Source organism: Marmota flaviventris, chromosome 9 (genome assembly GCF_047511675.1).
Source record: "Marmota flaviventris isolate mMarFla1 chromosome 9, mMarFla1.hap1, whole genome shotgun sequence".
Lineage (NCBI taxonomy): Eukaryota > Metazoa > Chordata > Mammalia > Rodentia > Sciuridae > Marmota > Marmota flaviventris.
Genome location: NC_092506.1, coordinates 73149972 through 73708654, shown reverse-complemented (window position 1 = coordinate 73708654; position 558683 = coordinate 73149972). Strand labels below are relative to the sequence as shown.

Genomic DNA, 558683 nt, shown 5'->3' with positions numbered 1-558683 from the left:
AATATTTATGTTTTAGTTTTAGGTGGACACAATATCTTTATTTTTATGAGGTGCTGAGGGTGAAACCTAGTGCCTCACGCTTGCTAGGCGAACACTCTTCAACTGAGCCACAACTCCAGCCTGGGGATACCTTTTTCTATATCATCCATGAAGAGATCTGTTTACATCCTTCATCTATAGAGAAGGATCATTTTTTAAGGATTAAGGTAAAAATTTGGTACCCTTTCACAATAAAAATTATCAACAGTGGCTGGGGATGTAGCTTAGTACTAGAATGTTCACCCTGCAAATGCACCGCCTGGGTCTCAATCCCCAGTGATGTAATAAATAAATAAGGAAAAGAAGATCAATAAGAACTTCTTCAACCTAATAAATGGCATCCGCAGAAACCCACAGCTACCATACACTTAAGCATGAACGATGGGATTCTTTCTTCCCAAGATCAGGAAGAAGACAAAAATATCTTCTCCAGTCACTGCTACTAAATACTGTACTGAAAGTTCTAACCAAGGTAATTAGGCAAGAAAAACTAGTAATTTCAGCAAAGTTTCAGAATATGAGATCAGTATACAAAAATCTAATATTTTTATGCACTTGTATAAATGATCAAAAAATGAAATTAAGAAAACCATTCCATGCTGGTGCAGTGGCATATACCGATAATCCCAGTGATTCTGAAGGATGAGGCAGAAGGATCACAAGTTTGAGGTCAGCCTCAGCAACTTAGGTAGACCCTAAGCAACTTAGTAAAAACTTGTCTCAAAATGAAAAGGGCTGCAGTGTATCTCAGTGGTAAGTGGCCTTGGGTTTGTAATGCCAGATTTGTGGGACCCCAATAGACCTCCAGGAGCTGAATCCAATGCAAGCTCGAGCCTGGACTCACAACCATTTCAGAGGCAGAGGTCCCGAGGAGTGAGTCCTGGCCCTTAGTTCAGTGAGGATTTATAAGTTTGGGGGGGATACTCTATGCATCACAACATCACACAGCAAATCATTTCACACCTGGGGAAATTCAAACAACAGCTCTTAACATTGATTAGCACATTAGTCCGACGGGAACAAGTTGGGTAAGGGTGATTGGTGAGTTCAAGAGGTGGATAAATTTGAACTGATAGGTTTAGGCTGCGAGGGGTGTAAGTGCTAAGCTACTTGGTTTCCTAACTGTTATCAATCACCGAAACTACTGGGAGGGTCACCTGGCATTTCAGATATTTTCCCTGTGTCATGCTGATTGGTGGTTGCTAGGGGGTTGCTCACCTAGCATAAGTGAGTCAGGAACACCTAGTGCTACAAATCTCTCCTGTTATTTAAAACAACTCAGCAGGGTGGGTATGTGCTTAGGAGTGCTCTGTGGGTTTTTCCAAGGACAAGGGTCACGCCCCCTCCCTCTGGACAGGTCTTGAGGTAGAAGCTGGTTTCTCAAAAATGGAGTACCCCCCCCCTCCTGAAAAAAATAATGAAAATGATTCCACTTGTGGTAGTATCATAAAGTTAAGAATAAATTTTACAACAACAGCAACAAAAAAGTGTAAAATATATACTCTGAAAACTACAAAAAAAATTGTTTTGTGCAGGTACCTGGGTTTAAACCCCAATCAGTTGTTTCTGTCTTTCTCTTTCTCTGCCTCCCCCTGCCCCCGCCCACATAAGAAATTGTAAAAGATCTAAATAAATGGGAAAACACCTCATGTTCATGGGCAGGAGACAATATTAAGATGGCAATACTCTCTCTATTGGTTTACAGATTCAATGCAATCTCTATCAGAATCCCACCTAACTTCTTTTGTTTTCCTACAATACTTCTTTATAGAAATTTACAAACTGCCAGATTTTGTGGTGGTGAAGCCAGATTTAAAGGTAGGTAGTTAGTGTAGTTAGATAAATAGGGTCTAATATCGAGTATGATAAAGAAAATGGAGACCATTATGAGAATGGAGTCCAGGAAGCTAGAGCTTGGGGAAATTGAAATGTTAATGTCCCCAAGGCCAGAACCCTTCCTAAGGAACTGTTAATGAAACAGCTCCCAGGAAAAAATGAAGTATTAATCAACCACCCCAGGCCCTTCCAGCCCAGATTACTCCTTCAGTCCACCTATCTCTCACCTTTTGGCCTTCCCATCTGCATTCTATCACTGCAGGGTAAAGGGAAACAAAGGACAGGAATGTGGGAAGACTAAAAGAAGACCTTAGCTATAAAAAAGGGAAGACCTCCAGAGAAACTGATGTGACTCCATTTTTGAGAAACCAGCCTCTACCTCAGAGCAAAGCCTGTCCAAGGAAGGGGGCATAACCTTTGTCCTTGGAAAAAGAGAGCACTCCTAGGCACATACCCACCCTGCTGAGTTGTTTGTCTGCAAGTAACAGGAGAGATCTGCGGTGCCAGGTGTCCCTGGCTCAGTTAGGCTAGGTGAGGACCCATAGCAACCCCCTAGCAACCACCAATCAGCATGAGACAGGGAAAATACCTGGGATGCCAGACAACCCCCCCCCCCAGTAGTTTATGGTGGTTGATAACATGTTGGGAAACCATGCAGTTTAGCACATACATCCCTCATGGTTTAAACCAATCACTTCAAAGGAACCCCCCTCTTGTACTAACCACTCACCCCTACCCAACTTGTTCCCGCCAGTGAATGTGTTAATCAATGTTAAGAGTTGTTGTATCCAAAAAAAAACCTATAAAATCTCACTGAACAAAGGACCAGGACTCACTCCTCAGGACTGCCGAATCGGAAATGGTTGTGAGTCCAGGCTCCAGCTTGCAATAAAGACTATTGTGTGATTGCATCGGATTCAGCTCCTGGAGATCTATTGGGGTCCCACGAATCTGGCATTACACTCCCCCTTTCACGGATTCCGCCTTTCGGGTCCCCTTCTTCCTCTGGGAGAAGTCTTTTCTGCTGTCCTTTAATAAAGCCTTCCACTTTCCACTCTCCACTAGCCTCCGTGTGCTTCTCTGGTGTTATACTTCAGCATTCGGGGAAGCAAGGACAGTGGTATGCACCTGTCATCTCAGCTCCTCAGGAGGGTGAAGCAGGAGGATTGCAAGTTCAAGATCAGTAAGGGAAATTTACCGAGACCCTGTCTCAAAATAAAATAAAAAGGGCTGTAGTTCAGTGGTAGAGCACTTGCTCTGGGCTTAATCCCCAATACTGCAAGAAAAAAAAAAAAAAAAAAAAAGGAAGGAAGGAAGGAACAAATTGAAAACCTGATTCTAAAATTTATAAGCAATTGAAAGAATAGTCAAAACCATTTTGGAAAAAAAAAAAAAAAAGTAAGTTTCACGCTTCCCAATTTCAAAACAAAAAAAGCAACAGTAATCATGCCAGTATGGTATTAGCATAAGTGTAGACATATAAATAAATGGAACAGAATTGAGAGACCAGGAATAAAATCATGTTTCCATGGTCAACTGATTTCTAACAAGAGTGCCAAGATCATTCAATGCAAAAAAGAATAAAAAATATTCTCTTCTAGAAATGATGTTGAGACAGCTGGGTAGTCACAAGCAAAAGAATGAACTTGGACCCTTACCTCAGACTATATGTAAAGTTTAACTTAAGATGGGGAAAGGTTGGACAATGGGAATTAAGCTATCATTAAATAGGAGAGATAAGTTCTGATGTTCTGTTGCACAGCAGGATGACTACAGATAATTATGATGTGCTGAATATTAAAAATAAAAATAAAAGCTAGAAGAAATAATTTTGAATGTTTTTACCATGAAGGGTAAATGTTTGAAGAAACAGATAAGTTTACCCTGACCTGAACATTATACAACATATTCATGTATTGAAACATCACATGGTATCCTATAAATGGCCCTTTCTACCATCTTCATAGTCAATGGTGTAGCATCTTGCTTCAGTCCTCACAATGCCTCCTTTTCTTTTTCAAACATCCCTCTGCCTCCCCCCACCTCGCTTTTTTTTTTTCTCCTGGTACTAGGAATTGAACCATAGGATATTCTATGACTGAGCTACATCCCCAGGTCTTTTCATTTTTTATTTTGAGACAGGATCTAGCTAACCTGTCCAGGTTGATCTCAAACTTGTGATCCTCCTACCTCAGCTTCCAGAGTAGCTGAGATTGCAGGGGTCCAACACTATGCCCAGCTTCTGCCATTCTCTTATAAAGATATTTGTAATTGCATTTAGGCACCATCAAGAAATCCAGAATGGGTTGGGGTTGTGGCTCAGCGATAGAGCACTTGCCTAGCATGTATGAGGCATTGGGTTTGATCCTCAGCATCACATAAAAATAAATAAAATAAAGGTATTTTATCCATTTAAAAAAAATTAAGATAATTCCGAATAAGAACAATCTTGAGGTCCTTAATCACATCTGCACATTCTCTTTGCCATGTAAAGTAATATTCAAAGGTTACAGAGATTAGGACATGACCATTTGCAGGGCAGGGGGAGCCATTATTCAGTTTACCACAACAATCTTAATAAAAATTCCAAATGTCAGGGCTCGGGCTGGGGCTCAGTGGTAGAGCGCTTGCCTGGTACATGTGGGGTGCTTGGTTCAATCCTCGGGACCACATAAAAATGAATAAATAAAATAAAGGTATTGTGTCCAACTACAACTAAAATATATATATATATATATATATATATATATATATATATATATATATATATTTAAAAAATAGAATGGCCATTTAAAAAAATTTCAAATGTGAAGTAAGTAAAAATTGTTATTTAGCTACATTAAGAAGATAGAGTAAGGGGCTGAGGATGTGGCTCAAGTGGTAGCGCGCTTGCCTAGCATGCGTGAGGCATTGGGTTCGATTTTCAGCACCACATAAAAATATAATAAAGATGTTGTGTCCACCTAAAACTAAAAAATAAACATTTTTTTAAAAAGATAGAATAAGAGGAGGTGTAAATAGTTAAAATCTTTGAACACAGTCAATATATGTTGAAACTAATGAATTAAAAAGAGCAGCAAAAAAAGAGCAGCAATTTTATTACTTATGAAATACTTAGAATTATGAGGTAAACAAAAGAGATAGCTAAAATTCTTAAAAAGTTGCTTCCAAAGAATACAACATGAACAGAAAACTGCTGTTCTTTTTGTTTGTTTGTTTGTTTTGCACTATTTGGCTTTTTAAACTATGTAACTGTGTTATATTAATAATAAATTTTAATTTTATAAGTTTGAAAATGAAGAAATTTGACTACATTTCTTACAGTGTTTGACTGTATTTCCCTGCAATAAATATTCCTTTTTTATGTTTCTTTAGTATTATTATTTTAAATCATAGAATTACAACTTCTGAACTTTTTCTGCCTAGAATAAGCATGTGATGAAATAATAACAAGCATACTAGTAAAAAAAAATTCAGTTTACTCACACTGTAGATTTGAAACTTTAAAATGCCAGTTCTCTTTGAAAGCAGATCCAAGTGGCTACTTCTGTTCCTGTATCTTGCCACCAGTAGTAGATTGCAAAAATGTCATAAATTCTTCCTCACATCCTTGCCCATACAATGTGACTTAGTAGCTCCTCCCATCAAAAGACAGATTCTATTTCATCAGCTTCTTGGTTTTGTTTGATTTAACCAGAAGTGATGCTGTACCAGCTCCCAGCTTCAGCCTGAAAACTGTTGGCAAGCTTCTGCTCTAATTTTTGGAACTTTACCAGTCTACTATAATAATAAGACAAGGAGAGCCTGCTGGAAAATGGAAGACAGCTGGTCCCATTCCTCAGCCAACAACCAGTCAAACCTGAGATCTGACTTGCAGCTGATCATAGACACCTGAGTGAGCCCAATCAAGACCAGAAGAGCCACCTAACTGAGCTCAGCCCAAATAGAATCATGAGTTAAATAGTTGTATTAAGTTTTGATGTGTTTTGTTAAGCGAAAGAGCTAATTTCTACATAGTTCCTTCACAATCTGTAATTTTATTAATTTTTCTCCCCTATACCAAATACTGATAATCATCTATTTGGCATCCATTTCTCCATTCTTGTTTTTTAACAGAAGCCAAATTTTGATCAGGAAACCACTCCTCCTCTATGTGACATGGAGCCCCAGGGGAAGACCCTGTTTAATTAGCAGTTTTCTATCCTTTTGCAGTGATTGGTTTGAGATCAGTCCCATAACCTGAGAGGAAGCTAGCTGAGAGTTTCTTGGAATTTTCTTGTTCTGAAAAAAGTCACATTGAGGAGCCAGAGGTGTAGCTTAATGGTGGAGTACTTGCCTAGCTTGTATTAGGTCCTGGGTTCAAATGTCAGCACTTCCCCTCCCCCAAAAGAGAGGAGAGATGATCATTTTCTCCTTCCGTACTTTGCCATACCTGGAGGTGACACATGAAGTTGTAGCAACCATCTTGAAACGTCAAAGGGAACACCCTGAGAAGAAAGCCAGTACAATCAGGAAGGCAGAGAAAGAAGATGAAAATAACTTGGTCTTATTAATGCCTTGTGCAGTTGATTCAATCAGCCCTAGAGCTTATCCTACCTCTGTACTAATGATTATGTGAAATAATATATTTTTTTTATTGCTTAGGGGGATTTTAGTTGGTTTGTTGCTACTTTCAAATGATGTTATAATAAACACAACCCCCAAGGGAGCAGAGAATGTGTCATTTTGTTTATCACTGTATCTCCAGTACATAGTCCAGCATCTACCCCGCAGTAAGCATTTAATGGTTATTTACGGAATGAATTATCCCAGTTGCAATCATTTCAAGTACATCTGCCATTGATATGTGACCAGACCGCATAAAAATATAACTAGACAGCCTGACTACTCTTGACTGTAAGCCCTTTAAGAATAGGACTCCAACTTTGCCTGTTATACAGTAAAACTTCTCTACACATTTAACTAAATGTCCTGTGTCACAGAATTTTGCCATCTCTCCAGTAGAGGGTGCCCAAAATCAGATGTTCTGGTCTCTTGGACCCTTTTCCCGCCTCCTCTCATCTTACCCTCCTTCAGCCTATTCTTTGCGTATATTTTCCTTTGAAAATACAGTAGTCCTCACAGTGTGGTCCCTGGCCAGCAGCATCAATAGATGTAGGAAGTTATTTAAAATGAAAATTGCTGGCTCCACCCCAACTTATTCCATCAAAAACTCTGGAACAGGACAGAACAATCTGTAATTTAACAGGTGATTCTAATGCATGCTAAAATTTTAAAAACATTGCTAAACAAAATACAAGAAGCAAGGCTCTGTACCTGCTAGGGCTAAGAATATTTTGGAGCCAATATGGCATGAATCCTCCCTTTTCCCAGGATACCTTTTCATAAGAGAATAGGTCTAGCTGTGTTCTAGCATGCCTTCACCTCTCTAGACTCTATTCCATACTGCCTGAAACTCATTAGAAATCTCTTTAAGCAAAGATTTCTTAGTCATTTTTCATTCATCTAACATTTCCTTGAATGCCTACCATGTATGCTAAGCATTGGGGATTCAAAAAATAAGGAAAGGTACCTGTTTCTAGAGCTGTCTGCACTGATTTTAGAGCACAGGAAACCACAAGGTACATCCATTTCAGTGATATGCTAAATTGAGCAGGTTCAATCAGGAATATGGCTTAAGGAAAAATGGAAGAAAGACAATAATTCAGAAAAACAGAGCCCTTTCCAGAAGACAAACATGTATTTATTTAACAAATATTAACTAAGTCCCATGAATGTCATGCAAGCAAGCAATCCGACTATATGGAAAGTTTCTACTATTGAGACAAGAACTAGCATGATGAAACAAAAGTCTGGGACAATAGAGGGTTGAAAAAAACTCCTGGGCACAATAAACTATTACTCTTGTAATGTTGTCATGTTGCTTTGCTACCTTGTGCTCTTTTCAACAGGACCTGTCATAAGAACTAGATAAAATCACAGAAACAGAATTGCACAAAATGAAATCATTACTGGTGAAAAAACCAAATAAAATCTCTAGCTTTACTTGTTCTTAGTTAACTTAAAACTCACTAATTTTGGAAGTCACACAGCTGGATATTATTAGTCTCCCACTAGCTTTACTGTAAATAATGCCCCTGACATGTGGGTTATGATAGTAAGGGTGGACTAGCTTTCTTTTCAGGGATTTGAGGGCTACTTTTGCTGAAAACACTGACTCTTTACTTGAACTTTCAGATATTGATGGATGAGTTTGATGAGATGAAAAGTGTGGCAGCTCTGTCTTCATTATGTTTGTCCCCTTTGTTACCTTAATTTTGGGGTCAAATTCTACTTTGCACAGTATGTGCTTTCTTCTACTGATCGCTTGTGTTATTTCCTTAGCTAAAGCAGCCCAAGCACCCAAAGTTCTTCACCTATCATAAGGTCCAGATGGAGCCACAAGGCCAGGATATTTTCATAATATGATAGTGTCAGCTGCAAGAAATAACTCAGCAGTTCCTGGACAAGTTGACAATTCCTTCCCAGTGGTCCAAATCTAATGCAATAAGTATCTTTTGGAACTGTGCCCCTGACCAGTGGAAAATCACTGGACTTGAGCCCACACCAGCATATCAGTAATAAACTTACATCTACCTTTGTTCAAGCAGCAGCTTGGTTCCTTGTTCACTGCTGTCTCCCTTCAGTTGAAATCCCAATTAAAGCCTTGCCTATGTGTGATTTCAAAACTTGGTTGTTTGGTACTTGAAACCAATCTCCAGTAACCCTACCAGAAAGGCAGGCTGGCAGGAACTAAAGTTCTGAACATGGCAAGGCCAGCAGAAGAACAGAGGGATCAGCTAGCGAGGGGCCCTATCAAGTCCCAAAATGTCTTCACAGCTGGCTTGTTGGCTAACCTGGTTTTTGGTTATGGACCTGAAGACTAGAGTGTAAAAATCATTAAAAGAGAAGAGTCCTGATAGGAAGCTGAGTTAGGACCCAATCTGGGACAGAAACTATAAGTCTCAATAGAAGTGACCCAACAAGTAATAGCTATTAATTCTCCACCACTCCCATCAGTAGCCTCTGACATGGGTTTGGGACACTAGTTTGTAACAGGGAGAGAGTTTCAACTTGACTGTGAAAATGGGCTGGGCTGAGCCTGACCAAGAGAAACTTTATATCATTAGATCTACTTTGGGTGATTTTGTTGTACAGTCTTATAGCTTAGAAAAAAAATGAGATTACTTTTGAAATATATCAAATGATTTTTAAATTATGACATTCGTAATTAAGTAACAGTTTCAAAGTCTGTGTATCAGAATCACTTGGAAAAGTTTTTTAAAAATTCTTAATTCTAATCTCTCAGGTTGGGATTTAAATATGTCATTTATCTTCCCTAAATGATTCTGATACATTCACTTTTTTTTTCTTTGTACATAAGAATTGAACCCACATATGCTTTATCCCTAATCCTTACTATGTTTTCAATTTTGATACAGGGTCTAAATTGCCAAGGCTGGCCTTGAACTTGAGATCATCCTGCCTCAACCACACAAGTTGCTGGGATCACAGGTGTGTACCCACAAACGCAGCTCTTTGCACATTTGAGAACCACTGCACAACAGGGGCCTGGTAATGAAATGTTTTACACACCTCGCAAATCAGATATATGCTGCTTTGCACTAAATGCTTATATGTTAAGGCAAAGGTAAGAAAGTATTTTGGAGGGACTTCAGTAGAGGGTTTTAACCTCCAAAAGTCCAAACTTCTTATTTCAACCATATTTACTCCAGGAATGAGGGAAATATGAGAACTCTTACAGAGGTTGCTACTCAGAATTGCAGTACTTAAGCCTAACTTTATAAGCAGACTGAGAAAAAATACACCAAACACTTTTATACTAAATTTTACATTTAAAAAGTGATTTTGCCGGGGCTAGGGATGTGGCTCAGCAGTAGAGTGCTCACCTAGCATGTGTGTGGCACTGGGTTCAATCCTCAGCATCATATAAAAAAATAAAATAAAATAAAGATATTGTGTCCATCTATAACTAAAAAAGAAATATTTTTTAAAAGTTTTATATATATATAATTTTGCAATGAATAAAGAAAATTAGATAATGGCCAATACATAGCACAGGGTGTCAATTCAGTACTACATTCAAAATTTAATGGTTTCAGAATTCAACACACGCATTCTCTCACCCATTACAGAGAAATATAACAGAAATCACCCAACATTTTTTGTTCCACATCAGCCTGGGGTAACTAAAGATAGAAAGGTGAAATGAGTCTGCTTTCATTCACTGGTAGTATTCCTCTGCATTTAGAAAAACAGCAACAAAATACCAAAAATCTTTGTAGAAATCCACCAGCTCAATTCCAAAATGATAGTTTCTACAAATCACAACAGGGGAAACCCAGAGGTAATAAATGAAAGTAGGGCAAGGTACAAACTTTACAGTGTCAGCTCTCTTGGTATCTGGTTAAAGAAACCATGCAGTATTTTTATTTATGCTTATATTTCTGACAGCATGGGTTCTGCTCCCAACCCCCTTGTTAGAAGCCATCTAGACCAATTCCCCCAGATCAGTGTGTTTCAAACTGCTTGGTGGAGATCCATTAGAGGTTGTGAAATCACTTTTTTGAGTCATAATCAGCATTATGAAAAAGAAAAAAAAATCAGAATGTATCATACATGGGAAGTGCATTGTTTCATGGAACTTTTTGTTTCTTTTGTGCATCTGTGTATGTATGATTGGACAGACAAGAAAGAAAGGTGAAATGAGTCTGCTTTCATTCACTGGTAGTATTCCTCTGCATTTAGAAAAACAGCAACAAAATACCAAAAATCTTTGACTTGTCTGTCTTACTGTGGGTTGCATTTAAAAAGAAAAATTTTGAAATTATTATCCTGATGATACCTCATGCAAGCCTGAAGATGCAAATAAGCAGAATGACTGACTGCCCCCTTTGCCTCAGGTAAGCATTTAAATATTTTAAGCATTTCTGGACAAGGAAACCATCAGTTTTATAGACTTTTATCTTTCTCAGGCATTTGCTTAAAGTCACCTTTAATATCATTTAATTTCTATGCAGCCATTTTTCAACATTCTGTAGTAGGATACCCCCAAAGTGCCTTTTTTTTTTTTTTTTTGTAAAGGCCTGGGATTTCATTCTGTTTGTCATCCTTAAAATAGCAACCATCTCAACATACAGAAATCAATAAATGTAATTTATCACATCAATAGACTCAGAGATGAAAATCATATTATCATCTCAATAGATGCAAAGAAAATATTTGACCAAACACAGCACCTCTTCATGTTCAAAACAGTAGAAAAACTAGGGATATCAGAAACATATCTCAACATTGTAAAAGCTATCTATGCTAAGCCCCAGGCCAACATCATTCTAAATGGAGAAAAATTGAAATCACTCCCTCTAAAAACTGGACCAAGACAGAGATGCCCTCTTTCACTACTTCTATTTAACATAGTTATTGAAACTTTAGCCAGAGCAATTAGATAGACAAAAGAAATTAAAGGGATACAGATAGGAAAAGAAGAACTCAAATTTTCACTATTTGCCAACAATATGATTCTATACCCAGAAAACCCAAAGAATTCCACCAGAAATCTTCTAGACCTAGTAAATGATTTCAGCAAAGTAGCAGGATATAAAATCAACACCCATAAATCAAAGGCATTTCTGTACATCAGTGACAAATCCTTGGAAACAGAAACTAGGAAAACCACACCATTTACAATAGCCTCAAAAAGAAAAAAAAAAACTTGGGAATCAACTTAATCAAGGAGGTGAAAGACTTCTACAATGAAAACTACAGAACGCTAAAGAAAGAAATTAAAGAAGACCTTAGAAGATGGAAATATCTACCTTGCTCTTGGATAGGCAGAATTAATATTGTCAAAATGACTATACTACCAAAAGCACTATACAGATTAATGCAATCCCATTCAAAAATCCCAATGACATTCTTCATAGAAATAGAAAAAGCAAAGTAATCATGAAGTTCATCTGGAAAAATAAGAGACCGAGAATAGCCAAAGTAATCCTTAGCAAGAAGAATGAAGCTGGTGGCATCACTATTCCAGACCTTAAAGTATACTATAGAGCCATAGTAACAAAAACAGCATGGTATTGACACCAAAATAGACCTGTAGACCAATGGTACAGAATGAATAGAGGACACAGAGACAAACCCACATAATTATAGTTATCCAATATTAGACAAAGATGCCAAAAACATATATTGGAGAACAGATAGCCTCTTCAACACATGGTACTGGGAAAACTGGAAATCTACATGTATCAAAATGAAATTAAACCTCTCTCACCATGTACAGAACTCAACTCAAAGTGGATCAAGGACCTAGGAATTAAACCAGAGATCTTGCGCCTAATGGAAGAAAAAGTAGGCCCAAATCTCCTCATGTCAGATTAGGTCACAACTTCCTTAATAAGACTCCTATAGCATAAGAATTAAAACCAAGAATCAATAAATGGGATGGATTCAAACTAAAAAGCTTCTTCTCAGGAAAAGAAACAATCATTGAGGTGAAGAGAGAGCCTACCGAATGGGAGCAAATTTTTACCACTTGCACATCAGATAGAGTACTAATGTCTAGGATATATAAAGCACTCAAAAAGCTAAACATCAAAAAAAACAAATGACCCAATCAATAAATGGGCCAAGGAGCTTAATAGACACTTCTCAGAAGAGGATATACAATCAAGAAATGTATGAAAAAATATTCAACATCTCTAGCAATTAGAGAAATGCAAATCAAAACTACTCTAAGATTTCATCTTACTCCAGTCAGAATGGCAGCTATTAAGAATACAAACAACAATAAGTGTTGGCGAGGATGTGGGGAAAAAGGCACACTCATACCTTGCTGGTGGGACTGCAAGTTGATATAGCCAATCTGGAAAGCAGCATGGAGATTCCTTGGAAAACTTGGAATGGAACCACCATTTGACCCAGCTATCCCACTCCTCAGTCTATACCCAAAGGACTTAAAACAGCATACTACAGAGACACAGCCACATCAATGTTTATAGCAGCACAATTCACAATAGCTAAACTGTGGAACCAACCTAGATGCCCTTCAGTGGATGAATGGAAAAAGAAACTGTGGTACATATACACAATGAAATATTAATCGGCAATAAAAGAGAATAAAATCATGGCATTTGCAGGTAAATGAATGGAGTTGAAGAGTATAATGCTAAGTGAAGTTAGCCAATCCCCAAAAACTAAATGCCGAATGTTTTCTCTGATATAAGGAGGCTGATTCATAGTGGGGTTGGGAGGGGGAGCATGGGAAGATTAGATGAACTCTAGATAGGGCAGAGGGGTGGGAGAGGAAGGGAGGGACATGGGGGTAGAAAAGATGGTGGAATGAAATGGACATCATTACCCTAAGTACATGTATGAAGATATGAATGGTGTGAATATACTTTGTATACAACCAGAGATATGAAAAATTGTGCTCTACATGTGTAATATGAATTGTAATACATTCTACTGTTATATACAATAAATTGGAATAAAAAATAAATTAATTTTAAAAATAAAAATAGCAACCATCAGCTCTGCCTCACAGATTCTCCAGGTCCAGGTTGTTCCCACAGAGCACAATATGGCTCCTGGATTCTCCCCTATTTCCTATTGCTGAAAAAAGGAGGAAATATAGGTTTGTGTGTGTTGCTGGTGTAGGATATTTTTTTTTATTCATTTCACTTAAACTGAACAAAGAAATCCAGAATCAAAAAGACTGATAGTAAAATTTTAGGAAGTATAGAAAAGAAGTGTTGACAGTTCCAAGAGCCTATGAACAGATGTTCATTCTAGATGGCGCTGTTGGGAAAAGGGAGGCATGGGACCTGGGGGCAGGCAGGGTAGCTTTTGTAGGCACACATGTGATCTAGGCAATACAGGGCACTGAGCTCAGAAAGTCCCTATGCTTGGTTTATTGTTCTGCTGTCCCCATCTAGAAATTCTTAATGATTTTATCTTTGCACTCACATCATAAGTGAAATCTAATGGAACAGTATGGCATTTGTTTACATACAGGGGATACATGCAATATGAAAGTTTCTTGCTCCCCCCATAAATATACAGCACTCATAATTCGCCATGAGCACAGACTTTCAATGGACCCACAATGTGTAGAATTCAGTGAGGCTAAAAACAAGTGCAAGATAAGCAGTTATCTACAACTAAGCAAGAAGAAGTGTTGACAGTTTCAAGAGGCCATGCTTTTAGTTTGAACCAGATCTTAATTTGAATGTAGAAAGAAGATATAGCATTTTAGTACTACTAGAATATATGGTATAAAGTAAAATAAAAACAGTTGAGCTATTTTTGTGCAACACTTCTATTGCACTGGTTTGAACAAAATATACATACATGTACAAACACAAAACAATAACTGTGTGATTTCTATAATTTTTACATAGGAATTAGATGCTCTTGTGTTTCTCTTTAAAACTGTCATAACAGAATGTGAAGATAGTAAACTGTGTGCTAATAATTTAAAATTTAACTTTATTTAGTGAAGATCTTTTTTTTTTTTTTGGCGGGGGGCAGTGGTACCAGGGATTGAACTCAGGGGCACTCAACCACTGAGCCACATCCCCAGCCCTATTTTATATTTTATTTAGAGACAGAGTCTTACTGAGTTGCTTAGCACCTTGCTTTTGCTGAGGCTGGCTTTGAACTCATGATTCTCCTGCCTCAGCTTCCTGAGCCACTGGGATTACAGATGAGCACCACCACACCCAGCTTAACTTTACTTAGAATGGCATTAAATAACAAATTTTTTAAAATGTCTTAAATTGTTGGTTGGCCTTTATTTATTTACTTACACATGGTGCTGATAATTGAACCCAGGACTTCACACGTGCTAGGCAAGCATTCTACCAACTGAGTCGCAACCCCAGCCCTTAAATATCAAATTATTATTATTTTTTTTTAAAGAGAGAGTGAGAGAGATAGAGGTAGAGAGAGAGAGAATTTTTTAATATTTATTTTTTAGTATTTGGCGGACACAACATCTTTGTTTGTATGTGGTGCTGAGGATCGAACCCGGGCCGCACGCATGCCAGGCGAGTGCGCTACCGCTTGAGCCACATCCCAGCCCCCTTAAATATCAAATTATAAGACACCACAAGTTGAGAAAGAAACTGTAGGAGGAAAAATGATCATCTCATTTTTTTTGTTTTTAAACAAGGGACTTGCACTTTCACTTTGTAACATGCAAATTATGTAGCCAGCTGTCTTCAGGACTAAAAACATGACCAGCAGCATCCTCTGTTTCTCTTGAATTGAATTATTCTTTCACAGATGAAGTTCAGGGGGCTATAGGATGACTGCTTTCTGAAATCAACTGACAAGAGTCTCACTGTGTTCCCCATTCAGGCTTTGGCTCATTTGGGGGCAAAGAACATGCTCTTTCCCTGAAAGGGTATTGACAGTGTAGGGGTCCTTAACACTTTTGTTGAACAGGATCTTTTTCACTTTTTTTTTTTTTTTTTGTATGAGGTGCTGAGGATCGAACCCGGGACTCACGCATGCCAGGCGAGCGCGCTACTGCTTGAGCCACATCCCCAGCCCTCTTTTTCACTTTTAAGTTGAAGTCCAGGTGAACTAGGTATACACTTTCAGGTGTCCTCATTATCCAAGGTACATTTGTAATCTAGGAAGGAAACAGGCTGCATGATGTAGAAATACATGGAGAGCTGAAGGGTTTCACAGCACTGGTACCTTTTTTTGTAATGCGCGTGTGTGTGTGTGCTAGTAATTAAACCTAGACTCTTGAGCATGATAAAAATTTGGCTGTGAACCATCTAGTTGACCTTCAACTCTTAACCTTGTTAAGAGTTCTCTTGTTTTAATAACTAGTAACCACCAAAGGGGTTATCAAAAAAATGGCTGGTGGACAGGAAATAGGCCCAATTTCTGTTTTTATCATTGTTTGCTTGGTACATAGCCATGCCCTGTCATTATAAGTTGTCTATTGTTATGGGCCAGGTTATATGGGCAATAACCAAACAGACTTCATTTTACTGAGACTCCATGTCATATAAGAAATTCTTCTCGTGGATGGGGTTGTGGCTCAGTGGTAGAGTACTCCCCTAGTGCAGGTGAGGCACTAGGTCAGATTCTCAGCACCACACAAAAATAAGTAAATAAAAATAAAGGCATTGTGTCCACCTACAACTAAAAAATATTTTAAAAAAAGAAAAGAAAGAAATGCTTCTCCTATGGGAAAACTCCACCCCTGCCATTGTGTTGATCCTGCTTAGCATAGTCTGTTTAGAAACAAAATTGTTTCTGTTCTTCTTATATAATGTAAATTGTCCTTTTTTCAGTTCCCATTTTTCTTGGACAATGTACCCTGTCAGAGAATGATTGTCTAGATGTTAGTTACCGTTCTTCAACTTGTACTCAAAATGACCCACTTCCCCTTCTGCCTATGATTTTAGATCTCATGATGTTTGTTTATGGTTTTGATTCATAGCTACAGCCACTTATGTTTAATGTGATTTTAGACTATAAAGGTATGCTGCAACCCTTGGAGAAGATTGAAGGGTATAGACTTGTAGCCTGCCCTTTGGCCCGTCAGCTGGTGAATAAAAATGGTTCCATCTCCTGCTTCAAGTTGACTTGGTGATTTATTGAAATTTTGCCATAACACTAAGGCTGCTTTCATACTATAGGAGCAGACTCAAATAGTTATAACGGAGACTATAAGATCTATATTTCCTATCTAGGTCTCTGTAGAACAAATTTGTTAACCCCTGATCTACAGAGATATAGACTAATAAACAAAAAAAACTGACATAAGCTCTAATATATACTATTGGAGCAAATATAATTTGCAACAGTAGAGAAAAATGCCCTTTCATTAATAATTGATTCTGATTAATGAATCTGAGGAATCACAGAGGCACACAAAGATTTGCATGCTGGGCAGTTAATAAAACATTATAAAAGCAAAAAAAAATGGAAGTAATGAACATGTCTAACAACAAGGCAGTCAACAGATAAAATTGTATTAATGGAAATGTATCAAAACATGCAAACAAATAACAAAATAATCTAATATTTGAAAAATCAGAAACAACCTAAAAATAAAGCATATAAACAACATTTTTAGTAATATCATTTGTTTAAAATTATGCACACAAAAAACATCTCATAAATAAAAGCAATCATTTCTGGGAAGTAAATTAAAGGTGGATTTTACCTTTTCTTTTTTTTTCTTTTTGTGATGCTGAGGATTGAAACGTAGACCCTTTGCATAATAGGCTACTCTTTATGCTTCTATAAAAACAGCACATGTGATTTAGAAATTATTAAATTGGAGCTGGGGATATAGCTCAGTAGTACAGTGCTTGCCTAGCCTTGGATTCAATCCCCAGGCACTATAAAAAAAAAAAAAAAGTGAGAATGGTATTGATTTTTTTTTATCTTAACAAAATGTTTATAGATGAAATGACATGGTGTGCTTCAAAATAATCTGGGGTGGATGTAAGGGCAAAACAAGGTTAGCTATGCATAAAAAATCTTTTTTATTAATTTATTTATAGTTGTTGATGAGCTTTCTTTTATTCATTTATTTATATGTGGTGCTGAAAATTGAACTCAGTGCCTCACATGTGCTGGGCAAGTGCTTTAAACTGAGACACAACCCAGCCCTAAAAAATCTTAATATTATGACATTGTATAAGAAATATGCTGAACAATTATCAAGTCAAAGAAGAAATAGGAAATTAAAAAACATATCTTGAATCAAATAAAAATTGAAAGTAACATACCAAAACTTATCAGATGCAATAAAAGTAGTTTTAAGAGGGAAGTTTATAGCATTAAATGTTTACATCAAAAGAGATCTCAATCAACCTAACATTATACCTCAAAGAACAAGAAAAATAGTGAAGGTCAATAAAACCAAGAGCTTGTTTTTTAAAAAATTTAAAAAGCCAGATGTGGTGATACATACCTACAATCCCAACAACTCAAGAAGCCGAGGCAGGAAACTTTCAAGTTCTAGGCCAGCCTCCACAACTTAAGACCCTGTCTCAAAATAAAAAATAAAATGAACTGGGGATGTACCTCAGTGGTAGAGAGTCCCTGAATTCAATCCCCAGTACTGAAAACAATAAATAAATAAAAGTAAAAAGCTTAATAAAATAAAAAAATCCCTGAGCTAGACTAAGACAAAAGACAGAATACTCATAAATAAAATCAGAAATAAGAGACATTACACCTTAAACACAGAATGCTGAGCATTATGAGAACGCTATGAACAATAATATGCCAACAAATTAGATAACCTCGAACAAATGAATTACTAGAAACCTATAATGTACCAAGACTAAATTATGAAGAAATCAAAAATCAGAACAGACCAGTAATAAGTAAGATTTACTCAGTAACAGAAAGTCTCCCATCAAAGAAAAGCCCAGAATTGAATGGCTTCACACCTGAATTCTACCAGACATTTAAAGAACTAACACCAATTCTCAAACTCTTCCAAAAACATGAGGAGGGACTACTTGCAAACTCAATTTACAAGACTAGCATTAACTCTAACAACAAAGCCAGACAAGGACAAAATAAAAAGCTAATATTCCTCATGAACATAGATACAAATATCCTCAACAAGACTAGCAAACCATATTCAACAGAACATTTAAAATATCATAAGCAATTGTCAATTAAAAATAAAAATTAAAAAAATAGTTACCAGGAACAGTGTCACACAGGTGTAATTCCAAGGATTTGGGAAGCTTGAGGAAGGAGGATCTCTAGTTTGAGGTCAGCCTCAGCAACTCAGTGATTCCCTACATCAAAAATGAAAATGGGCACACCTGTAATCCCAGTGACTCAGGAGGCTGAGACAGAAGGATGAAAAGAGCTAAGAAACTCAGTGAGATCCTGTCTATAAATAAAATACAAAATAGGGATTGGGATGTGGTTCAGTTGTCAAATTCCCGAGTTCAGTCACCAGTACCCAAAGGGGGGGGGGGGAGAGACCGAGAGAGAGAGAGAGAGAGAGAGAGAGAGAGAGAGAGAAAGGAAAAAAATGGGCTGGAAGTGTGGTCAGTGGTCGAGAGCCTCTCGATTCAATCCCCAGTATGGGGACACACATACACAGCCATATGTAGCTCAACAAAGGCCCACATTCTAAAGAATGTCATTGATTTTGTCATTGTGCAAACATCATAGAGTGTGCTTACAGACAGCTATAATGTCACCAGGCTTTATCATAGGGGACCACCATTATATATATATAGTCTGTTGATGTTGGCAAAGTTTTTATGAGGCAAATGATCATTTTTGGTCTTGATCTCCAGTTCCTGACACAAGGTTCTAGAATCATTTTGTATATTGAGATAACTGGCAATTAGGAGTTTGGGAATAGCTTCAGGATGGGAGCTGACCATCAGAAAACCAAGGCATGATTAGAAGGTTTCAGCTCTACCTTGAGACAGAGAGGGGCAGAAGATGGCCAGTAATTTAACATGGCTACTAATGGGACCTACTCTCTCTCTCTCTCTCACACACACACATACACACACACACACACACACACAAAAAAAAAAAGTCCTCTAAGCAATATGTTTCAGAAAGGTTCTGGGTTGGTGAATGCACCTACATGCCCAAATAGTGGTGCATTCTACTCCCTGGGATATAATCTCCCCTTTAGACCTCCCCCAATGTACCTCCTTCATGAGGCTGTTGATCTGTAGCCTTAGTTGGTAATACTAAGCAAGCTGTTTTTTGGAGTTCTTTGAGCCATTCTAGCAAACTATTAAAGCTGAGGGGCTTACAGTCAGTCAGAAGTATGGGAGATCTAGACTTAAGGATGGGCATCTAAAATATGTGCAGTCTGGTGGGACTAAATCCCTAACCTGTGGGGTCTGATGCTAACTCCAGATAGTGTTAGAACTGAATTGAATTACTAGAAACCAGTTGGTGTCCAGACTGGTTGGTAGTGTGGAAAGCACTCACACATTTGGCATTAGAACTGTTGAAAATAGTTTGGCTATTGTAAATTGTGCTGCTTTAAAAATGGTTATGCATATATCACTGTTGTATGACTTTAATTCTTCAGAGTAAATACCAAGTGGTATAGGTGGGTCATATGGTGGTTCCATACCTAGTCTTTTGAGGAGACTCCATATTGATTTCCATAGTAGTTGTACTAATTTAGTCCAACCAACAGTATAAACGTGTTCTTTTCTCCACATCCACTCTAGCATTTATTTCTATTTTTTTTTTTAATTTTTTATTGTGGGTTGTTCAAAACATTACAAATTTCTTGACATATCATATTCCACACTTTGATTCAAGTGGGTTATGAACTCCCACCTTTATTTCTATTCTTGATGATTGCCATTCTGACTGGTATAAGATGAAATCTCAAGTGTAGATTTGCATTTCCCTAATTGCTAATGATGCTGAACATTTTTTGATGTATTTATTAGCCACTTGTATTTCTTCTTTGAGAAGTGTCTGTTTAATTCTTTTGCCCCTTTATTAATTGGGTTTTTTGGTGACGTGTTTTTTAGCTCTTTATATTTTCTAGATTATTAATCCTCTGCAAGAGTCGCTAACAAGGATTTTCTCCCATTCTCTGGGTTCACTCTTCACATTCTTAATTATTGTTTCCTTTGTGGCACAGAAGATTTTTAACTTAATGCCATCCCATTTATTAATTCTTGACCTATTGCCTGAGCTTTAGGAATCCTATTGAGAATGTTGTTGCCTGTGCCTAAAATCTGGAGTGTTGACCCTACATTTTCTTCTGCAAGTTGCAATTTCTGGTCTAATTCATAGGTATTTGATCCATTTTGAGTTGACTTTTGTGCAGGGTGAGAGATAAGGGTCTAGTTTCATTCTTCCACATGTGATAACCAGTTGTCCCAGAACCGTTTGTTAAAATGCCTGTCTATCCTTGCATCTCCAAAGTATATTTTTGGCAACTTTTTCAAGGATTAGATGATTTTATCTGTGTGGATTTGTCTCTTGTGTCTTCTACTCTGTGCCATTGGTCTATGTGTCTTGTTTTTATGCCAGTATCAAAGTTTTTGTTACCATAGCTCTGTAGTATAATTTGAAGGTAAGGTATTGTGATGCCTCCAACATTGCTTTTTTGGCTTAATATTGCTTTGGCTATTCTGGGTCTTTTATTCTTCCTAATGGATTTTAGGACTGTTTTTTCCTGGTTTTGTGAAGAATATCATTGTTATTTTGATAAGGATTGCATTGTATGTTGCCTGTGGTAGTATGGGCATTTTAATATTAATTCTGCTTATCCAGGAACATGGAGGTCTTTTCATCTTCAAAGCTCTTCGATTTCTTTTAATGTTCTGTAACTTTCATTATACAACACTTTCACCTCTTCAGTTAGATATATTCCTAGGTATTTTACTTTTGTTTGGGCTATTGTAAAAACTGTTTTCCTGATTTCTTTCTAAGAAGATTCATTGTTAGTATATATTGTTTTATAACCTGCTACTTTGCCAAATTTGTTTATTACCTCTAGAAGTCTTTTGGTGGAGTTTTTTGTTTTGTTTTGTTTTTAATCTTCTAGGTATAGAATCATATCATCCACAGTGATAATTTCCTTTCCTATTTTTATCCTTTTTATTTGCTTCTCTTGCCTAATGGCTAGAATTTCTAAACTGCATTAAATAGGAGTGGTGAGAGTAGACATCTGACTTGTAGATTCTAAAGTAAATGCTTTCAATTTTTCCCCATTTACTATGAGGTTGGCTTTGAATTTTTAATATATAGTTTTATGATGTTGAGGTAGGTCCTTCTATTACTAATTTCTTCAGTGTTTTTGTTATGAATGCGTGCTGAATTTTTCAGACTTCTCTGCATCTATTGAGATTACTGATTTTTGACCTTAATTCTTTTAATGTGATGAATTATTTATTGATTTATATATATGAAACTATCCTTGCATCTCTGAAATAAACTCAACTTGGTCATGGTGTACAATCTCCTTGAAATGTTGTTGGACACAATTTGCTAAATTTTATTAAGTATTTTTGCATCTAATTTCATCAGGGATATTAGTCTATAGTTTTCTTTCCTTGACGTATCCTTATCTGGTTTTGGTGTGAGTGTGATACTGGTTTCATAAAATGAATTTGGAAGGTTACGTCCTTATTTCATGGAATTATTTCAGGATTATTGACATTAGTTCTTCTGCAAAGGTTTGATACAATTTGACTGAGAACCCATCTGGTCCTGGAACATGGAGGTCTTTCCATCTTCAAAGCTCTTCAATTTCTTTTAATGTTCTGTAAGCTTCATTAAAATCTTTTTATTACTGCTTGTATTTCAATACAAGTTATTGACCTGTTTAGGTTTCCTACGTCCTGATTCAGCTTTGGCATGTATTCAACTAGAAATGTATCCATTTCTTGTAGGTTTCCCAGTTTTCAAAATAGTCCTAATGATATGCTGGATTTCTAACATCTGTGATGAGTTCTCCTTTTTATCTCTGATTTTCATTAATCTTACTTTTCTCCCTTTTTTAGTTTGGCTAAGGATTTATCAATCAATCTATTTAAAAAGAACTCTATTTCATCCATCCTTAGGATTGTTTTTTTATTCTCAAGTTCATTGATTTTCAGCTGTGATCTTAAGTCTTTCCTTCCTTTTATCGGTTTTGGAATTGGTTTGTTCTTCCTTTCAAAGGGCCTTGAAATGTATCATTAGGTCATTTATTTGGGACCTTTCTAATTCTCTTATGTAGGCACTCAGCTATAAACTTTCCTTTCAGAACTACCTTCGCAATGTCCCAGATGTTCTGGTATGTTGCATCACTATTTCTATTTAAGAATTTTTAAATTTCTCACTCAATTTCTTCTATCACCCATTCATTCTTCAGAGTATTGTTCAATCCCCATGCTGTTTATATAGCTTTCATAGGGTTTGGTTGTACTGATTTTTAATTTCATCCCATCATGATTTGATAAGATGCAAGGAATCATATCAAAACTTTTTTTGGTTTGGTAAGAGTTGCTGTATGGCCTAAAATATGGTCTATCTTGGAAAAGGTTCCATGAGATTCTGAGAAGTATATTATTATTGTATGAAATATTCTATAGATGCCTGTTAGGTCCATTTGATTTATATTTTTAACATCCATAGAGTCTTTACTGAGTTTTTGTCCAGATGAGCTATCTAATGGTCAGAGAAATCACCCAGTATTATTGTACTAGGGGCTATCTGGGGCTCCAATTTGAGTAGTGCCTTTTATGTAACCAGTTATGCTCATACTTGGGGCATAAACATTTATTATTGTTATATCTTCTTGTTGGATTGCTCCCTTTACCAATGCAAAGTGACCTTTTTTCCTTTTTCTGATATAATTTTTGTCATATGGGAGTAGCTACTTCTGCTTGTTTTCAGACTCCATTCACATGGTATATCTATCAATTTCCATCCTTTCACTTTCAGCTTGTGGCTGTCTTTGATATGTCTCTTACAGACATATAGTTGGGACCTGTTTTTTAATCCACTCTGCCAACTAACATCTATTAATTGGAGAGTTGAGACAATACACCTTCAATGTCAAGATGTTTATTAACTTCTGTCATTTTATTGTTTAGTCTTGTTTCTCATTTGCTTAGCTACTCTTCAAATGAAGTTTTTTTTTTTTTCCTGTGAGCTCTGAAGCCTTTTCAATTTGTTTAATATTTAAGTTCTGTAGTGCCAGTTTACTAGTCATGAGTTCTTTTATTAGTTTCTGCTTATCTTGAAAGGTTTTTATTTCATCCTGAGTCTTGAATGATCTTTGCTTGATACAGTAGTCTTGGTTAACAGTTATTTGCTTTCAGGACTTGGAACACATTGTTCCAAGCCTTTAGGGCTTGTAGAGTTTGTACTGAGAAATCAGAAGCGATTGTGATTGGCTTGCCTCTTAATATGACCTGGTGTTTTTTCTCTTGAAGAAAAATATGGAACATTTAAAAAAAAATGTGTCATCCTTGTCCAGGAATCATGCTAATTTTCCATTTATCTTTTCAATTTTAGTGTATGTACTGCCAAAGCAAGCTCAATTTGTCATTCTTCAGTCTTCTTGATCACTCACAATATTTGATTGTTTTTCAAGGTCTAAGAGGAGATGCCATCTTTGTGGTTTGCTTTCAGCTTTCATGGAACAAAGCTGAGAATTCAAAATATTTCATTTTCTGCTCATGCACGAAAAAAATTACAAAGAAAGATATTTCTAAATTATTAGATGAATCAGAAGATCACGAGAGGCAGACATAGCACTATACTCTAGAGATAGTGACAAAACTGATTGTGTAAGTGAAATTTCAGCCTGTCTTCAGATGACCTACATTGCAGAATTGTTCCATTCAAGAAGTGAATATGTTTCTATGAAGGAACATACACTCACCCAGTTAGTCATGTAACAGGAAGGATTTCACCTTGCAGTATTTTGCCATAATAAACTGGACCACCTTGCTTTGCTAAAAGGATGTCACAGTACTATCTTTAATGTTTATGCATCAAAATTTATTTGCTTTTGGTTTGCGACTTAAGAAGGATCCACTGGATGCAAAGATGATAAATGTTGATAAAGTTTTCCTGTTTACTAAGAGTTAAAGCACTGTATTTCAGGGAGGTAGACCTTGCTTCAGAGACACGACACTGTCCAATACCATACAAGTATACAATATCAAAACCAAATTTTAAAAATACAAAAAAGAAAATTTTATTAATCCTTTTAAAAACTTGACAAAATTCAGTCTTCCATATTTTACCCTGGCCTGGCTCACCTCACCTTACCTCTACCATAGTTTCATGACTACTCAGGCTTTCTTCATTCTGCTTCAGGTTGGTTAACATTCGACATGTGATTGTGGTCCTCTTTGGAGATTTTGTTGTTGTTCACAAATAAATGCAACATGCTCTATGTCTGAGACCAAAACCCAACTACCTTCCACCCTATGAGATCTACTTAATCTCACTTAGCCTATTGGCTACCATTTTAGAAATGAGGCAATAACTCACTACATGGACATACTCCCTGTATCTTTCATTGTTAGACCGTGCATTTAAACAGTATGTCCTCTCCTTTGTTCTAATAATAACATTTCCACTAAGTTTACTAATGGTCCAATTACAAATCTACTGACAAGAAAACATATGTTCTAATACTACTGAATTTTAAATATAATTACTTGTGGAATCATCACAGAAGAAATCACTAAAACTATAAAACCATAAAACATATAATAGCCAATAATCATAAAATATACTTAGGGCTTATTATTTGGCAAATAATATTCTAAATACCCCAAATACATTAAAATAATTTGCTTCTCATTTTTGTGGTAGTATTATTCATTTTACACATGAGCAAACTAAAGCACAGAGATGTTACTTACCCAAAGTTACACAGTGGCAGAGCCAATATTTAATTTCAGCTTAGTTGTAGAGCCTACACTTAATCTCTACATTAAATTGCTTTCTCCAGTTAAGAAAAAAAGATCATCACAAATAGATAAGCTATAATTTTATAACTTTCAACTTGCTTTCATCATAGTGAAAATAAAATAACACACAGCTTACAAAAATAAATTTTTATTAAAAGCAGTAGAGTCTGAGCAGGAAGACAGTACAAAGAATGTAAACAATGTAAACATCACTACATTCAGCTCAGCCTGATTGAATGCTGAAAAACAAGTCTAAATGCTCTATGTGCTCTTGCTAGCAAGATACATTAATTCTATTTTACACAGACAACACAGTCTAATTTTGAGTAGGAAAAAATATTTTATCGAAGTCGATCCCAACGCCAAATACTGGCATCATCACAAACTGCTATAAGAATGCTGCTATCCCTGCTAAAACTGGTTTGTCGAATAGCAGCACCACATTTATGATGAGTCAGTGTTGTACATCTAGGGAAAAAACATGACAAGAGGTTAAATATTTTACATTATACTACCAATATCTACCTTTAGAATGAATAAGAAAATAAACAGATACCAAGTCTCTTTAAAAAGCATTTAAAACCAGACTATCTTCATTAAAAGTTCAATCTCAAATCTCATAAAATTTGGGTATATTTTAAACCCAAGCGGCACCATATAATTTTTACAAGTATCACCAAGGTGCTCATTATTAAAATAAAAAAATACTTGTAACTCTGAAATTTGTAAATGTTAAAATGTTATTTAAGGATGATACTGCAAGTGTCAATATTTTTTCTATATTTGCATAAAACTTTGGGGGGAATAAGGCAGAAGTCTTTAATATTATAGAAATTTCTCAATACTTACTTGGCTTTATGAGGATCTTCTACTTCTAAATCCCAAACATAAAGTTTGCCAACCTGATTGCCCAATGCAAGCATCTGTGTAAACATTTTTAAAAACATCAAATTAATAAAATCACCATGCTCCAAGGCATTCAACAATCCTAAGACAACTTTCTTACTTCAGAAAAACCTCGGCTCCAGCCTCTGACTGCGCTCTTGACTATTTCTTTGGATCTTATATTCCTGATTTGTAAATAGGAATAAGAGCAATTAATATTTCACAGGTGTCCTGAGTAAAATAAGAAGGCACTTCACAATTTTATGAAGGGCTTTACAGTTTACATTGTAATGTGGTACTCTTTTTTCTGCCCTGCCTTAAAGAATTATAGCAACAGTTGTGGAAAGCTCTTCCAAAACATGTTTTTCTTTTTCTTTTTTTTTTTTTTTAAAAAAGAGATGAATACCCAGTTAATTTGTTACCACAGAATCCTAACAACAGATTTCTTTAACATTTTAGGTAACTAGTAACTAGTATTTAACCTGTCTTCCATGCTGATTTTCCTAGGAAAAAGCTACAGAAGTAATTTAACATTCCAATCACTAAAATATTAAATGTTAGTAACAGTTATTATGGAATGTAACCTAAATTTAACTACTGATACCAAACTGCCAATTTTATTTATAACAGGCATTGCAGATGGTATACAGAGCCCACAATGGCAGAATTTTTTAATCAATACAAAACATCAAGATAGATTCTTAGAGTAAAAAGAACATGGATATAACAGAAAAAAGTTAGAATTACAATGGAGTATAAGCCAAATAATTTCAAAATGTAAAAATATGCTGCTACCTTTTGCCAGAAATCCATAGAAAACCTCATGTACCAAATGTCACACTGGCTGTAATCAAATCGCCCAAGAATAGTCACATTAGACTCACTAGGTTTAATTTTATCTATATCATCTTCCATTTTGCCAGGTTTCCAGCATACAATGGCATTTTCACAAGACTAAAAGAGAAAAAAAGAAAAACAAGTATTAATTTTAGAACTGAATTTTAAAAATTTAAAACAAGACTATTATTTTAGAATGACAAGTCAAAGAATGTGGTTAATCCAGTGATACACATTCATTTGTATACAGTCAACGTCCACATTTGAGTATAAGAAATCTGATCAACAAAATTAGACAATACAAAAAAATTATGTTGTTTGGAATATTCATGTTGGAAGTCACAATTTCTCTTCATAATCAAACCACGTTCAGCTCTAGATACTTTGGTACCCAGAGATACTTTGAAATTACATTTCAAAGGTATAATTATAAAAACACTGTATTAGAATACATGGCTTTTCAATATCTGGTCCTTCTTTTTATCACCAGTTTCCCCAATTTTCCAACTTATTTCTAATCCTTTATTGCATTCTTCAACCACAGTGTCTGTACCACCTGACAGGTAACAGATATAATGAATTCATTCAATGTGCCTTGAAGATCAGGTTTGAAGTAGGGCAAAAGGAGGCAATCAAAGCAGTAGTTTAACATCAAGATACCAACATGTGGATGGGCTCAAATGATATGAAGTTATACTTCTCTTATCATGTAACACTGACTCTTTGTGTACACATTCCTACTTAGGCAGGAACTGGTAAAGAATACAATGAAAAGAAAATTTCAAAACTGTGGGTGCCTTTCATATTATTAATTGGTAGAAGCCAGACATGCTGACAAAAATCTTCTGATGAATTGGATAGTTCCTCACCAAATTACATTATACAGCACAACCTCAATAACACCAGATTAAGAAACCTTGGTTTAAGTAAACAGTGCTCCCTGGATTTTGCTGTGCAGCTTACACTATCAAAGGTGGCAACCCTGCAGCAAGGGTAACTGGCATTTAAACAGTTTAACCACATGGTCATAAGAAGATCAGAATGGGATAATACTTTTTCTTTTTTTTTTTAATACCACGGATTGAACCTAGAGAGGCTTAACAACTGAGCCACATCCCCGGCCCTTTTTTATATTTTATTTAGAGACAGGGTGTCACTGAGTCGTGTAGGGCCTTGCTAAGTTGCTGAGGCTGGCTTTGAACTAGCAATCTTCCAGAGCTACTGGGATTACAGGCATGCACCACCATACCTGGCAGGACAACACATTTTTTTATTCTTTTTCAAATTTTTCAAACATAATGCTATATGGTATATGTTACACAAGTTCTTAACTACAAAGTACCCTCAGAGATCACCTTAGCTTGATGACTCTTGAACAAGTGTACAACTAGATCAATAATAACTTGTGGAATTTTCTCAGGAACCTCATCGTGACCCCAACCCCAATGAATCAGAATCTCTCAGGGGAAGGCAGAAGCATAAGAATTATAAAATTGTTCTTCATGTACTTCTTACTGTGCTGATAAAGAATATTTTTCCCCCTGTGGTGGGGGATCAAACCCAAGGCCTAAAGCATGCCAGCCAAGCACTCTACCATTGAGCTACATCCCCAGTCAAGAATTTTAATTATTAGAGTCCCGCCTCATGGAAAACTAAAGTAAGGGAAGATAAAAAGAATTTACCAGAGCTGATTCATTACCTTCGAAATCATCTAGGGAGTGTTTTAGAATCACAAATTTCTAGGGTTCTTGTGCCAAATTTAGAATGTTTGGGGGATAAAGTGTAGGAATCTATTTTTACCAAGTTCTTCCAGTGATTTTTAACACAGAGCCAGATTTGAGATGACCATTAATATTTAGTCCAACCTCTCACCTAAATTCAGAAATCCTGTCCTTAAGTGTGATTACATTCCCAGTATGGGGAAATGAACCCAGGAGTATGGGTTCTTGAACCACTGAATTATATCACTGGTCCTTTTTATTTTTTTGAGACAGTGTCTCACTAAGTTGCTAAGGGACTGAAACTTGTGTTGTTCCTGCCTCAGTCTCCTGTGTTGCTGGGATTATAAGTGTGCACTACTGAACAACTGGCCAGATTAAGTTCTAAGGGTAGAAATTTAAAGCTACTGGCTTTTTATTGCTGCTACAAAAAAAAAAAAAAAAAAAAAAAGCAGTAGATTCACTTTTCTCTATTAATTCCCCTGAATGTAACTTAAAAGACTAAATATCATATATAAAGCAAACAATCTTAAAGGTGAGAAAAGGCAGACAAGTTATGAACCCAGGAATGTGAACCATAAGAGTGTTGAGTTCTCTGGATTTTCTTTATATCCCAGACTGGATGCTAGAGAAGGCAACAAAGCAAGAATGCTAACAAGTAAAGACAAGCCTCTCAACACAGCACAGAAAAACCCATGACTCATCTTCACTTGAACCTACAAAATCCTGGTAAGGAACCATTCTTAAGTCATAACTAAGTACCTTGATTACATATCCACTGGTATCCCATACCCTTAGCATCAATAAGGTAACTTTCTGGCTGGCCTAGTATCAGAGAAGGGCTAGAGAAGGCCTAACAGAGTCAGGACAGTCACAACCACTCAGTGGTAAGGCCACAACTAACTATCCACACAGCAGTGGAGACTATTAGATCAGCACTAATGAGGCATCCCAACCCCTCCAACTATAGTTATATTAACTGAGGCCTAGTAGAAAGTCTGAACTCCCACCCACTAACTGGTAACCACAAGTCTGTGCTCTCCTTCCCCAGCTGAAAAGTATCAAAGAAGCCTACCACAAGGGAAGCTTGAAAGAAGATCTAGAGTCTCATAATACCCTAAATATCCACAAATCAATAAAAAATTACTGGGACACTAAGAATCAGAAAAATCTCAACTTGAAAAAAAAAAAGATACCAATACTGAAGCAATAGATGTCACAATTATCTGATAAGGATTTTAAGGCAGCAATCATAGAAATGCTTTAATGAGTACAAATACATACACTTGAACTAAAAAAGGTTTCAGAAACAGAATATATATGGAAAAATTTGAAATAAAATTGTATTATAATCAAAATTAAAACTTCAATGGATGGGCTGAATAGCAGAAGACAGAGGAGAGAGTTAAGAATTTTAAAGAGAACAACAGTAATTATCCAATCTGAGTAAAAAAGAAAACAGACCTTAAAAAAAAAAAAAAAATCCGAGAACCCAAATTAAAGATCTAACATTTCATCAGACTCCAAACTAGGGAGAGTGCAGGGTTAAAAAATAACTCAAATAATGGTTGAAAGGTTTCCAATCTGAGACAAAAATATGCCCCCAAAACATAAACCTAGGGCTGGGGTTGTGGCTCAGTAGTAGACTGCTCCTGTAAGCATGTGTAAGTCTCTGGGTTCAATCCTCAGCACTACATAAAAATAAAAAAATAAATAAAATAAAGATATCGTGTCCATCTATGACTAAAAGAGTAATAATAATAATAATAATAATAATAAATCTATCAAAGATTCAAGAAGGTAGTGAACGCTAACAAAATAAATCCAAATAAATCTCCATTCAAATTATACTCAAACCCCAAACTACAAATATATTCATGTTCAATCTAAAAACTAAAGACAAAGGAAAAATGGTGAAAGCAGAAACAAAAAGAATGCCTTATCTACAGAGGAGAAAAATTTCCAGAAGATTCCTCATCAAACCAAAGAGGGGACAAACACTTTTTCAATAGTTAAAAAACAAAACCTAAAAAACTGTGAAGCCAGAAAACTATATTTAGTGAATACATCCTTCAAGAATGAAGAAGAAATAAAGCCATTCTTAGATGAAGGAAAACTAAGAGAATTTTGTCAACAGCAGACCTACCTACAAGAAGTTTCCTGAACAGAAGGAAATTATTTAAGGAGTCATCTTGGCAGTATGAGTATGGAAGAACAGAAAAAGCAGGATGAGTAGTATGTAATACTCGCTCCCTTTTCTTTTGCGTTTTCTAAATTATATTTGATGACTGAAGCAAGATTCTGATGTGGTTCTCAATATAAAGCAAATATTTAAGAGTTATAAATGAAGAATAAAGGAATGAAAAGTCATACATTTCACTTGAATTGATAAAATACCAATACAAGGATGACATGTTACACATATACAGTAAAGCAACCACTGAAAAAAACTACAAAGAAATATACTCGAAGATATAATACATAAATAAAAATGGAATTCTAAAAAATATAATGTACAGGAAGTAATAGTGAAAAAAACCCAGAGAGAGAAATGAAAACAAAAACATATAAACAAAAATAACCAATCCAGCAGACTAATATAATTACCTATGTTAAGGCTTAAATATAAATGGTCTAAATAAATCAAATAAAATAAACCACCAGAGAGGATTAATTACAAAATGACTCAATGATATGTAATCTATAAGAAACTTACACAACAAACAGATGTTAAAAAGTAAAATATTACATAACAATAAAAGGGTAAAGCCACCAGGATACAGCAATACCAAATATATATGTACCGAACAACAGAACTGCAAAACCTGTAATAGAATTGTCAGGAGAAAGAAAAATCTACAATATAGTTGGAGATTTAATCATTTGTCTCTTAGTAAGTGACAAAACAGTATACATAAAATCAATAAGACACAGAAGAATTTAACACCATCAACCAATAGTATCTAATTTTCACAATACTTATTCTTTTCAAACTCCCATGAAACATATCTAAAATAAATTCACAGAACTTCTTTAAAAAAAGAAGATACCAATAAAAATTAAAACATAAAGAGCAACAAAATAAAAAGTTCTTTGAAAAGATCAATACTGATAAAGCTCTAGAAAATGACAAAAAAAAAATACAAATTTCATGAATAAAACAGGTTTTATCATTAGAGACCCAGTAGATAGTCCCAATTCATTTATATAAAGTCATTATTACTGATACCCAAACCATATTAAAATAACAAGGAAAAAAAATTCAGGTAAGTTTAATACTTCATGAATCATCCACAAAAATACTTAGGAAATAGAATTTTACGACATATAAAAGAAATTATACAGCATGACCAAGTAGGGTTTATTCTAGAGAAACAAGGCTGGATCAATACTCAAAAAATAGTACAATCCACTAAATTAACAGGCTACAGAATAAAGAAAAAACATAATTTTATCAACTTATGAAGAAAAAGCATTTGACAAAAATGAAACCCATTTGTGGAAAAACTCAAAAATTTAGGAAGAGAATACAATTCTCAACTTAACAGAGAATACCTAAAACAAAACAGAACAACAATAATAACAAAAAAATCCAGCTATTAATTATGAGACTATAGTCAAAATGTCTGTTCTTAACATGGTTATTCAACATAGTACCAACAGTTGAGTTCATCCGTGCAATAAGGAAAGAAAGAAAAGGCATACAAATCATATAGGAAAAAAGTAAAATTGTCCTATTAATAGATGACAAGATGGTCTACATAGAAAATCCCAAGTAATCACAGAATCAACAAGAACAAAAAAAGTTCTTAGAAAAAGCAATTTATTTAGGTTGTAGGATTCAAGATTAATATTCAATCAATTGTATTTCTATAGACTAGTTATGAACTCATGGAAATGGAAATTTAAAATACAATTTATAATAGCTAAAAAAGAGAATAAAGAATACTTAGATGTAAATCCAACAAAGCACAAACAACGACTTGTATGCTAAAATGTATAAATGCTGATAAATACAATTTAAAAACTAAGTAAATGAAAGACATACAGTATTTATGGATTATAAAACTCAAGATATTACTGCCCCTCAAAATTACATATAAGTTAAACATAATTTCAATCAAAATCTCCCTCATCCCAAAAAGAAATCCCAATAAGATTTTCTTTTTTTTTGGTAAATGCAGACAAGATTCATTCTAAAACTTATATGTAAAGGCAAAAGAACTAGAATAGCTAAAAACAATTTTGAAAAAGAATAAAGCGAGAAATCAACCTATCCAATTTCAAGACTTATCATAGTGCTACAATAATGAAGACCATGTATGTAGTGATGGCACAGAGACAGACATACAGTTCAATGGAACAAAGTATGTTCAAATAATTTTTGACAGGTACAAAAGCAATTCAATGGAAGAAGCATAGTCTTTGAAAAAATAATACTGGAGTAACTGGATATGTATAGGGAAAAAACTAACTTCAACTTGAACCTCGTACTTTTTACAGAAATTAACTCAAAATAGATCATACATTTGAGGGAAAACATAGCAAGAAAACAAATAAAACAAAAGAGAAAATCTTTAAGGCCTAGGACTTAGTGAAGAGTTCTTAGACACAACATTAAAAGCATTGTCTACAAAATTTTTTAAAAAAATCAAAAATTGAATTTCATAAAAATTGAAGACATTTTAAAGACCCTGTTAAGAGGATGAAAAGCTATAGACTGGAAGAAAATATTTGCAAACTATGTATCTGACACAGGAGTCATATTTAGAATATATTAACAACTCTCAAAACTCAACAGTAAAAACAAAACAAAACCAATCCAATTAGAAAATGAGTAAAGATATGAAGAGACATCACCAAAAAGGATATATGGATGATAAATAAGCACATGAAAAAGATGTTCGACAACACTAGCCATCAGGGAATGCAAATTAAGACCACGATGAGATATCACTACACACCTATCAGAACAGCTAAAATAAAAAATAATGACAATACCAAATGCTGGCGAAGATTCGGAGACACTGGATCTCTCATACATTGCTGGTGAGAATGTAAAATGGCACGGCCACTCTGGAAAATAGTTTTGGCAGTTTCTTAAAAAACTAAACAAACTTAACCATGACCCAGCAATTGCCCTCTTAGGCATTTATCCCAGAGAAATGAAAAACAAGTCCACACCAAATCCTGTACAAAATCATTAATTAGCAGCTTTATTTGTAATAGCCCCAAACTGGAAACAACCAAAACAACCTACAATAGATGGTTAAATAAACTGTGGTGGTATACCCATACAATGAAATGCTACTTATCAATAAAAAGGAGAATTACTGATATAAGCAACAACTTGGATGGATCTCCAGGGCATTACATTGAGTGGGAAAAAACAATCTCAAAAGATTCCAAACTGTTACATTCTTGAAATGACAAAATTCATGTGATTAAAATAACAAGAAACTACACACACATTATAATAACAGTGTCAATATCCTGGGTTTGATATTGTGTTATAGTTATGTAAAATATGACCATTAGGGGAAATTGGGAATTGATCACACTGGACCTTTCTGTACTTACTATCTTTGAAATTTCTTCTGAATCTAAGTATTTCAAGATCAAAAGTTTAAGCGGGGGGCGGGGGGGGGGGGGTGTGTGTGTGGAATAAACAACAACAGTAAAACTATACCCATAGGAAAAGAAAAAAAATAAATTAGGTTCTGGCCCAAGAATACATGAATATCCTGAAATCCGCATCAAGAAAAGAAACGAAATAGCAATTTTTTCCAAATCTGACAATCCAAATGTTCAAATAACATCACCAATAACTTCTCTCAATTGCCATCTTATGTGTGTGTGAAAATTGAGCCCTCAGTATCTGTAAGAGAATGGTTTCAGGACGCCCCCAAATACCAAGTACTTTATATTAAATGGCACAGTATTTGCATATACCCTACACACATTGGCAAAGGGGATTGAACCCAGGGGTGCTTTACCATTGAGCTACATTCCCATACCCTCCCTTTTTTTAAATTTAAGACTCAATCTCACATCTCATTAAGCTGCTGAAGCTGACCTCAAACTTGCCATCCTCCTGCCTTAGCCTCCCAAGTGACTGGGATTACATGGGTATGCCACTACACCCAGCATTCCCATATACTTAAAAATCATCTCTAGATTACTTATAACATCTAATGCAATATAAATGCTATGTAAATGACTGTTATATTGCATTGCTTAGAGAATCACGACAAAAAAGTCTGTACATGTGCAGGGTTTTTTTTTTTTTTTTTTTCCCCCAATCAATGGTTGGCTGAATGCAGGATGTGGAACCCATGAATATGGAAGGGTATACCTACATCCATCAACATGTTAGAGCAGGATATGCAGGATGGGGCTACAGCCTATAAACCAACCAACTCCAGCCTCCTGTTTTTATAAATAAAATGTTATTGAAATAGACACAAACATATCAATAAAAAAAGAAACACTGTTGGTTTTAATTATTGGTTATTTTGCAACATCATCAAATATCAGAAAACACTATCACCTTATAAGCTACATTTCTCTTACTGGAGCACAAATAATTATATTATTCCAAAATAAGTTTTCAAATCTACCAAAATATTAGACTTTGAGAGTCAAATTTCCCTTCTAGTATTCATTTTAACCAAATGAATTTGCAAAGTTTCAAACACACACACACACTCACACACTCGCACTCTCTTTCTCTCTCTCTGAAAGTACAGCTTAACTGCAGTTTCTTTTCATACCTTGGAAAGTATCAAATCGCCTAACCATCGCACACAATCAACATAATTCCTATGTATGTCTCTGGTAGAAAAGTCAGGAAAGTGGATTTTCTGGGAAATAAATGGCCTGAAGGAAAATAGAAATGTAAAAAGTTAAAAGAAAAAAATATATTAGAAATGACACTAGTTTTAATTTTTGAATTTATAAAACTCTTTTTTGTGGTATGGCCAGGGGCCTTTTGCATGCTAGCCAAGTGTTCTACTACTGAGCTACATCTGTAGCCTGACTTATAAAACTTTTAAAAATAAAATGTGACTATCAATTCCTCTGTTTCCAGACAACTTATATTTCAATCTGTTTACTGAAGAGTAAGTCTCCATTTTTCTTTCTCTATTTTCTTCCGTTATCAATTTTCAATCTTATTTTTGTCCAATGATATTTAAAAAATAAAATTGTACTACATATGACCCCAAATTAATCCATTCAATTCTGAGTATGCTAACCAATAAAAAAGAAAGAGATCTGATGGCAGGGGTGAAATTTTCCCACAAAAGTACACTAAACTACTTATTTAATCCTTTAAAATTCATCATTAACAGTCTATGAAAGTTAACATACTTAAGATAGCCATCTTTCTGGAAGCAATGAAACATCATCTCAAAGTCAGCTACAAATAAATTTACAGTCCTGCCTCAAGAAATAATTTCTGAAAAAGCCTTGCAGAAATCTGATAAAGACCTTTCCAAATAATTTCTATATTTAGGAAACTAAAATGTGACTCCATTTCTTCCCTTAAAGACACTTCCAAGAAGACAATGAATAAGATAAGCTGCTACCAATTCTGAAGTTACTGGTTTTAATACTACACCTAATATTTCTAATCTAGTAAATAATTCAGTTTTGTGTGTTTTTGTTGTGCTACGTATAGAACCCAGAATTCATATATGCTAGGCAAGTACTTTACCAGTGACTGCTTCCCCAACCCCAAGAGCCGGTTTTTATACTGAAATAATTATAGAATTACACATCATGAATTAATTGTCTTAGTCAATTGACATGTTCTCTTCTTACATTTGCCCTCATATGTAAAAAGCATGTTGGGCTGCATTATCTGGTATAATGCTTCCAATTCAAATTCTGGGAATTTGTTAAAACATTCAAATGTTATTGATGATTTGACATAAATTTTTAACTGTTACACAATTACATTAAATGCCTTTAAGTCAAGTACATATTAAAAGTCTTATGATTAAACTCCTTCAAGGAGAAAACCAGCACAACTCAATATTATTTTCTGTAAACTAAGAAATATAATTTGTATTTATTTCAAAAATATACAAAATAATTTCAAAATACAAATTCAACACCATATTAGTCTGTTCTTTTAAAGTAGAATTCTGAAAGTTGTATTTATTCTTAAAGGTCACTAAGGTTTGATGAGTGTACTCAAATGTAGCTTATAAATTTAACTATTATTAATATAGTTTGCAAACCAGAAGATAACCTCTAGCTCTTTGCTTAAACAAAAAGGCAAAGTTAGTATATGTAAACATATGTTTAAAATGAAAGTGTTAATGATAGCCTCATGTAATGCTTAAAAAAGTTAGCTGCATTAAGAATTCAGGCATTTCCAAAACTGAGACATTTCAAAAACACAAGGAAGTTACAAAATTGCCCACCACAGGGCTAGGGTTGTGGCTCAGTGGTAAAGTGCTCGCCTAACATGCACGAGGCACTGGGTTCGATCCTCAGCACCACATAAACGTAAAATAAAGATATTGTGTCCACCTAAAACTTAAGAATAAATATTTTTTTTAAAAAAATTGCCCACCACACAGTATCATGGAACAAGACTTCTGAATTTAAATTTCCTCTATTTAATGAAGTGAGATTCATTAAAAAAAAAAAAAATGTTATATTATCGTTATTCTTTTTAAATACATTCTATTATCTTGAATTAGAACTTACTGATGTGTCTTTTACTTTATTCTATTAATACTGTTAATATGTGGGGCTGGGGTTGTGGCTCAGTGGAACAGCACTTGCCTAGCATGCATAAGGCACTGTAGGTTAGATTCTCAGCACCACGTACAAATAAATAACAACATCTAAAAAATATTTTTTAAAAACTGTTATATGTGTAAATTTAAAAGGTTAAGTATATGCATAGCTAAATAAAAATCAGTAAAATATGCTACTAAATGAAGGCAAAAACAGTTCTAAAGGGATTGTAAAAACTGAGCCATAAGCATTAAAAATAAAAGGTTTCCATTTAAAAGGGGTGAATATTATGGCAGATAAATTATACCTAAAGGTTATTAAAAGGCCTTCTAAACTTAGAGTTGGGGGTTTATTGAACAATTCAGGGAAAAAGTAAAACACATTTATTCAACAGCACAATAAAGCATATTAACTGTTACCTGTTAGTTTTATTGGGGTTATAATCATAAGATTCCTTAATTGCATTCATCATTCTCTTTGAATTGATTCTCCAAAGTTTAAGGGAGTGATCCATACCACAGGACATTATTTTTTCACCCAAAAGGTCATAATCCTATATGTAAAACAGAAAAGTTTAAATTAAGTATAAAAATTACCATCACAAATTATATTTGTCCAATTTTCACCTAACACAGTGAAAATTGTATTTCAAATCAAAATACTAACTCCATTTTGTTTTTCATCTATGTAATCCATAAATCACAGTTTACTACTTCCAAGATTTAAAGTTTTATTTGGTTTGTCACCAGAGTAAATGAGTTCTTATAATATGGAAGGCCAGAAAGTAAATTATGTGAATTTTACTTTTATTTATTCCATTATATTAAAGTATTCCCTTTGCTTGATTTTCAAGGTATATATTGAGTGCTGAGGTAAAATTATTATTTTATGACACAAAAAGCTGAAGTTTCATTGCTTTTCTTGTCCAAATCCAATCAAGAAATTCAATTGATATCTGAATTTGAACCTATGAGTCCTTAAACAACTCAGATTTTATTTTATACTAGTAAATCAAAACATTTCAAAGTTATACTGGTGTTAGAATTAACTTTTTAAGTGAATAAAGGGAAAAAAACATGAGAGTTGGAAAAAAGTCACCTTAAACTTAGTGTGAGCACAATAAAATGCTTTCTAAAAAGTAGATAACTTACTTCAAAGAAAAAGGGAAAATATAGTTTTTCATTTTCTGCAGTACTCTGGATTGGACCCAGAAGCCCCCTATCACTGAGTCATACACCATTCCTTTTAATTTTGAGACAGGTTCTAAGTTGCCGAGGATGGCCTTGAACCAGCAATCCCATCTCAGCCTCCTTAGTTGCTGGGATTATAGGTGTGCACTACAGTGCCAAACAAGAAAATGTTTCTTAACTAGTGTAATGTGTTCCTTCAGTAATTAAGAAACAGGAAAAAGAAAAAGGTTACCTTTTTTGGGGTGATTTTAGAGTAAAGATAGAAAGGAATAAATTCATATTATTCTTACATGAGAATCTAGGCACTGGTAAGATAAACTACAGGTAATTTTAAAAAACAAACACCAAAAAAACTCTTGCTCTATTCCTTCACCAGTAAGATTAAAATCTTACATGTTCAATAAATAAAATGCCTGCCTGGCAGGCTGTATGAAACAAACATATGCTTTCTATTAAGAACAGAGTTCCATAGGGATTGTTCACAGCTTATAAACCTGAACTTTACTGTCCTATAGCTTTCAACTTACAGCACTTAGGACTTCATCTCTGTGCCCTTCTACACCTCCAAATATTGCCACCAGAGTGTCCGTTTGGATATTCCATAATCGTAAAGCATGATCTAGTATAAACATACAAAAAATTAAGATGAACTTTTTCATTCATTTACTGTGAACTTTTTCAGCACCTCCTTAGAGAAGCAAACACTATAAAAGTTTAGACTTAAGTTACACACAGTAAAGACTAATAATGAAATCCATATTATATAGCAACTTAAAATATTTATAACATTTATAGTATTAACTAGACAAATTTTTAAATTATGTAATCTTAAAAATATTTTAAGCTTGTTTATGTCAAATAAGTTTCTTTAAATAATATCCTAATTTGATGGAGAGATACTTTTGAGATTAAAACAGAGATTTAACATAATTTTATACTAAACCACAGAATAAGGTACTAGCTCTTCCCTTCACCACACTCATATTAACAAATCAAAAGGGATTGAACAGATTTATAAGATTTCTACAGAAAGCCAAAAATGACTGAAAACAATATGCATTGTAACACGATTGTATAGTATGACAGTTTTCCTTTGAAAATTACATAACTGTAATTTGAACAACTTCTTTTATTTCATTTTTTTGCAGCCCTGAGTACCAAACCCAGGGCCTTGCGTATACTAGGCCAGCCCTCTATCACTGAAATAAACTACTCCCTGCCCCGTCCCAACTTATTCTATTAAAAAATAAAGAATGTATAGCAAGCACCAGTGAAACTCCACATCATGTACAACCACAAGATGGGATTCTAATTAGAGAAGTTACACTCCATGTATGTATAATGTCAAAATACATTCTACTGTCATGTATATATAAAAAGTTTTAAAAATATATAGCAAAAGACATGCCACGTAGAGCTTGAAATATAACAATACTCATATTGTAAATGAGTATTAACATACTATATAATTACCACCAGGAGGCAATAGTACATTGAGAAATTAACATTGCTATAAAACTGATTTCTTGATTCCAATCATGTACAAGTTTTTGAGTATACAAATGTTTTTCACTAGTACAAGTATGTGCACATGCACAAGCAAACCCACACCCCTACCTACAATTCATAATTTTATGTTTAATGTTAAGGACCTGCTAGCTTGTTTTACAAAATGGTTACATTTTACATTCCAACCAGCAATGTTTGATCATGTTATAATTTCTCCACATCTCAATCAATACCTATCTGCCTTTTTTATTATAGCTACCCTAACTATCTGTGAAACGGTTCTCATTGTGCTTTTGATTTCAATTTCCTTAGTGATTAATAATGGTGAACATCTTTTAATCTGTTTATTGGTCATTTGTGTGTGTTTTCTGGAGACATGTTTATCTGGAACTTTTGTCCATTTTTAACTGGGTTGTCTATTTATTGTTGAGCTGTAAGAGCTCATATGCTCATGACATATATTTTCTCCCATTCATAGGTTGTCTTTTCACTTTCTTGATGGCATCATTTACAGTAAAATTTCTACTCAGCTTGAAAAGGTTGTATGCTTTTTTTTTTTTAAAAGCTATATAGATGAACACGATGCCATTATTTTGTTTACTTATTTTATGAGGTACTGAGGATCCAATCCAGTGCCTCACCATGTGCTGTGCAAGCACTCTACTACTGAGCCACAACCTCAGCCCAAGGCTGTATGATTTTTAAAAACATTCTTGCTCATACAATAGGGAAAGACCAGGGTTAAAAATTGTGATATTTAAACGAGGAGAAGAATTAGTCTACTCAGCTGTACAGGAATATTTGAGCTCAATTACTGTCACCAGGGGACAAAAGTAACATCTTTTCCTAGTGGTAATTTTCTTTTTCTTTTTTTTTTTTTTTAAATATAGAGGATTGAACTCAGGGGTGGTTAACCACTGAGACAAATCCCCATCCCTTTTTTATATTTCAAGACAGGGTCTTGCTGAATTGCTTATATATTAATATTGCTGTAAAACAGCTAAATTACTGAGGCTGGCTTTGAACTCATGATCCTCTTGCCTCACTCAGACTACTGAGCTGCTGGGATTACAGGCTTACACCACCATGCCTGGCCTGGTCGTAGTCATTTTAACTTCAGCCTCAATATTTACAGAAAAAAATTGACACAATTTTCATATGGGAGTTTTTTTGTTTCTGGGGAATCAACCCCACAGCATTACACATGCTAGGCATGCCCTAATGTTAGGTAGTAGCCACCAATGAGCAGTGAAATGCATGGCAAGGTCACAAGTGTTCTTTAAATTACTTTAGGTCCTTCTTTAAACTATTTCAAAGTAGATGAGAAAGAAAAGTGTGGTAGTTAATTTGTAGATAATAAACAGAAGCAAAGGAGCTAATGGGAAATATGTCAAAAGAAAGGATTAATGGGACTTGACAGGGTCCACTGATGGTGATGTGAAGCTAGGAATTATGGCTATAGGTGTCTTCATCTGTCTGGGAAGAAAGTTTCCTTTAGTAAAATAGGCGCACTAAGGTAACTTCTGACCAGCTACTGACCCCAGTGCCCATATCAACATGGGATTGACTTGTAGATGAAGCCCCCCTAAACAGGATGGCCACCATGACAGTTCCAGAGATGAGCAACTAAGATCAAAAACTCCACTGCCTTGGGACTGGGGATGTAGCTCAGTTGGTAGAGTGCTTGCCTTGCATGCACAAGGCCCTGGGTTAAATCCCCAGCAACACACACACACACACACACACACACACACAAAAAAAAAAAAAAAAAAAAAAAAAACCTCCACTACCTGAAAGAAGTTGAACACCTGATTGGCAAAGAGTACAGAGTGGTCTCTAATTCTGGTAAACATCAAACACTAATAAATTTGTAGACAGCATTGTCTCCTTTTACCATTCTCTGCTCAGATGCCCCAGTGTCTCATTGTAAGAGTGCTCTCTGCTTTAAGTTTCACTTTGCTTATTTATTTACTTTAATTTCACCTACTTTCTCTTTAAAGTCCTCTTGAATAGCTTTTGGTGTCTGATTTTAAATTTTGTTATGTCAGAACACAAGAACTGAGATTTGGAGTTTCAACTCGCTGCTTTCCTATAACACTATCACTGAGCTACATTCCCAGTCCAAGTTTTAATTTGAGGACTGAAACGCCTAAGAAAAAACTTGACTAGAATAAGTAGAAGCATAAAAGAAGGCAATGAAAAATAGAAACAACACAACCTAATTCATTTTGTAAAGCTCAGAAATAATTTAGAATGATTAAGTGGCCTGTTTAGACCCAGAATAAACTTATAATGTCAGCATAAGCATAAGAGCAATACAAAGCTTTATCTTCATAGAAAATATTCTTAAAAGTTTATGCTGGAGTAATAAGAATTTTATGGAATTCTACAAAGAATCCTTTATACAACAATCTTCGAAAATTAAAAAAAAAACAGTGATTGTCCACTTCATTGTCAGTACCAATTATTTTATTAAAGTCTGATGTCAATGCCATAAGTACATTTCACCGTTCCTTTCTTTAATTCTTGGTTTGTGAAATACTAACGTAGCCTAAGATTTTATAAAAATTCATTGTTACAGAATGACCCCGCAGATAGCATAGGTTTTAAACGGGCCATTAAACCTGCTGGTGACCCTCTCCACCTTGGCCACATTCATCTGGATGGACACGTGGTCCTTGGCACCAATGATGCAGCTACTGGTGAAGCATTTCTGTGGCATGTACAGGTCCACGAACTCACCAGCATCATCCTGCACGTTGAAGCGCACTAGCTGCCTCCACCACAAGTGTGAGCGCAGAAAGGAAGTGGCCTACTCTTTAAAATTGTTATTTCCGAAGAAATAAGACTAAAGAAACATTTGCTTCTCTTACCTTTACTTACTGACAGGAGAAGATTTGGATCTCTTGGGTGGAATTTCAGCTCATTGATGGCATTTCCATGGCCAACATAGTGCTACAATAAATTTAAAATATTTCAAATTTCATATCTCAAAAATCAGTAAATTTTTTTATAAGTCTTAAGAAAATGGAAAAATAGTTTTACTCATTAAAGTAGTGGTTTTCAACCTTAGCTACAAATTAAAATTGTCCTGCAGACTGAAGGGGGAAAAAGATGCTAAAGTCTCACTTGAAGATGTTCTGATAGGACTGGATTAGCAAAGACTCATTTAAAAGATCCTTAGGTAATTTAATGTGCCCCCAGGGTTAAAAACAGTTAATTAAACCAGTCTCCATATCATCTTCCTAGGCTTTACCATTCAGTTAATCACAAGGTGTCCTTCAATCTACAACTCCCAGTTTGGGTGTCTTGCAAAACCTGGTATTTGTCCATTGAAAGCCTCTCAAAAGAAAGGCAAGGAGGGAAATTATTTTAAAAGAAAAGCACTACAAGCCTGGTGGTGGCATACCCCTGTAATCCCAGTGATTTGGGAGGCAGGAGGATAGCAAGTTCAGAGGCCAGACTCAGCAACTTTGTTAGGCCCTAAGCAATTTGACAAGACCCTGTCTCAAAATAAAGCATAAAAAGCAATGGGATGTAGCTCAGGGATGTCACCCCTAGGTTTAATCTTTGCCAAAGAAGAAAAGAAAGAAAGCATTACAAATATTAACATTTTTCCCACTTATTCCTCAATTTAATTACACAACTTTCACAAAGGACTCAAAAAGATTTGTCTAAAGAAAGCAATAAACAATGCACAAATTGTAAATTTTGCAGTCACTGATTAATTTTACATTGAAAACAGTATGTTTTCACCAATGTACATTCAAAATATGCAATTTAGCCAAAAAACCCACCTTTATACATTGCATTGTTATAGGATTAATTATCCTTATTATGCCTCTCGATCCAGCTACCGCCAGCAAAGGATGGCTTGTATTGCTATCATAGGTCCATGCACAAGTGTAAAAGTTTTCATCAGCCTAAAAAATGCCACAGTTAAGAAATATATTTTTGAAATAAATATGTTAATAATTGTAATATGTAGAATCCTCTCAAAACACTGCTGTATTTTTTTTTTTTTTGCAGGGGGAGGTGAGGGTGTACCAGGGATTGAACTCAGGGGCACTCAACCACTGAGCTACATCCCCAGCCCTATTTAGTATTTTGTGATAATGGAAAGAAGTATTGCTAGTTGGGGAAGATCTCACACAGAAAAAGTGGAAAGTGGAATATTTAGAGAGACAGGGTCTCATTGAGTTGCTTAGCGCCTCACCATCGCTGAGGCTGTCTTTGAACTCGTGATCCTCCTGCCTCAGCCTCCCGAGCTGCTGGGATTATAGGCATGCGCCACTGAGCCCGGCAAAACCGGTATAGTTTTTGACATATAAGTTCTGATTTTTTATTATACAACCAAATTTATAAAATGGTAATTTTAGGTCTAAAATCCATGCCAAATGAGTAAACAAAACTAGTCCCTTCACTCAACTGTATTTATTATTTAGCTGTTTGTATAACTCTGTTCTTATAGTGTCACTGTAGTGCCAAAACAGCTACAGACAAAATGTTAACAAGTGGGCATGGTTGTGTACCAATAAAATTTTATTTACAAAACTAGGCCAAGCTGTAGGCTCTACTTTGCTGACCCTCTATCTTGATAGTTCTGTCCATTTCCAAATAACAATAAATATTCCACTTTCCACTTTTTCTGTGTGAGATCTTCCCCAACTAGCAATACTTCTTTCCATTATCACATAGAGAAGACTGTCTTTATCTTGTTTGCTTGGTTTTTCAAATGGATCTGGAAGAAGCTTTTACTGCTCTACCTAATCCTCTGCCTTTTAAATTTTCCTTTTATTCGATAACTCGTGTTTTGTAATATTTTATTTCCTAAGCAGAGCATGTTATTTTTTCCATCTAAGCTTTTGCTGATCCAATACTTGGAATGACTGACAGTTACAGCTTCTGATCAACTCAAGTTCATTATTAAAACTATGCTGAAATTTAAAAATTCTAGGCAAAGTCAAAGAAACAAGAAGTTTTAGCTAGTCCTAGTCTCAGCTAATATTTTCTATTACCAGATTTTTAACATTCCTTTCTCCAGTCTGATTCTGAGGATCAGGAAAATCAGATACCAAGATTCTATTGGGTGACAATGACAGTGAAGGAATAACATTGGCTAAAGAAAAGACAGTAACTTGGGGCTGGGACTGGGGCTCAGCAGTAGCACATTTGTCAGGCATGTGTGAGGCACTGGGTTCGATTCTCAGCACTGCATATAAACAATTTTTTTTAAAAAGGCCTATCAACAACTAAAAAAATAAATTTAATTAAAAAAAAGAAAGGACAGTAATTTAAGGGAATTAATTTAGAAAAGTTTTGGTTTATTTATTGAAAATAAATGTCTTTGACCAAAGATACTAAAACCCAGGAAAGGATACATCAGCATCCACATAAGACTGCAATAACCGGATTTCACCTTGTGAATGACATTCATATAATGTAACCTAATGAAAACAAAAATAAAGTAAATTTCATCTCAAATACAGAAACACACTCTTTAGCTTCTAAACATTCTAATCACAATATTATCTTAAAGACTCTACAGAAACTATTGCCCTAAAAATAGCTCCTTTAAACTTATAAATTTATGAAAATCATTATAAAGCCTAACACGTTTTACATAATATCCAGAGTATAAAATATTCTAGTAATGTTTCTATTTACTAATTTATAAATTATATTTATAATTTTATAATATTTTACAAATATTTTATTTCCCATCATTTAAATGTATTCTTCATCCTTATAATTGCACCAACCTCTCAAAGTGAATAAAGTTGAACACCCAAAGTAATTGTGGTTTATCATCCTTTATTTAAATCCATAACAAAAGTCTTTGGCACCATAAAGAAATAACAAATATTCAGAAACAGATACATTTACCATGATTAAAGAGTATACAATGTATACATGTACCAACACATCAGCCGATACCCAATAAATATGTATAATTTTTGTGCTCTTTTGTATCAGTTAAAAAAAATTTTAAAAAGACTTTATGTAGTTATAGGCCGTTATTAACATAAAAAAGTCTACAATTTGCTAACAATGAATTGCTTTTCCTTGTATGGTAGCCCTTTTCATTTGATTCATATTCCAAAACTTAAAATATAGCAATATATACAACTTTAAAAATTTTTATAAAATTTGTTCCATTTTTCTTATACCTTAGTCACATTAGCAAAAATCTATTAAAATTTAATAGTAGCATATACTATGAAGATCCTATACATCATTTACCACTATTAAATTCATAAAATAATCTCCCCTAGATCATAATCTAAAAACTAATCTTCATGTGGTTGTTAATTATATCTTAAAAGATAATTGTTTTCCCTTTCTTCTTTTAAAAAAATCCTAATGGCAGGACTTTTTAGAATTCAATAAACTATATATAATACGCTTCAATGTCATTTTAAATGATTCTTTTTCTTAGAAAGCTTAGAACACTGCAATTAGCATACTTGAGCAGAAATTATACCAATTCTACTACTACCATGGCCAAGTTGAAGAATTATAATGGTAGGTTTATGGGGATATCTTAAAAATTGATTCAAATTTAATTAATGGGTTCAAGCCAGTTAGAAAATCTTTCTTGAAACTACACTTTTCCTCTGATTGCTATTTTCAAAGAGTATGAGAACTAAACAACTATAGGAAGACTACATATCATACAACCTATGTTTGGCTGAACCCTAAGAAAAGCTGTTATCCCATGTTATCAACTTCACTAGTAACTTTCAAGTACTTTTAAAAAATTTTTTAGATGTAGGTGGACACAATACCTTTATTTTATTTATTTTTATGTGGTGCTGAGAATCGAACCCAGGGCCTTGCACATGCAAGGCGAGTGCTCTACCACTGAGCCACAACCCCAGCCCGAGCACCAGAGTCTTAATGTAATTAAAACTTCCTCAAGTCAAAATTTATTTTTTAGAAAAAAAGAACTGGAAGGACTCAGCCCAGAATAGCTGATGTTTGAAGAATACTGAACGGACAATTTCCCTGTTATCAAGTTAACTTACTAAAACAAAAAATATTAATACAAGGAATCAAAAATACAGAAAACAAGTAGTGCACATTAAAAATTACAACTCTCAATGAATTTTAACACAATTACTAAAAACACATAACATGTCATTTTACTCAATTAAATGACTAATGAACATCTCAGATTCATTTCTTTCCTTTTTTGAGCTAAGGGTAGATAGAGTAAGTGACTTGTCAACAGTCCATATCCATTAGTCTATTTTCTTCCTATTTCTTTTTCTGAACACATCAATCTATTTCTATGCTATTCATCTTAATTCCCACCACAGTATTAATGGATAACCAAAATGTTAGCTACTTATAGACTTAAAGAGGAAAATTTTTCCTTGAGATGATTTCAATTTTTAAAAGAAAACCTGTCAGGACTCCCTGGAAATTCTAGTTAGAAATGAATAGAATGAGTACATCTTTGCAACCCAGCTATTTAATTTAGCCCCTTATTTAATTAAAACGTTAGAGGATGTGGCTGTAGCTCAGTGGCAAAGCACATGCTTGGCATATGTGAGGCACTGGGTTTGATCCTTAGCACCACATAAAATAAAGGCATTCTGCCCATCTACAACTATTAAAAAAAAAAAAAATGTTGTTGATGCCATGGTGTGTGCCTATAATCCCAGCAGCTTGGGAGGCTGAGGCAGGAGGATTGCAAGTTCAAAGCCAGCCTCAGCAAAAGTGAGGCACTAAGCAACTCAGTGGTCAAACGCCCCTGAGTTCAATCCACAGTACTTAAAAAAAAAAAAAAAAAAAATTAAGTGATGGTTTATGTTAAAATGTGCCAGCATTGCTCTTTTCACCCATTTCTCTCAATTTAAGATAACTGGCTTTCTTAAAAGCAAACTCAATGGTAAAGTATTGCGTAGCATGCTCAACGCTCTGAGCTGGATCCCTAGCACCACAAAATAAATTAGTAAGAAAATAAATAGCAAACTCAAGATATTTATTGCAAATAATTAAAACACTTGCAAAACTGTTATTTAAATCCACTGGCTTTATGCTTTCATTTATAGAGCAATTAATTATTTTTTAAAAAAAAATCACAAATTTCTCATCCAATTCAATTCATAAATAACAAAATAACTTTAAAAAAAGAGAAAAGTAGTCAAATGTGGTAGCATAGGTCTATAAATTCCACATACTCCACAGGCTGAGGCAGGAGGACCAAAAGTCTGAGGCCTGCCTAGGCAACTTAGCAAGACACTGTCTCAAAATTTTAAAACAGAGCTGAAGACATAGTGCAGCAATAGAGTACTTGCCTAGCATGCGTGAGGCCCTGGTTTCAATCCCGAGCACCACATCACACACACATACAAATCCCCACACCACACATACAAATGCACATGCACACATGGACACACACACACACAGCAAGAGAGAAGTTAGTTCTTTCAGTCACCCAAAATACTTATGAAGAAATATAAAACCTGTTTGATGACCTACTTTAGTAATAAATGTATTTTCCAATAATAAATATTAGTTTTAAATTGACAATTTCTAGAAAGTTTTACTGTTAGATAAAAGAATCATATTGTTAAACCATTGTTAAATCATATTGTTAAACACAAAATTTAGTTCAAAATCATTCATTCTATAATAACAAATCCAATAATCAAGCTGAGGGCCAAAAAGACCCCATAACACTCACTCTGTTGCTTCCTACAGTTGCAAAGACTAATGGATCTCCTTCTTTACTGTGCCAGTTGAATTGAACTCCAAACAATGGTTGGTTATGATCTTCCTATAAAATAATCATGAAATAAAAATTCAACAGTGTCTCTTAGAAATAAAAAAAGATAGTGAACTAACCTTTACCCTTTCTCTAAAATATAATTTGTTATTTTTGTGAATCATACATAAGCTGACTTTTGACGATAAAATTAAAAAATCTTGACTAGACCAGTTTTCACATCTTTATATACTGTATATGATAAAATTTTATAACAATCAAAGACTTTGATCACTGCCTCAGTAACATTTATTTAGGTTACAATTATTTGTCTATAAAAAAACTTTGATATGTACCTTTCATTTTCTTTAACTCGAATCGTTTTTTCCCGAATCACAATACATTCGGTAAATTTTGATAGACATATTTAACATATTGGGTCATGAGGATAAATTTATTTTTCCAAAAGAGGAAACCAACAAATGGCTTTATAGAGATAATATAACTTTTTGGCAATCACTAAATTTTACTAGGCTTAAATTTTCCTTTGTAAAGTGAAACATTATCAAAACTCTATTTAAATTACTGCTTTCTATTAACTCTATATAAACAATTTTAAATAATCTTGAATTTGGGTCTTTAAAGAAAAACATTCCAGGAATTTTATAATGAAAAAGAATACCTGAAGAGTGAGGGCCGTGGGAGTAAATGGACTATACCTTCAGAGACATACAAACAGATAGATCATAAGATTACTCACTTTTGTTTACATGGTTATTTTTCAGTTTTAGGACTTCACTGGCAATCTCCTGGCATTTAACACTAAATTTCAAGTTTACTGGAAGGTACTGTTTTCACTTTAAAATTTAACAACTTTCATTTTCTTATCATTTGAAAAGCCACAGCTTTAGGCTTTTGAATTATTTAAAGGCAGTTAAAAATATCTTCCAGATATAGTAACTAACTCTTAAGCTAATAAAATATTATCGTAATATTTTAACAGACACTTTTTTGAGAGGCTAAAATTAATTTCTCTTTTACACACTAAGCACTTAATTTTTGCTACAGACAGGAAGACATCATGTAGCCACAGCTTCTTAAGCTCTCCTAAGCCTTTACCTAAAAGTATAATTAGCTATCTACATTTAAACACATATATATGAAGTAACATAATGTTTATTTTCCTTCAGGAAAAATAACTTTAAACTTAAAAAATAACAAACACAAAGTGGAAATACATCAGAAAACATTTAAAATAAACATCAGTAATCCTTTTTATAAAGTAAATGTTACTGAGGCAGTAATTTAAATAACCCTAAACTCTTATTTTCCCCAAATATTGACTACTGAAAAGTTTTTAAAATTGCACACCTTTTCCTTTTAAGACAAATATAAATAAAGCAAAGGACAAAAAGATTTAAAAAAAAAAAAAAAAAACTGTACAAAGGAAGACGTCTGTTTCAATTTATACTTCTTAGTTAATGGGTAACATTCAGCTCTTTTTAATAACTGGTGCCAGAAGTAGCTCACGTTTTTTAAGGTTTACCAGAACATAAAGAGTTACATTTCCTAAAATATTTTATTTGAATTAACAAACAATAAAGCAAAACCACCTGCAATACTCAGTATTACACATTTAAATTAAAATAAAAAACAAAGCCAAAAAGTTGAATGTGGGAGATTGTATTATGCTATTTGAACCTCAAATTAAAAAAAAAAAAAAAAAAAAAAACCTTAAAAACCCTCTAACTTTAAAATATTTTAAACTTAAAAGAGTATCTTGAATATAAAATGTATGCCATTGAGAAATAATTCTAAAGCCTAACATTCAGCCCAAAAAAATCTGTCTTTCTTAACATACCTTGAGACTGTTTACACATTTGAAAGAATATTTGCATTTCTTCGACTTCCATTTTCCCTTTCCCCAACTTTTCCTTCCAGGTGCATTTGGTGTATTTGTAGGTGTATCAGGGCGTTCAGTGTTTGTACCACTTTCTATACTGACAGCATCATCCTATAAACAATAAATTAAGAAAAATTACATGAGACAGTGATATTTTCAGGCAAGTGACTTTATACTGGAAAGATCTAATGGACCTAAAAGTCTGCAAAAAAAAAAAAAAAGAAAGAAAAAATGTATTTCTGTCTTCAAATAAGGATACAAAACATCAGAATTTTTGTAGGTATTTTTATATTTCAGCAAAAATGAAAACAAAATACTAATCAGATTGATAATGGAAAAGTAATATTGCCTTTACATAATAAGGTACTGACCTACGCCAGCTACTTTAATGCATGGGACCATTTAATCTTTAGGGCACTTGTTAGATAAGGAGGTGTTGAGAAAGCCTAACTGTTCTCATTAGTTAGGGTTGCTGGGATTCCACCCTAAAACTGTGACTACTAAATCTGACTGATCTACATGTCTTTATAATTTCCTTGCTTGTTACTCAGTTTGGAGCATGGAGGTAGGTGGCCATTTGAGGCCAAAGTGTTAATGCTTCCACTTTGATGTAGTTTTTACAAGTCCTGATATTCATATGCTGTATATTGACAACAAACTATTCAGAATTTAAAGTCTCAATGGCTTCAAATGGCTATTTGTAAATAAAATGTGCCTCATAGTCCTAACATAATCAGAACTCTGAAGACAATAGTTAAAAGTAAAATCCTTCCAAATACAGAAATGAATGCAGAAATCCTAAAAATTCTTCTAATTTATTTCTTATCTCTGGTACAGAAGACATACTAAAGGCCCTTTAATCTCAAGAGAATTTCACTACCTTCTTGGATTCCAATGTCTCCTTAGGAATAAGATGATTTATTTACATCTATGACCCTAAATTCATTCAAGGGAAAGTTTGTTTTGTTTTGTTTTGATCTTTCTTTCTTCAAGTGCCTACTAACATCTGCTAGAATAGTCTAAAAAACATTGCCTTTAGGGTCTATTTCTAAATTACTGCTTCCTAAAGCTGGTTTATATTACAGAAGGTTAAAATTAACTGAAGTATCAAAAGGCATAGTAAAAAAAAATCATATTAACTCACTTGAAAATAACAATATATTTCCTGGGGATTTCAAACTTCATATGACTCCAAAATGAAATGCATTTTTAAAAAATACCCTATTCTGGAAAATACTAATTATCTAGCATAAAAAAAATGGATGGAGACAGGTGGCACAAAGTGCTCAACAAATATTTGAACTGTAATTTAATGTGAGTGCAATTAAACATTATGGAAATAGAAAATGTAAAATTTTAAAGTTGGGTTCCTAGCTTGAAATGTTTTTTATGTCTCCCTATTCTCCCCACTTGTCAGTTGTATTTACATAGTTAAAAATCCAGGATAGAAAAATGTATCAATGAAAAACCATGCTTATAGTTCCAAATTATCAGATTACAGTCTTCCTCACTGTCTTTTAAGTATTTTTGCAATTCTTTTTAAATTACAGATGACATGCAAATTTTGTCACCACAGAATAAATTCAGTATAATTCCCTTTCCGTTAGTGTAAAAAATATTTTCTCTCCATTTGCAATTCATCCCTTCATTTCTTTATTTTACATAAATTTGTACTGTTTGGACTTTTTTGGTTTACAAGTTATAACATTTACCTAATTTCCTTCAAGTGAGTAAAATAAAAATATTAACCATGTTCACACACTTTTTTCTGAAAAATTACCTTTAAACAGAAGAGAAATGAAAGAAAACGAACAAACTCTGGAGTTGGGAACGTGGCTTAGTGGTAGAGTGCTTGCCTAGCATGCATGAGGCCCTGGGTTCAACACCCAGCACCACAGAACAAAATAACACAACTTCTTTTTATTTTGGCTAAACACTGAGCCATTAGTCAAGAGGCCATGCAAAAACATTGTCACACTGCATATTTTATCTCTTGACCGCTTAATTTACACATCTATCTCCTCCAAAGGCAAGATGGAATTAAACAGAAACAAAATGCTTTCATTTTGTCTTTAAATTAAAATAAAATCTTTGTTTAATATGTACTCAGGCTGACTCCCACCCTACTCCTTCCTCAAAGTGCAGAATGACAATGCCCAACAAGAAAACAGACTCTGGAATAATAATTTGTCCCTTAATCTTGTCCCATTACTCTAGCAAAGGGCAAGCCTCCAGATTAGGCCTTCTGGTATTGTTAACCACAATAACCATTAATAATCTTTCAGACACTAACTACTTTACAGTCATCTGATCTTAAAAAGTTTGATAAAATAACAGAAAATATATACAATAAATCTCAAATATGTTCTTCAATTCTTTTAATAACTTTTTAAAGAGTGTTAGCTGCTCAGGTTACGTAACTCCAACTCAAAAACACTTTCTTCCCCCACCTGCTTTTGGTCTTGTTATTATTCCCTCCCTATGGAGTAAAACCACTGTCCTTGTTAGTTTTTCTGGAACTTATTTTTATAAAATGTTCTCTACTCTGTGTTGTATGGAATTCAGAAGGTCTGTGAATTCAAGCGGGGGGAAAAATTACATCTTAATTTCCACCACTTTGAAATTTTACACTTCCTTCTGTTATAATGGAGGTAATATAGATGCCAATGTTAGCATAGTTATGACTCTGTCAATAATAGAAATTAGATATTTCTTTTTTTAATATTTATTTTTTAGTTGTTCTTTTAAGGTGGACACAATATCTTTATTTTACATTTACATGGTGCTGAGGCTCAAATCCAGTGCCTCACCCATGTAGGCGAGTAAATACCCTACCACTGAGCCACAACCCCAGCCCGGAAATTAGATATTTCTATATCACACTGTTAAAGTTAAGTTAAACACTTTTGGTCCTATCCAAAATGCATAGGACCAAAAGTGTTTCAGATTTTAGAATATTTGCATATACTTTACCATTTGAACATTCCTAACCCAAAAATGTTAAAAGTTCCAAAATTCTAAACATTTTGAGTGCCAAAAACAAATTTCAACTCAAAAAACCCATTCTTCCCCTACCTGCTTTTGACCTTATCATTATTCCCTTCCTCTAGAGTAAAATTACTACCCTCGTTGGTTTTTCTGCATTTCAGATTTTGCATTTTCAGATCAGGAATGCCAACATGTATTACAGTTGCTATGGATCTTGAAAAATAAGCCTGTCACTATCCTCAAATCCAATGCTATATTCTGTTGTTAAAAGAAATATATATTATTAAATCTGATCCCACATCCCCCAATCCCATGGAACCCAGGGCCTCCCACATGCTAGGCAAGTGCTCTACAACTGAGCTATCCCCCTGGTCCTAAAAAAAATATTATACAATTTTATAATTGATCATGTTTTGTAACCCCATATACTGTATTTCGTACATTTAAAAATGTTATTTTGGGAAGACTCCACAGGCTTCATTGAGGGGTCCAAGCATAAACACCAAAAAAAAAGTTTAAAATCTCTGTCCCCTATTTGGAGGAAACAAAACAAAAGCTAATCCAATCATTTGGTTTTGAATTGCTTCAGAAGGTACCAAAGAATATATTCCCTTCAGGGGTCTACAAAAAAGAAAATAAGCTTTCACTTTATTTTGTCCCCTGAATTTTTCCTCACTCTAAGCAGGTTTCACATTTTCATTATATTTTGCCCGATTATTAAGCATATGAAAGGGCCAGAAATATAACTCTGTATGATCACAAAATAAGTAACGGTAATTATTATAAATAATTAACAAACATTTGTGTACTATTTATTATGGGAGAGATACTCCTTAACCACTTTACTTATATTACCTCATTTAATCCTCACACTCCGTTTAACCTTCATCTAAATAAATCTGTCTTTACCACGGTTGCCTAAAATCTTCCAGGTCGTTCCCTTTACAAACTGCCAAAGGAGAAACTACCCCCACCCATACCTAACTCAAACTTGGTTCCCCTCCTAGTCAGAAGAAGACCCTCTCAATTATGCCTTTACAGAAAAGGCGACACTCGGGCACACCCCACCTCCACGGACAGGGCAGAGGCAGCCACAAGATCACCTTTAATAAAGTCATCTAAACCCCTATGTCAAAGATCTATACTTTCCATCCTGGAGTTTCTATTGGTATCTAAGGGTGGCACAGATCCTAAACTCCTTGAAAGGGGTGCCTAACAGACTCAGCCTCTTCCTTTCAACTCTTAGGAAAATCTCTAACATGCCTTTTAAACCTACATGAATCTCAGATCCGGAATCTTCCCTATATCCCCCAAAGACTCAAACACTTCTGCATCACATGTAAAAGGAACTCAAAAGAGACCTCTCAGACCCCTGTAACCATTTAAATCCCTCTCCTTCACCAAGTTTCTGCTCGTTCTCAGCCCCAGCTCAAAATCCCCCCAGAGACAAGTTCAATTTTCTCCAGCACGCCCGCGTTTTCCCGAGTACAGGGTGACACCTCTCCCTCCCCCCACAGTCGCCCGCCCGCCCGCCCCCGCGCCTACAGTTTTAAAAGAACTTAAAACTTCTACTCCGGAGTCGCGTGACTGCTAGGGGCTGCACTCACATTCTCATCTCCAGAGAGATCCGGGTTGCTGTTCTCGTCGCTACTCAGCTTCTGTTTCTTGGCCGAAGGCATGTCGGTTCCCGCCGGCGCTGTCGACACTTCCCTCTCGGACATATTCCTCCGCCTCCCTCCAGGTTCCTGCCGCCTCGGGCGGGGCCTCCGCCACACCGCCGTCAAGCAAGCCCGGCCCGAGCTTGCCGCAAAGTTGCCACTGCCGCCGCCACCTCCACCGCTCCCCCCACTGTCGCAAATCGCGCCCAGCCGCCGAGGCGGGCGTGCGTGCGACCCCGCCACACTGCTGAAAAAGGGGCGCGCGCGCGCGCCCTCCTGCGCGGCTTCCTGGCTTCTTTCCTTTACCCACTCCCGTCTTGCTGTTTTCCCGCCGCCCTCCCGGCAGACTGCACGAAGACGTATGATCCGTTGGTTTAAGAGGGCAGTATTTCGTAGGTCCCCTTTCCCCACCACCGCCTCGAAAAGAAGAGGCGGAACTCAAAGGGATGTTCCCTCACCCCTTTCTTCCTTCCAAAGACGTTTCAGCCGCAATTGGCTCAATCCTTCGATCTCCGACCGGCTGCAAGGGAGCGAAAGTCTGTGGAATGGACTAGACCACCAATGTCCCAGAGAAGGGGAAGGAATACAATAAGTCACCTATTGCTTTACCTGTGTATTCCAAGTGTCCTTAATATTGAACTTGAAGGATAATGTTTTCCCTAAATCATGGAAGCGTGGACACCCTACTTTTCGCTTGAGGATAGAAATCGAAAAACTGTACACGGTTTCCGAATCGCCACCCCTATCAAGCAAATGGAAGGCACTCTCCAGAAGATGCGCATGCGCCCAGGCGTATTCTCGCGCTGGGTTGTCGGGAGCCACCTCCTCCAAGCCCCTCCTCTTTTCGAATTCTTGTTTGCTGAACCAGGTAGTCTGTCGGGTGTTCAAAGTCGAGCTGGATTTCAAAATGCTCTTAGATTCAAGTCTGGATGTACCCTAAATTCTTGACGAATATCTTATTCTGATGAATATTTGTTGCAATGAATTAATGATTATCATCACCTAGTTGGTGCCAATATTGGTTAAGGTTTAAGTAGAGATATCTTTAAATTACCTTACTCTAGATTCCAGTGTGTTACAAGCGAAGTGCCCCCTTTAACTGTTAAAAGATTATCAAGGCCCTGGAAAACGCCAAGACATGTAAATCATTGCTCGTCGCTAACTGTGTATGCGATTGTGAGACTTGGGCAACTGTCCTTTTTTTGGTTTTGCACGTCAGATACAATAAAAAATTTTAGAAAAAGGCAAAAGAATTGTTTTATGTCGCTGAAATATTTGGCCCTGTTGCATGTATCTGGACTCTTGACCCGTGCCAAACACACCAATGAACCTGTGGATTTCTTGGATGGGTAGTTAAACCGTATAACTGAATGAGTATCAGGAAGAGGAAAATGATGGCAATAAAATAAAATACAGCATTCCCCGTTTCAGAACGTAATTGTGATTACTTATCTTTCTGGGTGTCAGTGTCCTCATCTGTAAAATGAGGAAATAGGAAGGGACCTAACATTTCTTGAGCGCCCACTTGATAGTGTATATATTTTTTCATTTAGATTTCAATGTATCTTCCAGTGGATAACCAGTCTAGAATGCCCCATCCTAATATTCTAGCATACTTAAATTACTTGTGCATGCAGATTGCACACACTTTCTTTTAGATATAAGCAGAGAACTGGTTGAGAATGAAAAAAAAGGAGATAAAGCAATGAAAAAGAATTTTACAATGAAGTCTCAGGAAAATTAAGCGGGAAAAAATTCAAGTTCAGGTCTTAATAATTGCAGTTATTGTTGAGCACTTCTAGTGAGTCAAGCACTGCAAAGATTTCTTCAGTATGTAAGAGAAATGAGACAAGTATAGAGCCAGTTACTGAGAAAGTAAGAAGTCTTTGGTGCTATCGCTTTCATGGGCAGAAATGCACTCCCATTATTGGGAAGGATATTCGTGAAATATAGCTCTACAGATAAAGGATAATCAACAGAAGCATTTCAGGTACAAATTACTGTAGGAGCTGGGAAGTGGGAGTCAACTTCTAGATGAAAAGTGCTGAATATTTGAATAAAGGACACATGGGAAGAAAATACATTTTCAGCATTTCATGTTACTGTAACAAAGCAAAAATATTTTTAGAGTCTTATTAAAGTTTGGAGGGATTATTTTTAAATTTATTTTCTGATGAATCAGGGTTGATAAATAGAAATTAGTTCATGTTCTTTATTAACAAGGTTAAAGAAAAACTTATTCTGAAAGTTCTTTAAATGGTTAGGAAAATACACTCAGGACTGTCTTGATAGATGTCAAAATATAATGGAGAAAAGAGATCATGCTCAATTCTAAATACAGCAAAGACAAGTGAAGATGAGATGGGGGAATGTGGTTGAAAATTATGAAAAGGAAGATATCAAAGGCATGAGCATTCTAGCTAAGCCAACTTAACAGGATTGTTGCTGAAGGTAGCCACAGTAATGAGACATCAAGGATTGGGAATTCTTTCTGAACTGACTTACCAGAACTCTAGTACAACTGAATTAGACAAGCTGAAGACAAAGTCCAAGGACAAGACCTAGACGAAAAGAGGGTGCAAAGACTCCTAACTAAAGCCAAGGAGAAGGCCTTTGTCACTATTTATTTGTCACTTAATAAACATTTACTGAGTACCCTCTATATGTCAATATCACAGGTATTCTATATAAAGTACTATTTTTGTAGTATTAATATGTAGATATCTATCCAGTTTCTCAATACCGAATTCTACCATGAAGGATTTCAGAAACCATCACAGTTGGAGAGATCTTACCTCCTATATTTTACAAATGAGGAAACTGAGGCTTAGGGTAATTAAAAGTTTGTCCAAAGATAAAGAGCTCAAGTAGCAGAGCTAAAGATTGTATTCAATCAAATGAAAAGCCAAAGAAACAACAGCTCTAGACTTATGTAATTATCCTCACAGAGCTTGCTTGGTCTTTAAACCACATGATCTTTTACACACCATCAAAGAACATCAAAAAGTTTTCTCAGCCAGGCACAATAACATAACACCTGTAATCCAAGTAACTTTGGATGCTGAGGCAGAAGGATTGCAAGTTCAAGACTAGCCTCAGCAATTTGGCAAGGCTATAAGCAACTTAGTGGGATCCTGTCTCAAAAACAGAAAAAATGGCTGGGGACTTAGCTCATTGGTCAAAGCACCCCTAGGTTCAATTCCCCCCGCGCCCCCCCCCCCCAAAAAAAAAAATAGCTATCTCACTTAGGACAGAGGACATAGCTAGACAAACCTGGGAAAATACAAACAAGTCTGGAACATAGTTAATAGTAACATATGTATTTTAGTTTCTTAATTTTGACTTGCATACTATGATACTATGTTAACATCGACAGAAACTAGATGAGGAGAGTCCAGGAACTACCATGTTTGCCACTGTTCTGTAAAACTACTCCAAAAAAATTTTTTTTAAAAACTTAAAATAATGCTATCTCAAGTGGCCTATTGAGAACTCAGTAAGAAATACTCTCTGGGTCCACACAATGTCACATGCTTGTAATTCCAGACACTCAGAACACTGGAAAAGGCAGAAGAATTGAAAATTCAAGGCCAGCTTCCACAAACTTAACAAGACCCTCAGCAACTCAGGGAGATCCTGTTCTAAAATAAAATTAAAAGGACTGGGAATGTAGCTCAGTGGTAAAGCACCCCTATGTTCAATTCCCAGTTACCCTTCTTCCCCGCCAAAGAAAGAAATACCCTTTGGCTTCAGATAAATGATTGGTTGATCTTGAAAAACTTTCCAAGATCATTTGGTTATATAAAAAAGAAAATTCACATTCTTCTTTGGCATTGTCTTCTGTTATAAGTTTCATATCAGGAAATGAGTTTCAAAAGCTAAATTAAATCCTTCCCATTTCCATTGAAGTTTATTTTTCATTCATACAGTATTTTTGTCTCTTCTGCTTCATAAATAGCAGCTGTTCATCATCATTCATGCAATCTCATATGCTTGCAGATCTAGTATTCTATGAACAGAACATCATATGGCTTCTTTGAACATTTAGAAATGAATGAGGAAAAAAAGGAATGAATGAGGAAAAATTTATTGAATGCCATTTATGTGCAAAGCAGTATGTAATTTCAAGTATGGGGGTTCAATAAAAGGGAAAATAGGACACAGGACCTGCCTTTGAAAAGCCTGATATTCTTCCAGCATTAAAAAAAAAAGTATCTCATGCACTTAATAAATATTTACTGAGTACCCTCTATATGTCAAGTACTGTTCCAGATGCTGAGGAGACTTGATAATAAGGAAATAAAATAGATTCCTGCTGTCAGAGTTTATTGTCTAGAAAGAGAAACAAACTTAATCAGACAATCACCAAATAGATGTAAAATTACAACTGTAGTAAGTGGTATAAAGAGAAGTAGAAAGTCAGGGCTGTTGTTTGCCCATATGGAGTCTTATTTTAAAAAAGGCATTACCATAGGCAAAAAGATCCCAGAGAAGGTAAACCTTGGCAAGCAGACTGTGCCTTTGGTGAATCAGAAAAAGATGCTCCTTTATCCAGTTTGATACAGCCTTGTTCATGAACAGGTCTTTGTGAGTGGAGCGCAAACTGGATTTCAGCCCCATTCATCACCTCAGGTGAGAACCTAGGTTTATATAAATAACCTGCATAAGCGTAAGTAGCAGACCTATAAAAATGTTCTAGATTCATATAGTAAAGGAAAGCTTCAGAGTTTCCCTGAGGAACAGAAAGAAGAGTGGAACTTCAAGAAGAATGAGTTAACCAGGTGAAAGAGAAGAAGGACAACATTCTAAGGAGTGATAACAGCATCTACAAAAGGCCCTGGGGGCAGGAATGAAAGGAACAAAGGTCATTGGTAAGCTTAAACAGTCAGTGCTGGTGAAGGACTGGAGAAATGGCGAGAATATGATAATATATAAAGCTAGAAAAGTAGGTAAGAAATCAGACCATGCAGGACATTGTAGACCATATTAAGACTGTTGTGTTAAAATGTATATCCAGCTGATAGGACATATACAGAAGGAATTATAATGGCATTACTTTATTTTAATTTTGTTGATATTTCATTTATATATAGTGAAATGCACAGGTCTTAAACATACAGTTTGATGAATATACATCCATGTAATCCATATCAATAAGATGTGGATGGAATTTCTAGCACTTCAGAAAGTCTCCTATTGCCTCTTCCCAGGCACACCTTTCTTCTCCCCAAGCAATCCACTGACTGTATTTCCTATATTTGTATATTACTTTTGTTTTATATGAGCTTTTCCTATTCTCAAATCTCACATAAGTGGAATAATTCAGTATGAGCTCTTTTGTGTCTGATTTGTTTGGTTGCACATAATGTTTTTGAGATTTATAAAATGACATTAACATATAAAGAAAAATACTGTCTAGATCACAACTTTCACATTTTAATAAGCATAAGAATCATCTGGACAGCTTGTTAAATGACAATTGTCTGGACCCCATTTCCAGAGATTCTGATGTACTAGGTTGGGGTATAGTTTTTTAGTGTTATCTCTAACAAACTGAGTATTCAAGTATTCAAGAAGAATACTTTGAGAACCTCTGATCTAGACAACAAAAATAGTTCCTAAGAGCCTATTTCTTTTAAAAAAATTATTTTAAAGGAACTTCTATGTGCCAGGAACTGTCTAGGTTGCTGAGATTTAAAAATAATTAAAATGTCATGCCTGTCCTCTAGTAACTTGGAGTCTGGTAAGAGAAGACAAGGGTAAACTAAATAAGTATTTCTAGATCTCTTAGTCTATTCATTAAATGGTGGACACAATATTAAAACCATTAAGAATAAAAACTGTATAATGAATCCCATCCTAGATGGGATTCCTCAGTTGGCAGTAGGATTCCTCACTGCCAAGCTGACTGCAAAGATTGAGTGTTTTACACATGTTTGGTACTGCACAAAGTGTTTTCTGTGCAACACACCATCTAATCCTCTCAATTACTCTTTGAAGCTGGTACTACATAATCCACATTTTATTGATGAGGGAACTGTAGCTCAGAGTGATTAACAGACTAGACAAAGACCTCAGTGAATAAGTGGGAGAATCAGAATTCAAACCCAGATTTGGTTGACCCAGGTGCTAGTTCTTTTAAATGCCAGCTGTCAGGAAAAAAGCAACCTTATTTAGTTTTCATGCTGAAATATTACTGAGTAATATTTCATATTAGAAACATTTATCAAGAATACTGTATTATTACAGGATGGGTAGGAGAGTAGCTAATTTTAACTTGGTTGAAATAGGAGGAGTCTTAATGAAGATGTAGGAATTAGTTTAGAAGGTAAGTTTTTGTCTGTGTTACCCTAATATAGTCCTAGAGACCAAGACAATCCAATGGGTATACATGCAGTACTAGAAAAACGCATTCTATTGCAGAAAAGGAAAAATTTATTGGGGTCAAATATAGCTTGAATGAAATCTCTCTCATGATTATGTAATGCTTTTTCTTATCAAGTATAGACCTTATGATTGCTAATTTAGCTTTCTAATTATCTCTACAATAAAGAGGAACGTTCTAAAGACTGACTATTCATATCTAGTCACTAGAGAAGTATATTCTGCATAACTTTGGCATATGGTTCATAATAGGTCTCTTTCTAGTTTGGGAGGTGCTAATCAAGAAAAGCCTAAGACTGTTGATCAATAACGTAAAGGTAGCCAAAGAAGAGTTTTTGCTTAGAGTTCTGCAGAAAAAACTGGAGGCTGGCAGATGAGCTCTGAGACTATTTTAGTACTGCAGGCCTGAACTAAGGCAGTAACAATGAAGATGGAAAGCAAGAAATTATTTCCAGAGGTGTTTAAGAATACAATCTATAGGATTCCCTAATTCAAGGAATGTGAAGACTAAAGGGAGAGGGGCAAAAAATTACTCAGATTTATAGTTTAGCTGACTTCCTGAATGGTGATATCTCTAACTAAGATAGAAAAAATAGGAGTACATAGAATTATTAACTTTGTTGAAAAAACAGTGAAGGACTTCAAGGCCCCAGGCCCAACATTAGGAAATCTAACCCCTGGGCCCTGAAGCTGCAAGATGCTCCCTTACACAACCCCCATGCCAAGACCCCTCCAGCAGCACGTAGCATTTCAAGTCCTGCACAATGCTACCACAAGATGTTTCATATAGATAACCCTAACGGTCAAACTTGAGGATGCAGGTCTAAAAACAGGAACTAAAAGAATAGGATGCAAGTTTAAAATAGGAATTAAAAAAGGAGACAGGATGCCATTCTATGGTTTTCCCAAGAACAATAAGTTGAAAAACAAGTTTACCCCCTAGGTGACCCACTGACTGGATTCAGAAGGTCCAACAGGAAGACTGTCGCTGTGCTATGCTAAGAACTAACCCACTTATTCCCTATAAAAGATCTGTGCCCCAAAGCCCGGTGTGCCAGTTCACCGAAGCTCCGGCTGAGGTTTCACTGAGCACCCGCAGGCGCCTGTGTATCAATAAATCGCCTCTTGCTTTTGCAGCCAGTGCCTCGTGCGTCTTTCTTGGACAGGGAATCGGCGGGTCTTTCATTTGGCGAGCCAGCCAGGAGAACTCCTGTAACCCCATCCGGATCCCTGCCCGAGGAACTCCCGACATCACTGGGAGGTAAGCTGGCCAGCTCAAACTTTCTGTCTTGTTGTCCTGTTGGCTATCTGTTCTTTGTTCCGCGCAGCGTCTGTAAGACTATATGATCCTAGGCATAGTCATTTAGTATTCTGAGGCAGTTCTGTAGTCGATTTGTATTCTGAGGCAGTTTGAGAAGGAGTTGACGAACTCGGACTTCTCCCCTGCCACCCTGGGAGACGTCCCAGGGATCAGAGGGGTCCATTTCTTTGGGGCCCCCGGTGTTTCCGAGGATTACACCATCTTTGTAGGCGACGGAGAAGTACAAACTTCTCCCAGGCCATCTGATTTTTTCGGTTTCCACCGAAGCCGCGCAGCGATCTCACTGTTTGGTTTCGTTTTTGTGTCGTTGTGTCTGTCTCTCTATTTCCTCTCTGAGAATAACATGGGACAATCACTAACAACCCCTTTGAGCCTCACTCTAGATCATTGGCAAGACATTCAAGAGCGGGCAAACAACTTGTCCGTGGCAGTTAAGAAGAAAAAAATTGGTAACACTCTGTACCACGGAGTGGCCAATATTGGCCCACCCTCGGAGTTGAATGGCCCCCAGGAGAGTCCCTCCATCTCTCTCTCTAATCTGCAAAGTCAGAGATTGTCTTTCAGCCGGGGCCGCATGGCCATCCAGATCATGGCTTTTAATCTTTCAGGACCTCTGCGAATCTCCTCCTGCATGGGTGGGGTCCGCGCAGTCCGCCGGGAGGATTCCACCCGGCGGTATGGCGGATCTGTCCCGTCCCTGTTCCTCCTGGCCCCTCCACCCCAGGAAGCGAACGGCTCTTCCTGGAGTCAGGCTGCTTGGAAATGCAGCCCAAGGCGGATGATAAATTCCATCTAAGACTGAATACTGAGACTAGGGAAGCAATGTTTTCTTCCCCCCCCATAACCGGCTTGAGTGCAAATAGAGATGCCTGCTGGGGATTTAACAACTTTGACATCTCGCTTTGACTTTTCTCAAAGCCCTGTCCTCATTATTAAATTAGTGTTAATTGGCTTTAGAAATGGGAACCAAATTTTCAGTCACAAATTTTGACACTCTCAAGGGGACTTTTAAGGAGTTCCCACTCTGCTTTCTTGGGGAAGCCTAGCACTCGAAACAACTGCAAGCAGAGGATGGACTTTTTGGGAGCTGGCTACTAAAAAGTTAGGAAAAAAAAAAAATGCCTAATGCCTAAGGTCAAACCAAACTGGAGGAACTGATCCTATGGGTGAAAGATAAGATTAAGGGACTCCCAGCAGCTGCCAGAGCCATTTAGCTCTGGGGAGTTCCCTGGGTCCTTATCTACATCTTAAGGATTACGCCACCTCTGTTTACTTAAAAAGAAGGGACACTGAATGCAGTAAAGCCAGTCACGCTGAGACCCTTGATTTTACACCTACAGTTTCCCCTACGTGAAAACATCTGGTCCACTCATGGGAAAGTCTATGGTGCCACTGATAGGAGTCATAATTAAATGAAAGTTCAAAACCTGGAGAGATATTTTCTTATCTGGTTGTCTGATTGTTTCTTAAAGATAATCTAGGTTAAATGTGTGTCTAAAAAAAAATAAAATAAATAATAATAATAATAATAATAATTTTTATTGTAACAATCTGGTATCTGAATGGGTTTCTAAAGCATTGCACTATCTTGCAGTTAAAAGTTGGGTTTAAGCAATTGTTTAGTTTGATTTCAGATAGTTCATGCTAGAAAACTTAAATACTTGGGATAAAAAAAAATTAATTAAAGAATTTCAATTTTGAACTGGGTAGCCTGAAGAGCAATTAAAACGTTGGTCTGGCTCATAAAAATGACATTAGATAATTAAATAGCAATAGTCTTAGAAATTTTCAAAGCTTAATTTCAGATATATATGGTAGTGTGTGGGCAAATTTAATGTAACTCAATGCTACTTTAGAAACTTCAGAACAAGCAAAGTGGTTTAGAGGTACCAAAGAAATTTCTTCTGATGGTAGAGATCCTATTTCCAGTTTTATGTGAACAAGTTTTTCTAATGTAAAAAGATATAAAATTTTAAATTTTAAAAATTGCTTCTTAAATTTGTATCATAATTTTCAACATCTAAACCTGGAAATATAACTTAAGGTTAAAATGCCTTAGGCCTAAAGTGTCTGCTCAAAATAGCAGTTCCTGTCCTCAAAATTAAGCTTATAAGTTTCTCTAGGTGTTCAAAAAAGGCCCTAATAAAATGTTAACTCTGCTTAAATTTAAAAGTTTACAAGTATTGTTTCAAAATGTGAACAAAAAGAGGTTTATATAATTATGGTGTTATTAATGTGTTCATATCTTCCAGGTATACAAGTCTGTAAGGTAGAAGCTTCGAAAGAACATTATATCAAGCTGGTGTTCTAAAGTTGTATGGTAATTTTAGGTTAAAAAAAAAAAAAACATGTTAGAGATTCAATTATATCATTTGTGTTCTATAACTGAACTCGTTATCAATAAGATATGTACAGTTCCATGTTACTTTCTACTCTGAGATACAATTTATGTATTTTTAAGTTAATGAGAGCCTAATCTATGTAAAGGTTTTATTGCAAAACACAAAAGTACATTACTACTTTTCTATAAAAGGTTAAAAGCTTTCAGCCTTTAATTCATGTTTTAGGTATGATATTATGTTGTGTTAGCTAATGTTCATGTAAACTTGAACAACAATTTATGTAAACTTTGTAAAACGATCAGCTTCAGAACTATAGTACTTGAGATTTATAAAGAGCCCTGCCTTACTTGAGATAAGGCTCTGTCCCATCTCACTACATGTGAAAGTGGCTATAAAAAAGTAAGCAAGATTTCAGTACAGTTAAAGTTGTGTCCAAAAATAGGTTTGTGCCAAGATTACTAGGATCTCAAACAGAAAATTATGATGTATAACCCTGCTAGAATTCAAGGTAGCTATTATATAAGCTAAATATGTTTCTACCCTAGTTAGTTTTGTTTTGTAGTTTACTTATAGATGGTTTAAGGATTGCCTGTTAATGTTTTAAAGAGGTATTGCTTTAAGAACACAACCTGGGCCAACATAAGATAAGGAGTTATCACCTACAGGATAGAGAGATAAACATTAAAGCCCAGTGCTCTTAATATAAGGCTGTTAACTTATTTGCTGGATGTTTAAGATCAAGTTTTAAAATTAGTTAAATTAAAAGGGCCAAGAAAACCAATATTCGGCTCTTGCCCTCTGAGTCAGTCTGAATCAGGGAATAGGGAACTTCTCCAAAGGGCTCAGCAACTCTAGGCCACATAACCTCCTGAGCAGGGAGATTAATGAGACCAGTGGAGGACAGAAAGCCAATCGGTGCATTTGCTGTAAAGAGGAGGGTCATTAAAAAAGGGAGACGTCCCTGATGCTTCTGAGGGAAGCTACATGGTCAAGCAAGGCCTGGGCCCATCCTAGCGCAAATGGCACTAGCAGAACTGAAAAGCTGCTATAAAGTTCCCGAGGACTCCCAGGATAACTCAGCTGACTGTAAACAATAGGTAGAAACAAAAGTCAGTTTGACTTGCTTCATCTTAAACACTTAGCAAAGACAGTAAAAGCCAAAGCACAGCTGTTCCTGGACATCTTAAATAATAATAATAGTTAAATGTAACTTCCATAAATAAGTAGACTGGAGGCTACAAGAGAGATTCTTAGACAGAAATGCCTGATAACTGTTAAAGGGACTGCTAGAGTAGTTTTAGTCTAAGGCTTTTATTTCTAGCCAACGCAGGTAGACTTGATGTTTGCTAATATGGTTATCCAGCCCTAAGTAGCAGAATTAAAGATTTCTCTATTAGACACAGAGGAGAAACAAAAGGTTCTCTTGGAAGCTCGCAAAAAAAAAAAAAAAAAAAAAAAAAAATGTGCCAGGGGACGACGGGCGCCCCACCCAACTCACAAATTTGATTAAGGAAGCTTTTCCTTTAACCCGGCCAAACTGGGACTATGCGACTGAAGCAGGTAGGAACCACCTACGTCTCTATCGCCAGTTACTCATAGCGGGTCTCCATGGAGCAGGGCGACGGCCCACCAATTTGGCTCAGGTAAGACAGACTATCCAGGGGTCAGAGGAAACTCCGACAGCCTTCTTAAAGAGATTAAAAGAGGCTTATCGGAGGTTTACTCCCTTTGATCCTGATAGTGAGGACCAGAAAGGAAACATTTAATGGGCCTGCCTTCATCTCCCAGGTAAGTCAGGCGGTGGCCAATACATTGGGGATTAATTGGAAATTACACTGTGCTTATAGACCCCAAAGTTCAGGACAGGTAGAAAGGATGAATAGAACCATTAAGGAGACTTTAACTAAATTGACACTTGAAACTGGCACTAGAGACTGGGTACAACTCCTACCTTTAGCCTTGTATCGGGCCCGAAACACCCCAGGCCCACATGGACTAACCCCATTTGAAATCCTGTACGGTGCCCCACCTCCCGCTGTTAACTTTTATGAAACTGAAACCTATGCCTCCCTCACCCCATCTATGCAGACTCATTTGCATGCTTTGCAATTGGTCCAGAACGAGGTCTGGAAGCCTCTAGCAGCAGCATACAAAGAGGAACTTAAAACCCCCTTGCTGCCACATCCCTTCAAGGTCGGAGACACCGTCTGGGTACGCAGGCACCAGAGCAAGAACCTCGAACCACGGTGGAAAGGACCCTACACCATTCTGCTGACCACTCCCACTGCAATCAAAGTGGACGGCATCACCGCTTGGATCCACGCCTCCCACGTGAAAGCTGCACATCCACAGGAGCCCACAGACGCCACTCCAGAGCCTGAATGGAAATTGCAATGCACCCAGAACCCGCTAAAGATAAGACTTACCCGCTGTTGATTTTTCTTGCTCTGTGCTCTATCTTTCCCATATCAGTTGCTAGGCACCAACTCTATGATCTCAATCGGCCTATACGCCAGACATGGCAAATACTATCGGGGGTGGGAGACATAATTTGGGAAAAAACATCCACAAAGTACCCCCTCTGGGCTTGGTGGCCTAACCTGGAGCCAGATCTTTGTCACATACTGGCCGGGTCAGAAGACTTTGATATTCCAACTACTGACCCAGCTAAACCGAGTGGGCCAGAAGTGTGCATCTCCAGCGGGGGCTGCCCTTGCTCACGCTATCCGGCAGGATGTAGGGACCCAAGGGCTCCGGCAGCTCTAAGAAAAAAAAAAAATCATTCTATGTATGCCCCAGGGACGGGAGAACTAAGTCGCAAGCACGTAAATGTGGGCAACATGAAAGTTATTATTGTAAGGCTTGGGGATGTGAAACTACGGGGGATGCATACTGGAACCCTAGCTCATCCAGGGATTTGATCCAAGTGAAAAGAGAAAAGCAAAATGAGCCCCCATTCTCTACAGACTATTGTAAAAGTACACCTGGGACAGTCAACACCTTATGGTATGGGGACGGGCCATGCACCATGTTTGCCTGCAACCCCTTAAACATTACCTTTACTAAGGCAGGCAGAACATCAAAAGATTGGTTACAAGGGAAGCTATGGGGACTACGGGTATATCATCAGACTGCATATGACCCGGGGGTCCTATTCAAAATCAGGTTAACTATAAAAGTTGACCCCCAGCCGATAGGCCCTAACAAGATACTCCAAGACCAAAAGGCTCCTCCTCCAAAAAAAAAATATAAACAGGCACCCTCAAGACCAACGTCCCCATCTAATACCATCCGTCCAACCCCCGCCACTCCTCCGACCGTGGCAGTTGTCACTAATCCTACTTTACCAGGGTCAGGAGAAAGACTAATGGACCTAGTTGAAGGGGGATACCAAGCCCTCAATTCCACCCAGCCCAATCTCACTGAGTCCTGCTGGATTTGCCTCCAGGCAAGCCCCCCCCCCTACTATGAAGGAGTAGCTATTAATGGGAATTTCACCTATGGCACCTCCACCAGCTGCAACTGGGAAACAAGACACAGGTTGACACTGCCTGAAGTAACCGGTTCAGGAACCTGCATAGGAGGCTCCTCTATGTTAAAAGAGCTCTGTGCACGTACTGCAACCGTGTCATCCTCTGACACATCCAGCTACCTAGTGCCTCCAACAGGACTCTACTGGGCATGTAACACTGGGATTACACCCTGTGTTGCGATAGCCAATTTCAACCAGTCTAAAGATTTTTGTGTGTTAGTCCAGATCTATCCACAGCTACTCTATTATTCCACAGAAAAATTTGAGGGACATTTCATGAGCAGGACTCGATTCACCCGAGAGCCTATCAGCATTACCCTGGCAGTCTTGTTAGGAGCAGGAGTATTGGCAGGGGTTGGGACTGGGGCTGCAGCTCTGATTGAGGGCCCTCGACAGCTAGGGATTTTGGAGACTGCAATCCAACAAGACCTAAGAGCAATAGAAACCTCTGTAACTGCTTTAGAAAAATCCCTAACCTCCTTATCAGAGGTTGTTTTGCAGAATAGACGAGGTCTGGACCTATTATTCTTGAAGGAAGGAGGACTTTGTGCGGCCTTAAAGGAAAACTGTTGCTTTTACACAGATCACACAGGGGTAGTAAGGGAATCTATGACCAAGCTTAGAGAAAGACTGGATGCACGGGAAAAATCCCTGCGAGGCTCCCAAAGTTGGTTTGAAAGCTGGTATAATAAATCCCCTTGGCTAACTACTATATTATCTACTGTAGCTGGCCCCCTGATTATATTACTGTTAATTTTAACATTTGGACCCTGCATATTTAACAAACTAATGCAATTTATGAAAGAAAGACTGTCCGTAATCCAAACTATGGTCCTCGCACAGCAATATCAAGTACTCCAACAACACGCTGAGCCATCAACTGAGCAAATGCTGAATTCTGAGCAGATAGATCAATGGATATAGGATTATATCCGGGATAAAGAAAAGGGGGGAATGAAGGACTTCAAGGCCCCAGGCCCAACATTAGGAAATCTAACCCCTGGGCCCTGAAGCTGCAAGATGCTCCCTTACACAACCCCCATGCCAAGACCCCTCCAGCAGCACGTAGCATTTCAAGTCCTGCACAATGCTACCACAAGATGTTTCATATAGATAACCCTAACGGTCAAACTTGAGGATGCAGGTCTAAAAACAGGAACTAAAAGAATAGGATGCAAGTTTAAAATAGGAATTAAAAAAGGAGACAGGATGCCATTCTATGGTTTTCCCAAGAACAATAAGTTGAAAAACAAGTTTACCCCCTAGGTGACCCACTGACTGGATTCAGAAGGTCCAACAGGAAGACTGTCGCTGTGCTATGCTAAGAACTAACCCACTTATTCCCTATAAAAGATCTGTGCCCCAAAGCCCGGTGTGCCAGTTCACCGAAGCTCCGGCTGAGGTTTCACTGAGCACCCGCAGGCGCCTGTGTATCAATAAATCGCCTCTTGCTTTTGCAGCCAGTGCCTCGTGCGTCTTTCTTGGACAGGGAATCGGCGGGTCTTTCAACAGGTACAGTATTATTTAATTTCTCAAATTCAAATAGTCTCAAAGAACAAATGCAAAGGATTTGTTCACTAATTTAAGTGAAGAATTAGCTCAAACAATGGAGATAATTCCAATGTCTTAATCTTTCAAAAAAAATTTTTTTGAGGGGTACTGGGGCTTTAACCCAGGGGCATTTTACCACTGAGTTACATCCCCCAAGCCCTTTTAATTTTTTTTTTTTTTATTTTGAGACAGGATCTCACTAAGTTAAATTGTTAAATTGCTGAGGCTGGCCTGGAACTTGTGATCCTCCTGCCTCAGCTTCCCAAGTTGCTAGAATTATAGGAGTGAGTCACCCAGTCAAAGAGGTTTGTGTAAGCATTAAATAAGACAATGTGTGTGGAAGAACTAAAAACATTTATTAAAGGAAAATTTGTTAAAAAATAAATTTCGATTTTTTTTTAAATTTTTTTAATATTTATTTTTTAGTTATCGGCGGACACAACATCTCTGTTTTGTATGTGGTGCTGAGGATCGAACCCGGGCCGCACGCATGCCAGGCGAGCGCGCTACCGCTTGAGCCACATCCGCAGCCCAAATTTCGATTTTTGAAACAAAATTTGATCCTGCTTTAGAATTACCATCTTCGATTTTAAGAATGATAGGATTTTATCTGCAATTTCCCCCTTATACAATAAAGAAGAAAGGATGCAGGAAAATATATTTTAGTTAAAAGTAGCTATCTTTTGAGATACTCAGGGCTCTTTTCAAATGTAAATCAAAACTAGCAATGCTCCCATTTAAAGTGCTAAGACAAAAAGGATTCAGAAAGTTGCACTAAGAAGTAACATTCATTGCAGGCTTGTTATATGCCAGGCACGTTGCACATTTTATCTCATTTAATCTTTATGATATCCTTGCATCTGTTTTTACAGATGAGGAAGCTGAGACAGAGAAGTTAAATTAACTCAGAGTCACAAAGATGATATGTGGGGTAGCAAGTTTTGAGTCCACATAGCCTAACTTTGGGACGGAGTTCTTCAACCCTGTACTATGTAGCTTTCCACAGAATTGTCAACATGTTCTCTATGTGAATGGACTTATATATTGGTTTTTCTCTTTCCTTCCTTCCTCCCCACCTCCCATTCCTTTTTGATTTTCTGTATTTTTGGTAATATGCATATATTACTTTTGAGTTAAGAGAAAGGATTATTTTAATTTAAAAAGCAATCAGATACATTAATTAATTTTAAATAATCCAGTTCTCCTCTCTACCTAATTTTGATTTTAAGTATTAAGTGCATTGCTGTTTGAAGGCAAAGTCTTCCTGGGTGCATGGTATATATATTGCACATTTAATTCCCTGAAGACTACAATTACTGCCAGATTAATTAACTGTCATTATTTTAGAATCTGGAATATGCAAGTAAATCCCCAATTCTGAAATAAAATTTTAGGAATTAAAGCTAGATAAACAGGAGTTTTGTTGTTGCTGTTTAAACATTTGTAATCTTTATATCATCTGAAATTTTGTTAATGAACCATAAGAAATTCACTATTATCCATCAGTTAAAGTCAGGGCCCAAACATTTCTGAGATCTGATATTTAACTTATAACTGTAAGGCTATTCCCTTAGAAGTATAAAACTGTATTTCTAATATATTTGTGAAGATTTGGTCTTCCCTTTTGCTGTGTTCACTCTGGTTTGTTATTATGTGATGTCTCAGGAGAATTAATCTGTTGGATCAGATAGTGCTGTGTGTGCTGGAATAAGTCAACAACGAGAAAGTTTTTGTGTTGAAAGAGTAATTACATAGATCAAATTACATAGACTCCAAAACAACATGAGGCACTTAAAGAAAAAAATAAAAAACAAAAATACATCTGCTCTCTATAACAGATTGCATTCAGATTCACTGACCTTGATGTTAATTCACCATCAGTGCAAATAACCAAAACAAGAAAAGATATATACTTAATATATTTTATGCAAAAATTACTTGCTGCTTTTGGTTTGTAGATACATTTAAAAATATGCCTGGGAGAGAACCCTGAATAGAATCAAAATAAGAGTTTTTCAAATGAAGATTTGATAATAAAAATGTATACTTTAAAAAGAGAGAGAACTAAACTAAATTAGAAATTATACATTTTGAATTTATTCCAACATGGGGTTTTATTTTATTTCTTTGATGGAGCAAAAGGTGACTTGTGGTTCTTCAAACAAAATTTTGATAGAGCTAGTGTAAGCATTCATGAGGTACAGAGTGTCAATGAACAGATTTTGATGAGTCAAATGTAAATAAATCAGAAACATATGGATTATATTCTTCTAGATGCACATGAGTTTCAAAGTGTAGAGGAAAACCTGCTCAGCAAAATGCTTGGGACACTTTGAAATCCAAATATTTGGAATGTTGAATTTCAACATTTGAGGTATTCACTAAATGAGGCCATGGCTATTTGTATGGGGTAAATACTGGAGATCAATTTTCCTTAACTTCATTTCTCCTCACTTTTCCTAAATCTTCTGCCCAGGAATAAGAATGTGTATTTTAGTCAGGGTGCTCCAGAGAAAAAGAACTAATAAGACCTGTATATTTACATATACAGATTTATTTTAAGAAATTGGCTTATGCAATTATGAAAGCTATAAAGTCCAAAATCTGCAGTTTTAGCCTGAAGGCCATCTGCTGGCAGAATGCTCTCTTGCTTAGGGGAAGGTCAGTCTTTTGTTCTATTCAGGCCTGCAGATGACTGAATGAGGTCCACTCACATTATGGAGAGCAATGTGCTTTGCGCAGTACCCACTCATTTACATGTTAATCTCATCCAAAAACCCTCAAAGAAACATCCAGAGTAACATTTGAACAAATAGCTCAGCACTGTGGCCCTATAAGTTGACTCATAAAAATGAACCATCACAGGGGCTGTGGTTGTGGCTCAGTAGTAGAGTGCTCACCTAGCACATGCGAGGCCCTGGGTTTGATCCTCAGTACCACATTAAAAAATATATATAAAATAAAGGTATTTTGTCCAATTACAACTAAAAAATAAATATCAAAAAAGAAATAAAAATTAATCATCACAGATGCCTAGTTGGTTGATATGGACCATTTGTTAAATTTGATATTTAGAATACTAAAGCAATGCCAGTTCAAAAGGATGAATAAAATTCACTAACAAACTTTTAGAGCTAGAAAGCTATTGGAGACCCTCTAGTAGTATTTCTCAAAAGAGATGCTTTTAGCATTTGGGGTAGAGTAGTTTTTGGATGAGGGAAAATGTCCTGAGTATCCCAGGTCACTCAGCCTCTCTGACCTCAACCCATAAATGCTAATAGCTCTCTCAAACATTGTGACAATCACAAACTTTTAACTGACTTAACAATGCAATTATTAATTTTTACCAGACTGTTTTGCAGTATTAATGAATCTATAATTACACTACCAAAAATAAGATTTAAAATGTCAACTCTGAATGTTATCAAATGTTATAAAAAACTGTAATGTAGAAAGTTGGTAAGGATTATAGGCATAAAATTACCAGGGTTTTGGTCAACACATAAGTGCAATTTGGGGTGTTAAACCAAAAGCATAGATAAATTACCTCCTATTTTGAAAACTTTTTGAAAAATAGGAAATATTAGTTGGGGAAGCATTAATCCAAAAGAGTAAACATGAACACATTGGATACCATTGTCTATAAGGAAAGTGAGCATTTCTGAAACAGCAATTAGCTTTGGTTTGAAACTCACACCTTTAAGATAAGAGTGCGATTGTCTCTTGCTCCAGGAAGCCTCCCCCAACCATGCAAATGAATTTCATTGATATTCACAGAAGTCATCATCCTAGTTTATAGTTGGTGTTGCTGTCTCCCCCATTAAACTATATGCTTTATGAGGTCAGATACATTGTGTTGTTTGTCTGCCTTGTACTCCTAACATTCAGCCAAATACCTGGCATATAATAGGAGTTCAATAAATATTTGTTGGCTAGGGGAATAAGGAGGGAACAGCGTAAAGAAAACAAATTCTGTCTTTACGGAAACTATGCATAAGAGAGAAACATCATTGCTTTTCCTCAGCCATTGCAGAGTTCATGCTTGACAAATTTGGAAAATCTGGCAAAAAACAGTTGAATAAAAGAAAAGAATAGACACTAATTTCATACAAATTTTATGTGACATGGGAGTCATCTAAAATGGATAAAGACCCAAAGGCCAGAGAAAACTGCACTGTAGAAGTGTGATTGGAGAACAAAAGGGAATACTCTAATGGTGATAAACTGAGGGGAGCTGAGCAAGTATTGTTTCTTCATATTCTTTTTGGCCTCCAGGTATAGGGCAGGACCACTCCAGAATAAGGATCTTATACCCTACTTTCAGGAAAGGTAGGTCAAAGAATTTTTTTTTTTTTTTTTTTTTTTTTTTTATGGTCTGCTTCAAAGGAGAAATGTGGGAAGATCAGAATAAGCTTCTTGCTTCTGTGTATTTTTTTTTTCAATTTCCTTCACTTTAAAATAGTCAGTATGCCAAGGTGTCATATTTTAGAGTAGGATTTCCTGCATCCCATCACAGGCATATATCATTCCAATTATGACACCTATAGGACAGGAACCATATTTTATTATTCATGTGTTTACCAAGTCCTTAGCATTGCACCTGGTACACAGGAACCATATTTTATTATTCATGTGTTTACTAAGTCCTTAGCATTGCACCTGGTACACGTAACAGTTCTCATACTTCATTGAGGTATGATTTATATGCAATAAACTGCATTCATTTAACATGAACAGTTGATAGTTTTGAGGCAAATGAGTTTTGACAGCAGAGTAATGGCCAATTGAAATACAAAACATTTCCATTATCCAAAATTTCCTTCATTCCCCTTTACAGTTATCTTCCCTGCTTCACCCCAGACCCATGAACACTAGAGATTAGTTTGCATTTTCTGGAATTTTATATAAATAGAGTAACACAGTATGTACTTCTTAAGCTGTATGTATATTGCTGCACAGATACTTAGTTTGTTCCTTTACATTGCTGAATAATATTTCATTGTATGGATGCACTGTGATGCATTTACTAATCTACCTGTTAATGGGTTTTGTTGTTGTTGTTGTTTTTTGCCATTAAGTACCAAGGATCTTTATTTATTCTCAGTTCTGAAATGGAGTCTGTAACTCAGATAATATGCCACTATTTGAAAATAAAAGGTCCCACCAGCCCCAGTCTTCCCATATTTTTAGTCACAAGATCACACTTCATTCACGGCAGAAGACAATCAAGCTGAAGAATTAAGGAGGTACACTGAAGATAAAAGCAAAAAAGGAATAATCTTACAAGCAAATCATCTCAGTTACTTAAAAGGTTAAGTTTCAGATTAATTTACACAGTAGTGACAAAACTATTTAGTCTCAGTGAAAATGAAGACAGTCATACAATTTAGAAAAGATCAATTTAGAAATACTAATTCAGGCAAGCATGCAACATTCAGAATATTAAAAAAAAAAAAATGCAAGGCCTGGCTGCACAAATACACTCAGGTGAATTGCAAACTGAAAGGGTCACTTGAGGATCAGCAGACCAGTCTCTCCTTCTATGAATGAGGAAAGTGAGCAGACACCAACTGGCGAAGCTCATGTGGCAATACCAGGTGCACACAGATCTAACTCCTGGTGCCATCTACAATCCCATATACTTAAAATAAGGATATAATATCCAGAACACAGAAGCCCACTGATTTAAATGAAAGATTTTAGAACTGATACACAGGGAGGAAGTAAAGTTAACACAGCACAGTAGCACACTTCACGTTTCAGAGATGAAATGATCTCTCAAAGATTTAATGCTCCATTTTCACAAACAATAAAGTTTCTATCCAATTTTCTGATTTATAGTAAAATGTATTAGCTTAAAAAATGTGCACTCTTCACACTTTTTTGCCTAACTTTTAAAACTGAGAACTGGTTATTTTTTAGCCCAAGAAACCTATGCCATGCATACACTTTAACTGCACATCTTAGGAATACATAAAATCTGTTATATTTCGGTAACTTATAGTGTATTTACAAAATGAAAAGCTCTCTCAAAATACACTTTTCACTGGGAAAAATAAATAAAACAAATGAATGGATCTACATAAAGCAAACAATAACTTTGGTAGACTACAGTGTAGGATAGTCTATAACAAAAACATTTGCCCTTATTCCCCCAGAGCTGCTCATCTTCCAAGTTAACAATTTTTAACATTTTTTTATCTGAGATTTTATTATGTTGACGTTTGTTTCTCATTCCACATCATCTTCAGCTAAGCCCTGAGCACTCACAATTCTCTAATTGTTGGAAGCTTAGTCAGAAGCATCTGGAACACTGGTGATGGAAAAGTTTGCTGTAACACTTGCAGCAACTGCTGTGGCTGTCCACAAACAGCAATTGCGTTTGTCAGATGGTCCACACCTTTCTCATATTCACCTGAGCTAGCAGCTCTTCATTGAGTTGTATTTCTTCAAGGAAAATACTTCTGAACAGCTTCAGCATCTTTAAGGTCTGGTAACTTGGAAAGCCCAGCTCTCTCCTTGGCAAGCTTCTGTTTCTTTCTTCGTTCCCAAAGCCTGTTCTTTTTTTTTTTTTTTTTTAAAGAGAGAATTTCAATATTTATTTTTTACTTCTTGGCGGACACAACATCTTTGTTTGTATGTGGTGCTGAGGATCGATCCTGGGCCGCACGCATGACATGCGAGCGCGCTACCGCTTGAGCCACATCCCCAGCCCCCCAAAGCCTGTTCTTGAAGTTGGGGTCGCTGGGCCTTTTGCGGTAGAAGTAGATGCAGTAGCCCATGAAGAGCGCCCCCACACAAGCAGGCGGTGATGGCGCTGTTCCGGCCCACCATCTTCCCTCAGTGCCGCCAAGCCGCTGCAAGCACTCCAATGAGCCTCGCAGCCTAATAGGGTTGTTTATAGTTTTGAGCTATTATGACTAAAGATGCTATGGTGATTTATGGATAAGTATTTGTGTAGAAGTGTGCTTTCATTTCTTTAGGCAAATACCCAGGAGCAGAATTCTGCATCATATAGCTAGTAAATCGTCAAACCATTTTCGAGATGGTTGTACCATTTTTCATTGCCACCAGTAATGTTTAAAAGTTCCAGTTGAACTACACCCTCCTCAATCCATGATATTGTCAGTCCTTATAATTTTAGCCATACTGGAGGTTACATAGTAGTATTGAGAAATTAATGTGACTCCATTTTTGAGAATCAGCCTCTACCTCAGAGCAAAGCCTGTCCAAGGAAGGGGGCGTGACCCTTGTCCTTGGAAAAACCCACAGAGTACTAAGCAAATACCCACCCTGCTGAGTTGTTTGTCTGTAAATAACAGGAGAGGTCTGAGGCACCAGGTGTCCCTGACTCAGTTAGGCTAGGTGAGGACCCATAGCAACCCCCCTAGCAACCTCCAATCAGCATGAGACAGGGAAAATACCTGGAATGCCAGATGACCCCCAAGTAGTTTATGGTGGTTGATAACATGTTGGGAAACCATGTAGTTTAGCACGTACACCCCTCCTTGCCTAAACCAATCAGTTCAAAGGAATCTCCCTCTTGTACTAACCAATCACCCCTACCCAACTTGTTCCCACCATTGAATGTGCTAATCAATGTTAAGAGTTGTTTGACTTTCCCGCGGTATGGAATAATTTGCGTGTGATGTTGTGACGCATAGAGTATCCCCAAAAAACCTATAAAATCTCACTGAACAAAGGACTGGGACTCACTCCCTGGGACCGCTGCGTGGGGAACTGTTGTGAGTCCAGGCTTGAGCTTGCAATAAAGACTCTTGTGTGCTTGCATCGGATTCAGCTCCTGGAGATCTATTGGGGTCCTATGAATCTGGCATAATAGTATCTATGGTTTTAAAATGAATTTCTCTGATAAAATGATGTTGAACACTTAACATGTTCAACATTCCATATATACATCACATATATCTTCTTTGGTGAAGTGTCTGTCCAAGTGTTCAGTCCATTTTTGCTTTTTGGTACTGGGGATTGAATCCAGGGGCACTTAACCACTGAGCCATGTACCCCAGCCCTTTTTAAATTTTTATTTAAAGACAGGGTCTCACTAAGTTGCTGAGGCTGGCTTTCAACTCAGAATCTCCCTGCCTCAGCCTCTGGCGCCTCTGGGATTGCTGGCATGTGCTACCATACCCAGCTCAGTCCCTTTTTAAAAATTTGATGTTTTACCTTTGTTTTATTGAGTTGTAGGAGTTCTTTATATATTCTAGATACAAGTCCTTCCGCTAATAGGAGTTATTTATATATCCTCGATATAAATATATACAAAATGTTTTGTCCCGGTCTGTGGATATCTTTTCTTAATGGTATCTCTTAATAGCAAAAGTTCTGATTTTTTAATCCAATGATCAATTTATTCTTTTTCTTTCTTTTAAAATTTTGGTTCTGAGGATTGAACCTAGGGGTACTCTACCACTGAGTTACATCCCCAGATCCTTTTTTTTTTTAAAGTAAGGTTTCACTAAGATGCTGAGGCTGACCTTGAATTTGCAATCCTACCTCAGTCTCCTGAACTGCCAGGATTATAATTGTATGCTACCATGCTCAGAGAAATTAAATTTATTTACCTGATATTCTTGTCTCACACAGAATTCATATATGTGATGCTCTGTGAAGCTATACAACACAGATGTTCTATAATGTCCCCATCTCTGTACTCTGAGGTTTCCATTACCTGAAATGCCTTTTCCCTCATTTTGGAATAAATGTTCTCTCTCCATGAAGCTTTCTTCCATCTTCTCAATCAGGACTATTGTGACTTTTCTTGATCTCCCAAGATACTCTTTTATTTTTTATTTATTATAGTAATATAATAGCTTTCATGTATTATTACTATGTATGTAAGACAGTGTGCTAAGTATTTAACATGCATTACCAGTTATAGTCATCATAGAAACAATATATGTAGATATTATTTTGTTCCAATTGACAGATGAAGAAATTGAGGGTTGAGTCCCTGTAGTATGCTGTTTTAAGTCCTTTGGGTTTAGACCGAGGAGAGGGATAGCTGGGTCAAATGTGGTTCCATTCCCAATTTTCCAAGCAATCTCCATACTGCTTTCCATATTGGCTGCACAAGTTTGCAGTCCCACCAGCAGTGTATGAGTATACCTTTTTCCCCATCCTTGCCAACATATATTGTTGTTTGTCTTCATAATAGCTGCCATTCTGACTGGAGTGAGATGAAATCTTAGAATGGTCTTGATTTGCATTTCTCTAATTGCTAATGATGATTTTTTAAATATATTTGTTGATTGATTGCATATCATCATCTGAGAAGTGTCTGTTCAGGTCTTTTGCCCATTTATTGATTGGGTTATTTGTTTTTTGGGTGTTTAACTTTTGAGTTCTTTATATACCCTAGAGATTAGCGCCACATCAATGTTTATAGCAGCACAATTCACAATAGCTAAACTGTGGGACCAACCTAGATGCCCTTCAATAGATAAATGGATAAAAAATGTGGCATATATACACAATGAAATATTACTCAGCAATAAAAGAGAATAAAATCATGGCATTTGCAGGCAAATGGATGGAATTAGAGAAGATAATGCTAAGTGAAGTTAGCCAATCCCAAATAAACAAATACCAAATGTTTTCTTTGATATAAGGAGGCTGATTCATAGTGGGATAGGGAGAGGGAGCTTGGGAGGAATAGATGAACTCTAGATAGGGCAGAGGAGTTGGACGGGGAAGGAGGGAGTATGGGTTAGAAATGATAGTGGAACATGATGATCATTATTATTTAAAGTACATGTATGAAGACATGAATTGGTGTGAATATACTTTGTATACAACCAGAGATATGAAACATTGTGCTCTATATGTATAATAAGAATTGTAATGCATTTAACTGTCATATATAAATAAGAGGAAAAAAAGGAAAATGATTTAAAACAGTGCTGAGGGTTAGGGACTTTCTGTAATAATATGATCATATGATTAATAAATGTTTATATTTTTATGTTAAAAAAAGGAATTGAGGGCTGAGGCTGTAGCTCAGTGGTGAAGCACTTGCCTAGCATGTGTGAGGCACTGGGTTTGATCCTTAGCACCACATAAATATAAACAAACAAAATAAAGGCATGCTTTATCTATAACTACAAAAAAATTATTAAAAAAGGAAATTGAAACACAGAGGTTAAGTAATGTGTCCAAGATCACACAATTACCATATTTCAGAGTTAAAATTCTAAGGTCTGTTTGAATCTATTTGGCTACAGAGTCTGTGTTCTTAACAGTTATGCTGCTGTTCTGTCTTCAGATAGTAGTACCTATTTTGCTTGCATCTCTCCCAAACTGAGATGGTACTCAAAACATTGCTTCCTGGTATACTTGGAAAGATTGCTTGTGAGGCCCCAGAGATAGCAGAATTAAAAACCCTTAAACAGCAAAAAGGAAAGGTCTTTGAAGTCTCCTTGTAACTTATGGTGAGTGTGCCCCAGACAGGGTGGGAAGTAACTTTTTACTTTGCCTCCATGTACAAGTTCTTTGAGTAATGTTTTGAGTTAGCACATCTGACATCACTAAAGTAGCTTTCCGTTTTAACCCTTGGGGAATTTGGTGAAACTTCTTTGTAAATGAGAGCTACAAATAGGAAGAGCTAAATCACTTCTTGGTTCTTCTTCTTAAAAATATAATTTGGGTCAGGTGCAGAGGTACACACCTGTATTTCCAGGGGCTGGGAAAGCTGAGGCAGGAGGATTTCGAGTTCAAAGCCAGGCTCAGCAGCTTAGTGAGGCCCTAAGCAACTTAACAGGACTTTGTTTCAAAATAAAATATTAAAAAATGGCTGAGGATGTGTCTTAGAGGTTAAGCACCCCTAGGTTCAATCCCTGGTACAAAAAAAAAAAAGATATCTACACATAAATTAAATTTGTTCCAAATTATTAAAGTAAAACTTGCATGTTTTAGATAACTTGGAAAAATGAAAAGCACAAAGAAGAAAATTCTCTTATAATTCTACTGCACTGAGATAACCATTATTAATGTTTAAATAGACTATTCTCATTTTTTCTGTGCACACATAGTCATGATATACACATATTTGGAAAATATAACTGATAATGCCACAATTTATAAGCAATTTTTACAACCATACATGGTAAATACTTTGTTTTCCTTTAACATCATTTTAACAGCTGCATAGTATTACATCATAAATATAACCATAAATTATTTAACCCCACCCTATTGTTTGGATTTAAGTGGTTTCTGATCTTTCATATGTATTCACATGCTTGCATGTGCATGTTTACTTTGTCTCTGATTATTTCCTCAGGAGCAGGAAGTGGGAGAGAAGCTAAATCACTTAATGTTCCAAGTTACATTTCACTCTGGTAGAATCCTATCAGTTAATATTTTCAGTGGAGCTAAGTTACCATTTGATGACTAAAATATTGGTAATCCCTTAGGGGCCAAATCCTAAAAGTATTGCCAGAATCTCTCCACTGCTAGAAGGAAGAGTAATGGCTCCAAGCAATAAGGGAAAAGTCCCAAGCATTTCAATGTTCATATCAGAGCACCAACTTTACCATATGCCATGCTGACTGGTTTACACTCCCAAATTCATGGACTGATAACACAAAATAGCTGTACATTGAGTTCTGAACAGAAATGTTAGTTTTAATCCAGTTAATTAGCTATGTCACCCCCTACCCCAGGCTAATATTTGTGGGCAGAATCCATTTGTAATATGTATTTGTAGGCGGCTTCTTCTTGATATCCATAGTACCTTCAAACTCAATTTTTTTTTCTGAATGAATGAAATCAATATTATCTTTATGCTTACCTCCTATTGACTCCTTTGGGAGATTTAAAAGATGCATGCTCTTGGAATTTGTTATCACAAAGACTGGAAGACTTATCTATAATGAGAACAGAATTTGGCCAACTGAAACAACTTTAATAGGTTGGAGTTTCTGGGCAGAGATCTCTGCCACAGGTTTACTAATCCATATAATAAAAAGACCTTGAAAGAATCTTCTTCCAACCTGTATTTAGAATCTACACGATTGCAACATACTTGTGTAACTCAATTACACATATCATTTAAAAGAAAAAAAAAATCAACAGGAAAAATGTAGTATTTCAACAGAAATTTTGTTGAAACTTGATGACCAATTTCTTTTTTTTTTCCTCAATCAAATTCCAGTAAAACAGGTATCAATGTCACAAAATGAATTACAGTGAAAATACATCTAAGGTTTTGGAGGACCATAATTATTATTTTGCTAATATCTTTATAAGTAGTCTACTATTTAACACTCATAAATGTCATACTCATGAAAACTACATCATCCACAGACAGTACATTTGCATAAAATAAGGAATATTGTGTGAGGCAGAGGAAGGCCTTAAGAAGCTCCATAGTTTTCCCTCTAATGATTCTAGGAGAGAAAAAGATACTATATAGTTTCTTGTGACTTTATTGTGAAAATCCTGAGGGCACACATCCTTGTTCAGAATCAATGTCTCTTTGCCCATGAATGATAAAGGAGGATGTCTTTTTTCCATTGTTTTAACAATCTATTTGAAACTGGGTAATTTATGAAAAATAGAACTTTATTTGGTACATAGTCAGGGAGGCTGGGAAGTCTCAGAGCATAGCATCGGTATTCAGTCAGCATCTTGGGAGACTTCTTGCTGTATTATAACATTATGGAGGACATCACATGGTAAGACAGAGCAAGCATGTATCAGCTCTGGTCTGTCTTCCTCTTCTCATAAAGCCCCAGTCCCATCATGGAGGTCCCTTCCTGGTGCCTTTATCTCATCTGATTACTTATATTCTGACAAGGTAAAATCAGCTGGTACTGAGGATGCTCACCCCTGTAGATAGGACATAGAGTTCACTTCACATATCACACTCCAGTCTGCTTCAGTTCTTGCCTGCTAACTATACTCGTGGTAGGCATTTGAATTTCCCACCCTGCCACTAGTTAAGGAATAACATAATGGGAAAGTGGTCAGGACTAAAATGACCTCACTTGACCACTAACTCCTTCTGGTGTGTCTGAAAGAGCTGGTGAATGACTGGAATGTCTCAATCATATACATGATTTGCTGTAAAAATTTTTTTCACTTTCATCTTTATTTTTTCCCTAGTTCAGATGGTTTTCTGCTTCTTATTTTTGCTTCCCCACCTTGTGCCCTGCAATTCTAGTTGGTAGTTCTTTAGCAGAATTTTCAATGCTTGCCACATTCATTGCATAAAACAAAGGTAATCAGGGGTTAATCAACACTGCATATCTGTGCCTGGTTAGAATTGCAGTTCTTCTTGCATTTGTTGCATTGGAAGAGATCAGTGCAGCCAGTCTTGGAGATGGCCTCTTGGGTCCTTCCTCAACTCCTTCAGCTTGTCACTGATCATTTCCTCTACTGTCATCTTTCCAATGAGCCTGCCAGAGATGGGTTGCTGATTTGTCTGGCAGTACTTCATGCCCATGCTCTTGAGATCCTAGTAGATTCCTGACGTCATCTTGTCACAGTTACTCCGTAATCCTTGTAATCATTGCCCACCACTGTCAGGGTTATTGACAGCCTCTCCATATACTTGTCCTGAACACAGTCCCCTGTGAGAAAGCCACGGGGGGCCAGAAGTCAGACAAAGAGGCAAACATGGGTCTTTATAAGGAGTCCGTTATCTCTAACACACTTATTAATGTCATAATCATGAAAACCAGAAACCCTTCTGGGTGTTTGGGGATTCTCGGCTATCTATGTTTTTTTTTCTTAATATTTATTCTTAAGTTTTAGGTGGACACAATATCTTTATTTTACATTTATGTGATGCTGAGGATCGAATCCAGTTCCTCGTGCATGCTAGGTGAGCACTCTACCACTAAGCCACAACCCCAGCCCCTCTCGGCTATCTATTTGTTGCTATTTGATAGTTCTGGAGGCTGCAAGCCTAAGATCAAGGTTCTTTCTGGTCAGTTCAGTTCATGATGAGGGGTTTAATCCTAGCCATCTTCTTGCTGTTGTCACATGATGCAGAGAAGGAGCTTATTTGCTTTCTATTACCTTGTTAGAAACAATTTTAAACAGCTGTATATAGGTTGACATGGCCTGATTTATTTCCCTAAATTATCAATTTATTTATGATTTGTACTGGAAAGTATATCTTCATACGTTAAGTTTCAGAGAGTAGAAGCAAAGAAAATGAAGATCTAAACTCCTCAACCCTGTGAAGGCCATGGTTATTAAAGGAATTTACCTCTGCCTTCTTAGAAAAGCTATCAAGAACACAGCATCATTGTCTTCGTGTATTTAAAAAATAAATAATTAAATAAATAAAAGAAGAAGGAAAAAAAAAGAACACAGCATCAGAAAATATTTAATTCAGCTGTACATTCTCATGAGTATCTGTAACATCTAATTATCAAATACATAATTCAGAGTAAGACGGTACTGGGGCTAGCTGAAGCAGGGAGGGGAAGATTTTAATTACTGAATGAAGACATGCTGATGTCATTAATTTGTCTATTTAAGAATTCTGTGGGAATTAAATTGCAATGAAACGCAAGTACAACCTCATGATTTATCATTGCCTTTGAAACTTTGGTTAACATTGTTGGCATTATCGTTATAAACTACTCATTAATTGTATATTCCCCTAAATTTATGCTCTTAAATTCATCACCATTCTTTGATATCATAGAAAGATATTTGGTGTTTGTCCAGGTTCCTGGTAGAGAACTCTTAAACCCTTGGGATTTCCTGACTGATAAGGTGATAGGAGTATCTTTTGTTCTGATGAAGCAACTCTTGGCCCCAAAATAGCTTCAGGATAAGCACTGGTAGCCAGAAAGACTAAGCCTTGAGTAGAAGCTTAGAATTACAGCTCCAACCCCCAGTTTCCAGTGAAGGGAGAGGCATTGGAAACTGGCCAATGATTTAATCAGTCACACCTAATGAAACCTCCATAAAAAATCCTCCACAGTGGGGTTTTGGGAGCTTCCAGGTCAGTGAACACATCAAGGCACCAGGAGGGTGGTGTTCTCCAGCTCCAGGGGAACAGAAGCTCCTGCATTTGGGACTCCTCTGGACTTTAGCACTGCTTAAGAGGTCTTAAGCACCTCTCCGTTTAGCTATTCTTTCATCCTTTATAATAAATTGGTAAACATAAGTAAAGTGCCTTTCTGTGTTCTGTGAGTCATTCTAGCAAATAATGGAACACAAGGAAGAGGTTGTAAGAATCCCAGTTCATAGCTGGTTGTTCCAAAGTATGCATGGCCCAGAACTTGCAAAATGGCATTTGAGGTGGGGTAGGTCTTGTGGGACTGGGCCTTTTAACTTGAGGAATTTGATGCTAACTCCTGGTAGATAGTGTCAGAACTGAACTGAATTGTTGGATACCCAATCTGTATCAGAGAATTAGAGGAGTAGCATCGGAAAAAATACCACATGTCAGTGTCAAGAGAAAATAAAAACCTCCTATGCCTTCTTACCAAGTGCTCATAACTGTATGATTCTGCCATCCACCATTAGTAATATTGATGAGTTACTTTAAGCAGTCTCCTTAAATCCATGTTTTCAATTTCTCTTACTCTATTGCCTTTTATGCAACCATTTAAATCTACTCCACAAATATTGAAATCCCATTAAGTGTCCAGCTCTATCCTAAGGTATCATTGTGAGCAAACCCAGATACAAATGCCTACTCTCATGAGTCTACATGGAAACAGGCATCCATCAAAGAATCATATCTCCAGATTCATTTACAATTATGGTAAGTCCTATGGATGAGAAGTATGAGATGCCACTATTATTTTTATCAGAAAGATCATGAAACACTTTTCTGAGGAAGCCAAAGTCAGAAGAACTATAAGAGGTTAACTAGATGAAGATGTGGAAGTGCTTCTTTCAAAGACTTCTGAGATTGAAGGTTCTTATCTTCAACTTTTTATTTCAGTACCCTCTTTCTGTCACTTTTTCCCACCACAATTTTACTTTCATTAAGAGGCACTTAGAACAACATCAGAAGAAAATACTTCAGAGGATTTTTTTTTAAAGAGAGAGAGGAGAGTTTTTTTTAATATTTATTTTTCAGTTTTTGGTGGACACATCATCTTTATTTTATTTTATGTGGTGCTGAGGATCAAACCCAGCATCCTGCGCATGCCAGGCGAGCGCGTTACCGCTTGAGCCACATCCCCAGCCCTTTCAGAGGATTTTTGAACAGATAAAAGTATTAAATGTACAATAAAGAAAGCCCTAATTTCTCACACTTGCATACTGCTATCCTCCTCAGTTTCCTTCTCATGTGCCACATGGATCCCCAACTGGTATAGCTGGCATTCACCTAGCTGGGCCCCTGTGATTATGAAAATAACAGAGCTATGAACCAAGACTGTTAGACCACAATAAAGCAATTTACTTTGCTGATTGGAGTACAAGATGTCTTCACAGAGATTTAAAATAGGTTTTAAAGAATGGGACAGGAGGGAGGATTTCCAGCAGGAAGAAACAGGATGCATAAAAGCACAGAGGGGCAACAGAACACTACATACTTGTAAAGCCAGTGGGTAGTTTAGAATTCCCTAAAAGAAAGTCAGGAAAATAACTATAGAAAGTGAATTTAAATCAGCTTTTCAGAAATAGAAAGAACTAAATTTCAGTAAATTCAGAAAGTCCCATAAGTAGAAACCCTCATTAAAAAAATCCTTGATAAATGAGTTGTTACTTGACATACTAATATTAAGTCTGTAGTTGTCAGAGGTTCTCAAAACTATAACTTAATTTCCTGGGATGTGCTTATTTCCTAACTTGTCTTATTTAAATTCTTTCCCATTTTCAGTTAGCTTCCAACTGTTGCCTCTCGTTTTTCTCCCCCACCCCCACATACCTTTCTCTTTTCTTGCTTAACATATATGACAATCTTTGACAAGTGATTTTCCTATCCTCCCAGACCATGATGTGACTGAGAATTTAAGTATAACTTTTTGTCGGTTCTTCGTTTGATTTAAAAAGTAATTTATTTTTTTCCTCTCCCACTTTTCCTCCCATCTTCCCTCGCCTCTCTCCCTTCTCCTTCCTCTCAGCTCTACTAGACTTCCTTTCATTCATCTATTAATTTGTATTTGATTGGTTATTAAAAAGTAATTTATATTGGAATGAAAGCTTTCCCTTGAAATAACATATGGCAAGACCTGGAGGAAACAATGTTCAGTTTAATGAAAGACTCACCCATAGAATAATTCTTCCATAAATAATTATCAATAAAGAAAAATATTCACAATATCTTTGATCAAATAAGCTGTATAATTTCCTATAACCATACGATCAGTCAAATATTATTAACTGCCTCCATCCTTAATGGATAAAGGCAAACTTTTCCCTTTTTAAAAATTGAGAGTGCTGCAGAATGTCTCTATTGCATGTGGAAAAAAGAACATTTATTAGCATACATACTATGTCAGGCTCTGTGACAGGTGCAATCTGAATGCTATCTTGATTAATCAGTCATCAGTATACCCAAGTCAGGAGATGGTCATACAATTGCAGTTTGGTGAAAAACTTTAGAGAAGCTGAAGCTCAGAGTAGGTTAGTAGTTATTTAACTCATTAACAGCCAAATGAGACTTGAGCCCAATTTCCTGACCCTTAGTCTCATGTTCTTTCTATTTCATACTGCCAATCCCATGACATTTGTCTTTTGGTCACTTTTTTTCTGTTTTTCTCTCCACCCCCTTCTCTTTTTACCTGTTTGAAATCGTCCTCTCAACAATTTTGGGGGGGTATATGGCACTAGGAATTGAACCCAAGGCCTTGCATACACTAGGAAAGTGCTCTACAACTGAGCTACATCCCCAGGCCCTTCAACAACTTAATCCAACATTTATCTAAACAATTATCAGCTACATATTAAACCTTAAATATTGTGCTTGGCATTTGGTTAGGTACAATAAGATAATATGCAGAGATAACTAAAAGACCTTTGTAAACAGGTCTATAGGATTTCAGAGGAGGGAAGATGGCCTGTGAATTGGACTTTTAAAGAATGAAAAAGGTTTTCATGAAGATATAAGGGCTAATGATAGGAAAATAATTCTATGCAAAATCAAAGGCAATAATAAGGACACAGAGGAGGGGAGCATTGCAAGTTGGAGAGATGCATTAGATGAGAAATACACAGCAGGGTAAGGGATCTTTCCTATTAACAAGATCAGTCTAGAAAAAATACAATGTGGAAGCCCCAGTTCGATATCATGGAAGTTGTAGAAATGTCATTTAGGAGCACTGGAAGTGGGCAAAACTCAGCAAATTATTTGACACAGGCTGATGCTAAGATGAACTGTGAGGAGTAAATAATCACAGTCCAAGACTTATTAGCATACTCCTACCTCTAGGGGGAGCTCAAGATTTCCATCCTTCATTCCAAAAAAAGATCTCTGAATCCAAGACAAAATGGAGATTTTAGACAGGAAAAAATGATTCTGTGCAAGATTCTGTTGAAGGAATAAAGTGATTAATGGAATTGAGCTGGGAGAATGTTTTCCTTGTCAATAAACTCTAAGTATTCCTGGCTTTGGTTAACTCTTGTCATATTTTATCTTTTCACTTCTTCTCTGTCTTGTAATTAGTTTCTAGAACATTCTTAAGTCAGAAGGACAGAAGTATCTTTGGGAGGGTGGGTTGGTCTTCCTTGTCTAGCTTGGGCACTGGGACAAGAGTCCAAATAGGATTTGGCCATGCAGAACTGGCAGTAAAGAAAGGCGTTTGCCCAGTGTCCTTTGTACGCTGTTGGGTGAGAACCTTGTGCAGTCACACACACGATTCAGGATCCTGGCCCGATTATTTCCAGTTTATAATTGTATGAGATTAGCATCTGATGTGGTCATATAAGGGACTAGAAAATAGAAAGCAGGAAGTCTATGGGGGATCTTTTTTTTTTTTTTCCCAAAAAAATTTTTTTAAAAATATTTGTTTCTTAGTTGTAGTTGGACACAATATCTTTATTTTATTTATTTATTTTTATGTGGTGCTGAGGATCAAACCCAGGGCCTTGCATGTGCTAGGTGAGCGCTCTATTGCTGAACCACCATCCCAGTCCCTTTTTAAAAATATTTTTATTAGTTGCTGATGGACCTTTATTTTATTTACTTATTTACATATGGTGCTGAGAATCAAACCCAGTGCCTCACACATGCTAAGCAAGCACTCCACCACTGAGCCACAACCCCAGCCCCAAAAGGGGATCTTAGTAAAAACTTTAGTTAGTGATTACCAATAGGCAGAGATGGAGACCTATTTCTAGCACCAGAAAATGTACCATCAATGGGCTGAAACTATAAAGGCACATACCTGCACATTTTTGAAACTCCGTTCCTTAGTGTGAGGGTGGACTCTAGGTTTGGCTGCTTTTCTGGAACTAGAAAAATCCCACTAGCAGAAGTCTGAAATTTGATTCAAAGTCAAATGGGGAGACCGATATCTTCTCTACAAGACAAAGGCTGGGTTCTTGGACAGAATCAATCCTCACTTGATTTAGGAATAGGAATAGAATGCCAGGAACAATGACATGAATCTAGGATCCTAGAAAGATATTTAATCTTTAGAAATGAAGGAGACCTGTGAATGACATAGGGAAGAAAGACAGCAATATCATAAGTTATTAGTTTCACTAGTACTTAGGTACAACTTTCTGGGAAGGCAGGCAGCCCTGCACAAATCTTGGAAATACTCTAGCACATGAATGTCAGAATGTCACAATATTAGTCTTACTTTTTTCTCTGCATACATTTGGAAAATATTTTTTAAATGCCTCTATGTTCCAATTATAGGAACCACATTATTATTCTCAAATGCCATCAGATATTTTAACATGAAAGCCTATGCTCAACACAAATAATTTCTTATTCTATCATTTATGTACTTCTATCTTATTTAATATTTATCTTTTAAATCCCATTATAAATTCATAAATGATTAGTGCAGAATTTTTAAAACAGAAAAACACAATGCAAAACAAAAATTAGCTGTAATTCTACCATATATTAACATTTTGATATATGCCCTTTTACTGTTTTTTTAACATCTTGTGTATATTTTTAAACAAAAAATCATAAAAACTTTATATTCTCTTTTGTAGATTTTTTCCACTTAGTAATCTATTTATAGAACTATTTTAATGTCAATATATAAACTACAGCACAGTGTTTTCTTTCTTTCTTTATCTCTCTCATTTTTGTTTTTTAACAATACTAGGAATTGAATGCAAGGGTACTCTGCCACTGAGCTACTCCCAGTCCTTTTTATTTTATTTTATTTTTAATTTTGAGATGGTGTCTGACTAAGTTGCCCATATTGGCCGCAAACTTGAAATCCTCTTACCTCAGCCTTCTTAGCAGCTAGGATATAAGGCATATGCCACCAAGCCTGGCTTATATTTTTTCTCTAAGATATTTTTTATTATACAAATATTACCTGTGCATTTTTTTTGTGTGCTTAAAAGTGGAGAAAGTTTGTACAGAAGGAAATAAGTCATCTAAAATCCTAACATCCAGAGATTAATTACTTTTGCTATTTCAGTCTATTTCCTGACAGTCTGTTTTTAAAATTTTCGTACATAGTAAATACATGTATTCTGACTGTCACAGAAATATTTTATTCTTTTTCTTTGCTTATAATAAATACAAATTATTTTGTTGTTTCTTTGAGTAAAAATCTAATATGTTCACATATATTTAAAATTAAATTCAGAAAAGTATAAAAGAAGGCAAAAATGACTGCCAAATCTGACATTTGAAGGCAATACTTACTAACATTTTAGTAATTTTTCTTTGTCATTACATATGTTATTTCACTTAATTTTCACAACATCCCTAAGGGATAGATACTATTATTATCTGAATTCACAGATAAGAAACTAAGGCTTAGGTGAGTTACATAATGTGCCCAAGTTTTCACAGCCAATGAATGAGTACTAGTCTGTCTGATGCTAAATGTCTGGTCTTGACCCATTATTTAATACTGCCACTCACATTTGTGTATGTGAGCTCATTTGATACAGGTTGTCTTGTAACTCTTTGCCATTTGACCATATATTGCAGAGATCTATGAATTATAAAATATTTCATTACCATTTTAACAGATTTATGGTATTTCATTGTATGGTGTCTTAACCTCCATTTAATCAATCTCCTGTTTATATTATTTTCAGTTTTTTCTATTATAATTAAGGGTGCAATAAAAATTGCTGTACACTGCTAATTCATATGGATTGTTTTCTGAAATCCAGATTAGTAATCTAATTACTTACCATTTTATACAGAAATGTCAGTTAAATGTCAGTATGCATGTTTTAAGTTTTTTGATGTATATTGACAAATTGCCCTGTGAAAAGTCATAGTCATTTATTTATACACCCTTTAGACAACTAAGTCTTGGCATTCTTCTTCATTTCTCTGATTATTATTTGAATTGAGTGTTATTTTTAAATGTTTATATTTCTTCTTTTGTGAATCCCTTTTTCACATAACATTGACTATTTTTATATTAGAATATTTGCCTAGATATTCATCAAAGATACCGTTGAAGTGTCTTATTTTTAAAACTATATTTTCTTGCTGTTTTTTCCTTTAAAAACACTGAATGTATTATTGATATTGCTTTTTTTTTTTTTTTAGTACAGGGGATTGAACCTGGGGACACTTTACCGTTGAACTACATTCCCAACCACTTTGATTTTTGATTTTGAGACAGAGACTTACTAAATTGCTTAGGCCCTCACTAAACTGCTGAGGCTGGCCTCAAATTGCAATCCTTCTGCCACAACCTCTCAAGTTGCTGGGATAATAAGCAATATTTTTCACTTTTAATTCACTGACATAAAATTTTCATAATTTCTATTTTACCATTTTATGTACAATTTCATTGTGAGAGTCCCTTTATGAATAACATTCTGTTGAAGAAAAATGGCAACTGACTACATATGTAAGGGGTAGAGTTTACTATACCTTTTTTATTAATAAATTTTTTTAATTTTTTTAACTGGTTTAGGTTTGCAGAAAAAAATTAGCAGACAGTACAAAGAGTTCCTGAATGCTATAGCACCTCCATCCTCACTCCAATTTCCCCTATTAACATTTTTTCATCATTATGGTACCTTTGTTATAATTGATAAGCCAATATCTGTATGTTATTATTAGCTAAGGACCATATTTACATTAGGGTTCACTCTTTGCATTATATATTCTAAGAGCTTTGACAAATGCATAATGACAAGTGTCCATAATTATAGTATCTTGTATAGTAGTTTAACTGTCCTGAAACAATCCTGTACTCTATCTATTCATCCCTCCCTCCTCCCCACCCTCTAGTAACTACTAACCTTTTCACTATCTTTATAGTTTTGCCTTTCGAGAATGTCTTATAGTAGGAATCATAAATATGTAGCCTTTTAAGTGAGCTTCTTTTACTTAATAATATGTATTTAAGATTCTTCTATGTCTTTTATAGTTTAATAACTCATCTGTTTTTTAAAAATATTTTTTAGCTGTCAATGGACCTTTATTTTATTTATTTACATGTGGTGTTGAGAATTGAACACAGTGCCTCACACATGCTAGGCAAGTGCTCTCCCACTGAGCCACTGCCCCAGCCCCAACTCATCTGTTTTTATTGATAAATAATATGTCATTGTCAGACTGTGCCACAGCTTAATCATCCATTCACCTACTGAAAGACATCTTAGTTGTTTCCAAGTTTTATTCAAGCATGAATAAAGCTACTGTAAACATCTGCATGCAGGTTTTTGAGTAGACATAAGGTTTCAACTCATTTGGGTAAATATCAAAGAGTTTAATGTTGGAGCTGATGATTTACTTTATAATTTTAATTTAATTTATGGATATTTTTTTCTACTTCATCAATCTGTTTGCCTAATACTGTCAGAACTAATCTCTTGATAGACATATTCTTTGGAGTCACAGAAGATGAAAGCTGAACAAATACCACAAATTAGTGGAAAATCTGGAAAAGTCAAGTTAATGAAGCCATTACTTTGCTTTCTTCTGTTTTCACTAAGAAAACTTATAAGATCCTGGGTAGTGTGATTTTTTGCTAAAACTGAAACAGTTGGTCATCCTGTGACTGATACCAGGGTTGTGATTCTAGATTGTAATGCCTAAGGTCCTTCATCTGTGAAACCCCCTCAATCCTGGGTAAAAGAGAAGGCTCTTAGATCACTTTCTTTTGTGTAGTTATATTGTTTTGATCAGGCAGTGATCCTAATAAATTTGAGGAAGATTTATATGGTAGTGGTATGCAGGAGGACTGGAAGGGAGTGAAGCTACAATTAGGGAAACTCTCCTCACACAGGCAGTAGAGGCCTCAACCACTTTAGAAGTAGAAAGGAAGGTGGAAAGATTTAGAGAGTAACCCTTGACAACACTAACTTTTTTCTTTTTGGGGTAACAGTTGTTTTTAAGTTCACTAATACCACATTTTTAGCAGCCTCTTTTTGAATCATCTTGTTTTCACTTCTATAATTCATTCCACATTATTAAAAAATAAAACAAGTCTGGAACAGTTAAAAAAAAAAAAAATCCAGGTAAGTGATGCATGCCTGTAGTTCCAGCTACTCAGGAGGCTGAGAAAAGAGGATCACAGTAGGATAGACATCACCTAAGACCAGGAAGGGAATGAGGAAGGGTATAGTGCAAGCATTGATAATGGATGCCAAAAACAATTAGAGGTTTTTTAAAAAATAAATATTTAAAAAAAGAAAAAGGGCTGGGGATGTGGCTCAAGCGGTAGCACGCTCACCTGGCATGCGTGCGGCCCGGGTTCGATCCTCGGCACCACATACAAACAAATGTTGTGTCTGCCAAAAAAAACCCTAAAAAATAAATATTAAAAAAAAAACAATTAGAGGGGGGGAATTAGTTGTGCTAATTGTACATTTTGAAACAACTACAGGAAAACAGAAGGTTCCAGCACATAGAAATGATAATGTTTGAGGAAATGGAAGTGCTAATAGTCCAGATTTGATCATTACACACTTTGTACATGTACTGAATTACAACATTATACTCCATAAAAAGTACAAATATTATGTCATTTAATTTTTTTATCTCATAGAAGTTTAGAGCAGAATGGTGGTTATCAGAGGTTGGGGACAGTGGGGTGGGGGAGAGATGGGGAAAGTTTGATCAGTGGTTACTAAGTTACAGTTAGGAGCAAGAAGTTCTGGACTGCTATTGCAGGGTAAGGTGACTATAGATAACAATTATATATTGTACATTTCAAAAAGCTAGAAGAAAGGATTTTGCAAGTTTTCACCAAAAAGAATTGATAAATATTTGAGGGAATAAGTATGTTTAACTTATGTTAAATAAGTATGTTTTGTGTATCCCATACTGATACACATATGGGACTGAGATGTAACTTACTGGGCACAGCATTTGCCTAATATGAACATGGCTCTGGGTTTGATCCCCAGCACTACAAAAAGAATTAGAAGAATTAAAAGAATACAATAAAATAAAATAAACTTTATAATATTTTTTTCATCCTAGGTACTGTGCTGCTCTCTTCTTTTTCTCCTCTGTGTCCTAATGTCCTGCCATACATTGTAGACAAACTCAGTTTCCATGTGGAAGATGACTCAATACCCTGAGTTCCCATTTCCATGACCTTCCAACACCAATGAGTGCCCTTTGTCATCATCTTGCTTAAGTTACTGTGTCCTCCCTCAGGATTTTGATAGCACCCACCATAGTGCCAACTCTTAAACTATGTCAGTTCTTAGACTCCTCTGATTATCCTGCCCTCTTACTCCTCTACACCTTATTAAGAATGGCAATCCCTAATTCTTCCATTTCTCCTCAATCCATCAGCCTCTTGGCTCCACAACTCTCTCAATGTCACCTAAAGATATGCCAATGATCCAAACAAGTTAAATGGCTATGGCTTTTTCTAAGGATACAGAGAAAGTGGTAAACTTAAGCTTTCTTTCTGCATCTTGGAAAACTTTTCAGGGTTTTTCAAAGTTTTATGGGCATCTTTATGAAGAACATCATTGTACTTAAGCTTTCAGAAGTATTGGTTAATTATTGAGAGGGTTCATTGAAAGACTATAAAGCATACTATCTTTTACTGTACTTTCTTTCCTATAAATTCTTCAAAGTAAAAGAAAATAGAAAAGAGAAAGAATATTCCAAAAGTCTAAGACTATGAAAAACTTTTGGACTAGGTCATATGCTGCCATCAGCAAAATGATTTCCTTTCCTGGAAAAGAGATGAAGGAGGAAAGGTCTATCAGAGTCACTTGGAATTAATACTTGCAATTAAACTTAGTGAAAGGTAGTAGAAAATGTTTTGATCATGGCTGCTGTATTAGTTTCCTGTGGCTACTGTAACAAATTACCACAATCTGGTGGCTTAAAATCATAGAAATATATTTTCTTATGGTTCTGATGGACAAAATACAAAATCAGCATCACTTGTCTGAAATCAAGGTGTTAGCAGTGCTACTCATTCTTCAGAGGACAAAGGGGAGAATCTATTCCTTGCCTTGTCCAGCTTCTGGTGGCTTTTAACATTTATGGACTTGTGACCACATCACTCCTCACATCTTCAGTACAAAGTCTTCCAATCTCTTTGTTCCCTCTTTATATCATCTTCTTCTCTTCAGCATGAGCAAGGTGAAGAGCATTCAAAGGCAGGTGCATTGGTGGCACAGGCAATTTTCAGGTTTTACAGTCCATTTGTTTGTTGGTACTAGTCATTGATTATATTCTACCAATTGAACTCTAATATTGGGACAGACCTGCCCACCTCTTCATGTGTTCTCAAGAGTGCTGGAGGGGAAGTAAGCTAGAAGGTCTGATAAATTTTAATAGGTGATTAGTGGCTAGAAGATCTATGGGAAGAGTGTGCCAAATGTAACTGCTCATGTGTACAGCCTTCTGCAGCCTAAGTCTAATTTAGGGGACTATAAGGTTGGCCCTCCAAGAGGAAAGAGGGTTTGAGTTGATGAGTATGAAATGTTGGATGTGGGTGGGGACAGTCACTTCAGCCACCCGTACGCAGAGTGGAAGATCAAGTTCTTAGTTCAGAGATCTTCAGAGATGACCAAGCTGGAGTTCCCCAGCCACACCACAAGAGAAACCCAAAGGAAAAGGAAATGGGCACACATTGTGGCTAACATTGAGGCTTTACCCAGCCCTCCCCAGTGTATTGGGAATTTCCTACAGAAAGAGGCCCTGCTTAGAGAGTGAGCCCTGTGAGCTGTGATCTCAATGCCCTAAGAAATGCTCAACCAATTTCTGATTAAGACAGAGAAAGCTTCCATGAATAAGTGAAGTGGAGAGGGGCTCTATTAGAGTAGTGATACAACTCATGTTGGGACATTCCAACCCCAAAGTAAGGGGAGGGGAGCCAGGCATAGTGGCACACACCTGTAATCCCAGCTATTGGATAGGCTTAAGCAGAAGTTCAAGGACCCCCTAGACAATTTAGTGAGATTCAGTCTCAAATAAAAAGGGCTGGGATGTAGCTCAGTGGCAGTGTGTCCTCAGATTCAATCCTCTGTACTCTCCTACTCAAAAAAAGAATAGGGGAACTGAAAGCCTGTGGGAGGGAAAAGGAGGAGAGCATATGAGAACCAGAGCTTCAGGATAGTTTAAAAACTTGATCTAGTATCAGATGCCAGAGTAAAGAGAAGGAAGAGTCCTCTTTGCCAGTTCTCTCTCCCCTTCTCAGTCTGCTTTTGCTCCCTTAACTTGCATTGTATGTTAATACTAAATAATTCCAATGAGAAAATATGACAGTGCTTTATAGTTTTTTTTTAAATTGTTCTGTAGTTGTAGATGGACAAAATGCCTTTATTTTATTTGTTTATTTTTATGAGGTGATATGATTGAACCCAGTGCCTCACACATGCTAGGCAAGTGCTCTGTCACTGAGCTACAGCCCCAGCCCAGTGCTTTATAGTTTTAAAGGCATAATAATTATAAAGAACAGCATTTATTGAGTTAGTATATGTCTACATATACATATAGTATTATGTAGACATTGCTAACACAATGTAGACATTGAGTTACTATATATAAATGCTTTACTTATATCCATCTCATTTAATCCTCATAACAATTCTGTCACTTATTTTTCATTATTCTTGTTTTACTGATGAGGAAATTGGGGCTGAGGGAATCATGATTAGGGAACTTGCTTACAGTCAGGATTTGAGCACTTCTAGCTCCAGAGTCCAAATTATTAACAATTTTTCTATAGTGCCTTGCCAAATAATATCTGTTGGATTATCTTCTTTCTTTCTTTTTCTTTCTTTCCATGTATCCATTTGTTTGTTTGTTTTGCAGGGCTGGGGATCCAACACAGAGCCTCATGAAGGCTAGGTAAGTAGTCTACCACTGAGCTACATCCTCAACCCTGAAGTATTTATGTTTAACCTCACTAAATAAAAGTAAATGTGTATAAAACACAGATGCCATCAGAATCATATTTGATTAAAGCAACAAAAATAACAAGCCAGTACATAATGGATGAGAATAAATGAATGCAAGGTTATTTTAAAGAAGAAAATGGCGCCCAGGCCAAAGGTAGGATGCTGGTCCCTAAGTCCTTCCTTCCCAGGAGGAATCTTAGGGTGACCTCACTCATCCCAGGTCTAGATGAATTGCCTGGAGTGTCATCTCTCAATTTCATGCCTCATAAGCTCTGCTGTTTTCCTACTGTTGCTCCCAGTGATACTCACTGATCTTGGGATTTGATATCACCCAGGTCTTGTTATCCTTTCTTCAACACATTGCCCTGCTTGCTGAGTCTACTCACCCAGAAATGATGGGGTGGGGGGGTCTTGGATAGGTAGAGATATAACTGCTGTTTTCCCAAATATGCTGATCCTGTTCTTGGGCTTTCATAGCCCTCCTCAGTTAAATTGTTATTAAGTTCATTCCCTAAGTTTCTTAAAGAACATTGTCAAGGGAACTTACCTCCATCCTGAGTTAGAGAACAGTTTTGCTTCGCTACTCAGTGTCTGACTAAAGAGAATTCCTGCTTGTTGATGGTCAACAACCATCCCAGGACTGAGAGATCACATCTGATGCCATTCCCATCTCAAGCAGAGTCCTACCTAGGTCATGTTCTGGACTTTAGGGATATAGTCTTTCTTCTGTACCATCATCCCCTGCTTCCCATATATCCTGCCGTTAACTCCCCAAAGGGTACAGTCAAGATTTTTTACACATAGAACTCTGGCACCTACCTCCAACATGCTAATTGATAAGAAATAGATCCAAGAGAAGGGGTTAAAAAGCATTCTTTAAGGAGAAGGAGTCCAAGGAAATCTCTCCAAATATAGACTCTAGAATTTTGAGTCTGTGTGCATCACTCTTCTGGCACTGTAGACCTATTAGAGACCTTGGACCAGTCAGTGCTTCAGTGTGGTGGTGCCTCAGGATTTGCATATACTATACAGAACAGGGTATATATCACATAACCCTCTCATTCCTGAGATGGGTATAATATTTAGTCTCCATCCCATTCTCCAGCCCTATCCCCATATCTACCCATGATATAAATAAAAACAATAAAAACACAAGAAATCATTTCATATTACTTTGAGAAAAAATATATAAATAAAGTACCTGCTATATAGTAGAAACTTAATAAACTCTTGTCACATAAAAGGCTCAATTGAGATTTTTCAAAACAGGGTTATAACACACAAAGAATGAGTCATTACTTACATGATTTGCAAGTGAAATTGAAAGGCTAGTTTACCTCCAAATAGCTCCTCTTTTACGTGACTTGAAATTTCCATTATTAAGATCATAATATAAGGACCATCATTCATTTACTCAATACACATGTATATCCTCTGTAGGGTTACAAATACGAAGTCATATGTCTCTCCTGAGAAGGCTTATAATTTATAGAAGAAACAACATGAAAGCAAAATGATTACTATTCTGTGGGTTAACTTCATTGAGGGAGCAAGAGCATTTCCCCCATTTTTCTGTTTGTTGTGCAGAATATGCATAAATTTTACTCATAAATAGGTCCTCTAACCATCTTCTACTTGTACATTGGCAAAAATAGTACTGATAAATGCAAATGCCATAGGTTTAGGCTTTATGTTTTTTCTTTCCCTGGAATGCTGTTCCCCTGGAGAACTACTCATCCCTCAGCATACAATTTAACATGAAGCTCGCCCAACACCTCCATAGTCCTATTTCCTTTATTCTCCCAACACATCCTATGGTTCTCAGACCTTGCTATCCCGGAAGATACTGAAGAAATTTTTGAAATTTTGTACACCTGAGTCCTATTCAAATTTACTAAATTAGGTGTGACATAAACAACTATGGTTGTCAACTTCACAAGTGATTTTAATTCTGGGGATAAGAATCACAGCTCTTAGCACTTAGTATAAGCAAAATATGAATTACTCAAGTGTAAGGACTATACCTCTTCCATTTTATTTCTCCAGTCCATACCATTTATAAGCATTTGGTAAAAGTTGGCTGAATATACTGAATGAACTGGCAAGCAGATAGAGCTGAAAAGTATATGATGTAGCAGTGGAAATTTTAATGAGTGACTCATTCTAGGTAAGCCGGATATGAATGATATGGCTTGGTGGCATTGAACGAAGGAGATGAGTCTAGAAGGGGAAGCCTATAGTGACCCTTAATAATCTTCTAGTCAGAACTGGGAGACAGACATTGTCTCAGGTTCTCTCAGTATCAGCATCTCAGATAGATGCTGACATCAAATATATGGGTTCTTAAAAATATTTTTATTAGTGTACTATAGTTATACATTGGTGAGTTTTTGTTGTTGTTTTTTGTTTTTGTCACACCAACCAGTTCTCTAACTCTCTGGACACCAACTGGGTGTCTAACAATTCAAGTATAATGATAATTATTTACAATTAGGACCAGACGTTTTAGGTTTTGAGGCTCAGTCCCACAAGGTAACTTTCGCTTCAGAATCCAATCACAATATTAGATCACCTTTATTGCTCCATTCTCCTCTAGCTTTATTATGGTATAATTGACAAATAAAAAATGTATATATTTACAATATAAGGTAAAGATTTTATATTTGTACACATTTTCAAATTATTAAATCTAGATAATTAGCATATCCATTTATCACACATATTTATGTATGATGACAATACTTAAGATTTACTCTCTTAGAAATTCTCAAATATATAACACAGTATCATTAACTGTAGTCAACATGCAAAAAATAGGTCTCCAAAATTTATTCATCCTGTTTACCTGAAACTGTGGTTTTTGACCAATATCTCCACACTTGTCCTCCCTTACCTATAGCTCCTGGAACCACCATTTTGCTCTTTGCTTCTATGAGTTCAATCTTTTAAGTTTCCATAGGCAAGCAAGATTTTGTAGCATTTGTTTTCCTGTGCCTGGCTTATTTCATGTAGCAGAATATCCTCCAAATTTATCTACATTGTTACAAATGATAGAACTTTCTATTTTTTAAGGTTGAATAATATTCCAGTGTATGTGTGTGTGTGTGTATTTCATATTTTCTACACCATCCATCTGTCAATAGGCACTTAAATTGATTCCATATCTTGGCTGCTGTAAATAATATTGCAATGAACATAGAAGTGCAGGTATCTCTTTGACATACTAACTTCATTTCTTCTGGATATATACCCAGTACTGGAATTGCTAGATTAGATGGTGCTCTATTTTTAATTTTTGAGGCACCTCCATACTGTTTTCCCTAATGGCTGAACCAATTTATATTCTGTACCAACAGTGTGTGAGGGTTTCCTTTTCTTCTCACCATCACACTTCACTTTCTTTTGTCTTCTTTATAACAGACATTCTAACAGGGATGAGGTAATATCTCACTTGCAGTTTTAACTTTGCATTTCCTTGATGACCGTTTGCATGTCTTCTTTGGAGAGATGTCTATTGCGGTCCTTTTCCATTTTTAAATCAGGTTTTTTCCTTGCAGCTCAGCTGTTTGATTTTTTCTTTGCATATTTTGGATATTAAGGCCTTATCAAGTATATAGTTTATAAATGTTTTCTTCCATTTTGAAGATTGTTTCTTGTCTGTAGATTGTCTTGTGTAGATAATTGTTTCCTTTGCCATGTAGAAGCTTTTTAATTTAATACAATCTTGTCTGTTTTTGCCTTTGTTACCTGTGCTTTTAGGGTCAAGCCCCTTCCCTAATTATTGTTCAGACCAATGTCATAAAGCTTTTTCATATATTTTCTTCTGGTAGTTTTATACCCAGATTTTATGTTTTAAGTCTCTAATTTTTTAAATTATTTTTTCCATTACTGGGGATTGAACTCTGGGTCTTGTACATGCTAGGCAAGTGGTCTATCACTGAGCTATATCCCCAGATCTTTTTTATTTTGAGACAGGGTCTTGCTAAATTTCCCAGACTGATGCTAACCTTGGAATCCTTCTGCTTCAGACTCATGAGTAACTTGGATCATAAGCATGCAACACCATGCCCAACTAAATCTTTACTCCATTTTGAATTGATTTTTGTATATAGTGTGAGGTAAGGATCCAATTCCATTCTTTTGCATGTGGATATCCAGTTGTCCTAACACCTATATTATCCTTCCCCTATTCTACATTCTTGGTATCTTTGTTGAAGATACATTGGACATACATGTGTGGTTCTATCCTGAGATGCTTAATTCCAGTATTCTAACATCTGTTTTTATGCCAGTACTGTGCTATTTTGAGATCCCTATACTTCTGTCTGATTCGGGATTCTCACACCCACTCCTCAGGTTTGGTAATTTTCTAGAATAGCTCTCAAAACTCAGGAAGGCAATTTACTTACATTTATTTGTTTATTATAAAAGTTACAAATGAACAGACAGATCAGAAGTATATGGGATCAGATCCAGAAGGATCCCAAGTACAAGAACTTCTGCCCCATGGAATTGGGGTATGCCTTCTTCTTAGAATGTGGATATGTTTGCAAATTGGAAAGTTCTCTGGAGCCCATTGTTTATGTTTTTTTAAAAGAAATTTAGTTAAGTAGACATGATTGATTAAATCATTGACTGTTGATAAATGAACTCAATTTCCAGTCCAATTCTCCTCTCAGAACTTGGGGAGTGAGGCTGAAAGTTCTAAGCTTCTAGTCAAGACTTGGTCTATTCCATCTACCAGCCCCCATTCTGAAGCTACAGTGGGATCACCACCCACCAGCCATCTAAACAGCATACAAAAGATACTCTTACTCTTATAAGTCTAGCAATTCCAAGAGATGTAGGAGCTATGTCCCAGGAGCCAAAAATAAATAAATAAATAAATATTATTATTATTATTATTGTTATTTTATTTTTGCTTGTTTTCTACAATAAGAGTTATCCATATGGAGAAAGAACACAGCTTTCTGGTTTCTGGTGATATAAGCATGAGGGAATCATCCTAAAGTCTGAGACAGAAAGTTTATGTAAATAACCAAAACAGTACTAGTTAAAATTCTTCAACTTTTGGTGCATTTCCATGCAGATGTTACATATGTATATTCGCAAGCTACATTTGATGTCTCTACTGTGAATATAGTGTAGTCTGGGAGATTCTGCAGCTATCAGTAGTTCGGTCTTCACTTGAAATTTTTATTTCCTCCATCATTTTTATATTACATGGACTTGTCTCATTATGGCACCATTGTGACATATGCATAGGTTAGTTACTCTGTTCAACTGTTTGCTTAAAACCTTCTCTCATGATCGACTTGACCCCAAGTTTACCTACTCCCTCTCTCCCAACTTTAAAATGGCAGGCGAATGATGAAACTTATCCACAGGAAATTCTAACTTTACTTATTGACACCATTACTTTTAGCCATTCCACTTCAGTTGTAACTGGCAACTCACACAAACATACAGGATTGATGGGCAGTTTGTATTGTTTAACTCAATGTTTTATAATCACCTTGGCAACTGTTTCTGGATTATTGTTCTTATGGAAACTTTTACTGCATTATTGCTAAAGTACCTTGTTCTTATATTTTCATTGGTTCTTCTTTTTTTTGGTTTATTTATTGCTATATATGTGTGTGTGTGTGTGTGTGTACATTTGTATATTAGACACTGTAAAAAAAAGATTAGTTTGGGGTTGAGGTTGTAGTTCAGTGGTGGAGCACTTGCCTCACATGTGTGATGCACTGGGTTTGATCCTCAGCACCACATAAAAATAAATAGATAAAATAAAGGAATTTTGTTCATCTACATTTAAACATATTTTTTAAAAAGGTTAGTTTTATATTTTAATGACAGTAAAACATGATTTCAGTTGGGACTTATTAAAAAAAAGTTCTATTGCATGCACATCATTATTGACACTGTAAAAAAAAGGTTAGTTTGGGGTTGAGGTTGTGTAGTTCAGTGGTGGAGTGCTTGCCACATATGTGTGAGGCACTGGGTTTGATCCTCAGCACCACATAAAAATAAATAGATAAAATAAAGGCATTTTGTCCATCTACAACTAAATATATATATATATTTAAAAGGTTAGTTTTAGGGGCTGGGGATGTGGCTCAAGCGGTAGCACGCTCACCTGGCATGTGCAGGGTGCCGGGCACCACATAAAAATAAAATAAAGATGTTGTGTTCACCAAAAACTAAAAAATAAATATTAAAAAAATTCTCTCTCTCTAAAAAAAAAGGTTAGTTTTATATTTTAATGACAGTAATACATGATTTTAGTTGACACTTATTTTAAAAAAAAAGAAGAGCATGTTCTTGTGGGTCTGCAGGAATTCAGTTTTCTTAAGTTATTATACTCACACAATATAAATAGACTAAACAAAAGCATTTCTGTGCTTAACAATATTTATTGAGAACCTTCTCTGGAACAGATGCGTGTTGAAGAGAGTTCATCAGACAGGACAAGATGTTGTGTGTCTAGAGCAACAACAGGCCCTATCACTCTTCTGCTTAAAATATTTGGAGGGCCCTGAGTCCAAACTGGCTTGGAATATTTCTCTCCAATATATACATATGACTAAAGGAACCCAGAAAGGGGAAAAGCAGCATTAGGATATTTGACTGTGCCTCTGCCTTTCCATTTTAACCTCTTTACTCTCTCTCAGAAATTTTAGTTCATATTGCCATATTATTTATATCTGGCTTTCCTCTCAGATTTGAATTAATCCTCGCATTGTCCCTGGGACCTCAGTTTCAGGTGTTCTTAGTTCTATTGCATGCACTTTATGGTGAAAGTCTTATACTACCCATAGCCAGACTCAGTTTCTAGAACTATATAGTCTCAGAATGTCATCCTAGACCCCACTTATTTGGGGGAGGGGTTTAAATATTTTCCACAGCTTTGAAATTTAAATTCCTGACTATAGTACACAAGCCCTTTTTAGATAATACACCTATTGTGTTAGTCAGCTTTCTGTCACTATAATCAGCTTTTAAAGAAAAAAAGGTTTATTTTAGCTCACAGGTTTGGAGGTTTCACTCCATGATCAACTGGCCCATGTTGCTTTGGGTCCCGGTGATGATGCACATCATCGTAGTAGCAGCATGTGCTAGAGCAAAGCTGCTTACTTCATGGCCAGGAAGCAAAAGAGAAAGAGAAAGAGAAAGAGAACCTTCTCTGGAACAGATGCATGTTGAAGGGAGTTCATCAGACAGGACAAGATGTTGTGTGTCTAGAGCAACAACAGGCCCTATCACTCTTCTGCTTAAAATATTTTTTAAGGGTATGTCCCCAAGCACCTGAAGACTCCCCCTAGGCCCCATCTATTAAAGATTCCACTACCTCCAAATAGTACTATCTTGGAGACTAAGTCTTTTATACATGGGCCTTTAGGGGACATTTTAGATCTGAATTATAGCACCTACTCATTTCTCTAGGTTCATCTCTTGCCATTCTTCAACTTGTATGTTATGTTCCTGTCTTACTGAGTTCCCTGGATTAAGAAATTTTATTGTCCTGTCTCAGTGTTTTTGCACACGGCATGCTTTCTTTTCATACAGAACCCTCATTTTGCTTCCATTTTCCCAGTGATCTCCTGTTAACATCAAAGCTAGTTTCAGGGGTTCTATCTCCCAAGAAATCCCAGTCTGACTTTGATATTTCTCCTCTAAGCCATATCACTTACCACATGATAGCAGTTGTTTTATTTAACTGTCTCCCACCTGCTCCAAGATTTTGAAAGAGGTTGCTATGCATTATTGAACTTTCTACCTCTCCCTAGCTCATGATAAGTACTCATTAAGTTAATGTTGAGTGAATCAGTAAAAAATGAATAAATGAATGTGCTGTCTGATACATCTACTTAAAGTCTTTTAGAAAGCAGGTGTGGTAAACAAACAATAGTACTATAGTCTAATATAGGAGGTGAGAAATAGAAAGGTCATGAATAGAAAGATTAAAATTTTCCTATTTATGGCATATTTCTGTTTTCCTGGATATGAGCAAAAAGTCTAATAATTGCCAATTGTGGAATCAAGATCTACCAAAAAGTTATCAATTCAAATATAGGTTCATCAGTGGATTAACAATTGCTGAGCATTTGTTACATACAAATCACTGCTTAAACTATAAGGATGTTATGATTTATTGAGGGAGCATATACAAAAATAACCCTGAAACAAGGCAGATTGTGATAACCATATTATAAAATTTTAAATCATTCTGGGGAATTCTGACATAAAAAAGATTACTTCTCATTAGAATTAATCAAATTAACAATTTATGGGATGGGCACAGACTGAAAACTAAGGGCACCAGGTATTTAATGTCAGAAAGAACAAATGATGAATTGAGTAATATCTATTATTTGTCAGCTGGTTATTTTGTCCTACAATAGCCTTAAACCCTGAGTGACAAGGAAGTGAAAAAGTAGAAGGAAGTGCACAGGACCCAGAAGGGGGGAATTCTTGCTAAAAAAGAAAGAGAAGTGGAACCACAGTGGGGAAAGAAAGATTGTTTTTACTGTAGGTATAGTATTTTCTTGCGTTTGTTCAGTTCTAAGAACAGGGAAAGGAAGAAAAGGCGGGGGGAATAGTTAGTTAATTAGTTATTTTACCCTGGAAACAAAGCAAGATTTAGCATTAAAATAAGGAGAAAACAAAAAGCAAAGAAGCAGAAACACTTATTCACATAGGAATTATGCTGTGGTACTACCTAAAATGTTGATACTGGAGACATTTTATTCATGATACCAAACAAAACAAAAAGACGAAGAAGTCATAACTTACATAGAAATCTAAGGGAAAAAGTTTATCATGGTTATCATTAGAACTTTTCACAAATAGTACCACTCTCTCCATTGAAACACACTAAGGGACTGAATATTCACCTCTTTTCCCCCCATTTTTGTCTTTTATTAGTGCATTAGAGTTATACATAATAGCTGGGTTCATTTTGACAAAATTATACATGCATGGGATTTGATTTACTCATTTTAGTCCCCAAATCTCCCTTCCTTTCCCTTACCTCCTCTTTCCTTCTATTATCTCTCCTTTTTCAGCCACTGAGGTTTGTGGTATCAGTATAAACTGACTTATATTTATTAAGAAAGAAAAAGATGGTTAAATAACATTTATGCAAGACAAAAAGTGAAGAGAAGGGAAGAACTAGAGGAAGAGATTTGTAGGATAAGTCAAAGGATTACTCTAACAGATTAATTTAATTTAGAAATAATAAAATGTAAAGTGAAAATAGAACAACTGGGAATTATAAAATTATTTATGTGTGAATTATTAAAAACTCTACATTTCTGGTCCTGACAATAAAATTTACAGTTCTCACTACCTACAAAAATATACTCAATTTAAAGTACTTCAGTAAAATTATTCAGACATGTTCATGAATGAAGCTCTGAAACTCCCCAAAAGACCAAGCTTCCTCCTCCATAAAAAAAAAAAAAAAAAAAAATCTCCATTCAATCCTTTTTGGTCAACTTAGATTTCTTCCTCTTCATGTTCCTCTTTATTCAATCTCTATTTCAAAATGCCTCCCAGATTTATCACCTTCTCTACTTACATCTGTTACTCTAGTCCAAACTTACTTGATTCATATCTGGACCCATGCATCCTGCCCATGGTTTCTAGATGAATTTACCTCTTTAAGGATCTACTAAGACCCTCAGCCTCATGTCCAATACCACCTTCCAAAAAGTGCCCATCCAGCCCTCTCCTGCTGTTCCCCAGCTGTTTTGTTCAGACTGAAGTACTTGCTGTTGTAAATCACTCTGCTCATTCCTTTCTCCATACCTTACCAATGTTTTTACCTCCTACTCTATAAGTGTTCTCATGTTCATTTGCCCAGTCAAAAATCTCACATGTTTTAAGGCTCATCTTGTATCCCTTCCCTCCCCTCAGAAGACTTACTCAACAAATCCCGCCAAAAGAGTCTCTCTCTTTCTCTACCCACATAGCACTTAGTCACAGAACAGAGTTCACAGTTCTCTTAGATGTCATACCGGACAATCTTTTCACTTTATAGTTAAGGTTGAGAGACTTGGCTAGTCTTGTAATCAGCCAGTGACAGCTGAAATTTGAGTCCAGATGTCTTGAATTTGGCTTCCTTCCAACTACACCTTACTGCTTTTTATTTATGCACTATAATAAGAGTTTAATCCTATTCAATCTTGCATTTTGTTTAATGTTTATTAAATCACAAAGCCCCGATTAAATTATAAACAGCTTAGGAATAATGATTCAGTGCAGAGACTGAATGAGGTGACTTATTTTTGAGTATCCAAGTCTGAAGTTCAGAGGAAAGAGTAGAATGAGATTCAGATCCCTATGAGGCCTGCTGAATAAATAAGTATGAATATACTAAATAGCCCCACATCTTCCTCATATCTGAGCTTGGGGAACAGACAGACCTGAATTACTTCATGCTTTTATAAGTCCTTAGGGATAGGGATGTAGCATAGTGTTATAGCACCTGCCTAAAATGCAGATGGCCCTAGGTTTAATCCCCAGCACTAACAAAATAAATTCTGAATATATGACTGGGAGGCTGTAGCTCTGTGTCTAGTGTTAGCATGACTGTAACCTGCAGGGAGAGGGAGATCATCTGGATTCGATGCTAAGGCTGCAGATACCCTGGTGACTTAAAGGCTGCAGCCAAAGGGGAAAAGGAAAGGTGGGACTTCCCTTGTTACTGTAATACTACACAGATTTCTGGGAAGCCTGCAATAATGTAATTTTTAGGAAAAGACAGTCACTATTGAAAAAAAAAAATGGGACCATGACACAGAAAGAGATGACCTTCACCAGGAGGAAGTAGAAAGAAAAAAGAAGAAGTAGCTGGAGGAAAGGAAGACAAAGGGAAATTTAGCACAAGACGGTAGCTTTTGATAATGCTGCACTTTTGTTTAAATAGAAGGTAGACAAATATTTTTAGACTAGAACTTCAGGAAGATAAGAATGAAATGAATGCTTTAAAAAAATTTTGAAAACAAAATTAGCATGTGTCTCTTAAGAGTTATTTTCCTATTTACTTCAATATATATTAACCTGTGTTATGTCCAACCCTTGCTAGACATTAGGGATATGGAAATGAATGATTGAATTCCTGATGTCAAAGAATGGTCAGTACAGGAAAAAAATTTACAGGAGAGGCTTTTATGCATTGGTTGCTAGTAGAGGACAGAGGGGGAAGCTCTTAAATCACATTGTGGGGGTGGGAGAGGCAAGGAATATTTATAACACTAATTATAGATAATTTTTTGGTGATCACTTACATCTATCAGGCAGTCTACTAAGTGCTTTATGTGGATTATGTCATTTGATACTCATAATAATGTAGGTATATTTCTATTATATTCATTTTTTAGATATAAAAACTGAAACTTAGACAAGTGAAGTAACTTATTCAAGATCACACCAAAGTGGTGTTTTCTCCCAAGGAGAAAACCTGAGCTAAGTGTTAAAAAGCAAAAATAAGCCACCACCACCCCACACCCCATTTAAAAAACAAAAAAGGAAAAGAAGAAAGATGGTGAAGAAAAAACATGGGAGAAGGTATGTTATACAGAAATAACACTAAAAAAGAGGTTAGCTGGCAAGTGAGAGTAGATAGCAATGGAAAAATCATAAGTTGTTTAATACTATTGGAGGTTCACTACATATGGGGGAGCAGAAAGTATTGAAGTTAGAATAATAGACCTGGGTCAGATCACAATGGGGCCTGCCATGTTGTATTAGTCAGTTTTTCACTACAGTGACCGAAGTCCTGACAAAAACAACTCAGAGGAAGAAAATTTTATTTTGGTTCACAGATTCAGAGGTTCAGTCTATTATTGGCTGATTCCATAGCTCTGGGTTTGATGTGAGGCAGAACATTATGGTGGAAGGGTATGGTAGAGGAAAGCTTCTCAGTTCATGACAACAAGGAAGTCAAGAGAAATCTTGAGTGCAAAAAGCCAAGGACAAAATATAATTCCCGGGGCATGCACCCAGTGACCTACTTTAACTACACACCGTACCTGACTACAGATTCCACCCATTAATCCATTCAAGTTATTAATCCACCAAATGGATTAATCCACTGATTATGTTGAAGCATTCATAATCTAATCATTTCACGTCTGAACATTCTTGCATTGTCTTATGCATGAGTTTTTGAGGAATACTTCATATCCAAATCATAACACATTTCCTATAAAAGGGTTTGGACTTTATCCAGACATTGCTGAAGGATAAAATGAAGTTTATAGCCATACCACAGGAATGCACCCAATCTCATCCGATCTGGGAAGCTAAGCAGGGTAGAACCTGGAGAGTATTTGTATAGGATGAAATAAAGAGAACAAAATAATAGTGATATTATTATTATTATGGAAAGTTTAATAATGGTTCACCAAAGATGTTTACATCTGAATTCCTGGTAACTGTAAATATGTTACATTACATGGCAAAAGGGACTTTATGATTAAGTAAGGATCTTGAGATGGGGAGGTTATCCCAGATTATTTGGTGGGTCCAATTAAATCACAAGTGTCCTTCTAAGACGAAGGCAAGAGGGTCGTAGTCAGAGAAGGAAATGTACCAGGGAATCAGAGATAGGGTGGGGAAAAAGAGGGAAATTGGAGCATTCTGTGCTGCTGATTTTGAAGATATGGGAAGGAATCATGAGCCAAGGCATATAGGCAGCCTCTAGATACTGGAAAAGTCAAGGAAATAGATCCATGAGCCTCCAGAAGGAACACAGACCTGCTACATTTTAATGTTAACATTCTTTTAGATTCTGATCTTTTGAACTACAAAACAACAAATTTGAGTTAATCTACTAAGATTGTAGTAATTCACTGTAGAAGGAGTAGGAATCCAATACAGCCATATCCATAATTTAATAAGTACCTATTCTGTATGAAGTATCTTATATCCAGAAATCCTAACCCCAGGGACAACATCATAAGTGTTCAAACTATGAAACCACACAAGCCATTCTTAGAGGTGCCCTCTACCTGCTGTTGCTGCATTAAAATTCTTAATAATTATTTAACAATAATACATTTTCATTTTATATCAGGACCAACAAATTATATAGCTAGTCTTGTCTAATTCTAACATCAAGCCTGAAAAATAAAGGCTGGACCTACTTTACAAATGAATGAACTGGTAATCTCTACTAATAAATACCTTGAGTCAGGAGGCAAATTTTGCTACTTACCAGTCATGGGTCCTAGTACAACCTTACAAATTCCTTCTGAGCCTAAGTTTCTTCTTTTGTACAATAATTACAATATCTTGATTGCAGAGCTATCATGAGGAACAGAAATAACACTTATGAAGAGTCTACAGTGTTAGCAAATAGTGGTAGTTGCTATTGCTCAAAGTCATAGAGTTGAACAAAGATTTCATGCCTATATTTTTTCTACTACTTCTTTTTCTCTCAGACTTTAATTTTAGAAGATAATTTTAGAAGAATGTGAGTTGGAAGAGAGTAAAATTAGAGGCAGGAAGATCAGGTAAAATTGTGATGATAGAGTAGATAACTTCTAGAAAGACTATATATCTCATGTCAACTCATTTTTCCTTGATAATTGCCTCCAATACACAGGAGTCATTCTCCAGAGCTGTTTCCATCAATATCTCTACCTGCCCCACTTTCTTAATCATTCTGGTCCTCAGGTGCTCCCAGAAATTGGTATTTTAAACCAGGAGGCTGCATATTCATAGCAGACTCCCTACTGAAGGTCCAGGAAAACTTCCTCCCTGCCAAAGCCTCTTTCTTCTTCTCTTGTGTATGGGGAGAGGGATAGTGTACACACGTGCACACGTGCAGTTCTATGAACTGACCCCAAGGTGCTCTACCACTGAACTACATGCCCAGCCCTTTTTATTTTGAAAGAGGGTTTCACTATATTTCTGAGGCTTGCTTTGACTTGAGATCCTCCTGTCTCAACCTCCCAAGTCACTGAGATTTCAGGCATGTACCAACACATCCAGCTTCAGTTCAGTATCCCTACCAGTGGTCTCATCAGTTATGGCTGAGGCGACAAAAACCTTATTCAACATAACTGATCCTGTGTTCTCCAAACCCAGGGAATTCCTTTAAGTTCCATTATCTACCCTTTGCTTTGATCCCTAGACTCTCCTGCACTGCCTGACCTATTTGGGTCAACAACTCAATTAGACTGACTGCCTGATGGCCTTTAAAATACTGTGAGTTTACCAACAGTGATAGAAATGCAAATCAAAACAACCTGAAGTTATATTATGTATCTGTATTATTTATACAAAGGAATAAAACAGCAAAGTCTTATGTTGGCAGAAGCTGTAATAAGGAAGGCAGCCACAAACTTTGCTGGTGGCATTTTACAGTCAATTTGTTTGCAGAGTAATAAGAAAAGCAGCCCAAGAGTTGTATATTCCCTTTGTTCCACTTTGGAACACACCTCAACAAAATAAGCTGAAGGAATGAAGTAGTAGTGGTACAGATCCCAGTCCCACTGTTTACAACAGCATGAAGCTGGAAACAATCCACAACCTCAGCTTAATGCTTAAACAATGTGAAACTAGCTTATTTGGAACACTGTACCCATTAAAAATGACTACCATGTGGTCACGGAACTGCATCTATGAAATAATGTTAAGTGAAAAAAGCAAAGTACACCAAGAATAGAGAACCTGGGATCTGCATGCATTGTTAGTAGAAGTGTAAAATAGTGCAACCACGTTGTGAAACAGCCTGGCATTTCCTCAGAAACTTATATGTGGATTTATCATTTGGCCCAGCAAGGTCACTTCTAAGCTTACACCCAAGAGAAATTAAAACATATGTCCAACACAAACTAATATACAAATATTCATAGTAGCATGACTCATAACAACAAAAAGGTGAACACAACCCCCAATGTCCATTGATTGTTGTATGAACAAACAAAATGTAGTAATATTCACACAATGGAACATTATTTGTACACACTTGTGCATCAACATGGAGGAAACTTGAAGACATGATACTGAAAAAAAGAAGGCAGTCACAAAAATCAATTATTATATGATATTATTTACATGAAATGTCCAGAATGGGCAAGTATACAGAAACCTAAAATAGATTAGTGGTTGCTTAGGGCTTTGGAATAGAAGAGGACAATGATAGCTAAAGGGTACATGATTTCTTTTGGGGATGATAAAAATGTTCTAAAATTGATTGTGGTAATAATTCTATGAATATATGAAAAACCATAAGATTGTACACTTTAAATGGGTGGATTATATGGTATGTGAATTCTATTCCGATATATATGTGTGTGTGTGTGTGTATGTGTGTGTGTGTGTGTGTGTGTGTGTGTATATATATATATATATCTCAACTGTTATGTAAAATTAAAAAAAAATTTTAGTTATAGGTGAACATAATATCTTTATTTTACTTTATGTGGTGCTGAGGATCAAACCCTGTGCCTCATGCATGCTAGGTGAGCACTCTGCCTCTGAGCCACAACCCCAGCCAATATACAATTTTTTATATCATTGAACTGATCATTTATAATGAGTGGATTTTATAAAATACACATACATCATTTTGATAAAGCTGTGTTTTAAAAAAAGCAACGCACAAACTGGTTGCTGCTTTGAATGGTTGTGTGTTTGTAAAATAATGAAGGCTGAAAGAGACTGGGAGTCAGCTGAGATTTAAAAGAAAGATAAGAGAGTTTAAAGCCTTAGTTCAATTCCTCACCCTGCCATTTGCAAATCGCGTGATCTTGTCTGAGCCTTAGTTCTTCCTCTGTAAAACAGGGAAATTAGTCCCCACCTCACATTTTTTTTTTTTGAGACATAAATGCTTAGTGGGTTCATTTTCTTGCCCTTTAGGATTACCTAAGCATGAGGTTAAGATAATGTGGCAATAAAAACTATGATAATGTGTGTGAAAAGGATTCAAAAGTGAAATCTTCCTCAAAGAATAAGATAGCTCTGATCCCAGTTATATACTTCAGGCTTAGGAAACAGCATCAACATAGCTTGAGCCTCAAAAAGAAAGGACTTTCCCTTTGCCTAAGTTCCTTGAAAAACAAAATGCCTTTGTAACTGGCTGTATGAAAATTAAGGAAAGCTTTCACTTTCTGAAAATGTACACTAGCTATAAAGGTAATTTGGGGGCGACACAAAGGAGCTAAGGTGTGGAATGCCAAGTTACCATAGTGACATGCTCTGCTGCTCTATCGTTCCCAGTCCTGCCCCCAGATGGGATGCTGAGCCCAGCAGACGCCAGAACTAAGCCACTCTACATGAAATCATCTTCTCCATATGTAGACAGGTGAGGCATTTATACTTTCTCACAAATAATGTTTGAAGGAAGAAGCCCTCTGAATTTTTTATGAAGCAATCTCCTCCCCTCTCTTCAGATCAGAATCAAGATCCTATATACCCATCACAATGCCTGGCATGTGGCAAGTACTCAGGATATAATTGTGTAATGAATGAATGATCAGAATTTACCTAGAAGTCCAAGCCTAAAAATAGAACACCACAACTTATTACTAAGAAGAGATGACTACGTAACACACCAGGCATCTCAAAGATGAGATCTGAATCCATGTGCCACACAATTTGGTGTGTGTGTGTTCCAAGCCCACAGCATTTTCACATCTGGGTTTTGCCCTTTTAGGAAATATCTTCAGCCTGCAGAAAATTCCCCTCAAATATCTTGCTTATTATTCTGAAAGGACCTAATGTTGCTCCACCAGTATTATTTAACCTGTTATACCGCACATATTTTCATACAGTGTGGAGAACAATATGAGCAAACCACTGCTTAATGGATGTGCTGTCCTCCACCCTTCCAAGTTTTGGTCCTGATTGAGAAGGGAGGCTGACGGTCTGCATCTGCATAAATTGTTTCCTCCTTATAAAGGGCAGAGAGGCAAACCTCCCTGGAGCCAGGAGGTCTGTTTTTGAAATCATTCTTGTGGGTTGGAAAGCCTCCCTTCAACACCAGGAGCCTGGCTCTCAGTCCCACATAGAGTCAGGCTCTCAGTCCCAGAGCTCAAGATAAACTCGATATCCACCTTCCTCACCCTAATATTCTCACATTTTGGCACAAAATTTGGGTCTCTTCTCTCCTCAGAGACATTTCCTTCTTGTAATCTCAGCTACTGTGTGAAACACCTCAGATCAAAGGAGAAGGACAGAGAGTCACCCTCATCATCCTCAGAACTTCAGAGAACTGCCTCAAAGCTAGAGCAATAGCAGCACTTTGCAAACTTTATCTCATTGAATCTCCACCAAAGTCCTCGAAGGCAAGTATTTTTGATTTCTGAGTAATCCTTGAGGAAATCAAGGGTCAGAGAAATCTTATAATTAGTCAGTGACTGAGCTTTTATTTAAATGGAGGTCTGACCAATTACATGCTTACATCTAATAGCTAAAAAGAGTAGATGTCTCCACAAACTTTTGCCAATACCACTCTGCACCAGAGATTTGGAGGAGAGCAAAGGAAAAACAACTGTCTGGAACAATATCAAATAACTCTGAGGCCTTAAAAATTCTAATTTTAGACCTTAATCTTGGTATGTGTGTGTTGTGGTTGGTGGCAAGAAAAAAAGACTGAACAGGAAAACCCAGCTTCTGCCTAATGAATAATATTAACAGATACCAATGTTTCTAATGTTCTTCCCTTCCACTCTCCTTCTGTCTTTCAAGACCCATCTCCGCTGGGAAAGCTTTCCTGACAACCCAGGAGATCCTCAGGCCAATCCCTTGCTCTGTGCTCCCACTGTAGTGTGATGTATCTCAGTGAGAGCCTGCACATCAATTTTATTTAGTATTATATTCCCAGCTGTCTCTAGAGCACCTTGAGGCTAGTGCTGTGTCTTAGTCATCTTTGAACACTTGAGTGCTTTCTGGTAGAACGTCAAGTAAGTGTGGCGACAGTATATCCTGACCTCCCAGACTTAGTTTTCCAATTTTCAACCACTATCCCATTTTCCCTACATCCTGTCTTGGATGGAATTTACATTCTATTGGCTGCCCAACCTCTGAGCCCCTTCCTATGTCTGGGGAAACTGCCATTTCATGAGACATGGTAGGAGACAAATTATATCTTCCCCTTATGGAAGGTAGAAAAGAGGCCAGACCATTGCCTCCTGCATCCCTGGCAGCTGGTACACAAGCATATGACCTAATGTTTGCCCAGCTGATATTCGTACCTGACTGAGACCTTGAGTTTGAAGCAAAATCACACAAGAAACTGGGACAGTTTAGAATTTCTGCTGGTGTCAGCACTGGTATCCACTGAACATGGCAGAAATATTTCTTACCAGGTTGTTCTGTGGAGTGGTCTTAACCTGTGGATCTCTTTTGGTTCCTGTGTGTTTTTCAAATTTGACTGCCTAGACATCCTGTCAACTCTTGTTATCCCTCTAATTAACTCTGGTTTTGTTTCAGGTAGCCAGAATTAGCTGCTATTATTTGCACCAAGAGCCCTAACTGATACACTTGGTGACTCCACAGTTACTGATCGTGATCTTGGGAAATCAAAGGCCAGCAAGTAACTTCCAAACCCAAAGAAAGATGCAGAACTGCCTCTTGGTTGCTTTACATCTAACTTTTCACATTCATTCTCACATTTCATGTTCACAACATGAAGCAATAGCAGGTGAAGCAGGTAGTAAAACAAGATTCAAGATGAGAAAAGGGAAGCTCAATGAGTCTAAATGACTTGTCTGAGGTCCCCAAACTAGTAGCAAAACCCTCTAAATCTCCTGGTTGTAGCCAAAGCCTTTTTTATGCCAAAATAACAGTGAATGAGTGACTTGTTTTAACTTTTAAAAAGCATCCATTATGTACCAGTCGTTGATTAAGACAATAGGCTCCCTCTTCTCTATGCTTAATAATAGGTTTTCTAAAAAGTACTGTAAATATCAGTACAAATATGTTTATTTTTTTTTTAAATTTTTATTGTTGGTTGTTCAAAACATTACATAGTTCTTGATATATCATATTTCACACTTTGATTCAAGTGGGTTATGAACTCCCATTTTTACCCCGTATACAGATTGCAGAATCACATCAGTTACACATCCATTGATTTACATATTGCCATACTAGTGTCTGTTGTATTCTGCTGCCTTTCCTATCCTCTACTATCCCCCCTCCCCTCCCCTCCCCTCCCCTCCCCTCTTCTCTCTCTACCCCCTCTACTGTAATTCATTTCTGCCCCTTGTATTTTTTTTCCCTTTCCCCTCACTTCCTCTTGTATGTAATTTTGTATAACCCTGAGGGTCTCCTTCCATTTCCATGCAATTTCCCTTCTCTCTCCCTTTCCCTCCCACCTCTCATCCCTGTTTAATGTTAATCTTCTTCTCATGCTCTTCGTCCCTACTCTGTTCTTAGTTACTCTCCTTATATCAAAGAAGACATTTGGCATTTGTTTTTTAGGGATTGGCTAGCTTCACTTAGCATAATCTGCTCTAATGCCATCCATTTCCCTGCAAATTCTATGATTTTGTCATTTTTTAATGCAGAGTAATACTCCATTGTGTATAAATGCCACATTTTTTTTTATCCATTCGTCTATTGAAGGGCATCTAGGTTGGTTCCACAGTCTTGCTATTGTGAGTTGTGCTGCTATGAACATCGATGTAGCAGTGTCCCTGTAGCATGCTCTTTTTAGGTCTTTAGGGAATAGACCGAGAAGGGGAATAGCTGGGTCAAATGGTGGTTCCATTCCCAGCTTTCCAAGAAATCTCCATACTGCTTTCCAAATTGGCTGCACCAATTTGCAGTCCCACCAGCAATGTACAAGTGTACCCTTTTCCCCACATCCTCGCCAGCACTTATTGTTGTTTGACTTCATAATGGCTGCCAATATTACTGGACTGAGATGGTATCTTAGGGTGGTTTTGATTTGCATTTCTCTGACTGCTAGAGATGGTAAGCATTTTTTCATGTACTTGTTGATTGATTGTATGTCCTCCTCTGAGAAGTGTCTGTTCAGGTCCTTGGCCCATTTGTTGATTGGGTTATTTGTTATCTTACTATCTAATTTTTTGAGTTCTTTGTATACTCTGGATATTAGGGCTCTATCTGAAGTGTGAGGAGTAAAAATTTGTTCCCAAGATGCAGGCTCCCTATTTACCTCTCTTATTGTTTCTCTTGCTGAGAAAAAACTTTTTAGTTTAAGTAAGTCCCATTTGTTGATTCTTGTTATTAACTCTTGTGCTATGGGTGTCCTATTAAGGAATTTGGAGCCCGACCCCACAATATGTAGATCGGAGCCAACTTTTTCTTCTATCAGACGCAGAGTCTCTGATTTGATATCAAGCTCCTTGATCCATTTTGAGTTAACTTTTGTGCATGGCGAGAGAAAGGGATTCAGTTTCATTTTGTTGCATATGGATTTCCAGTTTTCCCAGCACCATTTGTTGAAGATGCTATCCTTCCTCCATTGCATGCTTTTAGCCCCTTTATCAAATATAAGGTAGTTGTAGTTTTGTGGATTGGTTTCTGTGTCCTCTATTCTATACCATTGGTCCACCCGCCTGTTTTGGTACCAGTACCATGCTGTTTTTGTTACTATTGCTCTGTAGTATAGTTTGAAGTCTGGTATCACTATACTGCCTGATTCACACTTCCTGCTTAGCATTGTTTCTGCTATTCTGGGTCTTTTATTTTTCCATATGAATTTCATGATTGCTTTCTCTATATCTACAAGAAATGCCGTTGGGATTTTGATTAGCATTGCATTAAACCTATAGAGAACTTTTGGTAATATCGCCATTTTGATGATGTTAGTTCTGCCTATCCATGAACAGGGTATATTTTTCCATCTTCTAAGATCTTCTTCTATTTCTCTCTTTAGGGTTCTGTAGTTTTCATTGTATAAGTCTTTCACCTCTTTTGTTAGGTTGATTCCCAAGTATTTTATTTTTTTTGAGGATATTGTGAATGGAGTGGTTGTCCTCATTTCCATTTCAGAGGATTTGTCACTGATATACAGGAATGCCTTTGATTTATGCGTGTTGATTTTATATCCTGCCACTTTGCTGAATTCATTTATTAGCTCTAATAGTTTCTTTGTAGACCCTTTTGGGTCTGCTAGGTATAGAATCATGTCATCTGCAAATAGTGATAATTTAAGTTCTTCTTTTCCTATTTTTATGCCTTTAATTTCTTTCGTCTGTCTAATTGCTCTGGCCAGTGTTTCGAGAACTATGTTGAACAGAAGTGGTGAGAGAGGGCATCCCTGTCTTGTTCCAGATTTTAGAGGGAATGCCTTCAATTTTTCTCCATTCAGAATGATGCTAGCCTGAGGCTTAGCATAGATTGCTTTTACAATATTGAGGTATGTTCCTGTTATCCCTAGTTTTTCTAGAGTTTTGAACATAAAGCGATGCTGTACTTTGTCAAATGCTTTTTCTGCATCTATCGAGATGATCATATGGTTCTTATTTTTAAGTCTATTGATGTGGTGAATAACATTTATTGATTTCCATATATTGAACCAGCCTTGCATCCCAGGGATGAATCCTACTTGATCATGGTGCACAATTTTTTTGATATGTTTTTGTATCTGATTCGCCAGAATTTTATTGAGGATTTTTGCATCTAGGTTCATTAGAGATATTGGTCTGTAGTTTTCTTTCTTTGAAGTGTCTTTATCTGGTTTAGGAATCAGGGTGATGTTGGCCCCGTAGAATGAATTTGGAAGTTCTCCCTCTTTTTCTATTTCCTGAAATAGCTTGAAAAGTATTGGTATGAGTTCCTCTTTAAAGGTTTTGTAAAACTCTGCTGTATACCCATCCGGTCTTGGGCTTTTCTTAGTTGGTAGTCTTTTTATGGTTTCTTCTATTTCCTCAATTGATATTGGTCTGTTTAGGTTGTCTATATCCTCCTACCTCAATCTGGGCAGATCATATGACTTAAGAAATTTATCGATGCCTTCACTATCTTCTATTTTATTGGAGTATAAGGATTCAAAATAGTTTCTGATTATCTTCTGTATTTCTGAAGTGTCTGTTGTGACATTGCCTTTTTCATCCCATATGCTAGTAATTTGAGTTCTCTCTCTTCTTCTCTTCGTTAGCATGGCTAAGGGTCTGTCGATTTTATTTATTTTTTCAAAGAACCAACTTTTAGTTTTGTCAATTTTTTCAATTGTTTCTTTTGTTTCGATTTCATTAATTTCAGCTCTGATTTTAATTATTTCTTGCCTTCTACTTCTTTTGCTGTTGTTTTGCTCTTCTTTTTCTAGGATTTTGAGATGAAGTACGAGATCATTTATTTGTTGGTTTTTTCTTTTTTTAAGGAATGAACTCCAAGCAATGAATTTTCCTCTTAGAACTGCTTTCAGTGTGTCCCATAGATTCCAATATGTTGTGTCTGTGTTTTCATTTATCTCTAAGAATTTTTTAATTTCCTCCTTGATGTCTTCTATAACCCATTGATCATTCAGTAACCTATTGTTCATTCTCCAAGTGATGCATGATTTTTCCTTCCTTCTTTTATCATTGATTTTCAGTTTCATTCTATTATGATCAGATAAGATGCATGGTATTATCTCTACTCCTTTATATTGTCTAAGAGTTGCCCTGTGACATAATATATGATTTTTGAGAAGGATCCATGTGCTGCTGAGAAAAAAGTGTAACTGCTTGATGTTGGGTGGTATATTCTATATATGTCAATTAAGTCTAGGTTATTAATTGTGTTATTGAGTTCTATAGTTTCCTTGTTCAACTTTTGTTTGGAAGATCTGTCCAGTGGTGAGAGAGGTGTGTTGAAGTCTCCCGTGATTATTGTATGGTGGTCTATTAGACTCTTGAACTTGAGAAGAGTTTGTTTGATGAACATAGCTGCACCATTGTTTGGGGCATATATATTTATGATTGTTATGTCTTGTTGGTGTATGGTTCCCTTGAGCAGTATGTAGTGTCCCTCTTTATCCCTTTTGATTAACTTTGGCTTGAAATCTATTTTATTTGATATGAGTATGGACACTCCTGCTAGTTTCCGAAGTCCATATGAGTGATATGATTTTTCCCAACCTTTCACCTTCAGTCTATGTATGTCTTTTCCTATCAAATGCGTCTCCTGTAGGCAGCATATTGTTGGGTCTTGTTTTGTGATCCATTCTACTAGCCTGTGTCTCTTAATTGGTGAGTTTAAGCCATTAACATTTAGGGTTATTATTGAGATATGGGTTGTTCTTCCAGCCATATTTGTTTATTTCTGTTACTAAACATGGTTTGTTTTCCTCTTTGATTATTTTCGCCCCCTTTACTGTCCTACCTCCCACTGTTGGTTTTCATTGTTATTTTCCATTTCCTCCTCCTGTAATGTTTTGCCGAGGATGTTTTGAAGAGATGGTTTTCTAGCTGCGAATTCTTTAAACTTTTGTTTATCGTGGAAGGTTTTAATTTCATCTTCCATCCTGAAGCTTAATTTCGCTGGATACACAATTCTTGGTTGGAACCCATTTTCTTTCAGTGTTTGAAATATGTTATTCCAGGATCTTCTAGCTTTCAGAGTCTGTGTTGAAAGATCAGCTGTTATCCTGATTGGCTTACCCCTAAATGTAATCTGCTTCCTTTCTCTTGTAGCTTTTAAAATTCTCTCCTTATTCTGTATGTTGGGCATCTTCATTATAATGTGTCTAGGTGTGGATCTCTTATGATTTTGCACATTCGGCGTCCTGTAGGCTTCTAGGATTTGGGATTCTGTCTCATTCTTCAAGTCTGGGAATTTTTCTCGTATTATTTCATTGAATAGATTGCTCATTCCTTTGGTTTGGACCTCTATACCTTCCTGTATCCCAATGACTCTTAAGTTTGGTCTCTTTATGTTATTCCATATTTCTTGGATGTTCTGCTCATGGTTTCTTAACAGTCTTGCTGAGCTGTCTATGTTCTTTTCAAGTTGAAATACTTTGTCTTCATTGTCTGATGTTCTATCTTCTAAGTGTTCTACTCTGCTGGTAGTATTCTCAATTGAGTTTTTAAGTTGGTTTATTGCTTCCTGCCTTTCTAGGATTTCTGTTTGTTTTTTATAACCTCTATCTCCCTGTATAGTTGATCTTTTGCTTCTTGGATTTGTTTATGTAATTCATTGTCGAAGTGATCTTTCATTGTCTGATTTTGCTGTCTAATGTCTTCCTTGAGACTCCAGATCATCTGAAGCATGTATATCCTGAATTCTTTATCTGACATTCCATCTACTGCAGCTATTACCTCTTCTAAAGTTGAGTTGACCTGCATTGCTTGTGGTCCTTTCTTTCCTTGTCTTTTCATACTGCTCGCGTTTCTTTCTGCTTGGTGAAACTGTTGTGTTATTGAAATTTTCCCCCTATATATTTATATTGTTCTTGTATAGTTGAAAAGTCTCCCTTGCAGGGGCGGGCGGCGACTGTGCTCCTCCTCCAATTGGGGTGATCTGTCTACCACGCTGACTGGCCGCTGGGCCTGTTCTGCCGGTCGGTCGCAGGTCTGCCTACCTTGCAGGCACGGGCGGCGGCTCTGCTCTGCCCTTACTCCAATTGGGGTGACGTGACTACCACGCCGGTGGGTCGCTGGGCCTGTTCTGGGCGTGGCCAGCGGCTCGGCTCTGCCCCTACTCCACTTGGGGTGACGTGACTACCACGCTGGCGGGCCGCTGGGCCTGTTCCGGGCGCGGGCGAAGGCTCTGCTCTGCCCCTACTCCAATTGGGGTGACGTGTCTACCACGCCGGCGGGTCGCTGGGCCTGTTCCGGGTGTGGGAGGTGGCTCTGCTCTGCCCCTACTCCAATTGGGGTGACGTGACTACCACACCAGTGGGTCGCTGGGCCTGTTCTGGACGTGGCCGGCGGCTCTACTCTGCCCCTACTCCACTTGGGGTGACGTGACTACCATGCTGGCGGGCCACTGGGCCTGTTCCAGGCGCGGGCGAAGGCTCTGCTCTGCCCCTACTCCAATTGGGGTGACGTGTCTCCAAATATGTTTATTGATAATACTATACTGGGGGTGGGGTTGTAGCTCAGTGGTAGAGCACTTGCCTAGCATGTGTGAGGCACTGGGTTCGGTCCTCAGCAACACATAAAAATGAAATAAAGGTAAAAAAAAATACTATACCTTAGGTAAGCAATACAATATTATTGTTGAAATCTAAGCTAGAGCCAGGTAAGTGGGACATGCCTGTAATCCCAACTACTCAGGAGGATCCCACATTTAAGTTAAGCCTGAACAGCATAGTGGGTCCTCTTCTAAAATAAAACAAAACAAAATGAAACACCTAAGCTAGATTGCTTGGAACCAGCCCTGGCTTCCTGACTTGCTAATTGCACATGGCACATGTTGTCTGGATCCACTGTACTCCCTCAGCCCTCATCTCCACATCTTGAGAGCTCCTTACTGAGAACACCTGTGACCCAGTGCCTGAAGAGCATGCTTGGCCCATGTGCAAGCAAAACCCAGAACACCAGAGTATTGCACAGGCAAGGAGTCCTCCAACTGTGGCAAGAGGAAATTTGGAAAGAAGTGCCCCAGTCCTCTTACCTGATTGTGGGAATAACTCTGAGGCATATTTTTCACTGTCTCCAAAATTCCCCAATGGGATTGAGCTCCAGCTACCTCAATAGTGACCTGATTGACAAACACACACCCTATTGGACACTTCTCTTCTCCACCTCACGTCCCTACTTGCTGACTGAGGTTTCCAGAGATCAGCAGCCAAGTACACTACTTACACTTGCCTGCTTTTCTCAGGGTTTGCTACTGGAGAACACCAGGTAACCTTGGAAAAATTACTAAAATAATATTCTATTAAGTGAAAATAATACCGCCTTCCTTCTAGAGACAAATTCATGAAAGAGCTTAACCCGATATATGGCATAGAACCAGCACAGCGTTAGCCATTGTTCTGTGTGCACACTTCTGGTTTTCAGAGCATGCACCCACACGTTGTTTCACTTCTTGTTTGGCAATCATAGAGCTTCATCTCTGGCCACCCCACCAAACTTCCTGCCTTGCTCCATGCCAGATGCTGTTCTTTACTTCAGCCCTGAGCTCCCACTTGCACATCTCTAAAATGACCCATCTCCTTCACACATTTGTGACTAGCACATGGTACTCTTTTCTTGCCTCCATATACTTTCTTTTCCCCACATTTTTCTCCTATCAAGCCTCCACTCTGGCTTAATTCTTCTTCGAGTCTTTCCCATTTTTCTTCCTTCTTCTTTTTCTTCTGTCATCACAATGCCATGTGCATGCACACACACTGCAGACATGCAAGAAGAGCACCTAACCCAGGTGCTTCTCCTTTTTACCGCGTATCACCTAGAACTGTAATTATTTGCTTTCTTATTTGCCTCCTTCATGGACTATGAGTATGTATCTATAGGAGGGACTATCTTATATCTGCATTTATTGTTCATACCCTAGCACCCATCTAAAAATTGTTAAAGTATTTTTAAAGAAAATGAATTTTTTAAAAACATGAGGCTGGGGTATTATCTCTATTTTTTCAATTGAGGAAACAGGCTTCAGTTTAAATGTCAGGGTCAGTTGGTCACAGGCTCTGGTCCTATACATTCACAGAGAATAAGGGCACCTCAGACTGACATTCTGGGGCTTCTGCTTTGGGTCATGTGATCTATTAAGCAGTAAAAGTGGATCAATCATGAGAAGCACAGACAAGGCACCGTCATGGGGGGGTGGGCGGGGAGGGAAAGAGAGAGAAAGAGAGAGAGGTGTGTCTATTTTAGTTCCTGACAATTTTCCATTTCTATTTGTAGCTCTTCATGAACTCTGACAATTGAGTTCTATAGGATACTCCTAATCATTTATAAAAATGTTTCTGTTAAGCTAACTCAGTTGACTTTCTCTGTCTTGCAACTAGATAGGGTTGTGATACTCATTTACTGACATCTTCCTAAGTGTGGTTTTCATGCTCTCGGTACAGGAAGGATGTGCTTATTTCCCAAGTCCACCTGCAATTAAGGTATCTGCCAACAGGTGTCACAGATTTGCTTCTCTGGAAGCAGAGGAGTTGGGATACAGGTATTTATTAGGAATCAACATGTGTGAAAGAGAAGAGGCAGGAGGCAGAATGGTGCAGAGGAAGAAGTCAAACTGCACAGAGGGCCTGAGGGAGCCCTCTACTCCGGCAAGGGCTTTGGAGCATACGTTGCCTTACAGAGTGTCCCAAGTCTGGATCTTTTTACAGGTACTTAATTCAGTCATTAGGTTGCCCTCAGAAGTGTTTAATCTTGAGTAGAATGATTTTCACAGCTGAGACAGCCAGAAGGAGCTGATAGCTGAAGGCTGTCTCTATGAATGGAGAGTATATCCTACCCAGAAGGAGAATCTGGTTCATTTCTTTGTCTATGACACTACATGATGGTTATGTCATGATTATAGTCTGGACAAGCCAGTTCATCACTAGTGTGTTCAATTGAGATTAGCAAACCCATGCTTTACCATCTAAAATAAAATTTCATCTCTTTTAGATTACATATGCATCATCATCATTACAGATTAAAATGGAACTAAAAAATAAATAAAATGGGTTGGGATTGTGGCTCAGTGGTAGAACGCTCACCTAGCATGCATAAGGCACTGGGTTCAATCCTCAGCACCACATAAAAATAAAATAAAGGTATTGTGTCCACCTACAGCTAAAAATACATTTTTTTAAAAAATTAGAGATTTAAGTATTAATATTTATGTAATTTGGTACCTTTCTCACTACATCTTATGATTATCTTGTCTACTTAATATAATCTGGGTTTTTCTGTACATCTCCATTCAGCCATGGATGCAGCACACAGTTATAATGACATATGAACCTGTTGATCTATGTCACTTTTCTGACCCATTAGATGCTACATGATCTAATCATCTGTTATGTAACTTCTCTGATCTCTTCTCCTATTACTCCCTCTCTTGCTACATTGGCGTCCATATTCCTTCAACATGCCAGGAACATTTTTGTTTCATGGCTGTGTTCGTTTCCTAGGGAGGCCATAGCAGAGTATCAAAAACTAGTGACTTAACAGAAATTTATTGTCTCACAGTTCTGGAGGCTACAAGTTCAAAATCAAGGTGTCTCGACAAAATCAAGGTGTCTCAGGGCCGTATTCCCTCTGAAACCTTTAGGGAAGAATCCTAAGCTTACCTCTCAGAAGCCTCTGGGTGTGGCTGTCAATCCTTGGCATTCCTTGGTTGCAGCTGCATCATTCTAATCTTTCCTCTGTTGTCATGTAGTATTCTCCCCCTGCATCTCTGCCTGTGTTCTCTTATAAAAACACCAATCATATTGGGTTAGGGTCTATCCTAATGATCTCATCCTAACTTGATTACATATGCAAAGGCCTTGTTTCCAAATAGTCACATTTCACAGCTACCAGGGATTAGGATTTCAAGATATCTTTTAGGGAGGCACAAGTCTACCCACAACAATGGCTTTTACAGTTGTTCACCCTGTATAGAATGCTCTTTTCCCAGGTGTCTGCACTATCCACCTTCTCATTTCCTTCTCATCTTTACCCAAATGTCACTTTCTCAGTGAAGCCTTTCTTAGCCACCTTATCTGAAATTGCAATACTCCCTGGCATTTCCTAGTCACCTTCCCTGCACTTGTGCTCAGCACATTGCATGTTGTCTTTCACTTATTTATATTGCTTTTATTGTCTGTCTTTCTGGAAGAATGTAAATTCCAGGAAGGAAGAGATTTTTTTTTGTGGACTTTCTCATTGTGTATTGCCAGCATTTGGAACAGAATCTTGTGCAAGGAATACCTTCATGTCCAAAGCTATTCATGGGATGTGTTCAGAACTCTAGGACTTCTGCAGTTCTGTAAAGACCAGTGCCGCTATAGACCCTCTTCTACAACCACATGTTTTAACTCCCTAAATACAGAGCTTAATGTCTGTTTCCCATACAGAGGAGTTAGGAGAGGAATCTTATCTCAGCCCTAAATGTCTGGTTGTTGCAACTCTGGTCCACTAAACGTATCTGAAGGAAGAACAAGGCAGTCTCCTTTATCTGATCTTCAGCTTCTGGATCTCTCCCCTTTTCATATATGAACAGAACAGGGGAGGGGAAATTAGGACCAGAGAGTTACTGTGTCAAAATGGTCTCTTCCAGTCTTAATGTTTCTGTTCACTTGGTTTTTCCACCCTTTCCAGGAGTTCTTCCCTCTCCTTTTATGCTGATTTCACTTCATGAGGTCCAGTTATCATGAAGGCCTTTTTGTCCAGTGGTTCTCTCAGCAACTGGCAATGACACAGCTACTTTGGAATTCTGATATGACCCTTGGGGTTGTAACATTTTCAGCTTATACTATTGTGGTAGTTACCTTTTTGTGTAAACTTAGCTGGGCTATGTTGCCCAGAATTTGGTCAAACATTATTCTAGCTGTTTCTGTGAAAGTGTTCTCAATGAGATTAACATTTTTATCAGAGGACTCCAAGAGAATGGAGTTCCAGAGAATGAAGGAACTACAGTTTATTACAACAGACCATGCTTAGCCCCAGAAAAGGCAGTGTAGGAAAATACTTACTTTCTCCAATAATCATGAAGCCAAGAAAGAGATTTACTGAGTTAGAACAGAAGAGAAAGAAGATAATACCAAGTAAAGCAGATTGTTCTTCATAATATACAAGGGTCCCATCCAATCAGTTAAAGGCTCAAGTAGAACAAAAGACTTACCTTCCTGAGGCAAGAGAGAATTCCCCCAGCAGAAGGCCTTCAGACTTGAATTTCAACATAACTCTTTCCTGGGTCTACAACCTGACAGACTTTGGACTTGTCAACCTCCATAACTGCATGAGTTGATCCCCTAAGAATCTCTCCGTCTCTGTCTCTCTCATTACACATATAAATACATATTCTGTTGATTTTATTTCTCTGGAGAACCCTGACTAATATAAGAGTTACCAGCATTTCTTACAGAACTAATTCTTCCAAGCAACAGTGAAGCAGAACTTCCTGGTATTTTTGACAGAGGGTTGATATGTTCTGCTGCCTGTGGAAGAGCAAAACCCAGGCAGCATGATTTCATTGATCTAGGACTCTAGTCATAAAACTGAAAGTCTTTGTGGAAAGTGGGAGTTTGCAAAGGATGTAAAAGAGAGAGTTCCAGAGAATGAAGGAACTCCAGTTTATTACAACAGACCATGCTTAGCCCCAGAAAAGGCAGTGTAGGAAAATAGTTACTTTCTCCAATAATCATGAAGCCAAGAAAGAGATTTACTGAGTTGGAACAGAAGGGAAAGAAAATAATACCTTTCTTGGCCTCTTGAATAATTTCAGATCAGGATCTTAATTTAAAAGTAGAGTTATTTCTTTTATCTGGCTTTGTCATGTGTGACCCTTGGGGTTGTAACATTTTCAGCTTGTACTATTGTGGTGGTTACCTTTTTGTGTCAACTTGGCTGGGCTATGTTGCCCAGAATTTGGTCAAACATTATTCTAGCTGTTTCTGTGAAAGTATTCTCAATGAGATTAACATTTTTATCAGAGGACTCCAAGAGAATGGAGTTCCAGAGAATGTAGGAACTACAGTTTATTACAACAAACCATGCTTAGCCCCAGAAAAGGCAGTGTAGGAAAATAGCTGTGTGACTTTCCATAAGGCATTTCCTTTCTCTGGGGCTTCATTTTTTTCACTGTTAAAAGGAGACACTTGCATTAGACAATTTCTGCAGTCTTTTTTGATCATGCCAGTCAATGTTACTCTCAACTCTAAGCTCCATAAAGGTAAGCTGCCTCTTTTTTATCTACTTAGCACCTAGCATAGAGCTTATCACATCATAGCACCCAGCAAATAATGGGTGCTCAATAATAGTGACATTGAATGAATAAATGAGGATTCATTTAACTTTTATGGCTAACTTTTATGAGAAAATGACAAGAAATCAAGGAATCTCATCCTGCGTAGGTATATCAAAGATGACTTTAACAAACTTGAAATTCTTGTATTCACAAGCTACTTCCTGAGATTTGTTTTATACATCCAGAGTATTACTCATGAAGTACAAAGTTATTTAAACTAACTGTGTACCCCTCAGGTTCTCACCATTTGGATAGGGAGACAGAAAATGTTGTATTGTATTATATTCTAAGGTATCACAGGTTCCAAAGTTTATGGGTGAATCTGAGGTAGAGGACCAACTGAGCAGCTTCTCATAGTCCAACTCTACCACCCTGAGGCTTTCTCTCTGTATGTGTCTGGAGCTGAGCAACAGTGTCCTCACTGGCCATCCTGCCTACACCCTGGAGCTACAGACAGGTAAGAAATAGCCTGCTCTCTGCTCTTCTTTTCTGCCCCAGATTCTCTACTCAAGTCACACTTTTACTTGATTCAAGCAGAGAATTGCTCTGTATCAGCGAACTCTCTGCAAGTCAGCTGACTAATGGTTTTCTATCTTCAGTATAAAACAACCTAGAAAAGTTTTGAGTTTATGGAGAATCCCTCTGAGTCACATATCTCAGAAAAATCTCTACAAGTCATCCTATTTGATTTTTTAAAGGCTTTCAGCTTTAGATCAGAGGAATCACCTCTTCGTTCTCAAAAAAAGCTAAATGTGGCTCTGGACCAAGAGAAGGCAGACCTGCCTCTAGTTCCCACTGCATCACTTAGGGATAGTGGGTGTTTGTCATGTTGCTTCTCCTTTCAAGATTTGGTCATCTTCTCTATAAAGAGAGGACTGCAACTACAGTGTACACACACACACACACATACACACACACCCCACTACCACCTTCTACCAGAGGGTTGTTCTGAGAATTAAATGAGATCATCAAAGTGACAGTATTCTGCACTATGTAAGTTTCTTTATCATCAGATAACAGCTTTGACGTGTCATTTCAGATATTAGGTCTTGACATAGTTGTCTTTCACTTAGTCACACCATCAACTATTTTTCCTTCTTTTCTTTCTCTTGTTTCCTGGAGAAATGATGAAGTTAGTCGTATACATGCCTCCTGATGGAGTCTCTTCCTGTAATATTTAATGTATTTCTGGCTTCATTCTCCCTTCTCAGTCAAGCCCACTAGCTCTTAATCCCTCATTCTGTCAGTAATTTTTCAGGAAGTCTTCTTCCAGCCCACACTACTACTTGCACAGCTGCATATCTGACAGATTTATTTAATGCTTGATCTACTTGTAGTCATGTATAGAAACCCAGGTAATGATGGATGAAGAATCAAGAGACATGTATTACAGAATTAGCATTGTTATTAATTATCCAGAGGCTTTCAGGCCATTTTTAGTTCAAGGACTATCTATTCATGTCAGAAGGTTGGGAGGACAACACCCATTATGCAGAAACTCAAAATTTTGTAATTCATATAGATATATAAACTTCCAATTTGAACAATGTGATATAGAGGGCACAAAATAACATGGGTACATAGTGGAAGGAAACTTAAACAGTTTGTAACATCTGACCTAGGCCCTGAAGGATGACTAAGATCATATAAGTCCAAGAAGGAGACCAGGTTGGAGGAGAAACATTAAGACATAAAAGGAATAACTGGATGAAGAAATGACAAGAATTTGGCATGTCCAGAACATTGAATACCTAGTCAGGGTAATAGAAAATGAAGTTCCTTGGAAGATTAGGCTAAAGTTATGTAGGACCAGTGTGCCAACCTTAAACATTTGGGCTTTCTTCTTTCCAACCCTTCTTAATTTGTTTTGTTGTTCTGTGCCAATGCACAGAAGAACAAAACAAATTAAGCCCTGATAACTTAAGAGACCCATTGTACAAATAAATTTTTCTCCTTTATACCTAGAATGATATTTTGTACCATCCTGGAAAGAACTGAGAAAAAAAAGTCAGTTTTCTCTAGGGCTTGATTCTCACATGGAAGCCTGGTTGAGAAAGACTGCTAGGCAATGACAAAACCACTTAATATAGAGACAGCAAGTGACATGCTCACATGTCATAAAAACATTTGCTATAGTGTCAATGAGAACAGTGCTTTAGAAAGAGTATAGATAGAGGATAAAAGATGAACTAAAATGCTCTTCCCAATAATTCAGGTGGGTGATGACCAGATCAAGATGGTGACCATAGAAACAGGAAGAAGGGACATCTCAGAAATACTTTGGAAGCAGAATGGATGAAGTGCTTTAGTGCTGTCTTCCCTAGCTCCCCAGCTGTGATCTGGAGTCATTAGTTCCCTCTAACTGCAGGCTGGAGCCTTTCTAAAAAGGGTGAGAAGTGCTTTAGCTACAACCCCCATCAGGGTGGGGATTTCTGCTACTTTATTGTACCTCTAGTAAACTCTGCACACCCTGATAACCTCAAATTATAACTTTTCTCTTCTCTACATCCCCTCACCCTCCTGGATATGTTGGTTCAGTTTTCACAACTGACCTTCAGCCTAATGCCACTCTTCAGCTCCACATTTTCCTGCTGGGACAGATGCCCAACCCTGAACTTCAGACTGCTTGGCTGGGTTCCTGATTCTTTGCTTCCCTAACCCAACCCATTCTTCTAGGAGGCTGGGTTCTCTCCCTATGCTCCACCCCAGCTTCAGTCATCCTGAAGCTGAGTCTGCATTGCCAGCTCCAGGCCTGCTCAATCCTGGTCCCTCCTTATTTCCTACAGACTGTGTTACTGAATTCCCACTATGCCTCAGACCTAAACCTACTCAAATTGAGAAAAACAAATCACCAAACCTGGTCTGGGTCTCATTTTCTCATTTGTAACATGAGGGGGTTATATTAGGTGACTTCTAAAGTAGCTGCCTTCCAACACTAACATCCTGTGTTTCTAAGTAGGCCAACTGTAAAAGAAGTCTGCATTGGCACAGAACAATTGAGGCTGGGAGGGAGTGAGTCAGACTCAGCAAAAATGTCAAGCTAACTGTGAAGCCAGGAGATTAGACTGCAGCATGCCACTGGACAGCCAGCAGCTAGAGACTCCATCAGAGATTAGCCTACCCAGACAGCTGTGTGGACAAGATGACTGACGCCACACCCAGTTTATTAGTCACACTCATGCTCAAGGAATTAACAACATCATTTTGTGTCCCTCCAAAGGACCAACATTTATTTATGACCTAAAGCTATTTAGCAGGGTGATTGTAATTCTACCATTTCTCATGGTTTATACTGGGGATTTAGGATTCAATATTATCCCATTAGTATTTTGCCCATTTCCCTGAAATTACTGTCCAGTGAGTATTCCCTGAGCATCTAGTTTTACTCTTGAGGTTTCCTAAATTCCTTTCAGATGCTTTTCAGGATGTATGAAAGAAAGAACTCAGGTCCTTAGATACCCACATTTAAACAGAACTGTGTGATTCTGGAAAAGTTAATCTCTCTGAGCTTCAGATTCCCCATTAGTAACATGGGATAATAATCCCTGCTTTGCAGAGTTGTAGTCCAGATTGAAGTGCCTACTACACAAAAGCTTCTCAGAAAGGAATTATCCCCCACAGCATCCCTCTTGCTTTCCATCTCTTTAAATCTTGACTTTAAAATTGTTTCTCTTGGTCTTGCCTGACTTTTTCCCTTCTTTCCTGTTTAAGCTTGCAAAGTTCCTGCTGATCCACACAAGTTACTGCTTCCATTCCAGACCTATATCATGCTGAGTCAGCACAAGTGCTTCTGGGAATAGGGGCTTTCCCTTTCTGTCTGTCTCTCTGTCTGTCTCTCTGTCTTTCTGTCTCTTTCTCTCTCTCCTTGTCAGGGCTGAGCAATCACAGGCCAAGAAAAATCTTGGTCAGAAGGTGAGATCATAGTTGAAGACTCTAAGAGCCCCATTGTCTTAGCTCCAGGGTTCTTTACATGAAGATTTAAACCCTGACTCAGTCACAAGAGTCTAAGAGGCAATGCTGCAGGGATAAGAGGGATAAAGCAAGGATGCCTTCAAGCTGCTGAGCACAGGAATTAACTGCACAACATTACATCTGGCTGGCTAAGGGATAATATTCCTTTTTCTTCCTTCAAGGGGATTCTAGAATCAGGGACCAGTATAGACATGACCTATAAGGGTCTTGGAGAACATTTAGATCTACCCTCTATTACACAAATAGAGAAAGGAGTCCCAGAGGAGGGGATTGACTTGCCCAGATTGACAGAGAGGAAAGGCCAGAACTTCATCTAAATGCAGGACTCTAAAACTCTACATCTACAACTGCTTCCATTATTCTATGATAAGATAGTGATTGTTGAAACCAACACATTGTGGGCACTCACTAAATTTGAGTGTTGAATAATAGGTGTGGGGATTGTTGTTAAAAGGATTTCTAAGCAGAAGAACATTCATTTATTCAATAAATATTCATTGTATCCCAGAAGGAAATGGTCAAAGTGCTGATGGTGTCAATGCCATGCTTAGGATTATAGATTTTATTTTATAGATTGTTATGCTCAAATTCGGGACCCCCAAAAGACCACCAGAGACCGAGATCCATGTAAACAGCAAAGAGGTGTTTATTGCGAGCTAGCTCGGTCCTCCATGTGACGCTGAGAGGCCCCGAGCCCAGGGTTTGCAGCAGTTTTATACATTCTTTGGAGAAGGCAGGGACTTCACATACATCATGGCATCTCTTTAGCAAATCATCACACACCACGGGAAAATCAAATAACAACTCTAAAACATGATTAGCACATTCACTGGCGGGAACAATTTGGGTAAGGGTGATTGGTCAGTACAAAAGGGGTATACATTTGAACTGATTGGTTTAAGCCAAGAGGGGTGTTCGTGCTGAACTACATGGTTTCCCAACACGTTATCAACCACCATAAACTACTGGGAGGGTCATCTGGCATCCTAGGTATTTCCCTGTCTCATGCTGATTGGTGGCTGCTATGGATCCCCACCTAGCCTGACTGAGTCAGGGACACCTGGCGCAGCAGATCTCTCCTGTTATTTGTAGATAAACAACTTAGCAGGGTGGGAATGTGCCTAGAGGTGCTCTGTGGGTCTTTCCAAGGACAAAGGTCATGTCCCTTCCTTGGACAGGCTTTGCTCTGAGGTAGAGACTGGTTTTTCAGATAACATTAAGACATGGAAGAGGGGCTAGGGTTGTGGTTCAGCAGTAGAACGCTTGTCTGGTGTATGCAGGATGCTGGGTTCGATCCTCAGCACCACGTTAAAAAAATAATAAAATAAAGGTATTTTAAAAAAATAATAAAATAAAGGTATTGTGTCCAACTATAACTAAAACAAAACAACAACAAAAAAGACTTGGAAGAATCATTTACAGAAATCTTTTGGTAACTAAGAGAAGAATGGATTGGAAGGTGTCACATTATATGCCTGAGTACTTGAGAACTTTTAGGGTAGTCCTGGCAAGAGAGAACTGATGGAGGTCTAAAGAATGGCAGTGATGTAAAGAAGTGGGAGAGACAAAGGTTACTCTTAAATGCAATCAATGGGATCTGGTGGCCCCGTGGAGATTTAGTAATTTACCCAAGATTACAGAGAGAATACTGAGTATCTGTCAGTGGAAAGACATGTGGGACTGAATAGGGCTGGAGAATTGTCTGTCGGGAAGCCCAAACACAACTTCTCAAAACAGGAGTCTAGAGTCCCAGGTCAACCAATCAGGCTTCTCTTCTAACATGGCATCTGTTTGATGGCCACAGTCGTGGGCAAACCACAGGTTTCTATGAGTAGCAAATAGTTACTAATAGTCATTGAAATTCTGACTATGCAATAAACCCCAGCAAAGTACAACAAAGATGATTAGTTGTGACACACAAATAGGAAGTCTTGTTAGAAATATTATTTAGAGGATTTCAACAAGAGTAAAATTCTTAAAAGATTTAGCCTGCTAGTTTCCACATCTTGTCTGCCTGACTAAAGTTTCCTGGTATAAAGGTAAGTGCCATCTACTACTAGCTATTCAGTCATGTATTATAACAATAACACAGAATTTGATGTTAGGTGGTCCTGGGTTTTGTGTCCCAGACTGGTATTCACTGTCTCTATAATCTTGGGCAAGTTACTAAATCTCTTTTAAGATTCCTCAATATAAAAAGGGGACTATAGTAGTATTTCTATAAGAGCTATTGTCCTATGATATTAGATGATGCATTTTAAGTGCTCAGTATAATGCTTTACACAGAGCAAGCACTCAATCATGTCATCTATTGTTAATTTTAATATCTCCACTGAATTATTTTCTGGCATGGACTATAAATAAAAGATCACTTTTCTAAGTGTAAAAAATTTTCACAGTCAGATTTTTTAAAAAGTTTTTTTGTTTAGATATTGTATCTTAACCAAATTTTAAAGATTCAAGGATGTGTTGGGACAGAAGAATATTTTATATATCCATAAGCAGATTGTGTAAGTGTGTAATAAAATAAAAGTTTTATTTTTCAAAAATTCTGTGTTCACAATGGAATATTACTCAGCATTAAAAGAGAATAAAATCATGGCATTTGCAGGTAAATGGTTGGAGTTGGAAAATATTATGCTAAGTTAAAAAAAATGCCAAATGTTTTCTCTTATATGAGGATGCTGATCCATAATGGGGATGAGGGATGGGGAGAAGCATAGGAGGAATGGAGGAACTTTAGAAAGGGCAAAGGGGAGGGAAGTAAAGGGAGGGGGCGGGGGGGGGTAGGAAAGACGGTGGAATGAGATGGAGATCATTATCCCAAGTACATGTATGAAGACACAAATGGTGTGACTCTACTTTGTGTACCACCAGAGACATGAAAAATTGTGCTCTGTATGTGTACTATGATTTGAAATGCATTCTGCTGTCATATATAACAAATTAGAATAAATAAATTTTAAAAATTTTAATTATAAACAGTAAAACAAAAATCTGTGTTCAAAACATGATTTTACTATGGATTTCTGCGTGACTTTGAATAAGTCCATTTAACATTTTAGCCTCCTGTGCTCCCTCTGCAAATACTAAGTTACAACCTTTTTATTTCTAAGGAAGCTTTAAAACATCCCATTAATGATTACTAAGAATTATTGCAAAAAATCTGACTACCATCCAATATTGTGAGGTGTGTGCTTTATCTATCTAATGCATTGTTGGCATAGAGCTGACCTGGAGCCTCTGGAAAGGTATTTACTACTGACAAGCAGAAAACTGGAAACAGAATTTGAGTCCCCTTGCACTTGTTGGCCCTTGGAAAAAGTGATTTTTTTTTCTTTGAACTTTCTCATTTGTTCATTTATATTTTCATATTTTCTCTCTGACAGTGTTTTCCAGGGAGAGTTTATCAGGTTGGCAATGTATTGGGGATGGGTTAGAAAAGGCCTTCTTTATGAGTAAACCTTTCAGGTCTGGCTCCAGCTCACTCTCTCCCAACTCTCTTTCTCACTTCTTGCTTTCAAGCTTTTTAATACAACCAGACTAATCTTGGCTGTTTCCTTGGATCCTCTGTGTTCAGTGCTTTCATGTTTTACTAATGCTACTCTCTCTCTAGGAATATTTCTCTCCCTTTCTCTGAATTCTTCTGCCACTGTCACTACCAACAGTTGTACATCCAAATCCTCCCTCTCCTTCAAGGTTTGGATGGAGTGAATGTCTCCATCCATTGAGCTTCAAGGACACTTTTTTGTATGTACTTGTCTTAGATCATTTTGTGTTGTTCTAGCAAAATTATCTGAGGTGGATACCTTATAAAAGAAAGAGATTTATTTAGCTCACAGTTCTGAATGTTCAAAAGCATGGTTCCAGTATCTACTTGGCTCTGATGAGGGCCTCATGGTGGTAAGGCATCACAATGGTGGGAAAGCGTTCAAGAGTAGAGTGGTACATGTAGAAAGGGATTAAGGGAGGTACCAGGCTCTCTTATAACAACACATTCTCCTAGAAACTACTAATCCATGCCCACAAGACCTGTTCTACTCCCAAGAAATAGCATTAATCCATTCATGAAAGTAAAATCTCATTACCTAATTACCTCCCACTAGGCCCCACCTCTTAAAGGTTCCACTACCTCAACTGTACCACACTGGGACCAAGATTTCAGCACATGAACTTTTGGTGGACAAACCACATCTAAAACATAGCACTATCTCCTAAACAGTCCTTCTCAGAATTGCATAGTGGTTAGGGACAAAAGACCTGCAGTCACACCACCTGAGGTCAGATCTCTAGGGCCCTGTAGCTGTGATTTGGGCAAGTTAAAAAACAAAAACAAAATCCTCCCCATGACTCAGTTTCTTTATCTTTAAAATGGACATGATAGTACTACCTATGTCATAGCATTTTTGTTATATTTAAATGAGACAATAAATATAAAATATTTAGAATAGTGGCTTGCTCAGGCTGGGGTTGTGGCTCAGTGGTAAAGTGCTTGTCTAGCATCTGTGAGGCACTGGGTTTGATCCTCAGCACCACATAAAAATAAATAAATAAATAAAATAAAGGTATTGTGTCCATCTACAACTAAAAGTATATTTTTATACACCATGGAGTATTACGCAGCACTAAAAAATGACAAAATCATAGAATTTGCAGGGAAATGGATGGCACTAGAGCAGATTATGCTTAGTGAAGCTAGCCAATCCCTAAAAAACAAATACCAAATGTCTTCTTTGATATAATGAGAGCAACTAAGAATAGAGCAGGGAGGAAGAGCAGGAAGAAAAGATTAACATTAAACAGATACATGAGGTGGGATGGAAAGGGAGAGAAAAGGGAAATTGCATGGTAATGGAGGGAGACCCTCATTGTTATACAAAATTACATATAAGAGGTTGTGAGGGGAATGGGAAAATAAACAAGGAGAGATATGAATTACAGTGGTTGGGGTAGAGAGAGAAGATGGGAGGGGAGGGAGGGGGGATGGTAGAGGATAGGAAAGGTAGCAGAATACAACAGTTACTAATAGGGCATTATGTAAAAATGTGGATGTGTAACCGATGTGATTCTGCAATCTGTATTTGGGGTAAAATTGGGAGTTCATAACCAACTTGAATCTAATGTATGAAATATGATATGTCAAGAGCTTTATAATGTTTTGAACAATCAATAAAAAAAAATAAAAATAAAAATAAAAAAAGAATAGTGCCTTGTCCTTGGTGAATGTTTAATAGATGCTAGCTATCATGATGATATAACAACCCTACCTTATAATCCCTCTAATCTCTCTCTCTCTCTCTCTCTCTCTCTCTCTCCCCCTCCCTCCCTCCCTCCCTCTGTTTCTCCCCCATCTGTGTCTTTTGTTTGTTTGTTTCAGTGCTGGGGATTGAACCCAGTGGCATTCTACTGCTGGGCTTCATCCCAGCCCTTTTTAATTTTTATTTTGAAATAGGGTCTTGCTAAGTTGCCCAGGCTGGCCTCCAACTTGCAATTGTCCTGCCTCAGCCTCCCCAGTAGCTGGGATTACAGGCATGCACCACTATGCCCAGGTTTGTTCTTCCTAGTCTCCACAATCATTGAGACAGTAAGATTTGTGCCCTTTTATTTTTTTGTAGTCTCTTTTGCACCTAGAACATAGCCCCCAAATTAGTTATTTGATAGATTTTTAGAAAACTAAGCCAAGTTCTTTCCCCTTTTTCATTCCTAATATTCACAACATGACTTTGAAATGTGTGATTTCATGAATTCATGCAGGATATTATAATTAAATTGGAATTAGACCAAATAGTCTATATTTAATTCTGTAGCCCAGGACTCCCAATGCTTGGTCCAGGGCCCTTCCATTGCTACAAGTGCTGAACTATATTGCCTTTCCTTTCCACAGCTGTGAGTCAGCCTAGCTCTGGCTGGCAGTGCACATGATGATGATGGCCACTGTGGAGCACAGTTCACTCTGCAGGGAGCCTCACCTGTGATCCATGGCCAATTGGTGAACAAACATGTACTAGTAGAAAACATTCTGTATTAGCCTTGCAGGACAAAGTTCAGTTGCAGTTAGATTTCCAGGTCAAATTCAGTTTTGTTTCTGAAATATTTCCACAGATATTTTTTTACATCTTTGCAGAGACACTTCTTTGGTCTGAATTCAAGGATTTTTGCCAAATCGCAGTTTACCAAACACATGATTCATTTATTTGTTTTCTATACACTGACTTTTCCCATATTTGGTCTTTGCTGAAGATTCTCAACATATCAGTTAGACTTTTTAGTATTTTTTAAATCTTTTTTTTTTTTTTTTTTTTTGGTACTGGGGGTTGAAGCCGGGGCACTTAACCATTGAACCACATCCCCTGCCCTTTTTTGTATTTTATGTAGAGACAGGGTCTTGCTGAGTTGCTCAGGGCCCTGGCAAGTTACTGAGGCTGGCTTTGAACTTGCCATCCTCCTGCCTCAGCCTCTTGAGCCACTGGGATTACAGGCAAGTACCACCATGCCTAGCTGTGTTTTTAAAAATCTTAATACAAAGAAAGTTAGATTAAAGGTCAGTTCTAATAATAAACTGAGGACTAGTCATTTTCTTTTTAATGAATATTAATTTCGATTTAGTTCTCCTCTTCAATGAATTTCACAGCATTTATGTTAAAGTGTAATTCAGATCAAGTACAATATCCATTCCTGGTGTGTCATTAATAGTACCCAGTTCATGATTACGAGCCATATAAAGTAGTACATGCCCACAGAAATGAGCCTGGAAAAATCAGGCCAGACAGGGATCAAAGAAATAAAAGTATCTCCCCTCCCTTGACTAACCTGAGACACAGACTGAGTAGGCATGGGCCTATCACAGAGGGGTGCTGGAAGTCTTAAAAATAAGTTCTCTCAAGTAAAAAATAATTTAAAAAAAGAAGTAAGTTCTCCAACCTGCCTCTTGTGCTTGGCATTCATGCCTGTACAATAGCATTCCAATGGCAGAAGTTTGTTCCACAGACTTTTGTCCATTCCTTTACTAATTCTTCAATTGTTTATTAAAGCCAGTAGGTGCATGCAAAATGAGTAGGACACAGGAGATTTTTGTCCTATATCCATAAAACTGCCAGAGAGATAGGATGTGACTCCAGAGAATGGAATGCCACAAGAAAACATGAGGAGAGAGTGGCACAGTGTAAAAGTGGTGGTAGTTTGGACCTCACTAAGGACAAGTAAGATGAAGAAAACCAACACTGAGTGCAGATACCTCTGATGGGGTGAATGCTTTAAGAGGGTTAGTCGTTATGAACAAAGTGCAGTATTCCTGTTTCATGGTTAAAGGTCATCTGAAAGCTGAGTCTCCAGGCAGAATTGATAAGGAAATGAGAAAGAAGGGACAGAACCTGGGATCTTGGGTCACTGCCCAGGAGGGGCTGAAATGGGTTCTTGGTTATTGGAGGACCAGCCCAGGGTACCATGGCCAGAGATGAGGGTGCTTTCAGACACTAAAAGAAGAGGTCAGAAAATGCCAAGAGAATGTTGCTTATTTGGTAATTTGGGTAAAAGAAGGAACTGACCAGCTTTCAGTCTCATAAGCCAGAGGGAAGCCATAAATTAAATCTGAATTAATGTGGTTTATGTAACTAAAATAGGCAAAGCCTATGTTTGGCTTTAGGATTAAGAAGACTGCTGAGTTTCTGAATTCTAATCATTCCCATCACTGCACTGTACCCCAGAAGCATATGCTCTTTCTTTCATTTAGAATACCTCTGTACCTTCTTCTTTGTCTTTTAAGGCTTGGAAAAAATGTCCTTTCCTCCTGGTGGTTTAGACTTTAGGGTATCCCTGCTCCAACCTCCCAAGGCAATTAGCATATCCCTCTCTTTGGACTAGCATTCATCTCACTGTATTGTCCCTATTTACTTTTATCTCCCCCTTCTCTAGGCTGTGAGCTCTCTGAGGGCAGAAATTGCCTTCCATCTGTGTATCTCAGTACTTAAGCAAGGACTAGAACATTGTAAATGCCAATACATTTTTATGAATGGATGTATCGATGGATGGATGGGTGGATCAAATGGATGGATGAATGATTTCAATCACAAAAAGTTTGTAATTTCTTTACAAATACAGACCTCAGGGAATGGGTGCTCAGAAAAAATGCTGATTTTTTTTTTTTTTTTATACTGGGAATTAAAGCCAGAGACACTTTACCACCAAGTCACATACCTAATCCTTTTTATTTTGAGACAGGATCTAAGTTGTTTAGTACCTTGCTAAGTTGCTGAGGCTGATCTTGAATCTGCTATCTTCCTGCCTCAGTCTCCAGAGTCACTGGAATTACAGGAATGCTCTACCATATTGGCTGAACATATTTGAAAGCTGTTGGATAAAAAGCAAGTACCCAAGTCCAATTCAAACCTAGCTGGACTTTTAAAATTTTGTATTCCTGTTCATATAAACCCTGTAATTTTAGGTTAAGATTTACTGAATAGGCAGGTTTCAGAGATGCAGAAGGAGAAGAAATCTAATCGACAAAGTTCAAACCAGGAGCCAGGAGGTCTAGCCTCTCTTCCTGTTCCCCTCCAGCATCCTGATTATGTAACCTAGATGAGCCTTTTATCTCCAGTCTCCAACTTCCAATCTTTCCCTTTTGTACCCATCCGCCACTCATTTATCTTTCTTGAAAACAAATTAATTATCTTGTTTTCTGCTTTAAGACCCTCTGCTGCCTCCAAAGCAGAGTCCCAAGTCCTCTGCAGGCATGTGAGGTCTTTTGTGTATTTTTTGGGCCAATTGTCCTTTATTAAGTTCCTTATATCCAGTTACTCCAAGTTTCTTAATCTCCTAAGCAAGTTTTTATGCCTCTGCTTTTTGTACACACTGTCTCTGATAGTCAGAATGACTTTCCACACTTGTTCTACCTAGTGAGCTTGTGTTTGCACCTTTTAATACCCAAAGAAGGTGAATTGCTGCTTCCTCAGCAAGGCCACCTTTATCTCTTCCAGATAGTGAACACTTCCTGCACTCAGCTCCAATAGCATTTTCATTTATCTCAGATCACTAATAGCTGTGATGGAAATTGTTTGCCAACTCATCCATCTATTTCAGTTTCAAAACCTTCAAGTTCCTCTAGATCAAGCTATGATTAGTTCCTATAGCACTTAGGATGTTCTCCAATATATGCTGGTTGAAAAAAAATCAAATGAGTTAAATTGAATTTTACATGTACTATCTCCCTATTACTTTTATTCATCTATCTCTCTGTGAAGCTTAATAATAAATATTGATTGATTTAGCACTGATTAGGAAGCAGGCATTATTCTGTACTTTTACATTTGGTATCATTATTTAATTCTTGTCTCAGCCCTGAATAGTAGGCATTACTATTACTGTTACTTTACAGATACGGAAACTGAGACCCAAGGAAGGTAAGTGACTTTCCCAGGTCACAATTAGTAGGTGGTAGAGCTGAATTTAAATAAAATTATCTCAAATGTTAATGCCCATGAACTTCCATAATACCACTTCTTCCCCAAAGGCCTGTTCCTAGTAAGTTCTTATTTGCTCTGAACAGCACTGATAGAACTGCAAGAGTCAGGCTCACCCCAATTTGTAGCTGCAGCCTGGGCACCACCACAGCTCAAACATGAAACCTCAGACAGCCACATCTAAATACTGGTTCACGTGAAGACAAAGCCCAGATCTTCCTCTTGGCAGGAAGCTGCTCTTCTAGCACTTGGAATCAGCACTCCATTTCCTGTGAACAGATGGAACCCTTAGCACCAAGGCCCTGTCACAGTTTATGGATTTGTCCTGATGTCCAGCCCAGAAATTGTCTGCTCCTTGGCTCCATGAAGAATGAGAAACCATTGGCTTCTGAGTTGTTTTTCTAGTCTCAGCCCTCCAGGGGAAAGGTCTCTTGGATGGAAGTGATTAGGCCAAGTTTACCCAACCCAGCATGGTGTCAGGCAGTCCTGAGCCACATTCCTTTAGGGGCCACAGAACAGTTGGGACCTCTTCTGTACATCCAACTTCTCTGCATGATACCTGGCCCTCTAAGGACAAAAGTCTTCTAGTCCCCCTATGCAGCTGACATAAAGCAGAAATCCCACTGCAGAGCTGTCTGCAGACTGGAGACTGTACAGAGCCCTGAGAAGCTTCCTTTCAACCCTTTGCTTTCCACAGCTGCTAGGAAGCCTTCAGCTTGTGTGGAGAAGAGAGGCTCTTAAAAGAATATAAGTACTTGTCCTGAAAAATGTCCCATAGGAACAGAGGAGAGAACCACAAGAGAAAAAGAGTATTTACATACTTGTGAATACCTATTATTTAACTCTCACTGTAATTCTTCTAAAAATGTACAAATTTAAGCTGGTTCGAAGCACAAGAGCATATTTCCTTTCATTAAAAAAAAAAAAAAGGAATATTGAGAAACTTTTGAATGTAGTCCTAAGAATCAATGACTGGAGCTCAGCATGAAGGTAAGTAGGACATGGACACACAGGTAGAATCTCTGCCTTAGGTGTGCTGTCTGAGACTGAAACCCTGCCCTATGTGCCCATTCTCCCAAACTTTGCAGCTTAAAAAACAAAACTGAATTGGGAATTAGATCTGGCGCCCAAATCTAGATGTCCAGTACTGGGAAAAGTACGCAGTTTGACATTTTTTAGAAAAACAGCATTGAACTAGGAGTTAGATTATATTTGCTTCAATCTCAGTTCTATTACTTAAATGTGAGAATACTTGCCTTGGTTTTCTCATCTGTAAGGGTGGAATAAAAAATTATTAATCTCCTATTTTAGAATTTTTAAAAAAGTTTTTGGTACTGGAAATAGAACCCAGAGGCACTTAACTACTGAGCTACATCCCCAGCCCATTTTATATTTTATTTTGAGACAGGGTTTCATTAAGTTGCTTAGGGCCTCACTAAATTGTTGAGACTGATCTTGAACTTGTGATCCTTATGCCTCAATGGCCCAATTTGTTGGGATATTTTAGATTTTTTTATAAGCATTAAATAAGATTTTTAAATGTATTTGTGAGGAGGTCCAACTCATAAATAAGCCACCTCATGTCCACTGCCCCTTCTATGGAACTCCATCCATGGACAACACCCCATTCTCTGGGTTAGTCTTTTTTCCCCACTCATCACCAAGCTAAATGAAGACCAGTTTGATAAAGAGGAAGAAGCATAAACTAGGAATTGAATGCGTTGGGTTTAAGTCCTGATTTTCTTAGTTACTAGCTATGAGATATTTAAGTGAAACAAGAAGTATCAGTTTCCTCATCTGTTGATTGGAGACAGGACATTTGTACTTACCTCCTAGGATTGCGTAAATATTATATGAAAGATGAATAAATTAATGCTTTGCCAATTCTAACGCACTCTACTAATGCAAGTTATTTATCTAACAAAGTTTTTTGACAGCCTGGTATGGGTCAGGTATGTACCAGATGTCATAATCTCCATTAATGGAGACATCATCTCCATTAAGCTCACAATCTGATGAAACAGACAAGCAAACAGGTAATTACAACATAATGCGGTAAGTACTCTATCAGGAGAAGAACAGAATGCTCAAAGCACCAAGTGGGGGCATGATATTAGTTATCTATTGCTACAAAACAAACTACTCCCAAACTTTGCAGCTTAAAAAACAAACATTCATTATCTCATTGTTTCTGAGTGTCAGGAATCTGAGGATGACTTAGCTGGATTGTTCTGGTCATGGCCTTTCATGAAGTCAAGTTCCTATAAATACTTGACTAGAGAATCCATTTCCAACCTACATGGCTGTCAGCAGGCTTTAGTTCTTCACTCTGTGGACTTCTCTATAGGTCTTCTCAAGACATGGCTTTCCCCGAAGCAAGTATAAGCAAGCACCCAAGAGGGAAGCCACATATTTTCTTAATCTCAGAAGTAGCACACCATCACTTGAATCATTTTCTGTTGGTCACATAGATCTGGTACAACAAGAGAGGGGATGACACAAGGGTGTGAATACCAGGAAGTGAGGATCACTTTGGATGTTTACTATTACAGGTACCCAACACACTGGAACAAAGGAGGAGCCAGGAAAAGTTTTCTAAAACTTAAGCTTGGATATACTTTTACTAGACTAGTGAGCGAGAACATCTAAAAAAAATAGATTATTCTGCTATTAAATGGAAAGTCACCTCAGATAAGGCAAAACAAGCTTAGAACTTTGAAAAAGCAGTAATGACTTTGCTGGTGTGTCTCCTGAGCAGCTGCACCCTGGTGAAGTCAGGTCCCACTGGCCCCAGTGTAGTCCATAGACCACGTGGAGATGACCATCAATAATCACTATCTGTTCTTATTAACAGCATACCTCATGTATTTACATGTCTGACCTCCTTCCAGACTGCCCTGAGTGGGCAAGGAGGGTGCCTTTCTGATATGTGACTCTCTAGCATTTAGAATAGTGCCTAGCACCATGCATGACTACTTAATGGAAGAATTAATGGAAACTGAGTGAATTCAAGGCACATTGAAAATGTCATAGAGTCAATATAGAGAAGTAAGTATCTTGTTTATGGAGTTACATCAAGTATTTCCTGAGGTTGGACCCTATGCTATAGCTTTACACATATTATTTCATTTAATATTTATGTAACAATCCTAGGGTAGGTATACCTATCTCTTAACAGATGAGAAAACTAAGATCACACAGTTAGAAAATTGGCAGAGTCTGCATTTGATTCCAGGACTGTGCAACTAAGCATATGGCATTTGGTAGCAAAAAAAAAAAACACCAAATAAACAAAACTTTGCAAATTTGAAGGGCTTTTGGTAATTGAAAACCTGATAAGTGAAAATTAAAAGCCTTAAAGAATAATTTGATCAATATCTAAAAGCTAGTATCTCCCCTACAAATACACACACACACACACACACACACACACACACACACACACCACGTGGCTTATTTTTCCAGGAAGACCCAGTTCAAGTCTTACTTTTTCCAGGAACCCTTTCTTCATTCAAGGATGCCTGTCTATCTCAAACTCCTGCTGCACTTATGAAGGTGGAGTTTCAGTTGCTACTTAGTGCAAATAGTCTAGATTTGCAATTTATCCTTTTTATAACTCAGGTCTATGGTTTTCTTAGCTAAATAATGAGAGAGCTGGACTATTTCTCAAAAGCCCTTTCTGTATTGCATATTATAGGAGTTATTTCCTGACTCACCACTGGCACAATCATCTACTTGCAAGAAGGACCACATGTTTGGATGTAGCAGAACCCTATTGACAGTCGAGTTTTTTTTTTTCTGGATTGTGTTGGAATAGCCCATTTTCTGCTATTTCCTGAACACACTGCAACCTCCTGGGGGATCCTTATAGTATCTCGGTATCTCACACGGGACCTGAACTATTGCCGGTTTTTCATAAGTTTTACTGAAGAGACAGATGAGTGAGTGAATAAATGAAGTTGTGGTGATGATTTTAAACTTAATGAAAACCTCTAATTTTATCAATGTTATTAAATTGACAGTAGTAATTTCTTTTACTTGTTTTGTGCTTTGACCTTCCCTGGGCAACATTTCCTTCAGGTCCTTCTTTTCCCGGGTCTTTCTGTCCACAGACCAGGGCAGAATATTGGAAACAGGATACACAGAGCTGTAGACACATGGGCAAACTTTGACTCAGCCCCCATTTCAGACCCCCTGCTGACATATCGTCCTTATGTTTGGACTTATTACCACATTACCCTCCTTGATTGCAAGATACTTTCAGAATATGAGGCAATATCCCAGCCTACAGCTTTATTTGTACCAGTTACATCTGTGATTAGTTTTCTCAGTTGCTATCACCCATCTTTGGTGGAGAGTGGGGGGGGGTGTTAATACTAAATCTTGGCAGTAGCATTTCCCCTGATCACTGTCAAATGAAAGATTTCTAGAAAGCCTCTTCCAGCAGCTTTACCTACATAGGGAAGGAGCCCCTCTACACATCTCTATCATTGCTTTTACTAGGACCTTCACTTGTTTTACTTTTTTTTTTTTTTAAATGTTCTGCCTTACTTTTGGAGAGGAATATAGTACAGTGGTAACATGGATTTTGCAGTTAGAGATGGATTTTCATTCTGGTTCTGCCTCTTATTAGCTATCTGTCTTAGGCAAATTACTTCTTTGAGCCTTAATTTTCTCATTTGTAAACTAGGAATAATAATATTACTACTTCATAGTATTATCATGAGGATTGAATACTGAAAAGGGTTTGGAACACAGCTATAAAATACACGTATTCAAATTAAATGTTCACTTGATATGTCTACAACTTACACTGAGTTTGTCCTGGGTAGTGAGTGGCTGCAAGTAAATTTTCATCACTGTCAACATTTTGATGGAAGGAGAAAGAAATTCAGATTTATTGAACATTAGACTAAGAGCACTATTTATCTGAACTAATTTAATGTTTAGAAAGACCCCAACTTGTGGGTAGCACTGTTTATCTGAACTCATTTAATGTTTAGAAAGACCCCAACTTGTGGGTAAAACTTAGAGGGTGAAGGAATTATTTGCTCCTTGTCACACAGCTAGGGTGGGAAGTGGGTCTCTCTGAGTGATATTCTTTCCCTATTCTCTTTCCCACACTCTGGGGCCTACTGGAACATTTAATTGTCCATGCATTTACCTTGATATTTCTATCACACTCATACTTTGTCACACTAAGGACTAAAACTGCCGTGGACATTTAGTTTACACCTTTCTCCTACTTCCTTTATTGGCCCCAAGATGTTCTCAAAGTCCTGCTCTAACTTCTCTTTTCCACTTAATACCCACCCACCCACACCACAACCTAGTCTGTTTTCCTGGCAGACTGTTTTCTCGTCTCTGGGCCTATCACCCTTCTCCTTTGGGTCCCCAGCAATTCCATTTGCATGGCCTTGGTTTACCCTGTGTCTGGGACTGTCTATGCTAACCTCAGCAGGACTGGTATTAGAGGCCCAGGACCCGACTGGCTCAGCTGCACAACAAGTTGGGGCTGGGGAGACTAGAAGGGAATCAGAGGGGCTGACAGAGTTAGGAAAACAGCTATCCTGGCAGGTGACAGTGTGCCTGGGGATACCTCTGAGCAACTGAGTAGTAAGGAGTATTCACTTATCATGACACCTAGAGATCTCAAGAGAGCAAAGGCAGCAAGGCCTTGAATCTGGGACAGGTTCAAGTATTGTGCCAGCAGAAATTCAGTTCCAACAGGATCCAAAAATGAAGCAGGGTTGGGGATTTGGGATAGGCCCAGTTTCAGTCTATTTGTAATAATAAACAGTCAGGCAATCAGTTTGTTACAGATTTTTTTTTTTTTAGTTGTCATCCAGACTGGCTCTCCTGCTCAAAAGTTGCATTAAAAATCCTTTGGTAACATTGGGTTCTGTTTTTTAGTTCTGAAAATGTAATCACTACATCTAACCCATCTTTCTTCATGATCTAAAGTATCTGGGGATATGGTATATACTATTGTTGCACTCCATTATTCTGATTTCTTGGAATAAGTCCTTTTGCCTACAATGTTATTTCTTTTAAAAAATGAAAGTGGTTTCATTTATACAAATAAGTAATTATAAATAAGTATATCTTTGCAAAAAAATTTAAATAATCCAGTAGAGAGTAAAAAGTAAAAATCTTATAAACCCCTATTTCCCTCTGTAAATTATTCTGCTGTTTATTTACACCAAGGGCTGGGATTGTGGCTCAGTGGTAGAGTGCTTTCCTAGCAAGTGTGAGGCACTCAGTTCAATCCTCAGCACCAGATAAAAAATAAACAAATAAAATAAAGGTATTGTGCCCATCCACAACTAAAAAAAAAAAAAAAAAAAGTATACCAAGTAGGTTTTATTGTTTTTTATGATTGTTTTTAAATTGGTGTTTAAAATTATCATTCTATATCATTGTCAGGTGATACATCTCCTTATTGCCAGGGAAGACAGTCCCCCATTCATTGCCCTACCTTGCCGCTGGACACAAGTCCAGTATAAACATATGGGTATTTTTTAAAATTGGAATCATTCTGTCGTACTCTTTTTCAATTTTCTTTTCCACCTTCATCACCATTTAGCAGTTCATCTTTGGTATCTTTCCACAACAACACATGGAATTAATACAGTTCTATTCCTTTTTTATTATTATTAATGATTACATAGCATTCCATAGTATGATTGTAATATTCTCCTATTAATAAATATTAGATCATCCAATTTTGTGCCACTACAAACACAAACTTATCACTTATTTCCAGTGGCACAAAACTGAAATTTTGTACATTTGATCTATGACTATTCTAAGCACTTTGCATGAAGTAACTGGTTCAATTCTCAAAACAATCCTATGAAACAGGTGCTACATTTTATCATCCCTATTTCACTGCTGAGACACCTAAGGTAAACCATCCCAATTTCCATAACTAGTAAATGGCTGATTTGAGATTTGAACCATAGCACTCAGTCTACACTATTTACTCCATGAGCCTCCTCATGATCTTATATAAGCTTTTCTTCAGGTTAGGTAACTGGAAATTGAAAATTTTGATATACACTTCAAGTTACTGTCTAAAAATTTCTGTAATGATTAATACTCCTGAAGAATTTGAGAATGCTATTTCCCCTGAACTTTTGCAAATCCTGGATTTTATCTAGTTTGCTTATTTTTGCAAGCTGAAGGTTAAAAATATTCCATTCATATTTTAACTTGCACTTCCCTTTGTACTGATGAGACTGAACATTTTTATATGCATACTGACCATTTATTTTTTCCTCTGTTAATACTTGGTCCATCTTTTGAAAATTATTTAGTCTTTTCATGTTCATTTGAAGTATGCTTTATATATTAAGGGTACTAATCTTTTGTTGACAAATAATCGGTCCTTTTCATGCTTTTTAACCTTTTATTAGAGTATCTTTGTTACATGAAAGTATTCAATTAAAAAATACTCAAACTGTATATTTAACCATATTAAATAATTATTAATATTTTTTGGACATTATAACTATATTTATGAATGAAATAATGTCTGAGATTTTCTCTTCTTTTTCTTTTTCTTTCTTTCTTTTTTTCCTCCCTTTGGTACCAGGGATTGAACCCAGGGGCATTTAATCACTGAGCCTCATTTCTAGCCCTTTTTGTATTTTATTTAGAGACAGGGTCTCGCTAGAGTCTAAGTCTCTTGCCTAGGCTGACTTTGAACTTGTGATCCTCCTCCCTTGGCCATCCAAATTGCTGGAGTTACAGATGTCCAGCACCACTCCCAGATGATTTGCTTTAATATGAGGGTTGGCAAATAAATGAAATGAGATTGGCCATGAATTTGATTATGGGTATAGTTGAGTAATGTGTACAGAGGGTTCATTGAACCATTCTCTCCATTTTTGTAAAAATTAAAGTTAAAAATATCTAGACAAATCAATTCATCTTATATTTTATGATGTTCTCTGTGCTTTGTGACTTGCTCAAGAGGGACTTACCTACTTCCACTTACAGAAATATTTTTCTTTATTTTCTTTTTTTAATTTAAGGATATTTATAGGAATACAGGAATATCCATCTTCTACCACAGCAAAATTTAGCCATCCAATAAATGCCTGCCAAAGAATAAAAAGTTCCAGGCGTTCAAAGAAGCAGGAAAATATATCTCATAATAAGGAGAAAAGTGAAGTCAAAATGGAACCAGAACTGATGCAGATGTCAGTATTATCAGAAGGAGATAATAAAACAGTAATTATAATTTTTTAGAAAGTTTAAATTAATAGTTGTTTATTTTTTTTCACATCTTCATACATGTATTTTGTATAATGATGAGGGTCTCCTTTCACCATCTATTCCCCTTCTCCCTCCCTTTCCCTCCCACCCTCTTTGTTTTCTTAATATTAACTTTTTTCCCATTTAGCTCTTTAGTCAAAATGAAATTTATCTTCTGTATGGCCTAAGATAAAAATGTAATTTTTCTTTTCCAAGTATGACTTTATGGGACAATCCATTTTTTTTGTCCAATCTTAAATGTCATATTTATCTCTAAAAAATTCTCATATATACATACACATTTCTAGACTTTAGAATGAACTGATTGAGCCTATTCTCATTCTTTTCATTACCATATCTCTCTTCTAGATGAGCTTTAGAATCAGTTCACCAAATTCATTAAAAAATGTTTCTGAGTTTTTAAAATTTTATTAGGTTTAAATATCCATTTGAGGAAAATTAACATCTTCTCAATACTGATTTTCTATCCAGAAACATGGTCATCTCTATAGTTATTTTTTATTCTTTAGCAAAATTATAAAGAACATAGTTTCTTAGGCTTAAAAGTATGTTATAGAGGTTCTTGCTTTTATGAGTTGAATCTATGTTTTTCCCATAATATTCTTCTCCAATATTTCCTGTGTTATCTTCATTAGGGATTTAATTCTAGATTGTTACTAACTTTTTTTTTTCACTATTGGGCACTAAAAATTATTTAAAGAACTGTAAGTTTGCTAGTTTTTCTCCTTGTACAACATCTTTCTTACTTGAATTAGTTTTTTTTTTTTTTCATGTCAGTGTATCCTTCAGTAATTCTTTTGAGAGAGTATACAGTGGATAAATGTAAGAAAATGTCTTTATTTTGCATTCTCCTTTGGACACTAGTATGATGGTTAGCATGGTGTATCATTCTAGGTTCAAAATTATTTTCGTTCAAATTTCGAGGTTATTGCTTCATTGCTGACCAGTGTTCAGAGTTACTTTACAGAAATCTGAAAAACAATCTCATTTTTGTTCTTTTTAGATAACTTATCTTTCTTCTCTGAATACTTTTAGGATTTTCTCTTAGTCTTCTGAAACAATTTCTCTGAAACACCCATAATGTTTGTCCAAGATTTTTAAAAATTTATCTTACTTGACACTTAAAGTTTCAAGCCTTTCCTTGGGCTGGGAAAATTTTCTATCCTTTCTTTGTGAATCTTCTCCTTACCAATTCTCAGTTCTCTCTAGGTGCATCTTCTGAATGAATGGAGGCTTTCTGAATCTGTCCTTTGTGTCTTTATACTATCTGCTGGGGCTGTCATAACAAGATACTGTAAAATCAGCTCACCATTCTGGGAGGCTTCAACCATAGAAATTTATTTTCTCACAGTTCTGAGGGCTGGTAAGGCCAACACCAAGATACAGGCCAATTCAGTTTCTGGCAGGGGCTCTTTCCCTGGCTTGCAAGTGGCTGCTTTCTGGCCATGTCCTCACTTGGCAGAGGGAAAACTCTGGCATCCCTCCCTCAAGAGGGATTGGGCCCTCCCACTGTCAGATTGAACCCCACCCTTTTTACCTCATTTAACTTTTATCACCTCATCACAAACCCTATCTCCAAACAAAGTCACACCAAGGGTAAGCGTTTCAAAGTATGAATTTGGGGGAGGGGAGCACAATTTAATCTGTTGCAGTCTCTTAATTTTCCTCTCAATTTTTCCATTCTTGATCTTTTCTGTATATTCAAGAAGATTTCCTCTTATTTAGCTTCTAGATTATACCCCATATTTTACTATGTCATTATAGTGTACATCCTATCTATTGCTTTATTTAGTTTTACTATTGTATTTTTCAATTTCCTTTTTTGGTTGGTTGTTTTTGCTTTGTCATAGCAATTATTTGATCCCTTTCCATAGCAACCTGCTACAGTATTCTCATGCATCTTCCTAAAGATGATGCTATTTACAATTTTTTAAATGATTTTTCTGTTCCTTTGTTTCATCTGGAATCAGTTTTCAGTTTGCTCATCATAGTTCTTTTCTTTGGAGTTATTGAATTTCCCCAAGTATCTGGTGATCCTTAGTTTTCCATTCATATATACATTTGAAAGACAGGTTAATTAGTAGGTGTGTTGCTTATGTATGTAACCTAGTTTTGAGGCATCTATTTCCCAAATGGATGGATTGGTCTGGGTTGTGTGAGTAAGTTGGACAGTTTGACAGATTGATTTCCCTATAAGATGCAGGAAGGGAAGAGCAGGCAAGGATACAGGTAGGTAGGAGAGACCACCTTCTTTCCTACTTGCTCATCTCAGTGCCAAAGTGAAAAGGGCTTTACTTCTATGATGCTGTAGCTGACAACGTAGGGAGGCACAGCTTTTCCTTTTTGCTCTCTGAAAAGTAGCTGGGGTCCAGCCCACTTTTCTCTCAGGCTCCTATCCTCTAGAAGGTGCCCTCCCTAGATAGATGATTCACTTGCTTATCAACTCCCCACACCCAACTAGAGCACTCTGAAATTAAGGAAGAAAGAGCACTGCTGTTGGGGGGTGGGGGGCAGTTTAAAGACTAATAACCCTGATGATTGATTCACATCATCTAATATTTTTGTTTCCTTTTGAACTTAGAGATTCTCCGCTCCTACCTTCAAAGTAATTTTCTCTTAAGAGTGCTTTAGAATGTGTTAATATTCTGCTTCCATTAGTCTAATCACAACTTCTTTCTATCCATATTTTTATTGTAATTTCTACCTCCTTTCTTGTATGTTGTGATGGTAGGGATTTCCTGATTTTTTTTTTTTTTTTTTTTTTTTTTGTTACCAGGGATTGAACCCAGGGGTGCTTAACCACTAAGCCACATCCCCAGTCCTTTTAAAAATTTTTTTATTTAGAGATAGGGTCTTGCTAAGTTGCTGAGGGCCTCACTAAATTGCTGAGACTGGCTTGTGAACTTGTGATCCTCCTGTCTCAGCCTCCCGAGCTACTGGGATTACAGGCATGGCCTACCACACCCAGCATGGGACTTCCTGATTTCAAAAGCAATCTTCCTATCTTTTAAGGGATCTCTGGTGGGAGGACAGGAATATTTGTGCTTAGTTCTCTATCTTGCTGCATTCTCCCTTTCCATGTTCTCTCTCCTTTTCATAATGCAACTTGTGAAATAAAGTGTTCTGTTGGAATATAGCTTCTCTGTTCATTAGAACAATTTCATTAAATAAAATGTGCTAGACACTTACATATATTATTGCTTTGTATTCTCATAACAATCCTGTGATTCAGGCATCCAATCCACATTTTGAAGCTGAAGTTCAGGTGGGCTAAGTAAATTAAGTGAAGTCACACAGCTTATAAGTAGATCCAAAGTCTGACTCCAAACTCCTCTTTATACTGCTATCTAATGTTTAAAGGTTTCCCTCATATTTCCTTTCAGTGTGTTTATCCTTACTTCTCTAATTAATATATAATGCTTTTGAGGGAAGGATCCTGGCTATAGTTTCTTTGAGGTACCTGACTTAATGTTCCACAAGCAGAAGTCCATTAAAATTTTATAGACCAACAGGTAAGGCAGTTAATTACAATTATGTTATTATCCCACACATAATTATACATTAGAGTAGTGCAGAGGCTTTACTTGGTACCCTTAAATTCTATATTATGTCCATTAAATTAAAGATTGGGTTGCAAAAGTCAAAATTAAACTGGAGGGCAGGTCAAAGTTCAGATTCTGGCTGGAGTTGTCATAGCAACTCTGGGCAATAAGTCTGTATAAACAGAAGGGAGAACAAGAGGAAATACTGATCTCTAATATAGCCCCTAACTAGTTGTTTTTCTACTTCTTCAATATCTTAATATATTGAGATGACTAGAATTGTGATTCTTTCTTTCATGTATTCCATTATATGCTCTGTTATTTTTTTTCTTGACACTTGACTCAAGAAGAGTCAAGTTTCTAAAGAAACAGAATCATATCTTGACATTCCTAAAGATGGGGTAACACAGATATGTTCTTTCTGATCTCATTTGGTTAATTCATTCCCTCATTCAACAAATACTCATTGAGTATCTATGATACTGGTTTCAGCCTGGCTGTATCATAAATCCACACATGGTATCTTCCAAATACCATTGCCAGGTTTCACCCTCAGAGTAATGGAACCCAAGCCCATAAGTTTTCAAAGCTCTCAAGCAATTATGATGCACCTGAGGGGGGGGCGGAACACTGAGCTATGATACATTATGTCATGTGCTAACAAGTGGAGAGATACAAATAAAAATAATAATTGCTAAATTTATCAAGTATGTGTTATGTTTTAGGCACTGTTCTAAGTCCCTTACATGTATGAACCCATTTTATCCTCTCAACAATCCTGGAAGGTAGGTATTATTCTCATTTTATAGATTAGGAAACTGAGGCTCAGACGAGTAAATAACTTGCCCAAGATAACACATCTAATAACTGGCAGAGTCTGGTCCTGGAGTCCATGTGTACTACTCTGTGGCCTCCTATAGTCTAGTAAGTAATGAAAATACAGGAAATATGTATGAAGAGAAACACCTAAAGCGAGAAATGGAGGAGGAGGTAGGAACAAGAAGGCTTCTGATAGGAGGCAGTTCTTCAATTAAATAGAAGAAAAATGGGAACCCACAAGCCAAAGTTGGGGATAAAGTTCCTTAGTGTCCTGCTTCCCTGTCCTGCTAGAGATCTGCCTCTCCTCCAAGGAATGCCTTCCTCCTTTTCCCCACACTGAAACCTGGAATCATCAGCCCACAATCATCCTTAACACGCCTAACATTTCAACTGGAAAGACTGAAGTCATGTGCAATTACTCATGCAATTTTTCCTTCTGACAATAGGTCCTTTTGTGAGCTTCTCATTCAAATATATAAAGCTTCACTCTGTTGTTCTAAAGAAATCTTTGTTGTAGAAACAATTCACAAATGTGTCAAACACACAGTGGTTCTCTGCCTTCTCTTGTCCCCTCACTGGATGGAGAAAACAATTTCCTGGCTTGCCAGGGTCGTGTGCCCTCTTGCCAACTGTGCCCAGAAGGAGGCTAACCCTGCACTTGACATTGCTTTTAATCAAATAGGGCCCTAACTTAAGTTTGAGGTTAACCTCAAGGAGCATTTGGCCACACTTGCCGCCCCCTCTGCCTGGCCTCAAAAGCAGGGACAGACTTTCTGTTGAGGAAAGGGAAATGCTCTGTTGCTGCTAATTAACCGTGGGAGGAAAGGAAGTCCTCTCCAGACACCAAAAATTCCAAGGAAGAACCTTATAAAAAGCAGCCTTTGTACGAACCAGCCACATTATTAAGGCTAGCCTAGACTGGGGCTGGAGGGAAAAATAACAACTCCTGGAGTCAGTAGCATCCCTGGATCCCAAGTGGGCACCTCAGGAGGTATGTCTGCAGGGGAGGGAGGCTCAGGAATGCCAAGTCTGGCTATACTCACTGGGGCCTTGGGCAAACCACAGGAAGCTGCCTAAAGCTGCCACATTTATAGGTGTCTGAGCAAGCTTTTGTTAGAACTGCAGCAGGCTTAGTTAGTAGTTGTGCTTGCCTAGGATGCATGAGGCACTGGGTTCGATCCTCAGCACAACATAAAAAGAAAAAAAAATAAAGATACTGTGTCCACATATCTAAAAAATAAAAAATAAAAAAGTCAAGGAGTGCAAGTCTGTGGAGGTATGAAGTAGAGCTGCAAGATTTAGAGTCTGGGTAATCTCATTCCAGCAGGCCTGTTTCCCACCCTTGTACTTATCAAGTTAAAGGCTGAACCTCATTTTACACTCTGAAAGTAGGTCTATCTTAAACACAGGGCAAAAAGTGTCACCTTCCATCCTGCCCAATTCCTGGAGGTTTCACTGCTACAGGACTGAGTGGAGTCTGCAGTGTCTGCTTTGCAAAGGGTTTGAGATGCTGTGAGATCTAGGTTTGTTCACAAGCAGAAGGGCAGTATGGCCATTTGGCTGGGATCTTAAACTCAAGAGGTTGCAGAATTTGACTGCTGACCAGTTTATGGGCATGAGGCAAAATCTGAGGGTGGCCTTAGAATTGAGAATTGAGGACCTTAGAATTTGAAAGCTGCCAGAGCTACATTGAGGCTCTTGGAGGGTCTGTTTACAGGATCTACCTTCTTCCACAGGGATTGGGACAGATTCCCAAGACTCTAAATTGCCCAAATCAGGATGTCAGGGTATTAGAATTTCATACCAGGCAAGCTTCCCAGCTCTCACTCCAATAACATTTTCACATCTGGGAAGACAAGGGAGAAATTCTGCCATTAGAACATCACATGTACAGGATCCTTGGCAGCTGTGCATGTGGTGGCATGTCCTTTTTCCTCCCTTGCTAATGATATAGGATCTCCTCTATAGACTCCTGAAGCATCAGAGTAGAAAAGATGTTATAAAGGCATGTGGGCCAATTATTTTACTTAAGAGAAAAAGAAACAGAACCAGGAAGAAATGACTGAGACAAAAGCATAGAGTTAGTGTTCACCAGGATTGAAACCAGGTCTTCTGACACTAGTCCAGAGCTTTTCACACAACACCACACCCTTTATAACAAATAGCACTTGTATATGAGAGCCTCCTGCCCATTCCATATTCTTTTCTCATTTTACTCACTTCCATGTACAGGGGATTGTGCTGTACTTTGTTCCTGACAAAATGACTTTCTGAAAAGTTTCTACTATTTGTTATTTTGACCAAAAAAAAAAAAAACAAGAACAAAACAAAACCACTAAGTTTAAAAGTGGTTATTATAACTAGAGGTAGTCAATGTGAAATCAGACTAGCTGGAACAAATTCTCAGATTCTAAGGTCTTGCTGCTCAAAGTTGTCCATCCATCAGGCATTATCTAAGAGTCCCACCCAAGACCTGCTGTGGTAAAACCTACATTTTTATTTATTTATTTATTTTTGTGTGTGGAAGGGTAGTATTGGGGATTGAATTCAGGGATTTCAATCACTGAGCCACATTCCCAATCCTATTTTGTATTTTATTTAGAGATGGGGTCTCACTGAGTTGCTTAGCACCTTGCTGTTACTGAGGCTGGCTTTGAACCCGTGATCCTCCTGTCAGCCTCCAAGCACCACGGGGATTACAGGCAAGCGCCACCGCGCCTGGCACAAAATCTGCATTTTAAAGAGAGCCTAGGTTATCTGACATATACTGATGTTTGGGCAGCCCTACTTTTAAAAAAGTCCTCTTCCTCCCCTTCCCACCTAGATGATTAGCCTCCTACTACCTCTCTTGCTCCTTCTTTCATAGACTTACTCCTGAACTTGTTTTGTTAATGTTATTCTGTCCTTTCTTGAAAATTTAAAATCATGATAAAGGGGGAAAGATAACTTAAAATGGAAACTTTTGAGAAAAATAAAATTTAGCCAACTTGAAAGATCTTTTGCAGCTCCAATGTCACATTGTTAATGTTGAAATATAAACATCTACTATGTTTATATTGGCTGGCTTGTAAAATCATTCATCTTTGATTATATTTAGGAATTTGATGGCTTGGAAAGCATACTAAACAACTCTGAGAACAAAAATATTTTCCTTCTTAATTCTCTAGAAAATCAGAAAATCTCTTTTAAAAAATAAACAAACAAAAAATCCCAACAATATCTTTTCCCTACTTGTTTTTTTAATCCCTATCCACCAGTATACATTTCTTTCTGCCTTTGTTTCTAGTCCGTTTTCTCATTTCATTTATATTTTTAAATAAGTTTTTAGTTGTTTTTCTTACAGAAAAATTAGGAAATGCATATATTTTAATAAGAAGGAACATAACATAACATACAGAACATAACAATTAGTATCTTCTTTTTAAATAGAACTACAGATTACTAATTTCTTAACATCAGTGAATATACCTCAACATCATTGTTTTTATTAAATCCTGCCACTGGGATTGTACCACGACTGATTTAGTAATATTTCTACTGCTGAATATTTAGGTAATTAAAACCTTTCTCTATTAAAAAGAATATTGCATATCTTTAATGATTTTTATCTTAAAAATTATTTAATTAAATCATGAACACACAAATGCATTATAACACTTGTGAAAAAAAATTAAGATAACACCACATCCTTTCTGACCATCATGGCCAGCCCTGGCTCCCTTTCTCTTCCTTCTCCCTCGTTCTAGCTCTCCCACTCTTACCCAGCTCAGCAAATTAATTTCTGATGGGTGTGCATGGAGTGCAAAGTTCAGAATTAGATGCTTTAAGGATTTCAGCAGATGACAATCACCACCCTAGTGAGAGAGAACAGGCATCCATTCATTGCAAGATGCAAATAACACTTACAAGCCATACACTGTACAACTGGGTGCAACTTAATGTTAAGAAAACTGAGTAAAGTTGCAATTCCTGCTGAGTGAACATCAAATCTCTTCATCTTTCACTGGGATTACTGTCTCAAGTTTTTACTTGGTTTCCTTGCTTATGATTTCTCCCTTTCAACCCATCTGGTTTACAACTGATGAAATAATCTCAAAAATCACTTTAAAGGTATTTGTAATCTTGTTCATTTCCTACACCTCTTATCCTGCCTTCTAAACTTCCCCTCAAAATTGGTTCAAACTTTTATCTCCTCAACATGTACCTATTGAGCACATATTATGTGCTAACCACCTCTTCTAAAAACTTCCTCTTAGTTCTGTGACCCTGTTTTACTTCTTCTCTTAAAATACATCCTACTTTGTTGTGATGACCTGTTCATTTTCATGGCCTACTCTATCCCAAACTGTGAGTTCTTAAAGTACAGGGACTTTATCTTATCTACTTTTTCATTCCCAGTAGCTAAAATGGTACTTGCTAGACACATACTTAATGCTTAATAAATGTTTGTTCATTTGTTCAATAAAAAGAATGGATGAATGAGTTTCCCAGAAATGTTATACTGGTCTGAATATACTTTTAGGATTTGGAGGCTAATTCTCCCTTAGAGAGAGAAGCAACTGCATTAGGTGGCAAGAACAGAGACAGCTTTTTGATTGTTGTTCTAATCAGTTATACATCTAATCAGTTGTTGTTCTAATCAGTTAGACAGCAGAATACCTAGAACTTTCTCTGCTGTAACCCACACCTATGTCCTCACCCCACGTCACCTGGCTAATTGTCATACATTCTTAGGTTCCAGCTTAGCTGTCGTTGGCTCTTCCTAAGCCTCATGCTAGATTAGGCCACCCCACTGTATATTGCACGGCGCTCTGTATTTCCCCTTTACAAATTATTGTAATGTTTTGTTTTGCTTGTGGGCTAAGGGCTTTGGTGCAAGCTAGGGAAGGAAGTGCTCTACCACTAGCTACATCCCCAGCCCTAATTATTATAATGTGATAATTAAGTGTGTAAGTACTGTTTGCTTGCTTCTCACTGCCTACCTCCTAACTCCTACCTTCTGGAGTATAACCTCCAGAAGGATAGGACACATGTCTGTTCTGCTACTACTTTACTGAAGGAGATTTACCCTATGTTACTTTATTTAGTTTCACAATCCTGTGAGGTATACATCCTCATCCTTATTGGGTGACATATGAGAAAACTGTAGTTCAAAGAAATGGCTAATAGAGTTAAAATTGAGCACACTTCCAACTGCATTTTTAAAGAGCTAGAGTTTATTTATCTGGCTTTATATTCTTCTTTTTTTTTTTTAGTTGTTGATAGACCTTTGTTTTATTTATTTATTTTTATGTGGTGCTGAGGATCAAACCCAGCGCCTCACACATGCTAGGCAAGCGCTCTACCACTGAGCCACATCCCCAGCCCCTGGCTTTAGGATTCTTAGGACCTAACTGAATTCGTAGTTCGATCACTTACTGATTTTATACTTCTAGACAAATTACTTCATCTGTATAAAAGATAATATTACTTGTCTTGCCTACCTTTCATTTAATTCCTCAGAGAATTAAATGAAATAATAAGTGTGAAATGCCTTGTACATCATAATCTGTACTACAAGTATAAGTGAAATTACTGGTGTTTTTCATCAGGCTTGTCTGTAACAGCTGCTGCTTATCTGGTCTGCCCACTCTGGCATCTGTTTCTTGAGAAAAATTGTCAGTTAGAGACAGTAAGTCCAGATGTCTCTGTATAACTTACAGAAGAGGTTAGCCCAGGACTTAAGTTGACAACAAAAAGATTAATTTAGAATGATAGCACTCATCTTACAGAATGAGGATGTGTAGGGTTTTTTGCAATTGTGAATAAGGACAATAAATAATATTCAATAGCACTCTAGTGATTACCTCTAGCCCTTGCTCACCCACCAAAGAATGGATGAAATGGTTTGGTAAGTGTAGTTAATGATTAGCATTAATGGTTTGGAACTTAAGCTTTGGAGTCAGAGAGATTTAAGTTAAATTCTCTCAGCTTTACATTTACCAACAAGGAAAACTTGGGCAAGTTTCTTCTCTTCTCTAAACTTCATTTTTACACCTAAAACATACCTATACCTACCTTTAGGCTGTTATAAGGCTTAAAGCAAAGAATGTAAGTGCCTGCTGCATAGGAAACCTTCTGTAAACAGAGAGCATTATTTCCATCCCAGTCTGCTTGATTTTTTGACTTGCTGATCCTTATACATCAATTTGTTCCATTCCAATTGGAATGATAACTTTCAGGTGTCAAGATCTTTAATTTGAACATCTGAGAACTTTGTCTTTCAGTCACCTTGTATTGAGGAAAGAGCTGTCCTCCTATGCTCTCAGCACCATGATGCCCACCATTTTCTAGTTCTTCTGGGGAATCTTTTCTATTTGTGCAGAGTAGCATGTTTTTCTACCCACATGTGAGCAACTGAATGTCTTTGCCCAACTATTTTTAAAGAGCAAACTAAGTAAAGATGGGAGATTCTATTCTCTCCAGCTTTGGACAACAAGAGGAAATATAATCTGGAGCCACAGTGGAAAGTGTTTTCCTATTCAGGCATTGCAAGGCTACTGTCATAGATAAAATGATTTAGCTCATTATTTATCTTTTTTTTTTTTTTTTTTTTAAAAGAGGACCTTTCTATAATTTTAAATGAAGAGCCCAAAATTTCAGCTATAGAAGTACATTCTAGTTTGTGTGTAAGTTTTGTTTTATTTGTTGTTATGATGCTGGGGATTGAACAGTGTGTGTGTGTGTGTGTGTGTGTGTGTGCGCGCGCGTGCGCGCGCGCGCACGCACACACGCTTACCTAAAAAGCATTTTATTGGTCTATGGTATTTTATTCCCTGGGTAGGAAAACAAAGATGAATAAATCATCTTCCACTCATATAATTTGGGAACCTATGTTGGAGACCAACCAGGACATAAATAAGGGGAGAGGGTGGATGAGTAGGGGAAGGAGAACAGTATGAGAATGGCTCCCTTTTCTGGATTGGCATTCACATGCTTGAGGTAGTAGGGAAAGAGAGTAAAAGAATCATAGTTTTTGTGCATCACTAAACTGGGCCTGAATCTTGTTAAGTTACTTTGAGCAAGCTACTTTCCCTCTCTGTACTAGTTTTCTCATGTGAAAAACAGAGTAATAAGTTTACCTAGAAAATTCTTATGAGAATTAACCAAGACAAAATACATATGTGCAAAGTATAACGCCAGGCTAATTGTAGACACTATTAACCACTATAAACGCCACTAATATCCCAAAATGTAGACATTACTAAAATATCTCATCACCGTCAAGAGCAATGGATCAAACCTGTAATCCCAAGTACTCAAGAGACTGAGGCAGGAGAATTGTAAGTTGGAGGTCATCCTCGACAATTTAGCAAGACCCTGTCTCAAAATAAAAAATAAATGGGGCTGGAAATGTAGCTCAGTAGTACAGTACCACTGGGTTCAATCCCCAGCACTGAAAAAAATATTCATCAGCCTGTAGGGCATAGGGTAAGTGGAGGAGGCTTAATTAAAGACATCTCAATTCTCATTGCAGTAGCGTGGGGGATGTGGAACACCTTCCCAGATAAGCAACCCTGAATTACCAGTAAATGTGAAGTCCTTCCTGTTAAATATGTGCACTCTTCTGACACAGATGGTGACATTCTGTGGTCACTTCCTTCTCCTAGTCAAACATTAGGTCGTGGTTTCATGCACTCCCCACCCAAGATGGTGGATTATCTGACAGTAACAAAGAAACAGGAAGATCAGTGGTTTCAACTGAGAGAAGAAATGACGTATTTTACAGTAAATAACTTTACTCTTCTAATTCTATCAGTTCCTTGATGAAACAATGAAAAAGCCTTGATATGAAATCATAGGGAAGCCAAGACATAGCTTTTGGAAAAGCTGAAAGCACCTTGAAGTTAGGAGCAAATCCTGTGGTCCACAGCATGCTGAATAAGATGGTGGCTGAAGACAATTTATGGACAGCATAATCGCTCTAGCAGGAAGCCAAAAAGAGGAAGGGAACCTAGCACCTCACTATAAATGCTATTGCAATTTCTGCAATGAAGCTGCTGCTCTGTACTAGAATCACACATTCAGTTTGACCAAAGTAGGAAAGTGATCCAGATATGAATAAGTAATCATTGTATGGAAGCTAACCCAATTCATTTATAAAACTCCTTTATTTATGAGAAATATGGGGTTTCTATAAGAGAAAATGAAACAATAGATGACATAATAGTGGTTATTCATGAGAAATACCACTATGGTCTTTCCTCTGTTTCTAAAAATATTATTCTCATAAGGAAATTATAATACCTAAAGACTATATTGGCATTGATCCAGTGGTATATCTGTTTGTCATGATGGTAATCATAATAGTGGGTACCATTTTTAAGCTTCTAGCTTAGGCTATGGTATTCTGTCCTTAAAGAAACACTCTGGCTTCAAACTATAGGCCCCTTAGAAAGCTACTCATATTTAGGCCTTAGGCTATAATTGCCATTGGTTTTAAGTTTTCTAACTTATTCAGGTTGTATTCTACCTAGAACCAGCTCAGTGTCCAGTAATAGTAGGTGTTTATCAACACTTGTGAAGTATTTAGTTAAACATTCATTAACTCTTTTAATACAGCTGCCCTGAAAGCCCAAATATTATTAGCTCTGGTTGTGAATAATAAGGTTGGTATGCTTGTTTCAAAGCTACATACAACTTAATACATTATTTACAAAGTATGAAATGCAGTATGGGGAAATGTTGCTGTATAGTCACATGATCCCCAAACTTAACATGAGAGAATCAAGGAAAGTGTTATTGTTTATGTGAAGATTCTTTTTTGCTTCCACAGTGTGGGAGGTAGTAGCTTTGTTGGCCATGTGACTAAAGGAGGAACTCCAAAACATGTTTACAAGGGGAGGAAGAACCAAGGAGAGATGTTTGGAGAATGTTTAAGGAACATAATAGCCATTGCCACATAGCCTAGGCCTCACCCAAAGTAAAAGAGACTGTTTTATGCTGTGTAGGTGCAAAAGGCAGAACATAACCTGGCATGGTGGCATATCCCTGTAATCCCAGAGACTCTGGGGGCTAAGGAAGGAGGAAATTGTAAGTTCAACACCAGGCTTAGCAATTTGGTGAGGCCCTAAGCAATTTAGTGAGACCCTGTTTCAAAATAAAAAATTAAAAGGGCTGAGAGCTTAGCTCACAGGGTTCAATCTCTGGTACCAAACCAAACAAAACAAAGCAAATAGAAAACATACAAGAGGCAAAACATAGTGTGAATTTTAGGGAAACTACTGGGGCTAGACACAGAAAAGATCATTCTAATCCCTGCTATTGTTCAGAAGTAGAATAAATCACTTCAGAGGTAGTAAACACTGTTTTGGGGAGTGTTCTAAGAAGAACCACATGATAACCTGACAAGAATTTTGTAAAAGGGATTTAAACATTGGCCTGGCCTGGCATATAGCACATCTTTATTAACATTTGTTAAATGAATCCATAAAATCTGAGATATGTTGAGAACTTCTGCTCTGCGCACTCCTTGCCAAGTCAAAGAGGGCAGCAGAAATAAAAGCTGAACAAGATCAATCTTCCTGTTCTCATTTCCTATATAGAGAAGTTTGGTCCAGAGAGAATATTTCCATTTATTTGTGGTTTAAATGTTAGACTTGTTAGGCTTTTCCTCTGGATAAGTGATTCAGTGTGTCTCTGCTCTTGGCCTCACTAGCTCAAAAGCTGTTTGTCCATTAACTACAGAATCCAACTTGCGTAATGCTGGAATGAGAGAACCAGTAGGGCCTGAGAAATGGCCTGTTCTGTTTGTGGTTGAGAATACACAGTAGTGAAAACCATAACTTAGGCAAAAAGAAAAACACATAATTCAACATGGAAAGCCATCCCCATTGGTGACACTAGAGAAACCCAAAGAGAGAAATGACTGTGTCTAGTACTGTGTCTGGTACCTATTAGGGCTCAATACAGTGTACTGAATAATGAACAACTGGAATATGGTGTTATTCAATATGAGTGTTGGTCTTGGAGTCAGGAAGCTGGATTCCCCTCTGGATCTGCCACTGACTGTCTATGTGACCTTTCAATATTTCTTATCCTCTCTGTCATTTGGGGCTATCTGACATTCAAACCATTCTATTTGGGAGATACCAAAGAGGTATCTCCCAAATAGAGGCAGAAGAGCATATATGTCTCAACCAGTTGGTAGCAGTGGAAATAGAAGTGGATAGCTTCAGGCACATCTTTTTTTTTTTTTTTTAATATTTTTCCCTTAGTTGTTGATAGATCTTTATTTTATTTATTTGTATGTGGTGTTGAGAATCGAACCCAGTGCCTCACACATGCAAGGCTAGTGTGCTACCACTGAGCCACAGTCTCAGCCCCAGGCACATCTTAATGGTGTAGATTAAGTAGGATTGCATATATAATTGGACGTGGGATTTGAAGGAAGGAAAGTGATAAGGGATGACTTAGGTAGCTGGGTAGATGGCAGCAATGTTTGGTAAGTTGGGAACAAGCAAGTAGGAGTGGAATTGAGAAGAAGCTGATGAAATTTACCTCATGCTCCCAAAGCCCCCAGACTCAGGAATATCCTTGCCTTTTGGTTCTTCCCTTATCTCCCTGAGCCTGAGCAGAGGTCCATTAATCAAGAGGGATGGGCAGTCTAGGTAGCTTCAATTGTGACAGAGCCCCAGGTTATACTTCCTGGTACTGTAGTAACTCAGTCCTAAATCCCTACATCTATTTTTCATTTCTAATAAAGCAGCTCCAGAAAGTAAATATGGAGATCTGGAACCCACAAGCGTAAAATTGTAAAGAAAAAGAAGAGAACCACGGGATACCTCAAGATTAGAAGCTTGTTTCCTGCCAAAGCTTTGCTTCATTTAATGCATTCACCCACACTCTGCCTGGTTTCCAAAGATCAACTGCAGGTTCAACTCCTGCAACCTATATCAGTGCTTCTACTTCTTGGTGTTAAATAAATGAAACTAGAAGAGGAAAATACAGAGTTCCCTGAGGACTGGGGGTGGATTGTCACATCCAGATGAGTAGCAGACTGAGGGAACAGAAGGACAGGAATCAATATGTAATAGAGAGAACAGAGCTCCCCATGGGCACTGAGCTACTACTCTGTTTTCAGCTTCATTTAAGTGCCTCAGGCCTGGGTATAGTGAGCTGACCCTAGTAACAGCCTACTGGAGAATAGAGAATAACTGTCATGGTATCTTCTGAATATTGCTGCATAGAGATGACCCATGCTTTATAATATAGCAGAAAATGACACAAAAGAGACAAAGGTGGAGAGAGTAAATATGAGAATATGAGAAGTTATACCTTCATTTTTAAAAAGAGTAAGTTTTATTGTGTTGTTTCTAATACAAAAGCAATATACATTCATGGTAGAAAATTTAAGAATTATAGAGAATTCAAACAAGAATCAGTTGTAATCCTATTAAACACTCTGGCTCTTTGACAAATATTTACTAAATGCTGACCATAATAATCCTAAGAATTACGTAGTTGTACTATTCCACTTTAATCAATGATGGAACTGAGGTTCAGAGAGGTTGAGATTTGCCTGACTGCACATAGCTAGCAAGTGGAAGAGCCCAGGTTTGAACTTGATTCTGTATCCCAATTCCTTACAATATTCAGTCTAGATCAGTAAGTATTATGATTTGGATTTTTTTTGGGGGGGGGGTACTGGGTATTGATCCCAGAGGGCCTTATAACCACTGAGCCACATCCCCAGGATTTTTTTATATTTTTATTTAGAGACAGGGTCTTGCTTAGTTGCTCAGGACCTTGCCAAGTTGCTGAGGCTAGCTTTGACCTCAAGATCCTCTTGCCTCAGCCTCCCAAGCCACTGGGATTATAGGCATGCACTACTGTGCCCAGCATGACTTGGATCTTTGATGTCACTGAAAAGCTCATGTTTTGAAAGCATGATCCCCAGGACAACAAGGTTGAGAGGTGGGGTGTTAAAACAATGATTAGATCATGAGGGCTATAACTTCAAAAGTGGATTAATTCATTTGATGAATTAATAATTTGAATGGACTACTAGGTGATAACTGTAGGCAGGTGGGGCATCCCTGGAGTAAGTAGATCACTGGAGGCATAACCTTGGACTATATCTTGTCCCTGTCCCCTCTCTTACTCTGTCTATTTTCTGGCTGCTGTGGGCTGAGCAGCTTTCCTCATGTGCCCTTCTTCCATGATGTTCTGCCTTATGTCTGGCCCAGAGCAATGGGGTTGGCTGGCCATGAACTGAACCTCTGAAACCATGAGCCCAAAATAAATTTTTCCTCCTCTAAGGTGGGCTTTTTGTTTGTTTGTTTGTTTTGTACCAGATATTGAACCTAGGGGCACTTAACCACTGAGCCACATCCCCATCCTTTTTTATATTTTATTTTGAGACAGGGCCTCACTAAGTTGCTTAGGACCTTCCTAAACTGCTGAGGCTAGCCTCAAACTTACAATCCTCCTGCCTGGACCTCCTGAGCAGCTGAGACTACAGGTGTGCACCACTGCACCTAGCTTTAAGTTGTTCTTGCCACAGATATTTTGATCACAACAATGCAAAACTTACTAACATGGTATGACTTGTCTTAATTTACCAAGATTTGTCTTGATATTTATCTTGATACAAAAGATAATGCCAGGCTGGGGATGTGGCTCAAGCGGTAACGCGCTCGCCTGGCATGCACGGGACACTGGGTTCGATCCTCAGCACCACATAAAATAAAATAAAGATGTTGTGTCCACCGAAAACTGAAAAATAAATATTAAAAAATTCTCTCTCTCTCTTTAAAAAAAAGATAATGCCACTTCATCAAATAATTCCAATTTTCATATTGAAACTACTTCAAAGCAAGAAGATATTACATGAAGATGTTTCAAAAATGTGCCCTATCTTTGGAGTCTTCTCATACTTCCTGCAGTTTTGTAAACTTATCCATTGCAAAAATGGTGTTTTAATTTCTTTGTCCTTTCTGATAACCAGAACAGAAAGGGACTTCCTTCTATCACTTGGCCTGAGGCGTCTTTCTGCTACTGCCCAAGGCAGACTGTGGTTAGCACTTACCACTTAGCTTCTTCCTCCAGCATGTCCCTTTTTGAAGTAAAATGCTTTCATTTTGACACCATGGACACACTATGACCCTAAAAATCACATTAATAAACTACCACTTTTAATGTTACAATCTTAGTCCATTTCTAAATTTTACTCTCTCTCACCAAATCTCTGCACCATTCTTGAATTCTAGTACCATTCTTGAATTCCCCATTTGACCCTCACTTCATCCTGACATTCATTAGAGTTTCTTCTGCGCAGATTACTTGGTGATTTTTTAAAGCTAACATTTAATGGTTTATTTTTAAAATATTTTTGTTGTAGATGGACATAATAATTTTATTTATTTTTTAATGTGGTACTGAGGATCAAACCCAATGCCTCATACATGCTAGGCAGGTGCTCTACCACTGAGCCACAACTCCAGCCCTATTGGTTTATAGTAACAAATAAACTATGAATATTGAATTATATTACTAGCACTAAAACCACCTCAATAAAATATCACATACCCAATAACCAGTCCTGACTGCCCAGTTTTGCTCTCCAGCTAATCTTCTGCTGATAGCTTTAAGACACTTCCTCCACTATTAACTCGATCTTAGTCTTCCTGATAACTCTCTAGTGGCTCTTAATACAGTGTTGTCACTGGGACTGAAACTTTGGAACCAAGCTGCCTCAATCAAATTCTCCCTTTACCACTCCTTGTGTGATTTTGGGCTAAACTTCCTTGTTTACAAAATGTGGAAATATCTATTTTATGAGGTTGTTATGAGATTAAATACTTGTAAATCTAATACTTAGAAAGGTCTTAGAATGTGACCCGGCTTACTGCAAGTACATAGTAAATGTTAACTACAAAGACAAATGGAATTGTCTACTTATCCTGTCACTTCAAAGACCAGGAGTCAAGATTTGTTTCTTAAAAATTATTTTAAAACTTACTGGTTTCCTTTTTTTATTTGTTGGCATCAAACAGTAATTTTTTATTATACATGCATGGTAGTTTGCTTATAAACTATATACATTTTATATAGTATACTTGTATGGTCTTGTCTAGAAACCCTAATATCTAATAATCACTTATCACATTGTGTGTGTGGGTGTGTGTGTGTGTGGGTGTGTGTGTGTGGGTGTGTGTATATATATATATATATATATATATATATATATATACACACACCCACACACACGCACATATATATAAATAGACTCATATATGTTTGTGTATATGTGTGTGTATATGTGGACACACAACTATTTTTTCTTGCAGTGCTGGGGATTAAGCCCAGAGTTTCATTAATGCGAGGCAAGCACTCTACCATTGAGTTACACTCCCAGCTCCACGTACGCTTTTTGCAGTGGATTTCTGGATGACATCTTTTATGTAATAAGTCCAGTTAATTTTATATATTTATTTTTCTTCTACTCGTTTTTCATTTCCAAAGGTTAGATATGAAGAGCATTGTCATGAATTATTATGACCTTAAATAGTATGCTAAGGATTTTGCATTTAATTTCCTGTGTGAAAGGAGTTGCCCAATGGCTTTAGAGGAGGAGAGTCACATAGTCTCATCTGTGCTTTGGGAAGTTTAGTATGGAGCAGTTCAAAGGCTGGCCTGATAAGCAGATCTTAGAGTTAAGAGACTGGATTAGAGGTTGTTGGAATAATGTAGACTGGGAGACTCAACAAAGGTACTGGACAAGAGGGAACACATGTGAGAATAAGTTGGGGGTAGAACAAAGGGGACTTAAGAGTGGTGAGAGAAATGGAGAGAATTCTCACAGGTTCTTCTTTGGGGTGGATGAGAAGACAGTAAAACCATTAAGATAGCTTTCTCTATACACAATGGAATATTACTCAGCAATAAAAGAGAATAAAATCATGGCATTTGCAGGTAAATGGATAGAGTTAGAGAAGATAATGCTAAGTGAAGTTAGCCAATACCCTAAATCCAAATGCCGAATGTTTTCTTTGATATAAAGAGGCTGATTTATAGTGGAGTAGGAAGCTGGAGCATGGGAGAAATAGATGAACTCTAGATAGGACAGAGGGGTTGGAGAGGAAGGGAGGGGGCATAGGGTTATTAATGATAGTGGAATGTGTTGATCATTATTATCCAAAGTACAGGTATGAAGACACAAATTGGTATGAATATACTGTACACAACCAGAGATATGAAAAATTGTGCTCTGTGTAACAATAATTGTAATGCATTCTGCTGTCATATATAAATAAAAAAAGACAAACAAACAAACAAACAAAAAAGATATCTTTTTCTATAGTTTTCTAAATCCAGAGGAGATTCAAAAATTTCAAGGAGCAATGGAAACAGTCTGTGAAAGCTCAAAATATAAAACAAGTCTCTTCCTCAATACAAAATAAAATCTATGTATACCCAGTACTTTTGGCATATAAACCTAAAATTAAACAAAAGTGGAATGGTTTTTTTAAAACATGGAATATATAGAGTTGATAATGATTTTCATTGATGGTCCATTTGACAGTGATCATCAAGCATGTTAAAAGTCACATTCCAGGAAGTGTCAAGCAGATGCAGAGTTTATAAGGCAGCATACTCTTTCATCCCTGCATATGTGGAAGGTTTCCTCTCCTGGTACAGGAGGCAGAGCTCTGGAAAGAACCAAACAAGCCCAAAGCACCCCCACTACATGCTTTTCACTTTTATCCAAGACTCTCACAGTCTTTATGTTCAGTGGGCAAAGAACAAGACAGAGGAGCTGCCCTGATTTGAGACCACATGGGTAGCCAACCATGCAGCTGGGAGTGGCTGAGCCCAGAAATGTTGTGCTCTCACTAGACCACACTTCTTTCCCACCCCACTCCCAAACACTAAAGCTGGCACCGGGAGAGTTTTTGAAAATTAGAAAGAAGCTTTCCTAGATTGTGGCTGTGTGTTCTGTTACCATATTTTTTAAGTCAGAAATCCAATTCCATGATAAATACAGTTGCACCCAGAGCAACCAAGGGACAAGATATCTTGAAGACAGTTTTAAAAAAATTATCAAGAGTGACTATAAGTCATGGTCAAAATATATCACTTAAAATACTGATTCCAGTTGGGGATATAGCTCAGTTGGTAGAGTGCTTGCCTCACATGTACAAGGCCCTGGGTTCAATACTTTGTATACAACCAGAGATATGAAAAATTGTGCTCTATATGTGTAACATGAACTGTAATTCATTCTGCTGTCATATACAACAAATTAGAATAAAAAGAAAAGATAAACAATGAAAAAATACTGATTCGCTCAGTGGATTACACAAAGGGAATGAAGGAAAGGGAAGGGGGATGGGGAATAGAAAAGATAGTAATATGAATCAGACATAATTTTCCCATGTTCATATGAATACACAACCAGTGAAATTCCACATCAAGTACAAACACAATAATGGGATCCTAATTAGAATAAGTTATATTCCATGTATGCATAATATGTCAAAATACACTTTACTGTCATATATATCTAAAAAGAACAAATAAAAATACTCATAAGGATGAAAAAACAGGAAAAAATACTGGTTCCACAAATATTTATTCAGCACCTGCTAGATGTCAGGCACTATTCTAGGCACTGGTAGTAGAATAGCACCATGAAGAAAGCAAGCAACATGTTATATACTGGGAATAGACACCCCTCTAGGTAGTGTGTTAGGATTTTAGATTAGGTACATTAAGTTAAAGGGATGACTCAGAGTTCCAATTGGGCAAGTAATTTTATTGCAAATCTTTAACTTCTACTTGAAGTCTGGATTTAGAAAACTATAGAAAAAGCTCTTTTTTGTTGTTGTTTGTTTCTCTTTTTAATAATAAAAAAAGAACCAATTGGAACCCTGCCTGACTTATTAGTGATGTGATCCTAACTCCCAGTGGGAAGTCATCTCTCCCTTCTCTGAACTCCCCTACACTTCTTTTGATCCTTTGAAAAGCATTAGATCATTCTGTTATGTGTTAGAATTTTTCTATGCATGTCTTATCAGCCTTTATAGATTCCTTCAAAGCAGGCTGATTTTACTTATCTTTACAGAGCACTCTCTTGACATTGCTCTCATTCTCTTCCTTTCTTCCCGGTTCACCGCACACCTGGAGCTCCTTCCATACAGAACTCTTGCTTTGTTTAGCGCAATGGCCCACACCTGTTACCCCAGTGACTCAGAAGGCTGAGGCAGGAGGATTGCAAGTTTGAGGCCAGTCTGGGCAACTCAGCATGAAGCTGTTTCAAAATAAAAAATAAAAAGGGCTGAGGATGTAGCTCAGTGGTAAGCATCCCTGGGTTCAATCACCAGTATTCATTCATATATATATATATAGTCTTTGCTAGTCCCATTATGGGCCAGTTACACACACAGTTTCTGAGCCTTTATGCACACAGTTTCTTCTGATAGATGCCCTTCCCCTTTATGTCAGAATAACCATGACTCTTCTTGAAAGAATCAGCTCAGAAATCACCTTCTTAATTAAGTTATTGCCCATAACTTTTTCTGAACAATGAGTGGGCAATGTCCTGTTGCCCTTGCAAGGCTCTAAGCATATCTCTGTTAGCTCACTTATCATCCTAATATTTTTCCATTTTTTATAGATCTATAAGATCTAGTGCTGAGTCCTTATCATATCCTTGAGTCTCATGCCTTTGCCTGGAAGAAGATGTCACAGAAAGTATGTTGAGTCACTGACCTGCCTTCTCAGTTGCCACAGAGACAGAAACATGACCTTAAGGCTCTCCTGTCTCCAAAATAAACAAACAACAACAAAAATAAATAAATAAAACTCATTTATCTTTATAAATAAATAAAATTCATTTGTCCTAGAATTTCCCCCTAGTGCTTACTTTTTGGTAGTATGACATTGTCCAAATCATCTCACTTTCCTGAGTCTGGCTTTATTCATTTATGAAGTGCAACTTATAATCAGTTCCGAATGGTACATTAAATGTTTTCCTCAGTGATCATTTCAGTCTAATGGTATTGGCTTCCTAGAGAGCTCTATTGAACATTGGGAAACTTAGGATACAGAAGACACTCAACTGGAGAAAATATAGTGACAATTTAGCCATTTCTGTCCTCTTAGCCTAGAAGTGGGAAGTGAGTCCATCTGCCTCACGTTTGCTGACACTGAACTAGATAGGTCTTTGGGTTCCTTTCAGCCTGAAAATGCCACGTCACAATTCATAAAAGATTATATGTAAAGTAGGTGCAATTTCATTCTGGGGTCATGTGTCAAATGTCTGCTGCATGCTCTGTATTGAATAGTGCAAGATAAAAGAGGAATAAATAATGCATGATCCTTGCTGGTAAGGGACTTGAGGATGATTTAGTAGAGGTAGGTGATAAATACTATCTATTTGGCAGATAATGGAAACTGCGGCTCCACCAATGAGTGGAGGAGCTGGATCTAAGTACTTTACCCTTTCCCACTATACCTTACTACCTTTCATTTAAAAAGGGAAGGGAAAGGAGATACTGAACTGAAAGCTTGGGTGTTTCCCACACATGGTGCATCATAACAGAGGCTCAGGACAATCAGTGGGCAATGTTAGAAACCCAAGGGGGGTTAGGGGTTAAAAGGAACAGGAAAGTGCAGAAGACAAAGTTTTACCTTATTGTATGAGGGCTGGTCTTAACTTCAGCAGGAAAACATAGGGCCATGGTTGCAGGAAGCATATTTCCTTATGTCACCCATGTCTCAATTCTAAGATTCTGTTTACTTTTTAACAATGATGGAATTTGGGAGCAGCAATAATATTTCTGGGAAGAAACAGTGAAGGATAATGGTTTAATTTTTTTCTTTTGAGTGCTGAAATCAAACCCAGAGTCTGGCACATGCTAGGCAAGCACTCTATCACTGGACAAGCACCCTACAACCTCAGCCCAGGATAATAAAGCAAATCATACTGATATCACACTAGGCCCCCGAGCTTGCACCATGAAGTTGTTCACAGAATATCATCTAAGAGCATGACTCTGTGAACTTGCTTAGACAAGGACTTTTATTTCCATTTGATTTGAAAATGTCATGATTTGCTAAATAGTAAGTTCTTCTAAGTAGTAATATTTCTCAAGTAAGGACAGATGACTGTTTTCTGGGGCTACCATGTAGATGCAAAGAGATAAAAGAGTATTTCTGAACTGCACATGCTCAGATTCTTAATAGTGACCGGGCCCTGAAAAAACTGATCATGTTATTAGATTCACACAAGACAGGCAGACATGAAGAAAAGAAATTATCAGCCAGACATGGCAGCACAGGCCTGTAATCTTAGCTCTTTGGGAGGCTGAAGCAAGAGGACAGAATTTTAAGGCCAGCGTGGACAATTTAGCAATAACTTGTCTCCCCAAAAACTGGGAGAAAGGGAGGGAGGGAGGGAGGGAGGGAGGGAGAAAGAAAGAATACAGAAAGAAAGGTAAGGAAATTTGTAATTTAGAATGAATTTATGCACAACATGCTACACACACACCACACACATGAACATCAAATGTTCCAGTAGGGTTAATTAGTAAGGTCATCCCCTTCATGATACTGAAAGACATGGAGAACCAACTTATATTTGAAATCTTGTCTCAGAGTAAAATAAAAAAGGGCTGAGATGTATGTAGTTAAGTGGTAGAGGGCTTGTATAGCATATATGAGGCTCTGGGTTTGATCTTAAGTACTAAAAAAGAAAAAAAAAAGGAAGCAATAAAAAGAATGAAACAAGGAACCGTTTGAGGAATTTTACCAAATTCTCCAATTTAAAAAGAGTTAGCTGGGGAGATGGTTATGAATAAAACCAATTTTCACACAATATGGTTAGTGCTCCAATAGAGGTGTTTGCAAAGATTTTTCTGTAAAGGGCTGGACCGCAAGTATTTTTAGGCTCTGAGGGCCACATAGTCTGATGCAACTACTCAACTCCATTGTTTTTGTGTGAAAGTATAAACAAGATGTAAATGGTGCACATAACTGCATTCAATACAACTTTATTTATTGCTTTGGAAATTTTAACTTAATATCATTCCCACTCCGAAATATTATTCCTCTTTTTTTCTATTTCCTCTTTTTATTCTTTTCAACCATTTAAAAATATAAAAACTAATTTTAACTCTCATGCACCTAAAAAAACAGGTAGTAGGTCAGATTTGGCCCATAGGCAGTGATTTGCTGACCCTGGTCTAAGGATAAACAAAAGTTCCAGATAATTTTTTTGCCATCCATGAAGGCATGATCTATTTATTGATCAGATTCTCTTGCCAAGAATAAAAAGGGTAAATAAAAGAATAAAAGAAAAAGAGTACATGCTTTTCGGTGTCACTTTGAAAAAGTAGGACCACAGAGGACAGTACTGTTCACAAAGAATAAAAAAGAAAAAGAAAAGGTCTGAAGAAAGGTCATCCCCACTTTGCCTCCATTTTCGGTTAAACCCCAAATGCTTCTGTAATTTTAAGCCAGCTTTAATTTATTCACTTTTCCTATTTAGACACTCTCAATTTTGTGAAATTTAAAACATAGGTTTCTCTGTAGAATAGCTGGTTCTTTCCCGAGTTTCCACATACCCATGCTTAGAGGGAGTCAATGGCTGTATGGGACTCAGTCCCTCTAGGGTTCAGGTGGTTTTATGACAACATTAGGGTGCCTTGTGTGTGGTCTTGGGAGAGACTGACAACCTTCTCCTAATAGATGTGAGTGCCTAGGCAGCATCTCATTACTCTTTGTTTGCCTTGCTCTTCAAAATTGCGTTTGGCATTTCAGTTATAAGGCTTTGCCATGGGAAGAAAAGTATATATGCTTTCCCCTTATAGCAGAATTCTCTGGGCCTCAGTCTCCTCACTTGTAAAGGGACATATCACCTACGTCATGGGCTTAAGTAAGATTACATATGGACTAGCACTCTGTAAGCCACAATACATACAGAAATGATCCTACAACTTCCATTGCTCACTTCTATCTCTATCATCCCACAAGAAGCAAGACCATTGTATCTCTCTGACATTCATTTTCCTTACCTCAAAGGCCAGTAGGTGAATTTAATGACCTCTAAGTTCCCTTCTGGTTCTAGTACTCTGACCATGAGCCATGTTAGGAAAGGGATTTTTCACTAAATGGGGAGCAGTTTTGTATTATGGTTGAAAGTGAAGGGCAGGAATAAAGATGTCAGGAGTGGTACAACAATGAGAGAGAGAGAGATAGAGAGAGAGAGAGAGAGAGAGAGAGAGAGAGGGAGGGAGGGGTGGGGAGAGGGACAAACCTGGAAGGGAACTTAGGCTCTGGACAGGGAGAAATACCAAATGCCTTCCTCATTAGGCATCTTGGATGAAATGTCTGCTTCTTTAAGAACCAAGAAGGCTGTATTCCTTGGCACAGCCCACATTTGCTTTACTTGTTAGAAAGCCAAGTTTGAGAATCTCATCAACTTTCTATTTTTATCAGAATCAATCAATGCTTAAAAATGTTTGGGCCAGTATCTACTAGCAATTTTTAACAAGGATCCCAGTGCTCAGATGTTTCAATGTGGAACACACATTGCTATGTGGTGCCTTTTTACCTCTGCTGAGAGTGTTGGCCACAGAAGAACAGCCTGAGCATGTCCCATAACACCAGGGTCCTATGTAGATTTCCCCCTTTCATTTTCCACTATCAAAAAGAGGGAATAACTGTTGGCCATTAGGCAAAATGTTGTCCTCCCTTCTGAGGAAAGTGATCTTTGCTTTTTTAAGAAGCTTGTGTGGGATGGGAATGGGAATAAGGATTTGCTGACAAACAGGGGCAGGTAAGGCAAGTGGAGAGGAGATTGTTTCTCTCCCTCCTCTATACTCCTGGATTGAGAGATTTAAGGAGGACCAATGGCTGTCCAAAGCCAGGACCTATCCATGGCTCTAAGGAGATTGGATCTTGGTAGGACAGTCTGGTGTACCCCACATTTCTGATGTCCAGGAGATGGGTTTAAGCTTCTAACAGTAGGCAAATTGGAAGTCCTGTGGTTTTTCTTGTAACCTAAATATTATAAGCCTATGGACATAAACCAATTTATAAAAGAAAGCACAATGGATCACAGATTCTCATAATTACAGGGGTCTAAGAAATACATTTTGAGATAGCTGGATATTCAGTACATATTACCCAAAACTAGGAATGTACCAAGTAAATATCTTGTGCCGCAGTCCGGCTGGCTGCAGCAAAATAACTGGGGGGTGACGAATAACTTGTGTACGTTGATACAGCAGGAGTAGGAGCCGTTTATTGCAGGACAGGAGCAGTATTTATACATTCCACAGAGCTTATCTAATTAGCATAAACTAGATACATCAGTCAACCAATCAGGAATCTCTACACTTAATGACTCGCTTTTGTTACTTCTCAAACCACTCCCTCTGGCATTTTGCCAGGCACCATCCAGACTTGTTTACGAACTCTAACATTCCCCTGACTAAATGCCAGGTGTTATTTTGACTTGTTTACAGACTCTAACATTTCCCCCTTTTGTTTAATTTAAATAACGACCATAGTGGTTTTTACAGAAACACCATAAATAACCTGCTACAAACAGAAAGGGAGGATACAAAATGCCACAATACCAAGCCAATTGATGGCTCCATGCAAGAAGCCCTTGGAAAAATTATACCAGCAATGACACTGTTAGCAAAGATACCGAGTTACAATTTGTTATAGATTACAGTTTGTTGTCTCAGTCCAGGTAAAGCAGTGTCTCAACAGATCAACTCACAGTCCAGGTAAATCACGTCCAGGTAAGTTCTGCAGGCAGTTAGCTTAAATCACAGTCCAGGTAAGTTCTGCAGGCAGCTAGCTAGATCTGAAGTTTTGTCCGGTTCTCAGCCGAAGTCTCGTCCGGTTTTCAGCAACACTGGAAATTCTTCCACCTTGGTCTTTACCGGCACTGGGACGAAGGCAGGAACTCCGGATGGCTAAAGAAAATCCTGTAGCATTCTACTAAGAAAACAACCTTCTGAACAATTTAGTACATTATCTCAAGGTTTTTTTTGCATTTGAAATAAGCATTAATAGTGCTCATTACTCATCAGCTTTCAGGTGTGGGAGAACCATTGTAGCTTAGTTATTGGCATTGAAAATGACCAAACATCAGGGACGCCAGTAGCATCTTTTGTCGGCTGTAGCGTCCTGGGCAGCCCCAGATGGCCCTGGGGAGTGTCCCGGACTCAAACTGCTACTGGGCACAGGGAGCAAGAGCCTGCTAGACTGTGCCTCCAGGTCAGGTCTAGATTTGGGCTCGCAGCAGTGGAAGAGCCAGCTCCCCGGCCAGGAGGCGGGGAAGGGCCAGTTGCCGCCGCCTCTTGGAAGATCCTTGCTGCGCTATGACTGGCTTGCACACTCGGCAGCCGCCTCTCCGCTTCACGCACCCTCCGGTAACGAAAAGTATTCAGTAATAGCCTTTTGTTGCAACTTTTTTCCTGATAATCTTTCTTCTTCTGAACTTTCTTTTTCTTTCTGACTACAGTTCCTGGGCTTCCATCAACACATGCCTTAAATATTCTTGGTTCCATTGGGGTGCCTTCTTCCCTTAGTAATTTACTTCTCACCCCTTCCATATTTTCATCACAAAGACAATACAATACACTTAGACAAAACAAGACACAAACATACTGTATCAATCTTCTCCATTTTCTCGAAATGGTCATTTTTCCTCTCGCCCTATCTGCCTAGGGACGAGCAGATTGCCCCCGTCCTATCTACGGACGGGCAGCTTTTTTTTTGTCACTTACCCCCGAGTGTCCCGGGGCTCCCTGTAACGGGCCACCATCTGCCGCAGCCCGGCTGGCTGGGCAAACTAACCAGGGGGTGACGAATAACTTGTGTACGTTGATACAGCAGGAGTAGGAGCCGTTTATTGCAGGACAGGAGCAGTATTTATACATTCCACAGAGCTTATCTAATTAGCATAAACTAGATACATCAGTCAACCAATCAGGAATCTCTACACTTAATGACTCGCTTTTGTTACTTCTCAAACCACTCCCTCTGGCATTTTGCCAGGCACCATCCAGACTTGTTTACGAACTCTAACATTCCCCTGGCTAAATGCCAGGTGTTATTTTGACTTGTTTACAGACTCTAACAATCTTGTGTTATGCTTACTTATCTCTGAAACAATCAACTTACAGTCCATTTGATATACTCCAAGCTTTCCCATCCCCAGGCATTTATTCCAATTGTTCCCTCTGCTTCAAAGACCTCTCCCCACCAAACATTCTTCCTACTCTCAAGCACTGCTGGTCCAAATCCATCATTCAAGCCCATTTCAAGTAGTAGCTTCTTTATAAAGACTTTTCTCATTTGCCTGCCTCTTGTAATTACTCTTTTACAAGTTTATGTTTTGACTCATCAAAGATAGTATACAATTTTTTAATGATGCAAACTAATCTTTAGAATTACTAATGTCCAAAGTGGTGCCTGCCTGGTTCAAGTCCTTCCACAAAATAGGCATTCAAGAAAAAAAAAAAAAGTCTGTTCACAATTTGTTTAACTCAAATTTCTTAGCACCAGATGAGTTCCCTTTCAATAATTCCACTATAAACAGAATGTTCATACTCTAAGATCAGGCAAGGCAGGTAGCAACCAAAGGAGGCAGATTTAAAAAGGCCGCCCAAAGAGGCTTTACTGAGATCACTCCCAGGAGGAACTCTATCAGAACAACAGAATGGACAGGAGAAGGGTCTGAGGAGAAACCGCATGGAAGCTTGACTGGACTGGACTTTTATGGAGTTTACAGCAGGAAGGGAAGGGCTTGGGACAGGAAAAGGTGTTTTTAGAGTCCCTTGTCCAGTTGGAGTTGGTCACGGGAGTTGGCTGAACTCCAGGATTGGCCAGGGTGTCCTGCTGATTGACAGGCGTTAGTCAGGAGATCCCATTGATTGACAGGCATTTCTGTCGGAGCCTGATTGATGTTTCTTTTCCACGTGGGCTGCTTTGTTCTAAGTCACCACCACTGACCTGACACAAACAATTTAGAAATCTGAACCACAAAGAAATTGTTAACAAGGATTTTAATTCAAAACCAACAATAAACTTCTAGATTTCCTGAGTGTTACACATTCTAACTAAACTTTGCACCTCCTGCATGTTTTTCCAAGCAGATGAATAATTTGAATTCAAGTTTAGAATAATAAGCCTGAGGTATAGCAAGGTCTTCAATCATCAAGAAAGATTCAATTATATTCAGAGTGCATGCTTTCCAAAGGGGGAACTTGGAAAGGTTTTCAACTAGAAGGAGTGAACTAAGATGTTTTCCTGAATAAAGAGTACCAGTATAGAAAATGAAGGCACCACACACCTCACTACATCCTGGTTCATGAATGCTTTTCTGTAATTTTTTATCTCCCGAAATAATTAAAAGGGGGGAAATGGAAGGTTTTTATCTACTTATGTCCATGATGCTTTATAAATGCAATCTCATTTGATCTGAACAGAATCCTATTATGTATTATATTCACCTGTCTTACAGATGATAAAACTGAGGCCAAGAGTTCATTAACTGCTTCAAGATCATAGAATTGAAAGTAGACCTAGATCCAAACCCAGTACTTTTTGGTTTCAAAGCTTATACATTTTTCAGTGTGCCATGCTGCTTCTTGGTGTTTTCATAGCAATCCAAATAGTTGAAAAAGTCTGGCTGAGATTAAAAAAAAATTTAAAATGCACATGCAGTGTGGTGTAATGAAATAAAACATGGAGCCAGGTGATACAAGATGAGGTTCCTACTCTGCCATGTTAACGCCTAGTTATATGACCACAGCTGAATCACACAAATAAGATGCTTCTTAAAGATCACCTATCCCTACTCAATCTCTTTCCCTCACAGAAGAATTTGGGACCCAAATGAAGCTACCTGCCTATAGTCACATAGGAGCAGAATTCAGGTTTAACAAACCCATCTAGGGCTTCTCTCTTTCCTGGAACTCGGCCTCTCATTTATAAAGCAGATCTATAAGACAATTGTTATTCATTTAGACTGTGGTATGAAAATATAGAGAATTTATTATTTCTTAGTGCATAACTATAAACTATGAAAAGTCTCAGGGATACTTTGAGAGAAAGACCACACAGCCTCTGAGTGTGTGTGTGTGTGTGTGTGTGTAGGGATGGGGGTGGGAGGATTCTATAGAGAAACCTATCCCTAGGGCTTCCTTAGATCCCAATAATTTCCTAACACCAGATTATCTCCCTGTCAATAATTCCTTCACATATATATATATATTTACTTGTGGGCCTCTGAGTTTTTGTTCCTTATAACTAAAACAAAAGCCAATAAACAAAATAATTAGAAAAATGATGAAAATATTTTCGTCTAAATTAACTTTCTAAAGTAGAAAAATGATGTTCTGTCATAGTATATAGTAGAAACACACATATACTAGTATCCTGAACAAAGTTACATATTTATCCCCTGCCACCACCCCCACCACCACCACCACACACACACAAAAGAACATTTACTCCCTAGGGCTCTCTCCAGACTTCAATTTTACTCTTCCACCAAAATAACTATTATGAATGTGAAAAAGGCAAAATCCTTCCAAGATTTGAGGTTGTGCTCAGTGAGGCCATGGTGGGGCAGCCCTCCTTTCCCTTTCACTGCATTTGGCGTTTATTATGCTTCCTGTAGGTATATTTCTTAGCCTGAATCATCAGGGCAGCATTTTGTTTAGCCACAGATGGGCTTCTGGAAAAATCCCTATCTAGAGAAGAAAATACTTGTCTATGTCATCTTAGAAGTTAACATATTTGCCACAATGAAGTATAGCTAAAAGGGTATGAGAAGTATTTCCAAAAATTCTTTCCTTGAAAACACAGTCTGAGAGATGCTATGTGACAGAAGGTTCCAAGATCAAATATGTTTGGGAGATGTTGCCTTCTGTATCTGCTTCTCAGAGTTCTAATGCACACAAGCATGCTAAAAGTCTCCTTTGCTGGCTCCTCATCTGCACCAGATTTCAAAATTTGAAGTGCCTCAGTGCTTGACTTTGGGCCTTAGCTCCTTTCTCCACTCTCCCAAGGTGATCTCCACTTCCATGACTTGAAATGCCATCTGTATGTTAATGCCTTTCCCACCTTATATCTCAACCTTTCTCCTAAGCTCCAGATTTTCTCTGTCTCTGTCTTTCCTTCACCCCCAAATATGCCACGATAACATCTTATTCTTTACTGTAGTCTCTAAGATCAAACCTCTTCATGGATATTTCCCCTCAGTTACTCAGTTCTAGTCACTGAGGTTCCTTTCTGTCTCCAAAATGCCATGCTGTTTCCTGCTAGGTCTTCTATTATTCCTTCTGTTTGCTGAATTTCCCACTTCCAGTTACTCCTTTTATCACTTATAAAGGTATTCACAGTCCATACTCACTATTTGAAATGATCTTGCTTGTTTGCTCAGGGTTTTGTTTTTTTGTTTGTTTGTTTGTGAATCTCACCTAGAAAAGGAATTTACTGAGGTCAGGAAAAGGATCTTATCTATTCTGTTCACTCTTTGCAGTGATTTTCTTAGTTCCTAGAGTAGTGCCTGACACATAATAGGTGCCCAATAAACATTTGTTGAATTCATGAAAAGCCTTTAGAAATTATGCAGTGTAGAAAACTATAAAATTTAGTTTAACCCAACATTCCTCAAATTTATTTGATCACAGAATCCTACATGCCATTGTAAACAATCTTTGTAATCCCAGGAATCATTTCCCAGTATACACTGTGATTCATGCTGAATTAACATTAGTTTTTTTTTGTTGTTGTTGTTTGTTTGTTTGTTTTGTGTGGTGTGTGTGTGTGTGTGTGTGTGTGTGTGTGTGTGATGCTGAGGATCAAACTCAGGGCCATGAGCATGCCAAGCAAGCACTCTACCACTAAGTCACATGCACAACCCAACATTAGTATTTTAAAGGGCTGATGTTTGAAATCCAGTGTTTTTAAACATCAAAACTTGAAAATCTCTTGTAAGCCAACATTTGGACTGTTCTTTTTAAGTCCACAATATTTTATTAGGAAGAGTGTTCATTTCAAAAGTAAGTTCTTCGATATTTTCTCCTTTAAAGTCTGGGTTCAAAAATTGAGATAGTCACTCAAAATCATAGGACTCTCTGAGTGTTGATACATGAAGTGTTGGTGGGAGAGAAGGAGGAGTCCAGACAGGATATAACAAAATTAGGGGATGTGGTTGACTAAGGGTAAATGAGCTTAGTGCCCAGTAAAGCTTTCCTGCTTCAAATGGAATTTTTAGAAACAGAAACCTGCAGTTGGAAAGTTGGCTATTTTTATACTATGTGTGTTTCCCATAACTATTCTATTTTCCCTCATATTTGGTAAAGCTGTTCTTGAAAATGCCAGCCTGTCTCAGTCATGCCAAATTTGCCAACAGAAAACATTTTTGTCACTAAAAATTTTAAAGGAGAACAATACAGCCTTGGAGGAGAGGTAACTAGTGATGTAGTGACATAGAGAATCTGGGAAAGTGCCCAAGATAGAAATGAAAGACAAGTCATAGAGTCAGAGGGAATGGGGTGCCTCTTCTAACTTGGAGACACTCAAGACTGATTTAGTTCAGCTCTGATCTGTTAAAATTTGGGAGGATTTCACATTGAGTCTTAATTAGTTAAAGCTAATTCTTTATAAAGACACACATACACATTATTAAGCTATAAAAAACAAGTTGGTAAAGAAATTGTCTAGTTGCATGAAAAGCCCTAAATGAAATTAGATAAAGAGAATTTGAGAAAGTCCTCAATGATTTGAAATGTATAAGAAGTTTTATGTATGTGCAATAAGCTCTGAGTTTGAATCTTAGTGTTTCTCAATTCATGATTGCATTAAGTTTGGCATCTGCTATTGACCTTTGGCCGAGTTTCTTGTCTTATTCTCAGAGAGATTATTGGGGAGGGTATTTTAGTCATAAAGTTAACTGAAACTCAGATTGCATAGCCCAGATATAGGGGCTTCAGATTAGGGGGGTGGAACACAGTGTTTGGTAAAGGGCTGGCTCTGAGGCTGCTAGCTTCTAATCCTGAAAGATTGTTAAGACATTTGTGGTTGTTCTTCATTAGGTGGGAAACCTGGTCTTAGAGATTTAGGGTTCTCCAGAGTGAGAGAGGGGTAGGGAAGGTGAGAGTGAGAGATTTTAAAGAATTGGCTCATGTGATTATTAAGACTGGCAAGTCCAAAATCTGAAGAGCTGATATACCAGTTTGAGTCCTGAAGCTGGAAACAGCTATAAAACCAGAAAGAACTGATGTTTCAATTTGAAAATTGTCAGGCACAATAATTCTGGGACAGTCAGCCTTTGTTTCATTCAGGCCTGTAGTTGATTGGATAAAGCTTAACCATATAATAGAAGATTATTTGCTGTACTCTATTGATTTAAATGTTAATCTCATCAAAAACACCTTCATGGACATACCCATAATAATGTTTGACCAAATATCTGGGCACCCAATGACACAATCAAGTTGACACATAAAATTAACCATCACAGATAGAAAGTGATGTGAACTACTTGATTTCTATCCAGAGAAATGAACTGGCCCCCAAAACATGGTAACAGGTTGGATATAAGGAAGAGGAGAGTCAGGCCCTATACTAGGCATGGCCACTGGATTACATGATAATGACACTTAAAATTTCATTAAGTTCTTTTCTATATTGTGTTTCCCATCTGTTATCTTTAAACCTTAGTGTTATGAGTTAAACTGTATCTTCCTAAAAAAAATACATGTTAAGAGTCTTAAACTAATCATTCAGAATATGACCTTATTTAAAGATAGGATCTTCACAAAATTAAGTTAAAATGAGGTCATTAGGATAGGCTCTATTCTAATATGGCTGGTGTCCTTATGAAAGGGACAACTTAGACACAGAAATATGAATAGAAGAAAGATGGCATTAAGAGATACAGAAGAGGGCTGGGGATGTGGTTCAAGCGGTAGCGCACTCGCCTGGCATGCGTGCGGCCCAGGTTCGATCCTCAGCACCACATACAAACAAAGATGTTGTGTCCGCCGAAAATAAATATTAAAAAATTTAAAAAAAAAGAGAGATACAGAAGAATACAGACATCTATATGTTAAAGAGAACGGTCTAGAACAGATCCTTCTCTCAGCCTCAGAAGAAAACAACCCTGCTGACACCTTGATTTTGGACTTATAGCCTCCAGCACTGTGAGATGATATATTTTTGTTGTTTATGTCATTCATAATGGTATTTTGTTGTAACAGGCCTAGGAAACTAATACACTTAGTAAAGTTTATTATATCTGATAGCCTATGTTGACCATACTTGGAAGAATGAAGAAAGGATATAATGTGCATCCAGGGAATGAAACCTAGGGAAGAGGGAACAGTAGCACAGAGCAGAGATCATGAAATTGCAGAAGCAATTGGGGAAGAAGTCTAGGATGCTGAGTAGTGATCTAAAGAGTCTCAATCGAAGTACTGAGGGTGATACCACTTTGTATACCAAAAACTGTTTTAACTAAGTGTAGTTGTCACTATGACTGTTGATAATATCATACCAAAAAAGAAAATTAAATTAAAAATGTGTTGGTTACTGACTAGTAAAACCACTGATACAGCTAGTTCATAGTGATCATTCCTGTGTTTGATCAGCTGAGAAACATTAATGGGGTTTATATTAACTTTAAAATGTTAAAAATTAAAAGACTTATACTAACATTGACAATGTTGAAAAGTAAAGGGTATATATTAACTTTGAATATGTTAAAGATTAAAGAGACAATCTTTTATTTCATCTGCATCAATAATTGAGGCACAAACATCTTGATAGGGGTGTGTGTGGGAGCAGCAGCAACAATAGCATCTTGCCTGGCATTTATATCTCTCTGTTTGAATGCCACCATACAGGCATGTCAGCTCATTGTTTCCTGAACCCCTTCCATTGATACGTTGCTATAGATATAGATAACGGGTACCAAATGATCATAAGAATGAAAAGAGGAAGGATAAACAGAAGAAAAGGAGGAAAGGAGGAAGGTGGGATCTTCCCCAGATCCAAGTTCCAATCCATTTGAAAGAATCATAATATTTGGCTCTAGATAATGCTATTTCTAAAATAGATAAATATTTATAATATTTGCCAAACATTGTGGTTAAATTATTAGGATGGGCTAAAGATATTATTTAATAGTAATCTACAAAAATTAATGCTTCTTTAGTGTCCTTATTCATGGTTTACTTCTAAAATCTTTGAATTAACATCCTATTTCAGAAAATGTAATGAAGACTCCTTGGAGGTATAGAAACTAGGTAGAAGGAAAAGAAATATGATGATAGTATGTTTATATCTTTAATAACGAGTAATACTAATAAAATAATGGTAACTATTCCTTTATTCTGAGGATTTCCATTTTAAAGGCTTACTTTTATTCATTTTCCTTGCTTAGTGACTTATTAATTACCATTTTCTAGGGCTATGTGCATGACTTGAATTCTATTAAATACCAAATGATTTCCCACATATTCTAAGTTTGGAATCTCTTAATACATAGAAATTACTCTTCTCTAAAATAATGATATTGTAACAATGTCAGGAATCCAAAATGAATGTCATTGTCCTTCTTCTTTATTGATGCCTCTATTCCCAGATACAGGTAAAAAAGAAAATGATAATGCATAACTGGCTATAGCTTTTCTGGGGCAAAGGATAAGGGGTTAGATTGAGTATCCTCCTAAGTTAGGGATATGTTAATATGTATACAAGAAAAGTATTTGGTGTTATTTCCAAGGAAATGTTTGATAGGCTTTTTCCTGGCTTGAAATGGTCTATGTATGGTAATATTGTCTTTATGTCTTCAAATGTTCTGTAAAACAGACTGATATCCACTGTGCTTTGTGAAATGATTTTTGTAAAGAAGGTCCTAAAGGAAATGAACAGCTGGAACAAAGATTTTGGGAATATTTCAACCAACTCTGATGTAATGCCTCTTGCAGGAAAACCTCAGGACTTCAGGGGGCACTTGTTTGTAGTTCCACTACATGACAGTTTTGGGCAAGTGGACACAAGTGGACATAATTATGCAGTCTGTTCTACATCATTAGTGAGAGTAAATGCCTCTGCCAGGTTTCTTTTCTTTTTTTTAAGTTGTAGATGGACACAATACCTCTATTTTATTTTTTTATGTGGTGCCGAGGATCGAACCCAGTGCCTCATGCATGCTAGGAAAGCACTCTACCACTGAACCACAACCCCAGCCCTCTCTGCCAGGTTTCTGCCAACACTGTTTCTAGCCAGACATCCATTAGTAAACATTGCAGTCTTAAAATACTAGTTGGCTTCTGTGACTGGGTTGTCTGCATAGTGGAAACCAGGTCCAGATTTTTAAAAGTATCATCATTGGCAAGCATAGAAATGCTGTTGTCCAAGGGAGATAGTTATTAATTTGGGATAGCTAAAGTGGAGTTTTAGTAAAGTTCTTTTCAATTTCTTACTTAGAAAATTTTAAATGTCCTTCATTGAAAATATAAGTTTTTATTGTTCTGCGATAATGCCAAGTAGGTAACTGGCTCCCTATAATTCTGCCTTGCTCAGTATTGCTATTTTACTTTCTTCATAGAGACCAGAACGAATTAAAATACTATCTCTCAGCCAGGCCCAGTGGCACACACCTGTAAACCCAGCCACTCAGGAGGCTTAGGCAGGAGGATAATAAGTTCAAAGCCATCTTAGCAACTTAGTGAGACCCTAAGCAACTCGGTGAGAGCCTGTCTCAAAAACTATAAAAAATAAAAAAGGGCTGGGGATGTGGCTCAATGGCTAAACGCCCCTGGGTTCAACCCCCAGTACCAAAAAAAGAAACAAAACAAATACTTTCTCTCTTCCACTTGAATATTTGACCTTTCCAAGTGGATATTCTAACAAATTGAAAAGATTCAATTGAAATGCTCATTGAAAATAATTATAGTGTCTGACATTCTTGAAAATGATAATCTCCTCCCCAATATTATGTATAACTAGAATATGCTAATCAAAACATTTTTTAAATGAAATCCTTTTAGTCACAAGACACTTAATTTTTTTGTATATATGTGCTACTGAGGATCAAACACATAACCTCTAGTATGCTAGGCAAGTGCTCCACCAATGAGCTGTACCCCTGACCCCAAAATTTCACAATTTAAAAAACATGTTACCCTGTGTTCTCCCTTCTGATCCTTGACAGCCCAATGAAGTGGAAAGGGAATGCAATACAGAAAACTGAAACTCAGAAAGATTAAGAAGTTGGCCAAGGCACTAGGAAATTGGTCTACCTTCAGGATCAGCATGTAGGTTTGTGATAATATTTTCTTAGTATTTGATGTTGAAGGAGGAGAAATTGCTAGTTAGGTGGGAGAGTTCCAAACACAAGCTCCCAAGGTTTCACCTGGCTCTGAGCTCTCCAGGCTGGCCAGAACTCCTGAGTGATAACTTACCTACAACAGAAGGCACTTAACCTAAAAAGATAACTTTCTACATGCAGGTAGTAAGAAATCAGAGTCTTATCAGAATGCCAATGTGATAAGATGTTTTTGAGACTTTTTCATATTTCATATATTTGACATGGTTACAAACCTCATTGCCCTCCCAAGTGAGGAATAACGAATAAATGAAGATGGTAAATTACAAAGATCAGTTTAGAAGCAATGACACTCTTGGTAGAAGAGTGTCATTATTATTTATACTTATAAATAATAAAGCATTGAACTTGTCATGTCTCCTTCCCTGGAAGAGCCCGGAGGAGAACGTTCTCAAATTCCTTTCTTTCACATTCATCTCAACAGCCTTGCTGAGAATTGCCTAGACAGGAATAACCATCCCTATTTTACCTATGGAAAAAGCTGAGAATTCAGACAGTTGACTGACCAACTCAAGATCACAGAGTGAGTTTTTAAGAGACACTAACACAAGAGCTCACTTCTCCACAGTTTGATTACCACAGGAAGTTCCTTGCTTGAGGTAACCAAAGGAAAATATATGGGAGAATTGGGACATTTATGACATGCTTATCAAATATGCAAGTGATTAAGGGGTGAGTGCTGGTCTTAACTCTATCCCTAACTAGTTATTAGATTTAGACAAGTTACTTAACCCCCTCAACCCCTGTCTCAATATCCTTTATGCAAAAATGAGGCTGTCGATCTAAATCAGGTTTTTCAAACTTTCTTTTTCTTATTTAAGGAAATTGTAATGTTCTACACATTTATTCAAAGAACATCTTAACATTATAAATTTAATTGATAAAAGCTGAGCTGCATACAATTCTAACCTCCTGCTTAGCTCCCTCCACTTTCTATTGGGCTCCTTGGACACAGTCTAAAAACCAAAGCATTAAGTAATCTGAAAGCTTCAATAGTTTTATGATTGGAAGCAACTAACTTTCTAGACTTCTACCTGTTCATGTCCTCTACAGTATCCTGTAGCATAAAAGAGCCCTAATCTTGAAGTCAGAAGAGATAGCAGTGGACCCCTGCTCCACCAATCAATTGTTTATGTCACCCTGAGTTGCTTCACCTCTCTAAGACTCTATTTTCTTATATACCAAAAGATGGTAGTAACCCTTCTTAGGTAAGAGTGCCTTGTAAACTGCAAAAGAATAAATAAATGTACGATGAATGTCATTAGGATTATCTCCTGTGCACAACACCGTCTCTGTGGGGAGATGACTTTATCCTTAGAGTGACTCAGAATAACAATATGGTTGAGCTGCTCTTTGGCAAGCTTGCCTAAGAGTAGAGATGATAGCTATCACATTTGGGCTTCATCTTTCCTGTGAGCTGAAAGCCAAGTCAGTACAGAGGATTCGAACTGTTAACACAGCAAACAATTGAGCCAAGGAGAGACCTTCCTTAAGTTTAAAGGGAAGAATTGTCCCCAAATTATGACCTTGATAATAATGACCCAGCTACATTTCTCCCTCTGCATAAAGCCAAGTCTGAATAATAATTACTGCTATATATTGAGTACTAAACTAAATGCTAGACACTTTTTTATACAAATTATGTCATTTAAACAAGGATCATTTTGTAATGATGTTTTCTCTATTTTATAGTAACAAATGAACTATAAAATAGAATATTGGTGCTACTTTGTAGCTTAGAAAGTGTAGGTATTAATTATTTGAGGTGCATACAGTTGGTAAATGAAAGAACCTGAATTCTGAGTTCAAAACTCTGAACTAATTAGTTCTGCATTTCCCAGTTGGAAGAAATTATTTTCCTCACTCAGTATGAGAACAAAAAGTCTCATTCCTCTTTTACTTTGCAATGCCTTAGCCCCATCTCTCCCTTTAATAATTCTTCCTCCATTCAAAAATTCTTCATTCATCTTCATAAAACTCAGAGGTGGAAAGTACCTATTAATCACTGATGCCCTCACCACCAAACACACCCTCCACATGCTTATCTTCCACAGCATGGTTTCCACTCAGAGAGTCTCAGAAAATGAAGCCAAATCTTTTCCCTTGTGGAGTGAGTCCTGTAACTAATTCATCTCCATCAATAAGATTTTCCTCTTATGCTTATCCTCCTCTTCAGTTTTGCATTTTATCCAATTCTTTCTCTTTGTGGGCCACATGCCTCAGCTCTTTAGACCACATTGCCTAAGCCTGTCCAGGCTCTCAGCAGTGATTTTGATGAGCTGCCTCTTCCCCTCACACCATGACCAGATAACTTTTTTACTAGCATCTGGAAGATGCTTTCCACAGAGGACAGAGGTAGAGGTGAGCTGTGGGGGGATACTGGAGTAGTGAGGAGGAAGAGGTGTGAGCATGATGCTTGAACCCTGCTTAGTCAGCAAACCTGGGAATCAATTTGGCTTGGACATTTCTCTTAGGTAGCCCCTCCACTGGCAGCAGAGGCATTTGCTGTCTAGCTAGGCATGATTTCACAAGGTTGTTGTGCCAAGCCCTAAAGTTGGTGCCAGGAATCACAGAAATAAATGGAATGCATCATTATAAGGGAAGACATCTGATACAGGAGAAGGCATGTCAGCGTTAGGATTTGAAAAATCTAGTTTAAATCATTGCTGTACTTTTTACATAGCTATAGGGGTTTGGCAAGTCATTTAACATCCCAATATTCAGCTTACTAATTTTTAAAATCAGGAAATAATACCTATCATAGGTATTTCTATAAGGATTATAGACAATGGTGTGGTGCATAGTAGGCATTCAATCAATGAGATATTATTTCTCAAAGCTCTAATTCTAAACCACTTGCCTTAATCACTCTTTGACAATATGTGTCCTATCTGGAGTTTCTAGGCAAATATCTTACCTCTTATTTCCCATTCTTACTATGCTGCAAACTAACCTATAGTCTCATATTTTAGCTTCATTTGCAGCAATAGTATCCATTCAGTTTCCCACTGCCTAGAAAGCAGAACTCAGGTATTAGCTTTCATATTTAAATCAACATTAATTTTGTATTTCTATTTTTACTTTGCCATGAACTTCACTACCAACATTCTGAAATAGATGTAGATACTAATCTCTTTGCCATTTTTATAGGCTTTATGTGAATGCTGACAGTTTCCCAACCATATCATGTGTATGAGTACTGGCAATAATCAATATATAAACAAAACCCAACTTAAGCAAAACATTTAATTAAATTCACTCTCTACAAGTGAATGCATATGATTATTCTCAGTCAAAGGATACTGCTTGTTTCTTAGATGACTGAAATCTACTCATTTAACAAATACTTATTGAGAGTCTACAAGTACAAAAGACCTTGTAGGTACTGGGATACACTGATTAACATGGCAGACATGGGATCATTGAAACAAATCCCCTTTTTCATGTAGCATATATTGCAGTGAGAAATATAATAAACAAGTAAACATATAAAGAAGATAAGTTAAATTAGGTATTGTGATGCATTCCTGTAATCCTAACTACTTGGGAGACTGACGCAAAAAGATTGAAAGTTTAAGGTCACTCTAGACAACTTAGTGAAACCTTGTCTCAAAACAAAATTTAGAAAAAGAAGGAAGTAATTTAAGACAATGATTTCATCAAAGAAAACAAAACAAAGTGATATAGTGACTAGAAAGGGTATTTTACTTATTTTAGTTAATAGTAAGTAGAGAGTGTATTTTTATTTTTGCCTTAATGTAAAAATAAAATAGATGAATATAATTTTAAAAAACATACCTAATTTAAAAAATTAGGAGAGTAGAGGAAGGCTCATTTGAGAAGATAATTACTGAGCTGAGACCCAAATTATGAGGATAGAAATATGAGATGGCCTGGGGAAAACCATATCAAATAGAGAGAACTGTAATCCACAGGACCTGAGTGCAGAGGAGCTTGGAATAGGAGGAAAATGCAATGCGGTCCAGGTGAGTTAACAATAGGATGAAGAGAGAGGGGGTGAGATTGTAGAGATAGTAAGAGACAGATCATATAGCATCTTTCTGGATCTAGCAAAATTGTTGGTTATGTTTAAGTTATAGGTGAGACCATAGATGGGGTTGCATTAGGCAAAGGAGAGATATGAACTATTTATGTTTTTAAAAGATGGCTTTATTACTGGATAGGGAATGGAGCATGGAGGGGCAACAGTGAAAACAGGAGTCTTTTACAGAAGCCCAGGTGAATGATAGTGGTGACTTGAAGTAATATGAAAACAGTGGAGATGATGAAATTCAAGACTTATTTTGGAGAAGCAGCTTCCAGGATTTGATGATGAATTGGATTTGGGGAGCAAGGTAAAGAGGAATCTAGACTAAGTCCTAATTCTTAACTTGAACTCCTGTGGATATGGTGGTACTATTTATGAAGATAGGAATGACAGGATTAGCATATTTTGGGAGTTGAGTTTTGGTTTGGACATGTTAAATATGGTAGAACTAAGGGACAGTCATGTGGGATATCTCAAAGGCCAACTTGCTTGGCTATTATGGAATGCTTCCATTTTCCTCTCTCATACCATACATCTAACTAGTTGGGTAGGTTAAGGATCTACAAAAAAAAAAAAAAAAAAAAAAAAAGGAGCAAACAAGCATGCCAGTCTAGGTGCCTTTGTAACTTACTTGCAGCTTTCCCTGGGAGCTGATTCTTGAACTCATGGAATCATGATGGGCACTCCTTGGACATCAATACTGTCCAATGGTTAATAATGGAAGTAGTTTCTAAGAACAGAGTTATATATTTGGCCAAAACACATTCCCAACTACATTTTCTACTTCACATACAGACAGAATATAGCACAGTATAGAGAACTAATACAATCTAGGTGGAAATATTTCCTAGACATAGACCCTTCCACTTCAGAATCTGGTTCATAGATTTATAGCCTGTAGATAGAGAGTATCTTAAAGAATAATTGGTTTAGTCCTTGATCTCAGGTACACAAAATATAAAAAGCAGTAAGGCAACAAAGGCCTAGAAGAATCACACTGCTTTTTCATTTAATAGGGCTTTTGGTCTTGGAGAACTAGCCTTTTCCTAAACATTCTTTAAGCATTCGGGTTCCTCAAAAATCTCTTTTCAGCTAAAAATTAAGTATAAATGAAATCAATTTAATAGACAAAACTTATTACAACAATTTATAATGTATCTAGATAATTGTATTTATGTTAATGTGACCAGTGTATTTATAAAACAAAACACCAAATGGAGCTGGATACAGTGGCACACACCTGTAATCCCAGCTACTCAGAAGGCTGAGGCAGAATAATTGCAAGTTCTAGGCCAGACTAGGCAACTTTGTGAAATCTTGTCTCAAAATAAAATAACAAGGGCTGGGGTTATAACTCTGGTAGAATGATTGCTTAGCATGTATGGGGCCCTGGGTTTAATCCCAGTACCATTAAATAAACAAACAAACAAATAAACAAACAAGCAAGCAAGCAAGCAAAGAACAAAAACACCAAATATCAGGACTTAGAAGAAAGTCTAGGGCTGGGGTTGTGGCTCAGTGGTAGAGAGCTTGTCTAGCACGCATAAGGCACTGGGTTCCCTCCCCAGCACCACATAAAAAAAATTAAATAAACAAAATAAAGGTATTGGCTGGGTGCAGTGGTGCACGCCTATAATCACAGAGTCTTGTGAGGACCACATGTTCAAAGCCAGCCTCAGCAAAAGTGAGATGCTAAGCAACTCAGTAAGACCCTGTCTCCAAATACAATACAAAATAGGGCTGGGATGTGGCTCACTGATTGAGTGTACCTGAGTTCAATCCTCAATACCCCCAAATAATAATAAAGATATTGTGTCCATCTGCAACTAAAAATACTTTTAAAAAGAAGAAAGTCTATTCATAAAGGAAATATTAAAAATTTATTTTAAAATTATTATTTTAAAAACCTTAAATTCACAGAGTATCTTATATGAGGCCTTTGTTGGGGAATATTTTTGTCTATTAAAGCCAAAAGGCCTAAAGAAAACAATTAAAATCTCATTTGAAGTAAAAGTAATTTAACTTGTTTTGTTGTGGAAATTTTCTTTTATAGAAAGATTTATAGAAGCCAGGTGCAATGGTGCACAACTGTAATCCCAGTGATTTAGGAAGTTGACACAGGAGGACTGCAAGTTTAAGGGTAGCCTCAGCAACTTAGTGAGGTTCTAAGCAATTTAGCGAGACCCTATCTCCAAAACAAAAGACATTTTTATAGAAATCTATAATTATATGATTTTTGAAATTAAGAATACTGCAAGCAAAACATTATTTTCTATACATATGAGTATCCAAAATGCTGAGTTTAAATTCTATTTTGTTTGGTTTCAAGAATGGGGGTGAGAGTGGAGGTGGGCAGAGGAGAGAATAGATACAAGTAAAAAAAAAAAAATATATATATATATATATATATAAAGTAAGAGGAGAAAAGAACAATTGATAAAGGAGAGAGAGGGGAGACAAAAGATAATTTCAGAAAGTACATTCCAGCTTTCCAAAAGATTATTAAATAGACAATAAACTAAAAATTTAAATCTAAGCCGGGCACACACCTGTAATCCTAGTGACTCTGGAGGCTGAGGCAGTAGGATAGCTAGTTTAAAGCCAGCCTCAGCAATTTAGGAAGGCCATAAGCAACTCAGTGAGACCCAGTCTCAAAATAAAACATAAAAAAGGTCTGGAGATGTGGCTGACCTGATAAATAAAAAAGTCCAAGACTTGGGAACTAAGGAATTATATTTTTAACAAACCTCTTGATGATTCATATCATCAGAGAAATTGTGGAAATACTGATATATACTATCAGGGTTTGTTATAAATAAAATTCAAAATAAAATGATTATTTTAATAATTTAATCTTCAATGTGTACAACTTTGTTATGCTCCCAGTTAAATTATCCAGTTAAATATTTTAACTGAAATTTACACCAAATATTTAAATTTTAGTGCATTTGTCTTTTTCCCTGTAGATTCTACAAAACAGTCAAACTTCATTCTCAGTGAATAAAAAAGAATTTTTTTTGGCTTTAACTGATTTAGTATCAGAAGAATAAGAGCCAAGAATATTATAAATCACTTTGGTAATATACATGCTACATAAATGTTTATTATAATAATTATTAACTATAATAATTATAATAATAATGGTCTATAACTACAAGACTTGACTTGTGAGTTAACCAGCTAGCTGCATTTTCATACACTGTTTGACTCTTTCTAACCTTTATGGAGACAATGCTTAGTATTATGTCAAAAAAGTCCCAAAAGTCCCTTATTGACTGAATACAAATTGTTCTCTATTCTTTCCTTTTTTTAAGATGGACCTCTAGCTAAATGCACACTTTAGATTATGTTTTGCAGTTTGTTTACATACCTTTGCAATTTTAAGTATTTGACATTCGATAGACATATTATGTTTCATTTGAAAATGATACTGTGAATGGTGATTATTCTATTTGTGTGTTGTATATGGCAGAGATGCAGAGGAGTGATAAAATAAAGGGGAAAGGAAAGGAAAAGGATTGTAGAAATCAGTGTTAACACCCACGGCTTTTTTTTTTTTTTTTTTTTTTTTAAAGAATGACTATTCAACAAGGAACATTTACTGTGCTCCTAGGAACCATCTACTGTCCTAATGTCCTGAACATAGTGAACTTCTTTTGGTTCACGTGGTTTTGGTTTTGCTCCTGAGCCGTATGATTAGTGAGACACATGACAATTGTTGGTGACTAGTCCACACTTTTCTGTTAAAAAGAGCAAGGCAGTTCTGGGTTGCCCTGGGCCACAACTACCACACAGTGGTTGATGCTGTTTCAGAACTGCACATGATTCTCCTGTGTTTATGCCTATCTCATATCAATGCAACACACACAAAAAACTAATTGTTGAGGTTTGGGTTGTGACTTAGTGGTAAAGTGCTTGTCTCACATGTGTGAGGCATTGGATTCAATTCTCAGCACTGCATATAAATAAATGAGTAAAATAAAGGTCCATCAACAACTAAAACAAATTAAAAAAACAAAACAACAATGACAAAAAAACAGATTGTTTATCTTGCTGTCATCCACTAGAGTTAGTCTGAATTGAATATGTTATAGGGCTGTTAAACCATATATATTATACAATCTACCTTGAATCTAGATTGTACCATCATGTATTTGTTTATATGATGCTTTCAGATTATTTTTTGTTTCCTACTAAAATTATCTTTTTTCTTTATCCACTACACTTCTACATTATTTTTCCCATAACATAGTGCCTAAGATAAAACTATACAACTGGAGATTATCAGATGTTGGTCATATTGAATAAATAAATTTGTTACTGCCTCATAGGACCTTGTTGGTGGCCATTTGCCTTCACTTGACATGTGTGACACTGATAAAAATTTCTATAATTGAGAATTTGACATGTAGTTTTTTTTGAAGTTCTAAACTCCTAGCCATGTGACAATCTAATCATGGTCACTAATAATAATAAATTATATTCCTAATGATTTAGATTTGCTTGTTTTTTTCTCATTCTAGAAAAATTAGACAACATAGAAAGTATACAAGAGTTTGGAATAAAGAATTTGGCCAGTCACAGTGGCACACACCTATCATCTCAGCAACTCAAGGGATTGAGGAAGGACTATCCCAAGTTCAAAACCAGCCTAAGCAACTTAGCAAGAACTCGTCTCAAATTAAAAAACAAAAATACTGATACAGCTGAGTGATAGAGCATTTCTTTCTAATAAATAAGTGTATATATAGAATATACACACTTTCATTGTGTGTATATTCTATATAATTGATATGCATTTGAATTTATTTTCCTTGTAATTCTTTTTCCATTTCATGTTAACATTTTGATATGTAGTCTTTCAAACTTGCTTTTAAGCACATATACATTTTTCCATAAAAATGGGAATGCACATTTATATTCTTTAGTAATTGACTTTATAAGCATAATAGCTCTTATAAAGATGGTTACTTTTGATTTCATGCATGGCTGATGAGGACAAAGTATAGAGATGGAGGGCAATGTTTTAAAAGAAATAACTTCTGATCAGGATCTTGGAATTATTCTTCAGTTTCAGAGCAAGTTGATTCTGTTTTACATTTTGGTATACATCTTTTCCAGAGTATAGATAATATCCTATATATCAGTACTTCTCAGACTTAGGATTCTGAGAATTATGTTAAAAATGTAGAAAATCCCCAGCCTAAACCTCAGAGACTTGGATTTCCTAGGTAACCAGGCATTTGCCTTGACTAATTAGCATTCATTTCAACTCTACTTCCCATTTCCATGAGATCTCACTTTTGAGGAATCAGTCCCAGGAAGACTCACCTAGGTCAGGCTTTACATTTCATTATTTGGGGGCTCTTTTTCTGAACTTTCAATCTAAAGCAGTGATGCGATGACAAGATTTAACTTAGATGATGACAGTGCCCGCATGCAGATTATATCATTCCTGCAGTATAATTTTTGTTGTGGTCCCTTTAAAGATTCCTTCACCCAGTCTCTTGTTAATTCTGCAAATCCTTGATGTCCTTCCAGTGGGTTCCTTTTTATCCTAAGACAGCCCAAATTGGCTTGTGTTGCTTGAAATCCATAACTATAACCAATACAGTAGACCTACATGAGGGTCTAAGAACCCACATTAAACTAATTCTCCAAATGATTCTGATGCAGGTGTGATCTTTGAGAAATCCAATTTTGTGTCTTTAGTATTCTATATAGCTCCTGGTGTCATGGTTTTTATGCAGAAGGCACTTGATAAATTCTTACTTGATGAGTGAGTGGATAAATTCCTTATAAAGTAGTGTGACCTCAGGTCTATTAATGTTAGACTTTTGTCAAATGAAGGACTATTGATTCTCAAAGTTTCTGGTTAATTACATTTGTATGGTTTACTTCATTATAGTTTTAAACCACAATGTAGTTTAGGAAAGACTGTAATTGGCAAGAATTCATGTTAGAATCTTGACTATAATGAAGAAATGAGATTTTCATAGGTGTGGCCATAGGTTTTTGTTTAGCTTTTGCATTTGTTTTTGTTTTTTTATTTCTAGATGATGGTACAAATATTGAAATATTTGTGCATTTCTTCAGTATCTTATGTACAAAAAAATAAATCTAAGCAGACAGCTAATTAAACTTTTTTTTCTTGCTTAAGTAGGTTGAAAAGTATGTCAGCAAGTAATGGAATTTTTCATGACTTTGACCTTGGTGGTGACTTCTTTAAAAGTTAGAGCAAGGACTATGCTATGATTATTTTTCTTTATAGAACTTCTCTATTCATGATTTCCTCAGTGTTCTAAGAAGTCTTTATAAATAATGTTGAAATATTTTCATCAGAATTTCCTGTCATATAAAATAGAGTCATCTTATTATTCATACAACCTCAAGAAATGTGGGTACCTCCATGTAACCCAAAGACCTAGACTTAGTTGACATTAACCTATCTCTGGATATATCTACCACGATTCCCCACCACTACTAAAGCCTCAAGCTTTTTTTTTTTTTTCCCCAGTACTGGAGATTGAACCCAGGAATACTCTACCACTAGCTACATCCTCAGCCCTTTTTTATTTTCAGACAGGATCTTCCTAAATTACTGGCCTTGAACTTGAAATCCTCCTGCCTCAGCTTCCCAAGTTTGGGGAAGTTCCCAGTCTTTCTGGACTTCATATTTTTAACTTGTAAAATAGACTGGTTATTTCCTAACATGATTTCCAACTTTGACACTCTGTGATTATATGATCTGTGTATCCTGAAGTCAACTTCCCTCAGCAATCTCTCTTATTTGGGCCATTGAGAAACAGCATTGCATTGCTTGCTTTATTATAAGTGGTTTCTTCATCTCTGAGTCATTCTTACTGAAAACACTTTCAAAGAGCCTTCAGCATTGCTGTATATTTAGTGGAGAACAATTTGGAGAATTGCCCATTCAATATTTACTTTTATAGTTTCTTGTGGAATTCTCTACTCCATGAGGGCTGAGATATTTCATGTAACTTCTTAAAGATATCCTTCTCAAAGAATTTGGAACCTATCTGGATAGTCAGACTGACTTGGTTACATTTCGGCAAATTTTATGACTCAGATGATGGACTAATGGCCTACCTGGTATTAAAGTCATCTGGAGGTCGTTTATAATATATGATAGCTTTTCTTTATCCCTTTATGACAAAGATAGTTTTGCTTAAAGAAAGAAAGAAACATAAGGGCTGGAATTATATTACCAACTGTAGAATGTTAGAACAGGAAAGAAATTTGTTGTGGAGGCCTCAGGGACTGCCTGGAATGGTATAGTGGGGAAAAAAACTCCATTTAGATAGGACCCTGAATTCTCATTACAGCTTAAACCATTTCAATGATGAGCAAATCTACTTTTGTCCATTTTACATGCTAATCTTCTGAATTACTATAAAAGATGTTCTTCTAAATAAAATTTTGACCAACCAATATACTCCAAGTCCTCATGTATAGATAAAGAGGCTCAAGAAGTTAAGTGATTTGTTTTTGAGACAGGTCATGGAACATCTCTTGGCTTGGCTCTTAATTTTCAAAAAAGGATTTTCAGGAAAAGAAAAGGGACAGACAGAACTTAAGGTTTAGATGGAAAACCTTCAGTAATAGAATGCTTACCTTTTTGTATTTACAAAGCACTAGTATATACATATTATTTTATCTTCACAATAGATTTGTGAAGTAAGCAATGCAGATATCATTAACCCCCAATTAAAAGCAAGGAAACTGTCCCTGGGCAAGGTTAAGCATCGAAGCTGTCACAGCCTAAACTAGAACTCAAATCTTCGGACCTTGAACCCATACTTATTATGTTACAACACAGTGCAGACTACAGACATATGACAAATAATTGTGTTCACATATCTTGGAGACATGAGTTGATAGTGGGTAGAAGATTCACACACATTCTGGAGCCTGAGGATATGATTTGGCAACTATGTGCATTTCCCTGAAGTCATCCTCTGCTGTATATTGCTCACAGTCTGAATCATGCACATTGTTCCCATTGGGAGAACATTTGAACTGTACTCTGCCATTTTCTATTTTTAGCAACATCAATTTGCTAATTGTGCAGACCAAATTATCTTATTAGATCATAAGGAAACCTGCCTTTTGGTTTTGTCAGGCTTTTGTTCCTGCTGGTTAAAAATCTTTTGGTACTCCTTATAAGAATTTACTTAGCCAAAATGTTTAATGTATAAGAAAGCTTGAAGATAAATTTTATACTGTGCTAAAGCCTATATTTTTTTTCATTTTCTTCTGTCCTCCCATTCTTGACTCTTATTTGCCTCCCTAATAATTATTAATTATTAAAAATATAAAATATCTTTTAAGGGTAATAATCAAACTTTAAAAAGATTAATTTAGCTGGGTATGATGACATAAACCTGTAATCCCAGTGACTCAGGCAGCTGAGGCAGGAGGATTGAGAGTTCAAGGCCAGCCTTAGCAAATTAGTTAGGCCTTAGGCAATTTCGTGAGACCCTGTCTCAAAATAAAAAATAAAAAGGACTAGGGACTTAACTCAGTTGTAGGGTACCCTTGGGTTCAATCCCCACTTTAAAAAAAGAAAGACTTGGGGCTGGGGATGTGGCTCAAGTGGTAATGCGCTTGCCTGGCATGTGCGGGGTGCTGGGTTCGATCCTCAGCACCACATAAAATAAAATAAAGATGTTTTGTCCACCGAAAACTGAAAAATAAATATTAAAAAATATTCTTTCTCTCTCTCTCTCTCTCTCCCTCTCTCTCTAAAAAAAAGAAAAGAAAGAAAGACTTTAAATTATAACCTCACAACATAAGATTCAATATGCAATAACAGATTGAAATATTTTAGAGATTAGATTGTGAAAATGAGGAAATATTTGAAAACTATGCTTTCTGGGAGAACAGTTTTATGGTACTTTTCCATGTAATGAATAAACCAGTTTAAAGCTTGAAGATGAAAGTCACATGGTTGACCTTTCTTGGTACTCTAAGAAAATGCCATAGGCTCCTTAAAGGTATACAATTAATGAACTGTATAAAACACAGAGAAATCACTTAAACTTCCCAGAACAAAACCCAGAATCTCCAGTTAGGCCATCTTGGGAGAATATAAACATATCATTTGAGAAATCCCTACTGTATTCATAAACTAGGATTAATCAACAAGTTTGAAGAAGCTGTCTAGATGACTGGCTTCTAACAGGCTAGATGGAATTAAGATATTCAGGGTAAAAAACAGAAAAGGAAGATGATCAGGGAGATAAGTTCATAACCTTCTATTTACTCTGCCCAAGAGAACAACATATTAAGATTCTAATGGTTCCTTCTGTCTTTTGGGATGAGGATCACATGAGAAAGACAAAACCACAAATAATTATGCCCTAAACAAGATCTGATTCATTTCTCTGTCACAAAAATGGAGTCAGGAAGTAAGCAGTCCAGGATTCAGATGAGAGTTCTGCAATCATTAAAGACATACACTTTCTACCCTATTGCTCTTCCACCCTTAGTACCTTCTACCTGATATCCCAGAATCATTGTTCATGCTTCAGCTATCTGCTAAGCTCAAATTTAGTCTATCAGTCATTCATCCCAATTCAGCAGGATTAGGCTCTTTCCAGCCCAAATGAAGGAGACAGAGATGAAGGCAGCTTGATCTCCCTAAAAGAAGTCTTCCAGGAAATCCCAAAGAACAATTTTGTTACTCTCTCATTGACTAGAATTTAGTTATATACCTAGTGCTGACACACCTTACAGAAAGGGAACTTTTTTTTCCCCTTTCTTTTTGAGTGGCCATAAGCTCAGCTAAAATTAAGGTGCCATTGCTAAGTAAAGTCAGGGAAATGGATATTTTGAGATTGTATCTGACACAACCTTTTTTCACCATCATTTTGGTTAGCAGTTACTAACCACTTGAACTTATACTGCACAAGTTTGCTTGAATCCCCTTCCCCAGTATGAAATCAAATGTAAACAAATAGCTACTGCTTCCCATCTAGTGAAAGAGAGGTGAATTTTTTCCCTGTACAGCTTATTGGCAAATACATTTTAAGATGTTATTCAGTGGGGTTGGAGTTGTGCTCTGTTGGGAGTCTCCCTGAGAACTCCCCGGGCCTTTCAAACATGGCAGTGGGCATATTGCCAGTGGGCAGCTAGAACTCCCTGGGCCTTTCAGATAAGGAGCCCCTAATGCAACATGGCGGCAGGCAAGTTGCCAGTGGGCGGATAACAAGTTGTTTTGAAGATTTTCTAATTGGTCCTCCTGTCTTCCGTGATCGTGGACAGCTCGTGCCCCCCATGAATCTTATGCAGGGTGGACATGCGTAAACAGTAGGTGATGACCTGACCTTTACTATGATTGGCCCCGGGAGCTTCCTGGTTTAAGATAACTGACTCTCACTTTCTATATAAGCTAGCATCAGCTTTCAGTAAAGTGCTTCATCTTTATCACTGCTATCTGTGTGTGTGTTTTAATCTCCGACGATGAACCTTAGCCTTTCATGCTCAGTGGTAGAGTGCTTACCTAGCATGCACAAGACACTGGGTTCGATCCTCAGCACCACATAAATGTAAAATAAAGATATTGTGTCCACCTAAAACTTAAGAATAATTTTTTTTTAAAAAAGATGTTATTCAGTACTGTATGCAGATTGCTCCTTGTAGAACTTTTAAAATTCTATAGCATCACCACTGTATCTCTAAATATATAAACCTTAATGTTAATGTTTCTTGAAATGACAAATTGGCCAAATAAGCATTTCAAAACTAGTATGAACCTGTGTGTACCATGAGATTTTTCTGAGGGAATAAAACTGTCCAAGCAGTTCAAATGTAAACAAAGAAACATCTCCAAACATCCTGTAATTTGTTTTATAGCAAGGATCATAGAATTGTAGTTGAAGCCAGAAAAAATATGAACAAATTTGAGTCTTCATTTCAGAAAGATTCATGGGAGGAGCTAGGATTGCGGCTTAGTGGTAGAGCGTTTGCCTAGCACGTATGAGGCACTGGGTTCAATTCTCAGCACCACATACAAATAAATAAATTAAATTAAACATTTCATTAACAACTAATAAAAATATTTTTAAAAAGATTCATGGGAGAGTCAAATCTAAATGCAATGGTTTAAAAATATTAAAGCAAGAACAAAAGGTTGGATGCAACTGAACTATGCAATCAATTGCTATAAAGTTTTTAGATGAAGTAAAGAAAGTATTGCAGCTATCTCAATGAATCTATTTTAAAGCATCAGCTCACAAAATTTATTTGTTAATTTCACTAGCATGTTACTGGCTCTAGATTAATCAACACTGGTCAGACAAATATTTATTAAGTATCCACCATTTCAGGCATTGTGTGAAGAAAGGAATGAAGCAATATCTGCCCTCAAGGACTAAAGTTTGGTGATTACTATTTACTAATAATTTTCATCCTTACAAATAATACTACCATTATACTCTGTGATCCCATAACTACGAATATATGATTAAGAGTTGTGGTTGGAGCTGGACGCAGCGGTGCACGCCTGTAATCCTAGTGGCTCGAGAGGCTGAGACAGGAGGATTGAGAGTTCAAAACCAGCCTCAACAATGGCAAGGCACTAAGAAACTCAGTGAGATCCTGTTTCTAAATGAAACTCAAAATAAGGCTGGGGATATGGCTCAGTGGTCGAGTTGGCGAGTGCCCCTGAGTTCAATTCCCAGTACCAAAAGAAAAAAAAAAAAAAGAAAAGAGAGAGATGCCGTTAGCTCACCAATAATAAAGTAAAAAGAGCACACGGCTCAGGACCCAAAAAAACATCCATTCAAAGCTCAGCTCTGTCACTTACTACCTGTGCCTTTGAGTAGAATACTTAACCTTCCTTAATTTCAGTTTCTTCCTCTGAGAATAATGCCTACTTCTCAGGGCTGTTCTGAGGATTAAATAAGATAATGTAAATATAGAAGGCCTTCAAAAGCTGGTTGTAATTATTATAATTATTATTCATTATGCTACTATTTCCAAAGGTGGATTATGTTTTATATAATGTTTTAGTAAGTGCACATGAGTAACACACATGTACTTTCTATGATCTGTACATTATTCTTTACTCAGTAACATGGGTGGGTTTTATTTTTTATTTTTAAATTTTTTTATTTTTATTTATTCTAATTAGTTATACATGACAGCAGGATGCATTTTGATTCATTGTACGCAAATGGAGCACAACTTTCATTTCTCTGGTTATACACAATGTAGAGTCACACCATCCGTGCAAAAATACATGTACAGTTTTTGTTTTGTTTTGTTTTGTTTTAGCATGAGTGTTTTTAAGTATCACAACCAGCCTTCAAGGAAGTTATCATTATTATTCCCATTTTACATGTGAGCACACTGAGGCAAAAATAGGTCAAGTAATTTGCTCAAGGTTATACAACCAATTAGCAAGGTTGAGATGAGAACCAAAGTACTATGCTCCAAAGTTGATACTCTTCCTATTATACCACATCCTACAAATCACTTCATTATTTAATCCATGAATCATACATAGGAATAAAAATAACTTTCTGACTTTCTGTAATTAGCTTTTGGTAAAGGAGCACAACTCAGCTGCCTAGGGTAGGGTCACCCAGTATTATGAGCCTCCACATATCACAATATAAAAAATAAAACTTACTAAATAATACATAGGCACCTCTGGCACTTGAGATCTGGCTTTCAGCATTGACATAGTGTGTTCTTAAGCATCCACTCTTCTTCTTAACAGCATTGCCTCCCTAGGGAAATACTTCTTTACATCTTTTGTCCTAGGTACTTAAAGGAAGAACAACTATGTCTAAATGTAGAGATTTGTGGATTGAACCACTGCCAAATTTTGAAATGAACACTAGAAATTGGGGAGAACTTGAATAAGAGAAGCACTTAGGTAGGATAGAACACAAACTTTTCAGATCCTACCTCTAAGAGAGCAAGAGTATAAGAGATTTTTCATAATGCAGTGTCATCTTCCAGTGTACAATGCATCGATTTTCTTGCTCTTCTTCACATTTCAATTTGTGTTTCCCAAGTGTACTCATGAACTAGTATTTTATTTGCAATAACTGAATTTGGGGGCTGAGAAATATTTTGTAATATAAAACTATTCATATTCCCCTTAAATGTATAAATATGTAGGCTGCATATAGTATGCACAAAGTATGATATAAGTTTTTACATTGGCCACTGGATGGGCACTGAATGTGAGAAGTGAGAATAGTCTTATTTTTATTAAAATATTTAACATATGCAAATAAACTTTCAAATTTTTTCTTTGAATAATTTTGATATAAAATGTTGATATTCAATTAGTTTCCCCCTTTTAATTTTAAGAGAGATAATTTTGAACACCTTAGAAAAATCACTTTTGAACATAAAATAATTTTTTCAATTTGTTAACATTTATTTTACACTTTTGGATGGAAAAATACTGGACACTTTTAATATATTACATTTTTTTTTTTTTTTAACCAGGGATTGAACCCAGGGGTTGTTAACCACTGAGCCACATACCCAGCCCTTTTAAAATATTTTATTTAGAGACAGAGTCTCACTGAGTTACTAAGTGCCTCACTAGGTTGTGGAGGCTGGCCTCAAACTTGCAACCCTCCTGCCTCAGCTTCCCAAGCCACTTGGATTATAGACATGTGCCACTGCACCTGGCTGTTTTTCCTTTTAGGACACTGAGGGAGAGTCAATTGAAGAATGGAAAATATAAAGATGAAATTCCAAAACAAATTTTTGAAAGAAATTATAGATCAAAACAGAGAAAGATTGGTATAATATTGAATCATCATGCCAGAAGAGCTTTACAGAGTAGCACTGGAGTGAGGCCAATAATAATAATAATTGGAATGGAGTTAGGAAGGGCATTATAGATTTAAGGAAATCACATGAAATATAAACTATTTTTTTTAAAATGCCTCCTCAGTCTTTCCTCTCTCATAGTAGAGCTATAAATGTACTAGTGTTATCTAGGCCTAGTTTTCATCAATGTAGGAAGTGTGACTTGAGAAGTGTGTATGTAAATGTCATTAAATAGCACCCATTCCCTCTTCCTGACTTTGGAACCAGCTATGAGTCAGACATCAGTGTCAGATAACCAGGGATTAAAATAGCAGATTTATTAATGGTATAAAGCTAAATAGGAAGTTAGGGTTTTGATATGTGACCACATTTTACCCCAAAATTTGATAGATTAAGTCAACTAGACATGAGTTCCCTGGACACCACCAGACCTCCCAAGGCAGGTACAGGCCCTTAACATAACTCAGCAGAGAGCAGATGGGCACAAGAATCTCTGCAAGCAGATCCAACTAGGTTATACACAGGATTGGGATTAGAGTAAGGTAAGTGAAGCACCCAGGATGCAAAATTCAAGAAGATCCTTATTCTCAGGCTTGTGAATGTATCTGCCTTATGACCTGAACAGTGGGGGGTCTCCCCAAATTTTGTGCCCAGGTGCCTCACCAGTTTTATATTAGTCTTATGCCTGGTCAAGCAAGTCTATTTCTTTTTCCTGAACTCACCAATCAGGTAAACTCTCCTAGGGAGGATGAATATGAGAGCAAAGAGACATCTGCCAGGGGTGTTAATCTACTGGATGTCTCTGCATGTGGAAAGAGACTAAAAGGAAGGGTCTTTCACTAGAAGTGATCAAAGTTTCTTGCAAACATCATATAAGACAGGACTCCTGATTACTATTCATAAAAAAAGATATAATACCGCTGGGCTTGGTGGCATACACTTGTAGTCCCAACTACTTGTGAGATTGAGACAGAGGGATCTATTGAACAAAGGAGTTCAAGGCCAACCTGGGCAACATAATAAAACTAGTCTAAAAAAAAAAAGTTGGGCATGGTGGTGCACACCTGTAATCCCAGCAACACTTGGAAAACTGAGGCAGGAGGAACACAAATTCAAGGCTAGTCTCAGGAACTTAGTAAGACCCTCAGCAACCTAGTGAGACACTGTCTCAAAATTAAAAACTAAGGAGCTAAGGTTGTGGCTCAGTGGCAGAGCACTTGTCTAGCATGTGTGAGGCACTGAGTTTGATTCTCAGGACCACGTATCAATAAATTAAGGTTCATTGACAACTAAAAAATATTTTTTAAAAATTAAAAATTAAAAAAAAAGAACTTGGGATATAACTCAGTAGTAAAGTCCATCTGAGTTCAATCTCTAAAACAAAAAGAAAGAAAAGAAAAAGATGCATCTTGGGGTAATTAAACTCACTAGATCATTCTTAATCAGATCTTTATTATCATTATTATTATTTTGCCTTCATGAAAATATTAGGTGACTTAGAAAATTATATACACATATATGGACATTCACTCATATAGGCTGTATGTGTAAATATGACCTTATTTGGAAAAGGGATCTTTGCAGATTAATTAAGGATTTATAGGGCTAAGATTTAGTTCAGTGGTAGAGAACTTGCCTAGCATGCATGAGATCATGGGTTTGATCTACAGCTAAATAAATAAATAAATAAATAAATGTATGTTAAGAATCTGGACATAAGAATATCCTGGGTTATCAAAGTGGAAAAGTGGAGGCGGGGGTTGTGGCTCAGCGATAGAGCACTTGACTTGCACATGCAAGACCCTGGGTTTGATCCTTAACACCACATAAAAATAAATAAATAAATAAAATTATTTAAAAAAAATAAAATTAGTTTTTAAAAAAGTGAAAAAAGCTCATGGAAAACAGAAGCAACAGCTGGGGTTAATATAGCCACAGTCCAAGAAATACCTGGACCTGCCAGAAACTGGAAAAGGCAAGGAGGGATTCTCCCCAAAAGCCTACCAACACCTTGAATCTGAACTTCTGGCTTTTATCACTATGAGAGAATTAATTGTCATTGTTTTAAGCCACCAAATTTGTCATAATTTGCTACAGAATCCCAAGTTAACTAATACATAGGACAGATTTGGTTTTTAAAAAGTTCTGCATTAGTTACCTATTATCCCCAAACTTAGTTGCCTAAAACAACAGTGTATCACATAATTTCTGTAGGTCAGGAATTTGGGAACAACTTGGCTGGATGGTTCTGGCTCAGGGATTCAAGAGGTAGCAATCATGATGTTGGTCAGGGTTCTGAAGGCCTGACTGTGGTGCTGAGGATCTGTTTCCAAGATGGCTCATTTACAAAGTTGGCAAGTTAATGCAGGCTGTTGGCAGGAGGCCTGTGTTCTTTGCCACATGGACCTTTCCAAAGAACTGTTGGAGGGTTCTCATAACATGGTGGCTGATTTCTGTCAGACTAAATAAGCTAAGATACAGCAATGTGGAAGCTAGCCTTAGAAGTCACATACCATCAATTCCTCAGTATTCTGTTGATTCCACAGGTCACTCCTATTCATTGTGGAAAGAGAACATAAAGGCATAAATACTAGGAGGTGAAGATCACTGAGATCCACCTTGGAGGCTGGCTAGTAAAAGTCTCAACATTTTCAGGATATTTTGGAGTCAGAATATTTTCTATATAGTCCCCCAAATCATCTATACCTGGAATTACAATGTTAAACTCTTTGGAGTGATAAACTTATGCTACTAAAAGTTATTCAAACATTCAATTCTGTTTACATTTATAACTTTAGGTTGAACCACACAATATTTGGTATCTTTGTTAGTAAAAAAAAAAAATTATCTACTATCAGCAATTTCACGTCCTCAATCTATAAAAGTGGGACTAAATGAAAACATCTTAGATAAATGTTTAAGAAGTTATAAATATAAAAATGCTTTCCCCCCCAAATATTGGTCAGCCAGAATCACTCTGGTTATTTGAAATATTTCTATAGCTTTGATGTTCTGGTAAAGTTTTGGTTCATGGGCCAAAGGAGATGTGACAGGAGTTCTGAGAGAGCAGTGTATCAGTGTGACTTTATACAAGTGTGACTTTAAATCTCTGGGACCAACTTTCCTCATCTATAAATGAAATAATTAGACAAGATGATAACAAGAGGTCTTTCTATGCTAAGAAAATTTAATATGTCTTTATATCTTGTATATGAACCACTATAGTTCCTTTTTAAAGAAAAATCATGATAAATCATTCATATCTAAGCTGGGTGTGGTAGCATTAGCCTGTAATCCTAGCTACTCTGAAGGCTGAGGCAAGAATATCACAAGTTCAAGGCCAGCATAAGCAACATAGTGAGACTCCCAAAATAAAAAGGGCTGAGAATATAGCTTAGTACAGCACCTCTAGGTTCTTTTTATTGTGGTAGTGGTAGTACTGAGAACTGTACTCAGGGGTGATTTACCGCTGAGCAACATCCCCAGTCCTTTTTTTTTTTTTTTTGAGACAGGGTCTTACTAAATTGCACATGCTGGACTTGAACTTGTGATCCTCCCCTCAGCCTCCTTAGTTACTGAGATTACAGATGTGTGTCCCCATAAACAGTAATAGCCATGGGTTCAATCATCAGAATATCTAATTGAGTTCTAGCAAAATGTCTTCAACTAAATATGTTAATTTATTAACATACAGTATTAGTAGTTAAACTCAGGGACCCTAATGTTTATTAGTACTCCAGACTTCCTTCCTGCTTTGTTCTCTAGAAAGCATAGACTGCCCTTCAGTAAATCAATTTATTTAATTTGACTTGCTATATTTGACAACATTTTTTTGGATTTACATTTTTTCCTTGTGCCAAGTTCTGCATTTTTCATTTCCCACAGAATCAGGACAAACTGTACATCCCCTGCTGTGTCCAGAGCAGATCTGGCTAAATGTCAACTATGTTAATTGCTATAGGGAAAACAGCAGCCCTATTTTTATCTGATTAAAAATCCCCACAAACATTCTCCTTCAACTAAAGCTTTGTCAGTACAAAGTGATTTAATTATAAAGTTTGGCAGATGTTTCTCTCCTGCCTTTACTTTAATGTAGCATGTAGAAATGTTACTGTTTCCTGGAATCTTCCAGCATCTAAAATTTTAATTCTATTTTTGGAGGTTTAGAATTTAGTACTGAAAACTTTCTCTGATTGCCAATTAGAATACAATATCTTTGTTTAAAGTGATATGTTTGAGCAAATGATTTACTGAACAATATGTGGAACCTTATCTAAAAGGTAGTTTGAAATATTTTATTCTACCATTAAAATGTCTACATCTAAAAATTGCTCCAGGATGAGCAGATTATGTAATATAATTGCTTTAGTTAATTGGGGTGTGGGAGGTGTAGGTGTAAAAGAGTAAAAGGTAATGAACTTTGATAAACTTATGTGAGCAATTTCAAGGTATCAGGAAAAACTTAATTTTATCAGAGAGTGACTATATCATCAGTACTTGTTCAGAATTATATGTTGCTTCTTTAATGTTAGAATTCCCTAGGACTCATGTCTTCAACTGTCTCCAATTACCTTCTTACGTTCCATGATTTCATCAACTACTTGTACATTCATATTGTTTGGATCTGTATTTTCTGCTTACTATAAGCCAGATTAATGCCCTGTGGTCTTGGACAGCTCCAATTGGATGTCTATGAGCAACACAAAATCAATATGTCCAGGACCTCCAATTTCCATTGCAGCATGTAAATAACTTAAATGTTACCACTTCATCTTAACATGTAAAAACTTGAAAAAAACAAAAAATTCAACAACACTTCTTAGTGAGGTCACAGGGCAAACCTCTGCCCCCAAACTGAAGAATCACAACTTGCCAGAGCAGAAACCCATAATTAGAAACGTCTATAGGGACAGATAATGGGTGTAGGGGTGCAGTTGGATAGGAGAAATAAGTTCTAATGTTCTCTGGAATACTAGGATAACTAGAGTTGTCAACAATCAATTGAATATTTCAGAATATCTAGAAGATTTAAATTTTTCCCAACACAAAGAAATGATACACATCTGAAGTGACAGATATGCCAGTTCTCCGGATCTGATCATTATGCAATGTATTCAAGTATTGAAATGTCCACTGTACCCCATAAATATGTATCATTACTATGTGTCAATTAAAAATAATATATATTTATATATACAATAAAATACATATAATAAAAATATGTGAATATTTATATTATATTACAATATGTGAATATTTACATTATATTATAATATGTGAATATTTATATATTATATATCAAACTAAGCAGGCTTAAGGGGTTAGTCCCATAAAACTTCCCCATCTAAGATGCCAAACATAAGTTCCAGGCCACTCATACTTCTGACTGACTGATTATAAATTTTGAGTTCTCATGAACCCTTTCAGGTTCAAAATTTTGCTAGAATAGCCCACAGATTTTAAGAATGAATTTTACTCACTTGCTTACTTGTTAAAATAGATATAAGTGATCAACTAGATGAGGAAGTACATAAGGCAAGGGCTGGGATGCACCATTCTTTCCCAATGAAGCTGGCATGCACCAATCACCCTCTGGCACATAAATGCATTCACCTATTTGGAAGCTTTATAAATTTAAATGTTTACATTTTTAAAAATTTTTAAACTATTTTTGTGGTATCAGGGATTGAACACAGGGCCTCACACATGACCGGCAAATGTTCTATCTCTGCATCACATTCTACTTTCAAGTACTTTTATAGAGCTCAAGCTCCAGGTTCCCTATTCCCTGAAATTAGAGGTTAGTGGGTTAAGTTCCAACCCTTTAGTCACTTGGTCTTTCTTTTATTTTATTTTTATTTTTCATATTTAGTTGTTGATGGACATTTATTTTACTTATTTATTTACATGCAGTGATGAGAATTGAATCCAGTGCCTCACACATTCTAAGTAAGCACTCTACCACTGAGCTGCAACCCCAACCTTGGTCTTCTTGTTACCAGCCCCATCCAAAGACCATTTAGGGGCCCCAACTTAAGTTGTTTCATTAGCATGAACTAAAGTTGGTTGAAAGGGACTCATTGCGAATTAAAAAAAAAAAAAGGACAATTCTATTATTAAAAAATTCCAAGAGTTTTAATAGCTCTGTGCTAGAAGACATGGGCAAAAATCAAATATATTTTTATATTATACCATAAGAGCTTAGGCTGCTGGTGTTTTATCAGAACCTGACCTACCCAGGGAAAGGGAAACACCAATTCCTGCTGCTTATCACAGCTAATGTAGAGGAAAAGCTAAGATAGACTAATGAAGATCATATTTGAGGGGCACAGGCACCAAAAGACTGAGATCTGACTATGGAAATATAGAATGCTTTGCATCCTCCACAAGCCTTATCACCCTTTCACTAAAGGCTATTTACTGGAATTTCTGTCATTCAGTTAATCATGTCATACTACAAAACAGTAGTATACAAGACACACTAAAAATAAAACAGTAATACACAAGGCAAAAAAAAAATAGTTTGAAAAAAAGCATCAGAATCAGGGTGAGGTATGGTAGGGATTGTGGAATTATCAGATTGAGAATTAAAACAACTATAATTAATGTGCCAAGGGCTCTAATGTGAAAAAGACATCATTCAAGTACAAATTAGCCAGGCATGGTAGCACATGCCTGTAATCCCATAGGCTCAGGAGGCTGAGGCAGGATGATCATGAGTTCAAAGCCAGCCTTGGCCAAAAGCAAGGCACTAAGCAACTCAGTGAGACAGGGTCTCTAATTAAAATACATAAAAGGGCAGGGGATATGACTCAGTGGTCAAGTGCCCCTGAATTCAATCCCTGATACAAAGAAGAAGAAGAAAAGAGAAGAAGAAGAAAGAAGAAGAAGAAAGAAGAAGAAGAAGAAGAAGAAGAAGAAGAAGAAGAAGAAGAAGAAGAAGAAGAAGAAGAAGAAGAAGAAGAAGAAGAAGAAGAAGAAGGAGAAATTTAAAATGTAAGCAAAGAGATGGAAATTCTACTAGAGATAAAAACACTGCAAAAAACAAAAATGAAGAATGGGCTCATTAATAGACTTGACTACATTGAGGAATCTCTGATGTAGAGGACCAAAAAACCATCAGAATATCCCCAAATTACGAAACAACTGCAAAAATATAGCATACATGTAATGGGAATGTAATAGGAGAAAGAAAGGAACTGAAGCAATATTTGAAGCAATAATGACAGAATTACTCCTTAATATCATTCAAAAACCAGGTGGCTCAGAGAATACCACACAGGACAAAACTGCATATAGCCATATCATATTCAAAGTGACAAAAATAAAGAAAAAATCTTGAAAGAAGTCAGAGGAAAAAAACATTTTACTATAGAGAAATATAGGTAAGGATTAAACCTGACTTTACCTTAGAAATTATGTAGTAATTATATTCTATGGAATTATTAGTAAGAAGAGAATGGAGTGAAATATTTAAAGAGCAAAAAGGAAAAAAAGAACAAAACAAAGACATAAAACTAGAATTCTACACCCTAAAAAAGTATCCTTCAAAATTGAAGTAGAAGCCAGGCAAGGTAGTGCACGCCTGTAATTCCAGTAACTGAGGAGCCTGAGGCAGCAGGATCGCAAATTTGAGGCCAGCCTCACCAATGTAGAACCCTCAGCAACTTAGTGAGACCCTGTCTCAAAATAAACGATAAAAAGAACTGGGGATGTAGTTCAGTGGTAAATCAACACTGGGTTCAATCTTACTCAAACAAAAAATTAAAAAGATTTTGTTGCTAGGAGACCTGCTTTGCAAGAAATGCCAAAACAATTTTTTCAGAGATAGGAAAATGATATATGTCAGAAACTTGGATCCTCATAAAGAAAGAATGAAGTTTGGAGAATAAATAAGTTAAGGTTAAATAAAAACTTTTATTATCTTATTCTTATCTTACATAACATTTTGTTCTAAATAAGAACTCAATAATGTATTTGAATATATATATATATATATTGAATATATGTATATATATTGAATATATATATGCACATATATGCTTACATAGGATTTTGTGTGAGTGAAATGAATGATACAGTGGCAGGATGGATGAATTAGAAGTATTTTGTTATTATAAGTATTTTGTTATGTATATTATAAACTCTAGCACAACCACCAAAATATGTAAAACAAAATGAGTATAACTGATATTCTAAGATAGGAAAGAAAATGGAATCATACAAAACTCTCAATTAAAAATGGGCACCCATTATATTATGTACTGTGTGTATGTATGACAACAAATCACACCAGTACATAGAAGTATAATGTACTAATAAAAAAATATGGGGGGCTGGGGATGTGGCTCAAGTGGTAGCGCGCTCCCCTGGCATGCATGTGGCCCGGGTTCAATCCTCAGCACCACATACAAACAAAGATGCTGTGTCCGCTGAAAAAATAAATAAATAAATATTAAAATTCTCTCTCTCTCTAAATATATATATATTCTATATATGGAAAAAAATGGGTACCCAGTGATGCAACCTAAAATCCCACTGACTCAGGAGGTTGATTCAGGAGAATTGTGAGTTCATAGATAGCCTTGGCAATTTAGGGAAACTCTGTTTCAAAAGAAAAAATTGAAAAGGGATGGGGATGTGGATCAGTGGTAAAGTGTCCCTGGGTTCAATCCCAGTACTGAAAAAAAAAAAACAGAAACCAAAACAAAAAAATCATAAAAGTATAAAAAGTGTATAAAAGTAGGAACAAAGAATGAGAGCAACAGTGGAACATAGAAACAAATGTGGCAGATATTAATGCCATTATATATGGTAGGTATAGAATCTAAGTGATTATATATAAATAATCACTTTAAACATTAATGATCTAAATACACCAAATAAAATTTTTTATCAGGCTTGATCACAAAGTAAGATCTGACTATATGTTGTCTACAAGACACATTTTAAATACAAATGAAACAAATAGCCTGGCATGGTAGAGTATGCCTGTATTCCCAGTGATTTGGGAGACTGAGGCAGGAGGATCTTGACTTTGAAGCCAGCCTAAGCAACTTAATAAGGCCTTAAGCAACTCAGGGAGACCCTGCCTCAAAACAAAAAATAAAAAGGACCCGGGATATAGCCAAGTGGTTATGGGCCCCTGGGTTCAATCCCCACAACCAAATAAATAAATAAAACAAGTAAGGAGATAAAGATGTATCATTCCAATACTAATCAAAAGAAAGCCAAATTAGCTATGTTAAATTCAGTCAGAGCAGAATTCAGACCAAGGAAAGTATTAGGGATCAATATATCACAAAATGATAAAGGGATCAATACTTCAAGGAAATATAACATTCCTTATGTTACATACCTAACAATAGAGCATCAAATTATGTGAAGTAAAAAACTGATACAACTAAAAGAAGGGGAAGAGGCTGGGTGTGATAATGCATACCTGTCATCCCAGTGGCTCAGAAAGCTGAGGCAGGAGGATTGCAAGTTTAAGGCCAGCCTCAGCAACTTAGCAAGGCTCTAAGCAACTTAGAAAGGCTATCTCTCAAATTAAAAAATAAAAGGGGCTGGGATGTGGCTTCATAGTTAAGTTCCCCCGGATTCAATCCCTGGTACCAAAAAAAAAAAAAAGGAGGGGGAAGAGTCAGCAAGCAGAAAATCAGTAAGGATATAGTTAAATCGAAAAGTACTACCCATCAACTAGATACAATTGACATCTATAGCCACTTTATCCAACAACAGATATTACATATCTTTTCAATATCATATGAAACATTTACCAAAACAGATCATACTCCTTGCCATAAAATACACTTTTAAAAAACTTAAAAGAATAGAAATTGTACAATGTCTGCTAACAGACCACACGGGAACTAGGAAAAAAAAAAAACTAGAAATAAATAACAGACGTGATATATAGATAACACCAAAATACATGGATATTAAACATATATTTCTAAAACACTACATAGATCAGAGAAATGTAAAACTATTTCAAACTAAATGAAAATGAAAATACAACTTACCAAAATTTGTGGGATAAAGCAAAAGCAGTGCTTAGAGGAAAATTTATGGCATTGAATACACACATTAGAAAGAAGAAATATCTAAAATCAATTATCTAAGCTTCCACATTAGGGAACCCCCCCAAAAAAATACAGCAAATGAAATGCAAACTAATCAGAAGAGGAGAAATAATAATTAATGAAATTAATTAATAATAAATAATGAAATTGAAAACAGGAAATGAATAGAGAAAAATTAAGAAAATCGATGGCTGGACACGTAGACCAATGGTACAGAATAGAAGAAGGCCCATAGACAAACCCATATAAATACAGTTATCTCATACTAGACAAAGGTGCCAAAAACATACACTGGAGAAAAGATAGCCTTTTCAACAGACAGTGCTGGGAAAACTGGAAATCCATATGAAGAAAAATGAAACTAACCCCTATCTCTTACCATGCACAAAACTCAACTCAAAGTGGATCAAGGACCTAGGAATCAGATCACCTAGGAATCAGAGACACTGCGACTAATAGAAGAAAAAGTAGGCCCAAATCTTCATCATGTTGGAATAGGCCCCAACTTCCTTTATAAGACTCCTAAAGTGCAAGAAATAAAATCAATAATCAATAAATGGGATAGACTCAACTAAAAAGTTTCTCTCAGCAAAAGAAACAATCAAGGCGGTAAAGAGAAACCCTACATGTTGGGAGCAAATTTTTACCACATGCACATCAGATAGAGAACTAATCTCTAGGATATATAAAGAACTCAAAAAACTTAACACCAAAAACAAAACAAAAACAACCCAATCAATAAATGGGCTAGGGCTGGGGCTGTGGCTCAGTGGTAGAACGCTTGCCTAGCATGTGTGAGGCACTGGATTCAATTCTCAGAACCACATAAAAATAAATAAATAAAATAAAGGTTAAAAAAAAAGGATGCTTAAAAAAATAAATAAATGGACTAAGGAGCTGAACAGACACTTCTCAGAAGAAGGTATACAATTGATCAACAAATCTACAAAAAAAATGTTCAACATCTCTAGTAATTAGAGAAATGCAAATCAAAACTACTCTAAGATTTCATCTCTTGACAGTCAGAATGGCAGTTATCAAGAATACAAACAACAATAAGTTTTGGCAAGGATGTGGGGGGAAAGGCACATTGCTGGTGGGACTGCAAATTGGTGCAACCAATCTGGAAAGCAGTATGGAGATCCCTTAGAAAACTTGGAATGGAACCACCATTTGTCCCAGCTATCCCACTCCTTGGTCTATACCCAAAGGACTTAAAATCAGCATACTACAGGGACACAGCTCTAGAACCAACTTAGATGCCCTTCAATAGATGAATGGATAAAGAACTGTGGTATACACAATGGAACATTACTCCGCATTAAAAGAGAATACAATTATGGCATTTTCAGGTAAATGTATGGAGCTGGAGAATATCATGCTAAGCAAAGTAAACCAATCCCTAAAAAATCCAAAGACTGAATGTTCTCTCTGATAAGTAGATGCTGATCCCCAATGGGGGCGGAGAATGGAGGAACTGTGATTGAGCAAAGGGGAGGGAGGGGGAATGGGGGCAGGAAAGACGGTGGAGTGAAATGGACATCATTACTCTAGGTACATTATGACTACACATATGGTGCAACATCGTGTACAACCAGAGAAAATAAAAAGTTGTGTTGCAATTGTGTACAATGAATCAAAATGCATCCTGCTGTCATATATACCTAAGTAGAATAAATAGATTTATTAATTGAATTTTTAAAAAATATTTATTTTTTTTTAGTTGTAGTTGGACACAATATCTTTTATTTTATTTTTATGTGGTGCTGAGGATCAAACCCAGGGCCTCGCATGTCCTAGATGAGCACTCTATCGCTGAGCCACAATCCCAGCCCAAATTAAAATTTTTTTTAAAAAAAGAAAATTGATGACTGGTTCTTTGAAAAAAAAAATCAATAAACATTTAGCCAAACTAACTCAGTAAAAAGGGAAAAAGACACAAGCGAATGACTAATATCAAGAAATTAAAGAAGGGATAACACTATTGATATTCATGGACATTAAAAGTATAATAAAGAAACATGTGAACAATTGTATGCTCACATATTTTATAACCTTGATGAAATGAACTAATTCCTTCAAAGTCACAGCTTGCCAAAGCTCACACAAGAATTAATACATAATCTGAGTAGACCTATACGTACTAAAGAAATTACATCAATAATTAATAACTTCTAAAACAGAAAGCTGCCTGTTATGGTGGCACATGCCTCTAATCCCAGCAACTCAGGAGACCGAGACAGGAGGATTACAAGTTCAAAGCCAGCCTTAGCAACTTAGTGAGACCCTGTCTCAAAATAAAAAATAAAAAGGGCTGGGGATGTAGCTCAGTGGTTGAGGGCCCCTGGGTTTGATTCCCAGTAACAAACAAACAAAAGACCCAAGATGCCAATTGTTACTATCTACCAATTTTTTCACCTCTACAACTAAAAGATCTGAACTGAACAATTGTAGAGTAGGAAAAGTTTATTCGAGGCTCACAGTTTCAGAGGTCTCAGTCCACAGACAGTCAGCTCCATTCCTTGGGGCTCAAGATGAGGCTGAACATGGTGGAAGAGTGTAGCAGAGGTAAGCAGTTAACATGGTGATCAGAAAGCAGAGAGACTCCAGTTGCCAGATACCTCAAAACCACACCCCCATGCCCACCTCCTCCAGCCACACCTACCAGCCTTCAGTTACCCAGCATTCACTTAATCCCTATCAAGGGGTTAATTCACTGATTGGGTTAATACTATCACAACCCAATCATTTATCCTCTGAAGCTTCTTGCACTGTTTCACATGAGCTTTGGGGGAACACCTCACATCCAAACCATAACATGAAGTATTCCCAACTTTACCAATAAATTCAATGTCATCCCAATCAAAACCCTAGCATGCTATTTGTGGAAACTGAGAGCTGATTGTAAAGTGCATATTGAGAGGTAAGAGATCCAGAATAGCCAACTCAATACCAAAGGAAAAGAACAATATTAGAAGATTGACACCAGAATTCAAGACTCACTGTGAAGCTAAGGCAAAGAGATCAATGAAACAAAATTGCCTAGAAGTAGACCCATGTGAAATAAGTGAGATAATCAGCTTTCTTTTTCTTTTCTTTTCTTTTCTTTTTTTTTTTTTTTTTTTTTACACAGGGTCTCAAACTCCTGAGCTCAAATGATCCTGCACCTGCTTCCTGACTACTAGGATTACAGGTGTTTATCAACTGTTCTTAGACATAGGAGCAAAGGCAACACAATGAAGTAAAGATTGTCTTTTCAACAAACAGAGCTGGAACAACTGTACATCTACATGCAGAAGAAGTGAATTCAGACATAGATTTTATAATCTTCACAATAATTAAATCAAAATGGAACATTAAAATGTGTCCTAATCCATTTAGGCTGCTATAACAAACTACTATAGATGTGGGTTCAAAAAAAAAAAAAATCCTCCCAGTCCATCTGCTTCTCACCTTTTGGCCATCCCACTGGCATCTCTTGGGCCTAGTCACATATACAGGATGGGGAAAGAAAGGAGAGAGATAAGGAGGGAAAAGGGCAGGAGAACAAAGAAACCCAAGATGCATAAAAGGACAGGATGCTCCCATTTCTTGGGATACCAGGATACCAGCTATGGCCCTCTTCTTCCTCCTGGGAGAAGTCTGTTTCCATTCTTTAAATAAAACTTGCTAGTTTCTATGCTTGAAAAAAGAAAAGATATTTGTAAAATATATCTGAGAAAGGACTATTACCCAAAATATATAAAGAGTTTTCAAAATTCAACAATAAAAAAACAGCCTGCTATTGTTTGTATTTTATACTAAATTTTGCTGTGAACCTAAATCTGCTATAATTTTGTTTTTTACTTTAAAAAATTAAGATGCTGAACTCTAAACTAATTACATTTTCTCCCTGACTTCTCTCCGAATTCCTCTCCTTCTAGGTTTCTTTTTCAGTGAATAGCATCATGAGACATTCAGATAGCCCAAGTCAGAAACTAATATATCTACACCATAATAAGACACTTCACCAAACAAGATATACAGATGGAAAGTAAGTGTATGAAAAGAAGTTTAGTATTATATATACCATTGGGTCACTGCAAATTAAAACAACAATGAGAAGTATATACCTATTTAAACAGCCAATATTCATAACGATGATAACAACAAAGGCTGGCAAGGATGTGGTACAACAGAAAAGTCATTCATTGCTGGTGAGAATGCAAAATGACACAGCCCTTTGGAAGATTTTGGCAATTTCTCACAAAACTAAACATATTATACTATCTACCAATTGAATTCTTTGGTATTTACCAGCTGAATTGAAAACTTATGTCCACTCTCATAAAAACACATGAATGTTTAGCAACTTTATTCATAATTGCCCAAATCTGGGAGCAACCAAGATGTCCTTCAGTAAATGGATGGACAAAAAAACTGTGATACATCTAGACAAAAGATAGTATTATTCAGTGCTAAAAACAAATAAGTTATGAAGTCATGAAAAGACACGGAGGAATCTTAAATGCATATTACTAAGTGAAAGAAGCCAGTCTGAAAAGGCTACATACTGTATGATTCCACAAATATGATATTCTGGAAAGGGCAAAAACTATGGAGATGCTAAAAATCATCAGCTGTCAGGGGTTAGGGAAAGGAAGGAATGATTAGGTAGAGCATAGAGAATTTTTAGGGCAATATATATATATATATATATATATATATATATATATATGTACACACACATATATATATATATATATATATTGTATATGATAATTGTAGGTGCACGTCATCATATGTTTGTCAAAATTCACAGAATGTACAATACCAAGATTGTGCCCTAATGTAAATATGGATTTTTGGTGAGAATGATGTACTACTGATTGTAACAAATACACCATTGTAGCACATGATGATCATAGTTGGGGAGTTTGTGCATGTGTGCAGACAGGAGCTATATGGGAATTGTTTGTATTTTACACTAATTTTTTCTGTGAACCTAAATCTGCTATAGTGTTTTTAACTTCAAAAAATTGAGATGTCTAAACTCTAAACTGAATAAATTTTCTCCCTGACATTTCCCCCAAATCCTCTCCTTTTAGGTTTCTTTTTCAGTGAATAGCATCATGAGACATTCAGGTAGCCCAGGTCAGAAACCAAGGAATCAACTTAAACTTTGCATTATGCTACCCTACCCATTATATTTCTAAGTATTATGCATATTACTTTCTATATCTAGAATTTATATCCTTCTTCTCATCTCTAATGTCACTATTAAAATGTCCTTTACCTATTAGCTAATTTTCTTTTGATCTTGCCCTTGGGCTGTTATGAACAAGTACAATTATTTTTATGAGATTTTTGTTTTCTAATCTTCTATCAGCCTTCTGTGAATTAGGCCTGATGAAGACCAGAGATGTAAACTTCAGCTGTGCAGAAATTTCTTGATATCTAATCTTATAATGTTGCTCTAATTAAACTAAAAGCCAAAGCATGACATGGGTAGCAAACTAAGGAAAGAGATGGAATAACAGTTTCTGGCTCTGTGTATCATTTAATCGATTAAATTAATTTTAAAAATGTAAGTTACCAAAAAGATCCATTAATCCTTCATGCCATTTCAATGCTTATAATCTTTCAGTGCTTCCTCACTCCTCAAGACAATGTCTGTACTCTTTAGTGTGACATGAGGTCCTATACGACCTGGCAGCCATCTTTCTTCCCAGTTCATCTGCCCTCATTCTTCATTCACTCAGTTGTTCAGTCCAAAATCCTAGGCATTATCCTTGTATAGTCTCTTTACTTGAGCCTCTATCTCCAGATTCTTCTCCCCACTATTCATTCCATCAGCAAATTCTGTATATTGTTTATTCAAAATATATCTAAATCTATGTGCTTCTTTTGATTTCCATGTCATCTCTTCTAATTCAAGTCACTATCACTGCTCTTCTAGTCTATAGAAATTCCTTCTTACCTAGTTTCCTTTCTTCTACACTTGCTTTTACATTCCATTCTATACCCAGCAATAATACTTTTTAAAATATCTTGAGATCATGTCATCCCTGTTTAAAAATCTAATGAATTCTCATCTCACACAGAATAAAATCCAAATTCCTGCCAAAGCTTTCTATATTACTTTCCTATTTCTGCAGTAACAAAATTCCACAAACATAGTGACTTAACAGCAGAAATTTAATCTGTTATCTGATTTTAGACTTCTAACCCTGACAAAATTACTTTAAGTTAGAAGTCTAAAATCAGTCTGATGAGGCTAAAAACAAGGCATTGACAGAACTGGTTCTTTCTGGACATTTAAGAAGAGAATCCATTCCTTGTTTCTTTCAGCTTCTAAAGGTGACTTTTCTTGGCTTATGACCACATCACTCCTATCTCTGTTTTTGTTATCACATATCCTTCTCCTCCTTCTGACTGTCTTCTTCTTATAAGGACCATATTACATCAGCTTCAATCAGATAATCCAGGACAAGCTCCTATTCTTAACTTAATCACACCTGCAACATTCTATTTACCATGTAAGATAAATTTGCAAATTCTGGGGATTAGACCATGAACATATTTTTTATTGGTGCATTCTAGTTGTACATAATGATGGGATTTGTTGTTACATATTTGTACAATATAATAATATAATTTGGCCAATATCACTTCCCAATACTTCCCCCTCCCTCTTCTCCTGCTACTCCCCAGTTCCTTTCCTTTAATGATCTTTGACTTTCATGAAATCCCTGAGCCGCTCCCTACACCTTTCTTTTCCTCTTTCCTCTCTAGCTTCCACATATAAGAGAAAACATATGATCTTTGACCTTCTGATTTTGGCTTATTTAACTTAACATAATGGTCTCAAGTTCCATCCATTTTCCTACAAATGACATAATTTCATTCTTCTTTATTATTAAATAAATCTCCATTGTATATATATCACATTTTCTTTATCCAATTCATCCAATGGATGAACACAAAGCTGGTTTCATAGTATGTCTATTGTGAATTGTGCTGCTATAAAAATGGGTATGCATATATCACTGTAGTGTGATGACTTTAACTCTTTAGGATAAATACCAAGGAGTAGCATGGCTGAGTCACACGGTGGTTCCATACCTACTCTTTTGAGGAATCTCCATACTGATTTCTACAGTAATTGTACTAATTTACAATCCTACCAACAGTATAAAGGTGTTCCTTTTTATCCGTATTCTTTCAGCATTTATTATTATTTATATTCTTAGTGACTGGCATTCTGACTGGCATGAGATGAAATCTCAGTGTAATTTTGATTTGAATTTCCTTAATTGCTAAAGACGTTGAATATTTTTTCATATTTTTGTTTCCATTTGTGTTTCTTTGAGAAATGTGTGTTTAGTTCATGTTTTCACTTATTAATTGGGTTATTTGGATTTTTTTAGTGTTAACTTTTTAAATATTTTTTTAGCTGTTACTTATATATGGTGCTGAGAAATGAACTCAGTGCCTCACACATGTGAGGCAAGTGCTCTACTACTGAGCTACAACCCCAGCCCCCAAGTTTTTTGAATTCTTTAGGAATTCTGGATTTACCCTCTATTAGAAGAGTAGCTACCAAAATTTTTCTCCTAAAATCCTGTAAGTTCTCTCTTTGTATTCCTAATTGTTTCCTGTGCTGTGTGGAATGTTTTGATTTGATGCCATCCCATTTATTAACTATTGGCATTATTTCCTGAGCTTTTGGGGTCCTATTGAGAAAGTCATGATTGGTGCCTAAAAACTGAGTGCTGACCCTACATTTTCTTCTAGAAGTTACATAGTTTCTGGTCTTTGAATAATGAGAAATTATTCTAGGACCGGAGATATAGCTCAATTGGTAGAGTGCTTGCCTCACATGTGCAAGGCCCTGGGTTCAGTCCTCAGCCACATACACACACAAAAAAAAAAAAAAAAAGAAAGAAAAAAAAATTATTCTAGGTCTTCAATCCTTTTTTGTTGATAGTGGTGGTAGTGGGGATTGAACCCAGGGGCATTTAACAACTGAGCCACATCCTCAATTCTTTTTGTTTTGAGACAGGTCTTGCTAAGTTGCTTAGGGTTTGTTTATGTTGCTGAGACTGGCTTAAAACTTGTGATCCTCTTGTTTCAGCCTCCCAAGCTGCTGGGATTGCAAGTTGTGCCACCATGCCCAGCCTTTGATCCATTTTGAGTTGATTTTTGTGTAGGGTGAGAGATAAAGTCTAGTTTCTTTTCTTTTTTTTTGGTGCTGGGGATTGAACCCAGAGACACTTAATCTGAGCCATATCCCTATCCCTTTTTTGTGTTTTATTTAGAGATAGGGTCTTGCTGAGTTGCTTAGGGCCTTACTAACTTGTTGAGGCCAGCTTAGAACTCAAAATCCTCCTGTCTCAGCCTCCCTAGTCCTTGGGATTACAGGTGTATACCACTGTGCCCTGCTGTTTCATTCTCGTACATGTAGATAGCCTTTTTAACAGATGGTTATCTTTTCTACAATATGTTTTTGGCACCTTTGTCAAGAATCAGATGACTGAACATGTGTGGGTTTGTCTCTGTGGCCATGGGTATATTTGAGGCAGAGAAGAGATATGATTTAGCCTTCCATATTTCATACAAAAATCATGAAAAAACCTTAAAAATCTGGATTCATTAAAGTTCTGATTTGGGGAAGCTTTACTGTAACTGAGTTTTAAATGTCTCAAAAGGAACAAGTTAGGAAGAGATACTTATAAGATTTAGGAAGGGGATGGTGTTAATAACAGAGTAGCTGGTGGATGTTAGTAGTCCTGGAAGGTATTGGTTCAAATTTGTAACCTAAAACATATATATCTGTGTAAATACAACTAAATTACTCTATCTGTGGTTTATTTTGTAGTCTATGGGTCTAAACAAGTTGGTGTTAAAATAGAGCTTCAGTAGTTTATGTTGCACATGATAGAATAATAGTTGATCCATTTCGCAAATTATTAGTTTTTGCTTCAATTCTCATTTCCCCTCCTTTCTGTCAATCTTCAGGCCAACTTGGAAGAAATACTATTATTCTTCTGAGACAAGATCAATCTATATCTGGATTACTATTTAATGTCACAATTGTATAGTGAGTTTTTCATGGTAGTCATTTTGACCTCTAAAGTATCTTGATCTTTTTGTTGGATATCATTTGTAAATCATCCAGTTTAACAATGGTAGGCAGGAATATTTAAAACTGAAGATTATATATCTGGTAACAGCAATGCAACAGACACTAAGACAAAAATTATTGAAGTTTGCAAGGCATTTTAAAGCTGTATTCCTATATTTTCAAACCAGAGAATAAAAACATGTGCCATAATCTATTTGGGCTTTCCTTAAGTGTCTTTTTAAATTAATTTGGGTAGGGTCTGTTCAACCTTACCAGGGTTTGTTGAATTAGTTCCCATATCTGCTAATTGTCAAAATTTGGGTCTTGGGAATACCAGGAGTCAAGGACTAAGGTGTCCATTAGCAATCAAGAACATTACTTCAAAGGAAGGGGATAAAACAGCCAAGAGAATAGGATACAAAGAACATGATAATGAATGGGGCCTTGTTCAATGATCTTGGATGGAAATGGCCTTATTTCATGCAGTTATCAGTTTGTTCCAATGGGCTAGCTGGCTATTTTCATACGACATCTATCTCTAAATATTATAATGGAGTTTTCAACATGCCTTACAAAACTCTTCATGGTCTGACTATCTTTGAGGTCACCTCCTAGAACTCTGCTTCACCCTTTCTCTACTAGACAGCCTTGCTCTTCTGCAAACAAGTCAATCTTATTCCTGCATAAGAGTCATTGTACTCATTGTTTTCCTTTTGTGAAATGATCTTCCCTCCAATATTTGCATTGCTGACTCCCACTATCCACTGTCACCTCCCTAGATTTTACCTTACTACTGGGTTTAAAGTCTTCTTACATACCATTATTTGCTTTTTGGTACTAGGGGGTTGAACCCAGGGGTGCTTTATCACTGAGCTATATCCCCACTCTTTTTTACTTTTTGAACCATGGTCTTGCTAAGTTGCTGAGGCTGGCTTTGAATTTGTGATTCTCTTGCTTCAGTCTCCCAAGTTGCTGGGATTACAGGGTTATATCACTGTGCCCAGCTCCCCTATCATTCTTGATTCATGCTTCATTTTTCTTCATAGCATTCTTCATCTTCTGTATTTATTTCATATTTATTTCTTCTTTGTTATATATTTTACTTGAAAATAAACACCAGGAAGTCAGGAAATTCCTAGTTTGTTCACTGATATGCTTTCAGGACACAGAACACTATTTACCATTTCGAGGGGCTCAATAACTACAGTTCTTGCTGAGTGAATGAATAAGAATCCCACACACACTATGCTTCAGCCATATACCACTATTTTCAGCCTTCAAGCAGCTTATTCTTTTGAATGTGTGGGTTTTTCTGTTTGGAATAATTTCCTGATTCCTTCATAACTCCTGATCATCCTTCAAGACTCACTTAAGGTCTATCCCCCTAGGGAAATTTCATTGATCCATCTGTACAGAGATATGTTAATTTTACAATTACTATATATTCCGTGCAATCTCTATCAGAGTAATAAATACTTTTTGTTAGCTGAGTGCAGTAGTACATGCCTATAATCCCAGCAGCTTGTGAGGCTGAGGCAGGAGGACTGCAAATTTAAGGCCTGCTTCAGCAACTTAGTGAGACCCTATCTCAAAATAAAAAATAAGTAAATGAAAAGAGCTGGGGGTGTGGTTCAGTGATTAAGTGCCCCTGGCTTCAATCCCTGGTATCTTGTGAGGCTGAGGCAGGAGGACTGCAAATTCAAGGCCTGCTTCAGCAACTTAGTGAGACCCTATCTCAAAATAAAAAATAAGTAAATGAAAAGAGCTGGGGATGTGGTTCAGTGATTAAGTGCCCCTGGCTTCAATCCCTGGTATCATAAATAAATAAATAAATACGATTTTTTAGTTAATATTTTGACTAATTTACCCTGGTGTCCTAAGAATGTATTGGAGTGCTTTATTTATAATAAAATTGACTAATTTTAGTGTGCCAAGCATTATACTAGTTTTTTGTTTTTTTTTGGAGGGGGGCAGTACCAGGGATTATGCTCAGGGGCACTTAACCACTAAGCCACATCCCCAGCCCTATTTGGTTATTTTATTTGGAGACAGGATCTCATTGAATTGCTTAGCACCTCACTTTTGCTGAGGCTGGCTTTGAACTCGTGATCTTCTTGGCTTAGTTTTCTGAGCTGCTGGGATTACAGGTGTGAGCCATCACACCCGGCTTATACTAGTTTTAGTGTACATTATTTTAATCCTGACAGGAAGTCTGCAAAATATGTACCATTAACCCTGTATTATGTATGAGGAAACTGAATAATTTTCCTAGTTATAAACCTGAGTTCAGACCTAAGTGTGTCTGACTCTAAAATCCAGTGCTTCTCCCAATGCCTAAAATCACGAATCTCCTCCATTTTATTTATATAACCTATTGGTTATAATTTAATGACCTAATTTCAACATTAGCGTCTGATCTCATTTTGGTTCAATGTTGAATGTTGTGGTTCATTTTTACTTGATTCAGTCTGTTAGGTTATAGACAAAAATGAATACTAGATATCTTATTGTTTCTTTTCTTTCTTTTTTTTTTTGTCACTATGACCAAAATATATGACAGCAACCACTTAGAGGAGAAAACGTTTATTTGGGGTTCATGGTTCCAAATGTCTCAGTCCATTGGTGATAGCTAATTACATTGCTCTGGGGAGCACAACATGAGGAAGGGCCCATTGGAATAAAGCTGCTCAGCTCCTGGCAGGGTCAGAAAGCAGTGTGTGTGTGTGTGTGGGGGGGGGTCCCCCTGAGGGAAGGTGCATCCTTCTAGTGTAAGGCCCTAGTGACATACCTCCTTCAGCCACTTTCCACCTTCCTATAGTTCCTACTCAGTAATTCAAACTAGGATTGACTGATTATGTTATAGCTCTCATAATCCAATCATCTTACCTTTGAATATTCCTGCAGAAACACAAGAGCTTTGGGGGAACACCTTATATCAAAACCATAATTAATTCTTTGAAGTTTTTATTCAGGTGGTAGTTAGGAAGAGAAAGAAAATATAGACCAAGTATGGGAGGTTTTCAAGGCCAATGATTTTTGTCATTTCTGTTCACATTCTCTTGGACAGAAATCAGTTACATGACCTCAACTAATCACAGTGGGAGCTGGGAAACATAGTTCAACTGTGTTCTGGAGGAAAAGGAAATATTTTGGTGATCCACAAGCTGTTTTAGGGTCAAAGATATACTTTATGTAACATGGTTATCACAGGGTACATAATGAACAAAGTTATATGCTATTGCTATTATCATAAATATGTATGCTGAGTGCTAGAATAAGTTTCCTACATTGAAATGTAGTAATTGCTTGAGTTCTAGCAAGATAATTCAGCTACAAAGAAAAGTCCTTATTTTTTGTAAGGTATATAAGGTAATCTTTTACTGATTTGGCTACACCAGGAAGTGTGAACATAGTAAGCTCAGGGAGGAAGGAGTTGCCAGGTGTTCCTATCAACTTCATGAACAGAATGCTAAAAAAGTATAACTGCATTTCTAACAGTAACAATAAGGAACTAGTAGACTGTTTCTGGATTTGGAAATGGGTTTAAGTATAAAAGTGTAAAAATTCTGGTTCATTTTCTCTTCTATATTCTTTTTCTCCCTCACTTTTCTACTTTTGCAGGGGTGAGGGATACTGGGGATTGAACTCAGGAGCACTCAACCACATTCCCAGCCCTTTTTTGTATATTATTTAGAGACAGGATCTCACTGAGTTGCTTAGTGCCTTGCTTTTTGCTGAGGCTGGCTTTAAACTTTCGATCTTCCTGTCTCAGCCTCCTAAACTGCTGGGATTATAGGCATGTGCCACTGCACCAAAAGCTGACATTTTCCTACTTTTAAGTCATAGATATCACCAAGTTTCCTCAGGTACAGTATACCATTTCAATCCCTGATACCAAAAAAAAAAAAAAAAAAAATTGGCCCAAGGTTTGAAGCGACTACCACCTGTAATCCTAGCAGTTCAGAGGCTGAGGCAGGAGTGTCACAAGTTCAAGGCCAGCCTCAGCAATTTAGCCAGATCCTGTCTCAAAATAAAGAATGAAAAGGGCTAGGGATGTTGCTCAGTGGTAGCACCCTGGTTTTAATCTCTGGTACCAAAAAAAAAAAAAAAAAAAAAGAGCAAAACAAAACAAAATAAACATTCAAAAAAAAAAAAAAAACCAAAACCAAAAAACACAACAAAAAAGAATGGACAAAGGGTCTGGAAAAAGTAGTAGAAAGAGAATAAGTTCTTAAATCTTGCTTCTGCTATTTAGAATCTGTGGACTTTGAGGAAGTTACATTACTTATAAGCATTGTTTGTTTTCCTGAATTAGATGTGCATAACACTTTTCTGCAGTTATTGTGATAGGAATTAAATGAAAAAAAAATTATGTAGTACATAGGAGGCATAAAAAAAAGCAGTTGCTTCTTCCCTGTACATCTATGCCTCTCTACAACAAAACTTTTAGTTGGAAGAGTGTAGGAAATAACATACTATTCAAGTTGTTTCCTTCTATTTTGGACTGTTCATTTGTAAAGCAAATAGGTCTTTGAATTGGTAATCAAAGTAAGGAACTTATTATTTCCGGAAGGACTGATGGGTTCACTGTTAGAACAGTATTCAGCAACTACAATGGTGTCTCTCATACAGTAGGTATTTGATATATATTTTGGGAAGAGTGAATTATTAGCAAAGTACTAAGTAAAGATGATGCGCCAGACAGATTAATTATGGGATGGTCATGATACATTTGTGAAAAAGTGGGTAAATTTTATCAAATGAAAGATTTGGAGTGATGTATGTAAATGAGTGATTTAAATGTTTTCTTTATTCATTCAACCATCATTCTACTGTGTGTCTACCATACATTAGGCACAATACTAGCATAAGGATATCTCCTCACCCCTACGTTGAGCAATAAAATCAATCACAGAAATATGTACAAAATATTACACAAGGAGACAACTGCCTACCTATTGGGGTATGAAAGACAGTATGGTAAGTAGTATTGGGATAGGAGAGAAGAAATAGGATAGGTAGAAAGGAAACAAGCAAGGAAGGAAACAGGACTCTAGTTTTATATTACTTTTAATTTATGCTGAAATTCCTTTCTATGGTGTAAGTCGAGAACTTGCCAGGGCTGAGTTGAGGTTCACTTTTCCCTTCTGGGGACCTCCCTGGATCTTACCTGGTGGCATGGTTTGAGTGCATGTAGGGGAACAAGAAGAGTTAAAGTTCAGTAAGTAGTTAGGTAAGGATTAGATCATGAAGAGATGTGTATCCCAGGCTGAATTCTTAATTTTATCCTCTAGGGTAGTGATAGTGTAGCTTGTCTTAGTCCATGTAACATGGATAACATGCTGTAACAGAATACCACAAGCTGGGGCATTTAAAATACACATAAATGTACTGGCTCACATTTTTGGAAGCTGGGAAGTCCAAGATTGAGGATCTGGTATCTAGCGAGAGTCTTCTTGCTGTGTTTCTAGAGCAGAAGTCAAAGGAGGGTGAGAGAGAGAGCAAGAAATGGAACTTGATTATTTGCACAAAGATCATTTGAAAAACTTTCCTGGATTATCTTTTACAGGAGTGCATAAAAATGTGTTTCCTGCTGGGTGCTCAGGAATAACTTTTACATTGTCTCCAAGGATAAAATATTTCCAATTGATAGCTAGATCACCTCTATTGGGGTTTATCAAGCAGAGATTCAGGCCAATCAGTAACTTAAACAATGAAACCCACAGAAGAGTAGCAATGATGGTTGACATTTCTTGAGAATTGGGTAATTCCACTCCTTGATACACATGGGGTAGAAAACTGGACACCAAAATCACTGATGGACTGCAGATGTACTGAAGGAAGTCATTACAGTTTTATGAAATTTGAAGCTGGTTTGATAAGGATGAAGCCTGTTGGTTTAGAACTGTAAGTTTTTTGTAAAAGCATGGGGCTGCATAATTTCACCAGCCATAGTGGGGGTGGGCAGCGAGACAAACAGAAAGAAAGCAGGGTGTGTATGTGGGGTTTGTGAGAGAAAGGCAATGGGAGGATACCACACAATTCTTCATATGATACATAAAATACAAATATCTATTAGTTTTGCCTCATTTGAGAGTCACCAGATTGGAGCACAGTATTTTGGATTTGGTTGGCAGATGGTGTACACAGATTTTCTGAGTATGTTAGCATTTCATTTGAAAGTAGCAAGATTACATATGACTATGATGGTAACTTAACATTCATAGATTTTAAAATTTATCCCTAACTATGAGTTAAATGTAGGCCAGTAATAGCATTTTAAAAGGCTTTGTTAATAGATCTTCTGGGTCTTACAAAAGAGATTTTTGAGATATAACAACTCAGCTCTAAAATGTCTGCAAGGCAAGGCAGTGTCAATATCTTTCCATGGAAATCTGGATCACCCAAAGAGAAAATAGGTCCAAGGGAAGAAAAATAAACCTGGAGAGATGGCAGGTACTTATTTCTGACCCTTTGAATGGAACTTTTCCATTTACTACCCCTCTCACTTCCTTCTATGGTCTGGACCTTTAATCACCACAGCAGTCAGCCTTGTAGGGTCAAGCTAATCGCTGTTGACATCATCCTACTACTTCCCTTTTCGAATTCCAGCGAAGCTATGTGTTTCCTGTCCTATTTGACACCCTAGAGGATGAATACTGGCCGGTTAGTATCTAAATTTAGACTCGAAGCTACACGTCCAGTTTTCAGAGTAAAGATAAACAAAACCAAGTGACATTTCAAAGTCTCTCAAGGAACAAGGGAGGAAAAAAAAAAAAAACCTTTCTGGGGTAAACAAACAGGAAGCTTCAACAGTTCCACCTTGAAGAGAGGCCTGCTGGCAGGTTCTGAAGATTGGCTGGAACCTTTTTCTTTAAGCCAGGAGGACGGCTTTGGGGGCGTCACCAAACACAGTCTTGACTCGGCTAGGAAAGCCCCAGGAGTCAGAGCCCTGACACCCTCTTCCTTAGAAGAAGCTGTGCAAGCAGCTGCACCTCCTCTTTGTCAAGCCGTGGGTTTCAACCTCAGGCCCTAGGCCATCCCACCCCGCAGCGCGCCGACCTCACGGCCCCTCCCCCGCCCCGCCCCCCCCCCTGTGACCACCCCCCCCCCCCGGGCCCAGCCTTAGGCGACCTGTTGGCAGAGAGGGCCACGTGACGCGGCGGGCCGCGCACTCCCCCCGGGCCGGCCTCCTGTTGCGCCCGCCGGGCGGGTTCCATCACGTAACGCGCGGGCGCCGCCCCGCTCTTCCCTCGCCGAGCGAGGGAGGGCTGGCGTGGAGGAGAAAAGGGAAGGAAAAAGGGGCGGGAGAAGGGAGGAGGGGCGGTGCCCTAGTCACGTGACCCGGGGCAGCCCGGAAAGCTCCGAGGAGGAGCCTGGCGCCGCCATTTTCCTGCAGCTGCCTGTCCCTCTTACCCAGCCCGGCTCCAGCTGACCAGGGAAGGGGTGGGCAGATCTGAGGCGGGGGCAAGGAACTGCTCGACATCGTGTCGGACCCCGCGGGGAACACGAGCCGGCTCTCTGCAGGCTGAGTGGCAGCGCGCGGCCCTGAGCCCCGCCCCAGGCCGGCAGGCGGGCTAGGAGCCGGTGGGGGTAGGGGGTGCGGTGGGGGGTGGGGGCCCTCCAGCACTTGGGGGTCCCGGTCCCCGCCGGCTGGCGAGCAGAAGGGGTGGCGGAGGAGCCGCAGAGATGTCTGGCCAGAGCCTGACGGACCGAATCACAGCCGCCCAGCACAGTGTCACCGGCTCCGCGGTGTCCAAGACAGTATGCAAGGCCACGACCCACGAGATCATGGGCCCCAAGAAAAAGCACCTGGACTGTGAGTGAAGCCCACCGCGGACCCCTTTCACGCCCGCGCAGTCCTCGTCCTTTTCTCCATCTCTTTTCTTTTCTCCTCCAGTTGCCTCTTCCTCCCTACGTCTTATCTGGCGCTGCGGGTCCTCTGCTCGTCGAGCTGTGTTCTTTTTGCTTCCATCACACCTGCCTTCACGGCCTCCGTTCCCTCCGTCCCCTGTCCAAAAATCTCTTGGCAAGCCACTCCCCTCCCAGATCCTAGGGGATCCTGGCCTCCCCGCTCGACGCACCTCCGTGCCCCAGTACACCCCAACTTGCCTCCCCGCCTTGCTTCTCCTGTCTACTGCAGCCTTTCGCCCTTCCATCTCACCCGTCCCGTGCCGCCTCATCACCCTCGCCCGAGCGTCTCCACGCTTGTTCGGGACTCACCTCCCCATTGTTTCCCTATTAGCCTTTTTCGGGTTTCCATGGACTTCGGGTTCCTTGGACCCTGTTACTCCGCAGCCTTCGAAGTGGTTCCCACTTCCTTTCTTCACCCTTCCCGGTTTTCTCTTCCACCTTTCCTCCTCCTTTTGGGTTACCTTTCTTTGCCTCTATAGCTTCAGAACTACAACTCCTTCGACTGATTTTCTTTCCAGTATCATACCAGTTACCCGACGTTCATCCCATATTACTTTCTTCTTGAGGAGTAAAAGTAAAGGGATTCACTTTGGTTTAGGGAAAGCTTTGCGGAAAGTTGGTATTTTTAGTCGCCTCTGGTGGAATTTAATCATTGTATTGTCTGTGCTTTTGACCCGGGTGAGGGTGAGCTGAGAATGTCAGTCCCCCACATTTTTAAAAAATATCGAATGGGGATATGGAAAAAGGCTTTGCTGATATTGATGTCAGTTCCTGGAACTGTTAACCCTGGCGGTTTGAATTTAGAAGCTTAAGTGTGAAACTTTAGAAGCTTAAGTATGCAGACTGTTGTTCAAAATGAATTAATAAAATTATCTACAAATAATATACATCTGGTTAAAAACAATGGTAAAAAGATGTTTGGAGCTTCATCTTGGATACTTTTTAATTCATGCTGATTATCTTTTGGGCCACGAACTTTTCTAATACAGCATAGTATTGCTTCATTCAGTCACTTAGATTCAATTAGTAGAACTAACTCCTCCCATTTTTTTTTTTTTTAAACCCAGAAGCCACCCATAAGCCACCTCCTTTACCTCAGGGTACAAAGCTCATTGGATCTCTCAATCCTTAAGTCCACCGGAGCTTTGACCTGAAACTTTTCAGGAGAGAGTAAGGAAATAGTCACAAATTCCCTTTTAAAATAACTGTTGGATACATTAGACTGAATAACTTTCATCATACATGAAAGTTACTTTGCTTTTACCATGTGAAACAAGAGTGAGCATGTTCTGAAAGGAATTCACTGTCAGGAGCCCTGTTTTGGTTTTTCATTTGGACTTTGGCTTGTAATACTTGCATTGCACTTAAACAGCTTTTTTTTTTTTTTTTTTCAACAAAATGTGAATTCTTCCAAGATACTTTGCTCATGAAGTGCTGTTAGAACAAGTAATTGCTACAGACAAAACCATTATTCATTGTGATTTGTGGAAAAGTTTTGTAAAAATCATTAGTTTGGTTCTCTGTGACACTCATGCAGAGTGCTTGTTACGTCTCAGTCTCAGCCAGTTTAGAGAATGGAGAATATACTTAAATGATGACACTTGTATAAATAGAAAATTCCTTACAGTGCATTGTGAAGCCATAGTGTTTTATATTTGGAGTAGACATTTCTACTGCTTATGTCCCTTCCAAAGACGGGAGTTTGCTCCACCAAAACTTATTTTACCTTAACACTCTTAATTCTGGTGTGTGTGTGTGTGTGTGTGTGTGTGTGTGTAAGAAGAAAGTACTTGACTATGTGAATTGTTTTCCCTCATTCAAAATAAGTTATAACAATAGATACTGCCTTTAAAAGTTTTTGTAAGGGTGTGTCTTATTTCAAATGGAGAAGTGATTCTTTTTGAAAAGTTGCTTGAAGGGAGAGACAATAGGTTGATTATGGTTGAAGAGTTGTTTGTAGTTTTATAAATGTTAATGGCCTTGTTTCTTGTAATGGCTGCTACTGCAAATGTTAACTTGGATTAGATTTTGAGGAAAATCTGACATTTTTAGTTCTTTTTTCTCTTTTGCTATGTTTTCAAACTCCCGTATTTTTAGAACTTGAGTATACTTGATAATGTTTGACTGAAAAAACTACATACATAAAGTGCATCCATTTATTTTCAGTGAGGAGTTAAAACACTGTGATATTGTTTGGCCTTTAATGCAATTTAAATGTCCTTGAAACTAGTTCTCATTGATGAAATAAATTTAAAGTCTCACCAACCAGTGGTTTACTAAATACCTTGCTCCTCCCACACTTCAACATGCTTTGAGAAAATTGAAAATTCTTAGTGTAAACATCATGAAGTTTAGGCTTTATACAGAAATATATCATCACAAATGACTTATTTCTTAGAAGTTTAAAAACTTTTTCTTAAATGAAAGTTTAGTTCTCTTGTACTCCTGATTTTTTTTTGTTTGTTTGTTTTGGTCTGGGGATTGAACTCTGGCACTTCACTGCTAAGTGACAATCCCCAGCCCTTTTTATTTTATGACAGGGTCAAACTAAGTTGCTGAGGCTGGACTTGAATTTATGATCCTCCTGCCTCGGCTTCCCAAGAGTCTTTGGGATTACAGATTTTCAGCACCACATCTTTGTTCTTTTTAATGTCTCTAACAGTTGATGCCTACTTATTTGAACCAAAAGGAAACAATTTAAAATGGCAGCATTTGACAAAAACATAATATGCTTAGGACTGTTGTTTCCCTATAAGCCATAGAATGTGGCCGTGGTTTCTGTACACTTCCTTTCTAGGATCTTTCCATATTAGGAAGTGATTATTATGATCCGTGAGTTATAGTTTAATTCATACTACATTGTATACTTCTTGAAGAAAGGATCTTTTTTCTTTGCTTATAGGCACTAATGGATAAAAGTTAACTAATATCCCTAATGTGAAGAGTTGTTAAACTTGAAACATATGTAAAAATAAATGATTTCTATGTAATATCAGGCCTCTTATGGCTATCCACAATCAAGGTAGAGGAATGGCAGCCCTTATATTTGAAGGACTTCAGTTTCCCAGGCACAAGTATCTCCCCATCATATGCCAAAATTTGTGGATGCTTAAGTCCCTTATGTAAAATGACATAATATTTGCATATAATCTGCACACATCCCTTTATACTTTAAAGGATCTCTAGATTACTTATATACTACACTTTAAATCATCTGTAATTACTTATATGTATACAATGTAAATGCTTTGTAAATAGTCATTATATTTTATATTTAAGGAATAATGACAAAAGAAAAGTCTGTACAAGTTAAGTACTTGTGCAGTTCCCCTTCCCCGCAAATGTTTTGATCTGAGGTTAGTTGATTTCGAGGATTAGAACCCATAGAAAGAGGGTCAACCAAAGTTTGTATTCTAAAAGACTGACATTCACCCATTTTTGTTCTTGTCCTATTTGTAATTAGTAAATGAATTCTAAAACATTTCTTTAAAGTGATTGTGCCTCACTAATGGGCTTACTTTAAGATATGCTTAATACTGGACTTTGAACATCTATGCATTTTATGCTTACTGTATATTTTATATATCTGAATCTCCCCCCTCCCCCCTTACTGGCGATGGAACTCAGGGTTTTGTGCATGCTAGACAAACACTACCACTGAGCTACATCCCCAGTCCTTTTTATTTTGAGACTGGGTCTCACTGAATTGCTGGAGATTGGCCAAATTTGCAATCCTGCCTCAGCTTCTGGACTAGTGGGATTAATAGGCATGTGCCACAGCACCAGGTTTGGATAATTTTTTTTAAGTGTGTTTGTGTTTGGATTTAAAATTATAGTGGTGGGTGAGAAGTGAAACACTTTATAATGACCTGGCTATTTTTTTCATATTATTTGTAAAGCATTTGTATGAGACACATCCTTTGATATCTTTAAAATACACTTGTTTAAATTATTTATTTAATTTTTTAAAAATTGTAGATGGAAACAGTATCTTTATTTTATTTATTTTTATGTTGTGCTGAGGATGGGACCCAGTGCCTCACACATGTGAGATGAGATCTCTATCACTAAGCCACAATCCCACACCCCAGATTTATTTATTTAAAAAAAATTTTGTAGTTGTAGGTGGATAGTTTGTCTTTATTTTATTTGTTTATTTTTATGTGGTGCTAAGGATCGAACCCATTGTGTCTCACATATGGTAGGCAAGTGCTCTGCCCCCCTCCCCAGCTACAGGCCCAGCCCCTAAATTTATTTTATCAGAATTTCTTTAATTTAAATAAAATTGTATGGTAGAATATTTAATACAAAAGTTGATTCTAATGTGTAGAAAGTTACCTCTGTTTATTTTCTTCAGTTCCAAAATCAAAGAAGTAAGAAAAATAAATTTAAAGGTTTTTTGGCACAAGGTTAGAACCCTAACAAGAAGAGGTATTTGCAGAGTAAAGGCTTAATATTTGCTCTTCCTGTTCTTTTGGTGGCTAAAGTGGCATTTCCGTTACTTTGTGTTCTGTCTCAGTATGTTCCCAGTTGAACTGCTTTATGCATTTCTCTAGAGAATCAAAATTTTGGATTTGACCTTTTAGAATTTTTTGTGTTCATTGTGTATATTGTTCTTTAAATGGAGAATTATTTTGGGCAGTTATATTTGGCTAGTGATATTCATTTAAAAGGAATCTTGATTAACGTAAACCTTTGTATTAACAATTATGTTTAGTTGTGATTTGCCAGATTTTCAAAGCATTAAGGGTTTCTCAAGTTGTTTTAATAGAAATATAGCAATGGCCATGTTCTTTGTGCTTATACCTAGTTTGATTTTATTTTTAACAAATATTTATTTGTGTTTAATGTGTGCCAGATGCCTTACAGAACACTTTGTATTTGATAACTAGTTCATTTTCATTTAACAGCTTTGTGAGAGAGCCTCTGTTTTCCCCACAAGGTCATATAGCTAGAAGAGGTGAACTGGGATTTGAACCCAAGTAGTGTAGCACTTGGAGTCTGTACTGTCATCTCAGTGTGACTTTTTACATAATTATTTTTCTATCCCAGAAAATGAATATTGTTTTAGAGCAGTTTAGGTTCACAGCAAAATTGAGCTGCTTGTTTCTCATATTTACTCTATTCCCACACGAATATCCTCTCCATAATCAATATCCCTCACTAAAGTGGTACAGCTGGTCATAATTGATGTACCTATGTTGACATTATACCCAAACTCCATAATGTACATTAGTATTCATTCTTGGTGTTATGATGCATTCCTTGGTTTTGGAAAAGCCTATGGCATGTATCCACCATTTTAGGGTCTTACAAAGTAGTTTAACCACCTCAGACTCCTTGAAACCATTGCTTTTTTTTTTTTTTTTTTTTAAACTATCTTCATGGTTTTGCCTTTTCCAGAATGCCACGTAATTGGAAACATATATAGTCTTTTCAGATTGACTTGTTTTACTTGGTAATATGCATTTAAGATTCCTTCATGTCTTTTCATGGCTTAAAATTTATTTTTGGGAATGAATAATATTCCATCATCTGGATGTATCACAGTTTATTTGTCCATTCACTTGTTGAAGGGTAGCTTGGTTATTTCCAAATTTTCACAATTATAAATTAAGCTGCTGTCAACATTTGTGTGTATGTTATATTAAGAATGTGTTCAATTTGGTGCTGGGGTTGTACCTTAGTGGTAGAATGCTTGCCTAGCATGTGTGAGGCACTGGGTTTGATCCTCAGCACCACATAAAAACAAATAAATAAAATAAACGTTGAATTCTTAGGGAAAAAAAAAGAGTATGTTTAATTTTGTAAGAAATTGCCAAAACTGTCTTCCAAAGTCACTTCCAGAGTCATTTCTCATTTCCATCAGTAATGATTGAGAGTTTTTGTAGTTTACATCCTTACCAGTATTTAACTTTCTCACTGTTCTAGAATTTGAGCATTCTCACAGGTGTGTAGCTCATTGTTGTTTTAATTGGCCTCATTTCCTTGATGATGGAATGAAAAGATCTGGAGCATCTTTTTATGTGTATACATTTTTAACAGATTTCTTTTTTACTTTGAAACAGTCTTTCTCAGTTGTTGAGGGTTTCTGTTTTTTGTTGTTGTTGTTTTGTTTCTTAATTTTTATGCTGGGGATTTAACTCGGGTACTTTATAACTGCGCCACATTCCCAGCCCTTTTTTCTATTTTATTTAGAAACTGGGTTGCTGAGTTGCTTAGAACCTCCCTAAATTGCTGAGGTTGCCTTGAACTGGTGATCCTTCTGCCTTACCCTCTGCAGTTGCTGGGATTACAGGCATGCACCATTGTGCCTGTGTATCTTTTTTGGTGAAGTTTCTTTCTATTAAGTTCTTTGGCCCTTTCTGAAAGGTAAATTATTTTCTTATTGAATTTTAAGAGTTCTTGTAAACTTTAGGTTATAGTCCCTTGTCACATGTATCTTTTGCAAATATTTTCCTCCCAGTCTGTGGCTTTCCTTTTTATTCTTATGAATATCATTTGCAGAGCAGAAACTTTTCATTTCAGTGAAATCCAGCTTTTCTTTTCTTTTTTGGTGGTACTGAGAATTGAACCCAGGGCATATCTACCACTAAGATACATCTCCCAGCCCTTTCTATTTTTTTTTTTTTCCTGAGACAGTCTCACTAAGTTGCTCAGGCTGGCCTTAAATTTGCACTCCTCCTTTCTCAGCCTCCTAAGTAGCTGGAGTTTCAGGCATGCACCACCATACCTGGCTATTCTTTCTTTAATGGATCATGCTATCAAGTGTTGTATCTTTAAAAAGTCATCACCAAACCCAGGGCCATTGAGATTTTTCTCTTATGTTGTCTTCTAGGAGCTTTACTTATTTATTTATTTATTTATTAACATTTAGTTCTCTATTTTCTTTGAGTTAATTTTTGTGAAAGGTGTGAAGTCTGTGTCTATACAATTTTTTTTTTTTGTGTGTGTGTGTGTGTGTGTGTGAATGTCCAGTTGTTCCACTTTCAAAGATAAAGGACTATCATTGCTCCATTGTGTTGCCTCTGCTCTTTTGTTGGTAGTGATTCTTCAGGTATAGTCCCCCAAACCCTTTCAGCAAGTTTGTGAGGTTAAAAAACTGTGTTCATTACTAAGATAGTATTTGCCTTTTCAATTTTCATTCCTTCACTAGTGTACAGTGAAGGTTTTCAGAGGCTATGTGTGTGATATTCTAATAGATTGAATGTATTAGCACATAAGAATCATTCCAACTGTTTTCTATTAAGCCAGATACTAAAGTGTTACAAAAATTTAAAATAATTCCACTCTTGTAAAATTTTGCTTTGGAAAACATAGTTATTTTTCATGAAATTTTGTCAAACATATAATAGATTGTATTATTTTTAAATGAAAATTTACATTTTTAAATGGCTTTAATTTCTAACAATAATATCAGTAGAACTCAGATTAAAAATTCTTTGTGGTTCTAACCTATTAAAAGTGTCAAGGTTCTGATCCTAAATAATATACCTCTAGGGAAAGGTATATGTTATAGGGGAGAAAACTGTTCTCAGAGAGGAACTTGATTTCAGATATCCTCCAAGTAATTTTGGATTTGATTTGGTAGTTAATAGCAACCCAACCACTGGAAGACTTGTGACTTTGTCCTTTGATTATTTCACACTGTTTAGGCAGATTAGAAGGAATGTGCAGTGTTACTTAGAAAGGTGACCACTGGGGGAAAAAAGAGTCTAGCAATGATATCTAAAAACCCCCCTCCCCTCAAGATCTTAATAAAGTCTGTCATTAAATTGGAACTCTTGGAGCTCTTGATCTATTTGTTTTTTCTCTACTCCTCCTTTCCTCCCAGAGCAATCTTTTTTTCATGAAGAACAGGCAGGTTAATATCAATTAAGCCACAAGGAGTTTCTTGACATCCAAACTATTTGCCTTTCTTTCTTCTCCTTTTGGTACTGGAACTGAAGCCAGGAGCACTTTACCTGAACTATATCCCCAGCCTTTTTTGTTTTTTATTTTTAAATAGGATCTTCTAAATTCCTGGGCTGGCCTTGAACTGTGATCTTCCTGTCTCACCTCTGTGGTCCCTGAGATCACAGGCAAATGCCACCAGAACCTATTTGCTTTTGCACACAACATTCCTTGGACACAAAATATTTTCCTCATTCCTTTGTTAAGATAGATACATCCTGTGATTTTTTTAATCTTTTTATTTTAGTGAGGCTGGGAGATCAAACCCAGGACTTTACACGTACCAGGCAAGTGCTCTCTACCATTGAGCTGTACCCTCATCTCCACTCTTTTAAAATTTCTTTAAATTATTTGCTTTCATTTTTTTTTGTTTATGTTTTACCATACTGAGGATTGAGTCCCAGGGCCTCAGGCATGCTAGGCAAGCCCTGGGGAAAGCAGCCCCCATTGTTTTCACTAGATAACCTGTTTCCGAAAAACATTCCTTGAATAATTTTCATGGTCCTGTTAGTCCAACATTATCACCATTAATAAAGTTTATAATTTTGATAATAAACAGTAGTTATATGTGTAAACCGTGTGTGTGTGTGTGTGTGTGTGTGTGTGTGTGTATGGTTTATGTGTATTTTATTTGTACAATAGGAACTTTTTCCCCCTGTACTTTTCTGTATTTCCCAAAGTATACCTAGTCAGCAACCCTCTGGGTGCTTAGTCTGCTTGCATATCTCAGACTATGCCATGAACAACTTATGGCAATAGAATAAGATCTATTCCAGCAGACATTTATGAATATTCTTTATGGTAATTATCTTAGTTGTAATGAATTGTATTTGGCTGGTAATGTTTTGGTAACACATTATAACAATGATCTGTGTGTTTCCTAGAACTTGAGACCTTAAGAGGTTTAGTTTTGTTTAGATACTGGGTAGTGTTTTCTAAAACATTGTTAGAGCAAAGGTTTTTGTTATAGCTGCTCAATTTGAACTATATATTAAAGTGCATATTTTGAGGGCATGTTCTTGAAAGTAGAATGTAATTTTAAGAATTAAGCAGAGGACCAGAAATAGATCTGCAGTGTTTGTCAGAGCTCTTTCCTTGTACCACTCCAAGGTAGTGCCAGTCATATTGGCCTCTTGTGTGAAGGGTGCCTCCTTGAGTGTGACTGTGGCAGGTTCATTTTTGATTAAGCAAAGATGAAGTACACTTAGCAGATAATGTAAAAATGTGAAAGAAAAGAAATGACTGATTTAGAAGTAACCCTTATATAAGTGTGAAGTAAGGATTGGTATGCTAGTAGTAATGATAGTAAAAGTAAGGTCACTAAATCTAGACTAGAAGTTGATACCCCAGGGGCTAATGGAAATTGTTTAAAGTTTTCTTTTGAACACTTGGAATTCCAGCAGTGATTTCAGGAATGTGCTGGTATTTACAGCATTAGTTTATTACTTAAAAGAATCCTAGGAGCCCAAATTTTACTCTAGGGCAGTTATTCCAAGTAGTGACTGAGGAAGCTAGGCATTCTCTCCAAACCACTTCACTCCATAAAGATTGCAGATATACTGTACAGGTGACTTCAGAATGTTCTATATTTTAATGTCCTTGTTTCTGCTAATTATAGGTCTCTTGTGACTATAAACTCTGAGAACAAGGGGTATTTGTGTTTCATCTTGAATGTGCTAATAAAATAATTAGCTATCTTGTGGGTGCTTTAGAAGAACAAATGTATCGTTTTAAATACATCTAATATGCAAAAAGATTAATGAAATTTAAGTATACAGTGAACAATCAATAATGGATGGTATTTTCCTGGAGAGGATTGGCAAACCCTCCCTGCCCCCACCCTTAGTCCTCCTAATTTGTGGTACTGTGTATTGAACCCAGGGCCTCACACATGCTAAGCAAGCACTGAGCTACATCTCCACCCTTTTTTTAATATATATTTTAGGAGACAGGGTCTTGCTAGATTGTCCATGTTGACCTCAGCTTCCCAAGTAGCTGATGTTTTAGGCACACACTACCATGTCTGGCTGCAAGACCTTTTTGATCGTCTCTTAAAAAAGTGTTTGCAGAAATGGGATTCATGCATTAAATGGAATAACTTGAAATATTAGCAGTTAACTAATTCAGAGATAATTATGACAGAGAATTGTGTGTGGTTTTTTAATAATTTTAAAATTGAGACATAATAAACAATGTGAAAACTGTTTCAAAGTATATTGTTCAGTAGTATTTAATATAGTCATAACATTATTTGTAACCATGGCCATTATCTAATTCTAGAACATTTTCCATTCCTTAAAGAAGAAATTCTGTATCTATTAACAATTATTCTCAGTTACCTCTCTACCCCTTACCACAATTAATCTGCTTTCTGTGTATGAATTTTTCTTTACTGGACATTTCATATAAATGGATAATGTATGATCTTGTATCTGACTTCGTAGCATGCTGATGTTTTCAAGGTTCATTCTCTCTCTCTATATACTTATATAAAGTTATAGGTGGACACAATGTCTTTATTTTACTTTATGTCGGGCTGAGCATCAAACCCAGTGCCTTACACATGGTAGGCTATTGCTCTACTGCTGAACCACAATCCCAGCCCTTAAGGTTCATTCTTATAACATGTAATAGTACTTTATTCCTTTTTATAGTTGAATAGCATTCCCTTGTATGGATATATCACATTTGTTTATACGTTCATCACTTGGTGAACATTTGGGTTGTTTACTCTTTTTGCTATCAAGAATAATATGGCTGTGGCCAGGTGCAGTGACACCAGCAATCCCAGCAGCTTGGGAGGCTGAGGCAAGAGGATCATAAATTGAAAGCCAGACTCTGCAAAAGTGAGGTGCTAAGCAACTCTGAGACCCTGTCTCTAAATAAAATACAAAACAGGGCTAGAGGTGTGGCTCAGTGGTTGAGTGCCCCTGAGTTCAATCTCCGGCACCAAAAAAGGAAAATATGGCTGTGAACATTTGTTTACAAGTTTTTGTGTGAACACGTTCAATTCTTTTGGGTTTATATCTAAGATTAACATTGCTAGATCATATGTTTGACTTTTTGACAGACTACCAGACTTCCATAGTAGCTGCACTATTTGGCAATGAATGAAGGGTTCAGTTTTTCCATATTCTTATTAACACTAGATTTTTGTTTTTTACTTTTTAAGTAGTCATCATAGAAGGTATGAAGTGGTATCTTATTGTGGTTTTGTTTTAGTTCCCTAATGTTTTATTTATTTTTATTTTATTTACTTATTTATTTTTCATAGTACTGCCATTGAACTCAAGGCCTCATGTATGTTAGGCTGAGCTATATCCCTAGTCTGGCACTAGGGAATGATTAATGATATTTAGTATCTCTTTATGTGTTTATTGAGCACTTGTATATCTTATTTGGAAAAATGTCTATTCATTCCTTTTGCTTAAATTTGGTTCTTTATTTATTTGGGATTCTAGGAAAATACTATATTTTACATATTTTGGATACTAGATTCTTATAAAATTTGCTACATTTTTTCCATTCTGTGACTATTGTCTTTCCACTTTTATTTTTTTGTACAAGGGATTGAATTTAGGGGTGCTTAACCACTGAGTCACATTCCCCAGTCCTTTTTGAAAATTTTGATATATATTTATTTGTGATACTGGGGATTGAACCCAGGAATACTTTGCCATTCAGCTAATTCTCAGCCTTTTAAAAATTTTCTATTTTGGGACAGGGTCTCTCTAAGTTGCCCAGACTGACCTCAAACTTGGGATTCTACTGCCTCAGTTTCCCGAATTGCTGGGATTAAAGGCATGTGCCACTGTACTGGGATCAGACTGACCAGTTTATAAAGACAATAAACTTCAGTTGTGGAGGCTGGGAAGTCCAATAACAATGCTTCACCATTTGGTGAAGGCCTTCTTATTGTGTCATAACATGAAGGAGGATATCATATAGCAAGAGAGCACTTGAAAGGGGTCATTTTTATAGATCGCTCATTTCTCCATTAATGGCATTAATGCTTTGGGTGGAGTCCTCAGGACCATCTTCTTAGAGTTCCACATCCTAATACTGTTGCAGTGGCAGTTAAATTTCAACGTAAGTTTTGAAGGGGTCATTTAGACCATAGCAGGAAACAAGGCTATGTAAAAGGAAACTAAAAATATTTGTGTTCCCCCCCCCCCCTTTTTTTTTTTTTAAGTTAACATGGAATCTAAATTACTATCTTCTTTTGCAATGTAGATATAGAAAATTGTGGAGGAGAAAAGTATTTTCTTGATGTTAATCCCCAGTACTGGGCATAGTTTGTTGTGGATAAATGGGATTTTTTTTTTTTAGGTTGAATATCCTCTCAGCTGGATGGAACACTTAGCCTGATTCACTGTGTGTTTTTTAGGTTCTCAACGTATGTAGTTTTTCAAGTGATTGAAGAGATAGCATAATAATTGAATAAGTATGCTTTTGTCCACACGGAAAAGTGTTATCCCATGGTTCTATAGGATTTTGTATTTTGCCATAATGACACTTTTTATATATTGGAATTCTTCATAGTGCTTATAATTATAATTGTTTATAGATATGGCTCCTGTATGTCTTTTTCATTATGCTAAATACAGCATATAGCATGTATATGAAAGAATCAAGGAGAATGAATTTCTTATTGGGTTTCTGTGTGTTATGAAATAGTAGTTTGGGATCATTTAAAGAAAGTAGAAAATTGCTGCATGAGTAATAGTCTCTGCTATAATAGTGGCTTGTTTAAATGTTTTTTTCCCCCCCATAACCAAGAGTACATTTTATTCCATATTGATTGAAAATGTGAGGAATGATGGAGTTGGAATCAACTTTTCAGAGTTAGGTTATATAAAATCAGGTCAGTTTAACACACTAAAAATTTATCCTGGGATATACCTATTGTTGGTATGTGTGTGCACACACATATATTTATATATATTTTTTAAATTTTTATTTTATTTATTTTAAAAATCATTTTTATTTTTTAATTTGTTCTATTAGTTATACAAGACAGTAGAATGCATTTGGACACATTGAACACAGATGGAGCACAACTTCTCCTTCCTCTGGCTGAACATGGTGCAGAGTCACACCAATAGTGTAATCTTACATGTATATAGGGTAATAATGTCCTTTACATTCCACTTTTCCTTCCCATCCCCATACCCGCTCCACTCTCCTCACTCCTCCCCTCTTTGTTGGTATGTTTGATTTCAAACATAGCTTGTTAAATATTGGCAGTTCCTTCTTCTCCTATTCTGTTTTTTGGTACTATTATTTTATTACTTTTATTTAATACTATTATTGTTATGTGTGATTGTCAGAAATGGATTTTTTTTTTTTAATATTTATTTTCTAGTTTTCAGCGGACACAACATCTTTGTTTGTATGTGGTGCTGAGGATCGAACCCGTGCCACACGCATGCCAGGCGAGTGCGCTACCGCTTGAGCCACATCCCCAGCCCCCCAGAAATGGATTTTGGATAGTCCTTGGTTTTAGGTTTCTTTTTTGTTATCTGCAGTAGTCCACATCTTATAGCAGGATGTTATAAGGCTTTATTTGCTAAGGGCTTGTGTGTTTTTATATAGGACACTGTAAAAAAAGCTGTAAATAAAGACAGTAAGAAGTGAAGTATATGCCTTCAGTAAGTTGTAATGAGTGGAGGATGGTCTTCTTCTTCCTACTAACTACTTTATCTGTGCCCTTTCCCTCCTGGTCTCCATTGCTGGTTGGTTTTTTGTTTGTTTGTTTGTTTTTTGGGGAGGGGTACCAAGGATTCAACTAAGGGGCACTCAACCACTGAGTCACATCCCAAGTCCTATTTTGTATTTTAGTTAGAGACGGTCTCACTGAGTAGCTCCCACCTGTTTTTGCTGAGGCTGGCTTTGAACTCACAGTCCTCCTGCCTCAGCCTCCTGAGTTGCTGGGATTACAGGCATGCGCTGCTGTGCCTGGCCTCCATGCTGTTTTTTAAAGACCTACTAAGACTCTTAAGATTATCATTTTGTGAGACTTTAGCTTTTTCTTGGGCTAAGTAGAAAAAGTGAGAATTCTTTTTATATTTCATGGTATTTTCATAAAATTTCATAGGAAATATTTAAAATCTTTTGCTTGGTGTATGAGTAAGAATGAAGGCCAAACATTCAGAGATTGAATTCTGTTTAATGTTGAGCAGGACCTGTACAAATCCTGATTAGAAACAATAAGTGAGATGCTGAAGGAAAGTGATCAGGGTCTAGAAAAGAATACAAAAATGAATGACGCTTGATCTCTACATTAAAAGGTGTATGAGTTGGGTATAGTTGCATACTTATAATCCCAGCAACTCTTTACTCTGAGGCAAAAGGATCACAAGTCCTAGTGCCAGGCTTGGCAGTTTAGTGATGCCTTGTCTCAAAATAAAATTTAAAAAGGCCTGGGTGTTGTAGCTTAGTGGTAAAGTGCTTGTCTAGTATTTACAAGGTCCAGGGATCAATTCCCAGTATCAAGCAGGGGTGGGGGGAGGATCAGAGGAAGACATAATACCTTTTTTTGGGGGGGTACCGGGGATTGAACTCAGGGTCACTCAGCCACTGAGCCACATCCCCAGCCCTATTTTGTATTTTATTTAGAGACAGGGTCTCACTCAGTTGCTTAGTGCCTCGCTTTTGCTGAAGCTGGCCTTGAACTCATGATCCTCCTGTTCTAGTCTCCCGAGCTGCTAAGGAACAGAACTGAACTTTAAATGATAAGCAGTGAGGAGCAATAGACATATGGAGGAAAAAGTGTGCACAGACTTTTGTAGGTGGGGAAGGCTGGAGTTGTGTTTGGGAAACAAATGAATCTGCAAATGGGGCTCTTTGGGCCAGTGAGAGAACTAAGCAGAGTATAATGAGAAATACAGCTGAAATGATTGTCTGGGATCAGATTGTGGAGGGAGTATACATTTTAGTCATACTTTAGATATAAGTTATTGTCTGGTAGCTTTTGGCTACTGTAGGTAAAGTTGGACCATACTTAGAGTCCATTTTTGAGAATTACACTATATCTTTATTTTCTGCTGACAATGTGAAAATAGGAAAGGCAAGGAGTTTTGCTGATCTTGAAGCCTAGGATGAGATTTTTCTCCTTCAAGCTTGTAATCGGATTGCTTCCCCGTCCCTCTGCAGGGTATTTTCCTTTTCACCCCACAAAGCAGCCTGTGCATGTTTATCTTTTCTAAAAACTAGACTCCATTTTATTCATTTTGGTATCACTGGTATTCAGAATATCATGCCTGTTGCATAAAAGTGTCTTAGTAATTATTTAATAAATCTTTGGTGGAAATAATGGGCTCAGAATACTGGGCTAGTAAACTATTTCATGAACAGCTTTTTGTTGTTTCATTTTTAAAAGTATTCAAGTATATTGGTCTTTAACAACTTGGTTCATTCGATCAGTTCAGAGTGTTCATACCAGCGTTATGAATTTGATAACTCAAAAAGGATGGTACTAGTGCTTGCTTTAACTATTGCCAAATTGTGCTGTACAGTGGCAAATTGTCCTGATTTGTTGTCAAAATGAAAGATATATAAGAAGTATCACTAATCCATCACCATATGCTCTGCCACAGTAACAAATCATCTTTGAATGATTTGGTTAAATCATGAATTTATGGACTATTATTCCAGTCTTATTTTTATCTCTTATTTTTATTTCCTAGAACCATAGGAATATAAGCATTATTAATAATAATGTGTTTCATGGATCCTTAATTTAGTTTGCTTTTTGGGAGAACTATGTTTCTTGAACTGTATGAACTCTATGTGTATGTATTATGGACTTGGGAATTCTATGTATATCCTTATTAATAACTGGAATCATATAATCATGGCTTCAGTTTTTTTTCTTGCTATAATTGCTTGTATATTTTTGGACTATAACCTTTTGTGTACCTATAATAACCACTAGGAGGAGAAGAAAAAGTTTGCTTTTACTTTGAAGTATATGCACAGCTAATTTTAGTTGATTTGTCAAAGTGTAAGTTATCTTTCTCTCTGGCCTTTTTAAAAGTGTGAACCTATGTTGAATTGTTTTTTAAAACTGTATACAAGAGGAAATAAGTTATAGGAGAGATGCTTTTGATCTTTTGGTAAGGAACTGAAGGAATGCTTTGGTTTCCTTTCTTAATAATTTTTTTGGTGCATTATAATTATATATAATAGTGGAATTCATTATGCCATATTTGCATATGCACATAACAATTTGGTCAACCTTATTGCCCCAGTTCCTTCTTGGTTTGTTCTTTTTTGTTTTTTTAAATTTTTTTTTGTACTTGTAGATGGATAGCATGTCTTTATTTTATTTGTTTATTTTTGTGTGTGTGTGTGGTGCTGAGGATCAAACCCAGTGCCTCATATGTGCTAGACAAGCGCTCTGCCACTGAGCTACAGCCCCAGCCCTTGGTTTGTTCTTTACATGTAAGTTTGCCTTTTGTTTTCAGAATTGGAAGATATACCAACATTATCCTTATCCTCATTTGTGACATTTTCCTTTTAGAAGTAAAGTTAGTTGCTTAATGATTGAGAGGTTCAAATTTAGCAGACAGAATTTCTTTGTTTCTTTTTCTTTTTTCAACATTAACTTTTGTAACTTTTCTTCACAGAATTATGTATTTGTCTGTTAGTTACTGTTTTTGGAATTTGTGTTGGGTATTAATTCAATACAAAGTTTAGATTTTGTGTAGTCCCTCATTTTTGTTCTTCTAATTCTGCACAGTATTGTTTTGGCTGTAGTAAAGCCCAGGGCATTATTTTTGGGTAGTTTTCTGTAGCCTATCCCAGAAACATTGCATATCACAGCTGAGTGGCAATAAAAGGTAAGTACTGTTTTTAAAAAATTAGTTATGGAGTTGGCAGCTAAGTTAGAAAAAGCTATTTATAGAATAGCTCAGGAGGCTGAGATACTCCTTGACTGACCTCCTGAAGGTACTGTACAGGGAGAGAATCATTTCTTCCTATCAGGAGATTAGAAACTTTTTTTTTTTTTGAGAGAGAGAGACTTAATATTTATTATTTTTTAGTTTTTTTCCGCGGACACAACATCTTTGTTTTTGTATGTGGTGCTGAGGATCGAACCCGGGCCACACGCATGCCAGGTGAGCTTGCTACCGCTTGAGCCACATCTCCAGCCCTGCAGGAGATTAGAAACTTTAAGGAAAAACGCTTAGGCCATGTTCTATCCTTGGCTTAGAGATTTAACCTAGAATAACCTTTTCCTTGACTTTCTTTATCAGTTATGTTTTCCTAACTTGTGACCAACCAAGAATGTGTTGTAGCTTTTGAGGCTCCATTTAACATAGTTACTCTTTCTGCTCTTGCGAAATATTGGGAATGATTGTATCTCTGGGGCAAAAAAGATGACTGGAAAACTCCTTTGTATGTTCTTCTTATGTAACTAAATCACATAAGGCCTGTTCAGCTAATATCTAGTGAGTTGAGGTATTTTCTTCTGTGACACTCTTGGCTTCCTTAAACTTGCATATAGATGAAGGCTTGTAATTTCTAAGTTATCTGGAGATGGACAATGTCCAAAACTTTTGAAACAAGTTCCTTTTCAACTTGGGTTGAATTGTGTGCTGCTTTCCTTATAATTTGTCAACTTCAGTTCACTATAGCCAGAATAAAAATGATGCCGCCAATGAATATGATAAAGTGAGGCAAATAAGAAGTGGTTACTGTCTGTATTAGGAGTTAGTTTTGCTGTCAGCTAAACACAGAGAATGTGTGATTTTAGGATAATTAGAGAAGGTGATGACTACACTCACACCATTTGAAATGGGGAAGAGAAGGAATAAATATGATGAATGGGTATCTTCACCCATTCATTTAATGGAAAGATTACTGCTTGAAGAACCTATCGTTTCAGCACAGCCACTAGTTTGTGTTAATATTTTGCTACTTTCAATTTTCCTTCAATCTTTTTTTTCTTCTTTGTAGTACTGGGGATTGAACCCAAGGGGTGCTCTGCCACTGAGCTGTATCCTCAAGACCATTTTTTTTTTTTTTAAGAGAGAGAGAGAATTTGTTTAATATTTATTTTTCAGTTTTCGGTGGACACAACATCTTTATTTTTTTATTTTTATGTGGTGCTGAGGATCAAACCTAGCGCCCCGCGCATGCCAGATGAGCGCGTTACTGCTTGAGCCACATCCCCAGCCCCCCTCAAGATCTTTTTATTGTTTTTGAGACCAGGTTTTGCTCTGTTGCCCTGGCTGGCCTTGAGTTTGGGATCCTTCTACAAAGTTAACCTCCTGAATAGCTGGGTTATACGCATATGCCAGTGCCCCTAGTCTATTTTGCTAGTTTTGAGTGCCAGGTACCTACTGTAACACTTCTCAGTTGAAGCTGCTGAGAATAAAGGACCTGATCAGAACAATTGTAGAAGAGGAAGTTTATTTGAGGGCTCATGGTTTCAGAGGTCTTAGTCCATAGAAGGCTGGCTGCTTTCCTAGGGGATTTTGGTGAGGCAGAAGATCATTGCAGAAGAGAGTGGCAGAGGGAAGTAGCTCACATTATCAGGAAGCAGAGAGATACTTCACTTGTCCAGAATCAAATGTATACCCCAAAGCCATGCCCAATTCCCACTTTTGCCAGCCAAACCCTACCACTTCAGTTACCAGTTAATCCCTATCAGGGTCAGGATGCCAGCATGATCTGGGCTTTTTATCTACTGATTGTGTCAAGACTCTCACAACCTCCTCTGAACCTTTTTGCATCATCTCACATGTGAACTTTTGGAGGGACACCTCATCTGAACCATAACAGTTGAAGAAGAAGTTGGACTTTAGAGGTTTTCCAGGAGTCATTGAGTGTGATGTGGTTTTATAATATCATATGGGGAAAATCATGGGGAGGAATAGTCTACCAAAATGAGGGAAAACATCAATAAAATAAGATGCTAAATTAAAACAACAGTATCTTATATTAGTAAAGGTGCTTTAAAGCTTATAAAGTACCTAAAGATATTTTAGTCAAAGATGTTGTTCAGGCTGGGTGTGGTGGCACATGCCTGTAATCCCAGCAGCTCAGGAGGCTGAGGCAGGAGGATGGCAGTTGAAAGCCAGCCCCAGCAAAAGTGAAGCACTAAGCAACTCATTGAGACCCTATCTTTAAATACAATACAAAAAGGGATGGGGATGTGGTTCAGTGATTTGAGTGTTCCTGAATTCAATCCCTGGTATCAAAAAAATAAAAAGGATATTGTTCAAATTAAGTATTAGTGTTCCATTTTTAATATGTGGAGTTTGAAACTCAGTGACTAACATTACTCAAGTCATAATGCTATAATGGTTAGTAGTGAATATGGAATTTGATTCTAGATCTTTTGCTTATTCTGATATGTCTCTTGGTCCTGTTATCATCCTGTCACATGGAAATGAATGGGACCTTGCATAGAAGTAGAAGGACATCCTAGAGCAGAACATTAGTAATGGTGAAATTAGCATCCTTATTGTTGTTGAGGCAGAGATTAGAAATGAATAGCACTTAGGATAGACTGCCAAGAAGTGTGAGTTAGAAAATTTCTGATAGGGAGAGATGAAATTTAAAGGAATATCTCATAGAAATGGCTAAAAATGGAAATCCCTTTTCCTCACCTGCCAATCTCAGTCATTCTGAAAGGTATCTAATAACAGCAGCAAAAGAAAAAGCTAGTTAATGTTCTCCAGTTTTCACCAAGTTTAGGAAAGGATTAACTTGAAATATTCATAGTATAAGAATTTTAGTTGAAAAGAATTATTTTGGGGGGAATCTGGCAGAAAAGGAGGTGGTTAAAAGCTTGGTATTGTAGAATGATGGTAGAAAGGTAGTTAAATTTTTCTTGGTATTTGTGTAGACCACGGAAGATTTATATTGCTTTCTTTCCCATAGCAAGCCAAGAAAAATATACACCCTTTCACTAATTTAAGGGACTCTTCACATGTATACCCACAGGTAGAATTTGGTGTTTGAAAATATGTATGTAATATTATTTATTTATGTATAGATACTGGCATGAAAGAATCAACAGTTTTAATCTTAAGGTGTTTTTATTGTTAGCATCTCTGCATCATTACTGTGGTAGGAGACATAGTAGCAGAACTAAAGAAAAGAAAAACCCACTGAAGGTGTTAGGTACCATATAGTAAGTGATGTTACATTTGTTTCTAAATATTTGTTGTTGTTGTTTCTAAATTTTTTAGCAGTGTAGATCTGTTTCTCAAAATGCTGTTTATTAAGATAATAATTTTATTTTATTTTAAAATAAATAAATTATTTTAAAGGGGAAAACAAGTTCATAATTAACACTACAGTATGCATAATAAGTTGTGATTGTTTCTAACTTTTAATAGATGAGTAACTCATTTTCAGACATATTTTGAGTTTAAGTTTTTGCTGTCTCATACTAGACTGATGGCTTTACTTTTATTTATTTATTTTTGCAGTACTAGGGATTGAACCCAGGGGTGAGCTACATCCCCATCCCAAAGCCCCCCACCCCATGCTTTTTAAATTTTTCATTTTGAGATAGGGTCTCATGGTAGGTTGTCCAGACTGGCTTTTAACTTGCAAACCTTATTCCTCAGCCTCCTGAGTCTCTGCTATTACAGGCGTGTGCCACCATAACCGGTAGTTGATGGCTTTTAAACATATGGGGAATCAAATAACACTTTATTTTCAACGTTTAAATTTAAATAAAATGTACCAAATTCTTTATTGGTGTATAGTCTGGAATAACTTTGTTGCCCTATAGCAACAAAGACTTTTTGATGACCAAAACTTGGATTTTTAGATTTGAATGGATATATTCTTTTCCTTAAATTGTTATCAAGGTATAATTTACATGGGAGTTTTAAGTTTACAACAGTAACATGTTCATTTTAATTTTGGTAGCTTTTAAGATCTTTATCTCAGAAGGTATTTTATAATGTCTTTTAAGAAAGTCATTTATTAGGAAATGAAGTGACTAATTTTTATACTAGAAGCAAGGGAATGTGGGCCATAGAATTTTTTTTAGTATTTTTTTTTTTTTTTAGTTTTAGTTGGACACAATACCTTTTATTTTATTTAATTAATCATGTGTTGCCTAGGATTAAACCCAGAGCCTCGTACATGCTAGGTGAGTGCTCTACTGCTGAGCCACAACCCCAGCCCTGGGTCATGGAATTTTATAGGAAGAGTTGTATGGTAATAAGTTTATGAGGATGGTAGTTTTTTTTTGTGTCTGCTAGTGATTATTTCTTTTAGAAATTTAAAAACTTAAGTTTAAACTTAATAGGAAAACTACTTTGGCTTTATTTTATAGTAATTTACCAGTAAGTATAGAATTGCTTATCTTTTCCACTTACAGAGCATTATTTCCCAACTTAAAGCCATGTAGAGAGGTGCTGCTTACTGTTTCCAACTGCATCATTACTGTTTCTAGCAATTTGAAAGTGATGTTTTTAGAAAGGGCTTTTGCTTGTTACTTAGTGAACTTGATGCCTATTTGCTATAGGTATTGCACTTAATAAAGTGTAATAAATGACTGATGTAAATTTTGACTCATTTAAAGTAAGCACATTGTTTTAATTTCAAAATGTATAATAAACAGTTGAGATTTCCTCTGTCTCTACTTACCATCTACATAAAACTAGAGACTTTGCAAAATTAGAGATGAAGATCCTATTTACTGTCTTTGGTTTGTCAAGGGTGAAGCAGAGATGTGAGGTATAGAATGATTGGGGGTGCTACCACATTTCCCTGCTATTTGAAAGGTTGTAATTCATTTTGGTGGTTAGTTCCACAGGCCTCTAGGCCACTGGTGACACTACCACTGTTGTCTTAATTTGTTAAAGTCTCTTTTTAAATCTGGGACTCCTTCTCTGATTATCATGTGTAAATAGCAGCCTCCCCCAAACACATACCATCATCTCCCAAGTGCTAAGAAATCCTTAGCAGTTACTAGCATATATTTGTTCACTGATTGTCTTCCCTTTAGTATGTAAGCCCTGTGATAACAGGAGTTTTATTCAACCACTGTTTTGTATAGTTCTAACTCTTAATATACTATTTGTCATATTACACTATGTAATGAATATTTTTAGAATAACTGGGATTTCTCTAAAGAAGGTTGAGTATAAAGATTTTCCTTGTTCTAATTGCATTGGGGATATGGAATAGAGCTTGTGTTTTCTGGGTGTGGGAGACTGGCAGAGAAGCTAACTACAATCCATTATTCCCTCTGACTAGGCAGAATTTAAATTGTTAAGAGAGGACATGACTTATAGACACTGGGCTTGGCTGTTGGAGAATAATATTACCTTGTCTGCAGGGAAGAGTTTTTGCCTGTTGTTACTCCCCCACCCCCACTCCGGTCTTATGAGTGAAAAATTGGACTTTTGTTTCAGCCATGGAATTCACAAATATTTATAGCATCATATGAACACATGTACAAGGCACTTGTATCCTCATTGTGGAGGATACAAGGAGACAAACATTTCTTGAGAATTTATTTTAACAAAGTAATGAATTGTCTTATTGATTAAAACAAAAATGGGATGATTTGGTTAGTTGGGACCATTTTCATGTTTTTTAAGTGTGAGGTATTTTTGAGCATAGATGTGAAACATTCTAACGTCTCAGACTTCCCAGAAGGCCTTATTTGATTTTCTGAGAAGAAATGTGTACATTATTTCTATAGAAGTTTTCTTTGACATTAGAGATTAGATGATTTTCCAAATGTGAAAAAATAGGACCAGCAGTTAAGGTTAAATGATGTTCATGAGATGACAAAGTGGATAGAACAGAGGCATGTTTGTGTTTTAGGGAAGCTGGAGATAAACCAGAATATAGATCTCTTAGAAAAATGAATAGATAGTGGTTGTATATTAATTCCTTAGCTACATCTAAACTTTTATTAGGCCACTTATAACTAAAGTGGTATATAATTTGTTGTCTAAACTATGTCACTTATAAGGGTAAATGTGACACTGGGACAATATGTATGAACCAGAACTGTTCCTCCCCAAAAAATTAAATAAATAAACCCTGGACACTTGGTTATTCCCAACTAATAACACTCTTCTCCAGATAATTTTTTTTTCTCTGTAGTACTCTAATCTGCATTTACAGAGCCTCTCGAGCTTTGGTTCCTTTTTCCTGGTCTTGTTGGAATTAAGGAGAATTCTTTCAGTCCTTTTTTTGTGCTCTTCGTTCTCTGGAATATTCTAGTTTACACCTTTGGAGGAGGTAAGTACAGTGCTCATAGTGTATTATTAGTTGATCTTTCATTTTGCTTAGGGAAGCAGGTTTTGTGTTTCTGATCTAGTTCTAGATTGTTTTTGAGAATCCTGGTAATTAAGCTAATGAATTACTAGTGAGTTCTTAGAATAGAAAGAAATAGTCTGTATATTGACATACAAAATTTGCTTTTAAATTACTTGATACTTACTATGTTTTCTTTCCTGTAGGTGTGATTATTAATTCCGAAACTTCAAATCTTCAAAGAAGAGAAAGCCACTTTATTTTTTTTGTTAGAACACTGTAATGCTTTTATTTTGTTTTTCTAATCCATTTAAATAAATACTTTAATTTTTTATTAAGTGATGAGTTTTTATTCTATGAAGTTTTTATTGTCATATTTTCTGATAAAAATCAACATAGAAACCATAAATCTTTGAGGGAGTGCTTAAAAAGTATAATTTTTCCTCATCTATGAGATCCTTATTTGGAATCTGGGGTGAAATGAGGGTGTCTGGGTTTGGAAATCACCATTTCAGAGCAGTAGAATTGAATCCTAAACAATCTCAACATTAGGGAAGTTTTCATAGATGAGCCTGAATCCAACTCTTTTCCTGCCAGCTTTTGTGGTTTCTCTGTTCAGTCTGCCACCTAGTGTTAGGAATGCAGAGCACACCAGAATGCCAAGAAGCAGTCCTAGGTAAGCTTTCAGATCTTATATTAGGAAGGCTTACATGGTAGGTGAAAACATTTTGATAATGAAGGAGGGAGGCAATTCTTTGACTAGAACATGTCAGTCAGTGGCAGTGAATCCTGAGAGTATTCTAAAAGTATATTTTTCTATAGAGCGTTTTCACAACTTACAGATTTTGCTTTTGTTGTAGTTTTTTTTTTTTTAAATATTTATGTCATAGTAGTGGGTGAAGAGACCAATGAAGAAATAAAGATAACATTTTAAGATAGTAGGTTGGGATGATTTGAAAATGATGCTTTGTGTGTTGATTAAAATTTTAGGGCAGTTACATAATGACTCCATTAACTAAAAGAATTTCTTTTGTACTTTTAAAGTTGATGTATAAACAGTTCAGTAAATTTGGCTTATGTTCAGCCATGACTTAAGAGGTGCAATTCCAACCAGATACTAAAAAGGACTGGCTTTGTATATCTAAGTTCCAACTGAATTCTTTTTTTTTTCTCTGTATGTTCCTTTTTCTCCTTTCCTTTGCTACAGATTAAAAGAATGTTGGTCCTTTGCCAGCCTTTTTTAAGAAATATGCCTTTTTTTAAGAAACTTTATGTCCTCTCCTTGAAGTAGTCTTTCTATTAAAGCAGTTTATATTGTCACTGTAGTGGCCAGACAGAAATGTGGGTTAGCAAAAACCTGAAAAAGCAATTGCTATCTGTAGGTTGCTAACAGTTCTTCCAAATTATTTCCACACCAAAAGTTAGACTAAATAGAATATTACTACTTTTTATACATGCACATGTCTTGTTTGTTACATTTCATTAATTTTTTTTTTTTTTTTAATTTGCAGAAGTGGGGATTGAACCCAGGGGCACTCAACCACTGAGCTATGTCCCCAGCTCCTTTTTAAATTTTTGAGACAGGGTCTTATTAAGTTGCCCAGGCTGACCTGGAATTTGTAATCACCCTGCATGAACTTCCCCATCCTTTCCTGAGCTAGGATAGCATGTACCATCTTGTCTGGCTTGTCTTTTGAGACAATAAAAAATAACCTCTTTCTTCTTTTCATAGTAACACAATTCCTGACACTTGTATTCAGCATTCAATATACTTTGTCATTACCCAGTTAATATGTTGGTTAGGTGAATTTCTTAAGGTAGAGGTCAGTTTGTAATGAGCATATTTTTAAGTTAATTCTAATGAAATTATATAAAAATAAACATATAGTACTGTGTTCTTGCCAGTAACCCCACAAAATTTAAAGATAAAATTTTAGGAGTTCTTAATTTGGACCATAATTTTTTTCTGATTTCTTACAGAAAAAAAAATTGATAGAGTAAGAAATAAAACTGTTTATTTAATTTCGTAGACATTTTGACATTTATGTAGAGAAAAATGTGTCTATTTTTCATTAGTTTAAGTCTGATTTCAACTTGAACATTTTCTAATGTTAAATAATTTAAAATTTTTGCTGTATGAAAAAACATTGACACTTTATGTCAAAATCTTAGAAACCATTTTCTTATTGCCCATTTTCTATTTTTTGGTATTTGTTCTTTTTATTTATATTCCCATTCAGGAAATATTTCAGAGATGTGATCAGTGAAGTGATATTTGATTAACTGTGTAATTGGCCTTCCAAATAGGGTATATCTCCAATTACTAAAGTCAATTGGGTTTTTGTTTTGTTTTGTTTTTTGTTTTGGTACCAAGGATTGAACCTAGAGGTGCTTAAACCACTGAGCTGCATCCCTAGCCACGGTCCCCCCACCCCTTATTTTTTATTTTGATACATGGTTAGGGTTGCTAAGTTGTTGAGGCTGACTTTGAACTTGTGATTCCCTTGCCTCAGCTTCCTGAGCCACTAGGATTATAAGCATTCACCATCTTGCCTGGTAATTGCCCTGTGGGGGCAATTACAAAAAGATTATCTTTTGGGCTATAACTATCTTTTGGGCTATTATCTTTATAGCCCAAAAGCCTTTAGCTTCATAGTAGACCTCATTGTGGTAGTACCTATACATAGATACAGATTATTGGTATAATGCTTGGGGGTGTATATTTAATCCCCAGCCCCCCCAAAAAACCCAGAACAAAAGGTTATCCTTCAAAATAACCCCTTTGAAAGGAATACTAGCATTTGATTAAATGATTATGAAGTGTTGGTTCATACTGTTTTTAGCCAGGCTAATGTTTTAGAAAATCTGACTTGGGTATTAGGATAGTTTCTTTTTTTTTTAATATTTATTTTTTAGTTTTGGTGGACATAATATCTTTATTTCCTTTTTATGTGATGCTGAGGTTTGAACCCAGTGCCTCACGTGTGCTAGGTGAGCAGTCTACCACTGAGCCACAACCCTGGTTCCTATAGTTTCTTTTTTTTTTTTTTTTTTTTAAATATTTTGTAGTTGTAGATAGATACAATAACTTTATTTTATTTATTTTTATGTGATGCCGAGGATTGAACCCGGTGCCTCACACGTGCTAGTGAGCACTTTGCCACTGAGCCACAACTCCAGCCCCAGCATAGTTGTTTTTTAGAACCTAATGATCAAGTGCCTCTTTACCAGGGAATTCAATAACACTGTATTCCAGTGGTGCATGCCACTGTCCGGGTTGCCTTGCTTTCTGTAGAAGTGAACTCTGCTCTAACTTAAGTTTCTAAAAAGTTTGTGAACTCTGCCTGAGGAGGTCAATATAAACTGGTGATCAGTACTTAGAATGTGGTTATGAGCTTAATTTAACTATCTGGTAACTGGTCTGAATTTTTTGTACTTTGCTGAAAATTTTCCCTTAAATATGAATATACTGTTTTGTGCTTCCATTGTTTTTCTTTTGGTTTTGTTTTTAAGTAAAAAATTTAAGAGTTTCTTTAAATTGGGTAGTAAATTGAACTTTCACTTTGCATGTTTTAAAGTAGTTACAAAAATTAATTCTAGTCATAAATCTGTCACTTTTTAGTGAGTTCCTGTGACCTTAACTGGATAAGAACATTTCCTACGTAAACTTAGTTAATTAACATCTGCTTTCTCTAACTCAGACATTGTTGGGGGGACAGTAAGTATTAAAAATGAGAGTGTTTTGTTTGTATGGTAGGAGTTGGTTCTCTTTTTTTTTTTTTTTTGGTACTGGGGATCAAACTCAAAGTCACTTGGCCACTGAGCCACATTCTCAGCGCTGTTTTTTATTTTAATTTAGAGACAGGGTCCCACTGAGTTACTTAGCCCCTCACTTTTGCTGAGACTGGCTTTGGACTCATGATCCTCCTGTCTCAGCCTCTCCAGGTGCTGAGATCACAGGTGAGCGCCACCGTGCCTGGCTTCTCTGTCTGTTTTGTTGTAGTGGTTGGCCTAGTTTCTTCGTGCTCTTTCTTCATGCTAGATATTCTCATTGTTTGAACATACATGCCATGTGTTACTTATTTTTTTGAGTGTGAGATTTGGGATTGTTCATGGAATATTCAAAAAGATACTTCAGTTTTTATATTCTCAAGGTAAATAAAGGAAGATATAGGGTATCATTCTGAAACCTTTTTGATTAGTAAGGGAAATTGTTGCCGAGTTTTTGCCTTTTAAGAAATATTTTCTCCTGAAGTAAGAGTAGGACAAGTTGGGGATATAGCTCAGTTGGTAGGGTGCTTGCCTTGCATGCACAAGGCCCTGGGTTCAATCCCCAGCACCAAAAAAAGAGAGTAGGACAAGCAGTAACTACTGATATTCTCATGGTATTTATTTTATGATCTTTGTTTAGAGCAATTTGCTTTTGGTTAGTCAGAGGTGGGGAAAACATTTTCCTCCTGAGTTGTTGGAGATCAAACTTGGAAGAATTTTCAGGTTACCACTGTGGTAGGAATATTGGGCAGAGGAGAAATAACTGCATGGAGAAAATTACTGGTTGAGTTAAAATACTATGGGAAAGTATATACTGCAGAGTTTATGTAACTTTATTTAGTAATGTCCTTACCCGCAGTAACATTTGTACAACTTTGGTTTTGTATTTGATCTATTTTGACTCATAATCTCGGCATGAATTCTTATTTTTCCTGTTCTATAATATGTGAAGTTTTTTTTTTTAATGTGTTTTTAGTTGTAGATGGACATAATACCTTTATTTTTATGTGGTGCTGAGGATTGAACCCAGTACCTTCCACATGCAAGGCAAGTACTCTACCACTGAGCCACAACCCCAGCCCTGTAAAAGTGTTTTTTAGCCTGCAGAGTTATCCTTCAGATTTAATATGGTCATACATAAGCCTACTGTAGCTTATTTTTTAATTTGTTTATGGTACCAGGGATTGAACCCAGAGGCTCTTTCTTAATTATCGAATCATGTTCTGGCCTTTTAAATTTTGAGATAGGGTCTTGCTAAGTTGCTGAGGCTGGCTTTAAACTTGTAATTCTCCTGCCTCAACCTCCTAAGCAGCTGGGATTACAGGTGGCCACAATGCAGTTTATATAAAAAGTATTACAATGAAAACTTCTATTTGTTATATCTTCTTTAACTTGAAATTTGAAAATTTGAACATGTATTGGCCTTAGGTTTGTTTTAGAATTTTGGGGGAATAACAAGTTGTACTAATAGTTGTAGATTGTTGGTTTAGTCTATGTAAGAAATACTGTTTTGGATACTTTCTTAAAATATCACAGTAAGTGTCCATATGCATACTAAAACAAATGTATTTATTTAGAACAACAACAAAAACAAAGAATGACCACTTTATATGAGGTAGAAAACAAAACAATCCTGCCCACATGGGACTTAAAAACATTTTAGTAGAGGAATACATACATTAAATTAAGATGAGTTAGGTAGAAGTACATGCTTTGGGGCAAAATGAAGTAGACTAAGGGTAATATTGAGCATTTGGAGGTAGTCTTTAAGGCTTTGTTATTTTGTATAAATATTCAAGGAAGTTTATCTGATAAGGTGACATATCAGCATAGATCTATAGGAATAAAATGAGGGAGCAAGCAAATACTTGGGAAAAGAGGATTCTATGCAGAAGAAACAACAGTGCCAAGTATCCAAGGTAACAGTGCTTAACATCTGTGCAGCATTGTGAAGGAAGGTATTGGTATAGCTGAAGCAAAGGCCTGCAGAGGGGAGAACAGATCACAAAGGGAAATTTGTATAAATATATGTGTATATATACACACATTTGATACCTGATATAGTACAGTATATATACATACATTGTAGATCATGTTGTTTATATAGGTAAATAATACTGTAGTTGAAACATATCTGTATCCTTGTAAGGCTCAGACTAATCTTAGCAATCAATTTACCTCTGATGAAGAATAAAACATTTATAGACTTTTAAGGTCTCTAGTAGAAGAGAATTATTTAGAAGTAAATAACTGTAGTGTGGAAAAATGATTTTATAGTGTGAACTAATATGTCAATTTTAGTGACATTGGAGGGTCTATGGAGGGAAAGGCTTCACTAAACTTCAGGAAGTCTTTTGCAGGAATGATCAGATTCAGGTATGAAGTAGAAGGCATATCACAGAAAACTGGAAAGTGGTTCTGTGTTAGAGGCTAAGATTCAAGGAGGATATGGAGGGCAGGAGGTATTTTCCCCATCGGATAGGCATTAGGGATATCATTTAGATTAGACTGTGACAGTGTTGTATTATAGGTCATTCTGTGGCCAGTTCCAGTTTAGGAGAATGGTTGGAGATGTGGAATTGGCAAGACCCCAAATCAGGTATAATCCAAAGGAGACCAGTCAGCTCGGGGGCCGTCTTTAATTGTGGAGTACTTCTGGTGTATTGCAGGATAGTTAATCTCCCTCTTTAATATTAATGCCAGTAAAATTCCATCGTGATAATTCTCATTCCCCAATTTCTCAATGCCTTCAAGGTGGGTAGCACATATTCTCTTGTTAAGTAAATAAGATCTCAGTTTTGGCTTTGGCACTGGAATGAAAAGAAGAAAATGGGTGTTCTAAGAAGTTTAGGAGGTTGAATCGAAATGATTTGGTTACTAATGTGATCTTGGGCATACACACATACAGAGGTAGGAGCACTTTTGGAATTATTATGACAAATTTTGTGACAGGTTAAATTTTGAAAGAAAAAATATTCTTGAGGAGTAAAATCACTATTGATGCCATTGCAAGGAAGTAGCTACTACATTTAAGAATTAAATATTTTATCAGGATGGTTTCTGGAAGAATATGGAACTTTCAAGGCCTATAATGCTAAATGTAAAGGGGAAAAGAGAAGCCAGGAATATAGCTTTTTATAATGAAGAAGCAAGGAACATCAGAATTTTGATGATGTATTTGAAATGTTAAAAGATTAAAATGAGCAAAGGTAGGCTTTGCCCTTAGTAGAGTGTATTTGGAAGGAGACGAGTGCAAATATGTTCCGTGTCATAGAATTGTTGGTATGAAGTACCATGAAGATTAAGGGAAGGCAGATATTTTTTAATTCTCAGAAGCATACATGCTTAAGTTGAATGTGCTATTTAATTTTTGTTGCAAATAGTCTGAATTGTGAAAACCTTTTGTCATTCTGCTGATCCATGGGCACTCTGTTTGACTGCTTTGTGCTTTGTTCTTTAAGCAGTGTTGGCCAGGGTAGCTGCGAAATGCAATTGTTTAGCATTTGTTACTCTGTATATTAATTGGACCTACCAGAGCAAACATTTTGAAAGATTATAAGATATAAATGTTCTTACTTATATTGTCACTTCTAGCAATCAAGTTAGGTCCTTTGAATTCATTGTTAATCATTATGGACTGAAGATTTTAAGAGTGGACACATTACTAATGACTCACATATAACTTAATTTTTTTCCTTTAATGGTAGTTAGAGCCGAGATAGTTATACATCATATTTTATACTCATTTTTTGGTCTTCCACTCTTTGCCTTTAAGTAGACTGTAGGTTCATTGAGAATCTCCCCGCCCCACCCAGTTTTGGTGCTGAAAACAGTTGTTTGCCTATTTTATAGTCATGCTTTTGAATTTGAAATGTGAAATTGGAACTTTTATTGGTTCAACAGTTTTCAAAGTAATGCTGTATAAGTCTGACTCATTTCTGATTGCCAAATTCATGCAGTAAGAAATTTTTCATTGTCAGTTCCAATTATTAGCATTAAATAGTTGGTATCAACTGATATCTGAGCTAACTCAGGAAAATTGAGGGGAAAGAATAATGAGAAATATTTTACATAAACAAACTCAGAGTTCCTACCCAATCACAGAACAAAAGTCTGCTCTGTTATCTTCCTCTTAGTGCACACAGTGCTCTAGGGCAGGTATTAGTAAAGGTAGCTGACCTTCAGTTTGTTCAGATTTTTTTATATATGATTTCTTTAAAAATATTTTTAAAGATAAATTTTTACTTAACAACTTAATATTAAAAGAATGAATAATACCAGTATTATTACAAACTTTTAACAGTTTGTAATAGTAAGAGAACTAAAAATCCCTCAAGGCCTTCTTGAAACAGGTCCTTCTGAGGTAAATAAAGCACTTGAGGATGAATTATTCCCTAAAAACGTTTGATTCACTTTCTCATATTATTGATCACTTAAATAATTCTAATCAGTACCTGCTTCTTTATGGTGTCTCAGTTACTCTCCTGAAAGAGTTTTAAATTCTCCAATCTGTCTGTTGTTCCACCTTGTTGAATTTTTCACGTTTATATGCCAGCCTGGCATTAACAGTAAATTAAAACCAGAGAGTAAATTAATCTTCTATTTTTTTTTAATTGCAGACTTAATTCAGTGCACAAATGAGATGAATGTGAACATCCCACAGTTGGCAGACAGTTTATTTGAAAGAACTACTAACAGTAGTTGGGTGGTGGTCTTCAAATCTCTCATTACAACTCACCATCTGATGGTGTATGGAAATGAGGTAAGAATTTTTGGTTAACAAGTGTATTGATGTGATGATAATTTAGCTTATTTCACACTGAAACTTCAACAATAACTTCAGCAACTGAAATATATATAAAAAGGGCAATATGTACAGCCAGGAATATACTTGTAGACCCTGCAGTTCAAGGAAAGATGGTGTAGAAAGCAGAATATGGATCAGAATATAGATGATTAAATAATGCGATCAAGAAGAAAAGATAATTTTAAGAGATAAGTTTCAGGAGCAGCACTGATATCTGTAATCCTCATTTACAGATTGGAGATTCATCTATGTCCACTTGATGTTTTATTATAGCCCAGTCAGATTTCTGTTTGATCTCATATGGTTGTGGAAGTACTTTATATATTTCAATATGATATTGAGGATTAAGTTGGCATTTTGCTGAGAGGTACTGATTGGAGATACCTTTCTTAACAGAAAGGTGTCCCTGAAGACTTTGTTGCTTAGAAGGGTAACAAGACATAAAAGTTTTTGCAATTTTCTGTTTGGAGAGTTGTCTTATTTTCTGTGATAGGATAATAGCCAATTTTTGGTTTTTAGCCTTCAGTAGTCTTCTCAGCCTACTGTACTTTATTTGTCAAGTTGTGTCAAAAGGAGCTAAGAACAGTTGAATGAAAGGAGATAAACATATATTGCTATTAGAATTTTTAAAATGCAGCCTAAGAAAGCTCTCATAGAGATTAAGAGGGACTTTAGTTGTTGGTATTAGATTTCTGAGCATAACTTTGTGACATGCATCACTTGTTAAAACTTTGAGCGTTTCTCATGAACTCTATTCTCTGACAGATACCAATGCAGCATTATTGAAGTTCAGAAAATTAAAGCAGCAATTTACCCAAAACTTGATCATTCCAACAAATCTTACTATTTCCTCATTTTGGTATTTCCTTCTGCTCCTTGTCTAAAGGTGTTTGTATTTTTAATGGCTATAGTTAGCTTATTTATATAATGTTACAATCTAAGTATTATTGTCTGTCTTTTGTTGTATCTTTTCAAATTTATTTCACAATTTTCTTGATTATACCCCTTGTTGGAAATTTCATTGAGTAATTTTATTTGTAGTTTAAATTAAAAAAAAAAATTGTTTCTAGAAGCGTTACTTGTTACTTGAAATTTGATTAGTAATTCAACATTTACAACCATTTTTAGGACATATGTTGCTCGATTGCTTTCCAGTTTATTATAACTAGTTTTCAGAGCCAGTAAAAATGTTTGAGTATGCTAACTTAAATGTAAACTTAAAACATTTTGGTCTTAACTAGGGTTAATAGTTTCAATTTTATTTAGAGTATGTTTACATAGATTGCGATTATTCTGAAGAATTTCAGGCTTATTTTTTGTGTGTGTGGGTGGGGGGGTGGGTGTGGGTGTGTACAAATAAATGTAGTTTATTCTTTAAAAGAAAAAGCCACATATATAACCAACAACAGTGCCATATAAAGAGACACAGAATTGGTCATGGCTTTCACAAGTTTTAAGTATGGAGGCACAGTGATGATAATGAAAAAACAGAAAGTGGACTGCCATTCTATACAGTTGACTGACAGGGGAAAGAGCATTTCAGGGTGGTTTATTGTTTTTGTTTTTAGATAAATTTATGTTCTTAGTTTCCTTTAAGCAGCAAGGTAAATTCATAGTGTGCTCTATTTTATGCTAGCTTGTACAACTTTGAGGTTTTCTTGTTGGCAGATGTTATTAGACTATGAGAGAATCTGTGTAGCCTTTTTATTTGCTAGATTGATGAAGTGGTACTTTGTTTCAGTATTATTAGGATAATGTTGGATATATGATCAAAACTTGACTAAAGCCATGTCTTTGTATTTAAATGTTAATGATGAATTTAGAAAGGACTAAGAAAATTTAGATTATTATCCCCAAAGACATGGATGAAATAGGTTGATAAACTAAAATATTTACATTCATTTCTAGAATGTAGTGGTTAAGAAGAATATTATCAAAGCCTAAAAAAAATACTGATAATTGTCCTAGGATATTTTAAGTTCTTTTTGAAACAGATTATTTTGGGATGATGATGAAACATGAATCTTCAATTCACAAATTGGTTTTCAGAGTCCTGGTATGTTAATTTGGGATAATCTCAGGCAAACATAATTGAGTCGGGGGTGATTGTGTACATCAGAGTTTATTATAAGCCTCAGCATGTATTTAAAAAGTTTTAAAAATAAATATAAAAAAGGAATCCTTGGGAGAACGTGAAGCTGAAATGCATTTCTTTAGCTGTTTCAGAAGTTGTGTGTAAAGGAAATTAAGGTGGTAAACTAACTGTGGAGAACATTTTGACAATATTTTGGAAAGATGAACTTTCAACCCTAAGTATATATCCTGAGATTGCTTAAGTAGTTACACATGAGACCAAGTTCAAAGATGTTAGTGCACCATTAATAATAAAAGTGGAAGTTGGAAAGAACTTAATTATCTGTAAATTAAGAAATGAATACATAATGAGACACTAGTTTGTTGGAGGACTACATCATTTGAATGAGTACACTAGATCCACATAGATTAAATGAATAAAATTTGAGTTAAAAATATGACAAAAGGGCCGGGGTTGTAGCTCAGTGGTAGAGCGCTTGCCTAGCATGTGTAAGGCACTGGGTTCGACCATCTGGCACCACATTAAAAATAAAAACAAATAAAGTAAATGTATTGTGTCCATCTACAACTAAAAAAATATGTTTTAAAAAAAATACATGACAAAGGGCTGGGGTTGTGGTTCAGTGGTAGAGTGCTTGCCTAGCCATGTGTGAAGCACTGGGTTCCATTCTCAGCACCACATATAAATAAATAAAATAAAGGTCCATCAATAACTAAAAAATATTTTTAAAAAATTCATGACAAAAGAATAAGTATAACGTTTCCATAAATTTAAAATAGAAAACAAGATTACATTTATAGATACTTACACATGTAGTAAAAATTGTGGAAAAGAATGTGAAATGATGTATACTTGCTTAAAAAAAGTATTTGATATATACTTGCTTCAAAAACAATTTTTGAAGAGGGCTTGAGAGGAATGAGATTGAAGGTATATGTCTTTAATGAAATGGATAATGTTTTGTTACTGAAAAAAATCTTAAAACAAAAGAACTTAAAGTATCCTAGGACAAGATCTGGAGTGAATATGTTAATGTGTTTAGCCTGGGCTGTGTGTAAAAGGCTCTCTGTAATATTGTTCTTCTGTATGATTAGGAATTTTTTTTGTTTCTTTAAAGCCATAAAATTTTGGGACACAGGTAACTGAAATACAGATGTGAGCTGAGCACTGTGGTACACACCTTTAGTCCCAACTACTTGAGAGGCTAAGGTGGGAGGATTGCTTGAGGCTAGACTGAGTAGCCGATGTAACAAAACCCTCTCACAAAAACTAAACAAGTAAATAAATAAAACACAGATGAGATCTACATATGAGATTAGCTATGATCCTAATACACTTCAGTAAATTGAGAATCACTGGCTCCTAATTAAAAGTACCTATTTCCTTTTATTATTTTGACTTTAATACTATAGCTGTGGGCATTAGGCTTATACATTCCTAGTTAGGTCTTGGTAACTATTTGATGGGATAAGTGAGAATGAGAAATTTAAACTTAAATTAAAAAATAGAAATTTAAACTTTGTAAACTCAATGGAACGTGTTAACCATAATTTCTCCTCCTGATTTTCAGATTAGAGTTTGTGAGATGGCGGCACCTTAATTTGATATAATTATTTGTTTGTTTTCCAGCGTTTTATTCAGTATTTGGCATCCAGGAACACATTGTTTAACTTAAGCAATTTTTTGGATAAAAGTGGATTGCAAGGTAAAGACAACTTAATTCATTTTAGAATATTGAGAGTAATCATATATGATTACCACAGAATTGAACCTTGTATTTTAGAACATGTACTGTTTTAAACATTACATTTTAGTGAAGTTTGCAGGGGTAGGTGGGGAGGAGCTTTCAATTTGAAAATGAAGATTGATTTCACTACCTAACACCCCCAAAACTCTGAGAGGCAGTATAGGGTAGTTAATTGAGAGCATGGATTCTGGAGCTGGATTGCTTGGATTTGAATCTCATCTTTGTTGCTTACCAGCTTTGTGAACTTCAGCAGGCCATTTTACCTCTTTGCATCTGTAAAGTCAGGAATGATAATAGTTCCTATTCAATAGTCTTAAAGATGCAGTTAATAACTAATTGTAAAGTGCTTAGAACAATGCATGGAACATGGGAGATACCATGTATCTATTTTTGTTATTGTTCATTGTTTTATGTTTAATTCTAAGAAATGTAACTGAAATATTATGTTTTAGTAGCTTAGGTGAATATGGTATTAGATGAATTGCTCATTGGTACACACAGCTATTATTTTACTTTTAATTTAGTAATTTTGAAATTGGCATATTCTGTTATTGCCATCCATGCCCATTCTGTCTTAATGGAATCTATTGTACTTATCTCCAAAACTAGGCTATTAGCATTATAGAATGTCAGCTCTAGGATGAACTGTATAAATGATGTACCAAATGATTTGGGAATATTAAAGTGAGACTTAATTGGGGAAATGTTTTTAGGGAAGGTGAGACTTGTGTTAGTCTTTGAGAATGGATGAGGAAGTGAATTGGCTTAAGCAGGGGAAATGTATGATATAAAGAAAGTACAACTTGGTCAAGTTGGATCAGAATAAACCAAGTCTTAAGACATTGAGACTATTCTAGTGATTGCACTAGTTGTCTTGTAGAAATAAAATCATTGGGATTTAGTGTTTTATGTTAGGGGCCACATAGTTCATAGTATTTCCATAGTTAAATGGAAATACTACTTGGATTCTGGAAGACTGGTAAATGTGTCATGTTACACAATTCATTTTATTTTAATAAGAGGGTATAAAAGGGGGGAAAATTAAGCAATAGATCCCTTTTTTGAAATGAAATCTTACCCAGAAAACAGGAATCTATAACAAATAAATATGGGGCTTCTCTGATTTGGGGAAAATGGAAGAAACTCTTCCTTTCCCTACTTATCCTTTTATTTCTGCTGCTACTTTCCTTATTTTAGAACTTTAAAAGTGTGGAAAACAGTGTGCAAACCACTGCTCTAGAAAAGGCCTTTAAAACTGTCCTTTATGTAAAAGGAATAAAATTCTTAAAACCTTATCACTAAGGAAATGGGAAACTAGTAGCTAATAATACACAAGAACCTTACTTGGACATGTGTATTAAACCATTTTGTCTCATTCTTAAATAGATTGTTAAGACAAAACAATAATATTTAAAAACATGTAATTTAGTGGTGTTTTTGAAAAGTAATTTTGATTGCTGATGTATTTTCTGCTATATTAAATATTCACTGGGCAAATAGAAATAAAATTCTATTCTAGTAAGTAGAATAGACATGTTGTTCTACTGATAGCTACCAGTAGTGTTTGGAAGAATACTGTCGAGGCAGTTCATTAGTTACTTAATTTACATTACTAAATTGATTTGTATTATCAAGACATTATAACTTGAATGAGTTTTTATAGAACAGTTAAGCAATGTTCCAAAGAAGCTGATCATTGAATGATGAAAGATGTTTCCCCTACCAGAGAGGATGGAGTAGAATAGATTAGAGGAAATAATATGAACCAAAGAGCTGAGGAACATGAGTATTTAACATTAATGTGGCCAGATGGGGAAAGTGTACTTTTAAAAATTTTTGTTCACTAATTTTTCTCCAGTGGATCATCAGGTCATTGAATTTGTGTGCAGGATGGGGGGGGGCACTCAGTAAATTTTTGTTGAACAAAGTGGTGACCATTGCTAAATCTAGTCTCATTTTTTAGTTGTTTTCAGGTATTGCCTTTTTAAAGTAGCAGAAGTGATCAAATACAGTTAAATTTGTTAGTTGAGTTAAAATGGACTTCTCAAGTCATGCAATAACTAACAAAAGGATTTTTTATAACATGACATTTTATGATGCTAAAGTTTTCAAATGATGTGATTTTGATGAAGCAAAAATATTAGAAAGATTTGTGTTCATTTAGAAGGTTTCATTGAAAATATTCATATAGGGGAGCAGGAACGGTATCTATAGAGAAAATAAAGGTTTTCCACGGAAATTTATAAGGTTAAAAACTTCATGTTCAAGTTTTCTGTAAGGATAATATTTTTCAAGATTTAAATCTTGGATTGAAATTGTCTTCAAGTATAAAAATTATAAAATTTGTTAGGTAATTTGAGGAATGGGATTACAGTTCCAAAGGATGTTAAATTTGAATTGTGAGGTTATTGAGTTGTATAAGAGAAACATATTCTTCCACTTTCTGTTGAATAAGGAATAGGAATGTGGATCAAAAGTGAAACAGACTTCTTATTTTAGTGAAATTTAGTGAAAAGGGCTTTTCAGGTCGCATATTACATACCTGATTTTAAAAATATGAATTCTTGCCAGGCATGGTAATGTGCGCCTTTAATCCCAGGCAGTCTGGAGGCTGAGATAGGAGGATCATGAGTTTGTTGCCTGTCTGGACAAAATAGCAATACTGAATTTAAAAAAAAAAAAAAAAATAGTGAATTCTTACAGAATTTAATGTGAAAATGTTATTCATTAGTTACTTAATTTACATTACTAAATTGATTTGTATTATCAAGACATTATAACTTGAATAAGTGAGTTTTATAGACAAATTGAGATTTTAATCATTTATGAAAACCTTCTTTTCTTACAGGATATGACATGTCTACATTCATTAGGCGGTATAGTAGATATTTAAATGAAAAAGCAGTTTCATACAGACAAGTTGCATTTGATTTCACAAAAGTGAAGAGAGGGTGAGTTATGCTTTCTTTTTTGAATTAATTGATTAATTTGAATATTTAATGTAAAAAACATGGGAGTTTTTTAAAGATTATGGAATGTGGAATTTAGTTAGTTTTGAAAGATGAAATTCATTTTTCTTTGAAGAAGGATGACAAATAATTTTTGTAGAAGGATTTTTCAAGTTTTAAAAAATTTTATAGTAGCTTTATTAAGATATAGTTCACATAATATAAAAATAACCCTTTTAAAATCTCTGATTCATTGATTTTTAATGTATTCACAAAGTTCTGGACATTATCCCCATTATTTAATTTCAGAACATTTTCAGCACCCCATTAGCAGTCATTTCCCATTTCCCATTCCCCTTTCCCCCCAGATCCTGGTGACCATGAATCTACTGTTTTGGACGGGTCTTATAAATTGAGCTAATCAATATGTGGTCTTTTATGTCTGGCTTCTTTTGTTTAGCATAATATATTTTAGGTGTAATATTGTAGCATATATCAGAACTTCATATCTTTTTGAAGCCAGGTAGTATTTATTCATTGATAAATACCATATGTTTTCTCTGTTTATCGGTGGATAGACATTCAAGGAGTTTCTGCTTTTTGGTTATTAGGAATAATGTTTCTGGGAGCATAATTGTACAAGATTTTGTGTGGATTATCTTTTGACTTCTCTTGGGTGTAAATGTAGGAGTGAATTGCTGGGACTATATGGTAACTCTTGGTTTTAGCATTTTGAGCAACTGCCAAACTGTTTTTCAAAACAATTGAACTATTTTACATTCCCACTAGTAGAGAGTAGGATTTCCAGTTTCTCTATACACTTGCTAAAACTCATTATTTTCTGGGCTTTTGATTTTTGTTCTTGTTTAATTGTAGCTATCCTGCTGGATGTGCAATTGTGTCTTATGATTTGGGGTTTGCATTTCCCTGATGGCTAATAATAGTGAGCATAGTTACCTATAGTTATATATAGGGTTTATGTGCAGTTTCAGATATCCACTGGGTATTTTGGGATTTATTGTATATGGATAAGAGGACACTGCTGTATATTCTGGGACTATCTGGATACCAGTCCTTTGATCACATATGATTTGCAAATACTTTCTTCCCTTCTGTATCTTGTTTTTTTTTTTTTTCATTGATTTGATGGTGTCCTTTGAAGAACAAAAGATTTTCATTATGATAAAGTTCAGTTTATAATTTTTTCTCCATTGGTTGCTGGACTTTTTGGCATCATGTAAAATAAAACATTATTTAATACAAGGTCACAAAGATTTACTTCTGTGTTTTATTCTAAGATATAATTTTAGCTTTTACATTTAGGTTTTTAATCCTATTTTGAAATAATATTTATATATAGTGTGAGGCATGGGTTCAAAATTGTGTAAGGTCAATTTTATGAAAAGATTATTTTCTCATGGTGTGGCGGTACTGGTGGCATATTACCACCATTGCTGAGAATGAATTTGCCATAAATGTAAAGATTTATTTCTGAATTTGTAATTCTGTTGTTGATCTATATGTCTATCCTCATGCCAGTATCATATTAATGTGATTATATTTTTTTTGGTAGCGAGTTTTGAAATTAGAAAGTGTGAGTCCTCCAACTGTGTTCTTTTTTCAATATTGTTTTGATTCTTTTAATCTTGAATGCAGAAGATGAATTTAGTTTTTGCTGCATCCTAAATAATAATAATCTTAGTACATGAACTAGTCATAAAAATGATGATAATCAATGTCTGGTATATACAGATTTTTCCTAGATATTGTTAATGTCTGATGGCATTTTTTTTTTCTAAATAGATTTTTTTCCCCTCCCTGTTTATCCTGGATTGAACCAGGATATGATAGGCAAGCACTGTACCATTGATCTACAGCCCCAGTCACGAAAGGTATTCTTGAGAGGTAGTGTTGAGCCTTTTAGCTACAAAGGTCTGTCCTGAGGGGACTTTGGCATCTGCAAAAAATATTCTGGTAAATGCCTTTCTGAGCAAACCTACAACTCAGACATCCAAAGATCTAAGCAGTTGTTAAGTTCCTTTAAATTTTTCTCTTGAAATTTTAAATTATTAAACTGAAGTGAAAAATTTAATAAAAATATTTTAGTATGTGATGCCATGATTGTGAAGTCTTGATCTAAACTGAGTCATTTCATCTGTAAAACAGTGGTGATTTGAATAGTATTCATTTATTTGGATTTTTGTGAGAATTAGATGAGGTAGTATATTTGCTATCTTTAGCACATTCTTAGTTATGTAAGAATTTTAAAGCAGAACTCAAGTTATTCTGTAATTAATCCCAAATTAATGAAGAAGTGATATTTAGTTTTGGAACTTACCAAAATTCTGCAGATTTTACTTCATCTGTTTAGGCACTTTTTAGATTATAGTGGAGAAGTTCATATTAGAAGCCTGGTTCTTCATCCCTGGATCCTATCCATTAAACCATTTTCTAGTTGGGCCATGCATTAATACTTCACTATAGAGTGTTTTCAGTAAAGCTGATCTTTATGATACTTACAGGTTAAGATAATTATAGATTTCAAAGACTGAGAATTTTTATATCTAATAGAGCAAACTTTCTTTTTCTGAGACGGGATCTGGGCTGGTCTAGAACTCCTGGGCTGAAGGGACCCTCCTTCCTCAGCCTCCCAGTTAGCTGAAAGTTCAGGCATGTGCCATTGTCAGCTTAAGATAATTTTTTACATTTATAAAAATAGTAAACTTTAAAAATTCAGATAGCAACTTAACTTACAGAAAATGCTAACATTTTGTCATATCTAATCTTCTTGTGCAAATAGAAATAAATAAATATATGAAGCACATAGAAAACTATAAAATAATTAGATCATATTTTTTGAATATTGCTTCCTCCCTCCTATGTATTTTTGACATTTTTAATCTCTGTACACACAGATTCATCTCATTCATTGGCATGGCTGTAGAATTATATTCTAGATGTACATTTGATCATTCATTTTTTGGTCTTATAAAAGCAATGAGTTGACCATCCTTTAACATGTTGGGTGTATTTTTAAGTGAATTTTATTATAGAATAAATTTTTAGGGTTAGTGAGTCACAGGATATATACATTTAACATTTTAATAGAAAATATAGAAATTTCCCTTTATAAAAGTTAGGTGAAATTATTGTGGTTTTTTTTGTGAAGGGGTGGTTTTTTTTGTGAAGGGGTGTACTTGGGAATGGAACTCAAGGTTGCTTTGCCACTGAACTATACTTTCAGCCATTTCACTTTTTTATTTTGAGACAGGGTCTCACTAAGTTGCTGAGACTGACCTTCAGCTTGTGATCCTTGTGCCTCAGCTTCCCAAGTTTCTGAGGTTAAAGGCATGCAACACAGTGCCCAGCAATTATTGACTTAAATACAGTTACCAATATTTTTATAATACCATCCTCATAGAAAATGTATCTTATTAGGTATACATTTTATATTGGTAAATTGAATAAATAATATTTTCTTTTTAAAAATACCATTTATGCTTTTTAAAAAATATTTATTTTTTAGTTGTAGTTGGATACAATACCTTTCTTTTATTTATTTATTTTTTTGTAGTGCTGAGGATCGAACCCAGGGCCTCAAACGTGCTAGGCGAGCACTCTACTGCTGAGCCATGACCCCAGCTTCACAATTTATGCTTTGTTAATTGATGTCCATTGCCATTTCTCTATTAGGTTTTTCATTCTTTTCCATTGTGTTGAATAGTGGTAAGCCTTTCATTGGCAGACAAATGTATGTTTGAAAACTAGCTTTACTGCATTTGGATGAGGAACTTGGTAAAGTAGTTAAGCTAGCTTGCCGACTTAAAAAAAAAAAATCTTTGTTTTAAAATAATTTTGCTTGGGAAATGTTACAAGAATATAACAGAGAACTTCTGTGTGTTTTACTCAGAATCACCAGCATTTGCCAGCATTTGCCCTAATTATATTCTCTATGTTTATGTACTTCTTTTAATGAACCTTTTGAGATTGGGTTATACATCTCAGGCCCTTTTATAGTTTATAGCTCTTAATATTTTGATGCATGTTTCCTAAAATCAATGATCTTTTATTAATATATCCATGAGCTTGTGTGATTTTTTTTTTTCACATAGCGACACACAAACTGATATTGGTTATATAGGATACTCAGATAAATAGAGAGGATTGCTTGAGCCTGAAGGGTTAAAGGATCAATTTCTTAGCACACAACGCTTTTCTGCCATAGTAGTATGTTATTCCATGATTGTGAAGCCTTCATCTAAACTTGAGTCATTTCATCTATGTGAGAATTAGATGAGATAGTATATATGCTACTCAGCACATTATAAACATTCACCAAACGAGCTTTTGGTGTATCAGGAAAATAAATTGCCAGGTTACAAATATTTCTTCCTCTTTGTGTTTAACATTATTAAGTTTAAAAATCTTGGGTTGGAGTGTCTTGCTTAGTGGTAGATCATTTGCCTAGCATGCACAAAGCCCTGGGTTTGATCTCCAGCACTACAAAAAAAAAAAAAGATGAGGTAGATGCTAGAGTGAATCAGACATTATTACATACATATATAACTATGTGATCAGTGGGATTCTACATCATATATAACCAGAAGAATGAGAAATTATACTCCATTTATGTATGATGTATCATAGTGCATTCTATTGCCATGTATAACTAATTACAGCAAATTTTTAAAAATGTAATCAAATTTAACTTATTTTTATGGCTCTTATTTTTCAAGCTAGCTCAGGGCAAGCTTTTCTACCCCAAAATGATCAATGACCTATGCATGTTTTTTTGTCAGATATATTTATAGATTGAGTATTTTATATGTAAACATTGATTCATTTTTTTAAAATGAGACAAAAACCAGCAGTAGTCTTTTAAATGGAAATAATAGGGTATTGAAAAACCAAAATGAATTACCAATATAAATGGTTAAATGGCTTTTGACTTATATATATTTTGTTTTTCCTGTAAGTCACCTTTTGTTTTTTTGGCAAATATTTATTCAAATATCACTTTTTTGAGAAAGCCTTTTTTGGTTGTTAGTATATGACACTGTCACCTTCATGAGAAAACGTAGTTTTATATTTATAGCTTCAGGACTTGTCAAAGTAGATATTAATAGTTTTCACAAAGATGAGCAAATGTGTTTATAAACAGTACCTGAAATGGTACCCAATAAATTGCCTGTGGATTTAGTTTTTCAATTGTTTGTTAAATATTTGTTTCTTTCTTTCTTTTCTTTTTTTTTTTTTTTTTTACATTCTATTTTTTGGTAGTATTAAATCCCTATACTGAATTACCTTGTAGTCTAAATTGTTAGTGTCCCAAGTGACAAGACTTTGTTGTATAAGCAAAAGAAAGAGTAATTCTGGTGTTGTCTTTAATAGGACATAGAAAGCAAACTTATAGTATACTGCTTTCTTAAATTTGGTAATCAAGTATCCAAATTTAATTACAATCTGTAAATGAAATTAAAAATTTATAATATACATGAAATATGAAATCATGGATTTGGTCTGAATCATATCCAAATATTTAGATTTGTTAAGTATTTGAGTTTCTCTGAAATCTGATATGAGCATATGATATATAGCTTTAAGATTTTTCTTACTTGAAGAATTTTAAAGTTTTCTGGGAAGAAATGCAGAGGCTAATGAGAAAGGAAGGAGTCAAAAACATTCCCTACGTTTCTGGAATAAGACACTGGAAAGATGACACCTTTTACTGGGAAAGTTTTGGTAGTCAAAAACATTTCCTGGTTTCTGGAATAAGACACTGAGAAGATGACACCTTTTACTGGGAAGGTTTTGGAGAGTAGTATAGAATCTAGTGATAAAAGAAAATTAAGGACCTGGGGCTAGGGGTGTAGCTCATTGGTGGAGCACTTGCCTAGCAGATATGAGGCCCTGGGTTCAATTCTCAGCACCATATAAAAATTAAAAAAATGAAATAAAATAAGGTATTGTGTTCATCTACAACAGCAAAAAAAAAGAAGAAGAAGAAAAATTAAGGACAGTTTGGAAATACTATCTTTGAGATGCATGTGATTTAAATATCAAGTAGGCCGTTGGATATAACTAACTTAAAACTAAGGCATTCTGGAAATATGAGTGTGTTAATGGCATTTCGGTAATTTCAACCTTAGGAATGACATATAACCTGGAAAGTAAATATGGAATGAGAAGAGAGGGCCCAGAATGACTTTTTTAGGTACACCGTCATCTCTTTTAGAGGGTGGGTAGAGGATGGGGAGCCAGAAAACAACATTGAACTAAATGATAGTGAAATGAGAAGAAAGCAAGGAGAGAGAGATGTAGTGGATGGTTAAAGGAATATTTCATGAATGAGGCAAACTTTAGCTGGGGATGGCTCAGGGGTAGGTAGAGTGTCTACCTAGTATCATGAGGCCCTGGGTTCTATAAGAAGGAAAGAAAGAGCCTGGGGTGGGGGTGGGGAGGCATTTGAATGATACTGAGAAGTCTGGTTAGATGAGATAATAAATACCTATTGGAGGAACTGGGGATATAGCACAGTGATAGACCTCTTGTCTAGCATGTGAGAAGCCCCCAATTAAATCACCAGTTCCACCAAAAAGTAAGTAAGTACATAAAGAAATGAGGAGAGGCAACAGAGTTTCTGCCCTAGAGATTTAACTGAAGTTACATAGTGGAGGCTCATATTGGAATGAACTGGAAAATAAATGTAAGGTGAAGTGTGAACTCTTTTGATAAGCATGCTTGACTCTAGGAGAGTAGCAAATAGATGGGAATAGGGATTAGTGGGGGAAGAGGGAGAGAGAAAGAGAGTGTGTATGTGTGTTTAAGGAATGGTGATTAGTGGTCCTAGAATTTTTGTTTGTGTGACCACAGGGACGATCTAGTATTTAAAAAAGGATTAATGAGCTGCACTGGCTGTTTGGTACATAAGCCAATTAAAATTAAATTGCTAAAAATGCAATAAAAATGCATCTCTTCACTTGAATCAACCAAATTTCAGATATTTAGTAGCCACATTTAACTAGTCAGTTGACCGTATTAAATTATGCAGATATAGAACAATTTCATCATCACAGCTAGTTCTGTTGAATGGTGCTGTGTTAAAGAAAGGACAACCAATGGACAGAATGGGATGTTAAAGACCTGCATAAGTGGTATTTCTGTTTGATAGATGAAGACCTCCTCCATTACAACAGGAGGAGACCAAATAGGTATAGTTTGGGTTTCAAGAAGACCTGACAGTATCTTTTTGTTGTTTGTTTCTGAATAAAGTATTTTGGGAGTTATGATTCAAGAGTTTGTGTGAGTAGGCAGTGATATAGAAGTAGGAGAAGTAGCTATGAGAACAGGAGTTCACTAAAGCAGGCTAAGAGGATTGCTTGCAATGTTGAATACCTATTAGAGGTTGATGGTCATGAATTCATTTTTGCCAGTTTTCACAGTTGGGTGGTTTTCTTTACTAGCACCCAATTGTGTGTGTATAGGCATGGATAAGTTAAATGTTTGCTCAGCCAGGATTGTCAATTTGCCAGATGACTGCAGTGAAGAAGACAGGTGGAAGAAAATTAGGAATATTTGTAAGGAAGTGTTTACAACAATGATCTGTGGAATAATAAGCTACATGAAGAAAGTAAAAATGAGAAGGGATCAATGTGGATAGTAGTAGAGTTAATAAATTGGGTTTTTTGATGAGATCAAATAGTTTTTGGTTTGGGGATACTTGACCAAAGCAGCTTTAAGGTTAAAAGGTTATTGTTGTAGAATAAGGTGTCTGAGTTTTGTCTTTTTAAAATTTGGGAGCTGAGGAGTAGAGTAGTTTATCTGGGGATAGAAAGGATCTATAGGAATAGGGAATGCTGTAGAGGAACTTTGAGATCAAGATGTTGAATTGGTTGTTTGTGCAGATGTTGAAGTTAACCAAAAATACTGAACCAATGTACAAGTTTTTTGTACTAGAGAAAGATCAAAAGGTTAAAAAAAAAATGACTTCAGCAAGAAGACAGGGAGAATTAAAAGGGAACTGATGGTAACTAATGAGAGTGTGATATTTATGAAAATAACGGCTTGCAAAGAGAGATTGGTATTCTCAGCCCAAACTCTAGCATCTGGTACCAACCTAGGTAGTATACCACTTGAGAGGAAATAGTTTCAAACCATTGATGGATGGGTTAGTGCATTGTATTAGTAAGGCAGTTCAGGATAAAACTGGTTAGTAGCAGCCTAACTAAAGCAGTCCAGTGTTTATTAAACTGTTGTTTCTTATGAAGCACTATTGTTGCTTTTCATAGCTTAATTGTTTGTTTGTTTTTTTCTGGTATCTGGATTGTAGTTGATTGGGTTTTAGCTATAATCTGTATTATAAGCTATTTGAGTCCTGAATAAAATACTTTGAATATAGCAGTATTCAAAGACTTGAGTTCAACTCTTAAATCCTGTTTTAGTCAGCTTTTTCACTGCTGTGACTGAAAGACCTGACAAGAACAATTTTAGAGGAGGAAAAGTTTATTTGGGGGCTCATAGAGTTCTCAGTTCATAGATAGCTCCATTCCTTGGGGCTTTAGATGAGGCAGAACATTATGGTGGAATAGTTTGGCAGAATGACAAGTGACTCACATGATGATCAGAAAGCAGAGGGAAAGACTCTACTCACCAGATACAAAATACATACCCCAAAGACACGCCCCCAGTAACCTACTTCTTCCAACCACAATCTGCCTTTGGGTACCACTCCGTTAATCCCATCAGTGTATTAATTTACTGATGGGGTTAAAGCTCTCATAACCAATTCATTTCACTTCTAAACCTTGTATTTTATCACACCTGAGCTTTTGGGGGACATCTCACATCCAAACTAACAGCTCCATAATGAGGCAAATGATTTTTTTTTTTTTAATTGGTTAAGTCTATCTTTCACACACAAGTGGTTGTGAAGAGCATATGGTTTCCTTCTATGAAAAGTACACTATTGGCCTGGTATGGAATATAAACTTTAGTTCTTAAGTCTCATGGTTTACAGCTTTCTTTTTGCTTTTAAATGAACACAGTAATATTGGAGATATATAGTGTTACTTTTTTTTTTTGTGTGTGTGTGTGTTTTTTTTTTCCTGTATGATCCTTGCTTGAAGTTTCAAGTACAGTGACTTAAAAATGTGACACATTTCGTAGCAACTTTATTCTCTAGGTATAGACCCAGATGGGAGTTTAAAATCTGATTTAATAGGAAATTGATTTCTTTTTTTTTCTTTTCTTTCATATAGGGCTGATGGAGTTATGAGAACAATGAACACAGAAAAACTCTTAAAAACGGTACCAATTATTCAAAATCAAATGGATGCACTCCTTGATTTTAATGTAAGTTGATTATACATTTGTAATTTAAGATTTAAAATATTACATCATTGTAACTGATCAATTTTTATTCTCAAGTTTTTATGGACTTTACTTTTTCACAGTATAATACACTATTTGGCTAAAGATTTTCTATAAATGTCCTTAGATAAATTCCTATTCATTTTTATGTTTTAGATTTACTCTAATTTCTTAGGTGCTTCTTCTCTAGCTCTGGAATTTAGGATGTATAAGCTAAATAAAGTGATGGAGAAGACAAAGGGATTGATCTGAAAATGTACTTTGTTTTGGTAATGGCTTTGGATTTGAAAAATGCATAATGATTTTCTTTATGAATAGCCACCTTATTGTTTTACTTCTGTTTTCTAAGTTGACAATTGTCAGAAATAAAGTTCAAATAGTGTAATAGTTCATTATGTATTACCCCAAAAGGGCATTGTATTCCCTGGAATTTTTATTTAAATAACCATTATCTGAACCAAGTTGCCAGCATTGTCATTTGTTTTTACTATGTTAGAAGTTAGCATTTTCAACTCTTCTCTCTCCTTACCTCTTCCTCTCCCTATCCCCTCTAATTTTTATTGGTACATTATAATAACATATAATATCGGGATTTGTTGTTCCATATTTGTACATGCATGTAACATAATTAGGTCATCTTCATTCCCAAGTACTTCCCTCCCGTTTCCCTCCCCTTGTTTTTTCCTTGGTCCCCTTCCTCTGCTGGTCTACCTTATATTTTCATGAGGATCCCCCTCCCCTTTTTCTTTTCCTTTTTCTTCTCTAGCTTCCATAGATGAAAGAAAACATGAACCTTCATCTTCTGACTTTGGCTTATTTTGCTTAACATAATATTCTCAAGTTCCATCCATTTTCTTGCAAATGACATAATTTTATTTTTCTTCTTGGCTGAATAAAATTCCATTGTGTATATATGTGCCATATTTTCTATATCCATTCACCCATTGATGGATACCTTGACTGATCTCATAGTTTGGCTGTTGTCAGTGGTGTCACTATAAACATGAATATGCGTGTATTATTTAGCATGATGACTTCAGTTCTTCAGGGTAAATACTGAGGAATGGTATAGCTGTGTCATATGGTGGTTCCATTCCTAGTCTTTTGAGGAACCTCCACATTGATTTTTAGTGCTTGTATTGATTTGGGCTCACCAACAGTATATTAGCGTTACTTTTCCCTTTCATCCTTGTCAACATTGATTATTACTTATATTTTTGATGATTGCCATTCTAACTAGAGTGAGATAAAATCTCAGTGAAGTTTTGATTTGCATTCCCTTGTTTGCTAAAAATGTTGAACATCTTTTCATACATGTGTTGGCCATTTGTATTTCTTGTTTTGAGAAGTATCCATTCAGTTTATTTGCCCATTTATTGACTGGATTATTTGGGGGTTTTGGGTGTTGATTTTAAGTTTTTTAATATATATTTTGTATATTAATCCTCTGTTGGAAGAACTGCTGGCAAAGATTTTTCTTCCATTCTGTAGGCTCCATTTTCACACTTTTAATGGTTTCCTTTGCTGTGCAGAAACTTTTTAATTTGATGCCATCCATTATTTTCTGAGCTTTAGGAATGCTATTGAGGAAGTTGTTGCCTGCACCAATATGTTGGAATACTGAACCTTATGTTTTCTGCTCCTCTTCAAGGTTACTGGTCTAATTTCTAGGTCTTGGATCCATTTTCAGTTGACTTTTATATCAAGTGACAGATAGAAATCTAGTTTCATCTTCTCCCTCTGGATTTTCACTTCTTCCACGACCATTTGTTAAGACTTTTTCCAGTGTTTTTGGCACCTTTGTCAAGGATTAGGTGATAGTATCTGGGTGGGTGGGGTTTTTCTGTCTTCTATTCAATTTATTTATATGTCTGTTTTTAAACCAGTACCATGCAGTTTTTATTATTATACCTTTCTAGTATAAAATAAAATTGGACATTGTGATGCCTCTAGCATTGCTCTTTTTGCTTCAAGTTATTTTGGCTATTCTGGATCTTTTATTCTTCCATATGAATTTTAGTACTGTTTTTCTGTGAAGACTAATGGGTATTTTAATGCAGGTGACATTGAATGTGTAGATCACTTTTGGTAATATAGTCATTTTAACAATATCAGTTCTTCTTACCTGTCCATCTTTCATGGTCTTCTTCACCTTCTTCAGTGATCTATAATTATCATTGTAGAAGTCTTTCACCTCACTGGTTAGATTTCCTAGGTTATGTATGTATGTCTGTATGTATTCAATCATTCATGAGACTATTATGAATGGAGTTATTTTCCTGATTTCTTTTTTAGTGGATTCATTAGTGGTATATAGGAAGATTACTGATTTTTGTATCCTGTACTTCACTGAATTTTTTAATTAGCTCTAGAAGTCTTCTACTGGAGATTTTTGGATCTTCTAAATACAGGATCCTAACATCTGCAAACAGTGGTAATTTGACTTTATCCCTACCTATTTGTATCCCTTTTATTTTTTATTTTATTATTATTATTTTTTTTTGCCTAATTGCTCAGGCTAAAATTTCAAGTAATTATATTGAATAGGAGTGTTGAGAGTGTCTTGTTTCTGATTTAGAGAAATACTTTCAGTTTTTCTCCGTTCACTATAATGCTGGCTTTGGGTTTGTCCCATATAGCCTTTATAATGTTGTGGTAACTTCCTTTTGTCTCAGTTTCTTCAGTATTATTATCATTATCATCATCATCACAAATAGGTGCTGAATTTTGTTGAAAGCTTTTTCTGCATCTGTTGAGATAATTATGTGGTTTTGGTCTTTAATTCTATTTATGTAGTGAATTTCATTTATTGATTTGCATCTTTTGAACTATCTTTGCATCCCTGGAATGAAACCACTTTGGTCATAATGTACAATCTTTATGTGTTGTTAAATATGACTTGCTAAGTTTTTTAAAAAAATTACAGCATTATAGTTATACATAGTAGTTGCGTGCATTTTGACAAAATCATATGTGCAAAGAATTTGATTTTCAGTCCCCATTTATGTCCCTTCTCTCTCCTCCTCCCTCCCCTTATTCTTTTTACCCCTGTTTTACTGATTTTTTTCTGCTTGTTTATTACTTTCTACAGATACATAAAGAAATTTCCTTTGGTATACTTATATATGCATATAACATGATTTTGTTAAATTCATTCCATATTTCCTCCCCTTTCCATCCATACTCTCTACCTCTTGTTTTCCTCTTTCTGCTGCACTGATTTTCCCTGTATCTTTATGATGTTGACCCCCACACGTTTTTCCCACATGACACATTTCTGAACTAAAAATGAATGTTCAAAAATTTAAAAAAAAATTTTTTTTTGTAGTTGTAGATAGATAGCATGCCTTTATTTTATTTATTTTTATGCGACTAAGGATTGAACCCAGTGCCTCACATGTGCTGGCAAGCACTCTGCCACTGAGTTATAGCCCCAGCCCTTATACACCACCTTCTTTGATTTAATAAGTTTTATTAGGAATTTTTGGATCTATGTTCATCAAGGATATTGGTCTGTAGTTTTCTTTCCTTGATACATCCCCCATCCCTTCTCTATTTTTGGTCTCTGACTTAAGACATGCTTAAGACTTGCTTAAAGGCAAGTCCTTGAATGGGATTGTGATGATTTCATGATGAAATTGTTTTTTCCTTTATATTATTAGTTGCTAGTCTTCAAGCTTCTTTAGGCAGGAAGCAGGACTGTGTTGTTCTCTGCTGTATCCCTATTGCCTAAGAATGTGTGGCACATAGTTAATTGTTCAAAAAATGAATTCTTTGTTTGAAAATTAGAACAGGATTATCAAACTATAGCCTGCTGCCTGTTTTTATATGGCACATGAGGTAAAAAATTGTTTTTCTATACTTAAATGGTTGAAAAGTTTTGAAGAGTATTTTGTGGTAGGTGAAAAGTATATGAAATTTCAGATTTCAGTGTTCATAGTGTTACTGGATCATAGTCAGACTTATTGGTTTACATATTGTTCATGGTTGCTTTTGTATTTTAACAACAGAGTTGAATAGTTAATAGCAAAGACTGGATGACTCACAAAGTCTAAAACATTCACGGTCTGACCCTACCCCCAACTTGCTGACTTCTGTTCTAGAAGACAAAGAAGATTGACATAATTACAAAACAATATTTTGGTTTATATAGAGAGACTTAAAGGGGCCAACCATAAATGTTTTTTTCACTTACTATATTATTGGATATCTATATAAAATTACATTTCAATATTTGTATTGTATGTAGCAATTTACCTGGTTTATCCATTTGATCAATTCCTTGAATAAAAAATAAAGGTATTTCCAGTATTCTTGATAGATAAATTAGTGCTATTTTTTTTTTGTTACATTATAATTATTTTTGTCAACTCCTGTGGTAGATTCTTCTTAATCATGATATCACTTAATTCTTCCAGTGACCACATGAAGTTAGTTTGTAATACTGGGAAACTGGGAAAATACATTAAAAATACATCTTAAAAAGAAAATACATATCTTCTGTCTACCTTTACTCAGTGTTGTGGTGATTATAGTAGCCATTTAATACTTATTTAAAATAATTCAGTAAGTCTTTTATGAGCTTCAATCTAGAAATGGGCTCCATGTTGCTCTTAGAAGTATATCATGTAATAAATTTTTACTTAAGACTTTTTTGAAATATAATCTAGGAATTTCAAAAGTTAAAGGGTAAATGACATTACTCTTTCCCACATGACACATTTCTGAACTAAAAATGAATGTTCAAAAATTTCAGTTTTGTTTGCTTGTGTTTTTTATGTAAATCTGAATCCTTATCTAAGATTTTTGTAATATTTGGCTTGTAACTCTAAGAAATCCAGAAAGTTCACATGTTAGCAAATTCATATGTAATGTATGTATTATAGAAAGCAAATATACACTTTTTCTCTAATATGCCTAAATGTTTGAATTTGTTGTTTTAATTTGAAGGGAATCTATTTGTTATTATCATTTAAAACATAAAATTAGCTAATATCATTTTTCATTTTCTCCTCCAGGTTAATAGCAATGAACTTACAAATGGGGTAATAAATGCTGCCTTCATGCTCCTGTTCAAAGATGCCATTAGACTATTTGCAGCATACAATGAAGGAATTATTAATCTGTTGGGTAAATACTGTTGTAGTCTAATAACATTTTGTTTGTTATATGAATAAATAATATTTACTGAGTTGTTACTTAAAGCTGCCTAAAAATTCATTGCAATATGTTTATTCATTATAATTTATTTGTAGAAAAGTCTGCCTGATTATATGTGCAAGTTATTAAATTCATATTTTTATAACCAGAATGTTCAGCTAGAAGACCTTAGATTGTATATATTTATATATTGTAGTACTGTGTTTAAACCCAGGGGGCTCTCTGTCATTGAACTATATTCCTACCAACCCCTTGCACGCCCCCCCACCCCCCTTTTTTTTTCTTTTTGCTTGGGGCCTTGCTGAATTGCTGAGGCTGGTCTTGAACTTGTGATCCTTTTGCCTCATCGTCTGGATTAACTGGAATTACAAGCTATGCCAATTGAACTTTGTATTTCTTTATGTATTTTTATGTATTTCAGAAATATAAAAAAGAAATCCATTAAAAATTAAATGACTTTAAGATAGTAAATTTTATGGCATATATTTTAATCTTATTTCCTCATATTTTATTCCATAATCAGCTTTGTAAAATGGATTCCCCCCCCACCACTTAAATTTAATTTTGGGCAGGGGTGTGTGAGGATTGAACTTGGGGCATCTTGAATACTATACATTGTCTACCACTGAGCTATACTTTGGTCCATATACTTAATTTTAAAACGAATAATTATTTTTAATGCATTAAACATTTATTTTTATGGGTGCCTTTTACTTTGAGGTATGGTAGGAATTTGTAGTGCTTTTTTGTGTATTCAGTGGAATGCAGGTACTTTTTGCTTAGAAATGCTCATTTATTTTGGTGTGATTTGGATGAAATAATAAAATAACAGTAAAGAATACCAAAATATTAGGTGTCAGATGTCAAGTATTTTTATTCCAGTGTGCTCATTCTTTCCCCATCCACTCTTTAGAAGTATTTATTTAAATATAATTTTGATAAACTACACTAAAACAAGTTTATTCAGAGATGCTTTAATCTGCAAGGCTAGGAAAATTGGGCCTATTTTTTCATAAGGAGAAATGTAAGTTGCTCTTTTCTATAAAGTTCTGAAAAATATAGTCTTCTACCCTCTGATTAGTATAAATTAAGATTGTTAGCGCTGTTCACATTAAAGTTAAATGAACTTACCTAGTGACTTTGAACATGGTGAAGTTGCCATTTAGTATGTTAATACAAATGCACTGTTAGTAAAAATAATTGTATAAATATTAGTGCTTTTTAATGTGGAGTAAAGTATGATACGTATACATGGAACTATATACCCAGGAAATTTTGAGAGTAGCAGTATTGTTGAACAAACTATTAATATGAGTAAAATCAAGTAATTTTTCTCTTTTTAATATAATAGCATCTCTTGGCTAATTTGCTTTAAATAGCTAAATTAATTTAACACTGATGTTTTTGTTGTAGGGTAGGTATATCCTTTGAGACCTATATGATATTTTTGGAGCTGTTACTGAATTTTTTTTCCTTTTAAGTGTTATATTTTGATGTGAGTAAAAGTATTTTTATATTTACTTTTGGCAGAAAAATATTTTGATATGAAAAAGAACCAGTGCAAAGAAGGTCTTGACATCTATAAGAAGTTCTTAACTAGGATGACAAGAATCTCAGAGTTTCTCAAAGTTGCAGAGGTAAAGTGTCTTTCAGGGACTGTGCTTCCTCACTTGCTTTTTTATCTAAAAGTATGGGTATTGAGGAAATCACTCATTCATTATTCCAAATGAAAGATAGGTCTTCAGTATAGTAAGAATATATATATGTATATATATGGTCATGTTAATATGCCAAAATGAATTCTGTAGTAGGTATAGATGTGATATAATATTTAATAAAACATATGCTACATATTTAATTCAATAGGGCATATTAAATCATCTATTTTAAAATTGTTTTCTATAAAATAAGATAAATGATATACCAGGTAGGCTATGATTTTTGTTTAGAACCATGTATTTCAAAAGGATTATTCTGTTAACTGTGGTAGAGAATATTCTATGTCAGTACACACTCCCTTTCTCCTGCAGGAGGAGATTCATATTTGAAAATGTCTTTGTTTGCATATAGAAGTGCATTTGTATATTTATTTATCTATCATAAAAGTAGGTTATAGGATAATCTAATTTTGCGAATCTTTAAAAATTACTTTTCTGAAATTATCACAGAAGACAGTTGTGGTAATGCTTGGGGGCATTATCTTCCCAACCCAGGGGCAGCTCTCAAGGGTTTTTCTTTTCTCCGCTGTCTACCTGTTATTGCTACAGATATCTCCGTAAAATGATTTGATCAATCACATCAAAGATAGTACCCTGAAACTAGCAGGATAGTGATTCTAGGCTATAAAGCTATAGTGGTATTTTATTCTTTAGCTGATGGAATAGTATAGAACAGGATGATGAGACCTTTAAAGAAAATAGCCTTGTAGTCTTTTTGTTTTTGTTTTGTGATACTAGGGATCAAACCCAGGTCCTTGTGCATGTTAGTTAAGCTTTCTACTATTCAGCTATATCTTCAGCCCTGTCATTGTTGTTTTTCTGCTAGTTTAGGTCCTTACTGAAATTTATTTTGGATTTAAAGATCTTTCAAGGATAAATTAGTGATTTTTTTTTTTGGTTTAGAGATGTTTATTTTTTTTGTATTACAATTCTTTTTTTTAAAAAAATATATTTTTTAAAAATATTTCTTTAGAATCAGTCATATGCTAAAAACATATGAAGGTAGAATTTATGTTCAGATTGCAGGAAAATTTTTAAAATAAGTGTTAATTTGTTGATTTTTCTCTTTGTCCTTCTTTGCATTTGGTAGTTATAGTTACTGGCATAAATTTTTAAGCACTTCCATCTCCAGAACCATCTGCTCCATATGATCTAAGAGATACAAGGACTCCCTTGCCTTAAAATATTCTGTCATGATATTGTATGTGGGCTTGCACTTTGATTAAGAGATCTTAGTTCTTGGGGTAAAGGCAAGAGTAACCTTTTGAAATATGTTTCAAGGGGACACATGTCTCAGGCAGTAATGAGCTATTAACATCATTCTGGGATCCTCAGAAGTTGAGAAAAAGAAGAATGACTAGCAAATGAAACATGGCCACAGGATGGGATGCAGTTTTCTTAAGTTATGTGCTAGAATATGTAGGAACTTTTTTTTTTCCCCCTGAAAACTACCTTCTTCCTGAACTTTGTGGAAGTGTGTTGGGGGTTTTATGGACACAGATATATCCTGTTTAGATATTCCTTGACATATGTATAAAGCCTAAACTACCCAACTGACCATACATTTGGTAATTATCAGGGAAAGCTAATTTTATGGAGAAAGACAAAAGTCAGTATCATCAGATTTGTTTAAGTTTCTGTGTTCCAAGGAACTTGTTCATGGTTAGTCTCCTTCATTCTTGCCATAGTATTTTTATTATATGACAGAATTTTTCAGATTTAGCAAGGTTGCTTATATAGGTCTTCAGAAGACACTGGAATTTTACCTTAATATAGGCTTCACTTAAATTTCTGGCTTTAGTTCCTATACTGTTTAAGATTCCTAGAGCCATCAAATAATATATATGCCATTGGAAACATTTAGTGATATCTTTGAAAGTTAAATATTTTTCTGTTTTTAAGAAGTCAATCTATAATATGTCATTTTCCCACAACTTATTCATAAAAATCTTTACTATAATTTTATCTGCTAAATATAATGCTTTTTCTTACAGCAAGTTGGAATTGACAGAGGTGATATACCAGACCTTTCACAGGTAAGTATATTATTAAAATATCAGTTCACTTTCTGTTGTATACTGTAATGCTAAGATGATGGATAGTTTATAACCCCTACTGTCAAAGAGATCAGTGTAAATTTTTCTACACAGATTTTATCATTTTGATATATTCCTGAAGATTGTTCTAACATTATAACCACATATAATGATCACATAAATGATTATTCTTCCTGCTACTATTGTATACCAATCCTTTATTTATTTCCTTTAGTTCTCCCCACCCAGTCATTATCAAAAAAGGAAGAAAAAGTAAAAACAAAACCTGGGAACTGAACTTACAATAGTATTATACAAAATTTTCATTATATTAGTGGTAGAGAATTATTTTACATAAGATTTTTGTTTTTTTAAAAAAAGTAAAAAGTTTTGCTTTGACTTAGGTGGGAGTATTAAATAGGAATAAACATCAAAGTATAATACAGAATTAAAAGTGTGGCTTTATGGTTAAAGTACCAGAGCTTAAGTCCTGATTGCAGTTAGCTGGCCTGGTGATTTTGGGGAAGTCACTTTTTGTACTTTAACTTTCATCATCTGTAAAATGGGAATATTATACTACCTACCTCACACAGTAGATTGTGGATTAAATGAGCTAATACCTAAAACATATGAAGAGTAAAAAATATTTAGTTAATGCTAACTGTTGTTTATCATCATCTTTAAAAAAATTGTGGGAAAGAAACATACCTGCAGTTTCTTCTGGCTTATTCTCAGTGTTTCATTTACTGAGTATTTAGAAAGTGTCTGGTATAAACTGTCTTTGTTAAATCACTTATGTCAGTTTTGTCCTTAATAGGTGACATCTCTTTTACCTTGTTTTGAACTATTCAATGACATCTTTCAAACACTTTGTTGTCACTGTTTCTCATTGTTTTTCTTTGCATTCATTCTGATTTATTCCTCTGATCTCAAGACTAAGTATGCAGTAGATCTAGTTATGGGTTATATGTAAGTAAAGCACTCATGCATATGTCCACATGAGATGAATTGGCTTCATTAAGACTGAGCATGTTATTCTGGGCTGAGTATGAGACACAGGTATTGTTTGAAGAATGTACAGTACAAAATGATTCGGCAGCTTCAGATTGCTCCATTATCCACCTAATTTGTCATGCCAGGTTCCTCTATATTTTGTTTTAAAATAGTAAATATTAAATAATACATAGAAATTACCTGTTGTCGTCATTTAGCATTATAATTGGATAGGGTTGGCCAGCCTTTATCCCTTCCTCCTTCCCTCTCTCTTTATTGGTGATTGTTAAGAAAAAAGCACAACAAGCCAGGCATTCTTTTGGTGAGTCAGAAGTTTTTCAGGAGTGAACCAAAAGTTGCCTACACGTTAGGTAAGATGATGGTAATGTAGAAGAGTAGAAATTAGCGATTACTTATTATTATTATTTTTTTAGAAATTCCTCTAAGATGCGAAGCATCACATTTTTTAACTCTTAACTGAAATATTTGTGTTTTCAAAAAGTTATATATGCTTAGGAATTTTAGAAATGTTTTGTCATGACTTGTAACTTTGATATTTGTAAGGCACCTCTTAAACCCTTCAGAAAAAATTGGAAGTACAGTTTGAATGGGCAGTTTTAACCTGCGATTTATCTGTGCAGTGGATTTGCTAGTGTTGTCTACTTTATGAATTCAGTGATCTTCTGCAAGATAGCTAACATGCTGCTGTTGTGTTAGAAGAGCTTTTTAAATGCTAATCACAATCCTCAACACCCCCATGATCATCTGCACTAAAAGCTCTTGTTATACTTTAACTATTATCATCTGTAAAATGCTGATTAACAGACTCGTTGCTGGGGGGAGAGGATGTACATGTACAATATTCTCTTTTCATTATAAAAATCAATCTTACAGTCTAGTTTTTTATTTTAAAAATAGTTTTCTCCTAGATCTCCCTTGTGCTAAGGTCTTGGTATATACTGTTTAGAGAAAATATTGAAAAAAATGATTAAAGTTATAATTTGAAGAGGAATTAGCTAGGTGCTGCCTCTTTTGTTTTTGGATTGTGTAACCAGAAACTTCTCAAATCCCATAGAATATTTGGGGTAAAGAAATGTCATTGAGCTGGGAACTGTGACACATGCCTATAATTCCAGCAGCTTGGGCGGCTGAGGCAGGAGGATTGCAAGTTCAAAACCAGCCTTAGCAACTTAGCAATGTCCTAAGCACCTTAGTGAGAACCTAACTCAAAATAAAATACAAAAGGGACTCAGTGGTTAAGTGCCCATGGGTACAGTCCCTTGTACTTACCCCCCATGTCATTGATGCATTTGCTTTGCTTAAATAGTGAACCATTCTTGCCCTGCGTACTGAAAGATTTCCTCTTGAAAGAAATTTGACTCTTAACCGAATACTAGTTTGATATTTGACCAATAGTCCAAGAGTTTTAAACTAGTCTTCAGTTTTTAAAAAATATTGTATAAAGTATCCATTTCAGTGAAATTTCTTAGATATAGACATTTGTTTAACCAATATACCATTCAAGACAGATCATTTTCATCACCCCAATCTTTTGTGTCCCCCTTCATGTACATTTACAAGTTTGAATTCTGATATAGGCTTTAGAGATGCTTCAAAATGCTCCAAAAAGTGGGAGATTCTGTATGTGGCCCCTGGCCTCATGTGACAGGCCATAGTCAAAATGTGGCCACACAAAAAGTATTTCTGAAATTACTCTTAGGCTATGTTTCTGATATACTGTGAAACCTATAAATTCATATTTAGACTTGGGACCCCTTCCCAAGATATCTCATTATATATATATACACAAATATTCAAAATTAAGAAATTCAGAAGACTTCTGATCCTAAGCATTTCAGATAAGAAATACTTGGTTTGTAGCATAATTTTATCAGTTCTTGAACTTAATATGAATAGAATCAATAAGTTATATTAGTTGTAGACATTCAATGGCAATATAGATTTAAACTTTGGGTATCCTACTATACTTTCACAACACAGATCATTTGAGATACCAGATGTATGAGATTTTTTCCCACACACACCAAGCAAGCAATCCTGTAAATACCAGTTGGGTGTCTCCTAATTCACTTCAGTTCAATTTAATTCCGACACACTCTACCTGAAGAGAACTCCAGATCCCAGAGTCCCCAAATGTGCTACCTCCCTCCCACTTGAGATGTGAATCAATAGGAGGCTGTTTTACCAGTATTTATGACTGCCTGCCTATAAATTAGTGTTCCAATAACCCTTCTCTTCAGGTTTGGTTAATTGCTAGAGTGATTCAGAGAATTCAGGGAAACAGGTTTGCTGGTTTATTATAAAGGATAAAGAGTTTTATAGGATGAAGCATGTAGGAAGGGATGTGGAGCTTGCATGCCCTCTCTGGGCATGTCATTTCCCCCAAACATCTAATTATTTGGTCCAAAGAAACTTTTTGAACTGACCTTTAGGGTAACATGCACAACCCTCAGAAATATGATTAGACAAAAGGGTATGATTAATGCTAACAAACTGACTGGAAAAACTCAGATCTGTCTGTTCAGATTCTTCTAGGCCTCTCTATTCCGTCTGCCTTTCTCCCAGGTGTGGGACAGGGTCCCTTTTGAAATGTTGGGTCTAATGATCTATTATCACAAAAGGTAGATCAGAAAATTACTTTATGGCCAGCTTCAAGACAGAAGAGAAGATTAGAGCATGTTTTTAGTTTCTGTAATGGTCCTTGGGGAGAGAAATCCTAGTTTGTATATCCTGCCTTGGGGAGAAAAAGGAGCAGGTGAAAGGAGGCAGGAAGTGAGAAAGACAGACTTTGCTTCCTGAGCTCTGAAGCACTCTTAGGAATCCCACCAACCTGTGTAGAGGATTGAGTCCAGGGCCTTGTGCATGTTAGGCAAGTGTTCTACCTCTGAGCTATATCCCCAGCTCACTCTTAGGAAGTTACAAAGGCTGTCGGAGCTGTATGTTAGGAACAGTAGACAAAAATAAGAGGGATGTGTGTATGTGTTTGTGTATTGTAATATCATATAAGTATTTACTTTTATATCTGGCTGATAAACATGTTTCCAGATCTTTCCATGTTTTTAAATATACCATTAATTAATTCATTCTTCATTATTTTTAAGTAGTATTTCATTTTATGTGAACTTACAGTTTTCCAAATGGATTTGGGGATTGCTCAGATTCTTGACTATTTTAAATAAAGCTACTTAAAACATTGTTAAATGAGTCTTTTCTTACGTTGATTACTTTTCAACTCTTTTGAGTTAATAATTAGTGAAACTGAGTGATTACGTAGTTGGGTAAATAATTAGGAGTGAAATTGAGTCATTAGGTAAATGTGTATTTAACTATAAAAGACCTGATCCTTTTACAGGTGATGCGTTCTCACCAGTGGTGTATAAGAGTTCCAGTTTCGTATTCTCACTAACAATTGATGTAGCTCATCTATTTAATCTTAGCCATTCTCATAGATGAAAAGGTGTATTTCATTGTAATTTTAATTTGCATCTCCTTGATGCTAATCTTCCATGTCACTTATCAGTAACTACCCTAAAGTAATGTTTGGATGCATTTAATTACTCAGCAAATAATTAAGTATCTGCCGCATGCTCAATAATATGTCTAGATTTTAGGAGTATGTTTTCACTTAAAATTCAAATAAGTTAAGTATAAAAAATTAAAGTCCTTACAAGATCTTTTTAATGTTTCATGTTTACATAGTCTTCAGTTTTTATATTTTTGTTGTATTTTTATTAGTACCTCCAGCTAGGTCATGTTTATATAATACGATAGTAGTCATTATCATTAGGTACCTAAAACTTCTTCCTCAGTGTTCATTAGTGCCAGAGGAACATACCTATTTTTGTTGCTCTCATGTTAGATAACACTTGATTTATTTTGGCCAATGACCTGATTATTATGAAAGTCTTAATATTTGTACAATTCTAGGCCCCCAGTAGTCTTCTTGATGCTTTGGAACAACATTTAGCTTCCTTGGAAGGAAAGAAAATCAAAGATTCTACAGCTGCAAGCAGGTACATTATTGTTTGTAGGCAAAGAGTGGGAGTGATTTTTCTGAGGGGTAGATGATCCAAATCAAGTTTCAAGTCACTTTTTTTTCCCTATCGTGATTTAATTATCTATATTATGGGCTTAATTATACTGTCAACCTTAAAGAATTGGTAACAGGATTAAATGTATTAATACATGTTAATTCTTGGAATACTTCCTGACCTTCAATAAATGTCAGTGTCTTTTTAGATGATGACAATAATGCCTTGGTTCAGAAGTGTTTTTATGTCAGCATTCCTCATAAAGATAATGCATTGATTTATATTGTTCCTTATAATTATAATATACTTTATATTAATTTATAATAGGAAAGCTGGAACTTAAACCAAGAATGCCTGACATGAAATTTCATTATCTTTTTCTAATGCCAGTTCACGGGATTGGTTTCTCACACGTCATATTTTAATCAGTTCAAATTTTGCACTAATTTCCCAGTTAATCTAGCAAATTGAAAATAACACAAATCGTCTCAAATCAGTGTTGTGACATGATTTTTATGTTGAGTAATTACTTGAGTAAATCTCATGTTTTCTTATGAAAATTTCCTTTCCACAGTAAAGAATTTAAAGTGTAATGAGAATCTTCCTTTTGTTCTTTTTTCCTAGTAATAAAATTTAAATAGTTTCCAAGAGGAAAAGTCATTAATGAATTTTAATACTTTTTTTAAACCCTGGATTTGCACTTCGAATTTTCTAGTGGGCTTTTGAAGTGCCATGAGAGTCTAAACGTGAAGGTTTGATTGTTTGAGAAAGTAATGTTCACATGTACCACTTTACTTGAAGTATTTATTATAAAAGCTATCATGTTTCTTGGATTTTTATCACAACTATATTACTGTTCCTTTCTCTTCTGAGTTGTATCTTTTAGGTTAAATATTATTGTTACTTTATGTACTTAAAAGTAGAAATTAATGATGTTTAGTTTGTGGTAAAGTCAGGATAGTTTTTCTGGCTAGAATTCTTTTAACACATATTTTTATTTATCTTGGAATTTAATGTTGAGTTTATGGTTTGGATAAATCTTTGATAAAAGGGAAAGGGGGTGTCTTGCTGCGAACCTGCTAATAAGAAATGATGCATTGTGCACACATAATCCATTTGAAAAGGCAATTCTAGTTTGGCAGAAGAGATACCATATAACCTAGTGGCTGGGTTGAAATTGATCTTCTTTTCAAGGAATCTGAAGTCCTCGGGGGAATGACATCTTCAAATGTCGTTATAGGGAAACATACCTAGCCATAACATTACTTAGTGATGCTCTCGGTTTGGTGTTCTTATGGAAGCACTGCCCAAAACCAGGTTTAAATTGGCGAAGGATATTTCCCTATGAGAAATGTAATGCTTTTTTCTATCAGGACTTTCCTGGGAATATGAGGGCTCTTTCCCAATTGCATTGGTTCCCTCTCCTTGGGGTTTAGAAGAGGCAGGTTCTACTCTTGTGAATCTTTTCCAAAGTCTAACACTTAATTCTAAGTCAACGATGTTCTAGTTTGCTCTAATCTTGTAGGCCACTAGTTAAAATATTTCATTTGAAGTACAGCTTTGGGTTTGTAAGTTAAGTTAGCAATTAGAACTTACTCATGACAGAGTTGCCAAGAGCATATATGACCTGGATCTAATGTAAATTGTTTGACAGAAAAATCAAATGACTTTTGTCCAATTATCCTAGGGCCACAACACTTTCCAATGCAGTCTCTTCTCTGGCAAGCACTGGCCTATCTCTGACCAAAGTGGATGAAAGGGAAAAGCAAGCAGCATTAGAGGAAGAACAGGCACGTTTAAAAGCTTTAAAGGTAAGTGAGTACATTTTATTTATTTAGAAAAGCAAATATGGGTATTCAAAGTAATTGAGATGCTACACAAATTTAATAGTTTTTAATTTGTGGTTATCACATGGGTTGAAACAGTCTAATTTTTTATCTGGACAGAATAATGGGTGTTAACTGGAAATACTCTTCTGCTGTCTTTCTAAACAAAATTAGAAAGCACTTTTTTTTTTTTGATGCCTGTAAAAATAAATCTGGTTTCTGAATTCCTTTCTCAACAGGAGCAGCGCCTAAAAGAACTTGCAAAGAAACCTCATACCTCTTTAACAACTGCAGCCTCTCCTGTGTCCACCTCAGCAGGGGGAATAATGACTGCACCAGCCATTGACATATTTTCTACTCCTAGTTCTTCTAACAGGTATGGGGAGAGATTAAGGTTATCTTTGGTTATTCAGGTACAAAAAATTCTAATAAAAGTGTTGCAGATTTTTTCAGGTTTACTTTGATTTATGAAGTAAATTACTTTGATTATCCCTAAGTTCACACAAAAGGGATGATGCTAAATGGTGTAATTGGTAGAATATAAAATGATATTTCATATTTAGGAAATGGAACATGACAAAATTACCATTTTTACTAATTGGAATATAACAAAAGAAAATCAGTATTTTCTGGGGAAGTCATTGACTCTTTCCAGAAAAGCTATAATTACTTGAATTCTATGTAAATTTAATACTTTTCCAGGCCTCTTTAGAAATATGTTGTTAAATGAAGGACATACAATTGTTATCCTACAGAAACTTTTCCTCTTTTTGAGGGTTACATCATGGGGCTCCTTTTTTCCCCTTTACTTTTTAATGTTTTAATTTGTGTGTGGGCGGTGGCTCATTAGCAAAGTTTAGCTAGGAAATAACATATCTTTCCAAAATATTTTCCTAGCACATCAAAGCTGCCAAATGACTTGCTTGATTTGCAGCAGCCAACTTTTCATCCATCTGTACATCCTATGTCAAGTACTTCTCAGGTAGCAAGTACATGGGGAGGTAAGCATTAATGATTTCTATTTTATATGTTGTATAAGTTTCTCCCCTCTCCATTGTGTGATGTTTTATTCATTTGTATAGTTTTTGGTTACACTTGATACATGAGAACTTGAGAAATATTAAAGTGGCACTGAACTAATTTTATGGCTTGAAGACATTTTCATTTCATGAATGGAATTTTGGAATTTACATTAATTAAATTATGAAATGATGTTTAATGAAGATGAAATTAAATATAAGAGGCAAGGCCACCTTTCTAAGTATGAAATCATTCTTTCAGTGTGAATTTGATTCCATAATCAGAAATTTGCTTTTGATACAGGAAAAAATTTACTTTTCAGGGAAAACCCTCTTCTGTGTCAGTGTATGACAATGTTCTAGAAAAACTTAGATGGTATTATCAGGTAGTCAGGTATGTTGTGACCAGGTGTCTCATGACAAACTTTAATGTTGATTTATTCAGACCTGTAAGATTTTGGTACTTATAAAATTTCTCCCTAGCACCAGCAAGAATATTTGCTACCCTTGAAGAGTTCTTTGATTATGAGGTGACCATAGCCTATCATCTTTGAAGGAAAGTGCCTCGTCCATGTCAGTTTCTACACAGTTTTGCTTAGATATCTGGTTTTCAAATTGCTTCTTTGGGTTGTTTTTGGTGCTTTTGTTTGTATATATAAGTATTATTTTATAAATAGTTATTTAAAAATTACTATGAAGGAAAAGGAAGTATTCTAAGAGGGAAGGATGCTAAGTAGAAAATGTCTCAAGTTAAATTTTATATTGGCTTACATTTTAAAATCTAAATTGATAGACTTATCACTCATAGCAAAGTTTTTACAGCATTTGAACTAGGTTGTTCTCTTCTTTATTTTAATGATTTGCATTTCAAGAAAAATTTTTTAGTACTTCTTTCTTTCTTTTTATTCCTTTATTTTATTTATTTATATGTGGTGCTGAGGATCGAACCCAGTGCCTTACACATGCCAGGCACTTGCTTTACCATTGAGCCACCACCCCAGCCCTAGTACTTATTTCTTAAAAGTACTGTTTTTGTGTACTATTATGTAAGCCATGTGAAGTCAGGAGTTTTAAAAATAATTTGTTTATTGCTATATTCCCAGTGTGTAGAGCACTTTTTTTTTTTAAATTTAAGTATTTTTTAAGTTGTTGATAGACCTTTATTTTTTTACATGTGGTGCTGAGAATTGAACCCAGTGCCTAACACATACCAGGCAAGTACACTACCACTGAGCCCCAGCCCCAGTCCTAGAGCCCTTCTTGATATATAGCAGGTACTTAAATAAATTCATTTAACAGGTAATTAGTTGACTAAGTGGATATTTTCTCCTGTTCTGGGCAGATTATTTCTATTTTATGGTGTGGCAAGAAACAGTAAAACACTAAAACAGTAGATTTTTAGACTAGTTTTGTGAGTCTTAATGAATTAAAAAAATTAATGCTGAAGACTAGTTAATTTAGCAAAATCTTAAGATCTTGGAGTAATTTCTAAAAATGATAAGATAGCTTAAATTTAGTATTTCAAAAATACTGAAGAATGAACCATAGGCAACAAATTAAGGTTAAGAAAGGAGTTTCTTAACCCACTAAGTCCTAAGGTTTCAATTCTGTCAACATTTCAGCAAAAATTGTGATTTTAATAGGTTGGAAATCAAAATCTAGAGTTTATACATCTCTTTATTTGTTTGTTTTAGTACTAGGGATTGAACACAGTGGTACTTAACCACTGAGCTACATCCCAACCATTTTTATTTTTTATTTTGAGATGAGGTCTCACTGAATTGCTTGAGGCCTTCCTAAGTTGCTGAGGCTGGCCTTGAATTTGTGGTTTTTCTGCCTCAGCCTCTTAAGTCCCTGGGATTACAAGCATGTGTCACCGCTCCTGGCATGTATATGTGTAAATATATATATCCACATATGTTTATTTTCCAAATGCTCTAATGATTTACCATTATTTTTTTTAAAAAAATATTTTTTAGTTGTTGATGGACCTTTATTTATTTGCTTATTTATATGTGGTGCTGGGAATTGAACCCAATGCCTCACACGTACAAGGCAAGTGCTCTATCTCTGAGTTACAACTCCAGCCCCATACCTATTAACTTTTATCAAAAGAGTAAACTTCTGAAAACATAATAATTAAATAATAACTTCAAAGTTACCATAAGAGGTATATTTGTTCCTTGGTTATATCCTGATTTTAGGATTGTCAATCTGACAAATTTATATGCTTGTTTTCTTTACTTGTGTTAATTGCTTTAGAATTAACATGACCATTTAAGTAGTTTTGACTTTTTTCTATTTCTAATAAACTAAGACTGAAAAGTTATTTTTTTGAGTAGACTAAAATTTTAACAGAAGGCTTAATGAAATTAGTATATTTAGTACTTCAAAGAAACTTAACTGTGAAATTCTTAGTGGTTTTTATCTGGACATACTTAGTTAATTTCAATGAGAAAGTTTTTGGAGTGATTTAACTCATGAAAGTAAACAGACTATATTGTGGGAGAATAATTAAGTACTTTCAGCTTTAAGAATTACTTGGTGTCCTATAAACAAATTATTTCATAATAATCTATGCATAAACACAGTATGTGAAATATATTTAATCATGTCTATTTTTGTTTTCTGTTATTTTGCTTTGTTATTTTCATAAAATTTCCCCTCATATTTTAACATTCAGTTCGCTATGCATGAGTAGTGAGCCCATCAAAAGTCAAAATCAAGAACAGTGGGAACAGAGGCAATAGAAATTGTACTATTATTTTTCTAAAACCTTTTTGTTAACATACAAGGAATGAGCCCTTCAATTTAAGCAGAACTAAACCCTGTCTTGACTTACACATAAAGATACTTGACTTCTAAGTTGGTCATAATTTTAGGGTTTTGACTTCTACATGACTAAATAACTGAAGATTGTTTGAAGCCAAGAACTTTCAGATTATCATAAAGAAATTTAACATATGAAAAGATTTCATCATTTAAAGTATTTTGAAATTAGCCATTTATCTGAACACTTTAATATATAAAAGTTTATATCATGCTTTTTGCAGCATGTGACAAAAGTATGATTTTTTAAAATAATCCCCGAATCTTGTTCTGTGCTTACTTTGCTTTTATTAGTTAAATATGCATGTTAATAATAGAACAAGTATTTAATTAATTTCTTATCATAACTATTTTATCATAAGCATTTGTATTCCTAGACTTTGTATGTTTTTAAAAAATATTTATTTATTTTTTACTTGTGGTTGGACACAATACCTTTATTTATTTATTTTTATGTGGTGCTGAGGATTGAACCCAGGGCCTTGCACGGGTTAGGCGAGCACTCTACCGCTGAGCCACAACCCCAGCCCAAGAGTTTGTATATTTATATGAGAAGATAAATTAAGCTTCCACCTGAAAATGAAAGAGAAACACAAGCTCCCCTGTTCCCTTGTTTGCATTGTTAGGGAGGCTTTGATTTTCAAGAAATGGTCAGGAGTCTAAACAAGCACTTGGTGTTGAATACTGATATTCCAAAAAGATTTAGGTTTTTATTACTCAGAAAACTTTGAGTTACAGTGTATCTAAAAATATACAATATTATCAGCTCAGTGCACTTTTGAGTATTTGAAGCAAGATTTAAAATTTATATTTATATATATATATATATATATATATATATATATAATTTTTATATATATTTTATATATATTATATATATATATATATATATATATATATATATAGTTGTTGGTGGACACAATACCTTTATTTTATTTATTTATATGTGGTGCTGAGGATTGAACCCAAGGCCTAGGTTCAAACCTAGGTGAGCACTCTACTACTGAGCCACAGTCCCAGCCCTAGGATTTCAAAATTTAAGTGTGAAAGAATTATCCATTCTGAAGTTTCATTTGCTTTATTTTTTAACTGGCATGAAGCACACAATACTTCATTAAAAAATTCAGTTTCATTTGTAAATATAGATTATCAAGCATTTAAGACCCCAAGGCTATATATAATATGACCATGGTGTTATTTCAGTCCTTGTTTTAGCTTTTTAAAATTATTTTTCCATGACTCTAGTAGCCATAAAATTAAACTTTCATGTGAATAATGATTCAAAAAATGGACAAAATTATTTTTTTAAAGTTTAGGAGATTTAGAGTTGCCAGTCTAGTAAGTAAATAAGTTGGAATAACTAGAACATTATTATCATCATCTTGAACAATAAAAAATAAAATATAAATTTATAAATAATTATTAATTAAGTATTAATAATAGATTACAATGATATAAAGTTCCTATATAATATTTTATCAAGTAGATTAGAAGCTGGTTTTTCTTATTGTCTGATTGATCTACAGTATAATGCATTTGTACGTGTTTCTGCATATTCATCTCAGATATCTGTTTCACATAATAGAAAATGATTAAAATTAGGTGCTTAGATAAAATGGTATTAATCAATTAAACAGCAGATAACTGGTAACCATTACTAAACATGTCTTTTCTCATGAATCAATGGATCTGCTATAGAAATGCAATTTATTCATTTATTTATTTATGTATGCATGCACATTTGTACTGGGGCTCAGACCCAGGACATTGCACATTCTAGGCAAATGCCTAGAATGTCACCAAGCTACATCCCCGGCCCTGTTCTTTTTATTTTAATGACTCCTCTCATTGTTTGTTTGTTTGTTTTGTTGTTGTTGGGGTTTTTTTTTTGGCTTGGAAGATTAAAGAGATGTTTTATAGTATTTTGTCCTTTAAAACTCCGTGCCATTATTAAGTTTAAAATAGTACTTACCGTCCAACTGGTCAAGTCTAAACTTAACGCAACTCCTTTCTTATGCAAGGAGCAGTTAGAATAGATACCATTGCCTTTTTATGTTAGTATAAAAAACCCAGTTTTTTATATCTGCTTCTTATTGTTTATTTCTGAGTTATTTTTTCTGATTCTTTATCCTGTTGTTTCATTTACTGGGGAGTAGATAGGAAGGAAGACAATGTTAAAACATCATTTGGGTTTGAATAGCATAATCAGCATACTTTTGAGAAGTTTATAGGACTTCATAATATATAAATATTACAGTTTTATTAAAAAAATATGTGTTATGCAAACCCATGACCTCAGTGTTTTCTTAGTATTTTCCTCTTTCAAATAGTCATGTTTAGGGTTTTGGAACATTGAATTTACTTGACTGAATAACTCTAACTTTTTGACTTTAAAGGAAGTGTCTGACATATTGTAGTCAGTGAGCTGATCCTTAGGTCATTGCTGCCCTCTTGTCAGTTATTCAGTCTTAAAAAAGTGAAATACAATGCCTACTACTGGAAGTACCACTGTATTCTTCGGTGAAGGTGAAGAACTTGACAAAAATAGACAAGAAGCTTCTACTGGTTAAAAGTGTAGAATTCTTGTTTTTAATTTATAAAATAGAAAAAAAAGTCTTTTTAAACTTTTTTGCTACTCTTTTTCTTCTCTCTTTAGTTCACTCTTCAAAGCTTAAGAATATAGGTAAATGAATTTTAGTTGTTAGAATGATTATGATGAATGAAGTATAGGTACAGGAAATCTGATTCTAGAATAACTTTAGATGTAGGATTTGATTACAGTAATTAGTATATTAGTCCTATGATGAGAACATTGCTTTTGATCTTCCATCAAAAAATCATTTGAAAGACTCTGAAGCTCTTAGCTAGACCTTCAAAGCTATTGCCCTCTACTAAATGGGCAGTCTTTCATCTTTGTTCCTAAATGTCAAAAATCTCTTTCTCCATCCTTAAATTTTTTTCTTCATTTTAATATTTTATTTCCTACTTCTCAGCTGGTATAGGAAATACTGCACATACTATAAATAGCCTCTTATCCCTAATTTGAAATTATCACCCTTCTTTTGAAAGTTTACTTATACCACACATATACCAATTGTTTGTGTCAATTATTTGAGTAAACACAGCTGTGCAACCAAAGCCAATTCATTGTCACCTAGGACAGGGAAGGTGGGTCAAGGTGAGTGGCTCTTTTATGGAAACATCTTGATTATTCTCGTTTAACTGTTGGCTTTCTAATGTTGGGAGAACAAATCCTTAACCTGCTGCTGTTGTTAATGGACACATAAATGTTTTTTTTTTCCTTTCCCTAAAGATTCCTTTTAAAATATGTTAAATGCAATTCTTCCATTAGATGTGTTTGCATTTAAATTAATAAACAGTAATATAGCTACTACTTTTCACTTTGCATCTTTTGACTAATTGCAATACTAATTTATTTACTTCCTTTCTTCATTTTGCCGTAATACATTTGGACTGCACAGATCCTTTCTCTGCTACTTTAGATGCTGTTGATGATGCCATTCCAAGCTTAAATCCTTTCCTCACAAAAAGTAGTGGTGATGTTCACCTTCCCATTTCTTCAGATGTATCCACTTTTACTACTAGGACACCTACTCATGAAATGTTTGTTGGTAAAGTACCATTTAACATTTTTTTCCAATTCATGTTTATACTGCCTAAGTATTTTTAATGTATCCATTAATACTTTTAAAGCACTGCAAAATCACTTTGGATTTTAACATCAAGTTGTAAAATAAACAAAAAAGCAATAATAATGTAATAATGTAGTGGGGTTTTTAAATAAACACTAGTGTCCCTAATTTTATTTAATATAGGTTTTTTAAAAAAAATTCCTTTGATGTTGAACCCTTTTAAAGTGTTTTATTCTCTGTGAAATACTCCAGCTGTTTAGCATCACAGGGAACATCTTCTTTATTAGGAGCCGATTATAAAGTAAAACCTTTGTGCTTGGAGGATGTTGGAAATACTCTTAGTAGTGATCTTAACCATTTTTTTAAAACTGTTTCATATTACAATTTTATATTGTCTAATCCATATATACCCCTTCATCCCAATCTTAGGGTTTCACATTATTGTTTGCCTGGAGACAAGTGAAAAGTAGAAACTATGTGGTGTGTTTTAACTAATAAAGTAGAAAAGTGATTTGACTTGAATAACCTGTGATTGCAGTATAAAAATCCATAAAATGGCAGTTTCATACTTGAGTTATATAGGGAAAAGTGAATTTCTAAGTATATACTAAAGCAGAATTAATTCTGTTTAAAAAAAGAAAAGGCTAGCTGCTCTCTTCAAGATAGTGAAACTCTAGTTATTCAGTTCAGAAAAAAACAGTTTAAGGTGATATGAATTTGAATATTTGATAAAATAACATGTGGAAAGTCATTTTGTTCCCTAAACAGATCATGTGGGTACATTCAAAATATTCTGTTGGAGATGTATGAGAGAGAGGGAGGAATTAAGTAGAACGTTAATAGGGGAGTCCAGAGAAAGTTTCAAGTTAGGTCTAACTATATATACATATAGCTAGTCTAAAGCTCAATCATATATATATGTATATATATATAATATATGTATAATATATATAAAGAATATATTATATATATTTATATATAAAGAATAATAATCAATTGGAGTAATTCCTTCTTGTCATTGTAATACAAAACTGTTAAGCCCTGTTTATAGGATTATTAACAACCCAGAAAAATCAGGGAATAGCTGTATATCTCAATATCCTCCACCCCCGCTAGAGGAAGACATGTATCTGATCATATGGTGCTCAGTGTAATAGGTAGCTTGTCCTCGTGGAAGCTGTAAGAATATGAATTAATTGTAAGTCAAAGAGTGGGTTTTAGTCCTAAGTATGCCATATATGTGAGTGTGACCTTGTCTAGGCTTCCTTCCTGAACTGTAAAACTAGACTAATGAAGATAGATTAGTATTGGCTAAAAAGTAAATTCTCTCTCTCCCAGAGCATCACACACAGATATACACTTCCAGTTTAGTGAGATATGGTCTCACTGAGGCTGACCTCAAACTTGAGATCCTCCTAGTTCAGCTAGCTGGGATGATGGGCATGAAACACTGCACTTGGCCTTTATGTATTTCTTTTTTTAATAAGCTAGGATTGGTGTGTGAGTTTTTGTTTTTTATGTTTTTTAATTTGATGCAAACAGTAGTTTGGTCCTCTCTCCTCCTCTTCTTCATCTATAGTATGGAGTTTAGGTTCTTTTTTGTAGTATGTTCTAATTTAAAGAACCCTAGATGCTTGGTCTCGCCCTTTTTTGTTTTATTTTTTATTTTCTTTCTTTACTTATTCCATCCCTTTTTTAACTGTTCCTTCTCTTTCTTTTTCTTTCCTCCCTCAATCACTCCCTCGCTTCCTGCCCCCACCTGGCCCGCCCTAATTATCCCTTTCTGCCTTATATACCCTGTCAGAATTTTTTCTGGCATTTAAGCTTATCCTAACACTAGCTTTATGTCACGAGACTTCTATTGTAGGCTGGCTTATTTGGAGGTAGGTAATGGTATCTTGAAAATTTATCAATTTATTTATGCAGGAGATACTCCCCCACCCCACCAAAATGAGTTTTTTAGAAATTTCTCAAGAAAAAATATTTACTTTTCAATAACGCATTTTTGGCTAATTTTGTTTTCCTTAATTAAACACATTATGGTGGTGTTAATAGTTGCCTCTGCATTAATTCAGTCTGAAGACTGGTAAATTTTCTGAAGAGTATAAAACATTTTAATATTAGAAGCTGTGGAATTAAAGGCTCTTTGTATATTCATCAGTTTTCCAGATACATTATTGGCCAATGGTAGAGCACTGCAGTAGTTATCAAACTTCAAAATTCTGCGTGTGTGTGTGTATATCTTTATTTAAGCTGGTGTTAAAAGTATAAACAGCCCAAGTAAAAAATTAGAGTTCTTGGTATTAAGAATTGGACATAGTTGAATATATTTAAAAACAGAATTCATAAGGACATTTGATGGAAAAAGTATACTTGGGGTCTAGCAAACTTGAGTTTGAATTCCAGTTCTACTTCATTAACTTGACTTGAATTTAAGCAAGTATTTAACCTTTATAAGCCTGTGAAAGTTGGTATAATAGGGTTTTACAGTATTGTCAGAAGGTTTACATACATAACAGTTGAACATCTAGCACTATGCCTGGCATATTGCAATATTATCATAAAACCAATACTACTAAAATCATCTTGTATGTGTGGACTGCTTTATTTTTTGAATGTACATTTTAAATTATTCATCAGATATAATCTTAAACAGTGATTATTTTTGCATTGCTTTTACATTTTAAAATTACCCAGGGTTATTTGCTTTTTTGGTTCAGCATTAACAAAGAAAAGCTCAAAATTCATAAAACTTGTCATTTAAAATTTTTTTTTAAAGATGTTAAGGACTATTATTTTATTCATTTATTTATATGCAGTGCTAAGAATCGAACCCAGTGCTTTTAACATGCTAGGCAAGTGCTCTACCACTGAGCCACAACCCCAGCCCAAAAAACTTGTCATTTTTAAAAGAATTGTTACAGCTATAGTAAATTTTGCTTTTCTACTTAGTAGTTAATATAAGGTGAATCCCTAAGTTAAACTGAAACTCCAGATAGGTCCTACAATCAAACAAATGGGATTTCAAGGCTTGATTCTACCAGTTATTATATCTTTGACCTTGGATAAATTGTTTAATCTCCTAATTTCCTCATGTATAAAATGGGGATAATAATAATAATTATCTCAGAGTTGTTGTAGGGTTTTAATAATGTCCCGTTTATAAAGCTTTTGCATAATGCTTAATAGTGTTTAATAAGTGGTAGTTACTTTCACAAACAAATATAAAGCCTAATTTATTAAGAAACTGCCACCAAAATTTATTAATAGCCTAGCCAAATTTTCTTAAAGGTGTTTGAAATGCCTTTCTGCCCCAAAGCTTGTCGTTTGTGTGCTTTTTTGTTAATTTATTATTATCCTCTTGAGATATACTCTTCAGGGTGGTGGTTTCCGAATATTACTATTTGGTTGCTGATCATTGACAATTTTCACTGGGCTTTGTGAAACAAAAGATGAGCATGACAGTGCAGTTATTATTTTATAAAGTTAACCTTAATTCAGAACTCCATCCCTTCTCTAAATTTTGCTTTTGCAAAAGTGACTTTCCTTTTTTGGTCTTTATTTTAAGTAGCTTTAAAAATTTAAAAGATGGCAAAGTGACAAAGATGTGCTGGGAGTGTAGCTCAGTGCTAGAGCACTTACCAACTATGCACAAGACCCAGTACCACCCAATTTTTTTTTTTTTTTTAAGTAACAGAGACCTTTAAATTGATGATGTTCATTGAAGTGACAGTGCAAAACTCTTATCTTGAAGGTGTGTGCTACATGTATTCATTAATTATTTGGAAGATCGTTACCTTGGAAATAATTGCTTGCTTCCCTGGTTGCTAATCAGCTATTATGATTACTTAAAATTTTTATTTTTACGCTTTTCCTCTGTCTACATAGAGATATTTTTAAACTTGAGATATATACTCTGGATTACTTTATATTCTTCTAACCATTTGTCTTTTTAGGTAATAATACTGTACTTTCACAGACTGATGCTCCTAGGGACTTCAGGAAATGGTTCCTCTCTGTGTAGGAAGTAATTAAGTTATTTCCATATTTCTTGAAAGGATAGGCTCGTTTTTGTTACATCAGTCACATTCCAGAAAACTGGAACATTATAGCAGGAGAAAATAGAAGTTTCATATATTGGCCTAGTTTTAAATTTTTGTTGCTTGTATGATCTAAAGATAAGTGATAATATAAGCAAGATTATTGGAGTGCTTTAAAAAAACAGTATGATAATTCTTGCAGTGTGATGCTTATCACATGAGTATGAAAGTAAGCATGATAGATTTTTGTCTTTCTTGAGTATATGTATTGATTCTTTATGTAAAATCCAGTAAGCCCATGGTATAGTTACAGGTTACCCATTTTAATATGTTGTTAAATCAGTTAATCTTGGATTCTAAGATCATTTTAATGAATTGTTAGAAGGTTTACATATTATTTTATATTTGATAGTTTTTTGAATAAAGAATAGCTTAAGGGTTGAAATAAGAGCAAAACTGTCCAGTCTCAAAAAAAATTGTGTCCTACATAAGATTTATTATATGATCTAATATGCTACACTTAAAATAGTGTCATTGATGTGGATGTACCACCTTGAATCAGTGGCATTATTTGTTTCAATATATATTTTTTAGTTGTAGTTGGACACAATACCTTTATTTTATTATTTATTTTTATGTGGTGCTAAGGATAGAACCCAGTACCTTGCATGTGCTAGGCAAACGTTTTACCTCTGAGTCACATCCCTAGCCCGAATTGGTGGTATTATTGTTAATAATTAATTATGGTTTTCTATATGTTTGAGGACTCTTGAACTTCTTAATCCAAATCTCTTCCTATATTTTACATTTTTCTTTAAGATGAGTCTTTCGAGTATGACATAACATCATTTTAGTTTTTTACATTTTGGTGGTATACATTGAGAATTTAAAGTAAGATTTAAACTAAAAGTCCCTTTTCAGAAATATGGAAGAAGAAAGAACTTGTGTTTAGAACTCGCAAAAGTTTAACTTCTCCTTAATGATGTAAATGCTAAACTTCTAATATTAGGTGGTTTTTGTTTACTTTCTAATTTCAGAGAGTTTAGAGATAGAGAAGGGATCTTAGGAGCCATTTATTACTATATCCTATGGGGCAAAAGAATTTATGTTTTGGGATCCTTGCTAGACTGCTGTTTATTTGGATATACTCAGTGATTCACTTTCTCAAGTCATGTGACAGTCCAGGTACCTTGACATAATTTTAATTATTATTTTCAGCTTCTAGAAATTCAGAATCTCAATTCAGAAAAAAATCTCATTTCAGAAAAAAATACAGTCTCACAGTCAAATCTTAGATTTGTTATTTCATTATGAGCTGGCCTTAAAAATGGCATTTATTTGCTTATTTCTACTAGCATCAGTGTAACAGGCAAGAAGAACAAGTTATTCTGATTATGGATTGGTGTTTTAGGCTAGAGTTCTATACTTATCAACCCTACTTTGGAAAGTTGTAAAGTTGAAGTTAGACTGTGGTTGGACGATTGAAAGTAATTTATCTTTTTTCTATAATATTACAAAAACATTAAACACAGGTGAACATGTGGATTAGTGGGTTGCAACTTTCAGAATTTGACTTCTCAGATGAATTTAAACAAATATTTAGCTTTTGATTAAATGTTGGGGAAAGAAAGAAGAAAAGGTGAAAGAGAGAGGAAAGGTAGGTAGGTGGAGAAAGACTTTATCTTGGGGGATATTCATATTTTTGAAAAAAAAACACAACAGAATATGGTCTCTTACATTGCTTATATATTCTCTTGTAAAATCTTGGAATTTTAGAATCCTTAGTGTTTTATAAGCATACAAAATTAAGGTGAATGATAAGCAAAGATTTTATTTCTCTAATGAAACTAGTTCAACATCAGTTGCTCATTGATTAGTTTTTTTTTTCTTTCAGTGCTGGGGATTAAACACAGGGCCTCACATGAGCTAGGCAAGTGCTCTACCACTGAGTTATATCCCCAGCCCTGTTTTAGTTTACTGTGTGAGTGGATGGTTTTTGGTAGGGACAATGTAATCATCACCCCCGCAAAAACTGTAGTTGTATAGAATACATTTTGCTTGAGGAGTTAGCTTTGTTTTTTGTTTGGGGAATTTATTGCTTTTTCCATTCTGTTATCAGTATTAAAGACCTTTAAATGTGGATTTAAATTCAAGAATTGAAGTGTTTTTATTTTTGTTTTCCATTTTGGTTTTTCTCAGGATTCACTCCTTCTCCAGTTGCACAGTCACATCCTTCAGCTGGCCTTAATGTTGACTTTGAATCTGTGTTTGGAAATAAATCTACAAATGTTATTGTAGATTCCGGGGGTAAGAAAATATTTTTATTAAAAGTATTATAATGTCCTAATTTAGATTCTGTGCAAGGAAAGATAAAGATAATGCTGCTTTTAAGCATTTATAAGTAGATTACATTGGAGAAGCCTATGAAATTGCCCCATCTTCCTTCAGCCACTAGGTTAGAATTTCAAGGAACTGTCATTTGATACCTTTTTATTGGTGGTAATTTAGACCCTGGAAATTTTGTCACACAGCAAAATTAGAAAAAAATATTTCTCAGTAAAAAGCCAAGTTGCTAATGATTATGTATAGAGTGCTGTGCATTTTTAGTTATTATAATTTATAATATAATTTATACTTTATTATAATTTATACTTTATTGAAATGAATAATAACTTTTTTGTATTGCAGTGTATGAAATTGGTTGTTTTAGAAATGGAAAATACAACTTGTATAATACCTTAACTTGTTGTAAATAGTCTATATATAGAACACATTAAATATTAGGCCTGTAGAGTGTAGGAACTTTTTTTTTATTTAAAGGGTGATTTTTTTATTATAGTGTACTCACTCATTTGTGTTAAAAGAATTTATAAATCTATAGGACAAAGTTTGCACTTGTGCTTATTAATACATTGTTAATCTGGAGTTTATAAAGTTCCTATGAAAGGATTGGTTTAGTAGTAGAGTGCTTACTACACTATGGGTTCTATCCCTGGTACTGGAAGAAAAAAAGAGTTCCCGATATTATTCTTAGCATGAGATGGCCTTTGATTATGATTAGTTGTTAAAATTTATCCATTTAAAGAGAATATAATTGATGTATTCCTAGTTATGTAATGTTCAATTTGTTATTATCCATAAAATAAGAAGCAAGTTTGTATGTATGGATTAAGGATTTATTTTTTGTATATTATACTTTTTCCTTATGATTTTAAAAATATTTTTATTAATTAATTTTTATGTGGTGCTGAGGATTGAACACAGTGCCTCACACATGATAGACGAGCACTCTTCCACTGGGCTACAACTCCAGCCTTTATGATTTTTTTTTTTTTTTTTGCCTAGGAGAAAGAAAGTGTAGATTAGTTGTTTATGTTTGGTAAACCACCATCCTTTAGTGACTTTAAGAAATCTCTAGCATTCCTAGATCATGCTATTGAGTCTCTTGAGTGGTTTGGTTTGGTCAAATTTGCTTTTCCTTCACCGTTTGGTGGGAAACATTGAGTTTTATTTTCATTTTCAAGAAATAATCCTACTTTACTAGAATAATTATTAAAGTAGTTTATTAATATTTAGGTTTAATTTAGCTTTTCTCTACTTTGAAGAATATGAAAAGAATATGAAAACTTTTCTCTAAGATATTGTTTCTTAAAAAGAACTTTTTTCTCTTACGTTTTTCTTTCTTTCTTTTTTTTTTTTTTTTTGGTCCTAGTGGGGACTGGACTCAAAGGTACTTTACCACTGAACTACATCCCCTGTTCTTTTTTAATATTTTAAAATTTGAGATAGGATCTCACTATAAATTGCTGAGTCTGGCCTTAAACTTGGAATTCTCCTGCCTCAGCCTCCTTAGTCAGTGGGATTCCAGGAGAGAGCCATCATGCCAGCTAAGATATATTTTCTACTTATATTGTTATATAATTGAGGGTTCAGAAAATTTTGCCAGGAGAAAGGGCAGAATTATGTTTCATTTCTTACCCTTTTTTTTATCCCCTTTATTCATCTTTTTTTTTTAGTTGTTGATCGACCTATATTTTATTCATTTATTTATATGTAGTGCTGAGAATTGAACTCAGTGCCTCACACGTGAGGCAAGTGCTCTATCACTGGGCCACATAATGCAATTTTGTCATAACACATTAAATGACTTCTGTCAAAGCAAGAGCAGCCTTCTCAGCCAGTTCACTTTGAAATAGTAAACGTCTCTTTTTTCCTTTTGAGGGCATTTACTCATGCCCATTTTGGGGGGAGAACATTTCCAGTGATCAAAGAAGTAGAAAAGGCAAAGACCTCCTTCAGAAAGATGTAGCACCATAAAGTTCCTTACAAATCCTATTTCATTTGTTTGTAACTTTAAGGCTTTGATGAACTAGGTGGACTTCTCAAACCAACAGTGGCCTCTCAGAACCAGAGTCTTCCTGTTGCCAAGCTCCCACCTAACAAGTTGGTGTCTGATGACTTGGATTCATCTTTAGCCAACCTTGTGGGTAGTAAGTAATCTTGGATTCTTCAGTCATCTTTTAAAATAAGTTATTTTATTAAAATGAGTCTGGTTTTAAAATGCTTTATTTTTCTCCATTTCTAGATCTTGGCATTGGAAATGGAACCACTAAAAAGTAAGTGTTTTATGTGTATTCTTTCCCCATGTGTCATTTAGAAGTTGATTTGGCTTTCATCTCAAAAGTATGTATAGAGATGTCAAGTCTGCATTGTAAATGCTCTGTTCAGTCTGTTTAGTATAGAACCTTTAAAATTATACATTTAATATTCTCGTTTACATTTATTTATTTAAAGTGATGTAAATTGGAGTCAGCCAGGTGAAAAGAAATTGACTGGAGGATCTAACTGGCAACCAAAGGTTGCACCAACAACTGCTTGGAATGCTGCAACAATGGTGAGTTGGAAAAGCTGCTGGTATGAATGTTTAATTTAAATGTGCAACTTGAAAATGTTTTTAAAGTGATAGGCATAAATGGATAGTTATTGAGTTTTAAATAGATAATTTGTATTTCCTTGGAAGCTGTTTGACTATGTTTGTCATGTACATATTTAAACATGTATTTAAGGGTCACTTTGTGCTAGGTCTCATTCTAATAAGTAATGTGTGATTTTTGCTTAGTGTTTATATGAACCCTCTATAGTAGGAATTATTATTTCCCCCATTTTATAGATGAAGAAACAGAGGCACAGAGTTACTAAGAAATATGCTCAGGGTCAAAGAGTTCTTAAATGATAGAGTGCATTTTTAGAACCCAAGAAGCCTGGGAGCTGCAGAACATTTGCATTTGAGATACTGCTGGTCTCTAATTTATTACTTATTTGTCTAAATATAAAATCTTTATTTTTCTTCAGATCTCACTTTTGGTAAAGGAATGACTTGTTTGGTTTGTTTTTTCTTTCTTTCTTTCTTTTTTTTTTTTTTTAATAATGTCATAATTTATAGAGTTGATTCTCATTGTTGATAGCAGTTAAATATTTACTGTCACCCTGAATACTGAACCATTGCTAGGGGAAGTTTATACATATCTACATTTATCATACAGATTTTAATTGTAAATCCTAAAAAAAAGGAAAAAAAAAAAGCCTAAATCTAGTCAATTCTGTTTTCCTTTCTTTACAAAAAGAATATGAAGTCCTAAAGTATGAGTTCACAACATCATTAACTTTGAATTCTAGCCCTATCCATCTGACCCCAGAACTAGAGCTTCTTGCACTGTACTGGACTGTTCTCTACCTTCTCCGTCCTCTGTTAACTTCATGAGAACTGAAACATTACAGAGCATTCTTCCCCTTTGCTCCTCTCAGCTGGAAGAGGTGCAACAGGATACTCAATTTTTATGCCCCTTTGCACTTGTATGGCTAAGAATGACTTTGAAAGCCCAATGAATTTTGATTTGGGCATTTTATATTTTATCAGTTGGCAAATTTGCAAATGCTAAATACATAAGTAATGAGGTTTAATGGTATTTGCTGATTATATACTCAGTACCTAGTACTGAAGAGATTCTAATAATGGTTTTAAACTGCTGTAAGGCATGGTGTGCCTAGAATAGCTTGTGGCTATTTCCTTATCCTTGGCCAGCTGTTATCTTATAATCCACAGGTCTCCCTCAATCAGAGAAGAGCATACTCCTTCTCTTTCTTATGGAAACCTTTGAAGCATGCATTTTTCTAAAGTGATGTAGTAGCAGTGTTTTGATAAAACAGGCTACACATCATAGCCTTCCTTTTGTTATTAGAGATCTCCATTGTCCTTGTTATAGCATATTTCTTGTTTTTAAATCCCTTCTAGGACGTCACCCTGTTTGCCTTGGATTACTGAAATTGTCTTGGGTCTACTATTAAAATTAGTAGGGATAAATTAAAAATATAATGTGTTGATAAACTTTGGTGTGACATTACTTAGAGTCTTATTAGCTTCAGGCTTCATAAAAGGAGAATATACTGAAATTTAGCTCCCTTTTTATGGCACTAATTTTTCACAGATAGTTGTCACTACCATCATTAAAAATACCTGGCATTTAACTAGTTTGTTTTTATGTACATATACCCAAGCACATATACATACTCTATTTTAAGTTTATAAGTGGTGCTATTTGGGAAGACTGAAAGTATATCATCCCAATTTTAAGTATAAAATTGTTTTTCCAAGTGCTAAACTGTTGAAAAGCAGATTTAAATTAAAATCAATCTCTTCACCATGAATCCAATGTTTTCCCCACTGTACCACTGGGGATAGTAGGAGGTTAGTGGATTTTATGGTCTCCTGTGTGAATTATACATAAATAATTTGTGAGGAGTGACATAAATACAAAGTGTATTAGCATTTAGTATTTGCTTATTTTATATTAAGTTGATATTAATCTATATGAAACATTACAGATTTTTAAAATAGCACTTTTAAGATTGACCACTAGAATGTAATAGGCATTTGACCATTTAGAATTTATACACAGTTGATAACAATACTCATGGTCCTGTCTTGTAAATGGTAGTGTGTATCATCTCTTAATATGAGATTTTATTAAAATATTTACATGTATTTTAACGCGTTTTTTCTTATTGACTAATGTGTGGGGCCAGTAATATGATTTACTACATAAGATAAACTGCCGCTTATGACATTTCTTTACATTTCTAACCTTTTTATTATTAATTCTTAAACACTGTCAAGGTTTTTAAGTGTTTTAAGACAAATTTATTAGAGTTTTATTTCAAAATCTTTCATTAGTACTTCCCTGTTTTGTACTAGAGATTGTCTGATGTGACCCTGTTTCAGGATGCACTGCATATATAGAACTACTGTATATATAGAGATGAGGCTAAAGTCGCAGTTTCTCTTGTCAACCTTGATAGTGTTTTTGTATAGATGTTCTTTCATTAGATATTGGGTGTACAAGGGATTTTAGGTAGTTGGTGAATGTACATGTGAACTAAAATGCTCTCTGTGTATTTTCTGTTGTGTAAGTACTTGTTCTAATCCAGTGTTATTGCATTATGTAATTGTTCTCCCTGGAAAAAACAGAATGGCATGCATTTTCCACAATACGTAAGTGACCAAAAACTAGCCTTTTTGCAATAAATTGGCATGCTATTAACCACTGCTGCAGCAGAATCTCATAACCTTCCGGCTATTACTTGTTTTCACATTCAGATTTTCAGTGTGTCAAAAATTCTTCCTAGCATCTCCTGGTTTCATGGGCATCTTGCAGAATTGATTCTGATGGTGGCATGGGAAATACCAATTTTTTTTCTTGCTTAATATTCCGCCATTTGCTGCCAGATGGCTGGGTGTCTGTGTGTGTATCTGTGCTGCCACTATGTACTTGATGACTTCTGAATGAAGGGAAATGTTGATTGTGGTAATGTTTAAAAATAACAACTGCATGAAATCTTACAGGCTTCTGCTATACTTGGCAGTTTGTCTGCTGCTCTTGCAGATCTTGATTTTTAAGTAGGGAGAGACCAATAAGCCCTACATGCTCACTGAATTACTAAACTTTTAACTATTCACTTTAGTGTTATTTTTTAAATGTTATGCTTTATTTAACTTCTCCATGCGTATATTCAAATTGTCATATAATTTCAGTTTATTTTTATTTTTATGTTTCAGCAGTATTATTGGTCTTTCACCTGTATTTAGTTCCAGTCTTCATTACAAGAAACACACAGAGGGAATGTTGTTAAGACAGCAACTATATCTAAAATAACTCTGGTCACACAGATTATGTATTTACAAATCATCTGTTAAAGTAGGAAGGGGAGGGTAACTTAAAAATCTTAGTGGTAGTTGGTTCTTTTAATCATTAAAATATACACTGCCTTAAAAATTCATTGTATCTGAAGTAATTTTTGGAGGAAATTAGAAAGTTAACATACATTCAAACTCTCTTTAGAACTATGATTCATCAAAATAGTCATACTCAGTAGTAGTTAGAAATCATTGAGGTCCTTAAAACTAAATGTTTTAGAGGATCAGGTCACTTGCTTTGGGATCTTTAATACTTTTGTTCTTTGAGTGCTAAAAAAGTGAACTACCTAGGAAACCATTTAGTCCTATTGCTTTTTCTTGTTCAACATTTTTTTAGGATAGTTGATAGACTTTAAAATCTTAGAACTTTGATTATTATAAAAATCCAGAGATTTTTCTTTTGGCCATGCTGGGTATCAAACCCATGGTTTCATAGATGCTAGGCAAGCACTCAAAAAATTTTAAAGCTGTACATTGAAACCTTAGTTCACTAATTGTATCTAAGTTTAAGTGTTATCTTTTTCTTTTTAAATAATTCTGCTTTTCTGCTAATTTCAAGACACTTTTTATTGAGCATTAATTGACACAGTTATTAATTATCACTTAATCACAGCTGTCTTAGCAAATATTTGTGGTTTTTAGTGGAAATATAGCTGTTAATTCCTTGAACTCAGTTGATATATTTGAGTTATATGCTCTTGTTTATTTTTTCTTTTACCCTATCAGGCACCTCCTGTAATGGCCTATCCTGCTACTACACCAACAGGCATGCTAGGATATGGCATTGTAAGTATTTTTCCAGATATAATTTTTGGTAAAGACATTTAAACCTAGGACCACTGCGGTCCAGGTGTGATTATCAGGACTGGAGACAGTCATCCTGGTGATCAGGCCACTTCCTGGAGCCTCATCTCTCCTACTAATGTGAGATGAATGGGGGGCACAAGATTTCCAGGGTGCCTTCTCCTTACGGGGCGGGGGGGTGGGGGAGGAGAGCAAGCCAGGGGCAGAGAGGGCAATGAGAGCTGGGGGGCCGGGCACAGAGGGCTGCGCTCTGGGTTCAGCCCAGACATTCTTCAGCAATATGAATGCTTTGGTTTCTTTGGTATGTCTAGAATAATCATTGTATAATAAATATTATTTATGTTCACTATTAATTATTTGTCTGATTTTTCCCCTCATGACATCATGAGGCATGTTGTTTTCCATTACAACCTCATTTAAATGTTAATGTTAATGCCAAGTTTTTGTTGTTGCAACTTTACATTAAATACCTTTTGTCTTCTTACCTTACTACTGTCAAAGAAGAGAGGGATTCACGTTTTTCTTGAATTGTAAGCACAAATTTTAGTCTGGTATAGGCCAGGGAGATTATCCTATAATGATTGTTACAGTACCTACACAGTCTTTTAACCTTTAAGGTTCCTAAAATCAACATACTACACTGCCCTTGCTTTACTAACCCTTTCAATATATAGATAAAATATATAGATAAAAATTGGAGGTGGCTTCGTCCCACTAGTATATATTTGAGGAACTAATGCTTAAGGAAAACAGCATCATGTCCCTTGATATTTTTACTGTGTCTGCTGTACATACACAGTATGCAAGTAGCTCCTTTCATACATGTGAACAAAGTTCATAACCTTTGGACTGGTGGTCATGGCCATAAACATAAAGCAAAGCTCTTTTTTTTTTATTTTTAATTTTTTATTGTGGGTTGTTCAAAACATTACAAATTTCTTGACATATCATATTCCACACTTTGATTCAAGTGGGTTATGAACTCCCACCTTCACCCCATATACAGATTGCAGAATCACATCAGTTACACTTCCATTGATTTACATATTGCCATACTAGTGTCTGTTGTGCTCCGCTGCCTTTCCCATCCTCCACCCTCCCCCCTCCCCACCTCTCCCCTCCCCTCCCCTCCTCTCTCTCTACCCCCTCCACTGTATAACCCTGAGGGTCTCCTTCCATTACCATGCAATTTCCCTTCTCTCTCCCTTTCCCTCCCACCTCTCATCCCTGTTAAATGTTAATCTTCTTCTCCTGCTCTTCGTCCCTACTCTGATCTTAGTTACTCTCCTTATATCAAAGAAGACATTTGGCATTTGTTTTTTAGGGATTGGCTAGCTTCACTTAGCATAATCTGCTCTAATGCCATCCATTTCCCTGTAAATTCTATGATTTTGTCATTTTTTAATGCAGAGTAATACTCCATTGTGTATAAATGCCACATTTTTTTTATCCATTCGTCTATTGAAGGGCATCTAGGTTGGTTCCACAGTCTTGCTATTGTGAACTGTGCTGCTATGAACATCGATGTAGCAGTGTCCCTGTAGCATGCTCTTTTTAGGTCTTTAGGGAATAGACCAAGAAGGGGAATAGCTAAAAGCAAAGCTCTTGATACAAATAATCCTGTATTTGGGGATGGGGATATAGCTCAGCTGCTAGAGTGCTCGCCTTTCATGCACAAGGCTGTAGGTTCAGTCCCCAGCATCACTACCACCAAGCAAAACAAAACAAAACCAAACCTCTCTTTGAAAGGTTAAATATACCTTTTTTTTTTTTTGGAAATATAAGATTTTAGTGTGTTGCATTTTTAACCAAAGTAATAATAGCAGGGTTTTATACATCTTATTTTTCTAAAGAAAAGTTTGGTTGAGATTTAATTTTAGGTTACTCTAGAATGAATTAACTTTTTGTGTGTGTTTGTGTGAATTTAAGTCCCTTCTTGATTTCGTTCTAAAAATATCTAAAATAAAATAAAAGAAGTATAGAAAATAAACTTCTTTTAAAAATGGTCAGCCAGACATGGTGTCACATACCTGTAATCCTAGGCCCTCTCGAAGGCTTGTGGCAGGAGAATCAAAAGTTCCAGGCCAACCTTGGTAACTTAGTGAGACCCCGTCTCAAAAAAATGAAAAAGGACTGGGGATGTAGATTAATAGTAAAGTGCCTCTGGCTTGAGACCCCCAGTTAGAAATAATTCATTACATGCAATTATTTTAAAAAATCATTGTCTTCACTTGTGATAATTTACATAGTGGCATAAAAATTGATTTGATATACAAAGGCCAATTGGTTTACTTTGAAATGTGTTAGCTGTTGAGACATTGAGTCTAGTTTTCTCGATTTATAAACCTGGCATATCTAGAAATTGAGGAGGAATTTTGATCTAACTCATTTTGTCCATTGTACTATAGTAAAGTTTAAATTTTGCAACTCTTTGAATAGAAAAAGCTAGACTTTCTTGTCTTTTAAAAGTGAGTATATTGCCTGCTGGTTGCAGTTGTGCACACACATACTCACAAAAACTCAGGATGCTGAGGTAAAAGGATCACAATTTCAAAGCCAGCCAGCCTCAACAACTTAGTGAGACCCTAAGCAACTTAGCAAGACCCTGTCTCAAAATTTAAATAAAATAAAATGGAGATATGGCTTAGTGGTTGAGCACCCCTGGGTTTGATCATTAGTACCAATAAATAAATAAATAAATTTTTAAAAATGAACATGCTAAAGTCTTTCCATTCCCCCCAAAAAGCTTCTCTTAAAAATTTTTCACGTTGATTTTATTTGCATTCTTTTCTGTCTAGTCAAATCATAGGTACCAGTACCTCTTATTACTGTTGTCTTTGCTTACTTATTCATAGTAAGGAAAATGTAAGTCCATATCCCTTAACTTGATATTCTTCTGGTTTTAGCCGCCTCAAATGGGAAGTGTACCTGTAATGACACAACCAACCTTAATATACAGCCAGCCTGTCATGAGACCACCAAACCCCTTTGGCCCTGTATCAGGAGCACAGGTATTATATTTTACATGTAACTTGCAATGTACTTGATTTGGATCTCATGGTGGATATTACTTGCTTCATCTGTTTTCGCATATAATAACTTTTACAAATGTTGATTATTTGGAGGGAAAGGACAGTAGGTTACAAATTTAAAGATGGAAAATTCTTGGCAACTTAATACTTGTTGGATCCAGAGAATTGTTTTTTGAAGTTGAGGAGTCTGCTTTGTCTTCATGAGTCTGGCATGCTATCCTTAGCTGTGGAAAAATAGAGCATCATTTTTCTTGATTGCCTAAATGGTGCTATAACAAGAGTACTGTCCTTGAGATCTTTGTAACTCTTGACAAGTCTCCAGAAAGTTTTGTATGTCATTTTTTTCATTAGATAACTTTCTGCCATTGCGGATTGTATTCAAAACAAACCAAAAGAAGGCAGAAAAACATGAAATGTCATGCTGATCTAATGAGAGACTTTTCTCATGTTTTTAGGGCTCTGTCTCCCGTTCTGAAAATTTACCCTAAAAATATTCAGTCTTTGCTTTTTAACCCATTATTATTGACACTAGAGGAATTAGACATAAGGTTTTTTTTTTTTGTTGTTGTTCTTTAAGCTTGTACCTGTTACTCTGATAAGAGAAAAATCTTTGTTATTATCTGGTACCTTGTGAAGTGTTAGACTGGCTTTTCTGTGTCTATGGCTCTGTTCACGTACTTTTATAGTTAAGAAATAATTCATTACTTACAATTATTAAAGCACTCACTCCATTTCTTAAATGGTTTCCAGCACCAGGGCACTGGTGACTATATTTGTCTAATGCTTATTTGAAAATATTTGAGTGAGCATTTAATAATGAAAATTTTGGTATTCCTTTTACTCTCAGTATACATATACATTAGATTTGTCAAGGCATATAGTGTAACATTACTAAGATTAATTGATGTTGAGCTATTTAAATCTAGTCTCTGTTTTTCATAGACTGAAACATAGGAAGCTCTTTCATTTTTCAGCCTTTTTGAGTAGTAAGTCATTTAATAAACTGGCATCTCTGTTGACTGGAAGTGGATTGTGAATTTAGTTCTAAGAAATAAAGTCCTAGTTGGTTATACTTCATATATTTGTCCACATGCCTCTTTCCCCTGCCCTTGTCCATATTACAGTGACTTTTTCTTCCTGTTTCTAACACAGTAGTCCTCATTACCCTTTTGACTTGCTAAAGAAACATAACTGGATTTTGATAACCCTTTAAGAAGTATACTGATGATTCTTAATGAAGATATCTTCTTCTTATACAGTAGAAGCTTCTGCCTGCCTCTTAGGGTTTTCTTTTCTTTTTTCTTTTGTTAATTGTACTTACAGCATAAAGTATATTGTCATTTATTTTCAAAAATTAATTTGTCCGCTTTAAAAAACTGATAAGAGCCTAAATATATTTATGTAAATTTTTTTTTAAGGAAAATCTTTAGTCTAGAAATACAGACTAAGAACCTTGATTATAGAAGTGTTTCTCTGATGTCTAGTTAATTCCTGCACCCAGTCTACATCTTGTCTTTCAGGCTATATATCAGAATAATGCTAACTTAAACTTCAGTTGCCTTTTACGCAATACTCAAAGTAATCTTTAAAGTAGATAGGTCTACTGTCATCTTCACTCTTTCACAAGTGAAGGAGACTGAGACTTAGAAAGGCTCTTCAACTAAGTACATCGTGCAATGCAACTTACTCCCAGGTATCCTGGTTCTTCGTACAGTACTCATTTTTACTACACCACCTCTACATTTGTAGGACAGAGCCCTTATGGCCACTACAGTAGCCCCATCTTCTTTGTCAGCAGTAAACCACTCTGTAAATTCCTTGGGTTGGTCTTATTGGTTTATAAACTGTGTTTTATAACCCAATAAGAAATATTGGGTTATAAAATACAGTTTTACAATAATATATATTGTGAATACATTCAGGATATATCTACTACACTTGCCAACAATGTCCACTGCAGAATATTATAGAGAAAAGTAAAATCATGTTATTTTCAGGAAAATAGATGGAACTGGAAATTCTAATGTTAAGTAAAATAAGCCAGACTCAGAAAGACAAATATCATGTATTTCCCTCGTGTGGAGCCTAGTTGGGGAGGAAAGTGACAAAATGAAAGTAGCAAGGAGACTTAGAGAAAAGAATCAGGTGGAAGAGGGAAAGAGAAGAAGGATAATGAGTCATACCTTCAACCTTAAAAACACTGTTTATGGATTTTGCTTAAGAATGTTAAAGAAATAGTAAAGCTATATCTTAAAAAAAAAAACCAAACAGGTTTTATATCCTGTTGCCTTCTAAAACCCATATAATCTTTTCACTGAAATACCAGTTTTCATGTACATGAAAAGAAACAGTAAATAAAATGCTTTTTCCTAATAACTTTATGTCAGAAGTGAATGAGAGCATTAGGGTAATATGTTTCTAGTTCAGAAGTTAGTGCTTAACCCTAAATATTGTTGATTGAAAAACACACTAAGAAAGCAAATTGAAAACTAGAAAAAAAGAAAATCAGGCAGCAATGAAGTGGCTCATAGAAACTTTGGTCTCACAGAAATCATTTGCATCATTTGAAAGTCAGAATCTTAAATTTTTTCATGTTATTCTTAATTCCTTCCCCCTCATTGTTTTCTGTGTATTTAATCTCAAAGTCCCCACCAGTTATTCCTCTGTTATTATGGATCCACCCTTCTTGCATTCTACAGCCTTAACCAGTTCATGCTTGTTTTACAACACTCTCCTATGTTCCTTGCATGTCTGATTTAATCTTTTATATAGCTACAGATATAATTTTCTATAGGCAGTATTTTGTAGCATCTTATCTCTATACTTAAAATCTAAAGAGGTGAGTCTAAATATAATTGAATGTTTAAAACATCCCTAAACTTTTCTTTCATCTTAAAACTACCTTATGAGATCTTCCTATTTTTAAGAGTAATGTTGAGTGAATAGAATATTCAGCTGCTTCATTCCCATTCCTTTACAGTTTTCAGTAAGTATCTATTGTTCTATTGCTATTTGTCTTTTCCAAAAAGTCTTCATCTGCAATAAAGCAGGTTTGCCCTTTAGCTGTTCTTTGGTCATTTCTTGTTCCTTTAGTGTCCTTATGAGATTTGGAATTCTTTTTCCTTATTCTACATTATTTTTCTTTACAATTTTGTGTTTAATGATTCTTAGGTAATCCCTTGGATTGATGTTATCTATTCAGTACTAGCTGTAACCAAAATAATTTTTTAAACGAAGTACCTTTTAATTGTTCTTTCATTTTTTTGTTTTCCTTTCAGTTGGACTCAAAGTCTTTGAGGGAAAACACAATTGCTTTTTGTACATTGTAAAATAAATGGTAGTTTAAATGAAAAATGAAGTCTATCAAATCCCAGTTCTATACTATTGCCAAATATCCTTCTTTACAGCTGGGTGTGGTGGCACATGGCTACAGTAATCCCAGAGACCAGGGGCAGAGGCAGAAGGATCACAGATTCAAGGCCAGCCTTTGGCAATTTAGGAAGACCCTGTCTCAGTATAAAAGTTGGGATGTAGTTAAGTGGTAGGGCACCATGGGGTTCAGTATCAAGTACCCCTCTCTCCTATGTCCTAACATTATAGCTGTTTTTAAAAATATGCTTTAAGTGCATCTTCCTAGATGTTTTACTGCATGGAAAACTCAACGATCCCATATCAATATTTTTATTTCTCCAAAAGCATAGAGTGTTAAAGGTCCCTGTAGCTTCTTCTTCTCCCCTCTGCCCCCAATATTTTTTAGTTGTCCAATGAACTTTTAGTTTATTTGTATGTGGTGCTGAGAATTGAACCTAGTGCCTCACACATGCTAGGCAAGCACTCTACCAGCCCCAGGTCCCCGTAGTTTTTACTTTTTCTTTGTTGGAAAGAATGGAGATTCTTATGCCTTCTCTTATTGGTGCTTTACATAATGCTTTATATAATTTTTACTGGTGTTTTATATAAATTGGGATGTTCATTGCTGACCAGTAGTTTGTAAACTCCACATTTGCAGTGTGTACCTGTTATGCTATTAAATGAAGGCAGTTAACTAGTTACAATCTTTTTATTTCTCCAAAGTATAGAGTGTTAAATTTATTTATTTTGGACTGAGGATTAATCCCAGGTGTGCTTAACCACTGAGCTATGTCCTCCGTCCATTTTTTATTGTTTATTTTGAAGCAGAGTCTCATTGAGTTGCTGAGGCTGGCCTCAAATTTGAGATTCTCCTGCCTTAGCCTGCCAAGACACTGAGAGGTATATGTCCCCCATACCTGGCAGGCATTTATTTAATTTTAAACTAGTATTAAAAGTTTTGTTGGTTTCTTGGTATTAGGCATTTTGTATGGAGGACTACCAATCTTGTTCAGGGAACATAGGGCTGAAGATGCAAAATGTCTTTGTTTGCAGTGGCTAACTTTAAGTAAGTCTTACTTCAGTTAAGTGTCTGAAAGGAAACTATGGCTTATTGTGAGTCTTTTTTACCCGTATAAATACGGACACTGTTGGCTTTAGATATTGGAATAATTCAAGTCTTGCAAAATAGGGCATTTTAGGATTTGTTTGAGGGTGGTGGTGGTGGTGTTTAACTTTCTTGATAAGTTAATTGTGGATATTGGTAGTACCTCTGCTATCAGCTGATCTGTCCAGATTATAAAGGTTTTTTTGCCTTGTCAGCTATATATTGTGCTTATTTATACTTGCCCATAACATGAGAGAATTTATATTGGAAATTAAAATTTAGTACCATTGATGAAAAACTGATTCAGTAGCCCCCAGTGTATACCTGAATGAGTCATAACTAAAATGTTAGGAGTCCCATCTGCTGATCTCTATTATTAATAAGACAAATGTATTTATTACATTTTTGCTCAGGACATTGTTTTAAAGGCAAAAATCTAATTTCTTATCATCTTAAAATCTTCAGTGACTGAAGTTCTACAAAATCTTCATGATGAACACCAGTGACCGTGTATATATAGCATTGTGTATATAGAAAGCATGGAAATGGACTAACCATCTAACATTTACCAGAAAAATTTCTTTTAAAAATATTGTTTGGGGGCTGGAAATGTAGCTTAGTGGTAGAGCACTTGCCTAGTTCTCCTGAGGCTCTTGGTTTAATTCCCTGCATTACTCTAAAAATTAACTATTAAAAATATAAATTCTGGGGGTTAGGGTTGTGACTCAGTGGTAAAAATTGAAAAAAAAAATCAATCAGTAAAAAGGTTAAAATCTTAAAAAACAGAAAAGAAAATTTAATTCTCTCCCCACCCCCACATAACAGCATTTAGCCAGTGCTGACCTAAGCACCTCTTAAAGATTCTACCTCTTAATACTGTTACCATGGCAATTAAATTTCAACATGAATTTAAAGGGGACAGGCATTCAACCTACAGCAACTCTGTACCCTCAGTATATGTGTATTTATAGATTAATATATTTCTATGGCAATTGTATATTTACATACATTAAAAAACATGTTAAATATGAACTTTTGTGATACCAGGTGTTGAACCCAGGGGTACTCTACTACTGAGCTACATATTTTTATTTATTTGTTTGTTAGTTGGGGAGGTACTGGAGATTGAACCCAGGGGCACTATACCACTAAGCTCCCTCCCCAGCTCTTTTTAGTTTTTCTTTTGAGACAAGGTCTTGCTGTGTGGCCCAGGCCCTGTTTTTAAATGGTTACTTTTGTTTTTTTAAAGAGAGAGAGAGAATTTTTTTTTTTTAATTTTAATATTTATTTTTTAGTATTTGGCAGACACATCTTTGTCTGTATGTGGTGCTGAGGATCGAACCCATGCCGCACGCATGCCAGGCAAGCGCGCTGCCGCTTGAGCCACATCCCCAGCCCCGAGAGAATTTTTTTAAATATTTTTTTTTTATTATTTTTTGGTGGACACAACATCTTTATTTTATTTTTATGTGGTGCTGAGGATCGAACCCAGCGCCCTGCGCATGCCAGGCGAGCACGGTACCACTTGAGCCATATCCCCAGCCCAATGGTTACGTTTTAAAACAGAAAAGTTCTAATTTCTTCTCATATTCCGCTTTGGAGGTCATTTTCAAAATTTAACTCTTTTTAGCTGGGCACAGAGGTGTATACCTATAAATCCCAGTGGGTTGGGGAGGCTGAAGCAGGAGGATTGCAAGTTCAAAGCCAGCTGTAGCAGCTTAGTGAGTCTCTAAGCAACTTAATGAGATCCTGTCCCAAATTAAAAAATATAAAAAGGACTGAGGATGTGGTTCAGTAGTTAAGTGCCTCGGGGTTCAATCCCTAGCACTAGCCCACCCCCAATAATTTTAACAAATTTTAGAATACTTATATGAAACAGGTAAGAGATGTTGCCTGTACCTAAGGAGTCTAAAGGTGAGTGTAATTTGGAAACACAAGAAACTGATGGATAAAGGCCCCTTAAGAGAAACCACAAGTGTTGAGAACACAGAGGAAGAGCAAGAGCAATGCAGACTCAATAACATTTGAGCTGGACCTCTTATGTTCATAGATTTGATGGTAAATGCTAGGGATGATTGAATTAATATTTGAATTACTAATTTATGCCAGGCAGTATGCTGAGTATTTACCATTTAATACTCAAAACAGCCATAAAGGGAGATTTAAAAATTTAGTTCTGTCTTTTTGCAACATGCTCTTCAGTCATGCCAGGCAAATGAACTGTATCCATTTTTCTCTTGAGATGATGTTTTTGTTTCTTCAATGAAGACATAAAATGAGTCTCTACAGCACTGGATTTTCTACTTAGGCTTTTGGGTGACTGAAGAATTTAAATGTAAAGATGTAGCAAAGTGGCTTCTCTAAAAATTTGTCCTAAATATAGTCTTTTTTATCCTCTCCCAAGCCTTTGATTGTACCAGTCTTGCTTTATGAGACTACTGTTATTTTCTTGTTTTAACCTGAAATTTTCTCTTCCCCCTTCATTCTTAGATGTGTGTGTGTGTGTGTGTGTGTGTGTGTGTGTGTGTGTGAAGTAGAACTATAATGAAATTAAACCTCATAAAGCAATATTTCTATTTATGTGGTATAGTCTGTAAATAGAATTGTATATTTTTTAAATTTCCTTAAGTATGTTTATCTTTATTAATATGTGATTTCTGTACTATTTTTACTATATTAAATAAAAATCTTTACTCTGAAGGTAAAAGCAAAGATTTTGGGTAACAATATATGTATTTTTTCATGTATAAATATATAAACATATATAGTATGTATATAATTTTAAAAGACTGATTAGTGTGGTGGAGAAATTTCAAAAGTTTCCATCTTCAGTGTCAATTTTTGTATCTTTATTTGTATTCTGCTCTTGTTTCTCAATATAGGAGCAGTAAGATTTAACAGCTTTTGTTTGAATATCGTTAGTTGTGATATAAACCACTTTGATTTGAACAATATAGGAGCAGTAAGATTTAACAGCTTTTGTTTGAATATTGTTAGTTGTGATATAAACCACTTTGATTTGAACAGATTGATAGTTGTACTAATTTTTTAATCTGAATTTTGGGATAGAGAATATTATTTGAAATTAATGTGTAACAGGTGGTGTTTTGGGTTTGTTTTATGCCATTTTTATGTTCCTTAGCAACCTTATAATCATGTTCTTTAATTTATTCAAAAGAATGATAAATAAAGGAATGCCAGTTGCCCTATGTGGTGGCACCCTCCTGTAATGCCAGTGATTGGGCGGCTGAGGCAGGAGGATTGTAAATTTGAGGCCAGCCTCAGCGACTTCATGAGACCCTGTCTTAGAAAGAAAAAAGAAAAAGAAGATTTTTAAGTAAAAGAAGTTTAGCTTTCAAAGTTTCAGGTGACTTTCAATCAAACTTTTAAACTCCTGCTGTTTCTGACCCATTGGAATCCCACTGTCCCTTTAGGGTCTTTTATTTTACTTGATGAGTAATATAAGCAGCCTCTTCCTTTCCTTCTCTTTTATTTTCTTGCTGACTACTTTCTCACCAGTGCATGTAGTCTGTGCTTTGGTATTAGTGCTGGAAAAGCAGGATAAGACCAGGTAGTATCTCGTGTCCCGGTCCTTAGAACTGTACAGTAGCCACAGCAGTCTGGTCTACGGATTTATCTGTTTCAGATGGATATTTATGAAAAGAAACTTATTGCAGGTATATTAAGTGTAGTTTTCTCATTGGCGGCATCAATCTTGTTTTAATTTGCTGAATGCTTATAGTGTGTGTGTGTGTGTGTGTGTGTGTGTGTGTGTGTGTGTGTTGGTCGGTCTGTCTTACCAATTTAAGAGACTATTTAGAGTTTAGTAGAAATTAAAAACCAGTACTTTTTCCCAAGGAAATTTGATCTTGTTCTTCTTGGACTTCTCTCTAGCAGCTCGCTCATGTAAAATATATCAAAGAATAATCTTGTCTGTTTGGTCTGCATTCTTCAGGGGCATCTGCTTGTGGGGCTATCAGGTCTTCAGATTGCTGCCCTAAGGAAATGAGTGATTTAAGAAGACGTTTTAGTGTGAAGCTCTCATAGGAAATTTGTGATTTGGGGCGCAGTCTATAATGAGCAGGGTTTATTGTTTTAACTTTAAATGAAAGAAAATTTATTTTGGAGAGAAACCCAGTTAATAATGGAGATACGTGTGAATGTTGACTACTTGGAGTTATCCCACTTCTGAATGGGCTTTCATATGTAGGCTGCAGAGGGAAGATGGGGATATCTCTCCAATAAAGTTATACTTTAGTCTGTCCCTACATGGGTGATGTTTGAAACTTCAAGCCCATATGCTGCCCTGTCTCCCATCTGTAGCTCCCTGCATGATTCTGTCATCTTCTTTATTGTCTTTGAACATTTATTTCTGAAACAAAGATTGCTTATACTGGTGATGTAATATTTGTGAAAACTCATTATCTACTCATTCTTTATAGTGCTTTTCTTTTGCTTTTGTTTATTTTTTAAGTAAAAATGTAGAAAGGAGATAATTTTAGACCACCAAAGAGGTTTTTTATGGCTTTAAATTCTTTATAGGATTTGAATGTTGGAAGTATGAAGTGAAACTGTTTCCATTGTGAACTTTGATTTAATGCTTAGTTGAAATAGCTCATTTCAGAAGAGTCCTATGCTTGCATCCTGTGCAATCCTGTATAAAGGGAGAAAAAGAATGATCAATTTGCTCCAAACTAAAGTTGCTCATGTTGGCTTTAAAATACTCATAAGTCAATTTGGTGAAAGAGATACATATATGAAAATTAACATCTTGGTTCTTCAGAAGTATCTTTTCTTTGGGAGATCACTAAAGATATGTTACTAAATTCATTGGTTTCACTACCTTGTAATATATTAAAGGATGGTTAGATTCTAAGAATCAATAATCTGAAGTGTTCCCCTTATTCAGGTGCAGTATCTGGACTTTCAGACTAGGTGAACTCCAAGATCTCTTTCACCTCCGACAGAGTGCATGTCAGCTGCAGATTGTCTAGATAAATAGGCAGAAGACAACTCCATGTTAACTTCTACCCTTTATAAGAAAGGAAGGAGAGAGTATTGCTAGATATGTTGGGTCTGAACTAAAGTCAGAGTTCATACAACATTGGATAGATAGCCTGGGCAAAGGAAGCTATCTTTACTCAGTTTAAACACATGCATATGCATGTGTTTATGTATCCTGTCTCCTGTACCTCCCCACCCTCCCACACACTAAAGTCTTAATCACAGGTCAGCTTATATTGACCTTTTTGAGTAAAAGACTTTATTTCTTTGAAGTTTCAGAAACACGAATTTGTTTTCTGGAAAACACATACCATTGGATACCCTTTAACTTGACATGTGACTAAAACTTTTGTTTTAATTCCATTTTCTACAAAGGCTACCTTTATATTTATTAAAGGTGACAAAACAAAAACCACTTCTTCTTTCATTACATTTTCTGCTTTCATGTTCTGTCATTCTGAGATCTTTTTTTCTTTCCCTCTCTCTGTCTTCTTTCCCCCAGCTGTCGGCAGCATCCAGCCCCTCCAGTCACAGTCCTCACAGAGCTTCAGGAAAGGACCCTTTTGCAGAGCTCTCTTTGGAGGATTTCTTATAAATCACTTTAGGTATTGCTGCTTGTTGGGGGAGATGGGGACTTAAATACTTTTAAAAAATTTACCAAACATTTACAACAATTCGCTCTTCTCCTCCTCTGTTTCTTTAAAGGACTTTTCTTCTCTGCCAACTCCTCTATTCTTTAGATGAAGAATAAAAATAGGTCAAAATAGGACATAAAGAGAAACAACTTGAAAAAATATCTTCAACATAATTAGAAGTTATGAAATCAAAGGACCATCTTACATATTGAAGCATCCACTGCTCACAGCAAATGGATACGATCAAATATCACCCTTAAAAATTAGATATTTTAGCAAATCTTCAAAGACTTGTAGAGAACACCATAATTTTAAACATTGTATTAGAGATTAACTGGGAGCATCTTTAGTTTTAACCAGGATTAATTGTGAAGGATTCATTTCAGTGATTTTTTTTATGTGTGCCTTTTCATTTAAAAACAGTCATGTACTTATTTATTTTGTAAACAGCTTGGTTTTAAATTAAGAGCAAAGGAATATTTAGGCCCTTTCAACTAGAAGGATTCTGCATATGATTTACAGTGCCTTTGTTTCCTGGAAGACAGTATATTTTGATCTTCTTGGTGCTCTGGCCCTCAGTTTACATTTACCTGCTAGATCTTTATGAGTTTGTACTCTTCTTATTTGGCAAGTTAATAAACATCTACCTTATTAATATCTTTGGATAGGCAGTTTTAGAGAAATCATGAGGGAAGTTACCTTTGAGTGAACATTGATTGATTCCCTATTGAAAAGTATTTCTTTATAGATCTTACGGATCTTTATTTATATTAGTAAAGATATGGTTTAGTCAGCATAGCATTCTTCCTTTTATTGTCTATAATTTTATATCATTTGGAAATTACATTTTGATTTCCCAAATGATATTTTACATGGAATATTTGTGCTTATGTAGATGGTTTGAATCTGTCATAGAAAAATAGCTCATTGGTCTTCTTTCTTTTCTTTCCCCCAAGCGTACCTTAGTTTTAGTACTTAGATATTTGGAAGTCTGTTCCTGTAATTATACTTCAAATATTGAGTTCAGGCACAAAAGTCAGTAAGACTGACTTTGTTTTATAATTACGTTTTGTGATAAGTATGTTGTAAACTCTTCTGGCCCGTTTAATAACAAAGTCCACAAAGAATTTTTATTTGTGACAAGACATTTCATAATGCAATGAATTAACTTACACATGTCTTTTTCTTTTTCTTTTCCAGATACAGTTTATGTAACTAGATAAGAGAGAATGGAATTATTCCAAAAAGACAAGTGCTCAAGTGGCGAATCCTTACTTCCAGCAAAATCCAAACTGCTGTCTCTTAAACTCTTCTTCCATTAGAATGCTACAGTAACCCAGTGAAGGCCCACGAAGGAAATTGGGACTAGTTTATAGAACGTACCAATACACTTTATAAAGCCAAGAATTGCCATGATTTAAGACTAAGCTCTGTCTTTTTGGTGACTAACCCTTCAGTTCTTTCAATTCTTATTAATACCCATAATCAATAACCTACCAAGAAAAGCCCTTATTTGGAAAGTGTGAAATTTGTATTTGGAAAAGCTGCCTGGAAAGAAGAGCTGTGTCCTTTATTGTAATTCAACAGGACTCATTGGGGGATCAAAATCACAGTTCTTAATTATGCATTATTTTTCTTTTCTCCAGTCCTCAAAGTTACAGAACCTTAATTGAAATTAATTTTTCTTTTTTAAAAAATTTATATTCAGTTTGCAGTAGACATTCCTTAAGTATTTGTATTTATTTATGATTATCAATTTTACATAACATTAATATTATATCAAACCTCCTTATGAAAATGAGTATGAATGTACACAGTATGTTTGATTTATATCCACAAGAATGAATCTGATTCAGAATGCTTTTCAGCTGACATAAAGAGCACTAAATATATTAAGGCAAGCCCGCAGGTCTGAATCTCAGTCTCTGTGGGTTTTAGGGAAGCATTACAAATGCATTAATCCTTATAGTCAATTCTGTGCCTAGGATTTTGCAAGGGAACAGTTCACTGACTAGGAAAAGCACTACATTTTAAATTCAGCATTAGTGCATTGGGAAGGATCTTTACTGCTTTGTGCTTGGCATGTCATTATTTTCCATTTGACATTAGGGCCTTTCCAAAATGAATGTGAGGAATTGCTTTCACTTCAAGACTTTCCTTCTTTTCAGTAAAACTCTAGGAGGTGTTATTGGGGGAGGGGAGGGGGGAAAATCCTTGAACTTTTTATTTGGCTTGTGCCATGTTATGATCATGTACCTTTTAAATAAGGGGAAATAGTATCTTTAAAGTTAATGTCTAGCCAAGAGTTTAGTTAATGAAGAATTAAACTGCACTGTTGATCGGTGCTTTGTGTAAATACATCTTAACGCTTGGGTTGAGAGGGGCCTTAAGAAGGACAGTTTGTTGTAGGAAAGCAATTCTGTACATGAGTTTAAGCATACTTGTTGCATTGTCTCTGCAGATTCTATTTTTGTTTACAATATTAAAATGTATGTTAGCAAAATGGGTGGATTTTCAAATAAAAAAATGCAGCTTCCACAAAACTTGGTTTATGATATTCTGATCTGAAGTGCATTTTCTTTTTTTCTTCTATTTTCTTTTATCATCAGTATCATCATTTGTTTGCTAATAAAAGTGTACCAGGTGATTATATTTGCCGATTTAATAAAACATAGAATTTGTTCTATTTCAATTTCTAAAAAGATTAATCTTTGCAGTTTTGTAACTTCTAGGTTCTTTCCAATATAAACAAATATTTATTAAAATTATTCATTTTTGCCTGTAATCAGGTAAGTTTAAGGGAGAAATGCTTTTGAGTTACATATTGGTGTATATGATTATGTCTTCCAAAGAAACCTTTGTATCATGTTGCATATGGAATAGTAAATAGAATTCAGAGTATATGATGGATTAAAAGCATTGATAATGGCTACATAGTATTTGCCATGGTTGGAAAAATATAGCTTTAGCCAGTGTGCTTTGTTAATTTTACTGGCATTTCTGCTTCAGCTGAAAATTTAAGATAATATCAAGGTTCTTCTCTTGTTTGTCATTATCCACAAACATATTCGCAAATTACTGCTCAAACTTCTATAAAACAAAATTTATTCATTCAGAAAAAATGTGGCTCCTGTATGCTAGTAATGACTGAGTCACAGAATATGTGGACCTGCCAAAGCACTCAGCCAGATAGCTTCCTCTTGCCTTCCAAGAAAGAAGCCACCTCAGCAGTCTCTACAACCAGTCTAGATCTTTGTTTTGCCACACTCGTCCTTTTGTAAAACTGCTCTGAGTAACCTCTGAGAATAAAGACTTCTGTATTTTCCTCCCTGCAGCTTCTCTCAGAAAGCCTTAAAGTCATTCTATGGTAGTATTAAGAAATGATGTTCTTTTTGGAAATGAGAAATGTTTTCTAAGTCCCTCTAGCTGGAATTTCTAGCCTACTGTTAGCAAAACCACTTAGTAAATATCCATTAATTGTCAAGGTAGTATGCAGATGTAGTTTTTTTTTTTTATATTTATTTTTTAGTAGTAGTTGGATACAATACCTTTATTTAATTTATTTATTTTTATGTGGTGCTAAGGATCAAACTCAGGTCCTTGCACGTGCTAGGCGAGCCACAACCTCAGCCCTGTAGTTTTTTATGTTGTATGGAACTGCCCACATTGTCAAAAGTTGTGTAAAATTTTTTTCTAGAATATTTCTTTTGAAACAGATGTGACTTTCTTGAGGCAGAGTATGTCATACCAATTATAGGCAGACAGAGAAAAGTGAGGGTAGAAAAAGTTTTATGGGAACTTATGCTTAATAAGCTTTTCTTCTACCTGCTAGAAAAGGAAATTCCCCTCCCCACCTTTTTTTTTTTTTTTTTTTTTGTGCTGGGGATCTAACTCAGGGCCTTGTGCATGCTAAGGATATTAACACTGAGCTTTAACCCCAGCCTACAAAAGCTAATTTTAAAGACAGTTTTGAAGTAAAAATTTTGTGAGACTTACCTTGGGAACAAAGGAATGGTCCTTTTGAGCCTTTCCCAGTCAGGCACCCTACATACTGCCTCTGAACCTGGGATGCTTGTTGTCTTCCTGTGCTCCTGATAAACAAGCACTGAATTATCATACACTTACCTAGAAGCAAAGAGAAAGAAATATAAGAAGTAAATAGCTGCCTACTCCCCACCATACATCTGGACTCCAAGCTGTTAGGAAGTTGGTTTCCTTATTTGAAGAACCGTTTATCTGGAAGTATCAAGCACACCACACTAGTACTGCCAGCTAGCATAGTTGCTATCCTAGAAAGCACAAAATAAAGTCTGCATCTCTGGTCATTTTTGCCTCGAAGTAAGGTAGGAAGTTAAAAGCATTTCACTTCCTTATTATTTATTGAAGGGCAGCTTGAAGGTCTGAACAGAGGAAGAAGCACTGCAGTTGAAAGGAAAAGACTCGTTGGGAGATCCCAAGAAACCCAGCAATTTGGTCTAAGGTGGGTACAAGGATTGTTTCACTCATTGCCTGGTACTCATAACAATTATCACCAGAAGCTAATATTTTAAGGAACTTACAGTTCATCATGGGATACCATGTGTTAGTTTAAAAAAAAAAATGAGGAACTGAGGGTTCACTTGGTCATATAACGATAAAGTAAATTAAACGATTATGATACTGGCCTAAAAGAAACAGGACTAGGAAAGGAAGACTAATAATGGGTGCTAAAATATGCCATAAGAGTAGCATTTCAAAAGAGCAAAATAGCCAGGCGCTATGGCTGACACCTGTAATCCCAGCAGCTGGGGAGTTAGGCAGGAAGATCAAGAGTTCAAAGCCAACCTCAGCAGAAGTGAAATGCTAAGCAACTTAGTGAGACCCTTTCTAAAAAAATACAAAATAGGGTTGGCGATGTGACTCAGTGGCCATGTGCCCCTGAGTTCAATCCCCAGTGCAAATAAATAAACAAACAAACAAATAAACTGGGAGTATAGTTCAGTGATGAACAGGTCCTGCACTAAAATATATGTAAAGTAAGCCTATTGAACAAGATAGTTTTACCAGTACCAAATACCTGTTGTGGGGAAGGGTGAATTCCTTCCAGTATACATAAAATAAATTCCACACAGTGAAAATGTAAGGATTATTAAGATTAAGAAAATAAAGGTAGTTTATCTGTAGTCAAATAGGAAAAGGAAGAGAATATGACAGTTTACCAAGAAACAGTAACAATGAAAAAAGTTCATCTTTAATAGTAATTAAAAATTCAACTGAGAACAAAGTGGCATTTTCCAAGTGTAAAGCTGGTCTGAGTGTTTTAGTATGTATCTGTTTATGGTTAAGGAAATTGAGGCCTAGAAAGAGAGTCACTTACTGTGTCATCTTTAACAACTCAGTGGCTGAATCTGTATGGCTTGTATCTGGTCTTCTTCATAACTACTCTGCATACTGGTATATGTAGGGTATGAGAGTTCGTGCCCTTAATCCAGTAATTTTCACTTTCAGAGAATTTACTTAGATAAATAATCTAGGGATGAGAATTTGTGTTGCATGGAAGAAAAGTTAAAAGAATTTATGTTAAGGGATAGGAAATCAAATTCATGGGATAAATTATGCTGCCTAAGGCCACCCCTCAAGAACACTCCTGCAGTACAAAATAGCCTTGGTCTTGGGTCTGTTTGCATCAACAGACAGGCTTTATTTTAGGTCTTTATTTGCTACAGTTGGCGATCAGAAGCAGTGTGTTCTACCAGGTTCTGCTTATTCCCAGGCCAACCAAAGGGAGAATGGGTTTATCTCTCTGAGGAAGGCTGTTAGTCACCCAACAGAAAAGGGTCTTCTACTCACCAGCATTATTTTACTGTCTTAGAGAAGACTCAAGAGCTAAGTGAAACTTTCCAGGTCTCTTGACTGATGTGGGAAAATAAAAAAAAAAGCATGTTTAAACTTCATCAATGAACTTTTCAGGCATAGTTTCTTGGTTGCAAGATTTGTATACATGTTTCACAAAGTTTCCTTACTTGATAAGTTTCTGCCCAAATATAACTTTCTGAGAAGGGAAGGAATAATCTATTGCATGATGAATTGTCTTCTTGTTTCCAAGCCTTTCCCTTTGTCCTGGGCCTTAAATGCTGGAATACTTAAGTGTATCTGTACCTCATTGCTTATCAAATATTTGATATTATCAAAAGCCTCAACAGTTCAAATCATTCTCAGACTTCCATTCTTGATTCTTCTATTCAGGCCAACCTTTCACTATCTATTAATAGAATTCTGGGATTTTCTGCCCCTTTGTTTGCACCTCTCTAATTTGCTTGTTCAACTCCTGTCTTTCCAGTGAGAGAAATACGGTAGCTTTGATCATTTTTAGCAGCACGGTAAACTGGACAGTCTTTTCGAAAAGCCATTAAAAATGTTGGATCTTATGCCTTGTAAATCTGTCTCTGGAAATCTAAAGTATGGAAAAGACAATGCAGAATAATACCAATCACAAGTGATTGAGATTTCTAAAGGAACAACTGCTAGATAAGGCCAAAGATGAGTGTCAAAGAACACCTCCGTTATTAAAAGATTTTAAAGGATTGGTGGAGACCAGAAAAGAACAATGAGAGCTGGAAGAGGAGAACCAGAGAAGGGATTTCAAAGATATAATTGAAAGTAGAGAATGATTGGCACAAGTGAAATAAATATGAAAAATTTCATTGGATCCATTGGTTATCAACTTGAACCTTAACTTTAGCTAAACTGCAGGATAAGGGCAGAAGGTTACAAGGGCAAGAAAAGATGAGAAAACGCAGATGAAAGAAGCTTGGTTGTGAACTAGAAGAGGTAAAGGACAATCTGCAAAGGTCATATGGGCTGGAACAAGAAGAGTTGAAAATGAAAGTGGATTTTCTTTGTTCACCCACTCAAACTAGATGCCCAGCAGTTCTAGGTGTGAGAATCAAGAAACAAAACATAATTTTTCTTTTCATGGAGCTTATTTTTTGGGGGAAAGTAGGCAATGTACAAATACTTTATGACAAGTGATGATAGTACTATACGAAAAACAGGTTAGAGAGAGTTGTGAGCACGGTATGGTTTGAATAGGGTATGAAAGGAAGACCTTTGAATAGAAGCCTGAATGAAATGAGGAAGCAATGTGGTAAGATGTGGAGAGTGGCTCCTGCAGACACAAGCAGAACAATGGGCAAAGGTCTAAAGGGGATTGTGATTGGTTTCTCTGAGCAGCCTCAAGGTTGCCAATGAGACCTAAGTGATGTGATACAGAGGAAGCTTGGTGGAAGCTGAGGTTTGGGTGGCAGGGGTCCAGGGCTTTCTAGGTCATACTGAGGCTTGGATTTCTTCCTGAACTGGAAAGACACTAGATATGTTGAGCAGAGTATTGTTTTAAAAACTAAGTTAAAAGACTGACTGCTATACCAGAAATGGACAATAGGGAGAAAGAACAAACAGGCAAGCGAATCAGGAGACTATTATAAAAGTCCTAGGCATGAACAAATCAAGACTCTGAGAGCCATAGCTAAAGGAGCTGGCCAAAGGTAGATGGTCAAGACAGGCTGCAGAATCAACAGAGATGGGAATGCTGAGGACTAGAAACGAAGCAGGAGATTAAAAGAAGCAAATGGTGGGCCTAAATATGGACACGAGGGACGATTTGCAGATATTCTTGTCTCTTGAAGTGCAATCTCTTTTCCCACAGAGAGTCTTTCTACTGAGGGAAACAGTTCCTACTTGGTGAGACAGCACAGAAGGAAAAGTACAGACTTTGTAGCCATGCTGTGAGTTTAAATGCCAGTTTGGGAAGGTTAATTAATTTTCCTGTGCCTTAATTTCTTGTATACAATGTGTATGATAGTAGTGCCTAGTCAGTAGGAGGGTTGTATTTACTTGATAAATGGAACCACTTAGAATCAACTGGCAAAGGTTTAACATAATTACTGGAGGTTTTGGTGGGGAGGGAGCAGTGCTTGGGATTAAACCTGGGACCTCCACACATGTTAAGCAAGTGCTCAACCACAATTTTTTTTTTAAATGGGATACAGAATAGCTTATGGTCAAGAGCCTGGATTCTGAAGGCAAACCATATGTGTTCAAACAGCTATGTTCCTAACTAGGTGGGCAATTGTGGGAAAATACTAAGTTTACTTTCTGCCTGTTTCTTCATCTGTAAAATGGTGATAACTGTAGACCCTACCTCATAGTATTATGACAGGATGATATATGGATAGTACATATAATGAATACATTTAAGTGTTTGTTGTTAGTATTACTGAAGAGGGTTTTTTTTTTTTTTTTTTTTCTTTGTTTTGTTTGGGTACTGAGGATTGAACCCAGCGGCACTTTACCGCTGAGCCATATCCCCAGCCCTTTTATATTTTGAGACAGGGTCTCTCTTGCTAAGTTGCTTCTGCATCAGGATTTTTGCCTGCATTTAAGATTTTAACTCTATTGGGGTTTGTTATGGTTGTATATAACAGAAAACCTACACTAACAATGATTCAGACAAAATAGATGTTTATTTTCTTTCATATGTAAGTCAGCTGGCAACTCGTAAGATTTTCCGGGTGACCATATTTATGTGTTAAGTTTCTTATCCTTAAAGGTGTTACTCTCATTTGCACACTCCAGTGTGGCTGAGCAGCATAACCACATTCCCAACAGCAGGATGGAAGAAAGTGGGGAGGGGAAGAGATGACTCCAAATTTGTGTTCATATACTGTACATGGAAGAAAAACAACTGGAAATTGAATCTTTAGTTTGGATGGCCATGTATTCATTGAAAACAACTATATGAAAACATTCTTACAGAAGGGCAAAATAGATTAGCCACCATTACCATTAGCCTTATAATTTTTATTAAAAGAATTGTCAATTTTATGACACTTTTTTCACATTAATGACTTCAAAGCCCTGCCATGTCAGGTACTGTAAGTTGAGATTGGGAAGTCCTGAAAAAAAAGAATTACAGTTTTAAAATTTAAATATTTCAGTGAAAACAAGATGTCAAAAGCTTAAAAAATGAAAAGTGAGCAAACCAAATTGCTATTGCTGGATAAATGTAATAAAGTGAAACAGCCAAAGAGAGCATCATAGATCCAAGGTTAATTATCCATTTGCACAAGAATCTCAAATGAGATGGAATATGCCATCTCTCGGTTTGGTGTCTGAGGGCTTTAAGGTAAAAATATCTCACTGGCTTTATTTGGAGCATTCTTACAGAAGAGAATCCAACATAGTTAATTTTTATCCCCGTTTTTTTTTTTTTTTAAAGAGAGAATTTTAATATTTATTTTTTAGTTTTCGGCGGACACAATGTGGTGGTATGTGGTGGTATGTGGTGCTGAGGATCGAACCCAGGCTGCACGCAAGCCAGGCGATCACGCTACCGCTTGAGCCACATCCCCAGCCCTAATTTTCACCCCTCTTAAGAGGAAATTATTGCTAGGGCTAGCATATTTTTTATAGCTGAGATGATGGCACTAACCCAAGCAGGCAAGAGGTCAACTTGAGGACTTGAGGAAAGAAATACTGACAAAACCTTGTCCAGAGAATCTATTTGTGTCTGCCGTTACTGTAGAATTCATTTGCTATGCTGGAAATCTGAAATGTTTCTATTTAAAGAATCTTTAAAAGTATCACTGAGATTTGAAGAATGGAATGGCCTACAACATAACCAGTCTAGAGAGTCATGGTCTAAATAAGCAGCCTTTCTGGGAATTTGAGCCTCAAAGTCATAGGAATGGGAAATGGAAATAACTTAATTCAATCAGAATCACTAATATTTAGAAAGCCAAAGTTGCCTGAGGGCATGTTTCCTGGCTTAAAAGCCTGTTGATTTCCAAGAAAGAGAGAAGTGTTGTGTTGACATCTAGTGAGACCAAGCAGGCCTTTAACAAACAGCCCTTTATTGCCACACAAAAAATGCCCTAGCCTCCTGATTCCCTGAATCATCCCAGTGCCTGACTACAGGGCTCAAAAAGAAACAAATGCTCTATGTGGTTCCCTGTCTTATATACAAGCATTTTAGAGCTAGTTTGACGGCTCCTCTTAGGGCCCACAGGTCCTCAACCAAGGGACAGCTGAGAAGGTGTACATGGGGCAGGCCCCTCAGTAAGAGTGTAAAGAGTTCATCTGTCACCAGAGACTGGGTAGCACCTAGCATACTTTGATCACAGTCACTGCCCTGTGCACCTTCACAGGAACACACTGCAGGCAACCAAATATCTTTGGCTTTGTTCCCAAAGTCTTGAGATTATTGTTAAATGTCAGTAGTTATTTCAGCAGCCATATAATGCATGTCTGCTGTGTTCAGATTATAAACACTCTAATCTAAAAAATAATCCTGCAATACAGAAATTAGGCCCATTCATTTGCAGGTAAATGGATGGAGTTGAAGAAAATAATGCTAAATGAAGTTAGCCAGTCCCCAAAAACCAAATCTCTGACATAAGGATGCTGATTCATAATGAGGTTGGCAGGGGAGCATGGGAGGATTAGACAAACTCTAGATAGAGCAAAGGGAAGGGAGGGGACATGAGGGTAGGAAAGATGTGGACATCATTACCCAAGTACATGTATGAAGATACGAATGGTGTGACTCTACTTTGTGTACAACTAGAGATATGAAAAATTGTGCTCTATATGTATAATATGAATAATATGAATGTAATGCATTCTGCTATTATATATAACAAATTAGAATACAAAATAATAATAATAAAAGAAATTAGGCCCAGAAAGTACAGATGAGGAAAACAGTTTTAAAGAGGTTAAGTGACTGCCCAAGATTCAGAGACAACTAGCCTGAATCCAAGGTATGTATTTTCCATATTATGCCTCTACATCTTTTTAATTTTTTAAAACCTATCTAATTTCCAGCATTTAGGGCATATGTTATGGTGATGGTTTCTCCAAATAGCTGTGTAGCTATACTCCTACCTAGTCCCTGCTCCCCCAAATCTAAAATAACAACACATAAAGCTCACATGCTTGGTTATTATTCTGAGAACTGAAACTCACATAAAATCTACCTAAACTCATTTTTATATAAAAAATTTCCAGACCAATTACTAAAGGTGTTTAAAGTAGAATAATTGGAGTTAACCACATGAGATCCCTCACCCAACATACCTGAAATAGCTTGTCCTGTGGTCCTCTCTTTCCTCTGCTTGCTATTGCTGAAGATCAAAAAGCAACAATGGTGGCTCAGGCTCTATTACAGGGATATGAGCTCCTTGAGGAAAAGGGCAAAGTTTATCCCTAAAGCCTCACACAGTACCAGGCTGGAAAGACTTGTTCCATAAATGCTTTGTTGAATGAGTTTATTGAGATATGCTTTGCAATGTAGACATCTAGCAAAGCTATAACTGTTGAGCTCTTTAGAGTTTGGGTTGTGTTCTGGTCAGTTTTTGCTTTTCTGTGATGAAAAGAATAACTTAAAGTCATGTCCCCAGTGTCATACAGTTACAATTAGTGGATTAATCCACTGAGGAGACCACAACTCTCCATCTAATCATTTCATCTCTGAAAATTTTTGCATTATCTTATACATAGTTTTTGGGGGAACACCTCATCTAAACCATAGTATCCCACCCCTGATCCCCAAAAGCTCATGCCTGTCACACAATGCAAAATACATTTAGTCCATTTTCAAGAGTCTCCATAGTCTTTAATTTCAGCATTACTCAACAGTCTGAGTCTAAAATCTCATCTGAGATCCAAGGCAAACTCATCTGTGAGAGTAAAGATAAAAAGCAAGTTACATATATCCAATATGTAATGGCACAGAATAAATGTTTCCATTCCAAAAGAAAGATATAGGGGCATAGAATGAAGGGATGGACTAAAGCAAGATCAAAATTCAGCTGGGTAAATGAGTCCTGTAGCTCCACATCCAGCATTTAGGGCATATGTTATGGTGATGGTTTCTCCAAAGAGCTGTGTAGCTATACTCCTACAGTTTCACTGGTGGCAGCCCACATAGCCTCTCTCTTGGCTTATCTGCTCTATTCTTGCAGCTTTCCTTCACAAATTCCTTAGTTACTGGCATTTCTTAATCTTGGGGATCTCCGGCTTCCTTCATGCATCATCCCCAGGCACCCCACAGGAACTCCAACCTTGCTACACTTTGCCTGCCCTCCCACGCCTTCCTTTAAAATCTCAGTAGAAAGCCTACATAACTCCAGAATCCTGCATTCCTGCAGAACCAGCACCATGTGGTTTATGCAGGGTCTGCCACCATCTCAAGCAGTAGGGGTGTGTTTTGGGGGTATATATTTCGTCCCTGGTGAACAGAGCTCAGTCTCTCTGCTTCCTGGTTGCCATATCCCAAGCTACCTTCCCCAACCATGTACTTCCATCTTGATCTCAGAACTATGGAGCCAGCCAACCTTGGCCTGAAACGTGAGCCAAAATAAACTCTTTCTCTTCTCTGTTGTTCTTGTTAGGTTCTTTGGTCACAGCAATGAAAGAGCTAGCTAAAAAGAGATTGGTTAAGAAAACCCTGCAGATTTATTCTAGAGGTACGGCACTCCCTTTTCCAAATGATACTTTTTCAACTATGAAATCTTGGCAGCAAGCAAGACTTTTATAGTCATTTGATATTTTCTTCTGCTGCAAATTCACATTGTAAAGAACAAACTACTACAACTAACAAATTATGCCAGAATACTAACATGTGCCTGGTTTGTTTTAACAATCTCATGGACCAAACTTTCCAAGTGGGAGAGAAAAAAAGTCAATTTCTGCTGAGCTACTGAAATCAATGGGCTATCATGTGGACTTTGCTTTCTGTTAGTATTAGATGCTCTTTGGTTTGTACCAGTGGGAAGAATAAGATTTTTTCATTTGCTTTTTGTTTTTACAATGCTGGGGAATCCAACCTGAGGTCTGAGGGCCTCACTTATGCTAGACAAGTTCGCTACTACTGAACTACATCCCTAGCCCTATATTGTTTTCCATCTGAAGAAAATACAGATAAACCTTAACTATAAAAAGTATTTACCTGCTGGGCGTGGTGGTACACACTTGTAATCTCAGCAACTCAGGAGGCTGAAGCAAGAGGATCACAAGTTCAAAGCCAACCTCAGCAATCTAGTGAGGTCCTAAGCAATTTAGTAAGACTTTTGTCTCAAAAATTAAAAAAAAATAATAATAATAATAATAATTAAAGGGCTGGTTAAAGTGCCCCTGAGTTCCATACCTGGTACCAAAAAAAAGTGTTTACCTTTCTTAAAATTGACAAATATATTCCATATCACCCTTTCTATTGATCTTTGAAATCTTGCCCTAATAAGACATTTTGCCCTCTTCTAAGGAAATATCCTTGCTGCCCTTCATACTGCAGGACATAAACATGGACTTTGCATATTGTCACTTTATGGCATGGGTTAGAATATGGGTATTTAAGGGACCATTTTTTGAGATTGTTTTGAAGTATAAAATATATATCCACTGGGTACACAAATCTTGTCCTGTTTAATGACTGTTAAACAAAGAACACACCCATGTTAACTGCCACTCAGATCATGATTATAGGAAGTTTATTTATGTCTGATTCTATTTATTACCCACCACAAAACTGACCACTATACTTCTGTCATTATATATTAGTATTTTGCATCTATGTTCATGAGATACTGACCTGTAATTAATTTTATTTTCTTATAATGCCTTTGCCCAGTTTTGTTATTATAATTAATTTGACCTTATAAAATTATTTGTTTACTTTTCCTTATTCTCTAAAAGTTTATATATGTTTGGTGTTAATTTCTTTCTGGAATGTTAGAAAAATCAAAAGTGTAGTCATCTGGGTTTGAAATTTTCCTTGTGCCATTTTTTTTTTTATTATGGCATTATAATTATACATAGTAGCTGGATTCATCTGGACAAAATCATACCTGCTTGGAATGTGACTCACTCCATTTCAGTCCATGTTTCTTCTTACCCACGCCCAGTCCACTGATTCTCCCCTTGATCATCCATTTATCCATCCTTAATTGGTGCTTTACACACACACAAACACACAGGTGAAATTTCCTGTGGTATATTTACATATGCATATAACATGGTTTTGTTAAATTCATTCCACATTTCCTCTGCTTTCCTGTCCCTCTTCTCTACCTCTTGATCTTCTAGTCTGATAACCTTCCCTATATGATATCTGATCCCCCCTGCTTCTTTCCCTTATTTTTTCCTATCTTCTACATGAGAGAAAACATTCAACCCTTGAATTTCTAAGTGTGGCTTGTTTCACTTAACCTGATGTTCTCTAGTTCCATTCATTTACTAGCAAATGCCATAATTTCATTCTTTATGGATGCATAAAACTTCATTGTTTATATATATATCACATTTTCTTAATCCACTCATATATTGTTGGGCATCTGGGCTGATTCCATATTTGGCTATTAATGACTGTGCTGCTGTAGACATTGAAGTGGCTTTATCACTATAATATGATGATTTTAGTTCTTTTGGATAAATACCAAGGAGTGGGATAGTTGGGTCATCTGGTGGTTCCATTCCTAGTTTTCTGAGAAGTCTCCACACTGCTTTCTAGAGTGAGTGAACTAATTTGCTGTCCCACCAACAATGTGTGAGTATACCTTTTCTCTTACATCCTTGCCAGCACTTATTATTATTTGTATTTTTTTTTCAGATTAAGAAAGGTTTTATTTTTCAGACCAAAAATATAGCATTAACATACATGCAAATGCCTGTGAAAGAGTTTACTAAAAAAGAAAACCACACACAGATGTCAACTAACAATAGAACCACTGAAGAATGACCACTGCTGTACTGCTGTGGTGACAGAAGTACAACATGTACTTTTCTAAGAAGTTGTTTTGTGTTTGTATCCATGTGGAAATGCATGACAAACGTGAAGCAAGGTGAAATAGCAGGTAGTCAAAATTTAAGCCCCTTTTTTCCACTCTATTGTGCTTTCAAGAATTAAACTAGGGGCTGGGGATGTGGCTCAAGTGGTAGCGCGCTCGCCTGGCATGCGTGCAGCCCGGGTTCGATTCTCAGCACCACATACAAACAAAGATGTTGTGTCCGCCAAAAACTAAAAAATAAATATTAAAAAATTCTCTCTCTCTCTCATCTCTCTCTCTCTCTCAAAAAAATCAGTCCTAATATGGGCTGAGAAAAAAATATTTAAAAAAATTAAACTAATTGGTAGGTCACTTTAAAAAGAACTTTAGTATCAAAGAACTTTTACAAAAACCTAAAATAGACTCAAGGTCATGAGGAAAGTTGTACAGGGTGGTGGGGGGTTGTGTTCTCAAAAGCCAGTTTTCACACAATGGCAGACACTAAATCTAGTCACGAGTGCTTTCAGTAGAACAGAAGACACTGATATTAATGGAGGCTGGTGTTTTTCATGATGTGCAGGAACTCCTCATTGATATCTCCATCTCCATCTCCATCTCGATCAGCTTCATCAATCATTTCCTGTAGCTCCTCACTAGTCAGGTTCCCGCCCAACTCTTTGGCCACAGCTTTAGATTTTTGAATGATATCTTTCCAAAACTGTCATTATTGAAGAGCTTGAAAGCTTTTAGATTTCTTCTTTGATATGTTTCTCAAACATTTTCTTGATCATTACAGTCAAAGTCACTAAAATTAATTTTTCCTGTCCTGTCTTTGTCAATTTCACCTATCATTTTCTTGATTTCTTTCTTGGGTTCAAAGCCCAGGCCCTCCCTCATTGCCACCTTTAGTTACTTAACATTTATGGTCCCAGTTCCCTCAGCATCAAAGAGATCAAAAGCTTCCCAGATTTCCTGCTTCTGCTCTTCAGTAAGCTCTGGCTTAGGACTCATACTTTTTCACTAGGCACTTGATGACATGTTTAACTTCTTAAAATTGGAGGGCACTGCAAAAAGATTCTGCTGCAGGGATTGTTACAGCAACTGTGTACACACCTATATGCATTCTTGATAATTGCCATTCTGACTGGAGTCAGATGAAATCTCAAAGTAATTTTTGATTTGTACTTACCTAGTTGCTAGAGATGTTGAACATTTTTTTCACATATTTATTGGCCATTTGTGTTTCTATTTAGGGAAATGTCTAATTCTTTTGCTCATTTATTCATTGGGTTATTTGTTTAGTTGGTGTTAAGTTTGAGTTCTTTATATATTCTAGATATTAATTCTCTGTCAGAGGAGCAGCTGGCAAAGATGTTCTCCCATTCTGTATGCTCTCCACAATCTTAAATAATTTCCTTGGCTGTGCAGAGATTTACTTTTTTTAACTTGATGGCACACCACTTATTGATTTTGGTTTTATTTTTTGAGTTTTAGATGTCTTGTTAAGAAAATCAGTGCCTGCACCAATATGCTGGAGTGTTGACCTTATGTTTTCTTATAGCAGTAGCAAATTTTCTGCCTATGATCCATTTTGATTTGACTTCTGGGCAGGGTGAGGGATAAGGATCTAGTGTCATTCTACATATGGATTTCCAGTTTACCCAACACCATTTGTTAAAAAACATATCTTTTTTCAACATATATTTTTTGGCACTTTTGTCAAGTATCAGCTTGTTATAAGTATATGAGTTTGTTTGTGTCTTCTGTTCTGTTTAGTTTCATTCCATTGTAGTCAAAAAACACATTCTAACCCTGGCATAGTGGTACACACCAGTAATCCCAACTGCTTGAGAGGCTAAGGCAGGAGGGTCACAAGTTCAAAGCCAGCCTCAGCAACTTAATGAGGCCCAAGCAACATAATGAGATTTTGTCTCTGAATGAAATATTTAAAAAGGACTAGGGATGTGGCTCAGTGTTTAAGCACCCCTAGGTTCAATTCTGCTCCCCCCCAAAAAAAACCACTTTCTATGTGATTTCAGTTTTTTGACTATTCATTGTGACTTGCAGGTTGATTTTTGTAAATATTTAATGTACAGGTGAAAAGACTGTGTATTCTACAGTTGTTTCACTTTTTATATCATTAATGATTTTTTGTTGTTGTCTAATTGTTCTACTGAGAGAAGTGTGGTAAGATCTTCAAGTTAGATTATATTTGTCTCCTTTTTTTTTTTCTTTTGTTACCAGGGATACTTAGCCACTGAACCCCATCCCCATACTTTTCTTTCTTTCTTTTTCTTTTTCTTTCTTTTTTTTTTTTTTTTTTTGCATTTTGTTTTGAATGAGTCTCACTGAGTTGCTTAGGATCTTGCTAAATTGCTGAAGCTGGCTTTTTTGAATTTGAGATTCTCGTGCCTCAGCCTCCTGAGCCTAAGATGTGCATGATATTAAATTCATTATCCTTTTTTTTTGTTTTGCAAATTTTTCTTGAGATATTTTGAGACTATGTACATACAAATCTAGGATTGTTAAATCATCATAATGGACTGACCCATCATTATGAAATATATTCCTTCATTTTCTATTTCTCTCAGTGCATTTTACCATAAAGTGGAAGTTGCCTGATATTAGCTTTGCAAACCATCTTCCTTTTGGTTGACTTTGCATGGTATATATTTTGTAATCTTTAACTTCTTTCAATCTGTGTGAAACCTTTTATAGTGTATCTTCATAAGTGATTTTTTAGTGTACTCAGAAATCTTTGTCTTTTAATTGGATTATTTATTCCATTACATATAATTACTGATATTATTTGGTTTAAATATACTATCTTGCTATTTGTTTTCTATTCATGTTCTTTGTTGAGAGAGAGAGAGTGAGAGACAGAGAGAGAGAATTTTTTAATATTTATTTTTCAGTTTTTGGCGGACACAACATCTTTATTTTATGTGGTGCTGAGGATCGAACCCAGCACCCCACGCATGCCAGGCGATGGCGTTACCGCTTGAGCCAAATCCCCAGCCTTCTTTGTTCTTTATCTGTTTCAACTTTCCCTTTTTAAAAATAAACCAAGTACTTTTTATTATTCCATTCAACCTCATCATCTTGTATCGTTTATCTTTTTATATATTACTGTTTTTATTTTTCTTTAATTGGTTACCCTTAAAATTGCATTTTTCATTCTCAAATTACTGTTTACCACAAACCAGTATTTACACTACTTTCCAAACATTATAAGGAGGATACAGCATTTTAACCACATTCACCCTGCACTGGGTATTACAGTTACTAAAATAATATTATTTTCTTCTGCTCTTTATTCTTTCCTGCAGATTCATATTTCAATCTAGGATCCTTTCTCTGCAGCCTAAAGAACTTCCTACAATATTTTTTCTAGTTCAAGTGTATCATTGACATTGTTTCAGCTATTATTTGTTAGGAAATGTATTTGAGCTTTAATTTTGATAGAATTTTTTTTGTGTGTGTTTAGACGTCTAGGTTGACTTTCCCACCCACTCTCAATTTTGTACTTTAATGATATTCTCCCATTGTCTTCTGTCTTCCATAGTTTCAACCGAAAGTTTTGTGTTTTAAAGTCTTATTGTTGGTTCTTTGAAGGTTATATATTTGTTTTCCTAGGCTGCCATAAAGGTTTACCTTTCACTTTAGATTTCAACAATCTAATTATAGTGTGTCTATGTGAGCTTGTTGCTGTTTTATTTTGGCATTAATTCTGGTTGGGGTTTGTTGAGTATCTTGAATCTATAGGTTAATATCTTTCATCAAGGTAATTAATAGTTGAAAAACTATAAGTGTTATGTCTTCAACTATTTCTTCATCTTTTATTTTCACAGGCCAACTCTATGTATGTTGTAGTGTTTAATCCCAGATGTTCATTACCACTCTGTTCTGCTTTTTCTGTATTTTATTCTCTCTAAAATTGTGTTTGATTTTAGAGAGAATACTATCAGATATTGACTTTTCCCAAGTCTCACTAATCCTGGCTTATTCTGATCCTAGTCTACCATTAAACCCATACAACTTTTTATTTATTTTCTATTTTGTAAATTCCCATTTTATGATGTTTTATAGAATCTAATTTTCTGTTGAAATTCTCTGTATTTTCCTTACTATATTTATAATAACATCCTTAAAGTTTTAGATTGCTCCCTTGAATATCTGGATCATCTGTTGACTTAATGTCTTTTTTCTCCCCAGTTCTGGGAATTGAACTGAGGGTTTTGCACATGCTAGGCAAGCACTCTACCACTAAGCTACATCTCCAGCTGTAAAACTGAATCCCCCCCCCCCACACACACACAGGAAAAGAATTTATATCTTCTATTAATTATATTGAGTAAGGAGCAAATCACCCCCAAAGCAATCAGGATTTGAATTGTTTCACTGCTAGTTTGCAGTTTTACTTAGACTCAGTCTACCTGTTTTCAGATCTTTTGAAGGTGGATACCTTTGTTTCAAGCCCCACCTCTGCAGAGTACAGTATCCTAAATGCATCTTTGGCTCTCTTCTCTGTTGACTCTCTGCTCCTTAGGTAATACCTAGGCTTTGATGGCCTTATTTTTTTATATCTTTATTTTTTAGTTATAGGTGGACACAATACCTTCATTTTATTTTTATGTGGTGCTGAGGATTGAACCCCATGCATGCTAGAGGAGCGCTTTACCTCTGAGCCACAACCCCAGCCCCTGATGGCCTTAATTTCAATCTTTTGCTTTTGGTTTCCAGATCTATATCTCTAGCCTTCACCTCTTCCAGCAGAACACAAAGGGCACATTCCAACAGGTTATTTAAGGAAAGTTTAATAAAGGGAATATATACAAAGGTGTAGGCAGAATTAAGGGAAATTAAAAGATATGGTGAAACTCCCTTGGGATAGCAACAGGTGGAAACTGTTACCACTCCTGGGCCTGAAGGGGCAAAGGGAAGGAGCAGTTACTGGACCTAAATAGAAGTTGTATTGAGCTTATTGCTGTGGTATACACCTATAATCCCAGTGATTCAAGAGGCTTAGGCAGGAGAATTGCAATTTGAGCCTCAGCAAATAAGCAAGACCCTGTTTCAAAATAAAATGAAAAGGGCTGGAAATATGACTCAACAGTAAAGCACTGAGTTCAATCCCCAGGACCAAAAACAAAAGAGTAACTATATTAGTGAGTTGTATCTTTTGGCAGTGAGATCCCACTAACCTATATGACCTTGTAGAGAAGAAGCCAGAGGAATATATCTTACCCTTATTCCTTTCTTTTATCTGTCAGAACCCTTCCCACTGGGGGAAAAAAAATTGTCAAGGGTGACAGTTGATGTAGTTCATAAAGGCCACCCTTTGGGACTCAGAAGGGTAAGAGTTGGTCTGGAATGGTCAAATAGAAGCATAATTGGATACAGTAGGGCATGAAGTAGAGTAGAAAGGAGCCTTGTGAACCAGATGCTAAATTCAAGATCATGGAGAAAAGTGACAAAGAAGGGTTAGCAAGTTATAGCAAAATGACAGTGATGTTAACAGCAAGAGTCAGGATCAGGTTTGTGTTTCATGGAGTACAAGGATGAACAGCATGAATGCCAAGGTAAGCCAGGGAGCAGGAATCTTTATTAAAAGGAAGGTGAAAGACTCAGAAATCCTGATGCAGCGTCTTTGGGAGGGGCAAGAGTGCTGTGTAAGTCTTCCTTCTTCTAAAGGCACAAAAGAAGAAGTTGATCAGCTTCTCTTGATTGGTTTTTGATGTTTCAATTATACCATAGCAGGCACAGGCCAGATTATGAAGTTGCTCTTCTGAGATGGAAACATGCCTTTTGAGAAATGGGAACTGTTTCATAACATGTCTGGGCATGTTAAAATGGCTTTTCTTATGATCACCCTGTTGTCAACCTTTATTGTCCCTTACCTTCTCTCAACTGCCTATTCTTTTCTATCTCAGTGGTAGAGTGTTACATGTACATACAACTTCAAAAGGAATATTTTCATGTGAGATTGCAGAATAGCTGTCTGGAACAGGCATTGAGCTGGTGAAATTATATGGACATTAGAAAATGTGGAGGAATAGAAGAATAAATACCATCCATTTGAAAGAAGTACAAATGAAGAACCAGGCATCAGTCAAGGTCAGGTGCCAGTCAAGACCACCACAGAGTAAAGGAAACTTTCAACAATGGTATTTGTTTACTATTGTTTTATAGGGCTACTCGGAAGATAGTAGAAAGGGACAGGAAAACTGAACACAATGGGGATTGAACAGACACTTAATGGTATTCAATTGTTGTTGGTTCTTTGGTACTATTCACCCCACACCAGGGGAAACTGAATCAGTCGGTATTTTTGACTTTAGTAACTAAGGAGTGTGTTGTTAGCAGCATTTAAGATTGAGGAACTAGGAACACACAATTGTTCTTACCCAAAATGTTAATAATATCTCCCATTGATGACTGGAGGGGTTTATTTTTTACATCACTAAGGATTACAGAAACATGGCACTTAGTGTTAGTATCTACTCTTGATGATCCAAGGAGTGCAATGTCACATTACATGTGGCTTATGGTACCTACAGAGGGAAGTGGTGATTGCCTTGGGTAGGGACTCAGCAGTTTGGACTCCATATAGCTGTTGAGGGGAAGATCCCCCTATTAATGGATTATTTTAAAAAAGTAAATAAACTCCCTCACTTGTATCTAAATTTTTAATATTCATTATAAGTAGGGTTAAAGAATAGGCTTGAATTATAGACTGGCTTCTCAGCACCCTAACAAGGAAATATGTATAATCAATGCTATGCAAACCTTGAAATTTTTCTTAGAAACATTTCTAATTGATCTAGTTCATATTGGAGTCATAGGTTAATCAGTGAGTTTTTAAGTGGGAAGGAACCTCAAAGACCACTTTAAATTCAATGTCATGGTTCTCAGTACTTCAGTGTAGAAATACAAAGTGTACTTTGATTTTTGACATTAATGCTATGCAAATAAATGACTGAATACTTGAAATTTGATTTTAACTACAATTATAACCTTTAGAGATAAGTTTAAAAATGGACCAAAGTGTAACTAAGTAAAATGGGCAACTGGTTACTTCAACTCCCAAAGCATTTATAAGGAAAATTTTTTACTTTGCAACTTTCAGTCTTAGAGAAAAGACTTCATCATCTTATAAGTGATGCGACTTTCTGGGTAACTGACATCTTCAAAGAATTTGACTGGACTCTCCTTTTCTTGAAAATGAATAGACATTTTCTTGCTCTCCACACTCATGAGCTTCACGGACAGTGGGCCCAAGTTTACAAAATCCTATGGTGAAGAAACACAAGAGGAGTGGTTATCTAGCAAGTTAATGTTGAAAGATTACGTTTTCTATGTTAGAGTTGGCCTTTAACTGGCAGATTCCATAGCCCTCTGCATTATTACCTGAATGCTGTGTAACACATGAAATATGAAATCCATTATATAAAAAGAAAACTCAATAAAAAACACTTTGTAAGTTTATATGCCAGGTAGGGCATAGTAGGTAAGTATCCTAAAAAGCAAAAGCAAGGCTGGTTTCTTGTCTCATAGGGAATTGAGGTAGGTGGGATACTGGCTAGAGGGGAAATCCACTGCAGGCTTTTAATTGGAAAAAGAGTGTTGGCCCTATATGCATAGCCCTCAACTGGCTAGGATATAGCCACAACAAACTTTTCTGTATTATTCAAGAACCAAGGGGAAGTTTCTGCAAATAATATTTTAAATATCCTAATATTGGACAACTTCTCACATTCTTCACTGTTTTCCTGGGATATTTGGATAAATATAAATAAATTTATATTTATTAAATATAAATATATTTATATTTTCATATAAATAAAACCACATTTTGCCAAATTGGTCTAAGATGTCAATAAGCAGAATTAGAAAACTAGTTTATATGACATTCCATAGCTAACCCCAAACTCGGTTGAACCAGCTCAGGTACTAGCCAACATTCTTTCCTCTTGGAAACCTCCCAACACGTAACCCTTGCTTTTGAATTCCTTTAACACTTCAGCAAACCTTTCCTGAGTGTCCATGTATCCAGTGCTGGGTTGCAATAACAAGCACATAGACCCGTCAGAGACACAGATACAGGAGATACATTTCCTCTCGTGTGGTAATTGTTGGTATTCTTATTTGTCTTCTATGAACCTCTAAGCAATTTGGGGGTTGTGCCTACTATACAGGCATCTTTGAGACTTTATTTTCCTGTTCTCCCGCTTAAATTTCCAAGCATCTAACAAGTACCTGGCATGAAATGAGGTTCTCAATATTTATTTGAATTAAGGTTGAATGAAAAAAAGCAGTGTTTATTTCTCAAAAATGAGTAGAGTTGTATTTAGTTTTCAAAATATATAATTATAGAGCTAAGATAAATGTAAGATAGGAGGTCTACATGTTGCATACAGTGGCCATGGCAGTTTGTATGTACCACAAACTCATGAACAGTAAGAATGCCTTTGGGGCTGGGGTTGTAGCTCAGTGATTGAGTGCTTCCCTCGCATATGTGAGGCACTGGGTTTGAGCTGCACCACACATTAAAAAAATAAATAAATAAAAGATATTGTATCTATCTATAACTAAAAAAATATATTGTAAAAAAATTTAAAAAAATGCCTTTGGAATTCTTTTTTGCCCCCCTATGCTGGGGATTGAGCCCAGGACCTTGTGCATAGTAGGTAAGCACTACCACTGAGCCATATCGCCAGCCACAAGCCCAATTTGGGGATTGTATAGACAATTGTCCTCTAGCCTGAGATCATCATGATATACCAGAGTTCATGATTTCAAGGTCCACATGGAGAAATTTGAATGGTAGACTAAAACCTTAATCTTTTTGATGGTGCTGGGAATCAAACCTAGGACCTAAAGCATGTGAGGCAAGTATTCTACCACCAAGCTGTTTCCTAAGCCCCTGAATTTTAGTCTTTAAATGATCACTTGATGGTAGCAGGACTGAATTGTAATTACTTAAAATAATGATTTATTTCATTTCTTCTGCTTTTATGCATCCTTCTTTCTCCTACCAGACTTTAAATTCCAGAAGAACTTTTAAATTTTTGGTGGGACCAAGGAGGAAAATAGCAACAAATGAACATGGGGGTAACCAGAATATACCAAAAAGAGAACTTCAAATAAAAAGCCTTTATAATCTAGGCTTCAACTGATGGTATATGTGAAAGTTTGTGCTTTCCAAAGATGCCTAATATATGTCCTACCCTACATGCTGTTCCTACAATGTGATGGTAACCCTCCCCCATGAAGATGTAACAGCTATGTTCCTTCTCCTTGATTGGAACATACATCAAGCAATAGAATATGATGGAAATGATAGTATAGGATTTTCAAGGCTAAGTCATATAAAACATTGCAGGTTTTATCTTATGCTCACTGTAGGAGAAACCAAACATCATAACAAAGGGATACTCGCACCCACTGGAGAGGCCCTTATTCAGAGGAACTAAGATGCCCAGTATATCCAGCATCAACTTGTCAGCCATGTAAGTAATCCACCTCAGAAATGGATACTTCAGCCCTACCAACCCTTCAGCTTACTGTAGCCCTAGCTGACCGTGTACAACTGCCCAAGGGCCCAAGTGAGAATTATCCAGAAATGTACTTCCTGAATTCCTAACCAACAGAAACCCCAAAAGAGAATAAATATAGTTTTAAACTGGTAGGTTTGGGAATAATTCGTTATGCAACATTAGATAACTTACATTGTATTCTAGTAATGGAAGTCTATAAATGAATATATGTAAGCAAGTTGGCCAAGGGTAGGAGCAAAAATAATATCCGATGAGAAATGTGAATGATGGGCCAGTTAGTAAGAATTGCAAATAGGATTCATTATACATGGTTTAAGTTAATTTTCTCAGTTAATAAAACAGCTTTCTCCTAGTAGTCAAAGTTGTGTTCTCATGAATCTTACCTTGAAATCCCGCTCATCTTCATATAGTAAATATTTCACATGAGAGTCTCCAAACTCTGTGCATAAGGTATCCTCTTCCCTTATCTTTAGATGCTGGTCATCTCTGATACTATCTTCATGACTGAGATGGAGAAGACTGCTCCCAAATGATGAGCTCAGCATGTCTCCACTTTCTGTGGGTTGCTTTTTTGTCTTGTCTTCTAGGATGAATGCAAATAAATTACTTTATTTGACAAAAGCAAAATTATGACAAAGCAATACATCCTTTGTCACATTTTTAATTTGAAAGAGATTTGAGGATTATAAATGGAAAATTATGGATTAAAGTAAGGTAGGGCATTTTAAGGAACTCTTAAATTGTAATCCCTTCTGTTAGCTAATAAGTTACAGTGATCATTTGGAAATCTGTAGGTTGGCTAAATTGGGAACTATGTCAATGTAGGTAATACCCCCTCACTGTTCATTACCATCTATTTAAGTCATTATGAAACATGGTGAATTTGATTAGAAAGTGCCATGAGAGAGAGGAGACAGATTAGTTCAAGCATTACAAGGAGAGAAATCCAGAGGAGCTGGCCTGTATCTATTCCCTGAATAGCTCTTTTTTGTGTGTAAGTTGCTGCCTATAATATATGCTTAATAGCTATTTATCTAATTAAAAGAAAAACATGTAAACACCATTGTGACAAAATAATACCTATAAATGGTTCTGCAAATTCCAAAGGCTTTTCTTCAGGTGACAATTCCTGCCCAGTTGCTTGAGTAAGATACAGTCGCCTAAAAGAATAAACAAGAAAAACAGTCTTTCAGTCAGTAAATATTGTATTATGTGCTCACTAGTATCCATTTCTCTCCTGGGTGCTGGAGACACACATAAAATAAACAGAGGTATAGGGCACAGTGGGTGATATATAGTCCTACAGTATTTTAGAATAATTGTTTGTACCAAGATGGGTCATTGGCATAGTGTGAGAATGCTGGCGAGCAGAAAGACTGAAACAGCATCTGAGTTAGCCTTAGGGGATAGGGAAGGTTTCCTGGAGGAGATAAAACCTCAGCTGAGTCTTGAAGAACCAGAAGTTCACCAGGGAAGAGCTGGGAGTGAGGGAAGAGCATTCTAAGATAGGGAAATAGCATATTTAAAGTTTCAGAAAAAAGAATAAACATGACACCAGTTAGGTTGCTGTTGTTGTAATTCAGGTGAGGAATGGAATGACAGTGGCCTGAATGGGATGGATTTGAGATGAAGAGAACCATTAGAACCCAAGATGCCATCTAGATCCCGGCTTTCCCTGAGTTACATGTTTTGGCTACAAGCCCAGCGAATTGAACTATCAAGTGTTGCTGCCCTATAGTGGTACAGAAGTGACAATAAAAATAATTGTTAAGAGAGAGAAGCTATATTTATAAAGGTTATGATATTTAGTAAGGTCTTAATTATTTGAAATGGTAAAGTCAGGAAACAATTCTATAGCCTCAGACATATCTGCCTATAGGTCGGAGCCAAATGTGAAATCAATCTACTAAATTGTCTTTATGTTTTAAATATGTACACATTGTATGTAACAGTATTTGCTGGGGCCATAAGTGTCTGGATGACACTTTATTTATGTTCTTTAATTGAAAGCCCCTAATTTAAGGGATTTACTTTAGTTGCTGTGATGTAAGCATAAGCGATTTGCACATCTGCCAGGGTCTCATTGCCTCATGCTCTTTTCAGGCAAATCTCATGGAAATGCCATATAGAGCTTTCAAGGAATCATATTTTCTTATTGGAAATTCAGGGGGCATTCTGAAAAGGAGAGCACAGAGAGGTGCAGCAGCATATGCTCATCAATTCATTGATTTCATCTTTTCCAACTTAGAAGCAAGACTTAGAAGCAAGAATTCCATGTTTCTCACTAAAGAAAACAAATCCCTAATACATTGGTGAACAATGTGGATTATACTAAAGATTTTCATGGAGAAGACAGAGAATAGGGTTAAATTGTACATTACACAGCAAAAAAAGTTAATGAAAATCCACATTAAATGTTTCACATCTGAACTTTTAACATAGGTCAGTGGTAGAGCACTTGGCCTAGCATGTGCAAAGAAAGCCCTGGGTTTGAGCTCCAGCACTAAAAAAAAAAAAAAAAAAAGAAAAGAAAACATATCCCTTTCTGTCCTTGCCAAGTCCTCTGTGGTCAATGAAAGAATTCTGTCTGTTATGATTATTACTAACTTCATATCAATGTCAGCACCAAATCAAATATACTAAACTAGGTTTACTGAAGCAGAAAAGTGGAGCTGGCCATTTAGAAGATAGCTCCCTCCTAAGGTTGGCCAATTCAGAAAACAGGAAAGTTGACAACGGCCGGTCTAACAGTGGTTAGAAGCCACACACTTGCAATAGATGGCAGAGATTAGACCTGATCACAAAGAAGGCAGCAAGCAGCAGCAGCAGCAAAGGATTAAAGGAAGGACAGGAATATTGAGCTAAGAGACCTGATTACAGAAGCATTGCCTACTGGAGAGCAGACAGGCACTATTTACCCCTTAGGGGCTCTCCAGGGCATCAGTGCAAGAGACTGGAAGTACTAATCAATTCATTCAGCCTCACCATCTACATCATCTACATTGGTATCTACTCTTCCAGGAGCAGCAAACAATTGTGGAAGGGAGGCAGGTGGCTTCTTCTCTATCTTCTCCTATACAGCTTTCAGCCTTTAAAGGAATTACACTATCTCCCAATTTCTTTAATCTTATATCCATATACCCATAGCTTAGCCCGGAAAATAAGGAACCCACAACTTGCCTGTATCTACCTTTCTTGGAACACAATAGGAAGTTTGTAATAACAAATATTTCATCATGTATCAGATGGTATTTTTTCCATGTCACACAGCATTGGGAAATACTTGGGAGAAAATTTTTTCTTGGCTTTCCTATTGTATTCAGCTTAATGTCAAATTCCTAGATCTAAATATTTATTTCCCATACTCACACATGTACACCCATTTATGTGATTTTCCCTCTCTTCCTAAAAATGCTACAATTCAGATTACTTCTTGTTTCTGACTATCCAAATAATAAAAGAATAAAATTTACTTTTGATTTTAATTTCATATTCTAGGGTCTCTTTTTTTGGTCAGGTAAGAAAAATTGCTAACTTAAAACACTAACTATATATATTATATACATACATACATACATACATACATATATATATTTGGTTTCTCTGGTACAAGAACAAATGTGACTTGGAATGCTAGTCTGTTTTCTTCACTTCCAAAGTAGTTTGACTATTTTGTCAGAGGAAATAATTCTGAGATAACCAGAAGGCCAGAACACTTCCAAAAAGCTTCGAGAAAGTTGGTTTTCCCCTCACCCCTCTCTGTGCTAACCCTACACCTCATACATTTTCTGCTGCTCTGTTTAATTCTACCTTTAATTCTTGACCATTTTTGTGGCTGTGTAGGCTTCTGAAGGTTGACAGTTGTGATATTCATGGTTGTGTTATTGTGACTATAATGCATTGGTAGAAAAAATAAGTCAAAGTTTACACTGTACCAATCAATGGTCAATAGTGATAATCCTATACCCTCATTGTGGCCATTTTGTGAGTTCTTCTCTTTTTGATTATTGCAATCTGACTGAAGCACTGAAAATTAAAATTATCTTTTAAAAAAACAGAACTTTTTTTACAGATGACAAATGTTTACCAAATGTTTACTTTCTAGATATGATAATGACTTTCACCTGGGTATTTTAAGATCCACAAGTCTACAGTTGAACAGTTGATCAATAAGCACCAAATTTTCTTCTTCCAGTTCTTGAATAATATTTTCTAATTCTTCAACTTCCTTCCTGTGAATTGCAATCTGTTGTCAGAAGAAGAGAATGGGTATTGGTACTTATTGATTTAGATCTATAAGGACTTCTATAGCAAATTTAATTCCTGAAAGTGCATGTGCCCAAGGAGTAGCTCTATCAGGTATTATTTATTGCTGGGTTTGCTTTATCCTTCCTCTGTAAGAAGGAATAGGTAGGACTCTTTTCTAGATCATTATCAGAAACTGTTTCATTGTTAGGTAGCTCTTACAGGAAGCAGAATTTGTTCTTTTCTTCCTTTAGAAATACTGCTGAATTTATATAAGAGCTAGAGGCAGAGATTAATAAGAAAAGAAGACTAGATGAAAATCTATCTAAGGGTAATTATAAACAATACAATGAAAACACTGGAGGGAAATGCTATATTATAGTATTAAAAAAAAAAAGATGAAGAAGCACAGACCTTTCTATTAGACCCCATAAAACAATTATGTTCTAAGTGCTGGGGTAGTTCTGGAAAATGGCAGGTAGATGAAATACTATTTGTTAATTCATTCATTCAATTTTTTATATGCCTACTATGTGCCAAAAACAATATTATGCTTTGGAAACAAATGAACAACAAGATAACAATAGCTTTCTTAGGATCTCTTAGCCTAGTGAGAAAATGGAGATAAAAATAGAAATCAATGTGATAAAACCATAATGGAAGCTGTCCTGCTGCTGTGGGAGGAGAGAGAGATGAACACTATTTCTGCCAGGTGTCCAGATAGGGAGAATTCATAGAAGAGATAATATCTAATCCCGATCTTGAAAGCCGAGTAGAGATCCCTCAGGCAGATGCAAGAAGTTGCTTTCTAGGTAGAAGGAACAACATATGCAAAGACACAGTTATTTTGATGTGGATACATGCAAAGTGGCAGCAGAGAGAAGCAGGAGAGGAAGTGGACAATCAGGGTCAAATAAAGCTATTGAGCCTGGGTTTTATCCTCTAGGTGATGGCAGGTAATGCTAGACACACCAAGCTTAGTTAATGTTAACTGAAGAAATAAAATATGAATAAAAGTTGGCAGTTCTGTTGATTGAGTTTTCATCAGTCCTTAAGAAGTATATTTTGGTAAATTTTGACTAAAGAAGGCTTGATAATGGTAAGAATATATCAAGGAGTGTTATTAGATAGAACCCCCAACTCACATCTCTGCCACTGAAAGCAGTTTGAGCAATATAGAAGAAGACCTATAGCAATATAAGTCTTCATGGGGAAGGATCAGAAAGATAGAAGAATTAGAACTAAGAGTATACAATAGAAAGTGGTAGGCTGATGAGGATAGTAGGAGGACAAATAGGAGACAGTAATGCAAGTTTGAGGGAATGAGTCGAAACAATGAAGGTGCAGAATTTAGATTCACTATTTCTTGTCAAAAGTTGCAGAGAATAGAACTCAGATGAGTACATGGAAGAAAATAACTAACACATTCTGCTTTGTCACTGGCATCTAATTGTATTTTAAAATCTTGAAGCATTTGATATATTTCCACATGCATAGTTCTATCACTCAAGTCATTTATTAAATATATAAAATCTTGTGTAGACAAGATTCTGAGCTATAAGTAGAAAGATACAAAGGTGAGTAAGTCATGTCTCCTTCCCTCAAGACAGTTTATAATCCCATAAACAAAATCACAAATAGTTATAAAGTAATACCAGTGTCACAGAAAAGGATCAAACACTGTTGGTGGCTTTGAGTTAAAAAGAAAAGCATATGTTATTTCCTGCATAAAACAATTTAGCAAAATCATTTAAATTCATAATACAAAATTACAAAGCCAGAGGTTGGTATTCAAGGATCTCATATGTTGAGAAATAATTAACTTGATTATAAGCTTGAATGCATTAAGGAGAAGTTTATGATTTTCAAATGTCAAAGAATAAGAAACAAATTAGAGTTAGATGTTGTAAGCAGAGAAAAATACTAGAACATTTGGAAATGTTTGACCTAAGGGCTTGGCATGTTTGGGAGGTAACACACATAGTTCTTGGTCTCTTTCCAAAGTTGGGAATGAGATCCTTTTTGGAGAGTTACATCCAGCTTTTCAGGCTAAAGATATCCACAATATCATCTTCCCCTTTAAAGTTCTCAGTAATGTTCTCATCAATTGCTGTCTCCCTCTCTGCCTTTTAAAATATTAGGAAAATTTAAACTGGTTCCTCTTCACAGTCATATAAGTACCTTTAGATTTCTGGGATAAGACAGTAAAAAGGAGGAAAAAGTGAAATACTACTTGTCCCCAAATACCTAAGAAATGTAAATAGAAATTAGAAATCAAGAAAGATAATTTAGTTAAAATTATTATATAAGTCAGGGACCTAGAAGATCTACTTAAGCTGATGTCTCTTCATACTTGACATTCTGATTGCTAACTTCCTAGAATTCCTCTGCCTCGTTTCTCTGGCTTTTCATTTGTTAAATTAGTCCAAGTTGTTAGAAAATTCCAATTCTCATTTTCCTCTTAAGTATGTTAAATAAAGGAAGATAATGAAAATCGTGCAATAGAGCATCTCTGTATCCTTCTCAGAGATCTAAGGTTTTGGTTATTGTTGGAAAAATAGTTAACTGGAAAAATGTTTCCAGAAGTTCCATTATTAAATATCCTTTGTTACTCATTCTAAACTTTCCTCAAAGAAATTTACATACATTTTGTTCTGTTTCCAATTTTTAATTCTTATGATAATATTTATAACTGGAAATAGTTTTCATTAATCTTTTGAATAAATTTAATAATACTAAAATGAGTAATTATTGAACTAATGAGAAATTAAATCTATTGAATTGTCTTATAATGATTTGTCCTTTATTACCAACCTCTTTTTGTTGGTGATTCAATTAAACTTGATATTTTTCTCTTTTATTTCCATTGAATTTTGAAAAGGAAAAAATATTTAAAAAGTAAAACAAAATTTGTGACTTTAGCAGAAAGAGCCAAGGCACCAATCCTTTCTTATCAAATATAAATTTTGTAGTAATTTTCCCTAAGCCTAAAATCTATAACATCTTATGAGTTGCATAATTATTATTATAGGATCATGCTGTTATATTTTAAAAAATTGTAAGAACTAAATTTATCCCTAATATATTCTTTAATTATTAAGCCCACCTTGATTTATTTTTAAATTATTGATACCTTGCTTTAAACTGGAGAGTTATCCTGATGAGTTTTTGGGGATAGTATGAATTTCTATACACCACAATTTTATCTTTGTTTTATTTACTTATTTACTTGGTTACTAGGGATTGAACTACTGGATTACATCCCTAGTCCTTTTTATTTTTTATTTTGAAACATGATCTTGCTAAGTTCCCCAGGATGTTCTTGAACTTGGTTCAATCTAAACCAATCTCCTGCCTCGGCTTTCTGAGTAGCTAGGATTAGGCATGTGCCCGCACACCTGACTCACCATGACTTTATAAAGGAATTTTAAAGATAGGTGTAAGTACTATAGAAAGCATATAAATTGTTTTAATTCCTTGTTTCCTAGATTCACTAACTACCTGGTGAAATAGAGGATAAGGAAAAGGAAAGAGGAGAAGCTGACAGATGGTAGAAAAGGAAACATAGAAAAAGAAAATTTAAGGATGAATTTAGTAAGTCCTGCCATGGGTATGTTGAATTTGAAAGGCCTTTGGAATATCTACCTGGGAATATTTGGCAGACAAATACACATGTGGGTTCAGAGCTGAGAGTACACATAAGTTAGTGCTGAAGATATACATTCAAGAATCACGAAAGATTAGCTCACTAAAACCTGTGTGTAGTTTGAAGTGAATTTTCTCAAAAAGTACTGATTTTGGTTTTATAGACAATTAAACACAGGCTTGGTGGTTACCTTGTATGTAAAGGAAATTTCAGGGAACAGAAGGGCTAATGAAGCCCAAGTTACCACCATCTCCAGAATCCAGAAACACTCAGGCTGTTCAAGAGTTCAGTGAATCTGTTACCCACAAGGTAGAATCTAACCTGACTATATGCAAAGCAGGGCCTGACTGATTTCTGGAGAACATGCTTCCTGGCACCTCTGAACTGACTAGAGAACCTGTAATGGAGTGTTTTTAAGCAGAAGACTGACACAATCAGGTTTATGTTTTAGAAAGGTATCTCTAGGGTAGTGTGAAGAAGAAAGGGGAAGTGTCTAGTCCAGAGGGAAGAAAATCAGGTAAGATGCAATTGAAAGATCTGTGTAAAAGATAATGGATCTGTACTAGGGCAATGGAAAAAAAGGAAAGGCGAGGTGGTCACAAACCTGACCTGCTGGAATGAAGAGGCATTCTGCATATGGGAAGAGAAGAGGACATTTCTAAGGCACTCCCAAGTTTCTGGCTTGGGTAACTGGATAATGGTGGGATCCTCAACAAGGACAGATAGTATGAAGAGGGTGTTTGTGGCAAGGGGGAAGATGAATTCAATTTAGAGATTGGAGATGTCTGTGATGCATTTAGGTGGAGTTGCACAGCTGGTTGTGGATAATGTGATTTTGGGGCCTAGAAGTGAGAACAGTTTCAATCTGGATGCTTTTTAGGCCTGCAGAACAATTATCTCAAACATTTCTTCTGTGGTGTACTGGGAATTACATTGTTTCCTGTTTTTCTCTTGCTTAGCTTACAGTCTAGTTTTGCCGAAGTACATTGTTTAAGTAAATTCCTGAGGAAGATTGAGAAATAAATATTTTGAGCTCTTGCATTTCTGAAAACAGCTTTATTTTGCCCTTATCTAGCTTAGCTGAGTATAGAATACCAATTTGAAAATAATTTTCCATCTGCACTTTGCCACTGAAAAATCAAATGCCATTTGGTTCTTATTCCTTTGCAGTTAATTTCCTCTTCACCCCTTCAACCTTCTGCCAGAAACCTTTAGGATTTTCCTTTTGTTCTCGATGTTCTGAAAACTCTTGTCCTTTTCAGCACCCAGAAAATTTCTATTATTTCATTCACAATTTTCTTTCCTTTACTTTTTTATTTCTGGAATCGGTCCTTGGACATCTTACATTAGTACTCTATGTCTTATCCACCACCGTTTTTCTTTTTTTTTTTTTTTTTGCTATTGGGAATTGAACCCAGGGGCATTAACTACTGAGCAACATTCTCAGTCCCCTTTCATTTTTTGAGACAGGGTTGTGCTAAGTTGCTTAGGACCTCTATAAGTTGCTGAGGCTGCTCTTGAACTTGCAATCTTCCTACCTCAGCCTCCCAGTTGCTGGGACTACAGGTATGCACCATTGCACCTGGTTTGTCTTTCCTGTTATGAAAGATTGTTCTGTTTCCTACTTTATATTTGATTATTTTTGTCTTAAAGTATCTCATTTTCTAAATAAAATACATTATCAGATTTTTTTTAAGAGTAAAAAAAGATCTTTTTATTCCTTGAATTTTTTTCTACCTTTCTCAGGGACAGTTTTTATTGTGTTCTACTTTGTTAATGTTAGTTCATTTGGTTCTTCTCGTCTGTTGTGTTGGTTGTATTCATATGCTTAAAGGTCCTTGGTTGTTTATTCATATTTAAGAAAGGTTTGGGGGAATGAAGTGGATGTTCTCTATCACTGTGTTTTGAAGTCTGTTTTCATAACAGATTTTTCCTCTGAATGGGAGCATGGACTCAGGACTTAGTTTATGGAACATCAGGGTAGGTGGACTGATAAACTTTATTCTGGGATGAAAGGCAAGAATAGGATATTAGATTGTGAACTTTTTTTTTTTATTCGTTCATGTCTTTTATTAACTTATACACGTTATTTGCCTTCTGGGTTGTTGAAGCAGTAAGTCAGACAGTACCTGCCATAATAAAGTCTGTCAAAGTAGCTGGCCATAAGAACCCAGCACCACCTTCACCCCTGGTGAAGGTGACTTATTTTGCCATTTTCATCCACCTTTCAGTATTTCAGGACAGCCAGCTGAACCTTTCTTCTCTTATGTTTATTATTCTTTTTCTTAGCACCACCACAAAGCCTTAGCCCAAGATGGAGGGTAGACTCCTTCTGAATGTTGTAGTCAGATAAATACACCCATCTTCCATTTGCTTACCAGAAAAGATTAGTTTTTGCTGATTGGGAGGAATTCCTTCCTTATCTTAGATCTTGGCTTTTACATTTTCTATAGTATCCAGTGGTTCAACCTCAAGCATGATGGTCTTCCCCATAAGGGTTTTTATGGAAATCTGCATCTCAGTGGCAATTCCTGGAAAGCTAGATTGCAGACTCTTAAATACCATGATAGGAAGAATTTTTTGCATAGAAATGTCTAATGTCTACATTAGAAACCTTAGCTGTTTTCAGATAATTCTCAGTGTTCTCAGAGGAGAGCCTTCAGTAGCAGGTCCTGGTGGATGCTTGCTGATGCAGATCATCGTGTAACTCTTGTTTTCTGCTTCAGTTCCCATCCCTACCATTCATAGTACACACAGACTCCAAGCAGAGAATCCCTCAGGTTTCCAGAAGCTGACTGAGTTTTGCACATTCTCTGTAGCACTCTTGTAACATCTGGACCAAATATTATCTTCCAGTTTTATTCAACATGCTTTCATATCTGCTTTTTGTCTTCCAGACCATTGTTGGAACATCACTTTCGAAAGGATCTTTTTTGTATTTCTAGCGTTTCATTTCCTGGACCCTCAGGAAAGACAGGATGTAGTATATCACCTTTTTTAAAATTGTAGATGGACACAATACCTTTTTATTTTATTCATTTATTATTATTTTTTAATGCCATGCTGAGGATTGAACCCAGTGCTTCACACATGCCAGGCAAGTGCTCTTACCACTGAGCTACAACTCTAGCCCATATCATCTTAAACCACAACATAAACAATTTACAAAGGTTTTCACATAACTTTTCCTTCATCCAGGATCTCAGCCATATATGTAATTCATCCTTCAATAATGTGTCTATATTCATTAACATTCTTCATTCAATAGCTAATAAGCACAGATTATTTATCAGGTGCCATAGATAGATAATTGAAAAAACAGCCGGCTCTATTTATTAAGGACACAAATGGGTAAACAGACAATTTCAACATATTTAACAAGAATTCAATAAAACCAAAGAACATTGGGGGAGGATCACTCAAGACTTCCTGAGGGAGTTAAAAATAATTCACAAGGAAATTGGTCATCAAAGTCTGTCCCTATGGGCTGGGGTTGTGGCTTAGTAGTAGAGTGCTCACCTAGCATGTGTGAGGCCCTGGGTTCGATCCTCAGCACCACATAAAAATAAATAAATAAAGATGTCCAACTACAACTTAAAAAAAAAATGCCTGTCCCTACAGGAAGAGTTAGTGTTTTCTAGGTAGATGAAAGTAAGGAGGTAATAGAGATAAGGGCAGAGGGACCAGCATGCACAATGTAAGGAAAACAGGACAGTACCTCAAAACACAGAATTATCCATCTCGAAATGTCAACAGTGTGGAGATTGAGAGATTCTGCTCTAGAAATCATCACATGACCACATCCAGAAAGAGCACTCCTGCTTGTAGCACTGATATAGGGAGACAGGTGGACAACTGAGTCTAAGGCAGCACACCTGGTTTCAGTAATTTCTATATGTTCTTAAGAAATGTGAAAAGGCCTAAAGATCAGGTTGAGTGAGGTATAGATGCTGCATTCTACAGGATCATCTTGAACAAAAAAAAAGGCTGAGCTATAGGTTTTGTGCCAGCCCAGTCCACTTCAGAAGTCACCAGTGCAGACAGAGGACCAGAGCAGTTCCTTCCCAGCAGGCAGGCAGGGAGAGCAAGGATCCAAAGGAAATCCCACAGATCTAAATTTTTTTCAGCAGTGTACCCACAAAAGGTCATGTATGGCCTTCTTTCCCATACATTCAGGGATCTTCTTGGAGAAGATCAGAGGGAATAAAGAAAATCTAAAAAACTGAACACTTGTCTAAAGGAAACCACATCATCCAAAAAAGGTGATTTAAATCAGAAGTCAGAATGCACCCAGGAGGAGACATGAAGAAACTATACAGATTTGAGTATACTGTGTGAATTGTAGCCCCCAAATTACTTCTGGTTATTACTGAGACTATGGTATTTGTTGAATAGCAACTTACTAAAAAGATTAGAATTTCACTTGATCTCAAATTCCATGCTTTTCCCATGACTTCATTTTACAATTAAATGTCATCTCCAGTTCAAGAAAAATAAATAAATAAATAAAGGAAAGAAAGAAAAAACTGTTTTGATGTATTCTACTCACCTCTTTTTTCAGCCAATCATTCTCCCAGATCTCTCGATAACTGTTTTTATCAATTAACTTTACAGCATTCTAAAAGAAAGTTTATGTTAACCAAGAGTTGCCATGTGATGATTCAGAGTTTTACCCAACGATGTCACACAGTCAGTCTAACTGATCATTCATTTTAAATTATATTTTGTAAGGATTTTTAGGAACATGTGAGAACTTTTGGTTCATTCATTTGTTCTTATCCTATTGTATTTTTGTTTTTGTTGATTTACATTGTCTGCTACAGGTGATTTGGAGAAATGAACAGTGTGTGGCTGTCATTCATGCTCCACATTTGAGATAGCTAACTTGCAGTGATCAAACACTCCATAGTCAGATATAATCCAATATATAGCAAAAGCATAAGTAAATGACACTTCTATATTTTAAATTAGAACAATTTCTACATGAGTAGTAACAATATACACATTTATAAACCTAATAACACTTAGTTTTAGGGATACTGGCTATTAGCTTGTCTCCTGAGAAAGATTTTGTGTAAAGAAACAGGAAAAGTCTTACTTCATCAGTACATTCATAAAATGCAATTTTTTTTCAAATACTTGGATTTTAAATTTCACCTGCAAAAATTTTATAATGGATGACACTGTATTTCTTTGTAAGATGATTTTAAATGAAGATCATGATATAAATTCAATATTCAGTAACTGAAGGGCAGAATCAAAAGAAGAGTTTTTTTTTTTTTTTTTTGTACTGGGGATTGAACCCAGAGGTGCTCTGCCACTGAGCCACATCGCCAGTTCCCGTCCTCACCACGTTTTCTTTGAGATAGTCTCACTAAGTTGATTAGGCTGGCCCCACGCTTATGATTCTCCTATTTCAACCTCCCAACTCTCACTGGGATAAGATGAGAAATTAAGAAAAATATTCTACAAAAAAGAAAAGAGAAAGATAGTCTAGATCATAAATATGGATAAAAATAGTTTAAAGGTATGTGAAGGGTAAGTTTTTCTGCTGTCTTTAGAGATGAAATATTTTCAATTAAAAAATCATTAAATCATGCTTATTAAATATGCCCTAGGAACCAGGAACTTTTATATTCCTATTATGATTCTAATTTCCTCCAATGTAAAATTTCATTTGAACAAAAGCAGGAAGTAGCTCTTGAGGTCAGATGACTAACAAGTTAATTCACTAACAATGAGGCAGTGGTTTCCACTTTGGCAATATATTATAATTATATTTCAAATGCTGTACATTTTGAAAAATCTGTGAACTCTGGTAATATCCCAGGTCAATAACATTAGCATCTCTGTGAGTGGGACCCGGGTACCAGGTTAGGTTAAAAAAGTTCCTCATGTGACACATCAATGTGTAGCTAAGTTTGCAAAGTCCTGTACAGAAAGGTGAACTGTATGGTAACATAGCCAGTTAAAATGAAAATGTAATTCAACCATGTTGAGTATTTAGCTGTATGTAGAAAAGAGAAAATGTATAGTGTGATCACCAATGATCTATCTGAAAGAAATCTCCTGAATTGATTGTGAGTTTTCCTACTTGTTCTGGGCAAGTCATGTTATTTTTATTTCTCTGTGCCTCAATCTCCTCCTCATCAGCTTCCTAGGCCTTGTAGGGTTGCTGAGAGACTTAAATGTAAAATGCTTAGAGAAGTATTTAGAACAGTTCTCATGATACATGCTTGAAGCTGTATGCTTGTTTGATCTACATATGTATTTTCAATCATCTTAACTATAGTCGGATAACTTAATGGTCAATTTCACTATTTACTCAGATTCAGTCACAAAGTGACCCAATTGCATGGGCAGACAAACTCTTGATCGGTTCTCCATAATCTTCTATATTTGTATAAATTAGTAAAAGTCATGCAATAGAGAGAGTACCATGGCAGAAACAACTGAACCAATGAAGATGCAACAAACAATAGCAACTGAAATTAAAAAGACCAAATGTTTGTGATTCTGAAGAAAGGATGTCCAAGATCTGTGCTGGACACTCCTTTACTGATTTAGGAGATAGTTTGTAGAAGGACTATGGAAAAATAAAAACTTAGATATTTAGTGTAAACAAAGAACATACATGATTGGAAATTATGTCTCAGAAAATGTTTTATATCCCAAACTTAAAGTGCCAGCAGTATAGAGTGTATTCTCCTGGGTTTGGATATGTAATAACTACCTTTCAGACAAATAATATTTCATTCTATTCTTCATCCAAAGGATTTATTTTAATGTTTTGTTGTAGTCATTATTATTATTATTATACTTTAAAAATAGCCAAAAAAGTAATTTATTTGCTTCTTGTGAGACATTAGGGTACTTAAATCATTTCATTCATTCCTCACATTATCTCTTTGAGATAAATATTATTATTTTCCCTATTTTATTAATTAGGAAACAGAAGCCCATAAAAATTAATAAACTTGGTTATAAATCCAGTAAGTGGTAGAATTGTTATTTAAACTCAAACTGCCTAACTTTAGAATGCAAGTTATTAACCACTATAATATAAGAAAAATTAAGGGGAAAGTTTTGTTTTAAGAAAATTGAAACATACCTGCGCAGCCCATTCCTTCTTTTGGTCCAGTAGCACCAAAGTTTCTCTGATTATTTTCTTTCTAGTATCTTCCAGAGTAATTTTATACTGTTCTTTAAACAGAAAATTATAAGCCTTAACAAGACTGCTCCTGGGTAAATCTATATGTTAGTAAATGTCACCTTCCATAATCCACATCTCTCCTTTCTACACATTTTTTTTCTCCTAAATTCTCAGAGAAAAATATTTTTTGAGGCAGGGTCTTGCTGTGGTTGATCTTTCATCTCAGTTTCCCAAATAGCGGGATTGATTATAGGCATGCATCACAGCACCTGGCTTCTTAGTACATTTTTACCAAAAATTCTACCTAACTAAATTTTCAATATTCCTGGCATGCATTTCCTGGGGCAGGGAAAAACAGAATGAGAAGCATTCTGAGCAGAAGGGGCATGAGAGGCAATAGACCTGATTCTATGTTGGGCTTACCAGAAGAAAGGACAGAGACAAGTGCAGGATTCTCTATCTATGTATTTTCTTATGGTCCTTAATGTCATTATTGAGAAAACAAAGAATCATTGAAGTTTAGACCTTAAAAGATGCTTAGAGATCCTTTAATTTAAAAACAAACAAACAAACAATATTTTTAAAGAAAATTAAGGTACCATGATATTAAGACTGCTTTTAGAGTGTGGAGAGGAATAATGCTGGATAAAAGGAGTTCAATTTGTTTGCTTTTTTCAACAATTATCAAGTTCTTCTATATGCCAGACACTATTGAAGGCATTGGGAATATTGCTGATTACTACAGACAAAACCCCTGTCCTTATGGCATGTACATTCTCATAGGAAAGGCACACCATAAAATAAAAAAAAACAAATATTATTTTAGGTGGTGATGTGTGTGATGAAGAGAAACTAAAAATCTCTTTCAGGTAGAATGATCAGAGAAAGCTTTCTTGAGGAGTTAACATCTGAGCAGATTCTTCAATAAAGTGATACAGTCAGCAATGTGAAATACAAGGGAACTGTACTACTCCAGATGAGTTAACATAACAGTAATCAAAATTGTGTTTTTTATAACATCAAAGTTATATGTCCCCTATCTTCATTTATAACATATCCAAGATAATTACTTAGATGTATTTTCCATATAAATAATGCTGAAAACTGTGTTTGCTAGATTTCTGGAAAGGCCCACAGAGGCCTATTTAACTTATTCTATAACTAAACATAAATATTGTACCAAGAGTGCTGTAGAACGTAACTGCCATTTAGGATATTGTTTCAATTCAAATTTTTCTTCACAGATCAAGGCTGTCAAAGCTGAATGCTTGGGATCTTATGCCATAGGGAAGCAGATCTGGAGGTCCAGTCTTCAAACAGACCAGGAACTAAATTAAGGTGGCTTCTAGGAAACTAGGGAGCTAGGCAAAAATTACTCAGTTCCCCCTATTAGCAGGAAGTAAAAATTTTCATCTCTTTCTATTACTGAATTCCTGGACACAATAGATATTGAAAAACATTTTGAAGAAAATTAAATTTGGCTAACTGCAAATCTTGGATGGGCAGTGATCTATGATTTCAGCACCAGGGTAGCAAATGATGCTCCTCAGGGGCAACTGGTGGAGAGGAAGGGGAAGCAAAGAGAGAAGAGAGCTTGCCCAAATTGTAGAGTGGCCAGAAAAATGGGTCCAGAGAGGGCCTCAAGACTTGGATAGAGTGTCTGACTGAGGCATGGTTCAAAACAAGAGAGTTCATGAGATTTGGAGAACTAATCTAACTTGTCATCTGGAAAATAAGAAATAGACATCTTTATTTTTCCTACACATGCTCATCTACCTGCATTTTTTCTTACTCTAATTTGAAGTAATTGCTTGATTATTTATTCCTTTCAACTTCATTTCCAATGGAATTTCTTTTTTTAATAACTTTTTTGGTTGTAGATAGACACAATACATTTATTGTTTGTTTGTTTATTTATTTATTTATTTTATGTGGTGCTAAGGATTGAACCCAGGGCCTCATATGTGTGAGGCAAGAGTTCCACAACTAAGCCACCACCCCAGCCCTGGAATTTCTTTTTTTTAATTTAAGCCCAAGCTCATCAGGTTAATATTATTTATTTATTTATTTGAATCGTAGGTCCAACAAAACAACAATCAACCTAAAAGTTGCAATGGAACAGGAGTTTAGCTGTAATGGATTTTAAAATCTTAACATCTGAAAGAAACCATAAAACCTGGACCTTTATAACATTAAATATGAACTATTTTGGGGCTAGGGTTGTGGCTCAGTGGGGTTGTGCAATGTGCTGGGTTCGATCCTCAGCACCACATGAAAATAAATAAAATAAAGGTATTGTGTCCAACTACAACTAAAAAAAAATTGAAAAAAATGAACTTTTTGCTGTAAATTATAAAAAATAGACTACCCAGAGCTATAGCTCTATTGCCACATTAATACTGAAGAAACAGTATTAACATTGATAACTGTTCCAAACCCCAGTTAACATTCTATGGACTGTTTTTCTTCTTAAAAACAATATAACCAGCACAAATTGTGAAAATCTATTATCTTTTGTGATTTGGATGATGCTTTCTGTAGCTGAGAGACAGTTACTAACCACTCATTTGTGAAGATAGCCAAAGAGAGTAAGGATATACAGAAGTCTCCTTTTCATAAAAGTTCGCGACACTGCAACTGGGAGCTTGGAAGATTATGACTTTGTGCTGTGAGACTCCTGGCTGCTCAGATGCTCAGTCTAATGTGGCTACTATTCAGAGGCTGAGTTTGAAACTTAGGTCTAACAAAACAACAATCAACCTAAAAGTTGCAATGGAACAGGAGTTTAGCTGTAATGGATTTTACAATCTTAACATCTGAAAGAAACCATAAAACCTGGACCTTAGTCCATGGGAAGCAAGAAGAAAATAGGGACAAGCCCACAAATCACACTGGTTAAAGCTTGTTCTGCATTGTTCTGACTTCCCTGTGGTATTTGGCTCTGCTTTGGTTTACTCCTCCATGCCTGCTGAGAGTTTTGTGCTCTGTCACTCACTTCTGGGCATGACACAACTTCATTGAGCTGATCCTCTCCTGGGTGGGGCCTCCTTTCAGTTTCCTCTGGAGAAACTGAGCAGAAGCAGTCAACTCTGCAGGCACAGTTGGTATTAGAGAGCCATCCCTGCCTCACTGGATCACAGAGCTAGGAGGCCTATTTGAAGGATGTGAGTTTAGTGTCTGATGCACCTAGGTTCAAAGATCCTTTTCCACTACTTACTAAGTATGTGAATTTGGTTAAGTCAATTAACTTCTCTCAGCCTCTTTTTTCACATCTTTAAAGTGGGCCCAATTAATCTGTAAGGAACTTAAAAGGATTACATGGAAAAGCAAAATTGGAACGGTGAATCATCTTGGAGAACACCTGGGGACTCTCATTTTATAGAGAAGGAAATTTTAAGACTCAAGGATATAATATTTATTTATTTATAAATGAACTTGAACCCAAGTCTTTTTGTTTGTTTTGTTTTTTTGTGGTGCTGGGGATTGAACCCAGGGTCTTGCGTATTGAACCCAAGTCTTTTAACTCACTCTTAGTATACAAAAAAGTTTTAAGGATCCCTGTCCTGTGCCCCTAGTAAAGTACAAAATACTCTGTGACTGTAATTACTTATCAGGGCTAAGTTTCTTTTTTCTTTTGGGGAAAAAACTAGTTTTGACCTATATATCACAGGATATACCAGTGCCTGTTTTCTATACCCAATCTCCCAACTCCTACTTCTGGCTAAATCTCATAAAAGTAGTCCTGAATACTTTTTCCCACCCCTACCCCTGTCAGGGATCATTGATGGCTACTAAATAAAGCAAGTTGGGACAGTTGACCAAAGAGTTTATTTTGGGGCTGACTAGCAATCCATGAGGAGTCATGGACAAAGGTCTTTGATTGTTTTTTAGTTAGGTAAATAAAGACACCTGGCTTCTCTTCAGAAGCTGGGCTGGAGAACACTGCAAGAATTAGTCCATGGGAAACAAGAAGAGAATATGGACAAGCCCACAGAGCAAATCAGGAGTGCCTCAAGAGGATAAATCACAAATCTTCAAAGATAAGGAGGAACCATCTGTTAAGCCACCACTGAACCAATGGCCTTCTGATTCTATATTCAATCAATGGAAGGAATGTCCTCCCATTCCTCAATGAAAGTGTCACATTCAACAAGCATGACCCATGGGAAGTCAAGCAATTTTATTTCCTTTCTTCCTTTAAAATTCATTGTATGAGGCTAGTGACTTCCTCTTGATAAAATATATGGCAATTTCTATGAAATTTTTGTTCCTTTGTGGTAATAAAAGGTCCTCTAATAAGAACTTAATATGTCCAGTGTACTGTAGTAAACAAAACATTCAGGTTCATTCAAAATGATGGCTATTCCTCTTTCCTTGCTTGGGACTGCTGTGTTTCCTCTGCCTTGAGCTCCCAAGCCTCCTATTTCAGGGCTGAAGCAAAGAGGGGAGCATGGTGAAGGGAAAGAGAGGTCTCACTTGACTGATACCTTCTCAAAACTCATGTTCATTTCCTGGTCCTAGCTGGATAGAGGCTGACGCCCTCTTTCATGGGAATGTTTTTATGGATGCCTCAGAGGACCACCTTCCCCATTCCATGAGATATTTCACTTGCATTCCCTTGATGCAGGTTGTGCTCATAGCAGAGATTCATGTAGAAGTACCCATTTTTTTTTCTTCCACCAAATATATATCCCCTAAAGGTCTTTTAATGAATTTGATCTAGCTTTGTTGGAACTGACCTGACATTTTCTCTGCATTCTCTTTAACTGTATTGATGTCATTTTGCAAGGATGTAATGAGTTTAGCATGTTGTTCACTCCCTACATTCTTGTACTCTTCCCAATATTCCTTTTCACTGAGTTTCTCAAGAAACAGTTTCTCAGCATTACCTATTTGTGTGCGCATATCTGTTGGAAAGAAAATCAAGATACCAAGTCATTTTTATTATCCTTGCAATAATATTTTGGAATCTGGTTTTATGAAGTTAAGGTCTGGCATTAAAATTCTGTTAACTTATAAATACTATTTTATGTATATAATTTTGGGAAATATAAACTTTAAACTATTGCTTATTCTTCCTGATTTAAAAGCCAAGTAACATTAGCTTCCAATTATAGAGTAGATGTGTGGTTTGGGTCTGTGATCAAAGGATATATATGCCTAGGAACCCATAAGTTTAAATAGTCCTGTGACGGCTTAACATGGGTCCTATTTTGTGCAATACATTATATCATATATATTCTCTATTTGTAGATTGTCATTTTTTCTGGCCATTATGCCTCTGGACAAAAGTGATTTCAACTTATGTCCTTTTCATGTCTTTGGCAGTCATTTTTATAAGTAAATTGTTTGTAAGTAAATGCACTAGTTTGAATTTCCCTTGTGTGAAATGATAGCATATGAAAGTCATGATAACATGTCTTTTCCTACTCTCCCACTTAGTAAGACTTTAGAGTGAAAAATGAGTTCCCCCAAATAAATATGCATAAATATCGAGCTGTTTTAAACATATAACATTTACTCTGGTGCACTTGCTAAACATGATATTTTATTCAGTCTTTAAACTTGAGTATAATACTGCTGAGTATTTGGAAGTGGGGTCCTAAGGATTGAACTCAGGGGAACTTTACCACTAAGCTACATCCCAGCCCTTTTTAACTTTTATTTTGAGACAAGGTCCCACTAAGTGGCCAAGGCTATACTTGTGATCCTCTTGCCTCAGTCTCTTGTGTCACTGAGATGACAGGCCTGTGCCGCCATTTCTTGCCTGAATATTTTTTAATAGGAAACATTATACAACACACAGTCCAATGAACTTAATGGGTGTTTGAATCATTACCACACACAACCTGTTTGACAGTTCCTTAAGGGTAAGACACATATTATTAATCTCTGTAAATAAAGCCCTTAGCACAGAGCCTGACAATTAGTTGGTACTCAATAAATGTTTTTGAGCAACTGAAGCATTCCAGTTAGACCAAAGGGATGTTCTAGGGTTCAGTGGTCTGAAAGGACTTTAGGCATGTTTTTTTCCATATATATATATATATATATATATATATATATATATATGATCATATATTTTAAAATCTCCTAACAAATAGTGCCTATTATTGTTATTTAATAATTATTACTACTATTATTACCCAGAGAGCAACTGTTCTCTCATTTGAGCAGACTGCAACTGTCTGAGCCCTATGCTACATTCAGCCCCTGAGTTGAAGGTTAGTAGCTGTCACTGAAGTATTGGAAAGAGGTAGAGGTAGTGGTTATTGTTTTACTTTCTTAAAACTCCTTTCCCTTCCCTTTTAGTAACACATACACAAACATACACAGATTTTTTAAAAAATCTGAGATCTGATAGCATGTAGGCCCTGCATAGAGTCAGCAGCACCCTGCCTTTTCTGTGGTTTGGTTATATGAAATGAAAAAATACCATTCCCTTTATGCTCAGACTAGTTTGAGTTGGATTTTTATCCTTGTACCTGAACGATCCTAGCTAAAAGTTGGAAGAAAAGACTTGTAGCAGTAATTTGTAAACTTTGAGGTGCACAGGATGAACCCCCTGGGATTTTGTCAAAAATGCACACTGATTCAGTAGGTCTGGGTGGGGCCTGAGATTCCATGAATCTAAGAAGCTCCCAGGTGAGCTGCTGCTTTTGCTTCAAACCAAAATGAACTGTAAGGGACTAGTTGGCACATCTGCCTCAGAAATTCTTTCCAGTTACATCTGTTCTCCCACTTTCCCTCTCTTCCTTGGCCTTCGTAAGCTTTCTTCCTTGGAAAACCACATATGTCCTCCCTCCCTCTGCTGTGCTCAGTTATCCAACTTGGCCAACGGTCTTGTATGACACACACATACAGTCCAAACCATAAACAGGCACTCTTCAACTGGGTCCTCTCCACTTAGAAGACAGTTCACCAAGAAGACCTGAGCATCCTTTGGGAGGTCTCAATCCCAACTCAAGGGACATATTAAGGCATTACTTTCAAACACATGCAGAACTCTTTTGGAGAGAAGTCTTACAAAATACCCTATCTACCACCTCATAGCCTCACTACTGCCCATAAAGAGACTTGGGAAGGAAGAGTTTTATGGAACAGTTTTGACCTCTAAAAATAGAGCTTACTTCTTCATGTTTAGCTTTGGAGGCTATTTCACTCCAAACAACAAATATCCAGAGTGGTGTGACTGCTTTATGCAATGTGTTTGGTTAAGTAGGTGTTCTGAAAAACCTAGAGAAATCCAGGAAGATCTAGTCCCTTGTTGTGCCTCCCAGCTTTAGATATTTCTTATAGTGAGTGCATAAGTCTCTTTCCATATTTTTTAGCTTCCTAGCAGACATATTATTTATGGAGTTTTTGACAAAAGTGATTTTAGAAATCTCAGCTACAAGTTTAGGATGAAGGAATAGGAATAAAGAAAATGCATGCATTAAAACTGTACATGTCCAGCTTACCCCAAGACCATGATTTTCTAGGTCAATATGTCTTAGGTGTTTGATCTCCCACTTCTAGCATCATTTCTATCCATGTCCTCCAAACTTCCCCTTTCCTAAGTCTAATGCCTCTATCCCCCATCTGAATGTGGGGCTTATCTTCATTAGAGACATTGGGAATGGGTATTCCATTGTTATATTCATCTTATCATTACCAATCTAAAGCCAATGAACCCACCAAACAATAGAATGTCACAAAAGAAAGAAAAAATCCACACTGTGAGAAGAAATTCAGAGTGGTCTCTCACAGATGCTGTTCAGTGTTAAGAGTCAGATTTCATCCATCTTCATTTTTGATCACTGCCCTTATTCTTCCTCCTCACTTGGCTTCAGTACCTCTGCCTACTTTGTTATTTCTCTCGCCTGTGTTTGTGGTTGTGGTGGGAATGATGTCATGTGAAATATATTCACAGCATTTTGAATATATTGAAAGACAAAAGCATTAGTACATTCAAGAAATAACTAACACTTCCATGAAAATTCTCTTAAGTTCTTAAATCACCTCTCAAGTTTTTTTCCTGGTCTCTTTCAAACTTCCATTTTTCCTTCATTGCTTCTTCAACATCCTCTCTCGTTACAACTGGTAATCCATCTGACTTATCCTCACTCAGTTCCTTTAGTAGGTTCTTTATGTGCCAATTCTGTTCCTCCTTTAAGCGCCCATTCTGTCATGAAAATCGACAGTAGTTAACATCTTTTTCCCCAAACAGAAGCACACATTGAGACTTGCAAACTGAGAAACATTTAATCAAATAAATTATACAAAAATATCTCTAAAGATTTATGGGTTACATAGGACTCAAACCTATCAATGCAGTAAACACTGGATAGAATTTTACATTTTAAACATTGTGCTATTAATTTACCAGTGTATCATCCTATCAGAATTCATGAACATTAAAGCTAACCCTCAGAAATCATTTTTTTTCAATCTCCCAGCAACACTGGTCTTCTCTAGTATTCTTTATTCATTTATTCATCTACCACATGCCAAGTAGTATGCTGGGCACTAGGACTATATCAATGAATAAACAGAAAGGTAGTATTGTACTTGTAAAATTTATATTATTCTTTGATTTTTCTCATGAATGATTCCAATCCTCTTTTATTTAGAGTGAAAGTTGCTCATCATTCAAAAATTTCACACTTGAAATATGGACCAGTTCTTCTTGTGGATAGCCCATCCATGTTTCTAAGTTGCTTATTTAATCAGCTTAAAGTTTATTCTTGCCCTTGCTATCTTACTATGTATATGCAGGTACATAAAACCTGAGAAAATCATAGGCAAACCTGCCCTACAATAATTAGTAAAGTGAAGGTCTGAGGTTGTAGCTTAGTAGTACAGTGCTTGCCTAGCATGTATGAGGCACTGGGTTCAATCCTCAGCACCACATTAAAAAAAATAAATATAATAAAGGAATTGTGTCCATGTACAACTAAAAAAAAATTTAAATCTAGTAAAGTGAGTCATTCACTTCATCATGAAGAATACTATACAGTCATTTTAATCCATGAGAAAAAAAAATAAGAACACCAATAAAAGTAACTACATAGGCAAATAAAAAAAAAAAACAACAGAATAGATGTATTTTTGTAATTCTCCCCCACTCTAATTTATTGTTTTTTGTGTTTGGTACTAAGCATTGAATCTTGGGGTGCTTAACCACTGAGTTATATCCTTAGACCTTTTTTTAAAATATTATGAGATATGTTCTCACTAAGTTGCTTAAGAATTTACCAAGTTGCCAAGTCTGGCCTCAAATTTGTAATCCTCCTGCTTCAGACTTCCAAATCATTAGGATTACAGGTAAATACTACTGTGCCAGGCTAGACTGAAAGTTTAAAAGATGAAAAAATGTTGTATCATACAAACATTTAACCCAAAGAGAGCTGGAGAAATTATGTTAACAAGAAAAAATAGACTTTATGAAAAATACAGGCTACTGAAGACAAAAAGGCTGTTATGTAATAATTAAAAAAAAAAAGAGTGAAACTATCAAGAAGATGTAACGACGAGAAACCTGTATGTCCTGAGGGTAGGTACCCCGCAAATTCATGCCAACTCAGAACTTCAGAATGTGACTCTATTGGAAAAAGTCTTGGCAAATATAAGTAGCTAAGAGACAATCATACTAGATTTGGGTAGGCAATAATACTATGACTTTGTTAAAAGGCAGCATAAAGTGGGGCTCAAAGATGGCGGATTAGCGTGAGGCAGCATTTCCCTGGAGCTTAGATTGAAAAACCTGGAGGGGCAGTCTGCCCTAGCCAAACTAGAGACTGTTTGACTCATTAATCTGATATAATTAAAACCTCTCCACGGGAGTCTATCAATTGTCCTCTGAGAGCCCATCCAGGAGCCATGGGACTATAGCATGGCAGAGCCTACAGAATCTGAAAACCCAGATCCCAGTTTGCAGCTAGGTTGCTGTGGAACATTAGAAACTGGGAGAATCTTGCCTGGATGAGCACAGGTTAGAGAGGCTGGAAAGAGTTGGGGTCTCCCCAGCCTTGTGAATCCTGAGGCTCACAGGGACTGATGGGACAGCGGGTCCCAGAGTTGGAAGGTTGGAAAAGGGTGTGAGGGCATTTTGTTCTCAGCTCCCTAGCCAGCTGGTCTGGCACCCATTGATCCCTGGGGCCCACCCAGGCCAGCACTGGCACCAGCCTGGTCTCCGACTCCCTCCCCAGAATCCCCTGGTCCCAGGTCCTGCTAGGTCCAGCATGAGTCCAGCATCCAACAGAGTCCTCTGACTCCCCAGTCCACCAACCCCTCTGTGGCTCCCAACCTGGCCCACTGCTTGCAGCTTTGAATCCTGGTGCATGGCCCTGACCCATCCAACAGAGAACAGCTGGGCCCCTGACATGGTTGGGCTTCAACACCCCACATGCTGCTTAGCCACCAGACTTACCTGGTCCAGCACAGAGCTTCAGGACTGGCCTGCAGGCTCAGCCCCAGCCCTCAGGACCAGCTGAGAGAGAAGCATGGGGGCAAGAGAGATTGAATTTGAGACTGAATCAAAGAAACAGGAATTGTGGGGTCTGCAAGTGATTTAGTGGGCTAAGAACAGGTTCCTACACCACATGAGTGAACCCAAAGGAGATTCCTGGGGTGAAGTGTTCCAGCATGCACCTACTGGTCCATGGAGGTATGCTGACTTAAAACATCCAGACCAACTGACATTCAGCAAAGAAGCTGGAGCATACCAAGCCTACACCTGAACTCCAGGAGTTCGAGGGTAGGAGCAAGCATCAAACTCCAAATAACTGCTGAGAAGGGAAGCTGAGAAATTTTTGAACTCCAGCAGAAACAACTGTTCAATTTTTCACTGAGATCCATTTTTTCCCTTTTCTTTTTCTTTTTTTCTCACATTTCTACCATTTTTGAAACCAATTATTTTCCATACATCAGTTTATTTGAGTACTGGGATATCTGAATAATATATTTCAGTCTTGTTTTGTATCATTTTATTCACACTTTCTTTTCTATTTTAATTTAAAAAATATATATATTTTATTATTTATATATATATATATATATATATATATATATATATATATATATATATATATATATATATTTACTCTCAGTTATCTGTTTCCCTTGATTCTATTTCTCTCTTTTCCCCTTCTAACAGCCAGCTTCTATAATTCCTTCTTTCACTCTTTTTATAATTTTTTACTTCTATCTTCTCCTTCCTCATGAACATCACAACCTGCACCACTTCTGTTCTCTCTTTGTTCACCACTTGAAATAGTAAACACTTTTGCAAACTTGCCATTTTTATTATAGGCAATAACTGAACACATATTTTTTGTTTATTGTGACAAAACTGTAGACATCTTAGTAGGAGCTATTTAGTTTAAGGCTAAATATTGTTTGCATTGGTTGGTGTTATTATTTGTCTCCCCTTAAAGGCAAGGTACTGTAAACCTTCAAGGACACTATAAATCTACAGGACAGAAACTGTACTGCCTCAGATCCACAGTGATAGATAGGTAGACACAAAAACAGTATGAAAAAATAAGGGAAAAAATTATCCCAAACAAACCAAGATGCTTCAATAATGGAATCCATTGACACCATAGTGGAAGGAATGTCAAAAAAGGTGTTTATAATGTATATAGTTAAACTGATCTACAAGGCAAAGGATGATTTAAGGAGTGAAATCAGATAAAACTCAGGAGATGAAAGATCACTTCAAAAAAGAGATAGAGATTATGAAAAGAAATCAAACAGAAATCCTCAAAATGAAGAAATTAATAAACCAAATTTAAAATTCAATGGAAAGCATCACCAACAGACTAGACCACTTGGAAGACAGAACTTTAGGCAATGAAGACAAAATATATAATCTTGAAAATAAAGTTGACCATGGAGAGAATATGTTAAGAGAACATGAACATGAATATGAAAAGACCAAATTTAAGATTTATCGGGATAGGTGAAGGTGCAGAGATATAAGCCAAAGGAATGCATAATCTTTTAAATTATATAATATTAGAAAATTTACCAAACCTAAAGAATGAAGTGGAAGATCAAATACAGGATGCTGAGAGCCATTAGCCAAGTAGGTATGACAATTTCCTTGCCAGCGTACCCCATGTTGCTGACATTTTGCAGTGACATTGCATGTAGGTGACCTTGCTCAAGGAAATTGTCATACCTACTTGGCTAATGGCTCCCAGCATCTCCCCCCTTCTGATTAAACCCATGTTGCTGACATTTTGCAGTGACATTGCATGTAGGTGACCTTGCTCAAGGAAATTGTCATACCTACTTAGCTAATGGCTCCCAGCAACAGGAGACTTACAGGATCCCAAATGTACAAAATTTCAACAGACCCACACTAAGTCACATTATTAAAAAAATGCCTAAACATACAGAATAAGAATAGAATTTTAAAGGCTGCCAGAGAAAAATGTCAGATTATATTTAAGGGGAAACCAATTCAGATCTCAGATCATTTCTCAACCCAGATCCTCAAATCAAGGATGTCTTGGAATAATATATTCCAAACTCTGAAAGAAAATGGATGCCAACCAAGAATTCTATACCCAGCAAAATTAAGCTTCAAATTTGAAGATGAAATAAAAACCTTCCATGATAAACAAGTTAAAAGAATTCACAACTAGAAAGCCTTCACTATAGAACATTCTCAGCAAAATATTGATAAACCCCTAGGCAAAAACTCAATTTACTAAAATTCATGATGAAAAAGGAAATATCACAATGAATACTCCTGAAATTCAGAAGATAATTAGAAACTATTGATAATTTATGCTCCAATAAAATAGAAAACCTGGGAGATATTGATGAATTTCTAGAAACATATGACCTATTCAAACTGAGTCAGGAGGACACACACAATTGAAACAATCAATTTCAAGTAATGAAATACAAGACACCATCAAAAGCCTACCAATCAAGAAAAGCCCAGGACCAGACAGATTCTCATCCAAGTTCTACAAGACCTTCAAAAAAGAACTAACACCAATACTCCTCAAAGTAGTCCATGAAATAGAAAAGGAGGAAACCCTTCTAAAATCATTCTATGAGGGTAGTATCACCCTGATGCCAAAACCAGACTAAGATAAATCAAGAAAAGAAAACAATAAACATAATTCATCATATTAATAGACTTAAAGACAGAATCATATGATCCCATCAATAGATGCATAAAAAGCATTTGACAAAATACAGCACCACTTCATATTCAAAACATTAGAACAACTAGGGATAGTAGGAACATACCTCAACATTGTAAAAGGTATATATGCTAAACCCAAGGCCAATATCATTCTAAATGGAGAAAATTGAAAGCATTCCCTCTAAGAACTGGAACAAGACAAGGATGCTCTCTTTCACTATTTTATTCAACATCATACTTGAAACTCTAGCCAGAGCTATTGGAATAAAGAAATTAAAGGGATATAAATATAAAAAAACCCCTCAAACTATCCCTATTTGCCAACAACATGATTCTGTATTTTGAAGACCCAAAAATAAAAATTATTTTTTTTTTAAAAAAAGGCAGCATGAAAAAACACAGATACTCACAGAGAAAAAGGTAATGTGAAGATGCAGGCAGAGAACAGAATTACTGTTTACTAAGTAATGTCAAGATTTGGGGAAATACCAGAAATTAGGGGATGGAATGATTTCTGCCTGAGAGCTTTCAGAAGGAACCAACCTTCCTTCCAGTGTGTCAGCATACTGGTTTTGAAGTTCTGGTTTTAACTGTGAGAGAATAAATTTCTGTTGTTTTAAGGCACACAATTTGTGACAATCCGTTTATGACAGCCCAAGGAAACTCATACCCCAACATTAGAATCCCCAAATACATGAGTCTTCCATCTCTGTCCAGCAATAAAGAGAAGTTCCCCCACTTCAGGTGTTAATTAAAGCCATGTAGGGAACCTACACTACTTCCACCAGTCAATAATCAGGCATTTCCACACTTTCCTTGCCAGAATGATGTCAATAAGAGCCAAATAAAATAGAAGGTTGTAATCCCTCCCCGCAAAAAACAAATGCCAAATGTTTTCTCTGATATAAGGAGGCTGACTCATAATGGGTTAGGGAAGGAGAGCATGGGAGGATTGGATGAGTTCTAGATAAAGAAGAGGGGTGGGAGGGAAATGGAGGGGGCAGGGGATTAACAAGGATGGTGGAATGTGATGGACATCATTATTATACAAAGTACAGGTATGAAGACTTGAATTGGGTGTCAACATACTTTATATACAAACAGAGATATGAAAAATTGTGGTATATATGTGTAATAAGAATTGAAATGCAAAAATACCCCAAAGTACATGTATAAAGGCATGAATTGGCGTAACATACTTTATATACAAAGATATGAAAAATTATGCTCTATATGTGTAATAAGAATTGTAATGCATTCCACTTCTGTCATGTATTTAAAAAAATAAAAATCAATAAAAGAAAAAAATAAAATAAAATAGAAGGTTGTAAATGAGATCTGGAACCTCATAACATAATATAAAAATGTTGAAGTTTCAATAAATCACTCATACCAAGTACCAAGAAGATCTCAAATCAAATAAGAAAGATAATCAATATATGCCAAAGCCAAAGTGACTAATATATCAGTATTATTTGCAAAGATTTAAAGTGGTTATGATAAAAATGTTTCTATAAGTGATGGTGAACATTCTTGGAACAAATTAAAAAATGGAAAGTCTCAGCCCCCAAACCAGAATATACAAAGAAGAACCAAATGAAATTTTTAGAACTGAAAAATATAATAACTGAAATAAAAAACTCAACAACAGAATGGAGGAGACAGAGGAAAGAATCAGTGAAAGGGAAGATACAACAATAGAAATAACAAAATCTGAACAACAGAGAGAAAATAGAAAAAAAAAAGAAAGAAAAGAACCTTAAGGACATATGGGATCCCAATTTTTATGCTAGATGTTATGAAGTAGAATCTCATTGTAGTTTTGATTTCTATGTTCCTAATAATTATGTTGAGGATCTTTCATGTCCTTATTACCCATTCGTATATCTTCTTTGGAGAAATGTTTATTCAGTTCCAAACTGGTTTGTTTTTCTGTGGTTCTTTTTGTTTGTTTGTTTTTATGTCAGGAATTGAACCCAGAGGAGCTTAACCAATGAGCCATATCCTCAGCTCTATTTTTTATTTTGAGACAGAGTCTCATTAAGTTGCTTACCACCTCTCTAAGTGGTTGATGCTGGTCTTGAACTTGTGATGCTCCTGCGTCAGCCTCTTGAGCCACTGGTGATTACAGACACGCACCCTGCACCTGGCTCAAAGTGATTTTTGACAAAGATGTATGAGCAGTTCAGTGGAGGAAATATAGCTTTATCAACCAACAGTACTGGAACAATTGGAAATCTTTAGGCAAAAAGAAAAACACAACAGAAAACCAAATACTTTGATTTCAGTTTTTCATCTTATGCAAAACAAACTCAAAGTGGACTGTGACTTAAATGTAAAACGTGAAACTATAAAAACTTTAGAATAAAACATAGGAGAAAATTTGGGGGATCTAGAGCTAGGCAAAGGGTTTTTAAACTTGACACCAAAAGCATGATCCATAAGAAGAAATACTGATCAATTAGGCCTTATTTTTTTACTCTTTCATAAGGATAAAAGACAAGCTATAGTCAGAGAAAATATTTGCAGGGGTTGGGTTTGTAGGTCAGTAGAAAGCATTTCCCTAGCATGTGCAAAGCCCTGGGTTCAATCCCCAGTGGTGGGGAGAGGGGGAATGTAGAAAGAAAAAAATATTTTTGAGTAACATATCTAACAAGGCATTGGTATTTAGAAGACCCTCTATTCTCTCTTCGTGTCTCTCTTTCTCTTTCTCTCTGACACACACATACACACACAAAAACACATATACACAAACGATACATGTATTATTTGTGTGTGAGTGTGTGTGTGTGTGTATTATCAAAACTATAGTGAAAAAGTCTAATTAGAAAATTGGCAAAAGACATGAAAATAGGGGCTGAGAATGTAGCTCAGTGGTAGAGTGTTTGCCTAGCATGTGTGAGGCACTGGGATTGATCCTCAGCACCATATAAAAATAAATAAATAAATAAATAAAGGTACTGTGTTCATCTACAACCAAAAATATTTTTAAAAAGGATGTGAAAATAAATATCACCAAAGAAAACATATGGTTAGTGAATAAGCATGTGAAAAGATGTTCAATACCTTTATCTATTATGGAAACAGAAATTAAACCCTCAATGAGATTTCACTACCCACCTATCAGAATGGCTAAAATACATATGACATCATTGAATTCTGGTAAGGATGAGGAGAAACTGGTTCATTGGTATATTGCTACTGGGATGTCAAATGGTACAGTCATTCTGAAAAAGTTTGGCAGTTACTTAAAAAAGCAACATGTACTATCATCCTAACAAGCAACTTAAATCCTGGGCATTTAAACCAAAGAAATGAGGGCTTATGTTCACATAAATACCTGCACATGAATGTTTTTATTGGCTTTATGTGTAATAGCCAATCTGGAAACAGCTCCAATAACCTCCAGTTGAGTGGTTAAGCAAACTGTGAATCATGCATATTATGGAAGACTAGTCAGCAATCAAAAGGAATAAACCATGATACACAAAACAACTTGGGTAAATCTCCAGAGAATTGTGATGAATGAAAAAGCCAATCCCAAAAGGTTTCTTATGATTCCATTTGTATGATTTTCTTGAAATTAAAAAGTAAAAATAGAGAATAGATTAACGGTTGCCAGGGGTTAATGAGGGAGTAGAAGTGGAAGTGGAAGGAATGGCTATACAAGGGCAGCATAAGGAACACTCCTAGTGATGGAAACGTTTTTTCCCCACATTTTTATTGGTGCATTATATTGTACGTATATAATGATGTAATTTGTTGTTAAATCTCCCCTTGATTTCCATGATATCCATCTCTACCTTTCTTTTCCTTTTTCCTCTCTAACTTCTGCATATGAGAAAAAATATATGACCCTTGACCTTCTAAGTTTGACTTACTTCATTTAACATAAAGGTCTGTAATTCCATCCATTATCCAGCAAATGACATAATTTCATTTTTCTTTATGTCTAAATAAACTCTGTATTTTTTAGAATATCAATATTTAATATTCTAGTTGTGATACTGAACTATAGTTTTGTAATATGGTAGAAAACTAGGTAATGGATATAAAGATCATTCTGTGTATTTCTTATAACTGCATGCTCTAATCTATAATTATCTCAAAAGGTGTAACTTTAAAAAGTGAATCAATCACATTAACAATGAAAAATACACAAAGTATTACTCTTTAACCAATTTTCAGATACTCCATTTTCTTGAATGAAATATTCATGTTTTTTAATTAAAACTAAACTGAATTACTTTGAGTTCACATAAGGTTATTTTAAAATGAAATATTTGTAGCAAATACCAATGATAGCAATGGAAATATCCCTTGCCAAACTACTACACTGCTAATACTTTTCCAAATATGGACTTTTCACTTATTTTTGTACAAGTAGAAAATTCCTCTATCATTTATGTTTTGAAAACTAAGTAAGCATATCTGATTTACTTAATAAAGTCACAATGCCTCTGAATTCAATTCCAGCTTAAAAAAAATTACCATGATATATACACCAACATTTTCCAAAGCCAGTGCTAATTAAGAAACCAATGCACAGGAGCTAGGGGAAGAACTCAGTGATAGGGCAGTGCTGAACATGGGCAGGGCCCTGGGTTCCATCTCCAGCACCAAGAAAGAGAAAGAAGGAAAAAAAAAAACCCACTATCTAAAATTCATAAAATACGTATACATACAAATAAATTTGCCTTTTATTTTCCACACTTGGCACAAAAGTCTCAAAGTGAATCCAGATCTCTTAAATCAAAATTTAAACACAATGACCATCCTTTTCAGGCCTGTGATTTTTTTCATTTGTAAATTAAAAGAGCATTACATGCCAAGCGCAGTGGTGCATGTTTGTAATCCCAGCAGATCGGGAGGCTGAGACAGGAGAATCAAGAGTTCAAAGCCAGCCTCAGCAAAAAGCAAGGCACTAAGCAACTCAGTGAGACCCTGTCTCTAAATAAAATACAAAATAGGGTGAGTATGTGGCTCAATGATCAAGCACCTCTGAGTTCAATACCCAGTATGTATGTATGTATGTGTATATATATATATATATATATATATATATATATATATATATATATATATAATCTGAGGGATGAAATCTACCAAGAAAAATAAAAGAACATGTACTACAAAATGATTTAAATTGCTAATGTTATTTCTTTTGAAGAGTCATAAACACTACAACAAAAAAGGAAACAAAAGAGAAAGAAAGTTTGCTGAGGAAAGAAAGAATGGAGTACCAAAAAAAAAAAAAAAAGAAAAGAAAAAAGAGAGAGATTGCTTTTCCAAGATTTAAAAGGAGCAATCATCAGCAAAGGATGAATCAGCTGGAGATAAGTTTAGAGGTGAGCAGGGGTCAGGTTTTTCCAGGGCCCTGAAGATTTTTAGTAAGGTTGATAGATTTTATTTTTCACTGGAAGTCACTCAAGGGTTTTAAGCATAGGAAGGTTTACAGGGTAATTCTGGTTGCATGTGGAAATTGTACTGGAGGGGTAAGGATGGGCAAGAGATGATGGTGTCTTAGATTGGGGCATCAGCCACAGAAGTGGAAAGAAATGTTGACGTTCAGATACATTCAGTTGGAGCTAGAGTCTGTCCCTTCATTGCTCCTCCCTGATGGGTCTTCTAATGTGCACACTTTGGTCAGTCTCATTCTTAAGCTAATCATCTTGGAAACAAGAACTTCATCTGTTTAACCCTCTAAATGATGGGCTAATGGGCAAAGAGATGACTCTGTCCTGATCTGTTGTACTTTCCATAACCTAGTCCTGTCCTTGGAGCCCCATTGCTGACCACTAGAGGATGTGCATTGATCTCTTGATGGAAGCTCTCTCCTCTTTGGGCTTTGGATCTCATATATGGAACCAGTATCCAAGCACCCAGACCAGATTTTTCCTCTCCACCTTTAGCCATAGACCTGCTTCTGTTTTAGTCCCTATTAGAAATACTGATCCTTGCCAGATGTGGTGGTGCATGCCTATAATCCCAGCAGCTTTGAAGGCTGAGGCAGCAGGAGCATGAGTTCAAAGCCAGCCTCAGCAACTTAGTGAGGCCCTAAGCAAATCAGTGAGACCTGCTTCTAAATAGAATAAAAGGGCTGGGATGTTGCTCAGTGATTAAGCACCCCTGTGTTCAATCACTTTTACCTGCCCTCCCCCAAAAGATACAGATCCTAGAGAATTGTGACAGTATTAGAGACATAGCTGTATCACCACCAGGACTTGTCCAATAAACATTTGCTGAATGAATGAAAAAAATTAACCCTGGGGGAGAAAGAGCAATCCCTGTTTTGTAAGAGGGAAATTGAGGTTCATAGCAACTTTGGCTAAAAAGATATCACCAGTAAGTTGTACAGTCACAATGCAAGCTCAGGTTTCTATCTCTGACTTCAGGTTGCATTAAAGTTTGAAGATATAGCATTTGTAAAGAAAAGCCAAATAAAGCAGTTAACTGTGGAAGTTTCACTCCTATAAAAAATAAATATGCAAATACCCTTAGTATTTCCTCATTCATGAGATACTTTGAGGAGTAAGTTGTGCTAGTTATAATTTGCTACTTCCAAATCTTACTTCTGTTGATCTTGAGTCCTGATAAACGTATCTCAAACCCCTTTGATACTCATTTTAATCTGATTTTATAAAATGTGCCACCTTAAATGTCCAATTAGTCATTTTAATAATCAAGATCATACTTTTAAAAAGGTATTGATATATAAAACACGAACACCAAAAATCTAAAAGATTCAGATATTGCAAATAGAGAAACACTGTTTATAGTTTGATTAAATAAGAAGTCAAAAGGTAAAATGTGCTTTCAAAGCTTTAAAATTTTAAACTGTTGTCCTTATGATCAAAATGACATTATTAAGCTAACATTATAATCAATACAATAGGAACCCTCTTCTCTCACATATACAAAGAACTTATGTGAATTATAAATCAATTACAAGCTTTGAAGAAGATAATTTCCTAGGATGTATTTCACCATAATTCACAATTTTTCATGGCATGCATGTACATTTTTAATAACTACATGAAGCTAGCTCTAAGTTTTATACTCACCCTTTCATGATACTTCTGGTTCTTTTCCCTAAGCTTCTTTATTTGAAACATGAGTCTTTCTACTGCATTTTCCTTTATTTGACAGCTGATAATAAACAAAAATTAAATGTGTTATAAGTATTTATCTTAGGAAAAAGTAATGAATAATTTTAAAATCAAACTAAACTATTTGAATTTGAGTAAATTATTAAATATATTACAAATGCCCACTTAGGGCTGGGTGCAGTGGCACATGCCTGTAATCCCAGTGACATCCAGGCTGAGGCAGGAAGATCACAAGCTTGATGCCAGTCCCAGCAATTTAGCAAAGCCCCAAGTAATTTAGCAAGGCTCTGCCTCAAAATAAAAAATAAAAAGGACTGGAGATGTAGCTCAGTAGTAAAGTGCCCCTGGGTTCAATCCCTGGTATTTAAAAAAAAAAAAAAAGCCCATTTAGGGAAAAGAACGTTTCCTAAATGATTTTGGATTTTGAATCTATTTAATTCTTTAATTTCAAGGTTGTTTTTTTTTAAAAAAGAATTAATTACTGGTCATATTTCATGGATCTAATTTTGTTGTTGTTGTTTTGAATACTAGGGATTGAACTCAGGGGCACTTGACCACTAAGCCACAACCCCAGACCTATTTTGTATTTTATTTAGAGACAGGGTCTGACCGAGTTGCTTAGTGCCTGGCTTTGAACTCTGATTCTCCTGTCTCAGCCTCCCTAGCTGCTGGGGTTACAGGTGTGTGCCACCATGCCTAGCTTTATGGATATAATTTCTATACTTTCTAATTATCTATAAATAATTCAGCTCAAAGAAAACATAGGATAGGACACAGAAAATATGCTTTCTAGAATTTCTAAAACATTGAGACAAAAATGACAAAACAAAGATACTTCGGGGCAAGCACATCTTGAAATACTAAGGTAATTTAGGAGTGCCTATTGAATCAAGTTCAATAGTGCTCTATCTTGTCTACAAATAATAAAAGCTTCTTTCCTGAACAAAGACATTTCTTTAAAACCCCAAAAAGTGTTTGTTGAATATTTCTTAGGTATGAATAAGAAAGAGAAATGAGCAGGAAGACTTTAGTACAGGCTATCTGAAGTGCTAGTACATCTCTATATCACTATTATGTAGTAAATCATAACTTTAAATCTGAGACCAAAATAAGGCAACACAAATAGCTTCACCTAAGATCCTTGCCTCCATTCAAAGCAAAACAAAAGCAAAACCAGAGCTCCTCTGGTGTGGTGGACAGAGCAGTGGTTAAAGAATGAGGTGTTCTGGTTTTATATCTTGTCCTTACCACATCTTGATCACAGGAAAGTCACTCAGAGTCTCGGGGCCTAAATTTCCAAGCTGTTAAATGATGGTGGCAATACCCAGTTCCACATATTATTGTGATGATTAAAGTAAGAAATCATGTGTGAATGTTTCTAGAATAAAGTACTTATAAATTCCTGTTGATTCTAAATCTGACATCCTGTCAATCTTCTCTCTAAAGTATCATTTGTATTGTGACATTGTATACTTAGCAGAGAGAAAAATAAGTTTCCTTTCTTCTAAATGATAAGAAAATGTAATATAAAACCAAAACAATAAATCCTTTAGTGGCAAAAAACTGCATTTGATAATACTGTGAAACTTGGATTTAGTCCTGGTTTCCCAATAACTGACAAAGGAAACTTAACCTATTTAGGCCTGTGCTCTTTTGTAAACAAGATTAAAGGAGATGAGCTTGGTGGTTCCCTTGAGTTTCAAATTTTTACAATTTATGTTGACCAATGCTCCTTTTCATGCAGTCATCTGTGCAACAGATTCTGTGAGCTGCCTCCAGTGCCCAGCATTGCTTTGGGTGTTAGAGATAGTTTTTAACACAAACTTCCTGATCCTTGCCCTCGGGGAGTACAGTCTACTACATAATAAAAAAGTAAGTATAAAACTACATTATTTATACATTGTGATCCATACTATGGGGAAAATTATCAGGACATGAAAAGGATAGTAAGTGGAAGGAACTACTATAGTACTAGGTTCCACACAACTGTAAGAAATATGCCTTAAGTAAAAGCCAATTTTTATTTCTTATTTATTTACTTATTTTAATATATATTTTTACTTATTCTAATTAGTTATACATGACCATAGGATGCAGTTTTCACACATCATACACAAATGGAGTATAACTTCTCATTCATCTGGTTGTACATGATATAAACTTTACTTCTTATTTAAAGCTTAAGTGTGCAAAAACTGTGAAAGAATGCCTTCTCTATCTCCCACATTTAAGGAGAAAAATTAAAGTACTGTAAATAAAAGTTATCTGAAATGAGAATATAAAAACATGTAAATTACTTGCATAATTTCTGCCATTATAAATGTACTATTACTTTTCTGTATGGATGTAATAAGCAAATGAACCTCAGAGATGTGACCTCCACTGCTTGAGATTGAGTCTTTGGATGGGTTTGTTAACAGGCTGACTCATGGCTGGAGCTGAGAGCCTTACTTGGTGATGACTGAGCACGCAATGAGTAGGCTTGCAACCAAATCCAACCCCACCTCTGACATTGCATGGGATATACTTATAGTTAAAAAAAAAAGTTATTTGTTGTTTATCTGAAATTCCAACTTAATCTGGCATTATATATATTTTAAGTGTTACATCTAGCAACCTGACACTTAAGCCTATCATCCCTACCCTCAGAGCATTTAGGAGCCAATGGCCTAGGACTTTGTCTCAATGTTCATTTAGTGGTGAGCATCTTTAGGATGGTTGGAGCAGTGTCAACAGGCCTTGAGGAATTCTGAGAAGCCCTAAATGTTTTGGCAGCTTCCCTGGCCCCCTTGTGGCCCCCTGCTAATTATTGCAGGACTAACTGAGCCGGATCTCTCTGGAATCCACTTCGACTTTCCCAGGAAGAGATGGATTTACCAGGAAGCATGTAGGCTTAAACATCAGAACTCCATATTCTTAGCTACCTTATGGAATTTGATCTTAACTTTTCCTTTTCATATCTCTCTCATCAGTACCCTAGTATCCCATATGTCATTATAAATGCTGAATCAAGTGGGATGATAAACCAATATATATTAAATTGGTTTGAAAAGGATACAGCACTATTCTGAAGGACAATGATAATAAATCATTGATAATAAAATGTGTCACCTTATCCCTTCCCTCTCTGTGTTATTAAAATGTTAGTTATGTGAAAACTTTTTTCCTCCATGAAATTTCTTTGAAAATTTCGAGGAAGGAAAACAAATGAATTTGAATTTCAAAAAAATCAATATTTTTAAACCTATAACCATACCCAAATCTGTTCCTATATCTATATCCATCCATTTTCATTGTAGAAAAGTGAGGGGAAACAACTATAAAGGAGAAAATAAAAGTCATCATTACTTAGAGATGATCACTTTACAAAATTAGAATTGACAGTATCAGCCTTTCACAAAAAGTCAGAGGTTCACAATCTCATATTCTTGGGAGAGCATTCCAACATACATGGAGTTACCTGATCAAAGGACAGGTTTGTTTTATAGTTATTGCTATTATTGCCAATGTTTTGGCAATAATTAAACTATTTACATTCACCAGTGGGTAAAATCATGCCTGTTTCTTGGTAAGCATTTTGCCATTGAGTATTAGCACTTTTAAATTTTTTTTCCCATACAGATAGGTAAAAATAATATCTTTGTTTCCATGATTGTGATTTTGCTCTCAAACAAGCTTCAATAATATTTACTCAAGAAAGAAGCTCTGAGCTTAGACTATAGTAGCTGTGCTAGGCACAAGAGATACAAAGAATTATAAAATACAGTCTTCAAGGAGTTCAGAGTTTGTTGAAGGATCCAAGCAGAAATTAACTATCATATTTTCTTCTCACCTTAAATATTCTAACTGCTTGATCAATAATGAAAACACAAATCCCCAAATCAACCAACCAAATATACTTTACTTTTTAAAAAACCCTATATATAATCAATTTTTTTCTACCCACAACTAATCCTTACCTATTTCTATATCTATAACCATATTCATTGTATAAAAACAAGTGTAAAGGAGGAAAAAACATTATTATTCATATTATTTCTAAAAGTTCAATTGTTAAAAACCATTAATTGACTATCTACTATGTGCTTACTACATCCTTAGAAAGTAGATGGAATGAGAAATAAAAGATGCTGCTAGAAAATCCCTGGACAATCCTTCTTTAGATGGTGAGAGGAGGTGGCTCAGCTACTTGTCACATGACAAAAGTTCTCTTATATTGGAACACATGGAATGAGTAATCTGTCACCAGCAGAACATGGTACAGCAAGTCTGGCTGTTCCAGTGCATTAAATTATTAAGTTTTAACAAATAAAAGAGATCAAAGGCATGGGATGTTCAGTTTATATCTGTCACTAGATTATGAGAATTCTTCAATATTGTTCTCCTTATAAACATGTGTTAAAGAGAAGAAAGACCGCCTCTGGTTGATCCCAAAGAAAGAAAAACAGTTATAACTGGATGTCCTCCCTATTAAACCATGGGAATAAATTAGAGACCAGGTTGTGTTCACAAAGCCATTTTGTAACCTCTCCTAAGATGAGATAAAGGATGTTTTCAGTATGTTAAAAAATCAGTACAAATAGTATCTGGTTATTATTTAATGTTACCGCAGATAGAAAATAAAGGGAAACTGTTAAAAATCCCTTCCAGTGGATGTTTCTGTCCTAGAGTTCTGACTCTTTGACTCACTGCCTTATAAAAAAAAAAAAAGGACGTATGAATACATTTGGAGTCTCTCAAGGGGAAGGAGATAAATTTTCCCTGATCATTGTTAAAAACAATTCTCTTAAACAAAGACCTAGCTGAGTATCACAAGTTTCCCATGTTCAACCTCATACCCCTCCAAAAATGACTTCCCATTTCTAAATTCCTTGTGTCTGCTTGGTCTTCCTTGCTTAAATCACTGGTGTCTGCCCCGGCTCTCTCCCCCTCACTCTCCATTCTCTCAGTTCCTGGACAGTGGTAAGGTCTTTGCCCGCTAGTATCTTTCCGTAAGCATTGTCTCCACAGTGCTTTCTCCTTTTCCAGAGATTAGCTTCCTTACATGAGCTTTTCTAAATCCCTCTGACTAGGTCGAGTCCTTTAGTTACAACACTGAGCAGACCCTACACTTTCCTTCCACAGTACCTTCCTTATAGCAATATATATGTATTTATGTAAAATGTTTGTCTTCTATGCTTCATTAGGTCAACAGGACCAAGTGGTCCTATTCATTGTCCTCCAATACCAAGCATCTGCTTTGCACATGATAAACACTCAAGTACTGAGTGAATGAGAAAATAAATAAAGGAATGTCAGTTTTATTTAAGAAAAGACTGATACTTATTAATTCCCTAACAAAAGTGAGGTTCACAAGCCCTCAAGGGGTTTCTCCCTATTTGTTGGAATAAAACATCAACAAAAACGTCACCTCTAGTTTTATGTCCAATGCTTGGTAGTGAGACATTATGAAATGTCCTCTTTATTAAATAATTCTAAATCACTTGGATTTGATCTGTAGCCACTTAGGAATAATGTAAGTTGGAATGTCTAAGAAACTGAAAGTTAAATACAGGGAAATGTCCTCTCCTTTTGGTCTATAAATGTCCCCTAACCCTCCCATGTTGTATTTTAAGAGATAAGCCAGCTGTGGCATGTCTAGCAGAGAGTGACCACTTATTCAATGCAAGGAGCCAAAACCACATCCACGAATGCTATTTCATAGATATGACTTGGACTATGTTATATTCAAAGTTTTTTTTTTAAAAAAAACTTTAAAAATGTGTGCATAGCACAATGTTTAATTAAATCTTCAATCCATCTCTGTTTTGTTGGCATTTGTTAAGTGCATCATTTACATCTGGAGTTATATAAATTTTTAACAATGATTATATTTACATAAAGAAACACTTAGATTTCAAAACATAAACTTACTGGTAGTCTAGAAGCGCTTCACTGATGGGCAGTTTGGCTTCCCTTTGTGGCACATCTTGCATATCCTTTTTATTTGCTTTCCCTGTGCTTTCCATTGTTCTGGTTAGTTATTAAGGTACATATCTGTTTAGCAAAGAGATATACAAAAAATGAATAAATTCCCCCTTCGCTCCTCCACTTGTATTGATGCTAGATAAGGCACTGCTGGGACTTCATTTTAAACTGGCTTTGCCATCCTAACTGTTCCTTGTCCCCAGATTTCACATCAACCACAAGACAGGTTGAATCATCAATCATCATGAATCAATTGGATTCTTGAGCCTGGTGAGTTCCATGTGTAGCCCAGTACAGCAACCTACCATGCATGATCCAAAACTTTCTAAGAGATTTGTTAGCTATCTACATCTATTGCTCCTATCAGCAGATTGATCAGTCTCTTACATATGATTTACGAAGGGCTGAATTTTTTAAATCATTTAAGAGCAAAGAACTGAATTTATAAAAATAATTTTATTTCTCCAAAGTGTTTGGCAGAGTGCACTGTACATAGCAGCAGCTCAGTAAATATCTATTAATTTTTTAAAAATTAAAAAAAAACATAATTTTTTATGAGCACCAAGAAACTAGGATTCTGAAGAATTAGAACTAGGATCCCAAAGAATTAGGTTTGGCCAGGATTGTTAGAAAGAGCAAGTAAAAACATACATTGAAGTGTGTTTTATGTGGTTAAGATATTCACAGATGCAAATAATAATGTTGTATCACTAAAAATAACTTTTCATAAGCTAGTAATTGCTTTTATACTTTAATAAAAATCAGCAAGAATAATATTTTTTAAAAAAGAAAAATCAAGACCCAATGTTCACTAGTGTTTTTATTAAGCAAGTATACATCATGGTTTTGGTTCAGATACTAAAGTACAGAGTACAGCTTTCCTTAACAGGTTTTTATATTTTAATTTCTATTATTCTCCTAAGAACCTAAACTGCAATCAATGTTCAGTAGTTTGGTGTGGTAGAAAGCACATGACCTTTGTAATTATTTGTTTAAATGGTTGTAAATTAATGAGCATGAGGAAGATGTAATAATTGTGCATTTCTGTATTTCTCCACTAATCACACAAACGTATCCCTGTCAAATGAATACCAGAGTTAATGGATAAATGAATCAGGCAGAAGTATTTTAATCCTAGGCCCCCTCCTATTATCCTTGTGACCTTGAGATAATTACTTAATGTTTTTGAACTTCAGGTTCATCATCTGTAAAATGAGATAGCTATCATATTCTAAGAGCTACTGTAAGGATTAAAATAGGCTAATATTTAAAGCACCTGGTATAGTGTTTCACCAACAGAAAGAACTTCATAAGGATTATGGCCTTTTGTCTTTCTCTTCAGTTAACAGCTACAGATCATCCTTCGAATTCCAAATAACTGTAAATCAGAGGATGTCTGCCTGCTGCCAAGTACAATGATTTGTGGAAAGACTAATTCATGAGGTTTGCCATTGTCAGCCTTTGATTTGAATCAACCAATTGGCAATCTGCAAAGACCATTCAGACCCACTGTGGAAAAACTTGCTGAAATGAAAACACAATTTTGTCTATAGACACATTGCTCATGTACCCAGACCTCTAGTGAGGCTATCTTGGTGTCTGAGATTTATCTAGCCAAGTGTATACATGAATGCAAATATACTACAATATGTTCCAAGTGAAGAGTACACAGGTAACAGAAAAAAGATTTAATACAAAAAAGATTTAAAGTATTAAAACAGTGTCTTCTCAAATGTGGAAGTATCAAGAATAATTCAATAAGCTCCATACCAAAATGTATCATCATTATACGAGCACAGTTCACAGCAAATTATCAGCTGAGGAAAATTTGTTCTCTTTTATTCCAGATACAGAGTTGTGTTTTTATACTATTTTCTATTTTAGAATTGAAATTTTTATCTTGACTGTTACACAGAAGATAGCATGCTGACAAAGGTTTCATTTTAAAACAAGAACTTACTATTTAATGTTTAGTTTTATTAAAAAATATTTTATTTAAAACTTAAAGCAACCATCAAAAGACTACCAACTAAGAAAAGCCCAGGACCAGATGGGTATACAGCAGAGTTTTACAAAACCTTTAAAGAGGAACTAATACCAATACTTTTCAAGCTACTTCAGGAAATAGAAAAAGAGGGAGAACTTCCAAATTCATTCTACGAGGCCAACATCACCCTGATACCTAAACCAGACAAAGACACTTCAAAGAAAGAAAACTACAGACCAATATCTCTAATGAACCTAGATGCAAAAATCCTCAATAAAATTCTGGCGAATCAGATACAAAAACATATCAAAAAAATTGTGCACCATGATCAAGTAGGATTCATCCCTGGGATGCAAGGCTGGTTCAATATATGGAAATCAATAAATGTTATTCACCACATCAATAGACTTAAAAATAAGAAACATATGATCATCTCGATAGATGCGGAAAAAGCATTCGACAAAGTACAGCATCCCTTTATGTTCAAAACTCTAGAAAAACTAGGGATAACAGGAACATACCTCAATATTGTAAAAGCAATCTATGCTAAGCCTCAGGCTAGCATCATTCTGAATGGAGAAAAATTGAAGGCATTCCCTCTAAAATCTGGAACAAGACAGGGATGCCCTCTCTCACCACTTCTGTTCAACATAGTTCTCGAAACACTGGCCAGAGCAATTAGACAGACGAAAGAAATTAAAGGCATCAAAATAGGAAAAGAAGAACTTAAATTATCACTATTTGCAGATGACATGATTCTATACCTAGCAGACCCAAAAGGGTCTACAAAGAAACTATTAGAGCTAATAAATGAATTCAGCAAAGTGGCAGGATATAAAATCAACACGCATAAATCAAAGGCATTCCTGTATATCAGCGACAAATCCTCTGAAATGGAAATGAGGACAACCACTCCATTCACAATATCTTCAAAAAAAATAAAATACTTGGGAATCAACCTAACAAAAGAGGTGAAAGACTTATACAATGAAAACTACAGAACCCTAAAGAGAGAAATAGAAGAAGATCTTAGAAGATGGAAAAATATACCCTGTTCATGGATAGGCAGAACTAACATCATCAAAATGGCGATATTACCAAAAGTTCTCTATAGGTTTAATGCAATGCCAATCAAAATCCCAACGGCATTTCTTGTAGAAATAGAGAAAGCAATCATGAAATTCATATGGAAAAATAAAAGACCCAGAATAGCAAAAACAATGCTAAGCAGGAAGTGTGAATCAGGCGGTATAGCGATACCAGACTTCAAACTATACTACAGAGCAATAGTAACAAAAACAGCATGGTACTGGTACCAAAACAGGCGGGTGGACCAATGGTACAGAATAGAGGACACAGAAACCAATCCACAAAACTACAACTATCTTATATTTGATAAAGGGTCTAAAAGCATGCAATGGAGGAAGGATAGCATCTTCAACAAATGGTGCTGGGAAAACTGGAAATCCATATGCAACAAAATGAAACTGAATCCCTTTCTCTCGCCATGCACAAAAGTTAATTCAAAATGGATCAAGGAGCTTGATATCAAATCAGAGACACGCCGTCTGATAGAAGAAAAAGTTGGCTACGATCTACATACTGTGGGGTCGGGCTCCAAATTCCTCAATAGGACACCCATAGCACAAAAGTTAATAACTAGAATCAACAAATGGGACTTACTCAAACTAAAAAGTTTTTTCTCAGCAAAAGAAACAATAAGAGAGGTAAATAGAGAGCCTACATCCTGGGAACAAATCTTTACTCCTCACACTTCAGATAGAGCCCTAATATCCAGAGTATACAAAGAACTCAAAAAATTAGACAATAAGAGAACAAACAACCCAATCAACAAATGGGCCAAGGACCTGAACAGACACTTCTCAGAGGAGGACATACAATCAATCAACAAGTACATGAAAAAATGCTCACCATCTCTAGCAGTCAGAGAAATGCAAATCAAAACCACCCTAAGATACCATCTCACTCCAGTTAGATTGGCAGCCATTATGAAGTCAAACAACAACAAGTGCTGGCGAGGATGTGGGGAAAAGGGTACACTTGTACATTGCTGGTGGGACTGCAAATTGGTGCAGCCAATTTGGAAAGCAGTATGGAGGTTTCTTGGAAAGCTGGGAATGGAACCACCATTTGACCCAGCTATTCCCCTTCTCGGTCTATTCCCTAAAGACCTAAAAAGAGCATGCTACAGGGACACTGCTACATCGATGTTCATAGCAGCACAATTCACAATAGCAAGACTGTGGAACCAACCTAGATGCCCTTCAATAGATGAATGGATAAAAAAAATGTGGCATTTATACACAATGGAGTATTACTCTGCATTAAAAAATGACAAAATCATAGAATTTACAGGGAAATGGATGGCATTAGAGCAGATTATGCTAAGTGAAGCTAGCCAATCCCTAAAAAACAAATGCCAAATGTCTTCTTTGATATAAGGAGAGTAACTAAGAACAGAGTAGGGTCGAAGAGCATGAGAAGAAGATTAACATTAAACAGGGATGAGAGGTGGGAGGGAAAGGGAGAGAGAAGGGAAATTGCATGGAAATGGAAGGAGACCCTCAGAGTTATACAAAAGTACATACAAGAGGAAGTGAGGGGAAAGGGAAAAATAATACAAGGGGTAGAAATGAATGACAGTAGAGGGTGTAGAGAGAGAAGAGGGGAGGGGAGGGGGGATAGTAGAGGATAGGAAAGGCAGCAGAACACAACAGACACTAGTATGGCAATATGTAAATCAATGGATGTGTAACTGATGTGATTCTGCAATCTGTATATGGGGTAAAAATGGGAGCTCATAACCCACTTGAATCAAAGTGTGAAATATGATATATCAAGAACTATGTAATGTTTTGAACAACCAACAATAAAAAAATTAAAAAATAAATAAAAAAATAAAACTTAAAGCAAAGGTCAACATTTAATATCTTTCTGAATCATATAGAAGAGACCAAATGTTGTAGTCTCTACCTGTGGTACCCATCTGGGGCTGGAGGAGAAATGACCATCTTGTTCAATTACTTCAGTTACCTGGCCCATATGCTTTTAACTCTCTTGTGTATAATTAGTTTCCTAACTGAAGCTCACAGCGAGATTTTAATAAAATATGAGTGAAATGCAGTCCACTAAAACACAAGTGATTTATCCATAAGCTATATTAAGGGTCATTGTTCCACACACTTCCAAGAAAATCAGTAAGCCAACTGGATTGCCTGTTTGACCATTGCATTTTTGCAATGAGTTAATGACACTACCTCAAAATGTACTTTTGTATTTGATAATGTCTTAAAACAATGGGGTCCTTCATCAAAAATTATAGTTCCTAACCGCCCAAAGGATTTATCACAGTAAGGGGTGAGAATCCTAGAAAAATATTCACAAAGTAAATGTCATTATCTTCTAGGAAGGTTACACTTAGAATAACTCCTAACAAATGGAAACCTAATCTTTTTGTCAGTAAGTGCAAACATCTATTCAGAGCCTGCTCTGTGCATGGCACTTTACCTGGCCCTTGGCTGTACAGAAAAGGTAAGATCCCTGCTCAGACTGTTGGGAAGCAAGAAACACCCAAGTAGCCACACTTTAACAAAATAATGAACAACTTCAAAAGTCTTTAGCAAAATCATGACCTCTTTCTGTTTTGTGCTCCTGTGCTTTTCCTGCACCCAACTCTGGGCACTGTAATTCTCATCATGGAGTGGGGCGGGGGGTGGGGGGGGCCTGGCAGGTGAGCAACCTGGGTTTGAAAGATTCAGGCCTCCAGCTTTCCTGAGTCTACTCCACAATCATTATTTCAGAAAATGTTAAAAAATAAATTCCCTAAAGCTTCTCAGTGAAAAGAGGTCTATTTAGTAAAAATGGATATATATCATTCTCTTCAAATGTACTGTTAGCCCATAATGCTTTCTTTTAATATTTTTTATTGGTACATTATAGTTGTACATAAATAGTGGGATTTGTTGTGACATTTTCAAATATGGACACAATGTAACAATAGAATTTGGCCAATATATAATTCTTAGACTGAACATTTACTCATAGACAAGAATGCATCCCATCCTGTAGTCTCCGGGGCCTGCCTCAATATTTAGAAGGCTCCTAATGATCTTTTCATAAGTATGTACAGAGTCATAAATGTCCAGAAGCCTCTGAATGCCTCCTTTCACAATTTTGTTGATGTTGGGAGAGATGACAGTTCTTCCCTAATAACATTCTGGACTTATGAAATGGAGCCTGCTATTTGGTGAATAATGTTTTAAATAAATGTAGATTAAAATTAAAGATATTTACCTAATAGTATTAATAATGACAAAATTTTCTGAATAAGATTCCATCAGGGGATGAGAATATGAGGTATTTAAAAGATCTCCATATGGGTGTCTTAAATTCTAGGCCTGGTTCAGCCATTAACTAGCTATAAACTTATGTAAATCTGATAATAGTAGCAGTAGTGATAATAACATAATACTTCCATAAACTTGTTAAAGAGCATTGTAACTAAAAAGACATAGAACTCGGCATAGTGTTAATTGCAAGGAAATACATATTCAAAAACATTCATGAGGGCTGGGGATATGGCTCAGTGGTTAAGCGCCACTGGGTTCAATCCCTAGTACCAAAACAAACAAATAAAATCATAAACATTCATGGCACTCATCTTCAACAAAATATAATTTAATGCTGAACAATACTACTTCAACAAACTCTTATTTGGGGTATTCAAATATAGATCTTAGCACATAGGCCAGCATATCTCATGGACACAAACCAGATGTTCAATAAACATTTGATTTAAATGACTGACTTGCACATAATGCATAATAACTTTCTTCTCCAATGGCCTTATTTATTTGTTAATAATAATGTATTTACCCTAAATTTGATAAGTAAAACTGCTTTTAAACTCAAATTTTCACTTATACAAGAAACAAGTTTTAACTTGGAGAAAAGGTTTATTTTGGCTCATCAGAATGCATTATTAATACAATTAGAAATGGTCTTCTAGCACATGTTTAAAAATTATTTAAACACTTTAAAAAATAATATCACTTAAGGATTAATTTTTAAGAATTTCAGCTCTCCACACACATAGATTATGTGTATAGATCCCCAAATAGTTGGTGTTAAAATTCACCCACCTTGGAGAAATGATGTTAACCCCGTATATTCAAATTCAGGTATTTAAATGAATGACATTTTCAGCAATTCTTTGGATGATTTATGACACACATTACATTAGCATGTATTTTCTTTACCAATGCAAATCCTATAGTCACTGGCACAGTTTTCAACTGCCGTTCCTAAATTATATTGGATTCTTTAAAACTGGTCTATTCTTCACAGAACTAGAAAAAAAAAATCCTAACATTCATATGGAAGCACAATAGATGCCCAATAGCCAAAGCAATACTGAGCAAAAAGAGCAATGCTGGAGGCATCACAATACCTGATCTTAACACATACTACAGATCCACAGTACCAAAATGCCACGGCATTAACATAAAAATAGACATGCAGACCAATGGAACAGAATAGACGACCCGTGAATAAATACACACATCTTCAGCTAACTGGTCTCAACAAAATGCCACAACATACACTGGAGAAATGACAGACTCTTCAACAAACAGTGCTGGGAAAACAGGATATCCATAGGTAGAAGGTTAAGACTAGACCCCTATCTCTCACCATGTATAAAAATCAACTCAAAATGGGTCAAATATTTTTTTTAATATTATAAGACTTGAAAATTTGAAACTATCAGGAGAAAACATAGGGAAACACTTCAAGATGTGAGCACAGCAACAATTTCCTAGATAGAACTCTGAGAACTGACAAATGGGATTGTATCAAATTAAAAAGCTTCTACATAGCAAAGGAAACGATGAACCGAGTGAAGAGACAGCCTGCAGAACTTTGCCAGCAATTCATTCATCTGACATAGATTAATATCCAGAGTATATAAGGCACTCATGAAACTTAACAACAATAACAAAAGGTAATGTTTTGACATTACGTGGATGGAGACAGGGTAGAGGGAGGGTAGACATGATCAATACGTGACAAATGCATGTCTAGAACTGTCACAGTGAAACCCATTAATCTGTATAACTCATCTGTATTAATAAAAAAGAAAATAAAAGAATTGGTCTCTCTTCTAATTCAGAATTGCTAGTAACAAATAGTTTGAAATGCAGTATATTATATTAACTTATCTAGTAATCAGAACTACATTTTTTTCCAACTCCTTCTGCCCTTCAGTTTAAAAAATGCCAAAAAAGAAACAAAAATAAGAAAAAAAAATACTGAGAGGATAATGGAAACATTATATACTCTGATGGTGGAGAAGAACAAAAAGTATCTCTCTTTCTTCAGAGAGCAGTAGTGAATATAAACAGTACCTACTACCACCAGGTCTTGTAGATGCATGTCAGGAAATATATGAGCACAGACACTGATTATTACTTTAGCAAAAATGAATCTTTTGCTGACCCTCCTCTCCCTATCCATCTTTTCTTTTTAAAAAATTTATTCTAATTAGTTACATATGACAATACAATGCATTTTGACACATCATACATAAATAGAATATAACTTTTCATTCTTCTGGTTGTACATGACGTAGAGTTTCACAGGTCTTGTAATCATATATGCACATAGGGTAATAATGTCTGATTCATTCTACTATAATTCCTACCCCTATACTCCTTTTCCTCCCTTCATTCCCCTCTGTCTAGTCCAAAGTACCTCTATTCTCTGCATCCCCTTTATTGTGAATTAGCATCTACATATCAGAGAAAATATTCTCTGGAATTGGCTTATTTTGCTTAGCATAATATTCTCCAGTTCAATCCATTTACTGGCAAATGCCATAACTTCATTTTTCTTTAAGGCTGAGTAATATACCATTGTATATATCACACTTTCTTTAGCCATTCATCTGTTGAAGGGCACCTAGGTTGGTTCCATAGTTATGCCTTCTTTTTGGTATTAGATGTGACATCTTTCCCCATCTCTAGCCATTTCTTCAACCCCAGCCCCTCCCCCTCCTCTGCCCATCAGAGTATTATGGGGAATAGAGGAGTGAGGAAACCAAAAAATGTACTGTATAAATCTGTTGAGAGCCACAGTTTAGTCGGAATGACGCCTGGCATTTTGCTAGAGGGAATGGTTGAAAGGTGACCCTGCTCCTGCTCTGGGATTAGGGTGGATCCTGCTGCCTCCTGCTACCGCTACTTTGGAGTTCTCATCGGGTTCCGGGAGAATTGGCGCGGAGCCCAGTGGAGGGTGTGTGTTCCTGGAAGTGTGGGTAGAGTGCCGGTGAGAGTTCGGGAATAAAGAATTGCTGTTTGAACCTACAAGACTTTGTGGCAGCTCGGTTATTTTGTGCCCAGCCAGACTTCGGCATAAATCTAAGAAATTCATTAAAGAAAGAAACCAAGTAGTCTCTTTTGAAGGACATCTATTATAGCATTCAAGTAAAGAATCAAAGCCAATCTGCAGATTCAGAGTGTGGGGGGTGAACGGTCATCAACAACAAACTGAGCACATAGGGAGTACCTACATTGCGAGGTGCATTGTGGAGTTGAAGATTGCAAGGATGTGTGAGATCCTCATTCAAAAAGCACTCACTACAAAGGGAATTCAGTAAGCAAAGCACTAAGAGAAACAGTCTATTTTCTCCATTGTGTTTTATAACCTCAGACATTTCTGAACCTCTCTGACCTCAGTTTCTTCCTCCATCATTCCTGTCAGGGTTATAAGACTTAATTGCTTTGGGAATCAAGTTATGAAGTCCATACAAATGGAAAACATCACAGTAGCCCCCCACCCTCAACTGGTGGGAGATATGTTGTTCCAAGACACCCAGTGGATGTCTGAAAACTGGGGCTAGTACCAAACCTTCATATACTATGTTTTTTCCTATACATACATAACTACAATAAAGTTTAGTTTATAAACTAGGCACAGTTAACAACTAATACTAAAATTATAACTACATACTGTAGTAAAAGTTATTTAAAACTGACAACATTTTATTTCTGGAAATTTCCACGTAATACTTTCCAATCAGCATGCAACTGAAACCGCACTTAACCGCCTAAGGAGGACTAACTGTGTGAGTGAAGTGAGCATCAACTGTGTGCGAGGGACTGTGTGAGGCACCCTGAAGGTTACAAACCTTAAGTCAGACCCTGCCCTCCAGGAGCAGATCTAGGAGCACAAATGAGCAACGCATCAATGAGCAGGGATTCTACTACAAGGCGGAAAGAGAGGGAGGTCAGTTGTGGTTAGTTCGCCAAAGGCCGGCTTTCCTATCAGTCTCCGAAGGGGAGAAGGCCAGGGTGGGGGTGGGGCACGGAGGACTGCCCCCGCCCGCCCCGCCCCCAGTAGCTCCCAACGGCCGGGGACTGGTGTCCAGCGCAGGAAACCCCAGCGCGCGACCCCAGACTCATTCCGGCAAACAGCAAGCCCCAGACTGGGAGATCAGGGGCCGAGCAGGACCAGCCTCCCCACATCCCCTTAACACTTCCAGGTGCAGATAAAGGGCCGCCAGAAAACTGGTCCAGCCCCCTTACCCTGCCCACCAGCTCCGCAGCCGCCCGCGCGCCCTGGGTTTCCAAGGCGGCTGGCATCCTCCCCCCTCTCCCGCCCGCCCCTCCCGGGCGCGAGCAGCGGTTCGAGGGCGCCACCTGGCGGCCCTGCAGGGAGCAGTCCGGGCGGAGGGTCTGCGCCGCCGCCCCGTACCTCCACGCACTCTACCGCCGCCCTCTGTGCGGAATTTTCCGCGCCCAAGCTCTGCTCGCCCCAGTCTAGTCGCAAACCCGGAAGTGGTGAGTGTGCGGAGACGTGACGTGGCTCCGTACCGTGACAGAGCCGAGGTCATTTCACTGTGCTTGTTTTTTGCTGTAAAATGAGACAACTGGAGTGGTGGGGTAGGGACCGTGGGCATATGGTGGGGCTTTTGCCCGCCTCTGCCCTGCTCCGCGCTCGGCACCGGGACAGCTCCTCTTCCACTTTTGTTTTGTACCAGAGTTTCAGCTCCAGATAGAATGACAAACACCTGAACTAAATAGGACAACTTTTGGCTCTGAAAGCTGTTAAACCTCAAGAAAAGCAACAAAGATTCCGTTTCCTCCTTCCTTTTCACCTTTTGTAGCTCTGTCCTTCTTTGTGGGGGGAGGGGGTCAGAAATCCCACACTGACAGTCTTTAAAGTTCCCCTTTCCTCTCCGGCATACTTTCGCATTCTGTGCCTGAAGACTGGCCTCTTAGATCCAGGAAGCACCTACTTCCCCTAGTGACTTCCCAGTCATTTGTCCTTTTGTCCCTGGAAAACGGAGGTGAAGCTCCTTTTTGCTTTTACTTTCTTCCCAAGTCATCTATTTGACATTCTTGAATTCGTTTTTGTTTTTTTAAATAGATTGTCATGTGTTTTTGTTTTTTTTTTAAATTATGCTGTTATATTCTGTTATAACACTTTCAAGAACCTCTTAAACGAAGAGAACTGAAGAGGTTAATAAAAATATGAATTAATTTTTAGTTCAGGGAATTTTTCTCATCAGTAAAAAGCCATCCAAAAATTAACCAGTTTGTGGACATTTATTTGTTCTACCGCATTTAGACCTCCCTTTGTGCAAAAATTATTTTATATAGCTAATAAGTAATTTGTGATCTATGCATCTAAAAGGTTTTTTATTTTTTAAATATTTTTAGTTGTCGATGGGTCTTTAATTAATTTATTTATTTATAAGAGGTGCTGAGAATCGAACCAGTGCTTCACACATGCAAGGCGAACTCTCTACCACTGTGTCACAACCCCAGCTAAAAGGTTTTTTCCTAAAATAGCAACAGGTGGGATTGTAGAGTGAACTTATTAAGTAGAGTGCAAAGGCAGGAGAAAAAGTTACTACCCAAAAGTTTTAAAGCATGGAGTTTTTCTAGTCAAGTGGAAAAACTATGATTTTTTTTTTCAGCACGTTGAATTCATTCCCACATCATTTCTTATAAATCTTAGGCCTGCTTCTTTTATGAGGCCCTGGGCCCATGTTCAAAAATGTACTTTTACCCTATCATTTATCTCCTGCTCAGTTTTTCTTATGGTGTTTGCCAGTTAGTGGTCAAACAGTGAAGCCAGATAAAAAACATTTGTGGAGTTTCCTCATTTGACCTTGATTTTCTGTGAGTCTTGCAGTGTTGAATGATGCACAAATAGAAGTAGAAAAGTATCTAAAGTAGAAAAAGCCTAATATGCTGTCTGTTTTTTGGCAAAACCACAAATAATCTGTTTGGTATGAACAATTGCTAAACATCTGATAGATAAAAAAAAAAATTCAGGGTCTGCTGTAGGCAGTGCTGCATGCCTGTTATCCCAAGGACTGGGGAGGCTGAGGCAGGAGAGTTGCAAGTTCAAGGCCAGCCTGAGCAATTGAGTAAGACACTGTCTCAGAATTTTAATTTGGGCTGGAATGTAGCTCAGTGGTAGAAGGCTTGCCTATTGTTTGTGAGGTCCCAGGTTCAACTCCCTGTACTGCAAAATAAAATTTGCAGGGACTTTTTTTTTTTTTTGACAATATGATTTTAAAAACCATGAACATACTTGTTCACACTTTTAAATATCTGTTTTCATTAGAGATTACTACCTTTGCCAATAGACAAAGCAATCAACTAGATATTAGTGTTAAATATCATAGTAATTTCTGGAGACCTGAACTAAAGATTAACCTTTTGACTTTGCAAGCTGCTTCAAACTTCTGGAATACCAGATATTTTACTGAGAGCAAAATTACTTTTCTTGTAATTTTGTTCCTGACAAATTTGAAACAAATCAGTGCTTTGCAAAAAAAGAAGAAAAAGAAAGAAAAAATGTTGTAACTCAATATCCATTGCTATGTTGCTATATTATAAAATGGGCATTTCTCCTTTATTTGTTAGAGTCCCAGTTTTTTCCCTTTAAGCCTGGAGCCATATCCCTTCAATCTTCTTTTCTTCATCTCGTTGATCCAAGTTTAACATGAGTAACCAGAACTCTGGCAAAAAAAGATATCACATCTTTATTTTCCCCCTTTTCTCTTCTTCCCAACTAATTTTTGAAGTTATTTTCATGATCTCTTTGTTTTCTGTGAGAAAAGAGGAGCACAGGATGGTAAGCTGGAGTTCTGGGTTCCTAGGGATGGGGCCAGGGGATGAATTGTGCCTGAGGGCTTTAGCATATAATGTCTTGAGAGCTTTCAACAACAATGGATTGCTGTGTGCCTACAGCAGTTTTAAAACATGACCAGGAAAGTGACTGTAAAAGGATAAAACTATTATCACTAGAACATAATAAAAAGTCCAAAAGTAGACATAATATATAGTCAGCTGGTTCAGACTACAGCGCCAATGTAACTCAATGAGGAAAGGATAATGTTTTCAATAAATACTATTCTAAATATTGGCTATCTATATGGAAAATGACCCTCGACCCTAACCAAAAACATGCTTTTGTGTGTGGGGCGTGTATATGGTACTGGCGATTAAAACTGGAGGTGCTCTATCTCTGAACTGTATCTCTAGCTTATTTTTTATTTTGAGTCAAGTTCTAAGTTACCATGGCTGGCCTTGAACTTGTGATCCTTTGGCCTCAGTCTCCTAAATAGCTGGAATTACAGAAGTGTGCTGCTGCACTGGGCCCATACAAAAAATCAGCTCAGAATATATCATAGACTTTAATACACAAGCTAAAACTATAAAATTTCTAGAGTAAAACAGGAAAAATTCTTTGTGACCTTGGGTCAGCAAAAATTCCTTTTTATATAGGACACAAAAGCATGGTTTAAAAAAGGGAGAAAAAGTAATAATTCATCCAAATTTAAAATTCTGCTCTATAGTTTGAAGAATATGAAAAATCCACAGTCTGGAAAAAAAATACTTGTAATACATACACCTTACAAAAAATGCTATCCAGAATTTACAACAACTCCTAAAGCTCAATAAAAAGTTAAAAAAAAAAACTACCAAAAGATTTGAACATATGTGTCACAAAAGAAAATATATTCTTGGCCAATTAGCACATGAAAAGATACTCAACATTATTAGTCATCAGGGAAATGCAAATAAAAACCATGAGATACCAATCCACACCAATCAGAATGGCTGATCTTAAAACAGCTGACAACATTCTGCATTGACAAAGGGTGTGGAGTAACTGAAACTTTCATATATTGCTGGGGAAAAAGTAAAATAATATAACTGTTTTGGAAAACAATTTGGTAGTCTTTTCTTCAATATATAGTTCAACTTCACTTGTAGGTATTTATTCATTCAAAAGAATTGAAAATGAATGTTTATAGCAGTTTTATTCATAATCTAAATCTGGAAACAACTCAGATGTCCATCAGCAGGTAACTGCATAAACAAAATGTTGAATATCCATGCAATAGAATACCATTAGCAATAAAAAGGAATGAACTATTAATACAGGCAATAATGTAAATGAATCTCAAAAGAATTTAGCTAAGTAAAAAAGTAAAAGTCTAAAAGCAGATCAGTGTTTGCCTACTGCAGAGAGGTGGGTGAGGGGATTACTGCAAGGGGACAGAAGAGGACTTTTTGGGAGAAAGGTAATACTCTATATTTTGATTGTGATGGTGGTAACTAGAGTGTTTGCATTTGTTAAAATTCATTGAACTATACATTTAAAATGTGTACATTTTATTATAACTCTATATTGTTAATTCTTACAAAATAGCTTCACATTTTTTGATATCTTCTCATTAAGAGATGGAGTCATTGTTCCCTCTCCTTGAATCCTGATGATCTTGTTACTGCTTCAACCAGCAGAGTATGGTGGCAATTACTCTTGTGTTATTTCTGAAGCTAGATCATAAAAAGTCATGACAATTCCTCCTGACTCTTTTGGATTCTTGCTTTGGATGCCATGCGCTGCCATATAAAAAGTCCAACTACTATGGGGTAACCATGCTGAAGAGGCCAAAAATAGGCATTAAAGTCAGCTCTTCTAGCTGAGTCTACCTTCTAGCCCACAGAATGCCACATATATGAATGAAGTCATATTGGATCTTCCTACCCGCCCATGTCATAAGGAACAAGAGATCACCAGTTACTAATCTATGGGATCTTTGAGATATAACAAAGGGTTTTTTTTTAAACAGTTTTGATAGTGTATCAGTTATCTATTATTGCATAACAAATTAGTGATTTAAGACAACAACAATAATTTATTACCTCACCATTGTTATAAATGAGGAATTTGGGAGCAGCTTGACCGGGCAGTTCTAGCTTGGTGTACCTCATGAGGTCAGATGTTGGCCAGATTCTATGTCTGCCTGAAGGAGCTTTCAGTCTAGGGGAAAAGAGGAGCAATCAAATCAATAGTTTTTTACAACACAGTCGGAAAACCCCCATTAGGGGCATGCAAGGAGCATGCTACAGAAAACCTACCCCAGTCTTAAGGGTCAGAGAACAATTCCTAGAGGAAGAGAGGTCTGAATTTTTTAAAAAAACATGCTTTATCACACAATATATACAATATTTACTTTGCTTGCCATCTGAAATGCCTTAGAAAAGCAAGGTCTGAATTGAGACTTGATGAGCAAAAATTAGTCACCTTGAGGTGTTGGTGGGGAGGTGATGGAATAGAGAGCCTAGAACATTACAAAGACCTAGAAGTAAAAATGAAAATAATAAGGTCCTAATGGATTTAAGGAAATTTACCACGGTTGGGTAATAGGGCCCTCAGATAGGGGAGGAGAAAGAAGGCTGAAGAAGCAGTCAGGGACAGATCACATTGGGTCCTCTGAGCTATGCTGATGATGACAGCCTTGTTACCATGACAGAAGTTTCCTTTGTTGCTGTAGAAGCGAGTGGGAAGGGTCAGAACTGGGTCAGGTTCCAGGATGAACTCCACTGACCACAGTTTCAATCTTTCTTTTGCCTAAGGGCCTCTCTCACTTGGGTCCAGTTTCTGGTCCAAGAAGCATGTCTCAGATTCTGCCCTTCATCAGATAAAAGTAACTGGCAAAAAGAATGACCTCATCTCTCTGGGTCAGGTTCAGCTTGCCTAATCTCTGGCTGTCTCTATGACTCAAGTAGGATGCCCACCCCCACACTAGAACATAGTCTATGAAACCCTACCATCACCACAACATCAACAAGCATATTAAAAGAATTAGAACGTATGGAATAATAAATACTACCTGACATCTGGAAAATGAGGCAGTATAAATTCTAACTTTCATCGTTTAAGAACTACACATTTGTTTGCAGAAGGAAACATAAAAGGACATTTTTAGGCATACCTACCAATATTAGCAAATCCAAGGTAGTGCATTGCATTTTAATTCTCATCTACTTATTTTCTAGTGCTAGGTATTGAACCAGGGCTTTGCACATGTAAGACAAGCACTCTGCTACTGAGCCACATCCCCAGCCTTTTAAATTTTGATTTCTGCAGGGTTTTACTAAGATGACCAGGCTGGCCTGGAACTTACATTTCTTCTGCCTTCGCATCTTGAGAAACTGGGATTTCAGGCAGCAGTACTGCACCTGGCTGTGCGCTGCATTTTTAGGGGAATAATGAGTTTGTGTACTACTCCCTACACATTTCACTTTTCACATGACACACTAGCTAAGGAAACAACTGCCAAAAGGCCACATTATGTTTTTTCATTTAAATGTAGTGTTCAGACAAGGCAAGTCTACAGAGACAGAAACAGAGACTTCAGCAAGGGCTATACACCATAGGGTCACCAGCAGGGGGACCTCTTGGAGGGAGAGCTGTCCATGTGAAGCAAGGAGCAGCTGACCAGGGCATTGCAAACAACAGTCTTTGGACCCTGAAATTGGAGATTCTTCTACTGACCGCACCTAAGTATGGGAACTGCCATTGTGGGATCTGGCAAGACTGAGAGAGAGTATTTATGGAACCACATGTTGTTAATGCATCTTTTTTTTAAAGAACATGAAAATTGCAGTCAGTGTCGATTCTTCTGAAGCCGCTTCTTAATTGTGTGACCTTGGACAAGTTACTTTGCCTTTCTGTACCTCAATTTCTTTTCTTTTTTTGAATTTTAAAATTTGTTTTAATTCGTTATACATGACAGTAGACTGTATTTATGCACTTTGATGTATCATATATAGATGGGGATATAATTTCTCATTTTTCTGAGTGTACATGTTGCAGAATCACATTGGTCATACAGTAATATATATACATAAAGCAATAATATCTGTTTTGTTCTACTGTCCTTCTTATCCCCACATCCCCTTCCCTCCCCTTCCTTCACTTCCCTCTACCTAATTTAAGGTAATTCTATTCTTCTCTAGTTCCCCACACCCTGCCCTTACTGTGAATTAGCATCAGCATATTAGAGAAAACATTCGGCCTTTGGTTTTTTGGGATTGGCTTATTTTGCTTAAGCATGATATTCTCCAACTCTATTCATTTATTGGCAAATGCCATAAATTCATTCTTCTTTAAAGCTGAGTAATATTCTATTATTTTCTTTATCCATTCATCTATTGAAGGACGCCTAGGTTGGTTCCATAGTTTAGCTACTGTGAATTGAGCTGCTATAAACATTGACGTGGCTTTATCACTGTAGTATGCTGATTTTAAGTCCTTTGGGTATAAATCGAGGAGTAGGATACCTGGGTCAAACGGTGGTTCCATTCCAAGTTTTCTGAGGAATGTCCATAGCATCTCAATTTCTTCATCTGTAAAATGGACATAACATTGCATACCTGTTGGAGCTGGCATATGGTAGACTTTCAAAAAGTGTTAGATCTCTCTGGAATCTCTTCTAAAATATTATATGAGAATCCCAGAGAGTAGAATAATGTGGATCTCTCCAGAGTCACATTACAGAAGTAGCTTGAGAGTATCTATATTTGTTGGAACTCAAATCTATACCTTTTACCTAGGTTCAAACTTGCCCATTTAGCTTCCTATTTAGCATCAATGTTATAGCTTGGATCTGGAGTGTTCCCTAAAGGTTCATATGCCTTGAAGGTGTGGTCCCCAATGCAGCAATGTTCAGAAGTGGAACTCTTGGGGAAGTAATTGGTTCATAGGGCTCTGACCTCATCAGTGGATTAATCTATTGACGCATCAACAATTTGATGACATTTTTGAAAGGTGATAGAAACTATAAGAGGTAGGTGAAGCCCAGTGAGAGGAGGTAGGTTTCTGGGGGTGTGCCCTGGAATAGTATTTCTTATCCTGGGCTCCTTCCTCCCTTTCTCTGCTTCCCTGCTGCTATGAGATGAGCATCTTTCCTTCTCTGTGTCCTTCTGCCAAAATATTCGGCCTCACCCCAGGCCCAAAGTAATGGAGCCAGCCAACCATGGACTGAAACCTCTGAAACTGTGAGCCAAAATAAATCTTTCCTTCCTCAAGTTGGTTTTCTCAGGCATTTGGGTCACAGCATCAAAAAGCTATCTGACTAACAGAATCAATTAGATGGCTCACATCATGCCCCAAACTCATTATCTCCCTCCACCTCCAATTTTTCTTTCCTTCTCAAGACTGTGTTTGATAGTAAATGGCACCAGCATTCATTTATACACTTAAACCTCAAGTCTTGGAGTTGTTCTAAACTCACCTACAGATCTCATCAATCTTCAAATTTTGTCAGTCTGCCTAGAGATTTTTTTTCATAGTTGTCAATGGACTTTATTTATTTATTTATATGTGGTCCTGAGAATCAAACCTAGTGCTTCATGCATGCTAGGCAAGCACTCTACCACTGAGCCACAACCCCAGCCCCATGCCTAGAGATTTTATATGTTGGACCCATTCATTATTTTTTTTTAGCCAGAAATTTTTATTGAACAGCTACTATGAACTGGACTCTGTCTATATTGCCTCCTCCTTAGTATAGGTCCCATTCTTTTGGTTTAACTGAAGAAATAGTTTCTCATAAAGTCCTGAATCCAATTCTTTCTCTACTCACTCCCTTGTCTAAGATCTTACACTGGATTCCAACTGATCCTGGTATGGCCAATAGTTCCCTTCAAGACCCAGACCCACGCAGGTTGAGGTCAGTTATATGTTAGTTGGGTCTCCCAGAGACCCTGAGATTGGGGTGTGAGGGCAAGGAGTTTATTTGGAAGGTGGTCTCAGAAAGCTCTGAGGAAAATTGAAAACTAAGAAAGGAGGAGAAAGAAGCCACTTCAAGATGTGTTAATGAACAAATTACTGAGAGATGGGTACTTGGGACTTGATAGTAAGGAGCGCTCACAGATGGTGAGGAGGCTTGGGTTGTTAGATCTCATTTGTCATTGATTGAGGACTGCTCCTGAAAGCGTTGATTACCTAGAACTTAGAGCTTGCAGGAGATGAGCAGGCCTCTGCCTGCTGCCAGCCAGAGAAGTCTTCACCAAGAACTGCCATCTGGAGATACTGGTAGAAGCCCTTCCTTGGTTTGCCTGGTGAATGCTGAGTAGATTTGAGAGGGTTCTTGGGGAGTCACTACAGCTCTCAGAAAGCACTTTACCTCCCTTTTATAGCTCCACATTTCCGTGAAAGGACTCATTCAGTTTCATCTTTCAGCTAGTCTGTTAGCTTTATAATAGGATAGACAGGGGCTCTCTGCTTCACCATTATACCACTTTTGCCTAACACATGGTATAACATGTGAAAGGTGCTGAAAAATTATTTGGGGAATGTTTGTACATATGAATAAATGACTGTTCTTTCTAGAAAATAACCCAGGCATCTCATGCTGTGTATCTGACAAATGAATTACACATGCATAATAAAACCTCTAAGTTATTGTGACATCTGATTTCACATAAATTACTGCCATTTCTTAACAGCCAATTAAGGATCTTGCTAGGCTTTCTAAATAAAGCTTAGAATGTAAATTTTTATCCCTTTGAAGTAAAAACATTCCTAATACCTTTTTTCCCCTAGCCCTGGACCACTCCACACATGGTGCCTGGGCTAGAGAAAATGAAACATGCCCATCCCATTCCATGTAGCAACAAACAGGTCACTCCAAGACTCTCTAGAGATGGCTCCCATCTGCCTGTCTGCATGAAGGTAAACAGGTGGAGCACACAAGTGTGGCGGTACACAGCTTAGACTTTATCCTGTGGGCACTGGGGAGCTGTGGAAGGATTCCCATCAGGCATAAAGCAGGATTTCAGAAAAATTAATGAAGCAGTAATGGATTGGGGAAAGACTTGAGGCTGGGAGGCAAGATGGGAGGGAGGAGGCCTGAGACAATGTGGCTGACAAACTTCATAGCTGTGTGACGCTTTAGATAGTGTGTCACTATACTAGTTAGGGATAAAGGAGTCACTTCAGTGAGTTAGTCATAGTAAAACAGTGTGCAAATGTACTTTAGGTTTTTAACCCCCTCACAAATGCTTTCTTGTTTAAGTTTGAAGTTATCCTTAAACATTAATGAGGTGTTTGTAAGAAAAGTATTAAGCAATCATAGAGCTACCCTGAAAATAATCAAGAAATCCCACAGGTATTTATTTTGTATGTTCATAGGATAATATATGAATCTCCTCTGTATATATCACATGGCCTTCTTTGAAACTAATAAACATGATTCCTCTTAAAACTTTAAGATAAGGGCTGGGGTTGTAGCTCAGTAGTAGAGTGCTTGCCACATAAAAATATAATAAAATAAAGTTATTGTGTCCATCTACAACTAAAAAAAATAAATTAAAAAAACTTCAAGTTAAGAAAGCTTTCTTTCATATGTTCTATATCTCAATTATGGTGTTGGTTTCATGGGAATATACATATGTCCAAACTCATGATTAATATAAGTGTGGAGATATCTTTATATCTATCTAATCTGTATATCTCCTGAGAAAATAGTTTTATGTAATGCAAAAGATGGATACATACTATCTCCCCTACAATATCTTTCTTCCTGCTATCACCAGATCTTCTAGTTTTCACAAATTCCTGTCCCAACTCTGTATTCCAGGAGAAAATACATCACTTTTCATCCTAACTTATTTTTTTTTAGTTGTCAATGGACTTTGTTTATTTATATGCAATGCTGAGAATTGAACCTAGTGCCTCACACATGCTAGGCAAGTGCTCTACCATTGAGCCACAACTCCAGCCCTCATCCTGACTGTTTTTTTTTTTTTTTGGGGGGGGGGACCAGGGATTAAACTCAGAGACACTCAACCACTGAACCACATCCCCAGCCCTATTTTGTAGTTTATTTAGAGACAGGGTCTCACTGAATTTCTTAGTGCCTCGCAGTTGCTGAGGCTGGCTTTGGACTCGCAGTTCTCCTGTCTCAGCCGCCTAAACTGCTGGGATTACAGGTGTGCACCACTGTGCCTGGCTCTGACTTATTTTTGAACCAGACAGTTTTTGCAGGTTTGACAAGTTTCAGTCAACTGTAGTCCATAACCTCTAAATGTTTAAAGCAGTGGTTCTTAACCTGGGTGACTTTGTTCCCCTGGGCCCATTTGACAATGTCTGGAGACATTTTAAACTGGGAAGAGGAAGGTACTACTAGTATTTAGTGGATAGAAACAAGGGATGCCGCTAAACATCCTACAATGCAACCTCTGACCCAAATTTAAATATTGCTGAAAGAGAAAAACCCTGGTTTAGAAAAGGCCAGTTTCAGAAGGATGACTATTACAGACTAGCAGAAGGTAAAGCAAATATGCTCCATTGTCATTTACCCATTCTTTACCTGCTATTTTAAGTGGTGAGAGGCTTCCTTCTGAGGGAGGACTAGTTTTTACAATGTGCATTCCTTCCGGGCAGAGGTAGACATTAAGCTTAGAATCATCACCTCTCTCGCCTGAGGCCCTTGCCCTGCAGTCATGAAGGTTTAATTTGGTTTTCAGCAATGATGGGGAATAGGTCCTTCATATGGTTTCCCTGCTTCACTATTTTGACTTAACAAGAATATATTAAGGAAAATTGGCGAACTAGTTAATTTGCCACAATAAAACACCCACAGATAAGGTATTAACACAACAGAAGCTTTTTTTCACAATTCTTTAGACTGGACATTTTAGTTCAGGGTCCCATCAAGGGGTGGTTCTGGGTTAGGGCCCTCTTCCAGGCTTCTAGATGACTGCCTTCTGATTGTGTCCTCACACGACCTTTCTTCTGTGCACACAGGGAGAGAGAGGTGCCCAAAAGGCCTTATCTTCAAATGTAGTCAGTTTGGGGGTTAGAGCTTCAAATATGAATTTGGGGGAAGGGGCACAATTCTGTCTATAACAAGAGTATTGCAAACAAATATGGGATATAAGGATGATGAATTTGGAGTCTGATTCTATAAATGAAAAGCTAGGGAAAAAATGCATAGTGCCCACATGAGAAAATTTGGAATTTCTTAGCCATTTTGGGAATGATTATAGAAAAGAACAAAAGGTTAGAACCAAAACATATAAGCAGTTTTTGTAATGGCAAAGCAATGGAATGGGTGGAGAAAAAGTCACTTCTGAGAGTTAAAAAATAATACTAGGAGGAATGTATGTCTAAGTGTCTATGTTTATCCATCTATCATCTAAATATATGCATATGTATACATATGTATGCATATATATGTATATGTATGTACATATGGGTGTGAGTATATATATGTATATATGTATGTATATGTATATATAATATACATGCATACTTCCAAAGAGATCTAAAGTTGCTTTATCACTTGGAAGGAGTCATAAGATACACTATGTATAACTAAGTTTATATTAAATATAATATATAATATAAGCTTATAGCTATTAGCCAGAAATGTTTTCTTTTTTTTAAATACAAATTATTGGGGGGCTATAAGGGAGTGTAGCTCAGTTGATAGAGTGCTTGCCTCACATGCACAAGGCCCTGGGTTCAATCCCCAACACCACCAAGAAAAAAAATACAAATTATTATTTTTTTTTACTTCTCATACAATTCATCTCTTTCTGATATGTGTCAATGACCATAATGCATATCTACCTTGAGAACTCTGGGATGTGAGAGGCTTATTTGTAACAGGGCTCCTAAACACCTTGGGAGAAATGATAGAAGAATACATTTAGGACTGTCTACCACAATTCCCATTATATTGTTATCATTATTATAATATCATATATCTCACAGTGCCATATGTACATACAAATATAGCACTATGAGATAGAGACTTGCAGTTGAACATGGCCAACTGCTGAAACCTCAATAAATATATATGTGTGTGTTGGGGTGGAATATAAATTCATGAAGACAGAGAATTGGAAAGGAGACATCAGCAAATGGGAAATTTCAGAAAAAAAAATTTGAAAGGTAGAAAATTAGAGGAGAGAGATGATTTTGAGTAGATAAAGTTGCTCTCTAGAGTCTGTAGAAGGACACAGGACTTAAAGTGGTACTAGAACCATGCTTTAAACATATAGGGTTCATTATACACCCATTAAGCTTTTTATGTCTTTATTAAGGTGTAATTCATATAAAAATTTGCAAACAATTGATGTGTACATCTTTGTGGGTTTAGACATATGTACACACCTATTGTATATAATATTACCATAACCAGGGTGTTGAACATACCCACCGACTCTTCAAATTTTGAATTTTTTTAAAACTTTTTTTTAAAAAAACAGCCACCAACAATGAGTGTAATGGACATAAATTATTTTGGATAATGTTATTTTGGGTAACATTTGATTCTTTTAATAATTTTTTAAATGGAAGAATCTTTCTATTACTTGGCTTCTGTTTGGGAACTATTAGTTTCTCATTTCCTTTTTCTTGAAGATTTGCATTGCAGTATGACAAAGGTAGATGCCATCACTGCTGAAACTCCACTCCTCAAATGTAAATATTTGCTGAAGATTAATCTTGCTTTGACAGTAAAAAAGGAAACTTTTCTACATTTCAAAATTGACAGATACTTTTTATAGTGGTGCCCTGAATTATATGCAGAATGGCAAGGTTCTTTTTAGTTGGCATCCTTTGTAGATCTTTTTACTGGTGAATCTGGGCCTCTTTCTGAAGAGTGAATGCTTAAGTATACAACAGATGAATCATGAATCCTTGCATGATTCAACAGTCTGTATTTCTGCTACTGTTGACGAAGCAACAGATTGTAGGATTTATTTACGAACACCCAACAGGTACACCTAACTTGGGTTCGTCAGCCCAAGATCTGTGAATAAAACTAGATGGAACAGAACTGTAAGTTGAGCAAGTGCTGCTTCCCTGAGTTTGGGGATTCAGATAGATGTCTTAGCTTTTGTTTGTTCTTCTAAAAGCTGACCTGATATAAGAACTTGAAATATAGATCATTTATTTAGGAAGTGATCCCAGGAAGCACAAATGAGGACATGGAGAAAGTGAAGGAAGTGGATGGTAAAGGAGAAATGCCAATAAAGGGTGCTGTGGGAAATGGGTTGGTTTCAATAGGGATACTCTGAGGGATCATTGGAATGAGCCTCAAAATTGCCCCACTGTAGACTGTGGGTAGGGACGCTAGAATATTTACCCTTAGTTTCATATCTTTATGGTTTGCAAGGTGACCTTGAGAAATGGAAGTGTTGCTTTTTTCCCCTTTAACACTGTGGCCTGGGAAAGCTGTTCTGGGCTGAAGAAAGTTCCAGACATAAACACAAAAGATGCCATTCATAGAGGAAAGCTGGCATTGTCTGTGGGAACTGCTCACTGCAGCCACAGGTATACTCAAAGGGTGGACAGGAGGACATGTCTGGCTCATAACATCAACTGCTACATGGAGAGTTTAGGATCTTTGATGTGATAGAATGCAGGTGCTGGGTGTTGATGAATGTGTATGATGTGGATAAAACAACGGGGTTTATAAATTCTGAAGCAGGGATTTCCCTTCACCATTATTATCCCAGAATGAACTAAACTGAGGAAATATACAGTTAGCTGGTCAATTCTTTGTAGTTGTTTGGTATCCTGTAGACAACTGGTTTTGAAAGAGTGACTTCAGTGGCATCAGCATGACCTGACATAGTTTGGAAAGAAAATTCTTGGGCTTCACCCCAGCCTGATCTATAAAATGATAAGTTTGAACTAATATAATGATGTTTCAAACATGTTTTTAAATCAGTGGAATGCTTCCTTTCAAAGAATTCTACTTGAAAACCAGCAAACATGTAAAATACATATTAAAATAGAGCTCTTAGTTGGAGATTGTAGCCTAGTACCCTTTTTACCTTCTCTATAGCGGCTTCCCCCATACCACTATGGATCTTGAGGTTCTTAAAAAGTATGGCATTAGAAGACCAAGGTCCCTCTGCAGGAAGACATCTGGCAAACTTATCCATGGTTTACTTGATGATGATGAGGATACTAAGGTAGACCTGAGACCACAAACTTTATCTGTATCCCTACTAGCAGGGTAATCATGAGCAAATCCTGTTGCCTCCATGGCCATTGCAATATCATTTATAAAATTACATTGACTGATTCATGTCATACCCATCTTAAAGGGCTGTTGAGACGATTGAATGAAATCATATATGTGAACATGCTTCATGAATGGCTAAGCTCCTTTTAATTGAAAGAGATTATTGTGGGAGAAATTATCCTTCCAAGTAGCTTTCCTTTGTAACTGGTGCCAAAGATAGGGAGATATAGAGAAGATAGATAATTAAATGGTCTGTAGTCTCTCCCTTATCTTAGAGGGATGCAAATATAATTTACTTTTTAAATTAAAAACCTGCTTACCAAGATGAGTCACTCTAAATAAAATGATACTTAAGCAGAGACTTGAGTTAACTGGTTGAATCATTCTATAAAGCTTGTAAAAAATGTTTGGATCATACTATCTAAAGATATAATTAGTTTTTAAAAACAATTTGCTGCCCACATACAAATATGGAGTGCCAATTTTGGAATATGTTGATTTAGCCTTTTTAATTGGTTGCATATTCAGAAAAAATATAGTTTAACATTAATTCATATTTACTTAACTTTTTTTTTGACTTGTCAGATGGGGTTTTTGGGAGAAATTCATTCATCCATCACAGAGGTACCTGAAAAATGCCAAATAACATATTTTATGGCTGTATTTTGTCATCAGGGAAGTCATGAGTAATTCTTGTGGAACTTTCAGAAGACTCTCTACTAGGAATGTCCAGTGTGGTTACTAGAGTTAGAAGGTAGTCAATTTAAGACCTATTTATTTCCCAACCCTCAGGATCCAGAACATCAGTGTGTGCCAGAAAGCTGTCATCCCAAGAAACAGACATCTGCCAATAACACTCAGTGACCATTTGAAGGCAGCCATCATCTGGACCTACAACACTTTCTAAGTGTGTGTCACTTTGCATTTCCTAAAGACTTTTGTTTACCATCCCCTAGATCTTCAGTCCAACATTGTGTGGTTCAGTTAGAACTTTCTGAGGAGAAATCAACACAGACTTTGCAAGATTTGCTTGTGACCACCCCATATTTGAGTGGAAGGGCTGTCAATGATCCTGAACCTTGGAATTGGCTAGGCACTTGTGGAGCAAGCTTCCTATAAGCATACTCTATTCATTCAACAACAAGATAGACACACAGAGCTTACTAGTTACCTAGCCTTGTGCAGAGTGCAGTGGGCAAAATAGTCCTCTGCTGAGATCCACAGGGCATGAAGGAGTCAGACAGGTGGGAGTTGGGGTGGAAAGACAAAGAGGCATGGAGGGGAGCAGAGTATTTCAAGCAGAGTGATAGACTGGGCCAGAAGACAGAGTGTGGCATGTTCTGATAACTGAAGAAAGTCTCCAGTAGCATAATGTAAGTCACATGGGTAATAAGGTCAGGAGGCAGGTTTTGTAAGACCTTGTCAGTATTGCTTTCCTTGCCTTGTATATAAAGATAGGACCAGTGCAGGTTCCTCAAACTATTCCATGGAATCGAAGGGCTCCTCCAAGGGATCCCAGAGGGCCTCAGGGAGTAGGAAGTGGAAGGAAATGGCTCTGGGCTTCAACCTCTGCCTTAGTAAGACAAACTTTGCTAATAACCATTCCTATTGTTAGGGATCTGAGCAAGATGGTATTGGAAGACAGAGCTTTATGGATTTAAAATATTTAAAAAATGAAAAGCACAGGTCCCTCTAACTCTGTCATCCTTGGATTATAGGCTTCTATGCTACTCTCCTTAGGCACTGCTCTCTGGGTTACTGAGTCCCTGGGCTTACTGTCACCTAACAAGTAGCCATTTGGAAATGTAAAACATTTGGAAAACATTCAGGGTGATGATGGAAAACATTCAGGGTGATGATGTGAGTGAACTTCCTGGTATTTTCTGTCCTGTTTTTCACAGAATTAAAATAAAATGGCCACTTTCCCACCTTTACTAATGTCTCTTCATGTCAGTAGGAGAGAGGAGCCTTCTAGTAAGCTTCATACCTGCCTTCATGAGGAGCAAGTGTGCACCATGCTGAGGCTTTCTCAACCATGGACACATGGCTAGAAAACACATCCGCTTTCACACTGAAGGGAGTGAGCAAGAGGAGTGGGCACTCAGCAAGTAAGAACTCACTCTTTCCCAGAAAAGGCTCAGTTAAGTCTTGGGAGGACTGTCAGCAACTCCCTCCTTCCACCCCTGCCCTCTGCCTCTTGTTTTTAGGCTCTGTTTCTCTAGACTGGCATAACCTGTTTTAACTTCTCTCTCACCTGACTCCCTCATCCTTGACTTCTTGCCTCTTCAACCTGTGGACATTACCTTGGGTCCAGGCTGCTGCTCTGAAACTCAACCTTGCTCACACATGCATGGAATCTGCACACTGGTCCTGCCCAGCCAGAGTGAGGTCACAGCTCTCCCCATGCAAAGCAGCCTGACCATCTGCCTCAGTCCCCACAGATCGTGGCCATAGTTTAAGGAATCAGTTTGGACAGTATTTGACCTCTCCTGTCTTCCCCATCTTTCCCTGCTGAAGCCCCTAGCTGCCCTTTAGCAGGAGACTCAGGCCTCCTGTCAATCCTGACACAAGTGGTACTTCTCAAGGTTTAACTTGCAATGGATCACCTGGAAATCTGGCTAAAGTGAATAAGGTGAGGCCTGAGATCCTGCATTTCTAAGAAGTTCTCAGGGGATGTCGATGATTCATGAAACTGCACTTTGAGGGATTAGAAGAATGTGTAAAGACTAGAAACCTCAAACTCATGTGGGGGTAGGGTCTGGAATAAATTGATTTTTATTTACTAGTAAATATTCATTAAACACACTCTCTATGGCAATTGCTCTGCTGCTAAGATCCACTATTTGCTTTTAAGGGCTTTACAATTTAATAGAATAAGTAGTCTCTATACTTTACATAGCTTAATTCTTACAACTCCCTATTGCTGGGAGCCATTAGCCAAGTAGGTATGACAATTTCCTTGCCAGCGTACCCCATGTTACTGACATGTTGCAGCAACATTGAATGTAGGTGACCTTGCTCAAGGACCAAGGCAGATTAGGGTGTTCCTGGTTTTAAGATAATCGTGTTTAGGGTGTTCCCAGTTTAGGTTCCAGGTTTAAGGTTTAAGATTATTCCTGCTGGGAATAGGGCGTATCCTGCTGCCTGAGTTCCCCTTGAGTTCTCACACGGGATTCAGACAGTATATTTTGGAGATAGAAGCCCAGTGGGTGTGGATTTGGGCAGAGAACGTGGATTTGGGCAGAGAACGTGGATTTCCCCAGAACGTGATTGTAGATGGCTGGTGTGAGTTCGGGAATAAAGAGTTGCTGTTTGAATCTACAAGCTGTGTGGTGGCTCATGATTGTGTGCCCAGCCAGACTGCGGCATTTGTGCCCAGCCAGACTGTGGCATTTGGCGTCCCGTGCGGGGAACTTCTGAAGCTTAAAGGTAAGTGAAATTTCTCACCCCTGAGGAAGAGCGAAAGAATGGGTGACCAATTCAAAAAACAATGTGTTATTGTTTTGATTTATTTTGTTTTTATTTCAAGTTGCCTGTTCCTAGAACTTTCTCAGGCAAACTGGGGAAAATGGTTGACTCAAGGTTTGAAGTTGTTCGCCTCCGAGCAAGAGAAATTGTTAGAGGAAGGAGGCACCCCAGTGAGACCAAGAACAATTAGGGCATATGTTGATACAATACAAAAATGTAGCCCATGGCTTTTTAAAGAAGAGTTATTAAGTATATCAATGGGACCATCATGGTATCCTGTAGAAGGATTTTTCTTTAAGAAAAAGATGGCTAGTTCTGTTTACTACATTTATCTAAGATCTTGGTTTTTACAGATATCTGATTAACTTACAAAGCTAAAGTGTTAAAATATCAACCACTAAATATGAAATCAAGTACTCTTTACTTATTAAGTTCCATAAGGTAATATATTTAAACATTATGTGTGTTTTCATAAATTGGTAAATGGAAAAATGTTTAATATTGCTTTGGTCTGTGTCTTTGCTAAAACAAGGTTACTAAGTGTTAAGATTCTATCATGTGTAATTTATATACAAAGAGTAGAAAAATTTTCAGTTAGGTTTCAATTATAGTATTATAGTATCATAAAAAACATGAAAGTCTTTCATCTTATTAAAGTGGAGTAATTTGTCTAAATTAGAAATTTTATAAGAGTTGTTTCAAAATGTGAATTTATAAAAAGGGTTAATGGTTAAAAAAGAGATAGAAAAAGATTCAAGATGTGGAAATATATTTTAATATAAAAGGTTAAAGGAAAAAGAAATGTTTCTAGATGAGATAATCTCTGTGTGGTAAAGTAAAAAGTTGTAAAATGCCGTTTAAAAAGATTTTGAGGAAACTAGACTTACTTTAAAAGCTTGAGAAAGGAAGAAAGAAGAAAAAGGTATTTGTACATGGCAGATTGAGACAAAGCTTCTCAATGGAGTTAAAAAAAAAAAAGCCTTTGGTTGAAGGGCAGACATGTAAACTAACATTAAAGCGATTTAAACAGAATCTAAGCCTTGTTTAAAAGAGTGAAGCTGTAGGTGGTGAAAAAGTACATTTAAAAGTACAGTATAGATGATAATTAAAAGGCTTTAAAAGGTTAAATTGAAGGTGGTCGAGATACCTTCATGGCGGAAAAAAGATTGCTTTATTGCATCATTCGAAGCCTAGTTAATCTTAAAGGCATTACTTTAAAAAAAATGGGAAGATAATAGGATAAAAGATATTTAGATAAAGAAGATTAAAAATTTAAAGTGAAAAACTTTAAAGACAGAAGTATAGAGAGTTAAAAACAAAAAAAGATAGAAAAGATGTAGAAAGATAAAAAAATGTAGGAAGACAAAAATTTTAAACCCACAAAATAGGAAGAAAAAAAAACTAGGAGGAAAATAAGCAACTAAGGGTAAATATACAAACCTTAGGAAAAAAAAAAAAACTAGAAGATAGAAATAAGAAAAAATGGTTGAAAATGTCAAGTAAAGGTATTTCAGATAGAAAATGCAAGAAGCTAAGACAACTATTAGATACAGACATATACTTATTAAAGCAAAAAGAGGGAATTGGAAAGGGGTATATATCCCCCAAAGATAAACTTAAAATAACCCTTTTTACCCTAAACTTTTTAAAATTTAGATTCATCAGGACTTAGTGCTACGGAAAGGCATATGTATCCAAAAAATGTACATAAGGCTAAAGTACTTTGGAAAGATATTCTAACAGGACAATGGAAAGGTCCTGACCCAGTGATTGTCTGGAGTCGGGGGTCTGTTTGTGTTTTTCCACAGGGAGAACAGCCGCCCATTTGGATTCCAGAGAGATTAACTAAAACAATTTCTACAGATCGAAAAGAAGATGATTTGACTCAAATCCATAACAGCTGATATCCAGAACTCCAGCTTGGCCATTCTTACATCTGCAACAGTGATTAACCAGGATGCTTTTTTCAATAGCTATTTTATTATTGCATTTTTCTACATCATAAGGTTCTATTTTTATTTTTTGAGCTCATACAAACCTGGGTTAATGTTTTTCTGATCAGTTTTATTTTTTGACTGTGGAGTTTTTAAACATTGCAATGGAGATTTCACCCAGGTAAAGCTACAAGGCCTTTACTATTTTCTTATGTGTTGTACGTTTGTGTACACTCTTGTGTTTTGTGTTGTATGTCTGTATGTGCGTATGTCCATATTTCTTATATGAGGAGCGCTCATGAAAAAATGGATCCGAATTATTATTATTATTTTTTTATTCACGTGATTTAAATGGTTTAATTTAAATTAGGTAAACAGCTGTTAAGGATTGTTTTTAAAGGTGGTTAACAGATCTGTTTGTTTACTAGTTTAAATTAGGTAAAAGGCTGTTAAGGATTGTTTTTAAAGTAGGTTAACAGATCTGTTTGTTTACTTTCACCTTTCCTTTTCATTATATTTAATAATTCTTTTCAGGATAATGTCTTTTTAGCATCATTGCCAGAATTCCCATCTCCATCCTAGTGCCGGTGAAGACAGCTTCTATGATAGCTATCACAGTAAGCTGTATAAACTGATGCATCAATGAATATAACTCAACAAGTAATGCTCAATCAAGGAGTCAACTTACTTTGGGAGGAAACGGATTTTGGGAGGAAATGGACATATTGATAGATTCCTCTGCTTTGAACTGCTTGCAGAACTTGCCTGGACTATGTAACTATCGTTTGGTGCAGCGAATTGTGATAATGCTGGCATATCTTTGCTGATGGTGTCACTAGTGATGCAATTTTTATTTCCTTGCCAGCGCACCCCATGTTAATTGTGGTAGTGCTGACATATCTTTGCTGATGGTGTCACCAGTGATGCAGTTTTTTTCCCAAGGAGCCGTCAATTGGCTTGGTGTCGTGGCATCTCTGTATTCTCCTCCCTTCTGCTAGTGATGGTCTAAAATTTGGGGGCCAATGGCTTATGCTGGACCGGTAGTCAGTGACGGGTATGATCCAATTGCAGTGGTATCAACCTAAGACAGGAGGCTGACGCCTAAAGGTCAGTTTTCCGATGACGGGTAAGAACCATATGTTGAATTGGACAACCTACCAGGCACGGTCCTTAAGCCACATTGCTTGTTGTTTAATTAATCAGAAGGGGGGAGATGCTGGGAGCCATTAGCCAAGTAGGTATGACAATTTCCTTGCCAGCGTACCCCATGTTACTGACATGTTGCAGCGACATTGAATGTAGGTGACCTTGCTCAAGGACCAAGGCAGATTAGGGTGTTCCCGGTTTTAAGATAATCGTGTTTAGGGCGTTCCCAGTTTAGGTTCCAGGTTTAAGGTTTAAGATTATTCCTGATATAGTAGAGGGAACTGTGACCAAACACAGAGCAGGCCCAGCGGCATGCTGAGGGGCAGAGCCGCCCCCCACCCCCCGCGCCTGCCAGGTAGGTGGAACGGTGACCACCGACAGAAAGGGCTCAGTCGCCCGCGGCGGGACAGAGCTTCCAATCACTCCTGCAAGGTAGGCGGGCCTGCGACCCACCGGCAGAAGAGGAGCAGCGGCCTGCTGAGAGGCTGAGCCGCCCCCTCCCCCTGCGCCGGCAAGGTAGAGGGAACTGTGATCACCCACAGAACAGGCCCAGCGGCCTGCTGAGGGGCAGAGCCGCCCCCCACCCCCCGCGCCTGCCAGGTAGGCGGAACTGTGACCACCGACAGAAAAGGCCCAGTGGCCCGCGGAGGGGCAGAGCTTCCAATCACTCCTGCAAGGTAGGCGGGCCTGCGACCCACCAGCAGAAGAGGAGCAGCGGCCTGCTGAGAGGCAGAGCCGCCCCCTCCCCCCCGCGCCTGCAAGGTAGACGGAACTGTGACCACCATCAGAACAGGTCAGACCTGCAACCGAGAGACAGAACAGGCCCAGTGGCCTGACGAAGGGTAGAGCTGCCGCCCCCCCCCCCCGCGCCTGCAAAGTAGGCGGACCTGCGACCCACTGGCAGTACAGCCCCAGAGGCCTGCAGAGGGGCAGTGCCGCTGCCTGCGCCTGCAAAGTAGGCAGAACTGCGACCACCGACAGAACAAGCCTAGCGGCCCGCAGAGGGACAGAGCCGCCGCCCGCGCCTGCAAGGTCGGCGGACCTGCTACCGACCGGCAGAGCAGGCCCAGCGGCCTGCCGGCGTGGTAGGCACATTGCCCCAATTGGAGGAGGGGCAGAGCCGCCGCCCGCGCCTGCGAGGGAGACTTTGCAACTATACAAGACCAATATAAATATATAGGGGGAAAATTCAATAGCACAACAGTTTCACCAAGTAGAAAGGAACGCGAACAGTATGAAGAGACAAGGAAAGAAAGGACCACAAGCAATGCAGGTCAACTCAACGTTAGAAGAGGTAATAGCTGCAGCAGATGGAATGTCAGATAAAGAATTCAGGATATACATGCTTCAGATGATCTGGAGTCTCAAGGAAGACATCAGACAGCAAAATCAGACAATGAAAGATCACTTCAACAATGTTTTACATAAACAAATCCAAGAAACAAAAGATCAACTATACAGGGAAATAGAGGTTATAAAAAACAAACAAACAGAAATCCTAGAAATGCAGGAAGCAATAAGCCAACTTAAAAACTCAATTGAGAATACTACCAGCAGAGTAGAACACTTAGAAGACAGAACATCGGACAATGAAGATAAAGTATTTCAACTTGAAAAGAACATAGACAGCTCAGCAAGACTGTTAAGAAACCATGAGCAGAACATCCAAGAAATATGGGATAACATCAAGAGACCAAATTTAAGAGTCATTGGGATACAGGAAGGGACTAGAGTTTCAAACCAAAGGAATGAGCAATCTATTCAATGAAATAATACGAGAAAACTTCCCAGACTTGAAGAATGAGACAGAACCCCAAATCCTAGAAGCCTACAGGACGCCGAATGTGCAAAATCATAAGAGACCCACACCTAGACACATTATAATGAAGATGCCCAACATACAGAATAAGGAGAGAATTTTAAAAGCTACAAGAGAAAGGAAGCAGATCACATTTAGGGGTAAGCCAATCAGGATAACAGCTGATCTTTCAACACAGACTCTGAAAGCTAGAAGATCCTGGAATAACATATTTCAAACACTGAAAGAAAATGGGTTCCAACCAAGAATTGTGTTTCCAGCGAAATTAAGCTTCAGGATGGAAGATGAAATTAAAACCTTCCACGATAAACAAAAGTTAAAAGAATTTGCAGCTAGAAAACCATCTCTTCAAAACATCCTTGGCAAAACATTACAGGAAGAGGAAATGGAAAATAACAATGAAAACCAACAGTGGGAGGTAGGACACTAAAGGGGGGAAAATAATCAAAGTGGAAAACAAACCATGTTTAGTAACATAAATAAACAAATATGGCTGGAAGAACAACCCATATCTCAATAATAACCCTAAATGTTAATGGCTTAAACTCACCAATCAAGAGACACAGGCTAGTAGAATGGATCACAAAACAAGACCCAACAATATGCTGCCTACAGGAGACGCATTTGATAGGAAAAGACATACATAGGCTGAAGGTGAAGGTTGGGAAAAATCATATCACTCATATGGACTTCGGAAACAAGCAGGAGTATCCATACTCATATCAAATAAAATAGATTTCAAGCCAAAGTTAATCAAAAGGGATAAAGAGGGACACTACATACTGCTCAAGGGAACCATACACCAACAAGACATAACAATCATAAATATATATGCCCCAAACAATGGTGCAGCTATGTTCATCAAACAAACTCTTCTCAAGTTCAAGAGTCTAATAGACCACCATACAATAATCATGGGAGACTTCAACACACCTCTCTCGCCACTGGACACATCTTCCAAACAAAAGTTGAATAAGGAAACTATAGAACTCAATAACACAATTAATAACCTAGACTTAATTGACATATATAGAATATACCACCCAACATCAAGCAGTTACACTTTTTTCTCAGCAGCACATGGATCCTTCTCAAAAATAGATCATATATTATGTCACAGGGAAACTCTTAGACAATATAAAGGAGTAGAGATAATACCATGCATCCTATCTGATCATAATGGAATGGAACTGAAAATCAACGATAAAAGAAGGAAGGAAAAAGCATACATCACTTGGAGAATGAACAATAAGTTACTGAATGATCAATGGGTTATAGAAGACATCAAGGAGGAAATTAAAAAATTCTTAGAGATTAATGAAAACACAGATACAACATATCGGAATCTATGGGACACATTGAAAGCAGTTCTAAGAGGAAAATTCATTGCTTGGAGTTCATTCCTTAAAAAAAGAAAAAACCAACAAATAAATGATCTCATACTTCATCTCAAAATCCTAGAAAAAGAAGAGCAAAACAACAGCAAAAGAATTAGAAGGCAAGAAATAATTAAAATCAGAGCTGAAATTAATGAAATCGAAACAAAAGAAACAATTGAAAAAATTGACAAAACTAAAAGTTGGTTCTTTGAAAAAATAAACAAAATCGACAGACCCTTAGCCATGCTAGTGAAGAGGAGAGAGAACTCAAATCACTAACATACGGGATGAAAGAGGCAATATCACAACAGACACTTCAGAAATACAGAAGATAATCAAAAATTATTTTGAATCCTTATACTCCAATAAATTAGAAGATAGTGAAGGCATAGATAAATTTCTTAAGTCATATGATCTGCCCAGATTGAGTCAGGAGGATATAGACAACCTAAACAGACCAATATCAATTGAGGAAATAGAAGAAACCATCAAAAGACTACCAACTAAGAAAAGCCCAGGACCGGATGGGTATACAGCAGAGTTTTACAAAACCTTTAAAGAGGAACTAATACCAATACTTTTCAAGCTACTTCGGGAAATAGAAAAAGAGGGAGAACTTCCAAATTCATTCTACGAGGCCAACATCACCCTGATACCTAAACCAGACAAAGACACTTCAAAGAAAGAAAACTACAGACCAATATCTCTAATGAACCTAGATGCAAAAATCCTCAATAAAATTCTGGCCACTCGGATACAAAAACATATCAAAAAAATTGTGCACCATGATCAAGTAGGATTCATCCCTGGGATGCAAGGCTGGTTCAATATACGGAAATCAATAAATGTTATTCACCACATCAATAGACTTAAAAATAAGAACCATATGATCATCTCGATAGATGTGGAAAAAGCATTCGACAAAGTACAGCATCCCTTTATGTTCAAAACTCTAGAAAAACTAGGGATAACAGGAACATACCTCAATATTGTAAAAGCAATCTATGCTAAGCCTCAGGCTAGCATCATTCTGAATGGAGAAAAATTGAAGGCATTCCCTCTAAAATCTGGAACAAGACAGGGATGCCCTCTCTCACCACTTCTGTTCAACATAGTTCTCGAAACACTGGCCAGAGCAATTAGACAGACGAAAGAAATTAAAGGCATCAAAATAGGAAAAGAAGAACTTAAATTATCACTATTTGCAGATGACATGATTCTATACCTAGCAGACCCAAAAGGGTCTACAAAGAAACTATTAGAGCTAATAAATGAATTCAGCAAAGTGGCAGGATATAAAATCAACACGCATAAATCAAAGGCATTCCTGTATATCAGCGACAAATCCTCTGAAATGGAAATGAGGACAACCACTCCATTCACAATATCTTCAAAAAAAATAAAATACTTGGGAATCAACCTAACAAAAGAGGTGAAAGACTTATACAATGAAAACTACAGAACCCTAAAGAGAGAAATAGAAGAAGATCTTAGAAGATGGAAAAATATACCCTGTTCATGGATAGGCAGAACTAACATCATCAAAATGGCGATATTACCAAAAGTTCTCTATAGGTTTAATGCAATGCCAATCAAAATCCCAACGGCATTTCTTGTAGAAATAGAGAAAGCAATCATGAAATTCATATGGAAAAATAAAAGACCCAGAATAGCAAAAACAATGCTAAGCAGGAAGTGTGAATCAGGCGGTATAGCGATACCAGACTTCAAACTATACTACAGAGCAATAGTAACAAAAACAGCATGGTACTGGTACCAAAACAGGCGGGTGGACCAATGGTACAGAATAGAGGACACAGAAACCAATCCACAAAACTACAACTATCTTATATTTGATAAAGGGTCTAAAAGCATGCAATGGAGGAAGGATAGCATCTTCAACAAATGGTGCTGGGAAAACTGGAAATCCATATGCAACAAAATGAAACTGAATCCCTTTCTCTCGCCATGCACAAAAGTTAATTCAAAATGGATCAAGGAGCTTGATATCAAATCAGAGACGCGCCGTCTGATAGAAGAAAACGTTGGCTACGATCTACAGTCGGTGGGGTCGGGCTCCAAATTCCTCAATAGGACACCCATAGCACAAAAGTTAATAACTAGAATCAACAAATGGGACTTACTCAAACTAAAAAGTTTTTTCTCAGCAAAAGATACAATAAGAGAGGTAAATAGAGAGCCTACATCCTGGGAACAAATCTTTACTCCTCACACTTCAGATAGAGCCCTAATATCCAGAGTATACAAAGAGCTCAAAAAATTAGACAATAAGAGAACAAACAACCCAATCAACAAATGGGCCAAGGACCTGAACAGACACTTCTCAGAGGAGGACATACAATCAATCAACAAGTACATGAAAAAATGCTCACCATCTCTAGCAGTCAGAGAAATGCAAATCAAAACCACCCTAAGATACCATCTCACTCCAGTTAGATTGGCAGCCATTATGAAGTCAAACAACAACAAGTGCTGGCGAGGATGTGGGGAAAAGGGTACACTTGTACATTGCTGGTGGGACTGCAAATTGGTGCAGCCAATTTGGAAAGCAGTATGGAGATTTCTTGGAAAGCTGGGAATGGAGCCACCATTTGACCCAGCTATTCCCCTTCTCGGTCTATTCCCTAAAGACCTAAAAAGAGCATGCTACAGGGACACTGCTACATCGATGTTCATAGCAGCACAATTCACAATAGCTAGACTGTGGAACCAACCTAGATGCCCTTCAATGGATGAATGGATAAAAAAAATGTGGCATTTATACACAATGGAGTATTACTCTGCATTAAAAAATGACAAAATCATAGAATTTACAGGGAAATGGATGGCATTAGAGCAGATTATGCTAAGTGAAGCTAGCCAATCCCTAAAAAACAAATGTCAAATGTCTTCTTTGATATAAGGAGAGTAACTAAGAACAGAGTAGGGTCGAAGAGCATGAGAAGAAGATTAACATTAAACAGGGATGAGAGGTGGGAGGGAAAGGGAGAGAGAAGGGAAAATGCATGGAAATGGAAGGAGACCCTCAGAATTATACAAAAGTACATACAAGAGGAAGTGAGGGGAAGGGGAAAAATAATACAAGGGGGACAAACGAATGTCAGTAAAGGGGGCAGAGAGAGAAGAGGGGAGGGGAGGGGAGGGGAGGGGAGGGGAGGGGGGATAGTAGAGGATAGGAAAGGCAGCAGAATACAACAGACACTAGTATGGCAATATGTAAATCAATGGATGTGAAACTGATGTGATTCTGCAATCTGTATATGGGGTAAAAATGGGAGCTCATAACCCACTTGAATCAAATTGTGAAATATGATATATCAAGAACTATGTAATGTTTTGAACAGCCAACAATAAAAAATTAAAAAAAAAAAAAAAAAAAAAAGATTATTCCTGCTGGGAATAGGGCGTATCCTGCTGCCTGAGTTCCCCTTGAGTTCTCACACGGGATTCAGACAGTATATTTTGGAGATAGAAGCCCAGTGGGTGTGGATTTGGGCAGAGAACGTGGATTTGGGCAGAGAACGTGGATTTCCCCAGAACGTGATTGTAGATGGCTGGTGTGAGTTCGGGAATAAAGAGTTGCTGTTTGAATCTACAAGCTGTGTGGTGGCTCATGATTGTGTGCCCAGCCAGACTGCGGCATTTGTGCCCAGCCAGACTGTGGCACCCTATGAGATTATTATTATTCCCATTCTATACATGAGGAAATAGTCTAAATGAAGACATTTGTCCAAGGTTATGCTAATAGGAAATGACAGCTTGGATTCCAGTTCACCTTTCTCTGGCTCTGAACCTTCATGCTTTCTAGGATATATTATACACATTTTCCTGGATCTTTTTGTGTTGCCAAAATCCATACAGCTGGGTTTCTACTTCAGTTTCCTTGCCTAACACTTTAGTTTCTGGCTTATGCTGAGCCCTTATGCAAACCTTGCCAACCTTGCTGAAGGTCAAGGACCTACTTCTTTCAAGTCCCACCCATCACCTACCATCCCCCCGTTGGGGTCCAATTGCCTGAAAACACAAAACATGGCTCTATGTTGCAAAGTAACTTTTAGGAACGCATCAGAGGAAGGTTCTCTTTCCTCTAGAACTTATCCTCATGGTTCTTTGGAGTTGCATACTCTGTATAAGCCTGAGTTCAAAAAAAGTTAGGAAGCCATGTATTTGGTATAGTGAACAAAAAAGGAAGTATCATTAATTTATGCAGCATTTGTTCTCTAGCCTCTTAATCTAGGGCAGTAATGCCAGTGGTCCAGGTATCTTCCTAGGGGTGGATGTGGCAACTAGTAGCGCCCCTGATGTAACTTGTCCCAGACTTCATCTTAGCTTTACCTTGACTTCTTGCCAAGGCTCTTGTGCAAGCAGAAAGAGTGGAATAGATTCTCAACAAGCCATCTGCACGGGAGAATGTTCACAGACCACAGCCACTCTGTGGTCATGGCTCTGACTTCTCCTAGTACTCCCAGCTGCTCCTTTCCCTGTCCCTGGAAGCAGGGCCTACTTCTCAAGTAAGCAAAGGGCTCACTTCCTATTAGTTTGTTCACTTCTATTGAATTACTCAGAAGACAGGGGAAAGAACAAATATTTGCTGTTGCTTCAACTGCTTAATCTTACTTAAATGTCAGAATTTAGAAATAATTATAATTCAAATGCATCATTGACAGTTCCCACTAACCATTGCAACATTTTCTCTGTTACTCAATACAAACCATTCTACTCCTCGGCAGCATGACTTCAGGTGGGAAATCTTCAGTTGAATTCTGTTAATCATTCCCCATACTCTACTGATACTTTCTCTCACAGTCTGATGTCTTAAGGAAGATGACCATAAGTTCAGGCAATTCCCTATGTTTGTCATCCACTTTGAATGACACTTGCTTCTTGTATGAATGTCTCCTCTCTCTCCTCACATACCCAACAGATGGTAATGTCTGCTCAACACAGCCCAAGTTTGCCATGGATCTTCAGACCTTTTAGCTCGGAGTCAGCTGGGTATTCTGATCCATTCTCTCCAATCATATTCCACTTCCATCTGCATTGCTGAGGTCCCAGTATGTTCTGCTCAGAGGCCACTGGAGAGGCCACTAATGGTTGTTTTAGCCACATCATAAGCAATAGCTCTGTAAGACTCCTTCTGCACTCACCCCCACTCAAACAAAATGTAAACATGTTCATGGTTAGTAGTGTGGTGGCATGTGGTTTCCTTTAATTCAAAGTTAGAGGGTTTCTCATCATTTCTTTGCAAGTCTCAGAACTGTTGTTTGTTTACTCTGAACATGAAGGTGGCTGATAGAGCTTCATCCTGACTAACCACACCATCCTACAGTCAATGTGTAGATGATTTGGGGCTTACCTAGAGTTTACATGCATCCTGAAAGCTTTTGAGTGTTATTTACATTAGTGCCCTGAGAAGTAAGCTGGAGTAAAATCTCAAAGCTTTGCATCAATATTTTCTTTTTGGAACTTCATTCAAGTATGCAACATTTTGTGGTCAAGCTCTATAGTTTTTACCTAACAGGTTGACTCTATAATTTTGGCAATTTCCAGGCATTTTTTGAACCCAGTGGCAATATTTAATAATATTGTAATACTGACAACAAGTTAAAAAACTTGGAAAATAAAAACATTAAAAAATTAAAATAGGGACTGGGGTTGTGGCTTAGTGGTAGAGCGCCTTGCACATGTGAGGCCCTGGGGTCAATCCTCAGTACCACATATAAATAAACAAATAAAATAAAAGTATTGTGTCCATCTACAACTAAAAAATATTTTTAAATTTAAAAATTAAGGAAACACAAAAAAGAAAAAATAAGCACATTTTTGGTTCAACACCTCTAGCAATTAGAGAAAGATAAATTAAAACTACACTGAGATTCCATCTCACTCCAGTCAGAATGATAATTAGCAAGAATACAAGTAACAATAAATGTTGGTGAGGATGTGGGGGAAAAGGTTCACTCATAGACTGCTGGTGGGACTGCAAATTGGTGTAACTACTATGAAAGAAGTATGGAGATTCCTCAGAAAACATGGAATGGAACCACCATTTGACCCAGTTATCCCACTTCTCAGTCTATACCCGAAGGACTTAAAAATCAGTCTCCTACAATGATGCCTCCACATCAGTGTTAATAATAGCTCAATTCACAATAGCTAAGCTATGGAACCAACCTAGGTGCTCTTCAACAGATGAATGGATAAAGAAAATGTGGTATATATACACAATGGAATATTAATTCAGTCATAAAGAAGAATGAAATTATGGCATTTGCCAGTAAATGGATGGAACTAGAGAATATTATGCTAAGTATAATAAGCCAGTCCCCAAAAAAGGATGCTAACCCACAACAATGGGGAGTAGGGAGGGGAAGAATAGAAATTCATTGGATGGAAGTTCATTGCATGGAATAGGAAAGACAGTAGAATGTATTCATATCCTTATATATGAATACATAACCAATGTAACTCCACATCATCTACAATCACAAGAATAGGATCCTAATTAGAATAAGTTATACTCCATGTATGTATAATATGTCAAATATTCTCTACTATCATGTATATCTAAAAAGAACAACAACAACAACAAAGCCAAAAAATTAGTATATTTTTGATGTTTTAAAAACTAAAGTTTAATTTTACCTTCTCTCAAGTTCACATACTACTTCTTGGAAAATTTTTAATTATCTTGATGTAGGAAGTGTTTGAAGAGAATATAAGCTAATAGCAGCTAGCCTACTCAAATTTCTAATTTTATTGTTGATGAATATTGGCAGACAACACGTGCTTGATACTTTACTTAAGGTTGTCACAGTTCAGAATATGTTAGGACTCAAGGCTTTTCCCAAATGTTCATTAGTTATTCATTCCTTCTACTAAATACATAGTGCCTACTATGTGCTGGAAATTTATCTGGGTATTAAGCTTTAAAATGATGAAAAGGCAACATTTTTGCTTGTATGAAGCTTATGTTCTAGTGGAGGGCCAAATATTTGTTAATTGAGTATGTGAATGAATGAGGGTAGCTAGCAAGTGGAGGCAGGGACTTGTTTTTACCTGTACCATTGCTCAACTTTGTAGGCTTTTTATAATCTGATTTCAACACATTTAGTCATTCAGGCCCTTTTGCTTCCTAACACCCTCCTTCTCTGTCCGACACAAATCTGGGTCTCTTAGTCAGAGCTGTTCCTTCCTAACCTCCAGTTGACCCTGTTCTTCCTCTTTTTTTTTTTTTTTTTAAAAAAAATACCTTTATTTTATTTATTTATTTTTATGTGGTGCTGAGGATCGAACCCAGGGCCCTGCATGTGCTAGGTGAGCACTCTACCTCTGAGCCCCAGCCCCAGCCCCAGCCCCAGCCCTGATCTTCCTCTTTCTAAAATCTTTCTTTCTTCAACCTGACTCAGCCACTTCTGTGTATTTCAGTTTCAGCTCACTACTGTGTTCCCCAGTTCAATGGTTTGCAAACTCCAGTGTGTATAAGAATCACTTGGAAACCTTACAGAAGCCCAGATAGGCCTCACCCCAAACTTTTTGCTCTAGAATGTCTGTGGTAGAGCCTATATATGTATAACAAGTTCCCAGGTAATGCTGATGCTGCTCCAGTGAGGTAGTCCTGGGGTCTTCCCTTGGTTATCATCTGTCTTCCAAGTCAGGTGCTCACACTAGGCAGAGCTCTGTACCATAGACATCTAGGCAGCTTGATGCTTATGTACTTCTCAGAATAATGTTTCTAAGTAAAATAAGATTAAATACCTAGGATTACAAAGAAAATCAATTGTATTAAAATTAATTGTTCAAATTACTTTAAAACTATGATATTTCCATATCTGTAAGTCAACTGTAATGTAATATGACAATTTTGGGGATTTCTATTGGTGACAAAGTCACATCTACTGATACTACTACTATGTTTTTTTCATATATATAATAATAGAAGAAAATGCTAAATTAATATATATATATATATATATATATATATATATATATATATATATTAGAAGAAAATGCTAAATTTCAAGTAGAGGTTAGTGAAAATAAAGAACCTAGATTAGTGCTTCAATGTGCTTCAATTAGTGCTTCAGTGCTTCAATCTCAAACAATCTATCCTTTGCATTTGTTTGAGGTCCAAAGAACTCAATTCAGTGTGGTTCAATGTTATTAACTACCTTCTATGTGGAGACACTGGGCCAGATACTAGACATTCTAAGTGTTAAGACACCATCTCTACCCTTACTTAAGAGTTTTCCATTTTGATGAGAGAAGACTGAAATATAAGTACAGTGTGACATATGTAGAAATTGAAGTACACATGGAGCATAGAAGTAAAGAATGGAATGATATATGCTGTAGAGATGGGGTAAGATCCCAGTTAACTGGAGTGCATTTGAATGGCACTTGTGAGAGTAGTGTCCCTAGTGAAACATGCTTGTAGATAGCCAGGCCCTCTCACACATTGATCCAAAACATGCTTCGGCCAAACAAATATTAGCAAACATGAAACAAATACTCACACATTGGGACTTGACCCATGGAATCCATCTCTCATGCAAAAAGTTTAGGCTAGTTTACAGAATGGGGAGAGGCCATGTCCAGAGAACTCCTGGAGGCTGAGGGGCCATTTTGGGGGTTCCAACTGTTTACAGATGATACTAGGATTAATTCATGTTCTTGGTTGAATGCAGCTGCATAAGAAACCCCAAGTAGCTAGAGCAGAATCTGGACCCTTTGACTCACAAAATTGTTGGGAATGATAACTCATTGTTTTAACCACCATATTTTAGAATGGTTTCTTATACCCTAATAGATAACTGAAAATATTATTTTTAATTTCTTTAATACATTTTTCTCTTTTAGTTGCCTTTAAAGATGCGGAGGACAAAACACTATATAATAATCTGAAGCAGATATTTTTCTGCATACAAGTAAGTACAATTAAAGTTTCTAGTATTTTATACATTTAAATCTTATAAGAGCTATACCTAGAGAAATGATATGATGAATATGATTCTGGTGAACTTAAGTGCTGATTTTCAGAGAATGATTTATTATCTTAAAAATCATAAATTCTTTTTTTAATATTTAATTTTTAGTTGTAGTTGGACATAATACCTTTATTTTATTTATTTATTTTTATGTGGTGCTGAGGATCGAACCCAGGGTCTCGCACGTGCTAGGCGAGTGCTCTACCGCTGAGCCACAACACCAATCCCCATAAATTCTTAAAACCTGGGATTTTGAACTAGAAAAGATTTTAGAATATATGTAGCCTAATCTCTTTATTTCAGAGATAAGGACACTCACTGACGTCTGAGAGGGTAAATAACTTATCCATGTTGTAGCAGAGTCTAGAAGAGAAGCCAAATCTCCTGACTCCTCAGTGTCTTTTAATAAATAAAAAATAGTAACATGCTGCCTGCCATTTCCATTATCTTATTTTATTTTCACAATAGGCAAATTATGTATTTTTATCCTTTCTAATTTTATAGATGAAAAATCTGAGATCTGGAAAAAAAGACTGTTCATCTCACGTAAAACCAGGACTATATACACAATAGATACATGTGACCAGTGGCTACCAGCACAGACTGGTCCAGGGCTTTTTCATTATATTGTGTTGCCTATAATGGCCAGTATAAAAAGCAATTTTTTGAAAGAAAATGAACAGAAGACACTAATCTGGCTTATTTTTGAATTTTTAATGATAATATACCATGTACACAATGATCACTCAATAAATATTTATAATGTGAAATGGATGCATAAGTGAATGAGTAACTGAATAAACAAGAGAAGGAAGAAAATTATATTTCACCCGCACAAAGCACTCCATTCTTGAAGTATATGGTTAATCAAGATTCCTCTGTATGAAAAGGAATAGGGGATAAAACTTACAGTCAGTAGAAATTGTAACATTTTGTGATTATTGTGCTTTGAATTCTAAAGCAGAGTAACAAATAGAAGTTAGCTCTTTAAGTATGTCTTTCCTGTCTTACGCAAAATAACTCAAAAGGCCTTCCGGATATAGTACAATGGGTAGGAATGGGGTAAAGAGAGAATTTGCCACTGAGACAATGAAAAACAGAGGTTAATGTCCCTTCTCCCAAGTGGGAAAACTGAGGTAGAGAATGCAACTCAGTCAGTCTTAAACAGCCCTGTCCAAAGAGCCATATATTTAATTTAAAATTTTTTAGTAGTGACAGTAAAAAGAAGTAAAAAGAAACAGATGAAATTAATTTTGAGAATATTTTAGAGTTAATTATGTTCCAGTGTTATAATTTCAATATGTAATCAATAAAAAATTATAGATGAGATACTCTGCATATTATATGAAGCTTTATATGAAGTGATGGTTACAAAAGTGTTTAGTCAAGTACCTGGCAGGTGGGAAGTACTCAATTAGTGGTAGCTATAAGAATCTATTGGGAATCTCACTGTATCACACAAACCCAAACTCCACTTTGGATTCTTAAAAAATGTTAATAGGGTTTCCTACATTCACTGTCTACTCTTCCAAGGTAAGTTCTATAGGGCTCTTAAGTAAGATGAATTTCAAAAACTGATAGATAAACCAAAAATTGTCATGAGTTATGAAGTAACTAGACTTCTTCTACCAGAGAGACTCTCATGTGACTAAAACAAGAATGAATTTATGTATGTATGTGTGTGTGTACATGTGTGCATATGTGGTACTGGGGATTGAACCCAGGCCTTCATGCATACTGGGTAGATGCTCTTCCACTGAACCACACCCTGGCTCAAGGTGGTCTTTTTTTTATTGTTGTAAAATAAACATAAAATTTACCATTTAAAATTATTTTTAAATATAAAGTTCTGTGGCATTATATACATTCACTTGGTTCTGCAACCATCATCACCATCCATCTCCAAAACCTTTTCATCATCCCACATTGAAACTCTACCCATAAAACAATAATTCTTCATTTCTTCCTTACCTGCTAGGTACCTCAAATAAGAGGAGGTCTAATTTTTGAAGTGCTGTTTTTTTAAACAGTAAAATAAGAGATTTTGTTCTAAAACATGGATACAGTAAACCTAGAGGTTTAAAAATGTAAAATTAATGTTGGAATGAGTGTTGGCATGCACAGATGAAAGGCACTGTAGTAATAAGTAGTGATTATTATATATACATGTTTGAGGTGATCACTGCAAAGATTTTTCTTTAATTTTTAAAGGATTTTTAAATTAAAATGTATATAGATGAATAAAAAGACATTTCTACATAAGATTGTTGCTCATGAAGTTTATAAATAATGATGCCACAATCTTCATCAGAAGTGTTTCTGATATAGTAGACTTCTGGGTTCTAACTTTGACTTTGTTGCTAGTTTTTCATTTGGCCTGGGTTTAAAGGGCCTGGTTCTTTCAAGTCCCTCCTATCTTCATCTGTGAAATGCAGATACTAAAATCTGTCCTTCCTACATCATAGGGTTGATGTGAAGATTAAATAAGATAATCAAAGTGAAAGGCCTCTGAAAACTACAAAGCCTTGTAGAAATGTAAGACATTATTAAAGGCTGTGGAGAGATTGCTAACACAGTTTGATTCAAGGCCAAAGTTTTGTATTTCCAAAAGTTTAAAGATATTCAGTATTTACAAATTATTTAGAAAGCCAAATTCTTGCCTTGGTGACCCAGTACCGTGGCTAAATTGTGTTCTCAATGCTGTACATTTGATACCTACTGCTATAAGTCATCTAACCACATCACCACACCAGACGCAATTATACAGCATTTCAGCAATATCCAAATTTTTAGTGGGTAAGAAGTTATAAATTCACATAGCATAAAGACAAAGTCATGTTTTTAAAAGTTCTTTTACTTTTCCATGGTACCAAAAATGCTGCTCTCTCTAACACATCTACTAAGAGAGACCTGCCTGCCAATGCAACTTAACAAGCATTTATTGAATGCTTGTGGTGTATAAGTCATGGGGTTGGGGAGGATAGAGGTGGTGAGAATAAATGCAAGAGAGAAAGGGTCCCTAAATTCGGTGAGCTTTAATACTAGTGGAGAGTGGAAGATCCTGTGATGACTTACTATAAAAACAAATGAAATCAATGCCAACGAAATGGTCAAGAAATAAGCCATAGGAGTAAAAGAAGGTGCAGGGTTAATTCATTCCATCTAGGAGGGAAAGCTGGTGACACTTTTTCTGAGCCTTGATGTATGAGAAGAATCCCTCAAGTCAGATATAAAGGGAAGGCTATTTCAAGCTTGAAGGAAACACACCTAGTCCATTCCAACAATTAATATTTACCCACTAACTAGCTGGTAAAACTAAACAATTTAGCATTGTGCCACAAAGTCATGGCTGTGTAGTGGTAGGAGTAAGTCCAAGATTCTCATTTGAAAGCAGTAGCCTTGTGGTATCCCACCTGTCCAGGAGGACAGCTCAGAGAGTGTTACACATGATCCTGTAAACAATACTCTATTGTTTTATTTGTTTCATAAAGTGCCAGAATTTTATACCTATTTAGGCAGGGTTCCAAATTTAACTCATACTCACTTAGAAAATCCTTCCAGGCCCATGCTCCATTCTAAGATTTCTAAGCATATTTCTCTTATCCCAGTCAGTTTTCACAGATCCAGCACCAACCTTTACACTGAGTTTTACTTTCTTCTAGGATTGCATTCTCTCCTCCCCATACATTACTGTTTGATTACTCTTCCCTTTCCAAAACTCTAAAAGCTCACTTTCAAACATTATGCCACTGTAAACTCACATTTAATGAGACCTATATTAGGCCAGGCAATGTGCTAAGTATGTTACAACATTGTCTCCTTTGCAAGGGACATATAGTATTACTATTTCTATTTTACAGAACAGTCACAGAGGTTTCATGACTTGTCCAAATTCATGCAGGTAGTTCAGTTGTTGGAGCTAAGACCAAAGTCTGTGCATTTAACCCTGCCCTGCACTATCCCTGTCCCCCTTTTTTCCCCTTCAATATCAGCATGGAATTTTCTCAAGTTTAAATGTCATTTATATGGCAACCATTTGGAAATATGGCATTCTCCTGTGGTTAAGTGAACCAGGCCACTGCTGACTTGATAAGATCATGTTAACTAAGTCTTATCCAGGACTAACTGTGTGCAAGGCACTGTACGAAACATGTATTTTCTCATTTTAATTCTCACAGTTGGCTGGAGAGAGGAGCATATTCATTATCTGTTTAACTAATGAACATCTGAGGCACAGAGAGAATGCGTAATTGGTGTAAGGTCCTATTAGGAACAAATAGGGCCAGTGTTTAGACCTTGATCATTTGACATCCGGAATCTAGATTTTAATCTCTCAGCCATACAAGATTTGGATGAGTACCCTAAGAAGACTCTACCTCAAAATTTCTCCCCTGTATGCCAGAGTCTGAAATGAGGACCCTGAGACCTTCCCTTGTAGTTAGGTCTTGCTTTTGTTTTCAGGAGCAGAGGGACATTGGAAGTAGCAAGCATCAAGTTCCTTTTACAAAGCCCTGTCAGTATGAAATGCAAAGAGCCACAGGTGAGCAACACCCAGTGCCTGCAATCAACAATGAAAGTGAGGAGCCAGAAGCATCTAAGATCCTGCCACTCCCTTGCTTATAGTCATTCACCAACAGCAATCACCAACAGGATGCAGCCTGCTTCCCTCAGCAAGACAGGGATGGCTTCCAGCATCTGTTTACCAGTTTTGTCTGTTTCAGCATCACACAGGGCAATAGCCATGACATATGACAGACATCTCTTCTTGTCATCACCAGCCTTGCAGCATCCATTGTTCTTTCATCCCACCTAACTTGCAGCCCTCCTTCAAGAAATACCTTGGCCACATTTGCATTAAAACCTTTATTATCCCTTTCCCCTAGTGTGTGTGCCTTGTGACACTTTTGAACATCCAGATAGCACTTGTTCTGAATTGAAATGATTTACAAATTTGTCTCTTGAAAAGCAAGGGGAGTGGTTTAGTTCTCTTTTGCCTCCTGAGTGCTCTTTCACGGACTCCCATGAAATGTTGGGTAAAAGCCAGAATGCACACCCTAAGGTCCCATAGTGCAAGGCCAGGTTAGCAGCTTTGCATTTGTAAGTCTGGGAGAAGGCAGACCAGGGTCAATCTCAGCTGGGATCACTGTGAGGAAGACAGTAGGAAAGAGAAGACTTTAAAGTTCGGAAATTTGCCTGGAGGCCCCATTATCAGTAACTTTTAAACACTGGTCATGAATCAACCCTGTATTTAAAGGTGTACCTGCCTCCCACCAGTTAGTACCTTCCAGGAGCTTGACCAGTCCTCTTTGCACACCCAATGGGTGGCTCAGGTAGTACACCTTAATCCAGATATTATTGTATTAGATACTTTAAAAGAATCATCTTGTTTAATCCTTTCAACAACCTGTACACATAAGGACATACTGACATATGAAAAGTTAAACAATTTAGCCCCATCACAGGGTTCTATAATCCCCATATCCCTTTTCCAGCACGGTGCCTGTCCTCGCTCTGGGTGGGGAGCACCTCAGGTTCCACGCTGTAGGGCTACGGTCACCTTAACACAGCACATATATACTGCTTTCTTCATTTGTGCAAAACCCAAGTTGTTTCAGGGCACCTCACACCTGAGAAGGAGGCCAGAAAGAGAGAAGCAGCAGGATCCTGGCAAGGCGAAAGAAGGGAAGGGGCCAGGCGGGAGCGGGCGGGTGCCGGGGGCGGGGCGGGGCGGGGCGGGGCGGGGCGGGGCTTCGCCGGCGCGGGGCAGAAGGTCCTGCGCGCCCGCCCTCAGCCCGCGGGGGGAGCCTGCACGCGCAGCCCTTCGCTGACAGCTGCCGAGCGACACCTGGGTCGCGAGGCCAGCGCGCGAGCGAGCAGGGCAGAGTCGACAGGGACTTGCCGGGAGAAGGGAGGCTCGCAGCGCCCTGCACCGAGGAAGGTAACGCGCAGCGCCCGGGGTCCGGGGTTTTGACCCCCCAGGCCGGGAATTGGGGACTAGAAGACGCGGCAGGCGGCGAGATGTGCTCCTGGCCTGACGGCGACTCAAAAGAGCGCACCCGGGTGTTAGTTTTGACTTCTCTGTCCATTGACTGTGTTACCCGGACAACTTTCTTTCCCTCTCTGTGTTTCTGTTCCTCTGTTAAATGAAGGAGTTGGTATAGAACAGTCTTCTGAGCTCTAGAATGTGAACAGAGTTTTGGCACCTGAGAAGCTTCCTTCCTCAGTTCCCCATTTATTTAAGAGCTACCTCCGGCTACCCAGGCTGCTGGGGTCCCCGGGTGGGCGGGGTGCTGTGGGGCTGTCGCGTTTTGGGGGTCTTTGACGCTAGGCTTGGAGGCTGACTGGAATAGGCTGTACAGTGACGAACCGCCCTCCGAATGCTCAGGTGAAGAAAATTAGAGCGTTACGCCCTATCTACAGGTGGGGAACGGGCAGGTAAGAGGCTGATGATTTCACCTTTGAAAGTAAGCAGATTTATTTTGCAGCATTCCCCCTACACTAGACTTCGTCCCGCGGCGTGCTGTAAACCACACGAACGGGATTTATCATCTTTCAAGAAGAAAACTGATTGCTTCAGTGACCAAACATAGGGCTCCATCAGCGTATAGGAAATAGTCTCTCTTTGCACCCATTCTGCCTCCTCCTTCCCTTTCCGTTCTCTTCTCTTTATAAATCCCCTTTGAGGGGCTCCACTTCCTGCTGCGATGAAAAGTCCTTATTTTCGTTTAGTGCCGATTTGTGACCCCAGCTGGCAGCTCCAGTTCTGGGTTGTGATAGAAGTCTAGATAAGAACAGACTCTGAATCGTAACCTGCTGGCACACATAGCCTGGCAAGTCCCTGAGCTTCAGAAATACAGACTATTGAAGGTGGGATGGATTCAAACTCTGTCTAACTTCCTGTCCCCTTCTTGTCAGCTATTTTTCAGCTAGTATGGTGGCCTCTGCTGTCCACTTGATTTAGCAGCCAGATAGAGGATGGTTGAAAGTTGTTGTGGGTTTCTTAGATATACAGCAGTTCCGGCCCTTCAACTTCTCTCACCTCTGTAGTTTTTCTGTTCCACTTCACCCCTAGTGTGTTATCTAGGTGTGAACAGATTCTAGGACCCCTCAAGCCTGCCCAGGAAGAAGAGAAGGCATGGGGAAGAGGGCAGGAAAATGTTGACTGTCTTTTATTGGGTACTTTCAGGAACTCTTCTGCATATAATGTGTCCTTAATTCTCACAAACTCACATGAGAGGTGGCATACTACACCCCACTTTATGGATGGAAAAACTGAGGCTTAGAAAGATTGCTTCTCTTAGTCCCTTAGCTGGTAAGTTGCATGCATGGCTGGGATTCAAATCCAATATCAAATTCTAAACCCCATGTTTAGAATTTCTACTTTGTGTTCCTAGAGTAATGGTAAGCTGAAATTAAAACAACAAAAAAAATGATATTACTGAGCTCTTTCTAGGTGCTTTCACTGTTCAAAGTGTCTTAGAGGTGATATGTCATTTACAGTGCCAGAGTTTTGGTTATTCTAGGGGGAATCAGTGACTGCCTTCCTTTCTCTTAGCAGCAGTTTTGTTCTAGAATTCCTGCTTGATCCAGCCCAGCTGCTAGTGTGTGGGTGGGGCAAGGGCCCTGTTTGCTTTTTCCTAGAAGTGGCTTGGGGTCTAATGAAAGATTAATTGTCCACATCTGATCCGTTAGACCTGACCGTTGGCTTGTGAATGATCCCACTGTCCCCTAGGAAGCCTTTTTCAGGCTTCACTCAATAAACATTTGTGGAGTGAATGAACTAGCACCTTGTGCAGCATGGTCTGCTCCCCTGTTGAAATGCAAGGCAGCACAGGGGCAGTCTGGGCCCTGTCCTTAAAAACTGTAATGCCAGGCCAGGTGGTTCTCCCCTTTGGGTGATGGAGAACTGTGCTCCTGTGCGCGTCCAGACTTCCTGGTAAAAATTTTGCTGGCACCTGTTTTATAGTTTTTAAAGAAATAGTACACTAGAAGGAATTTGTGTTTGGCTCCCCCTGACCAATCTAACCTGAAAAATGACTTAGTATTGATAAGATCACTCTCTCAGGGAAGGTGAGGAGGAAAATAAGATGGTACTGTTTATCTTAGGACTTCCCAAACTTCTCTATAGAAGAGTCCCTAATGGAAAAGAATATTGACGAGTGGTCCTAGGAGTTGAGATGTAGTTCAGATTGGCTCCAGCAACTTGAAAATGTTTTAAGGACTTATAACATTTTTAAAACTTTGACTTCATGATATGTGGGTCTCAGTTTAAATATGTGAAAAAGTTTTCCTCAAAAATACTTGAGTAAAATTAATGTCCTGGCAGATTGTTTCATATTCTTGGTGTTTGGGGGGATCCAGGTGGAAAAGCAGGGCAGAGTTTTTGGTCTGGGGGCTTAAGAGTATTGTTTGCATTTTCCATTCTCTGGTTCACAGTAACAGAGCTTCTTTACTGCCTGGCAGAGGACACAGCCCTTTCTCTCATTTTTCAGAATAAGGAATATGTTTTAAAAATAAAGTATTCTTTATTATACTCTATTATCAAAACTGTACGTATTTGCTGCAGAAAAAAGGTGAACTATAGTAATAATGAAATACTAATACTACAGAAAATAATGAAAATAGTAGTAATAATGAAAATACTACTACTAGTAGTAATAATAATAATTATTATTATAATTATAAATAAAATCAATACATCTATACCCAGATATAACTGATACAAAACTTGAGATATAGTTTTCCAGATCCTGTCTCTGTGTCTGAGTAAATTTAAAAAAGAATGAATATGGCTCTTAGTTTTGATTGAATTCTTATCAGAGCTAGAGCCATCTCATATTAATTTTGAAAGAATACAGAGAATGAATTATGAATAATTAAAAGCATCATAAAGGTTAATTCTGTTTCTGAGCCCAAAGTTTTCCACCCCCCATAGTTGCTCTGTGTTGTTTAGTTTCCAGCAGAGACAGGTTTCCATCTGTGGAGCTGCTGATGAAGTTGCAGGGCCAAGCTTTGCTCCTTGTTAAAGTTTCAAATAAAATAGTAAAAGTTGATCCCTAGTATTGTTGATGTGCAAAATTTGAGTATAAAATTCAGAAGTTCATCTGCAAAATGAAGAGAGGTCCCTGAATAAAATTATTGTCCCAGCATCATGTTTTAATCCCTTGTGAACTTGGGTAGCACAAGTTGCATCTCTGAACTGATTTTGACTTCTCTAAATTGGAGATAATGTTTTAGCTTTCCATCACTGTGACAAAATGCCTAAGATAATCAACTTATAGGAGGAAAGATTTATTTTGGCTTGTGGTTTCAGTCCATGGGCAGTTGCTTTGTTACTGTTGGGCCTATGGCAAGGCAGTACATCATGGTTGGAGTGTGTGGTGGGGGAAACTGCTCATTTCACGGCAGTCAGGAATCAGAGAGGAAGGGGCCAGTGTTTCAATATCCCCATCAAAGGCCTACCTCCAGTGACCTAACTCTTTTCTATGAAGACCCTACCACTTCGCAGTAGTGCCACAGTGCCAGTGGGCCTTCAGGGAACATTTCATAGCCAAACTATAACACTACTCTACCTTTCTCTACCAGAGTCACATGAAGACCAAATGTCTGGTGAAATTGTTTGTTATTTGAATTGCATGCTAGAGTGTTTACTATTAAAAAAATGTTGAAACATAGAAAGTTGAAAAGCATTGTCAGACTTTATGAAATTCTAGAATCCAACCCTAACATTAATAGGACTTGATTATCATATAAACAACCATTTTAGAACTCTACCCTAAGTTTTCTTCAAAGAATATAGAATTCCTTGGTGGCTAGTATCTTATTCATTTTCATCACAATCCTGAATAGGATAGTTGCACTTCACGGGGTAAAGGCAGGCTTGCCATCCAAGGAAGTTATCGATTTGCACAAGGAATTCCTAAGCATTATCTCTAGTTGCCTTAAGCAAGGCAGAAGGCATGCTAGAAGCAAGCAGTATGATAGCTTGGAAGTCAGTGCCCATTGGTGGGGTGGTGGATGATGAGCATCAGCAGCCATTGGCTTAAGGGTTCTCTCAGGCATGCACCCTGCTCCTGGCAGCTCTGGAGAGAAGTGTGGACCCTGCATTGGGAGGCAGGTGGTTTGGCTTCTACCTCTGCATCTGTCATAGGCAAGTTGCTCAAACTAGGTTCAGTTACATCCTCCCCCAGAGCTTTCCTTTCTTAACTATAAAGTTAGGAATTTGGATTATATGAGGTTCTTTACAGTCTTTAAAGTCTCATTCTGGTTCATTTTTTAAAAATTATTAATTTCTGACCAGATAGAAATCTGGTAAAGAATTATCACATCCAGACAATTCAGGTGTCAGAAAATGTTCCCACTTTCTGTTGCTGTGAGCTTTTGGTGACCCCCTAGTGATTTTTCTAAGGATCTTCTCACCTGACAGCCTTCCACAGATCATTGAGAGGAGTTGTTTCTGTTCATTTGTTGCTATTAATCTAAAACCTCTTACAATGTTAGAAGAGAGGACTGTTTGGGGGCAATTTGTGGACAGGTGGGTGTATAAAAATATAGAGAAAGCAAGGATTTTCTGGTAATAAAGCCATGCATTTCACTGAGTACTTGCCTCTCAAGTCACTAAATAAAGTATTTTTCCTTAGTGTCCCTTGGGCACTTGGCCTTGTGCTAGAACTTGTGTAAAATGTGGGAGAGGCACAAGATCTCATTTTTCAGTGGTCAGCACTGGGGGTGGGGGGGAGATGATACAGAACACAGGGGTATGCAGCTGTGGTTAGAATAGGAAAGAGATGAAAAGACCAATTTGGGAAATGATTGAGTCTCTGAACGCTTATATTGTGTAATTTAATGCTGCAGTCTCCTAGCCTGGGATAGTTTCTGGCACTCAGTGGGAACTTAATAAAGGTTTTAAAATTAAATAATAAATAAAATAAAGGAAAGAAAGAAATTAATCGTTCTCTGAAATGAAGTCTTTGCTGAAACATGATACAATGTCCCTCTGATAGTTACAGTGATTTCTTTATGTCCATTCGACTGCAGAAACACTTCCCTATGCATTATCCCTCATATTGATGATTGAGATAAAAGAAGGTCAAAATAAAAGCATTTCCTAATGTCATACTTTGTAGATACTTTGTACTTATGGGTAGAAATAGATTTGGCTTATTATTTCTAGATGTCTTCTTTCTATAAATGCATCAAAAATGCTTTTGAAGTTGGGATGAATTTAAGATCTAGTAAACAATTTCACAAGTTTGCATTGTGAGCTAAATGGAGAAAGACAGTCAGTCATCACTTGGCTTCTGGGTGAATAGATATTTCTTTTTCCCTTGCAGAAGCATTGTTTTGCTGTCAGTCTTGACAAAACTGACACATGAGCTTCTGATCAGACAGATGTGCTTTGTGCCGCCATTACTCATGGCCACAGGCGCCTGGGCTTTCCTGTCACTGGCTGAGTCACTTGATTAAAACACAGGGCTTTAAGGCTGAGGGCATGGGCTGGATCTCAGACCAGACTGAGTTGCTCAGTCAGAACTGTACCCTGACCATCCCTGTCCCCTCTCTGCCCATGATCTGTGTTGGCAGGAAGACAGCTGTGGCAAGTTGGATTCTTTAAATCAGATTCTTTACCACTGTTGGTTTTCGACTAGTCATTTGCATTTTAGAAGTAAAGGGTTTTAATTTTCAGTTTGGTTGTATTGTTTTAGTTCTTCAATCCTGGGACATGTTCAGGGAGACCTTCACTATCTCCCCAAGTCTGCAACTATTATTAGTCTATAATCTCCATGTATGTGTAAAATGGGAATAATCATATCTGCCTCACAAGATTGTTGAAAGGCTTGGATGAAGTCATCTAATGAAAACCAGCAAAAACAGATACTGTTACTAGATGGTTGGCCGAGGACTCACCTTCTCATTCCTATCTGAGTCCGTTTCTTAATTAGCTACACTTTCTGTGTGACATATTTGTGGTAACTTGTAAATAGATAAAACAATATGTATTCAGAATGCAATTGCTATAGATCTACTGAACTGATGGCATCTAAGAGAAATAATTGGTCATGTAGGATTCATCTTCCTCAGTTACTTTAAAAGCATTTTACCTGATTTGGGATGAATTTGGGTTGTTAATGTGACATACTGAATTTTATCTATTTCCTTTTCAGGAATCTGAAGGCAAGTGAATGATACTGATGTCTGACGTTTACTGAGCACTTACTGTGTATCAAGTTATTCTAAGCACTGTGCCTGCCTCAATTTATTTAACCACAATAGTCTATTATTTATGCTATTTTGTTCCCATTTTGCGATGAGGAAATTGAGGTCTAGATAAGTAAGTTGCCTGAGGTGACATAGCTAATAAAAATAAGAACAGAGACTTTTAACCTAGGAAATCTGACTTCAGTGCCCATGCTTTGGATCATCAGAAGATAATCTGATGATCTCCTATTTTATTTGTAGCCTAATAGCATTCTTCTCTTTTGTTCATGAAATCATGAACCTTCAAACTGAGTTCTAGATACAGAATAAGAATTCAGAATTTGACTGTTTAACCACACAAAATAATTCTTGGAAATGAGCTTGTTACAAAACCTTTTTTTTTTTTTTTTTTTGTTACAGAGAGATACTAATCATTAAGGAAGCTTAAATATTTCAGGAAATATCTGGAGGTAAACTAGACTACAAAGTGATAAGTCAGCAACTGAGTGGCCTATTTAAGAATCAGTACTGACTGGGAATATAGTAACTAAAATGTTATGGTTAAAAGGCTAAGTAATAGTTCTATTTACATTAGGTAAGTCATATCATTTGTTTAATTTATTTAGAAAAGCAAAAATAAACTCTTCCACACCTTTTTGGAAATGCTACAAATAATTATAAGAACACAGTAATAAACAGAATACTTATTATCTACTGAGTATGTACTATGTGTCAGTTCCTTGCTCATCTAATTGGCAGGACAGCTTTCTGAAGTAGATGATATTTATCATTTTGCTGATGAAGAAATAAAAGCACAGACAAGTTAAGCACCTTGTCCTAGGTCACAGAGTTATTAGTACATGACAAATTAATTCAACTCAGGTTGGTTACTTTGACACAAAAGCCTGTGCACTTTCTACTATGTAGTTCTTTAGAGGAAAGATGTTACGTTTGTGCTTACTGAATCCTGTGTTGAGACATACTATTTGGTATGAGGCTCATAATAGTATTTAAAACTGAGACTATTCCAGGGAACCTAAATATATTTCTATTACCATGAGGTGAAATTTTGGACTTGACAAAATCTTCCAGGAAAAAAAAAATTGGCTCCTCCCAGCACAGTAGGGCCTAAGGAGTTAGCCGCTTACTGATACAGTTAAGAGACTGCTCTGTCTGGGATGAGAGTACCTGAAATGTGACTCTGAAGAACTTGCAAGCCATCTTTCCTTAAGCTCTATTTCTAGAAGATTCCTCACACATTTTGTGCTGGGGCATCACAATTTGACAAATGAGAGGGAATATACTGAAGAACTTGAGTAAAAATAGTCTACCTATAGATAATAGATTTATTAAAGTCAAAGACTTCTTTATGTCAGTTTCCCTAGTCAGACCACTTAGACATTACACTATTACTATTTTATACAGATTGAGTATCATTTGTCTGAAATTCTTGGAGTCAGAAGTGTTTCAGCTTTTGTATTTTGAAATATTCACATAGGGAGATATCTTGAGATGGGACCCACGTCTAAATAAGAAATTCATTTATTTTCTATACACATTCTACTCATAGACTGAAGGTAATTTTACATAATATTTTTATTGCACCTTTGTTCTGGCTATAGTCTACAACATGAGGTCAGGAGTTGGATTTTCCACTTGTGGGGTCTCATTGACACTCAAAATTTTTGTATTCTAGAACATTTTGAATTTTTGAATTAAGGATGCTCAACCTGTAACATGCACCCTCAAATCCTTTTGAAATAGCACATACCACCTTTTTACAAATGTAGTCACTGTGTTCTTACTAGAATGCTGGGACACTTTGCCAATAACTTTAATAATGGATAGTTTCTAAGTATATTCAAAGGTCAAAAGCTGGAATTATGAAGCACAATGGCCAGAAAAGTGATAAAAGAGGAGCTACAGTATATTTTTGAGTAATGTCCATGGGCAAGTGTGAATTTGGATGCCCATGTTTCCCACAGAGCCACTTTGAAGTAGAATGAAATTGGCTTTGGAGTCATGTGTGAGTTTAAACCTTGAATCCACTTACTAGTTATGTCATTGAGCACGTAACTTCTCTGAGTCTGTTTCCTTTTCTAAAAAAAAAAAAAAAAAATTGCTTTACTATCTCATAATGTGGCTCCAAGGTATAAATAAGATAAAGAATATATTAATGTGGCTAATATTGTGCTTTATACAGAGTTGCAATTCAGTAAATGTCAGTTCCCTTTCTCTTTCTTTCCTTTTTCTTTTTTCTCCACCTTCCCTTTCTCTTGGCTGCTTGTTTTGGCTCTTGAGGGTAAAAATGGTAAATATAGTGCAATGTGGTCAATGTAGTAAAAATACAGCTTTTTGGGAGATTGCAGAGAGAGCAATTGCCAGGGACAGTTGGGAGGTACAGTTGAACTATACCCATGTCTGAGTAGGGGTTTGCTAAATTGAGAAGAAGGTGAGGTGGAGAGCACAGGTTGAGAGACATTTCACTTTCAAAGGCATAGAGAGAGGAGGGGCATGGGATTCTAAGACAGGGAGAGACCACTAAGTTAGCACATAGGGCTGGTAAGTTGTGGGTGGAGGTTCTGCTAATGTGGTGAGCTGACGACCAAAGGTGAAATCAAGCTAAAGTTTTGCCCTTTTTCTTGGAGGCTGCAAGGAACTCATGGAAGTTTCTAAATACTATGAGTGAAATAATTAAATTAAATTACTTTTTAAAGACTATAATACTGCCTAATGTATGGAAGATAGATTTGAAGTTGATTGGCATGCTTATTTAAACCTGTGAGTATGGATAAGATGCTATATTTTAAAGGTTTTTTGGGGGCAAAAGTTGATGATATTTTTAGAGATGGTGCATTTAATTCAAGACTTCTCTAGGAAGATACGTAATGTCTTAGAAAATGGTGACCGTATATACTAATTTATGGACTGGATTACATTGGAGACAAATTATTTCAAAAAGAAAAATGTGTCATGCCTAGAGCTAAGTATATTTACCATTCCAGTGTGTTTTTGGCAGAATGAAACCTTGAGAAAGTGTAAGGCCCCCTTTCATATCTCCAGAATTGAGTTTAAGATTCTAGGAATAGTCAACACCCAGTGAATGCTGAGTTTGGTCACTGCTTGTAGAATTTCTTGTGTTCAGCATGCATTGCTGTGGTTGGCAGTTTCTGAGTTTCCTGGGGGGAGGAGTAGGGAGACTCAGGCTATAAAACTATCTTATATGGGAAATTCTAAGAAGCTGGGTGGCTCTTCACCTCAAGCAGTCAGGATCAGACACAAGTGTGTGTTTATATGTTTCTAGGCCTGTGTTTATGTTTTCCTGAGTGTTGTCTGATTTATTCAGACCAGAGAGAAAAACCTGACTATAACCATAATTCTTTGGGGGAAAGCCATTAGGGAGATTATCCTTGGTTACTAGAGGTGCCTAAATATAAAGACAGTCACTTGCTTCCCCGCAGGAGCCAGCCTATGGCCAGAAGCCAAGGGTGTGGAGGAAATGTGGCTCCACCTGTCAGATTCTGCCAGGCATAGATGTGATCCTACCATGAAACTGAACCCAGGTGTTTGCTTGGTGTGTGAGGAAGTGTGGGGTGGATGGATGTGTTTATCTTTACCCTTCTCTGCAGATCACTCACTGAGTAGCCAGGAACTAAAAGTAAGTTTGGGGTGACATTCAGCACATAGGGAGTAAGATGTATATTTTAAACCCTAAAGGTATTCCATGTTGGATTTTGAGAATACTAACCCTTTGAACCTGACCTCCTTCCTGTGCCAAGGCCCATATTCTTCTCACTTGTATTAATCGAGCCTAGAATTAGTTGTTTAATAGATTCTGGTTTGGTCTTTTTCCTTTGACAACAAACACCAAGAATGATAAACTATGAGTGGGAATGTTCAAGTCCTTGGAAGTATGTTTGCATGCTTCACTGTCTGTAGGTGCAATGACCCAGTTTTTAAGTTGAACTTAATATCTAAGTATGGCATGATCAGTTGGTCTTCACTGAAAATTTATTTCTATTCTTTTAAAACTATTATTAAATAATGAACATTTATTGATAAAAGGGGCTCTAGTGAAATGAACATTAGATTTGTGGAAGATCTAATTCATTTAATAAACACTGACTGTGCGCTATGTTTATTATGTGCCAGTAATTGTTTTAGAGTCCAGTGGAATAGAAAATGTCTACCATTATCATGCAGTGTATAAGCATAGAAGTGGGGTAGCAAGAGGTAGGGGAAAATGAGTGCCATGGTACAGCTTCCTGGAAGAAGTGACACTTTAGAAGGGAACTTAGATAAATAGGAATCAAAGTCAAGAATGGTGGGAAATGTGTGGTGAGCACAGATTCATGTTCAAAGCAAGGCTAGAGCTGAGGCCAGAGAGATAGGAACTAGTTGATTGATCAGGGAAAGCTTGGTACATTTCATTAAGGAGACTGGACTTCTGTATGGACTTTTATTCCCCTTGGTTGAGCTCTTGCTGACCCTATCATTTTGGAATTCTGCCTGTCCTTAAAGCTGCAGCTTTATGGCAATTCTTCTTCTGTACATCTTAGCCAAGTTTTCTTTTCCTTTGCTACCTAGTTTAGTGTTTGGCTTATACCTCTCTTATGGCCATCATCACATACCAATGTCTGTTATCAATCTTTATGTACTCATCTTCCCTATTGGTCTGAAAGTGCTTAGAGGGCAGGGACTCAGGAAACTTATTTTTTCCTTAATGCTCAGAGCTCATAAGACTGACACAGTATAAGCATGTCAAATGAAAATATTTTTAAGTGCTAAGTTATGTTTGCTATAAGAATTTGGGGGTCAGTAGGTAGTTGTTAATTAGATATTTGGGTGTTTTATATTCCCACTTGAGCAGAAAAGAATTAACATAGCAGGCCCTAAACCGCTTATGCTTAGGAAAAACCTGCTTAGATGGCTGCCCTTGTCTGGCATCTGGGAACTTGGATTTCAGGAGGGTTCCTACTAATCTAAATGATAAGGGCAGTTCAGTGCAGGTCGCTGTAGCTCAACTGTGCAAACAGTATGGTTAATGCTGAGTAGCTTCTTTCCTTCTGGGTGTATAGAATTTGGATACATGCAAGGCAGGGGTTGCCTATGTGGCCAGACCCCAATAAGAACCTTGCACTGAATGTCTAATTAGCTTCCTGGGTGCTAACATTTCACACATGTTGTCACTGTGTGTTGTGTGTCCTGAGTGGCTCCACTGGGAGATACCCTTAAAAGCTCACAATTGGTTTTCCCCTGACTTTACCTTATACCACTTTTTCCTTTCTTGACTTTGCTTTGAATCCCTTCACTATAAGGAGTCAGAGCTGTCAGTATGACTGTATGCTGTCTTGAAACCTAAAGCAGGTCTTGGAGATCCCTTCAGCACAGCACAAAATGCCACGAATATAGAGCCAAACATTTTTGTTTTTTTAAGTTAGGACTTTGTAGCTATGACTCAGACTACTGGTCTTTCCATGAGATTGAGGCCCTTTCTTAAGATTGTGTATGTGCACATGCAGGAGATGCTAAAGAAGCGTCACGGTTTTTGGTTATCCCATAAGTCAAAACAGATTTCGCCTTTTGGAAATAAATATCAAACTTTGAAACCCCTATCTTTGAGAGTTAGGATCTGATGATCTTTTGGTTTGCAAGCAAACTGAAAATGGGAGGACTCACAAAACAAACAAAAAACTGAACTTGAGTGCAGATTATGGTATGGTGAGATGGATGAGTGGACAGGTATGGTATGACCAGGCAACAGCCAACAAAAACATTTTCTAACGTAACATGTATGTAGAGATTAACAGTTTTTCAAAATGCATTCACATATGATATCATGTAACACTAAATAACTTGGTTAGTAAGTAATATTATCAGTTCACAGATGAAGAAACTATGATTCATAAAAAATTGAATAGTTTACCTAGAGTGATAGGATCAGTTTGAGATAGAACTAGAACTCAAATTCAATTCTTCAAATTGTAAATCTAGATCCAGCAAAACTTAACATCTATGAATTTTTCTAGCCTCCAAATACATTCAGTTTTTAAATTTATTTTAAAGTATTTATTAGTCAACTGGCAGAAATAACAGATATTAGTGAATGAAAGAAGTTAAGACAAGTTGCCTATTCCTGCCATAGGGCATATTGTGCATGACTTGCTTTTTTTTCAGCAACTGCATTTATAATTTGGATAGAAAAAGAAGCGGGCAGGAGAGCTGGGAGGATGCAGGCTCCAGTTCCAGAGCTCATAGTGTTTTGCAGGACAATTTTGAAGCCTTCTCAATTGCTCGCAATAAAATCTGGGCAAGAAAGAGATATTGGAGAAGATTTGATTGCACTTTTTAAAACATCTCAGGTATTATCAGAGTTTTAAAAATATCACTTATCAGAACTAGTTTATTAGAAAAATTAGGGGCAATATTTGCCTTAGATTCACTCTAATTATTCCTTGAAATTGAGGGATGAGTTCCTTGGGGCATTTTTCCTGCTTGAAAATAAGAGGTGCACAGTTTATCTATCATGTTTTTTTCATCTATGTGTCACACATCAACTAGTTGTTATTATTTTTTTTCCAGGTACTGGAGATTGAACTCAGGAGCACTCAATCAATCACTGAGCCACATCCACAGTCCTATTTTGTATTTTATTTGGAGACAGGGTCTTACTGAATTGCTTAGCGCCTCACTTTACCTGAGGCTGGTTTGAAGTAGCGATCCTCCTGCCTCAATCTCCTAGGCAGCTGGGATTACAGGTGTGCACCACGGCACCCGATTTTTAACTTGAAGAATTTCTTTAATCATCCCAAACATACCTAGAAGTAAGAAATTAAAGCCATAAAACATAGAGAAGCAAAATGAGAGCTGGGCATGGTGGTGCATGCCTATGATTCTAACAACTTGGGAGGTTGAGGCAGGAGGATTGCAAGTTCAAGGCTAGACTCAGCAACTTAACGAGATCCTCAGCAAAATAAAGAGACCCTTTCTCAAAACAAAGGAATGGAGATATAGTTCAGTGGTTAAGTGCCTCTAGGAAAAAAAAAAAAAAAAAAAGCAAGAAACACTTAAAGAAGTTAAATAACACAGGGTAACAGAGATGTGAAGGAGAGGTAGCCCTGGAATTCGAGTTCAGGCCTGACATACAAGTCAGTGCTCTTTTTCTTCCCTGTGCTGCCTGAACACAGTGGTGTGACTTCATGCAATCACAGTCATTCTATCAGCTCTATTAGCTCTATTACATATGGCTAAATCTTATCTGTTACCCTGAGTAAATGTTAAGGCTATTCTGTTGAGAAGTTCAAGCTTCTGGTGCTCAGCTCAAAGTTTTAGAGAAAAAGATTGCCTTGGTGATGATGGTATATGTGTGTGTGCTCTGAGCTCTGTGTTCTTTCCTGGGTCTGATGGGACTCTAGAGTGGCAGCCTTCCTGCTTTCTTCATAGGGTGGCAGATATAAGTGAGGGGTGGTGATGGTGTCTCTTTCAGTTTGTTGATTTCAGAGCCAGCTTGCCTGAAGGCATCCTTTCTGGCAAATATTTGGTAAAATATCATCATCTGTGAATAATCCACCTAATCAAATTGTAAAAGTAGGTAAATATTTTTATATTATAGGACTAAAAGAAAGAAAAGTGGGTGGTTTGGGTACTCTGTACTATTCTTGTTAGTTTCATCCTGAGAAATGTTTTTGTATAATACTTCTTTTAAATTATCAGTACATTGTGCTAAGGAAACAAGGCCTTGGGTTCCAGGGAGTGCAGTGGAAAGTGTTGACCATGAGTAAGTGAATCCTGGACTGGTACAATCCCTGGCACAGACTAGGGACACAACGAACATTTGCTAAATAAGTGCAACTGAGACCACCAGGCATAAGCATCTGCCCTCTTCTGCCCAAAGGACATAGCAGCTCGGTCCTACCTCCCATTAGTGTGCTCTGGCTGGAGATGGGAGGATTCCAATTTTTTTAGGTGAACGTGGGGCCAGACCATCATCATTTAGAGACTGAGACAAACATTTTTTTTTTTTTTTTTGGGTGGGGGGAACGTGATTTTCTTTGGGATGCTGAGAATTGAGTTAGTTGCGATGGTAATAATAATAATAATTAATAATTACATAGTATTCTCTATGCACCCATTGCTAGACTAAGTATAGATATATACAAATTCATCTAATCCTCACATCACAGTTTTAAATAAATATTCACCAGTGAGGAAGATAAGTAACTTGCCCAAAGTCATATAGTAACTGGGTATTTGGAAATGTAAATGTCATCAGCTTAGTATAGCCACTTAACTTCTCTTTAGTAATATTATAAGGGAATGGAAACCAAGGCATTTAAAAAGGCCATCTATTTCTTGTGGTTTTAAAAATTATTATTATTAGAAGAAAAGTGCAAGTAAATGATTTCACTTTCCATGAACTCTTGGAGCAGTTCCTGGAAATTCTGCTTTTCTTTTACCTCTATGTAAACCTCAAATTATTATTTATGCTTTTTTTTCAGAAAGAAATAATAATGTTTGAGTCTTGTTTTTTATATACCCACCCCCAATTTAATGATATCCCCCCCAAATACCAAGCAAATAGTAGAAATCAAACCCAAACAAGCATAAAAGACTGTGAATGCAAGTTCCCTAATTAAGGGATCAGTTCATGAGATGCATGATACCTAATTGGGAATTTGGACACTTTTCAATTTTGTGATATGAGAGTTAATTCTGTGACCTTGAGGAAGTGGGAAGTTTTATTATTCTGTTGTCCCTAAGAATTCACATTTGCTTTTTTGAGTGATTGGAAGATGGAGATTGAGGAACCTTGAGTTCGTTTCTCTAATGAGTTTCACAACATCATTAATTAAAGATAACAGAGCATTAACTTCTGATTTTGATATGTTTGAAGTTGTATTGAACCTATTATTAAATATTTTTAAAATATTAAATATTTTGCAGGGTTCATGTTTGTGTGGAGGAACAATACTGACTCAATCAATGTGGAAATAAATACATGCTTGCCAAATTCCAGTCACAGATCCTCCAACCCTTTTTTCAGTAATAAGATTTTTTTTTTTTAATCTGTGCAGAACTAAATAATGTGACAGCTGTGGGAACTTGGCCAAGGAAATGCCTATTTCTTTACCTGTTGGAACAATTTCCATGACAGAAAGTGTTGAAACTATGCTGTTGATTTCTAAGGACAGGTTTATAAAACATCAGTTATAAGATAGATCATCTTAAATTTCATAGATACTATAAAATTTGAGGTAGCTAAAACTTTTCTCCATATCTGTCTCTTTGAAACTTTGTAATTCCAAGTCCCTGAGAAAGAAAAAAAAAACTTCTCATCTTTATAACATAGAAATTGATAATAACCATTCTCCAGTCATTTCCTTCCTTTTGGGTATTCATATTTTGAAACAGAGACACAATAAAGGCTCTGAAACTAAGAGTCTTGAAGGGGTGTGTTCATTGACAAATAATTTACTTCTATGATTTCTCTTGTGAAATTATTTTTACTTTTTGGTTTATTGTTTGTAGAAGAAAAAAATAATCTTTTTGGAGGACACAAGGCTCTTAAGGTAATACATTTCATTGAATCCCCATTCAAAGATGTTTTTCATTGGATGAAGTACAAAGTTAAACTACGGGTTAAAAGAAATGATTGGCCCTGACATGGGAATAGAACTCAGAAAGACAAAGGGACATTTAGCTCTCAGTTGCATCCACTATACTGTCAAGTAGTCTATCCTGAACTTTTCTAGAAGAGTGGGTTTGAGGGAGCTCTTTGCTAGAGCCTTAGTCATCCTTAATTTGAAGATCACACCCAATGGAGACTGGGTTGGTAGCATGGCTTCCTAAGTTATATCATCTTAAATGATTCAGAGTCTAACTTCCTATAGAGCACCAGACTTTCCTGGAGAAGGATCCTACCCTTCATCTAACCTTTTCATCTGATCTCTGACTCTTACTAGGTACATTCCCAAATTACAATAATCTCTCCTGTGAAGTTTACCATCTACTAATTATATGTATACTCCATCTTCTTAGCTATTTGTCAGCACATCAAGGTAATTAATCCTCTTCTCTCGCAGCTTTTGTATTGCTAGAGCAGCTGGTAGAATTCCCAGGGAATAAGGTTTAGAGTCATTGGTCTTTCTCAGATACAAGAAGTTGAAGGGCTGAGGATGGAAGTCAGTGGAAGAGCATTTGCCTACTATGTACATGCCGGGTTTGATCACCAGCACCACAAAAAGCAAAAAAATAGAAAAAAAATGTTGAGAAAGCAAACAGCTATTTGCTGCACATATTTCCTTCCTTATGAGCTCAGTGTTTAGACAAAGAACCCCACATGCATTACTTCCAACATCTTGCTAACCACACAACTTCATCTGGGACTTAGGCTAGAGGAGAGGGAGTGAAGTGGGCATGAGTAAGAGTCTTCAAGTATGTATTTGAAGAGCTGTTGCAGGCGTGTTGGGAAACAGCTGTCTACTGTGTCCATAATGGACATATAATGGACAGTACAAAAGGGAACAACAGATGGCAGATTAAATGGTAATCTTAGATGATAAGGAACTGGTCTGGTTTACCTTTAGAACAGGAAAGGTGCTTGCTTAGGCGTCATCTATCTCAGTCTTCTTTTTGTGGATGAGAAAACATCCACAGTGTGCTATGTGCAGGTCATATGAAAAGTCCAAGCTCACAAAACTAGAAGGCGGCATATGAAGCATTGAATTGCTTTCTTTGGGCTTGCAGTTTGGTGTTTTCTTATAACTCCGTGCTCCCAATCCTTATTTATTGAAAGATTGTAACTGGATTCTTAAGTGCTTTTGAGCAAAACCTGAGGGCTTTTCTTTCTGGATTTTTTTCCCCCCAAAGTCTGGATGATTGTCTTCTGAACAGGTGCAAGTAAAGTGGGAGATTTTTCTAGAAGCAATCATGAACAAGAGTATTTAATGAGAATTCTCTTTTTGGAAGATACACATTTGCTCACATGAACATTTGCTCTGCTCTTCATCTATTGGCACTAAAGTGATTTCCATCTCCTTGTGTTCACTCTTCTGCTGTGGAATTATGATCTGGCAGGAGCTGCCAGCACCACAGGGTGCATCTCATGTTCCCTAAATAGACAAGCAAGAATCTTCAAGTTTGTTCTCTATCTCCCAGGGGTCATAGGAAGCTGTTAGGAGCTGTCCCTGGAATGCAGATGAATTTAGAATGGAAGAGAAGGCACAACATTTGGCAGATAGTAGGAACTTACTAAGTCATTATTAAACAAATGGATTATGATTTTTTTCTTTCTTCCCATTTATAGAGCTGGAAGGAATCTAAAGACAAATTCCACTTAACCTCTTCATTTTATGGGTTGAAGCAAGTAAAATATAGAAATGTTAGCGGCTCTCCTTGGGGCTAGGATGGTGCTATTTTGTCTCTTAATATTACATTGGATTAAACAAGTGAAATTGCTACTTATGTGGGTCAAATTAGTTGTATATTGACAATTTTTATAATAGCCCCATCTAATATATTTTGAAGGATCTGTACTATATACATTCCTGTTTCAACAACAGCATGCATGGATAACTTTGGTCTTCTCTCTCAAGTAAGCAAATAGTAGTGTAGCTTAGTGTTGAAATTGAGAAAACTGATTCTGAATCAGTGAACCTGGATTTACATTTTTTCTAAGGAAATTTCTTCAATCTATAAAATAAGGATAATATTATGTGCATCACTCTTAAAAGATGATTTTAAAGATTGAGATGATTCTTTGAAGAGCTTAGTATGGCTCCTGGCACATAGTAAGCACTTAATAAATATATTCTATTGTTAATTGTATTAATAAGGAAGGAAATAAAACTCATCAAGCTTTAAAATTTATAATACTTTTGGAAAGCACATTCCTCTTTTCTGAGATTTGTAAGGTTTGCCACACCTTCATTGTGTAACATGAGCATATCTTTACATTCCATTTCTTATGCTTCTGCGAGTTTTACAGTGACTACACTTGGAATTCTATTTTTGAGACCTTTGCTTTGATGATGTTTGTGTGCCATGCAAGATTATTAATTAGAAGTAAAGCAGACAAATGAGAGCATGCAGAATTGGCCCACAAGCTCCATAAAGGGAGGGGACGTTTATGTCCACATCGTTGTTATGGATGATCCCTCCTCAGTTTCAAGCAGAGGCCAGGTGTATACTTATGACTCAAAATGTTGTTGCCTGATAGGCTGACTGAGTTAATATATTTCTTAGAAACTGGACCCTGAGACCATACTCTGTTTGTCCATCCCTACCTCATGGGTCAGCAAATATCTCCACTGCCTGGGCTCAGAGATATCCAAATGTAAAGTATTTGTCAGAGAGCACCTCATGATCCAGTGACACATCAACAGCAAATATATCTTCAGACAGCTGTACACTTGAGGGAAAAGTTACCACCCTTGGGCAAGAATGGACTAAGGCACTCCCAGTCCTGAGAAGGAAGCAGTAGACCTATCCTGAAAACAAATAGCTTCCCTAGCAGGCAAAAATAAACAGAAGTCTCACTCCTTCCTTTCTGTGCCTCTGGCCTGCCATTCTTAGCGCTCAGCAGATTTTCTTTTTCCTCTAGAGTCTATTCTGCCTGTGGACAGAACTACTGCATGAAACCATAGAGAAGGAGAGCAAGCTCAAAACAAGCCTTCTCATGCAGTGATGTGGAGGGAGAGGGGCTTGTAGCAGCTTGTCCTAATTAGAGCTACCCATAAATGTCTTAGTGTCTTCCACTTGAATGTGTCTTTCCCATCTATTCCATCCTCTATCTACATTTACTTTATCCCCGTGACTTTTGCCATTGTAAATGTAAGCAAAGTTTTACCTTTAGGGGAGGGTTAATACTGAATAAAACACTGGTTATTTATTGAAAAGACATAAACCTATTAAGGATTGGCCACACTCTTCTGAACTATGATGTGAGTATTAGTTCCTGGAAGTGTCTATGGAAGGGTGAAGACATTTATTGAGCATCTGGTGAGGCTGGCATAGAGCCTAGCCTTTTGGGAATACCATGTCTCTTCCTTGTAGCTTCCTTGCAAAAGTAAGCATTGTCCTCCATTTTACAGATGGGAAATCTGAGATTAAGAGAAATTAACTACATGAGATCACACAACAAATAATTAGTGCAGCATTGTGACCACAACACAGTGTGTAGTAGCTACAGTGGGAGGCTCAGGTGAAGATAGCCTTTAACTTCTATACAGGCCTGTGAGGCAGATGAGTACAGCTATTACTAATCTTTTGAAGCTGAGAAGATGGGGGGAAAAGTATTACCAGTTTCTAATTTACCCAGTTTTATGAGTAGGACCGTAATCATTCATTCCTTCACTTATTCATTTATTGGTTAAAATACTTTTATTCAGACTCTAGTTTCAGTACTGTGTTTGGCACAGAGAGGGTATCATGCAAATATGGGCCTGGTCTTAGGAGCTTTATTTTAGATAAGGAGATAAGAGAAATATTTGTTCTTTAGAACAGGAGTTAGACTGCATGATAAAAACATGGGTGCACTGGGAGTTTAGAGGTGGGAGAGATGGCGGTGGTTAGGAAAGGTTCTGAGTGTTAACCACTGCTCTCCCTCCCTAAGCTCTCTCAAGTTAGTGGAGCTGGTGATGATAAAGGAGAGATTGCTTTAGGATTTTTTAAAAGTTAATCTTTTATTTTGAGTTAATTACAAATTCTTATAAAGTTATAAGAAATAATGCATATCCATGTACTTTCTACCCAGTTCCCCCAATGATAACATGTTGCACAACTCTAGTATAATATAACTGAGATATTGACATAGATACAATCCAGATTTCTCCAATTTTATAGATACTTATGTTGGGGCCAGGAGAGAGCATGCACCTGTGTGCATTAAGTTCTATTCAATTTCAGCTCATGTATCTACCATTGCTGGCAAGATAGCGGCTGCCCATTATCACAAGATTCCTTTCTGTTGTTCCTTTATAACCATACCTACTTCCCTCCCACTTCCCTAACATCAACCTTAATCCTTGGCAACTGCCAGTCTATTACCCATTTTTATAATTTTGCTCTTTCAAAAATGTCATATAAGTAGAACCATACAACATGCAACCTTTTGGAATTGGCTTTTTATATTCAGTATAATTCCCTTGTGTTCATCCAGGTTGTTGTGTGTGTAATAGTTCTTTCTTTTTTAATTGCTTAGTATTATCCATGGTATAGATGTACCAGAGTTTAACCATTCGTTTGATGAAGCACATTGGAATAATTTCTAACTTTTTGCTATTATAAACAAAGCTAGTATGAACAGAATTATTAAAATAGCATTTTACTTTTTAAATAGTTTTTGTGTCTCTCGTTAAGCAGAGTGTGAAGTGTGAACTCACTTTTACTCCTTCCTTGGAGATATTTCATTCTTTTATTTAGACTCACTCAACAAATATTTTTGGGTGAGGCATTGTGCTACTTATATTTTAAGCAATAGGTGATTGAAAATCATCTTTGTTCACTCTTGGGCTTCATTTCCCTACAGTTCTTAACATATAGCTTCTTTGGAAAAAACAAAATAGCAATCTAGGCTGTGGGCTTCATTTAAGCCCCTGTGGATTCTGACCTCAAGAATTAATACTTGGGTGTGACCCTGAGTAATTACACCAGACCAATTCAGACTTTCTGTAAGTTTTCATGATGATTAAAACTCTCATTGAAAATTTTAAAAATTAATCTTTTGAATCATTTTCAAGACAGAAATAGAAGAAGTTTCTACAGAAATTTCGATTTGCTTTTCTTTTTATAAAATGATTACACAAAGGATTTTATTTCTAGGAAAATGTCAGACATTTGCAGGTAATGGTTAAAGGGAAAAGTAGAACCCCACTTTTCTGTCTTCTGTCCCTTAAGGGGGTTAATTTCCAACTGCTCTTGTACAAGCTGTGTTGTTTGCTTGAGCCCATCCTGAAACTATGTCCTATCCACTCTGGTATTTAGTTAATGTTCTTTCATTCTGATTTAATTTAGAATTACAAGAGCCTCTGACTTCAGGTGAGACTGAATTCCACAGAGTAGACCTCACTGGTGTTTTGCCACCTGGCTTTTAGGGGGCATTCAAGTCTTTTCCCTTCAGCAACCATACATGGTTGTGATTTCAACATGGGAGGAGTGTGGGTTAAATTTCTGTTTTCACCTCCCACTTCTTCCCTCCCTACCTTAACACCTCTTCTGGTTGGTTCAAACAAGAAGGAATATCCAAATAAGAAGATACTACATCAATTTCATGCAAATGCTGATGTGTTGCTGCAGGCAGCCACAGGCATGTGTGAATAACTAGTAAGTCCCTGGACTGACTGAAACTAGTTTAAACATCTGTATGATAGAAGAACATTTTCTTTACCATCTCAGTGGATCAATGGAATTGTGGAAAGAAATTAACAATTAAGATTCAAGGTGATATACTTTCTGCATTATTCTTTTTGAGTACGTGTGGATGTTAAAGGCGGGTGATTTTCTATGCTTCTGATGTACATAAATTTAATTAAGTAAACATATAATAAAGTTAAACCTTACAAGGACATCAGTTATCCATTGCATCTCAGCCTAAATAGTAGTGGCACTTAAAACTATTGTTCTAGAGAATGATTTACTTGTGGACCCTGAATCTGAAGTGAAAAAGCATTGCAGTCTATTTCTCTTTGCTTTCCTTTCATACCCTCTTCTACCTTTTCTCATATCTAAGACAAAAAAAAAAAAATCAATGAGGCAGGAAACATAATATCTTTAGATGAGATCCCCCATTTTTGTTATTTACTTATTCCCTTTTTGCAAGACATTCATGAGAGTCACCACACTCTTTCCCTCTTGCTGGCTTTGACTTCCTAATGGGAGAATAAGGCAGAAGGAATTTGAGGCATTTAGTTGTTCAGAAGCCCTAAAAGCTCCAGCTGTTTTTTCAGACTATTGCATTGCACCCTCTCTACCATTAAACTTCTGCAAAGCACAGTCTCAATTTATGTGAGTTCATCAAATGCCTTTCCTGAGGAAATGTTTTCTTTCCCCCTCTGACTGTGGGTATTTTGGCAAAGGTGACAGTTCTCCTTAGGTTTAAGAAAGAGGAATTTCCAGATACCTTGTGAGGGTTGTAAGTCTGCCCTGGGGCACATGGCATCTGGCTCCTGTGACTGTCCATCAGGTGGCTGGAGGTCTCCTGGGGCCTTTGCTCCTTGGGCTGCCTAGAGAAATCTAGTCTGAGCAAATAAATGGTTGGAATCTGAGCTGGAGATTAGAATATGAGCAAATCCAGAGAGGATTAAGGGTTCTAGAGAAAGGCAAAAGAAGGGCCAAAGACTTATAAAGTCTTGGTCCAAGAAGGCAGCGTGGTATGCATGTCAGTAGTGTGGACGCTGGAGCCACACTGCCTGACCATGTTGCTAGCTTCTCTCTTAGCCTGTTTCGTTATTTGTAAAATGCTTACCTCATTATGTTGTTGTGGGAAATTCATGAGTTTATGTACTTAAAGTGGAATAGTGCCTGGCATATGCTAAATGCTATCTAAGCCTTTGATAATCTTATTATTAATGAATTAACTAATTTTGACTAGTTTACTATCAAAACAAGGGTATAGAGACATGTGAAAACTTAAATATGTTTTTCCCTTTCTCTTTTCACTGCAACACAAAACATTTTGTGACACCAGATGTGTGCTGGTTTTCCAAGCAAAATAAGCAGTTCAGTTGAGTGTCCTCTGATTCGATGGTGTCACTGACTACCTAGAGATAGCATTATATTCCACCAATTGAGGGCTCAGTCCCACAAGACTGCCCTCACCTCACAATTCCAATTAATAAGTTGTCAACTATACTTCTGATATATAGGATATAAATTGGTGTTCATACCACTCACTCCCTGGTTTCAACTAATTCACTAGCGTGACTCAAAGAAGTCAGGGGAGCACTTCTCTTAAATTTACCAGTTTGTTATAAAGGATATTACAAAGGATACAGATGAATAGCCAGACAGAAGACATGCATAAGACAAAATATGGAATATGGGATTAGAGCTTCTATGCCTTCTCTGGATACATCATACTCCAGGAAACTCTACATATTCAGCAACCCAGAAAATCCAGTAGGGTTTTTATGGAGGCTTCATGATGTAGGCACAATTGATGGAATCATTCACCGTTGGTGGTCAACTTAACCTTTAGTCCCTCTCCTTTTTAGAGGTTGAGGAGTAGGGCTGAGAAGCCCAAACTTTTAATGGTGACTTAATTTTTCCTGGGAGCAGCCCCTGTCTTGAGGCTACCTAGGGGCAGCCAGCTACCAATAATCTCATTAGTATACAAAAGACACTCATCACTCTAGTGATTCCAAGGAAATTAGAAAACCAGGATAAACATGAAATATGTATTTCCCAGTTATCACATGGGGACATTTAAATTGGTTGAGAATTATCCTACTCTTTACAGGAGCCTAAATACTACTGAAAAAAATAACTGTTAAGTTCCTGCAAATGTTGGAATGATGTTCCCCTGGGCTTTGAAATGAAAGTGACATGCTCATAAATTATTGGGCAATGATTTATCATAGCCAAATTCTGCTGTGGCCTGACTTGTGCTTTTTCACCAATCTCTGTCAGAACATTTTATTGCTGAAAGGGGTCTATGAGAGAGATCATCTTTTTTAGTGCCCTCATTTTGCAAAAGAGGACATAGAAGCTTCAGAAGGTTATAGAGTGAAATGCCTAGCATTACTGGGAGTGACTGAGCTGCAACAAAATTGACCTTGCCAAATCCCCAGTGCTCTTTCTCCAGTACGAACCAGTTTTCTGCAATCATGGTTCCTCTCTGCAGTGAGCTGTACCTAATGAATCTATCTCACATATTATGCCTTAGGTTGTATTTATCAATTGACCTTTGTTGATTAAAAGCTTATAAAATGACGGCTGGGGGTGTAGCTCAGTGGTACAGGTGTTGCATGGCATGAGCAAAGTTCAGGGTTCAATTCAAACCTAAAACAAACCTGTTTTTACCCAAAATGGTAAAAAGAAACAAAAACTAAACTTATGAGTATTTATCATCATCTTCTGAAATCAAAGTTATGAATAAGATTGTTTCATCTAAATATTTTTAGTTTTTTATTGTTGATTGACCTTTTACTAAAGATCTACCCTCATTAGGAGGGGAAAAAGTTTTTGAGAGTATTGCCTGGCCCATATGTTTGTAATTTTTGAAATTAAAATTGAAATTCCATTATGTCAGTCTGTAGATAGTATTTCATCTATATTACATAAACGTGCATATATATATGTATATATGTGTGTGTGTGTATGTATGTATGTATATGTATATATATATATATATATATATATATATATATATATATATATATATATATATGAATGACAGTGTTTAAAAGGACTTACAGAGATGAAGTTATCCCACTTCTCTGAGTTCAGTTTATCTTCTGAAATTGGGAATGATAATCTCATTTTCCTTACAGTGTTGGGCTGAGGATTCATGAGAATCTGTGTAAGTATTCTGGTACAGTGAGTCTTCATAGAAATGCCAATAACTTCAATTCTAGTCTTGCTGCATTTCTCCCAATAAACAGCTACATCTGAAACAAAATAAGTTTTGTTAAAACATTCTTCTGTAGGGGAAGGCTGGCTGATTTTACTCACCGCCTGGACATCAGACTACTGATTTTATAAGTCATTTAGTGATCATCCAGCCCAGCTTTGCCTATATAAGAGTAGGATGAGGCAGTTTCAGGAATTAATAAATTGTTTGTAAATGACTGAGAACTAAACATGTGGGGGTGGGGAGGGAGAGGGAGATAAAGTGTGTATGGATAGCCTGCTTGTGCCTGTCCTCTTCCTTCTTTCTCAGTAAGCTGACCTTATTAGGCTCTTGTTCTTGCTCAAATGCAAGTCTTCAAGTCTCCACTGGTGGGTGTCTGCAGAAGGCTTTGGATGAGTTTCTCAAGATGCCAGAAAGACTGAAAAAGATACAGGAAGGAATTTGGCTTTGTAGCGTGGGATCTCTAATTCTCTTCAGTCATTTCATTCGCTCCACAATTAGTGCTGGATACTGATGTGGTGGAAGAGACGTTTAAATTCCTTTTGGTAGAAAGTCACTTTAAGCTTCAAACTGGAACTCCAAAACCACTTCCTGGGTAACACCATCAGAGAGTCCCTGTCTCCACACTAGCTCTACTACTTGCTAGTTGCTTGTTGGGGTTGGGGTTTAGGGAGGGTTATTTAATCTTATCATAGTCTCTACGAATTACATCTGAGAATTTCATCTCAGAAACCTTGACGAAGCACATACTGTTTAAAATGTTTCCTGATGAAGTAAAATTTGAATCAGAATAAAATCTCACTAGCAAGAAGTAAGACCTTTGATTCTGCTTAGAGTTAAGCCTTAGGATTTCTATCACCTAGGTTCCCTATCAAAAACAGGCCTATAGTTTAACTTAATTCTTATTCTTTTTGTGTCTGAGGTCTTTCCTCTTAAGGATCTCCACTAAAGTCTCCTGATGCATTTTTTTTGGCTAAAACCCATTTTATCTAGTATATAGAGCTGGGGCCTCTTTCATTAAGCTCTTCTGTAACTTTGAGGCTTTGTCATCACCTCAAAATCTTTTCCAGTGCTCTTCTCCTCCCTCTTCTTCCCTCAGGAGAAGGTCCAGGTCACTCGTTAATTACGTTTTTGAACATTGGTAGCAATGAATGTAGTCTGGGAAGGGAGGCTTGCTGTATAAGCATGTGATTAGTCACACCCACAGAGAGGAATACCTTGACTGAGAATGCCAGTTAGGCCAGATAGTTGGAGTAATAGTCAAGAATGCCCAGGCTGGGAGTGGTGGGCACACCTGTAATGCCAGTAGCTGGGAGACTGAGACAGGAGGATCACAAGTTCAAAGCCAGCCTCAGCAATTTAGCGAGTCCCTGTCTTAAAGTAAAAAATTAAGAAAGGGCTGAGGATGTGGCTCAGTGGTAAGTGCCCCTGTTTAATCCCTTGTACAAAAAAAAAAAAAAAAAAAAAAAAAGCCAAGGTGTCAGGTATTTTCATCTTAGTCCCATGTGAGCCCTCTCCCTGATACCCACCGTGAGTAAAAAGGGGAAAATAATGCCACCCACTTCTAATCCTAGGAAAAATACACATGCAGATTACTAATGGTGGCTAAAAAATGTCCACTTCTGAAATGAAAGACAGTGTATTTTGTATATGGATAAATACAGACATCCTTTTGTCTTTCCGTATCCTCCCCTCTCCAAAGTAGTACTTTTGTCTCTTCTGCATTGAATTCAGTGAGTTGGTGTGTGATTTGTCTAAAGCTTAGCTCCTATCCAAAGCTCAATTCAGTTCTCACTTCTTCCTAGTCTGTCTTCCTTCCTTCCTTCCTTCCTTCCTTCCTTCCTTCCTTCCTTCCTTCCTTCCTTCCTTCCTTCCTTCCTTCCTTTCACCAGGGATTGAACCCAGGGGTGCTTTACCACTGAGCCACATCCCCAGTCCCCTTTTATATTTTATTTAGAGACAGTGTTTCCTGAGTTACTTAGGGACTTGCTAAGTTGCTGAGGCTTGCTTTGGACTCACAATCCTCCTGCTTCAGCCTCTCAAGCTGCTGGGATTATAGGCATGTTCTACCAGGCCCAGCTCTTCTTAATTCTTATCCTTATTGATTCACTTCCCTCTAATCACCCAACTGACCTTAAATATACCTTGATGTCTTCAGTTCTTTCTTTGCAAATGTGTTTTCTTCCCAGCTCTGTCACTTAACATCTGAGTGACCTTAGATAAACCTTGACCTTGCAGAGCCTCAGTTTCCACATCTATAGAAGGGAATTACAGTGATCTGATTCTTATCTGTTCTCTCTCCCTCCTAAGGCTGTTGTAAAGAGCACATGGTGCTGAAATACACTGTAAACTTTCAATGTCCTGCAAATGGGGACACATACTATTGCTTGGAGACAAAATGTTCCTGACAACAGAAACTAGGTCTTACTACTTAAGAGTTGTAGTAAGAGTTGTAGTTGTGCCTCCTCTATCCCAAACAGGACACTCTGAGTGAGAAAGGGAGACTGGAGGAGGAGAGAGACTAAAAAAGGAAGGAGGATTTTCCACCCATTTTTATATCCTACTTTTCTAATTATCACCCCTTCCTTCACTATATCTACATCTTATGAAAAGTATTTAGTTTCTAAAAAGACTTTTTGAACTGAACAGCAGAATGACTTATTTTCTCCAAAAGTCTATCCCTATGTTTCTTTCTCCCTCAGCTAGCTTGGTGGTGCTATTGGCAGTCATTTTATCATTTGCTTTTATGCCCATGAAAGGGAAAAATGATTGGAGGGTACCTGAGTGATCAGAGTTCTAACTCCCCATTTTAAAGGAGAGGCCATCCAGAAACGTAAATGAAGCTGAGGATTTCAGTCATCATGACAGAGTAAGGATCCTAATGCAGATTTTTGTTTCTCTAAGCTGAACATGGACTGACCCTGACTAATGAAGTGTCAGTGATCGTTTGTGCCTGCCTTCAGAGGGGGGGGCTTGACTAATTCAATAAACCTCTTTCCTAGATCAGAGCAAAGGTTTTTGCTGTTCATAAAGATTTAAGAAAAATAGATTCCCTGATGCTGCAACATCATCCCTCCTACCTACTCCCCACACTTTTAGTTTATTTTTATATGCTAAACTGAGATCATATAAAGAATAAAAATCTCTTTGCAACTGGTTGCATTATACATCAAGTTTAAGAGTGTTCTGTACTGCAAAGCTTAGTGTTTTGGGAGTGTGGAGATTTGAGGGAAATCCCAGGCCTCCTTGCATCTTTGGGTTCCTTTGCAGGGCACTGTGTGCCTCTCTCTTTCTTCCACCTTTACCACGGCTTTTCCTGGTGTGTCAGGAAGAACTTTGGAGCTTGGTAGACCTGGGTTCAAATTCTGACTCTTGCTTAGAAGCAATATGGATTTAGGTAAGCCTCTTAACCTCCATGAACTTCAGTTTGCTTATCTGTAAAATGCAGACTTCATTGCTTATGATGGTAGAGACAATGTGTGCAAAGTTGGAGAATGGTATCAGAGGAAGATAAAATATCTCTCTCTTCTCCTACTCTTTCATCAAGTTCAAGTCCTACCAATTAATTGCATTAATTAGTTTATCTTCTATCATACATGCACATATTTTTTGTATGTGGTACTAAAGATTGAACCCGGGGCCTTGTATATGCTAGGCAAGTGCTGTTCACTGAGCTACATCTCTAGCTCATGCACATACTTTTTAACATTGTTAGCAGCTAATAAGGTATTTTAATTTTCTATGCACAGTCGCATTTTTTTATTGCTGCTTTTTATTTAATTTTCCAGGGATTGGTTGGGAATTCAGAAAGCTTAGTGTTTAATTTATTCCTTTTGGAGATTTTCCTTTCTTTGGTAAAAGAAAAGAAAACACTAAGTTGGACATCATTTCTAACTTTGAATTGCCTTTTTAAGAACTGTGGTTCAGTTAGTTTAAAGAGAGTTTTCTCAGGGACAATATAATATACATATTTTAACTTGGCAATGATTATGTCACAATTCTGAGCAGTTATATATACATTTTCCTAATAAGGCAAAGTCTTTCTTATTTTTTGAATAGAGAAAGCATTTTTTAAATAGATAAATAAATTTCTGGTATTTTGTAATAACATTGTAAAATGGAAGTGGTAGTTTGGTGAAACCAAACATTGAGTGGCAAGCTCAGGTTTGATGCTGTGAATACACAGATGGACATGGTATCTCTTTGAGGAGAGCTCAGGCTAGTTAGGAAGATGTAAACAGATAGTTCCCTCTATTGCAAAGTCCTGTAAGATAGTTCCCTCTAATGCAAAGTCCTGTAACTTGTGAGGAAGGGGCTAGCCTTAGCTTTCCAAAGAAGGTGGACTTGACTATGTCTTGAAAGATGACTAGAGGCTGAAGCAGCTGGGGAAAGGACTTGCAGGCAGAGGTGTTGCATGTTCCAAAGGCATGCAGGAACTTCAAAGTACTGTGGAGGGGGCAATGAAGAGGAAGGCTTAGGGGTTAGATCTAGAGGGGCCATTATAACACTTAGTGGGTTGAATGTGATCCTGAAGGTAGTGAGAAGACATTGAATAAATGTACTTTCCAGGGAGTTTTAAACTGGGAGAACTGAGAGGTCAGAACCTAGCACTTTATTTTATAGATGTGGAAACTGAGACCAAGGAAAAGGAGATGAGTTTCTCATGCATGTAGGTAATCAGTGGTTGATAATGTGTGTCTTTATCTCATGGAGAGTAGGGTGGGGCAGGAGTGGAAGGGGACCTTCACAATGAAATTCCATTGTTGACCTTGTGAAGACAGATTCTCATAGGAACATTTGGTCAGGGATTTATCATGGGGACTTCATGGTTTGGGCTAATGACCCCAGCATGACTTTTTGCATATTATTTCCTTTAAAGGAAAGGCCATCACTAGCTGAAAATGCTCTTTGGCTATTTTTAGGATGTGTGGTAGGGGGAATTAGTGGAATTCCTAAGGTCAGCTCCAGCTGTTTTTCTCCAGAAGACCAGCTGAATACTTCATAAGATTTGCTCATTAGGGCTTTTGTCCTTCTGTGAGGCATTGTGCTGAGTGAGTCCTAGTCAGGCTAGCCTGGGGAATAAGTAAGGGATTGGAGTTTGGGAAAACTAAACTGGGGCTAAGATAGTTGCTGCTTCCCATTTTGACATGTAATATTAACGTTAAATGCAGTTTTAGATGTTGTTGATCTTTTCTTCTACCTCTCACATGTGGTGAATGTCCTTCTGAAATGTAACTACCTTAAAGGATGATTGGGAGATTTAGGTATTCCATATGTGTGAAGAGTCTAGAATGATATCTGGGCAGAGATGGTTCTAATTACTTACATATAATAGCACCTTTTACTGGAGAGTGTCACCTATCTGCATTTTAGTGCCTCACAGATATCAAGCTGGATATTCTTTAAGACTCCTTCTGGGGGACATGCGTGTGGTTACTTGGCATTTACAAGTAGAACACAAGGTCTGTTGGGTTTCAGGGACTTTATGAAGGTAGGTAAAGTGAGAGCATCCTTTGTATCTTCTAGAGTGTACTATGAACCTGTCCTGTTTTCCAAACTTACGGGGGTTTGTTTGGAGGTCATGCTATTTTAGAAGGTGAATGGATAAACATGATCGTGTAGTATTCAGTTTACAAAATGTCTTTCTATTCATTGTCTCATTTGTTCTCTGTGGTGACTCAGCAAGGGAGGTATGCACCGGTTCATCCTAATTTTAGAGATGAGCAAATTAAGGCTCAGGTAAGTGCTACATTCCTGGTCACCAAGTTAGTAAGTGGGTGGCCATATTTCAAACCAGATGCTGTAGCTTTAAATTTTATAGTTTTTTTTTCTTTTTAAGAAATTGCCAACTAGACAGAGGGAAAAAGACCTAGGTTTTTTTTTGTTGTTGTTGTTTTGTTTTGTTTTGTTTTTTTAAAGCATAAAAGAGGTTTGAAGAATGCCTTTAAAGAAGGTAATTCTCTTGTATGTACAACTGAGGAATGAAGGAGAATCCACAGCATGGGATTTTTAAACATGCTGTGTGCTTCTCCCTTGCTCTCTGAAATGTCTAAAGATGAGGCCATTCTTAATCTATGTAAGACGAGAAACATGGAAAGGTATTCTCAACATTTCAGTAACTTATTTAGTATTTAGACGATTTTTCCATTACCATGTGCAAGGTACTATGTGTCTAAAAATAAAGTGGGCATAAATCTTTCCTTTAAAGAGTATGTGGGACTTTGATGTATTTACAAGTTATAACAATGCTACTGTATTCATTATCAAATTTTTACTGTATTGGGAATATATATATATATATATATATATATATATATATATATATATGCTTTATCTTCTCAACAACCCAATAAGATAGTTATGATGCCCATTTTACAAATGAGAAGCCTGAAGCTCAGAGAAACTAATTAACTTATACTACAGGATATCTAGGTCTACTTGACTCAAGCCTGTGTTCCTTTCTACTTCAGATGAAAGATAACACTAAAAAGTGTCATGACAGCCCAGCGAACAAGGCAATATTGGCAGCTTGAGATAGGGGTATTTGTAAAGGGAAATCAGTTGCAGGAGCAGTGGAGGAAGTATTTAAGCTGGGACTTGAAATTGACAGGTAAGGTTTGAATGTGTGAAGATGTAAGGGGAAGACAATTCTAAATGGAGAGAATAGCATGAACAAAGGTCTGGCAATGATGGTGCAGAGAAGATGTATTCAGGAGTGGTTTGACTGGAGTTCAAAGGGTAGGAAGAGGCCTATGAAAAATAATAGGGAGTTTGATGAGAAAGATGCCAACACTAGGATAAGGAGCTTGGACTTCCTCTGCCACCAAGGAGGAGCTGGGGAAGGCTTTTAAGTGGAAGTATGACATGATCAAAATGAAGCTTTTGAACACAAATCTAGCTGGATAGTGTATGACAGGTGGAAGGGAGAGAGAACCAGAAATGTTCTCTCTCCAGAGACAATTTCAACCCTCTACCTGAGTGTAAAAAGGGAGAGGAAGGGTTGAACTGGAGGGAGATTGCAGAGGATCAGCCCATTGAACCTGGCAATGATTAGCCACAGGACAGAGAGAGGGAAATTTCCAAATTGTGACCTTGGGTAGCTTTTAAGGATGTATTTAGTCACTGAGGGCCCAGGAAGCAAACTGGAGATTCAAAAACCAATAAGCAATGTTGTCTTCTGAGTTCCTTCTTAGAGGCTTGAGGGAGAATTTGTTTCCTTGCCTTTTCTAGATTCTAGAGGCTGTCTGTGTACCTTAGTTGGTGACCCTTTTCTCCATCTTCAAAACACATCATTCCAACCTGTCTTCACCTTTATAGTGGGTCTAACTAGATAATGTAAGATAAATAATCTCCCTACTCAAGATCCTTAATTTAATCACAAAATTCCTTCTACTGTGTAAGGCTACATATTCATAGGTTTCAGGGTTAGGATTTGGATCTTTGGAAGATTATGAGTTATGCACTTATGAAAGATAAGTTTTTTTGTTTGTTTGTTTTTTGTGCTGGGGATTGAACCAGGGCCTTGTGCATGCAAGGCAAGCACTCTACCAACTGAGCTATATCCCCAGCCTAAAATATAATTTGTTAAGTGTTCTTTTGTGTCTCCCTTGAAATATTTCTTATTTTTTCTCTACTCCATTGAATTGTCCTGCTTTTTTCCTCTATTATCTTTTTTTTTCTGTTCTTCATTTATTCAGTAAATGAGGTACCTGCTGTGTACCAGACACCAGGCTACATTCTGGGGACACAGAAATACCAAATCTTCTCTGCAATTAGTGTAGAACCAGATGCCAAAAACATCAAATTCTTGGCTTTTGGTTTTCTAAAATGGGGCTCAAAACCTAAAATAAGAACATTTAGAATAAAAATTCTTGCTGATTTAGGAATGAAGTCCTTTCACCCAACCTTTCTACTATCAATCCCCCCTCCAGATTTTCTTTTATCTTAAAGTCCTCCATGGCAGGAGTGGCTATGTGTGGGCTTGTAGAAACCAAAAAATTCAACTCCTTCTTAAAATGAGGTGAGAGATAAGGAAGGGGGGAGTCTAGGGAGGCAAACAGGAAAGGCAGCAGCAGAAAGGCTGGAAAGGGTACTGGGTAGTGAAGTGCTGGAGATTTCTTGTCAATAGAAGTTGAGGGAGCATCCACTGTGTCCCAGACTGTTTTACTTATAGCCAAACATCATCCTCACAGTAACCTTGAAAGGTAGGTTTTGCTGCCTATGTGGAAAGAAGCCAGAGTTTTTAGGGGAACTGTTAAAGAACTAATAAAAGATCCATACTCATTCAATTGCTTCTTGACTTGAAAGCCAGTGTGTTCCACCATCTCACAGTAGCCTATTATGTCAGGGGCATCGGAAATAAATGTGGCACATATTTTCCACCTGTATTAGTTTCAAAATAAGTGTCTCTTTAAAGAATGGAGAGGATCTAGGAAGACCTTGCACATTCTAGGAAACTGGTGTGTCTTTGATGGGATAATGAATGGCCTGACCAGAGAGATTTGAGCGGGTCTGAGACTAGGGTGGACCAGGTGAGGGCCAAGGGTACAAAATCTTTGGAGACAAGGTCATGTAAGTGTTGACACTATTCTTGTAGTGCCTTTAGAGTGTCTCCTTAAATATTATGTCCTCAGTGATCCCCCTCTTAAGAATGCACTCATTCTCAGAATGCTTGCAGAAGCAGGGTGACGAGCTTAGTGACCTTGCCTCCTTATGTTTTGTGCCCTGGATTCCTTGCTTGCTTCATCCCTTAGTGCTATATTTGAGCAGGATCCAAAATTTAGTTCAGTGGTCTCAACTCTGTATGTTACAATCGTGGGTACCTTTGACAAAAAATATCCCAGGTGGGGGTCTTATCTCAGACCAGGTATCTGAGAACAACTAGGCAGAAAGGGAGGGTGAAAAGCCCTGGGCATTGGTATTTTAAAAACATTTTTCAGGTGATACTACTGCACAGTCAGTTTTGGGAATTCCTGCATTAGTGCATTTAGAGAGACTCTATCCCAGGCTGAATAGGAATGTGTACACAATATACCCAGAGAGAGGCTTTCTTTAGACATTTTAAATTCTGAGGGGGTAATAGCTACAGTTCAGTTAACTTTATGATTCTGAGTTTAATTCCAGTCTAGTTAATAAATCAGCTGATTCCTCCACTCCCTTCTTCTGAATTTGAAACCTAGAAAATAATTAAATCTAGAATTCATCTGTAATTTCTGCTTTTTAATCAGTGTGCTGGTTCAGGAATGCTGTGAAATGCAGCCCAACTCATTTATTAGTCCACTTGCAAATCCTTATTTATGTTGACCTTGTATATGTCCTGGAAGATAAGAGGTCTCCCTGGGTGTCCTGGCTCTACATCAGGCAGCTGTGTGACCTTAAGCAATTAGTCTCAGTTTTATCTGCACAAAGAACTAGTCATGACTATGATTCAGCTGCTTGTATTTTTGTGTTTGCTCTTGTCACAGTTGAAAAACAATACACATATAAATGAATGTGTTCAACTTTGGCTAATTGCTATGCTTCTTAGCCAGATATCAGATATTTCTGGCCTACAAGGGATCCTTTTTATTAATTAATTAATTAATTAATTTTAATTAGGTATATATGACACCAGAATGCATTTTAACTGATTGTACACAATTGCAGCACAACTTTTCATTTCTCTGGTTATACATGATGTAGGATTGCACCATATGTGCAGTCATACATGTACCTAGAGGAATGATCTCCATCTCATTCTACCATCTTTTCTGCCCCCATCTCCCCCCCCCCCCCGCCTTTACCCCATCAAAGTTCCTCCATTTTTCCCACGCCCCCTCCCATTATGGATCAGCTTCCACTTATCAGGGAAAACATATAAAACCTCTCATGATAAACAAAGTTAAAAGAATTTATAGCCAGAACTACTAGGGATCCTTTATAACTGATTCTCAGATCCGGCCAAACATCTACATCATGTGGGAACATTTTAGAAAATGCAGATTTCTAGACATTAATTCTGAAGATTTTGGTTCAGTAGGTTTAGAGTGAGGTCTGGGAATCTGCCACTCAACAGCTAGATTTGGATACCAACTGTTTTATTGAAGCAATCACAAATATAATTAAAGCTATAACATTCTCAATTTAGATGTCACTGTGGAGTTTGCAGTTGACAGAGATCATATGTCTTCAAGGAAGCCTTCCCAAGTGCCCCCAAAGACCATATTAATCTCCCCTGCCCCAAGTTAAAAGTGTGGTAGCCCCTTGCTTTTCTGATTTGTAGGGCTTCTTTGGGCTTGTTTAGTACCTATCATCCTTTCCAGAATGTAAACTCTCTGAGGGCAGGGACTGTGTAGCCTATCAGAACCTTCAGGATAAGAATTTGCCCTCTTCCAGAATTGGGATCTGGATAGGTGCTGGTATTTTGAATTTAGGTAGTACTTGTGGTGCTTCCCAAGCTCTATAGTCCATAGGTGTTCATGGAGGCTTTGGCTTGGCATTTCTTGCAGTACCAGGTGAACCTTGTTCTACTGTGTTGAAAAGCAGCTTCTTGATATGCTGTCACAGGCAAGTCATCCCTTTTCTAGAATTGATTTGAATTTTCAGCCCTGGTGTGAGGTTTAAAAATGAACCATTCACTGTCCATTTCCCAGTTCTTTTCTTTCTTCACTGTTTTTCTTTCTTTTAATCCTGACCCATCAAGAAGAAATAGATTAAAAGGATGATTCTAGCACATTTTTCAAGAGTGAAAAATTTGGGTTCAGACTGGGGAGGCAGTCAGAGGTAGAGCATTTATCTAATATGCATGAGGCCCCAAGTTCAAACCCTAGCACTGAAAAAAAAAAAAAAAAAAGAAAGAAAAGGGAAAGCAACCTCAAAATCCCTCCTTTGACATTTAAGCCATTGGGGTCTGACCTCTGTCACTGTTAACCCTTTAATACCCAATACTCAAGATACTAGCCTTCTGTTTGAATACCTTTCTGCTTTCACAGCCCAGTGCTCTTGCCCAGAATACTCACCTCCTTTTCTAATTCAGCCTTCAAGGTGTACCTCATTCCTAAATCCTTCCTAAATCCTTATGTCTCCCCACCACCCCCACACACTTGGTTTGTGCTTCCTTTGTTAGTACTAAACTAATGAGGGTTAGTTGTGTGTGATGCTGTGTTTCTCATGTGACCCATTACCTTGCTCTTGGTTGGGGCTTGGATGAAATTCTGATTCCTGTGGGTACCCTAAGTTTAAACTTGAGGCCAAGAAATGACTGAGCTAAGCTTTTCAGAAGCCCAGGAATATTATCCTTAGTTTTGAATATGAAATTAAAGAGTAGAGGTAACTATTACAAACATAAAGTCCTTTTTCCTCTCCAATATGTGGATGCTAACACACAATAAGGGGGCAGGGAGGGAAGAATAGAAGTTCATTGGATTAGACAAAGAGGAATGAATGTAAGGGAGAAGGGATGGGAATAGGAAAGATAGTAGAATGAATCAGACATAACTTTCCTATGTTCATATATGAATTCATGACCAGTTTAACTTCACATCATGTACAACCACAAGAATAGGAAGTTATACTCCGTGTATATATAATATATCAAAATACATTCTACTGTCATGTATACTAAAAATAAAAAATAAAATTCCCTTTTCCCCTATTTCCTCTTTATTTTTAATTTAAGATTACCAAGCCAATTTCTAGGAAATGCTGGCTCTTAGTTACAAAAGCTCAGAGTTGGAGACAATGAAAAAAAAAAATAGAAAAATTCTTCTACCTTTGGAATAATCTTTGCAAAAGTAAAGGCCTTTGATCTTGAGGGTAACTTTCGGCTTTGAATGTTAAGTTTTCCCTCCTTGGTAAAACATAAACATATTATTAGATGATTAGCTTATATTCCATCTGTGTCTTTTTATTTTTCAATTCTTCATAGGTTCATTTCACTTATTCATTTTATTGATTAATTAAACTCATATTTTTTTGAGAGGCAACATCGAACCAGTTACAAAACAATTTATTCTTTCTTTTCAAGAAGTCCAATTTAGGGGCAACACATTAGGATGAGTGATTTGTGTGCTTTTTTTTTTTTTTTTAATAGAGTGCTGAGAGCCCTGACCATGAAGAAACAAGAAAATATTCATGAAGCTTTGTTTCCTAACAATTTTGCGTGGGCAAAATTTGCTTTTCTTAAATATATTTCTCTATAATCATATAACAAACCATTCTGATTGAGTTTAAATATATGAAGTCTGTTCTTTTAGTAAAGGTTTGTGGTTACAGGAATCTATGCTATTCCAAGAAGCTAATGAACAAATATAATACCTGCATGTTGACACAGGTGTCTTTTTTTTTTTTTCTGTCTGGTGTTTCCATATCTATCCGTAAAGCAAACCCAACAGACCCAATCATTTTTCTATTCCTAAAAAGTAGTGCACAGAAGAGCATGCCATGTGTGAGAGACAATTCAGATTACCCATGGGATATGACCAAGCAGGAAGTAGAATGTACAGAGAGGGGAAAGTAATGAAAAGAGAAATGGACTATGAATTAGGAATCCTGGATTTTAGTCTTCTCTTTGCCTCTATCTGGCTGCATAGTCTCTGAGGGTGGTGACTCAGTGAAAGATCAAGAACAATGGCTTCAGAACCATAAGAGTTGGGTTCAGATTACAATTTGGTTGGGCAACTGTAGAAACATTATTTAATTTCCTGAGCCCTGGTGTTCTCATGTACATGATGTGGAGAATACCTTCTTTTCTGGGTGGTCAAACTGATTACTTGGGATCATTCTTAGTGTGAAGCACTTAGCACTATCTCCTCATTTTTTAGTCCAGAGAAAAATGACCAAGATCATGAGAGGTTTAGAAAACATGATGTGAAAAATAGTTAAGGAAAGAGGAAGTTTACCTTCCTCTCAACAAAGATGACTCAGGGAGAGCATGAAATATGTCTTTCTTTTCGGTTGTTATGTGAAAGGGAGAGTTAACTGAATGCGGTCCCAGAGAACAGGATGAAACAGAATCAACAGGTGGAACTTTGAGGCAGGTCAATCATGGTAGGAAGTGAGCCTGAGGAATGGAGCAGCCCAGCAAGGCAGTTACCACCTTAGCACGTGGCCTGGCACACAGACCTGGTGGCCTACTGACCACCTTGTGTTGAATACTGGGGGCAGACCTTTCTGCTGGGAGGGAGACAAGCAAAGATTCTGGTTGTCACACTCAGCTTACTCCATTCTCACCTTTTCCTGAAATGCCTGTGGACTGTTCCATCATCCTTTGATGCTATCGTGATCTAAGAAGTTTACAAAGCATTTAATTTTAGAAATGATTGGTTTTGTAAGTGTTACCACGAAGGATGAATCCATTGATCAGGGGTTTCCTTTTTTGCCAAGCATCATTGTTTCCAACTCAAAGCATGTCTGTTCCTGCTTTCCTACTGCCTAGATTTTTTTTCTTTCAAGTTTTCATTCTCCATGTCATGGGACTTTCAGAACAGTTTGCTTCTCTTCTCAAAACTCATCATGTGAGAGTCACTGCTTACACAATTTTCCCTTTCCTTCCTTGGAATCTGTAGGCTTTGATAGACCAGCAGCCTGTCTGGGACAGGAGAAGATGCTTTCTGGGCCCCTCCTTGCAGCACAACACGTTGGTTGGGAAGGAAAATCTTTTGTTAATGGGGATGGAATCTGGGTTTGGTCAGATAAGGTGATTGAGATTAGGGCTTTAAACCCAGCTCTTCTCCTTACTTCCCATCAAAGGTGAGTGCTAACTGTTTAAATTTTAGAGAGTTGACAAGAAGAGGGGCATTGGCTTTTATAGATATGATATGGCAGGGATGACACATGGAAAATAGGAATTGAGCATAGACTATATTCGAAACCCCCAAATTTCTCTTCTATGCTGCTGTCCCTAAAGCTGCTTGTTGTTTCATATTTGTCTTTTATGGTGTCCTGCATTCTCCCCAGAGTCTCACAATAATCTTCCTAAGGAAGGGAATGTACTCATCATAAACAGAAGATAATTAAGACTTAGTCATGTGACTTAAATCAGTGTCACATGCAAGACCTGGAGCTAGAACTCCCATGAATATGGATTTGATTTTTTCACTTATAGGCCCTGAGTCAGGTTCTTGTTAAGGGAAGTAGAAATTCAATCCCCTTCCACCTGTTTGTTTATTTAATGTGTATAAATACTTTTGTGCCTATTTGAGTGGCAGGCAGATCCTGGATATAGTAAGCACTCACGGACCCAAACCATGCCCATAAACTGTGGAGGACAAACATGAGTAGATAGAAATCTGAGACTGTGTGATGAGTACTGTGACAGAAGAAATCAAGTGCTAATGTAGCACACAGGAGGGCACCCACCTGGACTTGAGAGGTTAGGGAATGCCAGTAAATGACACAGGGGTTAAGACCCAAGAGGGAAGGTATTCTAAGAAGAAAGAACAGCATATACAAAGCCTGAAGGCAAAAGGAATTGAAGTGCAGAATGCCTGGAGTGTAAGGAAAAGAGCTTGGAGAGGAAAAAAGTCCTAGTTTACAGGTCACATTAGGGATTTTTAGCTTTAGCTCATGGGCAATGGGAGGTTGGTAAAAGATTTAAAGACTAGAAATGTTGCTTGGTTGGATCTGGGTTTTAGAAAGTCACTCAAGAGCATGCAGAAGATGGGTGGGAGGGCTGAATGCAAGGAGAACTTTTTGCTCAGCCCAGGAACTACTCCTTCAGCAAACACATCAGTAATCCCTGTAGACTTGGTTATATTAATTCCCTTATGGAGATTATTGTGAAGGTCTGGTGAGAATAACAAACACTATAGAAGACAAAATTCATTCTCATTATTTTGCATCAAGATTGCCCATTGCTGAATGCCAGCTGTGGGCTAGTGATTCTTTAATGCTTAAGAAGAGAATGAGGATCCACAGACAGAAGAGTTTTGTTCTGCCTCTTTAATTTGAGGAATCCAGGTGGAGAGGAGCCTTAAATTAGATGTCAGCATTGGGGTGGTTTACTCTGACAAATTCATTGGCAAATGTCAGTCTCGCTTGGTGCAAAACCTCATTTGGCTTCATTCTCTTTGCAGAAAAAATAGAAATAAAACCTCCCTCATTGTGAGGATTCTATGAGGTGATGGGTAAAAAGTGCCAGGCATGTGTTTATTCACTTATTTTTTTTCTGTCCTTCCTTAACACTGAGGCATTCAAAGTAAAAGCCAGAAATCTTACATGCTGTCTGACCCACTTCCTCTCTGACCTCTCTTCCTGTTCTCCTGGCACACTCTGCTATACCAGTGCTGGCCTCCTTGAGCTTTCTTGAATAGACAGACAACCTCAGAACCCTCACATCTGCATGGCTTGTTTCCTCATCTCTCTCAGATTTTTGTTCAAATGTCACTTCCCCAATGAGACCTACCCAAGCCAATCTTAAAAACTCCAAGTCTTCCCACTCTCTCACATAATGATTCTCCTCCCTACCAGCCTTTATTTCCTCCATAGTTCTTATAACCTTCCAACATGTTACATAATTTGATTATTTAGGTTTTCAATTAAAATTTTCATTTTTTTAATATTTAGTTTGATCATGTACTCTTCCCAGTAACATGTGAGTTCCACAAAGGCAGAAAGTTCCTTCAGCATTATTCATGGCTGCATCTCTGGTGTGTACAATAATGCTGGGCTCTCAACTGGTTGTAGGAAGGAATGAAATGTTCACTGAGCCCTGAGCCGTCATCCAGAATAGCAGGAGTTGGGTGAACACTGGTACTGAAGAGTCTTCCTTGCCCCCTGAGCACTCTCCTGAAATCTGGCTGGATAGTGATCCCTGACTAGGAAGAGAAGGGTTCTAGCCCTTCATTCCTTAGGAAAATGAGAACATTGTCCTTTGCCTTGTGAACAGCTTACCTTAAGGGAGAACTTTTAACTCTTAGAGGCTTCTTCACTTCAGCTTGTAGTTGCCCTTGAAGGTGTGGAAACCAACATTTCCCCCTTCAGCAGCTCTTTCAGTCACCACTGCTGGGCTGCCTAAGTTGTTTTTCTCCTTTACTCTCTTCCTGTCCCCACTCCTTGAACTTAAAAATGATCTCTTATTGAAGCGGATGGCAGGGTAAGGCCACACTGGGCACACAGTTCCCAGAATGTAGCCTAAATCTGTATGCTTGCCCCGCTTTGAGTTCTGAGGAAGTTACTGCACATGAAATGAAAGGAGGAATTGAGGTGGCCATGTCTGGGTGATTTGAATATTTGGATTAGTTTCATTCATTCATTTACTGAATTATTTATTCATATTTAGAGTTAATTAGAGAGATTGAAGGTAAAGCATTAGGGTTGTGGAAATACACAGAAGAGAAAGCTTTTTTTTTTTTTATCAATCAAGTTTCTGCTACAAATGTGTTGTATAACAACCCCCAACTCCAATGGCTTTCAACAACATATATTTCTTGCTTTCAAATCTGTAGGTCAGCTGGAATGGCCCTGCTATACGTGGTTCAGGCTCAGGTCTCTTACAGGGAGGGAATGAGGAGTTAGGAACAGTAACTTCATCTATCACAGCATTTGACTCTGACTATGGAAGTTAGGGAAGGCTCCCTGGAGTTGGTAACTTTGATCCTTCCTGAAGCATAGGTAATTTTCAAGACAAGGAAGCAATAATATACAGAAGTGTATTAAATTTTTAAAAGATTGAATTAATGTTTTAATGTTGAATTAAGTAGTCACTGTAATATGCAAAAGATGTAGGAAAAGAAAACAAAGATCACCAGAGTACTGCTCTGTCCATTAAGTCCAAACTTCATGGGGTAGGTTAGAAAAAGCTATAACACAAATGAGGAAAGAAAAATTTATAATCAAGTGTAATCTTATTTAGCAGGATGGAACAAAAGTGTGAGCTCAGAGAGGAAGCTAGAATGTATTTTTAGTAGCTAGTTTGGGTACAGGATGCAAGCTATGGGATGTTTTAATTCATTATTTTATTTAATCCTTTTAAGGATTAACTATATAACCTGTAAGGATAGCCCAATGTTAGGTAAAATGAGCAACAAGGCCTCAGAGTGGTAGGTAATTTGCTTAATGGCTTATAGCTAGCAAGTAGTAGAGGAAATACTTCTCAGTCATTATGGTTTGCAAGGAATTTATTCATAAACTTCACTCAGTAGTGTAGATACTCTGTTTTGTTCTTCAGTGAGGTTGCTTTCAAACTTGTTGTACACATGGTTTTGAGTGTCTCCTGTATGTGCAGCACTTCGCTTGTTAAAAGAACCTAGATCCTGGAGTAGATAATTTTCAGGTCCTGTCTGGCCTTGGCATTCTTTATGTCTTACCTTTTCATTTCACATGCATTTAAGATGCCTCAATAAAGTAGGATTCCTACCTATGTTGCTACTCAAAAATGCTTGCAGTAAGGTTGGGGTTATAGCTCAGTGGTACAGCTCTTGCCTAATATGTGAGGCACTGGGTTTGATTCTCAGCACTGCATATAATTAAATAAAATAAAGGTCCATCAACAACTTTAAAAAAATTGCTTGCTGTAGATGGTGGCATGTTTTGAAATTCTGTCTCTTTCCTCCTTTTTCCCAGTTTGTATATACATACCAGCAAGTATTCAGAAATGAAGAGAGGCAAGGTTGGTAGTTTCCTTCAGACCCAGAAAAGGTTAGAGGTGCAACTTGGTGAATAATAACAATTCCAATATTCTGCAAACTACCTCTACCTAATACTAGTTCTCCTGTCAGTACAGAACTCATATGTACTCCATTAGAATGTTCCTACTTGTGAAGAGCTGAGCATTTATGATTTTTATTTCTAGGCTTCTTATCCATAATTACGTGACAATTGGAATCACATCTCCCTGTTCTTACCTTTAGCTTGACTTTTTAGCTGGGAGTTAGTGGAGAACTAGTTCCTTTTCTGTAACCATACCTTACTCAGGTGATTGTTAAACATTGACAGGCATTTTTGTGTGCTCTCCATCTTGGCAGTCTGGAGTTGGGTTGAAGCTTATTTTGTGACCCATTTACCACATGCTCAGGAAGCTGGCAGAACTGGTTTCTCTCATCTCAGAGACCATCTCATATAGTAGTTTGAAAAATCTTGTAATTCTGAGCAGTGCTTATAAGAACTGCTTCTCACTTTCTCTCCGGTTGTTGTCTCATGATTTGCCAGGTTGGAGACTCCAATGTTGCTGCCACTCACCAAATTGACAACCAGGTGGAGAGACAATAGACTGCATCTGAGTCAGACTGGTCCAGAGAGGACACATGCTAGGAATGCTCTGAAGACCCTAGCAAGGAATACCACATCCTCCTGAAAGCCTTTTCGTGAGGTCATCCTACGGACCACTGTTGCCTCATGGAAAGGGGCATTTAGGATTCGGCTGTCAACCCCCCAAAAACTTTTGCTGAGTGAAAACGAGACTTTTGCCACAGAACTAAGCAAGATATTATTTCATTTAATTTTTGAACCTTTTGATCTTTCTGATTAGAATCCTGACTGTTGAGCCTTGAGAATTTTAAGCTACATTTATTGCTACTATTTTTATGCTCACTTCTCAAAATGATTGATTTAAGCTTCCTGACAGAGGAGGAACAAGAGGCCATTATGAAGGTTCTGCAGCGGGATGCTGCCCTGAAGAGGACCGAAGAGGAGAGAGTCAGGTAAGAGGCCAAGGACTCCTCAGGCATGAGGAAGGAAGAGGCAGTGCATAAGAAAATAGGGCATTTTTTGGTTTTGTTTTCAACCATAAGTGGTAGTTCTGACTTGGAGCCTAAACTTATGGGTTCCAATTTTAGGTTTACTTCCTGGACAGAACTCTTTCCTCCTCATGTCTCTTAAATTACTCCATTGGATGTCTGCCAGAAATAAGGTCTTGATTAAACACTTAAGCCAGGCGCAGTGGCACATGCCTGAAGTCCCAATTACTTGGGATGCTGGTTTGGGGGATCAATTAAGCCCATGAGTTTGAGACCAACCTGGGCAACACAGGCAAGATCCACTACCCCCGTCTCAACAGAAAAAATAAAAATAAAAATGAAAATAAACAAAAACCTGCACTCCTTTAACTTCTTAAGCACCAAGTTAAAAATGAAATAGGTACAAACATATATAACTACATCCATATGTGTGTGTTTTTATATCTAATTTTGAAAACTGAATCCATGTTTTTCTAACTGACTCATGAACTAATTTAGAATTTTAAAAATTTTATAAAATTTTTAAAATAAAAGACATTTGAGAAGTAGCTCAAATGTCAGTATACTTTCAGAAATGTTGGTATCAGTTTTAATAGCAAAATTAAAAATACTCTCTGAGCAAGTCAAATTTTCATTAGGCTTGAGTCCCATAAAGAGGAGTGGCAACTCTGACACACTACCCTTGTTGGGTGGAACCCGAATGTTCCACGTCAACATTCCTACCACTTTCACTCACCTTTGTAATACAAAGAGCACTAGAACAGACTGTTGAATAACTGGGCATAGTCCAGACCCCATTTATTATTTGTGTAATCTTAGGCTTTGAAGGCAGTGAAAGGCCTCTTGAATGTTAATTGTACTAATTTTATGGTCCCTGTCACAGGAGTTAACCAAAAGGGGTATAAGCCATGTTCTTACTTTCTGGAATACAAGGACCATGAACAATGGATTTATTTGCACTGTTTTCCATATTTTGACATTATGGATATATTATAAAAGAACATGCTGAAATTTCCTTCAAGCACTGCAGACTCTATGATGGTAGCTAGTGATAATTCGTGCATAGACATTGTTTAATGAGTTACAAAGGGCTTATGCACACATTGTTGTGTGGGATATAATTATCCCATCTGATGTATGAGGAAATTGACGTTGAGATCGGTCAGATGACTTGCTCAAGCTCACATGAACAATAAGTGTCAGAATGAGAGGGAAGTCTTCATCCATTAATGCCTCCTTGTCAGACAGGTCATCCTGGCACCTGGAATCCAGAAGGTGGTGTTGTGGTGTGAGGCAAGACACTGAATGGTAATCATGAAACTGGGATCATGTGCTTTCCCTCAAGCCACTTGCACTACTCCTGTTCCCAGCTGGTATTGAGCAGTGTTTCCCTGGGGCACAGAATTGATGCTAATCCTTCACCACAGCCTCTTGATAGCATTATTGCTTTATCCATTCACAATTTATAAAGCCTTTTCAGGAACATGGTTCTCTTAAGTTGCTCATAGAAACCCCGAGATTTCCACGTCAGGGACTTTTACACCCATTTAGGAATAAAGTACCAGCCAGTCTTTAGCCATCACAAAAATGTTGCAAATCTCTTGGCAGTGTTGATTTTGCAGACTGTCCTTTGGTCTTCTATTTCTGAGGGTGTCCTAGCAGCTGCTGAGGGTGCCGCCCTTATGTTTTGCTTTTGTAAATAAATGATAGGTAAAAGGCTTGGCTGACAAAATCTAGCCAAGCTCCATCTATCACTTTTTTTATTCTAATATATAATATATGACAGCAGAATGCATTTCAATTCATAGTACACATATAGAGCGCAATTTTTCATGTCTCTAGTTGTACACAAAGTAGAGTCACACCATTCGTGTCTTCGTACATGTTCTTAGGGTAATGTTCATCTACCACTTTTGTGGGGGACTTTCTTCCTAGGCAGGCACCAAGCACCTCTATGGACTTGACAGGTCCAAGATTCTAGGGCTGTGAAGGAATGACAGTATGCACTAACGGAGATCAGATGGGTACAAAGCCACAGCCTGGGGACACTGCAAGAACCCAGATCATGACCTATTCCATACAAGAAGAATCTTGCTATGTCCCTTTTTGGTTTAGAATGTAAGGGTCTTGTGGGAATGGTTCTGAAGCTGTTCTGTTTCTGGACCAGAACTGGGTCTCTGAAAATGATACACCATGGGCTCCTTCACCACCCCTAAGCTGTTTGCCTTTGCCTCTTCCATTAGAGTTACAGTTTGACAGCTCTGGAAAGAAGATTTTTTGGTTCATATCAATAATTTTATAGACAAGGGGGTAAGCCCAGAGAGGGGAAATGATTTGCCTTGGGTCACACTAGTCAGTGCTAAACCTATGATAATAAAAATTCCTGGTCCAGTGTTTTTCCCTCTGCCTTATGCTATTTTTCTTCCAGGAAGAAACATTAAAAATTAAATCATAATACAGGGCAAGAACTCCCTTTCACGAACCTTGGAGTCAAATCCCCTCTCCACCACTAATCAACTCCATTAGGCAAGTTATTTAACCTCTCTGAGCTCAACTCAGAGACTGAGAATGACCATAAAGCCAAATTTAAATGATAAAGTCAGGACTAAGTAAAATAATTCTTAATTTTTTGACATGTGACAGGTAATGGATACATTTCAGTTCTCTTATTTGCCACTCCTCCTGTGCCTCTACAAAAGGACAGAAGATTCTGGTTAATAGTCTGATTTCTTAACGAGAAATGATTCCTAAAATGCTATTATTTATTGCAGTAAGATTTAATTGAGTACCTTTTAAGTGCAAGAAACAACCCTGAACAGTGAGTGATGTGAAGGGAATTCCAGGATGATTGAAAACATGATCTCAGCCTCAAGGAATTTACCATCTAGTGGCCTTTTTTCATTTAATGGATTATCACTTGCAAATTTAAAATCTAATTTTTTTTTCTAACATGATTTTGTAATGCCCCAGTTCTCCTAGTCAGTTTGTGTCTTGGAAACACCAATTACATAATTACAGTATTAGCCTAAGCAAACCATCATTAAAAAGGCAAACCTGCCACTAAAATTCAACTGGTCTTTCAAATGCTAACTCTTTTTGGGCCTTAGCCATGAAGCCTTCACTGATGGATCACAGCACTATTGCCCACAATCTCAGACATTGCACAACCCTTTTTAGTAGGGCTGTATGTGATGTTTAGCATTTGCCACTCTCAATACATTCAGTGCTTTGAATTGTTCACATCCAAGCTCACTCAGGACACTTTGGAGATGATTTGTGAGTTAACTCCCATCCTGATTTCATGGATGAGAAAACTGAGTATCATGCAGGGGAAATGTCTGTTTCCTAAACTCCTCAACTTGCCTAGTGGTAGAATATGGACTTGGACCCAGGGGAATGTCCTCTGTGATGCCTCTGGGAGTACAGTTGACAGGATAACAGTTCTAGGCCACTGTTGCCACTGCAACTGTCTTTTGTGCTCTCTCCCTGTAGCCAAAAGTGCTGGGCCCAAACTATCCTCATTTCTAATTCTTGGGCAGAGACATTTCACAAGCCTGCAAGGAAGCAGACATCAGGATGGATGTTTTTCTCTCCTCCACCCCTGCCCTCTGTCTCTGTCTACCTTGTCCCCGCCTTCTAAGGGAACACTACCACACACACACATATGTAATTTTAGTCTTTTATGGTTTGAAAATGACACACTGTAGAGGTGGTGTTTCCTGTGCTTTGCGTCACACTGCCAGCAGGAAATTGCTGCACATGCCTGTCTGAACACCACAGCAGCACCACGTCCCCAACCCCCTAATAGGCAAACCACATCTACAGTGAGGGGCGTTTCTGCAGTAGATACCATCTCAACCACCACCACATCTTATGATTCTCAGCTGCCTCCCTCAGACCTTAAGTTCCTTTTAAATGAAGCCAGTTGTCATTGAAGAACTGACTTCCAGGACCTCTGGCGATGTTTTCTGTGAAAGCAAAGAGGAAAGAAACCATCATTTATCCAGGGACTGCATTGCACACAGAGCTTCCCATACACTTTCTCCTTTCATCCTCAGAACAGTGTAGCTGAATCCGTTCAACAGATGAGGAAATAGGGTGAAGAGGATAAGTGCCCTGCAGGATTAGCACTGATCCAATTCCAAAGCCTGTGCACTGAGCTGCACCTCAGCTGATTGTGGGGATTGATGCTGTGTCAACTCTAAGAGATGCATTTCATGTCATTTTTCACTGTTAGAAACATTTACAGTTTGCTTTCAGTTATGTTGGTTTCTAGATTCTCCATCAAAGGTTTCTACCACTCTTTCTACCAAGAAAAAGTCAAGTGTGACAGCTGTCTTAGAAACCAAAATCATGTTTGCTTCTCTGAGGCAGGACAGGGTAGTGGAAAGAGTGCTAGCTGAAGGTTAGGTTGGGCTTCTGGTCCCAGCTCTGTGTGACCTTCAGCCAGTCTCCTAACTTCTTTGGGCCTGAATCATTTCATTTAGAAAGTGAGACCATCTGTGACTATATAAGGTTTCTTTCAGATTTCACAGTCTAAATAAACATCTAAGAGTACTTTCAAATTATACTCTTACCAGATTGCCCAGAATATATTGGGGGATTAAACAACAACAAAAGACTGGTGAATGGGCCAGTCATCTTTCTGGTCAGCCTACTGATTCTCACGGGCAACAGTAGACTAGATAACATCAACCAGGTCCCACACATAATGTTGGGCCTTTGCCTAGTCATGTTGAAGAGTTGGAAGCTGGGTGTGTGCCTATGATCACAAGGAGAAAAGGGGGTGTGGTGGGGAAGATGCTGAAGGCAGAGAGGAAGCATTACTGCTCTTCTAGCTTTCCTCTGTAAGTCCTCACACTCTGTGCACCCAAAAGGGTCAACCTTGGCAGTTAGGGTTGTAGATTTAATTTTTATGCACAATTCCAAGAATGTGCCTGGCATCTGAAAGGAAATTAATGAATGGATAAATGAGTGAACAAATAACCAGACAGGGTTTAGGAGGCAAATTGACCAGCTTATGTAATTACAGAGGAGGCAAATTGACCAGATTATGTAATTGACTAAATTCTTTATATATCTTGTTGAAATTTTAAGGACTAAGTGCTATGATGCATGTTAACTGCCAAGCATGTGGTTCAGTACAAAGCAGATACTTCGTGTTAGCAAAAGGAACAGGGGGATGGGTAGAGAACAATGGGGACATTCATCAGGGCAGTGTCCTCTCTGGGCCAAAGGCTCTTGGGTCTTCATTCTTCCCACCAGCCCACAGGTATTTACTGAGATCTTTGCTGTGCTCAGCTCTCTACTAAACACTATTTGTGTAGAGGATGGTAAAGGACAAAAAGTGTCAGTCCCAAGAAACATACCCTTTGCTCATTTCAACTAGATGGTACAACAATTAGAAAATTCAATGCTAATTTTCTTGGTGCAGTTACAGTTCAGGAAAAATAGGCAATCAATGTGGGTTAGAAGAAAAAAATTTAATAGCATCACAGTGGAACTTTTCCGTGTTCATATCTTTATAAAACTTGGTCTTTGGTATCACACACATGGGGTCATCTACAAAATATAACAAATGACTTAAGAAAAAGAAAAAAGGTATTATTAAACATAGTGGCCATGATAGTGTTAGGAAATATGCAAGTGGCACTTATTAAATTTTAAAGAATTCTTTTGCCACTTTATAACAAAGGGGTCAGAAACCCTTTATTACCAAAATGGTACCAGTCTTTTTAGGGGCCATTGTTTCTAGTGGTCTGATTCTTACAGCCTGTGCTTGTTGTACACAGGCTAGGGTTTACTGGCAGTCATTTAGGTGAGAGCAGATCAAGAGTTGCACAAAGATTCCTACAAAGTACCTTTCAGTCAAACAAAAATAAATGAAGAGAACTGAGGGTTGTTATGCTACAAGGTTTTGTGGTCTCCTTTAGCAAGAATGATGATGGGTACCATATTTTGTGGTGTTTTTTTCCTGTTCTGAGGATGTCCTGTCTTACCAGAAGACCCTACATTGCAGTGGGGCATGGCTCACGGAACCTTGGCGGTGACAGGCTCTTCATTATCTCTAGCCTGACTCAGGCAGGGTGGCTGCTAGGTACTTATTTGCTCACTGGTTTTTTTCACTCAACAAACAGCTATTATTGGGTATCAGTTCTGTGCCAGGCTCTGTACTATGCTGGGTTACAAAGGTGATTAAGATGTGATCCTTGTCCTTAAGGAGTTTGCTATGTCCACAGATGAGTGGGTGAAACAGATGTGCAAATAGATCACTGGGACACAGTGTGGTGAGTGCTGTAGGGGTGGGGCCATGGGAGCATGGGACAAGGCAAAGGGTGCCCCAGTGCTGGAGCTGGGTCTAAGGATGAGGAGCAACATTCTGAACAGAGAAGCAGGGGGGGAGATGTCCTGAGAGCCTTCAGAGTCCTTGGCCTCTTTCCACTCTAAAGCACTTTCAGGCAAACAGTGTGATGAGTTATCTCAGAATTCCTGCCTGGTAGATCCTATGGTCCCTATCTTCACAAGTAAGAAGACTGAAAGTTGATAAAGGCTCCATAGCCTTCCCATGTCCCATCTAGGAAGAATCAGAACTGGAATTTGGACCTAGTTTTGATAACCTTCAAAGCCCATATCTTTCTGCCATATCATCCTCCATTCCTCTAGCATCTACAGAGGTCTCAAAAGAACTGTTTGGAGGACAAAAGCAGTTGAGTGTGTTGGCAAATGTTGTATGGGAGTAAGTGCTGGAAAATGAATCCAAAAAGGTAACTGAAGCCAGGTGGTCTGGGGCCTCACAGGACATTCCTTTAGTGTGCAAGCACAGAATAAATATCCACTCTTTTCTAGACACTTAGCAAAAATGTATTGATTGAATACAGGACCTGTATTCAATTCAGGAGCTCACTCTGGCCAAGGAGAGGCGGGAGGACTTTTCTCCTCTGGAGTTGAACTTGGGCTTGGTCCTGCTGAGAGGAGAAAGAAAAAGCTGCACAAGCAGCCTGAGAGGGGTCATCTGCTCTGCTCAAAACCTGAGGCAAGGAGAAACTATCAGAAACCATAATTAGAAGGATAATGTCTCTGAAGTGATGGTGTGCTGTCACCATTTTGACTTAGAGATACACTGTCATGACAATGTGTGGCCAAGAATTGTGATTGAACATGTTTGGAGTAGGGTCACTTCCTCCTAAGTGATTGGGAGAGGAGTGGAAATGCCAGCAGAGAGTGGGTAAATAGATATCTCCAGGCATTCATTTTCCGATATAGATCTTGATATCTAGTAATCTTTTGCTCACCAAAGGACATTATTTATTTAAGGGTCTAAACAGGTAATATTTTGAGAGCTTATTTAGAATTCTTTTGAGTTAGTTAAATAACACAGGAAGCCCTTTAGAGAGAAGACTCATTGCTAGATCTGGGGTGATTGTCTCCCCACCCCTGTTTTCCCTACTTCCAGCTATGCCCGTGTATACACAAATTATACCAAGCCTTGATGCTACCTTGCTCCATTGCATTCTCTGGCTAAAACAGATTTGCTGCTTTAGGAAGGGTACATATGAGCTTGAACGACAATCATAAAACCCTCTGAGACTTGTGTAGCATGTCATTTTCCAGGAGTTCAGTTTCCTTAAGGCTTTTTGGATACTTTATTCTAAGTATATCTGTGGGGTAAGAAAAGAGATTTTGGATCCTTTTTTTTATTGAGATAGACTCAGATTTATAATGATTATTTTATTGAAATAGAAGCAGAGGTTAAAAGACTGTTTAACTAGAACAATGCTTTTCTAGTCAGTACGATTTAGAGAAGTTTTAGGATGGTATCATTTGTTTTTGTTTGTTTTAGGCCTTAGCTTTTCAGTGAACGTGAATGATTGGGGAATCCTTAAAAGGAGTATCTCCACAAATGGTATTTGCTTGCCCATCCCTGTTACCATATTTGGTCTACCTGATTCTATCCCACTAGTTTTGTTTATTTCCCTAATATTAAGCACAGGGATGCCATACCGTATTCTTCACAGACTTCTAGGAAAGTCTGATAAACTCACTTCATCAAAATGACAGGACTGATGGGCTGGAAACTATCCCACTAGTTTTTTTTTTCCTTTTCAGTACTAGAAATTAAACCCAGGGGCCTTCAACCACTGGTCTACATCCCCAGCCCTTTTTATTTTTTATTTTGAGACAGCGTCTTGCTAAATTATGGAGGCTAGCCTCAAACTTGAGATCTTCTTGCCTCAGACTCCCAAGGTGCTAGGATTACAGGCATGTGCCACCACCCCTGGCTTCACTACCAGTTTTCTTGAGAGTTTCTTACATGCTGTCATGTACAGAGGGCTATTTACATGTATTAGCTTAATCCTCAGAGCAACCCCTTTTACAGATAAGGAAATCAATACATAAAGGAAGCTCATATCATCCCTCCCTGGGTTATTTGCATTTGAAGAGTGGACACAAAGGACTGCAACCAAGACATGAATCTACTCTTGAGAAATATCATACATCATCTGAGGATCATGGTGAAGCCTTTAGGTTTTTTAAAAAAAAAGTGTTGGCCTTGAAATTTCTGACTTTCCAGTTAAAGGGAATATTTGCTGGTAATCTGGGAGATTTATGGCATAAAATGTTGTGAGCTCATTTTTCCTGTATGTTTACAAATTTCTTTATGCAGTGTCACAATGAACTCATTTATTTACTGTGGGTTCTTAGTGAAGTAAATCTCTTTTCCTTTTGTAGGCATTTGCCTGAAAAAATTAAGGATGACCAGCAGCTGAAGAATATGAGTGGCCAATGGTTTTATGAAGCCAAGGCAAAAAGGCACAGAGATAAAATCCATGGTGCCGATATTATCAGAGCATCCATGAGAAAGAAGAGGCTCCAAGTGGCAAGTGAGTTGAATTGGCTGATATGCTTATAGCTAGCATTTTTTTCGGGAAGGGAGAGGGGGATGGTGGCGGAATCATTGCTGAAATCTGCCTTGGGAAAACATTTGGAATTATTCTTTCCATAGTGTGTGGCCCTCAACGTCCTCTTCCCTGGATTCAGATGGACTAGGGCAGGGCCAAGTAACTTAGTGTTGTGTAGAGGAACACAGGAAGCCCTTTAGGCACCATGTTGAATTGTAGTAGCGTAGATACTTGGGGTTTATAAGAGATCTACCACCTCTTCATTGACTTATACCTCTGAAAATTCAGAGCCTTCTGAGTAAGGTAAAAGGTTTAGACAGGAAGAAATCAGCCTCCTTATTCAGTGATCTTGATATTGAGCATTCCTTTGCTCACCAACGTGCATTATTTATTTAAGGATCTATAAATGTAATATTTTGAGAGCTTATTTAGAATTATTTTGAGTTAGTTAAATAATTACTGGGTACCTTCTCTCTAACTCTGGGTTAGTCAGCATAAACCCCTGTCCAAGTCTCACCTGTATGCAAGAAGGAAAATAGCTATTACCTCTGAGTGTCTAATATTATTTCTAACATAGCAGCAGTCTTCTAAGGCATTATTTCCCCAATACTGTGGATGGGGCTCAGAGAAGTTAAATCCCTTTACCCAAGATCATGTTGTTGCCAAATGGCAGAGCTGGGATTTCAGATCCCACAGCCAAACATCATGTTGGATATATTGTAGATGTTCAGTAAATTCACAGTAAGGATGGTGCTTCAATCCAATAAGTACCTCATGCCTGGCTATGTACATTCAATCCTGACTGATTAAGATCAGATTAACCTAGAGGCAGTTAGAATTTTGCTCTAACAGCTCCTGGAGTTACCTGCACATTTAAATGTACTCCCATGTTCTTAGGAGACTGTGCTTGGGCAGAGGAGCTGATGTCAAGGGAACCTACTGACTTCTTTCAAAGATGTATTTCTGATCCTAAGACTCAGTGATTGGCTTGGCACTCAGAAGGCCTGAGATTCAGATTTAAGTCCTTAATGATAGGAGCCTATAAGAGAATTGTAGATTGTGGAGGTGAGAGATAAACCTTCCTGCCTTTATTGTTTCCTATTTCAGCGGAGCAGAGTAAGGACAGAGCAACTGAAGCAAAGGAAAGCTGGGTGAATAATGTCAACAAAGATGCTTTCCTTCCCCCAGAGCTAGCTGGTGCTGTAGAAGAGCCAAAAGAAGATGCAGCACCACCAAGCCCAAGGTGAGGCAGAGCTTGTTAGGACAGCTGCTGCTTGAAGGGGGTTTCATGGCTTGGTATGTTGTATGGGAAAAATGTGGGCTATGAATATAAATGCTGGGCTGGTGTCATGGACATGTGGAAGTGGGTAGTGTTGAGAGAATTCTGGATCCTCTTGGAGACAAAGCCTAAATTGCTGAATCTTAAAATTAAAATGCTAAATGGTGATTTCTTTCAGCACCAGCAATAGCTGTTTTTCATTTGTACTAAAATTTCTTTTCAGAATAGGACAAAATATTCCAAAATGAATACAGGGGAATAAGTCATTTCAGGAGAGCAAGAAATTATGAGAGTCTAACCTATGGTAGAATGGAACAAGCTCAAGCACAAGAACCAGATGGACATGAATGCAGAACTTAAGCCTACCATTTATAAATGATGTGACGATGGGATGTCATGGTCAATAACCTCTGAGTCCGCTGCCTTTTGGGTATATAAATAGGAATATAAATAGGAATAATATATACCCAAAAGGCAATGGTGAGAACTAGTGTGTAGAATACCTCAATTTTTCAGTTGTGATTTTTTTGTTGTTTTCCATACATGTTTTAATCTGGTCAATTAAAATGTTCATCTGACATCCTTCCTAAGAGGTAGTAGCCAATTGTGAGGCTATGTTGCCACAGCCTTTTGAGCCATGATGATTTGCTTTTAGGTGTTTCAGAATTTTCCCATTAATATCTGTCCCTTTAGAGTACAGTGGATACCCTTTGGTGGAAGGGGCAGTTGCATATCATCTTTAGATCTTCAGTCAAGACAATTCAATTCAGAGCCTACAGTTGGGATGAAGTTGATTAATTTACTGGTGGGACAGCCTCTGAGCTAGAGTGCAAGACTAAAGGGCCTGGGGACAGAGATATTCCCAAATAGATAATAGGTGAGGGGAAGGGTGTGCAGAATAGGTACCTCTACACATTTCAGAGTCAAAGATGAGGAAAGTTGGATAATGGATACTGACTCTATTAAAGTACCTATTATTAACCCATTTTCCAATGGTTTCCCATGAATGGTGGGCTCCCCTGTATCTCCCCAGGATGATTTGTAATGTTCTCTTTTATGTGAGATTGGCTAGAAGGTAAAACATCTCAGTAGTAATTGCTAATTGATACCATGACCTTGCAGTAGTACTGATTCAAATTCCTGGACTTTTATTTCTACAGCTGTAAAATGGAATAATAACAGCATGCTAATATGATTATTGGCAAGTTAATTAGCTGGCAAATATAGAATCTTAATTCAGTCTATAGCACATAGGAATACTCAATAAATGGAAGCATGGGCTATCAAATATAAACAGATATTTCAGGAAACACAAGAAAGGGTGTGAGGAGCATTCTATTCTTGCCCCCTTCGTGTCTCACCATCTACCAAGTGCTTGCAATCCCTCTAATGGATGAAGGCCTTACTTTCATAAAGAAAGATGAGACCTGAAGTATTAGAAACCTGAGGAGAAAGAACACAGTCATCTAGATTCTCCACCAAGGAGCTGAGTGTGACTCTTAAGAGCCAGGTACAACAGGGGCAGAGGAGCACCTAAGCATCGACTAGCTGAGGGAAGAAGGATCAAGTACCACTGAAGAGGAAAGAAGATTTGGGGACATCAGGGATTCACTTAGCTCATTGCACAGTTTTATTTTGTCAGTCTTCCAATTCTCCTTACAAGAACTCTTCCATATCAAAGGGCTTGAGGGACAGAGGAGCCCACCTCATTTTTCTCTTGACTCCATGGGACTGGTGGGCATTTCCTCAGTCTTTCTTGCTTTGAGGATAATAACTTCCATGATTTGCATCTGCATTATTTTCTGCATTCCTTGTGTGACTGCTTTCGAGTCTTTTGGGTATTATTTGTAAATCAGAACAGAGTTACCTGCCTGACCAGGATATTGTGAGATTCAATGAAATAAAGTGTGGGAATCACTTAGGATTTCCCAGGAAGAAAGAAGGTTGACAATTTCCAGGTGGCATTATAATGATGTTATTACACGGATAAGCATGGTCAAGAGGCAAGTGTGAAAGTGTTAGGTGTATCCAGCATGTTTTGCTCATTAAAGAGCAACCCTATAAGATGTGGCATGGTGCTAATCACTTAGAATTGTAGGAGAAGCTACTTTTTACTTCCTCCTTTCCAGGTCAGAAATGACTGCTTTACTTGGTATTAAATTCCTGCGGTGTTTCTTATACTTTAACCTTTGTGAATTGGGTGTGGTAAGTGTATTTGTACTTTCAGACTAAGTGAGTTTCAATGGAATGACTCAATACCTGTTAATATTTTCTTAGCCAGGAGTTAGGAAGTGTGAGGCCACAGTGGCTGAATATTGCCAGCTCTGAAGGAGTTTTTCCAATAGGCTTGGTGCCATGGTCCTTCTTTCTTTCGTGGACACAATTCTGTGGGGCCCTCTCCATGAAGAGTTATAACATTATGGGTACCCAGCATGTAGTCAAGCCTCAGCAGCTACCACATTCTTTCTGAACTCCCTTTTGTTTGCACCCGTAGCACAAGGAAGCAGAGGTTTATGAGCAGAGAATAAGGTTCCCTTTAGAGCAGCAAACACTCACAGTTCAAATCCTGGTTATTGACTTTCAGCAAGGCAGTATCAGTTGGATCAGCACTTCATAAACTAGTGAAGGACCTGTTTAAAAATTTTTATTTCTAATCATTATAGATTGTCACCTTTCATAAATTATAAAACTGAAATGCAGAAAGCAATGAACCACTGATCATGTGGTGGAATATCTCAGAAAATAACTATAAATGATTCCCAACATACACTCTCCATTTCTGTACTTTTTCATTGTGAATCAGTGATAAGTTCATGGATTGACACTGGTCCATGAACCACATATTTATAGTACCTTGTGTCATCCTTCCCAAATAATTGTCGAACATGTGCACAATAAGCCACAGGACTTGGCTGAGTCAAGGTGGGGAGTACAGAATAAAGATACAAGCAGCTCTTCCCACATGAGTCAGGACCCTGCTTGTATAATGTGTCCTGACTCTAGAGGCAGGTCTATTCTGGGACAAGAAGCCCCTTCTTTGTCACTTGAGGTTACAAGTTCTGGGAAACAAGTTTGGGTGCTCTGGGTATGGAGAGTCTAGGAGCCTCTACTGACCAGGGCCTTAGATCTCTATAACTGGTACTTCTTTAGACTGATGGACCCTGGAGATATACTGACCACCTCCCCTCTCCTTCCCTCCCGTCTCCTCTCCTTCCCTCTCCTTACCTCCCTTCCCCTCTCCTCCTCTCTCCTCACCTCACCTCCCTTTAAGACTATCTCTTTAAGGACTGGCCCCTTGGCTAGCTTATATTGTCTTGGCTCTGTAGCTACAAACAGGCCAGCTCAGACCTCTGAAAAAATGATAGTTACCCAAGTATGCTCCAAGCTTTCCAGTTCTTTCCTCCTTCTGGCTTCTCTCCTCTTCTACCCTTCTCTATCCCACACACCTTAGTTGCTTGATGGTGGTTTCCTTTCTCCTTGAAAGGATCTAACATGAATTCTACCCTAAACAATATTTGCCTTTTAAAAATAACTTGAGCCTGTATAGCTGGAAATTTTAAACTTCTTTCCTTTTTTTAGTGGTTACCTTACTGAAACATGAGTATAGACTTGTTTATGCTGTCCTAACATGCAGCTCAAGTCCTATCATCTGGCATTTAGCATAGATGAGGACATTACAGCAAGGCGGAGATTGGATATCTTCCAGGTGCCTGGCTCCCATATTATGCAGACTTTTCTATTAGAAAAATTCTTGGTTCTTATGGTTTCTAAAAGATTTAAGAATTATCTTAAGCATCCTGATAAAGAACAGAATCTTCAACCAAAAGAGGCAAGTTCATAGGTGGAAAAAGAGTTATGTTAGGGGTATTGGGCATCTCAGTGCCCTGACAGTGCACTAAGAAAGCAGCCCTAGTAACAGATATCATCAGTCAGAGGTTAGTGACTGTTTTTTGTGGTAGCAAAAGTATCCAGAGAGCTGGGTACGGTGGCACATACCTGTAATCCCAGTGGCTTGGAGGCTGAGGCAGGAGGATTGCAAGTTCAAGCCAGCCTCAGCAACTTAGTGAGGCCCTAAGGAATTTATAAAATGCTGTCTCTAAATAAAATTTAAAAGGTGGGGTGGTGGCTGAGGATGCAGCTTAGTGGTTAAACATTCCTAATTTCACTTCCTGATATATATATGTATATATAGTAGCCAGGGATGTACAGTTGGCCAACCTGAGCCACTGAAAAAAGAGGCCAGAAAAAGTATAAGAGAGATGTGGAGAAAAGTAGGAAAAAGAAAGGTAATATGTATGAATGGTGAAAATAGAAGCGTTAATCCATATGTTGCTTAATTTTGCTTTTAGGATATTTATTGGAAATAAAGTATTTAAATACTCTTATGGGCAACTGATTGAAAGCACAGATTTGTACCTTGCTTGCATTCAATGGAATAAATCATTCTTTGGGTTACTAGTTCATTTTTAATTCAGTCATTTATTTGGTTAGTCAACATTATTGAGTATTTAATTGTATACATCATGGTAATGAAGAGTTCAAAGGTGACTAAGGTCTCATCCCTGTCTTCGAGGAGTCCATTGTTTGGAGGAGAGGCTGACACGTATAATTGACAACAGTATTTAAAAAGCCATGAAAGAGCTGGGTGCGGTGGCATATACCTGTAATCCCGGCAGCTCCAGAGGCTGAGACAGGAGGATTGCGAGTTTACAGCCAACCTTAGCAACAGCGAGGTGCTAAGCAATTCAATGAGACCCTGTCTCTAAATAAAATACAAAACAGGGCTGGGGATGTGGCTCAGTGGTCAAGTGCCTTTGAGTTCAATCCCTGGTACCAAAAATAAAATAAAGGCCATAAAAGAACAAATAGCAGTGCTGTGTCCAGTGTAGGGGAGGGATTGTCTGGGAACTTCTGGAGGTGGTTGTATTTGAGGTGATTCTTGAATGATGAAAAAGGCTATGGTAGACACAGGGAGAGGATGGTACCGGCATGGGGGTCCGGTAAGGACTGGCATGCTGGAGACCTGGAAGTGTTCTGGCATGGCATTCTCTCTTTCTCTCTCTCTCTCTCTCTCTCTCTCTCTCTCTCTCTCTGTGTGTGTGTGTGTGTGTGTATGTGTGTAAGTGTGTATGTGTTGGACACATGTGTAGAAAGAAACTGGTATCAGATGGCAAAGAGTCTTGTACACAGGCCAAAAGGCTGGGCTTTTCCTTTAAGTCACAGGAGTCACCAAGTGACTTTTTTAATCAAGTTTACTTTTTATCGCCATCCTTTTGGCAACTGTGTAGGTTGGTGTCTTACAGTTAAAATAGGACATTATAGCAGAAGTGTAGGTGAGAGATAGGGAGAACATAATTGAGGAAATGGAGAAAGAAGGAAACATGACAGAGTTGTAGAGGTGAGATTAGAAGGAATTTGAAGAATTTATAGGCACACAGAAATATATAAGAATTGCTATAGGATATTTGGGTTATTAGATGAGAGGTTCTGAACTGTGGTCTGTATTCCAGAATTATCCAGGGAATTTTTAAAACTCCAAATTCCCAGGACTGAGTATCACTGCTTTGCTCTCTCCGAGTTGAAGGCCTGAATTCTTCTCACTACTGTGTCCTAATCATCTAACTTCGTGTGTGTCTGGCACATGGTAGGTTCTCAGTAAAAACAAAAGAATGCCCTTATTCTCTCTTATTGGACTTCATTGTACTTAGCACTGCATGAAATTATGTTGATTTTCATGTGTGGGTGTTATTCCCTCTCGCAGGTCCATTAGGAAAAGGACTTTTCATTCCCTGTGTATTTTACTTGTTTTGTTCACCACCCTAATCCTAGCACTTTGAATAGTGCCCAATACATATTTTGTAAAATGAGTTGAATGAAGGATAGGGAGAGACTTGGGTAAGTGAGTAAATTAATGAATATTTGATGAGATAATGAGTTAATGGTGATAATGATTAAATGGTGAGTGAGGGGTCATGAAGAAACAAATGAGTGAATAAAGGAATGACCAAATGAAGTGGTTTGGATCCCATAGAGGAAGTAGAGAAAAGAGAAGGGAAAGGAAACAAAATTATGAAGTAAGAACAGAATTAAAGCATCTGGATTGCATGGCTTTGCTTTACTAAGAATCTCTCACTTCAGAAGTATCACCATGAGCACTGATGATTATAAGAAGAAGGAGGATTTGAAAGTCTTCTCAAATTTGTAGGACTCTGAAAGAAAAGCATTCAAGATGGAGAACTAGAAGGCATAGAGGTTGGGGGGCGGGGGCTTGGCTGCTGCAGAGGTTCAGAATATATGTTAGTCAAAAGCATCTCCAGACAATGTTTCCAAAGTGAGTTCAGAATAAATACTTCACTATTTTCATTCCATGGAGTTGTTAGGTTTACTTCTGAGCACTTATCTATGAAATAGTGATAAAATGAGGAGTTTTCTTATAAGCAAAACTACGCATCTGCATCTAACACTGTTTTTGTCAAATTAAAACAAAATTTTGTAAGTCAGTGTATTGAACCAAAGTGCTGGTCTGAGCTTCATTGCCTGTGCTGGTGTGATGCTTCTGCCCAATCTCTCTCTTCAGCTTTGTTGAATGGGAACCAATCAATTAAAATCAGATCTTTAGCTCTGAAATGATGTAGTTGTCCCCACTAATGCTTTTTCCTGGAAGGTTTTTGTTTGTATATGTCCATTTCTCTCTTCCAGCAGGAGAAGCTCCTTGCCTTACTCTCAGTAATAATATCAGTATAAGGTACCTAGCCTACTCTCAGTGGTAGGGTAGAGATTGAGCCAATCTACAGGACAATGCATCTGATAGTTTTCTTTAGTACTGATAGCAAATATAATAATATGAAGATTGCATTTCTAGGAGGTCAGGCCTATAGAATCACATATATCAAGCTCATTAGAGAATATTTAATCCTAACGGATTTTGTATTTACTCAAATTGTGGTAGAAATAATTTCACTGAGAAATCAAAATGCCTCATATATAAATGGATCAGGAAGAGGGAGAAGTTTCAAAAGAAAGATACTGGGAAAAAAAGATTGATCAAATTATATTATGTTATTATGTGCATGTACAAATATGGCATAAGGATTCCTATTATTAGGTATGATGATAATGCATCAATTAAAAATGTTTTAAATGCCTTATACACTGATGGGAATAATTGTGCTCAATAATTCTGTAGCATAAACTGTGGTAGCACTAGAAGACTATGTGTGTCCACAAATAATATTTTACCAAAAAATAATACTGACCGAAAGGGCATAGCATAACATATTTTCTAATTTGCTTCCCTCACTCATCCCTGAGCCTTACTCATCATTTCTTGATTTGTTTATTCGTTCAAGCTTCATTGAGTGTGAACACAGTGCTGGGTGCTGGGGATGAGACACAGCATGAGCCCCCAGGGAACTTACCATCCAAAGGGAAAGATCAAGACAAAAACATGTGGAAGAAAAAAAAAACTTGCAGAATTGATTTCTGGTTCTATAAATATTATCATCATCTAATATTTTAATAATCTTCTTAATGAAGTAAAACTAATTTTGTCTAAGTACTACTTATTGCAAGCCCTTTTTGAATAATGCCTGAAAGGAGAAAGTTACAGAGCATGGGTATAGAATTAAGTTTGTTCACAGTTTAAAAATCTTATCATATGGAGTATATTGGGTGTCTTTTATATTCTAGACACAGTCTACCACCCTCTGGGAGGAATTCTAAGAAAGACATAGTATTTATCTATAAAGAAACTGCATTCTCTTAGGAAAAATCATGCATTCATATATAAAGATCTGACCACATGAAAACAAATAGCATCAGGCATGGAACATGTTTCTAATATGAAATACCAATAAAATATGCTGTAATAACTGGGATAAGGGAGACTCATAATCAGCTGGGATGATCCAGGCAGTGAGACTGAGACTGGATTTGAAGATGACAGGGATTGTTTTTGGCAGAGGGGGACTGATTGAGTGGAAATAGAAGTCAGGTGAGGTTCTAGGATAAGATGTAAGTGGACTTTTTTAAAAAATATGAATGGTCAACAGAGAGGAGGAGTGAGAATGTATATTGGGGATAGATGATGGTTTTTCTCTAGTGCCTTGCTGAGTAGTTCCAACTTTATTTCACAGGCTTTGGGGATCCAGGGTAAGGTAGTGAGCAGAAGCCAGTACTCTAGGTTGTGTTTTGGACCATTCCAGCTTAGTGGTGGTATACTGAATAGATTAGGGGAGTGGAGCTTTCAGAGACCACATATGAAGTGAATACAGTTGACAAAAATAAGGGAGTTGCCAGTACAGGTGACAAAGAAGAACAGATGTGTGAATCACTGGAAGAAAGCACCCCTGGCACTTGACTTCAGTCTTTTTTGCCACAAACCACTGCTGTAATAATGCAGGAAATCAGAGCTAGAAAAGCCTACCACTGCTATTTTTGCCTCTGGAATCAGACACCTGAACTCAAATCCCCAGCTCTTGCACAAACTAATTTTGTGACTTTAAGTAGGTTATGTAACCTCTTCAAGCCAGAGTTTTCTAACAAGTGGGGAGAATGACACATGCCACATAAATGTTGCAAGAATCAATTGAGAATAAGATGGTTACTGCAATGATCATTGCTTAATAAAGGACAGGCAAACAAAACATTGTAGTATTCCTTGAGGGAAGCAAAGCTACTAGGAAGTAGCTGTGTTTTTGGATAGAGTCTGAGGCAAAAGACTCTAGGTTTAATTTTTTCATCTAAACTGACTGTGACCTGTAACTAACCAAGTTTCCTACCCCCATCCCATTTCCCACCCCCCATCCTAACCACAAGGTAACCCCATGAATACTGTGTGTTTCTGGCATTGTGGTGTCTGTCCATGTGTTCTGACTGCTTTGTTTCTTCCTTTCCCCCCACCCCACCAAATAGCATGAACAAAGACATTTTGTTTAGCACCTAAATAATCTGCTTCATTTTTGGCAAAAACAAAAACAAAAACAAAACACAGATTAAAAAAAAACAAAACAAAACAAAACAAAAAACCCTGGCCATATGTCTGCTGCCGCCTTCACCAGTCATGTCCTAGGGACTGTGCAAGACATAAAGATGGTCAAGTTTCTCTTGAGTGATTTCCCGGTTTACTATAAATGATAAGATATGTACATACAGAATGAGGAGGCATAGTAGACATGAAATGCAGAGGTGGCTAGAATTCAGTAGGAAAGAGACTGGATTCACCTCCAGGAAGGAGGATCAATATGATGTACAGTCTGGGCAGTTGAGGCTAGGACCTGAAAGTGCAGGAACCAGATTTCCAATGAGCAGAGGAAAAAGAATGTAGAGGTTCTACTTATCTTCTGGGCTTGGGGAGCAAGAAGGGGAAAGAAGGACAATGTATGTTCCATGAAAACCCTAACTACTAGCACTTGGCTCAGATCATCTCACTACATCACTATTTACCAAGGTAAATCATACAGAACACTGAGAAACTGAGTATAGTATTTGCCATAAGGATGTTGTTCCTCTTATTACTTACTTCTTAAAATGACACTCAAGAGATATTGTTTTTCAGTTCTTAGTTATGGCTATTTTAAATGTATGAACACTAATTCTATCCATGACCAGTTTTTAATTTTTTTCCACATTTCCTGCTAGATAACTTAGCTCAAGTTTGTGTCTTCCTATTACAGCAACAGAGGACTCCTGTAATGTGTCTTTTTGTCCAAATTCTAGTTCTTTTGTTAAGTTCCTCCTCTGTTCCCTGCCATTCCCCTCTTATCTCTTTCCCCCACTTTCCTCCATGCAATCAGGCTGTATTTGATATTTGTCTATTTCATCTGTTATAATTCCTTTCTGAAACAATTAGAAAGGTGATGAAAGGAAGAATGTCTTCCTTAAGAGTTCAGCCTTAGCTAGTCCCAGAGATAGTGGGACTGTAATCCCATTTACTCTGAAGGCTAAGGCAGGAGGATTCTAAATTTGAGACCACTAATCCCATTTACTCTGTAATCCCATTTACTCTGAAGGCTGAAGCAGGAGAATTCTAAATTTAAGACCAGATTCAACAATGTAGCAAGACCTGTTTCAAAGTAAAAAATAAAAAGGATGGAGCGCAGTGGGGGACATGTAATTCAGTGATACAGTGCTTGCCTAGTATGTGGGAGGTTATGGATTCTGTTCCCAGTAACGTCGTGTATACACACGCACACACATACATACATACACACACGTGCGTGTGCACAAACAAATTCAGTCTTTTCCTTTCCTGGAACTAACTGTATAAAAATCGTGCTTGATTTAGAGGTAAGGAAAGGAAGTGAGGCTGCAGGCACATATAGCCCACAAATTTAGTGACAGTAATCTTGGGTACATTTCCATTGCCTTGCAACAAATTGCTCCCCTCCTGGGCCTTCAATTCTGGGGAATGCCAACTCCTTAGGTATTTTCCAAGCTCTTTACTATTGATGTCACTGAGAGAACTGGTGGTGTTTAACAGTGATTTCAGCCAATAATGACTTCATCTCTTATGCCCAAGGCAAAGCCACTGGAGCAGACAGAACAGGTTGTTTTTCTTCCCCTCAGGGGTCTCTTTGACCCTCTTTTTCCCTTCTTACTCAGAGTGGAGGGAGTGGTGCTCTGGAAGGAGCCTGTTCAACTCACCTTCCTCCTTCTCTCTGGCCTTACTCTCACTCAGGGCTGCCCTATTTCTGGGATGGGAATTAGTCTAGAGAATCCTCCTCATTTCTCCACACTAGCTCCAAGCATCAACTCTCCCACCATCTTCTCCATGCTCTATTTCTCTTTATTTCTTTGTATTTGAATAAGCACTCACCTGGCCAGCTTGGATAAGTGAGTGGAAAGGGCCCAGTAAGTTGCCCAAACCCACCAGCTTTTCTGCACAGCTTCTCTGACTTTCTCTTTTCTGTCCCTTTTCTGAGTGGCTTGTCTCATCGGATCCTTTTCTTTGGTGCATTGCTATTCTGGCCTTGCCTTATGGAATCGAGCCACAAATGTTGGGGCTTTATTTTAGCAATGAAATCAATTGCTCATTTTCTAGCCTGTGACTAACTCTTAGCTTCTAATTTTGAGATAAGTGAGTTCATTTCTACAGATTTAACTTGTGAAACTTCTGCATACTGTGATAAAAGTTTCATGTTTTCTGGATATTTTTGTCTTCTCTCATGCTTTCCTTTCATTTATGTGCCACCATTACCTTTGCCTCAGTCCCAGGTCCCTTTCCCTGCCTGGTGGTTTGATTTTACAAACTTCCTCTCCTATCCTACCTTAATAGCTTTTGACTCAAAAGGCAAGATGTATGCTTCCTGAAAGGGTGAGGATTTGTTGTCTGAATTACTAATTCTTTTGCAGTCCCAGTGTGGTGAATCCAGCTTCTACTGTAATTGATATGTCCCAGGAGAACACAAAGAAATCAACTGGATCTCCAGCTAAGGTAGACTCAGCCCAGTGTCCAAAAACCTCAATTTTGGTGGGAATGCCTTTTTTTTTTTTTTTTAATTCTATCAAAGTACCATGAAATAAAGACAACTTTGTAGTACTTTTCTTTTTGTACAAGATATATGTAATTTTTACTGTTTACTGTAAGAAATTACTTGCAGTGGATAAGTTGATGAATACTATGTTTTTTTGCAGAAGACCCAGATTTTTTTGTCCCAGCAAGTAAAAAGTCTGAAGCTATTTGATGCTGTTTGTTTTAGGCATATGGAATGTGGCTTATTAGTTCTACTTCAGGCCTTATTTTTAATGATAGCTTCCTGAATCTGTAAGAGTTTTAATCCTGGGAGGAAATTGCCAATTTGTGAAACTGTAGATAGTAAACATTGATATTTATTCAGTTTTATATTAATTATGAAAATATCGATTTACTAATACCTTTTCTGTCATTAGAACTGAACATAACTATGAGTGAAACACTTCAAGGTAACTAAAGCATCTTCTAAATCTTTAGGAAAGGTTAATCGCCATTGTTTTTCCTACCTTTTGGTAGAAAGAGCACTGGTGGGAATCTGAGCTGTTTGCAGATCCAGGTTTGCTTTAACCTTGACTAATCTTTGATATATCCAGGGCCATGTTTTCTCACCTTATAAAATGTGGTATTTTGATTTGAATGCCCATTTCTGATCCTTTATTTTTGGTCTGGTATGTATGATAATTCTGCACTAACCAGATAATCAACTTCCCCCCAGCCCCCCAAAAATGCCAGATAATAAAATTGTCTGAATAAAACTATCAAATATTAGAGATGATAAGCATTTGCTAACACTGAGTTGCTGCTATGGTATTTAAACTAAGTTTAATAAACAACATTTTTTTTCCAGCAAAGGAAGAATCCATTTAATAGCTCTAAGTTGCCAGAAGATCACTTATCACCACAAACCCAAAATGAGCAGTCAAAAAATGGAAGAGCTGGTTTATTTCAGATTTCAAAAGAGGGTAAATATTATTTTTATGGACAAGATATTTTTATCTTTACTATCTGAATTAAGGGAAATTCTCAGAGTTCCTTTCACTAAAATAACTTCCCAGAGAAAGTAAAAAGAACTGATGGTTTTCTTATTCCACTATGCCTATTGGTTTCCTCTCTGGGGGAGAGGAAGCAGTTTTAGAAACTGGAAGTTTCTGCATTCCAGTGGTGGAGCTGCTGCTGCTTATGTGACCTCCATGCCTTGGGGGGTTCCCTCATCAGTGAACCAGGAAATTTGACAAAGAGCATTTAGTCTTTAACCTAAAAGTATTTGTTGATGCCTACCATGTGCTGACAGTTGTCTATTTAAAGAGGTTACCTTATTGAAATGCTTTTCAGTGTCATATATAACAAATTAGAATAATAATAATAATAAAAGGCCACTTGGCAATGTTATGATCTTTTAATCTGCAATTATCAGCCCAGGTGCCCAGGAACATTTGATCAAGTTTGCGAGTTAATTGATTGAAGCCTGTCTTTTACAGAATTTTGCTGTTCTTATATACCATTAAAAGGAAATACCAGATAATTCAATCTCTTCAAAAGCAGCTATAGGAATTAAAGATTAGTCAGGGGATAGAAAATTAACAAATGAACAGTGGAACTAGGGGTGTCAATTATCCTGTTTTAATATTAGTATATTTTTTCCATGAGGTATACTTTATAGTACATAAACTATTTTGTAGGAAAAAAAATCACTGGAACTTGTTACTTGTTTGTTTTTTAACTTTTGGACAAAATATTTTTTGTTTTAGGTGTCAGGATTTTTTTTAATAAAAGATTTTTTTTTAGTTGTATATGGACATAATACGTTTGTTTATTTTTTTATGTGGTGCTCAGGATCAAACCCAGTACCTCACACATGCTAGGCAGGCATTCTACCACTGAGCCCCAGCCCCAGCCCCAGGATTTTCTTTATTTTTAAATACAAGTTACATTTTCTGATTTTAAAACAAGAATTTTTAAAGTGATTTCTATGTTTTTCTGTAAGGCTCCTTTGAGAAATTGTCTTTTTTTTTAAACTTTATATTAAATATAAAATACCATAAAGTATGTAAAGCACAGCAATTTAAATATGCAGTCTATCTACAATGCAATGAACTTCATCAGTTTGGTTTTTTTTTTTTTAAGAGAGAGAGAATTTTTTAATATTTATTTTTCAGTTCTTGGCGGACACAACATCTTTGATGTGGTGCTGAGGATCGAACCCGGGCTGCATGCAGGCCAGGCGAGCGGGCTACCGCTTGAGCCACATCCCCAGCCCAACTTTATCAGTTTTTAAATAGACTTTTGCTTTTTAGAGGAGTTTTAAAACAGTTTTAAAACAGTATTGAGCTGAAGGTACACATATTACCCATGTATACTCTATCTCTCCTGTTATTAACATTCCCCATCACAATGGTAGTTTTTTTGTAACTGATAAACTACTTTGAGGCATTATTTTCACCCAAAGTTGATAGTTTACACATTGAGGATCACTGTTTGTGTAGTATACCCTATGGGCTTGGACAAATGTATAATGATATGTATCCACCATCAGATCACAGAGTACTTTAATTGCCCTAAAAATCCTCTGTGTTCTGCTGCATGAATTTTTAAAGGCTTTTCATATTAGGTCTTCACTTAGGATATGTACTGTCTTTACTATTTTAATATTCTTTGCTAAATATAGACTAAGTTTATGAGTATTTTAAATTGTAGAGCTGCTCTCCATTTAATACATTACCTAATATATTTTCATTTTCAGGTGAATTGTCAGAGTCAAAAGAAAAGTCATCTATCCCTGATATTTCAAGCCAAAAATTAGAGAAATCAAAGCAGACTGTGCTAGCCGGGCCTGTGAATGGGTCCCAAATCAAGGCTCCAGTCCCCAAAGCCAGAAAATTTATCTACAAATCAGATGGTTTAAAACAAGATGATAAACAGTCTTTTCCTAGACAAAGGTCAGACTCTATAAGTGCAAGAGGGGCTCCAAGAGGGATCCTCAAGCGTAACTCCAGTTCCAGTAGTACAGACTCGGAAACTCTTCGTTTAAATTACAACTTTGAACCCAAAAGCAAAATCGTGTCATCTGGCCTAACCATCCATGAGAGAATTTCTGAGAAGGAGCATTCTTTAGAAGATGACTCTTTCTCAAACTCATTGGAGCCATTAAAACATGTGAGATTCTCTGCAGTGAAAGATGAACTTCCTCAGAGTCCTGGGCTAATTCATGGCCGGGAAGTGGGAGAATTTAGTGTTTTAGAATCTGACAGGTCAAAGAATGGAACAGAAGATGCAGGAGACTCAGAATTTCAGGATGACCCGAAGCCCTCCCAGTACAGAAAGCCTTTTCTTCCTCATCAGTCAGCCTCAAGCCCAAGTGGATCAAAAAATGAAGCATATCAGCCAATGATTTCTGGTTCTGTTCCAAATAATGGGCTCCATTCACCCTTGGAAGTTCTAACTGCAAGACCACAGACCATTGAGAACTTGCCCACCACCAATAAACACCAAGCTAAAGCGTCAGAATTAACAAGGCTTGAATCAGAATTGTCCCCAAATCCTGCTGGTAAGAGAGTTGTCACCACCAGTTTATAAAAATTGACCCAGTAGGGTTGGAATGGTCAGGTTAGCTAACCCTGTAAAAGATCAATTTTGCCTCCTACACATTTCAGCTCGAATTCAGACTGAGGCCACTGGGGAATGCATATAACTCTAAATGGATCTGGAGGCTTTCCTCAATCACCAGTATTACTAAAAGAACCAGGACAGCATAGTTTCTAGTCCAGTATGTTCAACCCTAAAAAAAAAAAGCCTAGCCATGTTAATTATTTAAACAAATGACAATGTTTTGAGTTAAATCTAGGTGTATATATAGAGTGAGAACTAAAAATTGCTAATATTTTTACACGGAGTAAATATATCATTATCTAATGTAAATTTATTATCATTTTACTGAAGTTTGGTTTCTCCTATAATCACAAGAGAACCTTCACTTTCTTAACCTCAAAGGATGGGAAATTTGTCGGGAATACCAACTGTGAAAAACCCAGCCGTGATCTCCAGCCATTTGCTCTTTGACTTTAAAAGCTCTGAAGGACCTTTCTCCTTAGGCAGTGTAAATTAGAGACAAGGAAGGTGCAACTCGGCTTTCCTGCTAACCAGCCCTCTCTTGAAGACCTGAATCCTCTCAGGGGGTACCCCAAAGTACTTTCTTATAACTACATGATTACTTTGTAATTGTTACTTTTTAAAAAACAGAAAACAGTGGGAAAAATAATGCTGTATTATCTCTCTCATATCCAATAAGTATGCATCCAACTCTGTGGTAATTTTTTTTTTTTTTGTAGTCAGGCATAGTTATAATCCAACATTCAAGTTTCTAACTCAGTTGCTCTCCTTCTTTCTTATTAATATCAGGTTAGCCCTGGCTCACTTTTGCTGAGCCCAGCAATTTTCATACACGTTCAGGTTTCATTCCTTCTTGGACATTTAAAATCATCTACACACACACACACACAAATTTTTTTTGGTAGCAAGACCTTCTCCAAGAAATAAGACAACTCATATTGAAGGAAATTACTAACATTTGACCAAACATTATGAAATAATTGTATATTTACACAAATCATTCAAAGGGTGAAAACATTTTCTTTGGCAATATTTCCCTTTATTATAACTGATAGAAAAAATTGGTAAACCTTTTATGTTTTTGAAATTGTATTTTCTTTCTCATAAACTATCATAAAATTTTGTATTTACTTATTTATGCTTTGATTTTTAAATCCCACTGACTATTAAATTTGGGAGGAGAATGTCATCAGCTAAACCCAGATAGATTGACAGTCCTTCTGGTCTCAAAGAGTGCTTATAAACCGAGTTATGCTACTCATTAATACCCTCCTTTTTCCCTTTTGGCTTTCTACAAAGATGTATATTAGTGAATACTGGAATATAAAAAGAAAATTAGAACCAAGAAAAAAGAAAAAAGGTAAACTCTTAAGTGTGTGAATAATAAAGATTTGAAATTAGTTCTGAAATTCAAACTATCAATATCATACTCATTTTCACTCTGGAAAAAACAAAAGATTTCCTTAAAGGAAGCAAAACATTACCTGGCACTGGATTTTTAAATGAACTTTTCTTATTTTAAAGTAATAACTTTCATTGTAAAATATTTCAGAAGAAATGCACACAGAATTATAAAAAGCACCTGACCTGTGATGTCATCATCCAGCATTAACTATTGCCAACATCTAGTATTGGAGCCTCCCAAAAATGTTTAGGTATAATTTGGGTTTGTATGGCTGAGAATTCTTTTTTCACTAATATCACAAATATTTTTCATCATCCTTAAATAGTCTGTAAACACATAGAATTCTTAAAGATTTTCCCAAAGGGACTTCCTAATGACAAATAATAATACAATGGGTATGTAGAAAAGAAATCAATATCTACTATATGCCAACTATTGTACAAACTCTCTGTCCTTTTTACATATAGCTAGGGACTGATGATTAAAATTAAAGACAGAATTCTATTATCTGACATGTCTTTTAATGCATTTGAAATGTAGCTGACTTCATAAAATTTCAGCTTACATAATTTTTAGGAATATTCACACATATTGCATAGCTTAGTGTTTTAAGGAAGAGGAGAAATGCTTAAATATCTGAGCCTTGACTACAGTCTTGACAAATTGCCTAATGAGTCTTAACGAAATGCCTGAGTTCCCTCATCCAAATGTACTATGTGCCTTTTGATTAAGGCTCAGAAAGGACTCTGCTTTCCTGATAGCTTAGAAAGAACATAAATATCCTTCTCTAGCCTTCTAGCAATTGGTTAGCTGATAACTAGGAAGCAGGTAGAGATCATATTCTCTGTCAATCCTTACTTTGAATTATTTGACTCAGGAATAACTTTTGACTTACAAATGCTAGAATATGGGGCAGAATGGAGAGGCCTGTTGAGATCAGGATTCTTAAACTCTACTGTGCAAAACAATCACTAACACAGCAGGCCCTATTTTCAGAGTTTCTTGTTTGGTGTATTAGGAGTAAGGCTCAGGAATGCAAATATTCTCACTTTATTATTCAGAAATTCTGGAGGGAATTTCTTGTTTAGACTTACTTGAAAGCTGTTTTTCTAGCTTCTGAAATTATGTAAGTCTGTGATCCTTAAACTTGGGTTTAAGAGCCCTCTGGGGCTTATGACAGTGTGCCAGGAAATAAGTAAAGTCATGAAATCAGCATGATGTATCTTCCTGGACTTCCAGTTCTATACAAAGATTTGAGAGTAGGAGAAAATTAATATTTAAAGTATAACATGGATCAGAATGTAAAATTCACATGAGTTTTTAAAATAAGCCAATGACTTCAAAGAAATTTCCCAATTAGGTCCACACACATACTTCCAGGGGTCTATCTTTGCCTTTCTTTACTGTCAGTGGGCACCTTTGGTAGAATACTTTAATTAGGATGACTTATAGCCTCTGACAGCTGCTATCAGTGTAGAAAGTGCAAATAAAAAGTGCATTTTAAAAAAGATAAGTGATTGACAATCATTCTTTGGCATGTTTTTTCTTATTTAGAAAAGCATTTCTATGTTGCAGATGAACTGTCTCATTGTGTTGAACCTGAACCATCTCAGGTGCCAGATTGCAGTTCTAGAGACCATCAGCAAGGTAAGCTCCCTCTTCTTGCGACTCTGAAAGCTAAGACATCCTCACACTCTGGTCCATATGCCACTGAGATCAAGAAGACAACTGACGATTCCATAACTAAAGTCCTAGACTGGTTTAACCGAAGTTCTCATTCAGACGACAGTAAGTCGTCCTTCCAACATCCCAGAGGAATAGAACCCAAGGGTAAAACAGACTCAAAGTCGCAGATTGCTATTGCCATGGTGACAGATGACACCAGTCTGAAAGAAAATGATTTAAAGGCACTATCATTCACTAAAGTTAAATTGAAGCCTGTGAAATTTGATTCAACATTTCAGGAAGACGGAGATATGTTGGTTTCTGAACATTTCCAAGATAATGCTATAAATATCAGACCCAAATCTATGAATTTGTCCCAACAAGATACCCCGAAGGAAGGTCCAGTTATACCACAGCCATTTGCAAGTTATGGTACCTCAAGTCAAGGGAGTAAAAATATGGACAATAGCCAAAGATCAAAAAGAACAGAAGAAGGAAATGGGGTACCTCTCCCAACCAATAACTGCCCTTATAGTTTTCTGAAAGAATCCAATGCAGAAGTCAAAGTTTCATGTAACACTAAGAATATTGGCAGCTTAGGTAAAGAAGAACTCAAGCTTCATGTTCATGAAAAATATACAGGAAACTCCAAAGTAGATTTTGACTCTTCAGCAATTGTCCAGGAACCAAATTTGAAAGATGATGTGAAAGCAGAGAGAAAGAGCAAAAAAGGAAATACTTCCATCCTGAAGGCTTCCTTAGAGACGGAGAATAGGGAGTTGCTACCTGGGATTGCCAACAGTAGAGCTCCTTCCAAAAAGCCTGAGGTTCACTTACAGCAAGAAGCTGATGAGGTTCCCAAGAACCAAGTGCAAAGAGAGAAATACAAAAGAGTGAGTGACAGAATATCCTTTTGGGAAGGAGAGAAAGCTGCTGCTGAGTTAACTTATGAAGAACCCACATCTTCATGTAGCCAGGAACAATCCACTGCTAAAGCAAACCAGCCTGTGAGATCACAGGATATATTCATGGACAGTTTATCTACCGACCAGAGTGAATATGGTCAGTTCACTGCGAAACGAGTAGTCTTTGATGAGGATGATCAAGCATCCCATCTGTCCAGTTTTCATTCCTCAAATAAGCCTAAAGAGACCAGTCCCCAAATATCAGGTCTGTTGAAACACCATCCTTCAGCTGACCAATCAAATAAAACGTCACTGTTTCAGAATAAGACAAACAAGCATATAAAAAGTCTGCTAGAGGAAGACAGTTTGCATTCTAGAAGAGACATTACTTTACCAGCATTGCAACATCCCTCAAATATTGGGAATGAAATACACACTTCTTTGGAGAAAGACAGATTTCCAATTGGTGAATCAAATGCCAACTTTAAAATTATGTCCCTAAAAGAACGAATGGATGAACCCAATACAGAACAGGTTTATAATCATTCTCAGTTTGAGAATTTGAGAAAGTTTTGGGACTTAGGAGCTAATCCAAACAGTAAGAATAATCCTGAGAAGAGTACTATAATAAGCCAAAAAAATTCTGTGTCTTTAACTAGCCAGAAATGCAAGGAATTCAGTGACATTAAATCATTAGGAAGAAATATCCACCAAACAGAGGTGCTCTCTGTTATGCCAAGAGGGGAAATGGAGAAATTAAATTCAAAATGCATACTCCAGGTGCTACCAAATGAAGCCACATTTCCATTGAGGCCACCTGGAAAGTCCATTCATCATTCGGCAGAAAATGAGTCATCAAAGGAAAATATGGAAAATAATATGGAATGCTTTGGTACTCCAGTATTTAAGGAAGCAAAGGATTACTTAGATCAAGAGATTCAGGAATCCATAGTGAAAGCACATGTTTTATCTAAAGACTACAGAGACACTTTTAGTGACAGTGTACAGAAGTTGGTTTCAGAAGGTTCATCACCAGCAATTCAACCTTCTGGTAGAGAAACTCATGGAAAACAAATACTCAAACCAGGTATTTCTGAAGATAGGAACTGGCTTCATAATACAGATTTTGCTGATGATGAGAAAGAAGCCAAAGGACCTAAAGAGGTCATTGATGAGCATGTAGATAAAACAGTGATACCTCCAAAGGTCAAACAAAACACTTTGGCTGCTAGTCTAGACAAACTCCTGAAGGAAGCAACTGGAATATCACACTCACCCTTGCAAACCAAGTTAGAACCCCTTACCACTGGAACTGACCTTCAGCTTGAAGAGGATAGATCTTTTGAAAAGGGGATAAAACTGAAAGGCTGTCAGAGAGAGATAATAGCTCCTTCATCAGAGGGCTTTGAAACTTTGGGAAATACAGCTCTCACCCAGAAAGCTGAAAGTGGCGAATTTCAGTTCAACACAGATAACTTGCTTCAGATGGGTGCAGGAAGTTCTCCTCCATTGCATCAGCCTTCCCATCTTCACAGAAAGGGTTCTTTTGAGGATGTGGCCAACTCTCCACAAGACATGCCTTTTTCCTGGGATGCTCATTTTGCTCCCCAGGATAGAGCATTGCCTTCTCAAAGGGAAATTTCAGAGACTGTAGAGAGAGTCATTCTTCCATCTAAACCTGCATTGAATGATGTAAATGCTGTATTAAAGAAGCTACTTAGAGAAGCTTGGCTGAGTAATTCTGCAAGGGAAGTAGGTTCTGAAGAAGTGAAAGCAGAATTTCCTGAAGGAGTACAGGCAGCGGGCAGCCCCCCAAATTCCCTGGGTGCAATCCCACTGTGGGCTACCATGGACACCATCATTCCAGATACGAAAGATTTTTATTCCTTCACTATAGTTCCTGATAAAACTCATGAAGTTGGATCTCATTTGACCACTCAGATATCTGAACAGCTATCTGAGTCAGAACAGTTCCTTAGCTCATCTGTTTCCACTCTGGCACACTATGACAAAGAGTTACCTCAGGAAGTGGCAGAAATTGTGAGAGAAACAATTATTAAACCCAAATCAGAGTTCCTTGAATTCAGTGCTGGCTTAGAAAAGCTCCACAAGGAAACACTAGAAACCTCCCCTTCAAGATATGAAAAGGATACAGGGACACACTCTCCAGCAGACTTACTAGGTAGTACTGAGGCACCCAGGCAAGCTGCTTCCAAATTCCATCCCAAGGAAATAGAAGAAACTGTTGTAAAGGCTGAGGTTCCATCAATAACTGAGAGTGCTTTTGATATTGGGTTTGAGAAACTTCTTAAAGAAATATCTGAAGCTCCACCTCATTGGCTCCAGGTATCAGTAAAGGAAGAAATTCCTGAGGAGGAGCCCTCACAGTCAGAGAAGTCTGGGTTCTGGGCAGAACCAAGAGCCTCTGAAATGAAGGGTAGAAGCAATGGTTTGGAATCTCAAGTCAAACAAATTGTTAAAGTATTGGGAGGAGATGAAGTTGTGAGTGATTCATCAGTTGTTTTTTGTGGTTCTGCAAGTGGGGTTGAGATCCCTGGAACCTCACCACTTTATGTGGACCATGAAATAGAGACCATTAGAACAATAAGCTCCCCAGAGGACAGGGACAACAAAAGTGATGTTGCAGGGGAACTAGGGACTTTTCAGGAACCTGGCTTTGAGGAGGCTCCTAAAGCAAGTGTATCTAAAAGCAAGCAACCTATTTTTCTCCTGACAAAGAAAGAAAACCCTACAAAAATAAGTAAAGTTGAATTGATGCTAACATCACCATATAAGAGACAAGTCAACAAGCAAGAAAAAGAAGGTTTCTCTGACTCTGATTTTTCAGATGGAAACACGGGTTCTAATGCAGAAAGCTGGAGAAATACTTCTAGTAAGCATTTTTGAATTTTTAACCCATGATAAATCTGCTTTATGGAATACTGATGTAAAGGATGACTTTAAAACATTTTTTTATTAACTTGACACTTCTAAATGGCACTGAATTCTTTTTGTCACTTTGGTTCTTTATTCAAATGATTACATAGAAACAGCTTTCCTATAAGCTTGTGTTCCAGAGCCTATCCTTGGTTCTCGTTAATCTACCTATAGAATTCTTAGGTCTCCAACATTTTAAAAACAATATTTGGGGTTTAGAAATCATCTTTAAAACATTTAAATTAGTCTTCCTCCTGGAAATAATTATAATTTCTTAATTGACAATCCTAATAGAAGTTTCTAGTAAGAGTTGTAAAAAAAAATCACAAAAAATAATGAACTGGGCACAAATTTCCCATTTAAGAGTAACATTTTCCTGTAGGTGTGGCTAAATATCAGGGATGAAGTGCAAGGTTGGGCCTTTCCTTCCCTCAGATACTTTGTGCTGCAGTGTTTTGGTCACTGTTCTCTCCCGTCATTTTCAATTATCTGCAAAAACTTCACCTTCTAGAATATGACTTTGGTCAGATGACTTCACCTGATTCCACCTAAAGTCATGGCTTGGCAGCTGCATTTATTTGGCTTTAGCCTTGACTGAATTGCTAAAGTCTTACTGGATCATAAAATTCATCTAAGTGGATCTGAGGGTGCTGGTTTCATCCAGGCTATAAAGAAGACTTGTCTCAGTTTTCTATTCTCACCAACTCTTGGGCATTTTAGTAGGGAAACCCCAGAGCACATTGGAATAAGTAGTTAACCTGATTCAAGTGATGAAATGATAGAGAATGCTCTCTGGCTGGGACATTTCAACCAAATGCACAGCTGGTGTTCATCACCTTCCTTGTGCTTTTTTTTTAATATTTATTTTTTAGTTATAGGTGGACACAATATCTTTATTTTATTTTTATGTGGTGCTGAGGATCGAACCCCAGTGCCTCACGCATGGTAGGCGAGCACTCTACAACCCCAGCTCCCCTTGTGGTTTAATAGAAACTAGATAAGCTTTACTGAGTGGCTGACTTTTGAGATTTGAGTTCCTTTGTAAGCAGATGTAGCATCACTCCTTGAACACTGACTAAAGATCTACCTTTAATCCTAATTAGTTAAATTGAAGCCCATTTAACAAATGTTACTTTTTTTTTTTTTTTTAAATGAAATGCTAGTCTCTAAAAACAAACATGTAATAAATTCAGCATATTAACCTTGTTGGGTATTCTCTTAATAAACTGCCCTTTGAGTTTCTAGGGTAAACTGACCCATAGGAGGCTTGCAAATCTGCACTTAAAAGACTATCACCTAATATTTCTAGCCAGATTTATAGAGTACCAATGTCATTAAGTGAATATCAAAAAGCCTAAGGAAAAAATAGGTGATATTAAATTATCACCCAGTCAGAGCCCAGAGAAGATATTTTAAAATTAAATGCCAAGTAAGAGGTATACGATGGTATAGTCATGGCTTTATATCCTTTGACCTAAATTATTGTTCTATAACAAACTGGAAAGTGTGTAGGTAAGAGTTGGGTAGGAACCTTACTACAAAACCACCCTAATTTTGCTGAACAAACTAACATGTTTGACTTGTGGCCAAGCTCTTAACCAACCAATACCTCAATATGTTTCTTTAGGGAAAAGAAATTTTCCATGGTCAAATACTTTTGGAAATCCTGGGAAATTATGTATTTTATTAGCTTGTCAAAATCTCCGAGAAGCTTTGCAATAAGAAACCTCTTAAATTTGAACAAAAAACACCTCAAATCTTGTTCATCTCAGAATCTATTTGCTGTGGAATGCGTACCAATGTTAGGCAGAGCTGGAATGCATTTCAGGAAATTAGTTTTTTAGAGAAGTGATTCTTAAACTCATTGATTCATTAATTGAATCATTCATTCATTGATTCAGCAAATATTTTTGAAGTGCCTTTTTACAGCCACAGTTTTAGGCACTGAGTATAGACAGTGATAAATGTCAGTATTAAGACCAGGACTATCAAGGATGGAGTTTTTTCACTGTTAAAATGGAAAGAAAAAAAAAAGAAATGATAATATTGAGACTTTTTCTGGTAAAGTGATATGTATTTAATTTCAGGACTATTCTTAGTCTAAAAATATGCCCTTTTTTCCCCTCTGTTCTAAAATGTTTTTCTTTTTTACAAAATGAAGCCATTAGTAAAGGATAGAATTTCATCTTCCCTTTTAAAATGCCTTAGTTAAATAAAAAGTTGACTTCCCCACTTATTTACCAACATTTTATTTGAAATTTTATTAAATTATAAAATCCAGAAAACCTATAGTTGTTGAGTTGTTGATCTGGATAAGTCCCTCATTTGTGTACCCATTTGCATACAGAGTTAAATCTCTAAATCCTGCCCTCCATGGTTTCATGGTTTTCAGCCCCCCCCCCCCTTTTTTTTTTTTTTGGTAGCAGGGATTGAACCCAGAGGTGCTTAACCACTGAGGCTTATCCCCAGACCTTTTTTATATTTTATTTATAGACAGGGTCTCACTGTGTTACTAAGTGCCTCGCTAAACTGCTGAGGCTGGCTTTAAACTTGCAATTCTCCTGCCTCAGCCTCCTGAGTCGCTGGGATTGTAGGTGTGCACCACAGCGCCAGGCTAATTTTTAAAATGCTTTTAAAATCATTTTGTGGCTGGAAGATTCAAAGTCTGGACAAAATAAATCGTGTGCCTAAAATAAAAGTGTAAACAATTAGGAGATCAATGTGCTGATCTTGTTTCTATATGATTTATGTTTGCAAATATTTCTCAATGAAGAAAAAAATTAAAGGAATATTAGTAGTGGAAAAATTTAATTTTCTTCTGTTAAATAGTTGCTTGGTAGAACAAATAAAAGTAGGGAGGCTTATGCCATAATTTCTCTTTTGAACCCACCATTTCAATGTCCATTCGTTATTTAAAGTTTATTTTTTCTTTTGTATTGTGCAGTGTTCATCGGTTTTGTCTTATAACAGGTTCAGAAGAAGAACCCAGTCCTGTTTTGAAAGCTTTGGAAAGGAGTGCTGCTAGGAAAATGCCTTCCAAAAGTCTAGAAGACATTTCATCAGATTTATCAAGTGAGAATAAAGTTTGCCCCACTGTTCATGCTCCATCTTAGCTTAAAAGTGCTTATGTGCTGTTCTGTGGCCTGACTGCATGTTGACGTGCACTGAAACTCCTAATACAGGGGTTGACAGATGGGAATAACCTTCCCCAAGTATACTGAATCAGAGACTCACTCTTAAGTGTCCAGAACACTGCTTTCAAAAATAATGCATGAGGTTTGGTTCCTACACTACTACGTTTCCTTGAATCAAAGCATCCCAGTTTGAGTGTTTACTCAAGTACAGTGTTTTAAAGGATCGTGGCAGCTAGTAGCAATAATGGAATAATAGTAATAGCTAACATCTATAAAATATTATGTGCCAAAAATTTTCTAAGAATTCCACATGTATTAATTCATTTTACCAATACAAGCGCTCTATGAGAGATGAATAATTGTTATCCCCACTTTATAGATAAAGAATATGAAGCTCAGAGAGGTAAAATAGTTTGCTTAGTATCACACAGCAGACCTGGGACTCAAAAGATAACTGTCACTAACATTTGTGAAGTGATAATATTATATGTGACAGTGTTAGGTGTCTAATGAATTTTGCATGATATGGGTCTGAATTAGTCCCTGGCTTCAAGGATTTCTCTCTCTCTTTCTCTGGTACTAGGGCTTGAACCGAGGGGTGCTTTACCCCTGAGCTACATCCCCAGCCCCCAAGCCCTTTATTTTATTTTTTAAATTTGAGACGGGATCTTGCTGTTGTTCAGACCCTTGCTACATTGCTGAGGCTATCTTTGAACTTGATCACATGATCCTCCTGTCTCAGTATGTACCACCATACCCAGCTCATTCCTTCTTTTCTATTCCCACATTTCTCTTGGATATTGGGTCTATAAACCAAAAGACTACCTAACATACAATATGTTAGGTACACTATTCCCCACTGGCTGCTGCTTTAATTGGTGAAGGATTTCTTCTGTACTAACAGAAAACATAACATCCATAGGGACCCATGTGCCAGACAAGTGGAACTATGACTTCTAGGGGTTTGGTTCTTACCCTTTTAAAGCTAAAGATATACCTGTGGGATTTCACATGGTTATAAGGAAAAATTGATTAAAAGTTAACCACTGCCAAATTAATTGATTGATAATTGACCATTGGGTTTATTATATATTTTAACACCTTCAGTTGAGACTAAGTAGTCAGAGTTTTAAAAGAAAACTGAAAAAGACGCTTCACTAAATTTCTAAAATTCAGAGATTTCCAGGGATCTAGAAAATGTCCCCAATTTGGAAGGTAGTCCTAACCTTCCCAAGGATTTTAGAATCTTAGGTTTGGGAGGGACCTTAAAGGTCACCCATTTCAAAGTCCCCACCCCCCCACCCCACCCCCACCCCTGCGCGCCAAGCAGGAATTCCCTCTAATGCCTCCTTAACAGGTGGTCAACCCCCATATCCGCCTGGATGCTTCTAGAGAAGGCAGTCTCATCCTTTGTTGGACAGCCTTAATTGTTCTTCCTTATGTCAGTGATAGGCCTTGAAGAAAAAAACCTCAGTGACAATCGTTCAGTTTAGCAAACCTCTTTGTCTCTGAAGCATGGAGCTATTTCCATGGTGCAGCTTTAAAGTATTCAGGAATGTGTAGGGTTAAAAAAAAATCACCATCAGCTGACGGGTATTCCTGCAGGCTCCCTTCCAAATACCGATACCCACTCTCACACTAGCCTGCCAAAATTCCACTTAGCAGCTGGTCCCCAGTTACATCTCTTCAGTTGACTTCCCAAGCAAGCCTCCCAGAGGCATATGCAAACGATGATGCATACACACAAATATTTGTTAATGACCATAGATTTGGGGAGGTGTTAGTCATGGCCAGCATCTTACCCTTTCCAGAAGAATAGAGAGGCTGTTGCAGCCCCGCGCTTTCTCCTGCTGTCAGCCAATTGCTTGCTCTGAGCTAACCCTCTAACCCTTGGGAGTCGGTGTGCAGCAGTGTGCTGATGTGTGCTGCATCCGGGATGAAATGGGAGCTCCTGCTATGGCACTGGCTCAAGTAGCTAATCTAAAGAGAAAGTATTTTGGGAAGACATCTTGGTTGCACCCCTCACCGCATCTTGACTAATTGCTTCCAAGTCCGGGAGCTTCCAGGGACAATCTCATTGTTCTTTTTCTAAGGGGCAGTCTCGTTAACCATTTATTAATTTCTCCTGAACAGATCAAGCAAAAGTAGATAATCTGCCAGAAGAACTAGTACGTAGTGCTGAAGATGGTAAATATCTTTATGTATTTGCATGTCTGTTTGTGTATTAAGTTCTGGGGTGATTTGTGCAGTTACTCGGACGCAGCTGTTGGATAAATAGAAGAACGTCATTTACCACTATGTGGCGAATAGTGCCTAAGTTATTATAAAAATGGTTCTGACTTGGTACATTTAACACTATTTGTATCTTTATGGCTTCTGCTGGTGAAACCATTGTAAGGATCTCATCAGAGACCCTTGGGGAGCAAGGGTTTTTATAAATATGAAATTGTATTTCTATGCATATGAGCTGATTTTTGTGACTCTGATTTGCAGAACTCCTTTTGAAGGCAAGAAGAGGGGATGGGTTCCTGGGTTAGGTTATTCCTATATTTAATGCTTAAGGCTCAGCATTTAGCTCTCTTTGTGTACAAATGGTTAAGACTTAAGTTCAGAGGAAAGGGCCCCAGAACAAGGGTGGGGAAGCCTGTCTCAGCTTATGTAAATAGTACAGGCTGAGGATTTAGAATTGATTCTGAATATTAAGGAGCTAGAAGATCTTGAAGCTTATCAATGGGTTATGTATTACTTAATTCAGTTATAAAATAAATAAAGTAATAGTGCCTGGGTCAGGGGGGGAGATAGAAATGAGTCTGATTTTTATAGTTCAGAATTTATGCAAATGTACAATTTTTATTTTATGCTTTTTTATTTTTGTAAATTGTTCTTACTGTAATCATAAAAATGCATACTCAAAAGAGTTTTCCTATACAAAATGTAGCAATAGAGCTCCTCAAAGTTACTCCTTACTCTTATGTAATAGATTTGTTTTTCTTAACAATCTCATTGAAGCAGGTGGGATAAGGATTTTAATCTTCATTTTGCAGATAAGAAAAGCTCAGAAAAACTAAGTGACTTTTCTAAGCTCCTGTAGCTAGTCAGTCAGGGGAAGGGCAGGGAATAGAATCTCAGCTTCATTGCTCCTAGTTCAGTGTTCCTTCCCGTTTCTGTGCTGTGGCTTAGCAAATCAGCAGAAAAGGCTACATATCACCTATGCTGGATGTTAGATTAGGAAACCTTAAAGAGACTAATGAAGCATCACACTGGGATACAGATGGAAAGCAAGCTGAGAACTTTCCGTGTATTCTCCAATTTCAGTTGTGAAAATGATATTTGAGCTTTACTTTCATGTCTGTTTAATTCTTCTGTTAAAATGGTATTTATTCTCAATGTTACTCTTCTGAGTAGATCAAAAAGCAGATCAGGAACAAGATACAAATGAATGCATACCAGGAAGTGAGTAGCGGGATCTTTCTCAAATTACTAAATGTTGCATTCCACATAGTGTTAAATATACTGAAAGAACTAACCCATTAATAACAAAGCATTTATTATTGCTAAACTCCCACAGCTTGTAAAACTATTTCATTTCAATAAGGATTTGTTAAAAACCTTTTACTACTTCTATGTTGAAAGAATAATCTGTGGTTATATTGAGGGAGATTTAAGTATTAAAATATATGTGTGTGTGTGTCTATAGATGTGTGTGTGTGTGTGTGTGTGTGTATAGCTATTGCTATTACTGAGTATTATTGACTTTTGTCAGTCTATCTGATCCTTGAGTCTTTGCTTAAAGTCAAATTGGCACTTTTGATTTCAGTTGACTTTTATGTTACAGTGAGGTCTTGAGTATTCATTTATTGCATTCTCTATATAAGACTGTAGTAATGAAGTGATTTATTACTTATTTAGACCCCAGAAAACTATACAGTTCATATGTATGTAGTATGGTTATATATGCCTTTTTACATATCTATAAAAGCAAATTTTATTACATCCAGGATTTGAACAATAAATATTCAATGTTAAAAGTCAAGTGAATATCTGAGCCTAAGAAATAAATGTATTCTTGTGGCAACTAATGTCCACCCACTAATCAGTGTCCACTACCAAGCAAAGGTAATGTTTGTTCCCTCTTTTCTGTTCAATTTTAAGGTTACACTACTTAGCTGTGATTACTGGCTTAAGGACAGATGATGCATTAAAAGGTGTTTTGGGGGCCTCGCAAAGCATGCAGCTATGCATGTGTGATTCCTTAGCTCCCTAGTTTCAATTGGTTTTATAAACCTAGGCTATGGAATTATGAAGATAATGACACATGCCTGCCCTTGGGTCCACAGCATTTTTAATAATTATAATTTCCCAACATCCTTTGGATGTACTAATAGGCCTTAAAAGGAAAGCAGCTAAATGAAGGAGCCATTTGGTAGAGAAATGATGTGCTGATGTAAGAAGTCAGTGACATCTAGAATGAAATCTGAAACTTTGCTCATGAGGTCTTCCTGCCAGCAGTGAAGGCACTGAGCTTTGGCACATGACTTGACAAATTCTTAAGCACTGCCTAGGAAAGAAGACAATCCAGGCCTGGCCCTTGTGAGTATCTGCTCTCTGTCTAGCTATTGCAGACAAAACAAGACTTATGCCCTTTAAGAGGTGTTGGATGAAGAGGTTTTTCTAGTTGCTTTTGAACTGGAACTTGCATAAGTTTGGGCATCTGACTTTATTTTTCTTTGTTTTGTTCAATATTTAGTCTGAAGAATGAAAGTAAGACATATGTAGACACATGCTGTATCTTCATACATGACCTCCTAATTGGCTTAGTTATTAGTCAAGGCAAATAGATAAATTGCATGCTGGACTCTGGGTCAATTAATTTCTATTTTTGGTAATATTCTCCAAAATTACTTTTAGTATCTTTTCACTAGTAAAATATATATATATATATATTCCTGCCATAAGACAAGATTAGACATATGATCAAAACCTAAATAATTAAAGAGAACATAAATGTAAAATTGACTACATTTGGTTAGTGAGTATAATTGAGTTTGATCCGCAGAGCATCATGCAACAATATACCTTGAAAACATCAGAAGCAGTGTTGTTATAATGAAAAAGTTTTTATATTCTCATTGAACCATACTGTGTGACCTCATCTTATACTAATATCATTATAATTCACCCCAGAACACACACACAAGTTGTTTAATGGGAAGTGATTAAAGTAGATATTTTATAAGACATTGTGAATGGATTTTGTTTTATATTGTCCTTTGCAAGTCTAAGTGTTAATTGATAACTGATATGTGGATAAGTTTTTTTCCATTGGATTTCTTTCAATAAAAGATGAGTTTATACAATGTTTAGAGATGAATGTTTAGAAATGTCTTTTGAGTTATACACAGAAATATAGTTTTATTTTTATATCTCTTAATGATACAAGTTAATACATTTGTATGGGATTTACAGTATGACAGATTCCCTATCAGATAATGTTAATTTGCTTAGAACATTTTTACAGAACCTACTATGTGTTAGGCTATACCAAGTGCCTTGTCATTTTTTTATTATAAGAATTATGATTCACTGTAAGAAAGGTTTTTCCCCCCACTTTTTTTTTTTTTTTTTTTTTTTGTGTGTGTGTGTGTGTGTGTGTGGTGCTGGGGCTCGAACCCAGGGCCTTGTGCATGTGAGGTAAGCACTCTACCAACTGAGCTATATCCCTCAGCCTATCCCACATTTTTTTTATTGGTGCATAATGGGATTTGTTGCATATTTGTACATGCACACAATATACAATATAACAATAGAAAAGTTTAGACCTGGTGATTCTTAAAGAAGAAAATAGTTTTCTAAAGATATGCAAATTCAGGTTAGAATTGATCCTTTTATTGTGTGTTCCAAACCTAGAAAGAAGACATATGCTATATTTTCATATTAAATTCTTAAAAGTATACTAACTTGAGCCATTTACACTTGGCCTTGAATATTGAGACTTCTCTGAGTCAAAAGTGGCTAAATAATTTGTATTTAAAGAAACAATTATTTTAAAATTATACATTTTATAATTGAGTAAGAAACACTATTATTAAAGGAATCCTTATGATCACTAAATAAACAGACCTGTTCTTAGTCATTCAGTAGAAAAGGACACTCTTATTATTGAGTATGTACAAAGATCCTTACTGTCCAGATGAAATAGTTTTTCAGCCTAAGCATGTTATTAATATAGTAGATCTTGAGGAGATGAACCAATAAATTATAGCCCTTGGTTTTCAAAGCTCTGATATGAGAAAATAAGTAAAACCAATTCATATCCACATAATACTTTAATTCAAGTCCAGCTCCAATTCAATAAGAAGTAAGGGTTTTTAATTAATTTTTATTTAGTATTTGGTTCAACTCCTTGCTAGTTTTCTCTCTATATATATAATTTGTAAAAATTGCATGTTGCTTACCTCATAATCCTGTGCATGTCAACTATTGTGCTTTTAACCTTTACAAAACGTGTCCATTCATAGATGAAAGAAAAGTGTTTTCAACTTATACCTAATATCTTATAATTGAAAGAATAATTTTGAAATTGAAATGCTGCTGTTTAGTTTCCACAGTGCCTTCACAACCAGATAATCTGTTTTCCCACCCTGACAAATTCAAAAGGATGAGCAAGTCTGTTCCAGCATTTCTCCAAGATGAGGCAAGTTTGTCTTTTTCACCTTCAGAAAAATAAAGCCAGGTTAGTGTGTTTATATTGTACTGTGGCAGAGTCCTAAGAGGTCAGCAGGTCTGACCTTGTTTTCCAAGTCAATGGAGGCAGTGTTGTTGATCCTGGAACAAGGCAAGCTCTGTCTCAGTTGACTCAAACAGTAACTCTTTTTGGTCAGAGAAGTCAGATTGCATAGATTTGGGAATGTGACTTTTGTTTCAAAGTAGGTACAAAATAAGATATCCAGACAGAAATATGTTGGCATGAATTAATTACCCCTCTGTAGCTTAAAGCTGGTTTGTGCAAGCTTAGTCTAGATAGTAAGACTACCTTGAAAGCATTTGTTATAATAATGAAGTAACAATGACGCAGCAAACTTTCAGGAACATCTACAGGGTGCCAGGGACTTCACCTTAATTTTTTTCATTTAATCATCCAACAAGCCTGAAAAGTAGGTATCATCAGTATTCCCAGAATTTATAGGTGAGGAAACTGAGACTCAGCCAGAAAGGGGTTGCTCAACTCTGGAGCCCAGATCTGATTCCCATGCTGATAACAACTGTATACTACCACCTCTGGTAAGAACATGACTATTATCATACACTATTCATTGAATTGATATGTATCAGGCACGTAATACGCATTCTGACATTCAGCTCTCACTAACTGTACATGGTAGGTACTATTTTCTCTCTTTTAAAAAAGAGGAAAGAGCCTCAGAGAAGTGAAGCCACCTTCCCAACATTCAATAGCTATTAAAAAGCAGACCTAGGTAACTCAATTGTAGGAAATTGTCTAGCATGTGCAAGGCCCTGGGTTCAATCCCCAACACCATAAAAAGTTAAAACAACAACAACAACAAAACCAGAATATAACAACAAAATATAGATCCAGGACTTTAACTCAGGTGCTTTAACTTAATGAAGATCCCACATTCTTTCTTTTTAAATTTTTTTTTAGTTTTAGATGGACACAATATTTTTATTTTAGTTATTTATTTTTTTATGAGGTGCTGAGGATTGGACCCAGTGCCTCACATATGCTAGGTGATTGTTCTAACACTGAGCCACAAACCAAGCCCCAAGATCTCACATTCTTGTAGTAAGGTAGTTGGGAGTCTTAGGTCTAGAGTCAGATGTTTCCATTCCTGCCTCTGATATTGTGTGATCAGAAGACAAATTCTTTAGTTTTCCTGAGTCTGGTTTCCCAGTACCTATCACACGAGATTGTGGAGAATCAGTGGCCTAAGTGCAGTAAAATATAGTACAGTGACTAATACATAGTACCTGCTAAAGGTGTATGCTGTTTTTGCTTTTGATCTGATTTCTGATGGTGAAATAAAAGACTTTATTATCAAGCATTTTCTTAGTAGATGGAATATAAGGAAAATTCTGGGTAACATATAAATCATGTTCCATCGCATGCATCCTGGGCATCCTTCTGTCCATTCTGGGGCTTTAGATGAACTGTATCTGCAAATGTTCAGCCCTTGCATATGCTTAAGAGCCCACATTACAGTTTCCTTTGGGAAGAATCTATTAATTTTTTGGAACTAACTTATAAGCTGGATGGAGGTTCTGTGGTTTTATACCTTTGTAATCTGCTTTTGTCTTAGTTTGTCATAGGAATGAATCATATAACAATTTGAAAGATAAATTATATCAATTTCTGTTTTTTATACTTTTCTTTTCCCTTCAGTTTTAACCTGTCTCAAAACCCCACACAGAAAGAAGTTCAAATGATTTGGGTTTGTGTATTGAACATGCCAGAAATAAAAGACTTTATTATCAAGCATTCTATTAGTAGATGGAATATAAGGAAAATTCTGGGTAACATATAAATCATGTTCCATTGCATGCATCCTGGGCACCCTTCTGTCCATTCTGGGGCTTTAGATGAATTGTATTATTTTACCTTCCCAACTACATGGAGTTGAACTGGATATTTAAAAAAAAAAAGAAAAAAAAAGTGGAGATGAAATCAGGTTTTGTTTCTTTGTCCACTGTCCCTTTGAGACTTAGCATCGGTCACACTTGTGTGAAAATCACTGATCCAGTTCAACACAACAAGGTCCCACCCTTCCAATAATTGACTAATTATCTGATTATCTAGGTAGAACATAGTATATAACAGAGGAAAATGGTTATTCAGCATGTGGGGAGAGAATGTGACAACAGAGATATTTAAAAAGTATTATTTTTTTTAATACTTTAGAAAGGATTTTTTCTCATCCATATAAGTTATTTATTTTATTTCTCTAACTCTTTCATTAATCTTCATTAGAATTGGCATTCATATTTTATTTGTACATAATTGCATGGTCCTGGAATATGTTGGCATGAATTAACTACTCTCCATAACCCCAGGAATTCTTGGACTGCTCCATAAGCTCTCTAACCCCAAAAGGAGCTCATTCTGAATCACAAACTTTGTAGGCTACCATCAAAAAACTTTAGGTATAAATATAATGAAATTTGCCACTCCTACTTTCTTGTCCCAGGCACATATTTCTTGGGACATAATTAAAATAAGTATCTTACTGCATTTTAAATTTTCTAAGAAATGTGTTAAGGTCTAATGTAGGTGGAATGTATAATTTTATATGCTCTCCTATAGCAATAAAATGTTAAGCACAATAGACTATAGAAATAATAAGGGGTGGTTTAAAATTTTAGTTGAATAGATCAGTCTAGCATCTCTTTTTCCTAGTTTAGTATTATTTCAAGTAAAAAGAGATTTGATTTTTAAAGCTAAGTCTACAATAAAAATGAGAGGAATTAACATTGTGTACTGATAGGATATCTTAGACCTTTCATTGTCTGGGTAATTATGAAAAAAGTTCCCTGGGAAACATAAATATATAATATTTAAAAAGTGACAAGAAGGCTCCTAACAGTGTTGTCTTCTATAGCACTGTGCAGGTGGAAATATCACTTTATTATTTCTGGTAGCTAAACACTACCCTCCTCCTTAGGTGAGCTCTAGTATAGACCACCCACTCCCTCTTGAATCCTATTCCTCCACAATTAATGCTAGCATCCTTTAACCTTGGGAAATGTCATAGATCAGTGGATATCAAGATATCCTTTCTGTCTAAACGGGATTCTGCCCTTGACTCATACCTAATTTAAATACTGTGCATATTATATGATGTTTTGTAGAGTGATGACAGAGAAACAGATACAGCATCAGAAAGCAGTTACCAGCTCAGCAGACACAAGAAGAGCCCGAGCTCTTTAACCAATCTTAGCAGCTCCTCTGGCATGACGTCCTTGTCTTCTGTATGTAACCAAAGGCTCCATGTTAATATCTTTCTGCTGCTCTAAACATTGCTTTGCCTGCTTTGTAAAGTGACCTCCTATTGTAGTTCTTAGACTGTAAGGACACAAGCATTTTCTCTAATCCACAAGGGATTTCATATCCATTATAAATGCACAAAATTTTTTTAAAAATTTTATTTCTCTAACTTTAAAAACTTCACAAATAAACCTAAATTACCAAGAAGATGAGTCACTAAATTTTTCTGTGCAACAAATGGGGTAACTATTATAAAAACTTTATATCAGATATGCTTTTATATATTGTTTACAGACATAGAATTGTACCTATCTTTTTAATAAGCCTGTTAGTAAATATACTGATTCACATAAAAGAATAGGAGAGGTGTCCTTTGTCTTATAGAAGGATGCAGAAAGGGTTATAAAATGAAAACTCCCTAAGTGTAGTTGCCTAGATTTGATTTGAGAGAATTTGACTTTACATAGAACTTCTTGCATACACTGAAGTAGTTGTATGTGCATTTAGTATAGAATGTGCATGTAGTATAGAAATATACATATATAAGTGTATTGAGATATACTTATCTAAATATTTTTATCATATACATACGCATACATATATCTTACCAGGTATGCTAAACAAAAAAGGAAGCTTTGCTTCAATTCTTACTAGCCTTGCATTTCTGAAACCTTTTTAAAGAAATCTATTTAAATTGATTTTCTGCTGATAATCTAATGTATACCCTTGGGAAGGCTTTAAACCCCCTTTCATCAATCATCCATTTTCTACCCTTTCTGACCTCTAAAAGTGCATGGCTCAGTAAGCATTTTCCTAGATTCAGTGGATGGATAAAATTCCTTTTCAGTGCCTTGGAAATTTAAGCAATGTGTCATTGTGATTTGTGGACCTAGAGTTTCTCACATTTTCTGTCTTTAGCATTTTAAATACTATGCATGCCTAAAAATGGAACTTTGAATGCCACCTAGCATGAAATCGCCCTCCTTTCAAATGAGCCAGCATGTAAATAACTTAGCATTTCACTTTTCATCTATGTCATTTAGGAACAACTTAAACAAACAAACAAACCCTAACCATGTATATCATGTCATGCTGTCTGTATTGATATGTTCTTACGCCCTGCTAAGAATTAACTGCTTTCATATAAGCTGGAGAAATAATGCCAAGCAGGGATTATGTCCATAGTTTTTGCTCTGAGACAAACACTGCATGTTTCTGATACTTTCAGGTGAGTGGCAGTGTGATGAGTGTTTACAGTGGAGACTTTGGCAATCTGGAAGTGAAAGGAAACATTCAGTTTGCAATTGACTATGTGGATTCACTGAAAGAGCTGCATGTTTTTGTGGCCCAGTGTAAGGACTTAGCAGCAGCAGACGTAAAAAAACAACGTTCAGACCCGTAAGTACATCTTGGAGTCACCTACTTTCTCTTAGTTTTCGAACTGAATCTTGTAGGAATAAAGAAGAAAATAAAAGAATCAAAAAAGAGTCTTTGTGTGACTTTGTTAAAAGGACTATTTGAAAAGGTGGAGAGAAATGCTGTTTTATTTACTTTATAAACTTATACGTCAAACATTAAAATTATAAAAATCACAGAGAAACACAAAAAGTTTCAAGTTGGAAGAAACCTTTGAAGACATCTTATCCAATTCATTCATATTATAGATAAGGAAATAAGGGATAGAGAAAACAACCCATATATGTGAATTCAGATAGCAGCAAAATTAAGAATGAAAACTTGAATCCCTGACTCTTTCCAGAACACTTTCAAATTTTTTAATGTTCTATGGTGTAAAAAAATAATTAAGACTTTAGAATGACATAGCTTCCATTACTTAAACTAAGTCCTACAGAAGAACTTTAGAGAAAATTATTAATTCATATTTTAAATCACAAGTTTGATTACATTTCATTTTATTTGCAAAAGTCAGATGGTATTCTCCACTCATCCCTTTGTAGAAGTCTAATTCTTAATTATTGTGCTGGGCCAAACCTAATATTTTTTCTTTCATTTTTAGTGTAAAAACAGTGGGGCCCAATGTTCTTCATCTTTTTAATTGGCTCAATTAGATTTGTGTCAAAATTAAATTTTCCCCCCAAAAAATAACAAAAACTTAAAACAATAACAACAATAAAAACCAAAACAAACAAAAAACTGGAAGCACCGAAGCCTTTTCTCAATAGAAAACTAACCAACAGAATTAAGCACTATTTTGCAGGCACTCTCCCTTCCCCGTACATGATGGGAGGCCAGAAGGCAAAAATGAATTCAAAAAATTTCCCTTAAAATCCTTCAAAACAGGGTTGTGGTTGTGGCTCAGAGGTAGAGCACTCATCTAGCATGCATGAGGCACTGGGTTCGATCCTCAGCACCACATTAAAAAAAAAAAAAAGGTATTGTGTCCACTTGTAACCAAAAAATAAATGTTTAAAAAAACTTAAACAATATTAAGTGATCTATTGCATTAAAATCCCTTTCAATATCTAATTATAAAGGTGTTGTTGTGAACATTTAGTACTTACTACTTTTCTCCATGTGGTTAAATAATTATTGCTGCTGTAAGTTTTCATTGTGTTTTTTAAAATTAATTAATTTTAATTAGGTATATATGACAGCAGAATGCATTTTGATTCATTATACACAATTGTAGAACAGCTTTTCATTTCTCTGGTTGTACATGATGTAGCATTGCACCATATGTGCAGTCATACATGAACCTAGGGTAATAATGGCATTGTGGTTTTTAGGAGTAGACGTGGAAACATTTTTATCTTCTCTGACCTACTTGTCTATTTTGTCTTATTTTTAGATATGTAAAGACTTATTTGTTACCAGACAAAGGCAAAATGGGCAAGAAGAAAACAGTGGTGGTGAAGAAAACCTTGAATCCCGTGTACAACGAGATATTGCGGGTATCTGTGAACTCTCTTACATAGGAAACTCCTAAATGCTGACCTGTGCAATTTAAATAGCCATGTCTTCTTGGGTAGTATTTACACAGATGAAGTCAGTCACCAAGGAAACAAAGAAAAGAAAGGAATATAAATTTCTGAGAATCTGCTCTGTATGAGAGGCTGTCCATGAGTGTTATATGTGTTATGTCATGCCCTCCCTGTGCATCCCCTGCTGGATGAGGCAAATGAAGCTCAGAGAGAGTAACTGGCTCAAGGTTACAATTTTGATATTTCTCTGTTTAATTTTTTTTATGATTCCCACTACCCTGAGGAGCAAGTCCATCCTTAATAACATGCATACCAGTCCCTTCCCAACCAGAGCTCTGACCTCAACTTTACTTTTTCATAATCTTTGTTCTAGTCATCTTATATTCCTTTCTGTACTCTGGAGGAAGTACATTTTCTTGACTGCCTTGATTTTCTGTTCTTTTGGGATGGAATAGTTATTCCCATATTTTTTCCCTAACTACCTCCTACACAGTTATTAATACCTCTTCCTATGTTCCTATGTTGTTAAATCCTAAGTTCCTTTGCTGTCTGCTGCCTCAAAAACTTTGTTTTATGATAAACTTATGTTAACACTCAGCACTTTATTCTAGTGGTTTGTTTGACACTAAATTTTATACTCCATGAGGGCTGTGCTGCGTTTATAGTTTGTGTACCTTTGGGAAAATTATATACCTGCATCTCAGATCTGAGAAATGGGGAAAATGATGGTTTGGGGATCAGCAAAAGAACAATAGTAGTACTCACCAGCTGCAGTGGTTGTAGATATTAAAAGAGTTAATATATGTGAAGTGATTAGCACACATTAAACTTTTAACAAATGTTCATAGGTAATACACTGTGTAGGACAGGTGCCAAAAAATGTTTATGAGAAGGATAGATGGATGAACAGATGAATGGAGAATATACCTGGCTCACACACCCATAATTCATTTTCTTCTCCGAAACTCTATCATGCTGTCTTTGTTGTGACTAACAGATCATTTAAAACTGTAAAAAGTGTCATTCATTACTTCTTTTTGAAAACTCTTATTTTGGGGGGAGTGGTACTGAAGATTGAATTCAGGGGCACTCGACCACTGAGCCACATCCCCAGCCCCATTTCATATTTTATTTAGAGACAGGGTGTCACTTGGTTTTGCTGAGGCTGGCTTTGAAATAGCGATCCTCCTGCATCAGCCTCCTGAGCTGCTGGGGTTACAGGTGGGCATCACCACGCCCAGCTGAAAACTCTTTAAGTATTTGATTATCCTCTGGGAAAACAAACAGTTAAATAAATTCTTAATCATCCATGGAGGAATTAGCCACCTGTGGATTTTCTGTAAGCAAGTTTTTAATTACTGTTTAACTGTGATATTCCCCACTACCTTTCTATTTCTGAATCAGCTGGAAAAGCCAGCTAATTTAAATGGTAAATGCAGAGAAAGGCAGGTTTGTACAACCAAAATGGACAGTCATGTAATACATCATAAAGCCAAGTGGAGATTATTTTTAGATTAGAAGTACTATTATTCTTTCTTGATTATATGTAATCAAGGATTGACTTAGATTTGGCATGAAAAACTGTTGGATGACAAATATTCTCTGCTTTATCACATGAAGCTAGGGAAAAAACAAATTTTTATTGTTTTTTGAAAAATATCTTGTCTTATGGGGATGTTGATAGGGAGGGGTGCATGATGGTATATAAGAACTCAGCACTTTCTGCTCATTTTCTCCATGAACACAAAACAGCTCTAAAAAATAAAGTCTATTTGAAATGTGCCTTGTCCTCAAGTAGAAAAAGATAACTAGATTATATTTGATTTGCATTTTTAGACTGAATTTGATTTACATTATATCTAGTCTGAAAACATCCAACAAACATTGAATACTTGACTTTTGTTTTTAGAAAGCTATTACCAGCTATGATATTTGAGCCATAGTCTACTTTTCCTGGGTGGGGGGACGGGGTGGGAAGAACATCAGCTATAATGAAAGATGAATTTTAGCTCTTTGAAATAAAATACTTAGAATAAGATGACTTTGCAATATTTTTGAGACTTGAAATCTAACAAATGAGAAAATCTGATCTATGCAGATGACTTTCTCTTCATTTCTGTGTCATGACTTTGGAGTAAAGTAATGTTATTCATTGTTTAAATTTCTTCTTTGAACTGCAGTATAAAGTTGAAAAGCAAATCTTAAAGACACAGAAGCTGAACCTGTCTGTTTGGCATCGGGATACCTTTAAGCGCAATAGTTTCCTGGGGGAGGTGGAACTTGATTTGGAAGCATGGGACTGGGACAACAAACAGAACAAGCAATTGCGGTGGTACCCGCTGAAGCGGAAGGTAAGTTGAGGTCATTGTAAGGTTGGTTGGTGTGTGACCTGATATGTAGGAAAAAAGTTTAGTGACTTAATTTATGGTGCTGATCTATAGTTTAGAGTCATTTTAAATTACTGTGAACTTATTTAGCTTCTACATTCTGTGAAAAAAGAGGAAAAAGAACTATAGGGAGAATGTTTGGATCCTTTAACAACAAATATTTCAGAGACTTTAGGAAGGTCATTTAAATAATTTGTTTCTTTGAAAATTGAGATGTACTTTTAACCTAGCATTTGTTCAGATTTGATGAATGTTTCATGAGTTACTTGAAAGTATGTTATTTGGTTGTTGGATGTAATGTTTTATATCAATTAAGTCAATAATGGCTGCCAAAATCTTTTATATCTTGTATCTGTATACTATGAATTACTAAAAGAGATATGATTATGGATTTGTCTCTTCTTTTAATTTGCTGTTTATTTTTAGTTTATCTTACTAATACCTTGAATTGGCTAAGGCACGAGGATGGTGAGTTCAAAGTCAGCCTCAGCAGAAGCCAGGTGCTAGTAACTTAGTGAGACCCTGTCTCTAAATAAAATGCAAAATAGAGCTGGGGATGTGGCTCAGTGGTCAAGTGGCCCTGAGTACAATCCCCAATACCCCTCCCCGCAAAAATGGTTTTATTTTTCTGATGGACTACTATTATTTTAAAATATCCTTTTTTACCTCTAGTAATACTTCTTGTCATAAAATATGTTTTCTCTGTATAGCTCATTCATTCAGCTTCCATTGGTTAGAAGTTTGTTTTTATCCTTTGATTTTCATCCTTTCTGAATTCTTGTAGTTATGGTTTTATAAGCAATATTTTTAATTTTTTTGGTCAAAATATTTGTCTTTTAATTAGATTACTTAGTGCACTTGCATTTAATGTAATTATTGACATATTTGGAGTCAAATCTTAGTATTTCTTTTTTTTTCCTTATTTCCACAATCGCCTTCTTTGGGAGTAATCAATTATCATATAATTCCATTTTCCCTTCTATTAATATATCATTTATAGTTTCTTTTTCTTTATTGATTACTGTAGAAATTACATTATTCATCCTTGCATTGAAAGTGTCTAGTATAAGGGCTAGGGGTATACTTTAGTGGTAGAGCACTTCCCTAATATGCACAAGATCCTGGGTTTGATCTCCAGCACAACACACACACATACACACACATACAAAAGTGTCTAATACAAATAAGGATTTTTACCACTTTCAGGACAATGAAAGAAACCAAGACTATTTTAACTCTATTTATTCATTCTCTAATATTTGTAGTATTTTATCATGTTTTAAAAGAAGACATTTTGTTTTATATAATCTGTACATTTAGATTTGACCATGTTTCCTTTCTTACTTCTCTATATCTTTTTCTGCATCTCTGTGTAGTTATTTTTTGTGTTCAAGACTTCCCTTTCAGGCTGGGGATGTGGCTCAAGTGGTAGTGTGCCTGCCTGGCATGCGCGAGGCACTGGGTTCGATCCACAACACCACATAAAAATAAAATAAAATATTGTGTTCACCTAAAACTAAAAAATAAATATTTTTTTAAAAAGACTTCTCTTTAGTTTACTTTAAGTTCTTCTTTACTGCCAATGGATTCTTTCAAGTTTTCTTTGTATTATACTATCTTTTTCACATTAGACTTTGAAGGATATTTTTGCTCAGCTGCTAGGTTGTCAGTTATTTCTTTCAGCACTTGCAGCTGTCATTCCATTGTATTCTGACTTTCATTTATATTGCAAAGTCAGTTATTAGTCTTATTTTTGTTTCTTTGAAGTTTATGTATTTGTTTCTTGTCATATTTTAGAATTCTTTTTCCTTTAATTTTTAGCAATTTTACTATAATAAACTGAGTGTAGTTTTCTTTGTATTTACCCTTTTTTTTTTTTGGTTCACCAAGTTTCTTAAATCTGTGTCTTGGTGTCTTTCATCAATTTTGAATATTTCTCAGCAATTATTTCTTCAAATACTAATTTTGCCCTACTTTTTCTCACTCTCTCCTTCTGGAACTTCCAATTACATATGTGTATATAACTTTTTACTCTATCTCATGTCTCATATTCTTTTCTGTATTTTATATTCTTGTTTCTCTATGCTTCAGGCTGTTTTTTGGCAACCTATCTTTAAGTTCAATAATTTTATCTCCTGCTTCTACTCTACCATTTAAACCCATCAATAACAGAAAAATTATATTTTTCAGATTTAGATTTTCATTTGATTGTTTTGATTCCTTTTCACTCATAAATAGTATAACTATAGTAAAGTTATTACAAGCATGTATTCAGTATTTCAATCATGTGTCTCTCCTATTTCTTTTTAAATCCTGATTTGATCATTTGGGCCTTTGTCTTGGTGTTCCTGTTCACTTTTTATTGCATGAAAAAGTTTAAGAATAATTTGAAACGGTATACTTTACTCCTGAGGGATAAAATACAGACAGACCACCTCAATCCAGTCTGAGAGTGAGCTGACAATTCAAGGATATGCATTTCCCAAAAGTTCCCAGGCAATGCTGCTGCTGCTGACCTAGAGACCATAAATTGAAAGCCACTAGTCTAGGATATTTTCCAGTGTCATTCCTTCTTAGGAGATAATCTATCCCAATTTTTGTGCCCCCAGCCCCATAAGATTGCCAAAAGCGCTGCTCAGCTCAGCAGTGTCTTTCTGCCAGACTTTTTATGCTCTTAGTTTGGCACTATGTAAAAATGAGCTAATTCTTCAAAGTGAAAAGCAGAGAACAATGTTGGGCTCTAAGATCTTGTCTATTTGAGTCCTTTTCTGTCTCAATTATTCTTTTTAACTCCTTCAAATTTATTTTTTTTAAATCTTAGTATGAATGATGGTGTAGTCTAAGCCAGACCATCAGAGATAGAAATGATAAACATATATAATGTCAACCATTATTTAATATCATAATAAAACAGTTCCACTAAGAATATAGTTCCCAAATATTGCATCAAAATCATTTGAGGCACCTATTTCTAGTCCTACCCAAGGTCTGCTGAATCTGAATTCCTCAGAAAGTGTCAATAGCATTTCTGATGCATATACATATTTTGGAACTAAATAACCATATTTGAAAGTAAAACTCCCCCCTCCATGCTTGAAAATAACAGATATGCATATTAAAATTTTTTGTCCAGTCTTTGTAATTCTTAAACTCCTATGCACTTGGTCTATAATAATCAGGTTAATACAGCTTTGAAAATGAGTTGACTTGTTCACCCCACCTTCCCATGCTATCTCCCATATTTCTTTAAAGAAAGAGAATGCAAATTGTTTTATGTGATGGTTGAATGACTAACAAAATTTATGTGTTTTGATAAAATTGAAAGCATCTCAGGACCCCTCTCCCATCTCCAAACAAACCAATCTGATTTCTCCACCATCTTTGAGACTAAAGGCCATGAAATGTTTACTGGGTGCTCTGCAGGGTTTTCTAAGATTCACAGCTTTGTTTTCCAAGTTACAAAAATAATAGTCTAATTATGATGCAGAGGAAAATTTTAAAGTAGCGTGAGTTATACATAGTCATAGAACAGGTATGGCCCTGTAACAAAGTACCCACAAACAGGATAAAATATCTGTGACTCAACACTTGCTGATATTCCTTTATTTTTCAGACAGCACCAGTTGCCCTCGAAGCAGAAAACAGAGGTGAAATGAAGCTAGCTCTCCAGTATGTTCCAGAGCCAACCCCTGGTTTGTACTGATTTTCTATTCAGAGCCATGCTCTTTGCTTATCCCTTATCTCTCCAAGGATTTATTCTGTTATATTTTCAAAGATGAAGCTCTAAAAAAAATTACTAAGTTAATAAATGTATAAACCAAATGAATCAATTCTCTGTTGTAAACTAGATAATTCATTTTTTATTGTTGTGGCAAAAAAATCATATAACATCTTAACCATTTTTGAGCACATCACTCAGTGATGTTAAGTATATTTACCACTTTGTGAAACAGATCTCCAGAACTTTTTCATTTTGCTACTCTGAAACCCCACTTTTCTCCTATGTCAGTGCTGTTTTCTATTTCTATGAGAAATTCTAATTTTTTCAGTCCATTTTTCAATTCTTATTTTAAGTTTCCCTTCACTCTTCAAAAAGCTTTATCTTCACCGTGTGAATGACCATTCCTTTATTCATAATTTGGGCCTCATGATAATGCTGTGATAAGAATGGAACTTGAGTATGCTTTTTCACAGGTAGGAATTGGAAGAATTCATAGAAAGTCCTTAAGAAATCAGAGCTCACTGGTCTTCCATTTTCAGTCTTATGCACTTTTTTTTCTCAAGATTACTAATCACATCCTTGACATTAGGGCCTCAGGTCTTCAGTTCAGTTTAGGAGTTAAAAAACTGGAAGGAACTAAATGCCAGGTCCTATCCCCACCCTGTTTCCCAAGAAAGTTCCCCAGGGGGTTATCCTTAAGAGTCTGTAGGAATGTTATGGTTGAAACTAGTGGTTACAGATTCAAATGTTTTCAGTAACAAGGTAGTAAAGTTAGTGATATGAAAGAAATAATGGAGGTGAGGGCAGTGGCTGAACTAGAAAAGGTATTCTAATTAAGTTTAAAAAAAAATCAGAGGGCAAGCAGGGCACATCTTTAGGCCAGAATCCTGCCAGACATCATCTTGTAACTTCTGGATCTTCCTAAAAGGCAGATTTTTTTTTTTTTTTTTTTTTGCATATGATTTGTATCCTGTCAACATGCATAGAAATGCTAACTTCATTGCTCGTTTTCCCCTCTGTCTCTTTGTGGTGTGGACCAGGAGAATGGAATGTTGTGGTGGGCTCTACTTTGTCTGAGTCTCCCTTATGTAGGTTTTCTTCCCTGGGATGACTTCCTATTCTCCTCAACCTATCCAAGCCTTAGATGAAGTCCCATCTCCTCCCTAATGCTTTTGCAGACTATATTAGCCTTCATTGACCACATTATTTTCTAGAATATTGCAATAATAACTTGGCATTTCACTTTACATTGCATTTTATAGTTTTATTTGAACTAATCTCTCCTGCTTAACATTTAATCTATACTCCAAGGGTATAAATTATTTCTTGTATATCTAATGACATTCCAATCACAGAGATGAACATATTATAGATGATCATTAAGTACTGTTTGGTTTACTGATTGAGCTACACGATCCTGATATTGTTCCTCCATCCATGTGTACCCCATCTAGACAGCAACTTCAGACTAAACCAGCTTATTGGCAATTATCCATAATATTAGCTAGTATGTATGCATGTGCAATATCCCTATAAAATACAAACAAACACTTTCAACAAGAAAAATGGCTATAACTTAGCTAGAACCTGTTTGGTTACTTCATACTCAGATACATTTAAATTTCCTTCTATCAGCACCAATTGATAATGGTGTTAATATTTGAAAGGATTATGTATTTCATTGAGATATTTTTAATATAGCCATAAATGGATAACTCATATTCCTAATATCTGATCTTGTCAAACCAAGCAAAACTCTCCAAAAAAGGATGAAATACTGTGTACTTAGAATAAATATGATTTTTTTTATTCTTTTTTTTTTTTTAATTTTTTATTGTTGGTTGTTCAAAACCTTACAAATTTCTTGACATATCATATTCCACACTTTGATTCAAGTGGGTTATGAACTCCCGATTTTTTTTTATTCTTATAAATTATTTTTATGGAGTTCTCTGAGTTTAGTGCAGCTGGACTATGAAAGATAGAGTTAGGCATATATAGGTTTTGTCAATTTGATACCATCAAGCACTAGCTAGTAGCTAGTATTCCTGTGCTAGACCATTTTCGGGCTGATACCTTTGGATGCAATGTTGCCAAAAGAGAAATGTAAAACTTTTTTCTATTTGTTCTCTACAGGTAAAAAGCTTCCTACAACTGGCGAAGTGCACATCTGGGTGAAGGAATGCCTTGATCTGCCACCACTAAGGGGAAGTCATCTAAATTCTTTTGTTAAATGGTAACAGCATTAATGACTCAGTCGTCTTCAGTTCTTCTATAGACTAGCCTTTGCTGGCTGGTTTCAGTTTTCTGTATCTGTGATGTTTAAATTCATCAATTATAGTTTAAATGAATTTACCTGGTATAATGGTGATTTAAACTAGAGGAATCTGTAACATGAACTTCCAAATCTTCATTTAGTTTTAAAATCATAAAACTAAGAGGTCATACGTACAAATAAAACTAGAGACCTCAAGCTCAGCTAAGCAACATCTTCTAGAGGTATAACTGTTGGTGAGGGCAATGATTAATACAAAATAATTTATCAAATTTCTAATGGTGGGATGTCATTCTCCTTGACTTCTTTGTAAGCAGGAAGCATTCCTCCTTTCCTTTGTCCCCATGTTTTTGATCCATTTGCAAAGGACTCTTGTATCAGACTGCAGATATTTGGAAAATAATTTGCTAAGCAACCCCCTACTAAGAGTTAGCTCATAGAGCTTAAAACTGTTTGGGCTTTTAAAGAGTAAACTTTTTTCTCTGTTATGTGTAAAAAGTGACTGGAACCTAGTAAGTAATAACTGAATAGGTATTATGATGATCTAACTCTCTCTAATTTTATCTATATAGAGTCTATTAGAAGACAAATTGTAGCTATTTAAATATATGTGACATAGTTTTAGGTATTTATGACTTTATCATCTTCCTGTGTATACTCTTCATAGTTATTCACAGTTATTCACTGGTAAGAGTTTTCAGCTCAGGTCAATCTCCCATTGTGAGACCACTTTCAGATCTTCTTGCCTTAACAAGAAGCATTATGCATTAAATTCCTTCAATTATTACCATAAGTAAGACATAAGTAATTGAAAAAAAAAAAACATTTTTTTTTATTCCCAAGGTCAACCTAGCAAGTTGATTTCTTTTTTTCAAACGTGTATAAGAGTAAGTCTTTATGCCACCATAAAGCATTGGGATAGACCATGCTTCTAAAATTTAAGAAATCCTCAAGCATTTGCTACTGTATAAAGCACTTACTTACCACAGACACTGAACTAAGCATTTTGCATGTTTTATTTAATTCTAAGATCAACCTTATGAAGTCAGCAACACCATTCCCACTTTGTAAACCAGAAACAAGTGTCTGAGAGGTAAAGCAACTTCCCCTAGAATGAACAGCAAATAGGTGGCAGAGTCAAGATTCAAACCAGGTCTGGGCAACTTTGTCCAGGTCTTTGCAGCATAATGTATCTTCTCCTACCCTCCCCCAAACCACCAACACTCTCTCCATACCTTTTCCTCCATTGCTGACCTTTAGTAGCTGTGCTGAAGTATATTGAAAGAATAAGTGTTCACTGTTACACTCTTATTAAAATGCTCTCACAACAATGCCTCTTTTTAAAATTTTTTTGTAGTACCATCCTTCCAGACACAAGTAGAAAAAGTCGCCAGAAGACAAGAGCTGTAGGGAAAACCACCAACCCCATCTTCAACCATACCATGGTATACGATGGGTTCAGGCCTGAAGATCTGATGGAAGCCTGTGTAGAGCTCACTGTCTGGGACCATTACAAATTAACCAACCAGTTTTTGGGAGGTCTTCGGATTGGCTTTGGAACAGGTAATGTTTCTTACATTTTAAATTCTCCGTGAACCAAATTCCCCTGGAGACACTAGAGGGTTGTTTGTTGCTTTGCTTCTTCCTAGTGAAAATAAATATCCTGTCTCCATAAAGTTTAATGAAATGAATGAGTGAAGGGATGTCAGGCTGTATGCCAATGGCTTTCAGTATGAGAAATAACAGGGTGTCCTGTCTGTTGATACAGAGCTTAATTTATTGTTGGTGGGAAGGGTATGGGGAACAGAAATGTCTATATCACTCTTCTACCTTGAAAAAATATTTATGGTCCTTTGAGACTAAAGGTGTGTTTTTAATAATAGCAACTAACATTTATAGAGCACTAGTCACTGTATTCAATGCTTTATTTGCATTATTAATTCATTTAATCCTCATAATAGTTCTATGAGGTTTTTAATAATATACTTCTCAAAAGAACCGATATTCCAAGAAATTAAGTAACAGAGCTAATAAGGGACAGAGCCAAAATTCAAAATTGAGTCTGCTAGGTGCCAAAGCCTAACCACACTTGCAGAATCCTCCAAACCCCTCTATGCTGCTGACAAATTGTTATCTGTTTTATATTCATATGAAGAGAAGTACTTGGTCTGAGAATGATCTCAAAAATGGGGTCTACTCAGATGGTCAAATAGTTCTTTTTTATGTGATGTCCCAGATCTGCTTTCTGGTTATATTAAAACTCTTTATAGATGTCTTCTATTAGTGCTTATAGTTAGGGAATAACAACACCGCTCTCCCCCCCCAATACCATTTCCCCAATGGGCTATTCCATTCTAAATGCAAAGTCCCCCCAACACATACCTTCTTTTTTTTTAATTGTTAAATCAGGTAAAAGCTATGGGACTGAAGTGGATTGGATGGATTCTACTTCAGAGGAGGTTGCTCTCTGGGAGAAGATGGTGAATTCCCCCAACACTTGGATTGAAGCAACACTGCCCCTCAGAATGCTTTTGATTGCCAAGATTTCCAAATAAGCCCAGAGCCTACTGCTCCTCTGCTGAAAACTACTACAGAGGTCAAATTGGATCTTGAAAATCTGACTACATGGACAAAGATTCTCGCTTCCTTCTGTTGCCACCAATAAAGACTACACAGCATGTTGAAGTCATCTGCATGTGTTTCTTGGATTACAAGGGCCCAAGGGACTTAAATACTGACAAGATATGTGACTTACTTGTGACTCCAACATTAAAGGAGATACCTGAGCAAGTTAGAAAAATTGAACTGTTGCTGCTGCTTCAAAGATTTTTCTGCCAAAAATTATTTCATTAGGAGTATTTTTAACCAACAGAGTGTTCTGGTTTCACACCACATTTGTGTTATGGTTAAACCTGCCACTTGATTATCACAAACCCCTGCAAGTACTGGTACTTGTAAATAGGTAGATTGTAGAAAAAAGTAACAAAAATACTCCTGGGGTAGCCTTGGAGAGGAGCAACATCGGTTATGACAAAGAATTACACAATAAGATAACTATTTACCCTGTAATCTCTAATAATCTGGAATTCCATGTTAGGGCAATAAGAAGAACATGACTGAGCACATTTCTACCTTGAGAAACTGCTTTTTCTTTCCCCCAGTCTCAAGTGTACTTTGGTGCCACCCACTGGCCATAAGTGGAATTCAGCTCTTGGTTTATTTTGGCTTAATTTGAAAGTAGGTCTCAAGTCTGTATTTTGTAATAGAATGTGTTTTAAAAAACTTTGCCTATATATGATTGCTTTTCCCATAACTTTATTATATTAAAGCAGTATAATGGTAGCCACAGATGTGCTTTGCAACAAAGTTTTAATTAGAATATAAATTGTTGAATTTTATTGTATTTCCTATATATGTATAATTTTCATAAAATATTTTGTAAAAACCCTTAGAATAAATTATCATATGATTTACATTGTGTTGGCAAATTAGCCTGGCTTTGTACTTTAAATGAAACCCTTTATAAGTAGGAATCATAAAATCTAAATTGCCAAAAAAGTCTTATGAACTTGGGCTAATATTATTTCAGTCTTCACTGTAACTTTTGGCATTATTTCCCCCAAGCAGACAGATAATATAGGTTAATATTTATTCTTAAAAATTTTTTCTCCAGAGAACTCTTGGGATGATTTTAGTACATGAAATGTTACTCCTCCTTAGGACTCAACTAATTTGCTTTTCTCAAAACAAGTGCCGATTTAATGTAGGTTTGATGAAGCCTAGGTAATAAATGAGTATGGGGTCTTACAACAGGTATCTAGTAAATGTTATCAAAACCTCTAACTGCTCACCTCCTTGCCCAAACAGATACTAGATGGCCTTGTGTCCACTTGTCAGTAAGAGACTTACCTAGGACAACACCCCTTCCACTGTCTCTCTAGGTCTTTTCTGGGAATATTTAACTCTATTCTCTTTGACCTTAAAGAAGGGAAAGATGAGTTAAGTAGAGCTCAGCCTGGAATGCAGTAACCAGCAGTGTAAATCCCATCCTGGCTTGTCCATGTCACAGAGTGGACAAGCTCTTCTTTCTGTTACATGTTCAACTACCTCCTAGCATCCAGCCAACTCTGGGGCACTAATGCGATAGGTTCTGGTATGCACTGACCTAGGATCAGGATTGCCTGCATCTTCCCATGCTCAGATCCCTCACCTCCCAAACACTGGGGTGGGCAATAGAACCACCCACGTGTCTTGCATCTATCCACAGGGGGTTTCACACATTTTCTTCTGGAAAGGAAAATACAAATTATAAATTTGATCTTATCTTACCACAGAAGAAGGCTAAGTGTGAGCTTCATGTATTTTAAAATGTAAGCAGCCTGAAATCTTCTGTAAAATCAGGTGGAAGGGTTTTTTTGAGCCAGTGTGACTCTTAGGTAAAGACTTGCTGATCTTTCAAAGCATGCTTCCTGAAACTGGAGGCATTTCCCTGAACTGCATGTTTTAGGGCCTTTTAAATCCCACCCCACCCCCCACCCCACCCCCGAAACCTAACTGGAAAAAAGCCCAACAGGGGGATTTATTGGACAGACACTGGGTTAGCTCATGGAATTAAGCAACTGCTTCAGAAACCTAGGTTAATTTGGGGACTTGCAGACTGAAAGTAGGAACTCAGATGCTATCTTTTCTCTCTCAAGGAGTGGGAAATAGCACCTCAGGTAGCCCCAGCATCACAACCTCCCAGTTAGATTACTTGTCCTTCTTAGGTTCTATTTGAGAAATCTCTGAGAGAAACTGGCCAGGTTTGCATCACATTCCCACCATGGAACCATTCACTGTGGTCAGGAGTAGAGGCAGTAAGGTTTCATAATTAACCTGTCTTCAGTAATGTGCCTACCCTGTGGCCTTGGGGAAATGGTCCCTAGTTAGAAGAATAGAGTGTTGTTTAAACATGGATGGTAGAGAAATGAAGAGTAGGGCATTCATGCCACTTTTGTCTCAAAAACATTTCAAAAATTTTAAATGAAGTAGTACATCTAAGAATCTTCTCTGGTGACTCCTTCCAGAGAGGCCTAAATTCCCCCATCCACCATGTCTACTACAACTTCTAAGGAAGTAGTAGTAATCCTGAGGACCCCATGGCCTGCTCACATGACCTAAGAGTCCACCAAAAGCATGATTACTATTAACCTACCACTCTTCCATTCTCCCAACCTATGGTTCCCAGATAATGTGCTTGGTCTTCTTTTTACATATCCCTGTCATTCATACTTACCATCAAATAAGAAGTTCCTGAACATCTGCTTTCACTAGCATTCTCATTCCCATTCTGCTTTGGGATCGCTCTCCTATCTCCTCTCCTGTCTCCACTCCCTCCCAGGCTTATGCACTAATTTCTTTCCTTTATTTCATAAAACAAACTGTGTCCCCACACACTTAATCGAATTACAGAACATTCCTTCTGATTCTTTGGCTAATTTGTTCCAGAAAACTAGTTTTCCTTTAGCTTCATGAAGAGAAGACTCTCCCATATCCAGTACCTCAGCTAGCATGTAGGATCTGATTTCAGACCTTTGCTTCTTTATCTTCTTTATTTACCTCTTTTTCTAAAAATATGCCATCCAGTTACATCAGGGAATGGAGAGTAATGGTTAAGTAGCTTCCAGAAGAGAGGATTTGGATTTGAATCTCCCGGTTAAACCACTTAGTGGCAGTGTGACCTTGGGCAAATTACCTAACTTCTCCATCTTGTCTGTTGAAGGGGGGATAAAAAAGGAACTTGTATTTATTCTGTAGGCAAAAAATACAAGAATCAAAGTGTTCATGCTCAACAAATAGTTCTCAGAAGAATATTTGCTGTTATCATTATCCCCTTCACTCCCTCTTATGATCATCTACCATCCTTCCAACTAACCTCATTTAGTTGGCTCCACAGAATAGGGAATATGTATCAAACACCCTGGATTCTTAGTACCTTGACCTTGATTTAAATGTCCTTAGCCTCCATTCCCTTTCAGCCACATGTATCTATGAATTTCATAGGTATAGTTCCCTATGACCTGGAAACTATTCTGTCTCTGAAACATTAAATCCAAACATCCCATTCTGACTAAAATCTTCTATACTTTCAGTTCATGATTCTTTAACATCTATTCTTAAAATGCTTCCATAAAGCTGGGCGCAGTGGCACATGCCTGTAATCCCAATGGTTTGGGAGATGGAGACTGAGGAGATCTCAAGTTCAAAACAAGCCTCAGCAAAGTGAGAGGCTAAGCAACTCAGTGAGACCGTGTCTCTAAATAAAATACAAAATAGGGCTGGGGATGTGGCTCAGTGGTCAAGTGTCCCTGAGTTCAATCCCTGGTACCGCCCCTCCCCACCCAAAAAATGCATCCATGATTTCAGTCCCTAAAATCTCTATCAGTTGCTTCCCATTATCATTCCTCTCTCCTGTCAGCCACTTTCTTACCAATAGCCTTAACTTACTCCCATTTCTTTCCACTGAATACCTACTTCCCAGCACTATCACAGATTACAGCCCTGCATAAGTTCAACTGAAACACTCTTCTCTTATGCCCTTAGTTAGAGAAAAATCACACACCCACCCTGCCTGCAATATATATGAGAAACTGACAGAGAAGATAGTGTTGGTAGCTTTACATCTGTAATATTTTGTTTGTTTTTTGAGATCCTATCTAGTTCCTGCCACTCTTACTTTGATTCCATGAGTTTCCTCAATGCTCTGTGAGGCAATAAGTCCCCATTAGCTTGGCCAAACCGAGTTGAGTTTCTGACAAAATAGTCTTGACTAATACTCCCCTCTTCATCAAAGACTGGTTTACACCCTTCCTTCTGTCTACAATATACTTGGTTCTTACCATTATATTCATAAGAGGAGTGATATGTCTGACTTCTCCAAGATTACATTAGCAGTTATCACACTGAATTGCTGATAGTATTTGTGTGTCTCCGTCACTAAGCTGTACTCATCTTGAGAGCTGGAATTGCATAATAGACATAATCATTTCTCAGTACATGTGAGACGAATGAATGAGCAAATGAACAAACGAAGTGTGACTTAAGATTATGGGCTCTGTTATAAAAAGATCTGGATTTGAATCTGTCTTTATTATTCTCTGGGTGATCTGGTGGCAATTTGCTTCACCTCTCTGAGACTTGTTTTTTTTTTTTCCCCTATAAGCTATAAAATATAGACATAAATGCTTGGTTGGCCAGAATATTGTTGGGATTAAAAGAAGATGTTCAAAAGCCCAATACCATGTATTTATTCTATTTAATTTTAGCTCAAAAAGGAAAAAAAATTCCTTTGGGACAAAGTTTACAGTATCATATTAATTTTAAAAAGAAAGACAAACTCTCTCCATGGATAGAAACTCTCTCCATAGATAGATAGAGCTATCAACATTTTAATAAATAAAAACATTCAAATAAAAAAGAGATATTGAAATACTCAACAAAGGCAGGTAGAGGAGACTCATTAGTTTCCATTAGGGAAAGCAATGGTCTGCTTTTATGCTGGACTTTTGAGAAGGGAATATTCTGGAAACTTTCAGAATTGAAGGTATCTGGAAAAAAAATAATTGAACAAATAAAATAATCATGACACAGAGGAGCTAAAGGTGATCATTAAACTTCTTTAAGGAGAATGAAGGTATTTATTTTGTTAAGTATTCTTAGCATCTAGCACTTTATATTGCAAATACTTATTGAATTAAATTAATGAATCTTGTGATATTCTCAGCCTTGATAAGTAATCTGTGGACATAATGTTACTTAAACTAATTTTTATATAAAGAAATATAAACATTTTTTTAAATGTGAAAAAATGATGTCACAGACAAATATTTGCTGAGTGTTCACTGTATGTAAGGAACTTAGAAAGTTAAAAAGGAGGGGGAAAGCATCCAAACTCTCATTCTGAAGAAACAACTACTATTCATATTTTGAGTATTTTTCTGTCTTCTTTTCCTTTTCTTAGGAAATATATTTAAAGAATTCTTTTCATTACACCATACAACTATATATATATATATATATATATATATATATATATATATATATATACACACACACACACACATATACACACACATATATATGTATAACTATATATATAAACTATATTTATATATATAAAGTGATCAACAAATAAAATTTTCAATATATTTAAAATTAGAAAAAGAGCATTGTAATTTTCTAGTTACTTTCCTTTTCCTTAAATATCCTATGTTTGACATTTAAGGAAAAGTGAAAAAGAAATGAATTCTGGTAAGTATAATTCACATTTTTAAATCTTTGGAATCTACTTTCACAAAACTTCAATATCCTATAATGTAAATACTTGTTAAAATTTCAGCTTAGAAAATCTCCTTGCCTTCCTTGTATAGACAAGAAATTCATGATTTGGGAAATGAGACTTAAACTTTAAGACTGAAGGAAAAATCTGGAACTCTTCTTTTGGATCTGTTTTGTTCCCAGTGAGATGTGAAGCATTTTAAAAATCCATCTGACATCTATAATGACACAGGTTTTTCTTTATCATCATGACTTAGGAGATATAAAGTTGGACCCCCAGAAATAGTGATTACAGGGATAGTCAACTGCTTTGTCTATCTTAGCATTAAGATTATTCTAAATAAGTTTTGTTTCTTATTAAAGTTATCTAACATAAATATTTGCTGTGTCATTAAGATTTACCTATAAATGATGTTTAATGGCTATACAATATACTGTTGTATGAACATATCATAATTTTCTTAACATTCCACTCTTTTGGATGTTTAGGTTTCCAGCTTTTAGTTAATGTAAACCATATTGTAATGAAAAGCTTTGAGCAAAATGTTTTCTTTCAGATTATTTTCCTAGCAAAGATTTACCTAAAGGGCAATTTTTAGTTCAAAAGACATAAAAATGTTTTAAGTTCTCAATATATATATAGTCAATTGATTTTCACCAACAGCATGTACCTGTCCTTGGTAGTCATAAGGGGAAATTTTTTTTACTAATTTGATAGATTATATGGTATCTAATTTTAACTTGCACTTGTTGGATCATTGTTGAGACTCAGTTCTTGGTCATTTTTATTCCCTTTTTTGTGAATTTAATTATCTATTTCTCTTTTTAACATGTTAATGTTTTATTGGCATTTATAAGCCTTTATAAAAATGTTAATTTCGTCTTACATTTATTAGGGATATTCTCATTCATTCTCTCTCTCTCTCTCTCTCTCTCTCTCTCTCTCTCTCATTGGAATTCCTTCAGCACACATTTATCTGAGACTCTCCAATGTGCTAGGCACTGATGTAATCATCAAGGAAGAAACACCTGCCATGCTTGATCTCAGAGTCTAATTAGATCATCTCATAGTCTAACGGGGGAGGCAGGCAGGTAAAGCAATGATTGTAATAAATCTTTCACAGGCTGCACTAAGAGTACAAATAAAGCTATAGTGGATATGGTAAAAGAGGTATGTGGACAATTCCACATGTAAGGGCCACAAATCCCTTCCCAGAAAAATGATTCTTAATTAAGTATAATAAGCTTAGTAAATTAGCAGAGTGACAAGCTCCAAAGTGGGACAAGGCATTCCAGACAAAGCAACACCTTTCCACCAGGCCAGAAACCTGGTTGGTATGGGAAACTTCTGTATTTGGATTTGCTATAAAGTAAAATGTCAGGCAAGTTCAGAGGATGAAGGGACTGGAAAAACCTCAGAGGTCACATAATTTTAAAAATTACAAGTAACTACAGATTTTCAATGAAGTCTAATCAAGCTGCTTTCTTCTGTTCTCTTACATAATGTCTAAGAAAGTGCTTCTTGGCCCAAGATTTGATGTTTACCTTTTCTTTTACTAGAAGAAAATACTTTGATTTTACTTTACCTTACATTGGACTATTTAATCCATCTGAAATTGACTTTGATGAATAAGAAAGTAAGCCTCATTTGTATCTCTTTTTTTCTGTTTTAATATGTATCACATCTATTTTCATTAAACTTTTCTGTGACCTTACTTTGCTAATTCAGGGAGTGGTGAATAAAAAAAATCTATTTTCATATAAGGACAGTGGTAGGTGAAATGATGGAAATTTCACTGGGATTTGCTCGTTCAATATTTAAATATCAAACTGAGTTGGGCCAAACATGAGGGAGCAAACTCCCAGACACTTAGGGACCTGGCTCTCAAGGAGTACTACTGCTACTTTGTGTTCATAAATTACACGTTTTTGAGAAGACAAAAATTACAGAAAGTAATTTATTCTCCTGACAACTGAATGGGGAAGAATGAGAAGGGATAAGATGGTATAAACTTGATTTGTTTACTCCTACTGGAAATCAGGGGGAGTCAGATTTCTTCCCTGGTGTGGGCTAGGAATTGAGTGCGGTTAGCATCTCTCTGGCTGTACAAGCCAGATACTGACTGTGAACTGAGGGATCCTTGGTTAGAAAGCAAGGGTAACTTGACAGATTTGCTTAGGATCCCCTCCCCCCTTTTCCTATTGTTACTTCACAGCATTCTGAAGACCTGCCCACCAATTACAGGACTCTTTACTGGAAAAGTCAGCTGGAGTGCCAAGAGTCCCTAGCAACACCCTGCGGCTTTTGAAATCAGAGTGGGAGAGACTATGTGGTCAGCTGTTAGTGGAGGAAAGCTTCTATGCCTCAGGAAGAGCAGTCACCTGGGATGGACACTCGACCAGGTGAAGAACCCTTAGATAAGCAAAATGAAAAACAGAAAAAGGAGGAAGAGGAGATGGAGTTTAAGGAACTGGAAGGGCTGAGGGAAGCCTTGGCAAACCTGAGGGGGCTGTCCGAGGAGGAGAAGGGTGAGAAGGCAATGCTTTGCTCCCGTATCCAAGAGCAGTCCCAGCTCATCTGCATTCTGAAGCGGAGGGCCGATGAGGCCCTGGAACGCTGCCAGATCCTGGAGCTGCTCAATTCAGAGCTGGAGGAGAAGAGGATGCAGGAGGCACAAAAGTTGAAAGCCCAAAGTGAGCATGCCCTGAAACTGGAGGACCGTTTCAGGACCTTGGCAGCCAACCACGAGTTGATGATCCGCTTTAAGGATGAATACAAGAGTCAGAACATCAAGCTGAAGGAAGACAATGAGAAGCTGAAACTGGAGAACAGCAATCTCTTCAGCCAGGCTCTGAAGGACAAGGAGGCCAAAGTATTGCAGCTGACCACTAAGAGCGAGGCCCTCACCAAGGAGCTGGAGGCTCTGAAAGAGAGGTGTGCTCAGGATGCCTGCCAGGCACAGGCCCGAGAAAAGGAGCTGTTGGAGCTACAGAGCCAGCAGGATTGCGCCCACAACAAGGAGACAGAGCAGCTGCGCAGCCAGCTGCAGAGCCTCCAGCAGCAGTACCAAGAGGCCATTGAACAGATGGCAAAGGCCCAGGAGACACACAGCAGCCTGAGTCAGGAGCTGCAGGACAGGCTGCAAACCATCACTCAAGAGAAAGAGGAGCTTCTGCAGCTGTCCATGGAGAGGGGCAAGGTGCTTCAGAACAAACAGGCAGAGATCCGGCAGCTTGAGGAGAAGTTGGAGGCAGCAGATATGGCTAGGAGGCATGCGCTAGAGCGCTTTGAGCAAGAGGCAGTGGCTGTAGACAGCAACTTGAGAGTCCGGGAACTTCAGCGCAGAGTGGATGGGATCCAAAAGGCCTATGATGAACTCAAGCTTCAGTCAGAAGCCTTCAAAAAGCACAGCCTGGATCTTTTAAGCAAGGAGAGAGAACTCAATGCCAAACTCCGCCATCTCTTTCCATAAGGAAGCTTCTGCTGCTTCTTGTCTTCGATTAATAATTTAAATATTTGTGCCTTAACATTATGGCAAGAGCAAAGATGATACTCCATTTATTATACTTTCAAGCACAAAAGGCAATTTAAAGAAAACCCGCTTGACTATAACATTGCTGTTGTTACTACTGTAAAGCTAACACTAATTTTCAGTTCTACCATCTAGAATACACAAGACTTAGAGTTCCTTCTGTGCCCTTGAAGTCTTCCTAAATTTGCCATCAGTAACTCCCCCATTGCATAACTTATTCATTC

At 36.7% G+C, this 558683-nt stretch overlaps 5 protein-coding genes, 2 long non-coding RNA genes, 1 other non-coding gene and 3 pseudogenes across 18 annotated transcripts; 4 read left to right on the top strand and 7 right to left on the bottom strand.

Moving 5' to 3' along the window:
• Window positions 1–23867: 23867 nt before the first annotated feature.
• Window positions 23868–23969, bottom strand: LOC114098648 (U6 spliceosomal RNA). Its single transcript, XR_003583759.2, has one exon. It is a non-coding gene; the product is annotated as a U6 spliceosomal RNA (small nuclear RNA).
• Window positions 23970–25493: 1524 nt separating this feature from the next.
• On the bottom strand, window positions 25494–55877 carry Eed (embryonic ectoderm development). Of its 3 annotated transcripts, none has more exons than XM_027942658.3 (13): window positions 55469–55877; window positions 50832–50984; window positions 48950–49042; window positions 45636–45701; window positions 44052–44177; window positions 43128–43209; window positions 39273–39364; window positions 37975–38108; window positions 35575–35680; window positions 33803–33877; window positions 27042–27200; window positions 26211–26284; window positions 25494–25829 (listed from the first exon to the last, which is right to left on the bottom strand). In XM_027942658.3, exons 1-13 carry the CDS (start codon window positions 55580–55582, stop codon window positions 25703–25705), a joined length of 1401 nt encoding a protein of 466 aa, XP_027798459.1. In that variant the 5' UTR covers window positions 55583–55877; the 3' UTR covers window positions 25494–25702. The 3 variants fall into 3 exon arrangements, with proteins under 3 accessions (XP_027798459.1, XP_027798460.1, XP_071472677.1); XM_071616576.1 differs by having other exon boundaries at window positions 25682–25829; window positions 27131–27200; window positions 55469–55680; XM_027942659.3 differs by lacking the exon at window positions 33803–33877 and having other exon boundaries at window positions 55469–55737.
• Window positions 55878–76781: 20904 nt separating this feature from the next.
• LOC114098318 (mitochondrial import receptor subunit TOM20 homolog) lies at window positions 76782–77483 on the bottom strand (annotated as a pseudogene).
• Window positions 77484–179734: 102251 nt separating this feature from the next.
• LOC139706897 (uncharacterized) lies at window positions 179735–232445 on the bottom strand. Its single transcript, XR_011708585.1, has 4 exons — window positions 232269–232445; window positions 230847–230913; window positions 182396–182462; window positions 179735–179988 (listed from the first exon to the last, which is right to left on the bottom strand). It is a non-coding gene; the product is annotated as an uncharacterized lncRNA (long non-coding RNA).
• Window positions 232446–232809: 364 nt separating this feature from the next.
• Window positions 232810–333350, top strand: Picalm (phosphatidylinositol binding clathrin assembly protein). 9 transcript variants are annotated; one of them, XM_071616568.1, is made up of 22 exons: window positions 232810–233265; window positions 264953–265095; window positions 268865–268940; window positions 271831–271933; window positions 281188–281281; window positions 286318–286429; window positions 287990–288096; window positions 290172–290213; window positions 295155–295240; window positions 296946–297069; window positions 297324–297460; window positions 297982–298085; window positions 304415–304564; window positions 310825–310932; window positions 312999–313115; window positions 313211–313241; window positions 313420–313519; window positions 316151–316174; window positions 317603–317662; window positions 320587–320691; window positions 330675–330777; window positions 332008–333350. In XM_071616568.1, the coding sequence occupies exons 1-21, from the start codon at window positions 233136–233138 to the stop codon at window positions 330765–330767; spliced, it is 2046 nt and encodes a 681-aa protein (XP_071472669.1). In that variant the 5' UTR covers window positions 232810–233135; the 3' UTR covers window positions 330768–330777; window positions 332008–333350. The 9 variants fall into 9 exon arrangements, with proteins under 9 accessions (XP_071472669.1, XP_071472668.1, XP_071472671.1 ...); XM_071616567.1 differs by having other exon boundaries at window positions 312984–313115; XM_071616570.1 differs by lacking the exon at window positions 316151–316174 and having other exon boundaries at window positions 232811–233265.
• Window positions 333351–334347: 997 nt separating this feature from the next.
• LOC139706896 (uncharacterized) lies at window positions 334348–355793 on the top strand. Its single transcript, XR_011708584.1, has 3 exons — window positions 334348–335287; window positions 355017–355120; window positions 355642–355793. It is a non-coding gene; the product is annotated as an uncharacterized lncRNA (long non-coding RNA).
• On the bottom strand, window positions 346156–351622 carry LOC114098627 (centrin-2 pseudogene; annotated as a pseudogene).
• On the bottom strand, window positions 351755–407340 carry Ccdc83 (coiled-coil domain containing 83). The gene is made up of 11 exons (XM_071616565.1): window positions 407198–407340; window positions 396385–396507; window positions 390427–390511; window positions 378214–378376; window positions 374952–375119; window positions 370171–370262; window positions 367609–367677; window positions 359293–359414; window positions 356249–356328; window positions 355552–355751; window positions 351755–352901 (listed from the first exon to the last, which is right to left on the bottom strand). The coding sequence occupies exons 2-11, from the start codon at window positions 396477–396479 to the stop codon at window positions 352740–352742; spliced, it is 1236 nt and encodes a 411-aa protein (XP_071472666.1). The 5' UTR covers window positions 396480–396507; window positions 407198–407340; the 3' UTR covers window positions 351755–352739.
• On the bottom strand, window positions 365146–365576 carry LOC114098423 (ubiquitin-ribosomal protein eS31 fusion protein-like; annotated as a pseudogene).
• Window positions 407341–446425: 39085 nt separating the features above from the next.
• Sytl2 (synaptotagmin like 2) lies at window positions 446426–550085 on the top strand. Its single transcript, XM_034636734.2, has 21 exons — window positions 446426–446500; window positions 489455–489945; window positions 498712–498863; window positions 499989–500124; window positions 511513–511594; window positions 512481–512595; window positions 514374–515177; window positions 518220–519534; window positions 519628–522107; window positions 525122–525223; window positions 527419–527472; window positions 528691–528738; window positions 531885–531979; window positions 535150–535269; window positions 536514–536683; window positions 538095–538197; window positions 540408–540578; window positions 544228–544306; window positions 546472–546571; window positions 547968–548173; window positions 549020–550085. The coding sequence occupies exons 2-21, from the start codon at window positions 489845–489847 to the stop codon at window positions 549163–549165; spliced, it is 6579 nt and encodes a 2192-aa protein (XP_034492625.2). The 5' UTR covers window positions 446426–446500; window positions 489455–489844; the 3' UTR covers window positions 549166–550085.
• Window positions 550086–557283: 7198 nt separating this feature from the next.
• Ccdc89 (coiled-coil domain containing 89) lies at window positions 557284–558399 on the top strand. The gene has a single exon (XM_027942533.2). The coding sequence runs from the start codon at window positions 557287–557289 to the stop codon at window positions 558397–558399; it is 1113 nt and encodes a 370-aa protein (XP_027798334.2). The 5' UTR covers window positions 557284–557286.
• Window positions 558400–558683: the final 284 nt, after the last annotated feature.

Excerpts from the sequence above, each read along its gene's own strand:
- Eed (XM_027942658.3), bottom strand. The coding sequence starts at position 55,582 with ATGTCCGAGAGGGAAGTGTCGACAGCGCCGGCGGGAACCGACATGCCT. Across the intron at positions 43,210-44,051 it reads TAACAATGCAATGTATAAAG|CACTATGTTGGCCATGGAAA; the intron begins GTGGGTTTTTTG and ends AATTTATTGTAG. Across the intron at positions 35,681-37,974 it reads AACCCCAATAAAACTAACAG|GCCATTTATTTCCCAGAAAA; the intron begins GTAACAGTTAAT and ends ATTTTCCTTCAG.
- Picalm (XM_071616567.1), top strand. The coding sequence starts at position 233,136 with ATGTCTGGCCAGAGCCTGACGGACCGAATCACAGCCGCCCAGCACAGT. Across the intron at positions 295,241-296,945 it reads GATTCTACAGCTGCAAGCAG|GGCCACAACACTTTCCAATG; the intron begins GTACATTATTGT and ends CAATTATCCTAG. Across the intron at positions 304,565-310,824 it reads TACTCATGAAATGTTTGTTG|GATTCACTCCTTCTCCAGTT; the intron begins GTAAAGTACCAT and ends GGTTTTTCTCAG.
- Ccdc83 (XM_071616565.1), bottom strand. The coding sequence starts at position 396,479 with ATGGAAAGCACAGGGAAAGCAAATAAAAAGGATATGCAAGATGTGCCA. Across the intron at positions 378,377-390,426 it reads ACCAGAAGTATCATGAAAGG|AATGGGCGCTTAAAGGAGGA; the intron begins GTGAGTATAAAA and ends TTTTCATGACAG. Across the intron at positions 359,415-367,608 it reads ATGATTGGCTGAAAAAAGAG|ATTGCAATTCACAGGAAGGA; the intron begins GTGAGTAGAATA and ends TTCTGACAACAG.
- Sytl2 (XM_034636734.2), top strand. The coding sequence starts at position 489,845 with ATGATTGATTTAAGCTTCCTGACAGAGGAGGAACAAGAGGCCATTATG. Across the intron at positions 489,946-498,711 it reads ACCGAAGAGGAGAGAGTCAG|GCATTTGCCTGAAAAAATTA; the intron begins GTAAGAGGCCAA and ends TTCCTTTTGTAG. Across the intron at positions 544,307-546,471 it reads TGTTCCAGAGCCAACCCCTG|GTAAAAAGCTTCCTACAACT; the intron begins GTTTGTACTGAT and ends TGTTCTCTACAG.
- Ccdc89 (XM_027942533.2), top strand. The coding sequence starts at position 557,287 with ATGCCTCAGGAAGAGCAGTCACCTGGGATGGACACTCGACCAGGTGAA.